This window comes from Microcebus murinus, chromosome 26, assembly GCF_040939455.1.
Source record: "Microcebus murinus isolate Inina chromosome 26, M.murinus_Inina_mat1.0, whole genome shotgun sequence".
NCBI classification, from domain to species: Eukaryota; Metazoa; Chordata; class Mammalia; order Primates; family Cheirogaleidae; genus Microcebus; species Microcebus murinus.
In genome coordinates, this window is record NC_134129.1 from 21,155,257 (window position 1) to 21,731,972 (window position 576,716).

The following is a 576,716-nucleotide window of genomic DNA, read 5'->3' on the forward strand; positions in this document are numbered from 1 at the left end:
TTTTCCATATACATTAGTTGGCCAATTAATTTCTTTCTATTTTTAGTAGAGACGGGGTCTCGCTCTTGCTCAGGCTGGTTTTGAATTCCTGACCTCGAGCAATCCTCCAGCCTTGGCCTCCCAGAGTGCTAGGATTACAGGTGTGAGCCACCACGCCCAGCCCTTTATTATGTTTTGGGATGCAAAATATGTAGAAAAATGACTAAAGCAAACACGGGCGTGATAATCACTGAAATAATTTGTGTGGTTACCTCCAAGGAGGAATTGAGTAGTAGAGGGGTTTCAGAGATGGTTTCCACTGTATCTATAATATATATATATTTGGGGGAGGGGCAAGAAAAGAGTGAAGAAAACAAGGCAATAAAACTGGAGTTCACTATATAATTCCCTATTTTTTTCCAGTATGTTTAAAATATATTTTTAAGAACAATGTTTAAAATAAAAGAATCGACTTGCATTTAAAAATCCGAGAGTAGAGACCAGCTCTCTTGAATGCCGTTGCTTCAGCGCCCTAAACTAGGGCAGACGTGAGTGCACTCTGACCCTCACCCCTAACCCAGGCTGAACTCTGGGGGTGGTGTTCCAGGAAGCAGTTCTCCCAGAAACCTGTCTCCCAAATTTCCAATAACAAGTAGCCAAAGAGGGCACGGTCTGTTTAAGAGAGCCGAAGTCACCTTCTCCCTGCAAGCGTCCCACACTCCCGGTCATTTCATCGCTTGCAAAAGTACAAAATCAAAGATGCCTCTTCTGCAGGCCCGTTTGGAAAATTCTACATCGGTAGGAATCCCACCCACTGATGGAGCCTGTACCTTTAACTGTGCCACGTAGTAAAGGGAATGTTTTTACTTGGAATCTTTTTTTTTTTTTTTCCTGGAGCTGTCCTTTACCTAACTCCTGGTATTTCAGAATGGAAAGTTATTTGGAAACAGGGTTGCTGCTGATGTCATTAGTTAAGGTAAGTAAGGTCGTGTTGCCGCAGAGTGGGCCCCTAATCCAACAGGACTGGTGTTCTTATGAGGAGATGGCCTTGTGAAAACAAGATTGGAGGGATCCAGCTACAAGCCAAGGAATGCCAAAGATTGCTGACAAAACTAGCAGACGCTAGGAAGAAGCAAAAAAAAGGATTTCTCTATGGGCTTAAGAGGGAGCCTGGCCCTGCCAACACTTTGACTTCAGATTTCTAGCTTTCAGAACTACGAGGCAATACATGTCTGTTCTTTTAAGCCGCCCAGTTCGTAGTGCTTTGTTCTGGCAGCCCGTGGGCAACTAATACGATTGTCTATCTTCTGGAATCGGAATGCAATAGACTAGTTAGAGGCACTTTACATTCTTATTTTGTTCGTATTTATCTTTTTTACTTCTTTTTCAAATATAGCGAGAAAACAAAAGGTGATCACAGTTTACTATTTGCTTTTAAGATTCAAGGCTGTGGCCAGGCGTAGTGGCTCACACCTGTAGTCCTATTGTAATCCTAGCACTCTGGAAGGCCGAGGCGGGAGGATCTTTCAAGGTCAGGAGTTGGAAACCAGCCTGAGCAAGAGCGAGACCCCGTCTCTACTAAAAATAGAAAGAAATTAATTGGCCAACTAAAAATATATAGAAAAAATTAGCCGGGCATGGTGGCACATGCCTGTAGTCCCAGCTACTCGGGAGGCTGAGGCAGGAGGATCGCTTGAGCCCAGGAGTTTGAGGTTGCTGTGAGCCAGGCTGACGCCACGGCACTCACTCTAGCCTGGGGGACACAGTGAGACTCTGCCTCAAAAAAAAAAAAGATTCAAGGCTGGCAAAAGGAGTTACAGCAAGTAAAAGCCCAACAAGGATGAAGGTAAACATATTGTTTTATTTAATCCAAGAAGATAAAGAAAGCATTTGCTGCAGACCGTGGCTTACTGCCAGGGGAGTTGTTGGGAAAGCAGTGATAAGTACATCAAGAATGACATTTACAGAATCAACTATCAAATTATTTGTGGAATACATTTGGAATTAAATTTTAACTCCCAGCCCCAGTAGCAAAGAACGTCATTAATATCGCTTATATTATTAATTGTGCAAAGTAAGGGGGAGGGTGGCAGGCACTCATAAATCAACACTTTAGGTAGAAACGACTCACTCTGAAAAGTCCCTCTAAGAGGTGTCTATGAAGTGCTGCTTCGTAGAGAGGGAGAGCGCTGGAGATTCGTAGGGATTTTGAAAGACTGACACTTTACTAAAATCATTGTCAAGATTAAAACATTTCTTTACGTCCTGTCACAGCATAAAACAAAACACAGTCTCTGTTGACTTCTGTGGAGAACTCCAAGAATGCCCAAGTCAGGTTCCTCTGTGTATCAGTAGCCTCTCTGTTTAACACTGAAAACAGAAAGTTCTAGAAGGAGAAGTGATGTGCAGAATAAGGGAGACCCAACTGAGGTACGGCTTAGTTAGTTAGCACTCGTTTATCTAGGCATGAAAGGGAGCATAGACGAGACAGTAACATGTTTTGCTACCCAAAAATACCCATTGATAAGAGTATGCTGCAAAGATATGATCAGAAGAATAAATGATATGATCAAAAAATAAATGTGATAATATAACACACTCTTCTTCCCAAATTCTAAGGGAGTTATGATTTCCTCTTCCCACTAGACAATTTTCATCTAGCACCTCTTATGTGCTGGGGATGCAATATTGAAATGTATAATCAATGTCTCTACTACCGTGTTTCCCCGGAAAATAAGGCAGGGTCTTCTATTTATTTTTCCTCGAGAAGACACCCTAGGGCTCATTTTCAGGGCATGTGTTATTTTCCCCTCAAAGCCTCAGCTTGCAGCACGCACAGGATGGCCGGGACCCGACAGGGGGAGCAGACCTTGTTGGTGGGGCTGTCCGCACCTTTCCGGTCACCTCTGGGACAGCAGCTGTCACGATGGGGCAGATGGGAAGGGCTGCTCGTGTTCTTTCCCGCTCCGCGACGACATGCATGGGTTGTGCAGATGCGCTGCGCAGCCACGCCCATCACTAGGGCTGATTTTCATAGCCACGCCCATCACTAGGGCTGATTTTCATAGCCACGCCCATCACTAGGGCTTATTTTTGGGGTAGGGCTTCTATGGCGCACATGCTTAGACATCCTGCTAGGGCTTATTTTATGGGTAGGTCTTATATTTGGGGAAACATGGTACTAGCTACTTGGGAGGCTGAGGCAGGAGGATTCCTTGAGCCCAGGAAATCAAGGCCGCAATAATTTATGATAGCACCACAGCACTCCAGCCCGCGTGACAGAGTGAGACTCTTTCTCTCTCTTTTTTTTTTTTTTTTAAAAAGTGATTGTACAAATTTTTGGATTTCTTTAAGTGTCCACCACAGGCCACTGCAGTAGAATCATCTGGCATAAAATTTGTTCAAAGGCCGGCTCCTGGGCACCTCTAGATATAAGGAATCACAATCTCCAAATGCTGAGAATCTGCATCTTTAGCAAATAAACACTTATTCAAGCATCCCTTATGCCACGAAAATTCAAAAAGCACAAATTTAAATCCTTCCAGGGTCTCCAGCAAGATACATTTGGTGACTTCGAGATCCATTTAATTGCTAGTGGTGGGAGGGATGGTTGTCCCAATCCTTATCTTCCAATAAAATATTCTGTGATTTCTACTCTGGTTTCCTTTTTTTCTTTTTTCTTTTTTTTTTAATTTTTTCTTCTCTTATTTAAAAAAATTTTCTTTGCTTTTTTTTTTTTTTTTTTTTTTTGCTTTTTTCTATTTTCTATTTTCTTTCCCCTTTCAAACTTTAGCATAATACTCTGGTTTCCTTACGTAAATCTCGCGGCAATCTTTGGGCTCGTGGGAATCTCCTTAGCACCCACTTGCAATCTGGTGCTGTTCTTGGTACCTTGTATTTGTACTCAGTAAACACCATTTGATATAGTGTACTCGTACTCGGTGAACACCATTTGCACACGCATGATATAACCAGATCCGTGTTATTTCCACAGTTCTGGCTACACACAAGGGACGATCGAGTCCTTTCCTCCTCAATATGGCAAGTACAGACTCAGCTAGAGGAAGTAAATTTCCAGCCAAAACCTACAGTTATGTACTTGGAAATATCACCCTCCTCCTTCTCCTCCTCCCCACCCACCACCAAAACAATTCCTGAATTAAGGTTACTTCCATGGAAACATAACAGCATCTCACGGAAGAAGGAAAATGAATGCGTGGCATCGCTGCAGCGAATACCACCTTTGACTAAGTGAGAGCTCACTGAGAACAACAGCCCCATTTGGGGGTCTTTTTCCAGCCTGGACGAGGTTGCACTCACCCCAGCACGGGCACCACTGCGCTGCGATTGTGCTACGTCTAATTGTGTGGCGCCCCGAAGGCATTTTTCTGTGCAGTTTTTTATCAGAGGACAGCAGAAGTTTGCCAGAACCAAAAATTACTTCTCTCCACATTGTCGAGAGGAGTCTCATGCCTTCCATCCGTTCTTTAGAAAATGCAAAGCTAATGCCATGTAATCACAATTTCCTGGGATTCTGAGAAAAACCGTTGAAGAGGCACATTGATGCCCTCTGAATGGGGACACTGCAGCACGTTTCGGATTGGCTCTGTTCTGGGGGGTTCTTGACACTCGCATGCTCAAATCAGAGCTTTCAAAGGTTTCTTTTGTGTCCAAAACACTCAAGACGGTCTGGTTTCAACCCATGCGTGTGTTTGTGGGTGAATGCAGATGGCATAAGTTTTTATTTTATTTTATTTTATTTTTTTAATTTCTGTAGTGGGGGAGAGGCAAATTTAATGAAAGCCTTTGTTAATTACATCGGTAGTTCAGGCTTGACAATTATTAGAATTTCGCTTTTGTATTGTGTAAAACGGGATGCTTTAAAGCTGTCGTGTCAAATGAAGTGTTCTCCCTTTTTTATTCTAGAGTTACGTTTACCAAAACCCAACCAAACACAGCTTAAAGTGAACTCTACTAGAAGAAGGAGTAAGCAGGAAGATTTCCGGCAGCGTTGATATTTAATTTCAAGACAGTAGCATACCTGCGTTACTAGATATATTAGGCCGTATTTATTTTATTTTATTTTATTTATTTTATTTTTGAGATAGAGTCTCACTCTGTTGCCCAGGCTAGAGTGAGTGCCGTGGCGTCAGCCTCGCTCACAGCAACCTCAATCTCCTGGGCTCAAGCGATCCTCCTGCCTCAGCCTCCCGGGTAGCTGGGACTACAGGCATGCGCCACCACGCCCGGCTAGTTTTTTTTCTATATATTTTTAGTTGGCCAATTAATTTCTTTCTATTTTTAGTAGAGACAGGGGTCTCACTCTTGCTCAGGCTGGTCTCGAACTCCTGACCTTGAGCGATCCTCCCGCCTCGGCCTCCCAGAGTGCTAGGATTACAGGCGTGAGCCACCGCGCCCCGCCTCAATGTGAGGTTGGTTTGGCAGGGACAAACCACATGCAAAACAGCAGTGACCTTCCTCCAGTCCCTTAAGGTGTTATATACAGAAATATGAACTTGGTTCATATGACACGAAAAGAAAATTTGCCTCAAAAGGCTGGAACCAGATATGTAGCCTCCCTTACTGAATTTGGTGAGAAGGCCAGTTTTGGTCTGCACGTGCTACATGTGATTCTAGCATGTACAAAGAATCTCATATGTCATCCTGAATGAAACAGTTTTTTTTTTTTGTTTTTTTTTTTTTTTTTTTTTTTTGAGACAGAGTCTCGCTTTCTTGCCTAGGCTAGAGTGAGTGCCGTGGCGTCAGCCTCGCTCACAGCAACCTCAAACTCCTGGGCTCAAGCAATCTTGCTGCCTCAGCCTCCCGAGTAGCTGGGACTACAGGCACGAGCCACCATGCCCGGCTCATTTTTATATTATATATATTAGTTGGCCAATTAAATTCTTTCTATTTTTATGGTAGAGACGGGGTCTCGCTCAGGCTGGTTTTGAACTCCTGACCTTGAGCAATCCGCCCGCCTCGGCCTCCCAGAGTGCTAGGATTACAGGCGTGAGCCACCGCGCCCGGCCAGAAACAGTTTTATCTAACCAAATTTTGGTTGTATGGGACATACCATGGTTTCGTGAATAAAAAAAATAAAAAATAAAAAAAGAATGAGGCCGGGCGTGGTGGCTCACACTTATAATCTTAGCACTCTAGGAGGCCAAGGTGGGAGGATCGATCAAGGTCAGGAGTTCAAAACCAGCCTGAGCAAGAGCAAGACCCTGTCTCTACCAAAAATAGACAGAAGTTAATCGACCAACTGAAAAAAATATATAGAAAAAATTAGCCGGGCGTGGTGGCGAATGCCTGTAGTCCCAGCTACTCGGGAGGCTGAGGCAGGAGGATCGCTTGAGCCCAGGAGTTGGAGGTTACTGTGAGCGAGGCTGACGCCACGGCACTCACTCTAGCCTGGGCAACAAAGTGAGACTCTGTCTCAAAAAAATAAAAATAAAAAATAAATTTAAAAAAAGATACCAGAAGTACTTAGTATAAGCTGTATATAAGTACTAGCCATTAATATGGTCGTCCAGTAGTACTACTGAAATCGACATTAAGCAGTCCATGTATGCCATTACCTATGGTGTACCAATTCTTTGCAAATGGTTAACCCGCACAAGTTATATCTGTGACTGAGGGATAACCTACCAATGAGAATTCACAACTCCCCAACCACTCTAGAAAAATAGAAATCGACTGTATACAAACACGATCAAGGCCCTGTGCTTATTCTTGAGGGTATTCCAAGAAAATTGGAGGAATCTTAAATTTTCTGTTTTTATCGAATTTGACATATTATGGATTCAATTCCTGTTGTGCATGAGAGTATAATTCATATTGACTGCAGAAAAATAATTCAGATTATCGCCCTTAGTGGCAACAGGTTAGGCTAGGTTTAGTGTGAGAAGTGTTGTCCACTAGGGGGCAGTCCACTCATTGAAACCAAGGACCAAAACAAGAATAAATAAAATCTGTAATTTGTTAAAAATTGTATTTGATTTTATTATTACTTTTTTGAGACAGAGTCTCACTCTGTTGCCCGGGCTAGAGTGCCATGACGTCTGTCAGCCTCGCTCACAGCAACCTCAAACTCCTGGGCTCTAGCGATCCTCCTGCCTCAGCCTCCCGAGTAGCTGGGACTACAGGCATGCGCCACCGTGCCCGGCTGATTTTTTCCATATATTTCTAGTTGGACAATTAATTTCTTTCTATTTATAGTAGAGACGGGGGTCTCGCTCTTGCTCAGGCTGGTCTCGAACTCCTGACCTCGAGCGATCCTCCCGCCTCGGCCTCCCAGAGTGCTGGGATGACAGGTGTGAGCCGTCGTGCCCTGCCACAAAGCACTTTTCAGTGCGCCAACGTCTCCTTGTAAGACGTTCCTTAGACGGAATTTTCCAAGGCTTAACTGAGATGATTCACACAAGCACTTGGAGCATGACTGAGCATCACAGCGAGCATGCAATGGAATGGCGGCTATTGTTGTCATTATTATTTGATCCCCACATCCATCCCGTGTGCTAGGCACTGTCATCCCCACATGGCCAGATTTTTAAGCCCAGAAGCCCAGGAGATGTTATCCATCCTATAGCTGGAATGTCAGTGCCTGCCCTTGAGCTCATGCGTGCTCCAAACCACTATGGGCAATGGACACGAATAGTCTCATAAGCAGGAGTTTTGGGTTTTTCTTTTTCTTTTTATTCCTTAGAGAATATAGCAAAGTAAGACCCCAAATCAGATACCCCACCCTTGCTTTTCTCACCCTCTCTGGTCCTCTCTGTTTTTGTTCTTTGATTTTTTTTTTCCACAGAAAGCTGAAAAATAATGTATTCCAAAAGATGGCAGAAATAAGAAATTTATCCTGAACATAGTTTGGTGTCCTTCCACTGGGACAGATCTTTGCTCCGATCATGCCTGTCCCCCCGGACCGCCCCACTGCAGTCTTGTCTTGCAGCCGTTTTTTTTTTTGTTTTTTTTTTTTTTTTGAGACAGAGTCTCACTTTGTTGCCCAGGCTAGAGTGAGTGCCGTGGCGTCAGCCTCCCTCACAGCAACCTCACACTCCTGGGCTCAAGCGATCCTCCTGCCTCAGCCTCCCGAGTAGCTGGGACTACAGGCATGCGCCGCCACCATGCCCGGCTAGTTTTTTCTATATATATTAGTTGGCCAATTAATTTCTTTCTATTTATAGTAGAGACGGGGTCTCGCTCTTGCTCAGGCTGGTTTTGAACTCCTGACCTCAAGCAATCCGCCCGCCTCGGCCTCCCAAAGTGCTGGGATTATAGGCGTGAGCCACCGCGCCCGGCTTTGCAGCCGTTTTTAAACCTTTTGCTGACTCCAGTGTTTTGAGAAGACAGGAGCCGTCTCCAAATCCGCCCATAATTCATTAAAGTGGGGAAAAAAAGTGAAGGCAAGAAAAAAATTAAAAAATAAATAAAAAATACCACGTTGCAGAGTAAGATATTCAGATGCGGTGTGCGTGTTGAAGGCAGTTGATGCCCCAAAACAGGCAAGTCCAGGAAGATGGTCTGGGTTTGGAGGTGATCTTGCTTCTAGAAGGAATTCTCTTTTCGTGACCTGGAACGCTGAGCGCTGTGGGGCATGCCTTCTTCCTCCAGGCCAGTGTGGTCCAAAGAGAGGGTTGAGTTGGGCCAGAATTGCAGTCAGCCAAAAGAGACAGCAGCAAACTGAACAGGTCACCAAAACATGGCAATGCCCCCCCCCTCCTGGCCTTGTGGTTTCCCCAACCCCGGAGTTCTCCAAGGCAGCGGTGGGCAACAGAGGGTCTGAGCCTTCCCCCAACATGAGAACGCCCTGGGAGATTTCACAGGTGCTGATGCTCGGACCTGAAGGCAGTCCCATTAAATCGGAATTTCCCACAAGACATTTCTTCCTCTTCCGCTCCATCCACAGCGAGTATTGCTCGAACCTGGAAACCCAGAGCCAGACCCCCACCGACCCCAAACGTTGTGCTTTTTTTCGGCTTCCACACGTGAACACTGTCAGCCCCAAGAAGGGCGTGCCACAGTACTTACTGGGCGTCAATTCCAGAAAAGCAAGAGTTTCAAATAAAGCCCAGGGCCGGGCGGGGTGGCTTCCGCCTGTCATCCCAGTACTCTGGGAGGCCGAGGCGGGAGGATCGCTTGAGGTCAGGAGTTCGAGACCAGCCTGAGCAAGAGCGAGACCCCGCCCCCTCCCCGGTCTCTACTAAAAAATAGAGAGAAATTAATTGGCCAACTGAAAACATGTATAGAAAAAATTAGTCGGGCGTGGTGGCATGTGCCTGTAGTCCCAGCTACTCGGGAGGAGGCTGAGTCAGGAGGATCGCTTGAGCCCAGGAGTCTGAGGTTGCTGTGAGCTATGCTGATGCCACGGCACTCTAGCCCGGGCAACACAGCAAGACTCTGTCTCAAAAATTAAAATAAAATAAAATAAACCCCAGGGCCTGGCGAGGTGGCTCCCGCCTGTCATCCCAGCACTCTGGGAGGCCAAGGTGGGAGGATCGCTCGAGGTCAGGAGTTCCAGACCAGCCTGAGCAAGAGTGAAAACCCCCTGTCTCTACTAAAAAATAGAGAGAAATTAATTGGCCAACTAAAAATATGTATAGAAAAAGTTAGCCGGGCGTGGTGGCACATGCCTGTAGTCCCAGCTACTCGGGAGGAGGCTGAGGCAGGAGGATCGCTTGAGCCCAGGAGTCTGAGGTTGCTGTGAGTGAGGCTGACGCCACGGCACTCTAGCCTGGGCAACACAGCGAGACTGTGTCTCAAAAAATAAAATAAAATGAAATAAAATAAAATAAAATATAAAAGAAACCACGGAAGCTCCTCCAAGAACTGGACGGGGAGACTGGGTGCTGGAGGAGGAATCAGACTAGAGAGAATGAGTGAAAATGCAGGTTCTGGCCCACTTTTCCAGACAGGGGGACAACATGCCAGCACGAGCCACACCCCTAGGCTGAACACAAAGGAAGAACTGGCACGCTGGCTGCCGGTCCCAGGTCTCCATGGAAATGGAGGAACAGAATTAATTGGCATGGCAGGCGGCTCCCAAACAAACAACCATCTTCCTTGATGCCGATCTCTGTCAAACAGGCGTGTGTGCCTCTGAGGCTGAGGATGGCTCGGCAAATTCTTTTTTTTTTTTTGAGACAGAGTCTCACTTTGTTGGCCAGAGTGAGTGCCGTGGCGTCAGCCTCGCTCACAGCAACCTCAGACTCCTGGGCTCAAGCGATCCTCCTGCCTCAGCCTCCCGAGTAGCTTGGGACTACAGGCATGCGCCACCATGCCCGGCTAATTTTCTCTCTCTCTCTATATATATATATTTGGTTGGCCAATTAATTTCTTTCTATTTATAGTAGAGAGACGGGGTCTCGCTCTTGCTCAGGCTGGTCTCGAACTCCTGACCTCGAGCAAAGTGCCCGCCTCGGTCTCCCAGAGTGCCAGGATGACAGGCGTGAGCCTCCGCGCCCGGCCTTGGCAAATTCTTTGTGCTTCATGAAGGTGTGACAGAGACCCCAGAACAGATCTAGATTTGGATGTCTGGCAGAATCCATGCACCAAAACATTTTACTAATCAAGCTAATGGATCTGTCTGTTCCCTGAGCTCCAAATTCACCTATGAGAAACTGCATGCCACTAAAATGCCAAGTAATCCTGAGAAACGGAGGGCAGATTCTCTAGACCAGGGGTCCTCAAACTTCTTAAACGGGGGGGAGGGGGGGCAGTTCACTGTCCCTCAGACCATTGGAGGGCTGGACTATAGTTTTAAAAAAATGCTATGAACAAATTCCGATGCACACAGCACATATCTTATTTTGAAGTAAAAAAACAACAACAAAAAAAAAAAGGGTGAAAACACCTGCGTGTGGCCCGAGGGCCATAGTCTGAGGACGCCTGCTCTAGGTAACCATAATACCTATAGAGCTCCCATTTCATCATCTTCCAGTGACAGTTCTGCAAGCCCTCTTCTTATCTCCCATCCCCAAATGCAACAGGCCCCGTCTCTCCTGGCTGTGGGGTCAGAGCCGGGTCTAGAGGGGTTCAGGGCTGAGTGGGAAGCCCTGGTCGGAACCTTCAAGGCAGCTCTGGATTAAAAAAAAAAAAAAAAAAAGTCAAATCTTCCAGATCTCCTGGCTGCCAACGCTGGCAGGATTATTGATTGCTTCCTCTCAGGGTTGACCGTGGAGGTGGAGTCCTCCTCCTTAATGTAATTTCTCCCCCAGGTTTGGCAGTAAGTTCTCCAAATTTGACTCAAGTGGGCAAAGAAGTACAAGCTATGTCACTGTTTAAGAATATTTTGGGGGGGGCCGGGCGTGGTGGCTCAGGCCTGTAATCCTAGCACTCTGGGAGGCCGAGGCGGGATGATCGCTCAAGGTCAGGAGTTGGAGACCAGCCTGAGCAAGAGTGAGACCCCCGTCTCCACTAAAAGTAGAAAGAAATGAATTGGCCAACTAAAAAAATATATATGCAAACAATGAGCTGGGCATGGTGGCGCATGCCTGTAGTCCCAGCTACTCGGGAGGCTGAGGCAGGAGGATCGCTTGAGCCCAGGAGTTTGAGGTTGCTGTGAGCTAGGCTGACGCCACGGCACTCACTCTAGCCTGGGCAACAGAGTGAGACTCTGTTTCAAAAAAAAAAAAAAAAAAAAGAATATATTTTTTTCTTCCCTTTGCGAAAACCCACCAAGAAACTCCACTCTGTATCCTCATAGATACGGTTTCTGTCCCGATGCCAGACCTCGGGTGTGGGGCCCTTTTTCTGGCTGTAGCATAGCTCTGGGTTGGCTTCTGTGATCGGAGCTGCTCTGTCCTGGGTAAACCATTGCCTTTTTATGTGGAGTGCTGTGTTGTGTGAGATCAGCTCAAGAAATCTTTTTTTAAAGGAAATGGGGGCTGGGCGCGGTGGCTGACGCCTGTCATCCTAGCACTCTGGGAGGCCCAGGCGGGAGGATTGCTCGAGGTCAGGAGTTGGAGACAAGCCTGAGCAAGAGCGAGACCCCATCTCTACTAAAAATAGAAAGAAATTAATTGACCAACTAAAATATATATATAGAAAAAATTAGCTGAGCATGGTGGCTCACGCCTGTAATCCTACCACTCTGGGAGGCAGAGGCGGGAGGATCGCTCAAGGTCAGGAGTTTGAAGCCAGCCTGAGCAAGAGCAAGACCCGGTCTCTACTAAAATAAGAAAGAAATTAATTGACCAACTAAAACTATATATAGAAAAAATTATCCGGGCATAGTGGCGCACGCCTGTAGTCCCAGCTACTCGGGAGGAGGCTGAGGCAGGAGGATCGCTTGAGCCCAGGAGTTGGAGGTTGCTGTGAGCTAGGCTGACCCCATGGCACTCACTCTAGCCCAGGCAACAGAGTGAGACTCTGCCTCAAAAAAAAAAAAAAAAAAAGATAAAGAAAAGAAAATGGGCACGGCATTCTCACTTTGGGGGGATAAAGAGCAGAAGAACAAAAGTTTTGGGCAGATGACAATGGAGCCTGTCACTTAGACTAGGTGAAGCTAGAGGGAATGAATGCTTTACTGAGGAAGACAGGACCTAGCAGGGGGAGAAAACTAGGCTGGAGGAATACAATGGGAGTGACACTGATTATTCGGAGGGACCTTTAAGGGCACGTGTGTGCTGGTCTGAGCAATGCCCTGATAAAGAGCAGGCAACACAAAAGCTTGCTCCTTGCTGCTCACCCTAGGCTCACAAATAAACAAAATTCCCAGGGAAAAAAAAAATACAAAACACAAAATTCATGTTTCGGTCCAGCCGGAGCCCACTAAATAGCACTCAGTACCAAGTCGGGTACTTTTCCGGGGAGGAGGAGATCAAAGGGGCATCATGAATGGCAAGGCAATCCAGGGCCTCTTCCTAATGTCTTCATAGAAGAAAGGAAAAAAAAAAATAGGCATATGGAAAACACCCTCTCCTGTTTTAAAATCTTTATCCCAAAGGGCAGGACGGGATAGATGGATTCAGAGAACATCCCTTTTCTACCGGGGTTTCTCCAGAGGGGGCTGTTTGTGCGTTCCGGGGAGGGATCTGAGCGGTGAGGCTGTGCAGACCACATCATTTGTAGTGATTTATGAGTTAAGAAATAAAGCATGACTGGTGGGTGTGGCTACCACGGCTTAATCACACCCCCCGGGTGAGGCTACACGACTCACATCCAAATTCCCCCCAGGGGTGTGATTAGGGTCAGCAAAGCCCTGCCTCGGGGCCCTGCCAGGCTCTTTAATGTCATTTATTTATTAAAAAAGAGTGGGCCAGTCAAATCTGAGCTGCAGAGAGTGAGGCTGTCACTGAAGCTGGTCTCTCCCCGACAAGCAAGGCAGACAAAACAAACAAACAAAATCCAACCCCCAAACCATCTTGCTGCCTGCTACTGAACACTGTTTTCCTGCCGAATTTTGAAATCGAGCCCGTGCACACCAAAATAGCGCCAAAAGCAGCCTTACCAGTCCTTGTGGACGTTTTTTGTTTGTTTGTTTTTGTTTTTGTTTTTTTTTTTTTTTGCTCAGAGCCAGTAATCATTCGGACAGGCCAGCAGAAAACAAGAATTTTTTTTTTTTTTTTATTGATTTCATGGTCTCTCGCTTGCATATCATGATGTAGCCTTGGGGAGTGGCAAACTAATGAAACATTTCAGGCGCTGGTAATTTTTTATTTTTTGGTGCTTATTTCCAAGCCCGGCTTGAAGGATTTAAAGAGTGATGAACTGTGATAACGAAACCGGGTACACTGAATAAAAGGCCCTTAGTCTGAGCTTGTTACTCATTCAAAAAAGGGATTGTTATGATTGATAACAGTAGCAGTGTTCTATGCAAAGATGGGACGGGTGTTCAAGCTCTTTTATTTCTTATTTTTTTAATATCTTTTTTTACTATTTATTTTTTCTTAGTTTCTTTTTCTAAAAATTTTTTTCATACTGCTATTCTCATTGTATCGTGCTGTCTTTTAAAATAATTTTTATTACAGGCAACTTTGCTCACTTCTTTCTATTTATTTGATTTTTTTCCTTTCTTTTTTTTTTTTTACCTTTTAGCACCTCACATATTCTGTTATTCAAATGTTCTGTCTTACCCCTTTAAGAAGTTAAATGTATAACATATTCTTCTTCCTAACTGCTCTGCATCCTCCTCCCCACCGCGGTTCCTGCTGCCAGGTGAAGAAACCTTCGCTCTCCACCTGCAAACGTTTTGAGTAAGACGGGGGCCCTTAGCCCTAAAGCGAGACTCCTGTGCACACCTGGCCTCCAGGACGGACAGGTGCCCCTCCCGGCCCAGAGCAGGATGGAAATGTCACAGTTTGCTACGAGCAACGCCAGCTGGACACCGCGGCCCGGCTCTTCCGCGCGCCCGTTCGCGTTCCCTTTCCATTAACCGCGGGACTGTCCCTACAGGCATTAATGACCCAGCCTCGCGGATATGCGGGTTGGAACCCGCAGCGGGGCCCTGAGTGCCGCGCACACAGGACCTCCAGGCCGACTCTGGGCCCTCCCGGGGCAGCAACGCCGCGGTTGACACCTCACTTTCCAGATAACACTGCACAGAGAGGATGCGTTTTAATCCGCAGGCACCTTCTTTTTATCCTAGATGCTTCAGGCGGCCACGAGTCTCTGGGTCCTGCAGTGAGTGGGGAACGAACGCGAGGGACCGCAACCGCGGGGACGCAGGGCGGAGGAAAGAACGGGCGAGAACCGCGGCGCGCGGTTAATCCGCAGGGCAGTCCCCGCGCGCCCCGCCAGGGGGAGCTGCCCGGCAACAGACGGAGGCGCTGGGGCCGGATAATTAGGTTTTACGTATATGATATTTGATCATGAAAATATTCCTGCCTTATTGCGGAATGGGGGGGGGGTCTCGTAATATATGTTAAAACGGTTAATTTTTTTATTATCTGCTTGCAACGGCCCGGCCCGCCCGAAACTGCCGGAGCAGCATCCACTGCAAACGCGGGCGATGCTTGCAACGTTAAATCTAATTTTTCTGTGCAAAACCTAATTAGCCGTTTTAAAAAAGGTTAACGCCAGCGCCTGAGACGGTTTTTGTTTAATAATCCTATTACTGACGGCTCATCATGTATAAAACGGTGCGCTAGGATTGCAAAACTTCCCACTCGTGTATGCGCGCCTCGCCGGGAAATGCACACGGCGGAGGCAGGTGCGAGGCGTCAGGGAACGTGAGTAGCCCCCCGCGCGCGCGGCCGGCCGGTCCCCGGGTTCGAGACCCCCCGCCGGGCACCGCCCGGACTCCCCGGTCCCCGTGGTCTGGGTTCGGGAGTTCCTGCCATGCACTGCGCTAAAAAGGGTCGCAGCCTGGATGGTGCCAGGGGGCCGCCCAGGGGTTCAAGCAGGGTCCGCAGTGGTCACCCCCCGCCCCCCGACTCTTACCGCCTCTGCGGTGGGGGAGGGGGATCTGCCGCGGAACAGGGGGTCTCGGGGGATCCCGGACCTCCCCGGAGAAACGAGCGAGGAGGGCGGTGCGCAGCGGCTCCCCGAAGCTGGAGGCGGGCTCGGCGTGCCCAAGGCGACGCCCGCGAGCCCTGGGTGGGGTGCGGTGGAGCGGGGTGGGGTGGGGGAGAGGTCTGGACAGTTCCAGCCACACCCTGGGGGTCTGTGCGGGTTCGGAAGGGAAAAACTGGGGCAGCGCCCCCCCCTCCCCCGGGAGATGGTGGGGTCTCCGGGGAGCGGCTCTCAGTCCCCTGCGCCCCCGCGCGCGTAACCACAGCCTGGGGTGGGGGCACCGGGCAGAAGAGACCCCCGCGGAGAGAGCGCCGGGGACGCAGCGAGGACAAAAGTGTCCAAACCTTCTCTGTTCCCCCCACCACCACCCCCGGCGCCCAGAGCCCCAGACCCGGGCGGGCGCGGCGACCCCCGCCGCGACCCCTCGCCAGCCCGGCCCGCGCGATTGCTAAGGAGACACGTTCTCCCGCGGCGCTGCGATCCCCGCGCCGTTTGGAAACGGATCCATCAGCGCGCACCGGGCGTGCAAAGGGGCCTTTTTGAAGGGACTTGTGGGAAAGGACAAAGGCGGGCGGCCCCATTCAGCCGGCCAGTCAAAGGCGCTAAATGGGGACATCAAAAGGCGCCCCAACTAGGAATACGGATCCGATCGCCAGAGAAAAGAACCTGGTTTCTTTTCTTGGCCTCCACAAGGCTGAAAAGCCCTAAAGCAAATAGGCAAAAGAATGCGGAGGGGGGGTGGGGGGGTGACAGAAAGGAAAAATAAAGAAACAATCTCATGAATGCATTTTTCTGGAGCTATAGAAGAGAGGAGTGACAACTTCCTAAGCGCTGTTGGGGGCCGGGCGCGGTGCGCACCCCGCGCCTCCCGGGCCATGCGCCCTCGCTGCGCTCCCGGCAGACGCTCCGTTCTGTGTGCTTGTGATCCCACTTTTTTGTTTAAAATGCAGAAGAAGGGAAGAAAGGGAAGGGAGGGAAGAGGGGAAGGGAACGGGGAAAGTAGCGCAGGGCGCGAAGCCGAGTTCCTCTGGCCACTTTCCCGTGGCCAGGCCGCGCAGATCAACATCCGAGTCCCGAGTTGTGTCACCCGGCGTTCCCCGTCACATTTACGCCCCAGGTTATCTTTTTATTCCCAACCAGGTCATTGGGAAATTGTTCTGCCCGCCAAGAGCGAACGGGAATGCCCAGCCAGACCGCTTATCTGCACCTGCCACGGTCCCCCGCGCGCCCCGGCTCCTGCGCGCCGGGCTCCCTGCCGTGCGCGGCCCGGACTGTGTTCTTTGCGCAGGGCGGGAAGGGAAGCGCAGTCCCAGGCCTCTCCCTCCGGCTGCCCGGGTTGGGATCAAAGACTAGCTGTCTGTCTGTCGGGTGACCCACAGATTTGCCGGGTGGCGGTACCGACCCGGGCAGTTCTCGAAGACAGAGGGACCCCACGCGTCCCGGACGCGAGCTCCTGCAGGGGATAAAAGGGTGCGGGTCCCTGGGAGCGCGGGTGGATGTCGAGGAGGAGGAGGAGGCCGGGGCAGCCCGGGGCAGGGGACCAGCGGGACCCGGCGCGACTTTGGTCTCAGCACGTGTTCTGTAAAGTCGCGACAGGTTACCAGCAAAAGGCGCGGCACCGAGGGTCAGAAGATGCCCCGCGCTCCGGGCCAAGCATACTGAGGCTGGCCAGTTGCTACGCTAGACCAAGCGCAACCCGAAGACGCCCCGCATCTGCGTGGGCGCAGAGTCTGGCCTTGGCCCCTGCCCGCCCCACAGTCGCCGGGGGACGAGTTCGAGGCCCGGGGAGGCAATGGGAAGAGACGCAGCGCCCGGGCGCGCGGTGGGTGGGAAAGAAGAAAAAAGGAATTCTCTCCGGGCACGGGGGCCCGCGCGCGGAGAGCCGGGCGGTCTCCCGGTTTCCCCACATCCCGGGTCCAGCTCAGCCCCTAAGTCGCTGTCCCAGGGAAAGGAAACAAACTGCAGGGTGTGGATTCAGACGGGACACCGAGTGTGAGCTGACGCCGCTATCCCCCAAAATATGGGGGACTCACAGTGCACCATCCTCAAATTGAGGCTCAATCGGACCGTCGGTTCTAAAGATCTTCTCGAGACAGAAATAGGTTTTGCCAAGCACGGTGGGTGGCTCGTTAAAATGGCCCACGCTGGGATAACCGGGGTGCCAGAGAGCACACCTTCCCTCCGGACTTTGGGGATCCCTTCGTTGCCCCAAGTCGGCGGCGGCGAGTGGGGGAGGATGCACCCCCTGCCTGCCTTTTGTCCGTGGGTGAGGGCTGCGCATCGTGGCAGCAGCCGAGCAGAGGGTGGGGGGGGGAAATTAATTGCAGCCAATTAATAATTAATCCCCTTTAAACAGCTTTATTATCCCGCCCGAACGACAGGGATTTGTCTGATAACCCCCCGAAGACTAAATGTCAAGTTTAACCAAATAGTTATTGCTTTATCAACCCGAGTCTGCAAATAAATTAATCAAAAGCGAATCTGTCCTTTTGTGCGGCTCATTTGCCGGTAATGGATGGGTATGAAGATGTGCCGATATTATTGTCTGTCATTCAATCTAACAAAGTGAACATTTATTGCATATATATTAAAAATTATCCCGGAGTCGAGTGGCGCCGGGTTGCATTTATTGGCGTCTTCCCAGGGGCGAGGTCCCCCTCGGATAGGATGGGGGCGCGCGGAGAAGAGGAGAGGCGCAGGGGCGCGCGTCCCAAGTCGCTTTCAGTCCCTGCGCCGCCGCCGGCCGCCGCCCCCTCCCCGCGCGTCCCGACCCTCCTCCACCCCCAGCCTTCGCCCTGGAGCCCGGTGGGGGAGGACACCATGCGGGCCAGGCCACCGCGTGTCGTGAGCCCGGGGCCTAGGGGGGCGCGCCAGGAGCCACTGTCAAAACCGAGAGCCCGGAGCCCGAGCGCTCAGAAGGGGACCCGCCCCAGACAAATTTGGGGAGGAGTGTGATTGAGGAGAGAGAGAGAGAGAGAAACGGGAGGGGGGCCACAGCTCCTCTTTGTCTCCCCTCGGGTTACATCATTTTCTAATTAGGCATAAAATCGTCTGCAACACAGAGGCGTTGCGGCCTTCCTAGGAGCCTGGCCATTATGGGCCATAAGGACGCCATTGTGGCGCGCGCAGTCCCGAAATAGAAAGGGCTGGGGAGGGAGAGGCCTGGAGTCCCGGAGGCCCGGGCTTTGTCCTCCCCTGGGAGAAGATGGATGGCCAGTGTCACGCAGATGATGACTTTGGACTATTAAATTGTCACAAGGGCAAGAATCTTTACCAGCCTTCCCCCCCCAGTCCCCGCCGCCACCCAGCGCCGGTAGAACGTTCTAGAGGCAGGAGCCACAGGGTCTTGGGCGGGAGAGGAAGGCCGGGCAGCTGGAGGAGCGAGGACGGAGGCTGGAGGCTGGCACAGGCAGAGTGCAGGGGGGACTGGGGGGTCTGGCGATGCGCTGCCCTCCCTCCTCCTCCTCCTGCTCCTCCTCCCCAGAGCCCCGACTTGGGGTGCCATCTGAGCTCGGGCCGCACCTGGCCGCAAGCTGACCTCGCGCCCCAAGCCGGTCCCCGAGGCTGGGGGACCTGGCTGGCTGCAGAAACTACACGGGCAGCGCGCACGCGAGCGCGCAGCAGTTGCGCGCTGCTGCGCGGCGCGGGGAGACAATTGTTCCCATTATTATTCGGAGAGCCGAGGTCCAAGCCGGGCCACCAGCTCGGTTGGGGGGTGGGGGCGCGACGCTAACTGGATAGAGATGGATGGAGGCGCCCTGAGCTCCCGGCGTCGTGTCAGACCCGGGGCAATTACTGTCCCGCCAGGCTGGACACACTGGCCGCCACCCTGACCCCGGCGGGCGCGCGGGCCCACTGGCGGCCCAAGCCGCGGGGCCGATTCTCTCTCTCCTCTCGCCTTCACAATCACCCGCCATACATAAATGACTCCCCTGCGCTTGTCTGCATCTGCTTGACCCCCGAACCCGCGCGGAAAACCGTGGTTGCATTTAGCTAACTTACATTATATATATATATATAGAGAGAGAGAGAGAGAGAGAGAGAGGGAAAAAAAGCTTTTAAAACTGCGCACTGGAGTTCCCTGTCTCGCCCACCTCTAGTTTGGGTTCTGGTGGAGCTTTGAATTCGCGTCGTTGCGAGACAAACCAGTTCCCGTCCACCGAGGCGGGTGGCCCCCAGCGGGTGCCGGGTTGGGGCGCGCGAGGCTGCCCTGAGTTTGCCAATGGGCTCCAGGCAGGGGTCGGGGTCTCCAAAATCCTCTTTCAGGGCCCGGTCCTCAGCTAGGGGTGGGGGTGGAGAATGGGGGGGCCCGGAGAGGAAAGAGCGCAGCTCTCGCGCGCGCTGACCCTCTGCTCGGTCCCCAGTGTTTCGGGGTGCGGCTGGGTGGGCCAGGCCCGCGCAGGGGCAGGGGCAGCCTGGCGCCTCTCACGGGCGCGCCCTCTCTCTGGCTCGACTTGGCCAGCGGGGGAAGCGCGGAAGAACGAACCACTCTGGCGCCAAGAGCTGCCCTTGCCAGACGCCAAGGCCGGCGGGAGCTGGCGGTTGTAAGAGGGTGGGGGAACGGTTCCGAAAATTCCGGGGGGAAACCGCCTGGCCAGGTCACTCCAGCTAGCGGGGAACGCCAGGGCCAGCTTTGCGCTTGGAGGCTTGCTCTGGGTAGGTGATGGGGGTGGGATGGGGGGTGAGGCTGGTGCCACTCTGCCTTCCTGCCAGTCACCTCCTGCTTGCTCAGGTCCAGCTGGCCACAAGTCAGAGGATCTGGGCAGGGGTCTCAGAACTTCAGAGATGGAGGGTGGCTCTCCCAGAGCCCCAAGTGTGAGGCATAGAAAGTTTCATCCACCCCCCCAACTGGGTCTGGCCTCCTGACTGCTTCTGACTTCTGCTCCTGCAAAAGAATATAGGAGGAGCTAATAGGGCCAGGCCCTGGCCAGAGTCAGTCGCATTGAATAGGGCCTGTGGCCTTGGCTGTCCTTCTTTAAAACCAGTGGGAGGTGGCAGTCGCAGGAACAAGGCCTTAACTTAGCAGCTGCATGAAAACAAAACAGTAATCTCAGGGTTCCAAAACTCTGGGGCCAGTTTTTCCGATAACATGTCTTCTTTCCATCAAAAAATAAAGTAAAATATAAATCATCTTTTAAATATCCAAATATCTTGCATGTGGCACTGTTCCTGTCATTGGAGGTGGTAGGTCCACACTGGTATCTCTGATGAGTCTTCCTCATCTCATTCGTTCCTTTACCAGACGTTAGTCATTCTGTAATGAACTCCACAAATATTTGTGAGGAGGTCATCCCGTGTGAGATTTTTTTAAAAAAAAGAAAAGAAAAGAAACTGCACCCAAGGAACTTGCAATTGCCTTGGGAGAAAAACGAAGCGTAGTGGATTCTGAAGGGTTTCTGACGGTCACTTGTTGGAGGGACCACAGGGTTCAGGTTCAGCCTAGACGGACCAGGTCCTGACTCGGGGACCTGGGTCAGGCACTGAAGGAATCTGAGCCTCAGTTTTCTCATCTGTGAAACGGGGGGGCGTTGGACACGTGCAGTCAAACCCACCTCCCTAAGTTCTCTAAGTTCTCTAAAACACGCAGTATTCCCAGCCCAGATTGGAATGAATCTCAGAGTGCTGGCACAGACCTGAGGAAGATTAGATACCAGTTTCCGGCCATGCCCCACGAACTTCAAATTCCAAAGAGCCGGGAGGACAAACTACGGGGACTATACGGTGAAGCACAGGCCAGATTAGGAATCTGATTGCCGTAGACTATGGAAAGGTCGGCGGCTTACTTGATTTTTCTGAGTCTGCTTCCTCCCGCATCCAGTGGGAACCGTAGCGTCTGGCCCTAGTTGCTCTACGAAGTAGCTGTAAGAATCAACCCTGACACAATGTAGGTAAATGTTTTGGAAACTAACAGGCACCATGGAAATTTAAAATACAGACCTCTCTGGAAGACACCCCCAGTGAGGGTTGCCTGGAGGATGGGTCTCCTCTTTTGTTTGGGACTGCAGCAGTTACAGCATGGGCAGCAGCTGCACACAACTGGACATATCACTTGCTGTGCTCCTCCTTCTTCTCCTTGATTTTTATCATCTCCCTGTGGATACTAAGCAGTCTTTTTCACCTGTAGGTGAAGTCCCAGAGAGACCTAGCACACAGAGTAGGAATATGTGCTCCAGGAAGCTTCTCTGATTGGAATTTAAGGATTCTGCTGCTTGGAAGTTGCCTTGACAATAAGATTTATTATTGACTGGGGGAAAAAAAAAAGTGAGGAAAGTGGCAAAAACACACATTTTTATTCTTAGCAGGAAAAACAAAACAAAAAAGCAAACTGTTCTTTTCATAAATATGTTGTTGGCTAAGAACTTGTTGTTGGCTTACTTGGGTTAGGAAGGTGGGTTAGGGAGAGGAAGTGAATTTTTTTTCTTTTTCTTTTTTTCTTTTTGAGACAGAGTCTCACTCTGTTGCCCGGGCTAGAGTGAGTGCCGTGGCGTCAGCCTAGCTCACAGCAACCTCAATCTCCTGGGCTCAGGTGATCCTCCTGCCTCAGCCTCCCGAGTAGCTGGGACTGCAGGCACCCGCCACCATGCCCAGGTAATTTTTTCTATATATATTTTTAGTTGGCCAATTAATTTCTCTCTATTTTTAGTAGAGATGGGGTCTCGCTCTTGCTCAGGCTGGTCTCGAACTCCTGACCTTGAGCCATCCTCCTGCCTCGGCCTCGCTGGGATGATAGGAGTGAGGAAGTGAATTTCAAAAGAAACTTTACTTCCTTGCTGAATTGGGTGGAGGGAAACCACAATGGGGGTTGGGAGAAAAGACTTTGATTCTTTCGAGAAAGTGGGTGCCTCTGAGGAGGAAATCTTGGAAGGAGGGAAACGGGGAGGGGAAGGGACCCCCCCCCAAGAAGGACTAGGTCCACCTTTCTTCTTACCGATGGTCTGAATGCCGGGCAAACCAGCTAGCAACGGATTCATCCCTGTGGGCCTGTGGAAACAAAATGTTCCAGAAGGTTCTCAATTAGGGAGGCTGCCTTTCCTTTCATTCTCTTAACTTTTGTGTTAAACGTCAGCAACCTCATGCTATCTATTATGGTGCCATCATCACAGAATGTTGACGGGACTGGTTCTTTTATCTCCATTATGGGCTGCCTCCCTGGCAGATTTACGCATTTTGGATGTCGAATTCTTTCTGTCCTTAAGCCTACCGCTCTTGTTGACTTTCGTTGACCCCCCTGGCCCTGGCCCCCAATACTTTTCCATATTTAATACTGACACTTTTTTTTTTTTCTCCACGGCCCCTCTTGGCTTTGTGGCCACCCGCTGGACAGCCGTCCCTAATGGCCTGTGCTGTTTGCTCTGTTCTTGAACTTGGCGAGGGTCACACATTCTTAAACAGTGATGTCCTCTGCCTGTCCACCCTTGCTGTCCAGCTAAGTTGCCCTGTGTCCTAAGCTCTGCCCTTTCTACTGCCCCTAACTACCAACCACCGCCCCTAATCGCTTAAACAAACACCTTCCCCAGGGCTGGCCCCCGGGGGGGCCCCCTGAGCCTTTTGGGTTTTTGTTTGGCTGCTAATGTTCCCGCCGGTCCAGTCCGGCTTGGCCTCTCTGACCTGATGCATCCTTCCAGCGGCTCTTCTCCTTGGAGCGCCAGCCCTGTCCAGCGCCCGCCAGAGGCCAAAGGCCAGGGCCTGGCCCGGACTGGCCAGCTGCTTGAGGTGGCCACAAAAGACAACTTCAGCTTGGAGCCGGGGCAAACGAAATGTATTCATTTATCTTTCTTTTCCCACCCCTCCAAAAAAAAAACCCTATCCACCGACTCCATGCACTGCCTGGTTTGACACCAGACAAAGGGAAAAATACCCCCCTCCCTCGGGAAACCCGGGCAGGGGAGGAGGCCCTGGTCTGACACCAGGAATCTCAGCTCCCTTCTTGGGGAGCCAGTCTGTTCAGCTTCACGGACACTCTGCAAGGCCAATTTCCAGAATTGAAGTCGCCTGGTGTTTTGATTCTTCCTCTGCCGTGCGCATTTGTGCCCGGAAGGTCCCTTCCAAATGGATACTAATTGTCGGGGGGCCGCACACGGCTGGCTTCTCCAATGCCCCAGGGCCCCCGAGGACCTGCTTCTCAAAGCCTTAATTGACAAGGACCTGTCTGTGTTTAGGAGCAGCTGCTCCGGGGCGCTGGCACACCATCCGCGCGCGCGCAACCTTCCCCGCAGCCGCCCTAGCCCCGAGGAGGAAGAGGGTAAATGCGGTTAAAAATGAAGGAAGATTTATAGCCCGCCCCCCCCCTTCTCCCTTTGGGTAATGCGACAGAAGACAGCTCCCAAGACTTTTTTCCCCCTACGAGGCGGGCTCATTCATCAGCGGCTCCCAGGCCTGGCGCCCGGGGAGGAAGCGCGCACAGCCTCCGATGACTAACTCAGAGGGGGATGGGAGCAGGGTGGCTCAGAACAGAACTAGGCAGGTGACACTATCCCATTCGAATGCATGGTCACCCCCCGCCCCCCAGAAACGGACTGGGGGTTCGCAGGCTGTTGTCAGGGCTGTCCCTCGCCCCCGCGGGCGCTCGGCGGGCGCCGGTGCCTGCGCCCGCCCGGGTCTGGCTCTGGGTCACTCCGTGGCGCCAAGGCGGGCCGGGCAGGGACAGGGGACCGCGCTCTGGCTCCGTGTCCCCGGGAACAGGGGGGCGCTCAGCCGCCCTTAGACTCCTCATTGTAGGGGTGTGTGTGTGTGGGTGTGTGTGTTTGAGAAGCTTAAAAATGAAAGTGGTTCATTCAAAATCTTTTAGGAAAAAGACAGATTAACTCTATCTTCGGTTAATTCCACCCAATTTACAAACTCTAAATGAAAATGCTAATTGCCCAGTCATTCTAAAACTTTCTGAGATGAAAATCTATGGCTTATTTATTTATTTATTTCCCCCCAAATTCTGTGGGTACAGATATTGTTAGGGTTACATATCTTGCCCCTGCCACCCCTCCCCAACCCCCACTCTGCCAGAGTGTCCAGTCTCCAAGCGGTGCGCCCTGCACCCACCATGAAAGTGGGTACCCTTCCCCTTCTCCCCACTTCCACCTGTTCACCTCCCATTAACAAAAAAATTTTTTTTTTTGACATTTTGGTTACAGTGTGTTTCTTTGCCCCTCCCTAAAAGGGGGTAGAGGTAATACTTCCCCCCTCCACTACAATGCTCTTGGGAGGGGGGTGTTTAAAAAGCCCCAAACAGCGGGTGGCAGGGGCCAGCCAGTGGGGTGGACCTGTAAGTCCCCTTCCTGCGCCCGGCGGTGCGCGCCCCGGGGCTCCCCAAAGCGCCTTTTGGAGAAACCTGCTGGCCCCGTAGACACGGCCATTCAGCCGGCGACAAAGAAGGTTTACTGGTTCAAGAGGAACCCGGTTTTGTTGGTGGTATGTGTGGGAAATACTTTGATGTCCGCCCGGTTCGCACGCGTGAACAGGGATAATGGCTTTCGCGGGTCTTCATTGAAATTTGAAGTTTTTTTTAGAGCAGAAATTCCCTAACTTTTTTGCCTGTTTTTTTCTCAACTTCTTCTTCTTCTTCTTTTTTTTTTTATTCCTGCAGGAACAATGCCAACATTGAAGGCCTCGGTTGGAGTCTTCACAGTTGGAGATCTTTGGTGCCATTTTAGACATCTTTGGATTTCATCAATCAAACTGACTGCAATTTTCCATAAAAAACCCCTGAATTTGGGTCAGAAAGTGGGCAAAGTAGATAAAGATCTCGTTCGAGCTGTCTTATAAGATGATAAATAGATACCCTTTCAGGCCAACAATCCCAAAGTGCAGTTTTGTGATTCCCTTCCATGCGTTCTGAATGCAGTGCGTCTAACCGATTTATCCATGTTTTCCCATGGTTTGGGGGGGGGGTGTCTTTACATACTTGTCAATAGTTGCCTGACCTTTTTTTTTTTTCCCCACTGAGTTGCTAAAAGTGTTTGTTGTTTGGGGGTATTTTTATTTTTTTTTTCTTGTGTTATGTGTGTGTGTGTTTCCCACAAAACACACAAGAAAAGAAAGTTCTTTTCTTTCTCTTTCATTGCTCAAATCAATAGCCATATGGGTCTGATCTAGATAATTCTCTGCAAACAAGACCGGTGGCAGTGGCTTGTGAATCCGGGGCTGAGACTCCTCTGGCTGGAGTGAGAGGCACTGTTGACACCATTCTGGACACCACGCTGGGACGTAAACTCGTTTTTCTCTCCACACCAACACCACCACCACCACCCACTGGCACAGTGTCTTTCTTATTCTTGAACTTGATGAATGGACTTTTGTGTAAGGTGAATGAAAGGGAAGCCCTAAAAGAAACAGCAGAAAGAAACCCCCAAAAGATATTATTAACCCACTACCTCCAGAGACCTCTCAAATCAGAGCTGAAATAATTTCTGAGTGAATAAGAAGTGGTTTTTTTTTTTTTATATCTTTCCTCTTCGTGATTAAAAAAAAAATCTGTTTTATTCAGCCAATAATACATGACACCTTCTCCTCACTCTCTCAGTTGACTTCCCCACATCTTTGGGGTTTTTTTATTTTTTATTTATTTATTTATTTATTTATTTATTTATTTATTTATTTATTTATTTATTTATTTATTTATTGTGAGACAGAGTCTCACTTTGTTGTCCAGGCTAGAGTGAGTGCCATTGCGTCAGCCTAGCTCACAGCAACCTCAGTCTCCTGGGCTCAAGCGATCCTCCTGCCTCAGCCTCCTTCCGAGTAGCTGGGACTACAGGCATGCGCCACCAGGCCCGGCTAATTTTTTCTATATATATTTTTAGTTGGCCAATTAATTTCTTTCTATTTTTTTTAGTAGAGACGGGGTCTCACTCTTGCTCAGAGCTGGTTTTGAACTCCTGACCTTGAAGTGATCTGCCCGCCTCGGCCTCCCAGAGTGCGAGGATGACAGGCATGAGCCACCATGAGAATCCGCTTGACCCCTCCCCTCAAAACGTTTTCATCTTGATAATCCCTTCACTCAGTGTTTCTAGTTTACCAGGCATTTTTTAAAGGTTCTTGAAGAGTTACTGGTTCTTCGTGGAGAAACCATGCTTGCCACTCTTGGCTATTGATGAATTAATGATATGATGTGTCTTCTCAAGTCCATACATCTTGTGGAGGTCAGACACAATTATGCAGCCAGTACAAAAATGTAGAAATTTTTTCCTCCTGTATCCATCACACAGACATCATCTCTCTTCTGTGCTTTGCTTTTCCTAACTCATTAAATATCAAATGTATGTTACAAAGCATCTATAGAAGAGAGCAAGGCACAGTGGGAGTTAATTACTATTATTAACTTACCGGCTTTATTAGTTTTGAATGAGGCACATAGCTGTGGCTACAATTATTTAAATACTCTTTATTAGCCAACATAATTTACAATTTTTGGACATACTCTCCCCATGTAAAATTTAAAATGGCAATTGGAGATTCAGGGGGGAAAAAAGTATTTTCTGCATTTCAAGAAGACTATTACAAGATAGCAAATTCATGAAAGGAAAAAAAACCACAATTATTTATCATAATTATCTAAAACAGACCTATTTAAGTATGTTTAATATTCTTCCTATTGCCCTCTCTCTCTCTTCTAATATTTATTTTAGACATATCTATAGGTATATATGACTCTATTTAGTAAGTAAGAAGGGGAAGGGCGGGAGTGGAGTAGAAAAGCTAAAAGTTGTAATTTTGTAAGTTACCTCCAATCAGGATAAAGCATATCTGAAATCATTATATAAATGGAATGGTAGAGGCCGGGTGTGGTAGCTCATGCCTGTCATCCTTGCACTCTGGGAGGCTGAGGTCGGAGGATCGCTCGAGGTCAGAAGTTCGAAACCAGCCTGAGCAAGAGCGAGACCCCGTCTCTACTATAAATAGAAAGAAATTAATTGGCCAACTAAAAATATATAGAAAAAATGAGCCGGGCATGGTGGCACATGCCTGTAGTCCCAGCTACTTGGGAGGCTGAGGCAGGAGGATTGCTTGAGCCCAGGAGTCTGAGGTTGCTCTGAGCTGGGCTGATGCCACGGCACTCACTGTAGCCTGGACAACAAAGTGAGACTCTGTCTCAAAAAAAATAAATAAATAAAAATAAATAAATGGAATGGTAGAATTTTCTTCATCATTGAAATTTGTTTTATACAACTTCCTACAGGAATCCATCCACCCACATTGAATAGTCACTTATAAAATTTCTATTTTGGAATTTTAACCTGTCTGGGACCTAGAATAAAAGCCATTTGATTACTGTCATTGGTGAGAGCAGAGTCTCTATTGATTAACAGAAAAATGTCAAGCAGTCAGATGTCAGACACTATGTTCTATAAATATAGTACAAAGGACAAATGGGTGAGGCATAAACTTAATGCCTCGATTTTGTTTTGTTTTGTTTTGTTTTGAGACAGAGTCTCACTCTGTTGCCCAGGCGTCAGCCTAGCTCACAGCAACCTACAACTCCTGGGCTCAAGCGATCCTCCTGCCTCAGCCTCCCGAGTAGCTGGGACAACAGACATGCGCCACCATGCCCGGCTCATTATTTTTTTTTATTTATAGTAGAGACGGGATCTCGCTCTTGCTCAGGCTGGTTTCGAACTCCTGACCTCGAGCGATCCTCCCGCCTCGGCCTCCCGGAGTGCTAGGATGACAGACGTGAGCCACTGCGCCCTGGCCTCAATTTTGAAGTTAGACATTCTGGAAACATATTTGAGTCTGTGACCACGGATGAAGTGATTTGGGCTCTGACTGGTGCTGGTTCTTCTGAGCATCACTGCAGACCTGAGAAGGAACATCTATCTGGATTGGTTTGACTTCCCAGTTTTTAGAGGAGAAAACCAGGCTTGCACAGATAAATGGTGATCATGATCTGCTCATGGCAGTGCAACTGTGGCTTTTACTCCTCCTCTTCTCACATCCCTTACTAAATCAGGGGCATGTTTATCCAATTTTGTTTCCCACAAATTTGTTCACCAAAAAATTTAAAAAAAAAAAAAAAGAAGGAAAGAAAGAAAGAAGAAACTCAAAAGGGACGCACAAGGTCAGTTAAACCCATGCCAACAGCCCCACTTGGGGAGCTAGGCTACAGGAGTTCCCCATTCATGGAAGATTCTTATTCTTGAGAATTATATCTGGATAGTTTTGCTCGACACTCCCATTTCTGTGTCTCTACTTACAATAAAATGAAGGGAATGAAGATGCTCCAAATAGGCAAAAAATTTAAAGATAAAAAAAAAAAAACCCAGGTGAGTGGAAAAAAAAGATATCTGGAGCCCCAAGTGTCCAGTCTGCCTGTAGATGAATCCTGGGTTTATTGTATAAGCCATTCCACCGTCCACTTCTCTAAGTGACTAACTAGCATGCACATCCTAAGCAAAGACAGAATTCACTTCATACCCTAATACTCTAATATTTTAAATCCATCCATCGGCATAAACCCATAATTCCACAGTTGTCAAGTACACTTTTCAAATATCTTTCAAAAGCTTATGTTAACATGCACAATAAGCAGCGATAACATTCTTCTTATTTTCCATAATGACATTCATTAACTTGCTTCCGTTACCTCCCCTCTCGGAGGGTGGTTATTTTGGTAGTTGCTGTCAAATCTTACAATCTCTGAAAGTGATGGGGTTTCCTAAGAGTTTTGAGGGCTCTAAAAGGTAATACAAAGTAAATCATTTAAACTAAGTCTACGCCCCATTCTTATATGGCTGGGTGATTTAAACAAAAGCCATTCGGGCGGTTTCATGAATTCTCTGGAGGATTTGACCTTCTAGTCCCAGTCTACCCCGCATATGACTTTTAAAATTGCCGCTCAAAATGGCACTTTGTCACTTCTTTGCAAGTGTGCAATGCAAATCTTACTTTAGAACACCTTCAAGTTTTAATGAGGATTTAATAACCTTTGATTTAGAGGCTGCCAGGGCAAAGCTGTTGAATTTAATAGGGGCCAACATATGGGAAGGGTTTTAAAGAGCCATTCCCACCCAAACTCCAAAATGACTTCAGCAGGTATCCCGACGTTTATTTAATGAAGAAATGTATGAGCAGCTGCTGTTTCCCAATTTCAGATGTAGTTATCTTTCATGGCCCTGCAGCAAATGAGGAAGAAGAGCAGATTTTTGGCTGTCACTTGGGATCATCCCATTAGATGTGCAGGGCTACACCAGTAAAATCATAAACAAAAACAATGAGGCTGGTTGAAGGAAGAAAATCAAATATAACAACTCTGGGGATGGAATCTGTGGGTTGTGTTTTCTAAACCACTACTTAGTTTATAGGTCATAAAAATTTTAGATTAAGCCCTAAAGACCTTGTATAGCTAAATATAAAAACCCAGTCTGACACTGATTTTTTCTTTCTTTCTTTTTTTTTTTTTTTTTTTGAGACAGAGTCTCACTCTGTTGCCTGGGCCAGAGTGAGTGCCGTGGCGTCAGTCTAGCTCACAGCAACCTCAATCTCCTGGGCTTAAGCGATCCTCTGCCTCAGCCTCCCGAGTAGCTGGGACTACAGGCAGGCATGCACCACCATGCCCGGCTAATTTTTTCTATATATATTAGTTGGCCAATTCATTTCTTTCTATTTATAGTAGAGACGGGATCTCGCTCTTGCTCAGGCTGGTCTTGAACTCCTGACCTCGAGCGATCCTCCCGCCTCGGCCTCCCAGAGTGCTGGGATGACAGGCGTGAGCCACCGGGCCCGGCCGGCACTGATTCTTGATTGACCTTGTGGTGTTGTTGTGGATGGACGCATGAGGTTAATTTCTGTTACCCAGTGCATGCATGGCAGGCATTGCCAATGCCGTGATATCCCTGTAACCATGCCAAGCAAAAAAGTAATAGACAACTGGGGCTATGATATGGCCCAGAGGGTTTCCAGGGCAACTGCTCCCAGGACATCCTTACGGTAGGTGAATTTAGCTGCAAATGCATTGTCCATTTTATTCCTACTTAAATCCAGTTCTCCTAGGAACTTGGGGCTGATATATATCCTCAAACTATGGCCCGAGGGCCACATGCAGGTGTTTTTGCCCATTTTTTTTTTTTTACTTCAAAATAAGATATGTGCAGTGTGCATCAGAATTTGTTCATAGTTTTTTTTTAAACTATAGTCCGGCCCTCCAACGGTCTGAGGGACAGTGAACTGGCCCCCTGTTTAAAAAGTTTGAGGACTTTTGATATATATATATTCTTTACTACATGCCTGCCTTTTGAACAAATATGAATTAGGGGGATATACACTGATTGTTCTCTCTGCTTATCAATATATATGCTGGATTTCTTTAAAAATAAAAAGTTGGGGCCGGGCAGGGTGGCTCACGCCTATCATCCCAGCACTCTGGGAGGCCGAGGCAGGAGGATCACTCAAGGTCAGGAGTTCGAAACCAGCTTGAGCAAGAGCGAGACCCAGTCTCTACTATAAATAGAAAGAAATGAATTGGCCAACTAAAAATATATAGAAAAAAATGAGCCGGGCATGGTGGTGCATGCCTGTAGTCCCAGCTACTCGGGAGGCTGAGGCAGGAGAATGGCTTGAGCCCAGGAGTTGGAGGTTGCTGTGAGCTAGGCTGACGCCACGGCACTCACTCTAGCCTGGGCAACAGAGTGAGACTCTGTCTCAAAAAAAAAAAAAAAAAAAAAGTTGGTATTTGGCAACCTTAATAGTAGACGCCCTACTCTTAAGAGAACAGTTATGAGAAACTTTTTATAACTTTGGCCTTGAGGATAAAATTCACTGCAGTCTTACAACTTTTATCTGATATTTTCTATGAGCAGTTCCGAAGTTTGGTGGAAGAACTCATTTAAGAATGTAGTAAGGCCTACTGTAATATACGTGTTAAGGTTAAGTTAGAGTTATATTTTTAAATTCTCCATATAAAAAGGATGAGTTTACTTGGGAAATTCTTTTAAAATGGAAGTTTTTTCCCTTCTTTTTTTCCCTCTTTTTATTTATTTATTTATTATTATTATTTTTTAAGACAGAGTCTCACTCTGTCGCCCGGGCTAGAGTGCCGTGGCATCAGCCTAGCTCACAGCAACCTCCAACTCCTGGGCTCAAGCGATCCTCCTGCCTCAGCCTCCCGAGTAGCTGGGACCACAGGCATGCGCCACCATGCCCGGCTAATATTTTTTTCTATATATTTTTAGTTGGCCAATTCATTTATTTCTATTTTTAGTAGAGACGGTGCCTCCCTCTTGCTCAGGCTGGTCTTGAACTCCTGACCTTGAGCGATCCTCCTGCCTCAGCCTCCCAGAGTACTAGCATGACAGGCATGAGCCACCAATGCCCGGCCTCTTTTTATTAATTTTTAAGTGTTGACTGGTGACTAAGGTAAAGTACTTGCCTGACTTCAACTCTCACAGGTGCTAAGTATTTCATGCAAATTCCTACTGTGAGGCTGGAAAGAAGAAGGAGAAAATAAAAAGTAATTTGCACTATTCCCCAAAGCAGTCAGCTCCCCTGACTTAAGGTAGGTGAGGACTTTCAGTTCCCATCTGGGGGATGGTCATGCTGGAAACTCAGACTTGTGGGGCGAGGGGGGGAAAGGGCATTTATTGAAACCTTAAAATCTGTACCCCCATAATATGCCGAAATACAAAATAAAATAAAAAAAATAAAATGACAACAAAATAAAATGTAAAAAATAAAAAAAGTTTTGATTAATCTATAATTGATCTGCATTGCTCCTTGCAGATCTAGCAAATGGGCGTGCAGGTGAACTGACTACCGTGGTTGAACATAGCAAACACCTGGGAGGTAGCTGATTAGCTCAGTTAAAAAAAAAAAAAAAAGGCAAGGACTCTTGAGCCCAGTTGTTTTCAATCTGGGGCCTCCCACCTCCCAGCTGTGCAACCTTGGGCCGATTGCTTAACCTCTCTCTGCTGTTGGGTTCCCTCCTCTGGTCGTTAACCAGGTAGGGAACCTCACTCTATCCCTGCCTTCGCCATGAACCCCCCACCCCCAACACACACCCACCAAGCTTCGCTCCCGGACCCTGGGGAAAGCAGCCTCCAGCCCTGCCCGCCCCCGGGGATCCGGCTCACCTCCCCACCCCTGGACCTCCCCTAAGGCCGCAGGTCGGCGGGGCTGGAGCTGGTGGCAGGCGGGCAGTCTGGGCGGGGGTGGGGGAGAGGCCCGGGGGACTCCGCACCCCAGGGGGTGTGGGGGGGCGCAGGCGCCCGGTGCATGCTAATGAGGGGTGCGCGCCTGCGCCCGGCGGGGGCACGCGGGGCCACTGAGGCCGGCGGGGGGGCGCAGCCGCGCGCTCGGGGCTCTCAAAGCGCCTTTCAGCTGCGCTGCGGGCTCCCCCCGGAGGGGTCCCGCGCGACATAAAAGCGCATTATGAGAATGATCATATCAGCCGCAGAGCACGTCCACGCGGGCCGCCCTGCACCTCGGAGGCATTGAGCCGCCTTCAGCTGGGCCGAGGGGGGCTGGAAAATATCCATTTGAATCCGGCCCCTGCATGGGGGCGGCGGCCCCCATTGAGCCTCCTTTATCCGCGCGGCCACCTCTCCCGCCTGCTGGTCCCCCTGCGGCGGCGGCACCTTGGCGCAGGGCGAGGGGCGCGGCGCGCACAAGGGAGCAGGAGTTAGGGGGGCCCCCCACCCCGAGTCACAGCCAGGCGGGGACAAGGAGCCTTGTCACTCGGGGCCCCCAGGGAATGGTAATGAGGCTTTGCAGGGTGCAAGGAAATTTCTGTTGTGCTGGGGAGTTGGGGGCGCCCAGGGCTGGGTGCATCTGTGGGAGGCGAGAAGGGGCAGGTTCGGGGGTCGCGCCCCGATTTCTGGTCCATGTGCTGAGCGCCAGATGCAGCATTAGGGCGTTTTCTGGGTAGAGATTGGATTCCCGCAGCAGCCGGAGTTTTGGGGTGCAAGGGGGGTGAGCGTCTCTGGCCTGGGGGGGGGCGCGGATCGGGCCGAGGTCAGAGTGTGCCCCGCGCGTGGGTCTCCCCAGAACTGCAGGGCCGAGGTCAGAGTGCGCCCCGCGCGTGGATCTCCCCAGAACTGCGGGGCCGAGGTCAGAGCGCGCCCCGCGCGTGGGTCTCCCCAGAACTGCAGGGCCGAGGTCACAGTGTACCCCCCACGTGGGTCTCCCCAGAACTGCGGGGCCGAGGTCCCAGTGCGCCCCGCGCGTGGGTCTCCCCAGAACTGCGGGGTCGAGGTCAGAGCGCGCCCCACGCGTGGGTCTCCCCAGAACTGCAGGGCTCAGGTCAAAGCGCGCCCCGCGCGTGGGTCTCCCCAGAACTGCGGGGCCGAGGTCAGAGCGCGCCCCGCGCGTGGGTCTCCCCAGAACTGCAGGGCTCAGGTCAAAGCGCGCCCCGCGCGTGGGTCTCCCCAGAACTGCGGGGCCGAGGTCAGAGCGCGCCCCGCGCGTGGGTCTCCCCAGAACTGCAGGGCCGAGGTCAGAGCGCGCCCCGCGCGTGGGTCTCCCCAGAACTGCAGGGCTCAGGTCAAAGCGCGCCCCGCGCGTGGGTCTCCCCAGAACTGCAGGGCCGAGGTCAGAGTGCGCCCCGCGCCTGAGTCTCCCCAGAACTGCGGGGCCGGGGTCACAGTGCGCCCCGCGCGTGGGTCTCCCCAGAACTGCAGGGCCGAGGTCAGAGCGCGCCCCGCGCCTGAGTCTCCCCAGAACTGCGGGGCCGGGGTCACAGTGCGCCCCGCGCGTGGGTCTCCCCAGAACTGCAGCGCGCCCCTTTCCGCAGGCTGCCGCGCAGTGAGGCGGGTCCCGCCTGTCTCCACTGCAAGTGGCAAGGTTCGCTGGGATCCGGAGGCGGAATCCGCACGCTGGGCCCGGAGGCGAGTCGGGTCTGTCACGCAGCTGAGCTGCCGCTGCATTCAGAGTCCCGTCCATTGTCTTGTTAATCACCCTTCATTACGGGCCGCTCAGAACCCTCATAAAGCTTTTAATATTAATAAGGCCCGGCGCAGCAGCCCCACGCCGAGGTCGTCGGCGACCCTGCAGACCGCGCAGGTGTCTCGCTGCAACCTGTTCTCCAGGCCGCGCCGCCCGGGTTAGCGCTCCGCGCTGGGGGTGGGCAGGGCAGGTGGCTGGGGGGGTCCAGAACAAGGAGGAAAAACAAAAACAAAACAAGCGTGTTCCTGTCTCTCCACATCCTCGCCAGCATTTGCTGTTTGGGGATTTCTTTCTTTCTTTTTTTTTTTTATTTCAGCATATTATGGGGGTACAGATTTTAAGGTTTCAATAAATGCCCATTTCCCCCCCTCCCCCCGGGATTTCTTTCTTTTTTTTTTTTTTTTTGAGACAGAGTCTCGCTTTGTTGCCTAGGCTAGAGTGAGTGCCATGGCGTCAGCCTAGCTCACAGCAACCTCAAACTCCTGGGCTCAAGCGATCCTCCTGCCTCAGCCTCCCAAGTAGCCGGGACTACAGGCATGAGCCACCATGCCCGGCTAATTTTTTCTATATATATTAGTTGGCCAATTAATTTCTTTCTATTTATAGTAGAGACGGGGTCTTGCTCTTGCTCAGGCTGGTTTCGAACTCCCGACCTCGAGCAATCCGCCCGCCTCGGCCTCCCAGAGAGCTAGGATTACAGGCGTGAGCCACCGCGCCCGGCCCTCCCCCGGGATTTCTTGATGCAGGCTACTCTCACTGGGGTCAGGTGGTATCTCATTGTGGTTTTGATCTGCATTTCTCTAACGATTGGAGATGTTGAGCATTTTTTTTTATATGTTTGCATTATAGGTTTTAGTAACTGACACGGAGGAGGAATGACTGGTTGGTGGAACAGTCAGAACGCGCCGCGCAACATTTGTTGATCAACTTTGCCACCTTGTATGGGCTTATATGTTTGTGGCACGCCCCCCCCTCCGCCAAAAAAAAAAACAAACTACAACAGTAACGTTAAAGATCCATGGTCACAGATCACCATGGCAAATATGATAATACTAATGAAAACGTTTGAAATATTGTCGAGAATTACCAAAATGCGGCATGGAGACACAAAGTGAGCACATAGTGTTGGGAAAATATGGCACCAACAGTCTTGCTTGACTGGGGGGGCGGGGTTGTAATTTGTTTTTTTTAAAAAAAACAAAAACACAATGTGTGCAAAGCACAATAAAGCAAGGTACAATAAAAACAAAACAAAAACAGTGGTGCAGACAAAGGGGGTTTGTGTGGCTCCAATGGGCGCGCCCTTGGAGAGTTGTTTAACTCCCGGGGAGGTGAGGGCTGGGGTTGGGGAACGGGAGGGTCCGCGGGGCTGGGACGTGGCGTTTCCTGAGGCAAAGCCCGTATTGGCTGCTAATAGAGATCTAATTGATGGGCGAAGGCCCATTTCCGCGCGCGCGCTCCTTTATTGCTCCATCCAATCTGTTGCAAAATATAACCTTAATCTGATTTAGCAATTCCTCCAGGATTCGGTGCGAGCTTCAGCCCAGAAAAAAAAAAATCGTTATTAAAAAAGTTAAAGTACAGACTTAGATTCGGTGTGTTGCCTTTTTTTTAAAAAAACAAACAAAAAAAACCTTGCCGCAGCTCCTGGCATTTGGCACTTTCTCTTGTAATCGCCTGGTCTTTGATGATGATGAATATCTGCGGTGCTCCGGGACCCGCGCACGCGCGCGCGGTGAACGTTGGGTGGGGGGCGGTGCAAATTCCCCGCGGCGGTGCAAAGGGCCTGGGGCGCGCGCGGGCTGCAGGGGCTGGAGCAGCGGGGATCTGCACGCAGACGCAGATGAGCAGACGACGGCCAGGGTTTAGGGTTTCACAATCCCACTCCTATCCTGGGATTCCCGCGGGTGCGCGCAGCGCCTGGGGACAGCCGGTCTGGGAGCTGGGGGGGGGGGGCAGGCGCCGGTGGGAGGGGCCGGTCAGAGCTGAGGAGGTACGTTCAGTTCTCTCCCCTCAGCCTCCCAGGAACCTTTAAAAGCAGCAGCAGCAGCAGCACAGGGTTTTGGGGTGATGTTCACCACCACGCAGGTTGCCTGGTCCATGGAACGGCTGTTGGGGCGCGCGCGGTCGTCCTGGGGCGGCTACACTGGCCCGGGCGGCGCTACGCGGACCCGAACCCTGGCTCTTGCCTGTGATAACGAAGTTGCACCTTGAGAGGACAACCTAAGGCTGTGGCTTCTTCCCCCTCCTCCCTCCTGGCCTCTCCTCCCTGCGCCCGCCCCCGCCTGTGCCGCGCTCGCCCCTGAGTCGCGCGCGCGTCCTCCTCGCACCTGGTGCGCTCCAAGAGGCGGGTGTCACCCGACCCCCAAGACAAAGTCTGTGTTTTCTCCTGTTGACCTCTTCCTTCTCCTCTCTCGCTTCTCATGGGCTGGGGAAGACAATGAGGGAAGCGCGTTTGTATCTACATAGCGGGTGTCGCGTCCTAGGCGTTGTTACCAAAAAGGAAAAAAAAAAAAAAAGAAATCACAGGGCCAATAGTGGCTTCATGAACTTCTCTTTACTATGTCAGCAAAATTGCACAGGGGAAGAGATGGGGCTTAAGCCCTCCAATCGCTAGCCATATGATCTTGGTTAAATTCAATCTCTCCTCTTCTTGGTCTTTTCACTTGTTTTTTTTGGAGACAAGAGTCTCACTCTGTCACCCGGGCTAGAGTGAGTGCCGTGGCATCAGCCTAGCTCACAGCAACCTCAAACTCCTGGGCTCAAGCGATCCTCCTGCCTCAGCCTCCTCCCGAGTAGCTGGGACTACAGGCATGCACCACCACGCCTGGCTTATTATATATATGTGTGTGTGTGTATACATATATTTATAGTTACATATATAATATACATATATATTATACATATATAATATACATATATATTTATAGTTGTCCAGATAATTTCTTTCTATTTTTAGTAGACCAGCTCAGGCTGGTCTCGACCTCCTGACCCTGAGCGATCCTCCTGCCTTGGCCTCCCAGGGTGCCAGAATGACAGGCCTGAGCCACCAAGCCCCCGGCCTTGGCTTTTTCACTTTTAAGATGACATTGCAAATGTAACACCTGCTCTAGCCAACTCCAAAGGCTGTTTGTTGTGAGGTCACAGGTGAATAATAATAATAATAAAAAAAAATGTGTTTACATATAAAAATAACAATTGAAAATTGAAAAAATAAATAGAAATCTGAGTAACTTGGTAGGACAGTGGTTAGGACGACTGTACAAGCCTCTTTTCTCCCCCAAACACAGAAATGGATTTTGTTCAAATTACCTGGATGGCATGGCAATGATTCCGTTTGGCCCTAGAGGCCCCCTGAATTCAGTGGCAGGTGACAAGCCAGCGCCTGCGGGTCAGTGCTAACACCTTTTTCCCTTTCTGTGGGGCTGTGCTCTCCGCGTCCGCCTGCAAACCCTGGGCAGCGGGGCGAGGGGCGCGCGCCTGTCCGCCGGGGAGGACACTTCCCTGGGCGATGTGGGGCGGACTTCAGCCTCTAAGAAGAGTGAGGCCTGGGCGTCAGCTGGCGGCCACGCAAGTCCCCCTCCATGCACCCTGCCCCCAGGTTGGTGTGGCCCGTTTTCCAGGCCTGGCGCGCGCGCGCGTCCTCCCCGGGCCCCTGTCCCCTCCGCGCGGCCGCGCCCCTGACGCGTTTAATGAGGCGGAACGCAGCCGTGGCGAAGGGGATGTGAGCTAGTCCACATGATTGATGAATCCCGGGGCAAAGCCGGGGCTTTTCCAGATAAAGCCCCATACAGCCCGGGATAAAGGCGCGAGAGTGGCAGGGCTGGGCTGGCTTCAAAAGCTGCTGCCCAAATGCGCGGAGGGCAAACAGGGAGGGAAGGTGCTCTGTTGTCGCCTAATGGGTTCATGCGCTCAGCCACCAGCCGCGGGGAGCAGGGGAGGGCTGCGGAGGGAGAGGGGAGGGCCAAAGGCAAGCCTGCCTCTCTCTCTCTCTCTCTCTCTCTCTCTCTCTCTCTCTCTCTCTCTCTCTCTCTCTCTCTCTCTCTCTCTCTCTCTCTCTCTCGCACGTGCAGCTGCCTTCCTTTCCTCCCTTCTGGCTCAGCAAGCTCCAGAGCAGGCACAGACGCCTGGGCACTCAGCATGGGACCAGGGCTGTCCCTTCCAAAGGGCACAGAGAGACACTGAGGAAAAGCCCAAGGACAGCAAAAGCAACTGGTCCATGCCTGGCAGCCCTTACTCTTTGCTACAGAACACCTGCCAGGGGCTCCCTTCCTGTGTGTTGGATAGAAGGCAATTATCAGACTAACAGGTTCTGGCTAGGAATAATCCCAAACCCACTCAGTGATTTTAAATGAAAAACAACAACAACAACAAAACTTTCCTTTTGTTTCTCCCTCATAACACAGCTAAAATGAAACAAGATGCATGTGTTGGCTTAGGGTAAAAACAAAACCAAGTAATTTTTTTTCCCTCTTATGTATTGTTTTCTAAAGGATGGTGTACTATATTATATATAGGTTTCATAGTAAATTAAAGAAAAGAGGAAAACGAGTCATTTGGGCAGAAAGCATTGTAGAATTAGTGTGCAGGATGGCTAGGAAAACAATTGTTGCAAATTGAACTAAATGTAGCAGGTGACACTGTCAGTTTAGGCCACTTAGGCCCACTAAATAGAGTGAGTTGGAAACAATGTTGCATTTTTTTCCCCTCCTAGGCCTCAGGGGCTGATAGGCAAACACAGTGTCTCTTTTCTACAACCCAGTGTCCCTTCATAGGCATTTGTAGGGGGAGAAAAGTTAAGGGACATTTCCATCCATGCAATAGAAGTTTTGGTTTTTTGTCTAGTGGCATGATTTTGATGTAGCTGTTCATATATACCTTCTATCTGGTAAGTTTCAGTCCCTGACCTAGAACTTGTCTTCCACTTCTGTCTCATGGAGTTGGCCGTATTTTATTATATCCGAAGACTGTTGGTGATGGTGCAATGCCCGTGAAGATGTCAGGTGCCTCAGAGATGAGGCATTCATGAAAGACCCTCCACTTCTACTTAAAAAAAAAAAAAAAAACTTACCTGGATAGGAGCCCTCTCCCAAATCAAATAACATTTGCATGATACAATTAATTTATTCTATTTTCTATTGATACCTATCAATAGAAAATTGATATTGATACCTATACTATTGATACCTATCCACTGCAGATCACTTCTAATTCTTTTTGTCCCTGTGCTTTCGGTTTAGAAAGCAAGCTCTTGGAGGATAGGGGCCTGCCTGTTGAAGGACTGTGTTATTGCATTGCAAGAAAGTAGAACTTAATAAATAAACCATGTGTTCATCATTTTTAAGAGAAAGATGGAAAACAATGGTTGAGCACCTTTACAAAAGAGGGAAGGTATTTAAAAATGAACCTTTTTTTTTCCTGATTGTAAATCAATACATGTTTTTAAATGGTTTTTGAATACGTTATTTTATGATTCTTTGGAGAAGGATATTTTTATGATCCCATCCCTTCGTACGTTTATATCTGTCCCCAGTCCTTCGAAAATCTTCCTCAATATATTGTATTAAAGTTAATCCTTTTCTTTCCTTTCTTGAACTCCTAAATATTATATATGTTCACAGAAGACTCTTTGGGGGAAGAAGATGAGACCAGGCCTGAAAATTGTAACCTTGAACTCAATTAGGGGCTTGCTTCGGAGGAAAATCATAATCTTTTAAAAAAAACGTTTCATGGCAGTGTCATTTCCATAAAATCCCTGTGGCCACATGACTTGTCAAATTGGGTTCCTGAAATTGAGATCATTATCCATACAATTTGGCTGAATGTAACACATTTTTTTCCTAAAAGTATTTTTACGTCGTAAAGTACGTTATCTCTCACTGTGCATGTTTTTAAGAGAAAAAAAAAAAAAGAGTTCTTTTTTCCCACCCCCAACTCTCTAATTTATTCGACAAAATTGATTTTGTTGATTAAATAAATTGCTTAGCTCTCTCCCCTTCTTGTTGTCTGTGAGCAAGATATAAATGCAAGCTTTCTGGAATAAAAAGCCTGTTGTGTATCTCTAGGTCTTTGGTATCAGAGAGAAATATCTAGTATTGTTACTCCGAGGATAAGAGCAAATTGAGTTTCCCCAAATTGTCCCCCTCCTGACTGAGGGTCCCAGGAACTTTTGTGGAGAAGCACTTCCACAGCTATCGTGGGATCCCTGCGGTCAATATGCTTACAGAAATTACTGCAGACAAAACACAGTTAAATATTTATGCGATTATTTTCTAGTACACGTTGGAAATAGTTGCACCCACAAGGTAGACTTTAATGAGAAGTGACACAGGAAAAGCTCTTATTGTCATTTTTATAGTTCCGAGTTTATCTGTTTATCTGGATTTTAAGAAAAATTATAAAGTAGGTGTGTGCATGTGGGCAAATCAGCACTTTCGCATTTTAAATATTAAAAAAAGTAAAATGATCCTCCCGTAGGGAGAAGATATAGGAAAATATCCCGGAAATAAGTATAAATGATTATTTGTACTAAGAGAATGTTTTTTTTTGTAATCCTAATGCATATGTTAAATATGAGAAAAATTTTCCCAAAATGAGGTTTTGGGTTTTTTTTTTTAAAACCCTTACTAGACATTATAAAATATGTCTCTATTCTCTTTCCTCTCCCTCCTTAATGCAAAATTTGCCTACTCATTAACAAAGAAAATAGTTGATTGTTACCTCCTCATTTACTTTATTTTAAGGAAGGTCAAAGGAGTGAGTCTCAAATTGCATTTAAAGTTTTTCAGGGGCTAGATTTTTATTTAATTTTCTTTTCCTGGTAAATAATATTATTTTTATTAGCTTGCCCAAGCATCATTACTAGGGTTATGTAAATATTTGCATAGCTATTTCTTTCTACTTATAATTTTCCAGAAATATTTTATTTGCTTAAAAGTGCACGGTGAAAAATCGTGCTGTTCGTCTGAAAACTGGCTGGCTGTGGAATAAAAATGATGAAACTTTTTATGTGCTTAGTTTCTCACTAGATCTCTAGGGAAATCTGGAAAGCAATAACAAAATAACTAGCTACAGTGACTGAAAAATTGCATTTGTTCAAGTATAGGATGGAATTTCATAAACATTGGGATTTACATGACTATTTATATGACTATAGAGTTTCATAAGCAGAGAGTATTGATGTTTGATATGTACATGGCTATAGTTTTAGTACATTGGTTTGACGGTAATGCAGGTAGATTTTGTTTATATATTTAAACGAGACTGTAGGTAGCTGCATTCATATTATTTTTATTTTTTCTTATATCGTCTATGGTAAAAATAAAACAAAGAAACCTCAACCCATGGTCTTAAGTCCAAATTTCCTGGACCTTTAATAAGCTTTGAGGTCCCTAAGTCTAAACACACCAGCAAGATATAAAAGTTTGGCTCCTAGAGTGAAATACGTTTAGCTACAATGTGAGTAACAAGATTTCTTCCCAGCTTTTAAAATGTACTCTCAATTTATGAGAGAGGCTGGTCATTAGTAATGTTTTGCAAAGACCTGAGCTATGCAATTGTTCAAACATATGGCTCGTTCAAACTTGGAAGCTTAATGTTCACATGATTCATTTTCCTCTGCACATATAAAACACGCCCTATATTTTCAAAGACCATCTCTCTATTCATTGCTTTAGAAAATAAATGTCATTCCCGGTCTAGCTTTCAAGTATTCTAGATACACTTGTGGAAGACTCTTTTTATTCTATAATTTTCCCCCACAGGTCTTTGTAAGAAACAGTAGTTACCTCATTTTCTCCATAAACTGTGTTCTCAATAGGTCCGACCCTATCGGGACAAATATTTTATTTATACGTTCCCAGTCTTCCCTCTGTTTTGCATGATATATTCTGGTGCAGGAATGTGTCTTTTAAAAAGTTTAAACAATTATGTCAAGGAAAAAAAAAAAAGAGAGAGAGAGAGAGCCCACTGGAAGTGAATAAAATGAGCAACAAAGATTAGCTGGGAAGTGTTCGGCATGCCTTGTTTGCCTGGCTTTCTTCGGAAGCCACTCCTGTCAGTGAATCAGTTATAATAAAAGAAAAGTTCCTTGATGGAGACTGAAGAAAAAAAAAAAAAAAAAAGAAAGCTGCCTGTAGTTCTTTTCAAGGGCTCCGTTGCCCAGGCTCCGGCTAGAAGCCAGCAGGCAAAATTTAACAGCCACGCTTCAAAATGTTAGTAGCGGCTATCAATGCATCCATAACTCTTAGCCCCGTAGATATGGGGTCATCTCTCAATTCTACCCCACTGTCATACACAACATTTGTCTTGTCCCACATTCAACCGGCTGTGTCAAACTATGGGGTGACTATATAATACACATATACAATAGCACAATGAAAGCAATAACCTCCAACTCAGTTTCTTTCTTTATTTGAGTGCTATTACAAAGTTTCCTACAGGAATGAGAAGCTGGGGAGGCGTTGGCTTGTTCCAGCCCTGCAGCCCGTCTCAGAGGAGGCAAAGCCCTGGACCGGGGAGGGCTTAAGCAATTGGATGCAATTGCTTCCCTTTTATCCAGCTTTCCCATGACTTCGATAACCGATTTTGTTTCCCGGAATTCTAATAGCCACTGCTTATGTTATGCAGAATCTACTTTCTTTTTTTTTTTTTTTTTACTTGAAAATGTATAAGGTGCCCACGCTTATGTTTGATGGCTGCAGAAATAATGGGTTATATAAACAGCCATTGAACTCACCTTGATTTTGAAGCCCTGCTGATTCTTTGACCAAAATGAATCCTGTTCGCAAAAGTGTATCTTATTTTGTCGTAACCGACACTGATTTTATCAGATCATAGTGAGAGATTAAAGGCATGCTTGCTTTCAGAATATTTTCATGTTGTTTTTACCCGAGTACAAAAGCTTTCGGGGGGGAGGGAGGGAAGGGAGGGGGACCAAGTTGACTTCGGAGAATGATTGCATTTTTCTTTTGAATCTACACCTGCCGTAAGTAGTGAAATGTCAACAAGTCAATAGAGAGCATTTAATTATTTAGTCACTGGGAAGGCTGATGAGGCATTTAGATACAAGCCCGAATGACTGGATAAAATAATATTGAGAGGGACCGCACTCAATTTAGCAATATTACATAAAGCGGAGATTTATTATGCTAAACAATGGCAGACATTTAAAAGCCATAATGCGAACACTTTTGTAATTAGGATTTGCATGAAGCTAGTAGGTAAATATCATGGCTAATTTTTTTTTTTTTTTTGGACCATTATCTCATTTTGTGATTCTGTCGCCATGTTTCTGAGCAACAAAGAGCCCGCTTTTGCCATGGCAACCTTACGAGAAAAATGAGAAAGAAAAGAGTGAGTTTCGGGAGAGAGGTGCTCTTTCCAGCAATCAGTTCGAGAATGTATGCCAGCAGACAAGGCACACGGAAACGACCACCGCGAAACAAACAAACGCTTGGGGAGGGGTTGGGGGGTGGGTGGTGGGTGGAAAGAGAATCTTAACTCAGGTGTAACAAATAATTTGTGATTCTTCTACAGCACCCAGGGGAGGAAGTCACTAAAGGCAGAGTTAAGTCTTCCTGCAGAGTAGGTTCGAAAAGGAAAATGAACCTTGCAGATAATCCTCGCAAAAGTCGATCCTCTCTGTCAACAGCCAGACAACCGCTCTCTGTGGCTCGGCTGCAAACTGCGTGGGGTTCTCAGCCGCACCGTAATGTTTTTATAGCCCCGGAGTCACCATCTATCCCGTGCACACAAACATCCGCGCAACCCAGAAAATAATTGTGGATAATTCAATGTTCGGATTCGATAATGGATGCTCAAATAAATATGAGAATTTCCAAGCAGATTTGTGCAAATGAAAAAAGATTTCCTCTGACATAATGGCATGGTGCGAGGCTGTGTGTAATGAGCTGTAATTTGTCTGGGAGAGCATTTCAAAGGGGCTGATCCATCCTCTTGGAAGGCCGGCAGCCAGCTCCGAGTCTCGGGGCGGCGAGCCGGCCTGCCTCCTCTCTGAGGAAATTACACCGCAAGCAGGCCAGATTTCTGACAACTTCCATAAATTATTTCAGATTTTCATATTTCAAATTTCATCTGCATTCATCATGTGAGTTTGACTGGGGGAAAAATGTCTAGGAGGAGCCCTGCGAGCATTCAATGCGGCAGTCCCAAGAGGTTGCCCTGGAAGGAGATAATTCAATTTCGTTTTGATTAGATTATTCTTGCTGCAGTCTACTGCCAATCTGAAGTATTGTGCCTTCTCTTCTACTTAACCTTCCTGCCCCATGCCTGCTCCAGCCTGCATGCAGCTCTCTGTATTGCAGAATATATTTGAACAATCAAAGTTAGGAGATATTATTTTGCTTTCCATTGTCCGTCCTTATAAAAGCACACATCTTTCACTGGGCTCCTTCTTCCCAGAAATCAGATTACTTCTTTTCTTTTCTTTTCTTTTTTTTTTTTTTAGTTTGTAATATTGTTTACCATTTTCAGTGGAAAGTGCCCTGTAATTTAGGCGGAAAATCTAAAATCATTACTAAATCTCAGGATGATGCCACAGACCATAAATAAGGATTATCTTTAAAACAACTATAATCATCACTAGCCTATACATAAGAGGCCGAAAACAGGTAAATAATGAATACACCCATCCATTAAACTAAAAATCTATTGTAAACCCAAGTTATTTTTCAACCCTTTTACCTAACGGTCAATGAAGAAAGCCCTCCGTAATCGGTCTTCAGAAGCAGGACATTAGAAATTCAGAATACAAACTCTTTGTAAACATGCAAAAGCATAAACATGATTAACTTATGAAAAATACTGGCAAACAGCAAAAAAAAAAAAAAAAAGTCTGGGAAACAGACTCAGAAAGGTTTTTAAAAATTCTCTTAAATTAAATTTGATTTATATAAAATGGCAATTAACAGTAAATATGCCATGCATGATCCCAATTTTTATTTTTTGTTTTTAGAAAATGACTGCATTTATGTGAGGATCAATAACCAAGGAACACCAAAAATGTTTGTCACTTACCGACTTAGAGGCAGGATTATTAGAAACATAGATAAATAAACAAAGGTAATGTTGTTCTTTAAGTAATATCTATCACTTCCCCCTTATTGAGTTATTTCTTTAAACAATATAAGTTTTTTTGATGCTATGTGTCTGAACTGAGGAGTTTAGCTTCTTTATTGTTCTCCATTTTGATGAAAAAAATTGAATTGGGGTCTGTTATATTGAATTTTGTTCAGTAAATATACCGAAATCATATTTTTGTTAGGAACTATCAATAAATCCAGTATAAGAAAAGTAATAAGATACAAATATGAACAGGACCTCTGCAAAGGAAATATCACAAAGAGACTGTGCCCAGAAAATATATTAGGGAATGTGTTTTTTCCCTCGTGCTGGGAGAAAATACAGAAAGAAGGACATGAAACTGTGCTATTTTTAATACAGATTCTGTGCTTGATATAAAAACAATTCTAGCCACGGCGTCACATGGTTCAATAAAAGCATTTTCCCAGCATTGCGGTTAAAAAAAAAATACAAAAAGGAGGGCAACTGAATCTTTTCTTCTACGTGAAGATAAGTCACTAAAAAGGGCATCACGCTTGGTAGTTAAGACTTCCAGATTATGGAAATTTTGGACTTTTTTGCAGTCCATATTGTGACAGAGGGTATGTGGCAGTCCCAGTTCTCTCTCAAAATCAGTTTATATAACATGTGGCTGAATTATCTGCCTTTAGAACTCCATTATATTCTGTCGGTAATGTCTTAGGGAAAAAAGTTGCAAGGACTTCACGAAATCTGATTTATTATGGATAAATCTTTTGATGCAATAGATAGTCTCCGTTCTTTATAGCTTTTGGAGATAGTGGAGGTGCAGAGAAGAGAAGGGAATGTGTTGAATGTTGGGGTCCCCCCCATCCCGCCCTGCACTAGTTTAACTGAATTAATCATGCGGGGAAGGGAAGGATTGTAAACTGATTTGAGGCAGCTTTGTCCTGCAACGTCTCAATTTCCCTAGCAAACCTCCCGCCGTCTCATGTGAGCTCAGACCCTGGGTGCTGTCGGCCACTGGAGGTGCTAGAAGCTTCCGTGATATCTCCGTTTCTATATGCCCTCCTGGAAACAAGCCCCCCTCTCATGCCCAGAAAACTCTGATGTCGTCCCACCTTCGAAGAGTTACATATCCACCCGGGTATCGGCGGCGGCGGCAGTTGTTAACTTTCCAATAAATAAAACGCGGGAAGAAACCGCCGTAATTCGCCATTGGCAGCCTGTCTTGAGCTTCTGTAACTGCTGGTTCTCATAAAACTAAATGCGTGCACTTTTAAAGTTCTATCAGATCCCTCTCTTGAAAAACCTCTGTGACCCGAGCCTGGGAGCCGCCGTGCAGGTTGGCAAGGAGGACTGGCAATTAAGCTTTTTGTACCCAGCATTCAAATGTGAGAATGTCACTTTATTACTTTGATTTTTAATTATGGACCTTGTCAGCAGAAAACACTTCCAATGAGTGCAGTAAAAGGGAAAAAAAAAAAAAAAAAAAAACCAACAACCCTACCTTCCTGGAAATGGCGGTCAATGAAGAGAAAAGCAGCGTTCCTAGAAATGCATAATTTATGATTGAAGCAAGAGGCTTCCGTGGTTTGCCATGAAGGTAGTTTTTAAGCGAGGATGGGGACTTGTGGGAGAATTTCTATACCCGGGTGCCTCTGGCTGTAGAATTTTGGCTTCTGACATTCGGGGGTAGCCCAACCACTTCAAGCTTTATTATTATTATTATTATTTGAGACAGAGTCTCACTCTTGCCCAGGGCAGAGTGCCTCCCAGAGTGCTAGGCAGAGTGCCTCTTGCCTCCCAGAGTGCCGGGATTACAGGGGTGAGCCACCGCGCCCGGCCTACTTCAAGCCTTATTAAGCTGAGCTCTGGAAGAGATGCAGCTCGTTGTGGGTGTCCATCGTAGAAGGGCTAACCCATCCTTTTGATGGACCAAGAATGTTGTGGCTGTTAGGAAGGAAATGAAAGCCTTGCTGTGATGGGCCACTTCCCCAAGGTAGAAAGAAGCATTCTAGTTTTTATCTGAGAACTCTCATGGCCCCCCCACCCCCATGATTTAGGGGCTGCCACATTGCATAGCTCCAGGGACCCTATCCATATTATATGCCGTGGAATTGTGTTCTTGGGCACCATGTTTATAAAGCACCATGGGAATAGTGCCCTTCTAGTGTGGAACTTCACGGCAATTGGAAAAGCCATTTTTTTTTTAGACAGAGTCTCACTTTGTGGCCCAGGCTAGAGTGAGTGCCGTGGCGTCAGCCTCGCTCACAGCAACCTCAGACTCCTGGGCTCAAGCGATCCTCCTGTCTCAGCCTCCCAAGTAGCTGGGACTACAGGCATGCACCACCATGCCCGGGTCATTTTTTCTATATATATATATTTAGTTGGTCAATTAATTTCTATTTTTAGTAGAGATGGGGCTCTCGTTCAGGCTGGTTTCATGCTCCTGACCTTGAGCGATCCTCTAGCCTCAGCCTCCCAGAGTGCTAGGATTGCAGGCGTGAGCCACCGTGACCAGCCTTTTTTTTTTTTTGAGACAGAGTCTCACTCTTGCCAGGGCTAGAATGCCATGGCATCAGCCTCGTTCATAGCAACCTCAAACTCCTGGGCTCAAGCAATCTTCCTGCCTCAGCCTCCCGAGTAGCTGGGACTACAGGCATGCGCCACCATGCTCGGCTAATTTTATCTATATATTTTTAGTTGGCCAATTAATTTCTTTGTATTTATAGTAGAGATGGGGTCTCACTCTTGCTCAGGCTGGTCTCGAACTCCTGACCTTGAGCGATCCCCCTGCCTCGGCCTCCCAGAGTGCTAGAATGACAGGTGTGAGCCACCTCGCCCTTTTTTTTTTTTTTAAGAATGTGCATTTTCTAAAAATAAGTCTATTTAAATAAAATATTGAATAAATAAGAGTATAGTGATTTCATAGTATAGAAGGACTCATGAAGGTGGTACAGAAAAGAATGAAATTGGGAGACATTTGCATAGATTAATTTTTGTTAAAGAAATAGAAAATCATTTAGTGAGCTTTACTGTGAATAACAAAAAAAAAAAAAATCACAAAATAACAGTGACCTTAAGTGATAGAAATAGAAACTACTTGCTGTGGAGACTCCAGTGTTACTATGCATAGTCTATTTATCTTTGTGTGATAATTCCAGTGTTGCTGTCTATTGTTGCAGCCAGCTCTTGCTTGGGGTGTCTTGGTTTCTGGAAATTTCTTTGAGGTGTGTCTGAAGAATGATTCTTTTTGTCTAGGGTCCTTGGGTGAACTACCCGTTCAGAACAACTTAGTAGCTATAAATTAACCTAATAATGCCGCGCCAGACACTATAACCCACACCCTATAGCTTAGCGATGTACACACGTACAGCCAATCACCAATGAATGTTATTTCTATAACCAATGAGAATTCCTGACAGACAGCTTTCTATCAGCCCACTCCCAGTCCCCGCCTGCTTTTTTTTTTAGTTTAAAAACCCTCGGCCGGGCAAGGTGGCTCACACCTGTAATCCTAGCACTCTGGGAGGTCGAGGCGGGCGGATCGCTCAAGGTCAGGAGTTCAAGACCAGCCTGAGCAAGAGCGAGACCCTGTCTCTACTATAAATAGAAAGAAAATATTTGGCCAACTAATATATATAGAAAAAGTTAGCCGGGCATGGTGGCGCATGCCTGTAGTCCCAGCTACTCGGGAGGCTGAGGCAGGAGGATGGCTTGAGCCCAGGAGTTTGAGGTTGCTGTGAGCTAGGCTGACTCCACGGCACTTACTCTAGCCTGAGCAACAAAGCGAGACTCTGTCTCAAAAAAAAAAAAAAAAAAAGAGAGAGAGAACAGAATGTTCTGGGACGGGGCGTTGGGTATACAGAATCCTTAAGTAAGTTCTTTTTATTTTGAATGTTTTGCCCTTTGAGAAGTCAATTCCTTGAACAAAAAGTAAAAGCAATTTCCCTAATGGGAAGGGATGAGAAAGATAGGGAGTCTCGAAAAGTTCAAATTCTATTTAGATGTGAGGACGTCCAACTCACGGAAGTCAACGCTCCTAGCTGAAAAAATGTCATAGCTTAGTAGGGAAGCCTCAGTCAGCCGCGTGTGACCTTGTGGCCAAGCCTGTTATCATCCTCTCTGAGTCCGGTTTCTTCATTTGCAAAATGAAAAGCAAGCACCAGGTTTCCATGATTGTGTGACTTCATATAACCGTTGGAAAAAACTGGCTTGAAATTACTTTAAAAACAAGAATTGTGAATCATTTAAAAAAGGGCCGGGCGCGGTGGCTCACGCCTGTAATCCTACCACTCTGGGAGGCCGAGGCGGGAGGATCGCTCGAGGTCAGGAGTTCGAAACCAACCTGAGCAAGAGCGAGACCCCGTCTCTACTATAAATAGAAAGAAAGTAATTGGCCAACTAATAGATATAGAAAAAATGAGCCGGGCTTGGTGGCGCATGCCTGTAGTCCCAGCTACTCGGGAGGAGGCTGAGGCAGGAGGATCGCCTGAGCCCAGGAGATTGAGGTTGCTGTGAGCGAGGCTGACGCCACGGCACTCACTCTAGCCTGGGCAACAAAGCGAGACTCTGTCTCAAAAAAAAAAAAAAAAAAGGAAAGGCGGTTTTGGCTAACTTTAACAAAGTCATTTACGATAAATTTTGTTTTGCTTATAGAGGTCTTTTGAAGGGGCCTTGACTTAGGATAGAAGAGAATATTGATTCTTATAACATTAGTATCGTTACAAATACAATTATTATAAAATTAACATCATTGCAATTAATTAATATTAATTAATCATTAATATTAATTAATCATATTTAATGAATTCATAGTCTCATTAATATAAATTAATCATAATATTAATGAGACTATGAATTCATTAAACGTTCCTCTGCCTTTTGGCAAATATCACAGACAATAATATCACAGACACAAATTTCACAGCTGGCTGTGCTCTGGGCCTGTTTTTCCACTTCCTGGGCTCTTTTGCAGCCTCCTTTGTAGTGAGGTGTGGTCACAGGTGCTCTGGCCAATGGAGCATCCTTGGAAGTGACACGGACCACTGCCATGCCCGGTCCATGAACAGCCCCCCCCCACCGCCCGGAATCTTCCAGGCTCCTCCCTTTTGCTGTATGGAGCATAACCTCAGAGGCCTCGTGTTCAAGATGGTAGAGCCAGGAGCCAGAGGGTTTCCTGGCTCTGAATTATCGCATGGAGGAGAGCTGCTGGCCAATCAGGACCACCTATTTTGGTCTTTCCTTGAGCAGGAAATAAATACCTGTATATTTGACCCACGGAAGGGTTTGAATTTGAATTATATACCGTTCATGCTCATTAAGCCAACCCTCACAAAATTGAAACGTGTCTCACGAAGAGAAACGGCAGATTAAAACAGAACGCTCATAGAGGATGCAAGTAAAGCAAATAAGAGCATGGCAGAGCGAGTGTTTCTCCTATTCTTCACGATGTCGCCGTGGAGGACGGGTTTGCTAATAAGATAGAGTGTTGCCCTGCCCACACCCTCCAGGAACTGGGACAGTCACTACAATATCGGCATTAGGGAGGCATTAGAGCATGGGGGGATGGGAAGCGTAGGTACTTGGGAGTTCAAGTCCTAATTTTGCCACCCAGTGCCTGGTTTTCTCATCTATAAAATGGAGTTACTATGATGGGAGCTACCCATCAAATAAGCCCTAGCAGGGTTTCTAAGCATGTGCGCCATAGAAGCCCTACCCCGAAAATCAGCCCTAGTGACGGGCGTGGCTGCGCAGCGCATCTGCACAACCCATGCGTGTCGTCGCGGAGCGGGAAAGAACACGAGCAGCCCTTCTCATCCGCCCCGTGAGAGCTCTAGTACTCCACAGGAGAGATGGGGCCAGTGGTTCTAAAGGAAACAGAGTCGCAAGACATTCAGGATGGGATTTGGGGTTTGGAGAGTGAGGATGATGTTCCAGAAGAAGATGACTTCACTCTATTTGAATAAATGTCGATTGTTGTACCGTACTTAAAAAATAAAATAACACATCCCCTGAAAATAAGCCCTAGGGTCTCCTCTTGAGGAAAAACAAACATAAGATCCCATCTTATTTTAGGGGAAACACGGTACTAGCATCTGCATTGCTAGATTGTTAGCAGTAAAGCACAGCGGGTAAAAGCATGAGGTTGTGGTGAGACTACCTAGAACCCAATCCTGACTTTGCCGTGATCTGGCTTGGGTGAAATGCAACATTCTTTGTGCCTCAGGGTCTCCACCTGTCTGATGAGGAGAATAATATGTACCTCAGAGAGTTGATGTGAGAATACATGCAAAGTGCTTAGAACAGTGCCTGCCACGGAGATGTACATAGTGTTAATTATTATTGTTGTTACTGTTGCAAGCATGAACTAGAATTATTATTGTTACCATTGCAAGCATGAACTGAAATTATTATTGTTACTGTTGCAAGCATTAACTGGAATTATTATTGTTACTGTTACAAGCATTAACTGGAATTATTATTGTTACTGTTGCATGCATGAACTGGAATTATTATTGTTAACTGTTGCAAGCATTAACTGAAATTATTATTGTTACCATTGCAAGCATGAACTGGAATTATTATTGTTACCATTGCAAGCATGAACTGGAATTATTATTGTTACTGTTGCAAGCATTAACTGGAATTATTACTGTTACTGTTGCATGCATGAACTGGAATTATTATTGTTACTGTTGCATGCATGAACTGGAATTATTATTGTTACTGTTGCATGCATGAACTGGAATTATTATTGTTACTGTTGCATGCATGAACTGGAATTATTATTGTTACTGTTGCATGCATGAACTGGAATTATTATTGTTACTGTTGCATGCATGAACTGGAATTATTATTGTTAACTGTTACAAGCATTAACTGGAATTATTATTGTTACTATTGCAAGCATGAACTGGAATTATTATTGTTACTGTTGCAAGCATGAACTGGAATAGAGACAAAAATCCCCCTACTTCCTGGACACTCATTAAATGGCAGTAAGGCATGATTCAAAGATGTTTGGCAATACTTGTTTGCACATACAAACGACGGAATCTTAGTTTGACACTTTCCACATGCATCATACTCTATCACTCGGAGATTTCATTTTAACCCATTTCAGTTTATCCAATATGTGCTGGTGTGATGTGGAATAGTTTTATTCCGTCATTTAACAGGTTATTGCATTGAGGGGGGGAAAGATGCAGCATATCGAAACAAATCTGTCTTCTCCAAGACCAAAAGTTGAGGGCTCACGTGTCATTAGCTCTCATCATATCTAGCCGTATGCCAAGGCCTGTCTACCAAGCCCTTCTGAGTAAGGCCAGACGAGCTCACTCCCTTAGCTAGGAAAATTGATAGAATCATCTCTCAAATAGGATAGAATATCATTTTGGATTATGTGCTTCTATCAATCAAATGCTTTTTGAGCAGGCACTCTCAAAATAAGTATATATTTACTTATAAACTATATATACACTTAATATTCATGTATGTATATATATATTTATATACTATATACTGGTATCTTACACAGTATTAAATTATAAGACACAAAAGAAGACATTTTTAGCAGGATGAAATAAAGGAAGTTACCCATAGTATAAAACGTATTCCTAATTGTGATGGTTTCATAGTGTCATTAGCCAAAAGTACCTCAAGAATAAACATATACTTAGGGTGAGGTTCATTGCTAATGAGAGTGTATGTTAATTCATCTTTCAATTAGCATCATTTCTTGATAATTTCAAAATTGTTTAACTGGCTTATGTCAGATCTGATTAGATCATTTTTTTTTTTTTTTAAAAACAACTTCATATTGTAGTTAGTTGAAGAGCCTTCCTAGGAGTAGAAGTCTCTGGCACGGAAGAAAAATATTCAACTACTTCCAGGGCCAGGATCTTGCAAGAGAATGAAGGAAATAGGGCAGCACTATATGGACAGAAGTCAGGTGAGGGGGTAGAAGAGGGTGAACTTTACCATTTTCAAATTGTTGGTGCTTGCTTTATTTAGCATGGTATTCACTTTGTGGTTTCTCCTCTTGAGTGACATATCTACTTTTTCAGTTTGGTTAAAACTGCAAAACATAACTCTTAATCCATTAACCCCAGGCACACTCCAAATTGCAATGTGTTTCAAGATGCCCCTAGCAAGCAATGGTGTGAACAATTGCTATAGATTTTGCTCCCGCCCTTTTCCCTGGCAGATGCGTTTTGGATACAGGAATCTCCGCAGGAGGGACTGAATGCAGCAATGCCAGTGCATATTTTACAGGTGGCTTAGGTTAAATTTCTGATTTTTTTTTTTTTTTGAGACAGAGTCTTGCTTTCTTGCCTAGGCTAGAGTGAGTGCCGTGGCGTCAGCCTAGCTCACAGCAACCTCCAACTCCTGGGCTCAAGGGATCCTCCTGCCTCAGCCTCCCGAGTAGCTGGGACTACAGGCACGAGCCACCATGCCCGGCTGATTTTATATATATATATATATTAGTTGGCCAATTAATTTCTTTCTATTTTTATGGTAGAGACGGGGTCTCGCTCAGGCTGGTTTTGAACTCCTGACCTTGAGTAATCCGCCCGCCTCAGCCTCTCAGAGTGCTAGGATTACAGGCGTGAGCCACCGCGCCCGGCCCAAATTTCTGATTTTTTTAAACCTAAAAATGTAAATGCAAGCAGACGTCCTCATATTTTCTTCCTGAACATCCAAAAGGTCACTTGGGGTCCTCACATTGCTTCTGGTATTGGCTGCCCCGTTTCATTCATTCTCTTGTGCCCTCCTGGCTTGTGGATGTACTTGGTAGTTCTTATTCCATGCCAGAGAGGATCATCCTTCTATCTCCGGCAGATCTGAAGAAGGCTTCCTTTTCCTAATGGGAAAGAGAGCTTTACCTTCTGTAATAATGATATTTGTAATTGAAAGCTTAGCACTGGAGGCAGGAGAAAAGTCGGGCTTAAAGGCTGACCCCGGGAGGCTGCTGAGCACAACAAGGAAGAAAGAACCTGCCCTTGGGCATCAGCCAGACCCTGATCCGAGTCCTGGCTCTGCGGCTTACTCACTGTGCGAACTCAAGGTAAATGAACCGATCTGAACTTGAATTTCTTCATCTGAAAAAAATTGGTCATACCTACTGCATTAGTTAGGATAATATTAGGTTATTGTAAAGACGAGAGAGAGAGAGAGAGAGAGAGAGAACATGTGTGCTCAAAACACACTGTCATAAAAAGATGCAATTTTATTTTTCTTTCATGCAGAAATCCAGGCAGGTGGTCCAGGACTAGCAGGGCAGCACCGTGGTGTCAGGAACCTGCCTTCTGTCTGGTGGCTCCTTCGGCCTCCACTCTCGGCTCCCACCTAGGAGTAGAATGGCTATGTCAGCTACTGCCGGTATGTCCGATTCCAGCCAGAGGGAAGGAGGAAAAGGAAAAGAGAAGAAACAGTACTTTTCCTTCTAGGGCATAACCTGGAAGGTTTCACAAATCCTTCTTAGCCACGTGGCCACACCTCCCTGCAAAGGAGCATGGAAATGTAGCATGTTTTCCCAAAAATAAGACGGGTCTTCTATTGATTTCCCCTCAAGAAGACACCCTAGGACTTATTTTCAAGGGACGTGTTATTTTTTTTTAAGCACGATACAACCATCTCCATTGATTCAAATAGAGTGAAGTCATCTTCTTCTGGAACATCATCCTCACTCTCCAAACCCCGAATCCCATCCTGAATGTCTTGCGACTCTGTTTCCTTTAGAACCACTGGCCCCGATCTCTCCTGTGGAGCACTAGAGCTCTCACGGGGCAGATGAGAAGGGCTGCTCGTGTTCTTTCCCGCTCTGCGACGACACGCATGGGTTGTGCAGATGCGCTGTGCAGCCACGCCCGTCACTAGGGCTGATTTTCATAGCCATGCCCATCACTAGGACTGATTTTCATAGCCACGCCCACCACTAGGGCTGATTTTCATAGCCACGCCCACCACTAGGGCTGATTTCCATAGCCACGCCCATCACTAGGGCTGATTTTCATGGCCACGCCTGTCACTAGGGCTGATTTTCGGGGTAGGGCTTCTATTGCGAACATGCTTAGAAATCCTGCTAGGGCTTGTTTTATGGGAAGGTCTTATGTTCGAGGAAACACGGTAAGTATCAAAACATTATTAACGTAGCGGATGGGTTTTTGAGAAGTATATGCATGACTAGTCACTTGCAGGGGATAATTCTTATTGCTTTCCTGTTGGGGATCTTCTTGAGGGCCTTGCATCCCAGCAGGAAACAAGACAAAAAGAAAATTTCCACTCCTTTTACTGCAAATATGAAAAATTAAAAGTGCCATGAAAAATAGGCTGATGGGGAGAACTTGAGAAGCTGAGGAGGAGAAACAACGCAGAGCAAAACGGACAGTGTCTGGACCACAGGCACAGACGGATCTAGTGGATTAGTCAGCCTTTGCTGGAGTGACTCTCCAAGTCCCCGGTTTAGGGCAATATTTCCTTTTTTTTGTTTGTTTTTTTGTTTTTTTTTTTTGAGACAGAGTCTCACTAGAGTGAGTGCCGTGGCGTCAGCCTAGCTCACAGCAACCTCAGACTCCTGGGCTCAAGCAATCCTCCTGCCTCAGCCTCCCGAGTAGCTGGGACTACAGGCATGCGCCACCACGCCCGGCTCATTTTTTGTGTATATATATTTTTTAGTTGGTCAATTAATTTCTTTCTATTTTTAGTAGAGACGGGGGTCTCGCTCTTGCTCAGGCTGGTTTCAAACTCCTGACCTCGAGTGATCCTCCCGCCTCGGCCTCCCAGAGTGCCAGGATGACAGGCGTGAGCCACCGTGAGCACGCACGCCCGGCCCTAAATTTGCATTTCTTAGATGAGGTCGCCTCTACAAAGCAGCGTCCGGATGGCACGCCGCAGATAGATCACACGCGTGTGACGACGGCGTGTTTTTCAGCCCACAGAGCAACTGCGTGAGGCTCGAGGGCCAGCTGCACAAGCAGGATCATTTCCTGTCGTCGAGCGCCTGGCTGGCGGCGCGTGGCGCTTAGTAGGTCGGAAACCAGAAGCGGCTGTCGTTACTGGCAGGCGAGTTTTTGACGGCCAGGGAGCCACGGACAGAAGAGAATGTCCCCTCGCCCCAGCTGCAGGGAAACTCCGGCCTGAGGCTCTGCTGTTTTCCTCTCTATGACTCTGCAGGGGCCGTGACCTCCCCCTTCCTCCTCTGCAATTTGAGAAATCCCAGGAAAGAGGAGGCGGAGGACAATGTCCAGAGCCCAGGCTCTGAGTGACCCGGAGCTGAAAGCCGCATCTAAAAATACGTCCCGCTATAGAACGCCCATTGTCGCTGTCAGGGATCCGGCCAGCACGCAATTCCCAGAGCCGTGCTTGTCTGTCTGCCCGAGGCCGGGAAGACGCTGGGCCCCTCTGGGTCTGGCGTGCACGAGGTCCGGGCGGATTTGCAGGGCTCTGAGGCTGGAGCCTCACTGCCCCTCAGGCTGTCTGAGAGCCAAGAAGCCGGCGCTTTCGGTCTCTGCCACTCGGAATCCGTCCTGGCTGCTGGATAGTCTCCTCTTACAGAGGTGAACATTGCCAGTGTAGACGGAAAATCCAGGACGACAGCCCAGGCCACTAGAAAACGTTGCTGGTCCGTTTCTCTGTTCTGCTAGACAAAGCAGGTCTCCACTGCACACGGAGATGTTTTCCTGCTACTTTACTCCTGTGTTGACTTGCTAACGCAGCGTCTAGGGGTCTAGGGCAGGGGTCCTCAAACTTTTTAAACAGGGGCCCAGTTCACTGTCCCTCAGACTGTCGGAGGGCCAGACTATATTTTTAAAAAACACAAAACTATGAGCAAATTCCTATGCACACTGCACATATCTTATTTTGAAGTTAAAAAAAAAATGGGCAAAAACACCCGCGTGTGGCCCGAGGGCCGTAGTTTGAGGACGCCTGGCCTAGTGTCCTAAAACAAACACGACAGTTGAAAAGATGAACGCTGAGAGCTGAAGACGTTTTTAAACCGGAGAAGTCGGATCCGGATTTTCACGTCATCTGGAAACCTCCTTGAAACCTCTGTGATTTCCGTAGCGTGGCGGTCCGTTTGCGTGGCATGGGTTTATATCCTCGTACTCACTGCTTTGACAGACGTTTACTGAAAGCCTTTTTAGTTATTTTTTTGAGACAGAGTCTCGCTTTGTTGCCCAGGCTGGAGTGAGTGCCGTGGCGTCAGCCTCGCTCACAGCAACCTCAGACTCCTGGGCTCAAGCGATCCTCCTGCCTCAGCCTCCCGAGTAGCTGGGACTACAGGCATGCACCACCATGCCTGCCTAATTTTTTCTATATATATTAGTTGTCCAATTAATTTCTTTCTATTTATAGTAGAGACAGGGTGTCTCGCTCTTGCTCAGGCTGGTTTCGAACTCCTGACCTCCAGCGATCCTCCCGCCTCGGCCTCCCAGAGTGCTAGGATGACAGGCGTGAGCCACCGTGCCCGGCCTTGAAAACCTCCTTTTACGTGCGAGATTTTGGAGATGCCATGATAAATAAGACCTAACCTCTGGCATCCAGGCGTAGGGTGTTTCTCTGAAGAAACATTATTCTGAAATTTCACGATGACCACTACTACTCTAATGCTACTTTGCACCAAATGGGAAAAAAAAAACACAAAAAACCACAATTGCATAAAAATTCTCTAGGAATGAAATAGCACTTTGGACCCACATTTTGTAAGTGCTGTTCGCTCGGTAAATCCCTCTCTCCAAACTCAGGTCTCATCACCAGGGTCTCCTGTTATCTTTCTGTGCAGGAAGAAGACGCACCTGCCGAGCAGCCTTGTTAAGGGGACAGGGAAATGGACATTCTCACCTACCGATAGGGGCCCAAATCGGTCCAGGTTGTCGGGAAGGGCAATCTGGCCATACGTAAATGTCCTGCAGTGGGAGGATTGCTCGAGTAAATCACGGGCCATTCTTACAAGGGAATACCATGCGTACCATAAAACGATGCTCCAGACAAATGACGAAATAGAATGGTATCGAGTGGAAAAATACAAAGCAGTGGGCACCGAATGATTCCGACTGTGTGTGTTTATACGTGTGCACGAGTGCAGAAAGTTACCTGTAGGCATAGGAGGAACCTCGGAGAAAGACCACGCTTTTGTGTTGAAGATGGTTATCTCTGAGTCTAGGGGTTAGGAGCGATTTTCTAATGTGGGGAGTGTTTTCCGGTATTTCTTGAATTCCCTGCAAGGGAAACATGTATTACGGCCCTAATCAGGGATGGAGGAGGAAGGTTTAGGATTTTTGTTTCTTTGTTTTGCTTCGGAAGAAATGAAAAAAAATTCTGGATTAGGTCAGGACAGCTCCAGGGAGGAAAAAAAAAATTAAATGATTCCAAGTAAAAACATTCCCTTTACTACGTGGCACAGTTAAAAGTACAGTCTTCTATCGGTGGGTGGGATTCCTACCGGTGTAGAATTTTCCAAACGGGCCTGCAGAAGGGGCATCTTTGATTTTGTACTTTTGCAAGCGATGAAATGACCGGGAGTGTGGGACGCTTGCAGGGAGAAGGTGACTTCGGCTCTCTTAAACACACCGTGCCACCTTTGGCTACTTGTTATTGGAAATTTGGGAGACAGGTTGCTGGGAGAACTGCTTCCTGGAACACCACCCCCATAGTTCAGCCTGGGTTAAGGGTTAGGGTCAGAGTGCACTCACGTCTGCCCTAGTTTAGGGCGCTGAAGCAACGGCATTCAAAAGAGCTGGTCTCTACTCTCGGATTTTTTTTTTTTTTTTGAGACAGAGTCTTGCTTGTTGTTGCCCAGGCTAGAGTGAGTGCCGTGGCGTCAGCCTAGCTCACAGCAACCTCAAACTTCTGGGCTCAAGCGATCCTCCTGCCTCAGCCTCCTCCCGAGTAGCTGGGACTACAGGCATGCGCCACCATGCCCGGCTAATTTTATATATATATATTAGTTGGCCAATTAATTTCTTTCTGTTTATAGTAGAGACGGGGTCTTGCTCTTGCTCAGGCTGGTTTCCAACTCCTGACCTCAAGCAATCCTCCCGCCTCGGCCTCCCAGAGTGCTGGGATTACAGGCGTGAGCCACCGCGCCCGGCTTACTCTTGGATTTTTAAATGCAAGTTGATTCTTTTATTTTAAACATCCTCCATAAAAATATATTTTAAACATACTGAAAAAATAGGAAATTATATAGTGAACACCAGTTTTATTGCCTTATTTTCTTCACGCTTTTCTTGCCCCTTCCCCAAAATACAAATATCATAGATACAGTCGAAGCCGTCTCTGAAACCCCTCTCCTATCCAATTCCTCCTTGGAGGTAACCACACAAATTATTTCAGTGATTATCGCGCCCATGTTTGTTTTAGTCATTTTTCTACATATTTTGCATCCCTAAACATAATAAAGGACTGCTTGCTAGGCTCTCGGGGGAATATTTTTTTCCTAGATTTATGTCATTTGCTTTTTTTGTTGTTTTATCCTTATGGAGAGCCACTGTTGTAGCTTATTCATTTTGACTGCTGTGTAATATTCCATTGTATAAAGATGCTACAATGTATTTACCCATTCTTCCACAGCTGGACACTTAGATTATTTGCAATTTTGTTTCTGTTTTGCTATTCCCAACAATGCTGTAAGGAACATTTCTGAACTTGTATCCTTGTCTAGCTTGTCCAGGGTATAAATCTAGAAGTGGGCTTCCTGGGTCATAGGATAAATGCATTTTTGGCCTAACTAGGTACCTCTATAGCCAAGGAGTTGTACCAGTTTATGGACTCCTAGCATAAGCGTATGAGGCTTTGAAATTGTCATTGTTTAATTTTTTGCAATCTGAAGGTTTGAAGTGGTGTGAGATGATTTTTCTTCGGCGTTTGATTTGATTTCATAATTAATACTAGGGCTGAATACCTTCCTATATGTCTATTGGCCATTCAGCTCTCCTTTCCTGCTCATAGTTTTTTTATACCCTTTGATCACTTCCTTAATGGGTTGCTAAGCTTTTTCTCCTTAGTTTATTCTCATCTTAGCTTTAAAAAGGAAAAAGGAAAAGAAATCCATTCCTCCCTTTAACATATTTTTCTTGCGTGAAAATTGATATTAAAATGTTATGACAAATATAAAAAATGGGTAGGCTTCCTTCGAATACCCAATGTATGCTACATTTGGTGGTAAGAGAAATTTCTTCTCTAACATTATATAAGTGTTGCAGTAGGCTGAAACTTTATTTAATTTTTTTTTTTTTGAGACAGAGTCTTGCTTTGTTGCCCGGGCTAGAGTGAGTGCCGTGGCGTCAGCCTCGCTCACAGCAACCTCAGACTCCTGGACTCAAGCAATCCTCCTGCCTCAGCCTCCCGAGTAGCTGGGACTACATGCATGCGCCACCACGCCCGGCTAATTTTTTCTATATATTTTTAGTTGGCCAATGACTTTCTTTCTATTTATAGTAGAGACAGGCGTCTCGCTCTTGCTCAGACTGGTTTCGAACTCCTGCCCTTGACCGATCTGCCCTCCTTGGCCTCCCAGAGTGCTAGGATTATAGGCATGAGCCACTGTGCCCAGCCTACTTTATATATATATATATATATTTTTTTTTTTTTTTTTTTGAGACAGAGTCTCACTCTGTCGCCCGCGCTAGAGTGAGTGCCGTGGCATCAGCCTCGCTCACAGCAACCTCCAACTCCTGGGCTCAAGCGATCCTCCTGCCTCAGCCTCCCGAGTAGCTGGGACTACAGGTACGCACCACTACGCCTGGCTAATTTTTTCTATTTTTAGTAGAGACGGGGTCTTGTTCTTGCTCAGCCTGGTCTCGAACTCCTGACCTCAAGCGATCCTCCTGCCTCGGCCTCCCAGAGGGCTAGCTAGGGTGACAGGCACGAGCCACCGCGCCCGGCCTAACTCCATTCATATTTTGCTCTTAATGTTTCTATTAGACCCTTCCTTAACAAAACACAGACTTATCTGGTTATAATTATTGCTGTATGGCCCCTCAGTTATCCAAGTGTAAGGCACACGTTCTAGCCTCTAGGATGGGAAAATAAAGGAAGACGGCTGGGCTCCCCCAAGCCTACCTTGTACCCGTGATGCAGCCTCACAGGCGGGACGGTCAGAGTCTGCAGAGAATGACTAATGCATTAACGAGCCTCACATGTAATAGCTGCATTTTCGTTCATCAGCTTTTACCCAGCTGGCCTGAGTTTCCCAAACAGCGTTGTATGAGCTCAGCCACGGCTGGTAAATTCGGAACAATTTTTGTAAAGCCCTCGCCAAGTTACGTGCTGACCCCAGGGTCTTCAAACCAGCCAAGAAAATGCTAAGCGAAAACTGAATTAAATCTATTATCACAAATTTGTGCCCCATAATCTGATGAGACTTCCAGATGTCCAGCCCCAGACCATCTGCCGAAGGTCTGTGGGCACACACACTCCCCGGCTGAGGACCGGCAGCTCGGAGCTCGAAAACTCTGAGCACTTCCTGCTTAGACAGAAAAGCAAATAAAGGAAAAACAAGCAAGAGGCTTTTTTGAGAGTTCTTTTTTTTTTAATGCAGTTTATTTTTATTAAAAATGTTTATATATTTTTAAGTCCTCTTTTAAAATATCCCTTTAAAAAATCCCTTTCCTTCCTCCCTTCCTCCCTCCCTCCCTTCCTTCCTTCCTTCCTTCCTTCCTCCCTTCCTCCCTTCCTCCCTTCCTTCCGTCCTTCCTTCTTTCCTTCCTTCCTTCCTCACTCTGTTGTCCAGGCTAGAGTGAGTGCCGTGGCGTCAGCCTAGCTCACAGCAACCTCAATCTCCTGGGCTCAAGCGATCCTCCTGCCTCAGCCTCCCGAGTAGCTGGGACTACAGGCATGCACCATGAAGCCTGGCTAATTTTTGTCTATATATATTTTTAGTTGGCCAATTAATTTCTTTCTATTTTTTAGTAGAGACAGGGGTCTCGCTCTTGCTCAGGCTGGTTTTGAACTCCTGACCTTGAGCGATCCTCCGACCTCGGCCTCCCAGAGTGCTAGGATGACAGGCGTGAGCCACTGCGCCCCACCTAAAAAAATCCTTTTCTTATGGATATAATAGTTACACATATTCCGCGGGGGAACATACCAACTGCTTAATCCACCAGTTGCTTTGTTCTTAAAATCGAGCGGCTTTTTCCGACATATCGTCCTAACACAGGCTCATTTCTCCCAAAGCCAACGGACTCTGTGATTTCAAAATATATTAAAAAGGAACGCGGGAGTCAGTTCCTTTGGGAGTCAGTTTCAGACTTAGTCTTGGTAATAATTCTGACTTGCATGTTTTGCCTGTCACTTTAACGTTGTCTCGTGTCAGGATTCCAGGAAAGCTGACCCTCAGAAGGAAATACATGTGCAGGGGGCTTATCAGGATTCTTGGAGTGAGACAGGCAGGACTGGGCAGAGGGGAGGCTGGACGGAGAGGTAGTGACGATTGGCAGGCTCAGCCGTTCCAACGGGGAGTTCTAGAGCGTGGATGGAGCGACCGTTGATTTTACATGTCAACTTGGCCAGGCTACCATGCCCAGCTGTATGATCACACGCCATGCTGTGTGTGGCTGGCTGTGATGGCATTTCACAAATGCGATCAACTCTCTTTTTTTTTTTGAGACAGAGTCTCGCTTTGTTGCCCAGGCTAGAGTGAGTGCCGTGGCGTCAGCCTCGCTCCTCATAGCAACCTCCAACTCCTGGGCTCAAGCCATCCTCCTGCCTCAGCCTCCCGAGTAGCTGGGACTACAGGCATGCGCCACCATGCCCGGCTAATTTTTTCTCTATATATTTTTAGTTGGCCAATTAATTTGTTTCTATTTTTAGTAGAGACTGGGGTCTCGCTCTTGCTCAGGCTGGTTTCGAACTCCTGAGCTTGAGTGATCCTCCCGCCTCGGCCTCCCGGAGTGCCAGGATGACCGCGCCCGGCCACGCGATCAACTCTTGACTCAGTGTGCTTTCCCTTCAGCACTTGAGTGCCCTCCGTAACGGGAGTGGCCCTGATGCCATCATGCATACCGACCCCACAGAGTGGAAGCCTCTGAGAGCGTACCCCGGCGTTCCCCAAGAAGTAGGAGTTCTCCCCAAGACTGCAACGTCAGTCTTAGAAAACCCTGTCTGCTGCCCTGTGGGATCCAGACTCGAGTCTGTACCGCCAAACTCTCCCCTGAGTTTTCAGTCCGTCGGCCTGCCCTGTAGATTCCACACTGGCCAGCCCTCAGAATCCTATGAGTGCGTTTCCTCGAATCAGTCTCTCCGCACCAAGGGTCTGCATTGTGGTTCTCCTAGGGAGGTTTGCTCTAAACTCCACACGGCCTCTGTGCTGGTCACAGTGTAGAGAACTACGAATGGTGTCTGATATTTCACCCTATTTGCAAGGCAGCAAGCTAGCCCACCGCTGGTTCGTGGGTGCATTAGAAGACACGAAACTACCAGGTCAGAGATGAAAACGGGCTTACCCCTCACAGCAACTGCAGGAGCCAGAGTATCGGAACTTTCCCTCTGGTTCCCGGAGCCCCAGTTCCCCTAGGTGAGGCAAAGAGATCTCACCTGCGTACTCTGGGAGTTGTGTTATATGAGCAGTAAAGGAACTCTGAGCTTAGAGAACTCAAATCTTATAAGCATGCCTGCCTTTTGCTCCAGAGATGGCAAAAGGTACTACCGTGTTTCCCCGAAAATAAGACCCACCCATAAAACAAGCCCTAGCAGGATTTCTAAGCATGTGCGCCATAGAAGCCCTACCCCGAAAATCAGCCCTAGTGACGGGCGTGGCTATGAAAATCAGCCCTAGTGATGGGCGTGGCTATGAAAATCAGCCCTAGTGGTGGGCGTGACTATGAAAATCAGCCCTAGTGGTGGGCGTGACTATGAAAATCAGCCCTAGTGGTGGGCGTGGCTATGAAAATCAGCCCTGGTGATGGGCGTGGCTATGAAAATCAGCCCTAGTGGTGGGCGTGGCTATGAAAATCAGCCCTAGTGGTGAGCGTGGCTATGAAAATCAGCCCTAGTGATGGGCGTGGCTATGAAAATCAGCCCTGGTGATGGGTGTGACTATGAAAATCAGCCCTAGTGATGGGCGTGGCTATGAAAATCAGCCCCAGTGATGGGCGTGGCTGCGCAGCGCATCTGCACAACCCGTGCATGTCGTCTCGGAGCGGGAAAGAACACGAGCAGCCCTTCTCATCCGCCCCGTTGTGACAGCTGCTACCCCAGAGGTGACCGGAAAGGTGCGGGCAGCCCCACCAACAAGGTCGGCTCCCCCTGTCAGGTCCCGGCCATCCTGTGCATGCTGCAAGATGAGGCTTTGAGGGGAAAACAACACACCCCCTGAAAATAAGCCCTGGGGTGTCTTCTTGAGAAAAAATAAGTATAAGACCCTGTCTTTTTTTTTGGAGAAACACGGTATCATGCCATTGACCTCCACAGTTCTTTCATGTGAGAGTGCAGTGGACTTTTTCTTGGTTAAGCCACTGTTATTTTGATTTCTGTTATCCGCAATAATTAATTCATTCTTTATTCATTTACGTATCTATTGAGTTTCTGCTCCGTGGTAGGCTCTCAAGGGTTAAAGCGATCCTTAAATATGTCTCCCTATCCGAGTCACTGAGTTTCATGGAGATGAGTTGTGGCTCTGATAAGCTCAAATCGAAAATTATACAAAATGTTTGTTTTGCGGTACCTTCCGGGGAGCTAAAGCTCTCCCAAATACACACAAGTTCACAGAAAATGATGAAGCCTCACTGGAAGGACATTTGGTCCTGGTAGTTAGTTGTAGGATGCGGAGAGTCCAGGAGCTCAGGTTTTTTTTGGTTTTTTTTGAGACAGAGTCTCACTGTGTTGCCCAGGCTAGAGTGAGTGCCGTGGCGTCAGCCTCGCTCACAGCAACCTCAAACTCCTGGGTTCAAGCCATCCTCCTGCCTCAGCCTCCCGAGTAGCTGGGACTACAGGCATGCACCACCACGCCCGGCTAATATTTTTTTCTATATATTTTTAGTTGACCGATTAATTTCTTCCTATATATAGTAGAGACGGGGGTCTCACTCTTGCTCAGGCCGGTCTCGAACTCTTGACCTCGAGCGATCCTCCCGCCTTGGCCTCCCAGAGTGCTGGGATGACAGGCGTGAGCTTGTAATCACGGAAGCTTGGAATCAAAATCAAGGAAGCTTGATTTTTGCTTCCTTCTCTTTGGCTCCGAATTCCTCCTTGCCTTCCACCTTCTGTTGGAAATGGCATCACGTCTCAGTTCCACCACCCTAGAGTGAGTTGCCCTTGATCCCTAGGACTAGAGAGGTGGCTCCTATACAGCCTTCTTTTGTCTTTAAGATGCAAGGGAGGCAGGAGCAAAGGTAAAAATTGCCAGGCAACCCCGTAGGTCCATGAGTCCTTGGGTTATCACTTGGCAGGTCCAGCTGCTATTGCTACCGTGTTTCCCCGAAAAGAAGACAGGATCTTATATTTATTGTTCCTCAAGAAGACACGCTAGGGCTTATTTTCAGGGGATGTGTTACTTTTTCTAAGGACGGTACAACCATCTACCTGAATCTATGATTCAAATAGAGTGAAGTCTTCTTCTTCTGGAACATCATCCTCACTCTCCAAACCCCGAATCCCATCCTGAATGTCTTGCGACTCAGTTTCCTTTAGAACCACTGGCCCCGATCTCTCCTGTGGAGCACTAGAGTTCTCACGGGGCAGATGAGAAGGGCTGCTCGTGTTCTTTCCCGCTCCGCGACGACACGCATGGGTTGTGCAGATGCGCTGCACAGCCACGCCCGTCACTAGGGCTGATTTTCATAGCCACGCCCACCACTAGGGCTGATTTTCATAGCCACACCCACCACCAGGGCTGATTTTCACAGCCATGCCCATCACTAGGGCTGATTTTCACAGCCATGCCCATCACTAGGGCTGATTTTCATAGCCACGCCCACCACTAGGGCTGATTTTCATAGCCACACCCACCACCAGGGCTGATTTTCATAGCCACGCCCACCACCAGGGCTGACTTTCATAGCCACGCCCATCACTAGGGCTGATTTTCATAGCCACGCCCCTCACTAGAGCTGATTTCCATAGCCACGCCCATCACCAGGGCTGATTTCCATAGCCACGCCCCTCACTAGAGCTGATTTCCATAGCCACGCCCATCACTAGGGCTGATTTTCGGGGTGGGGCTTCTATGGCGCACATGCTTAGACATCCTGCTGGGGCTCATTGTATGGGTAGGGTTTTATTTTTGGGGAAACAGGGTCATGGACATACTTAGGTGAGGACCAGCTATGCAAAGGGAGGAGCTGAGCACTGAAGTTATAAAGCTTCGGCCACCCGTTCACTCGAGGGGACCTCAGCTACAGATCCGTCACCAAGGATACGGGGAGGGGAGACGGCAAAATCAGTTCGGGCCTTGCCCCCATGATGCTTAGAGTTTGGCGATCGCTCCCTCCTTTTCCCCTGACGAAAATCACTCAGATTCCCTCTCCAGCTTCATTTGACTTGTGTGTAGGTGTGGCGTGATGTTAGATCCTTGCAGCTGGAGTTACGGGTGGAACTGCCCCAATTCACCCTTTTTTTTTTTTTTTTTTTTTTTTTTTTTTTTTTTGAGACAGAGTCTCGCTTTGTTGCCCAGGCTAGAGTGAGTGCCGTGGCGTCAGCCTCGCTCACAGCAACCTCAGACTCCTGGGCTCAAGCGATCCTCCTGCCTCAGCCTCCCGAGTAGCTGGGACTACAGGCATGCACCACCATGCCCGGCTAATTTTTTATATATATATCAGTTGGCCAATTAATTTCTTTCTATTTATAGTAGAGACGGGGTCTCGCTCTTACTCAGGCTGGTTTTGAACTCCTGACCTTGAGCAATCCGCCCGCCTCGGCCTCCCAAGAGCTAGGATTACAGGCGTGAGCCACCGCGCCCGGCCACACTTGACTCACTCTTAAAGATGACAGATTTCTACAAAGCATTCCTCCCTTTCCTTTTACATGTGCTATGTTTTGTGGATTCTCACAGCAATAGGACATCTCTAACATGTGGAGCCACCCTTGGAAAGCTCCACGCAATTAGCATGTATTGGCCGGGCGCGGTGGCTCACGCCTGTCATCCCAGCACTCTGGGAGGCCGAGGCGGGAGGATTGCTCGAGGTCAGGAGTTGGAAACCAGCCTGAGCAAGAGCGAGACCCCGTCTCTACTATAAATATAAAAAGAAATTAATTGGCCAAGTAATATATAGAGAAAAAATTAGCCGGGCATGGTGGCGCATGCCTGTAGTCCCAGCTACTCAGGAGGAGGCTGAGGCAGGAGGATCGCCTGAGCCCAGGAGTTTGAGGTTGCTGTGAGCGAGGCTGACGCCACGGCACTCACTCTAGCCTGGACAACAAAGCGAGACTCTGTCTCAAAAAAACAAACAAAAAAAAAACAATTAGCATTTATTTACCTCCTCTGGGAAACAGCAACCCCTCGCCCCATCACGGGGGCACCAATACTCTCCATAATTATTTTTCCGGCCGGTCCGAAGGTGGCGAGTGATCTCACCTGACGGCTCACTGTCAGTTACAGATTGAACTCCTTGTTCTACCTCTCTCTCCCCTCCTCCTCGCTATTGCACTTGGATAGTCTAAAAAAAAAAAAAAAAATTATTTTTCCCCCTACCTTCACAGCATCCTCACATATTTATTCAATGCAAATCCTATTTGTAACGTAGATTTTATTGTTGTTGATTATTATTATTATTATTTTTTCATATCTGGAGCATGATTGAGATAAAATGCGGGTCGCCGAAGAATAAGGCCTGAGACTGGTATTTTCCCTTCAACAAAGCAGCCCTTCGGTCTAGTTAACTGTATCCACAATAGATTAAGCCCCGTTACTATCTTATCTGTTTCCTGTAACCTCGAATCAGTTGGAAATTTAGAGAAAAAAAAAACCACACACACACACACAAAAAAAACTATATCTGTGTATTTGTATTTCTTCGGTGTGAATCGGGAAGGTTAGCATTTCTTTCGAGCTCTGACACGGAGGAAATTTTACTTAATCGATCTGATTAAAAAAAGAAAAACAACAACAAAGGGAAGCAGAATTGAACAGCTGGATAAAAAGAGTTTGTGCTTCTCTCTTTTTTTAAGGCAAGAAGACTGGAAGTCATTATCAACAGTTGTGGGTTTTTTTTTTTTTTTTTCTTTCCAGTTCGTTTGGTTTCTCTCTCCCCCTCCCTGACCCCGGTCTAATTTGTTTTCCCATTAAATAATTCAGCTCCTCTCTCTCCCTTTTGTCGTGGGGGCTGCTGCATTTGGGGAGATGAAGACAAACGGCCCAGACCTTGAAAAAAAGCACCGGGGCCTCTCCTCGGCGAGATGGCATCTGCCCCTGCTCGGAGCTCCCTGCGCGCTCTACAGGGGAAAAACAGAGCCAGGTGCATTCTCTCCCCAAATCGAATTAGCCGCGAGATGCCACATCCAATTGCGGCAAATTGACGTGAGCGTCTGTGGTGTCTGCAAGCAGCCCCGGGACGGCAAAGGTCACCGCGCAGAGGCCCGGGCACCGGGCGGGGGCGCGGCCACTCGGGGCAGGGCCGCTCTGACAATGGCCGGGAAGATGTAAAACCGCAATCAGCCTCTTGAAAATGGCAAGAGGACCCAGTCGCATGTACGTGCCCTAATCGGATTTACAGTGCCGTCATCTGCCTCTTTAAGGATGTTAACATAACATTACGCTCTAATGGGAAGACATGGGCAGCTTGCCGTTCAGAAGACACGTTCCAGCCCCCTCCTCCTTCTACGCCCCAGATTAATCGGACCCCCGCCCCCAAGATATAGGAAGCCCTCATTTCAGGGCCAGACGGTTCTTGAATTTCTTAAATAAAATGTGCTGGCTGGCCCGGGTCGCGGTGGCTCACGCCTGCCACCCTGGCACTCTGGGAGGCCGAGGCGGGAGGATCGCTGGAGGTCAGGAGTTCGAGGCCAGCCTGAGCAAGAGGGAGACCCCCGTCTCTACTAAAAAAATAGAAAGAAATTAATTGGCCGACTAATACATATAGAAAAAATTAACCAGGCATTGGTGGCGCATGCCTGCAGTCCCAGCTACTCAGGAGGCTGAGGCAGGAGGATCGCTTGAGCCCAGGAGTTGGAGGTTGCTGTGAGCGAGGCTGACGCCACGGCACTCACTCTAGCCCGGGCAACACAGTGAGAGTCTGTCTCAAAAAAAAAATTTTTGCTTACTTACCCACCGAAAAATGAACTAAAAATGTTGACATGTGACAAATTTGCCCGTCCTGATAGTTGTTCTAAAAACAATCTCTCCTGACATTAACGAGTTTACATCATGCATGATGACATTTAATTAGTCATGTTTTATTTCATTAGCATGGTAAGGTAGCTCCAGCAATCCAAATGTTTTGCTGCAATGCCCGAACAGGACGCAGCGGCTCCACACGTTGCAAGAGAGAGCAGTCTGTGCGGGTCTCCTACCGGTTTACCTTTCTGATTACGTGGAGCAGGCTGCCCTAGCTGAGAAATCGGGATATATTAAGGTTTCAACCCACTGTTTCAGGACCCTTGTCAAAGTCTGTCTACAGAAAGCACATGTGGGCCGGGCGCGGTGGCTCACGCCTGTCATCCTAGCACTCCGGGGGGCCAAGGCGGGAGGATCGCTCAAGGTCAGGAGTTTGAGACCAGCCTGAGCAAGAGCGAGACCCTGTTTCTACTGTAAGTAGAAATTAATTAGCTAACTAAAAAGTATATATATATTATTATATATTATATAAAAAATATATTATTATATATAAATATATATTATATTATTTATAAATATATATTATTATATATAAATATATAATATATTTATATATAATATTTAAATATATATTATATATAAATATAAATATATATATATATATATAGAAAAAATTAGCCAGGCGTGGTGGCACATGCCTGTAGTCCCAGCTACTAGGGAGGCTGAGGCAGGAGGATCGCTTGAGCCCAGGAGATTGAGGTTGCTGTGAGCGAGGCTGACGCCACGGCACTCACTCTAGCCTGGGCAACAAAGCAAGACTCTGTCTCAAAAAAAAGAAAATAAAAGCTCCAGCCATACTGGAACTCTGATTCTTGCCGTTTTGCACAACCCAGCCTGGGACCCCGACTAGCCAAGGCTGGAAGGATGGAGGCTGCAGAGAGTCACTTCCCAGTGACTCAGTGCCGGGAGTGTCAGGCCACCAGTTTTCACAGCCACCGATTTGCGCCCTGACTTCCTCGAAGTTCTCCTTTCCCCAATGACTCTCGCCCTGCGCCTGCTCCCCCCGCCCCACCCCTGCTCTGGGGCTCCGTCCTGCCCCTCCACGCCTGGCCTCGTCTTTCCTTCGCTGGTGGCCTCGCTCGCCTCAGCACAAGTCACACGTGTCCATGTGACCCGGGTAGGGCCGGCTCTCAGAGGCCCCACGCCCAGGGCTGACCTAAAGCCAGCGCCTGCAGCTGGGCAGTCACAGCTGCGCTTGCCCAGCCCTTGGGGCGCCTCCCCCAGCTCCCCCCGTTTCGGCAGCTGAAGGGTTAACCACTCCGCGGCTGAGACACCTCGCTGAGACACCTCGCCCACAGCCGGCACTCGCAGTCCGCACGGTGGTCTGTGGGCTATATGTGTCCATCTGTGGCTGTCGACTACAGTCCACGCCGGGCTGTGCACGTCCATCTGTGGCTGTCGACTACAGTCCACTCTCTGTGGACTGTCGACTACAGTCCACGCCGGGCTGTGCGCGTCCATCTGTGGCTGTCGGCTACAGTCCACGCCGGGCTGTGCGCGTCCATCTGTGGCTGTCGGCTACAGTCCAGGCCGGGCTGTGCGCGTCCATCTGTGGCTGTCAGCTACAGTCCAGGCCGGGCTGTGCGCGTCCATCTGTGGCTGTCGACTACAGTCCACGCTGGGCTGTGCGCATCCATCTGTGGCTGTCGGCTACAGTCCAGGCCGGGCTGTGCACGTCCATCTGTGGCTGTCGGCTACAGTCCAGGCCGGGCTGTGCGCGTCCATCTGTGGCTGTCGGCTACAGTCCACGCCGGGCTGTGCGCGTCCATCTGTGGCTGTCGGCTACAGTCCAGGCCTGGCTGTGCGCGTCCATCTGTGGCTGTCGGCTACAGTCCACGCCGGGCTGTGCACGTTCATCTGTGGCTGTCGACTGTAGTCAACACTCGTACCAAAGTGGTTAAAGCTGGCCTCCGCGTGGCTCTCCAGGGCCCTGCTCCAGCAGGCATCTGGCTGACATCGACTCTATTTGGGGGTGCCGTGCCAGGAAGACACCCTCCGGCACCGTCTCACAGCCAGGACGCACGCAGAGGCACCCCAGGAACTCACAAGGCTGAGTGTGCACGGGCAGCGCTAAGGGAATGGGTATAAAACGTCCAGTAGCCGGTCATCTGCAGGTCGGAATTTGCTTTAGGCCCCCCGTGAGCTGGGCTCTGCCTGGTCTGTGGCCGGTTACAGTTTGGGGGAGAGACGCCTACTGCTTTTTTTTGTTTTTATTTTTAAATAATTTTTCCTTTTATTTCCTCATATTATGGGGGTACAGATATTGTTAGGGCTACACATATCGCCCCTGCCTCCCTTCCACCTCCCCGCCCCGCGGTGCCAGAGCTTCAAGCATGCCCATCCCCCAGGTGGTGCCCACCGCACCCATTGTGTAGGTACACCCCCTTCCCCTCCTCCCCACCCCACCTGCCCACCTCCCGATAACAGTTTTTGGGGTTTTTTTTTAGACATTTTGGTGACATTGTATATCTTTGCCTCTCCCTAAAACGGGTTAGAAGTATGCCCTTCCCCCCTCCCCACAATGCTCGCCACGTCCCTAAGATGTGGGCCTCCCCCCACTCCCCAAACCTCCGGTGAGCACCACCACGTTTTGAGCACCATAGTGTTGATCACTCAGTACCGATGTGATGGCTGTTTTAGAACTGCCGTCCTGCAAGCGCCTGTCCCCACCGGCATGCACGTCCCAACTGCGCAGACTAATAACCCCGGCAGACTGACTGCCCCTGGTCTTCTAGGGCGCTTCCCCCGTGTGGCCTCTGTCCTCCGGGATTCGCTGGTGACCCTCATCTGCTGATACGGTCACACGCTCTGCTGGCCTCCCCCCGGGGAGGAGGGGTGTGCCGGACCTGTCTGTGAGCCCACCCGTCTCTTCCCCCTAAACCGGCGGCGGAAGACCGGCACATTTTGAAACACACTGACCATGCAGTCTCACCCTCGGGAGTGCTGAGCGTTGCTAGATTTAGGACCTCCCCCCGCCCTTGACTCAGCTGTGATTGAGGTCTGGGCTCCACTGAGTAGATCGTGAGCTGCTTGGGGAGGTCGTTACCACGCCTCATATTATCTCTGTCATCTCCCCGCCTGGCACGGTGCACGGCATGCATACAGTAGGCGCTCACGGAGTGATTGTATATCTGCATCAGTTGGCCTGGTTCTAGAAGGGAGTTGACCAGTAAGGGTGTTGTCACAGAGACTGCCACCTGCCCCCCAGTGTACCTTCTCCCTCCTGCAGGGAAAGCAGTAAGTAGGGTTCTCAGCTGCAGGTGCCGGACTGCTCGGGGCAAAGACCATGTCTGCCAGCTTCCCCCGTAGCTAGGATGGGGCCAGGAGGGCACTTCTGGTTCGTGGGATGTGAGCAGAAACAGCGTGTGCAATTTCTAGGGGATGCTCTTAAAAGGAACGGTCATATCCTTCTGGGGGGTCATGCCCCCTTTTCGCAAGCTACGCATCGGATAAAGGGTTGATGACGAGAATCTACTTAGAACTCAGGAAAATCAGCAAGGAAAAATCAAACGACCCCATCAGAAAGTGAGCAAAGGACATGAACAGAAACTTTCCAAAAGAACACAGAACGACGGCCAACAAACATATGAAAAACATGCTCAACATCTCTAATTATCAGGGAAATGCAAATCAAAACCACAATGAGATATCACTTATCTCCAGGGAGAATGGCCCATTATTAACAAGTCCCCAAGCAATAAATGCTGGCGTGGATGCGGAGAGAGAGGAACACTCCTACACTGCTGGTGGGACTGCAAACTAGTGCAACCTCTGTGGGAAGCAATGTGGAGATACCTCAAAGTGATACAAGTAGATCTACCATTTGATCCAGCAATCCCACTACTGGGCATCTACACAAAAGAACAAAAGTCACTCTATGAAAAAGACACCTGCACTCGGATGTTTGTAGCAGCACAATTCACAATCGCAAAGATGTGGAGACAACCCGAGTGCCCATCAATACACGAGTGGATTAATAAAATGTGGTATATGTATACCATGGGGTACTATTCAGCTATAAGAAACAACGGTGATCTGGCACCTCTTGTATTTTCCTGGATAGAGCTGGAACCCATTCTACTGAGTGAAGTATCCCAAGAATGGAAAAACAAGCACCACATGTACTCACCAGCAAATTGGTATTAATGGATCAACACCTAAGTGGACACATAGGAGTAACATCTATCGGGTGTCGGGCAGGTGGGGAAGGAAGGGACGGGTGTATACAAACACAATGAGTGAGATGTGCACCATCCGGGGGATGGACACGCTTGAAGCTCTTACTCGAGGGGGGCGGGGGGCAAGGGCAATATACGCAGCCTTAACATTTGTGCCCCCACAATATGCTGGAAGAAAAAACCCGTCCTATCCTGCTGTGCCCCCCTCTCTCCTCCTCCGCTGGCTGAAACGCCAACCTGCGCTTTACCGTCCCAAGGGCAGACTCTGGGGCTGCTCTCCCAGGCGAAGCTTGTGCTGCCTCCTCCCCAGCCCGGGAGCTGCCCCGCTGCCCCACACGGGCAGAACTCACCCGGGGCGCCCGCGGGTTCCCCGGCTCACGGCCACGATCCGGGACATGGACCACCAGGCCTGGCCGGGTCCAGCCACACCCGCCTCCCCAGCCTCCTCCTGCCCTCTGCTCCCATTTTAGCCTCGGCCCCCTGTCTCGGTGGCTTCTCTCTGGTCCTCAGATGAGTCTCAGCCGTTTCTACTCCAGGGTCCCTGGACAAGCCGCTTCCTCTGTCGGGAACGATCCTGCCCTCGGTTTCCACCTGACTCGCTCATCCTTCCGCCCTGGAGGTCTCAGCTCACCCGTAACTTCCTCAGGTCTCCCCTGACTGCTAGGCAAACCCCACAGTACCGTGTTTCCCCGAAAATAACACAGGATCTTACATGTATTTTCCCTCAAGAGGACACCCTAGGGCTTATTTTCAGGGGACGTGTTATTTTTTTTTTAAGTGCGGTACACCATCTCCATTGATTCAAATAGAGTGAAGTCGTCTTCTTCTGGAACATCATCCTCACTCTCCAAACCCCGAATCCCATCCTGAATGTCTTGCGACTCTGTTTCCTTTAGAACCACTGGCCCCGATCTCTCCTGTGGAGCACTAGAGCTCTCACGGGGCAGATGAGAAGGGCTGCTCGTGTTCTTTCCCGCTCCGCGACGACAGGCATGGGTTGTGCAGATGCGCTGCGCAGCCACGCCCGTCACTAGGGCTGATTTTCATAGCCACGCCCATCACCAGGGCTGATTTTCATAGCCACGCCCACCACCAGGGCTGATTTTCATAGCCACGCCCATCACTGGGGCTGATTTTCATAGCCACGCCCATCACCAGGGCGGATTTTCATAGCCACGCCCATCACCAGGGCTGATTTTCATAGCCACGCCCACCACTCGGGCTGATTTTCATAGCCACGCCCATCACCAGGGCTGATTTTCATAGCCACGCCCACCACTCGGGCTGATTTTCATAGCCACGCCCATCACCAGGGATGATTTTCATAGCCACGCCCACCACTAGGGCTGATTTTCGGGGTAGGGCTTCTATTGCACAAATGCTTAGAAATCCTGCTAGGGCTTATTTTATGGGTAGCTCTCATTTTTGGGGGAATGCAGTATTAATATGCCTCTTTTTTTTTTTTTCTTTAATTGAGACAGAATCTCGCTTTGTTGCCCCAAGCTAGAGTGAGTGCCGTGGCATCAGCCTTGCTCCCAGCATAACATGCACCTTAAAACTCTGCATTCATCCAAGTTGCTCAGCATTTGCACTGACTCCCCGGGGCCCAGCAGAGAGTCTAGCACTGAGTAGGTGCTCCGTGAATATCTAGCGAATGAACAGGTGAGTAAACGAGTAAAGCCGGGAGCATGATCTCCCCCTGCCAGTGCAGACCAGGCAGAGGGAGGCAGGGAAATGGGAAGTATATGGTTAAAACATCAGCAGAAGAGGGACTCTATTTCTCAGCACTCTTGCAGAGAACATCCTGCAACTGTGGCCTGGCCTGGGGGAAGCTAGCCAAGGGTGACCTCACTAGCCTCGGCCCCCGATTAAGTTGTTCTTGGCACTCCGGCCATCGGACCGCAAAGAGGAGGACTGGCTCTGCTCTGGGTAGCAGCCTGTCTCCCTGGAGCCGAGATGAATGGGAGAACATTCCTATTTTTTTTCCTCTCTTTTCTGCAGGCTCATCTGTTTAAGAGACCCTTGCCTGAGCTCCCATGAAAGAAGAGGCCTGAGCTCTTGCCCAACACGGCTCCTCTCGCCTGCAATCGCCTCTCCCTGTCCCCTTGCAAAGGACTCACATCCTCGACTCCCTTAGTTTATGGGAAACACGGTAGTGCAGCTATGCAAAAATAAATAGTGCTGCCAAGCAACTTAGCGGCAGGGCCTGTTGCATGCTCCTGACCAAACTCCTGAAATCCGAGGCTGGAGGAAGAGCATGCAAGTGAGGGCAGCTTATCAAATCTCCCTGACGCCAGCTTAACGAAATACACATCACTCTCCAGACCCCGAATCCCATACTGAATGTCTTGCGACTCTGTTTCCTTTAGAACCACCGGCCCCGATCTCTCCTGTGGAGCACTAGAGCTGTCACGGGGCGGATGAGAAGGGCTGCTCGTGTTCTTTCCCGCTCCGCGACGACACGCATGGGTTGTGCAGATGCGCTGCGCAGCCACGCCCATCACTAGGGCTGATTTTCATAGCCACGCCCATCACTAGGGCTGATTTTCATAACCACGCCCATCACTAGGGCTGATTTTCATAGCCATGCCCATCACTAGGGCTGATTTTCATAGCCACGCCCACCACTAGGGCTGATTTTCATAGCCATGCCCATCACTAGGGCTGATTTTCATAACCACGCCCATCACTAGGGCTGATTTTCATAGCCACGCCCATCACTAGGGCTGATTTTCATAGCCACGCCCATCACCAGGACTGATTTTCATAGCCACGCCCATCGCACCAGGGCTGATTTTCATAGCCACACCCGTCACTAGGGCTGATTTTCGGGGTAGGGCTTCTATTGTGCACATGCTTAGACATCCTGCTGGGGCTTATTTTATGGGTGGGTCTTATTTTCAGGAAGATTTGATGAGCTGCCCTCACTTGCCTGCTCTTCCTCCACCCTCGGACTTCAGGAGTTTGGTCAGGAGCATGCGACAGGCCCTGCTGCTGAGTGGCTTGGCGGCACTATTTATTTTTGCGTAGCTGCACTACCCTGTTTCCCTGAAAATAAGACAGGGTCCTCTATTTATTTTTCCTCAAGAAGACACCCTAGGGCTGATTTTTCAGGGGATGTGTTATATATATATATTTTAAGCACCATATAACCATCTCCATTGATTCAAATAGAGTGAAGTCGTCTTCTTCTGGAACATCATCCTCACTCTCCAGACCCCGAATCCCACCCTGAATGTCTTGCGACTCTGTTTCCTTTAGAACCACTGGCCCCGATCTCTCCTGTGGAGCACTAGAGCTCTCACGGGGCGGATGAGAAGGGCTGCTCGTGTTCTTTCCCGCTCCGCGACGACATGCATGGGTTGTGCAGATGCGCTGCGCAGCCACGCCCGTGGCTAGGTCCTATTAATACAATAGGGTTTATATTGAGCAAATGCTTAGAAATCCTGCTAGGGCTTATTTTATAGGTAGGTCTTATTTTCGGAGTAAAGCTTCTATTGCACAAATGCTTAAAAATCCTGCTGGGGTTTATTTTATGGGTAGATCTTATTTTTGGCATAGGGCTTTTATTGCACAAATGCTTAGAAATTCTGCTGGGGCTTATTTTATCGGTAGGGCTTATTTTCAGGGTAGGACTTCTATTGTGTGAATGCTTAGAAATCCTGCTGGGGCTCATTTTGTGGGTAGATCTTACTTTTCGGGGAAACGGGGTAGTAACAGCATCAACCGAAACAATGCCTGATTTTTTTTTTTTTTAATGTTCACCATGTACTAGATACCTTGCCGCATTTAATCCTAACAACGACCCCTGGTTGTACTCTCAAAATGCTGTATGCCTCACCTCATGTTTTCTTGATGCCATCTTCGTGGCCTAGCCATTGCCATGACAACCAGGTATCACCTGGCAGTGGCTTGTTTCGGAGACACCTCTTACCTCTCGCCTGCTGCCCGGGGCTTTGCCGCTCCTGCCGGGGAACCCCACTTGTGGGGAAACTGCTCAGCCTTTCTAATGCCTGTGAGGGGGTCCCCCCCACAGGATTGGCGGAACACAGGTGAGGGTGGGCAGGTGTCTCCTCCTCTACCCTTGAAAAGGACAACTCCAAGGTCATTCCACACCCCTCCTCAGAGGGTCCCAGCAGGATCGAGCTCCAGCTTTCCAGAGTGACTGACTCCATGATGTGTGTTTCTATTGACTTTTTCTCCCCGTCTCTGGTTCGGTCTTCCCAGTTCCTTCCTCTTGTTCTCTGGGACCACTTCCCCCCGAAAAACTACTTGTGTGCATGTTTGGGGGGGACTCAAGCAAAAAACAATCCACATTAAAAAAATTTTTTTTTTTTTAGACAGAGTCTCTCTCTGTCGCCCGGGCTAGAGTGAGTGCCGTGGCGTCAGCCTCGCTCACAGCAACCTCCAACTCCTGGGCTCAAGCAATCCTCCTGCCTCAGCCTCCTCCTGAGTAGCTGGGACTCCAGGCATGCGCCACCATGCCCGGCTGATTTTTTCTATATATATTTTTAGTTGGCCGATTAATTTCTTTCTATTTATAGTAGAGACGGCTCTCGCTCTTGCTCAGGCTGGTCTTGAACTCCTGACCTCGAGCGATCCTCCCGCCTCGGCCTCCCAGACTGCTAGGATGACAGGCGTGAGCCACCGTGCCCGGCCGGAAACTGAGTCTTGAACACCCTCCGAGAAGTGCAGCTTTGCCTTAAAACTTTAAGTTGGCCTCAAGTCCAGACAGAGAAAAGATTCTGCCTCCCCCAAGAGAACCGTTATAAACGACTGTGGCGTTGACTTAAGGAAAACACAGGAACTGAACTCAAAAGTGGAACTGTAGTGGACTCTAAAAACCTAATTTAAGGATTAACCAGTGCCAGGTCGAAATGACTAATAATAATGGGACTGTAATCACCCCCCTCTGGGCTTTATTATTTTTTTTCCTGCAACTTTCTCCTTTTCTATATTTTACAAATGTTTAATAATGAGCGTGCACTCCTTTTATAATAATAATGAAAAAATCCAATTAACTTAATTAGAAAAAAATTACCCACCAGGTGACGAGAAGTTTCTCTTTAATTCATCAACAGGCATCATGGTTTTAGGTTCCAGCCCACAATCTCTACCCACGTGGGGGGCTCTGTGCCTTTTTTTTTTTTTTTAGACAGAGAGTCTCACTCTGTCACCCAGGCTAGAGTGAGTGCCGTGGCATCAGCCTCGCTCACAGCAACCTCCAACTCCTGGGCTCAAGCGATCCTCCTGCCTCAGCCTCCCGAGTAGCTGGGACTACAGGCATGCGCCACCATGCCCGGCTAATTTTTTCTATATATGTTTTTAGTTGGCCAATTAGTTTCTTTCTATTTATAGTAGAGACGAGGTCTCGCTCCTGCTCAGGCTGGTCTCGAACCCCTGACCTTGAGCGATCCTCCCGCGTCGGCCTCCCAGAGTGCTAGGATGGCAGGCGTGAGCCACCGCGCCCGGCTGTAATGGTTAATTTTTACTTTCATCTGAGGGAATTAATGTCCTGCAAAGAGCCAGCTCAGTCTCTGGACCCATGCAGTAGGCACAATTAGTGTGTGACATCCTCCTACCGTGTTCCCCCAAAAATAAGACAGGGTCTTGTATTTATTTTTCCTGAAGAAGACACCCTAGGGCTGATTTTCAGGGGATGTGATATATTTTTTTTAAGTATGGTGCAACCATCTACATGGATTCAAATATAGTAAAGTCGTCTTCTTCTGAAACGTCATCATCACTCTCCAAACCCCGAATCCCATCCTGAATGTCTTGCGACTCTATTTCCTTTAGAACCACTGGCCCCGATCTCTCCTGTGGGGCACTAGAGCTCTCACGGGGCGGATGAGAAGGGCTGCTCGTGTTCTTTCCCGCTCCGCGACGACACGCATGGGTTGTGCAGATGCGCTGCGTGGCCACGCCCGTCACTAGGGCTGATTTTCGGGGTAGGGCTTCTACGGCGCACATGCTCAGAAATCCCGCCAGGGCTGATTTTATGGGGAGGTCTTATTTTTGGAGAAACACGACAATGATCATTTCATTATTCATTAACTTCACCATTTTGCTGCAGTTAGTTAATTGTAGCCTCTTCCTGTTTCTGGCTCTGGTGTTTAAAGACAAAAATAGACCCTTTGTTTCACTCTCAGAAGAACTATTTACACATTTTGATTTGGCAGAGAACAGTACATTTTTTTTTCGGGCCCTTCTGGCTTTTTTTTTTTTATCCCAGGAGGAATTTTTGCAAGCAAAACGGACCCAACTGTCAAACAGTGGCTGGACGCTAAGAGTCATAAGAGCACATGCCTTGCCTTGCTGCTGTTCTCAAGCTCCCAAATTACAAACTAAACCGATGCTCTAGCACAGAGGGGTCACTGTGTAATGGGTACGTCTGCCGGCTGTCCCGACGGTTCCAAGGCCGTGAGCCCCCCCACCCCCCACTGGCATCCATCACTCAACTTTGCAGACATCCCAGTCTGGAATGTGGTTCCTCCTCCCCCCCTCCCGCCAAAAAAAGTGTCCCCACTGTAGTGGGGGAGGGGAGCCTGTGAGCAAAGCCATCAGCCCCTTCCTTGGAAGACATCCCGACCTTCCCCGGGACTGAACTTTCAACCTCTTGAGCCGACAGTTAGTGGTGGATGCGCAAATTTTGTTGGCGACTAATTGCAGCTGCTGAAGGGAGCATTGTGCCCCCTCCCTTCCCCGGGAGAGAGACAGCAGTGTGTCTGCCCAGGGTCACCCACGTGGAATCTGCACACAAGAGAGCCTGTCCCCTAACGGGCCCCCTCCCAGACTCCTTCCCACCCAGCCCTCCGGGCCCTGCGGGACGCTCCTCTGCGAACCCTCTCGGCGCCAGGCTACCCACGCCGTGTTTCCCCGAAAATACGACAGGGTCTCACGTTTATTTTTCCTCAAGAAGACACCCGAGGGCTTATTTTCAGGGGATGTGTTATTTTTTTTTTAAGTACAATACAATCTTCGTCTGGAGCTATTACCGTGTTTTCCCGAAAATAAGATGGGGTCTCATATTTATTTTTCCTCAAGAAGACACCCCAGGGCTTATTTTCAGGGGATGTGTTATTTTTTTTCAAGGATGGTACAACCATCTACATCTATTCAGATAGAGTGAAGTCATCTTCTTCTGGAACATCATCCTCACTCTCCAAACCCCGAATCCCACCCTGAATGTCTTGCGACTCTGTTTCCTTCAGAACCACCGGCCCCGATCTCTCCTGTGGAGCACTAGAGCTCTCACGGGGCGGATGAGAAAGGCTGCTCGTGTTCTTTCCCGCTCCGCGAGGACACGCATGGGTTGTGCAGATGCGCTGCGCAGCCACGCCCGTCACTAGGGCTGATTTTCGGGGTAGAGCTTCTATTGCGCACATGCTTAGACATCCTGCTAGGGCTTGTTTTATGGGTGGGTCTTATATTCGGGGAAACACGGTAGCAGCTCGCGGCTCCCTCGGGAATCCCCACAGACCGACTTCCCAGAGCCCACTGTGCCCCCCCCCAGGGCCACACACGCCACCTCAAAGCACAAAATGCCTCGTAAGCCACTCGTGGGTGGGGTTTTCACCAAGGAAACCACTGGAAGTTGAGGGGAGGAAAATCAGAGGCAAGCTGGAAGGGAAGGATAAGATTTTCCAGCAGATGCACCGTCTGGTTTTTAGTTTCACAAAGCAGATACATTCTGCAATTGACAAACAAGCCATAGAGTGTTGTGGAACAGGAAACCACATTTCCATTTCTTTCTTTCTTTTTTTTTTTTTTTTTCCGAGACAGAGTCTCACTCTGTCGCCTGGGCTAGAGTGAGTGCCTTGGCGTCAGCCTCGCTCACAGCAACCTCCAACTCCTGGGCTCAAGCTATCCTCCTGCCTCAGCCTCCCCGAGTAGCTGGGACTACAGGCATGTGCCACCGTGCCCGGCTAATTTTTTCTATATATTTTTAGTTGGCCAATTAATTTCTTTCTATTTTTTTTTTTTTTTTTTTTTTTAGTAGAGACGGGGTCTTGCTCTTGCTCAGGCTGTTCTCGAACTCCTGATCTCAAACAATCCGCCCACGTCGGTCTCCCAGAGTGCTGGGATGACAGGCGTGAGCCACCAAACATTTCCATTTCCTGAAGGCGGGACTAGATAGGCTCCTTGCATCTCCCTGACCATGCAGCTGGTTGCACGTGTGAAGCACAAACATTCGGTGCCAAGACAAAAGGGGTAGCCAGGGGTGACTCTCTTTGTTCCCTCCGGACAGTTTCGCTGCACTGAGGTGGTGGCTCCTCTTGTATCTTCAGACCGTGAAGAGAACATAAGGAACTCTCTGCGAGTGCAGGGTGAGCTTCCCAGGCAAGCATCATATTGTTCCCAGTTAATCGAATTTGTCAGATTGTTCCCAGTGCCTCAGAGCTACAGGCTGATACTTAGGACCGCAGTAAACAAATCCCCGGCCATCTGCTCTGACAGCTGTAGGACCTTGAGCAAGAACTTGTACTCCTGGAGTCTTTTGGGAGCCCTTGGGTGCGGGGATGGGCCAGAACACTTCAACCACCCATGGTCACAGGTTAAAACTACTACCCTGTTTCCCCGAAAATAACACCCACCCATAAAATAAGCCCCAGCAGGATTTCCAAGCATGTGAGCAATAGAAACCCTACCCTGAAAATAAGACTTAGTAGTGACGGGCGTGGCTGCGCAGCGCATCTGCACAACCCATGCGTGTCGTCGTGGAGCGGGAAAGAACACGAGCAGCCCTTCTCATCTGCCCCGTCGTGACAGCTGCTACCCCAGAGGTGAGCGGAAAGGTGCGGGCAGCCCCACCAACACGCTCGGCTCCCCCTGTCGGGTCCCGGACATCCTGTGCGTGCTGCAAGCTGAGGCTTTGAGGGGAAAATAACACATCCCCTGAAAATGAGCCCTGGGGTGTCTTCTGGAGGAAAGATAAATAGAAGACCCCGTCTTATTTTCGGGGAAACACGGTAACAGCCCTGGGATATGTACACCCAGCTAGGCGTGCCCTAGGGATAAGCCACATGAGCAAAACTCCCCCCTTTGCTCATCAGCCTCCAAATGCCCCAGTCTCGGTGTCCTCTGGGCATTTCCTCAATACCTCCAGCCCAGCCTTGAAAATCAATGCAGTTAGCGAACGGCCTAGTTGAAACCGAGCACATTTATTGATGCTGAAACAAGAGCTGTGCAGTTCCAGCCAGTGTTAAGAGGTCTGCTTGGAGGATCTGTTGGATTCTGTGCCTCAACAACACAAGGGCTCAGAAGATTGGCTTGCAGTTGCAGTAAAGAATTTCTGCAAATGTAATTTGCCTCTCACAGGTTAGTTTTTTTTGTTTTGTTTTGTTTTGTTTTTTGAGACAGAGTCTCGCTTTGTTGCCTGGGCTAGAGTGAGTGCCGTGGCATCAGCCTAGCTCACAGCAACCTCCAACTCCTGGGCTCAAGCGATCCTCCTGCCTCAGCCTCCCTAATAGCTGGGACTACAGGCATGCACCACCATGCCCGGCTAATTTTTTCTATATATATTAGTTGGCCCATTACTACTTTTTATTTATAGTAGAGACGGGGTCTTGCTCTTGCTCAGGCTGGTTTCGAACTCCTGACCTGGAGCGATCCTCCTGCCTCGGCCTCCCAGAGTGCTAGGATGACAGGCGTGAGCCACCGCACCTAGCCCCATTTCATTCCGTGCTTTAATGCAAAAACACGAATGCAATTAGAATTGGTGCAAAACATCAGAGAGAGCACCTACTGTGTTTCTCCGAAAATCAGACAGGGTCTTATATTTATTTTTCCTCAAGAAGACACCCTAGGGCTTATTTTCAAGGGATGTGTTATTTTTTGTTAGGGACAGGACAACAATCTCCATTTATTCAAATAGAGCTAAGGTGTCTTCTTCTGGAACATCATCCTCACTCTCCAAACCCCGAATCCCATCCTGAATGTCTTGCGACTCTATTTCCTTTAGAACCACTGGCCCCGATCTCTCCTGTGGAGCACTAGAGCTCTCACGGGGCGGATGAGAAGGGCTGCTCGTGTTCTTTCCCGCTCCGCGACGACACACATGGGTTGTGCAGATGGGCTGCGCAGCCACGCCCGTCACTAGGGCTGATTTCCATAGCCACGCCCACCACCAGGGCTGATTTTCATAGCCACGCCCATCACTAGAGCTGATTTTCATAACCTCGCCCATCACTAGGGCTGATTTTCATAACCACGCCCACCACCAGGACTGATTTTCATAGCCACGCCCACCACCAGGGCTGATTTTCATAGCCATGCCCATCACCGGGGCTGATTTTCATAGCCACGCCCACCACCAGGGCTGATTTTCATAGCCACGCCCACCACCAGGGCTGATTTTCATAGCCACGCCCATCACTAGGGCTGATTTTCATAGCCACGCCCATCACTAGGGCTGATTTTCGGGGTAGGGCTTCTATGGCGCACATGCTCAGAAATCCTGCCGGGGCTTATTGTATGGGTAGGTCTTATTTTCGGGAACACTCAGTAGGAAAGGAAGGCAGAAGGAAGGGAGGGAGGAGAAGGGAGCAGGAGGGATGTTGCATTGTTGCAATGCATCAATGTCGCAGTGTACAGGGCTTGTTGGGGGGCGGCGCTCTTCTTCCAGCTTTGGCACTCACCTTTTCTTCCGCCACTCTCTTTCCTGGATCTCACTGGCCAGGGTTGCCCTTCCGAAGGCTGCTGGAATCGCAAGCAGCACTTCTGGCATGAGGCAAGGAAATCGTTTCACTCTCTTTCAGCTGGTTGTGAGAACGCCACAAAAAGACGCATTAAAGATGAAAAATGAAACAGGCTCTGAAAAGCGCACCCATCTTTTTCATGTTGGTTAGGGTTTATTGTGTTTCTGAAGACGCGAAAACAGATAATGAAATGCGTAAGTAAGTAGAAGAGGAAATAGCATTAAGTCAAATGCCTGACAGAAAACGGATTGCGCTGAATCGCGCACGGTTCTGACAGCGTTTTACGGCAAAAACGGTTAATGCCATCCAAAGGATTTACGTGGCCCACACAGCACTGGTTAAGGAGACAACAGGTTTAGGGGCAGAAAAGGAATACTGGGATTAAACGTTTTAATTATTTAAGAGCAAAAGGTACATGCCTCTGAAACGGATGAGATGTTGCTGTTCCCCAAATTACATCAGTCAGAATTTGTGTCTTTTCCCTTGAATAGGAACATCATGCGGACAGTTGCATGATCACTAAGTACCAAAAAACTCCAAAAAAACCCCTCCAATGTGTATTTATGTTCCGTGGAAAATGCGTAGCCAAGCCTCTGACCAATATGACTGTACTGCTCTTATAGGAGTTTCAGGATGAAATAGAACCCCCAGCCCCCGTTTTTTTTGTTTTTTTTTTTGGTTTTTTTTTTGGGGGGGGGTGGTTTGAGGCAGAGTCTCACTCTGCTGCCCAGGCTAGAGTGAGTGCCGTGGCCTCAGCCTCGCTCACAGCAACCTCCAACTCCTGGGCTCAAGCGATCCTCCTGCCTCAGCCTCCTGAGTAGCTGGGACTACAGGCATGCACCACCACACCCGGCTAATTTTTTCTATATATTTTTAGTTGTCCAGTTAATTTCTTTCTATTTTCAGTACGGGGGGGGGGCGGGGGGATCTGTCGTCTCGCTCTTGCTCAGGCTGGTCTCGAACTCCTGACCTTGAGCCATCCTCCCGCCTCGGCCTCCCAGAGTGCTGGGATGACAGGCGTGAGCCACCGAAAATCCCTCTTTTAAAACCAATCCTCAAAGCAGAAGGGGCCCCAAATTATGCCCCGCGTTCCCTTGTGTTTCTACAAGGGAGGAAGTATGTAATTGGAATAAATGGATTTCAATATTTTCCCCTTAACCTACGGAGAAGCTTGCCTCACTGTTTAGTGGTCTCCCTGATTTTTGTTTGGAATCGTGGCTGTTCATGAACGTCCCTCTGTGTTTTGACACGATGTCCTCAGAGGACCTCGTGTATTTTGGAATCACGGTGGGAATCCCGGAGGGTGGGCTCATCACCAAGGGGGAGCGTCTCTCAGGCCACCAGACAGTTCTTTGGGAAACTCTGTGCTACTCCTCTGTTTCCAGACGGACGGCAACCTCTCCGTTACGTCTTAGGCTGCTTTCTCTCTCCTTTTCCTTGATGTGGGTGGACGTGGGCCGGGGGAAGGAAGTTCAGAGAAGGACCACCAAGGGGAACCAGTTTCATTCTTCTTCTCTTGCCACCTTGCACCCAGCTCTAGAGCGTTGTCACATTTCCTCGGGCCTCCGTAGATTGGATTCTGTCACCAGTGTGGAACCCAGCCTCCCGGCTGTTTTTTGTTTGTTTGTTTGTTTTTGAGACAGAGTCTCACTTTGTTGCCCAGGCTAGAGTGAGTGCCGTGGCGTCAGTCTTGCTCACAGCAACCTCAGACTCCTGGGCTCAAGCGATCCTCCTGCCTCAGCCTCCCGAGTAGCTGGGACTACAGGCATGTACCACCATGCCCGGCTAATTTTTTCTATATATATTAGTTGGCCAATTAATTTCTTTCTATGTTTAGTAGACATGGGGGTCTCGCTCTTGCTCAGGCTGGTCTCGAACTCCTGACCTCGAGCAATCCGCCCACCTCGGCCTCCCAAGAGTGCTGGGATGACAGGCGTGAGCCACCGCGCCCGGCCAGAATCTGTGACCTTTTAACAAGTCCTTAGTAGGAGTTATTATAGTTAATTTTCCTAAAGCTGCCTGTGAAGTCAAACAAGCTTTCAGTGCTTTAATGCAGGGGTCCTCAAACTTTTTAAGCAGGGAGGGGCCAGGTCACTGTGCCTCAGACCGTTGGAGAGTGCGCACTGTGGGCCGGGGACGAGTCGGCTGCTAAGCAGGACAGGCAGCGGCTGCAAAAACCCCTGGAGGGTCGGATCCATGTGCTAGGTGGGCTGCATGTGGTCCTCAGGCTGTAGTTTGAGGACGCCTGCTTCCAAGCTTTCCTCGTCACACAAGAGCAAGACGGACGCGCCGTCCATGCACAGCACAGACCCCCGTGCGGACCGTGAGTGCCGGCTGTGGGCCAGGTGTCGCGGCCCGTGAACGCCGTACCCAAGTGGTTAAAATCCAGCGAGGGTCGGGCTGAGCATCCCGTCACGAAACCCGGGAGTCAGGTGCAGGCAGGATCCCAGGCGGGGGGCTTGGAGCTCCCAGGACCCGTCGTGTGGCTCTCAGAAAATCACAGGGACCCTGGACCAAAGGGACAGCAGCCCAGGGGCAGGGAAGGATCTGTATGTCTACATTTTCCTGCGTCTGGTGTTTGCCTGCTTGAATGCTTCCTAGGGTCGAATTGCAGGGCACAGTGCAGGGTTGGACCATCAGAGGCCTTTCGGGTGTAGCAGGGAAACAGCGTCCAATCCTGCTCCGTTGCTGCGGTCTCTCTCTCTCTCTCTCTCCTTCTCTGGTATCTGAGGAGTCTGGAGGGTGATGCACAAGGGGTAAAAGAGGCTCCTCTTCCTCCCTCTCCTCCCGCCCCAAGGGCTGGTCTCTGCCCCCTTGGAAGCCCTGGGTCAGCGTCTGTCATTGTCAGAGGCTGCTCAGAGGAGTCAGATGCCGCCCAAGGGCAGGCTGCTGGACTCCCAGCTCGAGCCCTGCCTGGAGAACAAAGGGGACCCTTCAGTCTTGGGGCCACCCGGGCAGGCCGGGAGGGCGTGTGGGCCACCAAATGGACCCCGGCTCAGAAGGGCACAAGTAGCACGTCGCAGCCAGACTCAGAGTTTTTCAAATTCTGGATTAAAATTTCCAGTCCTGCTATGTATTTGTGTGATCTTTTTTTTTTTTTTTTTTGAGACAGTCTCACTTTCTTGCCCAGGCTAGAGTGAGTGCCGTGGCGTCAGCCCAGCTCACAGCAACCTCAAACTCCTGGGCTCAAGCGATCCTCCTGCCTCAGCCTCCCGAGTAGCTGGGACTACAGGCATGCGCCACCATGCCTGGCTCATTTTTTCTATATATTTTAGTTGGGCAATAAATTTCTTTTTTTTATTTTATAGTAGAGACAGGGTCTCGCTCTTGCTCAGGCTGGTCTCGAACTCCTGACCTCGAGCAATGCGCCCGCCTCGGCCTCTCAGAGTGCTGGGATGACAGGCGTGAGCCACTGAGCCCGACCTGTTTGTGTGATCTTGATTGGTGTTACTTAACCGGAAAGAACCTCAGTTTTGTGGCTGGGCCCGGTGGCTCACGCCTGTCATCCTGGCACTCTGGGAGGCCGAGGCGGGAGGATTGCTTGAGATCAGGAGTTTGAGACCAGCCTGAGCAAGAGCGAGACCCCGTCTCTACTAAAAATAGAAAGAAATTAATTGGCCAACTAAAATTATATGTAGAAAAAATTAGCCGGGCGTGGTGGTGCATGCCTGTAGTCCCAGCTACTCGGGAGGCTGAGGCAGGAGGATCGCTTGAGCCCAGGAGTTGGAGGTTGCTGTGAGCTAGACTGATGCCACAGCACTCACTCTAGCCTGGGCAACAGACCAAGACTCTGTCTCAAAAAAAACACAAAAAACAAAAAACAAAAAACACATCTCTGTCTCTTCTTAAAGAAGCGTTTGCCAATGGCCGCCTGTCCTACTGCCAGTCACAACTCTCCCTTGTCCTGACTATAGCCGATATCGTGATATCCGGAAGACGGCAGAGGGTGTCTTGTCAAGGGGGCGTTTACAGACAGCTTTCTCGGTTTCCTCTTAAGAAAACACGCGCCAGGCTCCATCTAAATGCGTACGAGCGTTGGACGGCCGACCCCGTCCATAAACACATCAGAAGGATGGACTGCGGCTGCAGACAAAAGTCACTGTGTCAAGTTGACACTGATTGGTTAATCCCAGCGAACCTCCAGATAAACAGAAGTTTGTTGTCTGTCCCCGGCCGCCGGCGTGTCAGGGGGCCCCTGGCAGGTTCCCTGGGCGTGCCCGTCTATGCGGATGGGTCCGGCAGACACTTGCCCCCAGGGTGCAGATTCCGGGGCCCAGACAAGATCTGTAGTTGACGGTGTTGACCCCGACTCCCCCCAGCAGAGACTGAGTTCAAGCCCCCGTGATATCTCCACAGCTGATATGTATACTGTGTTAATAACTTTTTTTTTTGAGACAGAGTCTCACTTTGTTGCCCAGGCTAGAGTGAGTGCCGTGGCGTCAGCCTAGCTCACAGCAACCTCCAACTCCTGGGCTCAAGCAATCCTCCTGCCTCAGCCTCCACGAGTAGCTGGGACTACAGGCATGCGCCACCATGCCCGGCTCATTTTTTCTATATATGTTAGTTGGGCAATTAATTTCTCTCTATTTATAGTAGAGATGGGGGTCTCGCTCTTGCTTAGGCTGGTTTCGAACTCCTGAACTCAAATGATCCTCCCGCCTTGGCCTCCCAGAGAGCTAGGATGACAGGCGTGAGCCACCGCGCCCGGCCCTGTGTTAATAATATTAACAATGACTATGCCACTGGGCCTCCCCAGGCCCTGGCTAAGAAAAAAAAAAAAAAAAAAAAAAGCTATTTTAAAGCTGCTTTTCCTTTGCACTGTGAAAGGTCTACATATAAAGAAAAAAAGAAGAAAGAAAAAAGAAAAGCTGCTTTTCTTATAGGCACTGGCTTGCTTGCTTATATACCTGCCGCCGTTACCGCTGTCACCCCATCCAGACAAAGATGTGCTCGTAGGCCGGGCACGGTGGCTCACGCCGGTCATCCTGGCACTCTGGGAGGCCGAGGCGGGAGGATCACTCGAGGTCAGGAGTTCAAAACCAGCCTGAGGAAGAGCAAGACCCCCATCTCTACTAAAAAAAATTAGAAAGAAAATTAATTGGCCAACCAAAAATATATAGATAGAAAAAAATAAAATAAAACGAGCCAGAGCATGGTGGCGCATGCCTGTAGTCCCAGCTACTCGGGAGGAGGCTGAGGCAGGAGGATCGCTTGAGCCTAGGAGTTTGAGGTTGCTGTGAGTGAGGCTGACGCCACGGCACTCACTCTAGCCCAGGCAACAAAGCGAGACTCTGTCTTACAAAAATAAAATAAAATAAAATAAAATAAATACATAGAAAGAATTATCCGGGCGTGGTGGCGCATGCCTGTAGTCCCAGCTACTCGGGAGGCTGAGGCAGGAGGATTGCTTGAGCCTAAGAGTTGGAGGTTGCCGTGAGCGAGGCTGCCGCCACAGAACTCACTCTAGCCTGGGCAACAGAGCGAGACTCTCTCTCAAAAAAAAGAAAGATGTGGGTGTGAGCAGGGCAAGGCGGTTCTTGGCGGAGGTGCTCTGGGCTCGTGAGGGATGCCGGGCGAGGTTAGCAACCTCTGCAAAGCAGGAGACCAGCGCTGGGCTGACGCGACCTTCCCAGGCATCATCATCTCCCTGGCAGCCTGGGCTGGGGGGAGGTGGAGGAGAGGCCTGGGCTCGATGAGGCTGTCGCTGGTGTCTCTCAGAAGCAGGAGGTCACAGTGTCAACAGGGCGTGCCTGGGGCGGGTCCCCTCGGGGCACACGGGGCCGGCCTGCCACCCCCTGCTTGGCCTGGCTGGGTGGCTGAGCCACCAGAACACGCCTTGGGGCGTCCCAAGCAAGGAGCCTCCCAGCCGTGGAGGACAGTGGCAGGAGGACCCTGGCCTCTCCTCTTCCTGGCGGCGGCTTCTCCTCCCTTTGCAAGCCGATGGGAAAAGCCACCCGGCCCCGCCAGCACGGAGGAGCCTGGGATGAAATGTTGACAGGGGCCACTGTTAAAAATTAAATTCCGCCCTATTCTGCCTCCCATTCTTGTGAGTCGCGTTCTTGCGAATAGTAGCGAGAGATTTAATGATCGCATATATATATTTTTTATCTTATTTCCCTCCGGTCGATGGCAATTTTTTTCCGTTAATGTCAGCCCAGGAGCTCAGAGTAATTTAGTAATTGATTCCGAGCGCGGGGGGGCTCCCCGGCGGCCGATGGGGGCCCCCCTCCCCGTTTGTGGGGAGTAGCTCTGCTAATTTTATCCGTCAGAATGAGATTACCATGCTAATCTCGCCCGTCCCTCTCTCCTGGTCATCTGGGACAAACTGATGCAAACGACTCATTATTAGACGCGGCCCCCACCCACCCCACCGTCCGCCCCCTCCCAGCGTCAGAGAAAGATGAAAGGAAGCCAAGATCGGGATGTTTCGATGCCGCTAAGACACACACACACACACACACACACACACACACACACACATGCACACATACACACGGGGGTTGTGCATGCCTGACGCTAGCATGCACGATAAGACTCTAAACGGGAAACCCAAATAAAAACCCAGTTATGACAAATGAAAACGACAATGGATCCAAATGCATTAAATACGTTGACTGGGGGGGGGTGAAAGAGCAAAAGGGACTCGGGCAGGAGGAACACATCTGGACACGTGTAATGGGAAAAACCTAAATGTTCTCGGAGCCGGGGGAAACCTAGAAAGTCATAGGTCCGGGGAGGGGAGGGACCGCCCCTAACGAGATGGAGGGGAGACAACCAGAGTGGCCGTGCTAGCAAAAAGACGGAAGGCAAGTCCCCAGACACAAGTCTGTCCGGCTGCTTCCAGCCAAAGACTGCTCACCGACTAAGTTAAGCTATTTATTGGTGGTTCCATCTGATTCCATTAAAAAATGCTCACACCAGCCTGAGCGTGTGCAGTAAAAATAGCCTGAAACTGGTTTGGGTTGCACGCATGCACACACGCACACACACACACACACGCACACACACGCACACACACGCACACACACACATGCGCACACAATAGGGTATTGTATGACACAACAGGCTGAAAGACACTGTGAGCAAACGGTGACGTTCTAGAAATGCTTTGCTCTGTGAAGCAGCAAAATACGTAGCAGGAAAAGTTCAGAAAAAAAAAATCAGTGTAAATGATTCAGGTAAGAGGGAGTTTCGAGAAAGAAAAATTAGCTTATGTGGTGGTGGTTGGGTGAGTGTTTATGGAGAGAGAAAACACCCCGGAAAGAAAACATATTTAGCATTTAGAATGCCTGATGTGAGATTTAGAAAAGAAAACCTTGATATTATATTAAGGTTTTTATGTATTAAAATATATAATATACATTTTATTTTATTATTGAAATATATAATATACATTTTATTTTATTTTTGAAATATATAATATATATTTTATCATATATATCATATTATATATATATAAATGTATATTTATATATATTTTTTATTTATTAAGCATATAAATAAATCCTGGCATTCCTCTCTCCTCAGCGGGAAAAAGGAAAAATTGACATGACGTTCATTTTACCTTCAAAAAGCCGAAAACTTATTACCAAAGCGATCAAAATATATCATGAAGAAGAAAGAAAAAAACGAAGACAAAACTATTTCCAAGTTCAAATCGTTAAATCGATTATCTCAGATGTTTTATACTACAAAGCTGTTACATAACAATATCAACAGCCTAAAAATAAGACCCCAAACCCCGCAGTGCACACTGGAGGTCTCACACCCCTAAACTCAGACTTGACATCAACCCTTCCAAACCAGGGTTTTCTCCTGGCTTCCCCAATTCTTGCTAAAGTGGTACAGTTCTAGAGTTTTCTTTAACTCCTCTAAGTCGCACTGTGGTCTTGGGGTCCTCATCCTTGTACTTCTACGCTTGACAATTCATATATACCGTGTTTCCCCGAAAATAAGACAGGGTCTTGTATTTATTTTTCCTCCAGAAGACACCCTAGGGCTGATTCTCAGGGGATGTGTTTTTTTTTTTTTTAAGTACGGTACAACCATCTGCATTGATTCAAATAGAGTTAAGTCGTCTTCTTCTGGAACATCATCCTCACTCTCCAAACCCCGAATCCCATCCTGAATGTCTTGCGATTCTGTTTCCTTTAGAACCACCGGCCCCGATCTATCCGGTGGAGCACTAGAGCTCTCACGGGGCGGATGAGAAGGGCTGCTCGTGTTCTTTCCTGCTCCGCGACAACACGCATGGGTTGTGCAGATGCGCTGCGCAGCCACGCCCCTCACTAGGGCTTATTTTTCATAGCCACACCCACCACCAGGGCTGATTTTCATAGCCACGCCCACCACTGGGGCTGATTTTCATAGCCACACCCATCACCAGGGCTGATTTTCATAGCCACGCCCATCACTAGGGCTGATTTTTCACAGCCACGCCGATCACTAGGGCTGATTTTCATAGCCATGCCCACCACCAGGGCTGATTTTCATAGCCACGCCCGTCACTAGGGCTTATTTTCCGGGTAGGGATTCTATTGCGCACATGCTCAGAAATCCCGCTAGGGCTTGTTTTATGGGGAGGTCTTATTTTCGGGGAAACACGGTACTAGCTCTGAGACGTCTCTTCCTGTGTTTTCCCTCACTTGGGTCTCGACCCATGCTTGTCTACATTCCTGCCTGAGTCTGCTCTTCTCGGCTCCTGGCACTGAATCACGCTACCCACTACCTGTTGCATTGCACTCCCAGACAGGGCAAGCAGAGGGCTCGCCTTAAGGGGAAGCAAAAACCTCAGTCATCAAGATCGACGTTATTTTTGTGTAATATTTTTTAAAAATCCAAATGAGGCCGGGCACGATGGCTCACACCTGTAATCCTAGCACTCTGGGAGGCCGAGGCAGGAGGATCACTCAAGGTCAGGAGTTCGAAACCAGCCTGAGCAAGAGCGAGACCCCGTCTCTACTATAAATAGAAAGAAATTAATTGGCCAACTAACAATATATAGAAAAAAATTAGCTGGGCGTGGTGGTGCATGCCTGTAGTCCCAGCTACTTGGGAGGAGGCTGAGGCAGGAGGATCGCTGGAGCCCAGGAGTCTGAGGTTGCTGTGAGCGAGGCTGACACCACGGCACTCTAGCCTGGGCAACAGAGTGAGACTCTATCTCAAAATAAATAAATAAATAAATAAAAATAAATAAAAATAAAATAAAAATGAGTGGAAAAGAAATCCAAGACAAAATATCAAAATTTTAAATAAAGAACACGTTCCGACCCTGCACTTGTATAACCTCACCACATTGCCTTTCCCTAACCCTGTCCCTGGTTTTAATTAACCTTTATTTACAAAAATAGCAAAAAGGGACTGGGTGGGCTCTCGTTTTCTGGTTTTATTTATTTTTTCAATATCGTGTATCTTGATTACCGAGTTTTTCGGAGTGTTCTGCTTGGCTCATCCTAGTCCCAGATTCATCAGGTTAAATGCAAACTCCTCATCCTGGTGTTTCAGAATTTTTTGATGTGACATCGTGCAGTTTAGCAGTTCTCTTTGTGGGCTTTGAGCTAGCCCGGCCTGAGTTCAAATCCTCTCTCTGCTGCTCACTAGCTATGGCAAGCTCGGGCACAGGCTTTTGGCCTCTCAGTTTCCTCATCTGGAAATGAAGATTAAATGCAGGTGCTAGGCCAGGCGCGGTGGCTCACGCCTGTAATCCCAGCACTTTGGGAGGCCGAGGCGGGCGGATCGCTCGAGGTCAGGAGTTCGAAACCACCCTGAGCAAGAGCGAGACCCCCATCTCTACTATAAATAGAAAGAAATTAATTGGCCATCTGATACATATAGAAAAAATGAGCCGGGCATGGTGGCGCATGCCTGTAGTCCCAGCTACTGGGGAGGCTGAGGCAGGAGGATCGCTTGAGCCCAGGAGTGTGAGGTTGCTGTGAACAAGGCTGACGCCACGGCACTCACTCTAGCCTGGGCAATTAAGCGAGACTCTGTCTCAAAAACAAAAAAATAAATAAATAAATGCAGGTGCTAGATCACCGTTGTCTCTTACAGCTGAATAGTGCTCCGTGGTGTACATAGCCCACATTTTATTAATCCGCTCATGAATGGACGGGCACTTGGGTTGTTTCCACAACTCTGCGATTGTGAACTGTGGGAATGCAGTCCTTCTCTAACACACACCCCCCCACGCCGTATGGTGAAAACACAACACGCGCTTTATGCCCGTATGAAGCGCGGCCATTTCCGGCGTGAAGGGGTGTCCGAGAGCAGCGTGGTGCCCAGCCAGGGTGATCCGGCGCTCCTGCCACCGGAGGCCTTTGCGTGTCGGCCTGGCCAGCCACCGTTCGCCGCCGCTGGCCTGAGTTCTCCCATTAGGTCTTAAAGAGCTAAGAACTCAGTGAAACGACCGGCAAATACCTAAGAGGGCAGGAGGACATTTGTATTGTTGTTTTTAAGGCGCCTTATTGAGTTCACGCAGAGGAATATACTTTATTTATGAATTTAATATAAATGCCACGAAATATATGCGAAAAAAACACATGAAACATATGAGCGGGACATTAACACTACTCGAGTTCCACGTGGCTTAATTTTACCAATATCCCTTGGGTTCCATGGGGGGACATTTCAGCAAACATGATTATTAATATTTTCGGCTCGATGCAAAAAAAAAAAAAAAAAGGATTGACTGAGCTTCTACTGTGTGCTAAGCACTGAATCTACAAGTGTGAACATTTGCCTCCCTTTCCTTTCTCAAAACTGCACAAAATATGGTTTTTATCAACCTTTTTAATATGGATTGGACATCTATCTATGTGTGTGATTCTGTATTTCGGCCATTCCCAGCCCAAAGTTAAGCAAACGGACTCTCTGAGTGCCGTACGTACTCGGCGCCCCTTTACAATACAGATGGCAAATATGAAAACCTGCGGGACTATAGGCGTTCCTAAGCGAGCATGGTGCTAAATCCCCGACGGGCTAAGAGTGAGCCTCAGAATCCTTCTCAACACCGCACCCCAGACAGTCCTTGGTAGACTGTGTAGCAAGTGAGTTGCCACCCGCCTTCTAAACTTTTGCACTAGGTATGTGACATGCCTTCCACTCAGCAGGGTCACCGCTGAGGCTCTGCAGACACCCAGCACCCATGGCACGGAGATGTCCTGAGTCATGCTCTCCGGGCATTATTATTTAATTCTCATGAAAACCGAATGAGGTGGCTGGGCGAGGTAGCTCCACGCCTGTCATCCTAGCACTCTGGGAGGCCGAGGCGGGAGGATCGCTCGAGGTCAGGAGTTAGAAACCAGCCTGAGCAAGAACGAGACCCCCGTCTCTACTATAAATAGAAAGAAATTAATTGGACAACTAAAAATATATATACAGAAAAAATGAGCCGGGCAGGGTGGTGCATGCCTGTGGTCCCAGCTACTCGGGAGGAGGCTGAGGCAGGAGGATCGCTTAAGCCCAGGAGATTGAGGTTGCTGTGAGCTAGGCTGATGCCACGGCACTCTAGCCTGGGCAACAACAAAGTGAGACTCTGTCTCAAAAAAAAGAAAGAAAGAAAGAAAGGAAACCGAATGAGGTAAAAGTAGATGTTGTGATCAACCGTGGTAGACAGGTGTCGATTAGTTTGGTTTTGTGTTTGGCCTTGCCCAGCACCTGCCCTCCCTGTGTCTAAAAGTGGCCGCTCCACTTTCCTTCAAAGAACTTTCCGAGGATTGCCTGTCTATGCCGTTAGACGGGCTCAATCCCATTTCTAACTCCAGCAGTAGGTACCAAGTTTCCTCAAAAATCAGACAGGGTCTTATATTTATTTTTCCTCAAGAAGACACCCTAGGGCTTATTTTCAGGGGATGTGTTATTTTTTGTTAGGGACAGGACAACAATCTCCATTTATTCAAATAGAGCTAAGGTGTCTTCTTCTGGAACATCATCCTCACTCTCCAAACCCCGAATCCCATCCTGAATGTCTTGCGACTCTGTTTCCTTTAGAGCCACTGGCCCCGATCTCTCCTGTGGAGCACTAGAGCTCTCACGGGGCGGATGAGAAGGGCTGCTCGTGTTCTTTCCCGCTCCTCGACGACACGCATGGGTTGTGCAGATGCGCTGCGCAGCCACGCCCGTCACTAGGGCTGATTTTCATGGCCACGCCCACCACCAGGGCTGATTTTCATAGCCACGCCCATCACCAGGGCTGATTTTCATAGCCACGCCCATCACTAGGGCTGATTTTCATGGCCACGCCCATCACTAGGGTTTATTTTCATAGCCACGCCCGTCACTAGGGCTGATTTTCGGGGTAGGGCTTCCATTGTGCACATGCTTAGACATCCTGCTGGGGCTTGTTTTACGGGTGGGTCTTATTTTCATGGAAAACGCGGTATGGGCATTCCGTAAGCTGGTTGGATTTGCGTTCTGTGTCTTACAAACAAAAGACCGACAGGACCCTCTTTTGCACATGAAGACTCTTAAACTTATAGAGGGAAATAACCGGCTCAAGGACGCACACGCCAGGTCACGGTGGAGCGGACTTAGAACCACACTTTGCTTCCCACGCTGTCCTGTCCAGGCTGGGACAGAGACCTCTCTCCGTCCTCAGGGCGGAAGAGCAGGTGTCTGAAGTCCAGACTGGACGCTTCCCGGGCACAGAGGACACCCCGACCAGGAAGCTGGCTCCCCCAGGACAGGGCTCTTCCCCACTGCACTCCGGACGTGCCGCCCCCCGGCATTTTCCCCGCGTGCAAAACTCCACCGGGGAGTTGGTGTCCGTGAGACACTGGGCTGGCGCTCTCCCCACATGGGGCACCCTTGTCTCGTGGATTCAGGACCCACATGGGGCATCCTCGTCCCGTGTCTCTCTCTCTCTCATTAAAAGTCCCCCCAGTACTTGAAGAGAAAAGAAAACTGTAGAGAAGGTGACAGGGCTAGCACAGAGTTTGAGGACTAATTTCCAGACAGTCGAGGTGGGAGATTTTTTTTTTTTTTTGAGACAGAGTCTCACCCAGGCTAGAGTGCCGTGGCGTCAGCCTCGCTCACAGCAACCTCAAACTCCTGGGCTCAAGCGATCCTCCTGCCTCAGCCTTCCAAGTAGCTGGGACTACAGGCATGCGCCACCATGCCCGGCTCATTTTTTCTATATATATCAGTTGGCCAATTAATTTCTTTTTTTTATTTATAGTAGAGACGGGGTCTCGCTCTTGCTCAGGCTAGTTTTGAACTCCTGATCTCGAGCGATCCTCCTGCCTTGGCCTCCCAGAGTGCTGGGATTACAGGCGTGAGCCACCGTGTCCGGCCTTCTTTTATTTTTGAGACAGAGTCTCGCTCTATTACCTGGGCTAGAGTGCCGTGGCGTCAGCCTAGCTCACAGCAACCTCAAACTCCTGGGCTCAAGCAATCCTCCTGCCTCAGCTTCCCGAATAGCTGGGACTACAGGCATGCACCACCATGCCTGGCTAATTTTTTTCTATACATACTTTTAGTTGTCCAGATAATTTCTTTCTATTTTTTTTAGTAGAGACGGGGTCTCGCTCTTGCTCAGGCTGGTCTCAAACTCCTGACCTTGAGCGATCCTCCCGCCTCGGCCTCCCAGAGTGCTAGGATGATAGGGCTGAGCCACCGCGCCTGGCTGAGATGGAAGATTTGAGCAGTGACATTCCAGATGGACCATAGTGGAAGGAGAAAGACAGCCAGGAAGAAGACAGTCCCTGAGCAGACAGACAGACAGACAGACAGACAGACAGGCAGGGTCTGGATTAAGGGCTTCTCATGCAAAAGGAAGTTATGTATTTACATCTCAGATGTTAATTCCTTTTCTGCATCTAACACTGCAAAGGAGGGAGATAAAACTCTCTCAACTCTGCACAACTCTGTACCCTGTCTGCTACAGAGACAGTCAGCAAAACATAACTGTAGTGGTTCCCTTTCCACCAAATCTGTGTGGGATCAAGGGTGCATTAATTTAGAGTTCTCTAATTGTAAAACAAATATATGTTTACTGAGGATACTTTGGAAATTTCAGAAAAATGTAACAAAGAAGAAAGTTTGCCCACAATCTTAACGGAGACGACCTTGTTGTTTATTTCCTTCCGGACTTTTATCATCATTGTAATGAAATATTTCAGCTTCAAGAAAGTACCAAGGATAATATAATAAACTCCCATGAATCTACTAGCCTTACTTAATGAATTTTTCTTTTTTTCTGAGACAGAGTCTGGCTCTGTTGCCTGGGCTAGAGTGAGTGCCGTGGCGTCAGCCTCGCTCACAGCAACCTCAAACTCCTGGGCTCAAGTGATCCTCCTGCCTCAGCCTCCCGAGTAGCTGGGACTACAGGCATGCGCCACCATGCCCGGCTAATTTTTTCTATATATTTTTAGTTGTCCAGCTAATTTCTTTCTATTTTTAGCAGAGGCGGGGTCTTGCTCTTGCTCAGGCTGGTCTCGAACTCCTGAGCTCAAATGATCCTCCTGTCTCGGCCTCCCAGAGTGCTGGGATTACAGGCGTGAGTCACCGCGCCTGGCCAACTAATTCATTAACAAATGTTAATGAATCTTAACATTTTGCCATATTTGTTTGGAGTGTCCCACCTTTTTAAAAACACATACAGTCGAAGCTACTTCTTCTACTTTCTTTATGTGCACCGTCTAGAATTGATATGTGTTCTTCCTGTCCTTGCTTTGTATACATGCGTGTGTTTCCATAACAATGTATAGGCCGGGCATGGTGGCTCATGCCTGTCACCCTAGCACTCTGGGTGGCCGAGGTGGGCGGATCGCTCAAGGTCAGGAGTTCGAAACCAGCCTGAGCGAGACCCCGTCTCTACTATAAGTAGAAAGAAATTAATTGGCCAACTAATATATATAGAAAAAAAAAAATTAGCCGGGCATGGTGGCGCATGCCTGTAGTCCCAGCTACTTGGGAGGCTGAGGCAGGAGGATTGCTCGAGCCCAGGAGTTTGAGGTTGCTGTGAGCGAGGCTGACGCCACGGCACTCACTCTAGCCTGGGCAACAAAGTGAGACTCTGTCTCAAAAAAAATAAAATAAAATAAAATAAAAATAGAAAGAAATTAATTGGACAACTAATATATATAGAAAAAATGAGCCGGGCATGGTGGCACATGCCTGTAGTCCCAGCTACTCGGGAGGCTGAGGCAGGAGGATTGCTTGAGCCCAGGAGTTTGAGGTTGCTGTGAGCTAGGCTGACGCCACGGCACTCACTCTAGCCTGGGCAACAAATTGACACTCTGTCTCAAAAAAAATAAATAAAAATAAAATAAAAATAAAAAAATAAACATAACAACATATAGGTTCATGTATTTTAACTTTACATACATCAACATATTGACTGCCATGCTAGGAAAATAAATTTTTTTCCCTTGGGGCCACGGTGTTTCATTGTGAAAATAGAATAAAAGCTTCAAAAAACGAAATGTTCCTTTCTAATCTAATGAAAAACGAAATGTATTGACTTCTATTCATTTAACCCACATTTTAAGAGATTATTTGTCAGTATTCATTGTAACAGTAAGAACGTCAACAAATGAGATTTTCAGGAGCCAACTGGAGGGTTTTGCTCCACGAGGCTCCGGGCTCAAAACTAGCGTGAGTTAAATACAACTCGCGTGGCAGTTGACGTGTTAAATCACGCTCTTTCAGTTTGCAGCTTGCTCTGTTCACTCAACAGTGTTTTCAAGATTTGTTCATGTTTACACATGTCCGTCGAGTTCATTCATTTAAACTGCCGGCAATATTTAATTTTATCACCATTTACCCATTCTCTTACTGTTGGATTTTTAGGTTGTTTCCAATGTCTTGCCATACAGACAAAGCCAGGTAAACATCCCAGTCTGCATTCTGTGCGCACATGTGTCAGGGTTTCTGTGACGTGTGCTCTACAGGTGAAACTGCTACGTCATAGGGCATGAGTATCTTCAAGTCACCAGCTATTGCCAATTTGCTTTCCGAAGTCCCCAGCAGTCCATGAGACCCTTCCTGGAAACACTTGGCATTTTCAGACTTTTAAGCTCTATTGCAAAACACCCTATTTTATTTTATTTTAATTTGCCTGATTCCTAGAGAAGATGAGCGTCTTTTCATTGTGTTCATTTACCACTTGGATTCCCTTTTCTGACACTGCCTATTCACAGCCTTTGTCTGTTTTTATTTTGCACGTTTATCTTAATTTTAGTGATCTGTATCAGTTCTTAACATAGCCTGAATATTAAACTCTTTACGTTATACGTGTTTCAAGTATCGTTTCCCAGTCTTTGGTTTGTGATCCATTTGTTGGTGATGTTACTTTTATTTAATAGGACATGTAGTATTTTCATGCATATGTTTATGTAATTACTCTGTGCAAAATTTTGTACAGAGTGATTTTTCATTTAACATGAAAATATAAACACTGTCCCACGTAATGTTAATGACTACGTAACATTATGTATTCAACAGAACCAAATTTTGTTTATTAATCCCCTTTTTTGTTGAACATCTAAGCTGTGGCATGTTTGTGGTTTTATTATTGCTGTTTTTCACTAATTCTTTCTTATTATGAATAATTCCTTGTTGAGCATCTCTGTGCATGAAGTTTTGGATGATGTTTTATGACCTTCCTATTTTTTTTTTTTTTTTTTTTGAGACAGAGTCTCACTCTGTTGCCCAGGCTAGAGTGAGTGCCGTGGCATCAGCCTCGCTCACAGCAACCTCCAACTCCTGGGCTCAAGCAATCCTCCTGCCTCAGCCTCCTGAGTAGCTCGGACTACAAGCATGCGCCACCATGCCCAGCTAATTTTTTCTATATATTTTTAGTTGGCCAATTAATTTCTTCCTATTCTTAATAGAGACAGGGGGGTCTCGCTCTTGCTCAGGCTGGTTTTGAACTCCTGACCTTGAGCGTGATCCTCCCACCTCGGCCTCCCAGAGTGCTGGGATGACAGGCGTGAGCCACCGTGCCCGGCCAATCTTTTCATCTTTTGAACATGTTTTTGTTGTTTTTTTTGCAATGCAAAAGTTTTTAGTTTTGATCACATCCAATTTATCATTTTTTTAATGGACTGTGTCTTTGGTGTCATGTCTAAGAACTCCTCGCCTATCCCTAGGTTTCAAACTCCCTTTCAGAATTTAATCCACAACCTCCACCAGTCACCCATTAAAAACCCATCTGCCAAGGGCTTTTTGTCTAGGTATCAGGCTCAGCTAAACAAAGGGCTTAAGGAGTTAACTATTAATGTCTTCTCTAGTCTCAAAGGAATCTTCTTCAAAACGAAAGTTCCAAGCCGGGCATGGTGGCTCACGCCTATAATCCTAACACTCTGGGAGGCCGAGGAGGGCGGATTGCTCGAGGTCAGGAGTTTGAAACCAGCCTGAGCAAGAGCGAGACCCCATCTCTACTAAAAATAGGAAGAAATTAATTGGCCAACTAAAAATATATATACAAAAAATAAAAAGTTAGCCGGGCATGGTGGTGCATGCCTGTCGTCCCAGCTACTCGGGAGGAGGCTGAGGCAGCAGGATCGCTTGAGCCCAGGAGTTTGAGGATGCTGCTGTGAGCTAGGCTGACGCCACGGCACTCACTCTAGCCTGGGCAACAGAGCGAGACTCTGTCTCAAAAAAAAAAAAAAAAAAAAAAAAAAAGACCTGCTTTTCCCCAGCGGGCAGCCCTGGGAGAGGGGAAGCCAAGTCTATCTCTCCGTGGGCCCTACGACCTAGAGGATAATTTTTCCTTTGCTACTCTATACATTTAAGCTCTGACCCAAAAGCTATTTTTTTTTTCTTCACAAGCAAAATGCTTCCGTCTCCTGCAATCAGAGCTCAGCAGAAGGCTACTTTATTATTTTGAAAGTCCTCGATCACTTGGGAGCTAGGTTTTCAGAAAATTCCACAGGGCCGGAATGAAAGGCATGCATCATCTGTCATTTGCCTTTCTCTCGTAAATCACTTAGTCCTAAGAGTAATAAAATAGATACTTCGGCCTTATGCAAATCTGTGATTATTCTAATAATGTCCCCCCCCCAAAAAAAAGTATTGCCTAGATCAGGGGGTCCTCAAACTTTTCAAACAGGGGGCCAGTTCACTGTCCCTCCTCAGACCGTTGGAGAGTCGGCTGCTAAGCAGGACAGGAACGGCGGCAAAAACACCCGGCGGGCCGGATAAATGTCCTTGGCGGGCCGAGTGTGGCCCTTGGGCCGTAGTTTGAGGACCCCTGAAGCTTATACGGTCTACATATCTTTTCGAATCCTAAAATTTTTAAACGCATCAAAACGTAGCTCCTGGTTGAACTAGGCGAAAAACGCCCTAAAATTAATCGTTTATTAAAATTGGCCGTTACCAAAGTGCAAAAACAAGATCCTCCAAACCAGCCATCAGAGAACTTAAATCATGTTCAGTAAGTGTAGACTTAGCAGGTTTTCATGTATTTGGTAAAAATATATGCACGCACTATCTCATTACTAGAAAAAAAAAAAAAAGCGGTTCATCTGATCATTTAAATCTTCCTTCGAATGAATTGTGCAATATCTCGATCTTCTTACATTTCTTTCTAAGGTTAACTTTACCATTTAGTTTTCTGGACTAAGATATCTGGAAAAAAAAACAACAAAAAAACTGTAAAGGAGATGGGAAGAAGTGGCCCAGTACAGAACATGTTTTCTGACATTGTTTCTGTCGAGAATTGCTTGGAAGCGAAGCCGTACCTAGAGGCAGAGGGGTGGGTTCAACGACTTCTTAAACTCCTTGGCGGCTGGCTATGTCTAGGATTCTGATTCCGATTATGTTCATTAACATTTATACTGGGCCATTTTAGTTGATTAGCACAATGCAATTACTAAAAATATGCAGCTAGAAGTTCTGGGAAATCTCTGCATTGCTAGGAAGAGGCTAGATATGATATCATTTCTGATTTTCAATAATGTGATTAAAACAAACAAGCATATTACCTCCATGCTAGCAATAGTTTCTTAGCATAGTTTGCAATAATGATGAAGAGCCCAGTCTAATTGCCTAAAGTAAGGGCAATGGCGAGCGGTCCCAAGTTCTTCCATCGTTACTCGCGTGGACCTTCCTCTGTTCATGAAGGAAGGAAGAGGCCAGGGGCCCCGTGGCCCACGCCCGTCATCCCAGCACTCTGGGAGGCCGAGGCGGGAGGATCGTTGAGGTCAGGAGTTCAAAAACAGCCTGAGCAAGAGCGAGACCCCGTCTCTGCCATAAAATAAAAAAAGAAATTAATCGGCCAACTAATATATATATATAGAAAAAAATCTGCCAGGCATGGTGGCGCACGCCTGTAGTCCCAGCTACTCGGGAGGAGGCTGAGGCAGGAGGATCGCTTGAGCCCAGGAGTTGGAGGTTGCTGTGAGCGAGGCTGACGCCACGGCACTCACTCTAGCCTGGGCGACAGAGTGAGACTCTGTCTCAAAATAAATAAATAAATTAATTAATTAAAAAAAATAAAGCAAGGAAGACATATTCTCTGAAAGCTAAGCGGCCACAGGTGGCCCGGATAGGACCACAAGGTTGCTTTGCTTTCTTCCTGTCCCCGCTGGGCTCAGCCTTTGGCCACAGACAGCATCCAGTCGCTGCAGCCTGGGCCAGGCTTGGCGGGCGCTGGGAGGGCTGTGGCTGGGAGGGTCCAGACAGAGGACCCTCCCCACTTTCCCTGCCGCCATCAGGGATCGGTTCTCTGGAGGAAGATTTAACCCTTGTTAAAACGCAAAGGACTCTAAGACTTTGAACCTCTTAATGGTTATCAGTTACAATTCGAATGAGTCTAATTTTCCACATCATTTCTTCCTTCCTTCCATCTTTTCTTTCTTTCTTTCTTTCTTTCTTTCTTTCTTTCTTTCTTTCTTTCTTTCTTTCTTTCTTTCTTTCTTCCTTCCTTCCTTCCTTCCTTCCTTCCTTCCTTCCTTCCTTCCTTCCTTCCTTCCTTCCTTCCTTTCTTTCTTTCTTTCTTTCTTTCTTTCTTTCTTTCTTTCTTTCTTTCTTTCTTCCTTCCTTCCTTCCTTCCTTCCTTCCTTCCTTTCCTTCCTTCCTTCCTTTCTTTCTTTCTTTCTTTCTTTCTTTTCTTTCTTTCTTTCTTTCTTTCTTTCTTTCTTTCTTTCTTTCTTTCTTTCTTTTCCTTCCTTCCTTTCTTTTCTTTCTTTTCCTTCCTTCTTTCCTTCTTCCTTCTTTCTTGTTTTTCTTCCTTTCCTTTCCTTTCCTTTCTCCTTCCTTCCTTTATTTCTTCTTTCTTTTCTTCTTTCCTTTCCTTTCCTTTCTCCTTCCTTCCTTCCTTCCTTCCTTCCTTCCTTCCTTCCTTCCTTCCTTCCTTCCTTCCTTTTCTTCCTTTTCTTCCTTTCTTCTTTCTCTCCACAGAGTCTCAGTCTGTTGCCCAGGCTAGAGTGAGTGCCGTGGCGTCAGCCTAGCTCACAGCAACCTCCAATTCCTGGGCTCAAGCGATCCTCCTGCCTCAGCCTCCCGAGTAGCTGGGACTACAGACATGTGCCACCACGCTGGCTAATTTCTTCTATATATGTTTTTAGTTGGCCAATTAATTTCTTTCTATTTTTTAGTAGAGACGGGGTCTCGCTCCTGCTCAGGCTGGTCTCGAACTCCTGACCTGGAGCGATCCTCCTGCCTCGGCCTCCCGGAGTGCTGGGATGACAGACGGGAGTCACCGCGCCCGGCCCACGTCCCTTCTTTAGAGCGGTGGTTCTGCAAAAGCACGTCTGGGGGTTTCTGAAGGTCTCCCCCGCCAGGCACACGGAGGTCTCCCAGGTAAAGCCATTCTCGTACTAATACGAACACTACCGCTTTTTTATCTTGTTCACACTCGTGCCCTCTTGAGCGTGCAGCGGAACTTCCCCAAGGCTGTAGGACGTGATGTTCTAGCAGCTGCAACGTGGCAGCGGATAGGAGAATCCAGCTGTCTCCTATGAAGCCGGATATCGTCTTCAAGTGTTAAAAACGTCTTTTCACCCATATACAGGTAGAAAACTGATCCCTGAAGAGGTGGGGCTACGCACCTGAGGTTCTGGTTATCTACTCATCAGTAGAAAATTCGACAATCGTCCATTTTGCTCTCAAATCTGAAATTTGGACTGAGTGTGCGGGGAACGACATTTCTGCTCCACAGGATGTCTGGGCTTCCGGCGTCTGAGAGCCGGAACAGCGGGGCTGCCAGGCACCTCTCTCTGTCTCTGTCTCTCTCTGTCTCTCTCTGTCTCTGTCTCTCTCTTTCTGTCTCTCTATCTCTCTGTCTGTCTCTATCTTGCTCTTTCTGTCTCTGTCTCTCTCTGTCTCTCTCTTTCTGTCTCTGTCTCTCTATCTCACTCTTTCTGTCTCTGTCTCTCTTTCTGTCTCTCTCTGTCTCTCTTTCTGTCTCTGTCTCTCTGTCTCTCTCTCTTTCTGTCTCTGTCTCTGTCTGTCTCTCTATCTCGCTCTTTCTGTCTCTGTCTCCCTCTCTCTCTGTCTCTCTCTCTTCTGTCTCTCTCTCTGTCTCTCTGTCCCTCTCTCTCTCTGTCTCTCTTTTTGTCTCTGTCTCTGTCTGTCTCTATCTCTCTGTCTCTCTCTTCCTCTCTCTCCCTCTCTCTGTCTCTGTCTCTGTCTCTTTCTGTCTCTATCTCTCTGTCTCTCTCTTCCTCTCTCTCTCTCATTCTCTCTCTCTCTCTCTCTCTCCCTCTCTCTCTCTGTCTCTCTGTCTCTTTCTGTCTCTATTTCTCTGTCTCTCTCTTCCTCTCTCTCCCTCTGTCTCCCTCTCTCTCTCTCTCCCTCTCTCTGTCTCTCTCCATCTTTCTGTCTCTCTCTCTCTGTCTCTCTCTCTCTCGCTCGCTGGTCTCCTCCCGGCTGGGGCTTCCTCACAGAGTGACACCCAAAAAGCCGAGTGAGACAGCAAGGCCTCCTAAGACCTCCCTTTGCAAGGCCCACAAGCTCCCACCACCGTCCAGCGACCCAGCGCGTACTGAGAACAGCCCAGCCTGAAAAGAGAGGGAAACCAGCCTCCACCTCTGGGGTGGGGGGTGGAACACCAAAGCGCCGGCCGCCGTCTTGGATCCGCTAGAAGAACTGAGGCTAGAACCCAGCCGACCTGATTCTCGGGGTACGTGACAAACGTCCACATTGGTGCGTAGGAGGGTGCAAAGAAAGACCAAAGCGTGGGGCAGTGCGTGAAGGAAGAATGTTCCGGAGTGGGCCCTAAGACCCATCTGAGCACCTGGAGGAGAAGCCGCTGAGAAAAGGCAGGGGCCGTGGACTCTCAGGCACAGAAGGGAAGCTGTTGCTCAGCTCTTCTCAACAAACTCCCCCTGCCCCCACATTGGTTGTCTTTGTCTTTATAATGGCATGTTTGAGCTGGGGAGTTGCCCGCCCCACCTCCAGGAAGCTCTGACTACTAGAAACTTCTACAGAGCAGAAACGGGATTCCCTTTGACATCCATGAAACGGTTTCCTAGTTCTACCTTCATATTGCCTTAAGGTGCGATTGCAAAAGGCATGGGCCTGCTCCTTTGCAGCTATTACAGCTTTGTAGTCCCGTGTGTTCCTCGATTCCAGGTTTTGGACTCTCCGTGAAAGCTTTTCAAATCCTCCTACCTAGGGCCATGAGTGGTGGCTCACGCCTGTGATCCCAGCACTCCGGGAGGCCGAGGCGGGAGGATCGCTCAAGGTCAGGAGTTCGAGACCAGCCTGAGCAAGAGCGAAACCCCGTCTCTACTAAAAAAATAGAAAGAAATTAATTGGCCAACTAAAAATATATAGAAAAAAAATGAGCCGGGCGTGGTGGTGCATGCCTGTAGTCCCAGCTACTCGGGAGGCTGAGGCAGGAGGATCGCTTGAGCCCAGGAGTCTGAGGTTGCTGTGAGCTGGGCTGACGCCAAGGCACTCACTCTAGCCCGGGCAACAGAGTGAGAGTCTGTCTCAAAAATAAACAAATAAGAGTAATTACTGTAATGAAAGAAATACATAAAATATCTCTAGACCCATAAATTTATAATGCTGCAAAAAAAGTACAAACTCCCCCTCCATTAATGATCTCTGAAGGATACCAGGGAACAAACTCATTACTCTAAAAAAATAATAAACAGAAAGCATCAACGTTTACTCCTGCCTTTTCTTACCTTACCATACAAACCATACAAAGAATTTTCTTACTTTACCATACAAAGAATTTCTTTTTCTTTTTTTTTCTTTTTGAGACAGAGTCTCACTTTGTTGTCCAGGCTAGAATGAGTGCCGTGGCGTCAGCCCAGCTCACAGCAACCTCAGACTCCTGGGCTCAAGCGATCCTCCTGCCTCAGCCTCCTGAGTAGCTGGGACTACAGGCATGCACCACCATGTCCGGCTATATATCTATATATTTTTAGCTGTCCAATTAATTTCTTTCTATTTTTAGTAGAGACGGGGTCTCGCTCTTGCTGAGGCTGAACTCCTGACCTCGAGCGATCCTCCCTCCTCGGCCTCCCAGAGTGCTAGGATGACAGGCGTGAGCCACCTCGCCCGGCCTGGGGCAGTGTTTTAAACAGATTTTAAACATTAGAAGGAACCTAAATGACCAACCAAACAGGGTCGACTAAATCAACTATGGTGTGTCATGAAGTGGAATACCATGTAGCCAGAAAACACCGTGTGTTAGAAGAATATTTCATGATATGGGGAGATGTTTTTGATACATAGTTGAGGTGGGAAAAAAGCAAATTACAAAGCATTCAACAGAGAATGTTTCTCATTTAAAAAAATTTAATATTTACACATGAAAAAAAGACCAAAAAGTTATATTAAAAAGTTAAAGTATTTATCTCCTTTTCTTTTTTTCATTTTTCCTTGTACCATGTTTCCCCCAAAATAAGACCTATCCATAAAACAAGCCCCAGCAGGATTTCTGAGCATGTGCGCCATAGAAGCCCTACCCCGAAAATCAGCCCTAGTGATGGGCGTGGCTATGAAAATCAGCCCTAGTGATGGGCGTGGCTATGAAAATCAGCCCTAGTGGTGGGCGTGGCTATGAAAATCAGCCCTAGTGATGGGCGTGGCTATGAAAATCAGTCCTAGTGATGGGCGTAGCTATGAAAATCAGCCCTAGTGATGGGCGTGGCTATGAAAATCAGCCCTAGTGGTGGGCGTGGCTATGAAAATCAGTCCTGCTGATGGGCGTGGCTATGAAAATCAGCCCTAGTGATGGGCGTGGCTACGCAGCGCATCTGCACGACCCATGCGTGTCGTCGCGGAGCGGGAAAGAACACGAGCAGCCCTTCTCATCCGCCCCGTGAGAGCTCTAGTGCTCCACAGGAGAGATCGGGGCCGGTGGTTCTAAAGGAAACAGAGTCGCAAGACATTCAGGATGGGATTTGGGGTCTGGAGAGTGAGGATGATGTTCCAGGAGAAGACGACTTCACTCTATTTGAATCAATGGAGATGGTTGTACCGCACTTAAAAAAAAAAAATAACACATCCCCTGAGAATAAGCCCGGGGGTGTCTTCTTGAGGAAAAAATAAATATAAGACCCCGTCTTATTTTTGGGGAAACACGGTGCATGCTGTAGCATTTTCTATAGCGAATGTTTATTACTGTGCAATATGGAAAATAAGTAATCGGCAAAAGTAGGAAGAGGGCGCTTGGGCCATCCTGGCCGCCTCCCTGTTCTCCTTTCGTTGGGTTTGGCCTGCTCTGGCCCGACCACCTCTGCAGACCGACCGGGGACACCTGCATCCCCTTGAGGGACTTTTTGGCTCAGAAAGGAGGCAGTAGCATCACTTCTTCCCTTGGGCATCGGTGGTTCCAGCAGGCGGCAGGGAGGTGGCTGCCCAGGGAGGAGTTTGCCCGGGAGGGGAGGCCTGGCCAGGGCAAGCCCAGGAATCCAGTCTGGCCCCAGCGCTGTCTCTGGGGGGCCTGGTCTGGCCCCTGTTCATCCAAGAGGATTTCCTGGGGTTTGGGTGAAAGCCACTGCCCCATGCTGAGCAGTCTCTTCTGTGACTCGCTGCACAGTTTTGTCCGTTATATATATATATATATATTTTTTTTTTTTTTTGAGACAGAGTCTCGCTCTGTTGCCCAGGCTAGAGTGAGTGCCGTGGCGTCAGCCTAGCTCACAGCAACCTCAAACTCTTGGGCTCAAGCAATCCTCCTGCCTCAGCCTCCCGAGTAGCTGGGACTACAGGCATGCGCCACCATGCCCTGCTAGATTTTTCTATATATTGTTAGTTGGCCAATTAATTTCTTTCTATTTTTAGTAGAGACGGGGTCTTGCTCTTCTTGCTCAGGCTGGTCTTGAACTCCTGACCTCGAGCGATCCACCCGCCTCGGCCTCCCAGAGTGCTAGGGTGACAGGCGTGAGCCACCGCGCCCGGCCTGTACGTTTACGTTATTAATTACGTTCCCCTCCCTTCCTGCCGGCCGGCCTTCCCTGGCTCTTCCTAAACATCCCTCTTCCTCAAGCCCAGTCTCAAATGGTGACTAAGCCAGGGAGTTAGCAGTGAGTTTGTGACTGCAACCCTCAGCCTGACAATTCTCTAGGCTGCTGCTTACCCTGACCATGGCAAGCAAAGGAGCGAGGGGGGGAGAGAGAGAGACAGAAAGATGAAAGAGACAGGGAGAGAGAGAGAGAGATAGAGAGACAGAGGGAAAGAGAGAGGGAGGGAGAGAAAGAGAGAGGGAGGGAGAGAGAGACGGAGAGAGAGAGAGAAAGAGACAGGGAGAGAGAGAGGGAGGGAGAGAGAGAGACAGGGAGAGAGAGAGACAGGGAGAGAGAGAGGGAGGGAGAGAGAGAGAGAGAGAGAGAAAGAGACAGGGAGAGAGAGGGAGGGAGAGAGAGAGACAGGGAGAGAGAGAAAGAGACAGGGAGAGAGAGAGAGGGAGAGAGAAAGAGACAGGGAGAGAGAGAGACAGGGAGAGAGAGAGAGGGAGAGAGAAAGAGACAGGGAGAGAGAGAGAGGGAGAGAGAAAGAGACAGGGAGAGAGAGGGAGGGAGAGAGAGAGAGACAGGGAGAGAGAGAGAGAGGGAGAGAGAAAGAGACAGGGAGAGAGAGAGAGGGAGAGAGAAAGACAGGGAGAGAGAGAGACAGGGAGAGAGAGAGACAGGGAGAGAGAGACAGGGAGAGAAAGAGACAGGGAGAGAGAGGGAGGGAGAGAGAGAGAGAAAGAGACAGGGAGAGAGAGGGAGGGAGAGGGAGGGAGAGAGAGAGACGAGAGAGAGAGAGAGAGAGAGAGAGAGAGAGAGAGAGAGAGAGGGAGGGAGGGAGAGAGAGACAGGGAGAGAGAGAGAGAGGGAGGGAGAGAGAGAGAGAAAGAGACAGGGAGAGAGAGGGAGGGAGAGAGAGAGAGACAGGGAGAGAGAGAGAGAGGGAGGGAGAGAGAGAGAGAAAGAGACAGGGAGAGAGAGAGAGAGACAGGGAGAGAGAGAGAGACAGGGAGAGAGAGAAAGAGACAGGGAGAGAGAGACAGGGAGAGAGAGAGACAGGGAGAGAGAGAGAGAGGGAGGGAGAGAGAGAGAGAAAGAGACAGGGAGAGAGAGAGAGAGACAGGGAGAGAGAGAGAGACAGGGAGAGAGAGAAAGAGACAGGGAGAGAGAGAGACAGGGAGAGAGAGAAAGAGACAGGGAGAGAGAGAGACAGGGAGAGAGAGAGAGACACAGGGAGAGAGAGAGAGACACAGGGAGAGAGAGAAAGAGACAGGGAGAGAGAGAGGGAGAGAGAGACAGGGAGAGAGAGAGGGAGAGAGAGACAGGGAGAGAGAGAGGGAGAGAGAGAGAGACAGGGAGAGAGACAGGGAGAGAGAGAGACAGGGAGAGAGAGAGACAGGGAGAGAGAGAGGGAGAGAGAGACAGGGAGAGAGAGAGACAGGGAGAGAGAGAGACAGGGAGAGAGAGAGAAAGGGAGAGAGAGGGGGAGAGAAGAGGAGAAAAGCAAATGTGCGTTCTAAAAGAAAATTAATATTCTCCATTATCTGTAACAAGGGAACTACTACAAAACATGTATCACTGTAACCATTTTACTGTCTTCTGGCTCCTGAGGTCTGGGACACGTGGTGCCCGTCCCGGAGAACTCGATTGCATTTGCTTCTAAATTCTGAATCAGCTGAAATCCGCATTAAAATGCATGATGCTGCAGAAACTTACCGGCAAACCCCACGCCAACCTCCTAAAAAAAAACCAAAACGACACAGACAAGCAACAACACAACAGAATCTTCCGAAAATGCAGACAGGAAAATATTTGGGGGAGTTTTCAAATGCTCATGCATTTTCTTTTTTTCTTTTTTCTTTTCTTTTTTTTTTTGAGACAGAGTCTCACTCTGTCGCCCGGGCTAGAGTGAGTGCCGTGGCATCAGCCTAGCTCACAGCAACCTCCAACTCCTGGGCTCAAGCGATCCTCCTGCCTCAGCCTCCTCCCGAGTAGCTGGGACTACAGGCATGCGCCACCACGCCCGGCTCATTTTTTTCTATATATATTTTTAGTTGGCCAATTAATTTCTTTCTATTTATAGTAGAGACGGGGTCTGGCTCTTGCTCAGGCTGGTTTCGAACTCCTGACCTTGAGCAATCCGCCTGCCTCGGCCTCCCAGAGTGCGCATTTTCATATATATATATGTGTGTGTGTGTGTCAAGGCTGGGTGGTTTGAGGCAGTGACTGACTCCAGCATTCCCCGTCCACCTCTGGGTCGGCTCCTGGGCTGACAGAGGCCCTGTCATTGGAACTGATTCTGTTTATGATGGAGGCAGCTTAGACCCTTGAAGCCCAGGACCAAGGCAAGCTTCCTCGTGGGTGAAGAAATGGGTAATTTGCAGCGTGACAGGGAGAGGCACCACCTGAAATAGCGGTCCCCGCTCCTAGAATACCCGTTCTTTCACCATAAGCGCTTCCTTCCCCTGTGATTCCGGGCTCCTGGCATCTCCATTTGAAAATAAGCCCAGAAAACCCTGCAGGCGTAGAGAAAGGATGGGAGGGCCGGCGCGGTGGCTCACGCCTGGCATCCTAGCACTCTGGGAGGCCGAGGCGGGAGGATCGCTCAACGTCAGGAGTTTGGGACCAGCCGGAGCAAGAGTGAGACCCCTGTCTCTACTATAAATAGAAAGAAATTAGCTGGACAATGAAAAATATACAGAAAAAATTAGCCGGGCATGGTGGCGCATGCCTGTAGTCCCAGCTACTCGGGAGGCTGAGGCAGGAGGATTGCCTCAGCCCAGGAGTTTGAGGTCGCTGTGAGCGAGGCTGACGCCATGTCACTCACTCTAGCCCAGGCGACAGAGTGAGACTCTGTCTCATAAAAAAAAAAAAAAAAAGAAAAAAAAGGATGGAGGGACAGTGGGTGCCACTCTCTGCTTTCTTGCTCTCCAAGTTCACTATTTTCTAATCTCTAAATTCTAATTCCCCACTCACTGTACACTCTGCCCTTATGTTCCTTTTTATATAAGGATATATTATATATAAGGATATATGTCTAGATAAGGATATATATGGATATATAGAGATAAGGATATATATAAGGATATATGTATGTTTTATACAAGGATATATGTTTATATAAAGATATATGCATAGATAAGGACATATATGAGGATATATAGATAGCTAAGAATATATATAAGGATATATATAGATAAGGATATATTTGAGGATATATATAGATAAGGATATAGATAAGGATATATATAGATAAGGATATATAGATAAGGATATATATGAGGATATATCAATAGATAAGGATATAGATAAGGATATATATATGGATATATATAGATAAGGATATATATGAGGATATATAGCTAGATAAGGATATAGATAAGGATATATATATATAGATATGGGTATATTTATAGATAAGGATATATAGAGAGATAAGGATATATATAAGGATATATATAGATAAGGACATATATGAGGATATATATAGATAAGGACATATATGAGGATATATAGATAAGGATATATATAAGGATATATAGATAAGGACATATATGAGGATATATAGATAAGGACATATATGAGGATATATATAGATAAGGACATATATGAGGATATATATAGATAAGGACATATATGAGGATATATATAGATAAGGATATATATGAGGATATATATAGATAAGGACATATATGAGGATATATATAGATAAGGACATATATGAGGATATATAGATAAGGACATATATGAGGATATATATAGATAAGGACATATATGAGGATATATATAGATAAGGACATATATGAGGATATATATAGATAAGGACATATATGAGGATATATATAGATAAGGATATATATGAGGATATATATAGATAAGGACATATATGAGGATATATATAGATAAGGACATATATGAGGATATATAGATAAGGATATATATAAGGATATATAGATAAGGACATATATGAGGATATATAGATAAGGACATATATGAGGATATATATAGATAAGGACATATATGAGGATATATAGATAAGGACATATATGAGGATATATAGATAAGGACATATATGAGGATATATATAGATAAGGGTATATATGAGGATATATATAGATAAGGACATATATGAGGATATATATAGATAAGGACATATATGAGGATATATAGATAAGGACATATATGAGGATATATATAGATAAGGACATATATGAGGATATATATAGATAAGGACATATATGAGGATATATATAGATAAGGATATATATGAGGATATATATAGATAAGGACATATATGAGGATATATATAGATAAGGACATATATGAGGATATATAGATAAGGATATATATGAGGATATATATAGATAAGGACATATATGAGGATATATATAGATAAGGATATATATGAGGATATATATAGATAAGGACATATATGAGGATATATATAGATAAGGATATATATGAGGATATATATAGATAAGGACATATATGAGGATATATATAGATAAGGACATATATGAGGATATATATAGATAAGGGTATATATGAGGATATATATAGATAAGGATATATATGAGGATATATATAGATAAGGACATATATGAGGATATATATAGATAAGGATATATATGAGGATATATATAGATAAGGACATATATGAGGATATATATAGATAAGGACATATATGAGGATATATATAGATAAGGGTATATATGAGGATATATAGATAAGGACATATATGAGGATATATATAGATAAGGACATATATGAGGATATATATAGATAAGGACATATATGAGGATATATATAGATAAGGACATATATGAGGATATATAGATAAGGACATATATGAGGATATATATAGATAAGGACATATATGAGGATATATATAGATAAGGACATATATGAGGATATATATAGATAAGGACATATATGAGGATATATAGATAAGGACATATATGAGGATATATATAGATAAGGACATATATGAGGATATATAGATAAGGACATATATGAGGATATATAGATAAGGACATATATGAGGATATATATAGATAAGGACATATATGAGGATATATATAGATAAGGACATATATGAGGATATATATAGATAAGGACATATATGAGGATATATATAGATAAGGACATATATGAGGATATATATAGATAAGGACATATATGAGGATATATAGATAAGGATATATATGAGGATATATAGATAAGGACATATATGAGGATATATATAGATAAGGACATATATGAGGATATATATAGATAAGGACATATATGAGGATATATATAGATAAGGACATATATGAGGATATATATAGATAAGGATATATATGAGGATATATAGATAAGGATATATATGAGGATATATATAGATAAGGACATATATGAGGATATATATAGATAAGGATATATATAAGGATATATAGATAAGGACATATATGAGGATATATAGATAAGGACATATATGAGGATATATATAGATAAGGACATATATGAGGATATATAGATAAGGACATATATGAGGATATATATAGATAAGGACATATATGAGGATATATATAGATAAGGGTATATATGAGGATATATATAGATAAGGACATATATGAGGATATATATAGATAAGGACATATATGAGGATATATATAGATAAGGACATATATGAGGATATATATAGATAAGGACATATATGAGGATATATATAGATAAGGATATATATGAGGATATATATAGATAAGGACATATATGAGGATATATATAGATAAGGACATATATGAGGATATATATAGATAAGGACATATATGAGGATATATATAGATAAGGATATATATGAGGATATATAGATAAGGATATATATGAGGATATATATAGATAAGGACATATATGAGGATATATATAGATAAGGACATATATGAGGATATATAGATAAGGACATATATGAGGATATATATAGATAAGGACATATATGAGGATATATATAGATAAGGACATATATGAGGATATATATAGATAAGGACATATATGAGGATATATATAGATAAGGATATATATGAGGATATATAGATAAGGACATATATGAGGATATATATAGATAAGGACATATATGAGGATATATATAGATAAGGGTATATATGAGGATATATATAGATAAGGATATATATGAGGATATATAGATAAGGATATATATGAGGATATATATAGATAAGGACATATATGAGGATATATATAGATAAGGATATATATGAGGATATATATAGATAAGGACATATATGAGGATATATATAGATAAGGACATATATGAGGATATATATAGATAAGGATATATATGAGGATATATATAGATAAGGATATATATGAGGATATATATAGATAAGGACATATATGAGGATATATATAGATAAGGATATATATGAGGATATATAGATAAGGATATATATGAGGATATATATAGATAAGGACATATATGAGGATATATAGATAAGGACATATATGAGGATATATATAGATAAGGACATATATGAGGATATATATAGATAAGGACATATATGAGGATATATATAGATAAGGATATATATGAGGATATATAGATAAGGACATATATGAGGATATATAGATAAGGACATATATGAGGATATATATAGATAAGGACATATATGAGGATATATATAGATAAGGACATATATGAGGATATATATAGATAAGGATATATATGAGGATATATAGATAAGGACATATATGAGGATATATAGATAAGGACATATATGAGGATATATATAGATAAGGACATATATGAGGATATATATAGATAAGGATATATATGAGGATATATAGATAAGGACATATATGAGGATATATATAGATAAGGACATATATGAGGATATATAGATAAGGATATATATAAGGATATATAGATAAGGACATATATGAGGATATATATAGATAAGGGTATATATGAGGATATATATAGATAAGGACATATATGAGGATATATAGATAAGGACATATATGAGGATATATATAGATAAGGACATATATGAGGATATATATAGATAAGGACATATATGAGGATATATATAGATAAGGACATATATGAGGATATATAGATAAGGACATATATGAGGATATATAGATAAGGACATATATGAGGATATATAGATAAGGATATATATGAGGATATATATAGATAAGGACATATATGAGGATATATAGATAAGGACATATATGAGGATATATATAGATAAGGACATATATGAGGATATATATAGATAAGGACATATATGAGGATATATATAGATAAGGATATATATGAGGATATATATAGATAAGGACATATATGAGGATATATATAGATAAGGATATATATGAGGATATATATAGATAAGGACATATATGAGGATATATAGATAAGGACATATATGAGGATATATAGATAAGGACATATATGAGGATATATATAGATAAGGACATATATGAGGATATATAGATAAGGACATATATGAGGATATATATAGATAAGGACATATATGAGGATATATATAGATAAGGACATATATGAGGATATATATAGATAAGGACATATATGAGGATATATAGAGATAAGGACATATATGAGGATATATAGATAAGGACATATATGAGGATATATATAGATAAGGACATATATGAGGATATATAGATAAGGACATATATGAGGATATATAGATAAGGACATATATGAGGATATATATAGATAAGGATATATATGAGGATATATAGAGATAAGGATATATATGAGGATATATAGAGATAAGGACATATATGAGGATATATAGATAAGGACATATATGAGGATATATATAGATAAGGATATATATGAGGATATATATAGATAAGGACATATATGAGGATATATATAGATAAGGACATATATGAGGATATATATAGATAAGGACATATATGAGGATATATAGAGATAAGGATATGAGGATATATAGAGATAAGGATATATATGAGGATATATATATATAGATAAGGACATATATAAGGATACACACAGAAAAGGATATGTGTATAGAAGTTTCCCGGACAGCCCCCGAAGTCAATGAACTGGATGTCAGGATTCAAAAGGACACCCCAAGATTCTCATCCTGATCCCTGCGGCAGCCAAGGTGTGTCTTGGGGGGGGCGGCGACAGGTGCAGCGGCTGGGCGGGGGGTGGGGGTTTCCAGCCCCTGGGAGCTGGGCCCGGTGGGTCCCTCCCGCTCAGACACCTGCGTCCTCGGGTCAGCTCCACCTCCAAACTCGGCTTTCCAGACAGTGTCTGCACCGTGTCTACTGTAAGACGCAGCTGCCTAGCACACAGTAGGCGTCTAGTAACCACTGCAGTGCGAGGGCGACTGTAGTCGACAGCCACAGATGGAGGCGCACGGCCCAGCGTGGACTGTAGCCGACAGCCACAGATGGACGCGCACGGCCCAGCGTGGACTGTAGTCGACAGCCACAGATGGACATGCACGGCCCAGCGTGGACTGTAGTCGACAGCCACAGATGGACATGCACGGCCCAGCGTGGACTGTAGTCGACAGCCACAGATGGACGCGCACAGCCCTGTGTGGACTGTAGTCGACAGCCACAGATGGACATGCACGGCCCAGCGTGGACTGTAGTCGACAGCCACAGATGGACATGCACGGCCCAGCGTGGACTGTAGTCGACAGCCACAGATGGACGCGCACAGCCCGGCGTGGACTGTAGCCGACAGCCACAGATGGACGCGCACAGCCCGGCGTGGACTGTAGCCGACAGCCACAGATGGACGCGCACAGCCCGGCGTGGACTGTAGTCGACAGCCACAGATGGACGCGCACAGCCCGGCGTGGACTGTAGCCGACAGCCACAGATGGACGCGCACAGCCCGGCGTGGACTGTAGTCGACAGCCACAGATGGACGCGCACAGCCTGGCGTGGACTGTAGTCGACAGCCACAGATGGACGCGCACAGCCTGGCGTGGACTGTAGCTGACAGCCACAGATGGACGCGCACAGCCCGGCATGGACTGTAGCCGACAGCCACAGATGGACGCGCACAGCCCGGCATGGACTGTAGTCGACAGCCACAGATGGACGCGCACAGCCCGGCGTGGACTGTAGCCGACAGCCACAGATGGACGCGCACAGCCCGGCATGGACTGTAGTCGACAGCCACAGATGGACGCGCACAGCCCGGCATGGACTGTAGCCGACAGCCACAGATGGACGCGCACAGCCCGGCATGGACTGTAGTCGACAGCCACAGATGGACGCGCACAGCCCGGCGTGGACTGTAGCCGACAGCCACAGATGGACGCGCACAGCCCGGCATGGACTGTAGTCGACAGCCACAGATGGACGCGCACAGCCTGGCGTGGACTGTAGCTGACAGCCACAGATGGACGCGCACAGCCCGGCATGGACTGTAACATTAACAACAAAACCTGCCTTTTCTAATTTTTCATGTGTCAAAATAAAACTGTGAACATTTAAACATAACGTCATGAAAACACATATGTCCATGTTACCTATTCTGATATTGACATGACAAGGAAAGCCGCCTGCAAAGTCAAACAAGCTTTCGGTGCTTCCAAGCTTTCCTCGTCACACGAGAGCGAGACGGACGCGCCGTCCACGCACAGCACAGACCACCGTGCGGACCGTGAGTGCCGGCTGTGGAGGAGGGGTCGCGGCAGGTGAGTGCCGGACCCAGGTGGTTAATAGCCATACAGTGGATGGGCGAATGAGTGAATGAATGGTTGGTACCATAGAGACGGTTGTGAGTTAATGAGGATCACTACAGCCAAGTTACAGGAGTGAAGATCTTGCCAGAACACGGGGGGAGCGGGTTTTTGCTGTGTGCTATCTTCTTGGGCCCCCTGAAATCCCAGCGCCGTGCCGGCCGCAAAGATTCTGCCTGCCCCGAGACTTCCCTAACGTCTCTGGAATCCCTTCCCTTCCCTTGATCCCAGGGCATTGCTTGGCTGAGAAGGGAAATTTTTTTTTTTTTTTTTTGAGACAGAGTCTCACTCTGTCGCCCGGGCTAGAGTGAGTGCCGTGGCATCAGCCTCGCTCACAGCAACCTCCAACTCCTGGGCTCAAGTGATCCTCCTGCCTCAGCCTCCCCAGTAGCTGGGACTACAGGCATGCGCCACCATGCCCGGTTAATTTTTTTTCTATGTATATGTTAGTTGGCCAATTAATTTCTTTCTATTTATAGTAGAGACGGGGTCTCACTCTTGCTCAGGCTGGTTTCGAACTGCTGACCTCGAGGGATCCTCCCACCTCGGCCTCCCAGAGTGCTAGGATGACAGGCGTGAGCTACTGCGCCCTGCCGAGAAGGGAAATCTTGCCTGACCATTTTCTTTGCACCAAAAAAAGACACCTTCAAGGTCTCAGAACGTTGCTACCTTAGGGTGTTGCTACTCCAGTTACTCTGGCAGCGGCTGGCCCAGAAAAACTAAGGTCCTTCCCACAAGTGATCTTCTGCACCTTGCAGGCTTGCTCAGGGCTCATGATTACTATTTTTTTCCTCCTTCTTCAAATGGTTTTTTTTTTTTTTTTTTTTTTTTTTTTGGTTTAGACAGAGAGGGCTCCCTGCCTAATTTAATTTTCTTTCTCCTTTCTTTGTTACAAGCAGATGTCACTTCTACATCAAATGCACCCTGTCTCCCCCACCCCACCCCACCCACCAGCCGGGCAGATGTTACTGCTATTAGCCAAACTCCAGAAAAAAGGTAACAGGCAGCCCCTTCTGCTAATTATAGCATTGGGGGGGGTGGTGGAAAGGAGGGGGAGGGGAAGGGTGCAGCCAGAGGGGCTTTTCCACGGAGGAAGTCCTTAAGAGGATGGACCCTGGGGTCTGTACACCTCACCTATAGAGAGCACAGCACAGACACCTGGGCACCTCTGGCTTTAATCCAGGTGCAGAAAACACCATGTACGGGTGAGCCGTGAAGGACCAAACCCAACCCAGGACAAATGCCTTTGAAAGGGACAGCAACCTGGGCAAATACTATTTGCACACAGGAGTAAACCATTACATTAATCACGAATAAATACTTCCTATAATGGAAGACAAAAAAAAAACAAACCATATACTTAACCCATCTAATGCATATATGCCTTCCAGTAAACTCCTAAAGAGTTGAAGTTTTCTGCCTAGTTGGCGGCTTGCTTTTCTCCCATCTGATTGATATCCTAGCGCCTGCTCTTGGATGTGTCCGCCCTCTTCCGTAGGCGCTATATATATATATATATATATATATATATATATATATATATATATATATAAATTCTAACTTCCAGAGTCAGGTGTTTAAGGTGGAATTCAGGGAGACCCTGCCAACAGCACCCATCACCACCATCCCAATCCTGGTGGCGGGACCCTCCCTGGGTCCTTTCTCGGTGGCTGCCAAGCACTGTGTTAAAATGCTTCTGCATACGCCATTGTCAATCGGTTAATGATTGCTAGTCTCACAGTGCCAGGGGGTTGGTTACCAGAACCTCCCCGAGTTCCCATTATGAAACATGTGTATCATGGTTGCTAGGCAAACGGAAAACGAGGTAGAAATGAAATGCCAGTGGCATGCAGCAATCATTAGGCCCCGGGGCTGCAGTGGCTGGTTCGCTTAATGTTCTGGGGAAAGGGTGCCCCGATAAATACTTCCTAGGTTATTTTCTCGGTTGCAGGTGAGTGGGAGAGGTCAGCTGCCTCCAGAAACCCTTTTGGAGAAACCCCAAGGACAAATCTTGCCTTTTCATTCTCTGGTTGGGAGAACCCACGCACACACACACACACACACACACACGGGTGTTTCTGGGCTGAGGCTTCCCCAGGCACTGGGCCGGCTGCGGCTGGGATCATTTTGGATGCAGCGTCCAATAAAGCAATCAAAAAGAAAATTCCTCTGAAACTCTCACTGGTATTTAATATTTTATTCATTCCCATGTTATTGTGCTTTGCCCGAGGTAAAAACAGCCTCCGAGGAGTGAGGCGTTCGTTCGTTTGGGAGGCTGACAAGCGTTTTCCCATGAATTGCTACTACAATACAATGGCATTTTGTTTGCTGTTTTGTTTCCCTGTCTTCTAACATTCTTTCTGACTTTCAAGGAAAAAAAAAAAAGAAGAAGAAGGAGAAAAAGAAACCCTCCTATGAATGGCAAAGAAAAGGAAAGAAAAGTTTCTTTTAAACTTTCAACCTTTTTCACTTGCTACCGGGTAGCGTGTAAACATTTTTTTTTTCTTCTCATGGTATATATGCTGGTAATCAGTTCCCTTTTTTTTGTGTTTTAAATGGCCTTTTTTTCACCCCCTTTTATCACATAGCATTGCCTTTCCATTCTTGAATCAGAAAATCGGCAGAGGGGAAAAAAAAAATCAACCGTGTACACATATTAAGAAAGGGAAGTCAGAGGAAGATGGATCAAACCCATCCATCTATCCATGTGGCCATTTATCTATCAATCCATCTCGGTACCCACCCGCCTCTATTAAAATAAATAGCAGGCCCTGAGCACATGGCCGGTTGGCTGAAGTTACGATCTGGACAAAAGGTCCGTTTGGGAAAAGGATGCTGAAGCCCTAATTCTATTTGTGCCGGTCGAAAATCAGGAGGGGTTTTTCTACACTTCACTTTTATTAGATTATTCCTTATAGATGGTTTCTTTTTTCCTCCCAGACGCGTGGTGGTACAGGCTGCTGAAGCAGTTGGTCTATAGTCGGAATAATCAAATTAACCATTTGGTACAACTTTTAGGGGAGAGCTCGCGTGTGGAAAGCACAACTGGAACAAAACAGGGCGCTGGGGCTCCGTCCCGCCCTGGCCTGGCCCGGCCCCCGCGCGCCTTTCATCTCGGAGCTGAAGCAGGACCCCGGGGTCCCCAGAGGCGGGCCGGGGGGACGGCGGCGGGGGCAGGGGTGGTGGGGGGAGGGACGCTGACACCGAACAAAAAATAAACCTACAAGGCCCACAAAGGGGAAAATGAAGTCAAGCGCATTAGCTCATCCGACCATGCGGGTCTTGCGCCGCGCTGAAAGGTCTCCTGCTATAAAGGCGCGAAGGCGCACAGCACCCGGGCCAGGCTGGGCGGACCCCGGGCCCGGGACCCCGGGCAGGCGACTCGCACCGGCCTGGGCTGGGGCTGGGCGGGTCCCTCGTCCACCCTCCCGGGCACCCTCCGTGTCCTGGCATTTATTTCCCTCGCTCCCGGCCCCTTGGCGGGGTTCTTGCCCTCAGCCGTCTCCCCAACACCCAGCTCCCCTGAGCTGCACCTTGAACCCCGGAACCCAAAGCTCCCTTTGCCCCAAGGACTGCCTCCAGGCACCATCTAGATCCCCGAGGTCCGACCGCCTCTCCACCCAAGAGCCGTCCCCAAACACTGCCAACACGAACCCCTCTACTCCGAACTCCCCTGCACATTCCCAGGCCATCGTCTCCCCTTTTCGCCCCTAAGGCCATGGGGGGGGGCTGGAGAGACTGTCTGCAAAGTAGGAGGACGGGAAGTGAAACCCCCTGCGCTCGGCTGGGGCGTAGGGCTCAGGCGGGCCGGCGGAGCGCGCGGTGCGCAGCGCGCGCGGAGACCAAGCCGGCCGCGCCCGGGCGGACAGGCGCAGGTGCCAGGCCCCGGTGTGAACCTGCTTATTGCCAAGCGCAGGCCTTGGAGCTGAAAAGCAGCTCCTCCCAGCCACCCCAGGGCCACTCTCTTCTGCGGAGAAACGCGCAGCTTAACCCTCACCCCAGCAGTGGCCGGCGCCCCGGGCATCCATAGCCCCCCAGAATGCGGGCCTGGGCGCGGAGTCCCTTGCTCGGGGCCGAAGAACCAGGAATCGTCCCCTCCTCCCCGCCCTCCCTCCGAGGGAACGAGGGAACTTGGACAATCTCAGCGTTGTGCTTGGCGACCTATCCCCCCACCTCCCTCAAGTGGAAGAGGGAGAAGGAGTGTGTGTGTGTGTGTGGGGGGGCGCATTCCATGTGTGGAGTCCAAAAGGGTCTGGCCACCTCCCGGTCCAAACGCGGATTCATATTCATGAGAGCGGGATAAATAAAGACAGAGATCCTGGCTGTAACAGCACTTAGATTCGCATCCGTCTTTGCTGGCCTTTAGGTTTAGGGGACGGAAGACAGATGTTCGCGTCCCCTTTCTCTTCTTGTCTGACGACCATAAAGAAAACCCATTTAGAGCACTGCAATTTGTTCCCCCCCGCGCGCCGCCGCAGTAAAACCTTGTATCCATTTATTTCCATTTCACCTCCGCGCGCACAAAACAGCGCGCCGCCGGTGACCAAGGGCTCTTCTTTATCAAATACGCATTGCACAACATACAACGGCAGTAAAACTATCACCCCTCCCCATAAAACCATCACCGAGGTCCTAGGGAGGTCCAGCGCTTCCCCCACGTGGAGGACCCGCAAGTCCCCCTGAAAACAGCCTGGAACTCACCCTGCAGAGGGGCGCCAGGCTGGGGGTGGCCGCGGTCCCTGTTTAATCCATTACCACGTCCGTGGCAGTTTCGTGCGCAATAAAACACGGCAGAGAGCGCTGCGCCCATCCACTTCCCCGGCACTAGCATCGAATTAAACCACTTAGTTTGGCAAACACTGAACGCCTAAATGCCCCTATAAAGACTTTATGAGTTTGTTACTTTAATTACTGACTTGTTACGGAGCACATAAAAGGGGGTAATGAATGCAATAAAACTAATTATCTGCACATTTAATTCATATAAAATATCCAGGGTTTGTTTACAGCGCCCGGCGATCCGACTGAGCATTCCCCCTCTTGTCCACCGAGAGAGGAAGGATTTAATGAAGTAGTTTCCCTTATGCTGCTGCTAGAGCCCTAACGGAACCAAATGAAAATTACCCTCGGCTTAAATCACGGGGCCACTTAGGTCCACACATCACCCACCCACCGGGCCTCTTTGTCTGCTGCGCCCAGAGCCCGAGGAACCGGACGGGCAAGGTGCCTGACCCGGAGAGCCCCAGCCTGGGCATCTCTTTACATGGCAAAGCGCTCGCTTGGCCGGCTCCCTGCTGCAGTCCCGAAAACCCAAAGGGCAAACAAACAACGATCCCCCTTTTCCAAGCCCCCGGGTCTGGTGCGGGGCATTGCAGGCACCTGGAAAAAAAAAAAAAAAGAAAAGTGGAGGCGACCAAGAGACCGAGCGCACAGGAGGGAGGAGAAGGAAGAGGAGACACGTTTGGGCACATTTCATGCCCGCTTGCCACTGATTTCGGGATTAAAACCAGCAACCCCAGGCAGGCAACCTCCAAACCAAACCAACGGGGACCCAGAGCTGACACGGGCAGACACAGAACTGAGGGCAAAAAAAGAAAAAGAAAAATCCGGTCGGTGGAGAATCCAGGTGTTTCACATTCAAGAGCTTTACTTGGCTTTTATTTTATTTTTATTCTTTCAAGCGGCTGTATTTTACACCCTGCATACCCTAGAAAGCACATTAAGCCGCCAGGAGAGAAATGCAATTTATAAGATGCACGCGCGCTCTCTCTCTCTCTCTCTCTGTATTTTTTTTTGCCCCCTCTACCAGGTGTATTTTAAAGAAATCCGCTTATATACCGTTCCACATCAACCCCCTCGGCCCACTTACTCCCTGTTACAGGGTGCCTGGCTCTTGCCAATGTCCCCAGCCCTTTATAACATTTCACGCACTTCGGGGGGTAGGCTTGTTGTTAAATTGAGCGTGTAACGCTCTTACAAAACAGGTTTTCTATGACATCAAGGTTTCTTCTCCCTAACTGAGGTGGTGGGGGGGTTGGGTTGGGGGGAGAGAGAGAGAGAGAGGACCATAGGAGAAGGGGGGGGAAAAACTCACGCCCGAGCACACACACACACTATCTCCATTTATGCCTAAGGTATATGATCGGTTAAAAAGGCTTAAAAGCTCGGGGAAATTGGATCAGGGAGAATCGTCACCCAACTTTCATTATTTCCAAGGAGCGTGATTGAATTAAAGGGCAGGGAGCCGGTTAGAAGGGAGAGGAGCAGGGGCGCAGTGCGTAATGGCGCGGTATTAAATTCTAATTAGAGATGCAGGAATCAATGATAGGGAGGCTGGACAGCTTAGTTCCCCAGCGCCAGCCCAATAGACGGATGAGTTATTGTCATGTAAAAAGCGCCAGCAATAAGACCAACCGCTTTGCTATTGTCCAAGTGGAAAGAGCCAAGTTTATTATGAGGACTATATGCTCTAGAGACCTCAGACAAGGCATCTCATAGGAGGCTTTTTCATAAAACTAGGCTCGGCGGGTACCAAGGAGGCCAGTTTGGAGGCAGCCGTTGAGCTGTGCACACCATCTCTCCCCCCCTCTTCCAGCCACCGTCTCCATACCCGTCTTTTATTTCGTTGTTGGTTTTTGTTGTTGTTGTTGTTTGTTTGTTTGTTTGGTTTTTTTTTTTTTTGCCACTGGGCCTAGCCATCCAGAACCTTTTCAATGTATAAAATGGAATATTCTTACCTCAATTCCTCTGCGTACGAGTCTTGCATGGCCGGGATGGACACCTCGAGCCTGGCTTCAGCCTACGCTGACTTCAGTTCCTGCAGCCAGGCCAGTGGTTTCCAGTATAACCCCATCAGGACCACTTTCGGGGCCACGTCCGGGTGCCCGTCCCTCACGCCGGGATCCTGCAGCCTCGGGACCCTCAGGGACCACCAGAGCAGCCCGTATGCCGCAGGTAAGGACCCGGGGCGCTCTCTCTCTCTCTCTCTCTCTCTCTCTCTCTCTCTCTTGCTCGCTCTCTCCACCGCCGATGCCCGGCCAGCCCCGGGGAAGCCGCCTTTCCGAGCTCCGTGTATATAGGAAGCCTTGATTGCATTTGAAAATGGAAATGTGTTTAGTATTTACCAAACGAAATTTGCTTACACAAATGAAAGAATTTATCACGTTAGAAGCGATTGCGGGGAGGGGGTTAATTCACTTACAGGGTTACACTATCCTAGTCACACCCGAAACCGCCAACAAAATTATCTTAAGCTGCCAAAATGATAGGCATAATTTATTTACTTTGCGATGAGACGTAAAGCTTAGAAAATAATTAAATAACAAAGAGTAAAGCTCATTACTGACACTGTCTCTCTCTCTCTCTCTCTCTCTTTTTTAAGGACCGACAACAGGCTCACACCTCTTCCTCGGCTGGTCATTTTTAGGCTGATCGTTTCTTTAATTTATTATTCTTTCTTTTCTTTTCTTTTCTTTTCTTTTCTTTTCTTTCTTTTTTTTTTTTTTTTTTGCAGCACTTTTTACCCCTCCCCAACTTTGGGGCCAGGTCAACCTCTGAGGATTGAAAAGTTGCAACGGTGGGAGTGTTTGCTAACGTCTCCCCTGGTTCCGTGATATTCCCACTGATGTTTTCGGGCTTTTATCCTCTCTCGATTTTTTTTTAATTTTCCTACTGTAAGGACTGTCCCACGTCCAGGGCTGCAGTGGGTCTCCAGCGAGCTGTTTCAACGCGCCCAGAGGCGCTTGTGCCGCCCGGGCAGGCTCTCTCTCCCCCTCAAAGCGCGAAGTCCGAGCCTCAGTTTCCCCTGTGTGATGTGACTGATCTGCTGTCTTTTCCCCGGCCGCCCCTGGCGGAGACCCGGCCTCCTCCGCGGAGTCGCCGCGTCCCCGCTTCCCGCCGGCGCCCGGCCTCGCTCACTCCCCGTGTCCTCTGTCGTCCTCTCTGTCTAGTCCCTTACAAGCTCTTCACCGACCACGGCGGCCTCAACGAGAAGCGCAAGCAGCGGCGCATCCGCACCACGTTCACGAGCGCGCAGCTCAAGGAGCTGGAGAGGGTCTTCGCGGAGACGCACTACCCGGACATCTACACCCGGGAGGAGCTGGCGCTGAAGATCGACCTCACCGAGGCGCGAGTGCAGGTGCGCGCGGGCCTGCGAACCCGCCGGGATCCGCCGCGGGAGCCGCACCGGGCCGGCCGGGGAAGGGGCGGGGGGTGAGGGGCAGAGGGGGGAGGCGGAAGCTCAGAGTCCCGGGTTCTCGCCAGAGAAGGGCCCCGGGGGCCGCAGGGACCCAGGGCTGGTCAGAGAGGTCGGTTTGTTTAGTGCGCGCGCGCGCGCGAGGCGGAGTTGGAGCGAATGCACTTGGCAATTCGTTCCCAAATGTTTCTCGCACCGGAGCAGAGGCGTGTGGGGGGTGGTCTTCAGATGAGAACGAGCGGGGGGCATTTCGGGGACAGGAAGTGCCCTGTGGGAGGAAGAGCACACACTCTGGCCCCGTATTGTAAGTTTTTGTTTGTGTCGTTTTTTTTTTTTTTGCCAAACGCCTCCTAAATCACGCGCTTTTTAACCTGGCACCGTGGCGCACAGGTGCATTTTGCTGGAACTACGATTTGTGTTAAGATTTGCAAGAAGGCTGTCACTCCTTGAAGGTCGAGAACCTCGGCTTACTCTGACCTGTCTCTAACGGAACACAGGTGTGGGCTTTTCCCACCTGGTCCGCGAGCCTCTCCGGGTGAGCCCCGTCGGAGGGGCCGTGCGCACCACCGCGCGCGCTCCACCAGGCCTTTCAAAGGCTGGGGACGGGCGACCGGCAGCGAACCCAGAGGGCCCCCTGCTTCTACCATCCAGAGTTTAACTTTAGACGGAGGCCTGGAGGTGGATGGAGAGCTTGGGGGTGGCTCAAGGCGCAGACTGAGCGAGAAGCCACCCACATAAGGGCTTCCAAATTTCGGGTCTTTCTGGGGCCTGTGGCCTTTTGACCTCTTCTGCAAGCCGCCGTCTCCCTGGCTTGCTCAGCTCGCCCTAAGGAAGCTTCTCCGGGGATGCGCCAGCGACCCGCGGGCGAGGGTGCGCGCGGGGTCACCGCAAGGGAGGGGAAGGGGCGCGTTAAAACAAGTTGAAACGGAGCGCAGGCCACCCTGACCAGCTCTTCTTTCCCATCCCCTTCTCTGCCCCGCGGTTCACCGCCTCTCCTCCCCCCTCGGGCCAGGTGTGGTTCCAGAACCGCCGCGCCAAGTTCCGCAAGCAGGAGCGCGCAGCGGCGGCCGCGGCGGCCGCGGCCAAGAACGGCTCCTCGGGCAAGAAGTCGGACTCCTCCCGGGACGACGAGAGCAAGGAGGCCAAGAGCACCGACCCGGACAGCACGGGGGGCCCGGGCCCCAACCCCAACCCCGCGCCCAGCTGCGGGGCGAGCGGCGGCGGCGGCGGCGGGCCCAGCCCGGCGGGAGCGCCGGGGGCGGCGGGGCCTGGGGGCCCGGGCGGCGAGCCCGGCAAGGGCGGCGCGGCGGCGGCGGCGGCGGCAGCGGCGGCTGCGGCGGCTGCGGCGGCGGCGGCGGCGGCGGGGGGCCTGGCTGCGGCCGGGGGCCCCGGACAGGGCTGGGCTCCCGGGCCCGGCCCCATCACCTCCATCCCGGATTCGCTCGGGGGCCCCTTCGCCAGCGTCCTGTCTTCGCTCCAGAGACCCAACGGTGCCAAAGCCGCTTTGGTGAAGAGCAGCATGTTCTGATCGGGGTCCGGCGGCGGCGGGGGCGGGGGCGAGCAGGGGGGGCCCCGAGGCTGCTGTCACCGCCGCTGCTGCAGCGGCTGCGTCGTCGAGGCCTCAGGTCACCGCGGTCGGTCGGAATAAAGAGAAAGCGGCGTCGCCCCCACTCCCACCCCACTCCCACCCCTTCCTCCACCGACCCCCCCAAACTAAACAAAACAAAAGCAACTTCCCCAGGGGCTTCGCACCTTCCCTGGGTTGCGCGCGAGGGGCCGGGCCCAGACGCAGGTGCGAGCAGGTGGCCTGGACTCGGGGCGCTCTCAGGGCGCTGTCTGCGCGGGGTGCGCGTCCCTCCGTCTCCGGGAACGCGGGTGTCTGCGCCCGGGCAGGTGACAGGGAGACATTGCGGGGGGGGGCGACAAGGGGCGCACAACCAACTCAGTGACTTGCTTAGAAAAAGAGAAAAACAGACAAAACAAAACAAAACAAATTCGGAAGGTGACAACCATTTAAAAAAATACTCCAACGACCCAGAAAGATTTAAAAAAAAAAAATACAAGACAAGACGAAGTAAAGGGGCGGTGGCAGCCGTCCGCGGGCTCGATCTTGCCAACCCCTAAACTCGTGCGCCCCCCACGCACCCCTGACAGCACGAAGTCTCCGGGCTCATCTTTGTGGGGAGGGTCGGGGCGCTTCTCCGGCCCTGCCCTCCCCGGCCCGCTTCCTCTCCTGTCCTGGGGTTCAGGTCACCGCAGCAGCAGCCACGACCACTCGCTCAGACTGTTCCCCCGGCAGCGGCCGAGGTGGCTTCTTCCTCCGCGCGCCCGCGTGCCGGTGCCACCTCGCCGCCGCCCGCGCGCCCTGACCCCGCACCGCCGCCCGCCGCAGCTCCGCACCCCAATCTCCTTGCAGCCCATGGGCCCCGACGCTGCCCTACCCAAGAGATGCCTTCTCATCCGCAGACTTTGCAAACCGTGCCCTGTTTGGCAATGTTCCCCCCCTCCTTATTTTTTTCTCTCTTTCTCCTCTCCCCGCTCCCGCCCGCGCCCCCACTGGAGTTTTCTCCTTCCACCAGCTCCCCTTGGACCGCGTGGCCCCGTTGGGGTCCGAGGCAGGTGCAGCAGGGAGACCCGCGAGTCCGCCCGCGCGCGCAACGACTGTCTCTCCAGGTCGCCTATCTGGTCGGAGGAGCCCACCTGGGTGGGCCAGCACCTGCCTGGCGCGTGGACCGCTGCATACCCATGATGACCCCATTCCCCCCCCACCCCCTGCGCAATTTAGACATCTCTGTTGGGATTTGGGTTGTTTTTTTTGTTTGTTTGTTTTTGTTTGGTTGTTTTTGTTTTTGTTTTAAAAGGCACAAGCTATAGATATTAGTTGAATGTTGAGGCTTTACCGTTTTCGGTGTCTTTATACAAACTGTGTTCTGTGGCTCAATCGTATCGTGTTCCTATCAGTACAGACCGTCTCCTCCGCGTGACCGTATGATGTTTTTCCTCCTCTCGTAGTCCCCTTAACGCGTGTCTTTCCGGCGTGACAAGGTTCTCACGCGACCCACCCTTTGTGTTTAGAGAGACCACGGTTCAGACAATGGTTATCTATTTTTGTTTATCCGGCTGCATGTCTGTCCCGATTTCTTTTGTTGTTGTTGTTGTTGTTGCTTTTTATTTTTATTTTCTCTCCTCGTTGGACTACGTTGGTGAACATAATCGTCCTAAGTTATGTTTCAGATTTTCGGGTTTATTTATATGTGTCATGACGAATGCTTCTATTTAAAAGGGAAATATTTCTACATGTGCGTATAGTTTTCCAGGAGTGTACCATTAATTCGATTGTTGATAATAAAAACAAAAAGCAAGTCTAGCAATTGAACGCGTCTGACCTTTCCTTCATTGGTTTCTGTTCGGTCGGCTATTGGGTTTTTTTTGTTTGTTTGTTTGTTTTGTCTTTGTTTTTTTGAGTCTGAGTCTCACTTTGTTGCCCAGGCTAGAGTGAGTGCTGTGGCGTCAGCCTCGCTCACAGCAACCTCAAACTCCTGGGCTCAAGCGATCCTCCTGCCTCAGCCTCCCGAATAGCTGGGACTACAGGCATGCGCCACCATGCCCGGCTAATTTTTTTCCATATATTATTAGTTGACCAATTAATTTCTTTCTATTTTAGTAGAGACAGGGTCTCGCTCTTTTTGCTCAGGCTCATTTTGAACTCCTGACCTCGCACGATCCTCCTGACTTGGCCTCCCAGAGTGCTAGGATGACAGGCATGAGCCATCATGCCCGGCCGGTTTTTTTTTTTTTTTAATTATTATTTAATTTAAAAATGATGAAGGGGAACAAAGGAAATTGTACTATACAGCAAGAAGCCCACTCGGCTCTGGAAATCTAGGTGGGTCGGGGGTGCTCCGGATTCAGCCGAATATAAACGTTAGTGCTTAGGCCACCAGGCAGGATGCTCCTGTCTGTGCGCAGGTGTTGCCCACGCTCCAAAGAGCACCGGGGGGTTGATGGAAAGTGTTCCCATCTGTTGTGAGGCTGCAGCTGTGGATGGTTAGGTGGCAGCCGAGGCAGGACTTGAATTCAGGCCATCAGGGCGGACTTGAAGTGAAAGCGAGGCTTCCGTGTGCACAGGTGCCGTCAGGGCGGGGAGACCCGCCTTCCCTAAGCCTGGCAGCCCGCCGGCACCCTGGGACCCTCCAGGGTCTCCGGGTGAGCAAGTAGATCAGGACCACGTGGATGGGTCCGGAAGGTGCCCAAGAGCAGCACCGCAACGTGGGCGTGTGGGAGAAATAACGTCTACACCGGCCTTTAGCCAGCGCCCCGCCGGGTACGGGTCGTGCTTTCCCTGCATGATCTCATCTACCCTGCAAAACAAGACCACAAGGCCGGGCGCGGTGGCTCACGCCTGTCATCCTAGCACTCTGGGAGGCCGAGGCGGGAGGATTGCTCAAGGTCAGGAGTTCGAAACCAGCCTGAGCAAGAGCGAGACCCCCGTCTCTACTATAAATAGAAAGAAATTAACTGGCCAACTAAAAACATATAGAAAAAATGAGCTGGGCGTGTTGGCGCATGCCTGTAGTCCCAGCTACTCAGGGGGGAGGCTGAGGCAGGAGGATCACTTGAGCCCCAGGAGTTTGAGGTTGCTGTGAGCTAGGCTGACGCCACGGCACTCACTCTAGCCCGGACAACAGAGTGAGACTCTGTCTTAAAAGAAAAAAAAAAAAGAAACGAAAATGGGAAAGTTCCAGAATTGGGGTGATGTTAGGAACAGTGGGGTCAGGGGTTCTGACAGCTGCAACCATCCTCTTTTGGAGGGGAGGGGTCCTCCCCTCAGCCCCAAGACGGAATCCCGCCCCTTCGGTGGACTGTTTGGGCCACCTTCTTCCAGCAGAAGCCTGGTGTGGATTTCTGGCATTTACCCTGGCACCTGTCTGGCTGGGCACTACCAATAAATAATTCAGTTCCCTTCATTTGCAGGGAGGCCACTGTCTGCTTCCTCTGACCTGAAGGTGAACATCTGAGTTGGTTTGGATTTATCGGGGCTTCTCACCTTAAGCATCCAAACATGACTTGCACTTTTGACCGGGCATTCAGAAATCCTCAAAGCTTTGGGGTCGCATCAAGTTTCTAAGTATCTTCCTAAAAGACTTTTTTAAATAGTCTTTGAAAATTCCGTCTGCAAAGGCCTTCTCTCTCTCTCTCAGTAAATTCTCCAAGACCACATCGTCTACAAAAATGCCACTGATTGTGCTGGCCTGAAATGCCAGCGATCTCCAGATCCTGTAGGCTCCGGCCCTGGACTGCAAATATAACTTAAGAAGGTCTGAGAGAGACAAAAAAAAAACAAGGGCAGGGATTCATGAACAAAAGGGCATTCGGGGGCCAGGTGCCTGGCCCCGAACTTGGCTAGAGGGAAACTCACCTGCTCTTAGGCACTGAGGCAGGGCCCAACCAGGCCAGTCTCTGTAAGCTGACGACAGGCAGGCCGGCGGTGGACAGGCATTGCAGACAAGGCAGGATCAGCCCAGGGGAAGAAAGCAGCGGAGAGAGGAAGAAGCGAGAAAGAGAGAGAGAGAAAAAAAAAAGGAGGACAAAACACCTACCCAAAGAAGAGATTTTGGGCACCCCGGTAAAGGCCCTAGGCGTTCTTGCAGATTTGCATAAACTGGGTGAAGGTCCCCCAGTTTCCTTCTCCTGGCTTTGGTCTACTTTGAATGCCTTGTCTCCAGGACAAGGAAAACTCCGGGGTGTGGTGAGGAAACCACGCTGCCCTCTGTCCACCCCCATCCTCGCCCACCCAGCTCCCGTGGGGTTTTGTTTTGTTTTGTTTTGTTTTGAGACAGAGTCTCACTCTGTCGCCCAGGCTAGAGTGCCATGATATCAGCCTGGCTCACAGCAACCTCCAACTCCTGGGCTCAAGCGATCCTCCTGCCTCAGCCTCCCGAGTAGCTGGGACTACAGGCACGAGCCACCATGCCCGGCTGATTTTTTCTATATATTTTTAGTTGGCCAATTAATTTCTTTCTATTTTTAGTAGAGATGGGGGGGTTCACTCTTGCTCAGGCTGGCTTCAAACTCCTGACCTTGAGCGATCCACCCGCCTCGGCCTCCCAGAGTGCTAGGATTGCAGGCGTGAGCCACCGTGCCCAGCCAGCTTTAGTGTTTTTATGGTTTTTTTGGATTTATTTGAGACAAAATCTCACTTTGTTGCCTGGGCTAGAATAAGTGCAGTGGCGTCAGCCTCGCTCACAGCAACCTCAAACTCCTGGGCTCAAGTGATCCTCTTGCCTCAGCCTCCCGAGTAGCTGGGACTACAGGCATGCACCACCATGCCTGGCTAATTTTTTGCATACATTTTTAGTTGGTCAATTCATTTCTTTCTATTTCTTTAGTAGAGACGGGGGGTGTGTCACTCTTGCTCAGGCTGGTTTCGAACTCCTGACCTTGAGCGATCCTCCTGCCTCGGCCTCCCAGAGTGCCGGGATTGCAGGCGTGAGCCACCGCGCCCGGCCTAGGCTTCAGTGCTCTTGAACATCACCTTCGTCTTAATGTGGGTCACCTCTGCTCTTCTCTCACGACCAAAGCAGCAAACGGCGGGGAGAGGAGACCGTGATCCAGCGGGAACTGTGTCCCTGTGCTGCGACAGAGCCCAGCGGCGGGACAGCGCGACTCGCGCATGGTGTCATCCCCTTGGAGCCCCGCACAGTGTGAACAAGCTCACTCTCGCTTTTCCTCTCCCGAGGAATTTGCATTTTGGCTCATCAAGGCATCCCTTTTTCCTGGCAACTCTGGGACCCCACGTGACTTCACGAAAGCCCCGGAGCTGGTGCCAGACTGCCCGCCCCCGGGGCCGAGTCTCCTTCACCAGGGCCCAGCGCGGAGAGCCAGGGAGAAGCAGCCAGCACAACCCAGCAGGTAGCAGCTGTCCGTCACCCGGAGCGTTCTCCGTGACCGCCACCTGTTTGTAGGAAGGCGGCCTTGGGACCGGGAAGGGATGGGCCTCGATGCAGGGAGGAGATCTATGTCACCTTGGGCGGGAAGTAACTCGGTCCCAACGAGCCTGACTTAGTAACCATGAATGCGAGCAGCCACGCAGAGTGTGGGCTCGTTGAGAGGGTTAGCCGCTTCGGTAGGACCCCTCGCCCACGGCCGGCCCCCGCGGTCCGCACGGCGGTCTGCGCTGTGCATGGACGGCGCGTCCGTCTGGCTCTTGTGCGTCGAGGAAAGCTTGGAAGCACCGAGAGCTTGCTTGACTTCCCAGGCAGCTTTTTCCTTGTCATGCAAATATCAGAACAGGTAACACAGGCATGTGTGTCTTCATGCCGTTATTGTTAAATGTTCACGGTTTTATTTTGATACATGAACATTTACAAAACTCACATCACGGCTGTTGGGTAAAGTGGACGCCGGGCTGTGCGCGTTCATCTGTGGCTGTCGGCTACAGTCGACGCGCGTGCCGAAGTGGTTAAATGAAATGATACACACGTATGGAGCGTAGCAGTTTGTTTTCAGCAAACGCCTGATACGATGATGACGATGATGGTGGTGTAACTCCCAGGACTTTTCGTGGTCTCTCTTACTCAGGCTTCAGAGGATTAGAAAGAGCCCTCAGCTGCCACTTAAGCCAGTGCTTCCGGAACACAGAGTGTGAGAGACCGTGCAAAAGTTGGACTTGGAGAACATTGCCCAGGGTGGGCAGGAACAGACCAGAATCGGCCAAGGGCTACTAACATCTACTGAGAGCTCATGACATGCCCAGGCACAATTATAAGCTTCTAAGCTTTTTTTTTTTTGGAGACAGAGTCTCGCTCTGTTGCCCGGGCTAGAGTGAGTGCCGTGGCGTCAGCCTAGCTCACAGCAACCTCCAACTCCTGGGCTCAAGCAATCCTCCTGCCTCAGCCTCCTCCCGAGTAGCTGGGACTACAGGCATGCGCCATCATGCCCAGCTAGTTTTTTCTATGTATTTTTTAAGTGGCCAATTAATTCCTTTCTATTTATAGTAGAGACGGGGTCTCGCTCTTGCTCAGGCTGGTTTTGAACTCCTGACCTTGAGCGATCCTCCTGCCTCGGCCTCCCAGAGTGCTAGGATTACAGGCGTGAGCCGCCGCACCTGGCTAATCTTATATATATATATATATATATATATATATATATATATATATATATATTTTAACTGACCAATTAATTTCTTTCTATTTATAGTAGAGACGGGGTCTCGCTCTTGCTCAGGCTGGTTTCGAACTCCTGACCTCGAGCGATCCTCCCGCCTCGGCCTCCCAGAGTGTGCTAGGATGACAGGCATTGAGCCACCGTGCCCGGCCTAAGCTTCTAAGCTTTAACACATTCAATCCTCACGACTACTACCCTGTGAGAAAAGTACTCCTCCCATTTTTCTCTTATGGGGAAACTGAGGCACGAAGAGGCGGCGAGATGGGCCGGGGAGTCAGGCAGCCAGTGGTATGGCAGCAGGGATCCAACCCCAGCTGGTGTGACTCCATAGCCCATGTTCTCTAACCACTGGGCTCTCCGGCCCCCTCCTGGGGGAAGAATTCACTTCAGCCCACAAGGGTTACGCTTTATGGGACTCGGAAGGAGATTTTCGATGGAGGCTCTGGCAGGTAGGTAGGAGCGTGGAAGGGGCAGGACGGCTACACTTACGAAGTGCAGGGCACCGGCTGGTGGACGGGTGTGGACGTCAGGAGTAGAGGCCAGCCTCCTGCCCCCCACTGACCACCATCACGACCCACGGTGTGGCACCGAGTGACAAACGCTCACCGGAATCCTTCCTTTCCCAGCCTCGATCCCACCAACCCTCTGTGGATGCACAGTGAGGGAAGGTCTTGCCCCCAGTAGCATCTCCGTGTTGTTGGAGAGCAAAGCACGGTGCCGTGACCCCCGACCGCATTTGGGGAAACAGGCAGGGTCACCCGGAAACCGTATCTGGCCACGTCCCCACGGAGGGCATTTTAGATTGTGGTAGTCTTGGCTCGACGCAGGGGTTCGACCTTGGGGTTCACGGGTAGGGCTCACGGGAGATAGAGAAAAAAAAATTGCATGTATATTTTTCACTAGCCTCTACCTGAAATGTAGCATTTTCTTCCATGACAAACGTTAGGCAACGTAGCTATCGCAGTACTTATCAGTGACTTTGTCACTGGCGGAAATCACAGATATTTTTGCATTGCATTAGAGTTTTTTAAGCTATCTCGATAATACCCTTCACATTCATCGTAGCTTGAAATTATAATTATTAGGTCTAATAATAATATTATATTATTATAATATATCTTGTTATAATATATTATATAATTATATATAAATATATATAATATAATATATTACTATAATATATCTTGTTATAATATATAATATAATATATTATTATAATATATCTTGTTATAATATATAATATAATATATATGATATAATATATATTATATCTTGCCATTATATCTTGTTATTTAATGCATTCGTAACAAAGCACGTGTGTTGTTATTGTACAACAGATTTATTCAATAACTTTGTTTTAGTTGGCTTCTTTTGTAATCCTATGCATTTTTTTAAATAATTTTTTAGGTTATTTTTATTTTTTAGATTTTTATATATTTATGAAAACAATTTCTAACATTTATTTTTAACCGACAAATAAAAATTGTATGTTTATTATTTACAGCATGTTTTGAAATATATATATACACACACTGTGGAATGGCTAAATCAAGCTAATTGACATATGCATTCCCTCACCTACTTGCCATTTTTTTGTGGTGCAAACAATTAAAATCTACTCTTTAAGTAATTTTCAAGGATGTCGTGCATTGTTATTAGCTACAGTAACCATGCTGCACAGTAAATAGATCTCTCAGATTTATTGCTTCTACCTGAAACTTTGTATTCTTTGACCAACACCCGCCCAGGTTTTACTGTTTGCATTTAAAAATGTTATCTTGAGAAGAGGTTCTTAGAGTCACCAGCCTGCCGGGGGTCTGTGGCGAGCACACAGAAAGCCAAGAGTTCCCGCCGAGCTGGCGAGAGCCGGGCGTTCCGTCCCGCTGTGAAGTTCTGACTTCATTTTATTTTATTTTATTTTACAGGTGGAAGCGATCTTAGAGAAAGAATCATTTTATTGTACAGGTGAATTTTATTTTACAGAGAAGAATCATTTTATTTTACAGGTGGAAGCGATCTTAGAGAAATTTTTTTTTTTTTTTAATTTTGAAGCAGAGTCTCACTCTGTTGCCCGGGCTAGAGTGCCGTGAAGTCAGCCTCGCTCACAGCAACCTCCAACTCCCGGCCTCAAGCGATCCTCCTGCCTCAGCCTCCCTCCCGAGTAGCTGGGACTACACTCATGCACCACCACGCCCGGCTAATGTTCTCATTATATATTTTTAGTTGTCCAATTAATTTCTATTTTCAGTAGAGATGGAGGTCTCGCTCTTGCTCAGGCTGGTCTCCAACTCCCGACCTTGAGCGATCCTCCTGCCTCGGCCTCCCAGAGTGCTACGATGACAGGCGCGAGCCACCGCTCCCGGCCTCAGAGAAGTTTTGCGCCTGTCACATGCTCCTTCCGAAGGAAGGACGACACGGAATAAAACAAGCCCTCCACGCTGAACCAAGAAAGTTCCGGAATTTCATAGACCGCTGGCTGGGTGGAGGGGAGAATGGGACAGGTGGGAGGACGCCAGGGCTCAGCAGGGCTGGCGGGGCGTCCTCCTCCTTCTGTTCACGGAGGGTTTGCCTGAGCTGTGCTGAGCCTTCCTGCTGTTCCGCGATTGACGGACAGACGGCCACAGCTCTCCCGCTACCAAGGCCTCCTATTCGGAAAGGCCAGCAGGACTCAGCCCAAGCTCTTTTTCTCTCCCTTTCTTTCTTTCTTTCTTTCTTTCTTTCTTTCTTTCTTTCTTTCTTTCTTTCTTTCTTTCTTTCTTTCTTTCTTTCTTTCTTTCTTTCCTTCCTTCCTTCCTTCCTTCCTTCCTTCCTTCCTTCCTTCCTTCCTTCCTTCCTTTCTTTCTTTCTTTCTTTCTTTCTTTCCTGCCCTTCCTTCCTTCCTTCCTTCCTTCCTTCCTTCCTTCCTTCCTTCCTTCCTTCCTTCCTTCCTTCCTTCCTTCTCTCTCTCTCTCTCTCTCTCTCTCTCTCTTTCACAGAGTCTCACTCTGTTGCCCAGGCTAGAGTGAGTGCCGTGGCGTCAGCCTAGCTCACAGCAACCTCCAATTCCTGGGTTCAAGCGATCCTCCTGCCTCAGCCTCCCGAGTAGCTGGGACTACAGGCATGCGCCACCATGCCCGGCTAATTTTTTCTATATATATATATATATATATATATTTAACTGGCCAATTAATTTCTTTCTACTTTTAGTAGAGACGGGGGTCTCGCTCTTGCCCAGGCTGGTTTCGAACTCCTGACCTTGAGCAATCTGCCCGCCTCGGCCTCCCAGAGTGCTGGGATGACAGGCGTGAGCCACCGCGCCCGGCCCAGCTCTGGGATCTCAAGTGGGCTACTTAAACCTCTTTTAAGTTCTGGTTTTCTCATCTCCAAAACGGGGATCGTCATGGTGTCTGTTTCAGGAGGGCTCCTGCCAGGATTCAGTGAGACGGCGCCTGCAAAGAGCTTAGCACGGTTTCCAGCACACGATGAACCTGGACTGGAAGTTAGGCATCTCTATCCTTGGCCATTAGTACTGGGTTTCCTTTTTCACGAATGTTCCTAGACTTGCTGCAAGGAGGTTGTTCTCTGGGCACAGAATCCTCCTACTCAACACTCAGCATTCCTGGAGACTCTTCAAGGAGACGCCTTACCGCTGTTAAGGTGGTGGCTGAGCTGTTTAGCACAGACGATAGCCAATGGAATCAGTATTTCTCTGCACACATCGGTGGAGGGCCACAGGGTGGTGACTCTGCTCCAGGGAGCGGGTGGTTCATGGGCCCAGGCACCTTCTATCCCTGGGTGGTGCCGGTGAAGTCAGCTCACGCCCCTCGGGGCTGTATTCTAGCCCACGGCAAACGGGGAAGGAAGGCGTTCCGTGCAAGCTGCTCGCTTCAGAGGCATGACCCGGACGTGGCAGAGATGCCTGGCCATGTCCCGGTTCAAGGAAGCTGAGACATGGAGTCCTTGTCCGCACGGGGTGGTGAGCAGAGTGGGCTAAGGGCCACGTAGGTGAAACTTCTGGAGTCTGGGGGCCTTACAGCGTGGGCTTTGGGGGTCAGAGAGACATGAGTTTGGAGCTCAGCTCTGGCACTTGCCAGTTTTGGGGGTCTTGAGCAAGTTATTCAGCTTTCCTGCCACTTGGATTTTTTTTTTCGTAACAATAAAAAAAGGTCTAACAATAGTAAAGGTCTTGCCTGTGCACAGAGGCGGCATTGGCAGACGGTCCCACGTGTGCTTTAATCTCTAAGAGCATTTTGTTGGCTTGTGCACGAGTCCACAGACCCTACACCACATCCCCGTCCCGGCTAATGCTTCCTGAGTGCTGACCGGTGCCAGGTGCCTACTGGGCCCGGGGAGTTTGGGCGGTGAGGACTCCAGGCACGGTGCTCTGGGAATGGGCAGAATCCCCACGGCGTCCACTTGGGATGCGGGACCACAGCCTGGATCCTCTCCTCCTCCTGCTCGTCACTTCTCTTTCGGCAGCCTCCTCCTCCAGAGCCGAATTGACAGCAGGGCAGCGAGAAGCAGCCATGTGGGCTTCAGGTAGGGAGGCTGGCCCCAAATGAATGGCCCTTACAGCATTAGGTTTCCCTTCTCCGTGGACCAAGACTTTCTCCTAAAAGCCAGCGCTTCCTCCCCAGCTCGGTAAGCACCGTGTTTCCCCAAAAACAAGACAGGGTCTTATGTTTATTTTTCCTCAAGAAGACACCCTATTTTATTTTCAGGGGATGTGTTATTTTTTTTTAAGGGCGGTAAAACCATCTACATTGATTCAAATAGAGTGAAGTCGTCTTCTTCTGGAACATCATCCTCACTCTCCAGACCCCGAATCCCATCCTGAATGTCTTGCGACTCTGTTTCCTTTAGAACCACCGGCTCCGATCTCTCCTGTGGAGCACTAGAGCTCTCACGGGGCGGATGAGAAGGGCTGCTCGTGTTCTTTCCCGCTCCGCGACGACACGCATGGGTTGTGCAGATGTGCTGCGCAGCCACGCCCGTCACTAGGGCTGATTTTCGGGGTAGGGCTTCTATGGCGCACATGCTCAGAAATCCTGCTGGGGCTTATTTTATGAGTGGGTCTTATTTTCGGGGAAACACGGTACTGCAGGAGGCAGATTCAGGTCAGGCGTGCCGACAGGGTCCAGCCTGAGAGCCTGGGATGTCTGTGGCTGGTGACAAACCGATGGCGTGTGACCAAGGCCCAGCCATGTTCTGAGAAAGTCAGGCCCTGCAGAGATGCTGAGCTCGAGTGCTCAGCCTGTGAGTTGTCGTTCAGTCTTCACGGCAACCTTAGGTGCCGGTTTCATTAATGTTCCCATTTCCTAGATATGTTAGCTCGGGCTTGCAGGGGCTGAGTCCCTTGCTTGAGGTTGGTCGGGAAGTGGTGGAAATACCGTATTTTCCTGAAAATAAGACCCACCCATACAATAAGCCCTAGCAGGATTTCTAAGCATGTGCATAGTAGAAGCCCTACCCCGAAAATCAGCCCTAGTGATGGGCGTGGCTATGAAAATCAGCCCTAGTGGTGGGCGTGGCTATGAAAATAAGCCCTGGTGATGGGTGTGGCTATGAAAATCAGCCCTAGTGATGGGCGTGGCTATGAAAATCAGTCCTAGTGGTGGGCGTGGCTATGAAAATCAGCCCTAGTGACGGGCGTGGCTGCGCAGCGCATCTGCACAACCCATGCGTGTCGTCGCGGAGCGGGAAAGAACACGAGCAGCCCTTCTCATCCGCCCCGTGAGAGCTCTAGTGCTCCACAGGAGAGATCGGGGCCAGTGGTTCTAAAGGAAACAGAGTCGCAAGACATTCAGGATGGGATTCAGGGTCTGGAGAGTGGTGATGATGTTCCAGAAGGAGACGACTTCACTCTATTTGAATCAATGGAGATGATTGTACCATACTAAAAAAAATTTAACACATCCCCTGAAAATAAGCCCTCGGTATCTTCTTGAGGAAAAATAAATATAAGACCCTGTCTTATTTTTGGGGAAACACGGTAGACTCAAAACGTCATGCGTGCGTGCGGGTTACTCAGTGGCTCTGTAGCCTCCATGGGACCTACGTTTGCAATGGAAATGTTGTAGAAATGGCTTCGTTCTTTGCTCCTCCCCCTTTGGATATTTTCAACAAGGAAAACACACGGGAAAGTACCCATCCCCTCCCGCCCCCGGACTGCTGCTCAGAGCTGGACCACATTCGGAGATTCCTGGTGCTGTTTTCCGAATGACAAGAGCCCCTTGGGAGTTAAGCACCAGCTCAGATTCTGCTCAGACCGGGAGGAGCCGGGCAGGACCGGGAATGTCAGAAGGATGATCTGCCCCTTCCCTGCAGCAGGGCCATTTCCAGCCCCAGCCAGCAAGGCAGTCCGGGGCATCTGCAAGCCCGTAGCGCAGAGAAACAGCCGGATCGATTCGCAGAAGCACTTCCAAGGGAAACAGATCGATACGTGCCTTCCCCCTAAAGATGGATAACATCTATCAGGAAGCAACAGATGCATCTGCGGGCACCGGGCACTGAGCAGGGAGGCCAGCTCCTTGCGGTACCTTCCGTTCCCTTCCGTCTCTGCAAAAGCAATTGCAGGCGGGCGCCGGAACCTTCCGGCACCTGTCGCTACAATGAAAGCTGCCGGGTCCTGATGCACTTGGCAGATCTCAACATGCCGTTGTCATCGTCTCGTGCTGTGTCTCTTCTGATGAGGACCCTGGGAGGTGAGTGTCACCCTCCCAGTTCGCAGATGAGATCTAGCAGAACGAGCCTGCCCATCGAGCCGCCTCCGATCCTGGCTCCTGACAGCCACGTTGGGACTTGAATCTTCTGATCTCGGGACCCAGGTTCTGAGCACTCACGTACGCGCTCACCCAGATTGTACTCCTGAGTCACCCGCACAGTTTTTTGACATGTCAGAGAACCTCCTACGTTTTTTCATTACTTTTCTTTTCATTGACCTAGTTTTCTTTATCTACATGAATTTATTTTATTTTAATATATACATATATATATATATTTTTTTCTGAGACAGAGTCTCACTCTGTTGCCCAGGTTAGAGCGAGTGCCGTGGTGTCAGCCTCGCTCACAGCAACCTCAAACTCCTGGGCTCAAGCGATCCTCCTGCCTCAGCCTCCTCCCGAGTAGCTGGGACTACAGGCATGCGCCACCACACCTGGCTCATTTTTTCTGTGTATGCTTTTAGTTGGCCAATTAATTTTCTTTCTATTTTTAGTAGAGACGGGGGGGGGGGGGTTCTCACTCTTGCTCAGGCTGGTTTCGAACTCCTGACCTCGAGCGATCCTCCCGCCTCGGCCTCCCAGAGTGCTAAGATGATGGGCGTGAGTGAGCCACCAGCGCCCGGCCAATTTAAATATGTTTAAGACTCATTGAATTTTCCTAGTTGGAGACCTAGCAGATGCTAAAATAATAATAATAAAAAAAAGACTCATTGAAGACTTACCATATCAGGTCTGACCCATAAGTGCCCTCTGGTGCCTGTCCTGAGATACTCATTGATTTTCTCCCCTGAACATTGCCCGAACCTCTTCTTTCATCAGCGATGCCACTGCATCGTCTGAGGTGGACCCCCTGCATTTATGTTATTACCTGAGCTTTCGTGATGGGCTCCCCTGTCCTCCCCCTGCTCCGGACACGGCCCCTCCAGTCCACCCTCTGCAGTTTGCCAACGTTTTCTTTCCAAAGCACAGGTCTGGCCAACCTCCCCACCCCTCCCTGCGCCCCTGAACGCAACGGCCCCCTGAGGCTCTAGGATAGAGTCTAAATTCCCAACGTGGCCCACGAGGGCCTTCGTAAAGCAATAGCCACACACACACACACACACACACACACACCCCTTTTTCCCCCTAACTAACCTTCCAAATTTTATCACCTGTCCCCCCCCAAAAACAAGACCCGACTTGAAGGGACACGTGTTTTATGAGTGCGTCGGAACTTCTCTGGACCACAACCCTCCCTTCCTGCGACGGTTCCTTGCCGCCTCCCTGAGCTTTCTCTATCACAGAGTCCAGAAAACACTCAACACACACACTCAACACTGAGGGGCCTGCAGGGAGGAGGAGTGAGCAGTTTGCACCTCCGGGCCAGGTGTTCTGCGTGAGCCACGGAAAAAGAGACGCGGACAGATCACTTGCCAACTCGTGAATTATGCATATAGACTCCTCTTCCCAAAGGTAATTCTTTAGAGACAGAGTTTATCTGTTGATGACTTCCTCTTAGTAAGTGGAAATGTGCATGGAAATAACGGTTCTTGGTGTGAAATGCAAGACTCTGGAAATTCAAATGGGCGTTCGGGAAACGCATTACATGTTCATCTGTTCGCTGACAGTGACTAAGGCTCCCCTTAAAGCAATTACCTGTTGGAGGGGAAGTGTAAACTTCAGCACAATTCATCAGCTGGTTCCTTTTTCTTCCCTTAAACGTTAGTCCTGGGTTTGCTATGACGTGAGCGCACGTGGACCTTAAGTACCTTTTATGTTGTCTTTGCCTCTCAAAAGCTGTGGGTTCACCGCTCAGCCATTCTTCTTTCCAACAGGTACTCATCTGAGTGGCTTACTCTGGGCCAGGCACATTTTGGAAGATGGGGTCGTTTCTTGCAACGACTGGCATATCCCATATGACACATCCTTGCTTCAATCCAGAGGAAAATGGAAATGTTTTTGGTTTCGTAGATGGCTTTTTGCACGTTAGGCTGTAGGAATGATGGAGATGAGCGTGGAAATACGAAGACTATGAAAATCTTCCACCTCCCTTTGCTCTTCTTCTTCTTTTTTTTTTTTTTTTGAGACAAGAGTCTCACTGTGTCGCCCGGGTTAGAGTGAGTGCTGTGGTGTCAGCCTAGCTCACAGCAACCTCAAACTCCTGGGCTCAAGCCATCCTCCTGCCTCAGCCTCCCCAGTAGCTGGGATGACAGGCATGCGCCACCATGCCCGGCTAATTTTGTCTGTATATATTTTTAGTTGTCCAGTTAATTTCTTTCTATTTTTAGTAGAGACGGGGGTCTCGCTCTTGCTCAGGCTGGTCTTGAACTCCTGAGCTTGAGGGATCCTCCTGCCTTGGCCTCCCAGAGAGTGCTAGGATTACAGGCGTGAGCCACCGCGCCTGGTCTAATGTTTTTAAAATAATTGATACTTTCCCGTCATTAGGGTAAACAATGCCCACCACCCTAAAACACTTTCTTGGGCTGATTTGCCCCCAGGCCTCTCTCGTTTTCATTTACTGAACATGGAAATTCCTCCTCCCTGGTGGGCGGAGGCACCTGGCCTCCATTGCTCCTCTTAACCACACTGGAAATCATTCACAGCTGCATCCTGCGTTCCTCATCTCTCCCCGCCCAAGAAATAACTCTGCACCGCCCTTGTTTTTCATGTTTAAAAAACTACCGTGTTTCCCCGAAAAACAGACCTATCCATAAAATAAGCCCTAGCAGGATTTCTGAGCATGTGCGCCATGGAAGCCCCAACCCAAAAATCAGCCCTAGTGATGGGCGTGGCTATGAAAATCAGTCTTAGTGATGGGCGTGGCTATGAAAATCAGCCCTAGTGATGGGCGTGGCTATAAAAATCAGCCCTGGTGATGGGCGTGGCTATGAAAATCAGCCCTAGTGATGGGCGTGGCTATAAAAATCAGCCCTGGTGATGGGCGTGGCTATGAAAATCAGCCCTGGTGATGGGCGTGGCCATGAAAGTCAGCCCTGGTGATGGGCGTGGCTATGAAAATCAGCCCTGGTGATGGGCGTGGCTATGAAAACCAGCCCTGGTGATGGGCGTGGCCATGAAAGTCAGCCCTGGTGATGGGCGTGGCTATGAAAACCAGCCCTAGTGATGGGCGTGGCCATGAAAATCAGCCCTGGTGATGGGCGTGGCTATGAAAATCAGCCCTAGTGATGGGTGTGGCTATGAAAATCAGCCCTAGTGGTGGGCGTGGCTATGAAAATCAGCCCTGGTGATGGGCGTGGCTATGAAAATCAGCCCTGGTGATGGGCGTGGCTATGAAAACCAGCCCTGGTGATGGGCGTGGCCATGAAAATCAGCCCTGGTGATGGGCGTGGCTATGAAAATCAGCCCTGGTGATGGGCGTGGCTATGAAAACCAGCCCTGGTGATGGGCGTGGCCATGAAAATCAGCCCTGGTGATGGGCGTGGCTATGAAAATCAGCCCTGGTGATGGGCGTGGCTATGAAAATCAGCCCTGGTGATGGGCGTGGCTATGAAAACCAGCCCTGGTGATGGGCGTGGCCATGAAAATCAGCCCTGGTGATGGGCGTGGCTATGAAAATCAGCCCTAGTGATGGGTGTGGCTATGAAAATCAGCCCTAGTGACGGGCGTGGCTATGAAAATCAGCCCTGGTGATGGGCGTGGCTATGAAAATCAGCCCTAGTGACGGGCGTGGCTGCGCAGCGCATCTGCACAACCCATGCGTGTCGTCGTGGAGCGGGAAAGAACACGAGCAGCCCTTCTCATCCGCCCCGTGAGAGCTCTAGTGCTCCACAGGAGAGATCGGGGCCAGTGGTTCTAAAGGAAACAGAGTCGCAAGACATTCAGGATGGGATTCGGGGTTTGGAGAGTGAGGGTGATGTTCCAGAAGAAGACGACTTCACTCTATTTGAATCAATGGATATGGTTGTACCGTCCTTAAAAAAAATAACACATCCCCTGAAAATAAGCCCTAGGGTGTCTTCTGGAGGAAAAAATTAATTTAATCCTTTGCACTCGGATGTCGAGTGTGACTCGACACGGTTAGCAAAAATTATAGAGATTAAAATTACTCTTTGAATGTATCAATCATTTGAAATACAAAAAAAATCCAAATAAATAAGTTTGTATGAAAACAAACTCCCGTGTTTTATTCTACTGCTGTGCCTTGTAAAATCTGGGGCATTTAAAAAATTAAATCCCGAGTAGAATAAAGGAATCGAGGAAAAAAGCAAGAGAGTGCAAAGGATTAAGACCCTGTCTTATTTTCGGGGAAACACGGTAGACCTACCGATGTCAAGTGACCTGATCGTGGTTCCACTACCAATTCCTGTACATGTGTGTGTATGTGAGTGTGCGCACGCATGTGCGCGTGCGCGTGTGCATGTACATGTGTGCACATGTGTGCATGTGTGTGCACATGTGTGCATTATGTGTGCGTGTGCGCATGTGTGTGTACGCATGTGCTTGTGCGTGTGCATGCGTGAATGTGCACGTGTGCATGTGCGTGTGTGCGAGCATGTGTGCATGTGTATGTGTGTGCGTGTGTACGTGTGCGCCCACGTGCATGTGTATGCGTGTGCGTGTGTGCGCGTGCACTCGCGTGTGCATGTGCGCATGTGTGTGCATGTGTATGCGTGTATGCGTGCGCGTGGGGGTGCGTGTGTGAGCGTGTGTGTGTGCGTGTACGCGTGTGTGCACGTGTGTGTGCATGTGTATGCGCGCACGTGTGTGCGTGCGTGTGCGTAGGGGGCAGGTGAAGGTAGGAGGGGACAAGAGAGGAGGATAAAAGCAGAAGAAATGTGGACCCGCTCCCACCGAGTGCCCGCTGCCCGCCCCTCCCCTGGCGCGCCCGGCCCACCCTGCCCTCGTGGCGCTCTGCGGCAAGCACAGCAGCAGCACCCTGTGCTTTGCGGAGGTGGAGACTAGCTGTGGATTGCAACCCGGGCACCAGGCTCCAAGCCCGTCACTCCACTGCCCCGCACTGGCGCCCAGGTCTCCTGCCCCTGAGCCCCGTGCTCCTTCTGCACCACCCACCTGTGTAGCCCCGCAGATGGGACGCAGTGGGGCGAAGGCGCCCTGGGGTGCCCCAGACTGATTCTGGTTTCTGCACTCTGGTTTCACTCCCTGACAGCCTGTTTGCATCGTGTTAGACACATCGCCCGGGGTTCTCTTGCTCAGGAGCTGAGCTTTTTTTTTCTTCTCTTCTGTCAAAGCAGACATCCCCCACGGGGGTCACGCCGTCCTGGGCCATAGGAATCTGACCCGCCGTCGGAGAGTCGGCCTCTGCAGCGAGATTTCAAAGGGAAGGTAAGGAAGGGGTTCCGTGACCTCCGTCCATTGCACCCCTCTCCTTCTTTTGGAGCGGGTTTGGTGGCGGGGGCCGACAGGTGTCAGACTCCCAGCCAGCAGTGATATTCAACCTGCTGCCAATCAATCGGCACTGGCCAATCAGAGTGGAGTATCCGTCAGAGACATTCTGGTCCAGTGCTGCTCTGGGTGCCAGAGGTCGGTTCTGGGTCACGGGGAAAGCCTGGGGGTCTCCGGACAGGACTCAGGAGGATAATCGGCATCCAAAAGAACTTAGGCGAGCGACTCTTCATCTAAAGGCACAGCTATAGTTTAATGTTTTAACGGCCAGTGCAGCCTCTTGGCACTACTGACCGAGTGCCGGCCCTCCTTCCGGCCCTTTTCCCTACCGGAGAGTTCCTGCCCCCACTTCCCCCAGCAGATGACTTCGCTGCACGGGCTGGCATTGCTTCCGAGGAGAGGAGGAAAACGGGGTTACATGTAACATTGAAAAGTTGTTCGGGGCTGGGCGCGGTGGCTCACCACGCGCCTGTCATCCTAGCACTCTGGGAGGCCGAGGCGGGAGGATTGCTCAAGGTCAGGAGTTCAAGACCAGCCTGAGCAAGAGCGAGACCCCCGTCTCTACTATAAATACAAACAAATGAACTGGACAGCTAAAAATATATAGGAAAAAAAAAATCAGCCGGGCATGGTGGCGCATGCCTGTCGTCCCAGCTACTCGGGAGGAGGCTGAGGCAGGAGGATCGCTTGAGCCCAGGAGGTTGAGGTTGCTGTGAGCGAGGCTGACGCCAGGGCACTCTAGCCCGGGCAACAGAGTGAGACTCTCTCTCAAAAAAAAAAAAAAAAAGCTAGATAAAAGAATATCACATCCCAATGCCCAGAGAGAGACAGAACTGGGAGATGGGCAGAGAGAGTCTGATGGGGTTGAGATGCCGGCCAGGACCCTGTGACTGCATTCCCGAAGCTCTCCTCTTACTCCCACGCTTCTTCTCAGCCGTGTAAGCCAACGAGCTCCTTATTTGCTGGAGCTGGTTTAAATTGGGCTTTTTGTCACTTGGAGGGCTTTAATAACACACGGTCGGTTCCCAAAGCTTATCCAAAACATAATTGCTAACTAACACCCAAGTGCTCTCAGACTCGCATGAATTAACATGCTCCCCGTCTGGCTTAGTTGCATTTGCATTTTATTTTATTTTTATTTCGGCATATGATGGGGGTACAGATTTTAAGGTTTCAATAAATGCCCTTTTCCCCCTCTCCCCCCTCAAGTCTGAGTCTCCAGCATGACCATCCCCCGGACGGTGCACATCTCACTCATATGCTCACCGGCAAACTGGTATTAACTGAGCAGCACCTAACTGGACGCATAGGTACTACAGTAATAGGGTGCTGGGCAGGGGGGGCGGGGGGTGGGTGTATACATACATAATGAGTGAGACGTGCATCTGCATTTTAGACGAGGGTCTTCTAGAGCATGCGTCTCCATGCAAAAGAGACTTTCCAGGGGAGGGAACAAGTCTCAGGCGGTTTAGCAAGTCAAAGGGAGACGCCTTTGCTGGGCCCCTGGACTTCCCGCATCCTGTCCTGTCATTCCGGGCCGTGCAGAACCCTCCACCTGCAACCCTCTCTCTGCCTCTAGGTCTCCACCCGGGGTTGGTGGTGACGGATGTCCGGAGCTTGTTTTAAGGAGCTCCCTTTCCTGGCCCTCCCACATGGGTGCTCCCACTACGGTCCTCTCCCATCCGCCCCACCGCAGCAAGGCGTGACTAAGATCGTTCAGTGGAGAATTCGCCGCTAACGGCCATCGCCGCCCACAACGCCACACTTCGGGGAGGGACGGTTTTGCGGCTAATTTACTTCCCCGTGGGGAAAAAAAAAAACACCCAGACATAATTTTGTTCATTATTAAAACTTCCCAATAATAAATTTATCTTCCCCATTAAGTAATACATTATTCTCTCTACAAAACACACAGCGGAACTAGAACTACCAGGCACTGCTTATATTAAATTGCCGCTTAATAAATTAAAACTCCCATGGTTATGAATAAACTAGGTCATCCGCGCATTTTGTAAATTAGTACTTTCTTGTAGTTGTTCTCTCCTGGCCAAAGCCTAAAAGAGGGAGGGGTGGGGAGAGAAGAAAAATGGTTATCGTGATTATGGTATTGCTTTTAAGCAAAGGACTGCTCTGTGCGCTGTAGTTTAAAACAAACCGCTCAATCTAATACAGTAGAATCAATGTTGTTGAGTATCCATCAAATAAGGATGATTTTTTTTTTTTTAAAGGCTATATGATCTGCAAACTTTTTAAGTCGCGTTAGAAGCTACATCTGCTTGGGTATGTAAGACCTGGTGGGGAAGCTAGCTTCAGGCAGTATTGGAAGATTCTCGATTTGCCAAAAGTATTGTGCAGAGTGGCTTTCGTTATCTTCCAAAGCTTTTTTTTTTTTTTTTCCTTTGGTTACAACTTTTGGGTTGGTCGAGAAGCCTTTCTTTGCAATGGTAGGATGAGTCTATTTCTCCTCTGTCGTCTTTTCTATTCGAGAAGAACGGAGACGCTGCCGCCGCGTCCAAAGTGGCTCAGGCGATCACAGAACCAGTTACAAGGACGCCTCGAGCTACAAAGTCCTCACTTACGGCAACCTGTGGCGCACGCGGATTGCTGCTCTCTGGGTTTGTTGTTGTTGTTGTTTTTTAATCTCCCTACCCACTCAAAGGCCACTTGGAGGGACGGCAACCACGCCACACGGAGACAATTCCCCATCTTCCGGCAAAATCTGGAACTGTGCGGACCCATGTACCACGGTCTCTAGCAGAACACCTGGGTCTATCTGCTCCCCCCCCCCGCCCCCCCCCCGCTCTTGTCTTCCTCCTTCCTCCTCCTCCTCCTCCTCCTCTTCTTCTTCCTTCCTCCTCCTCCTCCTCCTCTTCTTCTTCTTTCCTCCTCCTCCTCTTCTTCTTCTTCTTCTTTCCTCCTCCTCCTCTTCTTCTTCTTCTTTCCTCCTCCTCCTCTTCTTTTTCTTTCCTCCTCCTCCTCTTCTTCTTCTTTCCTCCTCCTCCTCTTCTTCTTCTTTCCTCCTCCTCCTCTTCTTCTTCTTCTTTCCTCCTCCTCCTCTTCTTCTTCTTTCCTCCTCCTCCTCTTCTTCTTCTTTCCTCCTCCTCCTCTTCTTCTTCTTCTTTCCTCCTCCTCCTCTTCTTCTTCTTCTTTCCTCCTCCTCCTCTTCTTTTTCTTTCCTCCTCCTCCTCTTCTTCTTCTTTCCTCCTCCTCCTCTTCTTCTTCTTCTTTCCTCTTCCTCCTCTTCTTCTTCTTCTTTCCTCTTCCTCCTCTTCTTCTTCTTCTTTCCTCCTCCTCCTCTTCTTCTTCTTCCCTCCTCCTCCTCCTCTTCTTTTTTTTTTTTTTTTTTTTTTTTTTTTTTTTTTTTTGAGACAGAGTCTCACTTTCTTGCCAGGCTAGAGTGAGTGCCGTGGCGTCAGCCTGGCTCACAGCAACCTCAATCTCCTGGGCTCAGCGATCCTACTGCCTCAGCCTCCCTAGTAGCTGGGACTACAGGCATGCGCCACCATGCCCGGCTAATTTTTTTTTGTATATATATTTTTAGTTAGTCAATTAATTTCTTTCTATATTTTGGTAGAGACGGGGTCTTGCTCAGGCTGGTTTTGAACTCCTGACCTCGAGCAATCCGCCCGCCTCGGCCTCCCAGAGTGCTAGGATTACAGGCGTGAGCCACCACGCCCGGCCCTCCTCCTCTTCTTCTTCTTTCCTCCTCCTCCTCTTCTTCTTCTTCCCTTCTCCTCCTCCTCTTCTTCTTCTTTCCTCCTCCTCCTCTTCTTCTTCTTCCCTCCTCCTCCTCTTCTTCTTCTTCTTTCCTCCTCCTCCTCTTCTTCTTCTTCTTTCCTCCTCCTCCTCCTCTTCTTCTTCTTCCCTCCTCCTCCTCCTCTTCTTCTTCTTTCCTCCTCCTCCTCTTCTTCTTCTTCTTCCCTCCTCCTCCTCCTCATTTTCTTCTTCCCTCCTCCTCCTCCTCTTCTTCTTCTTTCCTCCTCCTCCTCCTCTTCTTCTTCTTCCTTCCTCCTCCTCCTCTTCTTCTTCCCTCCTCCTCTTCTTCTTCTTTCCTCCTCCTCCTCATCTTCTTCTTCCTTCCTCCTCCTCCTCCTCTTCTTCTTTCCTCCTCCTTCTCTTCTTTTTTCCTCCTCCTCCTCTTCTTCTTCTTCCTTCTTTTTCTTCTTCCTTCCCCCTCCTCTTCCTCTTTCTTCTTCCTCCTCCTTCTCTTTTGAACACCCTTGTTTTTCAACAGCTGCAGCTCCATTATTTATCAATACACTCAGCTGATCGCCCCTTGTATCGATACGCACATCTTTTAGCACATTTCTCTGCATTTTCTCTCTCTTTTAATGTGTTTCCCCGAAAACAAGACTTACCCACAAAACAAGCCCCAGCAGGATCTCTGAGCACGTGCACCATAGAAGCCCCACCCCCAAAATCAGCCATAGTGACGGGCGTGGCTATGAAAACCAGCCCTAGTGATGGGCGTGGCTATGAAAATCAGCCCTAGTGGTGGGCGTGGCTATGAAAATCAGTCCTAGTGATGGGCGTGGCTATGAAAATCAGCCCTGGTGGTGGGCGTGGCTATGAAAATCAGCCCTAGTGATGGGCGTGGCTATGAAAATCAGCCCTGGTGGTGGGCGTGGCTATGAAAATCAGCCCTAGTGACGGGCGTGGCTATGAAAATCAGCCCTAGTGGTGGGCGTGGCTACGAAAATCAGCCCTGGTGATGGGCGTGGCTATGAAAATCAGCCCTAGTGACGGGCGTGGCTGCGCAGCGCATCTGCACAACCCATGCGTGTCGTCGCGGAGCGGGAAAGAACACGAGCAGCCCTTCTCATCCGCCCCGTGAGAGCTCTAGTGCTCCACAGGAGAGATCGGGGCCAGTGGTTCTAAAGGAAACAGAGTCGCAAGACATTCAGGATGGGATTCGGGGTTTGGAGAGTGAGGATGATGTTCCAGAAGAAGACGACTTCACTCTATTGGAATCAACTAGATTGTTGTACCGTACTTAAAAAAAAAAAAAAAAAAAAAGAACACATGCCCTGAAAATAAAATAGGGTGTCTTCTTGAGGAAAAAGAAACAGAAGCCCTGTCTTATTTTCGGGGAAACACGGTACTACTGTCCAATACCTCGGGGATCTTTGTCCTTCCTGAGCAATTTCCCAACCTTATACATACATTCCTCCACCTTCTCTCTTTTTCTGCCATCCTTTGCCCCTCCCCCCTTAAAAAAAAGCCAACGAAAGACAAACGACAAGAAGAACAAAAAGATCCTTTATCCCGTTTAGATGCGGAAGAGCAGAGCTGGTAGTAATAAGGAAAACAAAAGTCGAACGCTAGAACGGCAGATGATAATGTAATAAAGAATCAGCACCCGAACCTTTGCTGTGCTCACAAGTTTCCTTCAGAATCTCTACAGAAAAATGACCTGCTTCTCATTAAGCCCTTTAAGGTAAAACTTGTCCCACATGTAATATTTCTTCTGGGTGAATCGCCAGTTTTAAAAGGAATATATTCTTCCTGTTTCCTCCCTTCTCTATTAGAATGCAGCTACCTGGCAGTTCAGCTCAACATGGTCTCTATGGACGCTGTGAGTCACAAAGAACTAGCTTTTCAGCCACGGCGTTCTGGAAGTTAAAGATACTTTACGTTAAAAAAAAAAAATAGCTTGTCTTTCAGAAATACCCTCACTACCATGGCTAAGTATCTTGATTCATTTAGTTCTTTATTTTTTTTTTTTTTTTTTTTTTTTTTTTTTTTTTTTTTTTTTTTGAGACAGAGTCTCGCTTTGTTGCCCAGGCTAGAGTGAGTGCCGTGGCGTCAGCCTAGCTCACAGCAACCTCAAACTCCTGGGCTCGAGTGATCCTTCTGCCTCAGCCTCCCGGGTAGCTGGGACTACAGGCATGCGCCACCATGCCCGGCTAATTTTATATATATATATCAGTTGGCCAATTAATTTGTTTCTATTTATAGTAGAGACGGGGTCTCGCTCAGGCTGGTTTTGAACTCCTGACCTTGAGCAATCCGCCCGCCTCGGCCTCCCAAGAGCTAGGATTACAGGCGTGAGCCACAGCGCCCGGCCTAGTTCTTTATTTTTTAAAAAAAAAATTAAATGATTCATTAATGATCAAAATAACAATTATACACTGGGGAAAAAAAGCCAACACCATAGATAAGTGGATACAAAAAAAAAAAAAAAAATCAAAGTTCCGTCTCTTACTTGCTTATCCATCCCTCATCAGAAATTGTCTCGAGTTTGAAGTATTTCCTTTACGATTTTTTCTGCGTAGTCACAAGCATATTTTTTCCTATTTTGGAGAGGGGTTAAATTTTCTTTCTCCCCCCCACATTATTTGTCTATCATCTATGTGTCATCTGTCTCTCTCTATCATCTATCTATCTATCTATCTATCTATCTATCTATCTATCTATCTATCATCTATCTAGTAACTTTTTCTCCTACCCATTATGGGCTTTCTTTGGGATATCAGCACAATTTAAATTTTTGAAAAATGTCTTGCCCATTAAATATTTATTCCTGGTTAAAAAAAAGGGGGGGGTGAGGGTATAGTACATAGAAAGCCCATCCCTCTGAGATTAGAAAGTGGAGGGAGGATAGAAGGAAAGTTTGTTCACCTCTGTAGCCAATAACTCACTTATCTAGAGCACAAAAAAAAAGAAACAGAAGAAATTGCTTTTCATCCTGGTTCAAAGAGGTCTGCGAAGTCGGAAGACAGGTTTTGCTAAACTTCCAAGGAATAATATCTTGTTTTCTATTTTTATTTTTTTAAAATTTGTACAACTTAAGCTTCTAGTTCCATCCATACAAAAGGTATGGTTCCACTCCCTTTTCATGGCTGAATAGTATTCCATCATGCATATACACCACATTGCCTTTTACTCAATCCTCTATCTATGGACACTTGGGTTGACGCCATGTCTTTGCTATGGTGAACAGCGCTGCAATAAACTTGGGAGTGTAGCCCTCCCTTCGATATATTGATTTCTTTTTCCTTGGATAAATATCCACTAGTGGGATTGCTGGGTTATAGGGCAGTTCTCCTTTTTAGTTTTTTTGAGAAATCTCCACGCCGCCGTTTTCCGTAGAGGTTGTATTAATTTACGTTCTCACCAACAGAGGGTAAGAGTTCCCTTTTCTCTTTATCCTCCCCAATATCTGTTATTGTCAATCTTTAATGACGGCCATTCCGTCATTAAAGATTGACAATAACAATCCCCAATATCTGTTATTGTCAATCTTTAATGACGGCCATTCCGACTGGGGTGAGGCGGTTTTAATTTGCATCCCTGTGATGCTTAGTGATGTGGATCATTTTTACACGTACCCGTGGGCCATTTATTTGCATGTCTTCTTTTGAAAAAGTGTCTGTCCGTGTCCTTTGCCCACTTTTTCATGGGATTACTTGTTCAATAGCTTCTCTACAAAAAGTACTCTCTTTTGTAACCCTTTGCACTCGCTTGCTTTTTTTCTCGATTCCTTTATGCTACTCGGGATTTAATTTTTTTTCTTATTTTTTTTTATTCTTTTTTTTTAAACTTTCTTTCTTTTTTTTTTTTTTTCACAGAAGGGATATTCATGAACGAGCCTATGGGATTTAAATTTCTAAATACCCCAGATTTTACAAAGCGTGGCAGTAGGATAAAAAAACGGGAGTTTCTTTTCGTACAAACTTATTTATTTGGATTTTTATTTATTTTTTTCCTTTATTCTACTCGGAATTTAATTTGTTTTCTTTTTTTTTCTTATTTTTTTATTCTTTTTTTTAAACTTTTTTTTTTCACAGAAGGGATATTCATGAACGAGCCTATGGGATTTAAATTTTTAAATACCCCAGATCTTACAAAGCGTGGCAGTAGAATAAAAAACTGGAGTTTCTTTTCGTACAAACTTATTTATTTGGATTTTTTTTAATATTTCAAATGATTGATGCATTCAAAGAGTAATTTTAATCTCTATAATTTTTGCTGACCGTGTGTTGAGTCACACTCGACATCCGAGTACAAAGGGTTAAAGAACGCAATCCACTATGATTATAAAATAAGTAACCAACGCACATTTTCCTGTGTCTCATCCTTCTGAATCTTCCAAATATATTTTTTTTTGCATTTTGCAAACCCACACTTTTATGTCCTGATGGTAAATCTTATCTCATTCACGGCAGACAAAAGGTAGCCATCTGTCTATTTTGTTGTTGTTGTTGTTCTTTTAGGGGAGAAATGACAAAAGATAAATGTGTTTCTCTTCTCCTCTTCTCTTCTCTTCTCTTCTCTTCTCTTCTCTTCTCTTCTCTTCTCTTCTCTTCTCTTCTCTTCCTTTCCTTTCCTTTCCTTTCTCCTTTCCTTTCTCTTTCCCTTTCTCCTTTCCTTTCCTTTCTCCTTTGCTTCCTCCTTTCCTTCCTCCTTTCCTTTCCTTTCTCCTTTCCTTTCTCTTTCCCTTTCTCCTTTCCTTTCCTTTCCTTTCCTTTCCTTTCCTTTCCTTTCCTTTCCTTTCCTTTCCTTTCCTTTCCTTTCTCCTTTGCTTCCTGCTTTCCTTCTTCCTTTCCTTTCCTTTCTCCTTTCTTTTCTCCTTTCCTTTCTTCTTTCCTTTCTCCTTTCTTTTCTCCTTTCTTTTCTCCTTTCCTTTCTCTTTTCCTTCCTCCTTTCCTTTCCTTTCTCCTTTCCTTTCCTTTCTCCTTTCCTTTCCTTTCCTTTCCTTTCCTTTCCTTTCCTTTCCTTTCCTTTCCTTTCCTTTCCTTTCCTTTCCTTTCCTTTCTCCTTTCCTTTCCTTTCCTTTCCTTTCCTTTCCTTTCCTTTCCTTTCCTTTCCTTTCCTTTCCTTTCCTTTCCTTTCCTTTCCTTTCTCCTTTCCTTTCCTTTCCTTTTTCCTTTCCTTTCCTTTCCTTTCCTTTCCTTTCCTTTCCTTTCCTTTCCTTTCCTTTCTCCTTTCCTTTCTCCTTTCCTTTCTCCTTTCCTTTCTCCTTTCCTTTCTCCTTTCCTTTCTCCTTTCCTTTCTCCTTTCCTTTCCCCTCCCCTCCCCTCCCCTCCCCTCCCCTCCCCTCCCCTCCCCTCCCCTCCCCTCCCCTTCCCTTCCCTTCCCTTCCCTTCCCTTCCCTTCCCTTCCTCCTGTCCATTTCTTTCACCTCGTTAGAAGCCAACCAGATACGATGTTAAAGACAGTGCGCGCCCGCGGCAACTGAGCCTATTCTCCGGGGACAGACAGACCAAGCGGAGTGGCGCCCTGTTTTGTGGAGTTCCTGGTCATCCTCCTGGTCACGGACAATGCGATCACGATTTTGGTGATCAGGAGTGACTCAAAACCTCACATTTTACTATTATGTTTCTTTCCCCCACTTTTTTGTTAATTCGCAGAGTTAATATTTATGTCCATGAAAGGGCATCTTCATTTAAAAAAATAAAAAAGAACCTCTATGTAGCAGTAGGTCCCCAAGAAATATAGTCATTATTAGTGTGAGCGGAATGGTGAACTTAGATTGAGCAAATATGCATTAATTATTATAGGCAAAAAACCCCACCAAACTTCACATTTTACTATTATGTTTTTTTCCACTTTTTTGTTAATTCAGAAAGTTAATATTTATGTCGATGAAAGAGCATCTGCATTTAAAAAAATAAAAAAGAACCTATAGGCAGCAGTATAGTCATTAAATATAGTTATTATTAATGTGAGCTGAATGGTGGATTCATATTGAGCAAATATGCATTAATTATTACAGGCAAAAATAACCCCTCAGATTTTAATATGCTGCTTCTTCATTCTGTCCTTTGTACGTCTCTGCCAAACTGCCAACGTCTCTCATCAGATACTGGTTAATTTTCTTTCTTTCTTTCTTTCTTTCTTTCTTTCTTTCTTTCTTTCTTTCTTTCTTTCTTTCTTTCTTTCTTTCTTTCTTCCTTCCTTCCTTCCTTCCTTCCTTCCTTCCTTCCTTCCTTCCTTCCTTCTTTCTTTCTTTTTTTTTTTTTAGACAGAGTCTCACTGTGTCACCAGGGCTAGAGTGAGTGCCGTGGCATCAGCCTCGCTCACAGCAACCTCCAACTCCTGGGCTCAAGCGATCCCCCTGCCTCAGCCTCCTGAGCAGCTGGGACTACAGGCATGCGCCACCATGCCCGGCTAATTTTTTCTATACATTTTTAGTTGGCCAATTAATTTCTTTCTATTTTTAGCAGAGACGGGGGTCTCGCTCTTGCTCAGGCTGGTTTCGAACTCTTGACCTTGAGCGATCCTCCCACCTCGGCCTCCCTCAGTGCTAGGATTACAGGCGTGAGCCACCGCGCCCGGCTTAATGTTTTTAAAATAATCGATACTTTCCCTTCTTTAGGGGAAACGGTGCCCCACTGCCCTAAAACCCTTTCTTGGGCTGATCTCCCCCCAGGCCCCTCTCGTTTTCATTTACTGAAGATGGAAATTCCTCTTCCCTGGTGGGCGGAGTGGTCTCACCTTCTAATCCAGGCGTCCTCAAACTACAGCCCACGGGCCACATGCGGGTGTTTTTTTTTTTTTTTGCCCTTTTTTTTTTTTTTTTTTTTTTTACTTCAAAATAAGATATGTGCAGTATGCATAGGAATTTGTTCATAGTTTTTTTTAAAACTATAGTCCGGCCTTCCAACGGTCTGAGGGACAGTGAACTGGCCGCCTGTTTTAAAAGTCTGAGGACCCCTGGTCTAACCGGTCTTGACTGATGGTTTCTTCTAGTTGGAAGTGCAGTAGCCTTGCTTGCCACTCCCTTGCCTTTTGCGATTTTTTTTTTTTTTATGTTCCTGGGTTAATTGACTCGTGAGGAAGGGAGCTGGTTTAAAAAGGAGCCTTTTTTGGGCAGTGACATTCCAATATTCCCAGGAACCCCCCTCCGGAAAACCCACAACGGGGTTCTCATGGAACCTCCTCTCCTTCCACCTAGCCCATCCCTGCGACTACCATTGATCCCAGAAGCTGGAAGACTGTTTCTCTGCAGCCACTTTCTCCAATCGTCAGAATATTTTTTTTTTTTTTTTTTTTTTTTACCAAAGCCACAGTCTCGAAAGACCAGGGAGCCAGCGAACGTAAAAGGGAGATAATGGCCCTGCATTTTGGACTGGTAGGAAACAGTCGTTTGTAATTACTTGTCATAAGGAAAGACAATGCAATTAAAGACGCTGGCTTAGACTGGAGCCCCCAACAAGCCACGGCCTCCGTTGATTCAGGTTTTTTGACTGTCTGGAGAGGCAGAGTCAGCTGGATTGGACCGAGGCTCGCCCAAATGGGCTTTTACAGGGACAAAAGGCGCCTCGCGGATGTTTCCTATTTCCGGGGGGTGTTACAGGCTCAGAGAGCTGCTTATGAAGAGCCAAGGTTCTAGGCCCGGCAAGGTGGCTCACGCCCGTCATCCTGGCACTCTGGGAGGCCGAGGCGGGAGGATCACTCGAGGTCAGGAGTTCGAGACCAGCCTGAGCAAGACCGAGACCCCCGTCTCCACCAAAAAATAGAAAGAAATTAGCTGGACAACTAAAAATACAGAAATAAAATTATAGAAAAAATATAAATTATTAAATATAATTTATAACTATAAATCTATAAATATAATTTATAAATTTAAATTATTAAAATATAGAAAAAAAATTAGCCGGGCATGGTGGCGCATGCCTGTAGTCCCAGCTACTCGGGAGGAGGCTGAGGCAGGAGGATCGCGTGAGCCCAGGAGTCTGAGGTTGCTGTGAGCTAGGCTGACGCCACGGCACTCACTCTAGCCTGGGCAACAGAGTGAGACTCTGTCTCAAAAAAAATAAAAAATAATATATATTAAGAAAAAAAAAGAGCTAAGGTTCTTAGGACTAGAAGAGTTATTAGGGGTTATTTTAGAGTGCGATTTAGGCTCACTATTAATATTAAACAAACACGTAGGCACTTAAGCAACTCAGCACCCATCTTTCTTGAGGGCTCGTTAGGGTGAGCCGCTTAGGGCACAAAGGTAACTGTGTGGCTCCCCCCAGAAGACAGTTTTCAGCCCTCCCCTTACCGGATCGCGTGGCACAGACAGTGTTATGTGTTTACTGAGTTCCGATTGTTTTCCTCTTCCCGGGTGTGCAGGAGGACTGCCTTCTCTGGTCTCCCCCGTGGTTACTGTGCAATCCACTCTGGCCGGATCGTTTAAGGCAGGTGTCCTCAAACTACGGCCCGAGGGCCACGTGCTGCCCGCTGAGGACATTTATCCGGCCCAGAGGGTGTTTTTGCCGCCGCTGCCTGTCCTGCTTAGCGGCCGACGCGTCCCGGGCCCACAGTGCGCACTCTCCAACAGTCTGAGGGACGGCGAACTGGCCCCCTGTTTACAAAGTTTGAGGACCCCTGGTCTAAGGGAAGGCAACACGGTCCCTTCTGTGCCAAAGCGTAGAAGAGCATGTGTGAGTTTTCCCGAGCCCCTTGCCTCTGTCCTGGTGGCTGCTGAGTTCTCATCCGAAGGTGGAAGAGACGCAGCCACGCCCATCACTAGGGCTGATTTTCGGGGTAGGGCTTCTATGGCGCACATGCTTGGAAATCCTGCTGGGGCTGATTTTATGGGTGGGTCTTGTTTTCAGGTAAACATGGTAGTCTATGTCCAAATTTTCCCTTTTTATGAAGATTAGGGGTCCCCTTACTCTAGGATGACCTCATCTTAACGAACTTATCTGCAACGACCCTATTTCCAAATAAGGCCACCTTCTTAGGGACTGAGGATGGGGACTTCACCCTATGAGTGGGCATGGGGCAGGGGCAATTCAACTTTTAACGGTCAACATCACAGAGAAGCCAGTGTCGTGGGGTCAACAGGCTGCAAAGACTCTCGGTGGTTGATCTATTTCACGGGATGAAGTCTGGATCGAGATAGGCAAGAGGAGTCAGCCTGAAGGTGGGGCCTGGTTCTCAGGGTGCCTGCGGGGCAGCGTCCCCCAGAGTGAACCCAAGCACTGGGCCTGGGTCTGCCCACGGCCACCTGGGATTTGTGCGGGAGCCATGCTTCAAGTCCAGACTCCATCGTTTTGGTGTCTTTTTTTTTTTTTTTTTTTTTTTTGAGACAGAGTCTCACTCTGTTGCCCAGGCTAGAGTGAGTGCCGTGGCATCAGTCTAGCTCACAGCAACCTCAATCTCCTGGGCTCAAGCGATCCTCCTGCCTCAGCCTCCCCAGTAGCTGGGACTACAGGCATGCGCCACCATGCCCGGCTAATTTTTTTTATATGCATTTTTAGTTGGTCAATTAAGTTCTTTCTATTTTTGGTAGAGACAGGGTCTTGCTCTTGCTCTGGGTGGTTTCGAACTCCTGACCTCGAGCGATCCGCCCGCCTCGGCCTCCCAGAGTGGTTTTGGTGTCTCTAATGGATAACTATGCATTGCACCTCTCCACCTATAGGAAGTAAGTAGATCACTGCCCCTTGTTTAAGCTATTTTTTTTTGGTGCCAGGATCATGAACCCACTTATATTTTACTTTTGACTAATTGCGTGGGCCTATTGCATCTAGAAATTTAAAAAGCAAAGCGACCGTTATGCCAGAATGTAAAGACGCCGAATAGCAAAGCAGCAATGACCTGTCCCTTTTCTGAGCCTTCTGTATTTTGGGGAGGAGGCCGACATTCAAGACGGTGGCTTTGAAACTACTCAGAAAAAAAAAAGAGAGAGAGAGAGAGAAAGCTCACAACGTAGAGTTCCATTACCAAGTTTTTTTTTTAAAAGCAGAAAGCCTGGGAAGTGAATGAATAATCGCGTGCCAAAATTTGCCGAAATCACCTGTTTTTCTCGATGGCTCCGTTCATCACTCTCATTTTGCAGGCGAATGTGAACTGCTTGCACCCGACATCGGAGACATGTTCTTCCTATAAAAACCTGCACAGGTGAGGCTCTAACACACATTGTTAGAAAGTTTTAAACACCTCCAGTGGATGCCGTTGGAAAGTTAAGATGTGTTCTCCCTGGCTGGCTGAACCTCGTCCAGCGGGGAGGTCTTCCCTCGGGGCAGACAGTCTGTGCTGGAGCAGGGCACCGGCTTGGAGAAAATGACGGTTCCCGGCACTGAAGAAGAATCTGGGACATCCACATCATGCTTTCTGTAAGAGAATTAGCAGACGCTCATCTCACTGTGCCTTTTGGAGGAGGAAGCTAGGCAGACAGCCTCGTTAATTTAGCATATAGACTTGGACCACAGCACAACATCCATCGCCTCATCAAAATTCAATTAAAAATGAGGATAGCTGGCCAAAGGAAAGCAGCCAATATTTTTCCTCCTTCTCTCTCTCTCTCTCTCTCTCTCTCTCTTTTTTTTTTTTTTTTGGAAGAAGAGTTCTTGGAACACCGCTAAGCCCTTAATGGTTTTCATTAGGGAAGCCAATTTTGAAAGGATAGTTAGAGCATTTGAAGGGCCCCCTTGTATCAGAAGTTAGAAATTATGCAGCCATTTAGTTGCTATTAATTGAAAGCATACTGGTGGCCAGGTAAGAAGGTGATTTTAAGGTCTTCCTCTCTATAGGGAATTTTTTTTTTTTTTGGAGACAGAGTCTCACTCTGTCACCCGGGCTAGAGTGCTGTGGCGTCAGCCTTGCTCACAGCAACCTCCAACTCCTGGGCTCAGGCGATCCTCCTGCCTCAGCCTCCTCCCGAGTAGCTGGGACTACAGGCATGTGCCACCATGCCCAGCTAATTTTTTCTATATATTTTTAGTTGGCCAATTAATTTCTTTCTATTTATAGTAGAGACGGGGTCTCACACTTGCTCAGGCCGGTTTCAAACTCCTGAGCTCGAGCGATCCTCCCGCCTCGGCCTCCCAGAGTGCTAGGATGACAGGCGCGAGTGAGCCACCACACCGGGCCTCTATGGGAACTTTTGATCCTCATTTAAGAACTCTCTGGATTCGAGGGGATCTTCTCTTACGTGGAAGAAAAGAACAGGGAACAGCGATTATCCGCTCAGCCCAGACCCAATCTCCGATTTAAAAAAAAAAACCCGTTGTTGGCTAACACCTACCAGAGGAGTCCGCACAGGGGAAAAGGTAAGAAAGCCCACGGGTCCGGTTTAACAAGATTTGTGGTGTTAAATGCAACCGGGTCTCCAATTTTAAGCAGTTACATGTCTTAATTTGTTCTCTTCTTCCTACCCTAAGATAATGAGGGTGAGCTGTGACACACACAGCCAGCTGCTCTGCACGGGGAAGATTCCTCCTTGTTCGTGGTTTCTCAGACCAATCTCCTCTCCTGAAATTCGATTTCCAAAGCGCCTCACCGTCCTCAAGCCAGGTGGCTGCAAGGAGCCCACTTGGAGCGTTCATAATGACCTGGGGTAAAGGCGCACTTCGGGAGCCAGATGCACTTAAGAGGACCAAACGGGGCCAGTCACCACGAAGAACTAACCCGTCTAACCTCTTGCTAGCTGCGCCCTTCGGCCTACGGACTCGGGCTCAGGCTGCTGATAGGAAATAGCCTTGGCTTTGAAATAAACACTATGAATCTCTCTGGGTTAAGTACTTAGGTGTGTCCTCTTGTGCATAGCGATTCATTTTCTTTTTTTCTTTTCTTTTTTTTTTTTTGGTATTGTGCCCTAACTAGTGTCCACTGGGGGCCGGCCTTGTGCTGGCCCAGAGAAGGAAAACGCTTGCCGTGCTTTTCGAAAGGACCCAAGAGAAGACAGTCTGCAGAAGCCCCTCTGCCCCAGGCTTTTCATCCTTGAACATTATCTATTATAACATTTTACATATCAGTGGGTCCCCCATCCCCAGAAAAGATCAACTGAGGAAGTGATGTGGTTCTTTAAAAAAAAAAAAATCTAAGAAATGCACATTAGATTGGTGGTGGGTTTGGGAAACCATGGGTGTGGACTGGACCACAACTGGTCTTTTTTTTTTTTGAGACAGAGTCTCACTCTGTTGTCCAGGCTAGAGTGAGTGCCGTGGCGTCAGCCTCGCTCACAGCAACCTCAGACTCCTGGGCTCAAGCCATCCTCCTGCCTCAGCCTCCCGAGTAGCTGGGACTACTGGTGCTTGCCACCACACCAGGCTAATTCTTTTCTATATTTAGTAGAGATGGGGTCTCCCTCTTGCCCAGGCTGGTGTGGTCATTTTTGTTGTTTCTGTTTTGTTTTTTTTTAACAAAATTGTGCTGAGGCACAACTACTTCCCATTATGTGTTTACCCTGAGGAGTAACAGGATTTAATTGTTTACGTAAGCCACCTGCCAACAGGAGACCTGCCTCTCAGGTGAACCAAATTAATTTTCTAGAATTTTTACAAGGTGGAAGTAACAGTGTTGACTTAAAACAAGAGATCAAGGCCAGGCGTGGTGGCTCACAACTGTCATCCTGGCACTCTGGGAGGCCGAGGTGGGCGGATTGCTCAAGGTCATGAGTTTGAGACCAGCCTGAGCAAGAGCGAGACCCCGTCTCTACTGAAAATAGAAAGAAATTCATTGGCCAACTAAAAATATATAGAAAAAATGAGCCAGGCATGGTGGTGGTGCATGCCTGTAGTCCCAGCTACTCGGGAGGCTGAGGCAGGAGGATCGCTTGAGCCCAGGAGTTTGAGGTTGCTGTGAGCTAGGCTGACGCCACGGCACTCACTCTAGCCTGGGCGACAGAGCGAGACTCTGTCTCAATAATAATAAAAAAAAAGAACCCAGGCTCTTATAGACGACGCCGTTACTCTTGCTGGAAAACGGAGACACCCTGATGCGTCCATCAGTGGACCCGTTTGCGGTGAAATCGCGTCATGATGCGTGATGCGTGCATCGGCGTGGGGGTGCCCGCAGGGTCTCCTCGCCATCAGGGCAGTTGGAAAGGGGCTCTCCTCTCCTTTTGCTCAGGCCTTGGCCGTGAGGTCTGAGAAAGCCGAGACTCAGCTGGGAAACGAGAGTTGGGCCGGAACGCGGGTTCCCTGCCAGGCCGGGCTCGTTTTTTCCTCCCGACCCTCGGCCACCAGACACGGGGACGGGGCGGGGAGATGTGGAGGTGGCGTGTTGGCTCGCGGTTGGCACGGGGGGAGAGATGACTCAGCCGCCACTCCGGCAAACGCCACTGCAGTGCCCGGGGCCACACGCAGGCCACGGGGGAGAACTCCGCTTTTTGTCCCCAGAGTACCAAGATCAGACCCCAAGGGGGAGGACGTGGAATACGGAACCGACCTGGATTTTTGTTCTCTCCAAAACTCATGTTGAAATTTGATTCCCAGAGTTGGGTGGAGATGGGGCTGGGGGCGGGGTGGGGGGGGCGGATTCCCTTGAGAATAAATCAATCCCTCCTTGGGGTGAGGTCTCCGGAGAGCTGGTCATTAAGGAGGGCACCTGCCCGCTCCCTGTCTCCTTGCCGCCTGTCTCGCCGTGGGACCCCTGCTCCCCCCAGCCCCCTCCACGAGGGGAAGCAGCGGGGGCCTCTGCAGGTGCACACGCCCCATCTTGGACCAAATCAACCCTTTTCCTTATACATTACCCAGCCTCAGGCATTCCTTGATAGCCGGGGTCCTCGAACTTTCTAAACAGGGGAGCAGTTCACTGTCCCTCAGACGGTTGGAGGGCCAGACTATAGCTTAAAAAAAAAAAACTATGAACAAATTCCTATGCACCCTGCACATGTCTTATTTGGAAGTAGAAAAAACAAACGGGCAAAAATACCCCTGCATGTGGCCCGCGGGCCGTAGTTTGGGGACGCTGGCTTGACAGCAACACGCAATGGACTAAGACAAACGCTAAGTCCATTTGAGTACTTTATTTATTGACATTTTGGTTACATTGTATATCTTTGCCTCTCCCTAGCAAGGGTTAGAGGTGTGCCCTTCCTCTCCACAATGCTCACCACATCCCTCAGATGTGGGTCTACACCCCCCCCAACCCCTGAATCCCTGGTGAACACCACCACCCTTTGAGCACCATGGTGTTGATCAGTCAGTACCAATTTGGTGGCGAGCACACGTGGAGCCCATTTTTCTGATCTTGTGACGCTTCACGTTGGATAATGGGCTCAGGCTCAATCCAGGATAATATAAACGGTGCTAGCTCACTGTCGTTTCTTAGAATTGAGTAATATTCCATTGTGAACATATATCAAATTTTAAGAATCCGTTCATGGATTGACAGGCACTTGGGTTGTTTCCATGTCCTTGCAATAGTGAATTGTGCTGCTATAAACATTCGGGTGCAGATGTCTTTATAATAGAATGTCTTATGCTCTTTTGGGTAGATGCCCAACAGTGCTATTGCTGGGTCGAATGGCATTTCTATTTCTAGCTGTTTGAGGTATCTCCAAATTCTTTTCCACAAAGGTTGTACTAATTTGCAGTCCCACCAGCAGTGTAGGAGTGTTCCTGTCTCTGAGTATTTATAAGTGTAAATTTACTATAAAAGACCGTTCTCATCTCTGAGTGCAGATTAAACCCTACCAGGGCTCAGTGATTGCTCAAGAGTCCTTCTGGTTGGTCTCAAATGAGGTCCCAGGCACAGGAGCCAAGAACCGTTGCATAAGAAATTATCCCGATCAGCCCCGACTGGGGACAGGTGGTGAAATATATAACTGTGTGCAACCTTAGACTCGTCCAGGGTAGGTTGTTTATCCCTCTTATATACCCCAGTTTCTCACCTGTAAAATGGAGAGGCATACACCTATCTTCTTCTATGCCAGGGATGCTGTTCGATAAATAAAACGGCGCTTGCCAAAGTACATCTGATAAAATGATGCTTAAAAAAAGAAATTTAGGAGAAATTCTAGTTTGTCTATTTGTCCCCTTTTATGTCCTTCTGAGTCACTCAGAAGCGAGACGAAGCTAAACAGGGGAAGGGCACAGTCGGGCAAAACACTGAAAGCGAATGCTTGTACAACAGCAATCTTTTATCACAATGCACGGGTCACGTCGCCCAGCAGTGTTATGAATTATAGCAATACCAGCCGCTGATCAATGACGTTAGTGACTCCATTACCTTCTTTCTCTGCGTGAGCCCAGTCACTCTGAAAAGCGAACGTTTTGCACGGCCCTGCCGTCCTGGTGTATCCGTCAAACGAAATGACTCACGGAAGAGCGAGTTAGTAGCAGCTGGTAAGTAAGCAAAGCAAAGAGGAGGTCCAGCTCCGGCTTGCAAACTGGTGGCCTGAGAGCAAGACAGGGCGCGGAGACACGTTTCGTTAGGCCCCCACGGTTTAGGACGGCACGGGTGTGGAAACGTCTTTTGAATCGTCGTCGATGCTTTTAAGACTGGAGATTGCACACGGAGACAGTTAGGCGGAGCCAGCAGCTGCCTCCTTCTGTGGACGGGACTGTCCTTTTCTCAGTTTGCCCCAGTCCGCACCGAACGTCTCTTGTCCTCTTCTGGTTCTCACCCACGGTGCCTGACCGGTCACTTGGCTTGTAGCCCCTGCCCTAGACAGTGCCAAAGGATGGGGCAGGGGGCATTTGTGGTCCAGATTTGGATTCTAAAAAGGCGTCCTAAACAGACAACCTACAGAATGGGAGAAAATTTTTGCATCCTACACATCCGATAAGGGACTGATAACTAGAATATACTTAGAACTTACGAAAATCAGGAAGAAAAAAATCAAATAACCCTATTAAAAAGTGGGCAAAGGACTTGAACAGAAACTTTTCTAAAGAAGACAGAAGAATGGCCAACAAACATATGAAAAAATGCTCATCATCTCTAATCATCAGGGAAATGCAAATCAAAACTACAATGAGATATCACTTAACCCCAGTGAGAATGGCCTTTATCAAAAAGTCTCCAAATAACAAATGCTGGCGTGGATGCGGAGAGAGAGGAACACTCCTACACTGCTGGTGGGACTGCAAACTAATTCAACCTCTGTGGAAAGCAATATGGAGATACCTTAAAGCGATACAAGTGAATCTCCCATTTGATCCAGCAATCCCATTGCTGGGCATCTACCCAAATGATCCAGTGACACTCTACAAAAAAGACACCTGCACTCGAATGTTTATAGCAGCACAATTCATAATAGCAAGGCTGTGGAAACAGCCCAAGTGCCCATCAATCCAAGAATGGATTAATAAAATGTGGTATATGTATACCATGGAGTACTATTCATCTTTAAGAAATAATGGTGACATAGCACATCTTATATTTTCCTGGTTAGAGCTGGAACCCATACTACTAAGTGAAGTATCCCAAGAATGGAAAAACAAGCACCACATGTACTCATCAGCAAACTGGTATTAACTGAGCAGCACCTAAGTGGACACATAGGTACTACAGTAATAGGGTATTGGGCAGGTGGGAGGGGGGAGGGGGGCAGGTATATACATACATAATGAGTGAGATGTGCACCATCTGGGGGATGGTCATGATGGAGACTCAGACTTGTGGGGGAGGGGGGGAAATGGGCATTTATTGAAACCTTAAAATCTGTACCCCCATAATATGCCGAAATAAAAAATAAATAAATAAATAAAAAGGCGTCCTTAGGCATCAAAAAAAAAATCGATGAAGAAAGGAAGCTAGTCTGATATATCTGAAATAAAATGTTTTTCTTTTAAGAAAGGTATTCTTTACAGACCTCATTTTAGAGTAAGAGTCTTTGTTGAATGGGCTTTCTTTTAAGTAACAGCGAATATATTAAGTTGCTCTGGCAGCCACTAAAACTCTTTCACGAAAAGAATCCACGTTTTTAATGCAAACACCGGCACCTACTCCCATCCAAGTACTAACCAGACCCGACCCTGCTTAGCTTCCGAGATCAGACGAGATCGGCGCGTTCAGGGTGGTGTGGCCGTAGACAAACATCGGCACCTACTAACGGCCCTACCAAATTTTGCAAAAAAGAAGCGGAATACAACCTGTGGTGGCAGTTGAATATGGCAATGTAAGAATATTACATCCTTTTTTTTTTTTTTTTTGAGTCAGAGTCTCACTCTGTTGCCCAGGCTAGAGTGAGTGCCGTGGCGTCAGCCTAGCTCACAGCAACCTCAAACTCCTGGGCTCAAGCGATCCTCCTGCCTCAGCCTCCCAAGTAGCTGGGACTATAGGCATGCACCACCATGCCCGGCTAATTTATATACATATATATATATTTTTTTAGTAGGCCAATTAATTTATTTCTATTTTTAGTAGCAACGGGGGTCTCGCTCTTGCTCAGGCTGGTCTCGAACTCCTGACCTTGAGCGATCCTCCGGCCTCGGCCTCCCAGAGTGCCGGGATGACAGGCGTGAGCCACCGCGCCCAGCCAAGGATATCACGTCTTAAAGCAATTGAGAGTTTCGAGGGATTTGCTTGCCGTCCCACCACCCAGAAATCCGGGACAGAGGACAAGGCAAAATACTCGCGTGCTCACGAAAAGTCAACGGCGTCGGCGGGATGCCGCTGCTCCCTAGAACATTCCCTGGTTCCACAGACACGGCCAGAGAGGAGGCCTAGCGGACAGACCGCACACACGGAAGGAGCGTGGGGCGTGGGTGGCAGGGCGCGGGGATTCTAGAGGCCTTGCCGCGTTCCTCTCCGTCCTGCGCCCCAGGCTGGCCGTGGCGTGGCCGTCCACACGGCGTCTACCGGCATCTGCGTGGTCTCTTCTGGTTTTACCGGGGTTGCATCTCTAGGAGCTTAACCCTTTGTGCTCGCTCGCTAGCTTTTTACTCAGTTCCTTTATCCTGCTCGGGATTTAGTCTTTTAAATGCCCCAGACTTTGCAAAGTGTGCCAGCAGAAATAAACACCTGGAGTTTCTTTTCGTACAAACTTATTTATTTGGATTTTTTTTTAATATTTCAAATGATCGATACATTCAAAGAGTAATTTTAATCTCTATGATTTTTGCTGACCGTGTGGAGTCGCACTCGACATCCGAGTGCAAAGGGTTAAGGCAGCTCCTCAGTGACCCCCAAGGAGAATTTTATTTGCCTTAAGTAGCTGGCTGCAAATACGCACCATGCACCTATGCACCAGTCAGGTATCTCCGTCTTTTGACTACGTAACCCTGGACTCGGTTCTGTCGTCCCTGAGTAAGAAAACCAACTCCTCGCAATTCACCATCGCAAGGACGTGGAAACAACCCAAGAGCCCGTCAATCCATGAGTGGATAATCAAAATCTGGTATGTGTTCACAATGGAATATATTACTCAATTCTAAGAAACGGCGGCGAGCCGGCACCGCTTACACTATCCTGGACTGAGCTTGAGGAGCCCGTTATCCAAAGTGAGGCGACACAGGATCAGGAAAATGGGCTCCACGTGTGCTCGCCATCAAATTGGTACTGACTGATCATCACCATGGTGCTCAAAGGGTGGTGGGGTTCACCAGGGATTCGGGGGGTTGGGGGGGTGTAGACCCACATCTGAGGGGCGTGGTGAGCATTGTGGAGGGCAAGGGCACACCTCTAACCCTTGCTAGGGAGAGGCAAAGATATAAAGTGTAACCGAAATGTCAAAAAACAAACAAAACAAAACCATTTATCGGGTGTCGGGCAGGTGGGGAGGAGGGGCTGGGTGTGTACTTACAGAATGAGGGGGATGGGCACCGCCTGGGGGATGGACACGCTAGAAACTCTGACTCGGCTGGGGGTGGGGGAGGGGGAGGGGTGGCAAAGGCAATACACGTAACCTTAACAAGATTTGTACCCCCATAATATGATAAAATAAAAGCAAAGAAGGAAATCGACTTCAAGAGACAAATTAAAAAAAAAAAAAAAGAAAACCAACTCCCACCCTTCCAAAAATAATTAACAAAATACAGAGTAGATTCGAGTATTTTATTTATAAATTTGTACATTTACTATAAAAGCTGTTGCATTTTAAACAACTTTTTGTTTTTATTTTTATTTTTATTTTTTTTTGCTATTTCTCAGAGGCATTTTAGAATAAATATCTCAACGAAAGTTAGTGTAACTGATATGGAACGTCGGCCCACCCAGAATAGGGACGTCTTTTGGACGGACTCACACAGGAGGTGGATCATTCATTTCAGTTCGTTAAGTTGGTGGATCATTTCGGTCGGTTAATTCTTACACTGTGGATAGATAACTACAATATGTATTGCATTAATAACACTACATAGAAAGAGTGAGGAAATGTCATGAAAGTTTGCTAGTGAAAAACAGAGAGTTACCCATTTATTTTCTTAAGAAAGAGAAGGGATTAGCCTTTGGAGTATGAGGGGGGAAAAAAAAAATCACATACACTTCCCCAGGAACGATAAATCACTCACTCGCCTCATCAGTTTTTTTTTTTTTTTTTTTTAACAAACACATTTACATGATAGCTCCACAGAGCAGAGCATTTTTTTTTTTTTTTTCTTCCTGGGATTTCAAAGATTATTTGAAAAGAAATAGATCTTACTCATTATGCTGCACTGGAGAAAAACAAGATCCAGCCTGCCCAAGCTGTCGTGTAACAGAGTCCAAATGAGATATAAATCAAATGTAAATAGAAACAGCTGGCAATTAGGATTTGGGAAACGGCGGAGATCGTTCTGTACCGGTGACTGCTGTTCGCTATGGGAAGGGCACGTTTTGCGGTTGGAGAATGGGGCTTTATTTTTCTTGACTCGACTCTAGCTTCGATGCACGTAACGATGAGTCTTGCTAAGGAAGATGTACAAACGGGTTTGTGGAACCAGGGGAGGACACGCCATGTTCGCGTGATCCTCGCACAGTGGATGGAGCTCCACACGGTAAAAAGTGTTCCATAAAAGTCGGTTATGAACGAATGGCCATATTGTGCACGGTCTGTGTGCCGTTTGTGGTACTCTGCTAATGCCATGCAAAGTGTAAACATCCACATCATCAAAATATTTAATAAAACATGCAGGCGGTTAATCAAAATATTGGACTTAATCTATACATTTCCAAAATTTTTTTCTTTTTCAATTTTTTTCCTTTTTTTTTTTTTTCAATTTTTTTTTTTTTTTCCTTCCCCTGTGAAACAGCAAACACCTCCGTGAGAAGTCTTGGTAACTCGGAAGTGACTCTGTCTCCCGTCAATGCGCTGCGTCCACAACCCATCGCTCACTATGTGCAACAGCTCTGCGTTTTCTAAGGCACGATTGTTAATGAAGTGACTGGTGACGGCTCATCCGAACGAGGGAAATGGGCAAAGCGCCTCCACGGGCGGCGGAAGCTTCCTCACCTGCACGGAACCCACGTGCACAGAGCCCACCGAACGTGAATGGACAGCCGCTGGCCGCACTCCGCGGGACACAGGGGGAAATTATTGCTCACGCAAACGGGAAAAGACCGGCTTGATCTCCTCGCAGGACCGCGCCGGTCTGTCTGGAGGGCGCCTGTGGTCTACATTCACACAGTGTCACCTCGCCTTGTCTGCAATCGTTTTAAGGCAGAATAAATAGTTACCCTTTCCCCAGTCTTTAAAAAAAAAACAAAACAAAAAAAAACCAACAACAACCAGCCCACAGCCGGGAGCTCTGAACCGTGAAGCCTTCCAGCAACTCGTTCCTTTCTTGGCCACCTGGCGCCCCCCACGCACAGGCGGGACCGAGCCAGCTCCTCCCTGCAGTGCTCCTCCCTGCAGTGCTCCTCCGGCAGGGCCCCAGTCGGGGCGTGCAGACTGACGAGGAGGAGGAAGAGGGGCGGGTGTCCGTGGGGGCGGGCAGGGCCCCGAGTCGGGGCGTGCAGACGGTGGTGCAGGAGGAGGAAGAGGGGCGCGTGTCCGTGGGGGCGGGCGGGGTCCCGAGTCGGGTCGTGCAGAAGGTGGTGCAGGAGGGGGAAGAGGGGCGCGTGTCCGTGGGGGCGGGCGGGGCCCCAGTCAGGGCGTGCAGACAGTGGTGCAGGAGGAGGAAGAGGGGCGCGTGTCCGTGGGCGGGGCCCCGAGTCGGGGCGTGCAGACGGTGGTGCAGGAGGGGGAAGAGGGGCGGGTGTCCGTGGGGGCGGGCAGGGCCCCGAGTCGGGGCGTGCAGACGGTGGTGCAGGAGGGGGAAGAGGGGCGCGTGTCCGTGGGGGCGGGCGGGGCCCCGAGTCAGGGCGTGCAGATGGTGATGCAGGAGGAGGAAGAGGGGCGCGTGTCCGTGGGGGTGGGCAGGGCCCCGAGTCGGGGCGTGCAGACGGTGGTGCAGGAGGAGGAAGAGGGGCGCTTGTCCGTGGGGGTGGGCAGGGCCCCGAGTCAGGGCGTGCAGATGGTGATGCAGGAGGAGGAAGAGGGGCGCGTGTCCGTGGGGGCGGGCGGGGCCCCGAGTCGGGGCGTGCAGACGGTGGTGCAGGAGGAGGAAGAGGGGCGCTTGTCCGTGGGGGTGGGCAGGGCCCCGAGTCAGGGCGTGCAGATGGTGATGCAGGAGGAGGAAGAGGGGCGCGTGTCCGTGGGGGTGGGCAGGGCCCCGAGTCGGGGCGTGCAGACGGTGGTGCAGGAGGAGGAAGAGGGGCGCGTGTCCGTGGGGGCAGGCGGGGCCCCGAGTCGGGGTGTGCAGACGGTGGTGCAGGAGGAGGAAGAGGGGCGCGTGTCCGTGGGGGCGGGCGGGGCCCCGAGTCGGGGTGTGCAGACGGTGGTGCAGGAGGAGGAAGAGGGGCGCGTGTCCGTGGGGGCGGGCGGGGCCCCGAGTCGGGGTGTGCAGACGGTGGTGCAGGAGGAGGAAGAGGGGCGCTTGTCCGTGGGGGTGGGCAGGGCCCCGAGTCAGGGCGTGCAGATGGTGATGCAGGAGGAGGAAGAGGGGCGCGTGTCCGTGGGGGTGGGCAGGGCCCCGAGTCGGGGTGTGCAGACGGTGGTGCAGGAGGAGGAAGAGGGGCGCTTGTCCGTGGGGGTGGGCAGGGCCCCGAGTCAGGGCGTGCAGATGGTGATGCAGGAGGAGGAAGAGGGGCGCGTGTCCGTGGGGGTGGGCAGGGCCCCGAGTCGGGGCGTGCAGACGGTGGTGCAGGAGGAGGAAGAGGGGCGCGTGTCCGTGGGCGGGGCCCCGAGTCGGGGTGTGCAGACGGTGGTGCAGGAGGAGGAAGAGGGGCGCGAGTCCGTGGGGGCGGAGGGGAGCCGCAGGGACTGTCCGGCCCTCGCCTGTGGCCCGTGGCATCATCCGGCCGGCCCCATCCGGGCGGCCCCATCCGGGCGCTGCGAGGTCGGGGCCGCCGCTCTTCTGGGGCGACACCTGTGTTCTGGGCGGCCGAGGAGAACCTGCCGGCGAGGCGAGCCGTGGCGGTGGCACCCGCTGGCGTGCTCATCCCCACGTCCCGGGCTCCACGTTCCAACCCTGTTCGGTCCCCTAAACTGACGGCCGGGGAGGAGCGAGGCACACGGGCCCGCGGCTGTCACCCACCTGCCGCTCTCTGGAAGATGGGACTTCCTCACAGATCGAGGCGATGGCTTTGGAAGCGAGGACTGAGACATCTCCCTCTGGTTTCTCCCTGCCCGTGGGCAACGCCCCGGTGTGCAGGCCCCGCTGGCACCGCGAGGGCTCTCTTTCATCTGGTGAACCAGCCTACATCCACGACGTCGCTGCCGGGGCACACAGAGCCCAACACTGACGGTGCAATAATTTATGGGTATGGTTCCTGCCTCGAAAGGCGAGGGACACAGATGTTTCAGGGTTACAGTACATTATTGCCAGACTAGCGCCCCTGCATCAGAAACAAGCCGTAAGCTCAGAGACTTGAGCTCACGCGCCGGGACGCTCAGTTTCCGGGCTCGTCTAAACCTACGCTCCTGTCTCGGAGGACCGCGTGTCTCGGATTGGCATGTCTCGCACTTTCTGCAGCTCAATTCTGTAAACAAAGCGTTTGATCCCCAGAAGCTCTAAGACGGAAAACAGGCTGCCCGCATCACTCAGCTAATTCTCAAAGAAAAGAGCAACACGCTTGGAGCCGTAAGCCCGTCTCGCTGTGCGGCAGCCTTGCTGAACTGTTCTCGGGGGTCGATCCGATCCAGCATTCCTCCGTATGTGCTGTGCAAATGCAAAAACGGACGGACGATGGCAAGAAGGAAAAAAAAAAAAGGAAGAAAAAACAACCCAGGAAAAAAACACAGAACGCTGTGCCACAAAAGAACAGGCACCGCCTTTGAGATTAGGCTTTCTGCAATTAGCTGAATGCTGAGAAGCCCCCCTGAGCTTGGGGTTCTGTTAAGCGATGGCCGGCGGGGGGTTGGGGGGCACCATCAGGAAAGAAGACGTGGTGAGTGAACCCGGAGGCTCGAAGCCCGGTCACAAGGTTGTGGGCTGACCAGCACCTGCGAGCGAAGGCACAGAGCAACATCTGGTTAGTCGGCACATCTTGCTCTAGACGTTTGAAAAACCTCCCCAATTACCAGTCACCTTTACCAAAGCCTTTTCCTCCTGGAGGGAGGAGAAAAGGTGTCCCCCCCAGCTGCTCAAGTGTGGTCCAACGGCAAGCAGGACTGTTGACGTCACCCGGAGGTTGCCAGCAACGCAGACCACCGGACACCCCCGCCCCAGCCCCGCCTAACAGGTGCCGGGTGAGTCTGGTCTGCAGCAGAGCTCGGGCAGAGGCTCTGGGACTCCCCAAACCAAACCATTTCCATCCATTTTCTCCTTTGCCCCCTCGGGTAATAAATAAGCAAGAAAATCGCCTCTTTTCTCTCTGTTTGTTTAAGCTTTGATTTCTCTGAGAATATAAATACATCGTAACTGGGGGGATTTGGCATAAGATCTAGAGATAGGATGACTACATTTACCGTGTTTCCCCGAAAATAAGGCAGGGTCTTCTATTCATTTTTCCTCAAGAAGAGACCCTAGGGCTTATTTTCGGGGAATGTGTTATTTCCTTTAAGTACGGTACGACCATCTCCATTGATTCAGATAGAGTGAAGTCGTCTTCTTCTGGAACATCATCCTCACTCTCCAAACCCTGAATCCCATCCTGAATGTCTTGCGACTCTGTTTCCTTTAGAGCCACTGGCCCCGATCTCTCCTGTGGAGCACTAGAGCTCTCACGGGGCGGATGAGAAGGGCTGCTCGTGTTCTTTCCCGCTCCGCGACGACACGCATGGGTTGTGCAGATGCGCTGCGCAGCCACGCCCACCACTAGGGCTGATTTTCGGGGTAGGGCTTCTATTGCGCACGTGCTCAGAAATCCTGCTGGGGCTTAATTCATGGGGAGGTCTTATTTTCGGGGAAACACGGTAGCAAGTTACAGACACAGAACACCCACTACAATTTAATTCCAGACACACAACACGTAACCTTTCAGTGTAAGTCTGTTCCAGGTGATATCTGGGACACAAACACACACTAAAAAAAAAAAATGTGTTGTTTATCTGAAATTCAAGTTTAACTAGGCAAAAAAAAAAAAAATTTTTTTTTTTCGCTGAGTGTCTCGCATTTTATCTGGCAACCCCGTCTGGAAAGGACTGTTTGGGTTCCGGATTTCCTTCGCCAGTCTCTCCTTCACTTTAGGTGCTGGACCTGAGACGAGGCAGTCGGAACATTTGAAAAGGCCCGGGGAGTTCGCGTTCAGCGCGTTTCGGGAGGAGGGTGACGGGGCAGACGCCAGTGACGCCAGTCACCCAGCGCCCAGGCACACACGGCACACGCCAAACCCGAGGCGGCGTGGCGAGTGGCAGGCGATTTGTCTGCACTTCCATTCCATTTACATACGGTCTCTAAACCCGTGCGCGTTGCTTTTAGGAACTGCATTTTAATACGCTGTTATGCTGGGGTTTTTTTTTTTTTCCCCCTCTGAGAGAAAAACTTCATTCAAATGCGACTAGTTGCTTGGAGAAAATAAGATTATATGTTCGGCTTTTACTATTCCACAAAACGAAATCATTTTGTCTCGCTCAGAAGGCCCATGATGTAAACCGCCCTTCACGTCTGTCTGTCTGTCTGTCTCCCCTCTTTTCAACTCACATCAAAGTCAGATTTTTAAAAAAAAAGGAAAGAAAGAAAAATGGATTTTAACCATTTCTTCCCATTCTGGCTCTTTTTATTGCACCTGGCATATATTCGAACAATCCAAGTATATTTATACTTCTCAAGACGAACTGTAATCTCCTCTACCAACTTATTCCTAAGGTATACTTATCTCTTAGGACAGCAGGAAAGAAATGAACAGACTCCCAGACGTGCTGGTCATTCGTTCTGTCACCTGTTAATTAACACTAGCCTAAAATGATATTTAGGTTATCTGAAGAAATAAACATGAGAGAAGGGCTAGGAAAATTTCGGGAAAAATAATTGGAGAGAAGGTGGCTATTATTACCTAATATTAAAACATACGATGAAGCTATAATAATTAAAACCATTCAGTAATGGAAAATAAATAGCCTAATAAAACATAATAAAATATCTAGATATAGACCTAAATATATATGGGGGAATTTAGATTATGAGAAAGCTGGCATTTTAAATTAGTGAGAAAAAAGGGATTATTCACTAAGTGATAGTCACACAATTGGCTAATTGGAAAAAAAAAAAAGGCTGGAAATCAACCTCATTTTTTTACCTCAAAATATATTCTTGATTATCACATATTTACATGTGAAAGAGAAGACAATAAATAATTCTAGGAGAAATCCCAGCTCAATTTATTTATACCCTTGAAATAGTGAGGTTTTTTTTTTTAAAAGAAATCTAGAATCCAAAAAGGAAATATATATATATATATATATATATTTAATTACCTAAGATGAAAACCTTTTGTATGAAAATAAATCACAAAGTGGGAGGACCAATGACTGCAACATGCAGCAAATACGACAGAGGGTAGATTTCTTTAACTTGCAAAGAATTCGCACAAATCAGGTGCCAATAAAAGAATGGGCAACGGCTACACACGCTCTTTATAGAAAAAGAAACAGAGATGGTGAGTAAACGTTTGGAAAGATATTCAAACTGGTAACTAAAGAAACACAGATCAAAGCAAGGAGGCTTTCCCCCCCACCTAGCAGGAGCGGAAATTTCTAGCGCTGGATGACAGCCATAGCTGAGGCTGGCTTGGAGGAGGAAGGGGCGTTTCGTACGTTTTGCGGGGGGAGTGCACGTTTCTGAACGACGGTTAGGCAGGGCGTCCTAAGATTTTAAAAGTGCACGCTTTTTAACTCGGCTGTGCTGCTGCTCGGAATCTACCCTATGGAGAGGCTTTCGAATGCTCCTTGGAGCACTTAAGAAATAATATTAAAAAAAAAAAACTGGAAACAACCAAAGTGTCCATTCACAGAGCACTAGTTTTAAACTATGGTTAAGTCCACACAACGGGACTGTCTGCAGCTACTGAAAAGCGGTTAAAACGAACGAGGAAAAAGAACACATTACGTGGAAAAGTTGCCGAGGTATGTCATTAGGTTAAAAATGATAGCAACAAAAACTAAGTACACAACACTGTGACTCTATGATCAGCACCTTCGTGAAATAAACACCGACACACACCCATCTAGATACACCATACACGCGTGTCTCTGTGTGTGCAAGCGGGTGTACACATACACACACATATCTTCTGCTCCGCCCCCCAAGAGATTATTAGTAAGTGATTAGGGTGGTTGACGCTGAGATTTTCACTTTCAATTTGGCATCTTTCTGAACAACTCAATTTTTCTAACCTCGTGCTGTGTATGACTTTTATTTTATTACTTAGTCTTTGATTGTCTAATAGAGGTCTCTAAGCAGAAACATAATGGGCCTTTTTTGCTTTCTTCTTGGTATTTCTTAGTATTCTAAAAAAAACTTAGTAAAATATCGCATTTAAAATATAAAATAAACGAAGAAAAAAAATCCTATCTGTAGCCTACGTCCAAACCACTTTCTTATTTTTCATCGTCATAGGCACCCCATGGTTCTTGTCTTTACATCTGAGATGAAAAAGCAGGCAGTGCCCTTTATATTTGTGTACATAGGAGAACAATTCCTGGCCTACAGCCTAAAAGCTAATTTCCAAAAGAAATGACAATGAATCACCCATTTCTCAATTAAAAAAAAAAATCTGGATGAAAACAGGTCACCGTCACCCTGAGGTGGGTTCGAGTTTGCTCACTGTTGGCATTCCCCAGGTTATTAAAATCGGGGGAGAATTTCAGATGCCCAGCACCGTCCAAATCTGTCTCCACGGTCCTGCAACCCAGCACTGCCCCCTGCTGGTTCCGTGGGCCACGTTCAGCGGGTCTTTGAGGCAGAGGAAAAAGTGTGATTTATGGAAGATGATAGGAAAAATCACTCTGAAATCTAGCAGAAAAGGGTTTAGCTTTCCTTTCTAGTGCATGAAAAACAAAACAAAAAACAAAGAACCGGTTTAAAGAAGACACATATAATTATATATGTGTATATATATTTGTATGTGTGTATGTGTTTGATATATGACATACTTATTTATGCCACATTTTAATATATATTAAAAACATGGCACGAAAACTACCACCTATGACACGTGCTCTAAACAGCTTGATGGCAGAGCCCTAAGTTCGAACTGTTTTGACCTCAAGTCAAGCATCTATCACGGCTCTAAGCCACCTGGGTCTGATTTGATTTTTATGTCCCATCGTTTTATGAATACGCATGTATTTATCTGAGTTGACTAAGTCTACAGCTACCAAACAGATCCATTTAAATCCGTAACGTCCTCAGTCTTGCAGGTCTGGGACCCACGTGAGAAGGCTGGAAAAATGATACCTCCCTTACTCTGAGAAACCAAAAAAAAACATGCTTGAATTTCAAACTCTGTATCTTCAGTCCAGTATATATATATATATATATATATATATTTTTTTTTTTTTTTTTTTTTTGGTAAGAGTTTCTGACTGATGATTTGCACCAAAGGGCCTTCTGTCCGGGTCACCCAGCAGCAGGACGGTGCTCGGCTGGGATGGAGACCCAGGGAACAGCTGCCGTTCGCAGACTTGCCGAGCTCGGTGAGGCAACAGCGCCCCTTAGTGCCACTCAGCACCCGCAACCAGCACGAACTTCTGCGTCAGGAGCCCGGGTGTGAGAGCAGAGGGCAGGGGCTCAGGTGACCTCCAGGGCAGCGAATAACTGCTAAGGCCTCATTATTGCTCAGGTGTGGTGGGGGTGGGAGTGGGCGAAAGATTCACAGAGAGGTAGAGCCCATCGTTTTTATCTCTCAAGAGACTCTCAGCCAGGTTAGGAACACGACCATGTACTGTTTCTCCCCAAAGATCAGACCTCCCCATAAAATAAGCCCCAGCAGGATTTCTAAGCATGTGTGCCATAGAAGCCCTACCCCAAAAATCAGCCCTAGTGATGGGCGTGGCCATGAAAATCAGCCCTAGTGATGGGCGTGGCCATGAAAATCAGCCCTAGTGATGGGCGTGGCTATGAAAATCAGCCCTAGTGATGGGCGTGGCTATGAAAATCAGTCCTAGTGATGGGCGTGGCCATGAAAATCAGCCCTAGTGGTGGGCGTGGCTATGAAAATCAGCCCTAGTGATGGGCGTGGCCATGAAAATCAGCCCTAGTGGTGGGCGTGGCTATGAAAATCAGCCCTAGTGACGGGCGTGGCCATGAAAATCAGCCCTAGTGGTGGGCGTGGCTATGAAAATCAGCCCTAGTGATGGGCGTGGCTATGAAAATCAGTCCTAGTGATGGGCGTGGCCATGAAAATCAGCCCTAGTGATGGGCGTGGCTATGAAAATCAGCCCTAGTGACGGGCGTGGCTGCACAGCGCATCTGCACAACCCATGCGTGTCGTCGCGGAGCGGGAAAGAACACGAGCAGCCCTTCTCATCCGCCCCGTGAGAGCTCTAGTGCTCCACAGGAGAGATCGGGGCCAGTGGTTCTAAAGGAAACAGAGTCACAAGACATTCAGGATGGGATTCGGGGTCTGGAGAGTGAGGATGATGTTCCAGAAGAAGACGACTTCACTCTATTTGAATCAGTGGAGATGGTTGTACCGTACTCAAAAAAAATAACACGTCCCCTGAAAATAAGCCCTGGGGTGTCTTCTTGAGGAAACATAAACAGAAGACCTGTTTTGCTTTCGGGGAAACAGGGTGCTGACTTGGAGGAGCTGGTGAGCAGGGAGAGCCACTCTCCACGTTAACCTCCCCCGTGACGCAGGTCTTCTGCACACGGATTCGCCTCCACGAATGGGCGGCGTCTCTCGGCCTTCCGCCCTCTCCTGCTTCACCAACACCTCTGCAGTGGGCTCAGGTAACGTCTTGAGCCTGGTCTGGGGTTTTACCTGCTGTTGTGCCAGTGCACGTCTGCATAGAAAGACTTTGTCCACACCGTAGTGGTTACTTCCAATAAATAATAAGTGATACCGTGTTTCCCCGAAAACAAGACAGGGTCTTATATTGATTTTTCCTCAAGAAGACACCCTAAGGCTTATTTTCAGGGCATGTGTTATTTTTTTTTAAGTACGGTACAACCATCTCCATTTATTCAGAGTGAAGTCGTCTTCTTCTGGAACATCATCCTCACTCTCCAGACCCCGAATCCCATCCTGAATGTCTTGCGACTCTATTTCCTTTAGAACCACCGGCCCAGATCTCTCCTGTGGAGCACTAGAGCTGTCACGGGGCGGATGAGAAGGGCTGCTTGTGTTCTTTCCCGCTCCGTGACGACACGCATGGGTCGTGCAGATGCGCTGCGCAGCCACGCCCGTCACTAGGGCTGATTTTCATAGCCACGCCCATCACTAGGGCTGATTTTCGGGGTAGGACTTCTATTGCGCACATGCTCAGAAATCCTGCTGGGGCTTATTGTATGGGCAGGTCTTATTTTCGGGGAAACACGGTAAATCAAGGGGTGTTTCATTGTCATTTCTTCCACCCAGATGTTAAGAGAACTTTCTCTCCGCGTAGGAGGGTCCAGCGACAGGGGAAGGCGCTTGAGTCACGAGGCCGGGCCCTCCCATAGGCCTGTGACCCCACGGCTCCGCGTCCTCTCGAGACGCCCCGGTACTCACTGCGGGACCGCAGGTAGCAGTCGTTGCAGTTCAGGAGGCCGCTGCGGATCCTGACGTCCGTCCCGCTGGCCGCGTCCCCCAGCTGCCCTCTGCAGACCCCACACTGCAGGGGAAGAGCAGACGTTCCAAGGTGAGTCGGGAAGCACTTCTCGATACCGGGCAGTCCCTGTTCACGTGACCGACACAGCCATCGTCTCTGCAATCTCGCACTTGCTGAGCGTCTACCGTGTTTCCCCGAAAATAAGACCCGCCCATAACACGAGCCCCAGCAGGATGTCTAAGCATGTGCGGCAATAGAAGCCCCACCCCGAAAATCAGCCCTAGTGACAGGCGTGGCTGCGCAGCGCATCTGCACAACCCATGTGTGTCGTCGCAGAGCAGGAAAGAACACGAGCAGCCCTTCTCATCTGCCCCGTCGTGACAGCTGCTGTCCCAGAGGTGACCGGAAAGGTGCGGGCAGCCCCATCAACAAGCTCGGCTCCCCCTGTCAGGTCCCGGCCATCCTGTGCGTGCTGCAAGCTGAGGCTTTGAGGGGCAAATAACACATCCCCTGAAAATGAGCCCTAGGGTGTCTTCTGGAGGAAAAATAAATAGAAGACCCCGTCTTGTTTCCGGGGAAACGCGGCAGTATGTGTTAGATGCTGCACCAGCGCCGACATGTGGTGAAAGGGGACCTGTTCTCAGCGCTCTGCCTTGGTCCCTGCCCTTCAGAGAAAAGGACACTGGTGCAGAGCGGTCAGCTGACTTGTTCAAAGGTCGTGACGCGGGTCAGCGGAATCAGGTTGACTCCAAAAAGCCTATTGTCCTGACCGCTATAAAACACCGTTTCTTAAATCAAGATAGAAGAGCCATTTTAAACAAATTAAGCTCTACTGGCTTGTTTCTTTTTTTAGGGGGGGAGGGACAGAGTCTCACTCGGTTGCCCGGGCTAGAGTGAGTGCCGTGGCGTCAGCCTAGCTCACAGCAACCTCAAACTCCTGGGCTCAAGCGATCCTCCTGCCTCAGCCTCCCAAGTAGCTGGGACTACAGCTACTACCGTGCCTGGCTAATTTTTTTAATATATATTTTTAGTTTTCCAGCTAATTTCTTTCTATTTTTTTAGTAGAGATGGTGTCTCGCTCTTGCCCAGGCTGGTCTCGAACTCCTGAGCTCAAACGATCCTCCCGCCTCGGCCTCCCAGAGTGCTGGGATTGCAGGCGTGAGCCACCGTGCCCGGCCCACATTTATATATTGTCTGTTAAGTCTTGGTTTCCAGCGACTTCTGGAATTATGAAATCAATCATTCGGGGACAACTTCACTGCCTTTATCTCAGCTTATGGGCAAAATGGGAATTATTTTAAGCTCCTGCAACTTAGTTTTGTAGCCAAAGAGGCTGCCAACAAGAAACAGGGCTAAATTCCAGATTCAGGAAAGCGCCATCGGGGCTACACAGCGAAAGAAATTACTCTTTTTCAGAGAACGGGCTTGGCTTCAAAGATTATATACTGATTTGAAGTGAGTCCATGAGTGGGAAAAAGAATGGCAGAACATACTGATGCAGTCCAGCTTACACATTTTATGATCAAGAAGGTATAACTCGCTGATTTATTAGCTCACTCACTTGTTGTCGGGATACTTGGAACTAGAGTCCAGGCTTTCTCATTTTCAGATTGTTCAGTGACTCATTCACCTGAAAACATTTATTGGCATTTGCAGTGCTGGGTGCAGAGGAAACGGTGGTGAGCAGGGCAGACTGGTCCCGGCCCACGGAGTTTACAGTTCATGAGAGGAGATGATAATTAAACAATTCAGTCGTGAGTGATGAGGGCCACGAAAGGCTCCATAAGGGGCCGGGCGCGGTGGTTCACGCCTGTCATCCTAGCACCCTGGGAGGCCGAGGCGGGAGGCTCGCTCAAGGTCAGGAGTTCAAGACCAGCCTGAGCAAGAGCGAGACCCCGTCTCTACTAAAAATAGAAAGAAATTAATTGGCCAACTAATATATATATATATATATAGAAAAAATCATCTGGGCATGGTGGCACATGCCTGTCGTCCCAGCTACTCGGGAGGCTGAGGCAGGAGGATCGCTTGAGCCCAGGAGTTTGAGGTTGCTGTGAGCGAGGCTGACGCCATGGCACTCACTCTAGCCTGGGCAACAAAGCGAGACTCTGTCTCAAAAAAAAAAAAAAAAAAGAAAGGCTCTACAAGGTCTATAAGGGCCTCTCCCAGAAGCACCTGGCTTAGTCCGGGGTGCAGAGCAGCTTCTCAGGGGGAGTGAGACAGCTAACCTGGCGACATCACAGACACACTCGTTCTGAGACTCACAACTTCGCATCTGGCCACAGCCGTTCATCTCACTGACGGAACACTTCCCACGAGGTGAAAGACTCAAGCCCTTCGCCATGAAGTCACGGGAGTCTAAGCAGCAGCAAAGACTGCCGAGCCCCAGATAGACCCAGGCGGCCGGACCTGGTCTGGCAGCGCCCTTGCCCCCAGTGTGCTCGCCCTCAGCTTCCCGCCAGGGCGCATGCTGCTCTTAGGGACAAAGCCGTTCTGCAGAAAGACAACCTGCGCAGGTCCGTTTTGCTTCTTCGGCCCGACATCCCGGGGGGCTGGTGGCTGGTGGGAGAGTTCCACGCTGAAGGGTGGAGCCCACCCGCGCAGCAGCGCAGACTGGAGCGGGGCAGCCTCTCGAGGAAGGGCGTGGGACCCCCAGGAGGCGTTCCTCAGCACGGGACCAGCCGGGACAGGCGCTGCAAACCGTGCTTAGCTTGGCGAGAAGAGCATGAGCACGTACCCTAAAACACTGGATGTGGAAGTAGAGATTGAGGGTCTCGATGATCATCGCAGCTCCTTTGCCCAGAGGAAGCCCGCACGAGGAGCACAGCTTCTTCCCGCTTATAGACCTGGGTTCAAAAATACACCCGATCACGAAAATTTCAGTTTAGAATACTTGGTCAGACACACAAACTCGCGACCTCATGCAAAAACGAAAACATGGATTTCTAAGATGTTTATGTCATGAACGAAATGAGAATTACTACGCTGACAATGAACAGGAAATTAAGCGTTAGATACAAATTCCAAACAACTGCTAGACCAAATACAACAGGCCTCCATTTTGGTGTTGAGTCTGGGGTGTGTGTGTGTCTGTGTGTGTTTAAGTTATTTATTCCAACAAGTCTGTGTTGTCGTCTATTCAAATTCCTTGGAATGGTTTAATACATTCATCATATAATTTCCTAAGTTCTAAAAGATCATCAAGCTCAGCTTTTTTTTTTTTTTGAAACAGAGTCTCAATGTATTGCCCGGGCTAAAGTGCCGTGGTGTCAGCCTAGCTCGCAGCAACCTCCAACTCCTGGGCTCAAGCGATCCTCCTGCCTCAGCCTCCCGAGTAGCTGAGACTACAGGTGTGCCCCACCATGCCCGGCTAATTTTTTCTATATATTTTTAGTTGGGCAATTAATTTCTTTCTATTCTTAGTAGAGACGGGTCTCGCTCTTGTTCAGGCTGGTCTGGAACTCCTGACCTTGAGCAGTCCTCCTGCCTTGGCCTCCCAGAGTGCTAGGATGACAGGCATGAGCCACCGCGCCCGGCCAAAAAAAGCATTCTTACCAAATCAGAATATAACCTAGTGTTGCTACCTTAATTGGAGAGCCTAAGAGAGAATGACAATTTTTTTTCCCCTTGAAAGGACATCTGTCTATACTCTGAGGCAATTTAAACTCACTTAAATGAATTGGGAATCCAACAGGCCTGCAAATTCTGACACGTTCAGAGTGGCCGCCCACTTGCCAGGGAGACCCTGCCAGACCTCCGCAGACGCCGGCCGCCCTGCCCTGAGATCAGACAGAGAAGACGCGCCACGCCGGCGACGTCTTGCTGTCACACACCTCTGCGTGTTCCTCCAAGTGAGTAACTTAAAAGAAGAAGAAGAATCGCACAGAACCCATCCGACCGACCGGGTTACTCACCTCCGCCTTTCGCTGGGGGACTCGATCTGATGGTTAGCGCCTCTGCCCGGCGGGAGGGGTTTCGGCTTGGTCTCCTCCGTGACGGGAGCAGCCGGGCTCGCCACCTGCCGGCCCTGGGTCGGATCTGGGCCGAGGGAAACACACAGACTCAGTGCCCGGCAAGTCACCTTAGTCCCCGGCAAGTCACCTCTCTTGGAAGCGCCAAGGCCGGCCGAGGTCTCTAGGCCGCCTCGCCGTGAATTAGTTCCGGAAATGCCGGAGATGGGGCCCCAGACCCTTTTCTGCCTCACCGATTTCGGACGTAGCGACATGGTGACCACACGTTAAAATGCCGACTTCTATGCGTACAGAGAGCCGACGTGGGTGGATGCGATTACATCCTGGAACCTGATCTCTAAAACACGGCACACGGCCGCGGCGTTCCCACACCCGGGGGGGTCACACCGACCGCCACGTTTAGATCCTCGGGGCCCCGAGTGGCACTGAGCTTGCGGGAGAGCCCCGCGAGGGAACACCCACGGATCAGCGCCTGCGTATTACAATCAGCCCGTGCAAATACGCTCATGAGACAGCACACCAAAAACACAAGGCCAAATCCAATAACTCCGCCATGAAAACACGTCTATTTGCTCAGCCCTGTCTGCTTTGGCTGCGGACACATCCGCCGGGGCCGCCCTTCCGTCCTCTCAGCTCGGCCTCCGCTCTGTGTGATTCAATGTCTGACGCGTCAGTGATCTCCAGACGGTCCTGGAGGCCCTGGCAGGTCGAGTTCGGCCCTCTTGGCGAGGAACACGTTTGAGCTCAGTCGTGGGGAGCCTGGGGTGGGGAGGGGGTGCTGTGGATTCCGCCCTTCCACGAGCATTTTTATGGGGAGATGATGTCCAGCGGTGACACTGGAACATTTGAGGAAGTCTCAAAAGGCACTGCTTGCGAAGGTCAAAGGGTTTCTGGCCTTCAAAGGTAGAGTCGTCTTTTTTTTGCTTCAGTGCCGATACCTGCTCGGGTCTCATGGGTCTGCGTGGTCTGGGCATGCAGTTGAGGGAGTCTATTCACTACGCACCGTGTTTCCCCGAAATTAAGACAGGGTCTTATATTTACTTTTCCTCAAGAAGACACCCTAGGGCTTACTCTCAGGGGATGTGTTATTTTTTTTTTTAAGTACAGTATAACCATCTCCACTGATTCAAAAAAAGAGTGAAGTCGTCTTCTTCTGGAACATCATCATCACTCTCCAAACCCCGAATCCCATCCTGAATGTCTTGCGACTCTGTTTCCTTTAGAACCACTGGCCCCGATCTCTCCTGTGGAGCACTAGAGCTCTCACGGGGCAGATGAGAAGGGCTGCTCGTGTTCTTTCCCGCTCCTCGACGACACGCATGGGTTGTACAGATGCGCTGCGCAGCCATGCCCGTCACTAGGGCTGATTTTCGGGGTAGGGCTTCCATTGCGCAAATGCTTAGACATCCTGCTGGGGCTTATTGTATGGGTGGGTCTTGTTTTCAGGGAAACACGGTACCTGGCACAAGCGAGGAGTCCGGTCCCCTAAGAGAACAGCCTGCAGTGAGCAGGGGTCAGGTCTGTCTGGATAACGTGGGGGGTCGTGACAACAGTGTAACCACGGAGTCCGGCCCTCTCCCGTCCTTACCCTGAGGGAGCTGTGGGTTGGGCCCGCGGCGGGGGGCCCCAGCCTCTGCGTCCAGCGGAGGCTCTGGCTGTATTCCTTCCGACACGGGGCTCTCAGAATGAGCCTCGGCCCCTCGAGTTAGGCTGTTAAAATAAAGAAATATATTTCAGAACAGAGACAAAAGCAACTGAAGCGAACTTACTGGTCCTATCCCTTAGGGCATAGAAGTACCAATCACGACATAAACAAAGGGACGGGACTAACGAGATGCTTATTTATTCTTCGCAATTTTTTTTTTTTTTTGAGACAAAGTCTCACTTTGTCGCCCGGGCTAGAGTGAGTGCCGTGGCGTCAGCCTAGCTCACAGTAACCTCAGACTCCTGGGCTCAAGCTATCCTCCTGCCTCAGCCTCCCGAGTAGCTGGGACTACAGGCATGTGCCACCATGCCCGGCTAATTTTTTCTATGTATATTTTTAGTTGGCCAATTAATTTCTTTCTATTTTTTGGTAGAGACGGGGTCTCGTTCTTGCTCGGGCTGGTCTTGAACTCCTGACCTTGAGCAATCCGCCCACCTCGGCCTCCCAGAGTGCTAGGATGACAGGCGTGAGCAACCTCGCCCGGCCCATTCTTCTCATTTTAAGCTACACTTGCCAGCCGCTGAGCGCAGGAGAAGTCTCAGGGCAGAACCGCACCGGGAGCACCTGGCTCCCGGCTGGCCAACCTCTTGATCGCGTCCGTGTTTGAGGACGACACTCAGGTCCCTCTGGGCGTGCCGAGTGCACGTGCACACGCGTGCACGCCTGCCAGCACCTCTCTGGTGCCTCGGAGCCCCCTGGCACAAACATCTGTCCCGGGAAGAGCACGCTGGCGGCAGGGCCCTGCCGGCCTCCCGGGCTTCCTGCGGGTGGGTCCCTCCGGGCCAGGCGAGGGGCGGCGCCGAGGAGCCCCTGCGGCCACAGGCAGGTCAGCTCCTCCGAGTCCGCTGTGCGTGCGGGGGGCTCTCGCTGTCCCTGTCCCGTCTCCCACGGAACACACCGGGGCCCACCGGTGGGGTGACCACCCACAACGAGTTAACGAAGGGTTGTCCTTTATATCTGCAGGCCCCACCCCCGCCACAGCCTGGGCCGAGCAGAAGCCGGGCTAGATTCCGCGTTAGGGTGAGCCGCGCGATTATTTCGTTACATGTCACCACGTGGCAGCAACAGAAATAAAGTGCACAACAAATGCGTGCGCTCGGCCGTCCCAAACCATCACCCTCCTCCCCACCCCGGCCCGTGGGAAAACTGCCATCCTCCAAACTGGTCCCCGGGGTGGAAAAGGTTGGGGACGGCCACTGCTGCTTCTCGTCGTCACTGGAGCAAAGGTGGCGCCCCCTAGCTCAGGGGACACCAGCGGCCGAGGGCAGCGGCGCGCCCCGGCCTCCTTCCCGCCCCCCGTCCCTCCGGTCACCCTCGGCATTTGGAGCGAGTGACGTTTTGGTCTGGGACTTCGAGCCGACAACACGCCCTTCCGACGATCCATCAATACCGCATCCCCAATTGGAAACAAGGTCCCCCCGCTTTGAAAATAAGGCCATTTGTACTCAGGAGCACGGGGACGCTGACTTCAGAGCTGCTGCGGCACGTCCGAGCGACGCGCGATGTGTCGCCGCCACGGCCCTCTCAGAGCCGCGTGCCGCCTGCATTAGCCACACGTCCCTTCCCGGGACTTCTCGCCGGCGGCGGCACGGCGCCTACCTGCCCCGATCCTCCCGCGGGCCGCCGTCCCCGGGCTGGGCCAGCGAGTCGCCACCGTCCTCCGGGAACGGCTTCTTCCGTCTTTCCTCCTGCGTCTCGTCCCGGCAGTTTTCCAGGTCCTTCTTATTCTAAGGGGGTGGGGAATAAAGAAGGATAATCTCGAATACAGATTTAAAACACACCGTATCATAACGCTTTTCTCTGGCCGTGGGGTACGTCGAGGTGTGTTGCGATCACCTCGCCTGCCATTTAAGAATGGTTGCCCAGATCAACAACGGCGATGGGCTTCCGGCCGTTTGGAACAGATGCACGACCTGGACTCATCTCGAAAGCTATCATAAAAAGGAATTGGCTAGAAACGTGCCTTTTCAAAATACAACAGAGTCACGGGACTGCTCATCTCAGGACCAAAGCCATCCTGGTCTGCCCGGTTGGTTACGTTGCTGCACGCAGATTAGGGGCCGCCTGGGTCTTGGGCAGTCCGGCGACTACTTCAGTGACTACCGGGAAGTCCTGAATGACTTCCGCCAGGACCCTGGCCACCGTATTTGGGGGATGTCAGGGTAGACCGGCCTGTTTAGACCCTCCCCAGTCCTCAAAGACACGTGACACATTTCTTGGGGGACTTAGGGGGCTAGAAGCAACTTCTACGGAGGCTGGCAGAGGACACATCGCCAGGATCTCTGCTGCTGCCAAGCAAGGCGCACAAACGCGGGGTGCGGCAGGGAGGAGCAGGCCCTGCGGACGGAAGAGCGGTCTGGGAGCCGAGCAGGAGGGGGACAGCCCCGCACACGCCGCGATACCCGGGACCTTGGCGGCGGGGTGTGGTGGGACTGGGGCTGACGGCCTGCTGGGGCGGGTCTGGGCTCGGGAAATGACTCCAGGGAGGGCCCTGGCAGCGACGGGTGTGATGAGCTGCCAGGGCCAAACGGGAACTGACATACAACGGGGTGTGCCTCCTAGGGCAACAGCCAGTCTCGGATCTAACCACTCCAGTGCCGGTGTCCACTGCGGCCGACAGCCACAGACGCGCGCGCAGCGACTGTAGCCGACAGCTGTGGTGTGCCTTTTCTAGTTTTTCATGTATCAAAATAAAAGTGGGAACATTTAAAAATAACGTCATGAAAACACATATGTATGTATGTTACCTATTCTGATATTTTCATGACAAGGAAAAAGCTGCATATAAAGTGAAACAAGCTCTCAGTGCTTCCAAGCTTTCCTCGTCACACAGGAGCGAGACGACCGCCCTGCGGACCGTGAGTGCCGGCCGTGGGCGAGGGGTCGCGGCCGGTGAGCGCCGGACCCAAGTGGTTAGACTATTGAGCAAGACGGGAAAACTGGGCCTTGTGGGTCGGCCCTTCTACTCAGGTTTATCTTATTTCAGAAATCGCTTCTCGTTTACGGCCTCACCGTCGCCCCGCTGCTCTGGGTCGCAGAGGAGGGAGAGGAGAGCTGGTCTGCAGAGCTCGAAGAAACGGTAAAGGGAACCACGGTGTCTTCGATTATCCTGCGCTCCTAAGGGGGAGGGCGAGAATCATCCAGGGGAGGGGGGGGAATGAAAAATCGTATTTGTCAGGAGAAAAAATGTCATTAAGGAAATTTAGGGAAAAAAACAGAATATGTGCAAATGAGCAGGACATTAAAAAAAAAAAGGCTTATTTTCCAAAAGCATGCAAATCATGCAACACCCTCCACAGGCAATAATTTAGAAATTAGCATTTAATTTAGAAACACGAAGTCTTTGCAAATTAATCAGCTAGTAGGATGCAAGAAGCCTAATTAGAAATGCTGTTAGGGATCTGATTATGCACAAAAATTACTGTTGAAGATAAAATTCACAACAATATTAATCATGAACAAATTTTAGATAATATACGCAAAATGTAGCCCCCTTTAAATTCTCTAACGTGCTCCGGCTTGTTTATTTTAAAACACAAAAGGAACCAAAACAAATTTCTCTGCCACTCCAAGTCTCTTTAGTCCTATATAGTAAATACAGGGGGTAAGGATACCTCCATTCAGCCTCAGTATCAAAATTATTCTCATAAGATTGATTCACTATTACCAAACAACACACACACACAAATAAGTGAATTGATTTCTTCATGTCATCCCTCTAAGATAAATCAAGAATCCGATTCACTGACTAGAGAACAGATGCAATCGTATCACTTCCCTGAAAGTGGCTCACCTCACCCTTACCACAAACTGTCTTTTGGGGGGAATTGTGGTCTTTTAGGACCTGTATGATGACTGTTTTTTTCCGAGACAGAGTCTAACTCTGTTGCCCTGGCTAGAGTGCTGTAGCGTCAGCCCAGCTCACAGCAGCCTCCAACTCCTAGCCTCAAGCGATCCTCCTGCCTCAGCCTCCCGAGTAGCTGGGACTACAGGCACGCGCCACCATGCCCGGCTCATTTTTCCCATACATATATTTTTAGTTGTCCGGCTAATTTCTTTCTATTTTTAAATAGAGACAAGGGTCTCGCTCTTGCTCGGGCTGGTCTCGAACTCCTGACCTCGAGCGATCCTCCCGCCTCGGCCTCCCAGAGTGCTAGGATGACGGGCGTGAGCCACCACGCCCGGCCTGCAGTGACTGCTTTGAAGGGGTTGATGGGACTCCACTGTGGGTAAAGAGGCAGACACAGCCACACGCACACGCATGCCACGGACACGGGGACACAGGGAATGCGGACGGACTTGGAGGAACCAGGGCGACAGGGCCGGACTCCCTGCGGGGATCTCCTACCTCCTCGTAGTATCTGCGTTCTTCCTCCTCCACCTCCTTCTGGGCCTTTTCCCACTCTTCTTTCAGCTTGTCCTGCTCCTTCTGGTACCTCTCCTGCACGGAACGCCCACAGACGGCTCTGAACTGACCGTGGCGCACGCCGCGGGGACCCTCCCCGCCTCTCACCCGCCGCGCACAGTGTGGCTGCGAGACGGCCTTCCTGGTGTGACGCCCTGACTCTGATGGGCCCGCACGGTGAGGGGTGCTAGTCTGCGGTGCTCGGGCATCTCAGGAGCGTAAAGCTCCGGCAGAGAGCAGTGCTTCCTGAGGCCCGGGTTTCGCAGAGCCGCTCTTTAGCTACGTGAGCGGGACCCTCCCCGCCTCTCACCCGCCGCGCACAGTGTGGCTGCGAGACGGCCTTCCTGGTGTAACGTCCTGACTGATGGGCCCGCACAGTGAAGGGGTGCTAGTCTGTGGTGCTCCAGCATCTCGGGAGCGTGAGCCCCAGCAGACAGCAGTGCTTCCTGCGGCCCGGGTTTCGTAGAGCCGCTCTTTAGCTACATGAGCGGAAATCTGCTCGTGGAGAGAGAGAATATAGAAAGGCGGAACGCCTCTAAGACGGCGTCCTCAGACTACGGCCCGCAGGCCACATGCGGGTGCTTTTGCCCATTTGGTTTTTTTTTTTTTTTTTTTTAGACAGAGTCTCGCTTTGTTGCCCAGGCTAGAGTGAGTGCCGTGGCGTCAGCCTAGCTCACAGCAACCTCAAACTCCTGGGCTCGAGCGATCCTTCTGCCTCAGCCTCCCGAGTAGCTGGGACTATAGGCATGAGCCACCATGCCCGGCTAATTTTTATATATATATCAGTTGGCCAATTAATTTCTTTCTATTTATAGTAGAGACGGGGTCTCGCTCTTGCTCAGGCTGGTTTCGAACTCCTGACCTTGAGCAATCCGCCCGCCTCGGCCTCCCAAGAGCTAGGATTACAAGCGTGAGCCACCGCGCCCGGCCTGGTTTCTTTTTTACTTCAAAATAAGATATGTGCAGCGTGCACAGGAATTTGTTCATAGTTTTTCTTAAAGCTGTAGTCCGGCCCTCCAGCGGTCTGAGGGACAGTGAACTGGCCCCCGTTTAAAAAGCCTGAGGACCCCTGCTCTAGGATCTCCCTTCACTGGGGTTCTGCCCTCGGTGGGCTAAACCGACAGTTTGCTTCTATAATGCCACGCCCTTCAGGATGGGGCTCTGCCATTCCACTGATACCAGCACGGCGTCGCCGGGGGAGTCTAACAAAAGACGGAAAACCTTGCAGGTTTACAGGGACAGACACAGAAAGGCCCAAAGCACCAAGGTGAAAGTTCGCTGAGCAGCTGAATCATCCTTTGCTGGTGGCGACGCTACCAGAATGGAGTCGCCCTGGCTTTGCGCAGCTTCTGAATTAAGAGCGGCCTTTCAACGGCCTGTCGGAAGGCTTCCATGCCAGAACTGTATCGCTCCTGTTTTCAGAAACAATGCAGCACTAGCCAATACTTCGGGGGGTGGGGGGGATAAAATACAGTGAATAAAAACTCTGTCCAAAATATGACCAGAGGCCCTGACAGCTGCCCAGAAGAAACAAACAAATGGAGGTTAAAATTAATGTTTCAAGTGGGAATGGGCCCCCTGGTGCCTGGGGAATGGCATCCCGGCGTGACAAAGGGGCCGTGGCCTGCGCCACGCACATGCGGGTGTTCCAGGCCCGTTGCTGTCGACCCTCTGCTCTCGGCCGAGACGTGACAAAGGGGCCGTGGCCTGCGCCACGCACATGCGGGTGTTCCAGGCCCCTTACTGTCGACCCCCTCCCCGAGGCCGAGAGGAGCCTGCGGTTCTGTCTTCACGGGGGAAGGCACCGAGCTTTCCCTGGCCGCTGCGCCATTATCTCAGGAGCCAGAGGGCCTTACTGGAACTGCCTGGGGCCTGTGCTCTTCCCGACTCTCCGGCCAGCTCCCCGTGGGCCGGCCCGTGGCGGGCCCTTCCACGCCGGCCGCGAGTCTGTTACCAGAACTGAGTGTCACGGGGTTTCAGGGAAGGACTGCGGGGGGCTCTGCCGCATAGAGGGAGCAGACCCCGGAACTACGAAAAGCCCAAGACCAAGCAAGCCTCTGAGGCTCCGTGGTTCGGGGAGCCCCACCGAGAGGAGGCGCTGGGGGTGCAAGACGCAGCAGGTCTGCCACACGCACCACACGCGTGCCCTGCTCCACCCGCCGACACCGCGGCCCACACCACACCGCCACGCTGGGAGACAGGAGTGAGACACACGCCTGGTGCCCGCGTCCTAGCCGCGGCCACTCCCCGGCGTGGGAGGGACGGAGCGCTGGGGTGGGGAGCGTGTCTGCCGTCTTCTCCAGCCCGTGGGACTTCCGGCTCTCGGCTGCTCCCCGTTTAGCTGGGGTGTGTGTGTGTGGGGGGTGCAGCTGATCTCCAGGAGAACAGCAGAGGGCCAGGCTGCCCTGAGGCTTCCCAACAGACCCAAGTCCCACAGCCTGGGACTTCCACGAGTCCAGTTCCTCCTAACGTCTTGGCATTCGCGGTCTAAGCCTCTGCAGTTTTCAAGACGGCCAAATTTAGCCGGCAGAGATAAGGCCACACCATCACCTCCTTCTACTAAATAATCTACTATATAATCACCCGACCCCTGGGAATTAAGCCAAAAGGATTAAAAAAAAAAAAAGGAAAAACAGAAAAACTAAAACAAGCTTGCAGTAAGCATTGTTTTCTACACGGCAGCAGAGAGATCATCAAAATTAATGGGATTTAGCATTGCGTTCCTTTACGGCTGTCTTGGGAATCGGCACTACTGAGAAGGCAAGAGCCTGCGTGCTGGAGCCCCGCAGACTTGGATTTGAGCCTGGGCTCAGCACCTGTCAGCCGTGCCGCCCCGGGCAAAGGATTTGACCTCCGCGAGCCTCAGACCTTCCACTGCGACTGGGGCGAATGAGACGTCCCCTGAAGGCAGTCTGGGGACTGAACGAGGTAAAGTGTGCCCAGCACCGACCTCGGCTCCCGGTTCATGCCAGGCACTCAGCCGGGTTAGCTTCTTGGGTCGCTGGGGTTGCCTTCAGAAGCTCTGTTAATCCGTTAAGACTGGCATGAGGCAAGTAGGAGTCCGGTAAATTCACTACCAGAACTTTTCTAGAATTGATAATTAGCCGCTTTTGCTAAAAAAACAAAACAAAAACAAATGGAGCAAACATTTCTACTCAAGGAGTTAGACGGAGGCTAAGTTCTATTTCCCACGTAGCTATCGGATTTCTCTCCGACAATCCACCCCTGCTGCTTGGGCTGGAGAGTGACCAGGCCACGAAGGAGGTGACAAAGGGAGGAACTGGCCCTTCACTGAAGCTTCGAATCTTTTCAAACTGTCAATACGAACGTCTTTTCCGCACAGCCGTCCTTGTGGCCTTGGGCAGGAAGAACGGGGGACAAGGCGCTATGCTGTGTGGGCTGGCTCTGACTCCCCAACTTCTGAGAAGAGCTTGATTCCGCCCGGCTTCTGTGTTCTATGCAGTCAAGAGCATTAAATAACTGACCTAGTATTTTACTTGAAAATGTCTTTGCCTTTAGAAAATGACTCTCTCTTGTCTCTCTCTTTCTCTCTCTCTCTCTCATTTTTTACAATCTGTAAATAAGTGGGTTATTACTGGATGATCCTTAACCACTTCGGTACGAGCGTCGACTGTAGCCGACAGCCACAGGTGAACGCGCACAGCCGATCGTCGACTTTGGCCAACAGCCGTGATGTGACTTTTCTAATTTTTCATTTATCAAAATAAAATCGTGAACATTTAACAATAACGTCATGAAAACATACATGTTTACGTCACCTGTTCTGATACTGACATGACAAGGAAAGCTGCCTGTGAAGTCAAACAAGCTCTCGGTGCTTCCAAGCTTTCCTCGTCACACAAGAGTCAGACGGACGCGCCGTCCATGCACAGCACAGACCGCCGTGCGGACCGCGAGTGCCGGCCGTGGGCGAGGGGTCGCGGCCCGTGAGCGCTGTACTGAAGTGGTTCAGATTGTTTCCCAACACTCACATTATATCGTTTTAAGTATTTGTTAATAATTTACTATGAGTTAATCATTATAAACAGTCCTTAAGATAAAAGGCAAAGATTGAGATGGAATGCCTGATTATAAAGCTATTAAAATTGAGATGATCACATAAAAAAATCTATTGACTCTGTTGAATGCAACGGAAATTCAGAGAGCATCACCTAAAAGAAAGGGGTGGGGGCGAACCTCACCTGGAGCAAGCGCTCCTGCTCCTGCTGCCACTTCTCCTGCCTCCTGCGCTCCTCTTCCGGGTCCCAGGCCCAGAACTTAAACTGCTTAGAGAAAACAACAACAACAACAAAAAAAACCACAGTCAGAACTGAGCCTCGCCCTCGAGGACAGCCCAGGCAAGAGAAGACCGTTAGCCCCCGGCCGGGCACCCGCATTAACACACGGACACAGAGCCTTCACCGTCTAAATGTCCTCTCTGGTGGCGTTTTTTAACCACTTGGGACCGCGCTCACCGGCCGCGACCCCTCGCCCACAGCCGGCGCTCACGGTCCGCACAGCGGTCTGCGCTGTGCATGGACGGCGCGTCCGTTCTGCTCTTGTGTGACAAGGAAAGCCTGGAAGCTTGTTTGACTTTGCAGGCAGCTTTCCTTGTCATGCAAATCAGAACAGGTAACACAGACACGTATGTTTTCATGACGTTATTTTTAAACGTTCACAATTTTATTTTGATACATGAAAAATTAGAAAAGTCACATCACGGCTGTCGGCTACAGTCAACGCTGGTACCCAAGTGGTTAACAATTGCTTCCTGATTTCATTGAAATATAAATCAGAAAATGACATGGACGGTTAATATCCTGCAAGACGCCGATTGTGGGAAGGAGAGCAACGAACGCAGCTCGGGTCTCCCCGAGAGAGTCTGGGCCGGGTCCCGGCTGCCGACAGGAACACTACGCTGTGGCATTGTCCTCCTTTGAAGGAATTATTTTTAATATCTATAGCAATTGTCTATTTTAACACTAACTCCCACCAGCACATTCACTTTAACTGCTTCTGGATTTTATTTTCCCGACGTATCATTTCTGTTCCGGGCACCACAACGACACAGTAACAACCCCACGTGATGCTCATCACCTGTGCCTTCATGCTTTGCCCGACGGCGTTACACACGACTTTTGATTATTCTTTCAGATACCAGTTTTTCAGAGCTCGGTTTTGGTTTAACACTCTTTAAGCAAATGAAGAGCAAATGAACTCTTTATAAATTATAAAGAGTTATAATTTATCAATAATCAATTTATTACATTTAATTATAATCTATTAACTAATAAGCTTTGATTTATTAATAAATTTTAATTAATCAATCATAATTTCTTAGTGATTAATTATAAAGTTATGAATTATAGATTAAACCCACACATTATAAATTAAAATCACACTGACACGTACTCTTATCCCCTACGATAAGCTACTTACAGGTGTAGTCACAGGTGACTTTTCACTGCTTGGAGAATCCACTGCACCAATGAAAGGAAAGACAAAAGATGTTAATGTGAGTAGCTTCTAATTGCTGTGACTTCTGATCCAAACCATGGGGTGTTTCTATGTCAGCTTCCAACCAATTTTTTTTTTTTTTTTGTGAGATAGGAGCGTGAGAACATCCTAACCAAGCAGACCCCGGCTGCAGGCTGTACCCACCACCGAAAGAAGTCGGACTAGTGTAACGTGATTGGCCGCGCCGATTAGCACCCGGGGCTAGACTACAGGCAGCGAGAACTACCCCTATGCGTGCTGGTCCCGATGCGCCTTGCGTTCCGGCGTGGCGGGCGGTCCCCTCCCTGCCCGGCACGGGCAAGTGTCAGACAGAGAGGGGACAGCTGTCACCCGGGCAGCAAAGAGAAGGACACAGTTAACAAAAAGAACCGCTATCAGTTTCTGGTAAATGCTTCTAATCTTTGTTAACAACAACGACAACAAAAAAGAATAAAGAAAAAGAAAGGGATGATAAAGAAAGAGGTGAATGATATCATCTCTTTGGATTCTCCAAATCAACATAAAGTCCTGTGAATTTCCCCCTGGTTTTACTGTAACTGGCACTGACACCCAAGAACTAGCTCTTTGCTAACTGTGTGTCAGAAACAAGCATTTCCCCCTCCGAAATCAGAAGTGAAGACAAATGCCAGACGCCACTGGTCGCACCAACATGGATTTTTGCCCAGAAGAAGTACAGCTGCCCAGGGCGCAGTTTACCTGACTGGGAGAAAAACTGCAAACGTCGCCAAGAGTTCTGAACCCTAAGCGGAGCAGGCGGCTCTGGATCAGACGGCAGAACAGAACAGACAGAAACTGTGAACATTACAAGTGGCGAGAACCACGTTCTCAAGTACTTCTGCTTATAGCTGACACGAGAACTGAGAGTCAGCGAAACTCAAGTGCAAAATATCTTAATGACGCACACACACAAAACCCAAAGGCATGGACGTCAATAGAACTGGGGGAATTTATGATATATTTTTTTTTGTCTTCTGTGGCGTTAGGTACAATTTTATAGGCTCATCACCTAATGGGGATGTTGTCAGAACGTTCAATCTCAAAATGACAGGACGATATGCTGTGCTAGAGTTTGGAGAGACACAGTGTATATGCCTTTTGGAGAACACTAGAAAAGGCAGCAGAGGTGGGTGGTTTAATGTTTACTTTATACACGTCACACTTTATAGAGGCTATATGTGGAAGTCTGTGGCAGAAGACTTCCTTTTTCTATGTATAAAAAGGGATGTACTAGCACTCTGGGAGGCCGAGGCGGGAGGATTGCTCAAGGTCAGGAGTTCGAGACCAGCCTGAGCAAGAGCGAGACCCCCGTCTCTACTATAAATGGAAAGAAATTAATTGGCCAACTAAATATGTATAGAAGAAATTAGCCGGGCGTGGTGGCGCATGCCTGTAGTCCCAGCTACTTGGGAGGCCGAGGCAGGAGGATCGCTTGAGCCCAGGAGTTTGAGGTTGCTGTGAGCGAGGCTGACGCCATGGCACTCACTCTAGCCCGGGCAACAGAGTGAGACTCTGTCTCAAAAAAAAAAAATGGGGGTGTGTCTGTAGGGGGTGGCGTCAGACACAGAGCCCACAGCGAGATTCTCATCCGTCAGCTCCGTGCTGTGCTAGCTTTGCCACTCCCAGTGCAAAAAGAAGACATCAGTTTTTAGCAGGTGCACACATTTTACTGAAAACGCCAATTAGAGTTACCCTTCTGTTGGGAGGCAGTGGAGAACAGGAAATGTGTTGCCATTAAATGTGTTTTTGTGAATGTTTTCAGAGTATTTAAGGACTGTATTTTTGTGCGTGTGGGTGTGTGTGTGTGCACGCGCGCGTGTGTGTGCACGCGCGCGTGTGCGTGTGCGTTTCTGAGGGGAACCGCGGGAACTTCATCAGCGCTGGCCGGCACACGTTCGGTGGCCTGCGTGACCAGTCTATAAACAGGCGACTCTGCAGAAATGGTGGAGATGCCACTTTCTGGGGGAGGAAAGTGTCAAGCCTACTAGCTCTCGGATTCCTCGTCCTGACCCTGTGTCGTTCCTTTGGACTTGATGCTTGACTTCAGACCAGTCACTTAGAGAAAGGACTGGCTTTTCATTTGCGGGCAGAGTGCTGTCCTTCCCATTCCAGCCCCAATCAAAGACCAATCATTGCTTTCCAGGTTAAATTTATTAGAGGCCTTTTGCTTCTTGAGAGGTAGGGACTTTATAAGCTCCGAACAGTCGTTACTGTTATTTTCATACCTGCTGACGATGCGTTTGGCACACGATTTAACCACTTCGGGACCTTGCTCACCGGCCGCGACACCTCGCCCACGGCCGGCACTCGCGATCCGCATGGCGGTCTGCGCTGTGCGTGGACGGCGCGTCCGTCTCGCTCTTGTGTGACGAGGAAAGCTTGGAAGCACCGAGAGCTTGTTTGACTTTGCAGGCGGCTTTCCTTGTCATGTCAATATCAGAACAGGTAACACAGACACGTATGTTTTCATGACGTTATTTTTAAACGTTCACAATTTTATTTTGATAAATGAAAAATTAGAAAAGTCGTATCATGGCTGTCGGCTAAAGTCACTGTGGGCGTTCATCTGTGGCTGTCGACTACAGTCGACGGCTGGTCCCGAAGTGGTTAAATACATCCTGCAAGTCAGTGATTTTCCGAGTGTGGTCCCTGGATATGTGGTGTCAGCATCCCCTGGGAGCTTGTCAGAAATGCAAACGCCCCAGCCCAGACCTGCCGGGACACCCTGGCACACAGGCAAGTTCAAGGACTACCGTGTAAAGCTACATCTCCACGACACAAACACTCTTATTTTAAAGAAAGCATTCAAGAAGAGTTTATTTCTGCCTGGCATCTGGGTCTGTGCTTCTATACCTACCGCTACTACTCTACAACTGCTAGGTTACATTATTATTCATGCTTAATCTGGGCCAGGTACTGAGCTAAACAATGAATGATCCCATTTAACGCTTCCAGTACCCCTAATGAAATCGGTGCTGTTATTATTTCCAGTTTATAGGTGACACAATTAGAAATCAGGAAAAACCTGATGGGTAAAAAGAGCACCCGGCTAAGAACTAGATGAGCAAGAATTCGGACCTGTTCTGTATCTGGCCTGCAGCTATGATTACAGCTTCCCTAAGCTAGGTTAGAGCGCAGAACAGGCGTGCTCCAAACAGAATTCTGCCTTCAAAGAATGGATCTCAAAATGTTCTCGTGCTACTAAATTTTACTATTTAGTCATTCATTTGGGTAAAGCATGAAGTCCTTAAATTCAACAGCACATTTTACAAAATCAAAAAATGCCTTACAGCAGGTAATGGAATGTGTAAACGTATAAGAAAAAAAAGCCAATTAATATGGCTTAAAATATCTATTCCCTCTCTATAACACTGATCTACAGTTACAAAGTGCTAGAAGTAGGGCAGAATGAAAATCGGTCTAAACAGGGCCCATTGCTGGCCCGGTTGTCAGTTCCCTTCAGGCCAGCAGGACCAACGAATTTGAGATAAATGCTTTGAAAACAGCGTGGAACTTGCTTCCACGTTAAGAAACGAGTAAGCATCAGCACGTGGACCAGTTAACGCTTTCCAAGTGCTCCCTGGGACGCAGGCAGAGCCCAGTTTATCTGCCAACCGTCAACGCGAGCTCACGGAAGCCAACTAGACCCTGCCAGTGTTGGCCCCAGACAGCTGCCCGCCCTGGAAAGGAGAAGTAAAAATACCATGTTTCCCCGAAAATAAGACGGGGTCTTACATTTATTTTTCCTCAAGGGGACACCCTAGGGCTTATTTTCAGGGGATGTGTTATTTTTTTTTTTTAAGTACGGTACAACCATCTCCATGTATTCAAATAGAGTGAAGGTGTCTTCTTCTGGAACATCATCCTCACTCTCCAAACCCCGAATCCCATCCTGAATGTCTTGCGACTCTGTTTCCTTTAGAACCACCGGCCCCAATCTCTCCTGTGGAGCACTAGAGCTCTCACGGGGCAGATGAGAAGGGCTGCTCGTTTTCTTTCCCGCTCTGCGACGACACGCATGGGTTGTGCAGATGCGCTGCGCAGCCACGCCCATCACTAGGGCTGATTTTCATAGCCACGCCCACCACTAGGGCTGATTTTCAGGGTAGGGCTTCTATGGCGCACATGCTTAGACATCGTGCTGGGGCTTGTTTTATGGGTGGGTCTTATTTTTGGGGAAACACGGTACATGAAAGCTACAGAATCCAGTGGGGGCAAAGTACATTAAAAACGAATGAACCAAAGAGCCCCCACAGTTCTTGCCTCCTGAATTCTTGCTGCTGTTTTCTCTCTTGGAGAGAGAAAACTCCCGCCCAGGGACCTGTCTGGTTTGAAGAATAGTGCCCCCCTCCCCCCACTGCCTGCAAAGGGTTGTAGAATTCCCATCCCCCACTGTTTGCAGACCTTGTGGGCACCTGGGGTTCCCACGACAGTGGAGGGGTTCAGGTGGGCTCTTGAAGAGCGAAGAGGTGAATCGCACGGCACTGGGGACTTGTGGTGGGCCGTGCTGCTTTCCCGTCTTCACTGGCCCCCAAATCTCAGAGGTCCAGAGGCTGCCCCTTCCCACACCACATCAAGCACATTAAAATGCATCAGACATATGGAACATATTAAAATATATCCTCGGTATGTATGTGCTAGACATTTCAAAATACTTCCTCAGTATCACGTATGTGTATGTGTGTATACACATATGTTTCATAGACACAGGGTGTCCTGAAAGTCTCCATACAAAGGAAAATCTTTGTAGAATTTTTTTCATGAGTAGTTTGTAAACAAAGGTACGTTTAACCACAATTTCTGATTTTCCCTATGTATGGCGATTTTTTGGACACCCCGTATATCCTTGCTACAAGGAATTTTTGGGAAGACTGAAATTTTTGGCTATGCGTAACATTGCTTAATTCACGACAGTGAACAATTTCTCTCGGTCATCATCCCGCACACCCAGGAATTACTATGGAGTCAAAAAATACGACATTCTCAAAACTATTGTCAAACTAAATAGACGTTCATGAAGACGAGAATTAACAAAGGAAACTGACCATAATATTAAGATTATATTAAAGTTATAAGCTTATATTATATATAAATAAATATAGTGTATATAATATAAACATATTATATATAAATATATAAACATATTATATGTTTATATTAAAGTTATTGATTTATGATTTTGTAACAACTTTCTTTTTATATTTTGGGGACAACACGAAAAGTTTTTTAAGCTCCCAAACCCTGTCAGAGGCCAGGCTGGACCCACACTGTCCGGCTGACATGATGGCCTTGGCAGCTGGAGTCCCGGCTCGGACAAAGACAGGGCGCAGCCCGGCCTTCCGTTCCAGAGTCATTAATTCAGCCACCAGGGACCCTGGCAAACACCTTGACCAAAGGAACATCAGCATAAAAGATGTCACCTTCCCGTAAATGCAATCGTATTTCACGACAGACGGGCTCAGCAGAACGTGCAGACCTCAAACAAAACATTTCCTTCTCTTTACCTTGAGGACTGAGATTTGGCAAATGCAGTTGGTTGGTTTCAGGCATCGCGTCCAGAAACGGAAACGTCAGGGCTGCTTCTGGCTCTGGGGATTTTGGCTTCACCACCTGGACAACGGACGACAGACACAGACGTCACAGGTGTTAAAAATGAACACGTGGGCCAGGTGCGGTGGCTCACGCCTGTCATCCTAGCACTCTGGGAGGCCGAGGCATGCGGATCGCTCGAGGTCAGGAGTTTGAAACCAGCCTGAGTAAGAGCGAGACCCCGTCTCTACTAAAAATAGGAAGAAATTAATTGGCCAACTAAAAGTATATGTAGAAAAAATTAGCCGGGCATGGTGACGCATGCCTGTAGTCCCAGCTACTCGGGAGGCTGAGGCAGGAGGATCGCTTAAGCCCAGGAGTCTGAGGTTGCTGTGAGCTAGGCTGACGCCATGGCACTCACTCTAGCCTGGGCGACAGAGTGAGACTCTGTCTCAAAATAAATAAATAAATACATAAAATAAATGCAAGTGAAAAGAAAAGTGGATTTGGAAGAGTGTGAAGCAACAGCCACAAGTGTGACGTAGATAAGACAAGACCTGCAAAGGCGGGAAAGTTCTGCCTGCCGCCGACACTTATCCGACCGCTTGGTTCCCCTCTCAGGACCTGCAGACTGCTCTCTAATCTGTGTGCAGGTGGGGACCAGCTAGGGTCTGAGCACGCAGACGGCACCAGGACTGGGACCCGCCCACACTTGTCTGACCGCTTGGTTCCCCTCTCTGGACCTCAGACGGCTCTCTAATCTGTGTGTGCAGATGGGGACCAGCTAGGGTCTGAGCACGCAGACGGCACCAGGACTGGGACCCGCCCACACTTGTCTGACCGCTTGGTTCCCCTCTCTGGACCTCAGACGGCTCTCTAATCTGTGTGTGCAGATGGGGACTAGCTAGGGTCTGAGCACGCAAAGGGCACCAGGACAGGGACCCGCCCACACTTGTCCGACCGCTTGGTTCCCCTCTCTGGACCTCAGACTGCTCTCTAATCTGTGTGCAGGTGGGGACCAGCTAGGGTCTGAGCACGCAAACTGCATCAGGACAGGGACCCGCCCACACTTGTCCGACCGCTTGGTTCCCCTCTCCGGACCTCAGACGGCTCTCTAATCTGTGTGTGCAGGTGGGGACCAGCTAGGGTCTGAGCACGCAGACGGCACCAGGACAGGGACCCGCCCACACTTGTCTGACCGCTTGGTTCCCCTCTCCGGACCTCAGACGGCTCTCTAATCTGTGTGTGCAGACGGGACCAGCTAGGGTCTGAGCACGCAAAGGGCACCAGGACAGGGACCCGCCCACACTTGTCCGACCGCTTGGTTCCCCTCTCCGGACCTCAGACTGCTCTCTAATCTGTGTGCAGGTGGGGACCAGCTAGGGTCTGAGCACGCAAACTGCATCAGGACAGGGACCCGCCCACACTTGTCTGACCGCTTGGTTCCCCTCTCCGGACCTCAGACGGCTCTCTAATGTGTGTGTGCAGACGGGACCAGCTAGGGTCTGAGCACGCAGACGGCACCAGGACAGGGACCCGCCCACACTTGTCCGACCGCTTGGTTCCCCTCTCCGGACCTCAGACGGCTCTCTAATCTGTGTGCGCAGACGGGACCAGCTAGGGTCTGAGCACGCAGACGGCACCAGGACAGGGACCTGCCCACACTTGTCTAACCGCTTGGTTCCCCTCTCCGGACCTCAGACGGCTCTCTAATCTGTGTGCGCAGACGGGACCAGCTAGGGTCTGAGCACGCAGACGGCACCAGGACTGGGACCCGCCCACACTTGTCCGACCGCTTGGTTCCCCTCTCTGGACCTCAGACGGCTCTCTAATCTGTGTGCGCAGACGGGACCAGCTAGGGTCTGAGCACGCAGACGGCACCAGGACAAGGACCCGCCGACACCCCGCGGCCGTGCCGTGCCGTGTGCGCTGCTGAACACGAAGTATCTGCCAAACATGAGAAGAGAGAAGGCGAATCTCCGTGATCAGGAACGGCCGCAGCCCAGCACCGCGAGGCCACCACGGCCTCGGACCCACCGCGCCGCCCCGCCACGCACCCCCCACGCACGCCACCTTTTGCGACAGCACCAGCTCCACCTTCCCGCTCATCCCGTTCTCCGGCTTCTTCTGGGATGTTCCCTCCTGCCCATCGTCCTTCGGCTGGGGGCCGGGGCCGGAGGAGAAACCCACGAAGGCCACGGTCGGGCTGCACCGGGTCACCGTTGTCGTGAAGTGCTGCGGCTCTGGGGTGGCACGGCGTGCGGGAACGTGAGAGGAGGAAAGGGAAACTGTCAAGGGCCGTTCTTTGGCACCGCCGCGGAGTGCAGTCCGCACCCTGTTCCGGCGACCGCGGTCGGGTCTCAGCCTGACGACGGCGGATCAGAGCCTGAGACGCTGGACTGCTCTAAGCTCTTTCATGATGTTGTAGAATAACAAGCAACACGGGGCACCCCAAGAAACCCCACTACGAAAAGCGTTACGCTCTTAATAAAGGTCAGAGCTTGCAGCCGAGAAACATCAGGTGAAACAAAATGCCGACATGTGAAAACTTGATTACGAGAGTCGGGCTGGGTAAGAGAACAGCGACAGATGATTTCCATCCCAGTGACTCTCTTGGGCAGCCTGACTCTCTTCCTTTTGCATTTCAATCCTTCTTTTGAACATCACAATTTCTTAAGTGAAATGTGTTAAGGATTGAGGGATATATGCACATGTGTGTGCACATACCCTTTCCCCGAAAATAAGACCTACCCGTAAAATCAGCCCCGGCAGAATGTCTAAGCATGTTCGCAGTAGAAGCCCTACCCCGAAAATAAGCCCTAGTGATGGGCGTGGCTATGAAAATCAGCCCTAGTGATGGGCGGGGCTATGAAAATCAGCCCTAGTGATGGGCGTGGCTATGAAAATCAGCCCTAGTGATGGGCGTGGTTATGAAAATCAGCCCTAGTGATGGGCGTGGCTATGAAAATCGGCCCTAGTGATGGGCGTGGCTATGAAAATCAGCCCTAGTGGTGGGCGTGGCTATGAAAATCAGCCCTAGTGACGGGCGTGGCTGCGCAGCGCATCTGCACAACCCATGCGTGTCGTCTCGAAGCAGGAAAGAACACGAGCAGCCCTTCTCATCTGCCCCATGGTGACAGCTACTATCCCAGAGGTGAGCGAAAAGGTGCGGGCAGCCCCACCAACAAGGTCGGCTCCCCCTGTCGGGTCCCAGCCATCCTGTGCGTGCTGCAAGCTGACGCTTTGAGGGGAAAATAACACGTCCCCTGAAAATAAGCCCTGGGTGTCTTCTTGAGGAAAAATAAATATAAGACCCTGTCTTATTTTTGGGGAAACATGGTATGTATGTATATGTATATATACATATATACACACACACACATATATACACACACATATATATATACACACACATATATATACACACATACACACATATAATGCAATGAAAACAAAGTGTTCTCTGATATACAAAGGAGAATTAGGTACACTTGAGAGGGAGTAGAAAAGTCACCACCTGAGCGGGCATATCAAAATGTGGAGGCACAATCTAGTTTGAAAAAAACATATGCTATTGTTTTTAAATGATATTTAATTCATTTTAAAATGACATCTAAAAATAATTTGGTATTGGAAGAGGACGAGAGGTTTTTAATGTTTGTCAAAAGAAGAAATATGCTAAAAATATTGATGAGACAGCAAAAAAAAAAATTGAGGAGCGATAGTTTAGGCAACAGTGGGCCCCACTCTCCAAACAATGGATGTGGTATATTCACACTCACTGTCCAGATTCAGGGTAGGACTTTATTCTTTCAAACTATTCATGGGCTTTGTCATTTCAGCATTTGCTTTTATGATATAGTTTTGACCTACGTTTCATCTGTTGCTGTTACCGAGTGGAAAATCGACCCTCCGTTTTTGGCATTATTTACGTGGGAAGAGACAATATCCTTTATGATCATATCGATTCACTTTCAAGAAACAAAACGGAACTGGGGCCACTCTGAAAAAAGCACCTGCTCTTATTTGCAAATCAACATTATCCAGGAGGCCGGAATTTCCCCGGCAGCCTGTAGGTGGCAGCACAACCACACCTCTTGCAGAGTCTCATCGCCCACCTTTTCCTGGCTCAGTCGGAAAAAATCCCCGACTGTTTCCATCCATCATATCTTGAGATTTATCATGATTTACCTTAAAACTAGTCTGGTATGAAACAAACCTGATGAGGCAAGTTCTGTGTTCCCTCTTCTGGGATTTCCACCATCCTTCTCGTCCTCTCCACTGTTGGCTCCACTTTCCTCAGTGGTTGCCTGAAAAAGAGAATATTTTTCCCCCTTTGAATAAATTATTTATTTGAAGGTTCTAAAAAGGTTTTTTGTTTGTTTGTTTGTTTTTAATAGTAATTTTTAGGCCAACAAGGAGGGCTGCCCACAGGAATTCACTTTTCTATTTCCCAGGCAGCCTTATGGAGGGAGTCTGGATCCGGAACATTCCGAGAAGAGGAGGGAGGAAACAAGTACGTTCATGGTTCCCCCACCCCCCAGGACTGCCTCCCAGGTACCGTGTTTCCCCAAAAGTAAGACCTACCCATAACATAAGCCCCAGCAGGGTTTCTAAGCATGTGCGCCACAGAAGCCCTACCCCGAAAATCAGCCCTAGTGGTGGGCGTGGCTATGGAAATCAGCCCTAGTGATGGGCGTGGCTATGAAAATCAGCCCTAGTGATGGGCGTGGCTATGAAAATCAGCCCTAGTGATGGGCGTGGCTATGAAAATCAGCCCTAGTGACGGGCGTGGCTGCGCAGCACATCTGCACAACCCGTGCGTGTGGTCGCGGAGCGGGAAAGAACACGAGCAGCCCTTCTCATCTGCCCCGTGAGAGCTCTAGTGCTCCACAGGAGAGATCGGGGCCAGTGGTTCTAAAGGAAACAGAGTCCCAAGAAATTCAGGATGGAATCCGGGGTTTGGAGAGTGAGGATGATGTTCCAGAAGAAGACGACTTCACTCTATTTGAATCAATGGAGATGGTTGTACCGTCCTTAAAAAAAATAACACATCCCCTGAAAATAAGCCCTGGGGTGTCTTCTTGAGGAAAAATAAATATAAGACCCTGTCTTATTTTCGGGGAAACACGGTACATCATCTCACTTCTTCCTTTCTTTCACCACCAAAATCACAACATTGTAGGTATCATCCACTGGTTCCTGGATGCTTTTCAAACTATGCTTAGTATCATATCACCAGTGAGTTGGGCTTTGGTTTTGGTTTTTTAGCTTTTCTTAAGGTTACAATTGAGCTCTCAGTGGCCTGTCTCGGGCAGAGCTGCCTGAGGCTCTCAGCACTGTGGGTTTTCTTCCTCAAGTTCTCTTCCTCCCTGGGTTCCCAAGGGCCAGCACTGGAGTTCTAATTCATCCTCTGCCTTTCCCTCTTCCCCCCACCCTCTCTCAACCTGCTCTCCTCTCACTGGTTCTTAATCCTCTCCGTTTCATCAAAGCGTGGGTCATTCCTAAAGACTGAGAGCTGGGCCAGCTTTCCTGTGTGTGTGCCGAGTCACTCTCAGAGGCACCGCGTGTCCCCACTGTACTCTCTCTGTGCCCGGTGCTTTTCCATCTCCAGCTGCAAGAGACTCACTCTCCGTTGTGAGTCATTCGGCTCAGCTGACCGCCCGGGCCACGGCGCATGGCCGGCACTCAACCCCCTAGTCCAGGGGTCCTCAAACTTTGTAAACAGGGGGCCAGGTCACCGTCCCTCAGACCCCTGGAGAGTGCACACTGCAGGCCCGGGACAAGTCGGCTGCTAAGCAGGACAGGCAGCAGCGGCAGAAATACCCAGCGGGCCGGACACATGTGCCAGGCGGCCCTCGTGTGGCCCTTAGTGTGAGGACGCCTGCGCTAGTCCCGACTTTCAACACGGCCTTTTCTGGTGTGGGCACGGGTTTTCCGCATCACACAGCTGAAGCTTTGAAGCCGTGTTTGACTCAGCCCTCGGGACTGTACACCGTTTGCCAAGTCCTGCCAGACTGCTAACACAGTAGTTTTCGTGCCCATCCCTGCCTTTCTGTTTCCACAGCGAGGACTCAGGGTCAGCCTCTATTCGTTTGTTCTTCCTCCGGCGGGTCTCTGCCCGGGAACTCCCTGCGTCCCCTCTTGGCACATTCCCGTCAGGTCCGCCTCTCCCGTGAGCTCCTCGTGTACTGCTCTGACGCCTGTGACCCTCTGTCTCGGCAGCGCCTCGGTCCTGCCAGTTTTATGCCTGGTGGAATCTATAACAGCAATAAAGGCTGGAACGTTCTAAACATCCAACAATCGGGAAACAGTTGAATGAATCGCTGTACAGTCATAAAGGGAATGTAATCGTCAAAAAATAAGATGGTGAATGACAATGATGAGTGAAAATACTTATTATCTAATGTTAAGAAATATGAACTGTATATAAAGTGATGTGTACATATGCAAGACTATAGACATGCCTATACGTACACATAAATGTGCCTACTAATATATATATATTAAAATGTATATTAAAAACAGTAAGGAAATGCAAAATATTAATTGTGATTATTTTTAATTGTGCTTAAATTTTGGATGATTCTCCTTTCTCTTTGCATATACTTTATATATTCCAAAATATTCTACACTGATGATGTACTGCTTCCGTAATCAGAAAAAAAATTCAGTATCATTTTCCATTGTCTTTCAGAGAGCCACTGGACTTTAGAATGAAGTCCAAAAGTCTCCTGCTATCATAGTAGCTGCTTGATAAGAATAAACGAAAGGTTTAATTAAATACCAGCTAGGATGTGCCTTGAAAACTAAAGAGAACAAGTTAATAACTACTGTGGTTTTTAGAAGTTTCTTATGAAGGGCTAAAAGTTGAATTTTTAAAGTGGGTATGAAGTATTTCACACATTTTAAAAGGTTTTAAGATAAAGGGTAAAGTTGGTTTCAGAAAAGGCATTATGAAATGCTTCATAAAATATCCCCACGGGGTGTCAAGAAGCTATGGATTTACTGGTCTCTCCTAAGTGCATATATTTTACCCATAAATCATAATTTGCCTCTCAAAATGAAATGCCTTTAAAGTTTGTGCATCGGTGAAAATCATCGCTGAATTCTTTAAAAACAAACAAAAATTGTAAGCAACAAACCTTTCAAGCTTCTAAGATTTTACAACAGCATCTAGTTGCACAAATGTGATTTTTCTTTTGGAGGAAAGGAGTTCTGAGCTCCTCATAATTAGATGGGCATTTTCTAATGATAGACAACCATGCGTCAATTCTGGAAGAACTGTTAATAAGTTAAAATGCACTTTTGAAACCTTAGGCAGGAAATATGCATCACTAATATTATTTAATGGATTTTGTCGTTTTTAATATAACGACAAGCCTGAATTTGAATCCCTTTAAGAGTCTTAATGAGTGAAAACAGGCAAATACACCGAAGTAACCCAGAACCTGGCAGTCTCACGTCTACTGCTGAAATGATTCAAACGGCCTCTCTCACACTCCCTTTGCTCCATTCGCCTCCCATTCATTCATTCTTCCTGCAAAAGGCTAGAACTCCTTGGAATCTCTCAGGACGGGAGGCAACGTGGCCGGCTGCTCGAGACCACATGCCTCCAGCCAACAACCCACCCCAGGGCCGCCTCCCGGGTCTAGGTTCTGGGGGTGTCCGGGCCCAGACATCTAATCCTTGTTAGGTAAACAGACACCAAGCGCATCATCTATGGAATTTATATCCTGGAGCTTAGTTTAAAGGTACACCTAGTCATCAAAATCAGGCTGTTAGCAAAATATCCAGAATTAAGAGGAAAAAAGCAAGCAAATAACAGGAACCCATTTAAAAATATACAGGCTGAGAAAAAGAGAAGGACACACGTTTTTAAAACCCTTAACAGTGTTCATTTCTGAACGGCAGGGTAATAGGTAGTTAATATTTTCTTTACAATTTTCTGTGTTCTGCAATGAACATAGATTATCTTTAACCAAGGGAAGTCCTCAAAGCCAAGTTAGTTAACTTAAGTCTGGATGCCTAGTTACCCTGGGGCTGGTTACTTCTGCCCACACCTCACTCCTTCAGGGGAAACGAATTCAAAGTTGGCGGTTTAAACCGGTCCTGCTAGACTCAGAGAGGTTTGTTTCAAGCAAACCCGCCTTGCTGGAAAACGCATTTTCTTACTCACACTTCTCTTCCGGTTACAACTTAACAGACAAGAGTCCCTCCCTCCTCCAACTGGAAACACTTTCTCAAGAATGAAAACAAGTAAATAAAAACAGATCCCTGGACGCGAATGAACGAGAGCACAGAAAGGTTGCAGGGACCGGGGCCAGAAGTCCTCGTCCCAGGACTGAGAATGTTGTCCCGCCCGGCTGCCTGCCAGACTCAGACTCAGCCCTGAGGCCACGGGGGGAGGCAGGGTTCCCCTGGCTTGAGAGAGATGTGGTCTAGCCACAAAGCCTACCTGGCATTTGGCCGCTTGTGTTAACTACCGTGTTTCCCCGAAAATAAGACAGGGTCTTATATTTATTTTTCCTCAAGAAGACACCCCAGGGCTTATTTTCAGAGGATGTGCTATTTTTTTAAAGTGCAGTACAACAATCTCCATTTATTCAAACAGAGTGAAGTCGTCTTCTTCTGGAACATCATCCTCACTCTCCAGACCCCGAATCCCATCCTGAATGTCTTGCGACTCTATTTCCTTTAGAACCACCGGCCCCGATCTCTCCTGTGGAGCACTAGAGCTCTCACGGGCAGATGAGAAGGGCTGCTCGTGTTCTTTCCCGCTCCGCGACGACACGCATGGGTTGTGCAGATGCGCTGCGCAGCCACGCCCGTCACTGGGGCTTATTTTCGGCGTATGGCCTCTATTGCACAAATGCTTAGCCCTGCTAGGGCTTATTTTATGGGTAGGGCTTATTTTCGGGAGAACACGGTAGAATCTTGCTGTTGGACTGGCCCAGAGAGTGGGGCTGTATTGGAGGATGAATTAGAGATGTGAGGGCAACACGGTCCTGAGTCCCAGGGCTCGGGTGCTGCCCCTGTTTCCAGCATAGAGGGGTGGAGGAGCTGGGACTGATCGTGTAACCGCTGTGGGTGGGAAGAGGCGATGCCCAGGGTCCTTTCCTGAGCAGCTATGCTGGCCCTGGGCGTGATTTCCCGGCTCCGGTGCTGATGAACTTATCTGGACACGGGCCTGGAAAGTCACTGTATTTACGTCCTGGCACAGTGACCCAAGTGCCAATACGCTGTGCCCGTGCTTCTCCCTTCACTTTTCCACCTCCAAACACCCAAAGCCCCCGGAAGGAGGGGATCCTCATGGAGGACAAGGCTCGCTCTGTGCCTTAAGCTGTTTTGTTTTTTTTTTGCTCTAAACTTTTCAAACCAGCAAGATGAGGCTCTGATCCAGGTAACTGGATAATTAAGCCAAGTTTAATTTTTTTATTTTTCCGCGTGTATGCTTTCTTGAAATCTATAAAACACATCTCTGTTTAAATATCTTCAATGATTTTTTTTTTTTTTTGAGACAGAGTCTCACCCTGTTGCCCAGGCTAGAGTGAGTGCCGTGGCGTCAGCCTAGCTCACAGCAACCTCCAACTCCTGGGCTCAAGCGATCCTCCTGCCTCAGCCTCCCGAGTAGCTGGGACTACAGGCATGCGCCACCATGCCCGGCTAATTTTTTGTATATATATATTTTTTTAGTTGGTCAATTAATTTCTATTTTTAGTAGAGACGGGGTCTCGGTCTTGCTCAGGCTGGTTTCAAACTCCTGACCTTGAGCAATCCTCCCGCCTCGGCCTCCCAGAGGGCTAGGATTACAGGCGTGAGCCACCGCGCCCGGCATCTTAAATGATTTTTAAGGGGCATGGCATCTAACTATCTTACAATTACTCCTAGATGGATAAAACTCGCTTCTAAAGAAATGTCTGCTGACATTTGACATCTAAAAGGAATCTGCAGTTGTTCTCCGCTGTAAGGCAAACAGCGCCTACTCAAATGCCTTCCAGCCTGTTCTCACTGCAAAATAAAATGTCTCAAGAAAGATCTGATTGTTTTCCTGGATCAGAAAACAGAAGTGAAAACAACTGAATTTTCAGGAGGAAGGCCTATGGCTTTTTCAAACTGGGGAAAACAGACACACCTCTGTTAGCTGGGGCTGAGAAAGGGAGGTGAAGCAGTCTGGATGGCCCCTGGGCCATGAGGCGGAACGGCCTCAAGTCTGGTGGCCACGGCGTTGGAGATGAGCTGCTGAGAGCGCGCTGGCCAACAGTCGGGAGTCCAGGTGGCAGGGGCCAGAACTGGGGAGGAACGAACAACAGGAGAAGCAAAAAGAGCTTCTGGAAGGATCTGGAATGGCAACGGTCTTCTGGAAGAAGCTGTTCGTGTCTGTGTGTTATTGAGCGAACGACAACTGGAGCAGCTCAAACGCGGAGCTGGGAGACTACAAGGAATTCATCCCATTGGTATGAAATTCTCATCTGTTAAGACAGTAATTTTGACGGTCTTACTTTAATCAAAAAACTTTACACCTATCACCTTTTGGGGCTTCTGAAAAACGTATTATAACTTCCTTTCTCCCATTTGTCGAATGACAATATTAAAAACAACTTCAGGGCACCTGTGGGCTATGAGTCACCTGGACACCATGCTACCTGCTCTACAGACACGGATTCTTACAACAACCATCTGATGCACATACTACATTACCACTTTACTTAAATAGAAACCGAGGCTCAGGCAGTTTACCTTGTTCAGGTGGAGTTTGACCTTTGGCCTAGTGCATGGAGTACTTTAGGTATTTTAGGAAAGGGTCATTTGGTGTCATCGAGGAAAGAAGACATTCAAATACAAATTTAGCTCACAGTGGATCAGGAAAACACAACAGCTTTGAGGGAGACATAAAAAAATCTTTCTGTAGGCCACTGAACACAGGATACATTAGTCCTCAGAGTAGAAGACCTTCCAAATTCTTTTCCAATTCTGTATTCCAGGAGTCTGCGTTTGTGCTGTGATATGATTTTCTTATAGAAGCCAATACCTTTAAATGCCAAAAATAAAGTGGCAGGTTTCCCCTGGGCCCTCAGCAGAGTTGCTGAAATGAACAAAAACCCTGAAATAGTTCAGGGATATCTGGGGGCGGGAGGGAAATCTGGTCCCTCTGCCAGGAATGTATGGCACCTGGCCACCCCATCACCTCTCGTCCCTCTGGGGGTCCTCTCTGGGCCCTCATGGCTTTGATCTTGCTATTCCCAGGATGTGGGGTACCGTGTTTCTCCGAAAATAAGACAAGGTCTTATATTTATTTTTCCTCAACAAGACACCCTAGGGCTTATTTTCAGGGTATGTGTTATTTTTTTTAAGTACAGTACAACAATCTCCATTTACTCAACTGCATCATCAATTTATTCATCTACATTCATCAACCATCTACATTTATATTGTTAAGTCGTCTTCTTCTGGAACATCATCCTCACTCTCCAAACCCCGAATCCCATCCTGAATGTCTTGCGACTCTATTTCCTTTAGAACCAGTGGCCCCGATCTCTCCTGTGGAGCACTAGAGCTCTCACGGGGCGGATGAGAAGGGCTGCTCGTGTTCTTTCCCACTCCGCGACGACACGCATGGGTTGTGCAGATGCACTGCGCAGCCACGCCCACCACTAGGGCTGATTTTCGGGGTAGGGCTTCTATGGCGCACATGCTTAGAAATCCTGCTAGGGCTTATTTTGCGGGTAGGTCTTATTTTCGGGGAAACACGGTAGCCTGCTTCCCTCCATTCCAATGCCTGCCCCACGCTTAGGGTCTAGTTTCAAAATCCACACCCCAGACGAAAGCCGGCCTACTGTGATCTTACTTGTTCTTTGCAATCTTATATTTCTCTCTCATCTTCCTCCCCTGCAATTCTCGACTTACAACGGGGTAAGGTCCCGATTAACCCATTGTAAGCTGAAAATACCATTAAGTCAAAGATGCGCTTAATACACCTGACCTACCAAAACCACACAGTCCGGCGCAGCCTCCCTCACACGTGCTCAGGGCACTCACATTGTAGCCCGAGGTGGGGCAGGTCATCCGGCAACCCAGCGCACTGCAGGGCGCCGGCCGGCCACCTGCCCTCGCGATTGCAGGCTGACTGCGCGCTGTGGCTCGTGCTGCCCCAGGATCGGGAAGAGTATCGAACCGAACTCGGCCAGCCCGGGAAAATGCTGAAATTCAAAACTGACCTTGGGTTTTTACCGGAGCGTGTGGCTTTTGTGCAATCGTGAAGCTGAAAGATTTAAGTTGCAAAGCGCCTTCATTTAATTATTTATTGTTTTGTGTACTTTTCTAGCAGCTTTGTGAAAATGTTTCCCCAGCGAGTGTATACGTTTCTTCTTCTATTTCAAAAAACCGGTGACCGTTAGCCGGGTGTCACGGCTCATGCCTGTAGTCCCAGCTACTCGAGAGGCTGAGGCAGGAGGATCGCTTGAGCCTGGGTTTGAGGCTGTCGTGAGGTATGATGACACCACGGCACTCTACCTGGGGCAACAGAGTGAGACCCTGTCTCACAAAACAAAGTGTGGAGGGGAAGGGCATATCTCTAACCCTTGCTAAGTAAAGGCAAAGTTATAAAATCTAACCAAAATGTTACAAAAAAACAAAAATTCATCCTGTGTCGGGCAGGTGGGGGGGAAGGATGGGCACATACATACATTATAAGTGCAACGTGCATCGTCAGGGGGACGGACACGCTTGAAGCTCTGACTCGAGGGGAGCAAGAGCAATGCATACAACCTTAACATTTGTACCCCCATATTATGCTGAAATAAAAAAAAAGAAAAACCCCCTCCACCTCAAAAGGGGAACAGAGTAGGTTTTTAATTCACACCCACCGGTGAACAGGTGCCACCTCTGCAAGGCGTTTGCGATCACAGTCTCATTACCATAGCGGCGATTCAACTGAGGCTGATTTGAAATTTGCTGGCATCAGTAGGTATAGCCAATGTATTAAAAAACAAAAAACAAAATCCCCCAAAAAACAAACTCCTAACTTAATTTAGGATCTATTTCTAAAGTAAGAAAGTGATAGAGCCCATCAATACATGAGTGGATTAATAAAATGTATATGTATACCATGGAGTACTATTCAGCTATAGGGAACAACGGTGATCTAGCACCTCTTGTGTTTTCCTGGATAGAGCTGGAACCCATTCTACTAAGTGAAGTATCTCAAGAATGGAAAAACAAGCACCACATGTGCTCACCAGCAAACTGGTATTAACTGATCAACACCTAAGTGGACATATGGGAGTAACATTTATCGGGTGTCGGGAGGGTGGGAGGGGGGAGGAGGGGATGGGTGTATACAACCACAACGAGTGAGATGTGCAACGATTGGGGGATGGACACGCTTGAGGCTCTGACTCGAGGGGGGGGCAAGGGCATTATTCGAAACCTTAAAATTTGTACCCCCATATTATGCTGAAATAAAAAGGAAAGTGATGGTCCCAAGCATTTCGAATGAGAAAGGTGAGGTAGAAGGAAGCGAGAGAGATGACAGGATGCCGTACACAGGTCCCGTGCAGGCCCGGAGCCTGGCTCTCTGGCCAATCCCCCTCCGCACCGGGCCTGGCGGCCACCCCTCTCGGCTGTCCGGCCCCATGCCCTCGATCGAGGCTCCTGCCCCCTGCCCTGCTCGGCCCTTTGCAGGCTCCCAGCTCGCCCGGAGGCAGCTGGGACACTTCGGAGGTGGGCGAGGCTACTCCTCTGTAGAGAGCGTATCTGCCGGGAATGCAGCTTTTGGAAGAAAGACGCCATTTGACAAGAGGAACACTAGTCCTTTGACAGCCCCGCAGAAGCGGGCAGACGCGTTAGAAACAGAAAGTCAGGTCCAAGCTGGTATCAAAATCCCCGGGAGGTTCTGAAATGCCTCACTGTGTTAAAAGCTGGCCATGGTATTTTTGCCACGACCAATTCATTCCGGTTTTTTGTTTGTTTGTTTTTGTTGAGACAGAGTCTCACTCTGTTGCCCGGGCTAGAGTGCTGCAGCATCAGCCTCACTCACAGCAACCTCCAACTCCTGGGCTCAGGCAATCCTCCTGCCTCAGCCTCCCGAGTAGCTGGAACTAGAGGCATGCGCCGCCATGCCTGGCTCATTTTTTCTATATATTTTTAGTTGTCCAATTAATTTTTTTCTATCTTTAGTAGAGACGGGGTCTCTCTCTTGCTCAGGCTGGTTTCGAACTCCTGACCTTGAGCAATCCTCCTGCCTCACCCTCATTCTGCTGTCTAAATAGGAGTATGCCAGCGATAACAGTCAAGAGAAATGCTTTTCTTGGGAAACATGGAGAAGGAGGTAAAAGAAGGGACAGGTTCACTGGAGAAGCGATCCTTTCAAGAGGACCCCGGACGACACACGCTGAATGTAAGACACTGGCGTCGTAAGTTGCAGGTGAGTGTGGAAAGTGTTTCGGGGATGGGCCGAAGTTCTGCGTGGTTTTTAGGTGCAGCTGACAGCTTTGCTGTCATCCTGATGGACACATACAGGCGGTTACCTGCCCCCAAATAACACAGCAGCCCCTGCCGTGGTCCACGTAAGAGCCTTAAGCATCACGCCACAGACAGGGCACAGGACGGCCACTGCCTGCGCAGGACCACTGGCGTCGATTAAACTCGATGTGACGCTGAACCAGGCAGTTTCACCCAGGAAAGACCACACGGAAGGAAAGAATGCCAGACTCTCCCTTCAGTTTGGGCCGCACCGGGAGCTGCCCAGGATCAGGCTGGCTTCCAGGAAGAAAGTCCATGAGGCCACCTATGGTTTGGCGTTCTCCTTCTGATACTGTTTCCCCGAAAATAAGACAGGGTCTTATATTTATTTTTCCTCAAGAAGACACCCTAGGGCTTATTTTCAGGGGATGTGTTATTTTTTTAAGGATGGTACAACCATCTCCATGGATTCAAACAGAGTTAAGTCGTCTTCTTCTGGAACATCATCCTCACTCTCCAAACCCCGAATCCCATCCTGAATGTCTTGCGACTCTGTTTCCTTTAGAACCACCAGCCCCGATCTCTCCTGTGGAGCACTAGAGCTCTCATGGGGCAGATGAAAAGGGCTGCTCGTGTTCTTTCCCGCTCCGCGACGACACGCATGGGTTGTGCAGACGTGCTGCGCAGCCACGCCCGTCACTAGGGCTGATTTTCATAGCCACGCCCACCACTAGGGCTGATTTTCATAGCCAAGACCATCACCAGGGCTGATTTTCATAGCCACGCCCACCACCAGGGCTGATTTTCATACCCACGCCCATCAGTAGGGCTGATTTTCGGGGTAGGGCTTCTATGGTGCACATGCTCAGAAATCCTGCTAGGGCTTGTTTTATGGGTAGGTCTTATTTTTGGGGAAACACAGTAGAAAGAAATGATCATTATCATAATCTACTTATTTCTTTTTTTTTTTTTTTAGACAGAGTCTCGCTTTGTTGTCCAGGCTAGAGTGAGTGCCATGGCGTCAGCCTAGCTCACAGCAACCTCAAACTCCTGGGCTCCAGTGATCCTCCTGCCTCAGCCTCCCGAGTAGCTGGGACTACAGGCATGCGCCACCATGCCCGGCTAATTTTTTATATATATATCAGTTGGCCAATTAATTTCTTTCTATTTATAGTAGAGACGGGGTCTCGCTCTTGCTCAGAGCTGGTTTTGAACTCCTGACCTTGAGCAATCCGCCCGCCTCGGCCTCCCAAGAGCTAGGATTACAGGCGTGAGCCACCGCGCCCAGCCGATTTCTTAAAGAACAGATCCTTCCACCCTGGAATTATCCCAATGGCGGAAACAAAAAGTTTGGTTCTTACCGTCAGTTCCTGGGGAACAGCATTTGGCTTCTTTATGCTGATCTCGATGCTGTTGTTGCCCTGTTTCAGCTCCACGGGGGACCCGAGCACGGTGGCCACACCTTCAAACATCTGGGATCTGGTTAAGGAGGGGGCAGGTGCCACGGCGGGGGGGCTCCCTCTCTCCCTCCCCTCCTCCTCTCTGTGAGCGGTCTCTCCATTCATGCTGACCTTCCCATCTACCTACAAAACACAGAAGGGACAACAAACACGCTATACCCCAACCAAAGATGGTAACGAAACAACACATTCAGCACAATTACCTTAAACGAGTATCATTTATTAATGGTAATCGTAGTCCAACAATAAAGTAAGGGCTCTCTAATGTTTTGGTTGGTTCTCCACGTTAGGGCCTCTACAAATGCCTTCTTCTTTTTTGTTTTTGAGACAGAGTCTCACTCTGTTGTTTGGGCTAGAGTGCCGTGGTGTCAGCCTCGCTCATAGCAACCTCAGACTCCTGGGCTCAAGTGATCCTCCTGCCTCAGCCCCCCGAGTAGCTGGGACTACAGGCACACGCCACCATGCCCGGCTAATTTTTTCTACATATATTTTTAGTTGGCCAATTAATTTCTTTCTATTCTTAGTAGAGACGGGGTCTCGCTCTTGCTCAGGCTGGTTTCGAACTCCTGACCTTGAGCGATCCTCCTGCCTCGGCCTCCTAGAGTGCTAGGATGACAGGCGTGAGCCACCGCGTCTGGCCACAGCACAGATTTTTAAGATACATTCAAATTGATTTAAACAAAAGCCATATAACCTGAAATTCAATGAGGAAGACACATCGCATCACTTTGCTCAGTTTCGTGACAGACGCTTTTTTACAGTCAAACTTCTCGTGACAGTGATGGACTCTGCCTGTCTTCTACGACTAACTCACGTGGTGTGCAGCGACAAGGAGAACTGATTTTTCTTTACCGTTAAGAGAACTTCAGACAAGGGTGAGTGTGCTTTCTCACGAGATGTGGGAAGCACTGAAACGTGAGCAAGCGAAAAGATGTCTGGCTGCCGTGAGTGTGTTGGCTCGGGAACATTACTTTACACATTCATCGGTAAAACAACCCAGTTTATTTCCACTTAAACAAAACACAAACAAGCCTGTCCCATCTGAGGGCCAGCTACATTCCACGTTCTTACGTGTTGCTCGTGTTTTTTCTGTCGCAGCATCTTTTCGGCTACGATGTCAATTTCTTCCTGAAAGACTGGTAGCTCCACATACTCCTCTTTGAACCCAGGGCAAATAAAATTCTGTTTTGAGGAGTTTTTCGTGTCTCCAGATAGCTGGGAATACCAGGGCATTACTAAATTAGGGTCTGTCAGCACGACTCCAGAGAGACCAGGCCATCAGATCGGACTGGGAAACGGACCTCGCTCCTGGAGGTGACGCGACCGGCAGCCTCACTCACTGCAGCCCGCCAGCACCAACGGCAGCAATCGAGGGGACATCCATCCCTTGAGCATCCACAAACCAAATCTCCCGGAGGCTCGTAAACGTCACAAGCATAAACGTGAACACGTTTTGCTTCTGTTTGGTAAAAAGAACTGAGTTTCCTCGTGTCGGGATGCTTCTTTCCCGTCGACTGCCCGGAGTGCACTTTTGGCTCTGATTCCGCTCACGAGTTTTCTAGTGTTTCGCGAGCCACCTGTTAAGGACCGCTCACGAGTTTCCTCAAATCTGCCCAGCCCTTCCCCTGGGGGTGCAAGGACAGCACCTCGTAAAGACCCACCCAGAAGGCTGTCAGGTGACATGAGGCAGTGTGAACCTGCGTGCATTCCGGCGAGTGGAAAGAAAAAACTTCCCCCGAGAGCCTGCAGAGTTTGTGCCGCCCGTGGGAAAAGGAGCGAATCTAGGCACTTACGTAAATTTTGTTGCGTCCCTCCTCATAGAGGAAAACGTTTTACGCGGCACCGTACGTTAAAAAGGTACTAGGAACTTTAAATGTTTAATTAGCTGTTTAATTGTTTTTGTAAATAGAAATGCTATAGTTATTGAAAAGGTAGTGAGGATGATTTAAGTAACGTGCAGTTTGCCCAGAAACGTGCGGTCCCTGGCTCTCGTCTCAGAGACTCCTGTGCGGCCCGAGAGGTGTGGGGACCTGTCCTACCTTAAAGGTCTTCAGAACCTCTTGGGAGTTCCTGGGCTGGGCGTAAGGCTTGGGCGTCAGCACAGGCACGGCCCTGGGGGCGGCGGTTTTGCCTGGAGACCCGCCGCCCGCGGGCACGCCGGCTTCCGGAAGGCTGGCGCGGGCGATGGTGGTCTCCACGCTGGCAGTGAACTTGGGCGGAGGCAGCGACTGCTGCCGCAGGTACTTCATGGGGTTGGGGTCGCTCGGGAAGGAAGGCGAGTTTGGCTCTGTGGAATGGCTTCTTTCCAGAATTTTTGGCATCTCCAGGCGCTCGAGAACAGCCTCGCTGATGGTGAACCTCTCGATGTACTGCTGCAGGACGCCCTCCGCCTCCTCCCGGGACCGCGCATTCTTGTACGCCTCGTGCAGCTCTCTCTCTCTCCGCTCCCTGCAGGGCGGGGCGGGGCGGGGCGGGGCGGGGGGAGGGAGACGGCCATAGAGTCAGCAGCCACGAAAACGTGGTAGGACAAACTGCTCTTCCACCACGAAAACGTGGTGGGACAAACTGCTCTTCCACCACGAAAACGTGGTGGGACAAACTGCTCTTCTACCACGAAAACCCGGTGGGACAAACTGCTCTTCTACCATGAAAACGTGGTGGGACAAACTGCTCTTCTACCACGAAAACTTGGTGGGACAAACTGCTCTTCTACCACGAAAACGTGGTGGGACAAACTGCTCTTCTACCACGAAAACTTAGTGGGACAAACTACTCTTCCACCACAAAAACGTGGTGGGACAAACTGCTCTTCCACCACAAAAACGTGGTGGGACAAACTGCTCTTCCACCACGAAAACGTGGTGGGACAAACTGCTCTTCCACAACGAAAACTTGGTGGGACAAACTGCTCTTCCACCACGAAAACTTGGTGGGACAAGCTGCTCTTCCACCACGAAAACTTGGTGGGACAAGCTCATCTTCCACCACGAAAACTTGGTGGGACAAGCTGCTCTTCCACCACGAAAACCTGGTGGGACAAACTGCTCTTCTACCACGAAAACTTGGTGGGACAAACTGCTCTTCCACCACGAAAACATAGTGGGACAAACTGCTCTTCCACCACGAAAACTTGGTGGGACAAACTGCTCTTCTACCACGAAAACCTGGTGGGACAAACTGCTCTTCTACCACGAAAACATAGTGGGACAAACTGCTCTTCCACCACGAAAACCTGGTGGGACAAACTGCTCTTCTACCACGAAAACCTGGTGGGACAAACTGCTCTTCTACCACGAAAACCTGGTGGGACAAACTGCTCTTCTACCACGAAAACCTGGTGGGACAAACTGCTCTTCTACCACGAAAACCTGGTGGGACAAACTGCTCTTCCACCACGAAAACGTGGTGGGACAAACTGCTCTTCCACCAGGAAAACGTGGTGGGACAAACTGCTCTTCCACCACGAAAACCTGGTGGGACAAACTGCTCTTCCACCACGAAAACCTGGTGGGACAAACTGCTCTTCCACCACGAAAACCTGGTGGGACAATCTGCTCTTCCACCATGAAAACTTGGTGGGACAAACTGCTCTTCCACCACGAAAACTTGGTAGAACCAAGGCAGAAGGGCTGGAGAGCTAGCACAGGCAGGCGTAAATACTGGTGTTAGAGCCTTTGCGACAACCAACGTGGTTTAGAAACAGCGCATCCGGCTAATGATATTATGCATCAAAAAACAATGACATCTCACACTAGATGGACCTTTCTGTGCAGAAAACAGAAAAGAGTAAAATTAAAAAATTTTATAGAAAAATAAAATATAGAATAATAATGATAATAATAATAAAAGGCCAGGCACGGTGGCTCACGCCTGTCAGCCTAGCACTCTTGGGAGGCCGAGGCGGGCGGATTGTTTGAACTCAGGAGTTCGAGACCAGCCTGAGCAAGAGTGAGAGCCCCGTCTCTACTAAAAATAGACATTAGCTGGACGAGAAGAAGAATAGAAAATAATACGAAAAGAAACAATGACGGAAAGGACTCACTTTTCCTGGACAATCTCTCTGTAGGTTTTGATGCTTTTCCTCCGTTCCCGTGCCCCGTCCTCTCCGGCCAGCAGCTGCTCCATCTTTTTCCTTTCCTCCTCTTTCTTGATGAGGTCCTGAGAGGCGCTTCTTCGGCGGCTCTTCCAGCGAGCCAGGTCCTGGGGAGAGAGAGAGGGGCGTCCCTCAGGCCCCACGCAGCTCCGCGCCTGCCCTTCCGAGTTGGGGAGCCTGGATACGGCCCGGGCGAGCCTACAGAAGGCAACGCGAGTCCGCTCGGGACAGAACCGCCTCCACGGCAGGGCGCGTCCGGCCTCCCTCCGGCCTCACGTCCCCCAGCCTCCCTCTGGGCTCATGCCCCCCAGCCTCCCTCCAAGGCAGGGCACGTCCGGCCTCCCTCTGGCCTCACAACCTGGCCTCCCTCTGGCCTCACGTCCCCCCGGCCTCCCTCCGGCCTCACGCTCCCCTGGCCTCAGGCCCCGGCCTCCCTCCAGCCTCACACCCCCCGGCCTCCCTCCGGGCTCATGCCCCCCAGCCTCCCTCAGGACCCATGCCCCCCGGCCTCACACCCCAGGCCTCCCTCAGGACTCACGCCCCTGGCCTCCCTCCAGCCTCACACCCCCCAGCCTCCCTCCGGGCTCATGCCCCCCAGCCTCCCTCGGGACCCCATGCTCCCCGGCCTCACGCCCCCCGGCCTCCCTCAGGACTCACGCCCCTGGCCTCCCTCCGGCCTCACGCCCTCCGGCCTCACGCCCCCGCAGCCTCCCTCCAGACTCACGCCCCTGGCCTCCCTCCGGCCTCACACCCCCCGGCCTCCCTCAGGACTCACGCCCCGGCCTCCCTCAGGACTCACGCCCCTGGCCTCCCTCCGGCCTCATGCCCCCCGGCCTCCCTCTGGCCTCACACCCCCGGCCTCCCTCAGGACTCACGCCCCTGGCCTCCCTCTGGCCTCACACCCCCGGCCTCCCTCAGGACTCACGCCCCTGGCCTCCCTCTGGCCTCACACCCCCGGCCTCCCTCAGTACTCACGCCCCCGGCCTCCCTCAGGACTCACGCCCTCGGCCTCCCTCCGGCCTCACACCCCTGGCCTCCCTCCGGCCTCACGCCCCCGGCCTCCCTCTGGCCTCACACCCCCGGCCTCCCTCAGTACTCACGCCCCCGGCCTCCCTCAGGACTCACGCCCTCGGCCTCCCTCCGGCCTCACACCCCCGGCCTCCCTCCGGCCTCACGCCCCCGGCCTCCCTCAGGACTCACGCCCCCCGGCCTCCCTCTGGCCTCACGCCCCCCGGCCTCCCTCTGGCCTCACGCCCCCCGGCCTCCCTCAGGACTCACGCCCCCCGGCCTCCCTCAGGACTCACGCCCCCCGGCCTCCCTCAGGACTCACGCCCCGGCCTCCCTCAGGACTCACGCCCCTGGCCTCCCTCAGGACTCACGCCCCTGGCCTCCCTCAGGACTCACGCCCCCCGGCCTCCCTCAGGACTCACGCCCCCCGGCCTCCCTCAGGACTCACGCCCCGGCCTCCCTCAGGACTCACGCCCCCGGCCTCCCTCTGGCCTCACACCCCCCGGCCTCCCTCCGGCCTCACACCCCCTGGCCTCCCTCCGGCCTCACACCCCCCAGCCTCACGCCCCTGGCCTCCCTCCGGCCTCACGCCCCTGGCCTCCCTCCGGCCTCACACCCCCTGGCCTCCCTCAGGACTCACGCCCCTGGCCTCCCTCAGGACTCACTCCCCGGCCTCCCTCAGGACTCACGCCCCCCGGCCTCCCTCAGGACTCACGCCCCGGCCTCCCTCAGGACTCACGCCCCTGGCCTCCCTCTGGACTCACGCCCCTGGCCTCCCTCAGGACTCACGCCCCCCAGCCTCCCTCAGGACTCACGCCCCGGCCTCCCTCCGGCCTCACACCCCCCGCCTCCCTCAGGACTCACGCCCCCGGCCTCCCTCTGGCCTCACACCCCCCGGCCTCCCTCCGGCCTCGCTGCCCGGGACTCACGTCCTGCCAGCGGTCGTCCTCCTCGCGCAGCTGGCTGTTGATGAGCTGCAGCTGCTCCTGGCGCGCCCGGCTGTGCGGCTGCACCGCGGCCTCGTCCTCGGCGCGCATGTCGGCCAGGCTCGGGCTCCTGCGGGCGGGGAGCGGGCGGGAGCCTCGGTCAGCGTCTGTGGGCTCCGCACCCGGGGGCGACAGCGGCCGCGCGTGCGCAGTGGGTCCCATCGGCCACCAGGGGCGCTGCGGGCCGGAAATGCTTCCCCCTTCCGGGCGCTAGAGCAGCCACGCGTGCGCAGTGGGTCCCAATCCGGCCACGAGGGGGCGCTGCTGGGCCAGAAATGCTGCACCCTGCAGGGTGCTAAAGCAGCGGCGCGTGCGCAGTCGGTTCTGAGCCTGCCGTGAGGGACGCAGCTGGGCTGACAACCCTCCCCACTTCCTGGCGCTAGAGCAGCCGCGCATGCCCAGTTGGTCGGTCATGACCCTGCCACAAGGGGACGCTGCTGGGCTGGGAACCCTTCCCACTTCCGGGCACTAGAGCAGCCACGCACGCGCAGTCGGGCCCGACCCTGCAGCGAGGGGGCGCTGCGGGGCCGGGAACACCGCCCCCTTGCGGGCGCCAGAGCAGCTACGCATGCGCAGTGGGTCCTGCCCCTGCAGAATGGTGGCACTGCAGGGCCGGAAATGTTTCCCACTTCCGGGCGCTAGAGCAGCTGCGCGTGCGCAGTTGGGCCCGACCCCCCAGTGGGGACACACCAACCCCCACCTATTCCTGCCGCCCCAGAGGCCAACGGTGGCATCTTTGTCTTCAGCGATGCCCCCAAATAAGGCTTCCATCACTTGCATGCAGGCGCCAGAACATGCATGCAGAGGAGCCAGGAGAGGGCGTGGGAAGGCCCGGCTTCCCTCACTTGCAAATGTGTGATAGATACGCGAACAAACAGATAAAGCGGGACGCGTGCACAGTGCCACAGGGGGACCATCTGGGGACGGAGGGCAGCGCTTCCCGAGCGAGGGAAACCTGACTGCCGCAGAGGCTGCTCCGTGCAGAGAGCTGCTGACCCGCCTCCTGCCTGGGCGCAGGTCGTTTTTCCAACCTCGAGGAAATTATCCCTTGGCTTTGAGCTGGGCGCCCACTTTCTGTATTTTATTTTCCAGGGTTTGCATGCATCCAGCAACTACCGTGTCTCCCCGGAAATAAGACCTACCTGCAAAACAAGCTCTTGCAGGATTTGTAAGCATGTGCGCTTACATGGAAGCCCTACCCCGAAAATCAGCCCTAGTGACGGGCGTGGCTGTGCAGCACATCTGCACGACCCATGCGTGTCGTCGCGGAGCGGGAAAGAACACGAGCAGCCCTTCTCATCCGCCCCGTGAGAGCTCTAGTGCTCCACAGGAGAGATCGGGGCCAGTGGTTCTAAAGGCAACAGAGTCGCAAGACATTCAGGGTGGTACTCGGGGTTTGGAGAGTGATGATGATGTTCCAGAAGAAGACGACTTCACTCTATTTGAATCAATGTAGATGGTTGTACCGTACTAAAAAAAAAATAAATAACACATCCCCGGAGAATAAGCCCTAGGGTGTCTTCTTGAGGAAAAATAAATGTTAAGACCCTGTCTTATTTTCAGGGAAACACGGTACTAATTGGAGATGTGTATGTGCTACGTGGCAATTTATTTTCATTGCTTTTGAAGATGCCTGTCATTGGCAGCTCAGTCAATGGCATCGTGGCAGTTTATAATCTTTGCTAAGATCTTAGAAGGCATAAACGTCTCTGGAGCTGGGACCCTCTTATAATTGCATTAAGTAGTTGGTAGATTGTGGGAGAGAAAGGAGGCCCCTTCTCATTGACTCTGCCATCTTTAATTTCCAAAGGGCAGAATTTTGGTGTAAGCCACAAATTTTGGGTGGCCCTAGATCCGGATCTTCTCCTGGGAGCCCAGGAAGAAAATGGCGGCCTTCTACGGGATTTGGGATTTGCTTATCTCACTCAGTGGGCATAAAGAAAACAGGACAGGCCTTCAGAATTATTAATGCTTCCTCTGTCTTCCTGTGATGCTCTTCCTGCCTCAGCCCACCTGTGCCCAAAAGCTGGTTTAGTTAAATAAAAAGCGAAACTCTTGTTTGCCCTTTCATGTACCAGGAAGTACAGGTTGAGCATCTAATTTAAAAATCTAAAATCCAAAAGGCTCCAAAATCACTCTTGAGCACCAACGTGACCCCACAGTGGAGAATTCCACAGGTGATCTCATGTTATGGGGATTGCAGCCGAAATGTTGTTTTATGCACAAAATTATTAAAAACATCTTATAAAATTACCTGCAGGCTATGTATGTGTATGAGGTATATGTGAAACATAAATGAATTTCATGTTTAGACTTGGGTCTCATTCCCAAAATATCTCATGTATATGCAAACATTCCCCAATCCAAAAACAGTTCAAAATCTGAATCACTTCTCCTCCCAAGCATTTCACTTATATGATACTCAACTGGTGCTATATTTTCCCAGAGTTCCAAGGTTTTATTTTATTATATTTTTTTAAATTAAGAAATATCAGCAGACTGGCCAAAAAAAAAATAACAAAAATGTAAGTAATATCTTTATGCCATGTAGGTCGGGAAAAAAAAAAAAAACTGAGAAAGTTTAGAATCAACAACACTAGATAGGAAATGGGCTGGGTCACCGTTAGAAGATGTTCCCCGGTCAGAGGTTGGACTCGAACTCCCAGATGAAGAAGTGTCTGTCTGGGGGTGGGGGAGGGGGATCCTGGGGAAACCAGGCTTCCAGTCAATTACCGTGTCTCCTCAAAAATAAGAATGAAACAAGCCCCAGCAGGATGTCTAAGCATGTGTGCCATAGAAGCCCCACCCCGAAAATCAGCCCTAGTGATGGGCGTGGCTGCGCAGCGCATCTGCACAACCCATGCGTGTCGTCGAGGAGCGGGAAAGAACACGAGCAGCCCTCCTCATCCGCCCCGTGAGAGCTCTAGTGCTCCACAGGAGAGATCAGGGCCAGTGGTTCTAAAGGAAACAGAGTCGCAAGACATTCAGGATGGGATTCGGGGTTTGAAGAGTGAGGATGATATTCCAGAAGAAGACGACTTCACTCTATTTGAATCAATGGAGATGGTTGTACCGTACTCAAAAAAAATAACACATCCCCTGAGAATAAGCCCTGGGGTGTCTTCTTGGGGAAAAATAAATATAAGACCCTGTCTTATTTTCGGGGAGACATGGTAATGTGACCTGGACTAACCCTGTACTTCTCAGTGCTTGACTCCAGTGTCTCTGGGCTGCTGGGAGAAGGGCCCCTGGCTGCAGAATCCAGGGGTGGCTCTTGGGCGTGGTTTGGCATCTTTGAGGGCCAGGCTCAAGTTACCTTTGGGGAGCCTAAAAATAGTTTCTGGGCCAAGTCTGAGGTAAGGGAACTCAGAATTAAATGGCCTGTGGCTCTCCCAAGGTACAGACTTCCTTGGTGGGGAAAGTGTCCGGAGAGAAAGAACATGCAAGCGAGGAAAAGGGCAAGAAGAAGGTGGAATTAAATCTACGGAAACATTCTCGGCTGGCCAGGAGGTAGAATTTCTCCGTCTGCCCCTGACCTATATTCCCCTTAAAGAGTACAGCTTTTTTTTTTTGATTGGGTTCTATTTTAAGAGTGTGTCAGATTATTAATAAATATAATCTGTAGCAATCATTGCCCTTAAAGATTTTGGAAAAGGGAGATTATTAAGGGAGGAAACTAAAAATAGTATAAATGTCTACTTAGAAAATAAATTCCCGATAGCAACTTTTCATTTTGTCCCTCGCACAGTTTCACGTAAACTGTGCTTGTCTACTCCAAGCAGGAAATTCGGCACTTCGGATATTCTCAGATAAGAGCTCTGGAAAAGAAGCTCCTATTACTCTTCTTGGTCAATTGGGCTGCTCTGTGTAAATTTAGAGAGGAAAGTTCCCATTCTGGCCCCTTTAAAAAAAAAAATCATTACATTTTCCTGTGGGTGAGGTTTTGTGTCCAGGGACAGGCAAAACTCAAAAGCCCTTTCATGTAGCTTCCTTTCTATCACCTGTTAGGGTTTCCCGGAGAACTATTTTAGGCAAATTGCACAGCAGCTTTGCATTGATGAAGAATAAATCCCTTCTTTCGAAATGTTTTCGCTCACCAGATCAAAGTGGTGCTCTGCCTACCCATCTTATAAAATCTTTCCTTCAGTGCACGTGAGATATGGCCACCGCAGGTTTTAAAAGGAATAACCACGGCTCAATTTCGCAGACTGCTCAACCCTGCAGTCAGTCAAGCTCAGGCTGAAGTTGCCTTTGAGACATCCACGTTCTGCATGAAAGGCCACTAACCCATCGCAGCTCGCCCCTGCGGAACTGAGCACTGGAGTCAGAGTCCATGCTCAGCTGCTGACATCTAATAAACACGGAAAACATGCAATTTGAAAACACTTAGATTTTTTTTTTTGTCTAATCTCTTTGTCATCAGTGGAAATGATATTTGTGTGCGCTGTGTTTCCCCGAAAATAAGACCTCCCCATAAAATGAGCCCTAGCAGGATTTCTGAGCACGTGCGCAATAGAAGCCCTACCCCAAAAATCAGCCCTAGTGATGGGCGTGGCTGCGCAGCGCATCTGCACAACCCAAGCATGTCGTCGCAGAGCTGGAAAGAACACGAGCAGCCCTTCTCATCCGCCCCGTGAGAGCTCCAGTGCTCCACAGGAGAGATCGGGGCCAGTGGTTCTAAAGGAAACAGAGTCGCAAGACACTCAGGATGGGATTCGGGGTTTGGAGAGTGAGGATGATGTTCCAGAAGAAGACGACTTCACTCTATTTGAATCGATGTAGATGGTTGTACCGTACTTAAAAAAAAATAACACATCCCCTGAGAATAAGCCCTGGGGTGTCTTCTTGGGGAAAAATAAATATAAGACCCTGTCGTATTTTCTGGGAAACACGGTACTACACCCTTATTTAAATTCCTCACTCTGTGGCTTGAAACCGTGGCTTGGGCAAGGACAGGCGGAGAGCGAGCCAATGACTCGTCCTTGGAGAGCCCCAGCTCCCACGACCCCACGACAGGCTCCTCGCAAGACGGGAGAGACGGCAGCCTCAGCAAACTGCCAGTACTGGGATCCCGTAGGAATCCCAGAGTTTCTCCAAACACAGATTTCCCCACATCTGAGAGAAGGCTGTTATGCTGCAAAGAAAACTTTTGCCTTGTGTATCAGTGCAGCACATGGGAAACTCATTTTTGAAAGTGTTCATATGGTCACCAGTGGGAGGCTGTGGATTCTTCTCAAATTTGGGACGAGCAGTGAATCTCCGAGAGGAGTGAAACCGAGAAGCCGGGGGAGGGGGAAGCCCAAGAACGTGTCTTGCATTCCTGACCCCTTGCTATGCCACGGAACTCGAGTGAAAGAAACCCCCAGTGTTTTGGTCTTAAGCATCCCACAGTTTATATGACTCCGGCCTGGGAGGAACTTGGGTTTCCGAATCTACAATTAGTGGTTTAGGATTTATTTTCTTAGTTTTAAAAAAAAAGAAAAAACATGACCATGGGAATGACTACTTCACTGCTAACTCCAAGCCCCAACGTATCAAGAAATTAAGCCCCAAACGCAGAATATCCCTTTCAATAATTCCGTGGTTCAGAAGGGGTACTGATGTCCAAACCGTAACGAGAACAACCACTTTAACATGCCCAGGCTGCGAAGAGCAAATTTAAGCTTTAAGCAGCAGCTGCACATTAGAACCATGCTTAAGTTGCTTTTGCATTCATCTTTTCCGCACAGAACATATGTTCTGCATTCCAACTTCGAGTGCTCCGGCTGCACAAAGTCAGTTAACTATTCAGTTCACTGTTGTGCCAGTTGCATTTCTTTTTCTTTCTTTTTTTTTTTTTTTTGAGACAGAGTCTCGCTTTGTCGCCCAGGCTAGAGTGAGTGCCGTGGCGTCAGCCTCGCTCACAGCAACCTCCAACTCCCTGGGCTCAAGCGATCCTCCTGCCTCAGCCTCCCGAGTAGCTGGGACTACAGGCATGCACCACCATGCCCCGCTCAATTTTTTTCTCTATATATTAGTTGGCCAATTAATTTGTTTCTATTTATAATAGAGACGGGAGTCTCGCTCCTGCTCAGGCTGGTCTCGAACTCCTGACCTCGAGCAATCCGCCCGCCTCGGCCTCCCAGAGTGCTAGGACTTACAGGCGTGAGCCACCGCGCCTGGCCTCAGTTGCATTTCAACTATGCGGTAAGTACTAGAAGCACGCGGTTTCGGCTAGTCATTAATGCAACCCTGCGAACACAAGACCACTTACTCTGCGTCATCAGACACAGGCGTTCTCGGGCCGAACCTGCAAGACCAAACACAAAGTCAGGGGACAGAAAGTTAAAGCTTGCAACCAAGCTGGAGATAAAAACCGCTGATGGGGTACACATGTGCCAGACCTTTTCTGCTGATCCTGCTGAAAGAGAAGGGTCATTATGCAATTAGCAATTCCCATTCGCTGCTGAAAATCAAAAGCCTTGATGTCCCTAAAGAATGCAAAACGCAGATGAGAACTTAAAATAAAATCCCCATGCTAACCACACAGAAAGAATCTGTTCAACAGAAACACAAGAAGGCTTAGGTATAACGCGAAATGTTTAGAGAAGGCGGCTTAAAAAGCAAGCAAACATGTATGATGGTCATTCGCAGACGGTTCAACTGTTCATGCCTCTACTATGTGCGGCAGTAACGGGCTGTGAGGGCACCCAGCACACTTACACCCTTCACTGACCCTGACCCTGGTGACGTTAATGCATCTGCACACATGGCATCAGAGAGCGCTTCTGCAGCTTTCTGGAAGCAAACCAGAACTCCAACCAGAACCCCAATCAGTGCCTTCCGCGCGCATCTGACAAAAACCACAATTCCTAGAAAACTGGTAGCCTTAATCAAAACCACACTTGGATGACATTCCATAACTTGAAAAACCAAAGTTGTTTCCGAACTTTCACGGTCCTGTGATGATCTGGATCTATAAAGCTGTACCCTCTGCGATAGTCACTTCAAGTCTAAGTGTGTCTCACAAGGCGAGGAAAAAGGTCAAAGTAGAAAAAAATTAGAACACCACAAGGGCATATTTTAAGCACATTTTTTTTTTTTAAAGAAGCGGCTCCCTCAAATGACTGTCCCTTTAGCAAAGGTGAATTTTTAAGGGATGGCTCTTACCTAGACTCTGAAAGCTTGCTCATTTCTGCATTCTGAGGCTGAACAAAGAATTATTTCGTTAAAGAAAATATATCCCTATCAAGCAGAGTCCTATGGGTGGTACAAAGAGTATTTAAAAAAAAAAAAAAGTAAAAAAGAAAATATATCCTGCTTTCAGTTTCCAATAAATCACATTTTGGGGTTGTCAGCAAAAGTATCCCGGTCCCATGCTCAGTTTCACAACAATTTACAGGAAAAAAAAGTAATTTCTCAAGATCTCTTCCTGTCATCTTAGAGAAAACACCCCAGAATGTATGGATATACAGACACAGGCATCCTTATCTCTTATGATTTCGGCATTCGAGAATAGTCTGTGTTCATGGATAATTATTTAATTCATAGTGAAGGCAATCATACCAGTGCAAAACCCAAAAAAATCTCTGCTAAAATGACCAAAAAGGAAGAGGAAGATAAAGAAAGGGTTTGTGAATGTTTTTCTTCTGGCATTAAGACTCATCTTCTGTTTCTCCAGGGGGAATCGTTTTTTGGAAGGTGCAGCTCACCGTTTAACAGTTTTCCAAAGGCACCACGACATTGAAACAGATGAATTGAGGATCCCTCCACATCAAGAGAGAGGACAAGATCAATATTAATTCTGGGCCGGGTGCGGTGGCTCACGCCTGTCATCCTAGCACTCTGGGAGGCCGAAGCGGGAGCATCGCTCGAGGTCAGGAGTTCGAAACCAGCCTGAGCAAGAGCGAGACCCCGTCTCTACTAAAAATAGAAAGAAATTAATTGGCCAACTAATATATATAGAAAAAATTAGCCGGGCATGGTGGCGCATGCCTGTAGTCCCAGCTACTCGGGAGGCTGAGGCAGGAGGATCACTTGAGCCCAGGAGTTTGAGGTTGCTGTGAGCTAGGCTGACGCCACGGCACTCACTCTAGCCTGGGCAACAAAGCGAGACTCTGTCTCAAAAAAAAAAAAAATTAATTCTGAAGACTGGATAAATGTTTCCCCATTAATTAATAGGCCTATGGCAGGGGTCCTCAAACTTTTTAAACAGGGGGCCAGTTCACTGACCCTCAGACCGTTGGAGGGCCAGACTATAGTTTAAAAAAAAACTATGAACAAATTCCTACGCACACGGCACACATCTTATTTTGAAGTAAAAAAAAAAAAAAACACCAAACGGGCTAAAACACCCGCAGGTGGCCCGAGGACCGAAGTTTGAGGACACCTGGCCTGTCTGTGAGAGTAGATTTATTCAAATACAGCGTTTTCTAAATTACCTATGGGAGAGAACAGAGTAGACATCCCTACAGGATGGCTGATCGAGAATCTATAAACAGTTGTTATGTGGCTTCGTATCCCTATTTGAATATTTTAATTAACATTTTATTGACACATGGGTAGAGCGCGCATACCACACATACACCTTAACAGATTTTCACAAACTGAACACAGCCGTAGGTTAACATCGAGCGTTTTGTGCCATATAAACGGAGCTCTGTAGTGCACATACACTTCAAGGAGCTTGGCTTCTTCAGCACAACATGGTCTGTGAGGTTTCCCTGCCCTGTTGCACGTAGGATGTATCTGCTAATTTAAACGGTTTCTGGTACAAAAGAATGCACAGCCCTCTGTTACCGGCATTTCTGCCAACAAATGTAGATTTACACCAAACATGAGCCCTGTGGGGGGCAGGCAGGAGTTTTCTGAGGGCGTCAGAAAGCAGTTCCAACCCCTGGCCCCGAAGGCTCCTGAGTGAACTGGTGACACATAAAAAGGGTCTCCCATTCATTCTGCCCTCAAGGCGAGAGGCAGAAAGCACGTCTAACAGGTGGATTCGCCACAGAGATACTCTTTCCACAGCCCGCCGACACGCAAGCAAGAAAAAAAAACGATTCCTGGCACACACAGGGCCGCCGACTTTAGTCCTCCTGTCTCTGGTAGCAACAGCGACGGTGGCATCTGTACACCACCACGCGTCTGTTAATCACGCAACCCGAAGCGCGGCCAAGCAAGCCTCGGCCGAGACACCGCCCCCGTAGACGGCATCCTCGGCCCGCACGGTGGTCTGCGCTGTGCATGGACGGTGCGTCCGTCTTGCTCTTGCGTGACGAGGAAAGCTTGAAAGCAGGGGTCCTCAACCTTTTTTTTTTTTTTTTTTTTTGAGACAGAGTCTCACTGTGTTGTCCAGGCTAGAGTGAGTGCTGTGATGTCAGCCTAGCTCACAGCAACCTCAGACTCCTGGGCTCAAGCGATCCTCCTGCCTCAGCCTCCTCCCGAGTAGCTGGGACGACAGGCATGCACCACCATGCCCGGCTCATTTTTTTCTATATATATTTTTAGCTGGCCAATTAATTTCTTTCTATTTATAGTAGAGACGGGGTCTTGCTCTTGCTCAGTCTGGTTTCAAACTCCTGACCTCGAGCGATCCGCCCGCCTCGGCCTCCCAGAGAGCTAGGGTGACAGGCGAGAGCCACCGCGTGCACCCGGCCCTCAAACTTTCTAAACAGGGGCCCCAGTTCGCCGTCCCTCAGACCATTGCAAGAGTGCACACTGCGGGCCCGGGACGAGTCGGCTGCTAAGCAGGACAGGCAGCGGCGGTGGCAAAAACACCCGGAGGGCCGGATCAATGTGCCAGGCGGCCGGCGGCATGTGGCCCATGGGCCGTAGTTTGAGGACGCCCACTTTAAAGCGCTGAAAGCTTGTTTCACTTCACAACAGCTCTCCTTGCCATGTAACTATCAGAATAGGTAACATATGCATGTATGTTTTCATGACATTATTTTTTTTTCTTTTAGGATGATTATTTTATTTTTCTCTTCTTTTTTTTTTTATTATTTCGGCATACTATGGGGGTACAGATTTTAAGGTTTCAATAAATGCCCTTTCCCCCTCTCACCTACAGAATGGGAGAAAATTTTTGCATCCTACGCATCCGATAAAGGGCTGGTAACTAGAATATACTTAGAACTCACGAAAATCAGTAAGAAAAAAAAAAATCAAATAACCCTATTAAAAAGTGGGCAAAGGACTTGAACAGAAACTTTTCTAAAGAAGACAGAAGAATGGCCAACAAACATATGAAAAAAATGCTCATCGTGGCATTATTTCTATTTACTTTTTTATTTTTTATTTTTTGTAGCTTGAGGTGCCGTGTGATCATGACGTTGCTTTTAAATGCTCACAGTTTTATTTTGATGAATGAAAAATCGCAAAAGTCCTATCACGGCTGTCGGCTAAAGTGGACGCTCACACAGAAGCGGTCGAGAGGGAATTTAGTCGCCCTCATTCCGACGGCCGGATCTGCCCGGAGTCTTGGGACGAGAACCCCGGCGAGGGCCGGAGGAATCCTTGGACCGCCGGCGTGACTCTCCGACCACAGGGCCGCCGGAGGGACCCTCGGGACTCAGCCCGCGACCCGGGAAACCATTCTACAGGCCGCCACGCTTGGGGAGCCGCGCTTGGCCCCCGCCATGCAGGAGGGAACGGAGGTTTCCGGAACAATCTGGAACCTTCTAAACGCCCCGCGTCTGTTTAACGCCAGAGAGACACCAGCCCACAGAAATGAATGCCCAAAACGGGGCTTGGGAATTCCGAGCCGGGTGGCATTCCAGGGGCAATGAGGACACACAGTGTCCCTACACACCTGTGGATGGCTTTTCCTCCAAAGGAGACTAGACTTAACGGAAATCCCCAAAAGAGAAATCTCTCTTTTTACTCCAGATTTATTACATCATTTTTTAAAAAGTAGGGAAAGGAGGAGACCTTTTTTTTTTTTTTTTTTTTTAATGTGTCTGCTTGGAGATCCAAAATGTGAACTCATCATACTAACAACTGCTCTTTTCCTCCCTCTTAGCGCTAAGGAAAGAGGGAGGTCATAGATAAGCCTGGTTTTTATCAATATGTCTTTAGAAGAAACACGGGTGGTATCATTAAAGCATTCCATTTAGCTCATGCACTATTTTCAACTACCCCGTTTACCCGAAAACAAGACCCGCCCATAAAACAAGCCCCAGCAGGATGTCTAAGCACCTGCGCCGTAGAAGCCCTACCCCGAAAATCAGCCCTAGTGACGGGCGTGGCTATGAAAATCAGCCCTAGTGATGGGCGTGGCTATGAAAATCAGCCCTAGTGATGGGCGTGGCTATGAAAATCAGCCCTAGTGATGGGCGTGGCTATGAAAATCAGCCCTAGTGATGGGCGTGGCTATGAAAATCAGCCCTAGTGATGGGCGTGGCTATGAAAATCAGCCCTAGTGATGGGCGTGGCTATGAAAATCAGCCCTAGTGATGGGCGTGGCTATGAAAATCAGCCCTAGTGATGGGCGTGGCTATGAAAATCAGCCCTAGTGATGGGCGTGGCTATGAAAATCAGCCCTAGTGATGGGTGTGGCTGCGCAGCGCATCTGCACAACCCATGCGTGTCGTTGCGGAGCGGGAAATAACACAAGCAGCCCTTCTCATCCGCCCCGTGAGAGCTCTAGTGCTCCACAGGAGAGATCGGGGCCAGTGGTTCTAAAGGAAACAGAGTCGCAAGACATTCAGGATGGGATTCGGGGTTTGGAGAGTGAGGATGATGTTCCAGAAGAAGACGACTTCCCTCTAATTGAATCAATGTCCATCAGGGGTCCTCAAGCTTTTTAAACAGGGGGTCCAGTTCACCGTCCCTCAGACCGTTGGAGGGCCGGACTCTAGTTTTGTTTTGTTTTTTTTTAAACTATGAACAAATTCCTATGCACACACTGCACACGTCTTATTTTGAAGTGCAAAAAACAAACAGGCAAAAACACCCGCAAGTGGCCCACGGGTTGTGGTTTGAGGACGCATGATAGATGGTTGTACCATACTTAAAAAAAAAAAATAACACACCCCCCTAAGAATAAGCCCTAGGGTGTCTTCTGGGGGGAAAAATAAATACAAGACCCCGTCTTATTTCCGAGGAAACACGGTGATAAAATAGAGCCTAACGCAGCCCGAGGGGAGGAAGGGCCGTCTGCCGAGACTAGCGGTGTTCCCAGGCCGGGATTCCGGCAACGAGGGAATCACAGCTCAGACACACACGCCTGCCCACCTGGGCCACGAACCAGGGTCGCTTCTCTGCTACCCGGAAGAAGAGCCTGCCACCCTCTGTCCTCTCCGAGGGGCTTGCTCAGCGAGCTCTGGCCAAGTCTTTAAAAGCAGCAGCAGCAGCAAGCCCCATGCAGAGCTGCTCACACGCACAAGATATACCTGCCGCCATCCTTTGAGCTGGGGGCGACCGCCTCCGGGACCCGGGCCCCCGAGTGGGTCTGGATGTCCCCGCGGGGACCGGCGGGGACTCCGTCTCGGGGCCCCCGAGGCCCCGGCTTGCCGATGCTGAGCCGCTGCCACCTCTGCTGGTCTATCTCTGTCACCGGCCCGAAGTGCACGAACTTCTGCCCGGGGCCCGGCGCTCTCCTGGGAGCCCTGGCTCTGCGGCCGGCAAAGTCGTCTCGGGCGGCGGTCTCTGCCTTGATGTCCCCCGCCGTGGCAGGCTCGGGGGCAGGGGCGGGAGGGCCGTCTCCGTCCCTAGTCAGAGCCAGAAACAAGTCCCAAGATTGCTGAGGCAATCACCAATCCGTAAGAGGCTTTCTTTTTTTCTCCAAAAAAAAAAAAAAACTAGAGAGAGTTGGCCTTCCCTATGTGTGGTTTCAACATCTGTGGCTTCACCTAACTTCAGATTAAAAATATATATATATATATATACATATAATACACACACACACATATATGTATATATATATTTGGGGTAAAAAAATTCCTGCAAAGTTTCAAAGAGCAAAAGTTGCATTTGCCCCATGCTGAGTGCTGTGCTGAATCCAGGGCAATGAAGTGATGTACGGGCATCGTATTAGGTATTGTAAGTAACCCTAGAGATGATTTAAAGTATATGGGAGGGCCGGGCGCGGTGGCTCACGCCTATCATCCCAGCGCTCTGGGAGGCCGAGGCGGGAGGATCGCTCTCTAGGTCAGGAGTTCGAGACCAGCCCGAGCAAGAGCGAGACCCCTGTCTCTACTAAAAAATAGAAAGAAATTAATTAGCCAACTAATACATATACAGAAATAAATGAGCCGGGCATGCTGGTCCGAGCCTGTAGTCCCAGCTACTCGGGAGGAGGCTGAGGCAGGAGGATATCGCTTGAGCCCAGGAGTTTGAGGTTGCTGTGAGCTAGGTTGACCCCATGGCACTCTAGCCCGGGCAACAGAGTGAAACTCTTGTCTTAAAAAATAATAATAATAATAAAGTATTATTTATTATTAATGGGAGAAAGTGCAAATGTTATATGCAAAAACTGCACCGTTTTATATTAAAGGGCTTAAGCATCTGAGAATTTCGGTATCCAAGGGGGTTCCTGGAACCAATAACTCACGGACACCAAGGGACGACCATGTGTGAAAAATACTTCTGTGGACAGAGCAGAAGAGCCTCTGCATATTCACTTAGTCAAGTGAAGCAGTGAGCATCGTCCCACCGAGAAATGATCATCACCTTGTCTGTAATTTTCTCTAGCTTTCAAAGCTCGACTTTAAAAAAAAAAAAATGTTAATCGTTCCGCTCTACCTAAGATCTTCTTATGCCGTCTGTTACGAGGCAATCATTAAAAAAAAAAAAAATTCTTTTTTTTTTTTTAAAATCTGGTTTAAATTCCTGACAGTGAGCATGCCTATCAAAATAAACAACCCTCCCTAGCGCGTTGGGGCTGGGTTAAAGGAGGATGACCTCTGTCCGCGTGGCTTGCGACTTTCTGCATAGCTACATTCATCTCACGCTGGACATGCTGTTTTTTTTTTTTTTTTTTTAGAAAGCTCTGCGATTTGAGAAATCACTCCTGCAGCCGGGACGATAAAAAAACGATACGATGGGATGAGCCCTCGGGTCTTTGGAAATCAGATAATGCCACGGCCAGAGGGGGACGGCCGGGCCGAAAGGTGACGCACCTGCTCCCTTCCGACACCTTCAGTCTCTCCCAGGTCTCCATGTCCGCCTGGGTTATCCTGGCAGGGACCACAAAGCTCAGAGGGTCTCTGAGAGGGGCCGGTCGGCGGCCCTGGACCCTCCGCTGGGCCAGGTCATCCTTGCACAGATCCGGCACCTTCCTGAGTCCCTCTTCCACGGGGCCGCGCTCCTGGGCCCTCGTGACTCGGGGCTCCGTGGCCTTCGCCTCCTCCGTCGGGCCCTGGCTCCTGTCGGTGTGATCCACGGCCCCACCCCGGCATGATCGGGGGGAAAAAATCAGGTTCCAGGAAGGGGGAGCAGACAGACAGAACGTCAAGCGTGGACACTCAGAGGCTGCGGACAGACCGAGATTGGGGAACCACCTTTCCCTCCCCTGAAAACGCGGGGGCGACAGGAGCTGAGATTGCTCTGGGCTACGCTGCCCTTTTAACGCCGCCGTGACGCCCTGACGGGACCAGAGTTCTTCCCCCGGGTGACGGTCTCCGGTTCCGCTTAGGGAGAGGGGCCAGAGCTCCTCCCTGAACAATGACCACCAGGAATGGCAATGAGACTCCAGCTCGGCGGGGACGATCCCGACCCCACACTACTCGAGGGACTGTGATGACTTCAGGCCTGTCTCTCTCCCTGTCTCTCTCTCTCCCTCCCTGTCTCTCTCTCCCCCTGTCTCTCTCTCTCCCTGTCTCTCTCTCCCTCTCTCTCTCCCTGTCTCTCTCTCCCTCTCTCTCTCCCTGTCTCTCTCTCCCTGTGTCTCTCTCCCTCTCTCTCTCCCTCTCTCTCCCTGTCTCTCTCTCCCTCTCTCTCTCCCTGTGTCTCTCTCCCTTTCTCTCTCCCTCTCTCTCCCTGTCTCTCTCTCCCTCTCTCTCTCCCTGTGTCTCTCTCCCTCTCTCTCTCTCCCTCTCTCCTCTCTCCCTGTCTCTCTCTCTCCCTGTCTCTCTCTCTCCCTGTCTCTCTCTCCCTCTCTCTCTCCCTGTCTCTCTCTCCCTCTCTCTCCCTGTCTCTCTCTCTCCCTGTCTCTCTCTCCCTCTCTCTCCCTGTCTTTCTCTCTTCCTGTCTCTCTGTCTCTCCCTCTCTCTCCCTGTCTCTCTCTCTCCTCTCTTTCCCCCTGTCTCTCTCTCTCCCTCCCTCTCTCTCACACACACACTCCGGGCACACCTCTTATGTTCTCACACCTCTTATGTTCCCGGCTCCTCTTTTCGGGGACTCCCTTTGACCGCTGCTCGCTGCCCCCCGGCTGCAGCGCCTGCTTCCCGGGGAACGGCCCGTACAGGAGCTGGCGCAGGGGCACCGCGGGCCTGGCCCGGCTCTCCCGGGCCCTCCTGACCGCGAAGTCGTCCCTCTCCGGGTCGGGCAGGCGGCGCGGGGCTTCCTCCTCTGGCTCCGGACCGGGGCCGGGCTGGGACGCCGGGACAGGGCTTCCCTCCCGGGCGAGGCTGACGGCGCCCACAGCCTCTTTCTCTTCGCTGGATTGTTTTTTCGACGGACAGAGCAAAAATTAAACGGGACCGTGCACGCGACCGGACCACAGACAGTCACCACACACCCCAGTCTCCACACGGGGGGCAGGACGTCGTTAGTGAAAGAAGAGTCCTCTCAATCCCCGTTAGTGCCGACAACACCGGTTTATTATTTCAGTCCAGGGCTGCAGCGTGAGCAGTTAGCGTGGGTTTCTAAATTGCTCGGTTTAGCCAGACACCAGCCATACGAAAAAAAAAAAAAGAAAACCACATTCGTTTAATTTGCAGGGCTCCATCAGCAGCTGGAAGGCAGGATCCTAAATGGCTCGGGAAAGTGACAACTCTGATTCTTTTTGCACGAAACTGGGGGTGGGGAAAACAAAATAGAAAGTTTTTTGTTGCTGTTCTTTGTTTTTTATTTGAAGGACATCAGTTATAATTTATTTAGTTGGACAAATAATTTTACATTTTTATAATAAATATAACTTTCTTTTATATATATATAATTTTATTTATTTTCTCAAATTCTGTGGGTGCAAATATTGTTAGGGTGGGGAGAGGGTGGGGCAGGGGCAAGATATGCAACTTTTTTTTTTTTCTTGAGTCCATTCATATTAGCAGGTGACTCGGTTTGATTTTGACCGACAAGGCGAAAACGTGGGCCACCAAGAAAGCGATCGATCGATCGGGGGTAAAACGGACGCACGCAGAGAAATGGCAGCTCACCTAGAATGTGCAATGGGTCAGAAAGCATGCGAGGGGGGGGGTCTCCCTGCAGAGCGGGGCTGACCCGAGACATGTCACGGCGTCTGATTTTCCACTAACTGCTCGAATCTCATGAATTCAGAGATTCAAGGCAGACTCAGAGAGAGGAAAAACATAATGATACAAGTTTTGAGCTGGCGCTATTGGACATGAAATAACGAAGGACACGTATAAGACAGATGATACCTAGGGTTGCATTCACAGGCGTCTGGCGACCAAAATATTTAAATGACTTTCACAATGTGCTTTTATATTCCTCCCCTCCTCCTTGAAGGGCCTTCAAGGCAGTCTATTGTGAAGCTTTTGCTTTATTTTGCTTTATTCTTCCCCAACTGCAACCTCGTTGAGTAGCTAAGCTCATTCCAGGTGCACTAACTTTCGGGCTAACCCTGCAAAGACAGGTGGGAATCATCACGCCCACTTTGTAGGGGGAGAGAACATAAGGGTCTCTAGTTCACGCCGCCTGAATTTAGGTTAAATTAATTCCAGTAGATGTGAGGGGCAGGTCCAGGCTATCTGGCTTCATGGTCACGGGGGAGGTTTGGCACTTTTATTTCTGGTTAAGTCACTCGTGGATGAGCTGCTCTGGGAAGAAGGGGTCCCCAGAGGGGTGGGGCGGTTAACGGCTTGACTCGGAAGGAATGGGGTCCCCCTGTCCAAGTGGAAACGAGAGATGCTGAGTCCTGCCTCCGGCCTGGCAGTCCCGTCCTGTTCAGCCGTGCCTAAACACAGCAAGTGGGGCTACCTCGGTAGGACCGAACATGAGCCTGAAGTGCGAACCAGGCGCCGTGGCTCACGCCTGTCACCCTAGCACTCTGGGAGGCGGAGGCGGGAGGATCGCTCCAGGTCAGGAGTTCGAGACCAGCCTGAGCGAGAGTGAGACCCCCGTCTCTACTAAAAAAAATAGAAAGAAATTAATTGGCCAACTAAACACATACATAGAAAAAAATTAGCCGGGAGTGGTGGTGCACGCCTGTAGTCCCAGCTACTCGGGAGGAGGCTGAGGCAGGAGGATCGCTTGAGCCCAGGAGCCTGAGGTTGCTGTGAGCGAGGCTGACGCCACTGCACTCACTCTAGCCTGGGCAACAGAGCGAGACTCTGTCCCCCGCCCCTCCAAATTTAAATAAATAAATAAAATAAAGTGCAAGTGAGGGGGATGGAAAATCTCCCGTCTCCAAGTTTCTAAGGCTCACATATTTCAAAGCGAATGAGGTAACGGGGTAAACCGAGGAAGAGCCCGGCATAGCCTTCCACCCCCTTTTACTCGGCAACGCAAGAAGCAACCAGCCCTGACCGACAGTTTGCTTCTATCGAAAGGAACCGGGCTCTCCGGAAAAGGCTGTCGGTCCTCCCGAGAACACCCCGGGAACCTCCCTGTCACCCCTGTCTCCACACGGGGCGGCCACAGCCAGAGAGGCACAGAAGTCGCGTGCCTGGCTGGGCGAGTCGGGTGCCTGGCTGGGCCTCGGTTACCCAAGGATCTGCTCAGCCACGACCAGAGAACCTGCATCTGGGAAGAGGAGACGCGCAAGAATCCGTGTCCGGTGCTTCTCGGCATCTGCTCTTCCTCTAAAGAGCTCTAAGATGTCTATTGCTCCTTGGAGATTCTTTTCCCCCTGCTCTGTAATTAATTATCATGTGGTTGAGAAGAGCCACAGACTAGCAGAGACGACCGACCGAGTCCCGAAACATACGAAAGCAATTAGAGAAGGAGCACGATCACGTGAAACCCGTAATTCAGTTAAAAAAAAAAAGTTTACTTCTCCAATGGGAAACACCAAGTAAGAGAACGCAAGTCTCCACGGCATTTTAATTCAGGGGGAGCGGGTCTTGGTTCTCATTTTTGTCCTCTGAAAAACAGAAATCTTGGCTTCTTTGGCAGAGTCTTATATTTGGGGGATAATTAAGTGAATGCGATCATAAAATAGAAGAAAAAGTAGTTTATGTGCTTTTTTTTTTACTTCAATGGGAATGGTAATAAATATTAAACTCCACACGTTTATTAAGAAGTCCTACTTTCTGTCCCTTGATGCTAAGATATCTGCTAATACGTGGTTGGACAGGCAGCATGGGACTTCTAGGCGCCTAACCTCGTGTGAAAATGGAAGAACATGCACCTTTGTTCTTTCTATATAGTTTTTATAACGCAAGGAGGTGTTTAAGAATGCTTGGGAAACATACAACAAAAACAACAACAACAAAAAAACGGTCTACAAAGTAAAGCTTTGTTCTCCATCTATAAGCTCTTCCCCTCCGACATGCCTTCATTCTCTCACCCATCTCTGCAGACACGGCTGAGAAATGGGCCATAAGAAGTATATTGGGGCCGGGCGAGGTGGCTCACGCCTATAATCCTAGCTCTCTGGGAGGCCGAGGTGGGTGGATTGCTCGAGGTCGGGAGTTCGAAACCAGCCTGAGCAAGAGCGAGACCCCCGTCTCTACTATAAATAGAAAGAAACTAATTGGCCAACTAATATATATAGAAAAAAAAAATTAGCCGGGCATGGTGGCTCATGCCTGTAGTCCCAGCTACTTGGGAGGGTGAGACAGAAGGATTGCTTGAGCCCAGGAGTTTGAGGTTGCTGTGAGCTAGGCTGACCGCCACGGCACTCACTCTAGCCTGGACAACAAAGCGAGACTCTGTCTCAAAAAAAAAAAAAAAAAAAAAGAAGTATATTGGGCCTCTTTTTTTGGGGGGGGGGTGCAAAGATGGGTCCAGCACTCATCAGAATGTCAAAGACAGAAGACTGACGTTAAAATGCTTTGAGAGACATCAGCCTGTTTCAAGGATTGACGTTCCGGACACCAAGAGTCCTTTTCTCGTCTTCATGACACACACACTTCATTCCTGCTGAGCTACTTTCCGCCACGTTAAAAGCACGGTGCCGAACGGGGATAAACTTGGAAGGCCTCTCAACTCTGTGCCCACGGCCTGCAAAAGGCAAGCGACAAAGACACAGACAGGCCATGCTGGTGGCGAGGTATGTTTAGAACCTTTACAAGAGGGCTGGCAGCTGACGAATCTAAGAAATGAATTCCGAGTGTTTGCAGCTGTGGAGGACATTCTCTGGAGACAGGCACAGATTATTCCTGAGCCCAGTTTTAAATGCTAAGTCAGAAGCTCTGAAGTGTGATGACAGTTAACTAACTTGCAAACTTCTGCTCACTAGTGCTAACGAACAGGTTAAAATTAAGCCAGCCAACAGAAAGAAACATGGACGGAAGCAAAAACACATACCCACATAAATATAGTGCACATGAATCAGGATGATATTTTTAAGTCAGCCATGACTGCATGTTTGTATACTGAATGGGAATTGTCATTAAAGAGCTCGGGGTTTTCTTCTTACAACACAAATCTCCCAGTTGAAGAGGTGCACACTGCATGCAAGGAATTTCCAACCTCTGCCCAACTTCTCCTCTGCACATGACACTACTCCTGGGCGTGCTGAATGAATTAGCTTAGTGGACCTCCCTGCTCATCTCCTCTTGTTGTTTTGGATACTCTAAAGATGGTGGTATCTTTGATAAGCGCTAGCCTAAATCTTCACAGAGGTGATAAAAACGAAGGCATGTGTGTGAAAGATATGAAGATTAAAATTTTTTTTTTTTTTTTAAGACAGAGTCTCGCTTTGTTGTCCAGGCTAGAGTGAGTGCCGTGGCGTCAGCCTAGCTCACAGCAACCTCAAACTCCAGGGCTCGAGCGATCCTTCTGCCTCCGCCTCCCGAGTAGCTGGGACTACAGGCATGCGCCACCACGCCCGGCTAATTTTTTATATATATATATATCAGTTGGCCAATTAATTTCTTTCTATTTATAGTAGAGACGGGGTCTCGCTCTTGCTCAGGCTGGTTTTGAACTCCTGACCTTGAGCAATCGACCCGCCTCGGCCTCCCAGAGAGCTAGGATTACAGGCGTGAGCCACCGCGCCCGGCCCGAAGATTAAAATTTTTTATGTGCATCCATGCTCTTATCTGTATCACTTACTACCTACTTCTACTGTGCCCTTAAAGATAGAAGCAGAAGTCTGAAAGATGGTACATAGTGAAAGAATATCATACATTTTTGTATTCTCAGCAACTATCCCAGTCTCTGGTATGAGTAGATGCTCAAGGGATATAGAAAAAAATATATATGTGTCTGACAAGGTCTCTGAATAAAAAGTTAAAGAATATCTGTTTTTTCCTATATGCCAACAGCACACAATCTGGAAAAGAAAATAGTCTCATTTACAATAGCTACAAATACAATAAAAGACCTAGGAATAAACCTAACCAAAGAAGTGAAAGTTCTCTACAATGAAAACTACACTACACTGATGAGAAATTGAAGAGGACACAAAAATGGAAAGATATTCCATGCTCATGGATTGGAAGAATCAATATTGTTAAAATGTCCCTACTATCCAAAGAAATACATAGATACAATGCAATCCATATCAAAATACCAATGATATTCTTTACAGAGATAGGAAAAAAAAAACCTCTAAAATTTACATGAAACCACAAAAGACCCAGAATAGCCAAAGCCATCCTGAGCAAAAAGAACAAAGCTGTAGGAATCACATTACCTGACTTCAAATTATACTACAGAGCTATAGTAACCAAAACAGCATGGGACTGGCATAGAAACAGACACATAGACCAATGGAACAGAACAGAGAATCCAGAAATAAATCCACACATCTACAGCAAACTTATCCTCAACAAAGGTGCCAAGAACATACAGTGGGGGAAGGACAGTCTCTTCAATAAATGATGCTGGGAAAACTGGATATTCAAATGCAGAGGAATGAAACTAGACCCTTATCTCTCACCGCATACAAAAATCAAATAAAAATGGATTAAAGACTTAAATCTAAGACCTAAAACTATAAAAAAATACTAAAAGAATGGGCTGGGCGAGGTGGCTCACGCCTGTAATCCTAGCTCTCTGGGAGGCCAAGGCAGGTGGATTGCTCAAGGTCAGGAGTTCGAAACCAGCCTGAGCAAGAGCGAGACCCTGTCTCTATTATAAATAGAAAGAAATTAATTGGCCAACCAATATATAGAGAAAAAATGAGCCGGGCATGGTGGCGCATGCCTATAGTCCCAGCTACTTGGGAGGCTGAGGCAGGAGGATGGCTTGAGCCCAGGAGTTGGAGGTTGCTGTGAGCTAGGCTGATGCCACGGCACTCACTCTAGCCTGGGCAACAAAGTAAGACTCTGTCTCAAAAAAAAAATACTAAAAGAAAACATTGGGGAGATACTTCAGGACATCGGTCTGGGCAAGGTCTTCTTGAGTAATATCCCCAAAGCACAGAAAACCAACGCCAAATTGAAAAAATGGGATTCACATCAAGCTAAAAAGCTTCTGCACAGCAGAGGAAATAACCAGCAAAGTGAAGCGAAGAGACAACCCACAGAATGGGAGAAAATATTTGCCAACCATCCATCTGACAAGGGATTAATGACTAGAAAATATAAGAAGCTCCAACAACTCAATAGGAAAAAATCAAATAACCCAACTAAAGCAAAGGATCTGAATAGACATTTCTCAAAAGAAAACATACAAATGGCCAAAAGGTATGTGAAAAAAATGTTCGGCATCATTAGTCATCAGAAAAAATGCAAATCAAAACTTCCGTGATATATTATCTCACCCCAGTTAAAATGGCTTTTGTCAAAAAGATAGGCAATGACGGATGCCAGTGAGGATGTGGAGAAAGGGGAACCCTTGTGGGTTGTTGGTGGAAATGTAAATTAGTGCAACCACTATGGGGAACAGCATGGAAGTTCCTCAAAATAACTAAAAATAGAACTACCATAGGACCCAGCCATCCCTCTGCTAGGTATACAGCCAAAAGAAGGGAAATCGGTATAATGAAAAGGTATCTGCACTCCCATGTTTATTGCAGCACTATTCACAACAGCCAAGACCGGAATCAACCTTAGTGTCCATAGATGGATGAATGGATAACGAAATTGTAATTTATATACTAGAGACGGAAAATTATTCACCCACGAAAAAGAACGGATTCTTACTATTTGCCACAACGTGAATGGAACTGGAGAAGATTACGTTTCGTGAAACTAGCCAGGCCCAGAAAGGCAAATCTGGCATGCTCTTTCACTCATAAGTGGGAGGCTAAATATTAAAATTGAAATAATTTCATTTAATATTAAATATTTAATGTTAAAACAATTGACCTCATGGAGACAGAGAGTAAGATGATGATTATCAGGAGCAGGGAGGGGGGTATAAAATTGGGATGGTTAATGGGTACAAAAATAGTGAACAATATTTGATAGCAGAACGAAGTGACAATAGCTTATGATAACCATAACTTATGATATATTTTAAAATAACTAAAAGAGTGGAATTAGAATGTTTCCAACACAAAGAAATGATAAATGCTTGACTGGATAACCCCAGTCACCCTAATTTGATTAATGCACACTATATGCCTGTATCAAAACATCACATATGCCCTAATAAAATATACAACTATTATGTACCCATAATTAAAAATTTTTAAAAAAATTTTTTAAAGAATATCTGTTCTTTGAAGATGCTATGACATTACTCTTCATTATTTCAGAAACCCAGAGAGCTTCTTACAACCCAAGCCTGGTTTTATGTTAGGATTTCCCAGGAGCACATACATGTTTAGGAAAAGGCATGATTATCTGTGGGATTTTTTTTTTTAATCAATACAAAGCTACCCTAGGATTAAACCCATAGAAGTCAATGCTGGATATTTTAATGAAGACCTGGACCCCCGAGATGACCACATATGGAGTTGAGAAACAGAGAAACGGAGAACGCTCCATGACATGAGCAGGAGGCAGACGTGGGCCGTGGTGGGATCGGCAGAATCCGGCCACCAGGCCAGCGGTGGGTGACCAGCTCTGCCACGCATACTGCCCCTGCTTCTCTTTCCTTTTCCGGAAAAAGAGTTATGTCACCTACCTCTTAGAATTAAACGGAACAGCAAGCGGCAAAGGAATTTCGATTGTCAAACGGTTGGGAGAGTCGGTTCGCCGAGTAAATTTTGGCTGCCTCATTATCTGTCAGAATCGTTGTTCTTATTACGCAAGAAAAATTAAATTAACCAGCTTCTAAAAATTCCGCAGAAAACCGTGGCCTTGTTGTTGAAGGTCCCCAACCCACATGCGATACCAAGCCACCAGGGCTGCACACCGGCGGCGTCTTTGTTACAATTAAGAGAAGTGATCACTCCATCCTTTGTTTCTGAATCCACACGCTTTAGAAAACAAGGAGTCATATAAACGGGGTACTCTCTTGGGACGAAGAGAGTAATTAAGCGGATTTCTTTGTAAGCCGGGCCACTCTCTAAGGAAGTGAGTTCCCCGTTTCAAAGAAACTATGTTCTAGTGATGTGTCCAACAAGATAAAGATAGGAGCCATTTAGGAGCGGCGTGAAAAGGTACAACAAGCCGCAAACGCCGGAAAAACAAAATGCCATTGCTGGCAACACATCCCTGAGGACAAGGGCCACGTCCATTTAAAATAACCGGGTGCTTAAGCGGAGACATGCCCCAAGGCAAAGACTAATTTCTATCTCTATGCGCTCAGAGCAGCGGACTAGGAAAAGCAGGAAGTGGGGAAAGGAGAGGCAAACTCCAGCTCTCTAGACGGATGCCAAAGCCCCAGGCATGCAGAGAGCCGGCCAGGCCCGCCCGGGGCGGGCAGAGCTGACCTGGCAAAGCGCCGGGCTGCCGGCCGGATCTTGATCCCAGCTTGCTCCAGCCTGCTGCGCTTTTGGATGTCAGCAGCGTCTTTCTCTGCAGACTTGGGAGCCGGGGCCAGCCCAGCCCAATCCGAAGAAGGGGGCTCCTCACCTCCGCCGCCGGGGAGCTCTACCCCACCACCGTGGGCAGCAGGCTTCCCACCGCCAGGATGCACTCGGCCTGCCGAGTCCTCTTCACCGGGAGACCCCACTTCACTCCCCTCCTCCTCTATCGTTTCGGGATAGCTAGTGAGTCGGACAACACGGGTTACCAGACTAACGGGCTGGGCTCCATCTGCCACCTCCCCACTGTTCTGATAGTCCCTTTCGCTTAAAAAAGTAAATAAAAAGTCACAGGCCGGGCGCGGTGGCTCACGCCTGTCATCCTAGCACTCTGGGAGGCCGAGGCGGGAGGATCGTTGGAGCTCGGGAGTTCGAGACCAGCCTGAGCAAGAGCGAGACCCCCCCTCTCTACTAAAAATAGAAAGAAATCAGCTGGACAACTAAAAACATACAGAAAAAGTGAGCTGAGCACAGTGGCGCATGCCTGTAGTCCCAGCTACTCTGGGAGGCCGAGGCTGGAGGATCACTTGAGCTCAGGAGTTCAAGACCAGCCTGAACAAGAGCGAGACTCCCTGTCTCTAATAAAAAAAAAAAATAGAAAAGAAATTAGCTAGCTAACTAAAAATACACACATAGAAAAAATTAGCCAGGCATGGTGGTGCATGCCTGTAGTCCCAGCTCCTGGGGAGGCTGAGGTGGGAGGACTGCTTGAGCCCAGGAGGTTGAGGTTGCTGTGAGCGAGGCTGACACCACGGCACTCTAGCCCGGGCAACAGAGGGAGGCTCTGTCTCAAACTATAAATAAATAAATAAAAACCTGCTTGTTCAACAAGCACTTGTTGGGTGCCTACCATGTGCCAGGCTCCGTTCTAGATTCACTCTCGCCTGACAGCCTCTCTTTATCTCTGGATCAGCCCTGCCCGGCTCCACCTGTGACCTCAACAGCAGAGGTTGTGCATGGGGCCCCTCGCACCTGGCGCCTACCCCCAGGGAAGCCGCAGAGCCTCTTGCACCGCGCGCAACGCTTGGCGTTACCTGCCCGGCTTCACTTGCCTGGCCTCACCTGCCTGGCCTCACCTGCCCGGCTCCACCTGCGACCTCCCAGCAGAGGTTGTGCATGGGGCCCCTCACTTCTCAAGCTCACCCCTGGGAGCCGCAGAGCCTCCTGCACCCCGTGCAACGCCTGGCCTCACCTGCCTGACCTCACCTGCCCAGCCTCACCTGCGACCTCCCAGCAGAGGGTGTGCATGGGGCCCCTCACACTTGGCACGCGCCCCCGGGGAAGCCGCAGCGCCTCCTGCACCGCGGGCAACGCCTGGCCTCACCTGCCGGGCCTCACCTGCCCGGCCTCACCTGCCCGCCTCCACTTGCGACCTTCCAGCAGAGGTTGTGCACGGGGCCCCTCGCACCTGGCGCGCCCCCCCACGGGAGCCGCAGAGCCTCCTGCACCGCGTGCAATGCCCGGCCTCACCTGCCCGCCTCACCTGCAGAGCCTCACCTGCCCAGCCTCACCTGCGACCTCCCAGCAGAGGTTGTGCACGGGCCTCTCGCACCTGGCGCACGCCCCCCACGGGAGCCGCAGAGCCTCCTGCACCGCGCGCGCACAACGCCCCGCCTCACCTGCCCACCTCACCTGCGACCTCCCAGCAGAGGTAGTGCACGGGGGCCCTCGCACCTGGCACGCGCCCCCACGGGAGCCGCAGAGCCTCCTGCACCGCGCGCAACGCCCCGCCTCACCTGCCCGGCCTCACCTGCAGGGCCTGTCCGCCCCCAGCGGGGAGGTGGCGGTGCTCCAGCTCCGGCGGTGGTCCTCCCGCTCGGCCCGCTTCCTGCGCAGCGGCGCAGGCACGTAGGCCGTCTGGTTGCTCTTGTTGGGCAGGTACTGGTTGAAAGGCACGGCCGCCCGGGGCTCACCGTGGGCCGCGCGCCGCGCCGACATGTCGTCCTTCTTCACGTCCGGCAGCTTGCGCAGGTGCGGCAGGTCCGGCTCCGAGTCGCTGCCGCGCCCTGGGGACAGAGGACAGGCGCGCTGGGCCTGCGGGACAGGGGCCCGGGGCGCCCGGGGCGCGCAGGCTTCGGGGTGTGGTCCATCTCTGGGTTTGGGGGGGTCCCTTCCTAAATTGTTCACTCGACAAACCTAAAGGGTCAGTTTGCATGACTCTATTCGGGGGTGGGGGGAAAGCTCTCAATTCTAATCAGGGAAAAAAAAAAAAAAGAAGGGCCAAATTAAAAAAATAGAGAGAGAGATAGGCCGGGCGCTGTGGCTCAGGCTTGTCATCCTAGCACTCTGGGAGGCCGAGGTGGGAGGATCGCTCAAGGTCAGGAGTTCAAAACCAGTCTGAGCAAGAGCGAGCTCCCCCATCTCGCCTAAAAATAGAAAGAAATGAATTGGCCAACTAAAAATACATAGAGAAAAAATGAGCCGGGCGTGGTGGCGCATGCCTGTGGTCCCAGCTACTTGGGAGGCTGAGGCGGGAGGATCGCTTGAGCCCAGGAGTTGGAGGTTGCTGTGAGCTAGGCTGAGGCCACGGCACTCACTCTAGCCTGGGCAACAGAGTGAGACTCTGTTTCAAAGAAACAAACAAAAAGAAACAGGGTAGCAACTCTAAGTCTATCTGGAAAATAGAATTAGCAACACATTTGCAACAGAGCTATATGCCTGCTGGGATTGTGCAACTCTGCAAAGATAAAACACATATGTGAACCAATCATTTTTTATCAATACCGTGTTTCCCCCAAAATAAGCCCTACCCATGAAACAAGTCCTAGCAGGGTTTCTAAGCATTTGCACCATAGAAGCCCTACCCTGAAAATCAGCCCTAGTGACGGGCGTGGCTGTGCAGCGCATCTGCACGACCCATGCGTGTCGTCGCGGAGCGGGAAAGAACACGGGCAGCCCTTCTCATCTGCCCCATCGTGACAGCGACTGTCCCAGAGGTGACCGGAAAGGTGCGGGCAGCCCCACCAACAAGGTCTGCTCCCCCTGTCAGGTCCCGGCCATCCTGTGCATGCTGCAAGCTGAGGCTTTGAGGGGAAAATAACACGTCCCCTGAAAATAAGCCCCAGGGTGTCTTCTTGAGGAAGAATAAATAGAAGACCCTGTCTCATTTCGGGGAAGACACAGTATATTTCCCGAGCACTTGATCTTATACCGTACTTTAGATACTCCAGTAAATAAGAACAGAAAAGATTGTGTCTTTGAGATATCTTTAACCTGTCTATAAACTACCTAGAAAATGTAACTTATAATCGGACAGCTCAGACGGATAAGACAACAGGGATTCAGGAAAGCGACTGATTGGGATTCTACCAAGGGTCTGCCCTGCAGAAAGCATTTTGAGTTATAGCGAACGCACGTTTGCTCTGCCTGGTTCCCAGAGCTGAAGGCCTCTTCCCTTCCTGGGAACCCTATGGCCCTATAATCCTTGCCTTTTCTTCTAGAGCGTTATTCTTTGTGCCTTGTAGCTTGAGAACGAGGGCTTTACAGCTTTCCCAGTTCTCTCTCTGCATTGCCTTTGCACGCAGCGGGCATCCCCAGACTACCTGGCGAATAAATGAGTCGGTTTGGCCTAAAGAGTGTTGTAGACAATGCACAGGAATCTGGTGTTACCGACCGACGGCAGCCTTTTATTGAGCAGTAGCCCCGATCATTTTATGGTACGCTTATTTCCTGAGTCTCCTCTCATTAGATTTCCTTTTTTGTTTTGTTTTTTTGAGACAGAGTCTCGCTTTGTTGCCCAGGCTAGAGTGAGCGCCGTGGCATCAGCCTGGCTCACAGCAACCTCAGACTCCTGGGCTCGAGCGATCCTCCTGCCTCAGCCTCCCAAGTAGCAGGGACTACAGGCATGCGCCACCATGCCCGGCTAATTTTTATTGAGCAGTAGCCCCGATCATTTTATGGTACGCTTATTTCCTGAGTCTCCTCTCATTAGATTTCCTTTTTTGTTTTGTTTTTTTGAGACAGAGTCTCGCTTTGTTGCCCAGGCTAGAGTGAGCGCCGTGGCATCAGCCTGGCTCACAGCAACCTCAGACTCCTGGGCTCGAGCGATCCTCCTGCCTCAGCCTCCCAAGTAGCAGGGACTACAGGCATGCGCCACCATGCCCGGCTAATTTTTTGTATATATATTAGTTAGCCAATTAATTTCTTTCTATTTATAGTAGAGACAGGGTCTCGCTCTTGCTCAGGCTGGTTTCGAACTCCTGACCTCGAGCAATCCGCCCGCCTCGGCCTCCCAGAGAGCTAGGATTACAGGCGTGAGCCACCGCGCCCGGCCTCTTTTTTTGAGACAGAGTCTCACTTTGTTGCCCAGGCTAGAGTGAGTGCCGTGGTGTCAGCCTCACTCACAGCAACCTCAGACTCCTGGGCTCCTGGGCTCCTAGGCTCAAGCAATCCTCCTGCCTCAGCCTCCCGCGTAGCTGGGACTACAGGCAGGAGGCAGGAGGATCGCTTAAGCCCAGGAGTTGGAGGTTGCTGTGAGCGAGGCTGACGCCATGGCACTCACTCTAGCCTGGGCAACAAAGCGAGACTCTGTCTCCAAAAAAAAAAAGATATGAGAATATTAATTGGATACAATGCACTATATGTATAAAATATGTTCTTATTTAAAAAGCACCTGAGCTTTGGAAGGTTTTGCATTTCTTTTTCGGTGAAGCCCATGAAGTGGCCGCAGAGGGGGGCTAGTAAAGGTGAGGGAGGACAGGGATCAGTCTGGCAGGAGGGGCTGAGACAGCCTTGGGCATGGCCACCATCCCGGCCGGGTAGCTGTGTCCCAACCCACAGTCACGACACCCATCCCCAGTGTGGCTGGTGCATGTCTTTATTGAACGGATCAATGGGCATTGATAACAATAAAATGAAAGATATCTATAGTGATCCAATATAGGGAGTTCAAGAATCTCATGGTAAGATCTTCCCCCAATGGATTGCGAGGCCTGGGAAGTACATTCTCAAGACTTAAAGAAAAATGTTTCCAAATTTGGACGTTCTTATTAGGACTAGCAGCAGTAGCATCATTTTTTAAAAATAACTTCCCATTAAACTCTTAGGAAATCCAGAATCTGTTTGGCTAAAATGATACTACATTTTTAAAGGCAGATTTAAAAAAAAAAGAGTTGTTTTTCTTTTAAACAACAAAAATCTCATTAGGTCTTGATTAGTTTACAAGAACATAAGCCTTAAGGTATCGGGCTGACTGGTGAATTCTCTGGTAGGATGCTCTTTCATGGGTGGTGTTTTGCGAAGCTCGCTTTTACGTTTTTTTCTTTATTAGATGTAGAAAACAGTTATAAAAAGATGCTAGCTTATTATTGATCTTAATTGCTGCAAACTGAATTGTGCCTCAGTACATATTAGCACAGTGTCAGTCATCAGCATCTCAAATCCCTTTAAGATGTGGTTCGCTACAAACTCTGAACTCCTTGGAGCTAGGGACAGAATAGACCCACATCGCCAAGTCATAAAAGAGTCACGAGGAATAAAATGCAATAATTTAAAAAAAAAATCGAAATAATGTGGACCAAATAGTTGGGTTAAGACAATGCTTTGGAAAAAATAAACCTACTTTTTAAAAACTATGTTAAAAGCCCAATCGTATCACAGACTTGGCATTTAACTTCTAAATTGCTGTGGGTGACACTGAAGACAAGTCCTGTGAAATTCCAGAGATGTCTTTCGGGAGGCTCACAATGCACCATGGAATTCTTTGGGGACTCACACAACTGAGCCAGCCCCGAAGGCGAATCTATCTTGCCAAGGCGAATCTATCTTGCCGGAAAATGTAAGCCCTACACAAAAGTGTTAGTTCAGCCATTCTCGAATAAAACGTCTACTGGGCGAAGAGAGACAGAGAAGTGTAGGTGTAGGAAGGTGAAGAATGTGAGTTTCGAGCTCACGCTTCCCGAAGCTAACATTGTTAGGCTACTTCCCGACAGTGACTTTTTTTTTTTTTTTTTATAACTTGTAGATGTTGGGACTTCTCAAAGGCTCACTCATAAAATAATGATAAGGGCCTGGTGGCTCACGCCTGTCATCCCGGCACTCTGGGAGGCCGAGGCGGGAGGATCGCTCGATCAGGAGTTCTAGACCAGCCTGAGCAAGAGTGAGGACCCCCCCCATCTCTACTATAAATAGAAAGAAATTAATTGGCCAACTAATATATATATAGAAAAAATAAGCCGGGCGTGGTGGCGCACGCCTGTAGTCCCAGCTACTCGGGAGGCTGAGGCAGGAGGATGGCTTGAGCCCAGGAGTTGGAGGTTGCTGTGAGCGAGGCTGACGCCACGGCACTCACTCTAGCCTGGGCGACAGAGCGAGACTCTGTCTCAAAAAATAAATAAATAAAGAGCGTGCCCCAGCTCTGCAGGAGGACTAAGAGGCTGTGTGAGTATTTCTGCCGTGTGTGCTAAGGATTAAATGAGACACTTCATGCTAAGTAACCAAGTCAGGACCTGGGCATGTTAAATATGCAAGTATTTTAGTAATATAGACTTTTTAAAAATATCAATATTTTAATATATATTTTTCTCTCTTTATTTTCATTTCAGCATATTGTGGGGGTACAAATATTAAGGTTACGTATATTGCCCTTCCTCCCCCACTCCTCCCTCAAATTATTTTAGTAATATAGACTTTCATAGTGCAAAGGGATCTCTTAGCTATAAAAGATGATTTTGATCTCAGAGATCGTAGGCTCTGGATATATGATCATTGCTCTCAAACAACATATAATACAATATATGGTGCTCAAAGGGTGGGGTTCACCAGGGATTCGGGGGGTTGGTGGGGAGTAGACCCACATCTTAGGGATGTGGTGAGCATTGTGGAGGGGAAGGGCATACCTCTAACCCTTGCTAGGGAGAAGCAAAGTTATAAAATCTAACCAAAATGTTAAAAAAAAAAATTTATCGGGTGTCGGGCAGGTGGGAGGGGGGAGGAGGGGATAGGTATGTATATATATGTATATATATATATATATATATATACACACATTATAAGTGCAATGTGCATTGTTAGGGGGATGGACACGCTTGAAGCTCTGACTCTAGAGGGGAAAGGAAGGCAAGAGCAATGTTATGTAACTGTGAACTAAAGCAAAATTTTAAGGCTCAACCCCCACCAGCTGACTGCATGGACCCCCCCCGCGTGGCCAAAGGAATATCCTAAAATTAAATCATCTGTGAGGAGGAAGGAGGTCAGACAGGCCTTATCATGCTCCCCTCCCTTCTTGGGGACATCCTTTGTGACCCATTAACAGGCCTAAGGGTATGCAAGACACACCTGCAGGTCCTCAGTTTACACAACAAATCTATGTCCCTTAGCTTATCTCTGATAACAGCTCCTTATGTTGAAACATTACAAGCCTTTAGACAAAGCTTCATGTCTTTAACCAATCACAAGCCAAAGAATCTTTAAACCCACCTGTAACCTGTAAGCCCCGCCCCCTTCGAGATGTCCCACCTTTTTGGGCCAAGCCAATGTCTGCCAACCACGTATCGATTGATGACTTTACCTATAAATCCCTGTCTCCCTGAACTGTATATATATATATTTTTTGTTTGTTTGTTTGTTGTTGTTTTGAGACAGAGTCTCACCTTGTTGCCCAGGCTAGAGTGAGTGCCGTGGCATCAGCCTCGCTCACAGCAACCTCAAACTCCTGGGCTCAAGCGATCCTCCTGCCTCAGCCTCCCGAGTAGCTGGGACTACAGGCATGCGCCACCATGCCCGGCTAATTTTTTCTATATATATTAGTTGTCCAATTAATTTCTTTCTATGTTTAGTAGACATGGGGTCTCGCTCTTGCTCAGGCTGGTCTCGAACTCCTGACCTCGAGTGATCCTCCCGCCTCAGCCTCCCGAGTAGCTGGGACTACAGGCATGTGCCTCCATGCCCGGCTCATTTTTTTCTCTATATATTTTTAGTTGTCCCATTAATTTCTTTCTGTTTATAGTAGAGACGGGGGGGTCTCGCTCTTGCTTGGGCTGGTCTCGAACTCCTGAGCTCGAGCGATCCTCCCACCTCGGCCTCCCCCCAGAGTGCCGGGATGACAGGCGTGAGCCGCCGCGCCCGGCCTCGGTCCGTCTTCCCAAGGGAAAACGAACACCAGGCCCCGTCTCATTTTCGGGGAGGCACGGTGCTGCCACCTACCGTCGCTGCTGCCCCTGAGGACCACGTCGGGGGACGGCGTCTGCCGGGAGCGGGAGCCGAAGGAGTCCAGGCTGTCGAAGGAATCATCCCTGCCGTGCCGGGGAGGGGACAGCGAGTCGCTGCGCTCCGAGTCCCAGCAGTCCACGTAGCCGCTGTCCCGCACGCTGCGTTTCGGGCTGTCCGCGTCGTCGGCCTCCTGTCAGGGGAGAGGACGGAAGGGTCACAGGCGCGGCTGCAGGCCGGCCTGCGAGGGCCGGAAAACCGGGCTCCGGCCGGCCGGCTGGGAGAAAACCCCGCACGGCCCGTCCGTGGGGAGAGGCTGCAGGGCCGGGTGGGGCAGCTCGTGCCTGTCATCCCGGCAATGGGGGAGGCTGAGGAGGGAGGATCGCTCTCGAGGTCAGGAGTTCGAGACCAGCCTGAGCAAGAAGAGCGAGAACCCCCCCCATCTCTACTATAAATAGAAAGAAATTAACTGGACAACTAATATAGATAGAAAAAGTTAGCCAGGTGCGGTGGCTCACGCCTGTCATCCTGGCACTCGGGGAAGCTGAGGCCGGAGGATCGCTTGAGGTCAGGAGTTTGGAAACCAGCCTGAGCAAGAAGAACGAGACCCTCCCCCCGTCTCTACTAAAAATAGAAAGAAATTAATTGGACAACTAAAAATATATAGAAAAAATTAGCCGGGCGTGGTGGCGCATGCCTGTAGTCCCAGATACTTGGGAGGCTGAGGCAGGAGGATCGCTTGAGCCCAGGAGTTGGAGGTTGCTGTGAGCAAGGCTGACACCACAGCACTCACTCTAGCCTGGGCAACAGAGCAAGACTCTGTCTTAAAAAAGAGAGAGAGAGAGAGAGAGGTTGCGGGCGACCAGTCACAAGATCAACGATCAGCAACACGGAGTTACCACTCTGCTCTTCAATCCTCCTCTGCTGCCACAACTTTCCCTATCAAAAAATCATGCACAACATTAAAAAAAAAGAAAAAGAAATCCCCAAGTAACTCCTCTACCGCATAAGGGAAAAGAAAAGAAAAGAGACAAGAAAAGAAGAAAAGAGACAAGAAAAGAAGAAAAGAGACAAGAAAAGAAAAGAAGAAAAGAGAAGAAAAGAAGAAAAGAGATAAGAAAAGAAAAGAAGAAAAGAGAAAAAAAGAAAAGAAAAGAAGAAAAGAGATAAGAAAAGAAAGGAAGAAAAGAGAAGAAAAGAAAAGAAGAAAAGAGACAAGAAAAGAAAAGAAGAAAAGAGAAGAAGAAAAGAGATAAGAAAAGAAAAGAGAAAAAAAGAAAAGAAAAGAAGAAAAGAGATAAGAAAAGAAAGGAAGAAAAGAGAAGAAAAGAAAAGAAGAAAAGAGACAAGAAAAGAAAAGAAGAAAAGAGACAATAAAAGAAAAGAAGAAAAGAGACAAGAAAAGAAAAGAAGAAAAGAAAAGAAAAGAAGAAAAGAGACAAGAAAAGAAAAGGAAAGAAAAGGAAAGAGCAAAGGGGTCCGAGCAAAGGATCCCAAGTCTGGATGCAGGAGAAGGCGAGCAGAGATGAAAACAAGACAAGCAGAAACCTTGAATGGTCTGTCGGGCTCCATGGCCGCATGTCTGTCCCGGGAACGAGCCCCCTAGCCGAGCCGGGCCAGGGCTCCCGTGGGCGCTATCCGGCAAACGCGGGCGGCATTTGCTGCTTTTTGCAGCCGAGAGTCCGGGCTGTGAAATCCCGGAGCAGCGGCCGCAGCAGCTGCGTGTGATCCCCTCCTGCTGCCGTGCGGGGCAGTGCCTGCTCTGAAAGAGAGCTGTCTTGCTGTGCAAAACGTTAAAAAAAAAAAAAAAAAAAAGGGCAATGAAAAAAATATGCAAAACGCTTTTCCTGGTGCCTCAGAAGAATCCGGGCATGCTCCTCCCGGCCAGGCGCTGGGGGAGCCCGGAACGCTCGCTCCCGGCCGCCCCACGTGTCCGGAGCCGGGAGAACAATGACCGCCTTTGACAAGCCGTGATTATAAATTCTTCCCAGCACAGGCGGCGTGCACGGCCACGCCGGGGCTCCAGCAGGAGAGAGGTCAGGCCCAGCCACCCTGGCCCCCCTATTATAATAAAAGCCTTGTTCCCGCCAGTGTCTCCACATTCACTACCACGGGCCGGGCTGGCGGAAAACAGAAAAATAACTCCGGCCACTGGAAGGTAAACCTCAGTCTCGGGGCCTCGAGACGGCCGCTTACGGTCGGGGCCGAGCGCAGGGCCGGCAGAAGGGCGTGCTGCCGTCTGCCCAGCCGGGCATGCCGGCCCCGCGGAGAAAAGTCCCAGGACCTGCTGCACGGACGCCCCCCCCCCTGCACTCCCAATAAAAAGGGAAGACTGGATAAAGAGTCTGCGGCTTGGCAGTTTTGGAAACGGGTCTAAGGACTGTCTGCGGCGCCCACAGCAGCTGGTGGCTTCGCAGGCGGCCCTCACTGCCTTTCCCCGAAAGTAAGACCTACCAGCAAGACAAGCCCCAGCAGGATGTCCGAGCACGTGCGCAGTGGAAACCCCACCCCGAAAATCAGCCCTAGCGACGGGCGTGGCTGCGCAGCACATCTGCACAACCCATGTGTGTCGTCGCGGAGCGGGAAAGAACACGAGCAGCCCTTCTCATCCGCCCCGTGAGAGCTCTAGTGCTCCACAGCAGAGATCGGGGCCAGTGGTTCTAAAGGAAACAGAGTCGCAAGACATTCAGGATGGGATTCGGGGTCTGGAGAGTGAGGATGATGTTCCAGAAGAAGACGACTTCACTCTATTTGAATCTATGGAGATGGTTGTACTGTAGTTAAAAAAAAAAACAACACATCCCCTGAAAATCAGCCCTGGGGTGTCTTCTGGAGGAAAAATAAAGACAAGACCCCGCCTTGTTTTCGGGGAAACACGGCACACCCAGGACCTCTGACACAGTCCGCAGAGGGAGGCTCTTTCGGGGACGTGGGGCCGCCATTCACAAAACGCACACGGGGTTCGCAGGAGCGGGCCAAAGGACAGGGCAGGGCCGACGGGCCTCCCTCCCTGCGGCCTCTGGCCTCCACCCAGAGGCCCTGGTGAAAGACCCCGAAGAATGAATAGGCCTCCGGGGTTGGGGAGGGGGCAGAAATTCCCGTGATGGAAACGAAGGCGGCTTCCTCCCAGGTCAAACGTTAAAGAGGACTTTGAAGGAAAAAAAGCAGCCGGGCCTGGCTAGCCGGAAAAGGGAAGAACTCATGACTCGCCGAAAAAATCACAGACCCACGCTGGACACGGTTTCATATTTAAATTTTTTTTTGGAGACGCGAGCAGGCATCGTGGGCTGTTTGTCTCGCCCGCCAAGAATGGGCCGGATGGCTACGACACAAAGGGCGCTTTTTAATTAATTAATTAATTTTTTATTATTTTTTTTTTAATTTTAGCGTGTTATTGGGGTACAAGTGTTAAGGTGTACCCCTTAACACTTGTTAAAGCGTGGCGTTTCACTTTTCCAGAAGTGTGTTTAAAGGGGAAGGCATTGGCCCTTCTTCCCCCACCCCCATTCCTCTTTCCCTTGGCTGGAATGTGGACGCGAGGGCCAGCGCCTCAGCAGCCACCTTGGGCCAGCAGGTGGGAGGCCGTGGAGTTGAGGATGCTGGCCCCAAAAGAGGAAAGGAGCTTGGGCCGCCTTTCGTGGAACCCGCCTGCAACCCCCTACCCCTGACCAGCCCTTGGACTCTGCTGGTGTCCAGATCTCATTTATGTGAGTTAGGAATAAAAATTCTACCTTGTTTTAGCTATGATGTTGAGTTGCTTTTTTTGTTTGTTTGTGTTTTGTTTTTTTTTTTTTTTTTGCATTTCCCAGATGAACCCAGTTTTAACTGACAAAACGAGATATGTTACAGTAATATTTCCAGGGGCTGGCTTAGGTCAACCGGTGGAGTTGGGGTCATTCGCGCTCTGGATAGAGACATGGGGAGGATCATAGCTGGCCGTTGTGGTCCAGCCGTGCTTTGCCAGGGACGCCGACTACCCCGCTTTATGCCCTGCGATGGTCTCCACGCCCCTTAAAAGTAGGGCAACAGCTGTTGGTGGCAGATCATAGCAAGGCGGCTGGACAGAAATGGGACCTGGGAGAGGTCCCAGCCCAGATCGTGGAGGAGCAGGGATGAGAGGTGAAGAAACGCCAGTCGAGAGAATAAGTCAGATCCCCGAAGAATCCCGGGGGGAAACCGGGAGGCAGAGCTTTTTTTTTTTTTTTTTTTTTTTGAGACTCAGTCTCACCTTGTTGCCCAGGCTAGAGTCAGTGCTATGGCGTCAGCCTCGCTCACAGCAACCTCAAACTCCTGGGCTCAAGCGATCCTCCTGCCTCAGCCTCCCGGGTAGCTGGGACTACAGGCATGTGCCACCACGCCCGGCTAATTTTTTTTCCTATATATATTGGTCAATTAATTTCTTTCTATTTATAGTAGAGACGGGGTCTCGCTCTCGCTCAGGTTGGTTTCGAACTCCTGACCTTGAGCGATCCACCCGCCTCGGCCTCCCAGAGAGCTAGGATTACAGGCGTGAGCCACCACGCCCGGCCTGAGGCAGAGCTTTTAAAAGAGTTTCAGATAGATGCACCCCATCTGTTACCATTCGAGTTCGAATCTAACGACACTAAAACAACACACAGTCAGACTTCTCAAATCCAGACTGGAACTCACCGTGACAGTCTCTCTAAGAATAAAGTTAGGTGGGGAAAAAAAAAAAAAGTCAAAGGACAAATAAGAGCGAAGACTAGGAAACGACACCCTGTGTTTAATTGTGCGGCTGTGTTTATTTTATTTTTCAGAGGAATCTAGCTTGAAGGACTATGTTTATATGCGCTACAACGTGAGCCGGGCGGGCCCTGGCCGAATGGGAAGAACTGTTAGGACTACGAGCTTTCATCTAAGGGCAGGCAGGAGAGGAAGTGGTTAGAAAGTCGGAACAAATTCTCGCTTTCCGCATTAAGAGAAAAACCCGTAAAGCAAGGCATGCCTCTCAGTAAGTTCTCATCAGTCTGCTTGCTCTGCGTGTTTACAGAGATACATACGAAAGAGAAAGGCCTCAGTTATTTGCGCTCACATGTGGGCCTTATCCAAAAAATACACAGATGCTGACCACAAACGAGCCTTACCTGTTCACCAGGTGTCCTCGAACTCCGGCCCTCGGGCCACACGCGGGTGTTTTTGCCCGTTTGGTTTTTTTTTTTAACTTCAAAATAAGATATGTGCAGTGTGCATAGGAATTTGTTCATAGGTTTTTTGTTTTTTTTTTTAAGCTATAGTCCAGCCCTCCAATGGTCTGAGGGACGGTGAACTGGCCCCCTGTTTTAAAAGTTTGAGGGCGCCTGCTGTTCACCAAGGCTGGCTGGGTGGATTTCTCCTGATACTACAAACTTTATATGAAATATGTATTTTTTTTTTTTTGAGACAGAGTCTCACTCTGTTGCCCAGGCTAGAGTGAGTGCCGTGGCGTCAGCCTAGCTCACAGCAACCTCAGACTCCTGGGCTCAAGCGATCCTCCTGCCTCAGCCTCCCGAGCAGCTGGGACTACAGGCATGCGCCACCATGCCCGGCTCATTTTTTCTATATATATTAGTTGGCCAATTAATTTCTTTCTATTTATAGTAGAGATGGGGGGGAGGTCTGGCTCTTGCGCAGGCTGGTCTCGAACTCCTGACCTCGAGCAATCCGCCCGCCTCGGCCTCCCAGAGTGCCAGGATGATGGGCGTGAGCCACCGCGCCCGGCCGAGACACGCATTTTGACGAACCCTTGAAGCGGGTAAGTCTCCAGTTTTAGGAGTTTACGTTTAAAATAAGACTCCAGTTTTAGGAACGTGTGGGCATGAAACACTACCCGTGAAACACTCCACTGTTTGTCTGACAAATCTCTACCTTGGGTCAATTGTTCCCCACAATCGAATCAACACACAAAGTTTTTCATGACGCAGAAAATGGGCTCCAAATGTTCAAGCCACTCTAACACAGTGGGGGGCAGGGAGTGCTTCCATTTGACCAGAGCCCCTGCAGGGCAGATGCTGCCAAGGCAAGAGCTTGGCCCCCGCCCCCTCACCCCCACACCAGGGCCCCCGACGGCTCAGGAGCACGACCCTCAGGACGAACCCACAGAGAGCAAGCTGTCATTCTCTGTCTAATAACCGCGTTGCTTCATTCACTCATCATTCTCCCACCACCACCCCAAGAAAACCAGCACCGAGCTCCCTGGCACCCGGAGCAATCTACTGACAAGGTTGGACCTGCTCCTTTGGAATTAGAGTTGCATCGAGCTCAGATCTCCCGTTCTCGCAGGGCCTAAAAGTTCGGGCGGGTGTGAGGTGCACCAGGCAGAGACACCACTGGTAAGGCAAGTGATCGCGTGTATATATATAGATAGATCATCCTCGCGTTGCACGACACCTTCGGCCCGTGCAGTTGCCCCCCACGCCGGCGGCCTTAGTAATTAATCCCAGCAACAAGCAGACGTGCTGCTTTCCCGCCCAGTCTCCCCCGCGCCGGGGGGTTAGGGAAGAGAAGCGAGTCACCTTTCTCATCTGGGCCAGCAACCCTTCGAACTCCTTCAGGTCCAGCGTGTTCCCGCTGTAGGACGCGCAGCTGTTCGCGGCTTTGCCCAGCCAGTAGATGGTCACTAACACCTGGGGGAAGAAAGGAGCCACAGGGCGGGAGGACGGTGTGAAATACTGGGCTATAAAGACAATAAATATATTTTTTTTTAGCTTTTGTTTACTGCTTGTCTGCTAGCCACAAGGCATTATGAGTATATTATAAGATGCAGAAAAACAACAACAACAACAACAACAAAAACCCGCAGAAACCAGAGCCTCTCTCAGGTAGGACCCAGAACAGGTTAGAGCCTATCAAGGGCAGGATAAAGTAAAAATCACTGTGGTGAAACAGCCCAAGTGCCCATCAATCCAAGAATGGATTAATAAAATGTGGTATATGTATACCATGGAGTACTATTCAGCTCTAAGAAACAACGGTGATATAGCACATCTTATATTTTCCTGGTTAGAGCTGGAGCCCATACTACTAAGTGAAGTATCCCAAGAATGGAAAAACAAGCACCACATATATTCCCCAGCAAGCTGGTATTAACTGAGCAGCACCTAAGTGGACACATAGGTGCTACAGTAATAGGGTGTTGGGCAGGTGGGAGGGGGGAGGGGGGCGGGTATATACATACATAATGAGTGAGATGTGCACCATCTGGGGGATGGTCACGCTGGAAACTCAGACTGGTGGGGGGGGAAGGGCATTTATTGAAACCTTAAAATCTGTACCCCCATAATATGCCGAAATAAAAAAAAATAAAAATAAATAAAAAGATTAAAAAAAAAATCACTGTGGGGGTGGATGCATGACCAGTATATAAACAGCTGAGTTATAAAAAGGGTCACTAGCACACAAAGGGAGAAGGTCCCTGCCCAGAGAAGAGGCCACTGCGCTGGCACTCTGGGGGCTCGGACCCTAGCTCGAGCTAGACGATAAAACTCCTTTTAATAATTACAGCCTCAGTGACTCTGTCTCTCTGTCCTGCGGCCTTATAAATATCAAATATAACAAATGGACCCTCAAGAAGGATGCCGAGATCCAGGAATCAATAACGCTGCACTAACAGGACGCCCCGATTACTAACCGGAGAGACCCGATTCACCGAAACCACCACCCAGGAGGTATCTGTTAAAAGCAAACCCGTCTGGTTTTGTTGTTGTTGTTGTTGTTGTTGTTGTTTTGAGACAGAGTCTCGCTTTGTCGCCCAGGCTAGAGTGAGTGCCGTGGCGTCAGCCTCGCTCACGGCAACCTCAAACTCCTGGGCTCAGGCGATCCTCCTGCCTCAGCCTCCCAGGCTGGGATGACAGGCATGCGCCACCATGCCCGGCTAACTTTTTCTACATGTATTTTTAGTTGGCCGATTAATTTTCCTTCTTTTTTTTTTTTTTAGTAGAGACGGGGGGTGGGGGTCTCGCTCTTGCTCAGGCTGGTCTCGAACTCCTGACCTCGAGAGCGATCCGCCCGTCTCAGCCTCCCAGAGTGCTGGGATGACGGGCGTGAGCCACCGCGCCCGGCCAAGACCGTCTTAATAAGAACCCAACGCCCTATCTATCAGTCAACGTGACTCGGTAGTTAAAATAAGACTCCACTTTTAGGAAAAGTTAGGTTGGGAGGAAGTGGTCTGTAAGATGGCAAGCTGATCTCTGAGACAGCAAGACAGAAAAACAACTCCTTCCAAATCGTCTTCGTGTAGGGAGGGTTTTTACAGTCAGGCAGCAGAATTTTTCAGAAACTGTTTTGGAGCCTTCACCCAGATGGAAGAGACTGCCGGTCCCTTTTGAGAGAGGTGCGTTTGAAGGCCCCTAATTCCTACTCGTGGGCACAGAGGGTCTGCTAAGCCCCATGGCAAAACCTCCTGCAGAGCAGTGATCAAGGTGAATTAGTAGTTCCCAGCACAGGGTCGACACAATGTATCTAATTAAAGTCAGAAGAAAGCAACTGTAACGAAGAATGAGATCTGCAGGTAAACTCGCTCTGGGGCTCTCGATTGATTCCCAGGAATCTGAGATGGGGAATTTTTTTAGCCTGGACAAGGTCGCTCCCAATTAAACGACCTTGAGTGTTTAAGGATGTCTATGAATATTCAGCAACTTGAAGCCGCAGCCCTGTGCTAATTTCGTTCTGTCTTTCCAGAGGGACCGGCCAAAAAAGCAAGTGCTTTTTACACTCACTTCCCATAAAACCCAGCAGGGGCCGGCTAAAGACGAGGGCCTTAAACCTGAACCGTAAGGACCTGAAGCCTGCGTCAAAACTACCGTGTTTCCCCGAAAATGAGACAGGGTCTTATATTGATTTTTTTTTCTCAAGAAGACACCCTAGGGCTTATTTGCAGGGGATGTGTTACTTTTTCTTTTTAAGTACGGTACAGCCATCTACATTGATTCAAATAGAGTGAAGTCGTCTTCTTCTGGAACATCATCCTCACTCTCCAGACCCCGAATCCCATCCTGAATGTCTTGTGACTCTGTTTCCTTTAGAACCACTGGCCCCGATCTCTCCTGTGGAGCACTAGAGCTCTCACGGGGCGGATGAGAAGGGCTGCTCGTGTTCTTTCCCGCTCCGCGACGACACGCATGGGTTGTGCAGATGCACTGCGCAGCCACGCCCATCACTAGGGCTGATTTACATAGCCACGCCCATCACTAGGGCTGATTTTCATAGCCACGCCCGTCACCAGGGCTGATTTTCATAGCCACGCCCACCACTAGGGCTGATTTTCATAGCCACGCCCATCACTAGGGCTGATTTTCATAGCCACGCCCATCACTAGGGCTGATTTTCATAGCCACACCTGTCACTAGGGCTGATTTTCATAGCCACGCCCACCACTAGGGCTGATTTTCAGGGTGGGGCTTCTATTGCACACATGCTTAGAAATCCTGCTAGGACTCATTTTATGGGTAGAGCTTATTTTCAGGGAAACACGGTAAGACTGTTATTTTGTTCTCATGGTCAGCCAGCTTGGGACTCGCTCACTCTACCTCCTTCCACTTAGTGGCCAAAAAATAATGCCTTGGACGACGGGCTATAATTGGGTCATTCCAGCTGGCCACGGGCTCAAAACATGGCTCTGTGCATCAGTACTAGGACTCGCCTCAGGTTTTTCCCACTGAGGGAAAACTCTTCTTCATGAACCTTTCAAAACTTCCAGAACGTCTTATTTTTAGCTGACTGCTTACAAATAAATTTCCAGAGAGCATCTGATTCCGAAGGTCGGGGCGCTTATGAGGACCATCAAACACCTGCTGTGTGCTAAGAAGAGTATGAGGCTATCTTGAAAGGCAAAGGAAAGGCAGACTGTGTTGTGTTTTGGATGGGGCGTTTTCTGATCTGTTTAAAATCGTCTGATGAGAAATGGCACATACGTCTGCTTTCATAGAGGAAGGAAAAGAAGAATAGGAATGCCAGTCAAACATAACAAGCACCTGGGAAATTAGAAAGAAATAGGTCACGGCCGATTTTTAAATTTTAGATACCAAAGGTCGCTCCTCACGTCCCTCAGTTCGAATTTTTAAAATAAAAGAGCACTCTTCATGCTTGCCTTTTGAAAATAAGGTCTAACTATAAATGCAAAAAGTTGATTTGGGGAAATGCCGGTAAAAAGCACACAAAAGATCAATTAATGGGGGAATAAAATAACAGAAAGTCCAGGCCCACGGCAGTCAACGCCATTCTTATTAGGCTCATCTCCCCTGAAACAATTTGCCCAGCTGCTTAATTTAATAACCCCAATCCATGCCAACCAATGGAAAGGGGCAAATGTTCGTGTTGAGGCTGATGATTGTGTGTGTGGGAAACCAAATCACAAACAGAGCACAAGCTTTCGTTTGTTTATTCCTGGGTTGAACGCTTATCTAATTAAAGAGAATCCCCCCCCCCCCCCGCCTCCTTAAATCTACTATTTTTATTTTTATCGCAGTCGTCAATTATTCTATCAGCAACACACAGATTCCTTCCATCGAAGTGTGTGAAAGGCATTGAACATAGTTAAACTTTACCACTGGACCATCCAAGGTCAGAAAGGGCACAAAAGTCTGAGAAGCGAAGTTGAGACACTTACATTTTTCAGCTTCCTACTACAATCGAGGCTCCTAGTTAAGGGAAGGGAAAAGAAAAAACATGGTCAGAATAGCGGTTTCTTCACTGTGATCTTTCCTTAATTAAACACCTCGAAGACGTACTTGAAGTGAACTACTATAATGAAATCACAAGAATACAGTGGGTTTTTTTTTTTATTTTTATTATTTTTTTGTGGCTTAACATAACTGAATTTTATTTCTTGCTCACGTGGTGGGACAGAGAGGAGAACTCTGTCCAAACACTGTCAGAGACCCAGAAAAATCAAGACTCACTCTGTAACCAACACGTAACTTCCAAAGTTGATTCAGGCTGTCAATCAACATCCAGGCAGCAGTTGATAGATCTGCTGCTCATAGAAGGGTTTTGTGTTCCTGACCTGCAAGTGGCATGCATTTGCCCCTTAGTATCTCTGGGGGACTACCTGCAGATAACAAAATCCATGGATGTTCAAGTTTCTTACATAAAATGGTTTATTATTTGTATATGACGTAAGGATGTTGTCTCATCTACTTCCAGTCATCTCTAGATTACTTATGGTTCCTAATACAATGTAAACACTATCTGAATACTAATAGTTGTTATAGTGTATCGTTTAGGGAATAATGACCAGAAATAAAAGGTCTGTGCACGTTAAGTACAGACACAACCATCCATTCTTTCTCCCCAAATATTTTCGATCCATACTTGGTTTAGGGCATGGATAGCTTGTGTAAGCTGTGTGGTGTAAGCCAAGTTGCTCATGCAGGATTCATACATATTCTGCCATATTAACCATTGTTTAGTTTCTGTTATGCTTCTATTATAGTTACAGTCGTTTTTTTTTGTTTTTTTTTTTTTTAAAGGCTTGTGATTTGGCGATCCCAGGCACTGAACAAAACCGCTCAGAAAGCAAAATGTAGAAGGGCAAGGCGGGAAATAAAATGCCACAGAGCACCGTAGAAAGGAGGATGCTTCGTGAGGTCTGGAAAAAAGAATTCCGTTTAAAACTAGGGCTGTTTATAGGCATGTTTGTATTCTCAAAGTCTAACCACTGAAGACTCTGCCTTGATTAGGGACCGCTGTCAAATCGAAACTGGACTGCCCTTCCAAAATCTTCTTCATACAAGTACTTTTTAACAAAGGTCTGAAAGCTTTCTTAACTGAATAGACCTGAACACACGTGTACCAAAGGCAATACTATCCAAATATTTACTCTTTTCTGCTCTGGACTTAAATTAGCATTGGGAATTAACCGTAGCGGGAAAATAAGCATGTTACGTTCAGCTAGACACAGGTGCATTCTCGAATATTCGCGAATGTTTACTCCCAAACTATAAACAAGAAAAAGCCATTGGATGGTAATCTTCTAAATATTCTTACAGCGAAATATACAAATTTCTCCCAAGTTGTTTCCATGTTTCTTTGACATGTCAACAAATAAACATATTTGTTTATCTGCTTATTATTTTTTTTTTCCGCAGTAAGTTTTTCAGTGAGCGGGGAGGGAATATAATTCTATCACATAAACCAGTCAAGAATTCCTTAAAGTATTTAGACACTTATCACTTCACTGTGGCATATTATGACCTAAACTACACTTTCATGAGTAGGTGGGCGATTTTAAGTCAACTGAGATTTGAAGGAATAGAAAACAACGCAGTACACCCTGGAGATAAACCCACCAACAGGAACTTAGATCTAAAGAAACACTGGTCCAATTTGGATTTGATTAAGAAAACTGTTTTCATGTTTCTGTTTTTAATAGGAAAAAAAAAATGGCCTGACATTATTGGCTCAGATGTCTGCTAGGGTTATTTTTTTTTTTTTAATTTAACAAAGAAGCCAGATACAGAAACCTATCAAAGATTTGAAACTTTTCTGAACAACACGTTAAAAAGAGGGGGAACGTAAAACTTTCTCTGCATTGACAATGAAAGTTCACCGAGTGAAATTGCGAGTAAAAACGATGCTCGGTGCTCGCAAAATACTTGTGGAATGACCTTCCGCATCACCGCCAGTGATGCAAAAATACTTCCAAAGTTTTGCAGAGACACTCAGGAGCAGAGCAAAACCTTGCCAAGCTTTCTTCCCCTCCCCGAGGCTCCGATTCCCGGGAATCGTGCCGTGGGCCCCTCCGGAGGGTGCTTGCATCTCCCATCCAGGGATCTTGATTCCAGTCCAGGTGGGGTTCACTAAATTGCACGTGCTGTAATCACTTACAGGTGTTTCCTCTTTTTTCTTTTCTTTTTTTTTTTTTTTGGTCTACTCAAGTTAACTTCTCAAAAAAAGTAAGGAGCATGGCCTCTAATGAAAGCTAAACTAAAAAGTGTTTTTTTAAAAGACAATTTTAGAAAAGCAACTAAACTCCCTCTGCAGAACCTCCCCCCTACACCTCACCTCTCACGCTACCACCGTGTTTCCCCGAAAATAGGACCTAACCATCAAATAAGCCCTAGCAGGATTTCTTTTTTTTTTTCATTCTTTTATTAATTTTTTAATTTTTTGTTTTTGAGACAGAGTCTTGCTTCATTGCCCAGGCTAGAGTAAGTGCCGTGGCGTCAGCCTCGCTCACAGCAACCTCAGACTCCTGGGCTCAAGCGATCCTCCTGCCTCAGCCTCCCGAGTAGCTGGGACTACAGGCATGCGCCACCATGCCCGGCTCATTTTTTCTATATATATTAGTTGGCCAATTAATTTCTTTCTATTTATAGTAGAGACGGGGGTCTTGCTCTTGCTCAGGCTGGTCTCGAACTCCTGACCTTGAGCAATCTGCCCGCCTCGGCCTCCCAGAGTGCTAGGATTACAGGCATGAGCCACTGCGCCTGGACCCTAGCAGGATTTCTAAGCATTTGCATCCCATAATATAAGTCCTATCCCCAGAATAAGCCCTAGTGACGGGCATGGCTGGGCAGCGCATCTGTACAACCCATGCGTGTCGTCGCGGAGCGGGAAAGAACAGGAGCAGCCCTTCCCATCCGCCCCGTGAGAGCTCTAGTGCTCCACAGGAGAGATCGGGGCCAGTGGTTCTAAAGGAAACAGAGTCGCAAGACATTCAGGATGGGATTCGGGGTCTGGAGAGTGAGGATGATGTTCCAGAAGAAGACAATTTTACTCTATTGGAATCAATGTAGACGGTTGTACCGTACCTAAAAAAAAAAAATAACACATGCCCTGAAAACAAGCCCTAGGGTGTCTTCTGGAGGAAAAATAAATATAAGACCCCGTCTTACTTTCAGGGAAACACGGTAATCGGTGGCTATGGCTGCTCTCCATGTCTCAGCGAGAAAACCAGAGACGCACGGCGGTCCTGCCTGTGCCCGCCTGAGCTGACAAGATGCACAAATGCTACAAATGCTCCCTGCTCAGCGCCAGACCAAACCGGCATCACCTCACCAAAAAGCAGGGAGGCAGAGTTCATTCCAGGCCCCTCACTACAGCTAGGAACTACGTACTGCGAATGAATGCATGGCATAGTTTTAAGACAAAGTTCTTCATGTTCTTCGAATTGTTCATACAGGGATATAACTTTTCTCCATTACAGGCATAGTTTTAAGACAAAATTCTTGATGTTCTTCTACCTGTTCACACAGGGAAATAACTTTTTCTCCATTATGGGCATAGTTTTAAGACAAAGTTCTTGATGTTCTTCTACCTGTTCACACAGGGAAATAACTTTTTCTCCATTACGGGCATAGTTTTAAGACAAAATTCTTGATGTTCTTCTACCTGTTCACACAGGGAAATAACTTTTTCTCCATTATGGGCATAGTTTTAAGACAAAGTTCTTGATGTTCTTCTACCTGTTCACACAGGGAAATAACTTTTTCTCCATTACGGGCATAGTTTTAAGACAAGATTCTTGATGTTCTTCTACCTGTTCACACAGGGAAATAACTTTTTCTCCATAATGGGCATAGTTTTAAGACAAGATTCTTGATGTTCTTCTACCTGTTCACACAGGGAAATAACTTTTTCTCCATTACGGGCATAGTTTTAAGACAAGATTCTTGATGTTCTTCTACCTGTTCACACAGGGAAATAACTTTTTCTCCATTACGGGCATAGTTTTAAGACAAGATTCTTGATGTTCTTCTACCTGTTCCTATAGGGAAATAACTTTTTCTCCATAATGGGCATAGTTTTAAGACAAAATTCTTTGTGTTCTTCTACCTGTTCACACAGGGAAATAACTTTTTCTCCATTACGGGCATAGTTTTAAGACAAAATTCTTCATGTTCTTCTACCTGTTCATACAGGAAAATACCTTTTTCTCCATAATGGGCATAGTTTTAAGACAAGATTCTTTATGTTCTTCTACCTGTTCATACAGGAAAATAACTTTTTCTCCATTATGGACATGGTTTTAAGACAAGATTCTTTATGTTCTTCTACCTGTTCATACAGGAAAATAACTTTTTCTCCATTACGGGCATAGTTTTAAGACAAAATTCTTGATGTTCTTCTACCTGTTCCTACAGGGAAATAACTTTTTCTCCATAATGGGCATAGTTTTAAGACAAAATTCTTTATGTTCTTCTACCTGTTCACACAGGGAAATAACTTTTTCTCCATAATGGGCATAGTTTTAAGACAAAATTCTTTATGTTCTTCTACCTGTTCACACAGGGAAATAACTTTTTCTCCATTACGGGCATAGTTTTAAGACAAGATTCTTGATGTTCTTCTACCTGTTCCTACAGGGAAAAAATTGTTCTCCGTTATGATTCCAACTGCAACATCCTGCCCTGCTGGTGGCCTGCACCCTCCATCCCTGTCCTGAAGTATCACCCTGCAGTCACACCCTCCGAGGTGACTTTTTTCCTTTTCCACACGGAGCCGGTTCCTCCTTCCTTGCAGCCTTTGTGCCTGCACTTTCTCTGCCCCGAACGCCCCACCGGGGGCTGGCCCCAGTCCGGGCTCACGTCTGGGACCCCAGTCATTGCCTGAAATACCGACGCGTGACACAGAGGCCACCCTCGACCGACCGCCTCTGGACTGGCCGCTGTTTTTCACGTCCCTCTACGTCGCTTTCTCCTGGGCACCTATCATCACTTCCAGCAATCGTCTCCTTCGTCCTTCTGTCCTTCTCAGAGAGTGTGTGGCTTGCCCAGGAGCAGGGGACCCTGGCTGTCTCGTCCGTTCCCTTTCTCTGGTGACAAAGATGATCCGACCCATAGGAGCTGCTCAGCAAATATTCAGTCGATGAATGAATGAATGAATGAATGAATGAATAACAAATGCCAGGGTGAAAGAGGAAGGCAGTGGGACAGTATTGCCTAAAGATAATAAGAGTGTTTCAGCGAAGGGAAAATTTAAAAAGGGGAGGAAAGTGGGGAAAAGAAATGCAAAACAGGAGGAGGTAGACGGGAAGACTGGAGAAAGAAGAAAAGCAGGCAGAGGGAGGAGAGGGAGTCAGAGAAAAAAAGGAAGAAAGGTCAAAAGGACAGGGAAGGAAGAAGATGGCAAGTGATTAAGAAGGGACTATGTCCATGGGTCACTTGTCTATATGACTTTTCCCCCATTAGGTTGCTTTCTGTACCTTTTAATTAAGTCCCTTTCTTTTTTTTTTTTTTTTTTTTTTTTTTTTTTTTTTTGAGAGAGAGTCTTGCTTTGTTGTCCAGGCTAGAGTGAGTGCCGTGGCATCAGCCTAGCTCACAGCAACCTCCAACTCCTGGGCTCAAGCAATCCTCCTACCTCAGCCTCCCGAGTAAGCTGGGACTACAGGCATGCGCCACCATGCCCGGCTAATTTTTTCTATATATATTAGTTGGCCCATTAATTTCTTTCCATTTATAGTAGAGAGGGGGTCTCGCTCTTGCTCAGGCTGGTCTCCAACTCCTGACCTCGATCAATCCTCCCGCCTCGGCCTCCCAGAGTGCTGGGATGACAGGCGTGAGCCACCGCGCCCGGCCTAAAGTCCCTTTCTTTAGAAGTTCTTTGTCCCGTCTTCCCAGGTGTGCACTGAGCAAGCCCGACCCGAGAGAACAGTCTGTCCAGGTCCAGGTTAAGGGTCTACTGGCAATTTAACCAGGACTATAGATCCAGGGATTAGCAGACCTAAAACTGGACCTCCATTTCCTGATGCCCAATTTTTTTTTTTTTTTAGATAAGCAATCAAGGTGAACTTCTAAAACCAGGCTCAGAATTCTCCTGGTGTAGTGACATATTGATTTAAAGTGTCTCAAAAAAAGAAAAGAAAAAAAAAAAGAATGAATGTGGCTGCAGACACTGTCAAAGTGAACTTTTTTCACCCTCTAAGCCCTGTGTGTGTGTGAGTGATTATTACCTATGACTGTGCACAGGTGCCATTGCTCCTGGTCCCCTGCCACCCCCAGGTGAAACTATGCGTACGACATGAGGCAGAACCTAAAACAGTTTCCTAAAATAAACAATGATTTATAGAGGCTGGACTTAGGTACAGTGATACATGGGGCGTGTCATGACTAAGATGAGGTTCATGGTGGTTCCCATATTCAAATATCCTAATTTTTATCCTGTTTTTTTTTTTTTTTTACTTAACTAAGATTTTTTTTTCCCATGAGAAATATTAAAGAATGGCACATGAACAACAGAGAAGTAATTTTAGGTAATCGATCACGTCTGACTCTTATTCCCAGTCATGAATCATAAAATCCACTTATTAACAAACAGCAAACTTTATTTCATTCAATAGTTTCCACTTTGATCCTGCTTTTCCCCATCTTTTTTTTTTTTTAATTTTTCACGTCAAGATCAGCAAATAGTATAAAATTAACAGCTCTGAATTTTGGCTTTTCTCTCCCCTTTTCTATTCTTCCGTGATAAGATGCCCCACAAGGAACCAAAAGGAGAAAAGTGGCCAAGCACAGACCCTATCTGTGTCATTCAGCTTATTCTGTTATTTAACTGAAGTGGAAAATGTCTTATATGAAATCAGTAGGATCTAAAGAATTTCTAAACTACGATGAACTGATCATCAACTCTGCCATCCCTTAAGGACAAGCTTCTCACTGCCCTGGCCACAAGCTATTTCTTTACACACACACAGCATACATCGCCTTTTCTTTTACTGTGACATTCTGTTCCAAGAATTTTTTTTTTTTTTTTTTGAGACAGAGTCTCACTCTTTTGCCCAAGCTAGAGTGCCGTGGCATCAGCTTAGCTCACAGCAACCTCCAACTCCTGGGCTCAAGCGATCCTCTTGCCTCAGCCTCCTGAGTAGCTGGGACTACAGGCATGCACCACCGTGCCTGGCTAATTTTTTCTATATATTTTCAGTTGGCCAATTAATTCCTTTCTATTTTTTTTTTTTTTTAGTAGAGACGGGGTCTCACTCTTGCTCAGGCTGGTTTCAAACTCCTGACCTCGAGCGATCCGCCCGCCTCAGCCTCCCAGAATGCTAGGATTGCAGGCATGAGCCACCGCGCCCGGCCACAAGCTATTTCTTTACATGCAATATACATCGCCTTTTTCTTTTACTGTGACATTCTGCTCCAAGAATTCTTTGGTCCCAAGCATGGCTCACTGAGTGGACTATTGAGCAACAGATGGCCAAAGCACCAGTGATAACGGGAGAAAAAAGTTTACTAATGTAAATGAAGAAGAGATTTCTCCATAATCCAATGCCTTCCTTGCATAAAGGAGCTCAGACCTGTGTACCTAGTTAGCTGTTTACCTAGTTAGCTGTCTTCCAACCATCTATTCAGCTGCCCAATTGGAGCCAGTAAAATGTTTGCGTCTAACACCACACAGATTCTGTGCTGTTTCTCTCTGCGGCCTCTCTGTTAAGCTTCGGTTGACATTTCCCTCTGTCTCCTCAAAATTCTCTTTTAAAAAATTATTAAGAATTTTTAGGCCAGGTGTGGTGGCTCACGCCTGTAATCCTAGCACTCTGGGAGGCCGAGGCGGGCGGATCGCCTGAGCCCAGGAGTTCGAAACCAGCCTGAGCAAGAGTGAGGCCCCATCTCTACTATGAATAGAAAGAAATTAATTGGCCAACTAATACATATAGAAAAAAATGAGCCGGGCGTGGTGGCGCATGCCTGTAGTCCCAGCTACTGGGGAGGCTGAGGCAGGAGGATCGCTTGAGCCCAAGAGTTTGAGGTTGCTGTGAGCTAGGCTGCCGCCACGGCACTCACTCTAGCCTGGGCAACAGGGTGAGAGTCTGTCTCAAAAAAAAAAAAAAAAACTTAAAAAAAATTTAAAAAATATTATAAGCACAAGAAGCCATGTGCAGAAGGAAAGCCAAAGCATGCTGTCTCAAAAGCTTGATTTTGTCTTTTTTTTTTTTACCTTCACATTTTTATTTTATTAGGCAGACCCAGTTCTCGGCCTCTTAGAACTCACGACACCCTCGCGGAATTGCAAATCCAACCGTAAAGGAGTTCCCCTTGCCCGTAAATCACGCAGTGCTCACCTGAGGGTCGCCCTGTTGGACGTATCCTGGAGGTCGTTCGGGTCAAAAAGTTGAGATTCTTTAAGGCCGAGCTCTTTACAGCCTCTCAGGAATAAGATGATATTGTCCTGCAAGGGAGAGAAGAAATCCAAGTCTGCGTTATTTTCAGACTATCATTATGAACAGCTCCTCCTTCTTTTTTTTTGCACTCGCTTGCTTTTTTTTTTTTTTTTATCTCGACTCCTTTATTCTACTCGGGATTTAACTTTCTAAATTCCCCAGATTTTACAAAGCGCGGCAGTAGAATAAAAAACACTGGGAGTTTCTTTTCACGCGAACTTATTTATTTGGATTTTTTTTTAATATTTCAAATTATTGATACATTCAAAGAGTCATTTTAATCCCTATAATTTTTCGTGGTGTGATATTTTTTTGAAACATTCACCCGCATGGAGACCTGGTTTGCATTCACATGCTTCGCAAATATAAGCCGTCTCTCTTCCTCCTCCTTTGATTTTTTTCTGTTAGAACAAACAGCACGATCTTTGTGTTTTTCTGTTAGGGTGAGGTGTGATTACACGGAGCTTTCCGTCTAAACGTTGCTCTAAGTTAGTGGATAGTAATAACCCACCCCTGGGAGTTAGCGTACCGTCTCTGCATTTACGTTGTACTTGTCCTTTCGTGCTAATGAAAACAGGAAAAGATACTGGGAAAATAGACAAAAATCCCCCTTCCCCCCCCCCCAGGTGAAACCACGTGTCGTGTGTGGCTCGACACGTGAGCCGCTACCAATGCCAACCGTGTCGGGTCACACTCGACATCCGAGTGCAAAGGGCTAGACCCTGTTGCTGTAGGGTTGGATGCCAGTCAGGTCTCAGTCACGGCTTGTTGTATAACAAACCCCACTTTGCTCGGAAACGCCAGAGTAGACAGAACACTTCCGACTTCCGAAACCACAGTCATGCCACATTCGTTTTTCCCTTTAGCTTGACACACGTGCATAACACCGCGGGTAAAATGCTACTGAAAAGGAAAACCTAGCATTGTGTAGGGAAATATTAAAAAAAAAAAAAAAAGACTAAACAAATGGTTTTGAAAGGGATTGCAGATTGTGGGCCTTCCTTCTGAAACTCCAGGGTAGCAACTGAGGGGTTTGTAAGTTACAAGTCTCCAATAGGTCTCTTCCCAAAAGACTTCTTTTTTTTTTTTTTTTTTTTGAGGCAGAGTCTCACTCTGTTGCCCAGGCTAGAGTGAGTGCCGTGGTGTCAGCCTCGCTCACAGCAACCTCCAACTCCTGGGCTCAAGTGATCCTCCTGCCTCAGCCTCCCCAGTAGCTGGGACTACAGGCAGGCGCCACCATGCCTGGCTCATTTTTTCTATATATATTTTTAGTTGGTCAATTAATTTCTTTCTATTTTTTTTTTTTTAGTAGAGACAGGGGTCTCGCTCTTGCCCAGGCTGGTCTCGAACTCCTGACCTCGAGCGATCCGCCCGCCTCGGCCTCCCAGAGTGCTAGGATGACAGGCGTGAGCCACCGCGCCCGGTCCCAAAAGACTTCTTTTTATTTTTCCTTTTATTTCATCATATCATGGAGGTACAAATATTGTTAGGGTTACAAATATTGCCCCTGCCCCTTCCCTCCCCCTGATGTGTCCAATCCCCCGTGGTGTGCACCACACACGTTTTGACAGCATACACCCCTCTCCTCCTCCCCCCACCTGCCTGTCTACCACCCGATACAAAGTTTTTTGTGATTTTTTTTTACATTTTGGTTACATTGTATATCTTTGGCTCTCCCTAAGAAGGGTTAGGGATGCATAACTCTAACCCAAAAGACTTCTAGAGGTGCTTGCTGACCCCGCCCGTGAGTGAGAACTGCAGGACGGGGAATGGCGGCTCCAGGAGCGCTTTTAATGCAGCCATAAAAAAAAAATCAATACATCCAGGCTAAAGCAACAGCAGGACCAAGAAATAGCTGGTGTGAGTCCGTCCGAACGGCATGAGAAGGAGGACACTGCAAAAGTCTGCAATGACAGCAGTTCGGCAAAGCACACAGAGGAGACAGTGTTCCCCAATTGCTCAGTGTGATTAGGGCAGGTTTCTACGATGCCCCTAAGAATCCAGCCCCCTGATCAAACAATTTCCTGCCCTAAGTGCAAGTGACATCTGTGAGTAGGATGAGATGTGACTCTGTGGTTATGTCACCGACTACTGTGTTTCCCCGAAAATCAGACCTACCCGTAAAACGAGCCTCAGCAGGATGTCTGAGCATGTGCGCCATAGAAGCCCTACCCCGAAAATCAGCCCTAGTGATGGGCGTGGCTATGAAAATCAGCCCTAGTGATGGGCGTGGCTATGAAAATCAGTCCTAGTGATGGGCGTGGCTATGAAAATCAACCCTAGTGATGGGCATGGGTATGAAAATCAGCCCTAGTGACGGTCGTGGCTATGAAAATAAGTCCTAGTGGTGGGCGTGGCTATGAAAATCAGCCCTAGTGGTGGGCGTGGTTATGAAAATCAGTCCTAGTGATGGGCGTGGCTATAAAAATCAGCCCTAGTGATGGTCGTGGCTATGAAAATCAGCCCTAGTGATGGGCATGGCTATGAAAATCAGCCCTGGTGATGGGCGTGGCTATGAAAATCAGCCCTAGTGGTGGGTGTGGCTATGAAAATAAGCCCTAGTGATGGGGGTGGCTATGAAAATCAGCCCTAGTGATGGGCATGGCTATGAAAATCAGCCCTAGTGATGGGCGTGGCTATGAAAATCAGCCCTAGTGATGGGCATGGCTATGAAAATAAGCCCTAGTGATGGGCGTGGCTATGAAAATCAGCCCTAGTGGTGGGCGTGGCTATGAAAATAAGCCCTAGTGATGGGCGTGGCTATGAAAATCAGCCCTAGTGATGGGCATGGCTATGAAAATCAGCCCTAGTGGTGGGCATGGCTATGAAAATAAGCCCTAGTGATGGGCGTGGCTATGAAAATCAGCCCTAGTGGTGGGCGTGGCTGCACAGCGCATCTGCACAACCCATACGTGTCGTCGCGGAGCGGGAAAGAACACGAGCAGCCCTTCTCATCCGCCCCGTGAGAGCTCTAGTGCTCCACAGGAGAGATCGGGGCCAGTGGTTCTAAAGGAAACAGAGTCGCAAGACATTCAGGATGGGATTCGGGGTCTGGAGAGTGAGGATGATGTTCCAGAAGAAGACGACTTCACTCTATTGGAATCAATGTAGATGGTTGTACTGCACTTAAAAAAAACAACACATCCCCTGAAAATAAGCCCGAGGGTTTCTTCTTGAGGAGAAATAAATATAAGATCCTGTCTTATTTTCGGGGAAACACAGTGTCTTGTGGATTAGCTGCAAGCTCTGAGCGTTTCTTTCGAGGAGGAAAGCAAAGCGTGGGTGTCCGTGGTCTCTGGGGATCACTGAAGACCACGGTCGAGGACGAGACCTGTGACCAGCCACACGCAGACCCGTCAGGGGTGCCTGGCTGCGGCACCCCAGATTCTCACAAAGGTGCCCTTCCCGTGCGCACGCCCCACACACGCACACGCACACGCCACGCCACGCTCGGCACACGCCTGCAGACACAAAGGCTCCGTGCTGCTAGCCAGCCCGGGACAGCTTGGTCTGGAAGATTTAAATCACTTGCAGGTCGGTTTCCAGCTCCTTCCTGCAACCCAGAGCCGCTGGCGGGGAGCCAGGGCCAGCCAGGAGAAAAGCCAGAAGGGAGAGCCACCCAGCCAAGAGCTAGCTAGTAGCAAGGCCGGCCACCGGAGCGAGCGAGGAGGACTGTGATTTCAATTGTGCAAAACGCAGCCTGCAAATTCTCCTCTGCCTGGCTCTGTGCCCTGAGATTGTTCCACGCTTACAGTTTTAACCCAGCCCCACATCTTAGCATGCTAACTTTGGGAGCCAGACAGCATCATGGTGCCTCAGTTCCAAGGGACAAGAAGGAGGAGACATTGCTTTACTACGACGACTGTTATATTTATTTAGCTCTCGCCCGCGTAATAGGGCCAGCAAACCCATATGGCTCAGGGATCTTCACAAGAAGTTTTTAAAGGACTCTCCAAAAAAAGTCAACGTCGTGAAAAAAAAAAAAAAAAACAACAACCAAAACCGGCAGTGAAAGAGACGGTAGTGACCAAATGCAACGTACACGATTGGACCCTAGATCCGAAAAGAAAAAAAAAAAAAAGAAAGAAAGAAGGCTGTCGTCAGAGTCAAATTTAAACATGGGCCGCACACCGGATGGTATCGTCAAATAAACATTCATTTCCTTAGGCGTGACGATGATATCGCATTTATACCAGAGAATGAGCTTATTTTGAAGCATACCATTTGAATTATGCAGGGGTGAATTATAAAGCAGGTAATATAACTTTCAAACCGTTCGAGAAAAGCAAGTGTGCGTGTGCACATACGTGTTTACACGTGTGAGGGGCGGGAGAGATTGTGAGCCTGCCGTCTGCAGTCTGCGGAGACAGAGATGAAGCAAACACGGCAAAACATGAACAAGCGGTGAACCTAGCAGATCAGGGGTTGGCAAACTTTCTCTGTGAAGGGTCAGACAATAAATACTGTGGGCTTTGCGGGCTACAGAGCGGTGGCTCTTAAAATAACTCAGCGCTGGCCGGGCGCGGTGGCTCACGCCTGTCATCCTAGCACTCTGAGAGGCCGAGGCGGGCGGATCGCCTAAGCCCAGGAGTTCGAGACCAGCCTGAACAAGAGCGAGACCTCCGTCTCTGCTATAAATAGAAAGAAATTTAGCCGGGCGTGGTGGTGCATGCCTGTAGTCCCAGCTACTCGGGAGGAGGCTGAGGCAGGAGGATCGCTTGAGCCCAGGAGTTTGAGGTTGCTGTGAGCTAGGCTGACACCACGGCACTCACTCTAGCCCAGGTGTGAGGGAGAGAGAAACTCTATCTCAAAAAAAAAAAAAAAAATTAAATGGTGACATATTATTATGACATTTTTGTCCACTCGGGTCAACAAAGAACCATGGAAAGTGGCATGAAGAAGGACAGTTTAACCATCTACAAAAAAAAAACAGGCACAGTGTGTACATATAACCTTTGCAAGTTGCATGGGAGATGGCTAAAAAAAAAAAAAAAAAAAAAAAAAAAAAAAATTGCAGCTACTGCTGTTGCTCTTTAGTTGTTGTGAGCCACCAACTGGGCACTTTGGTCCAGGCAGCCTCACACTCAGGAGCAGACTACTCTGCACCGAAAAAATTCACGTGCAAGGTAGCTGCTTAAACTCTCCGTTTGTCATTATGCTACAGGAATAAATCCATGCACGGCGGCTCCCGGCTCGGGCCAGAGAAGACAACAACGTGTGGGAAAAGGCCGGGCGTGCCTCTCCTCCCCGCTGCCGTCCGATCACGGATCTCAGCAGCTTCCGGCCACGGGCGAGGTCTCCTTAGGCCACCGCGGGGCTGTCGGGAGGTGGCCCAGGGTAGCCCTGAGATGCACCAGGGCCCCACCCCTGCCCGGGCCTCTCCCTCCCTCTGTTCTTGAGAAAGCAGGCAAGGGTCTCCCCGCCGCCACCGCCGGCCCTCTCTCCATCTGTCATGCCCACCGGCAAGAGGGGTTCCTCCCTTCCCTCGACCCACCCACCGCAGACGGCAAGCAGCCTTCCCGCTCCGGGACAGGCGGCAGCGGCGCTTGGTGGCGGCTCTCTGCGGACGCCAGGCAGGGAGCGAGGAGCTGCCCTCTCTCCGAGCCCAGTCTCCCTGGCATCGTTTCTTCCACAGCGGCAGGGAGAGACCACCCTGGCAGTGGGGTTGGGGTTCACAGAAAAACGAAGGTGGTGCTCGTTTGGGTTCCAAAATGAATCCAGGCACCTCGACCGCCAGGGATTTTAACCCTTTGCAACTCGGAGGTCCAGTGTGGATACTGTCCAGTGGATGATGAGAAAAAAGCAAGCCAGCGCAAAGGGTTAAAATGCAATCCCGTGCATTTTATGCACGGGGTCTTATATTTATTTCTTATATAAGACCACGGGGTCTTATATTTATTTCTCCTTGAGAAGACACCCTAGGGCTTATTTTCAGGGGATGTGCTATTTTTTTTTGAGTACGGCACAACCATCTCCATTTATTCAAATAGAGTGAAGTCGTCTTCTTCTGGAACTTCATCCTCACTCTCCAAACCCCGAATCCCATCCTGAATGTCTTGCGACTCTGTTTCCTTTAGAACCACTGGCCCCATCTCTCCTGTGGAGCACTAGAGCTCTCACGGGGCGGATGAGAAGGGCTGCTCGTGTTCTTTCCCGCTCCGCCACGACACGCATGGGTCGTGCAGATGCGCTGCGCAGCCACGCCCGTCACTAGGGCTGATTTTCGGGGTAGGGCTTCTACTGCGCACATGCTTAGACATCCTGCTAGGGCTTGTTTTATGGGTAGTGCTTATTTTTGGGGAAACACGGTAAATACATTTATGTATGCAATATTTAAATATAGTTATATATATAAATGTATATAATTTTCAGTTTCTATAAATGAAAAGACTAGATGGAAAATATAAAAGTGTAAATTGGGATCACCTCTGGGTGAATCTATCACTTTAATACATTTTCTATAAAAAAAATATTTGCTTTAAAAATCTTCATCAGGATTAGACTATCTCAGAAAGATTTGGGAGTTTCTCATCGGAGACTCGGATCTTGTCAGAAAATCAATAACTAACACGAATGTTACTTTTCTGTTCTACCTATGAGTCTTTTTTTTTTTTTTTAAGCAGGGTCTTTGTTAGGTTTTTGTGCACTTGAAGCTAACTCCCTCTAACCGAAGTGCAAGTAAGAAATTCAGAACGTAAGGAACACATTACCCAAATATCTCCAGGAACTTACCCCGTAATTAATAGAATTTGGGGATTTCCTGTACCTGCGGTGTGTGTTGGCAGTGGCTGCCATGGACCATATGGGTAACAGCCAACTCCGGGGCTTGGCCGGTGGCCAACAGCATGGAGCACTCGGCAGACTTTCAATGCTTTTTTTTTTTTTTTTTTTTTGAGACAGAGTCTCACTCTGTTGCCCAGGCTAGAGTGAGTGCCGTGGCGTCAGCCTCGCTCACAGCAACCTCCAACTCTTGGGCTCAAGCGATCCTCCTGCCTCAGCCTCCTCCCGAGTAGCTGGGACTACAGGCTTGCACCACCACGCCCGGCTAATTGTTTTCTATATATTTTTTAGTTGGCCAATTAATTTCTTTCTATTTTTAGTAGAGACGGGGTCTCGCTCTTGCTCAGGCTGGTTTCGAACTCCTGACCTTGACCCTAACCCTAACCAACCCCTAACCCACCTCGGCCTCCCAGAGTGCTAGGATTACAAGGCGTGAGCCACCGCGCCCGGCCTCAGTGCTTTTTTATTCGCCAGGAGCACTTAATGAGGACGCCAGCCCTTCCACCGAACAAAAGGGGCAGCTCACGCGGCCCGGGAAAATTCCGGAGAGGCTCGGCCCAGAAGGTGGCAGCTGCGTGGCTGCCTGGAGCAGAAGAAAAGATCTCACGGATGGGAAATGAGGATGGAAGGCCGGGAGGGGAAGAACGCCATGGAAGGTAGAGTGAGCCAGGCGAGCAGGCTGCTACAGACCTGCACTGTCCCCTAGAGGGTGGGAGAGCAAGGCCGGGCCAGCGGGACACAGGAGCCGAGGAGCCCTGCCTTTCTCCAGCAGGTGTGCCGAGCGAGCCAGAGAGCCCGAGGGGCGGGGGCAGGGCCCTTTAACCACTTCGGTGCGGCTCTCACGGCCGAGAACTCTCGCCCACAGCCGGCACTCACGGTCCCCACGGTGGTCTCTGCTGTGCATGGACGGCGCGTCCGTCTCGCTCTTGTGTGACGAGGAAAGCTTGGAAGCACCGAGAGCTTGTTTGACTTTGCAGGCGGCTTTCCTTGTCACGTCAATATCAGAATAGGTAGCACAGACATGTATGTTTTCATGACGTTATTGTTAAATGTTCACAATTTTATTTCGATACATGAAAAATTAGAAAAGTCTATCACGGCTGTCGGCTAAAGTTGCTGTGCAGGTCCATCTGTGGCTGTCGACTACAGTCCACGCCGGGCTGTGCGCGTCCATCTGTGGCTGTCGGCTACAGTCCACGCAGGGCCGTGCGTGTCCATCTGTGGCTGTCGGCTACAGTCCACGCTGGGCTGTGCACGTTCATCTGTGGCTGTCGGCTACAGTCCACACCGGGCCGTGTGCGTCCATCTGTGGCTGTCGGCTACAGTCCACGCCGGGCTGTGCACGTCAATCTGTGGCTGTCGGCTACAGTCCACGCCAGGCTGTGCACGTTCATCTGTGGCTGTCGACTACAGGCGAGGATTCCAGCCCTGCCACTTCCCGGCTGACCAACCTCACCCTTCTTTGCTTTAGTTTTCCCTTCTAAAAGCCGGTGTCCTCACCGCGGGCTCACAAGTCCTGCGGGATCCGATGTGCACCCCCTCTGGCCGCAAACCCACAGTGCCCGGCCCAGCGAGGCTGTACCCCAGGGAACCGAGCTCCTGCCGTGGTGGGCTGCCCTCTCCCTCAACCTGGATGTCACCTAGAACAGCCACTGCGTCTCCCCGAAAATAAGACCTACCCATAAAACAAGCCCTAGCAGGATTTCTAAGCATGTGCGCAATAGAAGCCCTATCCCAAAAATCAGCCCTAGTGATGGGCGTGGCTATGAAAATCAGCCCTAGTGATGGGCGTGGCTATGAAAATCAGCCGTAGTGATGGGCGTGGCTATGAAAATAAGCCCTAGTGACTGGCGTGGCTGCGCAGCGCATCTGCACAACCCATGCGTGTCGGAGCGGGAAAGAACACGAGCAGCCCTTCTCATCCGCCCCGTGAGAGCTCTAGTGCTCCACAGGAGAGAACGGGGCCAGTGGTTCTAAAGGAAACTGAGTCGCAAGACATTCAGGATGGGATTCGGGGTTTGGAGAGTGAGGATGATGTTCCAGAAGAAGACGACTTCACTCTATTTGAATCAATGTAGATGGTTGTCCCGTACTTAAAAAAAACAACAACACGTCCCCTGAAAATAAGCCCTAGGGTGTCTTCTTGAGGACATTTCACAGTCGTCTCTCTAGCGCAGGCATCCTCAAACTATGGCCCGCGGCCACATGCCACCTGCCTGGCACATTTATCCGGCCCCGCCGGGTGTTTTTGCCGCCGCTGCCTGTCCTGCTTAGCAGCCGACGCGTCCCGGGCCCGCAGTGCGCACTCTCCAGCGGTCTGAGGGACGATGAACTGGCCCCCTTGTTCAAAAAGTTTGAGGACCCCTGCTCTAGAGCATTGCAAGTCAAGATAACGATTTACCAGCTAGGGGTCGACCCCGGGAAGAAAGCACTTTGTGGTCTGGGTCAGGCATGTGGATGTCATTAGAAAAAAAACAACAGACTTTTAGAGGGCAAGCCAGTGTGCAGAGCAGTACCGTACTGACAGATCCAAACACCGAGACCCCTATCAAATTTAGGGGGTCACGACCTCTCTACTGGGAGGGCTAAAAAGTCAGCAAGAAAGGAAATACCACAAAGTAAAAAAAAAAAAACCAAAAAAAAAACCCAAAACAAGCTTTGCACCCATCGACTGTTGACCACAGCCTGAAGTAATTTTAGGGTTTAAATTTTTCAGAGGGAGAAAAAAAAAATCCCACTCAAGATGTTCCGCTGATATTAAAATGTATATGAGAAAGAAGGGGAGAGATATATAGGGCGGTAATTCAAAGCAAAAACGAGAAATCTGGCGGAAATATCACCACCACTCCTTTTATGTTTTCAAGTTCATCAGGGTTCTTAGCCCAAGTTAGGGCAGCTTTTTACTCTTCAAAAAAAAAAAAAAATTTTTTTTTCTGTGTAATTCAAAAAAGGTGTGGAGAAAAGCTCGTCTTCCTAGAACTCCAGGTTCTTAAACTTTGTAACCATGCACACAAGTGGAAACCACATTTCATCTTCAAGGAATGTTAAGAAGGGGGGGAAAAAAAAGAAGGATATTCAAAATAATAAATTTTCCATGGACACTGGCTTCCTCTTTCCAACTTAGTGCTTGCCCTAATTTATGGCATAAATGGAGTGGGAGAGCTATCTGTCTCAAATAGCACCTGAGCACATTCTTGGCAACTGAAAAGTGTTAACACGGTGCATATGCTTTTCGAATTCTCAGAACAAGGTGTCTGAGAAGAAGGTCACTGGGGACAGGGAGGAGGGGGGCCCTCTCTTCCCAGCACCGGGGGTTTTTGAAGGTATAGACAGGAGCTATAGACAGGTATAGACAGCAGCACCTGAGGACAAGGTGGGCTGAGGCCCCTTTAAGGCGTCTGACGTTTTACAAATTCTACCACGTTTGATCGTAGCAGCCTAGCCCGGGGTATGCCCACTTACCAGGCACACAGAAAGGGATTTATAAACTATTGACGTTCTTGGCTTGTGAATCAGCTTGAAGCTGCAGAGGTTTGGGTCTTTTTTTTTTTTTTTTTTTTTTTTTTTTTTTTTTTTTTTTTTTTTTTTTTTTTTAAGACAGAGTCTCACTTTGTTGCCCAGGCTAGAGTGAGTGCCGTGGCGTCAGCCTCGCTCACAGCAACCTCCAACTCCTGGGCTCAAGCGATCCTCCTGCCTCAGCCTCCTCCTGAGTAGCTGGGACTACAGGCATGCGCCACCATGCCCGGCTAATTTTTTCCTATATATATTAGTTGGCCAATTAATTTATCTCTATTTATAGTAGAGACGGGGTCTCGCTCTTGCTCAGGCTGGTTTCAAACTCCTGACCCTGAGTGGTCCACCTGCCCTCAGCTTCCCAGAGTGTTAGGATGACAGGTGTGAGCCACCATGATAACATGAGTATTTTGACTAGCAAAAACAAGAAAATCCAGGTGGGAGGGGGGATATGGGCAAAAATATATGTAACCTTAACATTTGTATCCCCATAATATGCTGAAATAAAAAACCAATAAATAAATAATTTAAATTTAATTGAGTAAAATGTAAAATTCAATAAAAAAAAAAAAAAAGAAAATCAAAATACATGCCATTCCATTCTCCCACAACATTCTTTTGGTCCCACTAAAAAGTTGCTCATTTTTCTTTCCTTCTCTTTTATTTATTTTTTTCATTTTTCTAACCCTCCAGTGTAACCAGATCATTTTTCTTTTGTTAGCTTTTATTCATAAGAAATACAAATGTTCAATACATACGTGGGGGAAAATTCGACCTGCTCCAAAAAAATTCAAATGCAAATTAAAACAGCATAAAAACAATGTAACCCATCAGATTGGCCAAGATGAAGAAAGAATTTTAAGATCCACTGTTGGAGAAGGCATGAAGTTGGCAGTCTCAGATTCAGCTAGCAAGAGCATAAATGGGTTCTACGCTATCTTTTAGAAGAGTGGGCTAGAAATAAGTGCCAAAAGCCCTGGATTTTGCATTTCTTCAATTCAGCAATTCACCCTTTAGGAATCTATCCTACAGACATACACATGGAACATGCACAAAGATTTTTGTAAGAAAATGTCCATTGCAACATTGTTTAAAATGAAAAACTGGGAGCAACATAAATGTTCAACAAGGGCACCGTGTTTCCCCGAAAATAAGCCCTACTCATACAATAAGCCCCAGCAGGATTTCTGAGCATGTGCGCCATAGAAGCCATACCTCGAAAAGCAGCCCTAGTGATGGGCGTGGCTATGAAAATCAGCCCTAGTGATGGGCGTGGCTATGAAAATCAGCCCTAGTGATGGGCGTGGCTATGAAAATAAGCCCTAGTGACGGGCGTGGCTGCGCAGCGCATCTGCACAACCCATGCGTGTCGTGGCGGAGCGGGAAAGAACACGACCAGCCCTTCTCATCCGCCCCGTGAGAGCTCTAGTGCTCCACAGGAGAGATCGGGGCCAGTGGTTCTAAAGGAAACAGAGTCGCAAGACATTCAGGATGGGATTCGGGGTTTGGAGAGTGAGGATGATGTTCCAGAAGAAGACGACTTCACTCTATTTGAATCACTGTAGATGGTTGTACCCTACATAAAAAAAAAATAACACATCCCCTGAAAATAAGCCCTAGGGTGTCTTCTTGAGGAAAAATAAATATAAGACCCTGTCTTATTTTCGGGGAAACACGGTATATATTTATGTTGGTACGGTAAATGCTTATGTTACGCGTTAAAATGATTTGAAGAATTTTAATCCTGGAGTCCAAATCAAGCTGATATGCAAAAAGATGTCTATAAAATCATTTGTAATTGAACCATTCAGAATAAGCACTGCTAACATTAGGATGTATCATTTTGAAGTTATTTTTCTAGGTAGAGATATAATTTTTTCCTCCCTTTCTAAAATTCTGACATTTTCAAATAGGTTATTTATTCACATTTCTCTCCTACTTCTGTGCTCCGGCCGCTAAGAGTCCCACCCTCAAAAACAACTAATGTTTTCAGTTTCTTTTACGTAATTTCTAGAAGTATTCTGTGTACAGTCATCCCCTGACCTACACGGGGTTGAGTCCAGGATGCCAGACTGCACCAAAATCTACACATACTTGAGTCCCACAGTCGGCCCTGCAGAACCTGAGTCTACAAAAAGTCAGCCCTTCCTATAAACGGGTTTCACTTCCTGGGAATACTGTATTTTCCATCCACCTCTGGTTCTGGACTCAGAACTCTTGGATATGGAGGGCCTGCTGTATACAGTCTTTAAAAATCTGCATATAAGTGGACCCTCCCCCCACACCCCAGTTCAAACCTGTGTCATTCCAGGGTCAACTGTATATACCAGTCTACTTACACATACACGCCACCCTTTCCCCACCTTTTGTTTTAAACACTAAGTAGGTATATGTAGCTTTAAAAAAAAATAATAATTGATCAGGCCTGGTGCAGTGGCTCATGCCTGTAATCCTAACACTCTGGGAGGCCGAGGCGGGAGGATCGCTCGAGGTCAGGAGTTCGAAACCAGCCTGAGCAAGAGCGAGACCCCCGTCTCTACTAAAAATAGAAAGAAATTAGCTGGACAACTAAAAATATATAGAGAAAATATGAGCCGGGCGTGGTGGCGCATGCCTGTACTCCCAGCTACTCGGGAGGAGGCTGAGGCAGCAGGATCGCTTGAGCCCAGGAGTCGGAGGTTGCTGTGAGCTAGGCTGACGCCACGGCACTCTAGCCCAGGCAACAGAGTGAGACTCTGTCTCAAATAATAATAATGATAATAATTAGTCAAGGATAAAGAGTGTCATTGTTCATTTTTTAAGACGATGATATGGTATTCCATGGTAAGATGGAGCCAAAATTAGGGTAAATGCGTAATGTATTGGCCAAATCAAGATGTTTTTGAAAGGGAGGGGTGCACTGCTACCAGCTGTGGCAGAATGACAGGCATGCACTAAGATTCTTCCAGACAACCCTGGATATATGGTCATCCTAACCATACATGGCCATAACTTATTTAACTAGTCCTCTGGCGATGACTACTTTGCTTGCTCCTAACCATTTGCTACCTCAAAAAAAAAAAAAAGTCGCAATGAAACACCGTACGTATGTGCCATTTCTCACCAGCAGGAGTGTGTCTATAGACCGTAACACTGAGAAGTGAAATCTCTTAGTCAAAGGACATTTATACGTTGCTTTTACTTGATAGCTGCTTTCAGATCGTCCTCCAAAAAGGCCGTCGTCATTTTCACGTTTTTCCCTGAAATAAGCAGGCATCGCCTTTGTCACAAAACAAGACAGTAGGTCACTCTCAAAATCGAAAATCGTCTAAAGAAAAAATGTAGGTCGAGCCAGTTTAAAGCATCTCTTAATCACAAACACACGGGGACGCAGGGCTGGAAACAATTAAAGTTGAGTGCGTTTCAGACTAGACAGAGGGTTCAAAAGCGAACACACAGCCCCCGCCAGAAACGTGTGCTCACGGACAGATCACGCAGTCCCAGGGAGAGCTGACAAGCTCTTGGTGACAGTTTTGCTTATTCACGTCCCTGTCTGTCTCCCCCTCTGCCCTTTTGTGTTTCACGCAAAATTCTTCTTTGCGTCCGAGTGGGGCAAGTTAGTTTTCATCTGAAGTCAATAAGTGACAGACAGCAAGTGGCTGACGAAAGCCTGTCCTTTTTTTTGTTTTTTTCCCTTCTCAAAGAACAAATAATTCCAAGAAGCCTGTTCTACTACTTAGGGGCAGCTATTGTACTTTTTTTATTATTTTTTTAAATTTTTTGTTTTTTTAAAGGCTGGTCAAGTGGAGCAGTGGGAGTGGAGAAGGAACCAAGGAATCTGTAACCGGTTGTGATCAATTAGTTGTAAACACCACTGCTATTCGGACCAACCAGCTACGGTAGTTTTAACAGGTGTCTGCTATAGCTGTCGGACCTGAAGCCCCGAGTGGTAGGGAAATCTATCATGAGGCCAACGGGCTGGGAGTATTTGTGAAAATTGGACCATCTCAGCATTTCAAGAAGCAAATACCTACGTACTACCACCACAACAGACTCTTCTCTGCTTTGGGTATCCAAGCTTTGGGAGAACAGAAACATACTCTTTCACGCCTACAATAAAGTCCACACGTGTCAAAACACGTTTCAATAATCTCATATATTCAGGCCCTAGCCTCAAACATCTTCCTACTACTCATAAGACATCCTTGGTGCGAGCTTTGTAGTTATCACATAAATTTGCATGCCAGGAAGTGACAGGACCAAGTACAGAGTGTTCTCAAAAGTACAAGACAGGATTTCCACGAGCACTTTTGTAAGAATGTCATATCCACACGATGAAACGAACAGCATTTGAAAACGATTTCCAAAGCAATACAACCCCAGATGAATGCAGCTTTAAAATTTTGCCCTTGCGATGAGTGTGTAAAACCATGGCACCAGGCTGGCACATAACAAATATTTACTGAAAGATTGCATTTGGGGTGAGACAGACATACACCGATTAAAACCACACCTGACAAAATAATACAGAGCTCACGGGCAAAAATGCACTGCCTCAATTTAAATGCCTTTAAAACATGAGAGATGTTAAAGAAACGATAGCTTGTCAGCCTTCACAACAAAAGCAGTAACGACAGCTACTAGTCACAGAATAATTACATTAGTCTCCTATCAATGGATGCTTAAATCTTGTTTCCAATCTTTTGCTAGCTACCTCAAATTATGTTGTAAGCCCGGGCGCGGTGGCTCAGGCCTGTCATCCTAGCACTCTGGGAGGCCGAGGCGGGAGGATCGCTCGACTTCAGGAGTTCGAGAGCAAGCCTGAGCAAGAGCGAGACCCCGTCTCTACTAAAAACTGGAAAGAAATGAGCTGGACAACTAAAAATACACACAAAAAAAATTAGACGGGCATGGTGGCACATGCCTGTAGTCCCGGCTACTCGGGAGGAGGCTGAGGCAGGAGGAGGCTGAGGAGGGAGGATCGCTTGAGCCCAGGAGTCTGAGGTTGCTGTGAGCTAGGCTGACGCCATGGCACTCTGGTCCGGGCAACAGAGTGAGACTCTGTCTCAAAAAAAAAAAAGAGAGAAAAGAGTACTGCTCTGTGTTACTGAGACAAATGGCAACGCCCATGTCTAATACCCCCCACTGTGGCCTGACGCTGCCCCACCACCCTGCAAACGTGAGCCGTGAGGACCCCCCACCCCACATACCAGCTGCGTCCTCAGCAATGATGCTATACACAGACGGCTGTCATCTGCTGTTTTTATTTTCCACACTGCAGAGAAATCCAGTCGCAACAGCAAGAGAAATGCACACTAGATTAAATCGTGCGGGAGCTTTAAAGCCCAGATCCTTTCCTGACAGTGATGAGGAACATGATTTTGCTCTTGTGGACAGACCACTTTTCAGCGAATTAAAGTGCGAGTGGGGTGCTGGGCCAACCTCGAGAACCTGCGTCTTGTGTCGAGAGACGTGGGACGGGACTGGCCCGGGTGCTAGAAAAAGCACCTGGGAGAAAGGCCACTCCGGCTCCTTCCGGACGCTGACCAGAGGCTCACAACGGAAGCAAAGGCGAAATAAAACCCCAGACCCACAAGCAATAAGGGTGCTCCCTGCGCAGGACGGTGAGACCCTCAGACAACGTTTGCAATTAGAATCCTCTCCAAGACAGAAGGCTCTTTCAGGAGCCTTTGGGCAGATTCCTGAGGATTGTGAAATACCGTTTTTCAAGCAACTGTTTATCGAGGCCCATGCTCTTGTGACATCCTTCTATTTTTCCACTATGTAATTAGGAGGCACAAAGAGAAGAATTGCTGGGTGCTTTTGCCATTCTGCTATTCCCCCGGGTCTCCTGTGGATCAAATTCCTGCCGGGAATTTAGTTATTCAATATCAGTGGAATTTTAGCATAATACCCATGTCTGTCTTTTTTTTTTTTTTCCCCATGATAATTTTTCTGTCTTTTTTTTCTTCCATGATACTTCTTCTATATTGTAATGCCCAAGACTATAAACTTAACAGCAAGAGAAATGCAAGGAAATTCTATAAACTAGTTTTTCATGCAAGACAAAGCACCCAAACTTCCCCTCGAAAAAAAAACCCTAAACGAGACTTGGAAATAGTTATCGACAGCCTTCTTCTCAAAAACCACTCACGCAAGTGCAGTGACTTCACATTCTAATGAGCCCATCTGTATTCTACACGGGCACCACACGCTCAAAGGACTTTAAAATTTTCATCATCTCTTATGAACAAGCCCCGACTCACCAAGATTTATTTACCAGGCAATCAGCGGTTAAGTTAATTGGAATCTAGATTTTTCTAACACCTACAGAAAAATTCATGCCGTTCTAGTTGGTGGGGGGGAGGACCAAAAAACACAACAAAACAGCCAAGGAAGCAAGACTAAATTTAAGTATGGCCTTTCTAAACCAGAGGGAAAAACAGGAAGGGAGAATCATTTTTAAAGAGTTTAAAGATGTGTTAGGACCGCATTGTTTATTTTGCTTTCACATTTAGGTTGGATGAAGCAATGCAGGGTCAGGAAGAGCCTGGCAATTTGGGCAGCTCCAAGTCTCCACTTGGGTCTTCTCATGGGTCTCAAACCCCCTGGGTGGGGGCGGGGGAAAGAGTTTGCTTAGTTTTTAACCACTTGGGTCCGGCGCTCACCGGCCGCGACCCCTCGCCCACAGCCGGCACTCGCGGTCCGCACGGCGGTCTGTGCTGTGCATGGACGGCGCGTCCGTCTCGCTCTCGTGTGACGAGGAAAGCTTGGAAGCACCGAGAGCTTGTTTGACTTTGCAGGCGGCTTTCCTTGTCATGTAAATCAGAATAGGTAACATGGACATACGTGCTTCCACGCCGGGCCGTGCGCGTCCATCTGTGGCTGTCGGCTACAGTCCACGCCGGGCCGTGCGCGTCCATCTGTGGCTGTCGGCTACAGTCCACGCCGGGCCGTGCGCGTCCATCTGTGGCTGTCAACTACAGTCCACACCGGGCCGTGTGCGTCCATCTGTGGCTGTCGACTACAGTCCACGCCGGGCCGTGCGCGTCCATCTGTGGCTGTCAGCTACAGTCCACACCGGGCCGTGCACGTTCATCTGTGGCTGTCGACAGTCCACACCGGGCCGTGCGCATCCATCTGTGGCTGTCGGCTACAGTCCACGCCGGGCTGTGTGCGTCCATCTGTGGCTGTCAACTACAGTCCACACCGGGCCGTGTGCGTCCATCTGTGGCTGTCGACTACAGTCCACACTGGGCTGTGCGCGTCCATCTGTGGCTGTCGGCTACAGTCCACGCCGGGCTGTGCGCATCCGTCTGTGGCTGTCGGCTACAGTCCACGCCGGGCTGTGCACGTCCATCTGTGGCTGTCGACTACGGTCCACGCCAGGCCGTGCGCGTCCATCTGTGGCTGTCGACTACGGTCCACGCCGGGCCGTGTGCGTCCATCTGTGGCTGTTGGCTACGGTCCATGCCGGGCCGTGTGCGTCCATCTGTGGTGTCGACTACGGTCCACGCCGGGCCGTGTGCGTCCATCTGTGGCTGTTGGCTACGGTCCATGCCGGGCCGTGTGCGTCCATCTGTGGTGTCGACTACGGTCCACACCGGGCCGTGTGCGTCCATCTGTGGCTGTCGGCTACAGTCCACGCCGGGCCGTGCGCGTCCATCTGTGGCTGTCGACTACGGTCCACGCCGGGCTGTGCGTTGTTTCTTATAGCTGAGTAGAACTCCATGGTATACATATACCACATTTTATTAATCCACTCATGTACTGTTGGGCACTTGGGTTGTTTCCACATCTTTGTGATTGTGAACTGTGCCGACCATCATTTTATTTACGTACACATACACATGCACCCAGAGCAGCTATAAATTTCTTATTTAAAAAACCCCCACATTTTAATGTCTTTGCTTGTTTTAGGCCTATTTATTATAAGACAAAAGCATCAGTTTAAGCTTCCTTGGCTATCTTTTCAGAAACAGAGCTAGGTGTTTTTTTTTCCAAATCATCATCTCTCCCAAACTTGTAAAGTTAAATGTAGGAGAGAGCGGAGTTATATATTTTTAATGTGTTTAAAGTACGCGAACTAGGGCACGGGGATCCCTCGTATAACCCTTTTTACAGGGCTTGGCACGTATTTGTTCGTAGTCTTTGTTTTTACGGCGTTGCTGGCCACGGTGTCTGCCTGATGCCTCATCCTTTTAACCACTTCGGTACAAGCGTCGACTGCAGTCGACAGCCACAGATGAACGCGCACAGCCCAGCGTCCGCTTTGGTCTATAATTTTGAATGAGCTTTTCTAATTTTTCATGTATCAAGATAAAACTGTGAACGTTTAAAAACCACGTCATGAAACCATACATGTCTATGTCACCTGTCCTGATATTTGCATGACAAGCAAAGCTGCCTCTGAAGTCAAACAAGCTTTCGGTGCTTCCAAGCTTTCCTTGTCACACGAGAGCAAGACGGACGCGCCGTCCACGCACAGCGCAGACCGCTGTGCGGACCGCGAGTGCCGGCCGTGGGCGAGGTGTCGCGGCCGGTGAGCGCCGGACCCAAGTGGCTAAACGTAGGCAATTCCTCCACCCTGGTATCGCTGCGCTGGGAAAATGAGAACCGATTTACAACAGCCTATGTTTCCATGCAATTCACAGCACTAGAACACCAGGGAGATCTGTGTTTATTATGTTTCAAGACTGTCAAGCGATCGTTAATCAGTGGGGCTCAGAACCCAGAACTATTCATAGTTTTTTTTTTTTTCCCCAAGGAAATAGAGATCTATTTTCCTGGAATTGTCATTAATGATAGCTAAAGTAGAATTCCGTGCAGGATGTCTCAATAGCAGACAGCTCTATTATGCAAAGATCTCTATTAACCTACCGTGTTTCCCCGAAAACAAGACAGGGTCTTATATTTATTTTTCCTCAAGAAGACACCCTAGGGCTTATTTTCAGGGGATGTGTTATTTTTTTTTAAGTACGGTGCAACCATCTCCATTGATTCAAATAGAGTTAAGTTGTCTTCTTCTGGAACATCATCCTCACTCTCCAAACCCCAAATCCCATCCTGAATGTCTTGCGACTCTGTTTCCTTTAGAACCACTGGCCCCGATCTCTCCTGTGGAGCACTAGAGCTCTCACGGGGCAGATGAGAAGGGCTGCTCGTGTTCTTTCCCGCTCCCCGACGACATGCACGGGTTGTGCAGATGCGCTGCGCAGCCACGCCCATCACTAGGGCTGATTTTCATAGCCACGCCCACCACTAGGGCTGATTTTCATAGCCACGCCCACCACTAGGGCTGATTTTCATAGCCACGCCCACCACTAGGGCTGATTTTCATAGCCACGCCCATCACTAGGGCCTATTTTGGGGTAGGGCTTCTATGGCACAAATGCTCAGAAATCCTGCTAGGATTTTATTTCATGGTTAGGTCTTATTTTGGGGGAAACACGGTATACAATAAACATTCGGCAAACCAAAAGTGGACAGAGCATGCCAAGACTGGCGTCCGGTTCCCTGAACCCAAGAAGAAAAATTGCTGAAATCAGTTCAAGAGTCTTTACTTAGAGGTCACCACCAAGGCGCCAGGAAGCCTGGCCCACCGACCCCAACCTGCCCTTGGGAGTCCCTGAGGCCAGCCCATTGCTCCCTCCTCCCGTCCCTGTCACTCACAGTCACCACTTCCTTTCTTTCAGTTGCCATCAGAAGGGATCCCTCGCCCTTTACCGGGTACAAAGGAACTCTCAAGACTTCCTCCATGCCTACCTACCCTCCTCCTCTCTCCCCACCTGCCCAGCTCACCGGTGAGGTCTCCTGTGCCTTGCACCTGTTTGCTCCAAATCTCCCGGCCTTCCCTCGTGCCCTTCCGCCCGCCGGGAACACACAAGCCGCCCTTTCCTCTCGGCCTGGTGAACTCGACTGTCCTTCGTGTGTTATCTCCTTTAGCAAGCTGTGCCCAGATTCCCGAGTGGGCTCAATTAAAGGTCCTCCTCTTTCTTCCCACGGCACTCGGAGAATCCACCCACCTCGACACCTCCCCGAGCCAGAGCGAAAGAGCCTTCCGACCCCGTGAGGTGGCCAGTTCTCCGAAGGCAGAGACCGTGTCTTCCGTGGCTGGAACCCCAAATGTCCAGGGGCGCATACGGGAGACACCCGCCTGATCCCGGACCCAAACTGGGACTCAGGCGGCTGCCTGTCCCTGGCCGAGATACCACAGAGAGACCAGCCAGGCCTCAGGCCGGGAGGAAGAGAAGAGATTCCCGTCTTGCCTGCAACACTGGTCACACAGGAGGCACCTATGGTCACTCGGACACCATAAGTACCGTGTTTCCCCGAAAATGAGACAGGGCCTTATGTTTAATTTTCCTCAAGAAGATACCCTAGGGTTCATTTTCAGGGCATGTGTTATTTTTTTTTTAAGTACGGTACAACAATCTATGTTTATTCAAACAGAGTGAAGTCGTCTTCTTCTGGAACATCATCCTCACTCTCCAGACCCCGAATCCCATCCTGAATGTCATGCAACTCTATTTCCTTTAGAACCACCGGCCCCGATCTCTCCTGTGGAGCACTAGAGCTCTCACGGGGCGGATGAGAAGGGCTGCTCGTGTTCTTCCCCGCTCCGCGACGACACGCATGGGTTGTGCAGATGCGCTGCGCAGCCACGCCCATCACTAGGGCTGATTTTCGGGGTAGGGCTTATACTGCACACATGCTCAGAAATCCTGCTGGGGCTTATTTTATTGGGTAGGTCTCATTTTTGGGGAAACACGGTATATGGCTTTGCAAATCTCCATTCAGATTCTTTGGAACAGGAATTAAACATATATCCACTTTGCACTGTCATTTTTTTGAACAGCTCACCTCAAAGAATAAAAGTTCTTAAGGAGATGACTTTATATATGCGTTCCATGCGCCATGAACCTGAACTTTCAGCTCATAATCCTTAAAATCTGTCTCTCCTCTGATTACATAAAGCTTTAAAAACGATCATAATTAAATAGCGAGGGCATAAAAGGCAGAGTCTAGCAGAAAGGCGAACAGACTGAAGCCAAATATTTTAAGAATATGTCCAACTGAAGCCCCTGAAAACAGGACAGCAGTAATAAAGAGCAGGCTGAGTGTCCAGCAGAGGTAGAACTACAGCCGTTTGGAAATGTTGTGGCACAAACAACATTTAAAATATTCACGTTTATAATTTCTACGGACTTCTGAGAAACTGCCCGGGAGAACAAGCGGCGAGGGAAAAGGAGAAGGCACTGACTGCAAGAGAACAAGAGCTGGTTAGGAAAGGCTTCAAGAGAGAAGAGATGGCATTCGTGTTAGGCCTCGGGCTCCTGATTCCAGCCTTCCGGAACATTCTTCCTCTCAGGTGGATCCCGATGCAAGCTTGGCAGATACCATGTTTTAAAGGCCAGTCTATATACAGAGAGAAAGGATGAATTATATGCCTGTGGATTCTTCTTCTTCTTCTTCTTCTTCTTCTTGTTCTTCTTCTTCTTCTTCTTCTCCTTCTCCTTCTCCTCCTTCTCCTTCTCCTTCTCCTTCTCCTTCTCCTCCTTCTCCTTCTCCTTCCTCTTCCTCTTCCTCTTCCTCTTCCTCTTCTCCTTCTCCTTCTCCTTCTCCTTCTCCTTCTCCTTCTCCTTCTCCTTCTTCCTCTTCTTCTTCTTCTTCTTCTTCTTCTTCTTCTTCTTCTTCTTCTTCTTCTTCTTCTTCTTCTCCTTCTCCTTCTCCTTCTTCCTCTTCCTCTTCCTCTTCCTCTTCCTCTTCCTCTTCCTCTTCTTCTTCTTCTTCTTCTTCTTCTTCTTCTTCTTCTTCCTCTTCCTCCTCCTCCTCCTCCTCCTCCTCCTCCTCCTCCTCCTTCTTCTTCTTCTTCTTTTTTTTTCCTTTTTTTTGAGACAGAGTCCCACCCTGTTGCCCGGGCTGCAGTGCTGGGGCATCAGCCTCGCTCACAGCAACCTCCAACTCCTGGGCTCAGGCGATCCTCCTGCCTCAGCCTCCCGAGTAGCTGGGACTACAGGCATGCGCCACCATGCCCGGCTAATTTTATATATATATTTTATATATAATATATATTATTTACATAATATATATATATTTTAATATATATATTTTTTTAATTGTCCAGCTAATTTCTTTCTAATTTTTTAGTAGAGACGGGGGTCTCGCTCTTGCTCAGAGCTGGTCTCGAACTCCTGACCTCGAGCGATCCTCCCGCCTCGGCCTCCCAGAGTGCTGGGGTGACAGGTGTGAGCCACCGCGCCCCGGCCCACGTTTCTTCTTTTAACAAGCTCTTCCCACAGCTCAGGAGCACACAGAAAGCCGTCTTCTCCACGACCACGGGAGTTGGCCAACTTCTTGTTAAAGGGCCAAGCAGCACCGACTGTTGGCTCTGCGGACCACATGTTTTCTGTTGTAGCCACTCAGCCGCCACAGACATTGTGTAAGCGGACGAGCATGGCTATATTCCAGTCCCGCTCTGTCTACAGACGCCGAAATTAGGATTTCACTCATTTTCCACGTGCTGCCGAATATCCTCTTAACATTTTTTTTTCCCCAACCGTTTAAAGATATAAAAGCCATTCTTAGACCACGACCAAAAGGGGGAGGGGGCTGCTGGCCGCTGGCCTCTGCTCTACCCCAACACTGATTTTCAATCTCACGTTGGCGCCTTCCTGCTGCCCAGCACTGGCAAGACAAGCTCGGAAGATTCTCAGCACTGACCATTTTGATTTGACAAAAGCAACTTTTTTTTTTTTTTTAAATTTCAGCATATTATGGGGGTAAAAATGTTAAGGTTACACATGTTGCCCACGCCCCCCTCCCACCCTCCCGACACCCGATAGATGTCATTCCTATGTGTCCACTTAGGTGTTGATCCGTTAATACCAATTTGCTGGTGAGTACATGCGGTGCTTGTTTTTCCATTCTTGGGATACTGCACTTAGGAGAATGGGCTCCAGCTCTATCCAGGAAAATACAAGAGGTGCTAGATCACCGTTGTTTCTTAGAGCTGAATAGTGCTCCGTGGCGTACATATACCACATTTTATTGGTCCACTCATGTATTGATGGGCGCCTGGGTTGTTTCCACAACTTTGCGATTGTGAATTGTGCTGCTATAAACATTCCAGTGCAGATGTCTTTTTTATAGAATGTCTTTTGATCTTTTGGGTAGATGCCCAGTAGTGGGATTGCTGGATCAAATGGTAGATCCACTTGTATCACTTTAAGGTACCTCCACATTGCTTTCCACAGAGGTTGAACTAGTTTGCAGTCCCACCAGCAGTGTAGGAGTGTTCCTATCTCTCCGCATCCACGCCAGCATTTATTGTTTTGGGACTTTTTGATAAAGGCCATTCTCACTGGAGATAAGGGATATCTCATTGTGGTTTTGATTTGCATTTCCCTGATGATTAGAGATGTTGAGCATCTTTTCATGTTTGTTGGCCATTCTTCTGTCTTCTTTTGAAAGGTTTCTGTTCATGTCCTTTGCCCACTTTTTGATAGGGTTGTTTGATTTTTTTTTCTTGCTGATTTTCCTGAGTTCTAAACAGCTCTATATCACCGTTGTTTCTTGTAGCTGAACATTACTCCATGGTATACCACATTTTATTGATCCACTCATGTATTGATGGGCACCTGGGTTGTTTCCACACCTCTGCGATTGTGAACCGTGCTGCTATAAACATTCGAGTGCGGGTGTCCCGATTGTAGAGTGTCATTTGATCTTTTGGGTAGATGCCCGGTATTGATGTCATCATACAGCAGCATAAAGAAAAGCAAGCTTCACTGGGTCTTACGTCGTCTTAAGCGACTATCATAGGAAGTTTCAGGGATCAAGCACAGCTCTGAAGGGTCGATAATGATTTTGGCAATAGAAGGCAAGACTGTTATAAAACATCCGTGATTACGAAAATTCAACTAAACTCACGAGCTCTGTAGAGAGTGGCAGGAAGGATGGAAGACAGACATTTCTCTCCACAGATCATCTGTTTTCACAGCTACTTATACAGCTGGCCTGAAAATGACTTTACTATTTTTTTTTGAGACAGAGTCTCACTCTGTTGCCCTGGCTAGAGTGAGTGCCGTGGCGTCAGCCTAGCTCACAGCAACCTCCAACTCCTGGGCTCAGGCAATCCTCCTGCCTCAGCCTCCCGAGTAGCGGGGACTACAGGCAAGCGCCACCATGCCTGGCTAATTTTTTCTTTATATATTTTAGTTGGATCATTGCTCCATCATCAATCATGCTCATAACGCAGACAGAATGACCAGGAGGCTACATGTCCATCCTTGTGCACAGGACAAAAGAGAAATCTTCTTTCTATTTTGAGTAGAGACGGGGTCTTGCCCTTGCTCAGGCTGGTCTCTAACTCCTAAGCTCAAACGATCCTCCTGCCTCGGCCTCCCAGAGTGCTGGGATGACAGGCGTGAGCCACCGCGCCCGGCCCTGAAAATGACTTTAATAACTCACTTATCTTGAAGGGCAGCAATTTCCTATCATGGAATTAGAAAGACGGAAGAACTCTCCTGAATTTCTGGAATCAAAGAGTTAGTTTCCTATACCAATACCTATAAAAGGAATTTTTTTTTTTAAACCTAGAAGTTAAGAATAGCTTTCTTCCCTATGAGAAATTAATATGAGTATGCCTCAGGGAAGCCAAAACCTTTATAATTAATCATATTTTCCTTTTTGCTGTGGCTGCCAGGAAACTCAAGAGTCAAGTGTGCACACCAATTATAAAAATTACATGACATTCATTCTTTTTTTGGTTATATTAATATTTTCCATGGTCAAAGCTTGTATTTTTCCCCAACTATATCTTTCTATTTTTATGAGATGTTTCGAGTCCTTTGTAGACTACATAGTGGCACCGATAAACTAACTTTTCTTAGTAGCTCTTAGTAGCTCTCGAATCCTGTATATTTTACTCAATGCTCAATATTGGCATTTTTACTCGGAAACAACAGCAAACCATGTTAGCAATACACTCAGATTAAGATGAGCCAAGGCGTCTCTTTCAAATATCCTGGTTTTCAAGTTTGTCTTCATTTCTCCATGTGTTTCTGCTCTTCATCTGGCTGTCAGTTTTCTGTTGCCATGGCATTTAATATTTACGCAAACAACAGAAAGGGGAGGGAGCGATTCCCGCCCGCAATCCCTGTCAACAATTACTTAGGGTTTCGGGCCAAGCCGTCGTGTGATCGACTCCAACTTGAGGCACCCAGAGGTGGCACAGCGTGGGCACTCGATCAACGCTAGCCGTTGTTAGCAGGACGCCTGGCACAGGGCAGGCACTAAATAAAAGGCAGCGAACGGTAAGTGGGCAGAGTGGGAAGGTTCCGGGACCACAGGTCTTCACAGGTACAAAGGCCGTAGGAGTCCTTCAGCCTCATCTTTTCATTTCACAGACGGGAAAGCAAAGGGCCAAATACAGCCGCAGAAAGTCTCCTCTGGACGCCCCTCAGCTCTGGAGGCAGAGCTCGGACTGCAGCCCGGGTCTTGGGGAGGGGCGGCTTCCAGCCCAGCGTTCTTGGCCCGAAACCCCGCCGCCGTGGACTCCATCTTCCTGTCTCTAGGGGTGACCGTGCTATAACGGGAACCGGTTTTTCATGACCGTTCTCCAAAAGGAAAGAAACGAGAGGTGGGGGACTTGGGGGTCGGGGCCGGGTGAGAGCAGCCACTGGCAAAGAAATGGGATCGCACGCGGCCCCTCGGTGCACGGGACGTGTATCTGGAAGGTATTGGGGTTTAATTTTTGGTGGAACGGGCCAAGGGTTTATAAATTAAAAATATTACCATAGGGAATAAGAGACACTTCGGGGAATAACAGACTGATCGGTTATACCTTGGGATAGGGCCAGTTGATGGTGTCACTCATCAAACAAAACAGTCCAGTTTTTTAATTAACAGAAAATTTACCTAGAGACTAAAGGGACCCATTTAGTAAGGTTTTTGACTGGGGGCAGGGAAAGACAGTTCTCTTGGATGGGTTTCTCATTAACAGGTATTTTTAAGAAAGAGTTGAGTGGCCGGGCGCAGTGGCTCACGCCTGTCATCCCAGCACTCTGGGAGGCCGAGACGGGCAGATCGCTTAAGGTCAGGAGTTCGAGACCAGCCTGAGCAAGAGCGAGACCCCGTCTCTACTATAAATAGAAAGAAAATGAATTGGCCAACTAACATATATATAGAAAAAATTATCCGGGCGTGGTGGCGCATGCCTGTAGTCCCAGCTACTTGGGAGGAGGCTGAGGCAGGAGGATCACTTGAGCCCAGGAGATTGAGGTTGCTGTGAGCTAGGCTGACGCCACGGCACTCACTCTAGCCTGGGTGACAAAGCGAGACTCTGCCTCAAAAAATAAATAAATAAATAAGTAAATAAATAAATAAATAAAAATTAAAAAAATAAAGTGCCTGAATGACTCAGGAACAAAGAGACTGGATGGCTGGACAACGGGTCAAAGAGGAGTAAGAAAGAAGGTTGAGGTGGGTAAAAAAAAAACACATTGACTTAATTCCATAGACAGAAAAGTATAACAGAACAACATAAACAGCTGTCTAGGGAAAATTTTTTTTTTTTTAATTTAGATGGATGAGGACTTCATTCTACTCTACGTGAAAGGCAATTCCCTAAAATGTCTGCTTAGAAATCTGCAGACAAAGTCTTGGAAATCTTGCTGAATGAATGAATGGGTAGGCCAAGCAGGAATCAGTTCTTATTTTTCTATACAGCATTCAATCCGTTGTTAATATTTCATGCTGGCAAATTTAACCAACCTAACAGTTGGGCCGTCTAAAACTACGCCCCCCCCCCCAAATTAAACTGCCAACACGTACGAAATGAAATGGATATTCTTGACTGAATACATCATTTCGTCTTCCAACTGTTTACATACAGAAGCTCTGTGTTTACCTGACTTTTTGGAAAGTCAAACCCATGACTTTTTATAATGAATATTTTGTGATCAGCCATCAAAGGTCATCAGACACTCGTTTGTTGATTAAGTAACTATTTAATAAAACACTGGGTAGCTCCAACAGCCTGCAAATCAAGCTGCATCAGTTTCGATTCGGAAAGATACATGAGTAAAGTTAGAGCCTGTTGACTACCGTGTTTCCCCGAAAATATGACAGGGTCTTATATTTATTTTTCCTCAAGAAGACGCCCTAGGGCTTATTTTCAGGGGATGTGTTATTTTTTTTTAAGTACGGTACAACCATCTCCATGTATTCAAATAGAGTGAAGTCGTCTTCTTCTGGAACATCATCCTCACTCTCCAAACCCCGAATCCCACCCTGAGTTTCTTGCGACTCTGTTTCCTTTAGAACCACTGGCCCCAATCTCTCTCACTAGAGCTCTCACGGGGCGGATGAGAAGGGATGCTCGTGTTCTTTCCCGCTCTGCGACGACACGCATGGGTTGTGCAGACGCGCTGCGCAGCCACGCCCGTCACTAGGGCTGATTTTCATAGCCACGCCCATCACTAGGGCTTATTTTCATAGCCACGCCCATCACTAGGGCTTATTTTCATAACCACGCCCATGACCAGGGCTTATTTTCATAGCCACGCCCATCACCAGGGCTGATTTTCATAGCCACGCCCATCACCAGGGCTGATTTTCATAGCCACGCCCATCACCAGGACTGATTTTCATAGCCACGCCCATCACCAGGACTTATTTTCATGGCCACGCCCATCACCAGGACTTATTTTCATAGCCACGCCCATCACTAGCTTATTTTCGGGGTAGGGCTTCTATTGGGCACATGCTTAGACATCCTGCTGGGGCTTGTTTTATGGGGAGGTCTGATTTTCGGGGAGACATGGTATTGTGCAGGGAGAGAAGGTAAACGCCATCAGTCAAGGTCAACATGAAGGAAGAGCCACGTGACATGGTAGCTGCCAGTCACTCTTGCTGTGGTTTTCTAGCAAAGCTCTTTGTTTCCCATGCCTGCCCACGGCTGCCCTTCACTCTGCACAGTGACTCTGCCTCACACTGACAAACAGGAAAAAACCACTCAAGTTCTTTCTTACATAATATGTGGGGTGTTTTTTGTTTGTTTTTTGTTTTTTTGCAGGAGATCCAGAACTCAAAGAGCCTTGATGCTTTCTTATCAATTCCACTAAACGTCAAGGGCAGGAAGTAAAAATATTTTTCTCTTCCGACTCGAACACAATACCCCTTTGTGAAGCCGCTAAAAGTGAGAGAAACTGCAAATCCGGGAAAATTTTTCAGGTGAGAGATAGGCATCAAAATGTTTCACTTTGCTAAAAATACCTCTTAAGTTTTTCTTAGCATTCCAAGCCACAGCACGCTGAAATTCGGTACGGAGGACGACATGGGTTCGACCCCGGGTCGGCAGGGACTCTGAGGTCGTGCCGAGGAGTCCAAGTAGCCTGTCCCCCGTAAGGCATCTGCCGATCGGAGCCCTTGTTCTCAGAATGGAGACGGGAAAGACAGAAGAGGGGAGAGGGACCAAAGCAGATGACTGCACCCTCAGTCCCTGGCAACTGGAGGCTAGCTCGAGGACCCAAGAGGGAACTTAAGCAAGCTGGGGAGTGCCCAGAGGCCAAACCCAGGACAGCAAAGCTCCTGTAGGCCTCAGAAGCTGCCCCGGCACAGAAAGATGAGGCCCGCGAGGACGCACAGCCGTGCTAATAGCAGGGGGCCGTCCCCGTGCTCGGATAAACGTCATGGCAAGGGGAGAGGCCTGTGGTCCAGGGCGGGCTCCGGTGTGGCAGCTGCGCAGGGTGGGGACTCGGGGACTCGTGAGGGACGGTGACAGGGAAAGACAGACGCGGCCTTGCCGGGGAGGAGGCCGACTGCGGTGGGATAGCCAGGTAGCTAGGTAACAGAACAGCTAGGTAGCTAGGTAACAGAACAGCTAGGTAGCTAGGTAACAGAACAGCTAGGTAGCAGAACATCTAGGTAGCAGAACAGCCAGGTAGCTAGGTAACAGAACAGCCAGGTAGCTAGGTAACAGAACAGCCAGGTAGCTAGGTAACAGAATAGCCAGGTAGCTAGGTAACAGAACAGCTAGGTAGCTAGGTAACAGAACAGCTAGGTAGCTAGGTAACAGAATAACTAGGTAAGTGGGTAATAGAATAACTAGGTAAATAAGTAACAGAATAACTAGGTAGCCAGGTAACAGAATAGCTAGGTAACTAGGTAGCAGAATAACTAGATAACTAAGTAACAGAACAGCTAGGTAGCTAGGTAACAGAATAACTAGTTAAGTAGGTAATAGAATAAATAGGTAACTAAGTAATAGAATATCTAGGTAACTAGGTATCAGAATAACTAGGTAACTAAATAACAGAACAACTAGGTAACTAGGTAATAAAATAGCTAGGTAACTAGATAACAGAACAACTAGGTAACAAAACAGCTAGGTAACTAGGTAACAAAACTAGACAACTAGGTAACAGAACAGCTAGATAACAGCTAGATAACTAGATAACAGAATAACTAGGTAATAGCATAACTAGGTAACTAGGTAACAGAATATCTAGGTAACTAGGTAATGGAACAACTAGGTAACTAGGTGATGGAATAGCTAGGTAACTAGGTAACAGAATAGCTAGGTAACTAGGTAACAGAACAGCTAGGTAGTTAGATAACAGAATAACTAGGTAACTAGGTGATGGAACAGCTAGGTGACTAGGTATCAGAATAGCAAGGTAACTAGGTAACAGAACAGCAAGGTGACTAGGTAACAGGATAGCTAGGTAACTAGGTAACAGAACAGTGAGGCAACTAGGTAACAGAACAACTAGGTAATGGAACAGCTAGGTAACTAGGTAACAAAACAGCTGGGTAACTAGATAACAGAATAACTAGGTAACAGAACAGCTGGGTAACTAGGTAATGGAACAGCTGGGTAACCGGGTAATGGAACAGCTGGGTAATCAGGTAATGGAACAGCTGGGTGACCGGGTAACAGAACAGCGAGGTAACCAGGTAACAGAACAGCTGGGTAACTGGGTAACGGAACAGCTGGGTAACCAGGTAACGGAACAGCGAGGTAACTAGGTAACGGAACAGCTGGGTAACTAGGTAACGGAACAGCTGGGTAACCAGGTAATAGAACAGCTGGGTAACCAGGTAACAGAATAGCGAGGTAACTAGGTAATGGAACAGCTGGGTAACCAGGTAACAGAACAGCTGAGTAACTAGGTAACAGAACAGCGAGGTAGCTAGGTAACGGAACAGCTGGGTAATTGGGTAACGGAACAGCTGCGTAACCGGGTAACAGAACAGCTGGGTAACCGGGTAACGGAACAGCTGGGTAACCGGGTAACGGAACAGCGAGGTAACCGGGTAACAGGACAGCCAGGGAGCCGCTGGGCACCCGCAGGCTGGGGCTGCGCTCCCCTCCGCAGGCGCCTCCCGGCCACGCCCCAGCGCCCACAATCGGCCGCCCCTTGCACAGGAGCGGAAAACGGACGGTGGCTACGTTCTCTTCAAGTCCTGCCAAGAAAAACCTCGCAGGGTTAAGAACACAAAAGGCTTCAACTATCTTGCTACTGAGGCTCTTTGCAGAAAGTTTCCGTGTACACCCACCCCCCACACACACACGCACACGCACACGCGTGCACTTGTATTCACAGGGTTCGAGCATGTTCACAGTCTTTCCAGCAGTGGCTATGTCCTTACACTCTTCCCACAGCCCTGTCTGTTCTCAAAAGGGCCGTGGCTTTCCTCAGTCGCAGTTTATCTTTCAGGTGGCCGGTCGCTAGCCGAAGGATAACCCTAAAAGGATAACCCGAAATCCAGCGTCATCGTAGGGTTGGAGCTTAGGGGGCTCGGGGGCAAGGAAGCCGTGCCGCTCTGCAGCAAAAGCACAGCCCCTGGTGGAAAGGCCGGATCTCAGATAAAAAACACAGAAGCCAACATATAAAGCAGGAAGATTTTCTTGGCACGCTTGTCAGCTCTCCCCCAAATCTGTCCCTCGTGCAAAACAAAAAAACAAAGCAAAAAAAGGCAGAAACAATTAGGATCTGCGGCGTGATGGGGTGGAGGGACCATTCACCTCTAGGGTGCAGCAACATCTTTCTACCAAGCGATGAAAACCCTGTCGGGAAGTAAACACGCACCCCGTGCTCCCTATAAAAGTATAACACGGAGACGCCGTTGTTTTCCTGCCGGAAACCCGGCCGAGACGTCAGGCCCCGGAGTATCGAGCTGCCCTGGGGCTCGGCGGCCAGACCAGGGACCTGAGACCTGGACAGAAGAGCAGAGATAGTGACAACATGACGCTCGGTCATCGGTCATGCTCATGACACAGATGGGACGACCAGGAGGCTACACGTCCCGTCCATCTACGGATGGCACATCAGCCTCCACCCTTGTGCATGGGGACAAGAGAGGAAGCTTCAATTCGGGGCAAAATGGGCCTGAAGTTTAGTTGTCGTAGATGATAAACTCGGACTGTAGTCTCACCGGAACAAATTTCATGAAAAATCCAACTTTTTTTTTTTAATTTGAGACAGAGTCTCGCTCTGTCCCCCGGGCTAGAGTGAGTGCCGTGGGGTCAGCCTCACTCACAGCAACCTCAATCTCCTGGGCTCAAGCGATCCTCCTGCCTCAGCCTCCTCCCGAGTAGCTGGGACGACAGGCATGCGCCACCACCATGCCCGGCTGATTTTTTCTATATGTTTTTAGTTGGCCAATTAATTTTCTTTCTATTTATAGTAGAGACAGGAGTCTCGCTCTTGCTCAGGCTGGTTTTGAACTCCTGACCTCGAGCAATCCGCCCGCCTCGGCCTCCCAGAGTGCTAGGATGACAGACGTGAGCCACCGTGCCCGGCCCCAACTTTTTAAAATACAAGTTCTCTATTAAGCTCCAAACATTATCATTCTAGGTGCTCAAAGATACCCCTAACAACACACTCAAACATGTTTCATATATTTTATGCTTTTATATTTAAATCTATAAATAGGGGTTAATACATTTCTATTAAAAATACATAAAATATATATGTATATTTATAATATAAACTAAATACCTTTAGTTAAAGTTAGATATTCTGTGCCTTGAAAGATACTACTATGTTTTCCCGAAAATAAGACAGGGTCTTATATTGATTTTTCCTCAAGAAGACACCCCAGGGCTTATTTTCAGGGGATGTGTTATTTTTTTTAAGTACGGTACAACCATCTACATTTATTCAAATAGAGTGAAGTCGTCTTCTTCTGGAACATCATCATCACTCTCCAAACCCCGAATCCCATCCTGAATGTCTTGCGACTCTGTTTCCTTTAGAACCACTGGCCCCGATCTCTCCTGTGGAGCACTAGAGCTCTCACGGGGCGGATGAGAAGGGCTGCTCGTGTTCTTTCCCGCTCCGAGACGACACGCATGGGTTGTGCAGATGCGCTGCGCAGCCACGCCCGTCACTAGGGCTGATTTTCATAGCCACGCCCATCACCAGGGCTGATTTTCATAGCCACGCCCACCACTAGGGCTGATTTTCATAGCCACGCCCATCACCAGGGCTGATTTTCATAGCCACGCCCACCACTAGGGCTGATTTTCATAGCCACGCCCACCACTAGGGCTGATTTTTATAGCCACGCCTACCACTAGGGCTGATTTTCATAGCCATACCCACCACCAGGGCTGATTTTCATAGCCATGCCCATCACCAGGGCTGATTTTCATAGCCATGCCCATCACTAGGGCTAATTTTCGGGGTAGGGCTTCTATGGCACACATGCTTAGAAATCCTGCTAGGGCTTATTTTATGGGTAGGGCTTATTTTTGGGGAAACACAGTTCCTAGATCAGGTTCCTTCATCCTTCATAATAGAATATAGACTACTGTCAGGTGCTGGCTTTCTGGAAGCAACTGAGATATCAATGTAGAATACACCTCACAAATATTTGTTTTAAGGAAATGGAGGAAGATAGAGACAAGGAAATAAGGTCAACCTCGGGAAGCAGACAGCACAGGCTATGTAAAGGCAAAAAAAAAATCAGAAAACAAAAGATGCTCAGTTGCTAATCTTTTTTCTCTTTCTTTCTTTCTAACAAGTCTACTTGTATCAGTCTTTCTCTTAGGTGATTTTTTTTTCTTCCTACAAGTTTTTAGTGCTAAATTCATCTATTTAAATTATTTTTAGTACTTGATTACCTCGACTAAATAATTTGAAAGCAGAAACCTCCTGCCAACAGTAATTTCTCAGAAAAAAAAAATTATATATGTATACACGCACACACATCCAAACATGTTCTAAGCTTTTCCATACTGCTCCTCAAAGCAAACTGCAGCTCCAACGCTGTAACTAACACCCCTTACATTGGAAACTTCGAAGGCTGGCTGGTTTTTCTGGAAGGGAAACACTGAAACAGAAATGAGGAAGATGACATGGGACTCTATCAGAAATAGGCCAGGCGCGGTGGCTCACGCCTGTAATCCTAGCACTCTGGGAGGCCGAGGCGTGAGGATTGCTCGAGGTCAGGAGTTCGAGACCAGCCTGAGCAAGAGCGAGACCCTGTCTCTACTAAAAGTAGAAGGAAATTCATTGGCCAACAAAAAACATATACAGAAAAAATGAGCCGGGCATGGTGGCGCGTGCCTGTAGTCCCAGCTGCTCGGGAGGAGGCTGAGGCAGGAGGATCGCTTGAGCCCGGGAGTTGGAGGTTGCTGTGAGCGAGGCTGACGCCACGGCACTCACTCTAGCCTGGGCAACAGAGTGAGACTCTGTCTCAAAAAAAAAAAAAAAAAAAGAAAGAAACAGAGATGTGTAGGAAGCAGCAGGGTGGTAAGATCAAGAGGGGAACACGAGAGGGGCTCAGATGACCAGCACCTGCTGTGTGGGTAGTCACGGGTTTCCATGGCACCACAGGTCGCCGAGGGACGGTGGGCTGTTGGAACAAACCGTTGAGACACCACACAGCCTCTTCTCACCCACAGAATTCTCGAAAATCCTCCTTACTTTCACTAGAGGAATGCAGCTATGTGTCTTCCACCGTACTCTCCAAAATAAAAAAAAACAATGCTTTCCACAAATACCATTCGACCCAGCAATAGCACTGTTGGGCATCTCTACCCAAAAGAGCACAAGACATTCTATAACAAAGACATCTGCACCCGAATGTTCACGGCAGCACAATTCACTGTCACAAAGACGTGGAAACAACCCAAGTGCCCGTCAATCCATGAGTAGATAATCAAAATGTGGTATGTGTTCATGATGGAATATTACTCAATTCTAAGAAACGACAGTGAGCTAGCACTGCTTATATTATCCTGGATTGACCTTGAGCCCGTTATCCAAAGTGAGGCGACACAAGATCAGGAAAATGGGCTCCACGTGTGCTCGCCATCGAATTGGTACTGACCGATCAACACTATGGTGCTCAAAGGGTGGTGGGGTTCACCAGGGATTCGGGGGGTTGGGGGTGTAGACCCACATCTTAGGGACGTGGTGAGCATTGTGGAGGGGAAGGGCACACCTCTAACCCTTGTTAGGGAGAGGCAAAGATATAAAATGCAACCAAAATGTCAAAAAAAGAAAAACCATCTTTCGTGTGCCGAGCAGGTGGGAGGAGGGGACGGGTGTATACATACATGATGAGTGAGATGTGCACCGTCTGGGGGATGGATACGCTTGAAGCTCTGACTCGAGGCGGGAGGGGTGGCAAGGGCAATATACGTAATCTTAACAACATTTGTACCCCCACAATACGCTGAAATAAAAGAAAAAAAAGAAGGAAAAAAACACCCACAACACTTTCCTTAGAGAATTCTTAAAACGCTGTTTAATGAAAAGCAACAGGTGGTAACAAGTATCAGAGAACAACAAGGTGAATACAAAGGGAAGCGATTTCGGTGTCAGTTCAGCCGTGCTGTTAAAGTGCATTTTAAAAAAAAAAAAGTAACTTCTTTTTACCAACCGTTCGTCTTAAAAATCTAAGTAGCTTCCTTCCTCCTCTCGGGAACATCCTTAGTAAGCAAGTCCTTTCTCCATGATACGTTTTAACTTAGTAAAATCAAAATTGTACTCACTCAGAGTGCAGCACGCCCGCCCTGGCCCGACCGGGAGGGGCATCTCTCCTGCCCGCCTGCAAGGCAGCCCCATGCAGCAGCCGAGTGCCCTCACATCCCGTTGCTCCCCAAACCGTCCTGGCCACCCCTTGCTCTGACCAGCTGCTATGGCTGGCTGCAGAAGCTGGAATGCTAGTGCAGCCGGAGGGAGCAGCGGGGAGAGAGCTGATGGCCCACCGCCAGGGCAGGGAGGCGGGGAGTGCTGCTTCCCGGGGAGGAAGGGGAAGGGCATCCCAGGGGGTGCTGATGCCCAGAGCCAGTTCTGCAGCTCAGCTTTGCCCCAGCTGCCAGTGCACGCTGTGTTTCCCTGAAAACAAGACAGCGTCTTATATTGATTTTTCCTCTAGAAGACACCCTGGGGCTTATTCTCGGGGGATGTGTCATTTTTTTTTTTTTTTATAAGGATGGCACAACCATCTCCATTGATTCCAATAGAGTGAGGTCGTCTTCTTCTGGAACATCATCCTCACTCTCCAGACCCCGAATCCCATCCTGAGTGTCTTGCGACTCTGTTTCCTTTAGAACCACTGGCCCCAATCTCTCATGTGGAGCACTAGAGCTGTCACGGGGCGGATGAGAAGGGCTGCTCGTGTTCTTTCCCGCTCCGCGACGACACCCATGGGTTGTGCAGATGCGCTGCGCAGCCACACCCGTCACTAGGGCTGATTTTCATAGCCACGCCCACCACTAGGGCTGATTTTCATAGCCACGCCCACCACCAGGGCTTATTTTCATAGCCACGCCCACCACTAGGGCTGATTTTCATAGCCACGCCCACCACTAGGGCTTATTTTCATAGCCACGCCCATCACCAGAGCTTATTTTCATAGCCACGCCCATCACCAGAGCTTATTTTCATAGCCACGCCCATCATTAGGGCTGATTTTCAGGGTAGGGCTTCTATTGCACACATGCTTAGACATCCTACTGGGGCTTGTTTTATGGGTAGGTCTGATTTTCGGGGAAACAGGGTGGTAGGCTTGCAGTGCTGTCAGTGAATTCGGATCTGGAGGAGGCACCCAAGTGGCACCAGAGGGACAAGAACTCCAGTCCCAACTCCTGAGCAACGAGCCCAGGGCCAGTTACTGCTTTCCGAGTGTAGCTTTCCAGGCTTGTGAAGTAAGGAAGTTTCGGAAATAAATCTCGAAGTGGCTTTCACAGTCGTGAAATTCTAAGGCCATGGTGATACTCGTGAGCATAATAAATATCAGTAATAAGCACAGCTACAATTTACCGCAAACCTACTACTTACCATCCACCGTGTTAGGTGCTCTACGTCAGTCATTGCATTTCAGCCCACGATGCCAAGACGAGAGGTATCAGCCCCGTTTTGCAGATGAGGAAACTGGCTAACTCAGCCCGCGGGGTCCCCGTGAAAACAAAGGATCATCGCGCCCGTTCAGTGTTTTTGACTTTAAATAGAAGCATTTAATCTTTGTGCCTGAAATGGAGATGACATCTGAGAACGGAATTTCTTCTGCCCCGTTGGGTGATTAATGTGTTTATAGTCCTCCGCCGGTATAATTCTGAGAAACCGGTATTTATGGTTATGGCTGCTCGTGCTACTGCGAAAATCCATTTTCCACCTGTCGTTTTTTTTTTTTTTTTTTTTTTTTATTTTACGTTCCCTAAAGGACATGAAATATTCCTTTGTGCAGATTTTAAAAACGAGATCCTGAAATTATGTGAGCGGAAACATCGTGTGTGGAGTTAGCATTTGGAATTTTCAAACGCTATGAAACACAGTGTTTACCACCAATTCATCATTTATAAAAGTTTATCAGATTGTTGCCTCAAGTGACTCACTGGTGTCTTGGCATTTATTGGCACGAATGCATCAAATGGTAGGTTGACATTTAATATTTATTAATAACGTCTGCATTTCCTTTCCTGCTTCATAATTTCTTTGCCTTATGCTCTTCTATCTTTACTGTCATTCGTTCAACTTTTAAGTAAACTTTTTATTTTGGATAGTTTTCAGATTTACGGAAAAATCGCAAAAACAATACACAGAGCTTCAGTATAACTCACATCTTGTATCTTACATGTCTATGGTACATTTGTCACAATTAATGAACAAACACTGGCATACTACTATTAACTGAACGTAGCGTTTTATTTGGATTTCATTCATTTTTCCCTGACGTACTTTTTGTGTCCCAAGACCCCCAACCTGGATATTTTATGTTTAGTTATTATGTCTTCTCAGCTTCCTCTCGACTTTCCTTGTTTCTCAGATTCGCCTTGTTTTTCTATGATCTTGACAGTTTCGAAGAGTATCGGTCCCTAGGTATTTTGTAGAATGTCCCTCAATCTGGGTTTGTCTGATATTTTTTTGACGGCTCGACTGGGATTATGAGTTTTTGTGAGGAAGACTGTGCTGAGTGCTCCTAACGTTATCTCGATCATCCTATTTTTTTTATACAAAATGTATGTTTACGTCCAACCAAAACTTTAAACTGAATAAAGCTAAGTTTTAGAAAAGGTAACCATCAATTTATGTACTCAGGAATCCAGTATTTTATATGGTGGACAGAATGACAGAGGGAGAAACCAATTCTTGCACCCATTCGAGATGAGGGTAGACCAAGGATTCCAGCAGGAAGCCAGCTAATTACAGGAGAGGTGTCTAGCAAGTTCTTTTGAAATGCTTGCCAAGACAAACTTCCTAGAAAAACAATCTCAGAGGAAGGCAGGTTTTAGGAGAAGTGCTGGTTCAGCTTAGCTGGGTCGCCTATTTCCTACGACGCTTTCAAACATTTGGTGGAATTTTTTTCCTGTTGTCAAAAGACAGAATCACTGCACACGTGTGTTGGGAGTTCACGCTAAGAATTAGTCACACAGAAATTTCTCCTTTAGGGAAGCTATAACTATGAAAAAAGAAAAAAAAAAAGAAGAAGTAAGACTTAGGCTGAAATACGTGTTTCCTGCTATGATTTATTTTTTCCTCACAGTTCCTAATTGAAGGCCTATTCCCAAGGGCAAACAGCGAGGAACTGATGTAATATCAGAAATGAAGGACAGGAGAACAAGTGGTTTCTTTCTGCAAAGAATGGCTTTTTTTTTTTCCAGGAACAGGAAAGGAAAAAAAAAAAAAAAACCTAAAGGGGGAAGAAAAAAAAAAAAAAAAAAGAAGCTTCACAGCACGGCTATATTGCTATATATAACCTTCCACCTCTGCAGAGACGCAAAATAGTTAGGGAAACAAGCTTGGAAAAATAATTTGTGGTGTATGAAGAGGATATTAGGCTTCAGCTAGCGAGTCAAGGCATTCAAAACACATGTGAATAAGAATTTAAGTGCTTGGCTAGCTTACCCGCTGCGAGGGGCGACATTGTATCCTCTCCCCACTGCAGTTTGTATTCTCAAGTCCTAACCTCAGTAGAGCTGAGAATGTGACTCTCTTGACCTTCAAGAGGTCACTAAGCTATATGAGGTCACCTGGGTCGGCCCCAATCCAAGATGAGGATGTCCTTACAGAAAGGAAAAAGTGTGGGCACAGACGTATACGGAGGGAAGACCCTCTGCAAGCCAAGGAGAGAGGACTCAGAAGAAGCCAGCTCGGCTCACACCCTGATCCTGGACTTCCAGCCCCCAGAATCCACAAAATAAATTTCTATTCTTTAGGACGCCCAGTCTGTGGTCCTTCGTTATGGAGCTTGAGCAGACTAATAAACTCAACCCCAGTACTACCGTGTTTCCACGAAAAAAAGCCCTACCCATAAAATAAGCCCCAGCAGGATGTCTAAGCATGTGTGCCATAGAAGCACCACCCCAAAAATAAGCCCTAGTGGTGGGCATGGCTATGAAAATGAGCCCTAGTGATGGGCGTGGCTATGAAAATCAGCCCTGGTGATGGGCATGGCTATGAAAATGAGCCCTAGTGATGGGCGTGGCTGTGAAAATCAGCCCTAGTGATGGGCGTGGCTATGAAAATCACCCTAGTGATGGGCGTGGCTATGAAAATCAGCCCTAGTGATGGGCGTGGCTGCGCAGCGCATCTGCACAACCCATGCCTGTCGTCGCGGAGCGGGAAAGAACACGAGCAGCCCTTCTCATCCGCCCCGTGAGAGCTCTAGTGCTCCACAGGAGAGATCGGGGCCAGTGGTTCTAAAGGAAACAGAGTCGCAAGACATTCAGGATGGGATTCGGGGTTTGGAGAGTGAGGATGATGTTCCAGAAGAAGACGACTTCACTCTATTGGAATCAATGTGGATGGTTGTACCTTACTTCAAAAAAAAATAACACATCCCCTGAAAATAAGCCCTGGGGTGTCTTCTTGAGGAAAAATAAATATAAGACCCCGTCTTATTCTCGGGGAAACGTGGTATGAATGAAATATCCAGGGATATAAGAGAGGCCACGGGGTACAAGATCAGGTGGATATTATATCTCAATGAATTGTCAACCGTATGAAAATCTAATCTGTTATCTGTCATGATCTCCAAACCTCAGTGCGATTGCTGATGACTTCTCCAGTGGATTCAAACTCCTCTATTCACCCTCCCTCTGTCCCTAAGTTCTTGCCACTGTAGACCAGACACTCCAAAGATAAGACTGCAGTTTGGGGCAGGAGGGAACTTCACAGTTTGTGCTTATAGAAAACGAAAGAATTGATCTTCATATATATACTCAGGCACAAAGATTTAACTTCAAAATAATCCATTCAATAACCTAATCCTTTCCAAGTCAATGTCCAAGTTAAAAAAAAAAAAAATAACCTAATCCAATTTTTTTATATATATAACTTTTCCCCCGAGTTCCAAACCAGCATTTCCAATAGGCTGCCAGACATCTGCACGAGAATATCTCCATGACAATATCTCATAGAGACAGCCAGCTCAGCACGTCCAGGAGAAAATTCATCTTCCCCTTTGGGGCCCATTTCCCATTCCTCTGCTCCCATGATTCCTATTAACGGCATCGGTCTCCTCCAAGCTGCCCAAGTCCAAAATGCAAATGTCATCTTTCTAACACTATTGATTGTATTTCGTCAATGCTAAGATGTGCACTTTTTTTTTTTTTTTTTTTTTTTTTTTTTACCTCCGAAGCAAAAGATGCATCTTTTCGCAGCTGGTCTCGTAGCATCGCCACATAATGGAACTGTCAACTTTTTAAAATTAGTTATACTATAAAAAAAAATGGTGTGTTTTGTCACTGAAGGCAGGTTATTACATTTGGGGAAAAGGAGGTCCCATCTTCTCATCGCTAACTGTAACTGCTTCCACCAAGGTTCAGGTGCAAATCATCGGTTGCTTGGACCCCTTGTCTCTACTGCCTGACTTTTACCGCTGGTCTCTGGCCCACAGGGCCACTCCGGTTTTCTGGAACACAAGGCTCCCTTGTTTCCAAGTGGCTCTTACTGTATATACAAAGCGAGCCCAATCCCCTCCGGGTGGCATTTCTGGTCTCAAGTTACTATATTCCTGCTCCACTTTCTGGAGCATGAATTCCCTGCAGGGACCCTGAGATCCAGCTGCAGTCCCATGCAAAAAGTAGCCACTCCCAGATAAGACACTTAGGTTCTCCCGGCTCTGAGCCTTTCTCATTCCATGCCTTGAAGCCGGAATGTTCTTCTGCCTACTGCAGTGATCTTCCGCTGGTTGTAGATGCCTTGTTCCAATCACGCCTCTTCCGAAGCTCTTCATCTCAAACCAAAATTTCTCCCTTGTTCTTCCTCGCCTATTGTACTTCGCCCACTAGCACTTCGCAGTCTACCTGACATTAGACCTCACTTGTATGTTCGTCTTGTAGAAGATCATCTCAAAGGCAGGAATTACCGTGTTTCCTCGAAAATAAGACAGCATCCTGGCCGGGCACGGTGGCTCACGCCAGTAATCCCAGCACTCTGGGAGGCCGAGGCGGGAGGATTGCTCGAGGTCAGGAGTTCGAAACCAGCCTGAGCAAGAGCGAGACCCCATCTCTACTAAAGATAGAAAGAAATTAATTGGTCAACTAAATATATATATAGAAAAAAATTAGCCGGGCATGGTGGCGCATGCCTGTAGTCCCAGCTACTCGGGAGGCTGAGGCTGGAGGATCACTGGAGCCCAGGAGTTTGAGGTTGCTGTGAGCTAGGCTGACACCACGGCACTCACTCTAGCCTGGGCAACAGAGTGAGACTCTGTCTCAAAAAAAAAAAAAAAAAAAAAGACAGTGTTTTATATTTATTTTTCCTCAAGAAGACACCCTAGGGCTTATTTTCAGGGCATGTGTTATTTTTTTTAAGGACAGTACGACCATCTCCATTGATTCAAATAGAGTGAAGTCGTCTTCTGGAACATCATCCTCACTCTCCAACCCCGAATCCCATCCTGAATGTCTTGCGACTCTGTTTCCTTTAGAACCACTGGCCCCGATCTCTCCTGTGGAGCACTAGAGCTCTCACGGGGCGGATGAGAAGGGCTGCTCGTGTTCTTTCCTGCTCCGCGACGACACGCATGGGTTGTGCAGATGCGCTGCGCAGCCACGCCCATCACTAGGGCTGATTTTCATAGCCACGCCCACCACTAGGGCTGATTTTCATAGCCACGCCCACCACTAGGGCTGATTTTCATAGCCACGCCCATCACTAGGGCTGATTTTCATAGCCACGCCCATCACTAGGGCTGATTTTCAGGGTAGGGCTTGGCTTCTATGGCGCACATGCTTAGAAATCCTGCTGGGGCTCATTTTATGGGGAGGTCTTATTTTCAGGGAAATATAGTATGTCTTGACTCATAGTAGGATGTTCACTTGGAAGCCAAGACAGAACACACTACCTCTTTTTGGTGCACACGTGCAGAAGAAAACTGGGAAGCAGACCCTGGATGTCATACAAGAGAGGTTGTCTCAGGAAAACTGTGTTATCTTTAAAGTTCTCTAACCATAAGGAACATGTTTTTAGGAGAATATCCACCGCCTGATTTCTCAATAGACTGATAACAACCATTTGACTCACTGCAGTGGCAGCTTCTGAATTGCTCCCAGAGGTCCATTCTTCCTGGCATTCAAGCCCTCAGGTAATCTCGGTCCCTGGAGTGTGGGCTGAACCTCATGACTTGTTTCTTATTTTTGTTATTCTTTTTGTTTGTTTTTTTGTTTTTTGAGAGAGAGTCTCGCTTTGTTGCCCAGGCTAGAGTGAGTGCCGTGGCGTCAGCCTCGCTCACAGCAACCTCCAACTCCTGGGCTCAAGCAATCCTCCTGCCTCAGCCTCCCCAGTAGCTGGGACTACAGGCATGCGCCACCATGCCCGGCTAATTTTTCTATATATATTAGTTGGCCAATTAATTTCTTTCTATTTATAGCAGAGACGGGGTCTCACTCTTGCTCAGGCTGGTTTTGAACTCCTGACTCCCAGAGTGCTAGGATTACAGGCGTGAGCCACCACGCCTAGCCTTGTTTTTGTTTTTCTTCTTTTTTTCTTAACATTTTGGTTATACTTTATATCTTTGCCTCTCCCTAGCTAGGGTTAGAGGTATGCCCTTCCCCTCCACAATGCTCACCACATCCCTCAGATATGGGTCTACACCCCCAACCCCTGAATCCCTGGTGAACCCCACCACCCTTTGAGCACCATAGTGATGATCAGTCAGTACCAATTTGATGGCGAGTACATGTGGAGCCCATTTTCCTGATCTTGTGTCGCCTCACTTTGGATAACGGGCTCAAGGTCAATCCAGGATAATATAAGCGGTGCTAGCTCACTGTCGTTTCTTAGAATTGAGTAATATCCCATTGTGAACATATACCAAATTTTAATAACCCACTCATGGATTGACAGGCACTTGGGTTGTTTCCATGTCCTTGCAATGGTGAATTGTGCTGCCATAAACATTCGGGTGCAGATGTCTTTATAATAGAATGTCTTATGCTCTTTTGGGTGGATGCCTAATAATGCTATTGCTGGGTCGAATGGTATTTCTATTTTTAGCTCTTTGAGATATCTCCAAGACTTACTTTTATTTATTTATTATTTTATTTTAGCGTATTATGGGGGTACAAGTGTTAAGGTTACGTATATTGCCCATGCCCCCCTACCCCCTTGAGTCAGAGCTTCAAGCGTGTCCATCCCCCAGACATTGCACGTCTCACTCATTGTGTTTGTCTACACCCATTCCCTCCTCCCCCCTCCCACCTGCCCGACACCTGAAAAATGTTATTCCTATGTGTCCACTGAGGTGTTGATCAGTTAATACCAATTTGCTGGTGAGTACATGTGGTGCTTGTTTTTCCATTCTTGGGATACTTCCCTTAGTAGAATGGGTTCCAGCATCCTTGCCAGGAAACAATTCCCAACCGTTGCGGCAACGTGTACAGCTAGTGTTACAGCTCTTGACCCGGGAGAGAACCGAGCGGCACACGGAGAGTCAGAGAACGGCCTTTATTCCTCTGGCAGGCTCCACACACCTAGTGTTACAGCTCTTTCCCCGTCTTCCAATCTTCTGACTCTTTCTGCTCCCCTTCCTTGTGCTCCTCCTGCTTTTATACCCTTGGTAGGGCTCAGAAAGCGTCCAATCAACTACAGGCTTTAACATCCAATCAACATCAAGCTTTAACGTCCAATCAACAACAAGCTTTAACATCCAATCAACTACAAGCTTTAACATCCAATCAACGACAAGCTTTAACGTCCAATCAAAAACAAGCTTTAACATCCGATCAACAACAAGTTTTAACATCCAATCAACTACAAGCTTTAACGTCCAATCAACAACAAGCTTTAACGTCTGATCAATAACAAGCTTTAACGTCCAATCAACTACAAGCTTTAACGTCCAATCAACAACAAGCTTTAACATCCAATCAACAACAAGCTTTAACATCCAATCAACAACAAGCTTCAACATCCAATCAACAACAAGCTTTAACTTCCAATCAACAACAACCTTTAACTTCCAATCAACAACAACCTTTAACATCCAATCAACAACAAGCTTCAACGTCCAATCAACAACAAGCTTCAACGTCCGGTCAACAACAAGCTTTAACGTCCAATCAACAACAAGCTTTAACGTCCAATCAAAAACAGTGGGATTCAAAAATTACCCAATCAGGATCAGGCAAGCAGCGCGGCGGGAAACAGGCAGCTCCCCCGCGGAGCCGCAGAGCGACAGGGAGGCGGCAAGCAGCCGCGTGCGTCCGGGCGCCGCCATTTTCCCCATCACGACTGCTCTGTTTTAACGCCTTCGTCCCCGAATCCCCTGTAACGTTGGCTTAACGCGGGGGCTGAAACACGCCTACGCATGCGTGCCTCTCCGAGTCTCCCCATGTTCGCCATTGGGGATCCCCACGCGAAAACACGCTCTCCCGTTTATCTTCTAAGCCGAGCAGCGGGGCCATCGTCCGGGGTTGGCGTCCCGGCGCCCGGCCAGGAAGACGCACAGACGTGGGGTTCCGGGCATGGGACACGTCTCCTCCTGTGGCCGCACGTTGCGGATCTCCTCGGGCCCTGGGACCCTGGGCTCCCTGACCGACACGTGACCGGCCGCCTGACAAACTCCCCGGCAGAGCGCAGGCGCCAACACGGAAGTCTCTAGAAGCATCTGGAAGCTTCTCCATCTGCCCTTCCCTGACCGCCACACGGGGCAGGGGGGAGGAAAGCCTCACGCCAAACCCACACGCTCACACAGAGTGGGCCCCCGTCATCTTCGAGCCTCCACTTGGTTCGAGGTTCTCTCACTCCCCCTCCAAAAAAATAAATAAATAATAAAGAATTAATTTATTCTTAGTCCCCAACTTTTCACGTCGGAAAATGTCGGGCCTGCCAAGACGTGGCGAGACTTTTACTGAGGGCGGCTGCGTGCGCTTTATCTAGACCCGGCGTTTCTGGCCAGGTTTTCTTCCGAGTCTCCCCTCTGTCTCCACGAGCGGTATGAAATTTTGTGCATCACGCGGGCGGGCCTTTAGGCTGGACGTTCCGGGGACCGGCCGCACCACCCATCAGGGCGCTGCATCTCTAAACACGCCAGCGAAATGCACCCCCCAGGAGCGAGGGTCCTCTGCCATAGCCGCGTGCAGGACGCCTGCACCAAGGGAAACCACTGTCTGATGTGGGACTCACATTTGAATTTCCCCGACTGTCTCAGCATGGTCTATGACGGTCGGTTTTTCTCCATCAAGGATCCTAGGCTGCATCTGGCTGTCATATGGCCTTCGCCTCCTTTAAATCTATCAGAGTTTTCTAGGCTTTTGGGGGATGGAATGGGATCTTTTATTTATTTATTTATTTTTGAGACAGAGTCTCACTCTGTTGTCCAGGCTAGAATGAGTGCCGTGGCGTCAGCCTCGCTCACAGCAACCTCAGACTCCCAAGTAGCTGGGACCACAGGCATGCGCCACCACCAAGCCCAGCTCATTGTTTTCTGTATAGATTTTTAGTTGTCCGGCTAATTTCTTTCTATTTTTTTTTTTAGTATAGACGAGGTCTCGCTCTTGCTCAGGCTGGTCTCGAACTACTGACCTCGGGCGATCCTCCCGCCTCGGCCTCCCAGAGTGCTAGGATGACAGGCGTGAGCCACCGCGCCCGGCTGGAATGGTATCTCAATGACACTGGTGATGCTAAACAGTCAGGCCAGCTGTTTTGCAGTACGTCTATGTCCCTGAATCTGGACTTGCCAGACTGTTTCCTTAGAATTGTTGTGGTTACATACGGCAATACCAGGGCATCTAATGTCATTTGAACCCTTTATTGGTATTGACTATACTGAAGCACGTATTTTTTTTTTTTTTTTTTGAGACAGAGTCTCACTCTGTTGCCCGGGCTAGAGTGAGTGCCGTGGCGTCAGCCTAGCTCACAGCAACCTCCAACTCCTGGGCTCAAGCGATCCTCCTGCCTCAGCCTCCCTAGTGGCTGGGACTACAGGCATGCGCCACCACGCCCGGCTAATTTTTTGTATATATATATATATATTTTTAGTTGGCCAATTCATTTATTTCTATTTTATAGTAGAGACGGGGGTCTCGCTCTTGCTCAGGCAGGTCTCGAACTCCTGACCTCGAGCGATCCTCCCGCCTCGGCCTCCCAGAGTGCTAGGATTACAGGAGTGAGCCACCAGTGCCCGGCCTTCCCTGGAAAAAAGTTTTCTTAACTTTTATACTGCAAGTCTTTCTTTCTATAACATTAAACCCCAGCACTTCGTGGTCAGGGGGATGCCACAGCCTTGGGGCCAAACAGTTATTTTTCGGGATCATTAAAACTATGTCTTTAACATGGTGAATTTAATAAAAAGTTTTAAAGATAATTAAAACATGCACATGTTAACATGTATAACATATAAAACACCCGTACGTTGATTACTTATTTGGTAAGGTGATTTGAATCTATTCCTTCCAAATTTATTTACGTCTGTACTAACGCAGCTACGTAATTCGGACAAACAACATCGGAAGGCTTTTTAAGGACCCAATCACCAACGCACTACCTACCACTACGAGAAATAAAATGCGTCCATGGGAAGAGCAATGCTTAAAGAAAACATCTATTTTCATCAAACTTGCTGAAACCGTGAGCCTTCCTACCAGGACCTGCACAGTCCCCAAACACAATTGTTTTTTTGTCACATCGAATTTCAATTAGTCATCGTGATACGGCTGAGAGACTCTGTAACAACAATCAGCAAAGACTCCGTAGGATCCTGCCCGAATTCTTGGCATTTTTCTCATTGCTTTCTGCAAAAGCACATTGCACGGGAAGCCGATCACAATGGAAACAATCGGGGAATTGTCACCGGGCCACATACGTCCTCAGCTTTGTGTGCATGTGCGTGTGCGTGCGTGTGCATGTGTGCATGCGTGTGCATGTGTGTGTGCATGTGCGTGTGCGTGTGTGCGTGTGCGCACATGTGTGCATTTGCCAAGTCCCTTCCAGAACTAAGATTTGGTCCTCTTCCTCATCTTCCACCTCTTCCTTTTTCTACACATCAATCCAACCATTAAAATTACTTGCGGAGACAGTTACGGAACGTATCGGGTGCATGGAAAACATCCTGCTTCTGACCACACGTGAACATGCGAGTTTTTATGGATCGTATGCAGGCAGGCTCGGAAGGGCGTGCACGGGCTCTGTTTAAACAGCTCTCCAGACCACAGGCCATCACCCGAGTGCCCCATTACATCTTCAGAATAGCCGGGTCTACAGATGCGGTATTTCAACCCACGTGGATTTTTTTTAAATATTGCAGAGAGCAAATTTATTACGGAAGTGCTGCTTTCTCTTGGAATTCCCTTTCTCTCTGCCCACCCTCCCCTCCACTCCAGGGGAATGCAGTGAAGAACTAAAATGAGAGAAACTGTAATTAAAATCAGATTCTTCCCCTGAGGGACGGAGGGGTCAACCTAATTATCAGCCTGTCTACCCCAAAACGAATTTACCTCTTTAAGAAAGGAAGGTCTTTATCACTCATGGGAAAAAAAAAAAAAACATAAACAAAAATTAAGATGCCACTCGGGTATCACTGTAATCTTTCATTTTTAAGTGACCTCTTAGTCTAATGGATTCAGTGCATTCTCATTCAAGTGAAATGTGTTTTGCGCAGGGGAGGACTGTTGATAAATGGTACTGTCATGACCCTTAGGTTAGAGCAAAGGAACATTGGAAAATAAATCTCAATCCCGTATACTCACCAATCCTGCAATGGGGGTGGGCAATCTATTGATCTTCCTAACAAGTCCTGGTTTTATAGTGTTCAGCAACCTGTCACGAAAAAAAAAGGCAGAATGTCAAGTGAGGAGCCGAGCAAGATGGATCACACAAATCACCTTCATCCGGGGCCACAGCTAAATCGCTGGTAGGAAAAGCGGTGCTTTGAGAGCAGGTGGTAAATCCCAGTCATCTATCTAACAGCCTTCGTGCACCTGAGTAAGGAGCTTTGCCGATGTCGGGTCTGTCCGAGGCAGGTGAAGTTTCGGAATCTGGAAGAGTTGGAGGGAAGAAAGGGCAGAGACTGGGAGGTGCTTCAAGGGAAAAGGCAAGGCTGTGAACCGGACTGAGGTCGGCAGGGAATTGTCTAGAACCGCAGCCAGGTATATTACAAGCCAGGTGCGGCCGGCTGCCAATCCTCCTGGCTAAGGCTGGGCTCCCTGCAGGGACGTGCTAAGTTTAGACACCAACATCTATCTCTGCAAGTGACTTTGCCAAGACAAATTCTACCTCCAGACCCTCTTCGTTCTTGGAGGAGAGTGGCTTGTTAAATGTGGCTGAACTTCACTTTAAAAAAAAAAAACAAAAGTGGGTGGGGGAGGGAGAATATGTTTAATAAGACGTTAACCAATCGTATTCCGAAAATTTTTAACAAGGCTGACCACGATTGCCTAGTTACAAAAGATATTTGAGCAAAAGATGTTCAGGGTAAAGGTTGAAATTATGTAAAAAAAAAAAAAAAAAATGATACAAGCAAGGGAAGGCAAGAGAAAGAACCATAACTTCTTGGTCTTCAGGGAATACTGATTCAGGGTGAAGAGAAATGAGAAAGGCAACTTATAAAAATAAAATCCAGTTAGCATCACGATGATAGGGTAGAGTACAGTCTTTGAAGAACAGGTTATTCTGAAAGTACCATGATTCCCCCAAATATAAGACCTCCCCATAAAACAAGCCCCAGCAGGATGTCTAAGCATGTGCGCCATAGAAGCCCTACCCCGAAAATCAGCCCTAGTGACAGGCGTGGCTATGAAAATCGGCCCTAGTGATGGGCGTGGATATGAAAATCAGCCCTGGTGGTGGGCGTGGCTATGAAAATCAGCCCTGGTGCTGGGCGTGGCTATCAAAATCGGCCCTAGTGATGGGCGTGGATATGAAAATCAGCCCTGGTGCTGGGCGTGGCTATCAAAATCGGCCCTGGTGATGGGCGTGGCCATGAAAATCAGCCCTAGTGGTGGGCGTGGCCATGAAAATCAGCCCTAGTGATGGGCGTGGCTATGAAAATCAGCCCTGGTGATGGGCGTGGCTATGAAAGTCTGCCCTAGTGGTGAGCGTGGCTATGAAAATCAGCCCTAGTGGTGGGCGTGGCTATGAAAATCAGCCCTAGTGGTGAGCGTGGCTATGAAAATCAGCCCTAGTGGTGGGCGTGGCTATGAAAATCAGCCCTAGTGGTGGGCGTGGCTATGAAAATCAGCCCTAGTGATGGGCGTGGCTATGAAAATCAGCCCTGGCGGTGGGCGTGGCTATGAAAATCAGCCCTAGCGGTGGGCGTGGCTATGAAAATCAGCCCTAGTGGTGGGCGTGGCTATGAAAATCAGCCCTAGTGGTGGGCGTGGCTATGAAAATCAGCCCTAGTGACTGGCGTGGCTGCGCAGCGCATCTGCACAACCCATGCGTGTCATCGCGGAGCGGGAGAGAACACGAGCAGCCCTTCTCATCTGCCCCATCATGACAGCTGGTATCCCAGAGGTGACCGGAAAGGTGCGGGCAGCCCCACCTACAAGGTCTGCTCCCCTGTCAGGTCCCGGCCATTCTGTGCGTGCTGCAAGCTGAGGCTTTGAGGGGCAAATAACACATCCCCTGAAAATGAGCCCTAGGGTGTCTTCTTGAGGACAAATAAATATAAGACCCTGTCTTATTTTCGGGGAAACAAGGTAGATTCCTTAAAGGAACAATTGTGGAGACATTCAGGAAGGATGCTGACATTCTGTTTCAAGTGCACACTGCATTTGATAACTCTTTATGTCCCTAACGTCCTGCATGTGGCACCCTCTCGACTGTTGTTCAATGGTTATAAAATGCAAGGTGAAGGCATTTTTTTTTCTTCTATCTGCAACTTTTTTTTAAAAAAAATCTTAAACCCCTAGTCTGGGAGACAGAGGTTCTGTTTCATATAGACTCTACCAACAGCCCATACTACAGGTCTCCAAGGAGTACGGTGCTAACAATAACTGCTAGGAAAGACACATTACTGGCCGGGCACAGTGGCTCACGCCTGTCATCCTAGCACTCTGGGAGGCCGAGGCGGGAGGATCACTCAAGGTCAGGAGTTCAAGACCAGCCTGAGCAAGAGTGAGACCCTGTCTCAAAATAGAAAAAAAATTAATTGGCAAACTAAAAATATATAGCCAAAAAAATCAGCCGGGCGTGGTGGTGCATGCCTATAGTCCCAGCTACTCGGGAGGCTAAAGCAGGAGGATCGCTTGAGCCCAGGAGTTGGAGGTTGCTGTGAGCGAGGCTGACGCCACGGCACTCTAGCCCGGGCAACAGAGTAAGACTCTGTCTCAAAAAAAAAAAAAAAAAAAAGACACATTACGAGACCTTCCAGACATTGGGAATCATACCAACAGACAGCTTATAAGTTATTGGACCATAATACCAACATTAAAGGCAACATTTTTTAAAAAATTGAGAATCTTAAAAGGATTGCACTGACTCTACGACGTCATTCTATTCAGAAACTCGATTCTAATAATTATCCTGGACTCTGGGGCGGAACAGTGGAACCATCTACACCTTAAACACAGGGTTGGGAAGTTCAAGCTTAACCTCGTGGGAAATCACTTTACTCCTTTGCAACGGGAGATTACGTCACCGTCTCATTAGCTGGGTTTGCACAGCTGCAGCAGGCACTATGATCAAAATAAAATCACCCACTCCGCGTCCCTTTTAATTTGGCTCAAGAGTGTTTTTCTGAGAGGTTTCCTTGATCACTTTCTGGGTTAGGCTGCCTGCCCTGCATGAAGGTATGGGCACTTTCATTTCATCTGACTCAGGCATCTGCTTTTCAACCTGAGCCCGAGATCACAGTGTAGCCTCGATCCTAAACCTGTTAACAGGTGTCATTTCTGAAGATTTCCTTTTTGGAGTCGCCTCGGCAAAACCGGGAAAATTAATAAACCCTCTGAGGTCAAGAAAATATTCACCGAAATATAGGAAAGAGGGAAACCTGAAGCAAGGAGGAGTTTCGTACGGGTAAAAACAGTGCCGGCACGCAAATGGCCGTGATTGTCGTCTCCCAAACGTTTGTGGGGTGTCAGGCGTTGTCCAGAATGTGTGAAATGTGGGTTGTACTTAAGCCACTTGGCTTGAGCACACCTAAGACGAGACCACAGGACATTTATAGAAGGGCTCTGGAGACTCGGAATTCCAAGAATTTGGGCCTGACCTTGTGAGGCCAGGGCTCAGCCATGCTCCTATTATCCTAACACAGCACCCATGCTAGGGACTGCTCCCCAAACTTGTCTCCTATTCTCCTGGGAACAGGTAAACTCTGTTTCCCTGCGTCCTCTGCCATTGGCTGTAGCTATCTACCATGTTTCCCCAAAAATAAGGCCTCCCCATAAAACGAGCCCCAGCAGGATTTCTGAGCATGTGCGCCATAGAAGCCCTACCCCGAAAATCAGCCCTAGTGACGGGCGTGGCTGCGCAGCGCATCTGCACAACCCATGCGAGTCGTCGCGGAGCGGGAAAGAACACGAGCAGCCCTTCTCATCCGCCCCATGAGAGCTCTAGTGCTCCACAGGAGAGATCGGGGCTGGTGGTTCTAAAGGAAACAGAGTCGCAAGACATTCAGGATGGGATCCGGGGTCTGGAGAGTGAGGATGATGTTCCAGAAGAAGACGACTTCACTCTATTTGAATAAATGTAGATGGTTGCACCGTACTTGAAAAAAAAAAATAAATAACACATCCCCTGAAAACAATCCCTGGGGTGTCTTCTTGGGGACAAATAAATAGAAGACCCTGTCTTATTTTCGGGGAAACATGGTTCATGCCATCGTCTTGGTGCCATGTAGTAATTATCTATCAATGACTGTAATTAGCATTTCTCTCGCACAGCGAACACCCAGTCATTGCCAGTTTACTGTCAGGAGGGCGGAAAGATGACTCGAAAAGTGACACCGATGTGTCACAGCTCTGCGGGCTCTCGGTGTCCCGTCGTGGGAGGGGGTGAACGGCCAGCTCCTTGCTCCCAACACTTCTTGTTAGCAGGAAGTTCTCAGAACCAAGAGTTCCCGGAGGCTTGGGATCCACGAAACTTCAAGAGCGGTAGGTGGGAGCCTCCGGAGACAGAAAGGCCCTGGGTTCGAATCCCAGCTCTGTGACTCCCTGGGCAAGTCATTTAAGTATGTTAACCTCTGTGTGAGCCTCGGTCTGCTCCTCTGCAAAATGGGCGCAAAAACACCTGCTCGCCACAGCGTGAGAGTGTGGAGTGAGCAAAACCACGCATACGACGCACTTGGCGCTGGGCTGGCGTGCGCTTTGTAAGGGCCGGCATCAGGATCTGCTCCTCCAAGCAGGCTTCGAGCCCAGCGCTCCCCCGGGTGGCAGGTGGAAGGCTGGGGTGTCGGTGCCGGGCTCACTTCCCCTCTGAGCAACCTCCACTTGGAGAGAAGAGAGACCAGGAGTGAAAGGAGGAGACGCCGAATATTTTGGAGGGCAGACGCCACGGGAGCAAAGCCCGTGCCCAGGCAGAGAGCGGCAGAACGACAGGGGCTGAGGAGGAAGGAAGGAATTAAGGGAGGAGGCTCCAGGCCGGGTGTGGCGGCTCGCGCCAGTCATCCCAGCTCTCTGGGAGGCCGAGGCGGGAGGATCAATCGAGGTCAGGAGTTCGAAACCAGCCTGAGCAAGAGCGAGACCCCATCTATGCTATAAAATAGAAAGAAATTAGCTGGACAACTAAAAAATATATATAGAAAAAATTAGAAATATACATAGAAAAAATTAGCCGGGCGTGGTGGCACATGCCTGCCGTGTGGGCCACACGAGGCTCCGAGAAGAGCAGTCCTGCGGGGAAATGAACGCCGAGGTCTAAACAAGAGACCAGGAAGAAAACATCAGAGACACAGGCTGTGAACTATAGCGTCTCCCCAAAAATACGGCGGGGTCTCATGTTTATTTTTCCTCAAGAAGACACCCCAGGGCTTATTTTCAGGGGATGTGCTATATTTTTTTTAAGCACGGTACAACCATCTACATTGATTCAAATAGAGTGAAGTCGTCTTCTTCCGGAACATCATCCTCACTCTCCAGACCCCGAATCCCATCCTGAATGTCTTGCGACTCTGTTTCCTTTAGAACCACCGGCCCCGATCTCTCCTGTGGAGCACTAGAGCTCTCACGGGGCGGATGAGAAGGGCTGCTCGTGTTCTTTCCCGCTCCGCGACGACACGCATGGGTTGAGCAGATGCGCTGCGCAGCCACGCCCGTCACTAGGGCTGATTTTCGGGGTGGGGCTTCTATGGGGCACGTGCTCAGAGATCCTGCTGGGGCTCCTTTTACGGGTGGGTCTGATTTTCGGGGAAACACGGCAGTAGGATGTAAACTGAGCACGGCCCCTCGGTAGGGTGAGCGTTTCTACGGTGAGGACTGGACCTCCTGGAACGGGCAGAATGTTTGCAAAGAGGGGTGAGCTTGAGAACATTCCGGATGCCAGACGCTCGAGTGCCCACGGAGCTCCCCAGGCAGGCTCTGCAGCTGACGCCCACGGCACAGCTCGAACGAGGACAGCGGCCCCCGCGTGTGCTAAGAGCCCCTCTTTCGAGTGGGAGCCGACGCCATGTTCTGGGCGAGGATCCCCAGATGGGCAGCCCGGGGGGTGGGCGTTCATCCTGCTCACGACAAGTCCTGCACACTCGCCCTGGAGTTCTCCGTCCGTTCTCGTCTTTCCCAACGGAAGACAGTCGGCGAAACTCAGCCCTTCCGGAGTCCCCACCTCAGCCGGGCCGATCTTCAAACAAAAAAGCAGCTTCTGCACTAGAGTTCTTTTTTTTTTAGCCACTTGGGTCCGGCGCTCGCCGGCCACGACCCCTCGCCCACGGCCAGCACTCTCGGTCCACACAGCGGTCTGTGCTGTGCATGGACAGTGAGTCTCTCGCTCTTGCATGACAAGGAAAGCTTGGAAGCACTGAGAGCTTGTTTGACTTTGCAGGCGGCTTTCCTTGTCATGTAGATATCAGAATAGGTAACACGTACATACATGTTTTCATGCCGTTATTGTTAAACATTCACAGTTTTATTTTGATAAACGAAAAATTAGAAAAGTCACATCACAGTTGTTGGCTGAAGTTGCTGTGCGCGTCCATCTGTGGCTGTCGACTACAGTCCATGCCGGGCTGTGCGCGTCCATCTGTGGCTGTCGACTACAGTCCACGCCGGGCTGTGCGTGTCCATCTGTGGCTGTCGGCTACAGTCCACGCCGGGCTGTGCGCGTCCATCTGTGGCTGTCGACTACAGTCCACACCGGGCCGTGCGAGTCCATCTGTGGCTGTCGACTACAGTCCACGCCAGGCTGTGCGCGTCCATCTGTGGCTGTTGACTACGGTCCACGCCGGGCTGTGCGCGTCCATCTGTGGCTGTCGGCTACAGTCCACGCCGGGCTGTGCGCGTCCATCTGTGGCTGTCGGCTACAGTCCACGCCGGGCCGTGCGCGTCCATCTGTGGCTATCGACTACAGTCCACACTCGGCTGGGCACGTCCATCTGTGGCTGTCGACTACAGTCCACGCTGGGCTGTGCGCGTCCATCTGTGGCTGTCGACTACAGTCCACGCCGGGCTGTGAGCGTCCATCTGTGGCTGTCGACTACAGTCCACACTGGCACCCAAGTGGTTAATAATGAGTGGGTTGAAGTGTCCTTACTTGAACTCAAAGGCCCAACGAATCTTAGAGCCAAAAAGCAGTAGACCGGCCGAGTCCGCCCGACCAATCGAGACTTGGCGGAAAGACAAGGGAGAACCCGACAGAGGAGGCGGCCTATCAAATTCTCGCCCGCCCTGCTAAGGCCAGAATCAGTAACGGCAAAAGGGGCCCCCAGTTTGCTGAGATTGGAGCGAGTGCCTGGGTTGGAGAAAGAGCTCTAGACCAGGCGTCTCAAACTGCGGCCCGCCGGGGAGGACATTCATCCGGCTGTGTCGGTGTTTCTGCCCGTTTGGTTTTTTTACTTCGAAGTAAGATATGTGCAGTGTGAGCATAGGAATTTGTTCATGGTTTTTTTTATTAAACTATAGTCCGGCCCTCCCACGGTCTGAGGGACATTGAACTGGCCCCCCTGTTTAGAAAGTTTGAGGACCGCTGTCTTAGAGACTAAACGGTGGTCGCCTTTGCAGTCACTCCTACGCTGGTTCTCACTGCAACCTGACTGCTCTGTGTGTTCAGTCCCCAAAGGCATCCTCAAAGTCGTGAAGATCACGTCTAACGCTCCGTTTCCATGCCCCTCGGTGCCTACATGCTCAATACCCAACAAGCCTCCCATGCGAGCAGAGGTCTCCACACAAACCAACGCCACCAGCTCCCCCCGCCCCGTTCCTGGAAGCCGGTCCACACCCGGGGCACAGCAGCTCATGCCGGAGCCACGACAAGCATCCAAGACAAGCCCTCCTCCCGAGAACGAGCAGCTCGTTTATCGGGGAAGACGTCACGCGTGTTTGCCAACAGGTCTCTTATCTACAGAAAAGTTATCCCAGCCACGCAAGGACCGAGACAAAAATCCACTGGGACATTCTTTATTTGGTCACTTATGGGCAGGCTGGCACGCTCGGACTCTGCACTCCAGGACCGCGTGTCTGCAAAACAAAACTCACGGCTCGGCTGCTCTTGGGGCTCCTGGGAAGACGGAAGTTGGGGTGGAGAATGGCACACTTGAAGAAAGCAAATGCAAAGGCCGTCTGGTCTCCTAGTCGGCAGGGACGGGTCTGTTCTTTAGACAAAGTGTGAGTGTGTGTGTGTGTGTGTGTGTGTGTGTAAGAGAGAGAGAGAGACCAGACAGAGATGAAGACAGAGAGAGAGAGAGAGAGACCAGACAGAGAGAGATGAAGACACAGAGAGACCAGACAGAGAGAGATGGAGACACACAGAGAGAGAGAGACAGACCAGACAGAGAGAGATGTAAACACAGAGAGACCAGACAGAGAGAGATGGAGACAGAGAGAGAGAGAGAGAGACCAGACAGAGAGAGATGAAGACACAGAGAGACCAGAGAGAGATAGAGACAGAGAGAGATGGAGACAGAGAGAGAGAGACCAGACAGAGAGAGATGTAAACACAGAGAGACCAGACAGAGAGAGATGGAGACAGAGAGAGAGAGAGAGAGACCAGACAGAGAGAGATGAAGACACAGAGAGACCAGAGAGAGATAGAGACAGAGAGAGATGGAGACAGAGAGAGAGAGACCAGACAGAGAGAGATGAAGACACAGAGAGACCAGACAGAGAGAGATGGAGACAGAGAGAGAGAGAGACCAGAGAGAGAGATGTAGACACAGAGAGACCAGACAGAGAGAGATGGAGACAGAGAGAGAGAGAGAGAGACCAGACAGAGAGAGATGAAGACACAGAGAGACCAGAGAGAGATAGAGACAGAGAGAGATGGAGACAGAGAGAGAGAGACCAGACAGAGAGAGATGTAAACACAGAGAGACCAGACAGAGAGAGATGGAGACAGAGAGAGAGAGAGAGAGACCAGACAGAGAGAGATGAAGACACAGAGAGACCAGAGAGAGATAGAGACAGAGAGAGATGGAGACAGAGAGAGAGAGACCAGACAGAGAGAGATGAAGACACAGAGAGACCAGACAGAGAGAGATGGAGACAGAGAGAGAGAGAGACCAGAGAGAGAGATGTAGACACAGAGAGACCAGACAGAGAGAGATGGAGACAGAGAGAGAGAGACCAGACAGAGAGAGATGGAGACAGAGAGACCAGAGAGAGACCAGACAGAGAGAGATGGAGACAGAGAGACCAGAGAGAGACCAGACAGAGAGAGATGGAGACAGAGAGAGATGGAGAGAGAGAGAGACCAGACAGAGAAAGATGAAGACACAGAGAGACCAGACAGAGAGAGATGGAGACAGAGAGAGATGGAGACAGAGAGAGATGGAGACAGAGAGAGAGAGAGACCAGACAGAGAGAGATGGAGACAGAGAGAGAGAGAGAGAGAGACCAGACAGAGAGAGATGGAGACAGAGAGAGAGAGAGAGAGACCAGACAGAGAGAGATGAAGACACAGAGAGACCAGACAGAGAGAGATGGAGACAGAGAGAGATGGAGACAGAGAGAGATGGAGACAAGGGAGATGGAGACAAGAGAGAGATGGAGACAGAGAGAGAGAGAGAGAGAGACCAGACAGAGAGAGATGGAGACAGAGATATGGGGGGAGGATAATGTTGACCAAGACAGGGAGAAAGTTAGGTTGATCAGATGAAGTAGGCAGCAGTCTCACTACTGGGTCTCAATTTATTCACCGAATGTTTATACTGTGTTTCCCCAAACATAAGACAGGGTCTTATATTTATTTCTCCTCAAGAAGACACCCTAGGGCTTATTTTCAGGGCATGTGTGTGTGTGTGTGTGTTTTTAAGTACTGTACAAGAATCTACTTTGATTCAAATAGAGTGAAGTCGTCTTCTTCTGGAACATCATCCTCACTCTCCAAACCCCGAATCCCATCCTGAATGTCTTGCGACTCTGTTTCCTTTAGAACCACCGGCCCCGATCTCTCCTGTGGAGCACTAGAGCTCTCACGGGGCGGATGAGAAGGGCTGCTCGTGTTCTTTCCCGCTCCGCGACGACACGCATGGGTTGTGCAGATGCGTTGTGCAGCCACGCCCATCACTAGGGCTTATTTTCATAGCCACACCCACCACCAGGGCTGATTTTCATAGCCACGCCCACCACTAGGGCTGATTTTCATAGCCATGCCCATCACTAGGGCTGATTTTCATAGCCACGCCCATCACCAGGGCTGATTTTCATAGCCACGCCTGTCACTAGGGCTGATTTTCGGGGTGGGGCTTCTATTTCGCACATGCTCAGAAATCCTGCTGGGGCTTGTTTTATGGGTAGGTCTTATTTTTGGGGAAACAGGGTAGTAGGTGTGTCTGTGCCCACCAGAGTCCACCGAGTGAAATGCAAGGCAGACTCGGGACAAGCGGGGGGAGCTCTGTGCGGGTCTGCAGCGGAGCAGGGTGCAGGTGCCCAGAAGCCAGAGAGGGGCTTGCCACCCCTGCCTGGAGGGTTCTGGAACCAGAGGAAGAAACCACAGCAGACCGGATAGAGCGGGAGGAAGGGACTACCGCAGAGGTCAAGGTCATTGTTTCCAAAACAATCACTCCCGGCCCCAGGCTGGGCCAGCCGCAGCTCATTACTCACAGATGACCGCGTCTGCGAGGGACCCAGACTTTCCTGCCCAGTTTTTGGTGCCACGGAAGGCAGGAGAAGCTGGAAAGCAAAAACGAAAACGCCTTTGCCCTGAGCTTGCCAGCGGCCCCTGAGAGCTGGCCGGGAGGAGGTGGGGGCGCCCAGTGACACGGAGTGGTCACACGGAATGTGTCACGTTCATAACTGGCTTATGGCCCGTTACCAATAGCAACACGAGGAAAGCCAGAAGGGGTAGGGGTGGGGCAGACAAGCACCAGCCCCCACACAGCAGGCATTGCTGCATCCCCTCACCTGCATCTCCCAGAACACCTCACCTGCGTCTCCCAGAACCCTCACCTGCATCTCCCAGAACCCTCACCTGCATCTCCCAGAACCCCTCACCTGCATCTCCCAGAACCCCTCACCTGCATCTCCCAGAACCCTCACCTGCGTCTCACAGAACCCTCACCTGCATCTCCCAGAACCCCTCACCTGCATCTCCCAGAACCGTCACCTGCGTCTCCCAGAACCCTCACCTGCATCTCCCAGAACCCTCACCTGCATCTCCCAGAACCCTCACCTGCATCTCCCAGAACCCCTCACCTGCATCTCCCAGAACCCCTCACCTGCATCTCCCAGAACCCTCACCTGCGTCTCCCAGAACCCTCACCTGCATCTCCCAGAACCCCTCACCTGCATCTCCCAGAACCCTCACCTGCATCTCCCAGAACCCCTCACCTGCGTCTCCCAGAACCCTCACCTGCATCTCCCAGAACCCTCACCTGCATCTCCCAGAACACCTCACCTACGTCTCCCAGAACCCTCATCTGCGTCTCTCAGAACCCTCACCTGCATCTCTCAGAACCCTCACCTGCATCTCCCAGAACCCTCATCTGCATCTCCCAGAACCCTCATCTGCATCTCCCAGAACCCTCACATGCGTCTCCCAGAACCCCTCACCTGCGTCTCCCAGAACCCTCACCTGCGTCTCCCAGAACCCCTCACCTGCGTCTCCCAGAACCCTCACCTGCGTCTCCCAGAACCCTCATTTGCATCTCCCAGAACCCTCATCTGCATCTCCCAGAACTCTCACCTGCATCTCCCAGAACCCTCACCTGCATCTCCCAGAACCCCTCACCTGCATCTCCCAGAACCCTCACCTGCATCTCCCAGAACCCTCACCTGCATCTCCCAGAACCCTCACCTGCATCTCCAGGAACCCTCACCTGCATCTCCCAGAACCCTCATCTGCATCTCCCAGAACCCTGACCTGCATCTCCCAGAAACCTCACCTGCATCTCCCAGAACCCTCACCTGCATCTCCCAGAACCCTCACCTGCATCTTCCAGAACCCTCACCTGCGTATCCCAGAACCTTCACCTGCATCTCCCAGAACCCCTCACCTGCATCTCCCAGAACACCTCACCTGCATCTCCCAGAACCCTCACCTGCATCTCCCAGAACCCCTCACCTGCATCTCCCAGAACCCTAATCTGCATCTCTCAGAACCCTCACCTGCGTCTCCCAGAACCCTCACCTGCGTCTCTCAGAACCCTCACTGCGTCTCCCAGAACCCTCACCTGCATCTCCCAGAACCCTAATCTGCATCTCTCAGAACCCTCACCTGCGTCTCCCAGAACCCTCACCTGCGTCTCTCAGAACCCTCACTGCGTCTCCCAGAACCCTCACCTGCATCTCCCAGAACCCTAATCTGCATCTCTCAGAACCCTCACCTGCGACTCCCAGAACCCTCACCTGCGTCTCTCAGAACACCTCACCTGCGTCTCCCAGAACCCTCACCTGCGTCTCCCAGAACCCTCACCTGCGTCTCCCAGAACCCGCACCTGCGTCTCTCAGAACCCTCACCGGCATCTCCCAGAACCCTCACCTGCATCTCCCAGAACCCTCACCTGCATCTCCCAGAACACCTCACCTGCATCTCCCAGAACCCTAATCTGCATCTCTCAGAACCCTCACCTGCATCTCCCAGAACCCTCACCTGCATCTCTCAGAACCCTCACTGCGTCTCCCAGAACCCTCACCTGCATCTCCCAGAACCCCTCACCTGCGTCTCTCAGAACCCTCACTGCGTCTCCCAGAACCCTCACCTGCGTCTCCCAGAACCCTCACCTGCATCTCTCAGAACCCTCACCTGCGACTCCCAGAACCCTCACCTGCGTCTCTCAGAACACCTCACCTGCGTCTCCCAGAACCCTCACCTGCGTCTCCCAGAACCCGCACCTGCGTCTCTCAGAACCCTCACCTGCATCTCCCAGAACCCCTCACCTGCGTCTCCCAGAACCCTCACCTGCGTCTCCCAGAACCCTCACCTGCGTCTCCCAGAACCCTCACCTGCGTCTCCCAGAACCCTCACTGCGTCTCCCAGAACCCGCACCTGCGTCTCTCAGAACCCTCACCTGCATCTCCCAGAACCCTCACCTGCGTCTCCCAGAACCCTAATCTGCGTCTCTCAGAACCCTCACCTGCGTCTCCCAGAACCCTAATCTGCATCTCCCAGAACCCTCACCTGCGTCTCCCAGAACCCTAACCTGCGTCTCCCAGAACCCCTCACCTGCGTCTCCCAGACCCTCACCTGCATCTCCCAGAACCCTCACCTGCATCTCCCAGAACCCTCACCTGCGTCTCCCAGAACCCTCACCTGCGTCTCTCAGAACCCTCACCTGCGTCTCCCAGAACCCTCACCTGCGTCTCCCAGAACCCCTCACCTGCGTCTCCCAGAACCCTCACCTGCGTCTCCCAGAACCCCTCACCTGCGTCTCCCAGAACCCTAATCTGCGTCTCTCAGAACCCTCACCTGCATCTCCCAGAACCCTAATCTGCATCTCTCAGAACCCTCACCTGCGTCTCCCAGAACCCTCACCTGCATCTCCCAGAACCCTCACCTGCGTCTCCCAGAACCCTCACCTGCGTCTCTCAGAACCCCTCACCTGCGTCTCCCAGAACCCCTCACCTGCGTCTCCCAGAACCCCTCACCTGCGTCTCCCAGAACCCTCACCTGCGTCTCTCAGAACCCTCACCTGCGTCTCCCAGAACCCTCACCTGCGTCTCCCAGAACCCTCACCTGCGTCTCCCAGAACGCTCACGAAGCTCCATCTGCCCATTTCACAGATGAAGGGAGAAAAGTTGACATTTAAGGGCCTGTGATATTCCAAGCACCGAGCAAAGAGCTGTATACACACTGTAAATTCATTTAACCCTACGCATTCGGTACAATTAAATTATCTGTTTTCACAGATGAGCAAACCGGGACTCAGACAGGTTAGGTAACTTGCCTAGGGACACACAGGAGGCAAAGCTAGGATCTGGCCCATCTACTAGGTTGAAAGCCAGGAAATCACATCATTTGATCGTTTTTTTGGTTTTTTTTTTTTTTTTTGGTCTCCTCACACAATAATTTCATGTTATTCACAAGAATTCGATGCACCGTGTTTCCCTGGAATTAAGACCCGCCCATAAAATGAGCCCCAGCAGGATGTCTAAGCACATGCGCCACAGAAGCCCCACCCCGAAAATCAGCCCTAGTGGAGGGCGTGGCTATGAAAATCAGCCCTAGTGGTGGGCGTGGCTATGAAAATCAGCCCTAGTGATGGGCGTGGCTATGAAATCAGCCCTAGTGATGGGCGTGGCTATGAAAATTAGCCCTAGTGGTGGGCGTGGCTATGAAAATCAGCCCTAGTGATGGGTGTGGCTATGAAAATCAGCCCTAGTGACGGGTGTGGCTGCACAGCGCATCTGCACAACCCATGCGTGTCGTCGCAGAGCGGGAAAGAACACGAGCAGCCCTTCTCATCCACCCCGTGAGAGCTCTAGTGCTCCACAGGAGAGATCGGTTAGCTCTGCACCATACGATAGACACCACCGTGTCGTTGCTAAATGTCTGGACTGCCTAAGGGGGAGAGAACTCCCTGCACAAGCGGCGTCCCTTAGGGGTTCAGTTCCACGTTGTCTGCATCTGACTTTCCAATGGCTCAGGGAAAAAAAGAGGCATATTTATGTCGAGAGACAGAGCAGATATGGGCAAAATGATCATCATCCATGCATTTAGGTTCAGGGCACATTCACATTTAGCATATTATTCCTGTAACTTTTCCGTAAGGTTTGAAAATGCCTGAATGTAAAGTCGAGGGGGAAAAAAAAAAACTTGTAAAGAAAGTCCTGAGAAAAACCTTTGCAAAAAAAAAAAGCTGGCTGGGCGTGGTGGCTCACGCCTGTCATCCTAGCACTCTGGGAGGCCGAGGCGGGAGGATCGCTCAAGCTCAGGAGTTCAAAACTAGCCTGACCAAGAGCGAGACCCCGTCTCTACTATAAATAGAAAGAAATTAATTGGCCAACTAATATATAGAGAAAACATTAGCCGGGCATGGTGGCGCATGCCTGTAGTCCCAGCTACTCGGGAGGCTGAGGCAGAAGGATTCCTTGAGCCCAGGGGTTTGAAGTTGCTGTGAGGTAGGCTGACACCATGGCACTCACTTTGTAGCCTGGGCAACAAAGCGAGACTCTGTCTCAAAAAAAAAAAAAAAAAAAAAAAGTTATTTAATTTACTCAGCTGGCCTTTTACACTGCCCAGAGTCAATGACTCAAACTTTCACAAGAGTAAACAGTTTACATCCCAAATTAATTCCACAGTCCTCTCAAGCTGGCAAAGTTTCTCTGCAAAGGACCAAATAGTAAACACGTTAGGTTTTTGTGAGCCTCATATGGACTCTTGTTTAGTTTAGGGTTGCGTTTACGGTCCTTTCAAGATATATTAAAAAAAAAAAAAAAACAATCACAGCCAGGAAAAACAAATCAGAGCCTTTCCTTTCTGGAATCATTCTGGAAAACAGGGAAGCAGAGAGCATCCATGCATGAGCGACTCCATCCTTAAGAGCACCTTCTTTAGGGAATCGCTTTTGCAGGGTTCCCTTTGTACCCCTAAATTCTCCCAGCACACGGCGAGGCATGTGATGAATATTCCCAACACCACGACACTCGTCACTTGTTTGCACCCCTGTCAGAGTTTGGCCCCTGGCCCGAACGCTCAGCAGAGAGCGCTCATCACGTGAGCATTTGGACTCCAACTGCATATACTCACTCGGCAGAAACGACAGAGGAAGACAGACACGATCACGGCAAAAACACATCCACTGCCGTGTTTCCCCCAAAATAAGACGGGGTCTTATATTTATTTCTCCTCAAGAAGACACCCTAGGGCGTATTTTCAGGGCATGTGTTATTTTTTTTAAGGTCGGTACAACCATCTCCATTGATTCCAATTGAGTGAAGTCGTCTTCTTCTGGAACATCATCCTCACTCTCCAAACCCCGAATCCCATCCTGAATGTCTTCCGACTCTATTTCCTTTAGCACCACTGGCCCCGATCTCTCCTGTGGAGCACTAGAGCTCTCACGGGGCGGATAGGAAGGGCTGCTCGTGTTCTTTCCCGCTCCACGACGACACGCATGGGTTGTGCAGATGCGCTGCGCAGCCACGCCCGTCACTAGGGCTGATTTTCATGGCCACGCCCATCGCTAGGGCTGATTTTCATAGCCACACCCATCGCTAGCGCTGATTTTCATAGCCACGCCCATCACTAGGGCTGATGTTCATGGCCACGCCCATCACTAGGGCTGATTTTCATAGCCACGCCCACCACTAGGGCTGATTTTCATAGCCACGCCCCTCACTAGGGCTGATGTTCATGGCCACGCCCATCACTAGGGCTTATTTTCGGGGTAGGGCTTCTACTGTACAAGCTCAGAAACCCTGCTGGGGCTTATCTTATGGGGAGGTCTGGTTTTCGGGGAAACGCGGTAGATGAGATTCCGGCGAGCATATTAACGTCAGGAAAGGGCTAAGCCCAAGGCCACTGGAAAAGCAATCTCTAGAACAGAAGGGCATTTGGAGCCTGTCTGGGCTTGTCTCCTGGGAGGTGCTGAACTACAGTAGTGGCTTCCTTAGGACGGGAGCTCTGACACAGGGAAGAGAGGTGGTCAGGGACAGAGTGTGAGCAGAGGGGAGAGACTTTCTAAGAAGAAAAGTACGGAAACAGCAAACAAAAGATACCGATTTTTCTTTGAAGAAAGAAAGCAGTGGGAAGGCAGGGAAAAAAAAAAAAACCTGACATGAGCTATTTTGAAAGGTTCTGCAAAACATGTCAACCCATGCACAGCAGCGAACATTACCCTCAGTTACAGTAACCTTCCCAGGTTCCCAAAAAGCCTTTGAAACAGACAGAGTTGTGAGTTGTTTATTAGCATTTTGGAAACAAAAAAAAATGAGACGCGAGAGGTCAAATGGTTGAAGGGGTGAAGAACTGAGTCTCTAGTCCTCAGGCTCCCAAACCCATCAGTGTGCCCCAGATAATATTCTGAAAGTTGCTATAAAAAAAAAAAAAGAATCATAATGTACGGGATTGCATTTGCACACAGTTCAAGACAAGGATGATAAATAGAGGCCACGGCTACAGAGATAAGAACGGCATTTGTCTGCAGGGGGTGGAGACTGAGTGGGGCGTCGGCATGGTGGAATTGTTTGTTTTACATCTTCTTTTCTTTTGTTATTATTTATTTTTATTTTTATTTTTTTGAGACAGAGTCTCGCTTTGTTGCCCGGGCTAGAGTGAGTGCCGTGGCGTCAGCCTAGCTCACAGCAACCTCAATCTCCGAGGCTCAAGCGATCCTCCTGCCTCAGCCTCCCAAGTAGCTGGGACTACAGGCACGCGCCACCATGCCCGGCTAATTTTTTGTATATGTATTTTTAGTTGGTCAATTAATTTCTTTCTATTTTTTTAGTATATATGGGGTCTCGCTCTTGCTCAGGCTGGTTTCAAATTCCTGATTTTGAGCGATCCTCCCGCCTCGGCCTCCCAGAGTGCTGGGATGACAGGCGTGAGCCACAGCGCCCGGCTGTTTTACATCTTCATTAGGCCACAGGTGACCTGCACGCACACGCTTTCGAAGCGCATCAGACTGTGCGCGTAGGGGCCGTGCATTTCATCGTTCCGCACATTGCAGCTCGGGAACAAGAATAGGTCCACAGATGACAGGACACGTTCAATACATTCAGCGTTTGAAACCTTGGAGACTATGGCCTACCATTTGCAAGTACCAAGGCTCCAGCTTATTTTGTGCCTGGAACCACAAGAGCTCTTCAGTCTCCCAAACATAAAAAGTAAATATCTCAGTTATTGTTCACGTTAGAATTTGGCCAACGGGGCAAAGGAAGCGTGCTCAAAACCCCTCGGCGAGGTTGGCCCCGTGAGAAACACCACCCGGCATGCCCCTGAGACGCCGCAAGTGTGGAGAACCGGCTGTCTTCACTTGGCACAAGCTGCTTTTGTGTGATATTTAAAAAGAGAGGCCGGGCGCAGTGGCTCACGCCTGTCATCCCAACACTCTGGGAGGCCCAGGAGGGAGGATCGCTCAAGGTCAGGAGTTCGAAACCAGCATGAGCAAGAGCGAGACCCCGTCTCCACTACAAATAGAAAGAAATGAATTGGCCAACTAATATATATATATAGATTTATATTTATATTTACATATTATATTATATTTTATATATTATATATCATATATAAATATAATAATATAATATATTATATATAATATACATTATATATAATATATTTATATATTATAATATTTTATATATAATATTATATATTATATATAAATGTATTATGTATTATATTATATATTATATAATATATTATATATATTTATATATAATATATTATATAATATATAAATATTATAATTATTAATATTATAAATAATTATAAATATTATTTATAATATTATTATAATTATATAAACATATAATTATATAATAATTAAAATAATCATAAATATTATAATTATATAAAATATAATTATAGATAAATATATTATGTATATTTATATTATATATATATATATATATATATATATATATAAAATTAGCCAAGCGTGGTGGTGCATGCCTGTAGTCCCAGCTACTCGGGAGGCTGAGGCAGGAGGATCGCTTGAGCCCAGGAGTCTGAGGTTGCTGTGAGCGAGGCTGACGCCACGGCACTCACTCTAGCCCGGGCAACAGAGTGAGACTCTGTCTCAAAGAAAAAACAAAGAGAGAAAAAAGCTGCTACCTTTGCTACAACTAGGTCCACATCCCTACAATTGCATAGGCCCAAATTCCTGCGCAGTGAAAGTGGATTTGAGCCGAGCAGCCGCTGCGGGATCACCCTTCTGGACCCGGGGTGCCGTGGCTGCAGTCTCCACCACCCCCTGCTGCTCACCAGACTCCCTCACCCCCCGGTATTCCCGCCTGACCCAGAGATTCTTTTTCAGTATCAGATCCAAGCTGCAAATAAATTCAAAGCAAGACAGTAGAGGCTTCCCAGACAAACCCAACAGTATTAACCATGTTTCTGGAATAAAACCAAACTGGATATAGGTTATACTTACTCACACAGAAGAATTCCATTTTCTAACCCCGTCCGAAAATCTTTGTCACCGAAACTCCTGCCAGTGACTTGCTGGAAAAGAAAAAAAAAAAAAAAAAAGAGCATAAATTTTTCTTTCTTAATCAGGAAGCTCAACTTTTTCATTATTATTATTATTATTAATATTTAAGAGCCTTAAAAAAAAAAAAACAAAACTGGTGGCATTCCGAGAATGGCAAAGTTCCGTTAGGCCTGCCCGAATTTCCTTCCTGAATGGGGAGATCTGCTTACATCAGCTAATGCTGAATTCAGACCATTTCTGTGAAGCTTTTTTTCTATCTACTACCTTAAAAAGTATCTGTCCTGGAGGGGCGAGGTGGCTCACGCCTGTCATCCTGGCACTCTGGGAGGCCGAGGCGGGAGGATCGCTCGAGGTCAGGAGTTCGAAACCAGCCTGAGCAAGAGCGAGACCCCGTCTCTATTAAAAATAGAAAGAAATTCATTGACCAACTAAAAATATATATAGAAAAAATTAGCCGGGCACGGTGGTGCATGCCTGTAGTCCCAGCTACTTGGGAGGCTGAGGCAGGAGGATCGCTTGAGCCTGGGAATTTGAGGTTGCTGTGAGCTAGGCTGACGCCATGGCACTCTAGCCCGGGCTACAGAGTGAGATTCTGTCTCAAAAAAAAAAAAAAAAAAAATATATATATATATATATCTCCTCCCTAATAAGAATTTCTTACTCCTTTGGGGCTTTGGCCTTGAGAAGTCAAGGCCATAGCTCTTTCATTCAGAGAGTCCAACCCACACACACCATCAAAAACTCCCGTGGAAAGTGCCACCCGCAGATAAAGTCCCTATTTACTATAACAGTAAGGGACCAGGGCGAGGAGAGCATGTATCAGACCCCTAACCTCAAGAGACTAAACTCCAGACCAGAAGACTAAAGCCGATATCCGCAAATAGCATGGCAGAGAGGAGAAATAACTGAACGCTGGAGAAGATTAACCATCATGCTGACCAAGACTGACGCCCACTGTCGGTGCCACTGGCTCTCGGCAGCCCTGTGGCCGAGCCACCAGGGGGACATTTATTTATTTGTGCATCCAGTACATCTTTATTGGGCACCAACGGTATGCCAGGTAACTATGTACAGGGTCCTCCCTCTGTATCCCCCATGGGGGCCTGGGTCCGGGCGCCTCTCAGATGCCCACATCTGCAGACGCTCACGTCCCTGATACAGAACCGCACAGTTATTTGCACAAGACCTGTGCACATGCTCCCGCACACGATACATCATCTCTTGGTTACTTATACTACCGTGGTTCCCTGAAAACAAGACCTACCCACAAAACAAGCCCCAGCAGGGCTTCTAAGCATGTGCGCCATAGAAGCCCCACCTGGAAATACAGCCCTAGTGGTGGGCGTGGCTATGAAAATCAGCCCTAGTGATGGGCGTGGCTATGAAAATCAGCCCTAGTGATGGGCGTGGCTATGAAAAATCAGCCCTGGTGACGGGCGTGGCTATGAAAATCAGCCCTAGTGATGGGCGTGGCTATGAAAATCAGCCCTAGTGATGGGCGTGGCTGCACAGCGCACCTGCACAACCCATGCATGTCATCACGGAGCGGGAAAGAACACGAGCAGCCCTTCTCATCCGCCCCGTGAGAGCTCTAGTGCTCCACAGGAGAGATCGGGGCCAGTGGTTCTAAAGGAAATAGAGTTGCAAGACATTCAGGATGGGATTCGGGGTTTGGAGAGTGATGAGGATGTTCCAGAAGAAGACGCCTTCACTCTATTTGAATCAATGTAGACTGTTGTACCGTACTTAAAAAAAAAATAACACAAACCCTGAAAATAAGCCCTAGGGTGTCTTCTGGAGGAAAAATAAATAGAAGACCCTGTCTTATTTTTGGGGAAACACAGTAAACTCTCCCGTCCCCATTGCCTAAGTTCAGGTTGTATATGCATAACCCGTTTATTTTATGGATGAGGAAAATAACGCCCTGAAAATTAAGTGTCTCGCCCAAGGTCATACAACACAGCTAGCAATAAAGGTGAGACTAGAATCAGCCCTCCTGTGGCCCGGGCCGAGCTTCACTGCCTGCCTCTGTTCTTCATGGCAGCTATCTGGCTGCACTTTCTTTAATAGCAATAGCTCCTTATGCCTCTTCCCCTTTCGGCTGGCAAAGAAACAGCCCAGAAGTCCAGGCCTGAGGTTATTTAATCAACGTGATCGGACCATAATTCCCTCCAGCACCGGCTCTGAGAGCTTAATATCGAGGATAATAAAATGCCATCTGCAGAACCCATTTATATTTTCATCCTGTCATCAGAAAACCAGAAGGAGCGCTGTTTATAGCCACAGATTGACAGACTCTTACCGAAAACAAAATCTAATTAAAAGTAACAGCCGATGCTCAGAACTCCAAAGAGCCCCGGGAGCCTTAAACCCTCTGATCCAGCCGTTGTGTGCCCCAGACGCAGAAAATGGGTCAGTCCAGAGACACGTGAGCGGGTTTAAGAGACACCGCATTCGCACTTCCTCAAGCCGCCCTTGCCTCAAAAACAAGCAGCACAGAAGGTGCAGAGAAAGACAGACAACACTTGAAATGAGGCCTGCCACTACGTAAAGCCCTCTTAGCAACTAACCCTGAGAGCAGAGGAAAAGAAGAATCCAGAAAGAAACAGGCCAGTGCATGGAGCATTTGTGGGCTACATGTGTTGTTTTCTTTTTTTTTTTTTTCTTTTTCTTTTTTGAGACAGAGTCTCACTCTGTTGCCCGGGCTAGAGTGAGTGCCGTGGCGTCAGCCTAGCTCACAGCAACCTCAAACTCCTGGGCTCAAGCGATCCTCCTGCCTCAGCCTCCCGAGTAGCTGGGACTACAGGCATGCACCACCATGCCCGGCTAATTTTTTTCTATATATATTAGTTGGCCAATTAATTTCTTTCTATTTATAGTAGAGACGGGGTCCCGCTCTTGCTCAGGCTGGTTTCGAACTCCTGACCTGGAGCCATCCTCCCGCCTCAGCCTCCCAGAGAGCTAGGATCACAGGCGTGAGCCACCGAGCCCCGCCTACAGGATTTGCTTTATTCTGCATCTAAGGATGAGAGAGACTTGGACATATTAGAAAGCTTTGAGAAAGGAGCAGAGTGGGAGACACTGATCATATACAGGACAACATGTCCAGTGCCTCCTCATCACTTTCTAGGAGTATTTTTCCATATTTATTTTCATTCATTCATTCATTTATGAGACAGAGTCATAAATGAATGACTCCACTCGGCAGCAGCCGAGTGGAGGAACGATCTTCCATGCTCGCACCATCCGTCAGCTCAGGTTGAGTACTGCTGAAAGGTTCACTCTCAAAGCAGAGTGTTTTCTTTGCTAAACTCATTATTTCTTCCGATGGAGCCAGGAAAGGATGCCGTTTTTAGTGGGCTTTTCTCGGTGGCTGTGTTTGCTGCCCAAGTTGCAGTCCCTGACCCCCAGGCCAGCGGTACAGGGCTGGTCCCCCCAGCCCTGTAAGGCCGGGCGGGCGCAGTGGCTCCCGCCTGTCATCCCAACTCTCTGGGAGGCCGAGGCGGGAGGATCGCTCAAGATCAGGAGTTCAAAACCAGCCTGAGCAAGAGCGAGACCCCATCTCTACTAAAAATAGAAAGAAATTAATTGGCCAACTAAAAATATATAGAGAAAAAATTAGCCGGGTGTGGTGGTGCATGCCTGTAGTCCCAGCTACTCGGGAGGCTGAGGTAGGAGGATCTCTTGAGCCCAGGAGTTGGAGGTTGCTGTGAGCGAGGCTGACGCCACGGCACTCACTCTAGCCTGGGCAACAGAGTGAGACTCTGTCTCAAAAAAAAAAAAAAAAAAAAAAAAAGACCCACACCATAGAAGGCATGCAATTTACAGCAAAGTTAAGGAAAAGAAAACACACAAGTGCACTTGTGTGTAGATGTTCGAAGGAGAGAGAGGAGGCAAGTGACAACGGGGTATCCGAGAGGGAAGTCTTCCAAAAAGCGGTGCCGAGCTCAGATGGGCAGGGAGAGGAGGGATGTGTGCAGAGCAGAGAGAAGCCCCAGGAACAGAAGCACACGGCTGGAATCAACACGCCACAGAATAGATTGCGGGGCACCCCGCAATACAGACGCAAAACCCACGTTTGACTTCTCCCTTTGAAATTCCGTTGCGGAACACAGCGGCCCGGAATCTTAACCATGAAGCAGCTCTGAGGCACGGAGAGGGTCACATCCAGCCATCCGGCCATTCGATCCAGTCTCCAGGGCGGTAACCACGAGGCATTTCTTAGACGTATGACTAAGTCATTCCCAAAAAGGCTCCCAGCCAATGCCAGGTGCAGAAGCAATCACGGCAAAATCTTCACCCATGCCGCCGGCCTGGGGTAGCAGAGCCGGCGAGAGCCAGCAAAGCCGGTTCAAAAATAACTCTGGAAGTTCAGAGATCCTGTGACCGAGAAGCAGAAATAGACTTTCGAGTGCTTCTACTTTGGAATATCAGGCATCATTCCACCCCAGCTCTTTCCACCATCCCAGAACATTTATCGAAAATCAGCTCAAGGTGAGCCGGCGTCTAAGACAAAGTGTCACCGGCCGGGCGCGGTGGCTCACACCCGTCATCCCAGCACTCTGGGAGGCCGTGGCGGGAGGATCGCTTGAGCTCAGGAGTTCGAGACCAGGCTGAGCAAGAGCGAGACCCCGTCTCTACAATAAATAAGAAGAAATTAGCCAAACAACTAAAGATGGAAAAAATGAGCCGGGCATGGTGGCGCATGCCTGTAGTCCCTGCTACTCGGGAGGCTGAGGCAGGAGGATCGCTGGAACCCAGGAATTTGAGGTTGCTGTGAGCGAGGCTGATGCCACGGCACTCTAGCCTGGCCAACAGAGTGAGACTCTGTCTCAAAAAAAATAAATAAATAAAAATATAAAATAAAACAAAGCATCATAATGCCTGGAGTCACAATACATTGCAGTTTAACTTCATCATAATGTGATTATCACAATAATAAATACATATAAAAATATTTTTTGTGCTCAGAAGTTAGAGCTAACACACAATAGCTTAAAATGTATCTGTTAACCTGATGTATCTGATAGTGTAAAATGTATCTTTTGCTTTCTACAATTTCTGTTCCTTTTTCACATAGACAACTGTTTCAAGATTTCTACCAACAATTCAAAACGTCAACCTTCAGACCTGATCAGTCTTTCATCTACATTTTCAAAAAAAAAAAAAACCAACAAATTATATGCCTAATTTTGGAAAGACTGGTTATTCTCAGACACACAAAAAAAGGTCACTCTCCAAAATCCTGGGAAAGCTAGCAATACCTCCTTTTGCACCTAAACACAAGAACCGGCTCTTTCTTTCCCCTAAGAGAGTCCTTTGGACCCAGACCCTTGTAACTTCTGATCTCCACCTTCTTCTCTTCTTCCCACTGCTGGCCAAGCTGAAGGGTCTTCACCTCTCTCCATATGGCAGTCTTGCTATATATATGTTTAAACGTTTCCCACTGTCTGAAGCTTGAGCCCTAGCTCCTTGGACTGCTGATGAAGGAATCTGCTACAAGTGTGTCTTCTGCTACATCCTCACCCATGTTCATTTGCTCATGCCGTTGGCCATAGCTAGAATGCCTTCGCCCTATTTATGTCTATTTATGTCTAACCCCATCATCAAATCTCGAGATACAGACAACACTAAGATTTCCCTAAACTACCCGCTAGTCCCTCTACTCCTTAGTAAACCAAATTTTCTTCTGCTCCTGAAGCACATCCTGTCTTTTGTAGGTGACATAATCTACGATTTATTATAGTCAGAAGATCTGGGTTCAAACCCCACTTATGCCGCTGACTAAGCTATGCGATTTGGGGCAGAAACCTCTGCCCAGGTGGCTCTTTCTCTGCCTATAAAATTGCGGGAAAATGATGGCATTGGTCTCGTAGGGAAGGATGACGTGAGATTATGTATTACGAGAGCCCACCGAAAACTGCAAGTGATCAAACAAACGTAATTTACAAAACGTCACTGGCCTTGAATTGTCGTTAATATGTGTGCGTTTTGTCGCTGTGACCCTGAGCAGATTCGTCCGTTCGACGGTTTTTTTTACAGAGCACATAATTTTGTGCCTGACACTGGGGGCGACAGTCCCCGAATTCATGGCACCCCCTAGTAGACAAGACAGGCGACGAGCCATGGAATGTAGAATACCGCGTTTCCCGGAAAACGAGACCTACCCATCAAATAAGCCCCAGCAGGATTTCTAAGCATTCGGGGTTTGGAGAGTGAGGATGATGTTCCAGAAGAAGATGACTTGACTATAGTGGAATAAATGGAGATGGTTGTCCCGTACTTAAAAAATAAATAAATAAATAACACATCCCCTGAAAATAAGCCCTAGGGTGTCTTCTTGAGGAAAAATAAATAGAAGATCCTGTCTTATTTTGGGGGAGATACAGTAGAAATCTACCACTCTTCATCAGCTGTGATGTTGTTTCCGGTCAGGAGTCTACCATGAAAACACTCCAGTGGTTTCTCCGCATCCGCTTCCCATCCCCCCTCCCTTCTCCCAATCCTTTTCCTTTAGCGTGGGATCTTCTTGGAACCCAAATTCAATCTTGTCACCCCCTTCCCTAACTCTTTTTATTTTTGTGTGTGTGTTTGTTTTTGAGACAGAGTCTCGCTGTGTCGCCCAGGCTAGAGTGAGTGCCGTGGCGTCAGCCTCGCTCACAGCAACCTCAGACTCCTGGGCTCATGCGATCCTCCTGCCTCAGCCTCCTCCCGAGTAGCTGGGACTATAGGCATGCGCCACCACGCCCGGCTGATTTTTTCTTTATATATTTTTAGTTGGCCAATTCATTTCTTTCTATTTTTAGTAGAGACAGGGGTCTCGCTCTTGCTCAGGCTGGTTTCGAACTTGAGCGATCCTCCCGCCTCGGCCTCCCAGAGTGCCAGGATGACAGGCATGAGCCACCGGAGCCCGGCCAACCCCTAACTCTTTTTAAAGAACAGTTCCGTGGCGAGCTTCGCACCAGTCCTGCGTCCGGCCGACTTGTCTGCAAGGCCCTGCAAGGCCGTGCCCTTCTCCTGCCCACACCTGCAGGCAGGCGTCGGTCGGGCTCTGCTCACCTGTTCTCTGAGCCCCTGCTCTAGCGCCCCTCCTGCCGTCCCCCACACTTACCACGTCCCCTCCCAGCACTGGGCCGTGCACACGCTCTCTCCTCCTCCCGGAAGGCTCTTTCCCTCTTTTTCCTTCTTACCTTCTACTCCTTTTTCAGATTCCTAACCGGGAGCCCATTTCTTGAGCAGCTCAAGTCCCCGTCATTCTAAGCTCTCCTGGCGTTGTTATGTTTTTCCTTTCTGGAGCTCACGACAGTTGCCGTTTTACTTTTGTGGGTGATTATTTTGTTAAATAATCTGTCTTCTACCCCCAACCTCCTTCCCCATTGTATTTCTTTATTTTTTCAATAATTCAATTTAAAAAAATTTTTTTTTTAATTTTTGAGGCAGGAACTCACTCTTGGTGCCCAGGCTGGAGTGCAGTGGCATCATCTGATCATCATAGCTCACTGCAACCTCAAAATCCTGGGCTCAAGCCATCCTCCTGCCCCGGCCTCCCAACGTGCTAGAATTCCAGGTGTGAGCCACCCTGCCCGGCCCTCATTACATTTCTGTGTTGAGCATGGTGTCTTTCTGACCATGTTTGGGTACCTCCAAACACTTGTTGAATCAGTTAATAACCTGCAAAGTACCGTCTTTCCACCAAAATAAGACAGGGTCTTCTATTTATTTTTCCCCAAGAAGACACCCTAGGGCTTATTTTCAGGGAATGTGTTATTTTCCCCTCAAAGCCTCAGCTTGCAGCACGCACAGGATGGCCGGGACCCGACAGGGGGAGCCGACCTTGTTGGTGGGGCTGCCCGCATCTTTCCGGTCACCTCTGGGATAGTAGCCGTCACGACCGGGCGGATGAGAAGGGTTGCTCGTGTTCTTTCCCGCTCCACGACGACACGCATGGGTTGTGCAGACGCGCTGCGCAGCCACGCCCGTCACTAGGGCTGATTTTCATAGCCACGCCCGTCACTAGGGCTGATTTTCGGGGTGGGGCTTCTATGGCGCACATGCTTAGACATCCTGCTGGGGCTTGTTTTATGGGTAGATCTTAATTTTCGGGGAAACACGGTACCAATTTAATTTTTTAAAGACTCAGGTTCTGTATTCCAGACACCTATCTTAGATTTACTGGCAAAGTCAGAAAAAAAATAAATAAATAAAACCAACACGAAACCTTTCTCATTTTCTCCTGTTCTGAGCCCTAAACATAGACCATACAGACTCTGCTCTTGGCTACGATGGGCACCCAAATGTGGCTGTACCCTAAAGGTGTATACCCTTTTGTCCCTAAAGGCAAAAAAGGGACTTGTAGGAATTCAGTTGTGCCACCTTCCCCAAGCTCTTCAGGAGGTCTTCGGGGTTTGGAGAAAGCACTTCAGAGGAAAATGAAAATAAAAATAAAAAGCATGACTCTTCCTCAAGTCGTTCTCTCTGTGCATAACTCGCTTTGGAGCCTTCCAGGGGGGTGTAGACGGTCACAGCAGTACAGAAGACAACGGGTTCGATCTTCGGGTGGTTCGCAATCGGGGGCCCACCCAAGCTGCCTCACCCCAAGGCAATTTAGGAGCCGTGCCCTGCCCGTGATCAAAGTCCCCCTGGCCTTTCACGTGACACAAACTACATCGTGAGAGACCAACGTGTGCGGTTAAACCTACGTTCACTGACCTCATGTAGAGACGGAATTCCAATACAAACCCTGCAAAAAATAAATAAATAAATAAAGGTCTATTTTAAATTTCCGGACCAATTACAAGCGAGGCGAAATTCTGCCTTTTGCCAGCTGTATTACTTTTGCAGGGGGAGGGGGGGGGGGAAGAAAAGAAGCCAAACAGTCTTTTTTTTCCTCTTTTATGTCTCATACCCAAGCCACAAGCCAGCAAACTCTGGTATTTACTCCAATGTTAATAAAAAGTAAATTGCTTTGTGGTTTTTGGGTCACTGGGTATAAAAACTTTGTGCCTCCTTCGGTTTACGCCGCGTACGAAAAGCTCAAAATCTTAAGAGGAGGCATCCTAGACCGATTGATGACTTACGTATGCTTTGCTGCGCCACTCAGAGCATTTCTGCAGTTTTATGTTTGAATTGCTTCTGCTTTCCTGAGCCAAACGCTCTCACGGTTCCTGTGGGATTCTTTTCCCCTTCTCCTTCTATCTTTCGACCTTCACGATGCCAGAACTCTTTCTTTTTTTTTTTTTTTCCTTCTTGAGAGATCTCCTGGAATCACAATCTACTCCAGCAGGAAACCAAACCCACGAGAAGTTCTGTGACCAACAAGAACTCTCGACTCAACCCGTAAGTTACCAATTTTTTTTTTCTTTTTTCTCCAGGGAGATGGAACCTAATTAACCCTCTTTGCAGTCGCTTTTTTTTTTTTTTTTAATTTCCTGAAGGATGCACGTTGACGAGCACAGACAACTTGAAAAGAACATGCTAGGACCTAATACACGTATGTCAAACACACGGCCCCCTCTCCATCCATCAAACCCTCCTGCCAGACGTCGTCGGGGCTGCACACGCTCAGAGTTCTGCGTTTTCGCAAGTCCCTCCTTCCATCAGCCAGATGCTCGAGCAGACAGTTCCCTTCGTGATGATTCATCGTTCGGAGAGAACTTCGCAGCCTTGAGCAGCAACCCTCTTGCCGACACCGGCCAAAATGCTAAGTGGGTTGGTCGGTCTTCTGGGAGCCGTCCAAAAACATGCTGCTGATTTAGACGGCCCCGCAGGGAAATCCATCCCGGGCTCGGCCCCGATGAAGGGCTGTGGGACGCACAGGTTCATTCCATTAGGGTCTCACTCAGGTCTGAGCACTTCTTTCCTTTATGCTTTTTTGTTTTGAGACATAGTCTCGCTCTGTTGCCTGGGCTAGAGTGAGTGCCGTGGCGTCAGCCTAGCTCACAGCAACCTCAGACTCCTGGGCTCAGGCGATCCTCCTGCCTCAGCCTCCCGAGTAGCTGGGACTACAGGCATGTGCCACCATGCCCGGCTAATTTTTCTATGTATTTTTTAGTTGTCCGGATAACTCCTTTCTATTTTTAGTAGAGACGGGGGTCTCGCTCTGGCTCAGGCTGGTTTCGAACTCCTGACCTTGAGTGATCCTCCCACCTCGGCCTCCCAGAGTCCTAGGATGACAGGCGTGAGTCATTGTTTTTTTCTTTTTCTTTTTTTGAAACAGAGTCTCACTCTGTTGCCCAGGCTAGAGTGAGTGCCGTGGCGTCAGCCTCGCTCACAGCAACCTCCAACTCCCGCGCTCAAGTGATCCTCCTGCCTCAGCCTCCCAAGTAGCTGGGACTACAGGCATGCGCCATCATACCCGGGTAATTTTTTCTAAATATTTTTAGTTGGCCAATTGATTTCCTTCTATTTTTTTTAGTAGAGACGGGATCTCACTCTCGCTCAGGCTGGTTTTGAACTCCTGACCTTGAGCGATCCTCCCTCCTCGGCCTCCCAGACCTTTAGCCATTTTAAGCAATCAAAGAAATATTATTATAAGTTCAAACAAAGCGCGTGATAGCATTGCCGGGACTCGGGAGAGAGAAACGTGGGTTCCAGAGCGGGAACACCGGGCTGCGTAACCCGCCCCCATCCAGCCACCTCTTCCTAACCATGAGTGAGTCACGATGAGAGACTCTCTGCCTCAGTTTCCCCCTGAGAAATTGAAGGTAACAATAGCACCCACCTCGTGGTGCCTTCGTGAACATTCAACAAATGAATAAATGTCCAGGAGTATCCGTGTTTAGACACCTGGCGTACGGGGACCGCTGTGCAAAAGTCCGCTATCTCTAGTTCCACAAAACCCCAAGCAAACCAGACGATTGCATCTTGAGTGTTTAAACAAGTGGAAGGTAACGAGGAGCAAGAGAAGCATTCAGAGATGAGTCGTTTAAGAAAGTAATTTTAAAGACGGCAATTTCCAGCGGTCCGGTGTGGCAGCCCTTCCCACGGGCAAGTTTCAGGGGAAGTGAGGATAGCAGGAAGCAGGCATCTCCTCGCCACTGGGAAGTCGCCCTGGCCCTGAGTGTCCGTCAGCTACACAAACTGGAACCAAGGGCTCATGTCCGAGAGGAAAGCGACACACCTGCCCAGCCACTCACGACAGCACACACGAAACGAGAGGGCAGCGGAGGGTCCTGTGACTCAAGCAAGTCACTCTTCTTTCTTTCTTTCTTTTTCTTTCTTTCTTTCTTTCTTTCTTTCTTTCTTTCTTTCTTTCTTTCTTTCTTTCTTTCTTTCTTCCTTCCTTCCTTCCTTCCTTCCTTCCTTCCCTCCCTCTCTCCCTCCCTTCCTCTTTCTTCCTTCCTTCTTTCCTTCCTTCCTTCCTTCCTTCCCTCCCTCCTTCCCTCCCTCCCTCTTCCTTCCTTCCTTCCTTCCTTCCTTCCTTCCTTCCTTCCTTCCCTCCCTCCCTCCCTCTTCCTTCCTTCCTTCCTTCCTTCCTTCCTTCCTTCCCTCCCTCCCTCCCTTCCTCTTTCTTCCTTCCTTCCTTCCTTCCTTCCTTCCTTCCTTCCTTCCTTCCTTCCCTCCCTCCCTCCCTCCCTCCCTCTTTCTTTCTTTCTTTCTTTCTTTCTTTCTTTCTTTCTTTCTTCCTTCCTTCCTTCCTTCCTTCCTTCCCTCCCTCCCTCTTTCTTTTCTTTCTTTCTTTCTTTCTTTCTTTCTTTCTTTCTTTCTTTCTTTCTTTCTCTCTCTCTCTCTCTCTCTCTCTCTCTCTCTTTCTTTATTTCTTTCTTTCTTTCTTTTTTGTATGCTTTTAAAAATCACTTATGGGCCAGGCGTGACGGCTCATGCCTGTCATCCCAGCACTCTGGGAGGCCAAGGCGGGAGGATTGCTCGAGGTCACGAGTTTGAGACCAGCCTGAACAAGAGCGAGACCCTGTCTCTACTATAAATAGAAAGAAATTAGCTGTACAACTAAAAATATATAGAAAAAATTAGCCCCACGTGGTGGTGCATGCCTGTAGTCCCAGCTACTCGGGAGGCTGAGGCAGGAGGATCGCTTGAGCCCAGGAGTTTGAGGTTGCTGTGAGTTAGGCTGATACCACGGCACTCTAGCCTGGGTGACAGAGTGAGACTCTGTCTCAAAAAAAAATAAAATAAAAAAGTTGGTTCTTATTAACCTGACATCACCTTCCAAACCAACGGTAGGTAACATGGCCCTGGTTAAAATCCACACAATTCCCAGAGCTCCCCAAAGTCTCTGTCGATCCCCCTCCTCCTCTGAGCCTCTTTCTGGCCTTCCAGAAAACAAAGGCTATACCTACACCATAGACCAAACCTATTATGAGCAGAATCATGTCAGGAAGACTGAGACAGCAAGATAAAATCGACACTTGAGAAGACAGAGTGTGTCTTTCAGAAAACTTGTCCAAATGGAGAGTTATATATCCAATAAACCAAACAAACTGGCTACACCATGCCTATCATAGAGAATGCAAATGCATTTTCTCTGCATCTAACCCATGTGTGAGTTCTGCATTTTTTTTTTTAAGTTCGACATGGCCAGTTTCCCAGTGGAGTTTTTCCCTTTGTGGCCTGAAGCTCTGGTGGTCTTAGCTTCAGCGACAGAGACTGCCGGCTGTCCTCCCCTTTATCTATACAGCAGCAGGATATTGCCACTGCCCCCTGCCACTACCCAGCCCCCACACTGCTAGGAAGCCCGGGTCACACGGGGAGAGCAGCGTGTGCAAGGCGCTTTGATTGACAGTCCCGAGAGGGTCTCAGCCCATCCCTGGCATGGACCTCCACACATGTGAGCAAAACAGCGTCGGCTGATTGCAGCCCCCGACCTCTGAGCTGACCCGGAGCGGAACAGACACGAGCCAGCCCTGCAGAACTCTGCCCAAATTGCAGGTCTGCGGGTGACCTAAATTCTTCCATTGTTTGCAGCCAGTACATTTTGGGGATAATTTGCTGATGGAGCATAGTAACTAGAGCAGATGGTTTATTATATATAGCAATGGGCAATTGATACAGGCAGCATCTACTCCCTGCCTTAGGGAAGCTCTCTCAAAACTGCAACGTTGGTCAAAGAAGGTGGCCAGGCATGCTCGATATTGTTTTACGTCTAGATCACAAAGCAATGCCGTCCGATTAGTTAGTTGCTCGAGACAAATTCTACTACTTGCTCCACCCAGGGAATTTGCAGCTGCTCGTTCGGGCAAGAAAACATCACTCCTACCCCTCAAAAAAAAATAATAATAATAATCAAACATAATAAGAAAAATGAAAAAACCTGCATCAAAGAGTGACGCAGATTTCTGCAAACAATTGGACCATTTATTTTCTCTGTTAATAAGACCATCCAGGATGAGGGCTACCACAAAAGTTGACACAAACCTAAAATATAAGCTGTGTGAGAAATAGTTAAGCCTAATCGTGTTCCAAAAGAAAAAAAAGGCTGTGAAAGTTCGTGCTGCTACTGAGTGATAGGTTTTATAAACTTCAATAGGCCAAATATTCTCATTAACAAAATCACTATTGTAATACAAGATATTGATCTGGCTGTTCTACAGATATTGTAAGAACCCATTCAGGCAAAAAAAAAAAAAAAAAAAAACCACACATACACACACGCAAAAACAAAAACACAAAACAATATAGTGTGTCTCACATCCAGGAGCTAAATAAAATTAGAAACAAGGAATGTCACAATGCAAACGCACTAACTCAATATAAGTCACTACACTAGTTATTCTAAAGGCATGAGGGGTTTCTTAAGTGGTAGCCTCAAGTCGGAAGGTGTGGTCACTGGATGTCTTGTCAGAGGCTGAAAACTCAGTCCTTCCTTGATAGCAGGTTTATGTTACTACCGTGTTTCCCTGAAAATAAGACCCACCCACAAAACAAGCCCCAGCAGGATGTCTAAGCATGTGCACAATAGAAGCCCTACCCCGAAAATCAGCCCTAGTGACGGGCGTGGCTATGAAAATCAGCCCTAGTGGTGGGCGTGGCTATGGAAATCAGCCCTAGTGACGGGCGTGGCTGCGCAGCGCATCTGCACAACCCATGCGTGTCGTCGCAAGACATTCAGGATGGGATTCGGGGTTTGGAGAGTGAGGATGATGTTCCAGAAGAAGACGACTTCACTCTATTTGAATCAATGGAGATGGTTGTACTGTACTTAAAAAAAATAACACATCCCCTGAAAATAAGCCCTGGGTGTCTTCTTGAGGAAAGATAAATTATAAGACCCTGTCTTATTTTTGGGGAGACATGGTAGTTTCCTGATCAACAAGACTTCTGACATTGCAGGCTAACCACAACAGTCACAATGTAAGACCTTATTAAGTCTCTGAACTCGGAGCGTTGTATTAATCCACGTGCTGAGTGAAGCAACCAAATGAGGAAGTTGCAATACGGCTTTGGTGTTTTTTTTTTTTTTTTTTGGTTTTTTTAAAATCATTTTAGGCAGTGAATGCAATAAATCTAGAAGATGACTAGCCTCTAGAGGCTGAGGTAGGAGGATCGCTTGAGCCCAGGAGTCTGAGGTTGCTGTGAGCTAGGCTGACACCACAGCACTCTCTCTAGCCCGGGCAACAGAGCAAGACTCTGTCTCAAATACATACATACATACATACATAAATGTTTTTAAATTATTAGCCTTTTTAGGGTGTTTCTTATTCTTATGCCAACCACCTGGGAACAGCTGAGAGTTCAAGCTACATTCTCAGAAGCCGATCGGAAGAAAGGGTGAATCTCCGCGGCTGACCACGGGCACGGCACGGCCAAAGGAGTGTCCCCCCACTGCGAACATCCATCCTCGGTGGCAAAAACCAATCCGAGCCGGGTCCCACCCTCTCTGCCCCCTGGGGACGGGTCCCCATCACGTCACTCCTGGCTCACCCCTCTCGTTCTAGAGCTAAACAGAACACACCCAGGCGTGGTCCGCCAGCATCCCCTCCCGATATCCTCTGATTCATGGACTGACAAGTGATCCTTTTATCTAAGGCCACACTTTTAAACACCATAATCGATAGCAGCCTCGTTTTTTTTTTTCTTCATCTTTCAAATAAGTCAGCTATTGTTTTTCCCCTTCTCATCTGGAAAAAAAAAACAAAACAAAAACTGCTTTCTAGAGAAAGTGCTGCGGCACATAAACATTGTCAGCAGTCAAAGCCACGGAGAAACAGGAGTGCTTTTTATGGCCGGGTCTATGGTGTTCACGACAATCACCCCAACTGAACGGTCAGAGAAGCGTGTTTTCCTATGGTGCCCCAGTGGTGGCAGTGCCCACCGGGGTTCGGGGGAGGGGGAGATACACATCTTAGGGTTGTGGCGAGCGTTTTTTGGGGGGGAAGGGGAGGGAATACCTCTGACCCCTCCTAGGGAAAGGCAAAGATATATAATGTCAACCCAAAGGTCAAAAAAAGAAAAAACAAACAAAGTTTTATCGGGTGGTGGGCACTACCCGATAGATGGATCTACTACCTGTAGATCCTGGTGGGCCCAGGATCTACAATTAATCCACTCGACAAGAATTTCCCCCCAGTTTAATAAAAGATGCAGTGACACACATGTGCTCCGTATTAGGAAAAACAGACTTTTTTTTTTTCCCCCCGCAAGAGGAGATGTGCAAATCCCTGGCTCGCTTGCTTTATTTTAAAAAGACTCTTTGGTTTTCCTCGAAGATGGGAGGGGAAGAATTTGTACCTACAAAATAGGTACAATGTGCACCACGTGGGGGTAGGACACGCTTGATGTTTTGGTAAGGTGGAGGGGGCGGGAAGGAGGGATAGCAGGGGCAATATATGTGACCCTAAAAATATTTGTACCCCCATAATATGATAAAATTAAATTAAATTAATAATAAAAAAAAGAAGCATGTTTTCATTGAATTTGACCACACACATACACACACACACACACACACACACACACACACACACAACGAGACCCTCAGGTATACATTTTACGTTCTGCCAAAGCACTCAAGGAAGAAACAGAGAAGATCAGGATTTCAATCTCCCATTTTCTCAAGCCTGAGCATGGGACTGCCCTTAAAACATACCTACTGTGTTTCCCCGGAAATAAGACCTCCCCATAAAATAAGCCCCGGAAGGATCTCTAAGCATGTGCACAATAGAAGCCCTTCCCCGAAAATCAGCCCTAGTGATGGGCGTTGCTATGAAAATCAGCCCTAGTGATGGGTGTGGCTATGAAAATCAGCCCTGGTGATGGGCGTGGCAATGAAAAATCAGCCCTAGTGGTGGGCGTGGCTATGAAAATCAGCCCCAGTGAGGGGCGTGGCTATGAAAATCAGTCCCAGTGAGGGGCGTGGCTATGAAAATCAGCCCCAGTGATGGGCGTGGCTATGAAAATCAGCCCTAGTGGTGGGCGTGGCTATGAAAATCAGCCCCAGTGAGGGGCGTGGCTATGAAAATCCGCCCTAGTGACGGGCGTGGCTGCGCAGCGCATCTGCACAACCCATGCGTGTCGTCGCGGAGCGGGAAAGAACACAAGAGCCCTTCTCATCTGCCCTGTGAGAGCTCTAGTGCTCCACAGGAGAGATCGGGGCCAGTGGTTCTAAAGGAAACAGAGATGCAAGACATTCAGGATGGGATTCAGGGTTTGGAGAGTGAGGATGATGTTCCAGAAGAAGACGACTTCACTCTATTTGAATCAATGGAGATGGTTGTACTGTACTTAAAAAAAAAAAAATAACATATCTCCTGAAAATCAGCCCTAGGGCAGGGGTCCTCAACATAAAGAAGGCAAAGGAGAACTTTGTAGGCAATGAGTTTCTTTTACGCAAAGTCTTTTTTCTCACAATAGTATTTCAGCTTCTACACGTCCTGCACGATAAGTCTTGACACACAATGCGAACGAACCAAGTTAGAACTCAGTCTGTCCCGAGAAACGGTGTGAGCACCCCAAATTATACAGCCACACCCCCTGCGACTGTCACCTCCCAAAGCCAAACGCCCTGCTTTGACACTTTGTTCCCTGCACTCGTTCCAGAAAATGTTTTCCACAGGCATTTATGGAGCGCCAACTGCATGCCGGGCAGCCCACTCCATTCTCCACCTTCCTAATTTCTCTGCCACAGTTTATCCGTATTCTCCCTGTTCTGATGTGATTTTCCAAATACCACGATGTCACTGATCAGACAGGTATCAGTAGATTTCAAATAAAAAAGAGAACCATATCTTGTTCCTGATTACTGTGTTTCCCCAAAAATAAGACAGGGTCTTCTATTTATTTTTCCTCAGGAAGACACCCTAGCGCTTATTTTCAGGGGATGTGCTATTTTTTTTTTTTTAAGTATGGTACGACAATCTCCACTGATTCCAATAGAGTGAAGGCGTCTTCTTCTGGAACATCATCCTCACTCTCCAAACCCCGAATCCCATCCTGAATGTCTTGCGACTCTGTTTCCTTTAGAACCACCGGCCCCGATCTCTCCTATGGAGCACTAGAGCTCTCACAGGGCGGATGAGAAGGGCTGCTCCGCAAGTTCGTCCCGCATTGCTGGGACGAACGCCCCCCCTAGGGCTGAGGGAGCCTCGTGCTATGCTTGGCAGAGGTTTTCGGCTGTGTTGGCGCCTTTGTTCCCCGGGGTCATTTGAGGACAGGAAGGCTGCTGTCGTGGGCTGACCGCCCTGATGAGAGGCAGGGATTCCCAGACAAAGATGCCGTCCTGCCGGGCCACGGAGAGGCACCACCAGCACAGCTAGGGACCAGCCTGACTCCAAGCATTGAGGGGAAATCTCATGCGTAAATATGGATTCTCCCAAAGACCCTGTAATGGTCTGTCCTTCTTACCACCTCTCTCAATAGTGAAACCACAGGCCGGGCGCTGGTGGCTCACGCCTGTCATCCTGGCACTCTGGGAGGCCGGGGCGGGCGGATCGCTCGAGGCCGGGAGTTGGAGACCAGCATTAGCAAGAGCGAGACCCCCGTCTCTACTATAAATAGAAAGAAATGAATTGGCCAACTAATATATATATGTAGAAAAAATATTAGCCGGGCATGGTGGCGCATGCCTGTAGTCCTAGCTACTTGGGAGGCTGAGGCAGGAGGATCGCCTGAGCCCAGGAGTTGGAGGTTGCTGTGAGCGAGGCTGATGCCACGGCACTCACTGTAGCCTGGGCAACAAAGCGAAAGAAAGAAAAGAAAGAAAGAAAGAAAGAAAGAAAGAAAGAAAGAAAGAAAGAAAGAAAGAAAGAAAGAGAGAGAGAGAGAGAGAGAGAGAGAGAGAGAGAGAGAGAGAGAGAGAGAGAGAGAGAAAGAGAGGGAGGGAGGGAGGGAGGGAGAGAAAGAAAGAAAGGAGAAAGAGAGAGAGAGAGAGAGAGAAAGAAAGAAAGAAAGAAAGAAAGAAAGAAAGAAAGAAAGAGAGAAAGAGAGAAAGAAAGAAAGAAAGAGAGAGAGAAAGAGAGAAAGAAAGAAAGAGAGTGAGAGAGAAAAGAAACTACAGTAAGAAACTCATACTATGCCCTGCACAATAGGAAAAAAAAATATATATATATATGTATATATATATATATATGTATGAAAAGTCACCAAATAGCTGTTTAGGAGTAGCAAAAATAGAATCTTGCACAAAGAAAATCTGCCAGAATATAAACTCAAACCAAATGTCTGAGCGTGTGGAGCTATTCAGACTCACGGAACTGGAAGAGCTCTCGGTCCCTGCACCACCCCGAGTGCACATTTCGACTCTCCCCAGCCCCGAAGCCTGCAGCCATCCAGAGGGAAATATCTGCACTATCTCTGACTACAGAGTTTTCTCTTGCACATGCAGCCTCTTCTACCAACCACGGCTTCAGTCCAGTCTACCGTGTTTCCACCAAAAATAAGACGGGGTCTTACGTTTATTTTTCCTCCAGAAGACACCCTAGGGCTTATTTTCAGGGATGTGTTATTTTTTTTTAAGTACGGCACAACCATCTCCATTGATTCAAATAGAGTGAAGTCATCTTCTTCTGGAACATCATCATCACTCTCCAAACCCCAAATCCCATCCTGAATGTCTTGCGACTCTGTTTCCTTTAGAACCACCGGCCCCGATCTCTCCTGTGGAGCACTAGAGCTCTCACGGGGCGGATGAGAAGGGCTGCTCGTGTTCTTTCCCGCTCCGTGACGACACGCATGGGTTGTGCAGATGCGCTGCGCAGCCACGCCCATCACCAGGGCTCATTTTCATAGCCACGCCCATCACCAGGGCTCATTTTCATAGCCACGCCCACCACTAGGGCTTATTTTCATAGCCACGCCCCTCACTAGGGCTGATTTTCATAGCCACGCCCATCACTAGGGCTGATTTTCATAGTCACACCCATCACTAGGGCTGATTTTCATAGTCACGCCCACCACTAGGGCTGATTTTCATAGTCACGCCCACCACTAGGGCTGATTTTCATAGCCACGCCCATCACTAGGGCTGATTTTCATAGCCACGCCCATCACTGGGGCTTATTTTCGGGGTAGGGCTTCTATGGCGCACATGCTCAGAAATCCTGCTGGGGCTTATTTTACGGGAAGGTCTTATTTTCGGGGAAACACGGTAGTCAGTCTCATTTCCTTGAGGCTGTTCGTTTTAGCTGGGACGGTGCTTCAAGACAAAGCAAGCGACGTAGACAGAAATTCCTGAGGAGCTCACGTCAAGAGTTCTCTAGCCCTGAGGCCGGCCGAACCCCCTTCCATCCTTCGGATGGGGGGATCCGAGGCTCTCCGACACCTGCCCCATGAGGCTCTCCCATCCAAGCTGCTCCCTCGGTTCATAGAGAACATCCTGTTTTATCTGGCAGGAGAGCTTCACTTCACCAGGTGTATTTCTCAATGTTTTCGGGAAAGAGTTTAGCCATTGCTTACAAATATCATTAAATGAATACAGGTTCTTCTCTCCTAGGAAATGGTACTTTCGGATCTCATGCGAAGGTTTAAACACACACACACACACACACACACACACACACAGCTGCCCTGGCTTCCTGAAATCTGGAACGCTTTACAACATGAAAGAAGAATGGTTTCATTGGATAATCATCCATCTGCAATGAGAGTAAAAGTCCAGACTACCATTAGATGTGTTTATCCACGGATTCATCTGAATATTCCCTGATTTGCCTTAAATACTATAATCAAATGCTGTGCATTTAATTCAACATAGATTCAGGAAAAGCAATCTGGAGTCTCACAGGTGGTCTGAATTCGCTATTGGTCACGTCGGATGCACTGCCCGAGCGCAGAAAGAAAGAAAGAAGATATCCAATATGATTTTTTGTTGTTGTTGTTCTCTTTACATTGGAGCACAAGACGCAAAGCTTTTAGGAGGGAACTCACTCCCCAAAAGTGAGGCCGTTGCTCGCTTATGGCTCGTATTTCCACTTAAACAAATCTCTAACTAAACACACATGAAAAACGATAGCATCCTTCCTTCGATAAAAATCTAGCGTCCCACATTGGCAGGCGAAAGCTTAAGTCGCTTCCTGAATTGCTAAACAAGCAGCCACACAAAAGAACCACCCAGTACATGTGTGCGTCTCCCTTTCGTGGACTTAGCAGTTCCTTTCTTCCAATTAAAAATCTTAGTCTTCCAGCAATTAGTGTTTACCCCAGTTAAATGACTGATGTATAACAATGTAATTATCTGAGACAAAAAGCGGAGGGAGGAAGGGCAGGAGACATGGGCTGCTTGCATGAATGAATTAAATCTGCTACTGTTTCCATGCTGCATCGTTGCAACAACATTGTGCTCCTGTGAGGAGCTACATTTGGATTTCTGAGTGTCAGAAAGTCTCTACTTTTGTCAGTGCAGTTACCCGAAATAAGCACAGAGCGCCTGTTTGGAAAACACAGGTAATTCCAACCCACGGTGGTGCCCTGCACAAAGGAATTCTCAGCCGTCACTGAAGTCAGTTAGTTCACTGGTCAGTTGTGCTCCCAGTTCCTTCCTTCACTCGTCTGCTCCACACGCATGACTGCTAGAGCCCCGCACACGCTAAGGGAACACGCTGAGCAAGTGCACGACAGCCAACGCCAACAGACACGGATGCGAAGCGGCCAAACTCATGTCTCTTGCAAAACGTGTCGGTGGTTGGTTCTGGCCCAGCTCTCCTCTTTTATTTTAAAAGTAACGTCTAAGAGAATCACAGCTCTTGTGTCATGTACGGTCTCCATGCTAACCCAGGAGTTTAGGGACAGAGAGAGACCAAGCAGCAAGACTAATTCTGATTTTAATTAGTCTCTATTTCCTTAGCAGATCTCTCTCTCACATACACACACATGCCCCGTATAAAATTAATGTGTTAATGCTATCAGCTTGTATCATTATTAGTTTATACTAGCAAACTAGTTTGTATTAGCAAAAATGGATATTTAGGCCGGGCGCGGTGGCTCACGCCTGTAATCCTAGCACTTTGGGAGGCCGAGACGGGCGGATTGCTCGAGGTCAGGAGTTCGAAACCAGCCTGAGCAAGAGCGAGACCCCCGTCTCTACTATAAATAGAAAGAAATTAATTGGCTAACTAATATATATAGAAAAAATTAGCCGGGCATGGTGGCGCATGCCTGTAGTCCCAGCTACTTGGGAGGCTGAGGCAGGAGGATGGGTTGAGTCCAGGAGTTGGAGGTTGCTGTGAGCGAGGCTGACGCCACGGCACTCACTCTAGCCTGGGCAACAAAGCGAGACTCTGTCTCCAAAAAAAAAAAAAAAAAAAATGGATATTTAATAGTAATTTCTTAAAAGGACTTTCATTCTTTAGGAAGTCAAAATAGAAGCCATGGAAAATATAAAAAAGAGATTATTAACATGACTTTGCAACCTAAGCTCCTAAATGAAACAGCGCTAATCAGAAATAAGAACTCCCCACTATTTAGAAATGCATTTTTTAGATATCTGTGAAAGATCCTGTTTCTGACTTGTTTTCCAAATCCCATGCATATTTTAGATGCTGAGGGTGGGGAGGAAGAAAAATTCCAAATATTTAATACAAATTCCACTCCCACCTTCACTTTCCCTCATATAAAAACGAAGGCACAATGAGGTCTTTACCAAAGTGGGAAAAAATGACAGATTTGAAAGTGAAAGAATGCCCTAAGTGTATAGAGCTCAAAAACAAGAGAATAACAGAGAAAACTGAATCAAGGAGGCTGAAATACCAGTATTTTTACAAATACATTAACTAGATCTTTACTTAAAATATTGCTAATAGATTTTAGTTATAAAGAAGTTGTTCAGGCCGGGCGCGGTGGCTCATGCCTGTCATCCCAGCACTCTGGGAGGCCGAGGTGGGAGGATCGCTCAAGGTCAGGAGTTCGAGACCAGCCTGAGCAAGAGCGAGACCCCGTCTCTACTAAAAAATAGAAAGAAATGAATTGGCCAACTAAAAATATATATAGAAAAAATTAGCCGGGCATGGTGGCGCTGTAGTCCGGGCATGGTGGTCTGTAGTCCCAGCTACTCGGGAGGAGGCTGAGGCGGGAGGATCGCTTGAGCCCAGGAGTCTGAGGTTGCTGTGAGCTAGGCTGACGCCACGGCACTCACTGTAGCCCGGGCAACAGAGTGAGACTCTGTCTCAAAAAAAAAAAAAAGTCTGTAGCAGGATCAGCGACAGTCCTCAAAGGGTCCCTAGAAACAGGAAAGCCCCCATCACGCCAAGCCTGATTTATAACAGCGGCGCCAAGCTCGGGCTCGGGCTCCTTGCTCACTTCTGGCTCCTGTTTCACTCATGGAGCCGGGGGGGTTCCCTTGGGTCATGTGGGACCTTACAAGGTTTCTGGGGAGAATAATAGCTTTTCTGTGTCCCTTCCTTACAAAATGCATCTCATCAGCATTACTGTCTAGACATGCAGAGATATTTTTCATGGACACAAATAGGTTGGGTTTTGTGTGTGTGTGTGTGTGTGTGTGTGTGTGTGTGTGTGTGTGTGTGTTTAAGTGAGAAAGGGACTTACTTTTAATTTAAGGCATGCACACAGCTACAGCGGCCCTTCTTGAAACCCTTCTTCAGAGAAGATCTTTGTGTGGAGCTCACACTCAGAAGTAAACAGCATCAAACGAAAGGGATCTCAGTGCCCTGACGGTATTCGTCCTATTATCTCGGAGACCTTGGAGGCCACTTTCATTTTTAGATAAGAAGGATTCAACTTTCAGGTAGGAAGTGCAGAAGACTAGCCAGAAACCATATGTTTTCACCCTAATTTTCTCCTTTATAAAATATGCCCTTATCAGATTTTTTTTTCCCTACCAGCTCCACGATTGCAAGACATGCCCAGGACACTGAACAAATCCTAGTTCCCCATCCTCGACAAGGGCTGAAACTCATATTAAATTTCCCTGGGTATGACCAAAGCTCATTATGCATAGAGATTTGGAACTCTCTGAGTTCCACGTCCAGTCCTGATGGCATCTCTGGCACAGATCACCCTGGTGCCATTATCCTAACTGCTTTACAGGCTCGCCTCTACGATCCCGAGGATAAAATGGAAAACTGGTTTTGTTGGAACTTGTGCTGCAAATAGCACAATGACAAAGTCAGGAAAAAGAAATCTCACGGTAGTAAGTGGCTCACGAAGATTGTTCTTAATACAAGTTGTCCTCAACATGTGGACGTTATTTCTGAACGACGCAGACTCTTGACCAGGCCTTACGTACCGTGTCTCCCCAAAAATAAGACCCACCCATACAATAAGCCCCGGCAGGATTTCTGAGCATGTGCGCCATAGAAGCCCTACCCTGAAAATCAGCCCTAGTGGTGGGCGTGGCTATGAAAAATCAGCCCTAGTGATGGGCGTGGCTATGAAAATCAGCCCTAGTGACAGGCGTGGCTGCCAGCACATCTGCACGACCCATGCGTGTCGTCGCGGAGCGGGAAAGAACAGGAGCAGCCCTTCTCATCCGCCCCGTGAGAGCTCTAGTGCTCCACAGGAGAGATCGGGGCCAGTGGTTCTAAAGGAAACAGAGTCGCAAGACATTCAGGATGGGATTCGGGGTCTGGAGAGTGAGGATGATGTTCCAGAAGAAGACGACTTCACTCTATTTGAATCAATGAAGATGGTTGTACCGTACTTAAAAAAAATAACACATCCCCTGAAAATAAGCCCTTAGGGTGTCTTTTGGAGGGAAAATAAATAGAAGACCCCGTTGTCTTATTTTCCAGGAAACATGGCATATATATATATATATATATATATATATATATATATATATATATATATACACACACACATACACACATTAAAGTGTTTCCCAAACAATGTGGCACAGTGACAGAGCAGTAGGGCCTCTACGAAGTGACCAGAGTGTGTTGCAGCCAGCAGCCGCCTCAACACAATGCCTGCCCGTTGGCAAGGGAGCTGCCGTGCTTTGTTTTTTAACTAAATACCTCCCTCATTCAGTCGTCTGTAGCCAGACAGCCACCGACACTGCTTTCTCTCTTCCCCAGTTAGCACGCAGGGACTCCCCTGGAGTGCCGTGCACGGGACCTGCAAAATCTCAGGACCGCTGTCTCGCATAACAAACCAAAGTCTCTTGACATCGGTGAGAAAATTCCCCAAGAATGCGGAGGACATAATGCCAATTGTCAAGTGCGACCATCCAGGGCATCAACCCCTTGGGAGCTGCTGTCTTTTTTTTTTTTTTTTTTTTTGAGACAGAGTCTCCCTTTGTTGCCCAGGCTAGAGTGAGTGCCGTGGCGTCAGCCTCGCTCACAGCAACCTCAAACTCCTGGGCTCAAGTGATCCTCCTGCCTCAGCCTCCTCCCGAGTAGCTGGGACCACAGGCATGCGCCACCATGCCCGGCTAATTTTTTCTATATATATTTTTAGTTGGCCAATTAATGTCTTTCTATTTATAGTAGAGACGGGGTCTCGCTCTTGCTCAGGCTGGTTTTGAACTCCTGACCTCGAGCGATCCGCCCGCCTCGGCCTCCCAGAGAGCTGGGATGACAGGCGTGAGCCACCGCGCCCGGCCGGGAGCCGCTGTCTTGTTCGGTTTCATTTTGGGGGTTGATCAAAAGGGCCTTGAAACCAGATAGACTGGAACGTCAGGAACCAGACCCCACTGCCTACTGGAAAACAAAGCTTTTTTAATAGAAACTTTTTTTTTTTTAAGATCTCCCACATGTCCTGTCTCTTAGCAGCCAGGTTTTCAGACAGGAAGTAGTATCGCCGCCATTTAAAAATGGTGGTCCAGCCACGTAAGCCTCATACTGGCAAAGTGAGATCTCACCCAGGCCTTGACGTTTAGGGAATGTTATTAAATGTTATTAAATGGAAAATGTTATCAAATTGAAACGTTATTAAACGGAATGTTATTAAATGGAAAATGCTATCAAACGGAAACGTTATTAAATGGAATTATGTTATTAAACGGAAAACCAGTGGCAAAGCCATGCCCAAATAATGCTATTCCTAACAAGGACAGAGGACCCATGGATGTATTTACTAGGCTAATTTGTTGAGAAAATTGTCAAAGGGGAGGAAAATAAGAGAGTAATTCAGACAGGAAGGTGTTATTAGCCTGTTTGTTTTTCTTTCTTTCTTTTTTTCTTTTCTTTTTTTTTTTTTAAGAGACAATGCCTTCCTATGTTGCTCAAGCTAGTCTTGAACTCTTGGCCTCAAGGAATCCTCCTGCCTCGGCCTCCCAAAGTGCTGGGATTACAGTCATGAGCCACTGCGACTGGCCTATTTCTCTAGTTTCCATCTTTGCCCTCATAGTTTTCCCATTACTAACACTCGTACTAGGGACACAGATGAGGGGCCAGGCATACACAAGAGTCTGAAGCTACAGAAGTTTGAGATCAGCCTGGCCAACATAGCGAGATCCTGTCTCTACAAAAAAAAATTTTTTTTTTTAATTAGCCAGGCCTGGTGGTGCACATCTGTAGTCTTAGCTACGGGGAAGCTGAGGCAGGAGGATCGTTTGAGCCCAGGAGTCTGAGGCTGCAGTGAGCTATGATGCAGCCTGGGCAATAGAGACCCTGTCTACAAAAAAAAAAAAAAAAAAAAATCTAAAGTTACAAATGGAAAGTTACTTACAAAGGACAGGTCTATAATATACTCCCTGTTGTCAGGGGTCAAAAGCAGCAACACACTTACATTTTAAAGTCACCCAGACAAGAAGTTTTTAGACTGCACAAAAAGCCAACAACACACGCTGTTATTTTTAGCTGTCACAATTAACCCACTCTGGCACTGTGCTCACACAGCATGCATGAGCCAGGAACACAACCCCCCTGTTTGCAGCTCGAACTTGTCTGTACAATAGAGCTCAGTGGGGGGAAAAAACAGCTATTCTGAAGTCAAATGATCCTGGTTTTAAATTCCAGCACTAGTATTTGCTAAGTATATTTCCTTGGGCAAATGACTGAACTTCCTAGCCTGAATTATTTGTACCATATAACTTCATCTGTAATACATAACTGGTATTCATCACTTCCTGATGGGATTGAGGCAGGATTAACTAGGATTCCATACGAAAAAAGAAAATGTTCATTTTAAGAACCAGGCACGGATTCGTTATTCAATTAGTTATTCAATCATTAGTGGTCATTATTAAAATTATTAAAGTTTTTGTTTTCTTCTCCCACCATATGTATGCCCATCCCCTCAGCCCCTAATCACTGCTAGTTAAAGTAATCTCACCCAATACTCGACAGAGAATGAGAAAAGATTTGTAACTTAGGAAAGGTAGTTAGAGGACTCCGTCTATATGGAATTATATGGAATCTAACAAGATGATGAGTGAGAGGAACAGATAGAAAAAAGACACATATCATAATTAAATAAGATTTTTACTAAGTCACTCCAAGAATATGCTATATATGTATACACACACACATATATACACATACACACACACATATACACACACACCTATATACACACACATATACATACACACATATACACACACATATATACACACATATACACACATACACACACATATACACACACATATATGCACACATACATACACATATACACACACACACATATATACACACATACACACATGCAAGTTAATGAAAAACTCATTCAGCTAGATGCCTTTTACCTTCTTGATTTATTCCTGTGAGATTAAATGTGATGAAGTTTTTTAAAAACTAGTGAGCACTATGCCAACAGGGAATGTGTATTGGGTGCTTATTACATGTCAGACATTGTTGACATTTTATATGAGCCATTTACTTAACTGTCTCAACAAGCTATTGAAATAGTTTTTATGGGTTGGGCACGGTGGCTCATGCCTGTCATCCTAGCACTCTGGGAGGCCGAGGCGGGAGGATCGCTCAAGGTCAGAAGTTCAAGACCAGCCTGAGCCAGAACAAGAGACCCTGTCTCTACTAAAAATAGAAAGAAATTATCTGGACAACTACAAATATATAGAAAAAATTTAGCTGGGCATGGTGGCCCATGCCCGTAGTCCCAGCTACTCGGGAGGCTGAGGCAGGAGGATCGCTTGAGCCCAGGAGTTTGAGGTTGCTGTGAGCTAGGCTGACACCACAGCACTCTAGCCCGGGTAACAGAGTGAGACTCTGTCTCAAAAAAAAAAAGAAAGAAAGAAATAGTTTTTATGTTCTTTACATTACAGAGAAGGAAACTGAAAGTTAGAGAGATTAAGCAACCTGCCCAAGGTTCTACAGGTCCTAAGAGGCTGGCCAGGATCCCAACCAGTGTCTACAGGTCCCTGAACCTGTAGGCTCTTTCTACCAAGCAAAAGGAGGTGGTATGTCTCAAAGCTTGGAGCCTTCCTCTGAAGTCTGTAGAGAAGAACGGGAAATATATTGCACGTTTTGCATTCCATGTCTAGACTCTAGGAAGCAACCCATAACCCACTAGGAAGCAGACAAGAAGCATGGGGCTGAGATCCCCACACTGGGATTGCAAGGAGAAATAACAATCTGAGCATTCAGTTGCAGTTCAGAAGGTCAGCACCAAGTTCAGACGGATGTCTGATATTTTTAAATGACAAACGTGCTTGTGCATTGAGTGGAATGGCCACACTTTCCGTCGTGAGGTCATCATGCTGCTGTATTTCCAATTTCCGCACAGAAAGACACATAGGAAAAAAAAAAAGAAAAAAGAAAGAAACCCAGAAAACAAATTGGCTTTAAATGGAATTCTGTCTGAGATTGAAGCCAGCATGTAATAAAAAAAAAAGTTATTCTCTTTAGGCACATTCAATATTTGGATTACTAAAGCATGGCAAAAAAAACCACAAAAACGCTGTGTTTCACATAGAAAAAGATTCAAAGGAATCTTTGAATCTTACATCCAACGTCATGTAAACTTAAGAAAAGCCATTTTTCCTTAAACTGCCTTAAGTTCCGAAGATTATTTAGTCGCTATTTCTAACGTTAGGAAAACAACTTACAAAAAGTGGAGAAATGGGATGATAAAGGAGACATACCCAGATCTTTCTTTCTTCATACGGCGATGGCTTTAAAAACACATCTTTGCTTCATCGTTGTATTTCTGAAATCACTATAAGAAAACTGTTTCCCCCAAAATCTAATTGCTCTGGGATGAGAACGCACTCCATTCACTTTGGCGCCCCGAGCAACCATTATTGGCCTATTGCATTAGGCGTTCAGCGCTATTCACCAAATAGTTCCAATTGTCCTTCCTCCAGGGACGTGATGGGATTGGGTTTCCTTGCCGAGGAAACAAAATCCTGGCACAGCAGGGCCATTTATTCGACTTGCCTTTTACCAACGGGCCAACGAATGTGAGTGGAAGTGATAATTGCTTCCGAGCCAAATCCCACAAGGCGTGCTGCGGCACTCACCCACGTTGCCACGGTAACCGGCAACATCCCACCTGGGGCAGAATCCACCCACCTTCACCCACAAGTGAGGTCCACAGGGGAGCTAGCTCTCAGTGGACACGTTGCACGGGCAATAAAAGAAAACTCTATTGCTTTTGGCAACAGAAGATCCGGGTGCTGTTTGTTACTGCAGCACAGCCTAGCACACCCTGACTGATAAAAAAAAAAAAAAAAACTACTCTGAATGAAACTTTAATGGAGAAAAATCAAGAAAAGAAAAACATGAAAAATACAGGTGTGATGGCCACTTCCCTGGAACTCACCATATTCTTTTTATAATTCTTTATAGGTTTGTTTGTTGTTGTTGTTGTTGTTTTTCTTTTTTGAGACAGAGTCTCGCTCTGTTGCCCGGGCTAGAGTGAGTGCCGTGGCGTCAGCCTAGCTCACAGCAACCTCAGACTCCTGGGCTCAAGCGATCCTCCTGCCTCAGCCTCCCGAGTAGCTGGGACTACAGGCATGCGCCACCACGCCCGGCTAATTTTTCCTATATGTTTTTAAGTTGGCCGATTAATTTCCTTCTGTTTTTAGTAGAGACTGGAGGTCCCGCTCTTGCTCAGGCTAGTCTCGAACTCCTGCCCTTGAGCGATCCTCCTGCCTCGGCCTCCCATCTTTACAGGTTTGAAGCTTGAGAAACACTCATGCTTCCCCATAAGCCCGATCACGAGCGTTAACATAAACCGAAGTCGAATTTTTTACTTGAATGGAGCATTGTGCTGCAAAACGCCACAGCTGTCACCATCACCTCTCGAAGACACTGAAATCTGTACGGAACAGTCTGTCCGAGGACTTGGTGCCAGAATAATAAGTGCGTTCCTCAGATATGAGTACCCTTCACTCGGCCGCTGAACACAAGTAAACTTATATTCAAATAACCCACGGGTCAGAGCACTGGGAACAAAAAAAAAAGAAAAAGAAAAAAAACCCACAAATGCTGCTTTGTAGAATAAGAATATTTAAGGAGCCCAAAGGGAAAAAGAGAACAATAAAGCAAACCAAAAAAAAAAAAAAACAAAAAAAAATACCCAAAAGCATACGCATAAGAAAGTGGTGCACAGCTGGACTATAACATCAAAAACACACCATCAAGTTAAGAAGGAAGAATTCGGCACAGCCAGCCGCTCACGGGCTCCCTCCCTCTCCCGGGATCCGAACAGTGTCTTCGGCATCTGCTATTCATTCATGTGGCCACAATGCCGTTTTCTCCCTTCCCAGCTAGAGGGATCTCAGAAAAGGGAGGCCCTTTCACCGGCAACTTGGAAACATCAGGAAGAAATTAGGGACTCGAACCACATGCTTGAGGGAGGGGGGGAGGGGAGGAAGAAGAACACGCGTGTTAAGAAACGCGTGAAAGTCTTCAGGAAGCAATGAGCAACTGTCTTCATCCTGAAGCAACTCGGCCCCTGATGGCCCCAGCCTTGCCCTCAGGAACGAGACCTTTTCTCCCTCCCTCCCGGGAAATGGCCGAGATGGCAGGCGTGAACGCTAGCCTCTTTCCCAAGCCCTGCCCGAACCTACAGTCTGCCTTCCGCCCCACTAAAGGCGGAAGGGAGCCCCCTGGATCTCTGCAGCCGGGACACACAGAAGAACGCCGAGCCAGCCCACCGTCACGTTTTCCTGGCGGCGGGCGTGAGATGGGTTGCCTAAAGCCACACATCCGCAGGGTTAGAAGCCCCTGGAGAAGTCCAGATGGCCAAACTCACAACCTACCTGTTGATCTCCCTTACTTGCTTTCCCTGCCGCTTTTATCATCGCCAATTCTTTTTTTTTTTTTCTTTTATTTTTTTGAGACAGAGTCTCATCACTCTGTTGCCTGGGGTAGAGTGAGTGCCGTGGCGGCAGCCTAGCTCACAGCAACCTCAGACTCCTGGGCTCAAGCGATCCTCCTGCCTCAGCCTCCCGAGTAGCTGGGACTACAGGCATGCGCCACCACGCCCGGCTAGTTTTGTCTATATATATTTTTAGTTGGTCAATTCATTTCTTTCTATTTTTAGTAGAGACGGGGTCTCGCTCTTGCTCAGGCTGGTTTAGAACTCCTGACCTCGAGCAATCCACCCGCCACGGCCTCCCAGAGTGCTGGGATGACAGGTGTGAGCCACCGCGCCCGGCCCACAACCTACCTTTTTTTTTTTTACTTCGGCATATTATGGGGGTACAAATTTTAAGGTTTCAAAGAGTGCCCCTCCCCCCTCCCCCTACAAGTCTGAGCTTCCAGCGTGACCATCCCCCAGATGGTGCACATCTCACTCATTATGTATGTATATACCCGCCCCCCTACCACCTGCCCAATACCCTATTACTGTAGTACCTATGTGTCCACTTAGGTGCTGCTCAGTTAATACCAGTTTGCTGGTGAGTACATGTGGTGCTTGTTTTTCCATTCTTGAGATACTTCACTTAGTAGTATGGGTTCCAGCTCTATCCAGGAAAATATAAGATGTGCTATATCACCGTTGTTTCTTAGACCTTTTGATCTCCAACTTACTTGCTTTCTCTGCTGTTTTTATCACACCAATTCATTTTTTTTTTTTTGAGACAGAGTCTCACTCTGTTGCCCAGGCTAGAGTGCCATGGTGTCAGCCTAGCTCACAGCAACCTCACACTCCTGGGCTCAAGCGATCCTCCTGCCTCAGCCTCCCGAGTAGCTGGGACTGCAGGCATGCACCACCATGTCCAGCTAAATTTTTCTATATATTTTTGGTTGTCCAGCTAATTTCTTTATATTCTTGTAGTAGAGATGGGGGTCTCACTCTTGCTCAGGCTGGTCTCGAACTACTGAGCTCAAGTGATCCTCCCGCCTCAGCCTCCCAGAGTGATAGGATTACAGGTGTGAGCCACCGTGGCTCGCCATATCACCACGAATTCTCTCTTCTCATTTGAAACTGAACTCCCTTGGAGTTCTTGACACTAATCTCTTCTGACATTGTCCCATCTCCATTCTTTTTAATTTATTTTAAAAACACTCACAAAGCACTTTTATGATGAGCCAGGCACTGTTCTAAGTGCTTTAGAAATATTAACTTATTTAATCACAATAGCATGGGGCAGGTACCGTGTCTCCCCAAAAATAAGACCTACCCATAAAATAAGCCCTGGCAGGATGTCTAAGCATGTGCGCCATAAAAGCCACACCCCGAAAATCAGCCCTAGTGATGGGCGTGGCTATGAAAATCAGCCCTGGTGATGGGCGTGGCTATGAAAAATCAGCCCTAGTGATGGGCGTGGCTATGAAAATCAGCCCTAGTGGTGGGCGTGGCTATGAAAATCAGCCCTAGTGGTGGGCGTGGCTGCGCAGCATCTGCACAACCCATGCGTGTTGTCGCGGAGCGGGAAAGAACACGAGCAGCCCTTCTCATCCGCCCCGTGAGAGCTCTAGTGCTCCACAGGAGAGATCGGGGCCAGTGGTTATAAGGGAAACAGAGTCGCAAGACATTCAGGATGGGATTCGGGCTTTGGAGAGTGAGGATGATGTTCCAGAAGAAGACGAGGACTTCACTCTATTTGAATCAATGGAGATGGTCGTACCGAACTTAAAAAAATAAAAAAATAAATAGCACATCCCCTGAAGATAAGCCCTAGGGTGTCTTATGGAAGAAAAACAAATAGAAGACCCTGTCTTATTTTCGGGGAAACAGGGTGAGTGCTTTATAAATATTAACGTATTTATTCACGATAGCATGGGGCAGGTATTAATACTATTAATATTATTCCCACTACACAAGTGAGGCACAGCGAGGTTAAGTGACTGTCCCAGAGCTGGTGAGAGGTGGAGGATTTGAACCCAAGCCAACCCGCCCCAGAGTCCCTATTCCCCACCACAACCCCACACTGCCTCTCCCTGTTTTGCGCCCCCAAAGATCAGAAAGCCATCACTACTACTCCCTTTCAAGAGGTCATCCTCGAGGGACTCACTCAACCTCTCTGCCGAGCTGCTAAGACCACCCAAGGAAAACAGCTTATTATTTTCCAGCACGCATTTCAGAGATTTTTTTTCTTTCTTTCTTTCTAATTGCTGAATCCAGCAGGGGTGGGGGGGAAGGAACCAGCCCTCTATCCTTTTCTTCCGCATGGACTCGTGGTTGGGTGGGTAAACAAGGGGAGGACACGGACTAAGCCCCCAAGGACGGGACAACATGTTACGAAGTAGCAACACAGCAAAACATCCTCAGGGATGATGGATGGACACAGGTAACCAAGGGAACCCATTTGTTTGTGCCATCCAAAGCGGGAAGAAGAAGTCCTGCTTTTGGTAAGATAACCTTAAGTCCGGCCTCTGTTTTATTTATTTATTTTTTTGCTGTGTGTTTTTTGTCACGAGGGGGTCGCATGGGGCAAGAGTGCTAACTAAGGTCATCTGGCCGAAGCTCCTTTGTTAAAAATCCAGAAAAACAAACAAGCGACTCGGATGTTTTGGAACAGGCCACAGCTGCCCTGCTTTCAAACATTTTACCTGCCACTTCTTTAAGGAAATGAGCACACAGAGGGCTCCCAGAAAACCGTCTGACCCGGTGGAGGTCACTGCATGGATCCAACTGATTTCTCGCCTGAGACAGGGAGAGAGCGCAGTGGGACAGGAGGAAGGAAACGGCCATGCACTCTCTTGACCCCCGGGCTGAAGGAAAACAAGATCCATCATTTTCGTGAGCCTGGCACAGGAAGCTTCACTTTGAATTCAAACTTTATGTGGTATTTAAAACACACACACACACACACACACAAGACACGGCCTTCCTTTGAAATATGAAGAAGTGGCCAGTGGGCAGAGGCCCTAAATGATTGCTCACAGTGGGAAGAGGAAGGGACCAGGAAAAGTAATGGGGATTCTCAAAAACATTAAAATCTCTTAAGCCGTCAAAACATTTCCCTCTCTAGACTTTCCAAGAAACGCTCATATGTAAAATAACATACCGTGTTTCCCCCCAAAATAAGACCTACCCATAAAATAAGCCCTAGCAGGATTTCTAAGCATTTGCACAACAGAAGCCCTACCCCGAAAACAAGCCCTAGTGACGGGCGTGGCTGCGCAGCGCATCTGCACAACCCGTGCGTGTCGTCGCGGAGCGGGAAAGAACACGAGCAGCCCTTCTCATCCGCCCCGTGAGAGCTCTAGTGCTCCACAGGAGAGATCGGGGCCGGTGGTTCTAAAGGAAATAGAGTCGCAAGACATTCAGGATGGGATTCGGGGTTTGGAGAGTGAGGATGATGTTCCAGAAGAAGACGACTTCACTCTATTTGAATCAATGGAGATGGTTGTACTGTACTTAAAAAAAAAAACAACAACACATGCCCTGAAAATAAGCCCTAGGGTGTCTTCTTGAGGACAAATAAATATAAGACCCTGTCTTATTTTCGGGGAAACACAGTAAGCCTGGCCACTTTCTCTGATTGCTGGGTAGAATTGGGTGCTACCAAAGATCATTCATCGACCCACCCAACATGAACTGTATCTCTCTCTCTCTCTCTCTCTCTCTCTCTCTGTCTCTCTCTGCCCAGAAATTGTGCAAGGCACTAGGACAGAGACTGATGAAGCCACATCTACACCCATGGCCTCAGACAGTTGTGAGTTAACTGGAACTTCACAGAAGACATCAAGCAGGTATTATTTTATGTGCCCAAAGTAGAAATGAATGTATTTTTTTACTTAGTCATGATCTTCCCGGTAATGATGATTATCTCAGGTGAAAGGAAAACCAGCCGTCAACTGTAAACATGAGAGCCTAGATTTTTCCACTAATTTCAACAAGGCTGGAGAAGTTTGTGTACAAAGACCTGTCAAACCATTACTCGGTAACGGGCGGCCCTCTAGAGCAATGATGTTTCCGTGCCAACCCACATCTAAAAGGGAGAGTCCCTGTAGGAAATGGCATTGCTATGCACATGCTGGACCCTTTACGCCCAGAGAACAATCCTTTCCGAATCTACCCTCAAACATGGGAGGCACTAACTCACAGAGTCCCTTCAAAGCACTGCGTTTAGCTGGATTACTCGTAAGCATATCATGTTTCCAAAGTAAAACTGCCAGGATGAAGTTATGATGCATGAATTTAACGTACGTCTCCTAAGAAACATACACGCCGCCGTTATAAACATCTATCACCACTATAAAGAAGGTTGTAGAGGCCGGGCGGGGTGGCCCACGCACCTGTCATCCTAGCACTCTGGGAGCCCGAGGCGGGCGGATTGCTCAAGTTCAGGAGTTCGAAACCAGCCTGAGCAAGAGCGAGACCCCGTCTCTACTAGAAAATAGAAAGAAATTAATTGGGCAACTAATACACACAGAAAAAAATTAGCCGGGCGTGGTGGCACACGCCTGTAGTCCCAGCTACTCGGGAGGCTGAGGCAGGAGGATCGCTTGAGCCCAGGAGTTTGAGGTTGCTGTGAGCTAAGCTGACGCCACGGCACTCACTCTAGGCTGGGCGACAGAGTGAGACTCTGTCTCAAAAAAAAAAAAAAAAAGATTGTAGAAAAACACTTCTTATAGACGTCCCATGAAAAGAGCAAAGAATTACCGGGAACCTTGCAAGAACCTTTTCACCCTCTCCGATTTCCTGGTTAGCAGTCTCCGTTTTTCAGGTGGAAACCATTTGCATGCCTGCAAACGTCCCTCACAACAGCGGCAAGTCAGGCACCCAGCTCTCAGCTGCCCCACAACCCAAGTCCCCCCGAGAGACAGCCATGAAACTAGAAATTTAACCGTCTGCACAAGCGAGCAGAACCCCAACTAGAAAAGCCTCCCACCAACATGAGGCGTGATGAGGAAGAAATTTGTCTGCTGGGAAACTGTTTTGCAGAGATTGGCAACTGATTATAATAAATAACTGAAAGTGGATACAAACTGATTAAAAAGTAGCAGGCAGCAGAGGCAGAAATAGACATGGGATGGCAAAAAAAAAAAAAAAGAGAGAGAGAGAGAGAGAGACCTCCTGAGAGTTTTGAAAAGAAGGGTAGAGACCAAGACCATGGGGAGAGGAATCAGGAAGAAACAGGCAAGATTGGAACCGTTCATGGCAACACGGGGGGCTTCACAGACATGAAGCCAACCAGAAGTCACCACCTCTCTGCACTAACACAAGCAAGTTACTTTCTGCAATCTGTTCCGCATTTAAAATCATTTTTAAACCTTCAGAAGAGAAACAGAGATGCTCTTCTCAATTTAAGCATCCGTTCGTACGGGGCCAAACCTGGGCGGTTAAAAGCAACGGACAATGTCGTATTCTTCGAGCACGGATAAAAAGGGGGGGGGGGAGGGAGTGACTGAGGAGTTCCGTGGCCAAGAGGAACGTTCTTACAATCTGAGAGGCAGAGCTAATCGGGATTCAACACGGACACCCAGAGGGAAGACCAAAGATGAATTTTCCTCTGATTTCGTCTTTGCGTGGAGCATAAAAGCAGCGCAGATTTCCTGCAGGAAAAGCAGAAGATGAATGATATCGACAGCCACGAGCTGACCCAGAAGAATCCGGTTTTTTTTTTGTAAAAGCAGACTGGACCCGACAACAGCTAACAGCTCTGTAAGCAGGAAGTAATTTCAAAGAGCTACTGGGGTCTACAACCCTAGATCCGCGCAATTCCGAAACCCCAAGGCTCTGAAAACCAAATGACATATAAGCGTGGTGAAAACTCGATTTGCAACAACTGACCTGAACCAACTTGAAACTATGGATTATCTTTATTCGATGTGAGCTTTCCAAAGTTTCATTGCCCTCCAAAATTACTACGTTTGAAATGGGGAGTTACTACTGGGGATATTATATAATACATATGTTACATGCACTGGATAAACTTTTTATTTTATTTTTATTTTATTTATTTATTTATTTTTTGAGACCGAGTCTCACTGTGTTGCCCAGGCTAGAGTGCCGTGGCATCAGCCTCGCTCACAGAAACCTCAAACTCCTGGGCTCAAGCGATCCTCCTGCCTCAGCCTCCCGAGTACCTGGGACTGACCACAGACATGCGCCACCATGCCCGGCTAATTTTTTTTCTATGTATTTTTAGTTGGCCAATTCATTTCTTTCTATTTTCAGTAGAGACAGGGGTCTCGCTCTTGCTCAGGCTGGTTTGGAGCTCCTGACCTTGAGCAATCCTCCCGCCTCGGCCTCCCAGAGTGCTGGGACGACAGGCGTGAGCCACCGCGCCCGGCCTAGTATGGATCTTTGAATCAGGACTACTCAGGGTTATTCTCTGCTGTTTTTGACACGTTGTTAAATTAAGTGCAAAATAAAAGCAACGTCTGAATGAGTAAGCAAGTTTTTCTGAGACATTGCATTTCACTTTAACTTGAGTTCTTTGTTTGTTTGTTTGTTTGTTTGTTTTTGAGACAGAGATCCTCTCACTTTGCAATTCTGGTGGCTGATGGCAGAAAAAGAGGGGACATAGAAAGGGAGACATAAACCACCAAAGCAGAAATCATATGGAACACTGAAAGCTGACAATAAAAAGAGAGTCCATGAACCACCCAGTGAAGCAGGGGTGACTTTAGTACCACTGATAGCATTGGCAATAACCGGCATTTCTTGAGCATGTGTAATGCACCAGGCATCGTGGTACTTCGTATGTCCCGACTCATTAAAGGCTAATACCATTCCAAATGTAGAGACAAGTCTCAATTCCATTTCACAGGTAAGAAAACCGAGGCACAGAGAGACAAAGCTCAAGCAAGGCACAGTGGACCCAGAGCACGATACCCAATAACAGCTAATGGAACTAATGACTTAACTACCATTCAGTCAGCTGTGCAGCACAGATTGATGACACGAAAAAATGCCGTGGGAAGAATGAGAACAGCAGTCAGCAGGAACTGGGTGTGAATCCCATCATTACCACGTTTCCCCGAAAATAAGACAGGGTCTTCTATTTATGTTTCCTCAAGAAGACACCCTAGGGCTTATCCTCAGGGGATGTGTTATTTTTTTTTAAAGGACGGTACAACCATCTCCATGGATTCAAACAGAGCTTTTGAAGTCTTACAACAATCACCGACGGGTAAGGAGAAGGCCACATTGGCCCACGTACGGCAAAATGTGCTTTCTCTTCAGTCCAAAAACTTTGCTGAGACAAGGAAAATAAAAAATAAATAAAATAAAATGTGCTTTCTCCCGCATTCTTGTCATGAGGAATCTCTCTCACCCAGCACTTGGCAGCCACGAGGCAACACCTGCCGTCAAACCTTCCATGCTTCCAGGCCAAGGCCATCTCTTCCAACTCTGCTCCTCGGCGTGGAACTCAGGGATGTCAGGGGAGGGCCTGCCAAGCCTGTGAGCACATCGCAAGAGCCTCCTGAGAGCTCCCGGGCACGTTGCCCTGCCCTCAGAGCCTCCTGCCTCTCACCTCCTTGGGGAGGCGGGACTGGGTTAAGTAGACCCTAAGGCGAGGTTCATACAGGTAACCCCCATGTCCAGCCCATCCATCAAACCCCTGAGTTCTAGCCAACTCCTGAAATAAAGCTGGCAAGTGAGAGAACGTGATTAACCCGGCTGGAGACCTCCAGAGGCAGGGGCTAGATTCCGGCATCTTCTTTGATCCTGCGCCCTGAACCCAGAGCATGGCGCCAGGAGACCTTCTACTCTGGCCTCTACAGCCTGCAGATCTTTATCCAGATGATATAATAACCACCGTGTTTCCCCGAAAATCAGACCCACCCGTAAAATCAGCCCCAGCAGGATTTCTGAGCACGTGCGCAGTAGAAGCCCTGCCCCGAAAATCAGCCCTAGTGGTGGGCGTGGCTATGAAAATAAGCCCTAGTGGTGGGCGTGGCTATGAAAATCAGCCCCAGTGGTGGGCGTGGGTATGAAAATCAGCCCTAGTTGTGGGCGTGGCTATGAAAATCAGCCCCTGGTGGTGGGCGTGGCTATGAAAATCAGCCCTAGTGATGGGCGTGGCTGCGCAGCGCATCTGCACAACCCATGCGTGTCGTCGCGGAGCGGGAAAGAACACGAGCAGCCCTTCTCATCCGCCCCGTGAGAGCTCTAGTGCTCCACAGGAGAGATCGGGGCCAGTGGTTCTAAAGGAAATAGAGTCGCAAGACATTCAGGATGGAATTCGGGGTCTGGAGAGTGGTGATGATGTTCCAGAAGACGACTTCACTCTATTTGAATAAATGGAGATGGTTGTACCGTACTTAAAAAAAAAAAAAAAAAAAAACACGTCCCGTGAAAATAAGCCCTAGGGTGTCTTCTTGAGGAAAAATAAATATAAGACCCCGTCTTATTTTTGGAGAAACATGGTATTTCAACTAACAGACATGCAAAATTGTGAGGGATGCAGACATTTCTAAAGCCCTACTGCTATGTTGCAATTTAAGGCACTCTGGGCACCCGGGCATGTGACCTCGGTTAATCCCGGGTGTCATGATCCACAGGGGAAGCAGAGGCCCCGGTCTGGCCGACAGGATCTCCTGGAACTTCTCACCCTCCGGGTCTCAGCTGAAAGGTGAGCACCAGAGAGAGACTTTCCCAGATCCCCCGACGGTTAGTGGAAGGTCCCCCATCCACAATTCCCAGCCCCTTTCTCTCTGTCACACCACGTCGTTTAGTTTCATTCACGGCAATTAATAGTATCCGAAGTTCTTTTTTTAAATTCACGTGTTATCTGTCTATCTGCACGAGCCTGTCAGCATCTGGAGAGCAGGGGAACTTGCCTGGCTGGTGCAGAGTTGCATCTCAATGCCAATAACAGTCAATAACAGTCCCTGCCAAAGAATGGCATTTGAGTGTGAGGAAGGAAGGGAGGAAGGAAAGAAGGAAGGGAGGGAGGAAGGAAAGGAAGAAGGGAGGGAGGGAGGAAAGGAAGAAGGGAGGGAGGAAGGAAAGGAAGAAGGGAGGGAGGGAGGAAAGGAAGAAGGGAGGGAGGAAGGAAAGGAAGAAGGGAGGGAGGGAGGAAGGAAGGGAGGAAGGAAGGAAGGGAGGAAGGAAGGAAGGGAGGAAGGAAGGAAGGGAGGAAGGAAGGGAGGAAGGAAGGAAGAGAGGAAGGAAGGGAGGGAGGGAGGGAGGAAGAAAGGGAGGAAGGAAGGGAGGGAGGGAGGAAGGAAGGGAGGAAGGAAGGAAGGGAGGAAGGAAGGGAGGAAGGAAGGAAGGGAGGAAGGAAGGAAGGAAGGGAGGAAGGAAGGGAGGGAGGAAGGAAGGGAGGGAGGAAGGAAGGGAGGAAGGAAGGGAGGGAGGGAGGGAGGAAGAAAGGAAGGGAAGGAGAAAGGGAGGGAGGGAGGAAGAAGGGAAGGAAAGGAAAGAGGAAGGAAAGAAACACGACTCCCCCATGAGCTTCAGGAGGAGAAAGGCTTATTGCAGACCTTAGGAAGGACTTTGAGACTTAAACATGTCAACTCCTGAGACCCTTCACTGAGGAAGGCTGTGAAGTAACTGGAAACCCAGAGGAGAAAGGAGCCCTCTATCCCTTTCTGAAAGAATCTGAGGGCAGTCCCCTGTCAAATTTGGACGACTTAAAACTCCTGGGCCAATCCACCTTTCAGACACCTCTGCTGGGTCACCCCTAACACCCGGCCCCAGAAATCACTGTGTGTTTGTTCCCTGGCTGGAAATCTCCTGTTTACTGGTCTTCATGCCGTCCTTTCCCATACAGACAGCTCTCTCCCTCTGTCTCTGTCTCTCTCTCTCTGTCTCTGTCTCTCTCTCTCTCCCACTCCCTCTCTTTCTGTCTCTCTCTTTCTCTCTCTCTGTCTCTCTCTCTCTGTGTGTCTCTCTTTCTCTCTTTCTGTCTCTCTCTTTCTGTCTCTCTTTCTGTCTCTCTGTCTCTCTCTGTCTCTCTCTGTGTGTGTCTCTTTCTCTCTTTCTGTCTCTGTCTCTCTGTCTCTCTCTTTCTCTCTCTCTCTGTCTCTCTCTTTCTCTCTCTCTTTCTGTGTCTCTCTCTCCCAGTCCCTCTCTTTCTGTCTCTCTCTCTGTGTCTCTCTCTGTCTCTGTCTCTCTCTCTGTCTCTTTCTCTTTCTCTCTGTCTCTCTCTGTCTCTCTCTCTTTCTTTCTGTCTCTGTCTCTCTCTCTCTGTCTCTCTCTCTGTCTCTCTGTCTCTCTCTCTGTCTGTCTCTCTCTCTGTCTCTTTCTTTCTGTCTCTCTCTCTGTCTCTCTCTGTCTCTCTCTCTGTCTCTCTCTCTCTGTCTCTCTCTCTTTCTCTCTCTCTTTCTGTCTCTCTCTGTCTCTCTCTCTTTCTCTCTGTCTCTCTCTCTTTCTCTCTTGCTGTCTCTCTCTGTCTCTCTCTCTTTCTCTCTCTTTCTGTCTCTCTCTGTGTGTCTCTCTCTTTCTATCTCTCTCTCTCTCTCTGTCTCTGTCTCTCTCTCCCTGTCAGCCCTTTAAAAGCCCGAGTGAACAGAGTTTCCTGGTCACACGCAGCATTCTAAAATTGGAATTTGGCTGCCTGACCACACACACACTGGCCCTGGAATTCTGCAAACCTCTGGGCCAGTAAGTGTGAGAAAGTTCTGTGCTAACAAAAGTTTCTGAGGCAACAGCGGGAGCTGGAATCCGCTCAGGCCCGGGGAGGGGGTGGGCTCGGCACAGCTCCCGGCCGAGAGCACAGGCGGCTAGGGACCAGACCGGCACCTACCGAGTTTCCCCGAAAATCAGACAGGGTCTTATATTTATTTTCCCCCAAGAAGACACCCTAGGGCTTATTTTCTGGGGATGTGTTATTCTTTAAGTACGGTACAACCATCTACATTGATTCAAATAGAGTGAAGTCGTCTTCTTCTGGAACATCATCCTCACTCTCCAAACCCCGAATCCCATCCTGAATGTCTTGCGACTCTGTTTCCTTTAGAACTATCAGCCCCGATCTCTCCTGTGGAGCACTAGAGCTCTCACGGGGTGGATGAGAAGGGCTGCTCATGTTCTTTCCCGCTCCGCGACGACACGCATGGGTCGTGCAGATGCGCTGCGCAGCCACGCCCGTCTCTAGGGCTGACTTTCGGGGTGGGGCTTATACTGCGCACATGCTCAGAAATCCTGCTGGGGCTTATTGTATGGGTAGGTCTGATTTTGGGGGAAACACAGTAATAAATCTGCGATCTAATCTTTTTTTTCACCGAAACATAAGGAACTGAAGTTCAAACTAAATGTATTTATTACCCTCTAACGATATTCCCATTCTACCAGAGGTGAGGAAGGCATGAGGGCCTGGCCCCAGCCCCATGACCTTTAGGAACCTTTAGGAACGTTTAGGAACCTTCCGAAACCCGGAACCTCCTTTCCCTGGTCTATGAATCCCCTGTCATCCATCTCCTCCCTTGGCTGCTTCCTTTTCATAAACCACAGGCACCTCTGCTGATCTTTTTATCGTTAAACCCATCCATCCTCCTCCTACTTGAGGTCAGCCTTCCACGATGAGGAACCGATGTGGACATCAACCACCCTACACCACGCTAAAGATTCAGGGCCACCAGGATAGATGGTGTAGGACGTCACCATCTCCCCATTTCTCTTGGCCTTTGTGCTACATCTTTGCTGTTTTCTTAAAAGTTCCATCCTATCTACGTCACTTCCATGTTTGCTCCACAAGACTTCAAACCTCCTGGCCAGACAATAACTTCCTGGAAGATATCTTACCACTTACAAAACTTCTACTTTTATTTTTATTTATTTATTTATTTATTTATTTTTGAGACAGAGTCTCACTTTGTTGCCCAGGCTAGAGTGAGTGCCGTGGCGTCAGCCTCGCTCACAGCAACCTCAAACTCCTGGGCTCAAGCGATCCTCCTGCCTCAGCCTCCCGAGTAGCTGGGACTACAGGCATGCGCCACCAAGCCTGGCTAATTTCTTCTATATATTTTTAGTTGTCCAGCTCATTTCTTTCTCTCTCTCTTTTTTTTTTTTTTAGTAGACACGGGGTCTCACTCTTGCTCAGGCTGGTTTCGAACTCCTGACCTTGAGCGATCCTCCCGCCTCGGCCTCCCAGAGTGCTAGGATGACAGGCGTGAGCCACCGCGCCCGGCCCAAAACCTTTACTTTGAAAAACAATTACTACATCTACACGCTGCATATAATTAAATGGTTTTCTATAAAAGTCTTATAAGACGGAGGACTTGGGAGAACACAGATAGTGTCGTCAGGAAAAATGTAAACAATTCATAGATCAATATTTAAAGGAAGGGGAAAGGAATTCGACATTTATCAAGTACCAGATACTATCATGCACGTGATCTCAGTACTCAGAAGTCATCAGTAAATGTGTCCTCTAGAATGTTTACAGCAGCACAATTCACAACCGCAAAGACGTGGAAACAACCCAAGTGCCCACCAATCCATGAGTGGATTAATAAAATGTGGTACATGTACACCACGGAGTACTACTCAGCTATAAGAAACAACGGTGATCTAGCACCTCTTGTGTTTTCCTGGATAGAGCTGGAACCCATTCTACTAAGTGAAGTATCCCAAGAATGGAAAAACAAGCACCACATGTACTCACCAGCAAATTGGTATTAACTGATCAGCACCTAAGTGGACACATAGGAGTAACATTTATCGGGTGTCGGGCAGGTGGGAGGGGGAGGAGGGGAAGGGTATATACATACACAACGAGTGAGATGTGCACCGTCTGGGGGATGGACACGCTAGAAGCTCTGACTCAAGGGGGGAGGGGGGGTCAAGGGCAATATACGTGACCTTAACATTTGTACCCCCACAATATGCTGGGAAAATAAATAAATAATTATCAGATACACACACACATAAAAACCTTTCAGGTTTGGTGTACAGGGTCTCTGAGCTTGAGGTCTCAGACCCAGCAGCTTACCCAGGTTATAAAACTAGGAAGGGCCAGAGTTGGGGTGGACTTTCTTTTTTTTTTTTTTTAAGTCCATAGTCAACTTTACCACACTGGTCCTCTAGATGAACACTTTCCCTTTTCATTTTTTCTCTTTTTGTTTTTTTTTTTTTTTTTTTTTTTGAGACAGGGTCTCACTTTGTTGCCCAGGCTAGAGTGAGTGCCGTGGCCACGTCAGCCTAGCTCACAGCAACCTCCAAGTCCTGGGCTCAAGGGATCCCCCTGCCTCAGCCTCCCGAGTAGCTGGGACTACAGGCATGCGCCACCACGCCCGGCTAATTTTTTCTATATATATTTTTAGTTGGCCAATTAATTTCTTTCTATTTATAGTAGAGACCCGGGGTCTCCCTCTTGCTCAGGCTGGTTTCCAACTCCTGAGTTTGAGCGATCTTCCCGCCTCGGCCTCCCAGAGTGCTGGGATGACAGGCCATTTTTTTCTCTTGACACAGCGGGTCCTTCTTGTCACCCGTTCAGCCAGAAGGAAAAGGTCAGAATCCAGGTGGACGAACTTCCATCCCCACTCCGTCCGCCTCCCCCACCCCACGGCCACCTGCTCAGATCACTCGACCTCTCTGAGGCTCATTTTGCCATCTGCAAAACCCTACTCTAACACGGGATGGTATTGGAATATAACACCAAAACCCTTTTCCCCTTTTCGAATGACTTTCCCATACACATGCACACATATAAATAAACTAACCCAATTACCGCATTCTTTTTTTTTTAAATACTGCCCTAAATGTTAATGTTTCAGAGTTTCCCATTTTACCTCTATTTCCCCCATGACCATAAAACCTCATGTCACCTTGTATCCTTAGGTAACCTCTGCAGACGCTTGGATTATCTAAAAGTCTTCCAAAAGGGAGGGGAAAATATGGATCTGCAATTCAGCACCTAGAACAACAGCTGTTGGATATCTTTAGTACCTAATTAGATTCCATTCATCGCCATCCTTTTAACTTTCAACTGGATGCTTTTTTTTAAAGACGCTATTAAAAATATCTGGCTGCAGGAGGGCTGAGGAAGACCAAGCTCCACACGAAATCTTCAATCCGTACCTAACCAACCGCTGCCCACCTGCACCAAGTCCCACAGGTAGCTGTGAGGAGGAGAGCTGTGGGTTGCCACCTCCATATAGGTGAAAACACTTAAAAAAAAAAAAAGTACAGCTGGGCACGGTGGCTCACACCTGTCATCCCAGCACTCTGGGAGGCCGAGGCAGGCAGATGGCTCGAGGTCAGCAGCTCGAAACCAGCCTGAGCAAGAGCGAGACCCCGTCTCTACTATAAATAGAAAGAAATTCATTGACCAACTAAAAATATATAGAGAAAAAATTAGCTGGGCATAGTGGCCCATGCCTGTAGTCCCAGCTACTCGGGAGGCTGAGGCAGAAGGATCGCTTGAGCCCAGAAGTCTGAGGTTGCTGTGAGCTAGGCTGACGCCACGGCACTCACTCTAGCCTGGGCAACAGAGTGACACTCTGTCTCAAAAAAAAAAAAAGAACATAAGAACGTACGTTGGATATAGCTAATAACCTCTGCTGATGGAACGGGCGTCTCAAAAACCCAGATTCTCTGCAACTTATTTTAAACGGGTTTTCAGCCTGTGTCCGGGCTCTGCTTGCTTTCTCCACCGGCTGGGCTCACTGGCAGGTTGTGGACCGCAGGAGTCGGAGTGGGGACTATTGGGCAGGCGACGGACCCAGCTGCCAGGGAGAGAGAAAAAAATGAGGTTTGAGGTTTCTTAGACCCTCAGTGGAAGTTGCTGATACAACGCAAAACAAAACAGCAAGCCAGGCAGGGCTCCGTGCCTGTGATCCCAGCTACCTGGGAGGCTGAGGGGGAAGGATTGCTTCAGCCAAGGAGTTCGAGACCAGCCTGAGCAACATAGCAAGCCCTGCCCAAAAAAACAACAACAAAAAAAAAACCACACACCAGCAACATATTAATTTTTGGCTGATCATTTTGGCCATGATGAGATAGAATGCCATGCAAGCAAAGGAACAGGTGGTATATTCGTGTAAAGGGTGCTATTCAAGTTCTCACCTCTCTATTATCCCAAATATAAAACGGAAGTACTGTAAGAACATGGGCTCTAGCACTCTGGGAGGCCGAGGCAGGAGGATCACTCAAGGTCAGGAGTTCGAAACCAGCCTGAGCAAGAGCGAGACCCCGTCTCTACTAAAAATAGAAAAAATAACGGGCCAACTAAAAATATAGAGAAAAAATTAGCTGGGCATGGTGGCGCATGCCTGTAGTCCCAGCTACTCGGGAGGAGGCTGAGGCAGGAGGATTGCTTGAGCCCAGGAGTGTGAGGTTGCTGTGAGCGAGGCTGACGCCACGGCACTCACTCTAGCCTGGACAACAGAGTGAGACTCTGTCTCAAAAAAAAAAAAAAAAAAAAAAAAAAGCACATAAGTTGCTATATATCAAAAAGTTAATATTTGCATAATGTATCCCAATATAATTGATTTCCTTCATGACACTATATGTCTTGCTTTATACATTTAAAACATTATCCTGAGACAGTGGCTTTAGACATGGCCAAGGAACCAAAGGGACCCTCCCTGTAAGAATGTTCCGGCACGGCAGAGAGAACCAATCTTGGTTTTGTGTGTGCGCCTGTGTGTGTTTGTTTGTTTGTTTTTTGGTTGGTTGCTAAGTGCCTGTGGATCCAACAAAAAGATGACAGCAATTCTTCTGAGTTTTGCAACAAGTGCGGAGCCAAGTCAGGGGACTGTTTGCTAGTCTAGGCGTGAGCCGACCAAAGCCAGAAGACAGACAGGCTCTCGAACCGGAGTCTAGCAGACACAGAAGGTCAGACATTAACCCCAAAACGTCTGGGATGCCCAAATATTTCTCGCCGGATGCCAAGGATGGGAGTGGAGACCGCGGGCAGTGACTGACACACGGGGAAGGGTACTGTTTTGCAAGAGCCCAATGAGTTCTAGCACTCCGTGAGGCCGAGGCAGGTGGATCGCTCAAGGTCAGGAGTTGGAGACCAACCTGAGCAAGAGCGAGACCCCCGTCTCTACTAAAAATAGAAAGAAATTAATTGGCCAACTAAAAACATGTATAGAAAAAATTAGCCAGGCACAGTGGCGCATGCCTGTAGCCCCAGCTACTCGGAGGAGGCTGAGGCAGGAGGATCGCTTGAGCCCAGGAGTTGGAGGTTGCTGTGAGCTAGGCTGACGCCACGGCACTCGCTCTAGCCCGGGCGACAGAGCGAAACTCTGTCTCAAAAAAATAAAATAAAATAAAAAGAATTCTGTTTTCTCCCACGTTTTATTTAAGTGCATCCAAGCAAAGCTATCACAGCCAGGTAGAGAAGTTAAGTGGTCTGGGGGGGCACATCCTTCAGGGGAAGGCAAAGAAGGACCATTGATAAAAAAACAAAACAAAACAAAAAGCCAACAGTCATGGGAACAGGAAGGAATCATTCTCTCCTGCAGGCCTTAATGGAAGAGTAGAAGTAAACTGAGAGGGGTACAGACCTCAATTGAGCCAAAAGAAGCCATGCTGAAGAATGGGAGCGTTGCATTAACCGACAGAAGCCAGCAGAAGAACGGAAGGCTGTGCAAGATGCAATCGACTACAGGTCTTAGGAATCATACACACGCCCTTGTGGGAAAGTGCACAGGCATTCTCGGGGTCTCTAATCGATGCTCCCCTTCCTTCCGGAAGCCAGCACAATGGAAATGCCTTCGCCCTCTAGGGCCACTCTGCTAAAACCAGCCCTGACCTTTTATCCCCCCCTTATCCTTTCATCCAGAATCTCATGGAGATTTTTTTGTTCCGGGGTTTACATAAAAGGATTTTGGTAGCCTAAGCTATAAAGCCCTTCTCTGACCCCGTTTTCAGGAATTCCTAACACAATCCCCATTCTTAGCCATTCTGAGGCAGATAAAGGATAAAGGAATAGCTGTTAGGATATTTTTTTTTTCTCCCTTTTGTTTTTTTTTTTTTTTTTTAAAAAAAAAAAACAACTTAAATCAAAATGATTGCAGTAGGAAGGCAGGCTTCCACAGAAAAAGGACCAGAGGGGAGCGAATGCATTTGGCTATTCCTCGATTCGATCTGTTTGTGACTGGACACTTAGCATTCCGCCCTTCTGCTCGGAATGAGCAAACAGGGCGATTTTCACATTGTCTCAGATTTCACTGCAGCTGTAACATCTGGCAACACTGTTTGGGCGAAAGAGCCAGAAGTGGACTTCCAAAAGATGAACACAGTGTTACTGTCTCATGGCATCATCTGGAGGAAACCACCCCTAAGTTCATTTCAACACAAATCTCTGAATGAAGACCCAGCCAGCCGACAGCTATCAAGTCATCCCCTTCTCCCAGTATAGATGAATTTTTATTTTTTTTATTTTTTGGTATAAACGACAGCTTTCTAATTATAGCAAAGAAGTTCGAATTTTTAAAAGGTTAACCCAATCAGTCAATATCTTCCACCAGTATCAAGCCGTGATTGGTCATCACTGGACACACTTCTGACTCACCTACGTGGTGTTATCATTTTCGAGTTTGAAATGTCGAAATGGAAATAGTCATCTTCACTACCGGCTGCACCAAACCCCTTCCTAGTCAGAGCCCAGAAGGAGCCCCAAGACATGTTTTCTGGCCGAACGTTTCCTAATGAAGTGACTCAAAATTCAAGCCACAGACTCCAGCTGCTCGTGAGTAACAATGACTCAAACAATCAGACTGTACATGGCCAAAGGTCATTGCTTACAAATAATTATATTTCTTAATTTGGCATGAAAAATATGCCAAGTGTGTCCTGGCATCAATCACTTCAGGAACAAAAGGCTTTAATCACAGAATCCCAAGTCACATTTCTAAGCTTACGTAACGAAAAGTTCGCAAAATGAAGCAAGCACACTCTTCCACGCCAATCCATACACAAACCCATGTACTGACCAAGTCAGAACTAGCAAATGCTATAAAAACAATTCTATTCAGGATATAGATGCAAATTATTCTGGGTCAGCCACGCCTGTCATCCTAGCACTCTGGGAGGCCGAGGCGGGCGGATCGCTGGAGGTCAGGAGTTCGAAACCAGCCTGAGCAAGAGCGAGACCCCGTCTCTACTAAAAACAGAAAGAAATTAATGGACCAACTAAAATATATATATACAAAAAATTAGCCGGGCGTGGTGGCGCATGCCTGTAGTCCCAGCTACTCGGGAGGCTGAGGCAGGAGGATCGCTTGAGCCCTAGAGTTTGAGGTTGCTGTTGAGCGAGGCTGATGCCACGGCACTCTAGCCTGGACAGCAGAGTGAGACTCTGTCTCAAGAGTAAATAAATAAATAAATAAAAATAAATCTCAAATATGCTATCCCCCGAATATCTAAAAATGAATTTGTTTCTGTAATACTCCTTTAATGCAAAAATATTTCAAAAGTAACAACAGAGAAAGAGAGAGAGAGAGAGAGAAAGAGAGCGAATGATTCATCTGACAGAATCCACTGTCATTCCGATTTTTCCTCTCGGCAGCTCACCAGCACACAGCAAGCACTCATGAGATGAATGAGGCTTGCTATTGGGAATTTCGTGTATGAGTAGATCAGCTAAAATTACTGGATCGAAAATGTACAGGATCAATGCAGGAGCTCGGTGGAAACTAGAGTTACTACTGGAGAATTAAACAAAAACCACTGATGGGTCCATTAAAATAGAAAGGGCAACATAGTTCTTTACGTCTTAAATCCCATGTTATAAGTCAACTAGGAAATTCCATCTCCCGGGAGAAAATTCAGTAATAAAATGCCTAATGGATAGACAGTCGAGGCATATTTACAGCATTAGTCTGTTTTCCTAGATATGATTCTCTCTCTAGGCCTCTATAACTTTGGGAACTGGGAAAATATTTCAGTCATGATAACTATGTGAAATCCTCAACATGAACTACTTCATCCTTGTACCATTCCTGCTCATTTGATTTTCAGCATTTGGATAGGTCTTTTTCAATAAAACAAAAAGAGAGATCAAAGAATACTTAAACATACGCGGCTTTGAAATTTCCGTTGTCCATTGTATGGTGCAAGGTGTGATTTTTTTTTTTTTCCTCACAGTCTCATCAAAGTATGTCCTGGCATTGATATCCCGAAATTAATTTTCCGTACCTCCCATTTTGTTTTGTACTGATCTCTCTTAAGATCCACCGAGGAAACACCGAGCAATGTTTAAACCATATTCTACAGCCCTTGGCATTACAGCACAAAAATAATTTTAATTTGCTATTGGTATATAACACGTTCTAAATACACCGAGTTAGGGCTCCCTTCTTCTCACCCTACACATAATCAGAGAGAGAGACTTACAACAGAGAAAAAGATCGCACATCCCGACCTTACATGCAGTACCAACTGCCAAGTACACGGAATTCTTCAAGCATGACTCATGACAGAGTCCAGTTTAGAACGGTTACCTGCCCTGACATCCATAATGAACGGCAAACTGGAAAAAAATTTGACAGAGTAGATTATGCATTTTATCCTTCTTGGAAAGTTAAAATGCAAGGACAGAAATTTTCCCAAAGTACCACCATATGATGCAGTTTAAAAACTTTAAAACATTCTCCCTGGACTACCACTTTTACCTCTATACACTGACCTCTAAAGACCTTTTAAACGTTAAAATTATAGGTTTCTGTTGCTACTGTTTATTTTTTTTCTTTCTTTTTTTATTTATTTTTTATTTTTTTTATTTTAGCGTATTATGGGGGTACAGGTGTTAAGGTTACATATATTGCCCATGCCCCCCTCCCCCCTTGAGTCAGAGCTTCAAGCATGTCCATCCCCCAAACGTTGCACATCTTACTCGTTGTGGTTGTATACACCCATCCCCTCCTCCCCCCTCCCACCCTCCCGACACCCGATAAATGTTACTCCTGTGTGTCCACTTAGGTGTTGATCCGTTAATACCAATTTGCTGGTGAGCACATGTGGTGCTTGTTTTTCCATTCTTGGGATACTTCACTTAGTAGAATGGGCTCCAGCTCTATCCAGGAAAATACAAGAGGTGCTAGATCACCGTTGTTTCTTAAAGCTGAGTAGAACTCCATGGTATACATATACCACATTTTATTAGTCCACTCATGAATTGATGGGCACTTGGGTTGTTTCCACAGCTTTGCAATTGTGAATTGTGCTGCTATAAACATTCGAGTGCAGGTGTCTTTTTCATAAAGTGACTTTTGCTCTTTTGTGTAGATGCCCAGTAATGGGATTGCTGGATCCAATGGTAGATCCACTTGTATCGCTTTGAGGTATCTCCATATTGCTTTCCACAGAGGTTGAACTAGTTTGCAGTCCCACCAGCAGTGTAGGAGTGTTCCTCTCTCTCCACATCCACGGGAGCATCTATTGTTTGGGGACTTTTTGATAAAGGCCATCCTCACTGGAGTTAAGTGGTATCTCATTGTGGTTTTGATTTGCATTTCCCTGATGATTAGAGATGTTGAACATTTTTTTCATATTTTTTTTTTGTGTTGCCACTGTTCAAAATGAATGCAAAGTGATTTCGGTCGTATATTTTGTTCCATTTCCTCAAGTGTAACAAGGCCAATATAGGATAGCCATTATTGGGCACAGCGTTGGTCCGAACCTTGGTTTTATGACTTACCCGCTGAGACATTATGAAATTTAATCTCTCTAAGCTTCAGTTCCCTCCTCAAAACAACAAAGACAAGTGGAAATTAAAAAGACACCCACCTCGCAGAATCGGTAAGAGTCAAATGAGCTGAATGACGTACATGGAGTTCGGGCTTCCTACGGGTTTCCGCACATACGTGGTAAACATTCATTCACCCTTAGCCAGTATTCTCATTCTATTACTTCTTCTCCAGTCTAGAACAGGAGTCTGTTCTAGAACAGACTGTCTAGAATGTCTGTCTAGAACAGGCGTCCTCAAACTACGGCCCGTGGGCCACATGCGGCCCGCCACGTGTTTTTGTCACCGCTGCCTGTCCTGCTTAGCAGCCGACTGGTCCCGGGCCCACAGTGCGCATGTGTGCACCGCTCTCTCCAACGGTCCGAGGGACAGTGAACTGGCCCCCTGTTTAAAGAGTCTGAGGACCCCTGGTCTAGAATCTACAATGTTTGCCCGGTTACATGCAAGACCTTTAAAATCAGGGAGTCTTAACGTCCCTCAACCCACAATTATTTTTAATTGAATGGGTCTCTCAACTTCTTCCATCTCCTCACTTCCCATACCCCTTCGGGCAAACCTCGGTATTTCTTGCCCTTCTCAGTGAATAGAAGGACAAGAATGAACAGTCTGTGTTGCATGAAACAGTGTCTTTTTCAGAACAAACAACAGGCTGATTTGCACTAAGCCTCACATGAAAATCAGCCTCCTTGCTGTAAAATACCATCCCATGCCTCTGCTTAAAAGCAAATTTTAACGTTTTCCCACAAAGCTTTAAATCACACCTCACCTGTGCTCACAAATATTCTTAATACATGAACACGGGATAAACTGGTAAAAAAAAAAAAAAAAGTCCCAGTTCTTGAACAATATTGTTTTTTTTTAATTTAAACTATCTGGCCTCAGGCATGAATAGCTGCAGGGAATCTGCCATGTGAATGTGGGTTTGTAGCTTACAGTTTACCTTCTCTTATTTATTACTGTCAGTTCAGCAACGGGTACCCTGTAAACCAGGCATCCTCAAACTACGGCCCGGCCAGTGGGCCACATGCCGCCCGCCTGGGATGTTTATCCGGCCCCCCAGGTGTTTTTGCCGCAGCTGCCTGTCCTGCTTAGCAGCCGACTTGTCCCGGACCCAGCAGTCCCAGTGACAGTGAACTGGGCCCTGTTTAAAAACTTTGAGGACCCCTGCTGTAAATGATAATTAGCTGAAATTTTTCATAGAATTCCCTTTTATGTTTCTGTACACCACAACACAAAGAGTTCCTGGACTTTCCCAAAATTAAAGAGGAACTACCTCCCAGCTAGGCATCTGGGGTTCTCTGCCTGTCGTATTGAGGGGTGAAGGGAGCAAGAGAGACACGGGTGTTTTTAAGTAATTTGTCAGCATCTCACCGAAAAGTTAAAGCTTAGGACGGGGCATTTGGGAAGAGAGTGCCCGTTTCACACTCTTTGTCCATGGTTCCCTACAAGATTTGAAAGAGAATAGTGCCTGCTCTCTGGAATTGATTTTCAGAGGCGGTTCTCTGTCAGGTAGCTCCCTCTGGGCTCAGCGATCAGAGGAGCCAGCACAAAGCTACCTTGTGCAGAGCCCTGGAGCTGCTCAGATTTCAGTTCAGATGCAAAAAAAAGACACTCGCTGTTAGCATTTTCCCAGGGTTGCAGCCAAACTTTTTATGTTACTGCTCACTCCCCGTTCGAGAAGCAAAATTCTACTCCAAGCTTTTATAAGCACTAAAAGATATAGGTGAATTAGAAAGAAAAAAAAAATCTACCGAAACTATTTCTTTAAAATAAATATTGATAGAGTGGTGATGTTCTTAACCTACTAACCTCAGTCAGATAATGAAAGAGTACAGAAACTTTGAGGAGTCTTCAGTCCGGCCATCCTAAAACCGCTGAGCAAATATTGGTGTCTCAATTTGCTATGATCACACGTGCTTAAAAATACTCTTTTTTTTTTTTTTTCTTTTGAGACAGAGTCTCACTTTGTTGCCCAGGCTAGAGTGAGTGCCATGGCGTCAGCCTAGCTCACAGCAACCTCCAACTCCTGGGCTCAAGCGATCCTCCTGCCTCAGCCTCCCGAGTAGCTGGGACTACAGGCATGCGCCACCATGCCCGGCTAATTTTATATATATATATATCTTAGTTGGCCAATTAATTTCTTTCTATTTATAGTAGAGGCGGGGGTCTTGCTCTTGCTCAGGCTGGTTTTGAACTCCTGACCTCCAGCGATCCTCCCGCCTCGGCCTCCCAGAGTGCTGGGATGACAGGCGTGAGCCACCGCGCTCGGCCTACAAATACTCTTAATAAATGAATAGGATAAAGGGATGAATTCCGAGTTCCTCAATAATATATATATTTTTTAATTCAAAGACTATCTGGGCTTATGCAAAAACAGCTGCGATGAATCTAGCACACAGGTGTGGGTTTGTATCTTACAATTTACCTTTTCTTTCCTACAACCGTCAGTTCAGGTGTTGCTAACTTAAATAGCACATAGCATGATCGTTGGAATAAATTAACTCGGTCTAAAGAGTCCTTTCAGCTCTTTAAACACACAAAGTGATCCCGGTCTTTTCATGTAACAAAACTCCAGATAGTATATAAGGGCAACGTAAGGTCCCTTTAACCTTCTAATGGGGCAAAATATTACTGAAAACACTGCATGTAAATCCACATGACGTATTCCGAGAAGGTAATTTGGGAAGGTAATTAACAAATCTCTGTCTTTTAGGGTGCTTTCGGCTGTACACAAAACAAATAAACCTGGCTCAGACAGTAAGGACACATCTTATCTCACACCGTAAGACGCCCAAAGTGAGCAGGCTGCAGACATGGAGGCTTCTCCGGCTCAGAGCATACTAACTTCACTCTCACGCTGGTCACAGGATGGCTGCAGCGGCGCCGGGCATCACAGCAATGACCACAAGAAGCAGACCACAATCTTCTCTTTGTGTCTTTCTCAGAAGCAAGGACACCCGGCAAAGAAACACCCTCCATGCTGGCCAAGGTAGAGTCAAACGGCCCATTCCTTAATCAATCACTGGCAACACCACAGGAATGCCACGATGGGTTTAGTAGGAGGCACTGGACGTACAGGAATCAACCAAAGTGACCACAGTGGGGTGGACTGGGTGCTGGGGGTGCCACCACGATGACCATCACACCCCAGACATACCTGTCTTCTCGGAGCTCAGTTCCTAAAAGTGCCCTGACGCAGGCAGACAACCGAGCCAGAAGCTAGAGGATACAATAATGAAACAATCTATCGACATTCCATCCCGCAGAGGGTCAAGTGCATTCTGCTGGACTGGGAAGGGCAGGACACTCAGCCTATGTAATAGGTCAGGACCTTGTTTCCCCCAAAAGGAGACCTACCCATGAAACAAGCCCCAGAAGGATTTCTGAGCACGTGTGCAATAGAAGCCCTACCCCGAAAATCAGCCCTAGTGATGGCCGTGGCTACGAAAATCAGCCCCAGTGATGGGCGTGGCTATGAAAATCAGCCCTGGTGATGGGCGTGGCTATGAAAATCAGCCCTGGTGATGGGCGTGGCTATGAAAATCAGCCCTAGTGACGGGCGTGGCTATGAAAATCAGCCCTGGCGATGGGCGTGGCTATGAAAATCAGCCCTAGTGATGGGCGTGGCTATGAAAATAAGCCCTAGTGAGGGGCGTGGCTGCGCAGCGCATCTGCACAACGCATGCGTGTTGTCGCGGAGCGGGAAAGAACACGAGCAGCCCTTCTCATCCGCCCCGTGAGAGCTCTAGTGCTCCACAGGAGAGATCAGGGCCAGTGGTTCTAAAGGAAACAGAGTCGCAAGAGATTCAGGATGGGATTCAGGGTTTGGAGAGTGAGGATGATGTTCCAGAAGAAGACAACTTCACTCTATTTGAATCAATGTAGATGTTTGTACCATACTTAAAAAAAAATAACACATCCCCTGAAAATAAGCCCTTGGGTGTCTTCTTGGGGAAAAATAGATATAAGACCCCGTCTTATTTGGGGGGAAAACACGGTTGCAAGTGATGCTTTCCCCAGGGAACGGTACTTATAAAGAAGAGTGTTTTAACAGAAATAGACACCTAGATTTCAACACCTTCATTTAACACATTGTTATTCGGGTTGTGCTTATTTCTTTGTTTTTGAGACCTTCACGAGTCTGGATGTCGAAACAACTGGGCGTGTTGTGAGAAGATGAAAGAGGGCGGACAGAAGAACTATCAGCAATCACATGAGGATGCAGAAAGGAAAGAAACTCCAGAGATGTTTCTCTATGACATCCTACAGATCTGGCTCCACAGTCTCTGATTTCTATTACCGTGTTTCCCTGAAAATAAGACAGGGTCTTATATTTATTTTTGCTCAAGAAGACACCCTAGGGCTTATTTTCAGAGCATGTGTTATTTTTTTTTTTTTTAAGTACGGTACAAACATCTACATTGATTCAGAGTGAAGTTGTCTTCTTCTGGAACACCATCCTCACTCTCCAAACCCCGAATCCCATCCTGAATGTCTTGCGACTCTGTTTCCTTTAGAACCACTGGCCCCGATCTCTCCTGTGGAGCACTAGAGCTCTCACGGGGCGGATGAGAAGGGCTGCTCGTGTTCTTTCCCGCTCCGCGACGACACGCATAGGTTGTGCAGATGCGCTGCGCAGCCACGCCCATCACTAGGGCTGATTTTCGGGGTAGGGCTTCTATGGTGCACATGCTTAGACATCCTGCTGGGGCTTATGTTATGGGTAGGGCTTATTTTCGGGGAAACACGGTACTTCCCTGCCTCTGACTCTGCTGGGCACCATGGCCTCTCTGTTGTTTCCCTCCACTAGAAAGCTCTTCTCCTTTCTCTCGGTGCTCTTACGGCTTTCTCATTCCTCATTTCTTCCAGGTCCCTGCTCAGATGTCTCACTGGGACCATCCCTGACCACCTTGTATACCCAGCATATTCCCTTCCCCAGATATTCCCAATGTCCACTGCCCTACTTCATTTTTCTTCATAACATTTATCACTGTCTGACATACATTTTTATCTCTTTTTTTCTTTACCCTCTAGAATATACATTCCCAGAGGGAAGGGATCTCTAGGGCCTAGAGAATTTCCTGACACATAATAGGTGCTCAATAAATATTTGCCCCATGGATGAATAGGGATAAGATGGAATCAAAATAGGAAGAAGAAGAAGAAGAAAAAAATACACTCAAGGCTTTTATACAAGTATATACCCAGACCTGAGAGCAGGGAAATTGAGCCTAACCCACCAAGAAGTATTTTAATAGGGTCGTATATTTTCCTTTCTCTCCTGAAGTCAAAAGTAAAAACAATTATACCATCACTGACTATACCCACTTCTCCTAGTCTGGCTAATAAAGAAAATCCACTGTAAAAGCACAAAGTAGCATATCAAATTGTAATTTTCCAAGGTAAGCTTCAAGCACTCACATTATTTTACCAAAATTAACATTTTTAATGTCCAAGAATCATATCAACCTTTTTTTCTCTTTCCCCGTTTCTCTCTCTCTCTCTCTCTTTTTTTTTTTTTTTTTTTTTTTAGGAAACATGAGGCACCCCGATGCTATCTGTAAAGGCATCTGCAATTTAGGTTCTCAGATATCAAGCATCGTGTTTTGTCCTTTTTGTCCAAAGAGAAAAAAGCTGAGGCTGTAGACTTAGGATTGATGACTGTAGTCTACACAGAATTCAGTGAGCACTCAGGCTAGGTCCTTAGTTTCTTTTCTGGTGCGGCCACAGCCAGTACTCTTGCTCTGAGCACCACAGGTAAACGCCACTGCCCACCGAAAGGTCTCTGAGAACTCAGATTCCTCCAGCCACAAAAGATGCACCTGCCCTGCCCTGCCCTAGATACTCTCCCCTTACGGAGCCAACACAACCATCCGGGTGCTCCCCGAAACACACGATTTCCAGGGTAACATCAAAGTGAGCCACAATAAAAATCTTGAATTAAAGGTCAGACAAGTTCGGCCGGGCGCGGTGGCTCATGCCTCTAATCCTAGCACCCTGGGAGGCTGAGGCGGGAGGGTCGCTTGAGCTCAGGAGTTGGAGACCAGCCAGAGCAAGAGCGGGAACCCCATCTCTACTAACAATAGAAAGAAATTAGCCAAACAACTAAAAATAGAAAAAATATATGTATTAGCCGGACACGGTAGCGTGTGTCTGTAGTCCCAGCTACCTGGGAGGCTGAGGCAGGAGGATCGCTTGAGCCCAGGAGTTTGAGGTTGCTGTGAGCTAGGCTGACGCCACGGCACTCACTCTAGCCCGGGCAACAGAGCGAGACTCTGTCTCAAAAAAAAAAAAAAGAAAAGAAAAAAAAAAGAAAGGTCAGAGAAGTACCTACAACCCCAGATCAAGAATAGCAGTAATTTCCTTGGCATTTTCACTTCTACACCTCCCTTCCACCACCAGGCTCAGGAAATCCAAAGGTTTTAAATACCGAGGCCCAGAGTACAGCTGCCCGGCTTTTACAGGCCTGCGGAGAACTATGATAGAGATTTTCGGATTAGGCGCAGCCAACAATAGGTCTTTATTCTGTGACTCCTATATGAAACTTAAGAATTTAACAGGTTCCAAGCAAATGAATATTTCATTCCTGTTTCATAATATAATAAAAAGTCCTTTTCACGGGGAGGGCTTAAATGTAACCCAAGACTCCAATTTCTGATCCTATCAGCACGCTACAAGCAGAGTCCTGTTGAAAGTGCTCACTCCTTAATGTACAAGATCACCGGACCCACGAGTCTCCTCCTGGCCGGGGTGGCAGGGTTCGGCCACAAACTGCTGATAATACATGAAACAGAACCGACTTTGGCCTGGCCCGCTATGGAAATGGAGGGAAAACTCTTTAACGAAGTTACTTTAAAACGTTAAAGCTTACACAGGCAAGAGAATTCGAACCCAAAAGCAGAAACGAAAAGCTGCCCTCAGATGATATAAAGTTTCTACTTAAACCCAAATAACTTCAGACTCCAGGATATTTTATGTTATTCCAAAACCCGCTGTTATCTTTCCTAATGACCCGGTTAAAAAAAAGAAAAGAGCTCCTGAGACAATTTCATTGAAAGGGTTCCATTTTATAAATCTCCTAAAAATAGGAAGTCCGAGCCTGACGACAAAAATACATTTTGAACGAAAGAAACCTTTATTTCTTTTTGTATCTGCAGCTCTTTCCAATTTCATAGCTTATTGTAAACACGTGATTCTAGATGGTTAAGAAGGGCATCCCCGGGCCGGGCGCGGTGGCTCACGCCTGTCATCCCAGCACCCTGGGAGGCCGAGGCGGGAGGATCGCTCAAGGTCAGGAGTTCGAAACCAGCCTGAGCAAGAGTGAGACCCCCGTCTCTACTAAAAATAGAAAGAAATTAATTGTCTAAATAAAAATATATATATAAAAAAATTAGCCGGGCATGGGGGTGCATGCCTGTAGTCCCAGCTACTTGGGAGGCTGAGGCAGGAGGATCGCTTGAGCCCAGGAGTTGGAGGTTGCTGTGAGCTAAAGCTGATGCCACGGCACTCTAGCCCGGGCAACAGAAGTGAGACACTGCCTCAGAAGAAAAAAAAAAGGGGGGGATTAAAGACACCTATTTTTCCTACAGCATGGCCTCAGCTGATAACCAGCTTGTCTATCTGAGGCTCCAATTAGCAAACAGCGTCCCTGCCTGTTCTTCAAATATACCAGGCACCTGCTGCCTCAGGACCTTTGCAAATGCTCTTTCTTCTCTCTGCAAGGCTCCTCTCCAAAACATCTGTACCTTCCACGTGGCTCAGTTCCTCGCTTTCTTCCTGAATTCGAATTAAAGGCACCTTCTCAGCGAGGACTTTTTGGGGCCTCCAAACTCAATTTTAATCAACCCTCCAATACTTTCTTTCTTTCCTGCCTTATTTTTTTTTCCCCCATATAGCACTTTAACACTATTTAACATCCTACACATTATGCTCATTTCTCTGGTGAGTCCTCTCCCCTTCTGCAACTCAATCTCCACGAGGGCAGAGATTTTTCTTTTCACTGTTTTTTTTTTTTTCCACTGCTATTCTCACCAGCACCAGAAAAACCATTTTTAAATATCTATTTAAAAAAAAAACAAAAACAGTAATGTGCTCTAATGCTGGAATAAACATGAACAGTACTTTTTTAAAAACTTTTCTTTTTTTTTTTTTTGAGACAGAGTCTCACTCTGTTGCCCAGGCTAGAGTGAGTGCCGTGGCATCAGCCTAGCTCACAGCAACCTCAGACTCCTGGGCTCAAGCAATCCTCCTGCCTCAGCCTCCCGAGTACCTGGGACTACAGGCATGCGCCACCATGCCCGGCTCGTTTTTTCTATATATATTAGTTGGCCAATTAAATTCTTTCTATTGATAGTAGAGATGGGGTCTTGCTCTTGCTCAGGCTGTTTGCAAACTCCTGACCTCGAGCGATCCACCCGCCTCGGCCTCCCAGAGTGCTAGGATGACAGGCGTGAGCCACAGCGCCTGGCCAAAACCTTTTCTTTTTTTAAAAAAGTAACTTTAGATTTAGGAAAAGTTGCAAAAGAGAGTTCTCATACCTTCTTCATCCCGCTTCCTGTAATGCTAACATCTTATCTAACCATGGTGCATCTCCCAGAACTAAGAAATTAACCTTGGTACAAAACTACTAACTAAACTACAGAGCTTTTTGGTGTTATGTTTTTTGTTGTTGTTGTTGTTTTGTTTTGTTTTTTGGATTTCACCAGTTTTTCCACTAATGTCCACATTGTCTTTACCGTGTTTCCATGAAAATAAGACAGGGTCTTATATTTATTTTTCCTCAAAAAGACACTTGAGGGCTTATTTTCAGGGGATCTGTTATTTTTTTTAAGTACGGTACAACCATCTACATTGATTCAAATAGAGTGGAGTCGTCTTCTTCTGGAACATCATCATCACTCTCCAGACCCCGAATCCCATCCTGAATGTCTTGCGACTCTATTTCCTTTAGGACCACTGGCCCCGATCTCTCCTGTGGAGCACTAGAGCTCTCACGGGGCGGATGAGAAGGGCTGCTCGTGTTCTTTCCCGCTCTGCGATGACACGCATGGGTTGTGCAGATGCGCTGCGCAGCCATGCCCCTCACTAGGGCTGATTTTCATAGCCACGCCCAGCACTAGGGCTGATTTTCATAGCCACGCCCATCACCAGGGCTGATTTTCATAGCCACGCCCACCACTAGGACTGATTTTCGGGGTAGGGCTTCTACTGTGCACATGCTCAGAAATCCTGCTAGGGCTTATTTATGGGTGGGTCTTAATTTTCGGGGACACACGGTAATAATTGTGACTTCTTAGTCTCCTCCCATGTGTGACAGCTTCTCTCAGCCTTTTCTTTTTTTTTTTTATGGTCTTGACACTTTCAAAGGGTATTGGGTCAGAATGTTTGGGTTTGTCTGATGCTTTCTCACAACTAACCCAGGGTAGGGACTCAGAGTGAGAATAGCACAAATGTAAAAGGCCCCGCGTGGACATATGGAGCCAGCAGGACACGCGGTCAGAGATTAACCTTAAACACTCGATAAAGGTGCTATCTGCCAGGTTTCTCCACCGTAAAGCTACTCTTTCCCCTTCGAATAGTCTGTTAGAAGTGAGTCACACGATGCCAGCCCACACACAGTTCTTCTAAGCACACACGATGTTTTCTTCATGTGCTGACTTTAGAATCTGATTTCCAAAAAAAAAAAACACACCTCCACTTTAACTTAGTCACCAAGGAAAAACGAGGTCTATAAAATGTAGCAACGTGTTTTGAAATCACCAAAAACGGCATCAATAGCCAACTATATAATTATTTCTGTAGCCCCGATCAACATAGACTTTTTTTTTTTTGTTTTTTCAGAGTACGACCGCACACATGACAAAAGTAGAACGCTCAAGGATTAAAACGTTTTTCCGCTATGGCAGGACACCTCGGCAAGTGAGTTGAACAGAGGGGTCATCCCCTGCTCAATGTCCTTGGCAATAATCCAAATAATTTCTCTCTCTTTTTTTTTTAATCATCACATGCACTTTATTCCATCAAACATCATTTCTCAGGATAATCTACTTAAACAGTCATGAAACCTGTTTAGTTTTCCCAGTCTTAAAATTTGTCATCTTGACTATACATCCCAAGACACTACTTTTCTCACTTTTTCTGGTTAGTACCATAATGTTCCATAAGGAAACAATAAAAGTTGTGGGTTTCTCTAAAATGGAAGATCATCAGTATATTCAATGGCTGTTGCATCAGCCACTTAGTGAAAGTACAACTACTCATCCTTATGTTGGTTAACTGAGATTATAACATAATAAATTAGTCAAACTATCACTTTTGTCATTTACGTAACGCTTACAAAATTCACGAAATCAACACGGCTTCCCATAACTTGACAGCTGCTTTCCAAATACTTCACGTTCAACCCCGTACACTTACAAAGAAAAAACCCAAACGTACTTTCTTACCTAAAAACATTATAGGAGGCTAAAAGTTTTTTACAATTTTTTAAGCCTTGAAAAAGAGTGTTATACTTCCAACATGTATTTAAGTTATAAATCAGTTTCTATCCAGTGACATTGCTTCAATTTAAGTGCATCATAGTTAAATTAATTGGGTGTTGCTTCATCTTGTCAAGTCAGATGGAGATTCTGTTACATTAAGGCTCTTATTCAAGATGTCTCTTTCTTTTTGTGCAACCGGGGAATGACCTTTGTTCTGTGAATTGTGTTTCATCAACAGCATTTATTTAACAGTATTGCAGACAGCAAAAAAAAAAAAAAAGTGTGGCCAAGATGGTTAGTTGTCCCGAGTTTTCTCCCATACAGTAGAATCCCTGACTTATAGCTTAGGCACCTGGCCGCCCAGAATAAGGACCACATCTGTGCCACCCTCGGAGATACCGTGTTTCCCCGAAAATAAGACAGAGTCTTTTTTTTCTTTAATTTATCAATGTTCATTAAACTTGTATTATTTTTGAAAAATCTTGGCTTCACATGTTAATGATCAGTAACCCGAACGACTGGCCCTAAGTTCAGTTTATTTTGACATTTAGTTTTTTGGTTTTTTTTTATTTCGGCATATTATGGGGGTACAGATTTTAAGGTTTGAATAAATGCCCATCAGTCCAAGCTTAATTTTAAAGAAAAAGTCCCCAAAAGACATATAAGATACAAATGGAAGAAATAAACCACTGCTTCCTCAGGTTGAAGCACAATATTAATATAGTAAATCTCCCCCACCAACCATGCACAGTTTTTTTGATGCAATTTGTCTAGAAAACTTACATCTAAGACAGAGTCTTATATTTATTTTTCCTCCAGAAGGCACCCTAGGGCGTATTTTCAGGGCATGTGTTATTTTTTTTAAGGTCGGTACAACCATCTCCATTGATTCCAATAGAGTGAAGTCGTCTTCTTCTGGAACACCATCCTCACTCTCCAGACCCCGAATCCCATCCTGAATGTCTTGTGACTCTGTTTCCTTTAGAACCACTGACCCCGATCTCTCCTGTGGAGCACTAGAGCTCTCACGGGGCGGATGAGAAGGGCTGCTCGTGTTCTTTCACGCTCCGCTATGACACGCATGGGTTGTGCAGATGCGCTGCGCAGCCACGCCCGTCACTAGGGCTTATTTTCGGGGTAGGGCTTCTATTGCGCACATGCTTAGAAATCCTGCTGGGGCTTATTTTATGGGTAGGGCTTGTTTTCTGGAAAACACGGTATCTCAGGGACCTTCCCCCACCGGCTCTCCACCCTTCCTTGGCTCTGATACTTGCAAGCAGCTCCAAAAAAAGGTAGCATTACAAAGTAAAACCCAGGAAGCTATTTGGCAGCTCTGTTTTGGAAGTGCCAATACATAAGCCACCTTTTTATAGTTCTTCCCTGTGAGAAAAGGGAAACACGGTCCTAAATAACACTAAGTACAGGGCACCAAACCCATGCTTTCTGAGCTCATTTCCTGGAAGCCAGATACACAATCTGCATTGCTCTTTTATCCCTCACTCCCCAGTTTTAGAATTTTTCCTTTCAGAACAACAAAATAAGGGCATTCTAACTGCGTTTCCATGGTGATTTTTTTTTTTTTTTTTGCTTTCCTTCCTGGAACATTTCGATATGCAGAATAAAATGTGTTACGGCACTCTGAGAAAATCTGCACGCCCATCAGATAAACTTGGTACTCCTCCAGTAGTTACTGTCTGCACATTTACATTTTTTTTTTTTTAAAAAAATGTGTTGTCACAGACATTTAGGAAACCCATGACAGCGGTTTCTGCCTCACTCAGAATATATCAGGAAAAAAAATCAGAATTACCAGTTTAATGCATATAAGCTGCTCAGACAGCAAATGCTCTCAATCCGGAATGGCGTCTACATAAGAAAGGGCTCGCTTGTTCACATCCATTCCTTAGCAGAGACATCCACCCTGAAACATGGTGTAACAGAAACAGATGTTCGGTCCCTGTACGCAGATAAGAAATCCTCACTCGCCTACTTATCACTAACAGACGAAGGAAGTGCCTTCATCGAGGAAGTAAAAACTGGCCCGAGTGGAGCACGGCCAGCTCACAGTCATCCACTGGTTCAGAGCGCAACCGAGTTTTTCCCGATTTCAAAAGGACAAAGAGAAGTTAAGCACATTGAAGAATTAGATATGCAATTTTGTTTATTTATTTATTTTTTTTTTTTTGAGACAGAGTCTCGCTTTGTTGCCCAGGCTAGAGTGAGTGCCGTGGCGTCAGCCTAGCTCACAGCAACCTCAAACTCCTGGGCTCAAGAGATCCTCCTGCCTCAGCCTCCCGAGTAGCTGGGACTACAGGCATGTGCCACCATGCCCGGCTATATTTTTTCTATATGTATTTTTTGGCCAATTAATTTCTTTCTATTTACAGTAGAGACAGGGTCTCGCTCTTGCTCAGGCTGGTTTTGAACTCCTGACCTTGAGCAATCCGCCCGCCTCGGCCTCCCAAGAGCTAGGATTACAGGCATGAGCCACAGCGCCCGGCCTAAATATGCAATTTTGAAAGCACGGTGACAGAGGTAGAGCTAGTCCAACTTTCTCATCCAAAGAAGATATATTTCCATCAGTTCTAGTTCGCTTATATCCCCTCCCCCCCCCAAATTTTTTTGTTCCTTTCTCTTAAATTCCTCGATTTCTTTTCTTTAAGCTCTGCGCACATTCTCCAGCTTGCAAATTAGACAGGAAACCCTAGTTTTGATCGACTTCAAGTAACCCCTGGTAGCACTTGGAATGGGCTGCGAAGGCAACACTGTCCTTCTGGAATAATCAGAAGATGAGCATCAAGCTCAGCACAGCTACAACTGCACTGAGCAGCCTCCTCGCACACAAAACCAAACTCTTCCCGCTCTGCTTCAAATCTCAGCAAATGCCAGGGCCACGGCCCCCAACCAGACAGCTGAAAATTCTGCATCACCTTAACCCTGTCCTCTCCAAAACCCACAGCTTCAGTTACTGAAAATATGTTGAGTGTCAAGGATTCCACGGCGACCAAGAAAGCAAGACCCGCCGTGCAGGACTCCCTGCTGTCCTGCCTGTCCACGTCCACTCACCGCCCAGCTCCGCCAGCCAGCCTACCGTGTTTCCTCGAAAATAGGACCTACCCATAAAATGAGCCCCATCGGGATTTCTAAGCATTTGGGCAGCAGAAGCCCTACCTTGAAAATAAGACCTACCCATAAAATGAGCCCCAGCAGGATTTCTAAGCATATCATATCATATCAGCTTATCATATCCACATTTTTGATGGATTTTCTCAAACCTTTCTAATATGTCCAAGTCTTTCTCATCCTTAAATACAGAATAAAGCAAATCCTGTAGGCAGGGCGCAGTGGCTCACGCCTGTCATCCTAGCACTCTGGGAGGCCGAGGCGGGAGGATCGCTCAAGGTCTGGAGTTCGAGACCAGTGTGAGCAAGAGCGAGACCTTGTCTCTACTGAAAATAGAAAGAAATTAATCGGCCAACCAAAAATATATAGAAAAAGATTAGCCGGGCATGGTGGCGCACGCTTGTTGTCCCAGCTACTCGGGAGGCTGAGGCAGGAGGATCGCTTGAGCCCAGGAGTTGGATATTGCTGTGAGCTAGGCTGATGCCATGGCACTTTAGCCCGGGCAACAGAGTAACACAAGAAAGAAAGAAAGAAAGAAAGAAAGAAAGAAAGAAAGAAAGAAAGAAAGAAAGAAAGAAAGAAAGAAAGAAAGAAAGAAAGAAAGAAAGAAAGAAAGAAAGAAAGAAAGAAGGAAGGAAGGAAGGAAGGAAGGAAGGAAGGAAGGAAGGAAGGAAGGAAGGAAGGAAGGAAGGAAGGAGAGAGAGAGAGAAAGAAAGAAAGAAAGAAAGAAAGAAAGAAAGAAAGAAAGAGAGAGAGAGAAACTCATCAAGGACAAAATGCTTGAAAGTCAAAAAAAAAAGAAAAAGAAAAAGAAAATGCATTTATGACATATAGGAAAAAAAGCACCCCTGACTTTATTTTGCTGTGCTGTATGAAATCATTTTGCCAAATCTAGGGAACCTAGAAAAGAGTCATTCTAATCATCACTATCACCCTCAAAAAAAAAGGAAAGATCTGGCCAGGAATTAGCAAAGCAGCCGGTGAACTTCTGAGTATCCTGAGTCCACCTAAGCCGTCGGACCTGTTTTATTTTTACCCTCCTCTTTCCTGGACTGGCTCTGGGCGGGACCCAGCTGCACTGCGCAAATCTGGGCCCCTCAGCACGGAGGGTCAGCTGACGACAGCCGCTGTGGCCACTTTTAGAATGCCCCCCCCCCCCCGAGCCTGGGGCGAGGCCGGGCGTGGGGCTGCCCAGTCCCAGCCCCGAGGTGCCTGGCCAAGAGCAACCGCGTGGTTTTGCTATTTCTCGGCTTGAGGCTCCAAAAGATACAACCTTACCTGAGAAATACAACATTAAACGGGAAAAACAAATCAGATACTGGCATTGCATACTTCCATTTCTAACACTGTCTAAAAAGCTGGGGGCCAGGCGCGTGGTGGCTCACGCCTGTCACCCCAGCACTCTGGGAGGCCGAGGCGGGAGGATCGCTCGAGGTCAGGGGTTTGAGACCGGCCTGAGCAAGAGCGAGACCCCCGTCTCTACTAACGATAGAAAGAAACTAATTGGCCAACTAAAAATATATAGAAAAAAAATTAGCTGGGCGTAGTGGTGCATGCCTGTACTCCCAGCTACTCGGGAGGCTGAGGCAGGAGGATCGCTTGAGCCCAGGAGTCTGAGGTTGCTGTGAGCTAGGCTGACGCCACGCCACAGCACTCTAGCCCGGGCAACAGAAAGAGACTCTGTCTCAAAATAAATAAATAAATAAAAAGTAAAGAAATAAATAAAAAGCTGCTATTTTATAATTCAGTGTAAAGGTCCATGCACAGTGGGAAGAAAGGAGAGCTGAGGTATCTGGGATGGATCTTTTTCTTTTTGTGTTCTTAATCAACACTTCGAAAATCCAATCTGGTTCATTCAATCACGTTTTTTACACCTAGCAGAAGCAACGGGGCACTTGATATTCAGTGATACCTCTAAAAACGACCCTTTTCTATTCTTATAAAAATAGGAATAAAACAATCTATGAACGCCTCTTTTTTTTTTAACCCCTCCCAGATTATAAGGTTATGCTCATCACCTCCACCTATAAAGTTATGCTCATCTGGCCGCTGTTCTGGGTTTTTTGTTTTAATCCCTTCCTTCCTTTTCTTACCGCCCACGCATGTGTTCTTGTATATTATCGCATTTTTATTAAAATGTTAGTAACGATTTCTCCTGGCCTCTGCGACACCCACTTTCCCCATTTTTCTACCAAAAGTACCCAGATTTTCTTTTAGGGAATTCACCGCTTCTCTGTTGGGTGGCAGCCAACATCTTTTTTTTCCTTTTTTTTTTTTTTTTTTTTTTGAGACAGAGTCTCACTCTGTTGCCCAGGCTAGAGTGAGTGCCGTGGCATGAGCCTAGCTCACAGCAACCTCCAACTCCTGGGCTCAAGCGATCCTCCTGCCTCAGCCTCACGAGTAGCTGGGACTACAGGCATGCACCACCATGCCCGGCTCATTTTTTCTATATATTTTTAGCTGGCCAATAAATTTCTATTTTTAGTAGAGACGGGGGTCTCGCTCTTGCTCAGGCTGGTCTCAAACTCCTGACCTTGAGCGATCCTCCCGCCTCGGCCTCCCAGAGTGCTAGGATGACGGGCGTGAGCCACCGCGCCCGGCCCAGCCAACATCTTTGATAGGGACGGCCCAGGGATGAGCTACAGTGAATCGACTCATCTGTCCCCCCAGCAGCAGGAATTGGGGTGTCCTCTTTCTCTGTCCAGAGGCACAAAGAGAACATGAGGACTAGAGTCGCTCTCTCACCATCAATCAGCCCTCAGTGGAAAACCAGGACCTTCCCAGGTGAGGCGGGGCAGGTGTGCAGGCTCCTCCGCAAGCCAGAGCACAAAGCCACGAGGTGCACAGCACAGCGGACAGGTCCAGACTGAGGTCTCCGGGCTGCTGAGTCAGCCTTGTCTCAAGCAGGGATCCAGTTGAAGACCGGCAATGAGCCAATAAACTACCGCGTTTCCCCAATAAGACCTACCCATACAATAAGCCCCAGCAGGATTTCTGAGCATGTGCGCCATAGAAGCCCTACCCCAAAAATCAGCCCTAGTGATGGGCGTGGCTATGAAAATCAGCCCTGGTGATGGGCGTGGCTATGAAAATCAGCCCTAGTGACGGGCGTGGCTATGAAAATCAGTCCTAGTGGTGGGCGTGGCTGTGAAAATCAGCCCTAGTGACGGGCGTGGCTATGAAAATCAGTCCTAGTGGTGGGCGTGGCTATGAAAATCAGCCCTAGTGACGGGCGTGGCTATGAAAATCAGCCCTAGTGGTGGGTGTGGCTGCGCAGCGCATCTGCACAACCCATGCGTGTAGTCGCGGAGCGGGAAAGAACATGACCAGCCCTTCTCATCCGCCCCGTGAGGGCTCTAGTGCTCCACAGGAGAGATCGGGGCCAGTGGCTCTAAAGGAAACAGAGTCGCAAGACATTCAGGATGGGATTCGGGGTGTGGAGAGTGAGGATGATGTTCCAGAAGAAGACGACTTCACTCTATTGGAATCAATGGAGATGGTTGTAATGTACTTAAAAAAAAATAAATAACACATGCCCTCAAAATAAGCCCTAGGGTGTCTTCTTGAGGAAAAATAAATATAAGACCCCGTCTTATTTTCAGGGAAACATAGTATCTAGTTTGCTAGGGATGGCTTGGGTTGGATTTCTGTTGCCTGCAATCATAAGAATGCTAACCAACACAGACACACACACCCCAACTAAAAATCAATGAATAGGCCGGGCGCGGTGGCTCTCACCCTGTCATCCTAGCACTCTGGGAGGCCGAGGCAGGAGGATCGCTCAAGGTCAGGAGTTCGAGACCAGCCTGAGCAAGAGTGAGACCCCCGTCTCTACTATAAATAGAAATGTATTGGCCAACTAAAAACATATAGAAAAAATTAGCCGGGCATGGTGGCTCATGCCTGTAGTCCCAGCTACTGGGGAGGCTGAGGCAGGAGGATCACTTGAGCCCAGGAGTTTGAGGTTGCTGTGAGCTAGGCTGACCCCACGGCACTCACTCTAGCCTGGGCAACAAAGCCAGACTCTGTCTAAAAAAAAAAAAAAAAAAAAAAGCCCAGGACTTATGGAATATACAGAGTTGGTGCAAAAGGCTGAAACTCCACTCTCCTTAGTACCTGGAGCAGGAACAATAACAGAACAGTAAGAACACTAAAAAGTACCAATACTACTGCAGCTAAAGATAGGTTTCCTATTTCCTACTGCAGGGTAACTGTGGGATTCCACAAAACAGGAGGCATGCCAAGGGTGCAGGATGAAAGGGTGGAAGGAAGACTGAGGCTACTGCTTTGCGGAGATAAGAGGGAAACGTAGACAGATCCGGGGGGAAATCCGACCTTCCAAGCAGAGGCACAAAGCCAGAGGGAGCCTGGAGCAAGAACAGGGCGATCGCCTCCCGGGCTTGCTGTGTGCACCCGTGCTGCCCTGTCTTGCTTTCAGCCACTGCCGCCTGCTTGCACACAACATTGAAGAGCCAACAAAAATCTCACGTGGACCACCTGCACCTTCTCAGGCAGCCTTCCCCCGTCTCCCAGGTGCAGATGCCAAACTCCACCCTACAGAAACAAATCGGAGCAGAGCCCTTTGCGTGTTCAGGACTCCAGGGCCCCGGCCAGGTGAGTGGTCTGAGAGCAGGGCTGCAGCCGGCAGGTGCCGGGTGAGCAGGCGCAGAGCGGGACCGCCGTGAGGGCCGCGTCTTGGGGTCCAGGAGCCACAGCGGGCCAGAGTCCCGGCCACCCTGCCCGCCAAGCTCAACACGAGAGAAATTTCCAGAAACGGGCACAGTGGGGAACCCGGAACTGGGACGGTAGCAGCAGATACCCTGTTTCCCCGAAAATAAGACGGGGTCTTGTATTTATTTTTCCTCAAGAAGACACCCTAGGGCGTATTTTCAGGGGATGCGTTATTTTTTTTAAGTACAGTACAACCATCTCCATTGATTCCAATAGAGTGAAGTCGTCTTCTTCTGGAACACCATCCTCACTCTCCAGACCCCGAATCCCATCCTGAATGTCTTGCGACTCTGTTTCCTTTAGAACCACCGGCCCCGATCTCTCCTGTGGAGCACTAGAGCTCTCACGGGGCGGATGAGAAGGGCTGCTCGTGTTCTTTCCCGCTCCGCGACGACACGCATGGGGTGTGCAGATGCGCTGCGCAGCCACGCCCCTCACTAGGGCTGATTTTCGGGGTAGGGCTTCTATTACACACATGCTTAGGAATCCTGCTGGGGCTTGCTTTATGGGTAGGGCTTATTTTCGGGGAAACGCGGTGGCAGCAGATATCTGTGCCACACGAGGACTACACAGGGTGCTGCAGGTGAGGAGCCTAACAGTACACTAGACACACACCCTCCCCGACTTGTTCGTCACACGTTCAGCCTGAATGTCAGCACCCGGGACCGCTGAATCCCGAGCAGGACTCGGTCCCCACCAAGGGAAAGAGGCCGGGGAAGGGGTGTGAAGAGAAAGGGGTGAAAACAGGTCCGCCCACTGCGGTGCCTGGTACGGCCGGCCGCCCCTCCCGGCCCTGACCACCCTCGTTCCCTGAGGGAGCAGGAGGGAGAGGAAAGGACACGCCACCTGCGTGTCACTTGGGACCAGGATCTCTCTAGAAGCTTCGCTTTTACTCCCACAGGTTCCCAAATACGAACTCTGGGAAGTCACCTTTTCCAAGGATCAGACACACACCGAGAAGTTCTTGGGAGTGAGGCAGCGCGCACCGTGGCCGTCACCAGCCCGGGCTCTGCAGGCAGACTGCCCGGGCCCAGATCCCAGCTCCGCCGCTTCGCAGCTGCGTGACTTCGGGAACGCCAGCGAACCCGTCTGTGCTTCCGGTTGCTCGTCTGTATGATGGCCGTAAAAGGGTGCCTACTTGGGAAGCAGGGTACCTGCCAGGCACCGTGCCCGGTGTCCTACACATACACATACATATACACACACATACACACACATATATATACACACATGCACACACATGCACACATATACAACCATATATACACATACACACATATGCACAAATACATGTACACACATACATACATACACACATGCATATACATATACATACATACACATATATACATACGCACATGCACACATACACACATATCTATGTATGCACACACATATACACACACATACACACACATATATACACACATGCACACATGTACAACCATATATACACATACACACATATGCACAAATACATGTACACACATACATACACACATGCACACACATATATACATACACACATGCACACATATACAACCATATATACACATACACACATATGCAAAAATACATGTACACACATACATACATACACACATGCATATACATATATACATACACACACATATATACATACACATATATACATACACACATACATATACATATACATACATACACATATATGCATACATACACATATATACATGCACACATGCACACATATACACATATCTATACATGCACACACATACATATATACACACATGCACACACATATACACCCATATATACACATACACACATACGCACAAATACATATACACACATATATACATACATACACACATGCACACATGCATATACACATATATACATACACACATACATACATACATGCACACACATACATATATACACACGCACACATATACACCCATATATACACATACACACATACACACAAATACATATACACATATATACACACACATGCACACATGCATATACACATATATACATACACACACATACATACATACATGCACACACATATATACACACACATATATACATACACACATACATATACACACATATATACATACACACATATATACACAAATACACATATGTACATATACACTCATATACATACACACATATACATGCATGCACCCACATATACACATATACGCATATGCACATATACATACGCGCATATACATACACACGTGTATGTACACCTATATACATACATGCACACGCATATACATGTACACACACACATCATCGCATTAGCTCCAACAAGCACCTAGACTAGCACTGACGCAGGATAGAATGCTCCAGAGCTGTGTCAGCTGCTGCCATTTTTTTAGCCTGGCGCGGAACTCGCCACTGCGCCACTTTGCATCACCGCCTTCTGCCAGCTCTTGGGGCTGGACGGGTCAGCCTTCCTGCTCCACAAGCCCCTCCTGTGCGTGACACCTCAGGGCCCCTCAGCCAACAGGCGGAGCCACAGCTGTGGGCTGATGACAACGTCCAGCTCCACCCAGGCGACTGCCCTTTATTTTCCGTACGAAAGGCAGAAAGGGTGCTCTTTCTCGGTGCCACCCCTGGGTCATGACGACGAATGGTCTCGGTGTGGTTGTTTATCAAAGCAAGGTACTCATCAGTAGTTTCTGATGGGTCTTTTTTCCCTTTAAAAATACCTGTCGGCGGGGCACGGTGGCTCACGCCTGTCATCCCAGCACTCTGGGAGGCCGAGGCGGGCGGGTTGCTCGAGGTCAGGAGTTCGAAGCCAGCCTGAGCAAGAGCAAGACCCTGTATCTACTGTAAATAGAAAGAAATTAATTGGCCAACTAAACACATATATAGAAAAAATTAGCCGGGCATGGTGGCGCACGCCTGCAGTCCCAGCTACTCGGGAGGAGGCTGAGGCAGGAGGATCGCTTGAGCCCAGGAGTTGGAGGTTGCTGTGAGCTAGGCTGACGCCACGGCACTCACTCTAGCCTGGGCAACAGAGTGAGACTCTGTCTCAAAAAAAAAAAAAAGAAAAGAAAAGAAAAATACCTGTCACTGTCACTCAGGAGACCACTATAATAAAACTCTTCAGTGCTTTTTCTTTTTAGATACCCTATAATTGGAAGTGCTCTGGTCTTTCTCTTATACCACAGAATAGGAATCAGCTGGACTTCTGCAACAGGTCAAAGAGAGGTTTGCTTTGAGGTAGGAAAGAAAGAGAAGGTGAGAGTCCCCGGGCCAAATGCTGAGTTCACTTAAAGAAAAGAAATGTTTGCCTTCCAGCCCTGCAGCCAGGAACTCCAAGTTCAGCGAGCCCTGCCCCAGCCCTGAGGGGAAAGTTGGCTCCCGAAATAATTCCTTCAGCTGATAGCACCTACCCAAGGGCCAACAGCAGGCTCAGCTTTCCAAATGTCCAATCACTGCCTGTCTCCAGGCAACTATTGAGTAAACTGCTTTTTTTAATCACTCTTTAAAAAAAAAACAAAAACACTTTGCTTCCCTTCAGGGCAGCAACAGAATCTATTTTCAGGGGTTCAGGGGTGTGGAACCTGAGCCTTAAGGCTCCATGTGGCCTTCCTTAAGTGTGGCCTTTTGACTGAATCCAAATTTTACAGGACAAATCCTTTTATTTTCACGAATACATTTTTGTTTGTCTTTCATATTTTCATTTTTAAGTGAGCGTGTTTGAAATACCAAAGAATAAGTTTCAATGAAATAATCCTCCCAGATTGACCAGCACCATTACAACTTTAGTAAGCTATAAGGGCGACATTTATTTTATTTTATTTTTGAGACAAGAATCCCACACTCTGTAGCCCCGGTAGAGTGCAGTGGCATCATCATAGCTCACTGCAACCTCGAACTCCCGGGCTCAGACTCCAGAGTGAGCGAGCCTCCTGCCTCAGCCTCCTGAGTAGCTGGGACTACAGGCACGCGCCACCACCACACCTGGCTAATTTTTTCTATTTTTGGGTAGAGATGGGGGGTCTTGCTCAGGCTGGTCTCGAACTCCTGGACTTCAAGCAATCCTCCCACCTCGGCCTCCCAGAGTGCGAGGAATACAGGTGTGAGTTACCACGCCGGCCATCAGGGCTAAACTGAGGGCTGCTACGCTCATGATTTTTAGTTCTACCTAACTTCCCCTGCCTGATCAGCACCACTGCTACAAGAGGCTGGTAGGTGGAAGTTTACGGGGGTCGAGTACGCCAGTCTGTTATCAGCTTTTGACAACGATATACCACTGTGTTTCTGTTTGAAGATGCATTTCTGAATGGTTGCACCGCTAGACAGTATTTTTTAATTCTGTCTGCTGAATAGCCCATCATGTCAAAGAAGACCAAAAGAACACTGCAGGAAGACAATAGATTTTTTTTTTTTTTTTTTTTTGAGATAGAGTGAGTGCCGTGGCATCAGCCTTGCTCACAGCAACCTCAAACTCCTGGGCTCAAGCAATCCTCCTGCCTCAGCCTCCCGAGTAGCTGGGACTACAGGCATGGGCCACCACGCCCAGCTCATTTTTTCTATATATATTAGTTGGCCAATTAATTTATTTCTATTTATAGTAGAGACGGGGTCTCGCTCTTGCTCAGGCTGGTCTCGAACTCCTGGCCTGGAGCGGTCCTCCCGCCTCGGCCTCCCCAGAGTGCTAGGATGACAGGCGTGAGCCACCGCGCCCAGCCGGCCGACAATAGATTTTTAAATAAGGATTGGTAATCGCAATCTTTTCTTGTTTCTGCTAACGATAAGATGATTTGCTTGCTCTGTGATACTGCAAGGGCAACATTGAAGAAATTCAATGCTCATCAGCATTACAGCACTCATAAGGACCACAAATATTTAGAGGGAGAGGTGTGAAGGTTTGTATTGCAGAAATTAAAAGATGAAAGGCAAAACAAAGACAATTCTTTTAAGCGCCAATAAGACCTGGAAACAATGCCACTGAAGCAACCTACAAAGTAGCTTACATACTCTGGGGCGTGGAGGGAAGGGAAGCCACTCAGTGGCGCAGAAATTGTGAAAGAATGCATTGCGGAAGCCGTGGGGTGCTTACACACCCCCAATAATGTTTCAAAGCACAAACAACTGCCTCTTTCAAGGAGAACCATAAATGAGCAGCAACATGAATTAGCCTTCAATGTGACAGAACAATTCCGTGCAATACTTCAAAAGGAGAAAAAAATATATATCATCCAATCGCTTTGGATGAACCAACTGATAACCACTGACTCGGTGCAGGTTTTACACTTCATTGGGGTCACTACGGAAGACTTTCTTTGCTTTACAAAGACTTACTCGCTTTGGGCACTCTTACGAACAGAACACAGGGGGGATAAGGTATCTCCAACAGCTTCCAAGGTAAATGTAGTGAAGTGGGACTGAATTTGGTGAATTTAGTGACTGTGTGTACAGACGGTGCACCTTCCGAGACAGGAAAACATGAAGGGTTTATTGCACAAAGGAAATGTTAACAGATCCAGATGGTCTCATTTCTTTTCATTGTATCTTGCAATCAATCAGCAAACCCTCCGTGCTAAAGATATTTTAAGTGACACTTTGCAACAAGTTATAAGTGTTGTTAACTATATTTGTGCAAATGCAACACAGCATCCTTAGTTTCATAGCATGCTCAAGTTGAAGGACGAGGTATTTGGTGTGGATTTGCCGTGTCATTCTATAATGCACTGGCTACCACAGGGACAGGTATTAGCCAAAACTTTATCACTTGGAGAAGAGACAGTTAAATTGTATGAAGAACAGAATAGGCAACGTGAATTGTTGAAAGAAGATTCCTATAGGAATGCAGCATTTCTGTGTGATACCATGTCAAATCAAAACGACTTGAATATTTTTTTGCAAGGTAAAACTAAGTCTATATACGGTATGTGGCAAAAAAATAAAAATAAAAAAATCCAAGCATTTAAAAAAAAAAGCTATCTTTTTTCAAAACACTTCTTCAGGCCAGGCTCGGTGGCTCACGCCTGTCATCCTAGCACTCTGGGAGGCCGAGGCGGGCGGATTGCTCCAGGTCAGGAGTTCAAAACCAGCCTGAGCAAGAGCGAGACCCTGTCTCTACTGTAAATAGAAAGAAATTAATTGGCCAAAAAATACATATAGAAAAAATATAGCCGGGCATGGTGGCACATGCCTGTAGTCCCAGCTACTCGGGAGGCTGAGGCAGGAGGATCATTTGAGCCCAGGAGTTTGAGGTTGCTGTGAGCTAGGCTGACGCCATGGCAACGGAGTGAGACTCCATCTGGGGGGGGGGGAAGCTCCAGCTCTTGGCTTTGGGACTTTGGGGTTTACCAAGGAAAGCAAATTCCCCATACACACCCCCACAAATTCATTACAGTGAAATACGGCAACTTTCCTTAAAAAGGTGTGCACAAAGAAGAGAAGGATTAATGGGCTTATAGGAATCAGGGCGTGTGCCACAGATGTGAGCTCTGTCTCCAAAGGATTTTCCCTGGCGAGGTGGAGAAGGGGCGTTCCAGGGGGTCCCTACCCCAACAGCCATTCTCCCCTTTCTCCTGGGAGGAACAGAACTTAGACTATTATCTGGGTGTCACTGCTGCCTAGACAAAAAGACCCTTCTCCAAGTGTCTCCCCTAAAACCAGGAGTGCCCATGCGACTGAATTTCTGGGCAATAAAACAGAGGCAGGGGCCGGGCGCGGTGGCTCACGCCTGTCATCCCAGCACTCTGGGAGGCCGAGGCAGGCAGATCGTTTGAGCTCAGGAGTTCGAGACCAGCCTGAGCAAGAGCGAGACCCCGTGTCTCTACTAAAGATAGGAAGAAATTCATTGGCCAACTAAAATATATACAGAAAAAATTAGCCGGGCATGGTGGCACATGCCTGTAGTCCCAGCTACTCGGGAGGCTGAGGCAGGAGGATTGCTTGAGCCCAGGAGTCTGAGGTTGCTGTGAGCTAGGCTGACACCACAGCACTCACTCTAGCCTGGGCGACAGAGTGAGACTCTGTCTCAAAACAACAACAACAAAAACAGAAGCAGGTACTTCAGGAAGAATTTCCCAGGAGGCATCTCCCGAGGAAAGAACGCACTCCTCAATTCCCATCCTGCCTCCTGGAAACGGGCCGGGCCGTGACTCTCTGGCAGCCAAGGCGGCCCAGGAGGAAGTTTCGGGATGGGGTGTCTGGGAAGAGGGGGTCCAACTTCCGTCACAGACCTCCGGGGTTTACAACGTATGGGACTCCCAAGTGGCGCCTGACTTTATTAGTTTACATTATTATTTATCATATTAGTCTATATTAGTTAATAAAGCCCCCTCTTGTAGGGGCATCTGGGGCACGCTCTCAAATCAGGGCACATGCGTGTGTCACCACCCAAAGTCTCACACGCAACTGCTCTCTACTCACCCAGTGAAAAGCAACCGGGTTTCCTGCAGCCTCCTCTTCCTCCTCAGTGTGGAGTGCAGGCCCCCACTTTGTCCAATAATTTTTTTTTTTTTTGAGATAGAGTCTCATCCTATTGCCCGGGCTAGAGTGAGTGCCGTGGCGTCAGCCTAGCTCACAGCAACCTCCAACTCCTGGGCTCAAGCGATCCTCCTGCCTCGGCCTCCTCCCAAGTAGCTGGGATGACAGGCATGCGCCACCACACCCAGCTAATTTATTCTATATATGTTTAGTTGGCCAATTCATTTCTTTCTATTTTTAGTTAGAGACACGGGGTCTCGCTCTCGCTCAGGCCGGTCTCGAACTCCCGACCTTGAGCTTGATCTGCCCGCCTCGGCCTCCCCAGTGTCCAAGAATTTTAACCCAGACTCCAGGCTCCGATATAAACCCTGAAGTCCTCTCTGCGGTTTCTCCCTAGAATAAATAGTTCTTCATTTCCCTGCGCCTCAGTTATAAAATGCACAGAAGATCACCATGAGAACTCGACGCTGAGTGGCCTGCAAGAATATTCCAGAACTTCTGACTCAGCTGCCTTCCCTGCCCACCTCCATGTATGTTCAACACACCTAGAGAGCTGTGAGAGTCTTCCAACCCTGCCTTCCTTCAAAGCATAATCATAACAGAAGCCTGTGTTTCGTTGCAAACTCATGCCCTTTTCTCCATAAATCAGCCCCAATCTAATCCTCCTGCTTAGACCCTGCAATGGTGATTTCTTAAGTATTGCTTTCCCTAGGGATACTTGTCTGTCTAAAGAGTATCTTTATCTTAAGCCCCCACTCTTCATCTTCATACTATGTATCCCAAATTGCAACTATGTATCTATTACTTAATGCCTTTCTCCCCTCAGGCAACATTGTACCTTTCATGAGGGCAGGAACTATGTTTGTTTTGTGCATTGCCTGACCCCGGTTCCTAACACTCTGCCTTGCTCATTCTCCAAGCTCAGTAAACACTTCTCAGGAAAGGAATTTTGCAAGCACATGTTTCACACATTAACACTTATTTTTTTTTTTTTTTTAGCCTCTGTTCATACTGAAGCAAACTTACCAATAAGGGATAGCCAAGCTTCCCGAATAACAATTTTCATATTTTGAACTATTTGACTGAACTTATCCCAGCCTCTATTCCATTCCCATTAGAATAAACCGTTCAATTAAAATAAAATAATGGGCCAGGCGCGGTGGCTCCCGCCTGTCATCCTAGCACTCTGGGAGGCCGAGGCGGGCGGATTGCTCCAGGTCAGGAGTTTGAGACCAGCCTGAGCGAGAGCGAGACCCCCGTATCTACTAAAAAAAAAAAATAGAAAGAAATTAGCTGGCCAACTAAAAAATATATAGAAAAAATTAGCCGGGCATGGTGGCGCATGCCTGTAGTCCCAGCTACTCGAGAGGAGGCTAAGGCAGGAGGATCGCCTGAGCCCAGGAGTTAGAGGTTGCTGTGAGCGAGGCTGACGCCACGGCACTCACTCTAGCCTGGGCAACAGAGTGAGACTCTGTCTCACAAAATAAAAAATAAAATAATTGCTTGAAATATCATTTTTTAAAAATGTTTCTTAGGGGAGGAGAAGATATGTATGTACTCAAGGCAACAGCTATAACTTCAGTTCCTCACCTGGTGAATCCACCAGGTAAAAAATAAGGCAGAGAGCCGGGCTTGGTGACTCACGCCTATCATCCTAGCACTCTGGGAGGCCAAGGCGGGAGGATCACTCAAGGTCAGGAGTTCGAAACCAGCCTGAGCAAGAGCGAGACCCCGTCTCTACTATAAATAGAAAGAAATTAATTGGCCAACTAATATATATACAAAAAATTAGCCGGGCATGGTGGCTCATGCCTGTAGTCCCAGCTACTCTGGAGGCTGAGGCAGGAGGATCGCTTGAGCCCAGGAGTTGGAGGTTGCTGTGAGCGAGGCTGACACCACAGCACTCACTCTAGTATGAGCAACAGAGCGAGACTCTGTCTCAAAAAAAACAAATAAATAAGGCAGAGGATTTTTTTTTCCTAATGGTGCTGGGTCATGGAGATGAGAAAGCCACAAGCTTTTCTGCTCCTGACCTTTATTTTAAAAAGCAAGGGCAGGTGTATTCTTACATGGCCTCCTAATGGGCTATTTAGGGATGAACGGGGAGGGCCGTCCCTAACTTCTGAAGTTGACCCGGGTCCAGGAGGCCGAGCTGCACCCTGCAATATCCGCACTGGCGTGACTCACGCGGGCAGAATGCAGGTCGCTGGAAACACGGAGCCCTCCCAGGCCAACCGATATCTCATTCTTAAGGTCTCGGCATAGGCCGGGCTCGGTGGCTCACGCCTGTCATCCCAGCACTCTGGGAGGCCGAGGTGGGAGGATCGTGCTCGAGGTCAGGAGTTCAAGACCAGCCTAAGCAAGAGTGAGACCCCCATCTCTATTATAAATAGAAAGAAATTAATTGCCCAACTAAAAATACATATAGAAAAAATTAGCCGGGCGTGGTGGCACATGCCTGTAGTCCCAGCTACTCGGGAGGCTGAGGCAGGAGGATCGCTTGAGCCCAGGAGTTGGAGGTTGCTGTGAGCTAGGCTGACGCCACGGCACTCACTCTAGCCTGGGCGACAAAGCGAGACTCTGTCTCAAAAAAAAAAAAAAAATATTGCAAACATGGATTTTTACCACAGCAGAACTGAATGCCATGACATCATTCCTCCTTGAAATATAACATCTCATGTCCAGACAGAGGTCTTTCCAATGTTCTGTTCCTTTATTTTTTTAAAGAACTATTTTTTCCCCTGTATTATCTATTAACCCTCTAGCTTAGGCTATTTTTATATTTCTCAGTCACTTAAAAACAAAGTTCTATTATGCTTTCTTTCCTCATTCTAACTGCACTGAAATCTTCCTTCTCCCCACCCTACACTTCCCCCAAAATAAGATCATATCTGGTACCTTTCATTTGCCTCAAATGTAAACACACACACACACACACATCCTTAGGAACAAATGAGGGAAAATATTATAAAATTATATTGTACATTTTTTTAAAAAAATGTACAGAACATTTAAAATCACAGAATATTTTAAATGTACAGAAAATGTACACAAAGATGTACAGAACATTTTAAAAAAATTTTTTTAAATGTACAGAACATTTAAAAATCACAGAACAGTGAACTGGGCTTAAAAGGAACATCTAGGCAGGGCGCGGTGCCTCACGCCTGTCATCCTAGCACTCTGGGAGGCCAAGGCGGGAGGATCGCTCAAGGTCAGGAGTTCGAGACCAGCCTGAGCAAGAGAGAGACCCCCTCATCTCTACTAAAAATAGAAAGAAATTAATTGTCCAACTAAAAAATATATAGAAAAAACTAGCCTGGCACGGTGGTGCATGCCTGTAGTCCCAGCTACTCTGGAGGCTGAGGCAGGAGGATTGCTTGAGCCCAGGAGTTGGAGGTTGCTGTGAGCTAGGCTGACGCCACGGCACTCACTCTAGCCCAGGCAACAGAGTGAGACTCTGTCTCAAAAAAAAAAAGGGCAGAAATCTAATGCCAATGATCCTAGTTTAGTGAAACATCAACCAGTGTTAATTGCTTCAGTCCTCAACCGTGAACCTCAAGGCCAAAACGCAAAATGACAAGGGTTAGACTAGGGTGTGACAGGATGCCCACTGCAGCCAAGGTTACCTGCAGCCGCAGAGGGGCCTTGGTGAGGGCATCGAGCTCTTCAGGATGGGACCTGATGAGCCTACCGGAGAGGTCGCCCTTCTCTCTAGAAGCACCTGCCTCTTGCCTGAACCCAGCAACAAGACTGTCCCTCTGCGTCAACTCGCCCAGGTGGGAGAACTCTCAGGTGAAGAAGGTGAAGGGGCTGAATACGGCAAAGGCCTCAGACAAATGTGCCAACGGCACCCGAGCCCATCAGCACCGAGGAAAGGGGTCCCTCCACGCCCACATTTGGAAAACAGACCACACAGGTATTAGGTCTTTCCCAGACTCCGTAAGGGAACGCAAGGGAAGGCAAAGACTCACGCACCTTCTCCACCAGCAGGCGCTAGGAGCACACACAAAGGTGCGCGTTCACTCGCGCCCACCGCGGGCCCAGCCGTGCGGACAAAGCCGTACAGAGAGAGCCATGGCCGTCCCTGATATTATAAACACAAAATATTCTAGAGTATCTGTATCTAAGAAATCACAAGACGATGGATCAGCAAGCTTACACATTTTTTTAAATTAACCACCTCGGTCCGGGGCTCACCGGCCGCGACCCCTCGCCCACGGCCAGCACTCGCGGTCCACATGGCGGTCTATGCTGTGCATGGACGGCGCGTTGTCTTGCTCTCGTGTGACGAGGAAAGCTTGGAAGCACCGAGAGCTTGTTTGACTTTGCAGGCAGCTTTCCTTGTCATGTCAGTATCAGAACAGGTAACACAGACATGTATGTTTTTATGACGTTATTGTTAAATGTTCACAGTTTTTATTTTGATACATGAAAAATTAGAAAAGCCGTATCACGGCCGGGCGCGGTGGCTCACGCCTGTCATCCTAGCACTCTGGGAGGCCGAGGCAGGCGGATCGCTCAAGGTCAGGAGTTTGAAACCAGCCTGAGCAAGAGCGAGACCCCATGTCTCTACTAAAAATAGAAAGAAATTAATTGGCCAACTAAAAATATTTATACCAAAAAAAAAAAAAAAATTAGCCGGGCGTGGCGGCGCATGCCTGTAGTCCCAGCTACTCGGGAGGCTGAGGCAGGAGGATCGCCTGAGCCCAGGAGATTGAGGCTGCTGTGAGCGAGGCTGACGTCACGGCAGTCACTCTAGCTAGGGCAACAGAGTGAGACTCTGTCTCAAAAAAAAAAAAAGAAAAGTCATATCACGCCTGTCGGCTAAAGTCACCGTGTGCGTTCGCCTCTGGCTGTCGACTACGGTCTACTCTCGTGAGGAAGTGGTTACATTAATGACTTACCCACCAGCCTCCTGCCCAAAGAAGAGTTCAGTGGGGTGGTTCGGGGCCGTAGCAGTAAGAAACAGGACCTGGAAACTGGATTCCAGCAACTCTGGACCTGGTGCAGTCCTACCACCCTGCCCCACCTTAGCAAGGTTAGGTCTGCAGGCTGCAAGCAAAGGTGAGCAGCCTGGCCCTTCCTGCCCGAGGGCCCCTGTAGCGCCACCTTCCAGGTAACCGCTCTGTCCCAGGAAAGAGACCCCCGGTCTTGCAGCTGAAAGAGACAAACTAGGATCCAGGGAGCCACAGCCTCTGAAACCCACACAGGGGAGGTAGGTGGTGGGGCAGAGGAGACCGCCCCTGCAACAGTTGCACGAAGGAACGTGAAGCTCCGTCCTTACGGGAATTTTTACGCATGGTCTTGACTGTGGAAAGCAATCTCAGAGATTAAATAATGGCACGGGCTGTGAAGTCAGACAGCCTGGGTTTGAATCCTGATGATAACAAGCACTCACCAACTACCGGGAGGTGACCCTGGGCACATCTCCTAACTCCTACAAGCCCCGATTTCCTCAACTATAAACTTTGGGTATCTGGAGATTAAATATATTCATAGAAGTTAAGCAAGGATGCACTGTGTTCAAGTTCTCACTCTGACACTTACCAAAACCTTGGACAAGACAAGCCTCAATTTCCTCATCTGTAAATGGAGATAATATTAACTCTAGTACTTTCTTCCTTCTTCTTCTTTTTTTTTTTTTTTTTTTTGAGAAAGTCTCTCACTCTGTTGCCCAGGCTAGAGTGAGTGCTGTGGCGTCAGCCTAGCTCAACAGCAACCTCAGACTCCTGGGCTCAAGCGATCCTCCTGCCTCAGCCTTCCGAGTAGCTGGGACTATAGGCATGCGCCACGATGCCCGGCTCATTTTTTCTATATATATATATTTTTTAGTTGGCCGATTAATTTCTTTCTTTCAACCAGCTCAGGCTGGTTTCGAACTGTTGACCTTAAGCAATCCTCCCACCTCGGCCTCCCAGAGTGCTAGGATGACAGGCGTGAGCCACCGCGCCCGGCCAATATTAATACTAGTACTCTCTTATAAGGGACTGAACATATACATTTTTTAGATCACACAAACACGTCCTTTTTTTTTTTTTTTTTTTAAGACAGAGTCTCACTCTGTTGCCCAGGCTAGAGTGAGTGCCGTGGCGTCAGCCTCGCTCATAGCAACCTCAGACTCCTGGGCTCAAGTGATCCTCCTGCCTCAGCCTCCCGAGTAGCTGGGACTACAGGCATGTGCCACCATGCCCGGCTCATTTTTTCTATACATATTAGCTGGCCAATTAATTTCTTTCTATTTATAGTAGAGACGGAGGTCTCGCTCTTGCTCAGGCTGGTTTCGAACTCCTGACCTCAAGCTATCCGCCCACCTCGGCCTCCCAGAGAGCTAGGATGACAGGCGTGAGCCAGTTCGCCCGGCCCCGTCTGTTTTTTTATTTCAAAATAAGACGTGTGCAGTGTGCAAAGGAATTTGCTCACAGTTTTGTGTTTTTGTTTTTTTTTTAACTATAGTCCGGCCCTCCAACGGTCTGAGGGACAGAGAATCGGCCCCCTGCTTAAAAAGTTTGAGGACCCCCAGTCTAGAGCAAGAAAGAGAAGCCATGGGGGCCAATTCCCCGGAGGCCCCGGGAGCCGCCTAGCCCCACCTGGCACCGACTGCTGCCCACAGAATCAAGGCCAGCTGCTGAACCACGGCTCTATTGTCACCCAGCACGGAGAGCAGGAGGCAGCCTTCAATGCAACTGGTTTCCACGGAGATGCCGGGGCGAGAGGTGCCAAGCTCCGCCTCCCATTCCTCTTCCCTTTGCCCCAAATCTGTGGGGCCTCACTGTCTTCCTGCCCCGTGACAGCATTGTGTCATAGCAGCTCCTGTGTACAAACAAGCCAGACAGTTGACGAGTCTTGGTGAGAAACCTGCTGCCGGCTCTGACCCATTCGGACCACGGCTCCTTTCTAGATCAGCCCAGAAAGTTTTTTCTTCCCCTTCCCCGGCTCTTCTCGAAGGTAGAGGCTGAGGCTAACGCCCGGAGCACTGTCTATTTGTACAGTTAAATCTTTGTGGTGGTGGGCCGGGCGTGGTGCCTCACACCTGTCATCCCGGCACTCTGGGAGGCCGAGGCGGGGAGGATCACTCGAGGTCAGGGGTTCGAGACCAGCCTGAGCAAGAGCGACACCCCCATCTCTACTAAAAATAGAAAGAAATTAATTGGCCAACTAAAAATATGTATAGAAAAAATGAGCCGGGCATGGTGGCGCATGCCTGTAGTGCCAGCTACTCGGGAGGAGGCTGAGGCAGGAGGATCGCTTGAGCCCAGGAGTTGGAGGTTGCTGTGAGCGAGGCTGACACCATGGCACTCACTCTAGCCCGGGCAACAGAGTGAGACTCTGCCTCAAAAAAAAAAAAATCTTTGTAGTGATGAAAAGGTATAAGAGTCAAGTCCCTACACAGAGAGAGAGAATTAGAATGACTGGCTGGATATATTATATAACTTATGGCACCACTTACATCACAAATGCCATATGTCACTGGCCAGCAAATGCTAAATCATCTCAAAGGCTACTCATACATTTTCCCTAATACTGCCGAACCACACATCTCTCAGTTTTGGAGAGCAGAGGTGTCCTCAGTGTTTTTAATCTTCAGGATTAGGTCCCAGTTTGAATAAGAAAACAGTTCTAGGCCTGGAGTGGTGGCTCACGCCTATCATCCTAGCACTCTGGGAGGCCAAGGCGGGAGGATCATTTGAGCTCAGGGGTTCAAGACCAGCCTGAGCAAGAGCGAGACCCTCCGTCTCTACTAAAAATAGAAAGAAATTAATTAGACAACTAAAAATATGTATAGAAAAAATGAGCCGGGCATGGTGGCGCATGCCTGTAGTCCCAGCTACTCGGGAGGCTGAGGCAGGAGGATCGCTTGAGCCCAGGAGTCTGAGGTTGCTGTGAGCTAGGTTGACGCCACGGCACTCACTCTAGCCCGGGCGACAGAGTGAGACTCTCTCTCTCTCTCAAAAAAAAAGAAAAGAAAGAAAGAAAACACTTGGACCCATAGGAGAGGAAAAGCAGTTTGCCCAAGGTCACCCACCCAGCTGGATGGCAAGAGACCCAGGACTCAGCCCCACAGGATGCTCAGCTCCCAGGTCTGACCTCTTGGCCACTGAGCTATGCTTATGGCCTCTTGCTCAGGAAGGCCTTCTAGAAAAGGAATATGGAAGAAAATTGGTCACGTCTCTGCCTGCTGGTAGCCAGAGTTTACTGCCGTGTTTCCCTGAAAATGAGACCTACCCATAAAATAAGCCCCAGCAGGATGTCTAAGCATGTGCGCCATAGAAGCCCTACCCCGAAAAATCAGCCCTAGTGGTGGGCATGGCTATGAAAATCAGCCCCGTGATGGGCGTGGCTATGAAAATCAGCCCTAGTGATGGGTGTGGCTATGAAAATCAGCCCTAGTGACTGGCGTGGCTGCGCAGCGCATCTGCACAACCCATGGTGTCGTCGCGGAGTGGGAAAGAACACGAGCAGCACTTCTCATCCGCCCCGTGAGAGCTCTAGTGCTCCACAGGAGAGATCGGGGCCGGTGGTTCTAAAGGAAACTGAGTCGCAAGACATTCAGGATGGGATTCGGGGTTTGGAGAGTGAGGATGATGTTCCAGAAGAAGATGACTTCACTCTATTTAAGTCAATGTAGATGGTTGTCCCATACTTAAAAATAAAAATAACACATCCCCTGAAGATAAGCCCTAGGGTGTCTTCTTGAGGACAAATAAAGTATAAGGCCCTGGCTTATTTTCGGGGAAACACGGTACTTGAAGTTTGTCGTTTCCTTCAACAGTTTTCCCAAACCCACAGCAAGACAGGCAGCTGCTCCTACAGCTATAAAAAGTCGCTGGAAGCATTGCCAGGCTGTCCCCACAAGGTCTGTTACCATGCAAGCTCCATCAGAGCTTTCGCCTCTGCCAGCTAAGGAAGAAGAAGTGTGGGGGGTTGCGGCCCCCACTTCCCAGGCCGTGTTTCCTGCCCACTAAACACACACACAGCGCTCAAACAGTCAGGGCCGCAGGCCGAGAAATTCCTCACCAGCAAGCTATGCCCTGGCGCCTGACCGCCAAGCCTTTCGTAAGAAGGGACTTTTTCTCACGAGCCCACAATTCAAGGAAGACCAGGGACCGAGGAAGAAAGGCCAGCGGCACGGTTTGTTTATTAACCTGCTACACACCCCCGACGGAACATTTTTCTGAAAGGCTGAAATTCCTGACTACTCAAAAAGAAAAAAAAAAAAAAAAACCTTATGGAGAAATTTAATCACCCAGCGAACAAAAGTGGAAACACAAAAGCCCTATTCCAATGAGGACCTTGCCAGAGACAATAGCATCCCCCCCCCCACAAAAAAAGAGGCAACTGTCTCCAGATAACAATCCTCCCAGGAATTCAGCCTCACTAAGTACTACTGGAGTGAGATATGAGCCAAGGAATCTTTGTTCTCGGGGGCAACTGCCTGGGAAACCATCTGTTTCCCTCCTGGGTTCCCCCAGGGTTGCATACATGGCATTTACATTTCAAGAGGAACCTCCAGGAAGAAAGAGGGGGAAAGTTCTCTATCTTTCCCCTGAGCACATATTTTATATATATATATATAAATATATATATATAATCTGGGAGTGGGGGAGGCGGGGGGAGTTCTCGTTTCCCTGAAACCGGACTCTGCAAATGAAAGGAGATAGTCCACTTCAATAATGCACACGCAGCTGCCCGGCCTGGTCCTAAAGCCATGCACACACCCTGTTGCTATTTTCACGTTCTTAAATTGGGCATAGATGGCAAAGCATCAAGAACACTGTCAAGAGATTTGATGAGAATCATTTTACCTAACCAGCTATGTGCATGTGTCTTCCAAATACAACTGATTACGCGGTAACCAAACTGAAGCACACACCCACATTTCTCTTGAACTATCCCTGCATATAGATTCTAAACGAGTATGTGGATTGGTTTCACATCCCTATTTTATAAGTAATAAATAAGAGGTCAGCTGGCAAAGAAAAAAGAAAAAAAAGAAAGAAAAGAAAAAGAATAGTGTCAAACACTCCAGGACCTCACAGGTCTCTCTACTTTCTTAAAGAATTCCTTCTTCCTTTTCTGAAACCTGATGGTAAAGCTGATATTCTGTACCATATAATATCTAGCCTGAAACATACCACCTCTTAAAAGCAGGCTGTCACCTGGGCCAAAGGAGATGTTTTAGATCCCCATCTAGGTGTGTAGGGGAGGGGCGATAGTGACATATACACCTGTCAAAATTCATGGAGGCCAACACTTGAGTTGTGTGCACTTTGCTTTCTCGTAAGAAACTCACCCCACCGTGTATTTTTTCAAAGCAGACTATGTCCGCGTTACCTGCGGTGAAGGAAACCGGGAATAAATCGCGTGGCTCCAAGAACAGTAAGACTGTTCCGTTCTTATACCCTCCTCTCACCACCGCCCCTACTCCCAGCATCTCCCCTGGGAATTTTAACAGTGTTTTTGGAGAACCCGAAAAACACAAGTCCTCTGAGACTCTGCAGGCTCAGCCGAGGAATAACCAACGAGGTCTCCTGCCTGTAGCTTGGGGGCCTGAGCAGGCAGCACGGGAGAGATGACACCTGTCACACAGCGACAAACCGTCCCAGCCACACAGCAAAAAATAAAAAGCCAAGTGCTCCTTCTCAGCTCGCTGGCGAGCCATCCAGTGATGGGAGAACATGCCTGAGGCTTTTAGCAATGAGCCCCGAGTTGATGATGGCTCCGCTCCTGGAACCCTATTTTTAAGCAGATGCTTCTGGACTCTGAGCAGCAGTCAGGCTTGGCATGAAGCAGGTTCACCAGAAAGGTGCAGGTCTCCCTGCCCGGAGCGCGCATGCCACCAGCACCAGGTGAGGGTGAGGGTTTCTGCAGGCAGCTCAGCAGATTTAAATCTGTCGCACCTGGGCTCTGTCCGCCAACCCCTGCAGCACCTGGAGACCCAGGGCGCCCGCAGGAAGGGCACACCGAGTGACAGGCCGAGCACTGGAGCAAGCTCCATCACTGCTGGGTCATGACCGAGCCGCACGCTTCCTCCTTGAGCTGCCAGTCATGGAGGGAAGCAAGGCCAAATCCATGCGTCCCACTAAACCTCAAGAAAGGCTACCGATAGAGGCAGAGAGCCTCCTTGCACGAGTCGCAGGGGGTCCCCTTTCCTCCCCCTCGCACCCCTCCAGCGTCCTGACCGCCCGCCCCACGGGTCACTCGGGGAAGCTCAGGGCCACCGAGCTGCACCTGCAGATATACACATCGCGAATCCGGGACGGCCCAGCCGGCGCTTCCTGGACCGAGCCGGGAGCTCCAGCGACGATGTCCCTGGCCTTGCCACCGCGAAATAGGAAGCGAAATAATACAACCGACCGAGCCGGGCACCAGCGGTACCTCGGAGCCCACCCCGCCGTCTCCCGGGCGGCGCGGGGACTGCCGGCGGCGGGGCAGCGTCTATGCGGATGGCGAGCTCGCGGATGGCTCTCGCGGGCTCCCGGGGGCCCTGCGCGCTGCGCCAGCCTCACACCTGAGCGGGTGCCAGGAATACGGCAGGAGGCTCCGGTGGGAACGCGCCTCGGTGGAAACGCCGCCAACTGCGCTCCGGGAGCGAGGGCGCGCGCGGAGGGGGGCCGTAGAGGCGGAATGTGGGGCGGGGAGCGAGACACCCCGAAATGTGGCAGCCGTGAGGACTCGGGGGGTGGGGGGTGGGGTGGCGCGAGCGTCCTGCGCCTTGGCAGCGCCTGTGCCGGCTCTGCGCTCCGGCCGGCGGCGGCGCGAGCTGAGATTTGCGAGGCGGCCGGCGGGCAGGCAGGAGGGACCCGGGCGCAGGGGACCGCAGCCGGCCTCCCGCGCGCGCGGGACTGCAGTGCAGCCCGATCGCGCCCACCCTCGCCCGGGACGCCCGCGCCCACGCTCCAAGTGGGGGTCACAGCGCGCCCGGGTCCCCTCGGCCCGGCGACCTGGAGCGGCTGGCCGCAGAGAGTGGGGGGAGGCGAGGCTGGACCCGCGCGGGCCGAGCGTGCGGCGGGGCAGCGGCTCGGGGCGCCCCTGCAAGGCCGGTCCCCCCTGGCACCTACCTCGATCCACTTCTGCGCCTCGGAGAAGGCCGGCTCTGGGGGCGGCTCGGGCTGCAGGGGCTGAAGGGCGTCCAGACCGAGAGCCGGGCAAGCCATTTGCGAAGCCCCGCTTCCAGCCGCGCGCAGGGACGAGGACGGCGGCCGCCGCCGCGAGCGCGCGCTCCCCGCCCGCCCCTCCGCGCCCCGCCCGGCGCAGGTCCCCGGAGAGCCGCGCGCGCGGCTGGACGGCACCGCGGCAGCTGCTCCCAGCGCCGCCCGGCCCCGCCGCGCACCGAGCCCCGCGGAGGCGCCCGGAGCTCCCTCCCCTCCCACCTCCTCCGCCCGCTCCGCCCCCGGGGCGGGAGGGGGGCTCCGCTACCGGCTAAAAATAACCCGCAGCCAGCGCCGGGTGTCTCCCTCCCCGCTCACGCCCGCCCCGGCCCTGCCCGGGAGGGGCCCTCGGCGGGACGCCCCGCACGTCCCCGCACCGGGCGGGCAGCCAAGCGGGGCGCACGCGTCCCCGGGGAGCGCGCGGCGGAGCGCGCTGGCACCTGCTGTCCCCGCCCGGCCGGCCGCAGAGCTGGGGGCTGGGGGGGTGGGGGGGCAGCCCCAGACCCGGCGCCACCTGCTCTTTCCGTAAGAAAAAAAGGAAAAACGACCCTGATGAGCTCGCCTCCGGGAGAGCGGCCTACTGTGTGCTGGTCCGTTGATTCGCTCAATCCACGGTGCTGGCCGCCTACTACGCGCCAGGCACAGGCGCTGGGCGCCCAGAGGTGAAAAGAGAAAGAGAGAGAGAGAGAGAGAGGGAGGAAGAGAGAGAGAGAGGGAGAGAGAGAAAGGAAAGAAAGAAAGAAAGAAAGAAAGAAAGAAAGAGAGAGAGAGAGAGAGAGAGAGAGAGAGAGAGAGAGAGAGAGAGAGAAAGAAAGAAAGAAAGAAAGAAAGAAAGAAAGAAAGAAAGAAAGAAAGAAAGAAAGAAAGAAAGAAAGAAAGAAAGAAAGAAAGAAAGAAAGAGCAACTGGAAGGCCGTGGCCTCAATACATTTGCATTCTAGAGGGAGTTGCAGAGAGTGCTGTTAAAAAGATAAAAGGGGAGGACGGGGTGGCTCAGGCCTGTCATCCCAGCACTCTGGGAGGCCGAGGCGGGAGGATCGCTCCAGGTCAGGAGTTCGAGACCAGCCTGAGCAAGAGCGAGACCCCCGTCTCTACTAAAAATAGAAAGAAATTAATTGGCCAACTAAAAATATATAGAAAAAAATTAGCCGGGCATGGTGGCGCATGCCTGTCAGTTCCAGCTACTGAGGAGGCTGAGGCAGGAGGATCGCTTGAGCCCAGGAGTTTGAGGTTGCTGTGAGCGAGGCTGATGCCATGGCACTCACTCTAGCCTGGGCGACAGAGTGAGACTCAGTCAAAAAAAAAAAAGAAAAGAAAAGATAAAAGGGGAGAAGATAAACAAAGACTTGGGAAGAGAAAGTGGAGGCTAGTTTCCGACAGGCCTCTCCACCCTGGGCCTGGGCGTCCTGGTTCCCCCGGTGGGAGGGGGCGGAAGGCGGGGGAGGGGGCCGAGGAGGGGGTGGGAACTGCTGAGACTCAGCTCCTCCCTGCGGGCTCGCGGCCCCAGCGCCCCACCCCCGGCTGCAGCTCAGTGGGGGCGAACCCCCATAGCTACTGCCCTGGGGGGCCGCGAAGGTCCCCGTCTCCCCTCAACCTGCCCCCCCTCCAGGCCTGGGGACCGCAAAGGCTCCCCTACCCACCCCCACTCTGGCTGCCGGCCGCTCTCACTTCATTCCAACACGGATGGGAAGAGGTGGCCTGGCAGGTGACAAGGATGGGGGGGCGGTGCTGGCCATGGGACAACCTGTGGGAAACGTTTCCAGCCGGTCGCCGAGGCTTTGAGGCGGGAGCGAGCTGGGTGGGGGTGGAGGGACCCACAGCTGGCCAGGGCGGCTGGGCCGTGGAGAGGAAGGAACAGGTGCGAGTGACGACGACATGGGAGCCGCAGGCCTGCCCCGGGAGGGGGCGGGGCACGGGCCCACTGGGCTTTGCCGGGAACCCACTGGAACCCGTTGGAACCCACTGGAACCCACTGGGAACCCACTGGGGACTCACTGGAACCCACTGGGAACCCACTGGGGACTCACTGGAACCCACTGAGAACCCACTGGAATCCACTGGGGACTCACTGGAACCCACTGGGGACTCACTGGAACCCACTGAGAACCCACTGGAATCCACTGAGAACCCACTGGAACCCATTGGGGACTCACTGGAACCCACTGAGAACCCACTGGAATCCACTGGGAACCCACTGGAATCCACTGGGAACTTGCTGGGAACCCACTGAAAATCCACTGAGAACCCACTGGAATCCACTGGGAACCCACTGAGAATCCACTGGGAATCCACTGGGAATCTACTGGAACCCACTGGGAAACCACTGGAATCCACTGGGAACACACTGGAACCCACTGAGAATCCACTGGGAACCCACTGGAATCCACTGGAACCCACAGGAACCCACTGGGATCCACTGGGAACTTACTGGGAACCCACTGAGAATCCACTGGGAACCCACTGGGACCCACTGGGAAACCACTGGAATCCATTGGGAACTCACTGGGAACCCACTGAGAATCCACTGGGAACCCACTGGAATCCATTGGGAACTCACTGGGAACCCACTGAGAATCCACTGGGAACCCACTGGAATCCACTGGAACCCACAGGAACCCACTGGGATCCACTGGAACCCACAGGAACCCACTGGGATCCACTGGGGATTCACTGGGAACCCACTGGGAATCCACTGGGAACCCACAGGGAATCCACCGGGAATACACTGAGAACCCACTGGAATCCACTGGAACCCACTGGGAACCCACAGGTTGGCCGACCTGATGGCAAGAGGGGTCTGGAGGTAGCAGGGGACTGTGGGTGCCTCGACACACGAACTCTCTGTTCCCTGTTCAGAGCCAGAGTTTGGTCTTTGTGTGATTCTGCTGCTAGGGCAGGGGGTGGAACAAAAAGCAGGCCTGAAATTCCGCCACTACCAGCAGCTCCGGGCTCAGACAGCCTTCTGTCTACTTACTCTGAAGACACTTACGTGGCCCTTGTAGGGATGCCACACTCATTTGCTTGTGAAAGGACATTGTCATTTGCGATACGATGTGGCTCTTTCAAGTGTATAAAAGTCATTTGTGCTCCTTGAGGAAAATTCGGAAAATGCAATGAAGAACACGAATCTTGAAGAAACGCCTCAATTCAGAGATCATTACTTCCAGGGGGTAGAAAGTAACAGTTTGATTGAGAAAAAAAATAATAATAAGACAAAATACTATATGACAAATGCCAAATGAGGAACATAATGTATTCGAAGAACATGAGTTGGTTGTTTCCTTGTTGGGTTTTCTTTGCAGCAGCTTTATTGAGATATAATTCACGTGCCATACGACCTACCTACTTAAAATAGGTTTTAAAATGCAATGGTTTTTAGAATATTCACAGAGTCACGCACGCATCTTCACACTTACTTCTGGAACATCTTCCCCTCTCCAAAAGAAAACCCCATGCCAATTAGAAGTCACTCCTCCACCTCCCTAAGCCCTGGGAGCCACTAGTCTACTTTCTGTCTCTGTAAATTCGCCTATTCTGAACGTTTCAGATAAATGGAACCCTATACGATATGTGCTCCTTTGCGTGTGACCTCTTTCAATAACAAGATGTTTTTAAGGTTCACTTGTGTCGCGGTGTGCGTCAGGACTTTGCTCCTTGTTGTTGCCAAATCACACGCAGTCGCGTGGCTCTGCGTTCTATGTACCCACTCATCCGTTGTGATGGACATGCGGGTTGCTTCTGCTTTTTAGTTATGAATAATGCTACTTAAACATTCGTGTTCCAGTTTTGTGCGGACTTATGTTTTCATTTCTCTTGGGTATAGACCAAGTAGTAGAATTGCTGGGTTGTATAACTCTGTTTAACCTTTTGATAAACGATCAGACTATTCCTCAGCACTGCACTATTTTATTTTTTTATTTTATTTTATTATTATTATTTTTTTTTTATGGAGATAGAGTTTCACTCTGTTGCCCAGGGTAGAGTGCCGTGGCGTCAGCCTAGCTCACAGCAACCTCAAACTCCTGGGCTCAAGTGATCCTCCTGCCTCAGCCTCCTCCCGAGTAGCTGGGACTACAGGCATTCGCCACCATGCCTGGCTAATATTTTCTGTTTATTTTTAGCTGGCGAATTAATGTATTTCTATTTTAAGTAGAGACGGGGGTCTCCCTCTTGCTCAGGCTGGTTTCGAACTCCTGAGCTTGAGCAATCCACCCACCTTGCCCTCTCAGAGTGCTAGGATTACAGGCGTGAGCCATGGAACCTGGCCAGCTCTGCGCTATTTTACAATCCCACCAGCAGTGTATGAATTTTCCAATTTCTCCACATCCTTGCCAATACTTGTTATTGTCCAACTTTTTTTTTTTTTGTTTGTTTTTGAGGCAGAGTCTCCTTTGTTGCCCAGGCTAGAGTGAGTGCCGTGGCGTCAGCCTAGCTCACAGCAACCTCAGACTCCTGGGCTCAAGCGATCCTCCTGCCTCAGCCTCCCGAGTAGCTGGGACTACAGGCATGTGCCACCATGCCCGGCTAATTATATATATATATATTAGTTGGCCAATTAATTTCTATTTAGAGTAGAGACGGGGTCTCGCTCTTACTCAGGCTGGTTTTGAACTCCTGACCTCAAGCAATCCGCCCGCCTCGGCCTCCCAGAGTGCTACAGGCGTGAGCCACCGCGCCCGGCCTTGTCCAACTTTTTGATGATAGCCACTCTAATGTGTGTGAAGTGGTATCTGATTGTGGGTTTAATTTGCATGTTCCTGATAGCTAATGACGCTGAGCATCTTTTCATGTACATATCGGCCATTTTTACGTATTCTTGGGAGAAATGTCTGCTCAGATACTTTGCCCATTTTTTAATTCTTATTTCTTTTTAATCATCGACTTATAAGAATTATTTATATATTCTATATGCAAGTCCCTTACCAGATACACAATTTGTTTTTTTGTTGTTGTTTTTTTTTTTGAGACAGGGTCTCACTCTGTTGCCCAGGCAGGAGTACAGCAGCCTCATACAGTGGCCTCATCATACCTCACTGCAGTCTCAAACTCCCGGGCTCAAGTGATCCTCCTGCTTCAGCCTCCAAAGTATCTGGGACTACAGGTATGCATATACGGGGACTACAGGTATGCATATACTGCACCTGGCTAATTTTTAAAAAATTTTTTTGTAGAGGTGAGGTCTTACTGTGCTGCCCAGGCTGGCCTCAAACTCCTGGCCTCAATTGATCCTCCTGCCTCAGTCTCCCACAGTGCTGAGATTACAGGTGTGAGCCACTGCGCCCAGCCTATATAATCATTTTCCATAGAGAGAAGAAAGAGGGATTATTCAGTCTTGTCTCTAGCAAGGTAAATTTAAATTTGGGGTTTTGTTTTTACTGATAATTTTCTTTATTAAACTTCATCTATATGCGTAGGCCAGGGAAAAATTTAATTCAAATAAAATAATAATAAATCATAATATCCATCATAGTAGAAAAAGGACAAAAGTAAGAGATGGATTTTTTTTTTTTTAACTACGACAATACATTTCTTAAAGGGGGAAAAGCTCATGAAAAATTGCTTCCAAAAAGTAAACTCTGCAAAGTTCAGAGGTTGGTTTGCACGGAGAATAACAGCACTGAAGTGATTTAAGCTCTATTTCTTCATTTTTACAATTACGATGCTACCATTGCTTCCTCAGAAGCTACTGTTTAAATGCAGGAGTGTGTATTATCGCCAAGATTAGAAACACAACCTGTGTTTGAAGCAAACTGGAATGATTCTAGACCATTATGAACCTACTCTCAAAAATCACACGTGTAGCTAGGTCAATGCACGCCTGTAGCTCATCATATAAGTGGGAGTTTATCAAACATAACTCCCATGTAGAAAACAACGCTTGTTGAAGGATAAATAAATTTTTAAAATTGGCTAACTTAAACCGTAGACATATAGTGTGTTATAAAAGCTCAACGGTAACAGTAGTTACCAGCAGAAGGTTTTGTAAGAGAGGAACATTTCATCACTAACAATGTTAAGAAGAATTGCTTAGCACAATTCACAATTGCAAAGATGTGGAAACAACCCAAGTGCCCATCAATACATGAGTGGATTAATACAATGTGGTAGTGGTATATGTATACCATGAAGTTCTACTCAGCTACAAAAAAACAATGGTTATATAGCATCTCTCTCTTTTTTTTTTTTTTTTTTTTTTGGGACAAAGTCTCACTCTGTTGCCTGGGCTAGAGTGCTGTGGGGTCAGCCTAACTCACAGCAACCTCCAACTCCTGGGCTCAAGCAATCCTCCTGCCTCAGCATCCCGAGTAGCTGGGACTACAGGCATGCGCCACCATGCCTGGCTAATTTTTTTGATAGATATTTTTAGTTGCCCAGCTAATTTCTTTCTGTTTTTAGTAGAGACAGGGTCTCGATCTTGCTCAGGCTGGTCTCGAAATCCTGAGCTCAAATGATCCACCTGCCTCAGCCTCCCAGAGTGCGAGGATTGCAGGCGTCAGCCACCGTGCCCGACCTATATAGCATCTCTTGTATTAGCCTGGATAGAGCTGGAACACATTCTACTAAGTGAAGTATCCCAAGAATGAAAAAACAAGCACCACCTGTATTCCTCATCAAATTGGTATTAACTGGCCGGGCGCGGTGGCTCTCGCCTGTAATCCTAGCACTCTGGGAGGCTGAGGCGGGTAGATTGCTCAAGGTCAGGTTTTGTTTTGTTTTCTTTTCTTTTTTCCAAGAAACCAAAATCTAGAAGAGGTCAGGTGTTTGAAACCAACCTTAGCGAGACCCCCATCTCTACTAAAAATAGAAAGAAATCAATTGGCCAACTAAAAATATATATACAAAAAATTAGCCGGGCACGGTGGTGGCGCATGCCTGTAGTCCCAGCCACTCGGGAGGCTGAGGCAGGAGGATCGCTTGAGCCCAGGAGTTTGAGGTTGCTGTGAGCGAGGCTGACGCCACGGAACTCACTCTAGCCCGGGCAACAGAGTGAGAATCTGTCTCAAAAAAAAAAAAAAAATTGGTATTAACTGATCAACATTTACGTGCACATATAGCAGTAACATTCATCGGGTGTCGGGCAGATGGGAAGGGGACGGAGGGGACGGGTATATTTATTTACACCTAATGGGTGTGGTGTGCACCATCTGGGGGATGGACATGCGTGAACCTTAACTCAGGTTGAGCAAAGGCTCCCGTCGAGAAGCGGGAAAGGACATGAGCAGCCCTCCTCATCCGCCCCGTCGTGACAGCTGCTGTCCCAGAGGTGACCGGAAAGGTGCGGGCAGCCCCACCAACAAGGTCGGCTCCCCCTGTCGGGTCCCGGCCATCCTGTGCGTGCTGCAAGCTGAGGCTTTGAGGGGAAAAGAACACATCCCCTGAAAATAAGCCCTGGGGTGTCTTCTTGGGGAAAGATAAATAGAAGACTCTTTGTCTTATTTTCGGGAAAACACGGTATTATCTATTAGAGCTTCCTGCAACCTGGCCAATCGATGCCAGCGGATGTCTACTGCAACCCACTGGATGAAATGATGAGGATGTTTGCAATTAAGCAGCTGAGACTGGTCAACAGAGACAGGACACTCCTCCTGCAAGACAACGCTCGACCCGACGGCGCACAAACAAGGCAGCTCACGCTACGGAGGCTGGACTTGGAAACTCCCCGTCACCCAGACCTCGCACCAACTGACTCCCCCTTCTTCCAGGCTCTGGACCGCTTCATGCCAGGAGAAATATTCAATTCTCAGCCAGCTGTGGAGAACGCCTCTTGGGATTCCATCGCCACTGGCTCTGCAGGCTTCTTTGCCCGCCGCTGGCCGTGAACGAGCTGCCGTCAGTACGCCGAAAACCCGTGCCGACGGTTTAGGCACACGCTTTTGATTCACGGTACTCCTTGTTTGAGATCTGATAAACTGCACTTTTGACGGGACGTCGGACATTCCGTATGCAATGACCCAACACACGCCTATGTGAATGAACATTCTGAAGGGTCGCCCCCCACCGTCCCCAGGCCCTGGAAGAGGCCAATTCAAGGGAGGGGACGCAAAGCTCAAGCTTCCTGAGCTTCCTCCTCAATTCACCTCTGGATAAGAGACAGACACGAGGCCGGGCGCGGTGGCTCACGCCGGTAATCCCAGCACTCTGGGAGGCCGAGGCGGGCGGATGGCTCAAGGTCAGGAGTTCGAATCCAGCCTGAGCAAGAGGGAGACCCCGTCTCTACTATAAATAGAAAGAAATTAATTGGCCAACTAATAGATATAGAAAAAATTAGCCGGGCGTGGTGGCGCATGCCTGTAGTCCCAGCTACTCGGGAGGCTGAGGCAGGAGGATCGCTTGAGCCCAGGAGTTTGAGGTTGCTGTGAGCTAGGCTGACGCCACGGCACTCTAGCCCGGGCGACAGAGTGAGACTCCCTCTAAAAAAATAAAAAATAAACAAAATGATATAATTTACTCCTAAAAGAAAACCACATGGACGGAAAAATCAAGTTTATCCCTTTTTTACAGTAAGCAAAAATTAAAACAATGATCTCCTGCATGTCATGGATTACTTAGTAAAGAATATACATCTTTCTGCTGGAGACTGCTAAAGCTTATTAATGATTTTTTTTTCAGATTTCAGCAATTAGAAATGCCTACACTTTCTCATTGTTGATACTCACGCTTTAACCTATTTAAAGTATCGCCAAAGTATCGCGTATGATCCTGTTATCATCTAAAGTTGAAGCACTTTTAGGAGGGAAAAACCAAGCACACATGGGGAGGGCTGTAGAAGAATGCAGCCCTGCAATTTCCCTGCCAAGCCTGTTTCCTATTCAGGCAGGACGGCTGCTTCCTCCGTTCCCATGGAAACCGCAGCCTTGCTGAAGTTCAAGTTAATTCCTTACTGCCATCTGCCTGTGGAGCTGCTGGGCTGTCTCTAGCTGAAGGCATGCAGAGGACAAAGAAGTTTGCTTAGTAGGAACTCTCAGGGGCTGCTTCCTTAGGGGGTCCAGATTGAAAACAGACCGAGCTGAACCCTAAGAAGGATGAACGAGTTACAATGTGCTGTGGGAACTCTTTTAAAAAATGCACCGATGTCTAGTGCAAGTTGCCTAGATGAGACATGACAAAACAGTTGGCGTTGCGGCGGGCAGAATTTGTGCCACGTTTCATTGTCCTCTAAACTCTAAAACTGGCCGAATTTCTATTGCTTTCTTGAAAATGTTAATGAGACCTCCAACCAAAGGTCAGGAGCTGGTGACCCAGGAATCAGTTCTAGCCTGCAGACATGGGCTTTTTGGCCTGCACAGTGTTCTTCTTTGTTTTGTTTTTTGTTTTTTGAGACAGTCTCACTCTGTTCCCCGGGCTAGAGTGCCGTGGCATCAGCCTAGTTCACAGCAACCTCAGACTCCTGGGCTCCAGCAATCCTCCTGCCTCAGCCTCCCCGGTAGCTGGGACTACAGGCATGCGTCACCGTGCCCGGCTCATTTTATATATATATATATATATATTTAGTTGGCCAATTAATTTCTTTCTATTTTTAGTAGAGACAGTATTCTCGCTCTTGCTCAGGCTGGTTTCGAACTCCTGACCTTCAGCAAACCTCCAGCCTCAGCCTCCCAGAGTGTTAGGATGACAGGCGTGAGCCACTGCGCCTGGCCTAAATTCTTGTAGCTATACACTTATACTTGCATGGAAAAAGCCTGTGACGATATGCACCAATGCACGAACAATAACAGTCTTTGGTTGACATGATTATTGAAATCACCGAAATTCCGTGTCCGTTTGAATTCTTCCTATTTTCTAAGGATCTCACAATGGGCATGGATTGCTTGTGTTACTGTTTTCTTCGTTTCATTTAAAAAGTAGAAAGTAGTTGAGAACGGCTGAAACGTACCACGACCGTGGATGATTGACAAGGCTCGCAAACAGACGGACACCTCGGACACAAACCACAAGCTCAAAGACTGACGCTTGGCCTGCTCACACCTCCCGGGCATTCTTTCCAACATTCCAGGAAATAACATAGCCATAAAAATAACTGAACCATTTCTCTCAGCAGGCATCAGGAGACCTTGAGAATCAATGCGAGAGCCAGTATCTTAACATTTTCATTTCTCGTGCAAATGGCTTGAGTACAGGTAATTCATGTCCCTTTGCCTGTGTTGCCTAGGCAACAAAATACAGAGTGGCATTTCTTTAAATGAGGATTACCTGATCTCCATCCACACGCTGCGGTTATTGTCTGTACCGCTGGTCCTCCTGTTTCTCTACCCCACGTGGTTGAGATTTCCAAAACACAACGTGTTCCCTTTCTGGTCCTCCTTCCCCGGAAAGGAGAGACTTGAGGCTTGAAAGCTCCTCCCGGTGATTCTAGAGGGTCTCCACCATGGCCGGGCGCAGTGGCTCACGCCTGTCATCCTGGCACTCTGGGAGGCCGAGGCGGGAGGATTGCTCGAGGTCAAGAGTTCGAGACCAGCCTGAGCAAGAGCGAGAGCCCGTCTCTACTATAAATAGAAAGAAATTCATTGGCCAACTAAAAATATATAGAGACAAAATGAGCCGGGCATGGTGACACATGCCTGTAGTCCCAGCTACTCGGGAGGCTGAGGCAGGAGGATCGCTTGAGCCCAGGAGTCTGAGGTTGCTGTGAGCTAGGCTGACGCCACGGCACTCACTGTAGCCCGGGCAACAGAGTGAGACTCTGTCTCAATCAATCAATAAAGTGTCTCCATCAGATACTCCCAGCCTGATCCACACTCTTCTGCTGTAAAGAAGCACACAGCACCTCATCACATCCTTTTTCTCGGTTTAACATTTGTATTCGTTTCCCAAAATTGCTGCAACAGATCACCACAAACTTGGGGGCTTAAAACAACAAAAATGTATTCATTCTCTCACAAGGACACCTCAGTCATTGAATTTAGGGCGAGCTCTAAATCGAGGAGGTTCTCATCTCATGATCTGTAACTCAATTATATTATCCGCCAAGAACCTACCGTGTTTCCCCGAAAATAAGACAGGGTCTCATTTTTGTTCTTCCTCAAGAAGACACCCTAGGGCTCATTTTCAGGGGATGTGTGATTTTCACGTCAAAGCCTCAGCTTGCAGCACGCACAGGATGGCCGGGACCGGACAGGGGGAGCCGACCTTGTTGGTGGGGCTGCCTGCACCTTTCCGGTCACCTCTGGGACAGCAGCTGTCACAACGGGGCGGATGAGAAGGGCTGCTCGTGTTCTTTCCCGCTCCTCGACGACACGCATGAGTTGTGCAGATGCTCTGCGCAGCCACGCCCGTCACTAGGGCTTATTTTCGGGGTAGGGCTTCTATGGCGCACATGCTTAGAAATCCTGCTGGGCCTTATTTTATGGGTAGGTCTTATTTTCGGGGAAACACAGAATTTCCCGATAAGGTCACGCTCGCAGATTCTAGGAGCTAGCACTGGACACAGCTTTTTGGAGAACACAATTCAACCCACCGTAACGTCATACCTATATACGATTGTCTTCTTAGGTAAGAAGCTAATTACAATCGACGCTAACACGTATCAGAGCCTTATTGGGGCAACACGCTAAGCACTTTGCAAGCATTATTTCAAGGCACGCTCCACCCACCCCGTGCACCTCTCCTCAGCTACCCAAATACCCAGTTTCCATCACTGTCCCTTCTGGCGAAGAGAATAGCATTTCAGAGTTTCTGCCCCTGATGAATAAAGCAGCAGGTTGCACAGTCAGGAAGAATCCCCAATCCCAGACAATCTCTGGCGGGACCTGTTTGGTCACTTTCCGGAGCTGTACTGCCAGAGTCACCCCTGGTAATTCCAACTTTGGGATCTGAGAAACGCAAACCCTGACACCAGGCTCTTTTTGAAAAAAGACGATCTCTCTAGCAAATTCCCTTGAGCAAAAAAAAAAAAAAAAAAAAAAAAAGAAAGAAAAGAAAAATTAGAAAAGTCCTATCACGGCTTTTGGCTAAAGTCGAGGCTCAGCTGTGCGCGTTCATCTGTGGCTGTTGGCTACAGTCGAGGCTCCTACCGAAGTGGTTCAAACAGGCGCTCCGTCTGCCAAGAGACAAGCAAGAAGAAGCAAGAGAGGCCAGAAGCAGAACAGCAGGGACCTGTCTCCCCAGGGGTTCAGGAAGAGGGGGGCGTGTATTCTCCTACAAAGGAAGCACTCGAGGATACAATGGGTGAGTATTGTCAATAGAATCCCAGTAATAAATGCAACAGTTACTCACCAGACTCTCCACTATGGCCAAGCAATGCACTGGACTTTACTATGTTTCTTTTTTTTTTTTTTTTTTTTTTTTTGAGACAGAGTCTAACTTTGTTTCCCAGGCTAGAGTGAGTGCCGTGGCGTCAGCCTAGCTCACAGCAACCTCAAACTCCTGGGCTCAAGCCATCTTCCTGCCTCAGCCTCCCGAGTAGCTGGGACTACAGGCATGCACCACCATGCCCGGCTCATTTTTTCTATATCTATTAGTTGGCCAATTAATTTCTTTCTATTTATAGTAGAGACGGGGGTCTCGCTCTTGCCCAGGCTAGTTTCAAACTCCTGACCTGGAGCAATCTACCCGCCTCGACCTCCCAGAGTGCTAGGATTATAGGCGTGAGCCACCACGCCTGGCCTGTTTCATTTTTTTTTTACAAGTCTCCTGTGACTATAACCATCTCTGTTTCTCTTTGCTTATTTGCCTTTGCCCTCATTCTCTCCTACTCCGAAATGACATTCTTCAATGCTAAAAAGCAATACGGTAGCCTGTGGTGATGGACTCACATCCTAATAGCTTCCTGATCAAAAAAGAAAAAGAGGCTGGGCGTGCGGTGGCTCACACCTGTCATCCTAGCACTCTGGGAGGCCGAGGCGGGCGGATCCTTTGAGTTTAGGAGTTCAAGACCAGCCTGAGCAAGAGTGAGACCCCCGTCTCTACTAAAAAAAAAAAAAAAAAAAAAAATAGAAAGAAATTAGCTGGACAACTAAAAAAATATATATATTTATATAAAATATTTAAAAAATATATAAAATATATATATAAAATTAGCCAGGCATGGTGGGGCATGCCTGTAGTCCCAGCTACTCAGGAGGCTGAGGCAGGAGGATTGCTTGAGCCCAGGAGTTGGAGGTTGCTGTGAGCGAGGCTGACGCCACGGCACTCACTCTAGCCTGGGCAACAGAGTGAGACTCTGTCTCAAAAAAAAAAAAAAAAAAGAATTATTTATTTCCAGCCCCTGATTGAAAAATTCCAAGAAAGATCTAAAATTGGGTCATAGGAAGCCGGTGGGGCAGGGCATAGTAGTGATTGGCCCAATTTGGGTCAAGTGTTCAAAGAAATGAGGTCTGTTATAGAGAGAATTTAAGGGTGCTGGGCCTTACTAAGAACACAAAGGAAATCCAATTTTCTAACTCATTTATTTATAACCTCTTTCCCCCAGGGCCCAGTCTATCCATAAACTTTGTTAAAAGTTGAAACTCCTATCCATGTTATATAGAGAAAATGTGAGTAGCAAACAGTTCTTATATTACGCGACACATTAGGAGCAGTGACTTTTTAAAACATGATTTCTTTTTATTAAATGAACGATTAGTAAAAGATTAACGTGCTTTTTTATATAAAGGAATCCTGGTAGGCTTTCCTGAGATTGATCGCAAAGGTTTTTTTGTTCCTAAAATTTTTGTTGAGTAAAATAGAAATTTTTATTGCCTAAGGATCTTGGTATGAAAGAGAACAATAAACCGTTTAACCTCTGTTTAACCTTTCCTAGCGTGTTTATTTAGACAGCCTGTCGATGTTGACACGATTCACCCAAGAATGTAACCCAGGTTACGTATACTTAGATATAATTTATTTACAGATCCGTAGAACTTTGGTTGCCTCTATGACAGACTTTAAGAAAAATAAACTGAACGGGCAACAGCTTTCATCAGATAGTGTCAACATACAAAAGTAATAACAAAACTGAGACAATTCCAACCCTTAACAACTTTGTTTCCCCAACTCAAGGATTTGACCAACAGTCAAACAAGGAGATATTTATTAGAACCCAGATATGGATAACGTAAGCCCACTAAACCTTTACATCAAAATCTCACCCATTTCTCCAACTTTAATATCAATAATCCCATCAAAATCAAAATAAAACCAACCGAAACCTTATTTTGTTTTGCAAAAACTACAATCTTGCAGCAGCGTTGGCGGAATGAAAATTCTAGAACGATTTACCTTTCCCAGCACATGGGCTACAAAAAGCTCAAATACCGGGCCGGGCACTGTGGCTCACGCCTGTCATCCCAGCACTCTGGGAGGCCGAGGCGGGAGGATCGCTCAAGGTCAGGAGTTAGAAACCAGCCTGAGCAAGAGCGACACCCCCATCTCTACTAAAAATAGAAAGAAGTTAATTGGCCAACTAAAAATATATAGAAAAAATGAGCAGGGCGTGGTGGTGCAATGCCTGTAGTCCCAGGTACTCGGGAGGCTGAGGAAGGAGGATCGCTTGAGCCCAGGAGTGTGAGCGAGGCTGACGCCACAGTACTCACTCTAGCCTGGGCAACAGGGTGAGGCTCTGTCTCAAAAAAAAAAAAAAAAAAAGCTCAAATACCCTGACTTTTTCAAAGTACCAGGGCTAAATCCCACAGCCCTTGGAACTTGGGGGGAAACACTTAAAATCGTAAGCCCAGGGGGACATGAGCTATGTCTAGCATTTCCCCATCACGGATCTCAGACATTCAGCTAAGGGTTATTTCAGAGACGGCCAGGTCTGTTTCCGGCTTAATCCTAAACCAAACGCCTTTGGGGCCGCCCACCTAAATAAATGCCAGGGTCCTCCACAGCACCATGACGTCCCTCTTTCTTGTCCCCTTCTCCCCACGGATGCTCTCCTCTGGTTTGCAGGCAGCCTTTCTGCCCAGGGGGAACCCCTGTGTGTACCGGTCCCAAAAGCCGGGGTGAAGTTTCCCCACGACCAAGCTAGCCCGCTCCCCTGCAGCCCCTGGGAGGGAGGACAGTCGAGTCCGACAGTTGAAACATAACAGGAAAGCAGCTCCTCTCGGTTCCTGCAGCAGGAAACAGCTCCCAGCGCCAAGACCAACTCCGCCGCCAAGACCCCAGTCATCCGGAGTTTGACATTCTCTGTTTAATGCCACTGCTACTGAAGAAATAACGCTTTGCAAAAAAAAAAAACACACAAAAAACACGCCGCGTCTAACATCCATCCTGTTCGGCACAGAACCTCTATAGCAAACACAGAGACCTTTGTCCCTGCACATGCTGGACAAAGACCTCCAGTTATAATAAACCTCCTCTCATTTGGGACCTGCCAATCAATCCAAAAAAAAAAAAAAAAAACACACAGAAAAATAAACGCAAGACTTTTTAGAACGTCGAAAACACAGATCCAGACCAAAGAGCAATCTATTCGGCCCAATGTTTTGTCTCTGAGAGTGGAAACTTAGTAGCGAATGGTTCAAGGAATTTATGTGGTTGCCCGTCACGGTGAGGTAGTGATTGGGCCTCAACTATCTCTAACTGACCTTAACCGCTTAGGGACCGCACTCACCGGCCGAGACCCCTCGCCCACGGCCGGCACTCGAGGTCCCCACGGTGGTCTGTGCTGTGCATGGATGGCGCGTCCGTCTCGCTCTTGTGTGACGAGGAAAGCTTGGAGGCACCGAGAGCTTGTTTGACTTCACAAGAGGCTTTACTTGCATGTAAATATCAGAACAGGTAACACAGACATGTATGTTCTCATGACGTTATTTTTAAATGTTCCCAGTTTTATTTTGATGCGTGAAAAACTCGAAAAGTCATACCACGGCTGTCGGCTAAAGTTTGACGCCCCGGCCGTGCGCGTTCATCTAACAATTTCCTAGTATACGATTAATACGATTAATTCCACCATTGAAAGGCAGGGTTTTTACCAGACATAGAACGGATTATGTACAATCAATTATATGTAGGATAATGCCCGATTCAAAATGGCAGCAGAGGAAGCATTCCTTCACAGTGAACTTGTGATTTGAAATCCTGACTGTTCATTCCTATTTATCATCGTGAAAAAAATAAGTAGAACTTGACCAAAACGATGAATGGGCCAACAAGCAACCCTCAGTGTGCAGTGTCAGCTGTGGCCAGCCTAGATTCTGGACTGCTGCTTTCCGTGGGCGGATCATTTGAGCTCAGGAGTTCAAAACCAACCTGAGCAAGATCGAGGCCCCGTTTCTACTATAAATAGAAATTAATTGACCAACTAATATATATAGAAAAAATGAGCCGGGCATTGGTGGCGTATGCCTGTAGTTCCAGCTACTCGGGTGGAGGCTGAGGCAGGAGGATCGCTTGAGCCCAGGTGTTTGAGGTTGCTGTGAGCTAGGCTGACGCCAAGGCACTCACTCTAGCCTGGGCAACAAAGTGAGAATCTGTCTCAAAAAAAAAAAAAAAATTTTTTTTGACATTAGGCTGGGTGCAGTGGCTCATGCCTGTAATCCTAGCACTCTGGGAGGCCGAGGTGGGCAGATGGCTCAAGGTCAGGAGTTCGAAACCAGCCTGAACAAGAGCGAGACACCGTCTCTATTAAAAATAGAAAGAAATTCATTGGCCAACTAAAAATATATAGAAAAAATTAGCCGGGCATGGTGACACATGCCTGTAGTCCCAGCTACTCGGGAGGCTGAGGCAGGAGGATCGCTTGAGCCCAGGAGTTTGAGGTTGCTGTGAGCTAGGCTGACACCACGGCACTCTAGCCAGGGTAACAGAGTGAGTCTCTGTCTTAAAAAAAAAAAAAAATTTAAACATTAATTTCTTTTCCATCAGAAACTCAGTCAAAAATAAAATTAAAAAAAAAAAACATTAATTTCTACAGGTACACATTGGGAATATAAATGCACAGGGAAAAAAAAATCCAGAGACACATTAAACCCCTATGTTTATGCTAATTTTCTTAGCTGTGATCCGTGAGGTGCCTATATGGAAAACATTTTTAGATCCCTATAAAAATAATTTGAGATCACCCGGGAGAAAGGCGAAAGAAAATGAGCACAGGGTTTCAGGCTCGTCTCTTGTCAGCAGAAAAGATTTATTATTCCTTGTAAGGACAAACGATTAAACCACATCCAAGGGGGGCTTCACTTACAGACACAAACCAAAGTGGCCACGGAAAGCCTCAGATATCCAGGTACGAGACAGACGTTGGGGGGGGGGGGAGGCTTTGACGCCATGTGAGGCTGAGGCCAGGCCGGGCTTGATGGACAGCACGTGCTGGGGTGTGGCGAGGGGAAGAGCTTGTCTGCAGGACGGCTGTGTTTCACAAACACCGGAGCATTCTAGACTGCTGGGGAGGTATATATATCCTCGCGGTGAAGGAAGGGGGCCGGGAAGAGAGCCGAGTCCCTCCCGCGGGGCACTAGGCTGCCTTGCAGAGGGCCACGGCAGAGAAACGGACCTCCCCCTGCTCACGCTCCGTGAATTCTCTGCAGACCTTGGCCGCATCCTGGAAAAGGAGGAAGGTCGTTAACATCCAGACGACATGGCGAGGCAGGGCGCGGCGGCTCACGCCTGTCATCCCACCCTGCACTCTGGGAGGCCCAGGCGGGAGGATGGCTCTCAAGTTCAGGAGTTCCAGACCAGCCTGAGCCAAGAGCGAGACCCCGTCACTACTAAATATAGAAAGGAAATTAATTGGCCAACCAAAAATATATAGAGAAAAAATTATCCGGGCATGGTAGCGCATGCCTGTAGTCCCGGCTACTCGGGAGGCTGAGGCAGGAGGATCGCTTGAGCCCAGGAGTCGGAGGTTGCTGTGAGCTAGGCTGATGCTATGGCACTCACTCTAGCCCGGGCAACAGAGTGAGACTCTGTCTCAAAAAAAAAAAAAAAAAGCAAACTAAAGGGAATCAAGATTGGCATCTGAATTTTATCTATAAGAGCTTTCAATATATGATTAACGGCCGGGCGCGCTCTAGCCCGGGCAACAGAGTGAGACTCTGTCTCAAAAAAAAAAAAAAAAGCAAACTAAAGGGAATCAAGATTGGCATCTGAATTTTATCTATAAGAGCTTTCAATATATGATTAACGGCCGGGCGCGGTGGCTCACGCCTGTAATCCTAGCACTCTGGGAGGCCGAGGCAGGCGGATTGCTCAAGGTCAGGAGTTCAAAACCAGCCTGAGCGAGACCCCGTCTCTACTATAAAAATAGAAAGAAATCAATTGGCCAACTAATATATATATATAAAAAAATTATCCGGGCATGGTGGCTCATGCCTGTAGTCCCAGCAACTCGGGAGGCTGAGGCAGGAGGATCGCTTGAGCCCAGGAGATTGAGGTTGCTGTGAGCTAGGCTGACGCCACGGCACTCACTCTAGCCTAGGCAAGAAAGCGAGACTCTGTCTCAAAAAAAAAATAAAATAAAATAAAAAAAAAAAAAAGAAATATGATTAACGTCCCAGACCTTCCCCCTTCCCCAAATCAACTTCCCTATAGGACTCAGCATTGATTTCTACAGTAAGGGAAGAGAAAACTGATCTTTCTCAACAGACGACGTGCAAAGAGTGACATCTTGCATTCAAGTTTAGGGTACGTACTTGGGTTAAGTTTATATATTTTCTCACCAGTTTAACAATCATTTAAGGTGACATTCAGAAAACCTATATAACATCTTTAACCATACAGAACCAGCCTCACCAAGGATAAGAACCTAACTACGGAAGATGCTGGTTGAATGTAATTAGAATCTCACTTAATTCTATAGGAGATTTTAATCATAATTAAAAAAAAAAAAAAAAGGTTTTCCTTCCCTGCACCTAAAATCCTACTCACGTGACAGTGTTAGGCTCCTAAGGTGGGGCACGTTTCTCGGTATTAGCATGTTAGTTAGGTATGAGTTAGCATGTGCCTTCAAAGCTCTAGTAGAAAGAGCAAGGTCTTCCCCACAAAGGGATCGAAGACCAGAAATTCTGCTTCTGCTTACTCTCTTCCACAAGTGAATTCTGACTCTCTCATGAAACACCCCCTGCATCCCGCCGCTCCAGATCTATTCTTCATTCCTGATCATTTTTTTTTTTTTTCTTTGAGACAGAGTCTCACTCTGTCGCCCCGGCTAGAGTGAGTGCCGTGGCGTCAGCCTCGCTCACAGCAACCTCCAACTCCTGGGCTCAAGTGATCCTCCTGCCTCAGCCTCCTCCCGAGTAGCTGGGACTACAGGCATGTGCCACCACGCCTGGCTAATGTTGTGTGTATATATATATATATATATATATATATATGTTGGCCAATTAATTTCTTTCTATTTTTAGTAGAGAAGGGGTCTTGCTCTTGCTCAGGCTGGTCTCGAACTCCTGGCCTTGAGCGATCCTCCCACCTTGGCCTCCCAGAGTGCTAGGATGACAAGTGTGAGACACCACGCCCGGCCTCACTGTTTAGGTTTGAATCACGTCTCTGCCTTCAAGTCCACGCTCTTGGGGCATCATTCAACCTCTTTACACCTGAATTTCCTCACCTGTAAAATGGAGATGACCACACAGACCTAACTGTGTCATCAGAAAAATTCTACAAATGACATAAAATCAGTTAGAACAGCATTGAGCACAGGGCTCAGCAAACAGCTGTCTGTGAGGCCAAATCCAGCCTACTGCCTGTTTTTGTGGAAAAAAAAAAGTCTTGGCTCAACACACGGATTCATTTAGATCCCGTCCACAGGCTGCTCTGGAGTTGGAACAGCAGAATTGAAGCTGGGCGACAAACACAGCCACATGCCACCCAAGGCCTAAAACACTTCCTAACTGGCTCTTCACGGAAAACCCTTGCCTGGTCTGCACTCAGCGAGCTCCCCAAAGCGAATTAGCTATCATCACAAATGGGGCAGCTGACCCTCAACAGCGTTTTGTGTTTTATCACAAAGGAGCAATCTGCCTTTATAGCCGTGTTTCCCCGAAAACAAGACAGGGCCTTATATTTATTTTGCCTCAAGAAGACACCCTAGGGCTTATCTTCAGGGGATGTGTTTTTTTGTTTTTGTTTTGTTTTTTTGTTTTTTTAAGGACGGTACAACCATCTACACTGATTCAAATAGAGTGAAGTCGTCTTCTTCTGGAACATCATCCTCACTCTCCAAACCCTGAATCCCATCCTGAATGTCTTGCGACTCTGTTTCCTTTAGAACCACTGGCCCCGATCTCTCCTGTGGAGCACTAGAGCTCTCACGGGGCGGATGAGAAGGGCTGCTCGTGTTCTTTCCCGCTCCGCGACGACACGCATGGGTTGTGCAGATGCGCTGCGCAGCCACGCCCGTCACTAGGGCTTATTTTCGGGGTAGGGCTTCCATTGCACAAATGCTTAGAAATCCTGCTAGGGCTTATTTTATGGCTTGGTCTTACTTTCGGGGAAACACCGTAACAGCAAATTGATTAAGCTCCGGAGACTCATTTTTAGGGTAAAGGGGCCTGGAGTCGTCTACCAAATTCCTGTCCAGAGTCAAGAGGGGACCCCGGGCCTTACAGTTCTGGTCAGGCATGCTTTGAATCTGCTTCTCTCCTTCTGTTTAATAGCAAACCACGAGGGAAGAAAACACCCCCGAGTTTCACCGCCTAAACAAAATCCCTGTCTACGATCCCTGCCTGCCCAAATCCAGCAATGTTAGAGGGATTAGGAGAGGCTCTGGCTGCTGTTTTGTGAGCGTTCAGCTGTGATGTCACCTGGCAGGAGGACAATGGTCACCCTTAACCCCACAAGGAAAACAAAGCCATGGCTTCCGGGCTCGCTCTCACGGTGGACTCAAGACAGCACACGAAGCGGATTAGTCAAGGCTTCTCTGGAGGACCCTGTTCAAAAACCACTTGCGATAAAAGAAGGTGGATGGAATTACTAAGACGGTCTTTTAAGCCCCAAAGATAACCCTAACCCTAAAGAGCGCCGAGAGCCTGGACAATAGGCGCCGGCTGTGCCGGAAGAGTGTTGGCCACGTGGAACACGAAATGTAGCCAGAGCAACGTGGGCCTTAGTATAAAGAGACGCATTCGAAAACTTACCTGCAGCAGGTGGTCCTCTGAACTGGCCCCGTGGTTCACGGGAAAGGGCATCCGTCCATCTGTAACAAGGAAGCCGGGCAGGTCAGTTTCCTCTGCACCTTTGCCTGGTTCCTGTCCCAGCCCCACAGGGGAGGTTTTATCTTATCTTATTTTTTATTTATTTATTTTGAGACAGTCTCCTCGCTTTGTTGCCCAGGCTAGAGTGAGTGCCGTGGCGTCAGCCTCGCTCACAGCAACCTCCAACTCCTGGGCTCAAGAGATCCTCCTGCCTCAGCCTCCTCCCTGGTAGCTGGGACTACAGGCATGCGCCACCATGCCCAGCTAATTTTTTTCTATATGTATTAGTTGGCCAATTAATTTCTTTCTATTTATAGTAGAGACGGGCGTCTCACTCTTGCTCAGGCTGGTTTCGAACTACTGACCTCGAGCGATCCGCCCGCCTCGGCCTCCCAGAGTGCTGGGATTACAGGGGAGGTTTTAGATTCTTCCAAATGCCACCACCAGACCCACGAAAGGAAGCCTGGGTATGAAGCAACAGGCTGCAGAGGAGGGTCAAGCATTCCTTGATATTCACCCCGAGCAATTCTAATCTACAATTATTAGGATGATTGCCGCAAGCTCGGTTCAGCTCCACCAAAAGAGAGGGGCTGGTTGGTGCCCCATCTCCCCGGGAGGGACCACAGAGCAGCAATCAGGGGCAAGCTCTGACAGGGAGCTTGGGTACAGGAAAAGTAGAGGCAAGAAGGATTTCACTGCCCTCCACCGACTGCAGATTGCCCCCAAGTCTCCTCTGCCCTGTAAGCCCACAGGGAGCCTGTTCTCAAACGTGAGGCAACAATGTTGCAAGTCTTCACCATTAATATGAAAGGGATGAAACTTATAAGCTGGATCGTCTTTCTTGATGTCATAAACCAGTTAAACAGAGGCTGGGCGAGGTGGCTCACGCCTGTCATCCTAGCACTCTGGGAGGCCGAGGCGGGAGGACCGCTCCAGGCCAGGAGTTCGAGACCAGCCTGAACAAGATCGAACCCTGTCGCTACTAAAAATAGAAAGAAAATTAATTGGCCAATTAAAAATATATATATATATTTTAAAAAAAAATTAGCCGGGCATGGTGGTGCATGCCTGTAGTCCCAGCTACTCGGGAGGAGGCTGAGGCAGGAGGATCACTTGAGCCCAGGAGTTTGAGGTTGCTATGAGCTAGGCTGACACCAGGGCACTCTAGCCCGGGCAACAGAGTGAGACTCTGTCTAAATAAACAAACAAACCAGGCCAGGCCTGGTGGCTCACGCCTGCCATCCTAGCCCTCTGGGAGGCCCAGACGGGAGGACCGCTCAAGGCCAGGAGTTCGAGACCAGCCTGAGCAAGATCGAGACTCCGTCTCTACTAAAAATAGAAAGAAAATTAATTGGCCAACTAAAAAAAAAATATATATATATGTATATAAATAAAATTAGCCGGGCATGGTGGTGCATGCCTGTAGTCCCAGCTACTCAGGAGGCTGAGGCAGGAGGATCGCTTGAGCCCAGGAGTTTGAGGTTGCTGTGAGCGAGGCTGATGCCATGGCACTCACTCTAGCCTGGGCAACAGAGTGAGATTCTGTCTCAAAAATAAATAAACAAAGCAGGTAATAGAAATTACTCCCACATGCCCAAATTCTTTTTACGCAAATGAGGTCATCTTCAGGCACTGACCCTTTTCCCAAAGAACTCTTTACCTGAAAAGGCTGATACTAGAGGATCAGTTGTAGGAGCGGTTGAAAAGAAGAAGTCTGAACAGGCACACCTTCACTGGTTATCAGATTCGTTCTCTTTACTGGGTTGTGACTAAAGCTATTCATTCAGTAGGGTCAGCTGCCTGGGAGGTTGCTCTGGGTTTGATAAGGGGTTAAGCACCCCCTTATGAGAATACCTTCGTTACTGTGGCTTCACAAACAACGATATGGGTAGGGTGGGAAGCAGGTAAGGGATGAGAAATTACCTACTGGGTACAATGCACACTGTTTGGATGATGGTTACACAAAAAGCCCAGACTTCACCGCTATGCAATATATCCATCCATGCGACAAAACTGCACTTGTATCCCCTAAATCTTTCTTTTAAAAAAAAATTTTTTTTAAATTAAAAAAAAAAAAATTGACATGCCAAGTGCCATAAAGTCACATAACAATACGAGAAATGAAGCCCAAGAGAATGCAAGAAGCTACAGTGGGTCCCAAAAATGGAGTGAAACATACCAAGCTCATACAGATGGCCGTCCACGTTGTTAAAGAGAATAAAATGAAAGTTCACTTTGTCGTCTACCTGAAGGGAGCCAAGAAAAAAAAATTTTTTTTTTTTAAAACGAGTACAAGATGAACACGTTAAAGACAGATTATCTTGCAATTCAAGTGAAATATGCTTGAACCAACTTGCTTGCACTTTAAAAAAATCATTATAGCTAGTATTTATATATTTCCAACATGCTCACCCCATTAACGTAGAGACACTAAAACCATCAGAACAACTCCAGGAGGGTGCTATTACAGACTTTTTACGGAGGAGGAAATTGAGGCTTAGGGAAGGTAAGTGTCTCTCGCCCCAGGTCAAGATTAGAAGGCGGCAAGAGCCAACTGCAGTTACAAAGGCACTGCCATCTGGGTTTAGCAGTTGATTCGGAGGTTCTCTTCAGATTTATGGGGCATTTAAGCCTTCTAGAAATTGTCCTTGTGGATATATATCTTATTCTCTGTAACAGTCTGTGAGAAGAACATTTGAAATACTCAGTTACTAGGGGAGGTATATGACACCATCAGACTCCTTTGGGTCTATTTTCCTTTGGGTAAAATACCCAGTAACGGACCAAATGGCAGTTCTACTTTTAGTTCTTCGAGGTTTCCCCACACAACTTCCCGCAGAGGTTGGGAACTAGTTTTCAGTCCCGCCAGCAGTGTGGGAGTGTTCCTATCTGTCCGCATCCACGCCAGTTGTTTGGGGACTTTTTGATAAAGGCCATTCTCACTGGAGTTAAGTGATATCTCATTGTGGTTTCAATTTGCATTTCCCTGATGATTACCGTGTTTCCCGAAAATAAGACCCACCCATAAAATAGGCCCTAGCAGGATTTCTAAGCATTTGTGCAATGGAAGCCCTACCCCGAAAATCAGCCCTAGTGATGGGCGTGGCTATGAAAATCAGCCCTAGTGACGGGCGTGGCTGCGCAGCGCATCTGCACAACCCATGCATGTCGTCGTGGAGCGGGAAAGAACACGAGCAGCCCTTCTCATCCGCCCCGTGAGAGCTCTAGTGCTCCACAGGAGAGATCGGGGGCCAGTGGTTCTAAAGGAAACAGAGTCACAAGACATTCAGGATGGGATTCGGGGTTTGGAGAGTGAGGATGATGTTCCAGAAGAAGATGACAACTTAACTCTATTTGAATCAATGTAGATGGTTGTACCATCCTTAAAAAACAAATAACACATCCTCTGAGAATAAGCCCTTGGGTGTCTTTTTGAGGAAAAATAAATATAAGACCCTGTCTTATTTTCGGGGAAACACGGTAGAGATGTTGAGCATTTTTTCATACGTTTGTTGGCCATCAGTGTATCTTCTTTTGAAAATTTCCTGCTCATATCTTCTGCCCGCTTTTTAATGGGGTTGTTTGATTTTTTTTTCTTACTGATTTCCCTGAGTTCTTCATAGCTTCTAGGTATCAGCCCTTTACTGGATGTATATAGCATGGGAATATTTTCTCCCATGGGTCTGTCTGAATTTACTGAAGACTATTTCAGCTACCGGTGAGATTTCTGAAAAGCCGTTTTCACCAACAGGTCTAGCCAAACCATTATCTGGGTACAGTTCTCTGGTGTTAGTCGGCCTTGGGTGGACAACATTCGCCTGCGCACACTTCAGTGGAAACACAGCCCCAGGGTGCAGCCTGGCTCCGATTTGCATTTGCATTTACCAGACATTGGCCCTCCTGTGCCACAGCGTCATGGGCTGCCTGTATGGCCTGCAAAAAAAAAAAAAAAAAAAAAAAAGAAAAGAAAATAATTAGCACGAAGATCTCCAGAGTTATTTAAAAGCGACACACTCTGGAAGTTGTATCTTCCTACCTCGTTCTTTTCAAAGCATTTTGCTCTATCTTCCGGAGACATCTTCTCTGTTTCAGAAAGAAACTGTTTCAGGACTGATCCATCCTCTTTAAAAAAAACATATATATATATGCATGTATTAATATACGTAAAATGATACAAATATGCGCACATCTATTGCTGGCTTAAGCCTTTGCACAGCTAGTCACATAAATAACCTGAATCTCCACCATGACCTCCAAGATGAGGACCAGCTGTCCCTTCCTCCCTAGCCTATTCTTCCAGCAACTCCCTGCTCAGCTACTACATTTGAGCCCTCAGAAAGCCCTCTCCCCCTTCTCCGGCGTGGCCAGCTCTTCCTTGCCTCTGCTCTCTGCCACAGCCCACCCCTTTCCCCTCCCGCCCCAAACCCATCTCTCAAATCTCTTATCACTTTTTTTTGTTTTTTGAGACAGAGTCTCACTCCGTTGCCTAGCCTAGCTCACAGCAACCTCAAACTCCTAGGCTCGAACAATCCTCCTGCCTCAGCCTCCCAGCTAATTTTTTCTATATATTTTCAGTTGTCCAGCTAATTTCTATTTTTTTTTTTAAAGTAGAGACGGGGTCTCGCTCTTGCTCACTCAGGCTGGTTTTGAACTCCTGAGTTTGAGCGATCCTCCCGCCTCGGCCTCCCAGAGTGCTGGGATGACAGGCGTGAGCCACCGCGCCCGGCCTCTTATCACTTTCTTACAGCACTAACCCATTTGTAACAAACACTTGTGAGACTATTAGTGCCATAAAGGCAGGGGCTGCCTTGTCTATCGCTGGATCTATAGCGCCTAACAATGTGCAATTAACATCCATCATATGCATGAGGCTACAGTCTGTCTCATTCTTATTTGACAATAGTTCCCAAACCAAGATTTTTATTTATTTTTATTTTTATTTTTTTTTTGAGACAGTCTCACTCTGCTGCCTGGGCTAGAGTGCCGTGGCATCAGCCTGGCTCACAGCAACCTCCAACTCCCGGGCTCAAGCGATCCTCCTGCCTCAGCCTCCCCAGTAGCTGGGACTACAGGCATGCGCCACCATGCCCGGCTAATTTTTTCTATACATTTTTAGTTGGCCAATTAATTTCTATTTTTAGTAGAGACGGGGGTCTCGCTCTTGCTCAGGCTGGTCTCAAACTCCTGACCTTGAGAGATCCTCCCGCCTCCCAGAGTGCTGGGATCACAGGCGTGAGAGCCACCGCGCCCGGCCACTGCCGTCTATGTTTATAAATAAAGTCTGACGGGAACACAGCCACCTCTGCTGGGTAACATCCAACCACATCTACGGCTGCTTTTGTGCTACAGGGCAGAGTCCATTTGGCCCTCAAAGCCTAAAAGATTTACTTTCTGGACTTTTAAGAAAGTTTGCTGGCCGTTGGTCTAAATCACACACAATGGCCGATGGTTCAATGTTATCTGAACATGTTTATTTCATTGCTGTGAAGTATACAGCTCACAACCATGAGAGCTCACACTCGTGTCTCTTATATCCCCCCCCCCATGGCATCCACCAGAAGTGAGCTAACACCCTTGACTTTGCTCACAGATGTCAGTTCAAGGCTTCCACCTGCTGCTACCTCTCCCAGCAGGAATTTGCACTGTGAGCAGCTGCTATAAAGCTGCTTCGGTCCTCCTGTTGCATATGAACCATTAAAGACAACTACCGTGTTTCCCCGAAAATGAGACCTGCCCATAAAACAAGCCCTAGCAGGATTTCTAAGCATTTGCACAATAGAAGCCCTACCCCGAAAATAAGACCCAATGATGGGCGTGGCTGTCGTCTCGGAGCGGGAAAGAACACGAGCAGCCCTTCTCATCCGCCCCATGAGAGCTCTAGTGCTCCACAGGAGAGATCGGGGCCAGTGGTTCTAAAGGAAACAGAGTCGCAAGACATTCAGGATGGGATTCGGGGTCTGGAGAGTGAGGATGATGTTCCAGAAGAAGACGACTTCACTCTATTTGAATAAACGTAGATGGTTGTACTGTACTTAAAAAAAAAAAAACACACATCCCCTGAAAATAAGCCCTAGGGTGTCTTCTTGAGGAAAAATAAATATAAGGCCCCGTCTTAATTTTTGGGGAAACACGGCAGATGTCTCATTGTTGAGGTTTTCTGGCTTGAGACCATCTCCAATTCTCCTGCATTGTTGGGAGCTACTGAGTAGGAGCGAGTGAGAATTGCCGCGCTGACCAGCCCTCAAGTGTCCTTCCTTTATTTCAGAGCCCCTGAAGCTGTGAGCGAAGGAATCGTGTGTGCAAAGGGGCCTTAGAACCCGCTCATCGCTGAGACTTCCACTCCACCTGGAACAGCCAAGCCATGCATCCTGGAAAACGGGTCTCCTCCCTTCAAAAGAGAGAGTAGGAATGCACTCAAGGGTCATACCGGCATAGCCGTATGAGGGATCATGCACCCAAGGATCATATCGTAGTAGCCATGACTCAACAAGGTTTACAAAAAAAATTTTTAAGGCAAAGAATTTGTTGGATAGACAGGCCCGGGGGGTGGGGGGGTCTCTGAACCGAGGAGTGACAGCGACCTCTGCCTTCTGAACCCCGAGTCTCGAGTTCACGCCGGGGATGACCCGCCTCAAAACCCACGCGTACCGAAGTCCAGCTTGTCCCGATTATTGGCCACGGCGTGGATGAGTCCGATCGTACCGCAGGAGTTCCCCAGGGTCTGCTTCATGAAGTACACTTTAGGACTGACTTGCTGTCCCTTCAGTTCTTCTATCTGCTTTTTCCTGAAGTTCTCATGCTGGGAAGGTAGAAGACATTTCTATCTACAGTACATCTCAAAGTGAAAACACAGAGAGCTAAATAGACGGTATAGTACAGGGAGTTCTAGCACCTAGACGGAAACACAAGTGGGATGAGTGAGACTGGGAGCCTGGGTTCTGGGGGCCGGCCAGTGCCCAGAGAAGGGTCTGTCTGTCCCCCCACACCCACGCCAGCCGGCGGGCCTCGGACAGGCTCAGAGACTCCACCCCGGTGCTGCAGTGCAGTGGATTCCTTGGATATCGCCCAAGGCTCTGTCTAGACACCACTGCAACCTTTCAGCGTGGAAAACAGGGTGTCACGAAGCTAGGGAAAAAAAAAACAAAACCAGACCCGTTCATTATTTCCTCCCTTTTAACACTAATGACAACTGTTTCTCACAAAAGCATCCTAATCAAGCTTTGGTCAACTTAGTGCCCAGCACCACCACCGGTCACAGTTTATATTTCACCGTTTTTTTAGAGTTCTGATTTCTATTCTGTCCAGGTATGCTTCTCCTGAAAAACAAAACGGAGCCTCGACTGTTAAAAGGAGCAGGCAAAAGAAATGAACGGTTTTCCCTCTCTCCCCGCTTTTACATCAGGAAGGAAAAAGACAACCAACGGGTCCCCGGTGTTGGGCCGTGATTTGACAAGAGCAAGAGGTGACCACTGGTTTGTCCAGGCCAGCTGGACAGTTTAATTTGAGGACAGAGTAGCAACTGGGGGAGAAGAACCGAGACTGGTAAACAAACGAGTGAGACTAAGAGATAGGACTTCTCCAAAACACCTGCTGGCTTCTTGTACGGTGATTCGGTAAGCCTGTCTGGGTCTTTTACTGACACGGTTTGAAAAGACCTTAAAAGTTGACTTCTCTGTTAAAAGCAGGATGCTAATATGCTGGAGATACACCAGTCTCTCAAAACCAGCAAAATCTGGACAGATCAGAAACATATTTCCATATTCTAGTAGTCCCATGCCATGCTATACGTGGAGCTGGAGTTTAAGCCTGCTCTGGGGCACTGGCAGAGGAATGAGCTCTCTCGTTCCATAAAGTAAACTTAAACTCCAACTAGTAGAACACTCTCACCTCACAGCCCCACCAGACCCACCACCAGATCCAAAGTCACCACCAAAACCTTGTCACTCACTATTAAGAGTTTTCACTTTCTAGCCCAATGTAGATAAAAAAAAAAAATTCTTAAATGGGATAGCACTATCCTTTAGGGGTTGCCTGAGCTCTTTCAGGGAGACACTTCCGTAAATATTTCACTATCACTTAAAAATCGGGGTTTTTAAAAGATGCGGAAACATTCTGCTATGTTTAATGGGAAAAAGGCAAGAAAAACAAAAACTAAAGCGTATAAGTAAATTTTAAAAATAAATAAATAAAAGATGTGGAAACAACCCGAGTGCCCGCCGTCAATACATGAGTGGATTAATAAAATGTGGTGTATGTATACCATGTAGTACTATTCAGCTTTAAGAAACAACGGTGATCTAGCACCTCTTGTATTTTCCTGGTTAGAGCTGGAACCCATTCTACTAAGTGAAGTATCCCAAGAATGGAAAAACAAGCACCACATGTGCTCACCAGCAAATTGGTATTAACTGATCAACACCTAAGTGGACACATAGGAATAACATTTATCGGGTGTCGGGCAGGTGGGGGGAGGAGGGGACGGGTGTATACAAACATAATGAGTGCGATTAGCACCAACTAGGGGATGGACACGCTTGAAGCTCTGACTCGAGGGGGGAGGGAGGGCAAGGGCAATATACGTAACCTTAACACTTGTGCCCCCATAATATGCTGGGGGAAAAAAAAAAAAACAAGCAGTCCATTTAGGATGTCATCACATTTCCTTAGTCAAAATTATACATATCTTCTAAATTAACAGTAGCTCGTTCGGGGTTTGGACACGCTTGAAGCTCTGACTCGAGGGGGTGGGGGAACATGGGCAATATACGTAACCTTAACACTTGTACCCCCATAATACGCTAAAATAAAACGAAAAAAAAAATGAAATTCTGTTCTCATAGGTGCCCCATGTAAAATGAAAGAAAATTAAAAAAGAAATGAAATTCTGAAACAGTGTAATATGGATAAACCTTGAAAATACTATGCCGAATAAGCCAGAGACAAAAGAAAAAACAAAAAAAAACAGTAGCTCGTTCGTAAGTCAACCTAGAAAGACCTCAACTTTTCTTTAAATTGGCTTCGGTGTTTTGCCCAGCAAGCCCTCTGTGTAGCAGACAAGCTCTCTGTACATCTCACAGGTTGAATTGCAGCTAAGGGGGAAGAACTGAGCTCTCTCAAACACAGCCCTTCAAACTAGAACGTTCTCTAGCCAGCCAGCGTTTAAAGGCAAACCGTGCTGCACCACTGCCTCCCAGAGGCCTTGCTTCCCCACGCTGCTCAAAACCTCCGAGTCATCATGGTTGCTCTGATGAAAAAAAAAAAAAACAATCTCGGAGAGATGGCTCAGGCGGAAGACCGGAGACTGATCGGGTCAACAAGGAAGCTGACTTGGCAGCTCCCTTTTGGCCCAAATAAAGGCTTTGACCGTAAAAAAAACCACATCAGCAAGATTATCCTAATAGCTGTGATAAGTGTTTTTTTAATCTCACAATACTCAGCTCATTTAGTAGAAGGCAGGCCTAGAACTTCCTGGACATCTTGGTTTTTAGGCTGTGGATGCTTCTAGAACACCTAGCCTTTCTTAACGCAACGCTCCAGGTGGCCTCACTCTGTTTGGAGTGAGGCTCCAAACAGCTGCCACCCCCTGGGGGGGGGGGCTTTTGCTAAAGCCAATTTCAACCACACACACACCCCCCAGCCAGGGATCAAGGGACAGTTAACAGAAGATAGACAACGCCGCCACGCTAATTACTGGGATGCCATACAATGTGACAAAGAAAACAAATACCCCACCCGTACGTTTTTATATCTGAGGCCCAGTCTTTGAGGTGCATATACCCATGCACACTGGTAGGGGGGAGACTATGAGAAGGGAAATGAGAAGGGTGTTGATGATTGTGCCAATCACCACCTATTTCATTCAGCCACAAGATCAGAAAAGGAAGGTTAAGTGGAGGGAGGTGGTTCCGGCACAGAAACATACAAATGGTTAAGCCTCATAAAAGGAACATTCAAGAGGCTAAAAAACATCAAGGGTGCATGTTGCGGGAAGTGGAGGGGGGGGGGAGAAAAACCCTTAAATCCATCAGAACCCCAGGCGGTGGAGATAGAGAATTGGAGAACCAAATGGTTCGTTTCCCTGTGGTTTAGGCAAGTCCTGCCCCTCCGTTTTACAGCCGGGTGGGGAGTCTGAGAACCAAACAATGAGCTGTCAGGTTCCACCAACCATTTCCGGGAAGGGAGAGCTCAAAACGGCCCAAATTCAAGGGATGTCATGGGTAAAGATGAATTATCTTCCCCAGCTAATTGGGATGATGTAACTGAGGCGCTGCCTCTCTTCCAAATGTATTAAGGCACTCCTGGATGGATGAGCGCGCGGAGGCAGCGAGCACTATCAGAACAGGAGCCCAGGTACCGTTATCAGTAGGTACCCAGCAAGGGCAGGCCCCACCTTTCCCGGGAGGGGCCGGCCCTGTGGCCAGGTGGGGAGGGGAGAGGAAGGGAGCCCTAGATGCCTCGGGTTTGGGGGCAGCGTGCGCCCCCGGGGACCCGCTCACCTGGGGCCCAGGCCGTGCGGACCCGCTGGCCCCGGCTCAGGCCCTACCGACCCGCTCACCTGGGGCCCACGCCCTGCGGAGTCGCTCACCTGGAGCCCCACGCCCTGCGGACCCGCTTGCCCCGGGCCCACGCCCTGCGGACCCCCTCACCCGGGCCCATGCCCTACCGACCCGCTCACCTGGGGCCCAGGCCCTGCGGACCCGCTCGCCCCGGCCGACGCCCTGTGGACCCGTTCACCCGGGGCCCACGCCCTGCGGACCCCCTCACCCGGGCCCACGCCCTGCGGACCTCCTCACCCGGGCCCACGCCCTCCCGACCCGCTCACCTGGGGCCCGGGCCCTACCGACCCGCTCGCCCCGGCCCACGCCCTACCTGCGCGGTGAGGGGGAACAGCAGCAGCAGCGCGCAGGCGGGCGCGGGCACCGAGCCCAGCGTCTCCTCCTCCAGCCCCAGCACGTCCGCGAAGCGCCACTGCCCGGCGACCCCCAGCCGGGCCAGCACCTGCGGGGAGGAGACGAGGCGGCCAGGCCAGGCGCGCGGGGACAGGCGCGTCACGGGGACCTGCCGGGGGCGGCCCGCGCCCCTCCGCACCCCCGCCTCGCCACTCCCACCCCCACCCCAGCGGGCGCAGTGACACAGCACAAAGCGCGGCCCACACGTGGCTCCAGCGAAGCCCGTGTAGACGCGGCCACGCCCTCGGGAGCCCCGCCCGGCTCCGCTCGCAGCGGGGCGCGGCCTCCTCTGTCGCCCCCCGGCCGGTTTCGCAGAGTCACCCCCAAATGCAGGGAGTTGGGGGGGCGCCCGTCCCCCGCCCCGCCGCCTCCGGAGCGCGCAGCTCGGTCACCGCGGACACCTGGGGCCCGGGGCGCTCCCGGGCTGGGGCGGGGGCGGGGGGGGCGGCGGCTGCGCGGCGCCCGCCACTCACTTTGTTCAGCATCTGCAAGGCAAAGCGCACAGACAAAGGACGCGGTCAGTGGAGCCGCCCGGCAGCCTGGCGAGCGCCGCGGCGCCCCGCACCTGCGCTCACCTCCGGGTTGATCTCCATCGGCTTGAGCTGCATCTCGGCGAGCTTGGAGAGCCGCAGGAAAACAGCGCGCGGAGCCGCCCCGGCGCCCGCTATAAAGCGCCGGCCGGGCGCACCGCGCAGCGCGCGCGGGGGGGACCGGGCGCGGGGCCGGGCGCGGGCGGGCGCGGGGCCGGGCGAACCCCCCTGCGCGGCGCATGGTACGGCCGGGCCGCGGGCCCCGCGCGCGCTGAGCTCATCCCGCCGCGGTGCACGGCGCGGGCGCCGCGCCGCCGGGTGCGCCCTGGGCGCAGGGAGCGAGCGGCGGGCATCCTTGGCTGGCACCGTTAATGCCTGGCGACGTTTCTGGAAACCCACCTTTCCGCCCTTCCAGCCACACCCGAAAGCTCGGGCCTGCCTGCGAAGCGGTGGGCAAAAAAACGCACAGGTGCCAAACAGGTGTGGACTGAACGCGGACGGAAACGTAGGGACCCGCGCGTCTCGGGGCAGCGGTTCGCGTATAGCCTGAATCGACGCGTCCTCCCCGTGTTGAGCCGAACCGGTTCCGAGGTTCGTTTTGCGCGGACTACCCGGGACGGAACGCAGCCTGGGGTCTCCACAGACCTTGCTTGGTGACGCTGAAGCGATGTCACCCCAGGGAAGCAGTGGCTGGTCGTGGAGAAGCGCAGAAACCCTGGAAAGTCTTGCAGGACTCCACAGAGAACGTCGGACGCATTAGAAAACAGATCTAGGGGAAAGATAGGTAAGATTTTGTAGGCGAGAGGCCGTGAAGGAAAAGCATTTTTATTTTATTTTTATTTGTTTATTTATTTTTTGAGTCAGAGTCTCACTGTGTTGCCCAGGCTAGAGTGAGTGCCGTGGCGTCAGCCTAGCTCACAGCAACCTCAAACTCCTGGGCTCAAGCCATCCTCCTGCCTCAGCCTCCCGAGTAGCTGGGACTACAGGCATGTGCCACCACGCTCGGCTAACTGTTTCTATATATTTTTAGTTGGCCAATTAATTTCTTTCTATTTTTAGTAGAGACGGGGTCTTGCTCTTGCTCAGGCTGGTTTCGAACTCCTGACCTTGAACAATCCTCCTGCCTCAGCCTCCCAGAGTGCTAGGATGACAGGCGTGAGCCACCTCGCCCCGCCTGGAAAAGCATTTTTAAAGGGAATGGGAGGCCTTGAAAATTAAAATTCCTAGTGCACAGTAGAATACTTTCAATGAAGGAGACAGGGAATGACAACTAAAAACCATTGCTCCTCTCATACTCAAAAGATGGAGAGAAAAGGCATATGCTGAGGAATGAATTAAAAAAGGGGAACCCAAATCTGTAAGAATTATGCCAGGAAAGCTAAACTGTAGAATAAAGTAGGGCTTGCAGAAATACTAAGGAAGCTAAGGAATCAAGAAGCCTGGGTATATTTTAAAATATGCCCCGATGGCCGGGCTCGGTGGCTCAGGCCTGTCATCCTAGCACTCTGGGAGGCCTAGGCGGGCGGATCGCTAGAGGTCAGGAGTTTGAAACCAGCCTGAGCAAGAGTAAGACCCCGTCTCTACTATAAATAGAAAGAAATTAATTGGACAACTAAAAATATATAGAAAAAATTAGCCAGGCATGGTGGCGCATGCCTGTAGTCCCAGCTGCTCGGGAGGCTGAGGCAGGAGGATCGCTTGAGCCCAGGAGTTGGAGGTTGCTGTGAGTGAGGCTGACGCCACGGCACTCACTCTAGCCTGGGCAACAGAGTGAGACTCTGTCTCAAAAAAAAAAAAAAAAAAAAAAAATTATGCCCAGAACAAGATAACGGAGACGCAGAAAGAACAGACCTACTGTTTAGGAGGTCCGAGGTTGACAGATGGCACAGGGAGGGGAGGAAATCCTCATTTTTTGAGTTATTGTTTCTACTTGGGATCCTTTGCATGTGCTATCTCACTTCATCGTTAGAGGATCCAGTGAAGAAACCCTTGCGAGAGCTATTGTAGAGGTCAGAGTCTGAGGCTTAGAGAAGTTAATTCGATTACGGTCATGATTGAAAAGTGAAACTGGGAAGTCAACCCCGGTAAACTGGGCTCTAAGAGGCCATTCTCTATCCAAGGCTCCCCAACATTCCACTTTTGTTTCCTTTCTGCTTTTACCGTCAAAGCCCAGTGCCAGCCGGGCGCGGTGGCTCACGCCTGTCATCCCAGCACTCTGGGAGGCCGAGGCGGGGCGGATTGCTCAAGGTCAGGAGTTCGAGACCAGCCTGAGCAAGATCGAGACCCCCTCTCTACTATAAATAGAAAGAAATTAATTGGCCAACTAATATATGTATATAGAAAAAATCAGCCGGGCATGGTGGCGCATGCCTGTAGTCCCAGCTACTCGGGAGGCTGAGGCAGGAGGATGGCTTGAGCCCAGGAGTTTGAGGTTGCTGTGAGCTAGGCTGGGCAACAAAGCGAGACTCTGTCTCAAAAATAAATAAATAAATAATAAATAAAAATAAATAAATTAAAAAGCCGGGTGCGGTGGCTCACGCCTGTAACCCCGGCTACTCGGGAGGCTGAAGCTGGAGGCAGCATTGGAGGCCAGACGTCTGAGGCCACGTTGACCATCCGAAAATGACCTTCGCACACAAAATGAAGGAGAAGGCACCATTGGCAAGAAGACCTTAATGGATACATTGATGGTATGTAAATTATAGACATCCATATAAAGCTGTTCAATAAAAAAAAAAAAAGATGTGAAGGTCAAGACGAGTGAATACGCCACCATTGAGTGAGTTTCTTGCCTCTAGACAAAGACCAAACCGACACGCCCAATTTACTTGCTCATGCGTTCAGCAAATACTGGTTAAGAACCTACAGGGTTCCTGCAGAGTTCTGAGCTTGGAAAGCTCGGAATTGGAGACCGCAAAGGCGAACTCGGCGAATAAACATGAAAATGTCCCTCGTTTAGCTCTCGTCTGTTATAAAAGACTCTTGGGAAAGGAGGCAGAGGTCGGGAGCATGGAACCCAGGGGAGGGGATCAGGAAGGCTTCCCGGAGGAAATGGCATTTAACCTAAGGGCCAACTGACAAACAGAAGTCAGTAGTTGCCAGTTACTGGCTAAGTAGCTAGTCAACACAGTCGCGAAATCACTATCGGAAATCTCTGTTGAAGGCATCCATTCATTCACTCAGTAAGTACATACCGTGTTTCCCCGAAAATAAGACAGGGTCTTATGTTTATTTGTCCTCAAGAAGACAACCTAGGGCTTATTTTCAGGGGATGTGTTATTTTTTTTTTTTTAAAGTATGCTACAACCATCTCCGTTTATTCAAATAGAGTGAAGTCGTCTTCTTCTGGAACATCATCCTCACTCTCCAAACCCCGAATCCCATCCTGAATGTCTTGCAACTCTGTTTCCTTTAGAACCACTGGCCCCGATCTCTCCTGTGGAGCACTAGAGCTCTCACGGGGCGGATGAGAAGGGCTGCTCGTGTTCTTCCCCGCTCCGCGACGACACGCATGGGTTGTGCAGATGCGCTGCGCAGCCACGCCCGCCACTAGGGCTGATTTTCATAGCCACGCCCATCACTAGGGCTGATTTCCATAGCCACGCCCGTCACTAGGGCTGATTTTCATAGCCACGCGCGTCACTAGGGCTGATTTCCATAGCCACGCCCGTCACTAGGGCTGATTTTCATAGCCACGCCCACCACTAGGGCTGATTTTCATAGCCACGCCCACCACTAGGGCTGATTTTCATAGCCACGCCCACCACTAGGGCTTATTTTCGGGGTAGGACTTCTATGGCGCACATGCTTAGAATTCCTGCTTGGGCTTATTGTATGGGGAGGTCTTATTTCCGGGGAACACGGCAGGCAACTGAAAAGGCTTTCCCTGGCAGACTCGGGGCACAGTTAAGGCATTGCAGCCTCCTTAGGGGAGTTGCTGCCCAGGACTCAGGCCCCTCCCTCCCCGGCTGGTCTTGCTGTTTGCACGTTTGCATTTTTTATTTTATTTTATTTTATTTATTTATTTTTTATTATTTTTGTTGTTGTTTTTTTTTTTTTGCACGTTTGCATTTTGAGCTCTCCCACCTTCTTTCCTAGGTCTCTTTGCCTGAGGGCTTGGGCAGAGGTCTTCAGTACGGCCCCTTATGGGGAGAGAAGGGCTGCAGGTTGCAGACCCTTGCACCCACTCCCACTCGGCACTTTTCCACTTGCGCCCTTCCCCCTTGCCCTCACCCCAACCCCAGGGTCCAGGAATCTGGGGGAGCCTTTTGTGGGTGTGTCCCTCCACAGTGACATGACCCCCACGGCTGTACTGAGCCACCAGCCTTCCACCGGTGTGCACTTCGGCGGGGAAACTGGAACAGGGGTTTGGTCTGTCTTCAGGTTACCCTCTTGCTCGTACCCTCCCAGTAAGCCGTCCACTTAACGCTCAGGTTTGGCTCCCTGCCTTCATCGGCTACTCCGATATCTGGCAGCTCAGCTCTCTTACTCTCCCTCCCCTGGCTCTAGCTGAGCTTCTGACATATAAAAGATTAAAAAAAAAAAAAATTAAAAAGTCGAGCACCGCAGTTAATCTTCATCTGATGGGCGTATGTAAAACTCTGCAGACAGCAGGTTTAAAACTGTGACTTCTTCTCAGGCATAGCTAGAGAATTGACAGACATCACGTGCCCAGTCACGGGGCATGACTCAAACAAATTTCAGAGAACCAGTGTTATGCAGACCTTGTTCTCCAATTCAAATGACAATAGAAAAATGACAAATGAGACTTACCTTTGGAAATTAAAACGCGTACTCTCGGCCGGGCGAGGTGGCTCACGCCTGTGACCCTAGCTCTCTGGGAGTCCGAGGCGGGAGGATCGCTCGAGATCAGGAGTTCGAAACCAGCCTGAGCAAGAGAGAGAGAGAGAGACCCCCCCGTCTCTACTATAAATAGAAAGAAATTAATTGGCCAACTAAAAATACATATAGAGAAAAATAATTAGCCGGGCATGGTGGTGCGTGCCTGTAGTCCCAGCTACTGGGGAGGCTGAGGCAGGAGGATTGCTTGACTCCAGGAGTTGGAGGTTGCTGTGAGCGAGGCTGACGCCATGGCACTCTAGCCCGGGCAACAGAGTGAGACTCTGTCTCAAAAACAAACAAACAAAAAAAAAGTGTCTTCTTCTCAGGCATACATAGAGAATTTACGGACATTACGTGCCTACTCACAGAGCATGACTCAACAAATTTCAGAGAATCAATATTGTGCAAACCTTGTTCTCCAATTTAAATGCCAATAGTAAAATGACAAATGAGACTTTGGGAATTTAAATGCATACTCTTTAGTGGACCATGGGTCAAACCAGAAGTCATAATTGCAACTCAAAAATCTTTAGAACTGAACAGTAATAACATTTTAAATATGAGCATTTATGATAGGTTTCAGTAAAAGCCATCTATGAGTATAAAAAAAGAATAAAAAATAAAAGAAAAAATTTAAAAATAAAAAGAGATTTATTAAAATTTTTTAAAAAAGCAAAAAAACAAAATAAAAAAATGAAAAAAACATTTATGAGATGCAATGAAGTAGTGTTTATGGGACATTCATAACATTAAAAAGAAGAAATGTAGAAAATTAGTGAGCTAACCATCCAACTTAAGTTAGAAAAAGAACAAAATAAACTCAAGGGAAGTAGGAAAAAGTAGATAATGAGCAGAAATAGATGATATAGTAAAGTATAATTGAGATGACTGACAAATGTTCGCTTTTAAAAATGACTGTAAAAGAGAACCATCTGGCAGAATTTATAGGGATAAAAGGAAATTATACACACATCGACAATATTAAGGATGTAAAGTGGGAACATATTCACATATGCATTATAGATTTAAAAGACAAAAAATACTATAAACAAATGTATGACAATAAATTTGGCCAGGCACGGTGGCTCACGCCTGTAATCCTTGCACTCTGGGGGGCTGAGGCCGGAGGATTGCTTGAGCTCAGGAGTTTGAGACCAGCCTGAGCAAGAGTGAGACCCCCATCTCTATCAAACTAGAAAAAATCAGCCGGGCGTGGTGGCACACACCTGTAGTCCCAGCCACTCGGGAGGCTGAAGCAGGAGGATCGCTTGAGTCCAGGAGGTTGAGGTTGCTGTGAGCCAGGCTGACCTCAGGGCATTCACTCTAGCCTGGGCAACAGAGTGAGACTCTGTCTCCAAAAAAAAAAAAAAAAAAAAAAAAATCAGAGCTAAGCACACTCGCATCCTTCATTTGCATAAGTGGACCCAAGTGGGGACTTGGATGGGAACTTTGCTCATAAAAGACGAACCCTGTCTCTGTTCTCTTGGGAGAGGGTTCCATTTACACAGAACACCTCATCGCCCCGGTTTGCTTGCAGACTGCTTGCTGGGGTAAAAGTCTCTTTCCTTTTTCTCAAAACAAAGCTTTGAATGATGTGTTGACAGTTTGTTTTCATTTATGTAATTTCTCTCTCTTCATTGATATTCTCTATGTAGTGAGACTTGGCTCTCATACTTTTTTTTAGTTCTTTATAAATGATTTCCTTTAGCTCTTTCACCGTGTCTAAAACAGCTGATTTAAAGTCTTTGTCTACTAAGTCCAACATCTGGAATTCCTTTGGGACAGTCTCCACTGACTACTCCTCCCTCTCTGTTTATGGGATATATTTTCTTTCCTTCTTGTTGAGACAGAGTCTCACTTTGTTGCCCAGGCTAGATTGAGTGCCGTGGCATCAGCCTCGCTCACAGCAACCTCCAACTCCTGGGCTCAAGCGATCCTCCTGCCTCAGCCTCCCAAGTAGCTGGGACTACAGGCATGCGCCACCATGCCCGGCTAATTTTTTCTATATATATTAGTTGGCCAGTTAATTTCTCTCTATTTATAGTAGAGACGGGGTCTCGCTCTTGCTCAGGCTGGTTTTGAACTCCTGACCTTGAGCGATCCTCCTACCTCGGCCTCCCAGAGTGCTAGAATTACACACGTGAGCCACTGTGTCCAGCCTACTATCTGGTTTATTTCCACAGCTCATGATTTTTTACTGAAAACTGGACATTTGTGTTTTTCCCCAGTTTTTGGCTATTATGAATAATGTTTCTGTGAACATTCATGTACAAGTTTTTGTGTGGACATATGTTTTCATTTCTTTTGGGCATATATATATATATATATATATATATATTTCCTAGGAGCTAAATTGCTGGATCGTATGGTAACTCTATGTTTAACTTTTTGAGGAGCTGCCAAACTGTTTTCCAAAGTGCTACACCATTTTGCATTTCTCTAGCAGTGTATAATAAGGGTTCCAATTTCTCCACATTCTCACCAGCACGGTATTTTTCATTTGATTCTAGCCGTCTTCGTGGGTGTGAATTGGCCCATCATGTGGTTTTGATTTACATTTCTCTCATGGCCAGTGATGCTGGACATCTTTTCCTGTGCTTATCGGCCGTTTGTATATCTTCTTAGGAGAAGTTTCTATTTACTACCATGTTTCCCCGAAAATAAGACAGGAGGGTCTTATATTTACTTTTCCTCAAGAAGACACCCTAGGGCTTCTTTTCAGGGGATGTGTTATATTTTTTAAGTACGGTGCAACCATCTACATTGATTCAAATACAGTGAAGTCGTCTTCTTCTGGGAACATCATCCTCACTCTCCAAACCCCGAATCCCATCCTGAATGTCTTGCGATTCTATTTCCTTTAGAACCACTGGCCCCGATCTCTCCTGTGGAGCACTAGAGCTCTCACGGGGCAGATGAGAAGGGCTGCTCATGTTCTTTCCCGCTCCGCGACCACACGCATGGGTTGTGCAGATGCGCTGGGCAGCCACGCCCGTCACTAGGGCTGATTTTCATAGCCACGCCCATCACTAGGGCTGATTTTCATAGCCACGCCCATCACTAGGGCTGATTTTCATAGCCACGCCCATCACTGGGGCTTATTTTCGGGGTAGGGCTTCTATTGCGCACATGCTTGGAAATCCTGCTGGGGCTTATTTTATGGGCAGGTCTTATTTTCGGGGAAACGCCGTATAACTTTTTAAATCCACTCTGCCCTTGATACAGCCAGTCCTTATTTCAGGGGTACGTTTTTCATTCCCCTCTTACTTGAATGCTAGCAGATTTCTCTCCTGTAAACACTTTCTTCTCGTGGCTTCCAGAACAGCTCCCACTTCTGGGTTTCCCTTCCTCCTTGCTGACCCTCCTTTCTGTCCCCTTCTCTGGTTCCTCCTCAACTCTAGGATCTCTAGACGTTCGAGGGCCTGCAGGGCTCAGTGGCCGAACCTCTTCTGTTCTCTGATTACACTCATATCCTTGGAGAGCTCATCCAACTCATGGCTTTCCATACCATCTTTATGCTGGAGCCCCCCAAGTTTTTATCTTCAGCTAGACTTCCCCTCTGATCTTGCGTCTGCCGCCATATCTCCCCATCTCCACGTTGATATCTTACCCTCGACTCACCCTCAAAACTGAATTTTTCCTGTCCCCCCCCCCCACCAAATCTGCCCTTCACACTTCCTTCTCAGAAAATGTCAGCTTCGTCAAACTTCCGATTTCTCAGGCCAAAAACCGCAGCATCATCCCTGAGTCCTCTTTCTCTCACAGCTCTGATTCAATCTGCCGGTAAATCCTGGCAGCTTGACCTTCAAAATCCATCCACAATTCTTCCCCTGAGAAAATGACGAGGCAGTTATTAAAAATAGCATGTAAGGCCGGGCGTGGTGGCTCACGCCTGTCATCCTAGCTCACTGGGAGGCCGAGGTGGATCGCTCGAGGTCAGGAGTTCAAGACCAGCCTGAGCAAGAGTGAGACCCCCTGTCTCTACTAAAAATAGAAAGAAATTAATTGGCCAACTAAAAATACATAGAAAAAAATTAGCCGGGCATGGTGGCGCATGCCTGTAGTCCCAGCTTACTCTGGAGGCTGAGGCAGGAGGATCACTTGAGCCCAGGAGTTTGAGGTTGCTGTGAGCGAGGCTGACGCCACGGCACTCACTCTAGCCTGGGCGACAGAGTGAGACTCTGTCTCAAAAAATAAATAAATAAATAAATAAAATAAAAATAAAAATAGCATGTAGACATTTTACGATAAACCGTGGAGTGGAAAAGGACCATGCAGGTCCTATGTGAAAATGTGATTCCCACAAATGTAAAATATGCCTCTAATAAGGACCTGAGAGAAAGCCACAGAAATCATATACTAACTAAGCTGCAGAGGTACTTTGATACTGCCCCATATTTTTGTTTCAATATATTTATCGAGCTACAAAATTGCTGAGGGGATTTCAGTGTTGACGATATTCATGGGTTTTACTGAGCACAGCACCATTTTAAATAGCCGGAAACATAAATGGAGTGGGGGGGGAGTCGTACCTCATATTTCTGGAGTATTCCTTGTGCTATGCACTGCGCCGATTGGTTTACACATCCCATCTTATTTAATCCTCAGACCCTTTTTTTAAAAAAAAAAGTATAACTGACTTGCAATAAATAAATGTGTACAATATTTTTTATTTATTTATTTATTTTTTTTTTTTGAGACAGAGTCTCACTTTGTTGTCCAGGCTAGAGTGAGTGCTGTGGCGTCAGCCTAGCTCACAGCAACCTCAAACTCCTGGGCTTGAGTGATCCTTCTGCCTCAGCCTCCCGAGTAGCTGGGACTACAGGCATGCGCCACCATGCCCGGCTAATTTTTTTTATATATATCAGTTGGCCAATTAATTTCTTTCTATTTATAGTAGAGACGGGGTCTCACTCTTGCTCAGGCTGGTTTTGAACTCCTGACCTTGAGCAATCCGCCCGCCTCGGCCTCCCAAGAGCTAGGATTACAGGCGTGAGCCACAGCGCCCGGCCCTGAGCACCATTTTAAATAGCCGGAAACATAAATGGAGTGTGTGTGGGGGGAGTCGTACCTCATATTTCTGGAGTATTCCTTGTGCTATGTACTGCGCCGATTGGTTTACACATCCCATCTTATTTAATCCTCAGACCCTTTTTTTTTTAAAAAAAAGTATAACTGACTTGCAATAAATGTGTACAGTATTTTTTATTTATTTATTTTTGAGACAGAGTCTCACTCTGTTGCCCGGGCTAGAGTGAGTGCTGTGGCGTCAGCCTTGCTCACAGCAACCTCAAACTCCTGGGCTCAAGCGATCCTCCTGCCTTGGCCTCCAGAGTAAGCTGGGACTACAGGCATGCACCACCACGCCCGGCTAATTTTTCTCTATATATTTTTAGTTGGTCAATGAATTTCTTTCTATTTTTTTTTTTGAGACAGAGTCTCGCTTGTTGCCCAGGCTAGAGTGAGTGCCGTGGCGTCAGCCTAGCTCACAGCAACCTCAAACTCCTGGGCTCAAGCAATCCTTCTGCCTCAGCCTCCCAAGTAGCTGGGACTACAGGCATGCACCACCATGCCCAGCTAATTTTATATATATATATATATATATATATATATTAGTTGGCCAATTAATTTCTTTCTATTTATAGTAGAGACGGGGTCTTGCTCTTGCTCAGGCTGTTTTCGAACTCCTGACCTCGAGCAATCCGCCCGCCTCGGCCTCCCAGAGTGCTAGGATTACAGGCTTGAGCCACCGCGCCCGGCCTCTTTCTATTTTTTAGTAGAGATGGGGTCTCGCTCTTGCTCAGGCTGGTTTCGAACTCCTGACCTCGAGCCATCCTTCCGCCTCGGCCTCCCGGAGTGCTAGGATGACAGGCGTGAACCGCTTCGCCTGGCCACGTGTAAAATGTTTAATGTGTAATCTGATAAGTTTTGACATATGTCTGTACATGTGAAACCATCACCAAAGCAGGACCATGGACACATCCACCACCTCCGAAGTTCCCTTTTGCCCTTTGAAGTTCTCTCCTTGCACCCCTCTCTGCCTTCCAGGTCCCCCAGGCAGCCATTCATCTCCTTTCTGTCCCGAGCAGACCAGCTTGCATTTTCTAGAGTTTTGCATAGATGGAAACATATACACCGTGCACTTTCTTTTTGTCCTGGCTTCTTCCAAACAAGTTTTTGATGCCTTATTCCTATCTCACGGTTGAAGAAATAGGTTCGCAGAAGCTATGTAGCTTTTCTAAAATCATACACTGATGAGAGATGGGCCTGCAGTTCCAAACCCCCGTGCTGCCTGTCACCTCCGCGTCTTGAAAGAGAAGCCCTAGGTGGTCAAGTGAATCGTCGAGAGTCATGGTGCCGGCCAGTGGCCAAAGTAGGACAGAACCCACGGTGCCCCATGCCTCTTGGTTATATCCGTGTGGCTATTTTGAAGATCATATGACTCCTTTTAGTTTGCAGTTAAGGCTGCGTTTTCAAAAGTCCCAGCCATTATTAACTCAGCCTCCACAAGGGCCTTGGGTGGAAGATCTACTGTGTCATGTTTTGGGAAAAGCTTCCTTCAGCACAGCCTCTTTCAACTTGTCAGAATACTTTAGAAGCTGCCTTTGATTTCTCTGGAATTATCTCTTCATTTTTTTATTTTATCTTATTTTGAGACAGAGTCTCACACTGTTGCCCGGGCTACAGTGCCGTGGCGTCAGCCTAGCTCACAGCAACCTCCAACTCCTGGGCTCAAGCGATCCTCCTGCCTCAGCCTCCCGAGTAGCTGGGACTACAGGCATGCGCCACCATGCCCGGCTCAATTTTCTATATATTTTTAGTTGGCCAATTAATTTGTTTCTATTTTTAGTAGACACAGGAGTCTCCCTCTTGCTCAGGCTGGTTTTGAACCCCTGACCTTGAGCGATCCTCCTGCCTCAGCCTCCCAGAGGGCTAGAATTACAGGCGTGAGGCCACTGCACCCGGCCCAGGTGATTTTTAATGAGTGTGATTTATTAGACTTATATAGCATGGCTTTATATTAAAGGCAGTGGTCCCCAACCTTTTTGGCACCAGGGACCCATTTCGTAGAAGACAATTTTTCCACAGACCTGGGGGCTTGGGGAGGGACGGTTTCCGGATGATTCAAGGTCATTATGTTTATCGTGCACTTTATTTCTGTTGTTATTGCATTGTCACTTGCCCCTCACTGATAAGGGTTTTGATGTGGGTCTGCAGGAAATGGATTTATCACGGTCTCTGTGCAGCCACAGCTCTCTGCTAATGACAGTCTGCGTTTGCAGCCGCTCCCCAGCTCTAGCCTCACCACCTGAGCTCATCAGGCATTAGATTCTCAGAGGGAGCCACAAGCTAGACCCCCGGCAGGTGCAGTTTGCAGTAGGGTTCAGGCTCCTATGAGAATTTAAAGCTGCTGCTGCAGGTCTGACAGGGCATCAGGAGCTCAGGCGGTGGCGTGAGTGATGGGTGGGGAGCGGCTGGAAATACAGAAAAAACTTCACTGCCTTCCCTCTCACCTCCTGCGGTGCAGCCCTGTTCCTAACAGACCACAGGCTGGCACCAGGGCGGGGACCGCAGATTTAAGGGAATCACAGGCGTTTTTTACCTTAAACATCTGTTTAGTATCTACAGCGTTTAATCCCTGGGTTAGGAGTTGTTTACGTATTGAAAAACAAGTTTAACAAGATGGGTAGAAAACAATTAGTATCAGAAGCAATACAATGATACCCTGGAAAAAAAAAAGAGTATTGAATCCTTGTCAGAAAGGCAAGGAAAAGACCTCCAGAGTGTTTTTAATCATCTGCTTAAAGAAACGATTTCAATTGTGTGCACCTGCCGTGCTCTTGTGCATGAATAGTTAAGTGTCAGAAACAACATGCGTCAATAAAGTTTCCGGCCGGGAGTGGCGGCTCACGCCTGTCATCCCAGCACTCTGGGAGGCCTAGGCGAGCGGATTGCTCAAGGTCAGGAATTGGAGACCAGCCTGAGCAAGAGTGAGACCCCCGTCTCTACTAAAAATAGGAAGAAAGTAATTGGCCAACTAAAAATATGTAGAAAAAATGAGCCAGGCATGGTGGTGCATGCCTGTAGTCCCAGCTACTCGGGAGGCTGAGGCAGGAGGATCGCTGGAGCCCAGGAGTTTGAGGTTGCTGTGGGCTAGGCTGACGCCACGGCACTCTAGCCTGGGTGACACAATGAGACTCTTTCTCAAAAAAAAAAAAAAAAAATCATCTGCTTAAAGAAATGATTTCAGTTTTGTGCACCTGCTGTGCTCTGTGCATGTATAGTTAAGTGTCAGAAACCACGCATTTCAAGAAAGTTTCTGAGTATTTTGGATAACTTGTGAAAAATAATGCTCTCTATCTATTGGGGCAGAATATTTAAAAAGGTACAAGGAGCTATGACATGAACATTAATTGACACATGAACCAGACTTATAAAAACGTAAGCTGGAAAGGAATAGAAATCATCTTTAATGTCTGGCTATAGAAGTCTTGTTTATTCCCAGATTTATGCCTGGCAATTTAGCAGAATAAGAAGAAAGCGCTAAACATTTTTTTTTAAACGATGGTGTTGATGAGGGGAGGATTAAGTCAGCCTCAATTCTTTCTCCTGAAAATTTCCAGGTTATAGATTTGAGTTTGTATTTATGACACCCTGAAACAGCATTTAAATATTTTTTTTTAGAGAAAGACGAACTGTACACATGAAACCTAAAAGGCTTTGTAATACAGAAATGTAAAATGTAACCTTTACAAAGAGGTTCTCTGTGATTGCGGTACTTGTGAAACTCACTTGTTCTGATATCTTGACATTTCCAGGTTTATCTTTTATTTATTTGTTCATTTGTTTATTTTTATGCGGCACACCAGGGCAAAGAGATGCACAGGGCAAAATCTATATAGGTGATGACAGAAGTATATATGTATAGCAGGGTAGAAGAAAGAAGTCAAAGTTTTCGGTTTAAAATATCCGGTTGAAAAACACAAAACCAAGAGAACAAAAGTATAGCATGAACGTTAGGATAAGAGGGAGACCATGAAATGTTCTAATTCAGGCAAGATTTCAGCCCTTTTGGACTTCAGTGAGATTTTATTCTAGAGACACCAAGTTCTTGGAACTCTTTATTCTGGTATGCCCTACATTCTGTGAGCACAAAGTGGAGAAGACACACAGTGTGGAAATAGATGAGGATCCACACGTGTTTTTTCAGTTGCTTTGGAAAGGTTGTTTTACCTCTCTGAATTTCGCTTTTACTTATGTGAAATGAAGCTTGTCATACATACCCTGTTTCCCGGAAAAGAAGACCTACCCATAAAATAAGCCCTAGCAGGATTTCTAAGCATGTGCGTGATAGAAGCCCTACCCCGAAAATCAGCCCTAGTGATGGGCGTGGCTATGAAAATCAGCCCTAGTGATGGGTGTGGCTATGAAAATCAGCCCTAGTGATGGGCGTGGCTATGAAAATCAGCCCTAGTGATGGGCATGGCTATGAAAATCAGCCCTAGTGATGGGTGTGGCTATGAAAATCAGCCCTAGTGATGGGTGTGGCTATGAAAATCAGCCCCAGTGGTGGGCGTGGCTATGAAAATCAGCCCTAGTGAGGGGCGTGGCTGCGCAGCGCATCTGCACAACCCATGCGTGTCGTCGCGGAGCGGGAAAGAACACGAGCAGCCCTTCTCATCCGCCCCATCGTGACAGCTACTACCCCAGAGGTGACTGGAAAGGTGTGGGCAGCCCCACCAACAAGCTCGGCTCCCTCTGTCAGGTCCCGGCCATCCTGTGCGTGCTGCAAGCTGAGGCTTCGAGGAGAAAAATAACACATCCCCCGAAAATAAGCTCGTAGGGTGTCTTCTTGAGGAAAAATACATATAAGACCCTGTCTTATTTTCGGGGAAACACAGTAGGAGTGGAAGGAAGGAAATCATCCTACGAGAGGCCTACCAGAAGTTTTACATGCTATTTTATTTAATCCCAAACGAACCCATAATGCAGACAGATGCCCATTTTATAGATAAGAAAAGTGAGAGTCACTGAAGTTACGTAACTTGCCCAAGGTCACGTAGTTGGTAAGAACTTGCCTGTGAAATCAGGTCATGCCACAAACGCCATATTCTTTCCGTGATGGTTTTCTACAATCTGATAATAATTTTGGTTTGGAAAAATAAGTCCACAGATCAGGGGGAAGGAAGACCATGGAAACATGGTTCTCCCAGGAATAGGGCAGTGCGAAGACAGATGAAACCCTTGAACAGTTGGGATAAGGACCAGAGAGCAATCTTCCGCCGTGGTGGACATGCTTTTTACTTGTATCGTCCGATCTATGTGGCTACTGAACACTTGAAATGTGGCTAGTGTCACGGAGGAACTGAAATGTTGATGCTAATTGATTTTAATTAATTTCAAATTAAATAAGCATGCATGGCTAGTGACTACTATATCGGGCGAGTTAGAAGTAGAGAAACCAGCCAGGCACAGAGGGTTTATTAGGAGAAAGGCCTCACTGGTACCCCTGAAAAATCTCTAGATAATTTGATCATCTGTGGGTAATATTGATCCTATGTTTGGGGACCATAATTCATTGGTTAGCAATGGGTTCTTTCCTACTGCAGACCAAAAACTTACTTTATCAAGTTTTATCTTTAGAAGGAGAGTGAATACAATACTTCTCTTCCTTTCTTCTTTTCTTTTCTTTTCTTTTCTTTTCTTTTTTTTTTTTTGAGACAGAGTCTCGCTTTGTTGCCCAGGCTAGAGTGAGTGCCGTGGCGTCAGCCTAGCTCCCAGCAACCTCAGACTCCTGGGCTCAAGCCATCCTCCTGCCTCAGCCTCCCGAGTAGCTGGGACTACAGGTATGCATCACTGTGACCATCTACTTTTTTCTGTATATTTGTAGTTGTCTGGCTAATTTCTTTCTATCTTTAGTAGAGATGGGGTCTCGCTCTTGCTCAGGCTGGTTTCGAACTCCTGACCTTGATTGATCCACCTGCCTCGGCCTCCCAGAGTGCCAGGATTACAGGTGTGAGCCACCCCGGCTGGCCTCTTCCTTTCTTATATGAGATAAAAAGCATAATAATTTTCTCCATATTTACGTTTTTCTGTATAGAGTGTTAAGAGCTCCAGCTCGGGCAAACTGCCTGGGTTCAAATCCGATTTCTGCCACTGAATGTGTTGGGCCTGGAGTTAGAGACTTCACATTCTCAATCCTCACTTTCCCTATCCTTAAAATAGGGATAACAATAATACCACCTGGATAGGGTAGTTGTGAGGTTTCCATTAAGTAACCTATGTAAAATGCTGAGCCAGCACCCAGCACCCAGCACATGCTAAACACTCAGCAGAAATATAGCTATTCTCTAACTGGTACCTTGTGATAGTTTGTCCCTTGTGCCTCTGTATTTCGACATTTACTTGACTCCATTTTTGCTTGAGTAGAAGGTATTTTCCCAGATCTCTAAATATCAGAACATTCCCAGAAGAAATATACATTCATCAAGATACAAAGGTAGGGCCGGGCACGGTGGCTCACACCTGTAATCCTAGCTGTCTGGGAGGCCAAGGCAGGTGGATTGCTCAAGGTCAGGAGTTCGAAATCAGCTGGAGTGAGACCCCGTCTCTACTAAAAATAGACAGAAATTAATTGGCCAACATCATATATATATATATATATATATATATATATATATATATAATTAGCCGAGCATGGTAGCGCATGCCTGTAGTCCCAGCTACTCTGGAGGCTGAGGCAGGAGGATCGCTTGAGCCCAGGAGTTTGAGGTTGCTGTGACGTAGGCTGATGCCACAGCACTCACTCTAACCTGGGCAACAGAGTGAGACTCTGTCTCAAAAAAAAAAAAAAAAAAGATACAAAGGTAGATCGAGTTCTGAAGATTTATTATGTATAAATTGTAAGTTTTCTTTTAGCAGCAAAAAGAAAAGATGAGAGAGAGAGAGAGAGAGAGTGTGGGGCCAAACCACATGGCTTTATTTAGTGCTCCCAGATGAGGTTCTGGGGCCCCAAGAGAGGGGGCCTCAGAAGTCGCCTCCATTTGAAGGGGGTGCAGCCTTTTATACCGTTTGGGTGGGCTAGAGACTTTTGGCGGGAAGAGCTGGGGCAAACTTTGGTGGTCATTGAGAAATAGGAGGGGCTAGCGGTATTTGCGAAATCCAGGAGCCAAAACATCCTTATCTGGTGGACATCTGGGTGTGGTTTTTCTCCTCGGGGTCTGGTAGTTTGTCCTTGGCAGGTCTGGTCTGGCCACCAAGCTTGCAGATATTATCTTGTTGCAGGCATGAGTTCTGCAGTTGTTTTGTATTTCACTTCGATTTGTATATTGTTAAAATATTTTAAATCATTACAGAAGCAAATGATGATATTTTGTGGTGATTATAAAAATTTTCCTGGTTTAATAAGCTCAGTGACACATACACATCACACGAGCAAATAAAAATAGTAGAGGCTGTAAATGTTGGCACAAAAGATTTCTTGATGTTTTGTAGTTCTGAAGATTTAAAATTTTTTTTTGATACAGGGTTTGTCACATTGCCCAGGCAAGACTGCAGTGCCTATTCACAGGCACCATCATCACCCTCTGCAGTCTGAAACTCCTGGCCTCTAGGAGTCCTTCAGACTCAGCTTCCCCAGTAGCTGGGACTACAGGCACGGGCCACCATTCTGGGCACCTACCACTTTAACTGAAATATTTGATGCCGAGTCTTTGGCTACTTAATGCCACTTAGAAGTAGTTGGATAGTCGTTGGTCAAGAACTATTTATAGACTAATGACTTCAGAAATAGGAATGTAAAGTTTTCCAGCGGCGAGGGAGAGAGAGAGAGAGAGAGAGGAGAGAGAGAGAGAGAGATGCTAAACAAGGTGGTTTTATTGAGTGTTCCCGGGTGAGGTTCACGAGCCCCAAGAGAGGGAAGGCGGGAGAAGTCATGTCTGGAGAGGGTGCGAGCCTTTATACTGTTTGGGCCGGGCTAAGGACTTTTGTCAGGAAGAGCCAGGGTGACCTTTGCTGGTCATTGAGAAATAGGAGGGGCTGTCGGTATTTTCAGAATCCAGGAGCCAAAACTTTCTTATCCGGGTGGACAGCTGGATGTGCTTCTTCTCATCGGGGGCCTAGCAATTTGTCCTTGTCATGTCTGGTCTCCTGAGCCTTTTCTTTTTGATCTAAGGAGGGGAGGTGGCCCACCACCAGCCTTACAAGGAACAAGAAATAGGATCTCTTTTGTTGCCACCAATTTTGTGATTTGCAATTATGAGATTGAAAACTAGCATCGTAATATAGAATTGCACTCCCTATGGTGTGTGAACTAAAATAAAATTTTAAGGCTCACCCCCCCTCCCCCATCGGCTGACTGAATGGACCTCCTCGAGGCCAAAGCAATATCCTAAAACTAAATTGTCTGCCTCAAGGAGGGAGGTCAGACAGGCCTCATCATGCTCCCCTCCCTTCTTAGGGACATCCTTTGTGACCCATTAACAGGCCTAAGGGTATGCAAGACACACCTGCAGGTCCTCAATTTACACAATAAATCTATGTCCCCTGGCTTGTCTCTGAGAACAGCTCCTTATGTTGAAACATTCCAAGCCTTTAGACAAAGCTTCATGTCTTTAACCAATTACAAGCCAAAGAATCTTTTTTTTTTTTTTTTTTTTTTTGGAGACAGAGTCTCACTCTTGTTGTCCCGGCTAGAGTACCATGCGTGGTGTCAGCATAGCTCACAGCAACCTCAAACTCCCCGGCTCAAGCAATCCTCCTGCCTCAGCCTCCCTAGTAGCTGGAACTATAGGCATGTGCCACCACCTCTGGCTAATTTTTTCTATATATTTTTAGTTGGCCAATTAATTTCTTTCTATTTTTAGTAGAGACGGGGTCTTGCTCTTGCTTAGGCTGGCTTTGAACTCCTGAGCTCAAACTATCCGCCAGCCTCGGCCTTCCAGAGAGCTAGGATTACAGGCGTAAGCCACCACCACCGGCCTATTTTTTCATTCCTTAAACATGAGTCTAAATTTTGGCTTTGGCAGCAGGACTCAGGCACACAGGGCTTCACCATTTCTTAACAATATTGCCTATAACTTTTTGAGTTCCATATTGTGGGCCAACACTGTCCTCATTATTTCTAATCTAAACAATTATACTTTCTATTTGAGCTCTTGCCTAGTCTGCGGAAGAGCAAGGACTATAACCCTGGTCTTTTCTTATCTGTACTCTTAACCCTTATTCGATGCTGCCTTGCTCTCTGGTTAAGAAAGACTTTTGAGGCTTGTGGAAGGACAGAGGGAGAGATTCAAGAAGAGGCTCTTTGATTCTAGAAGACGCCTGGTCCTGTAAAGTTCACCTCTACATATAAAGTTTTTTTTTTTTTTTCCAAGCCGTTGAACGGGCGACGTATTCTACCGGCCATCTTGGTTGTGGCAACTCCAATGCCTTTGATTTTTTTTTTCTGTGACGACAGCCAAGGGAATTAGGCAAAACCGCCCGGCCCGTTTTTTGGAGGAGCTGAGCAACTCCCCAGGTGAGGAGTGCTGCTCTCCTGCCTGCCAGGTCCAGGCCGTGGACACCTCCGAGCGCGGCCTCCTTCCTCATCCCACTCAAGCCAAAGAATCTTTAAACCCACCTATAACCTATAAGCCCACCTTACAGATGCCCCACCTTTTTGGGCCAAGCCAATGTATGCCTCCCACGTATTGATTTATGACTTTACCTGTAACCCCCTATCGCCCTGAAATGTATAAAACCAAACTGTGATCCTGCCACAGCGAGTCCACTTGCTCAAGGCTTCTTGGGAGCGGCTCCAGGTCATGGTCCTCAAATTTGGCTCAGAATAAACTTCTTCCAAATATTTCAGAGTTTGGATTTTTCCGTCCACAGGTGTTTGCATACATTAATTTTGTTTTTTCCTTAGATTGAAGTTTTAAGAAATCTGAGTTCAAGCACTGGTTCTGCCCCTGATTTGTCTGTTTAAGGAAGGAAAAAAATCATTTATATTTCTGAGCCACACAGAGGAAAATGTCATCTGTGAAATCCAAGAGTTGATCTAGATTTGATGGTCTCTTAAGTATCTTTCCAAATAAAAATCATTGGATCTGTCTCCTTCCCCACACTTTGGTTTTAAAAGACATAAAGAGATAATTTTTATATATTGTTCACGGCGTTTCCTTCCATGTTTTTTTTTTAAAACCATGCTCTTGGAATATTCTTGGAATATCTTATTTCCTTGGAAAACAATTCATGGGTGGTGAGTCAGCAGGAAGGAAGAAACCGACTCACAATAGATATCAAAATTGCATGACTTAGAGAAATGAGAAATTCCCTCTCGGTGGGAAGGAGAGAAAACGCACGTTGCAAGGCTGAGGAGGGAAGGAAGCAAAGGAAGGTGAAAAGACTCCCCCCAGACCCTGTCTGTCCCCTCGGGCCAGAGATAATTGAGGGAATTTCCTCCTGCATTTTCCCTGCTCTGGAGGGCAACCGCCCCACTTCCGGGCGGAACGCAAAGCGCGGCCCCCCGCCCGGGGCGCGGCCGGGCGGGGAGGAGAGACGGACCCAGCTTGCGGGCCCGCGGCCGGAAGAGGGCGCGGAAGCGCTTCCTGGGTGAGCGCTCCGTCCGGGCCGCTTCCGGGGGGCGGATTGCATCAGGTGTGGAGCCCGGCGGCACCGCCCCGGCCCAACCTGGCGGCCACTGCGCCTGCGCGTGCCGCGCCGCGCCGCCCCGCCGCCGCCGCGGACTCCACCGCGGGTTTTCCTCGTCTCCTCCGGAGGGGCGGGCGCGGCTCGCTGCCCCGGGACCCCGGAGAGGCTGGGGCGGCCGGGCGGGGCCCCAGGGACCCGCGGGAATGGAGGCTGCGGGAGGAGGACAGGCCCGCGAGGCTGGGGGCCGGTGGGGCGCTGCTGCGGTCGGCGGCGCGGCGTCCCGGGCCGAGGTCCTCGCCTCTCTGGGCCTGAAGGACGGAGACGAGCCCGCAAGGACCTCCAGCTCCTGGAGGCTGGGTCCCCTCCACGGTCCGCAGCCCCCCTAGGCGGACTCGGGCTGCATAGATGCCGCCCCAAGGGGGAGCACTCCTTGGATTTCCGGGCATTGCTCTGTGGCTGCAGAGGCCTGCTTCCTCCTTCCTGCAGGAACAGGGTCGTTGGCCTGCAGCTGGGCCTGCGGGAAATCCCTGCTCCTTGCAGACGTTATGGGGGTGCAAAGCTGGAAACCCCTCTTCCCCGGGGCAGCGCCCCCCGCTCATGCCTGCCCTGTTTCCCTGAAAATGAGACGGGGTTTTATCTTTATTTTTCCTCCAGAAGACGCCCTAGGGCTTATTTTCGGGGGATGTGTTATTTCTTTTAAGTACGGCACAACCATCTGCATTGATTCAAACAGAGTGAAGTCATCTTCTTCTGGAACATCATCCTCACTCTCCAAACCCCGAATCCCATCCTGAATCTCTTGCGACTCTATTTCCTTTAGCACCACTGGCCCAGATCTCTCCTGTGGATGAGAAGGGCTGCTCGTGTTCTTTCCCGCTCCGCGAGGACACGCATGGGTTGTGCAGATGCGTTGCGCAGCCACGCCCGTCACTAGGGCTGATTTTCGGGGTAGGGCCTCTATTGTGCACATGCTTAGACATCCTGCTGGGGCTTGTTTTATGGGCAGGTCTTATTTTCAGGGAAACACAGTAATAACCCCACTCCGAGTCTGCACACGGGCCTTGCTCTACACCCATCAGCAGCACCTGTGCACCCTCGTTGGGCGCTCCACCTGTCCAAGGAGCGTTCTGAGCGATTCCTTGACGGGTGCCTGTCACCCTGGGGTGCTGGGGACCCCCTGAAGGCAGGGGGTGGGTTTTTTTTTTTTTTTTTTTGAGACAGAGTCTCGCTGTGTTGCCTGGCTAGAGTGAGTGCCGTGGCGTCAGCCTAGCTCACAGCAACCTCAAACTCCTGGGCTCAAGCAATCCTCCTGCCTCAGCCTCCCGAGTAGCTGGGACTACAGGCATGTGCCACCATGCCCGGCTGATTTTTTTTTCCTATATATATTAGTTGTACAATTAATTTCTTTCTATTTTTAGTAGAGACGGGGTCTCGCTCTTGCTCAGGCTGGTTTCAATCTCCTGACCTCAGCAATCCGCCCGCCTCGGCCTCCCAGAGTGCTAGGATGACAGGCGTGAGCCACCGTGCCTGGCCTAGGGGTTGGGCTTCTTAATTCACCTCCATTCCCAGGCCTAACTCGAGACCTGTGGACCCTCAATACATTCAACAGATTAATAAAGATTAAGGGCATTCCCACCCCGCTGGGTAGAGTCCTCGCATGGAGAATAAGGAAGGGTGGGAGTGAGTTCGCTCTTTGGGGTCGCACGTGTGGCCGCCTGTGCCTGTCTGTGCGTGCGCAGGCTCTCAAAGTGTGGTGGGCAGACCCGCAGCGTCAGCGTCACGTGTCCCGGGGGCTTGTCACACACAGGCATGATCCGGGCGCCCCTCGGAGGAGACCCAAGCGCTGAGACGCAGCAGCCCCAGCAGGCCCTCTTGCAGGCGACCCTGGTTCAGGCTGTAGCGTGACAGCCACGGCCCTGGCGAAGAGCAAACCCTAAGGATGCTTTTGGGGGTGTCTGGGGCGCAGAGCACTGCTCACCACTTCCTGAGCCGTTCCCACTCTGATCAGGGCCTCGCTCCTTTGCGCAGTTGACAAACCGCAAATGCGTAGAGTTTAAATTGTAAATTGCAATTTGTGAATCGAATTGCAAACTCGAAATTGTGAATTCGAGTTATGGGTGATGGCATCCTGGTGGGTGAAAAAGGAAACCGTGCTTTTCTTCTCCTGCGGGCCTGTTTCTTCTCCCCTGGTGTCGTTCTGTTGTGCTTTCCGGATCAAAGAACAGTGTGTGCGTGTGTGTGCGTGTGCTTGTGCGTGTGTGCGCGCGCCCCTGCGTATCCCCGGGGGGTGGGGAGAGGAGGCAGAAGGAAGGAGGAGGTCTCGCCCACACCTTGCAGTTAGCCTGTTGGCCTGAGTGGGTGTGGGCACCTCTCTCTCGTTTGGGGACGTTTTCCCGCTGGCAAGAGAATGCGGACATGCAGGAGGAAAGCTGGGAATAAGGTCACCAACTGCGCTTTGGTGCGGACAGATGCCAGGGCACGCGGAGGGCACCCCCAGGCGCCAGGGCGCTCGCACCTCCAGCCGTTGGGGCTCCGTCTGCACCCGTGGCCTCCCCACGGGCTCCGCCGGCGACGCGGGGGACGCGCTGTCCCCAAGCCCGGCAGCCTCCACCTGCAGGGGTAGAGCTGGGAGCGCGGCCCGCCCCCTCCGCCCGGCCCCCGCCCCCGCCCCCGGCACCGCCTTTCTCCGGCTGGGCCTCCGCCCCGCCGGGCCCCGCAGCCTCCCTTTACGCAGCCGCCGCCAAATCCTGGAGAAGTGGAATCTCGCCGGCGCCGCTCCCTGCGCTGGACCGGCGGGGCGGCGCTGGGCATGCTCAGTCGCCGAGCCCGGTCCGGTCTCCAGTAGGAAGATCGCGCGCTGCACCCGCGGCCGATCCGGGCGCTCCCGGGAGGGCGAGACTCGGGCAGAGCCGCCACGCGCCGGAGCCGAGGCGATCGCCGCGCGCCCCGCTGGTGAGCCCCGCTCCCTTCCTCGCCTTTGCCCCGGGGATCGCGGCAGCCGGGGGTGCCGGGGCGAGACCCGGGCAGCGGCAGCGGCGTGCGCGCTGGTGGCCGCGGGTGGCCCCGGCGGCTGCTGCTGCTCTCTCTCTCTCTCTGCCCCCGGCTCCGGGGCTTCCCGTGCCACGGCCGCCCGCTCGGCCGCGGCCACAGATGCAGCAGCTGCGGCTGCATCTGCAGCGACGCCCGCCGCGGGGTCCCGTGCGCCCCGCGCCCGCGCCGCAGGGCCGGTGGCGCGGCGACTGCGGGCGCCCTCCTCGCCTCCCATCCCTCCTCGCCTCCCATCCCTCTCCCCTCGGCAGCCCGGGCTCGGCAGGGCCTGGGGCGGGGAGACCGGGCTGGAGGCGGCGCGCCCGGGTGGGGACTGCGGAGGGACGGCGAGGGTGGGCGCCCGCCGGCGGGGAAGAGCGCACGCCCCCTTGCCTGGCACCGGCCTGACACCGGCCTGCGCGCTCCTGCCGGGGAGTTGCGGCCGGGGCGGCTCCTCGGCGACCAAGCCTCTGAGCGATGGAAAGGGGAGAAAAGTTCATTTCCCTCCCCGGGAGGCAGGGAGAGCGTTTAGCCAGAAAATGGCTGTGCGAAGAGGGGGGACCGAATCGGGGAAACTGATCCCCGGGTCTCCGAAATCCCCTCCGCCGCCCGCCGGGCGGGATGGAGGTGGCCGCTGGAAAGGACATTTGTGCGGTCAGGGAGAGCAGAGCCGGACGGAGCGAGGGACGCCCAGGCCCGCAGGCGCCGCCGGGGAAGGTGTTCCCGACGTCGGGCCGGGAGGTCTGGCACTAAGAAGGGTCGGAGAGCCGAGGGGGCGAGCGAGCGAGCGTGGGACTGGAATTAAAACCAAAAAATAAAAAAAAAAGGAGAAATCAGATTTGGAGTTTGGGAGTCAAGCTGTGCGCAGTGTTAGAGCCAGGGCTGCCGCTGAGGCTTTTGGGTGGGTTGAGGGGTTCGGGGAGGCCCCAACTGAGAGAAGAAGAAGAAGGTCAGTGTTGGAAGCTCCAAGGAGACTGGGCTGCCCAGGGGTCACTTTGTGTATAAGCCCCCCAGCCCCCCTGGCTTTTTACATCGTGCCTGGTGACTTAAGGAGAATACCTTAAAGGATTGGCATAAGTGATGCCCAGCATTGGCCAATTTGGATTCCAAGAAATGGGGAAACTTTGTGAGGTTGGCATGGGTTTGTCATTCGTTTTAAATATTTCGCTGATTTTTTTAAAAAAAGGAAGCAGTGGCAGTCCGGTTTCCTGCTGTCTTTGGCTTTTGCTCTCTTAAATCTTGTATTATTATTGTTTGTTTGTTTTTTCTTGTCATGGATGTATATTTCAAATCTTGTCCTCAAATAGCCGTGATACTTGAAGAGTATCGGAATATATGTAAGCTGGCTTTTCGGGAACAGACGGAATCCTGGAAAAGAGGGATTTCTTTATGGGCTTAGGTAGCGGTCTTGCCATGTTTTCAGTTTGGAGCTCGAAAGCAGTATTTGTTCAGCAGTTGTGTATCATAACTTGGAGAATTCTATAATAGGAATGACGTCGTCATTTTTGTTGGTTTGTTTGTTTTGTTGAGACAGAGTCTCACTCTGTTGCCCCAGGCTAGAGTGCCGTGATGTCAGCCTAGCTCACAGCAACCTCCAACTCCTGGGCTCCAGGGATCCTCCTGCCTCAGCCTCCCGAGTAGCTGGGACTACAGGCATGCACCACCATGCCCGGCTAATTTTTTCTATATATTTTTAGTTGGCCAATTAATTTGTTTCTACTTTAGTAGAGATGGGGGGAGGGGTCTCGCTCTTGCTCAGGCTGGTTTCGAACTCCTGACCTTGAGCTATCCTCCCGCCTCAGCCTCCCAGAGTGCTGGGATGACAGGCATGAGCTACTGCGCCCGGCCCCCACGTCGTTTTGAAAGGATAATGTTTGTCAGGAGGATGAGGGACCCTCCAGACTGGGGGATGCTGAAAGAACACAGGTGGCTATAGAGTACTATGGGCTGGCCTTCCTTGATGGGGGGACATGTGAGATTTCTATTTGCTGTCCTTTTGCTATCCATGTCCTGCTATAGGACCCTGAAAAGTCACCCACCATCTTCATGAACCTGGAATATGATTATGTTCTTAGATATTTGCTCAGAGTCTTTGAGAAGGGTCTCTATAAAGTTGAGATCCTTTCCCAAGGAAGATTTTTATGTCCTATGCTTTTATTCCCTCTTCTCGATTGGATACTATTTATTTATTTATTTATTTTTTGAGACAGAGTCTTGCTTTGTTGCCCAGGCTAGACTGAGTGCCGTGGTGTCAGCCTAGCCCACAGCAACCTCAGACTCCTGGGCTCAAGCGATCCTGCTGCCTCAGCCTCCCAAGTAGCTGGGACTACAGGCATGCGCCACCATGCCCGGCTAATTTTTTCTATATATATTAGTTGGCCAGTTAATTTCTTTCTATTTATAGTAGAGACGGGGTCTCGCTCTTGCTCAGGCTGGTTTCGAACTCCTGACCTCGACCAATCCGCCCTCCTCGGCCTCCCAGAGTGCCAGGATTACAGGCGTGAGCCACCTCGCCCGGCCTCGATTGGATACTTCTAACTGAATCATTCACCTTTAAGGAGATGGCACCATCCGGCTTTCTGAGACTTTTATAATTAGTAGCAGTTGCAAAGCTTGATGAGCTAAAGTGTGAAGGAGTGGTATTTTAATTTAGCTGGACTACCATGAGTACTGGCTACAAAATTACGGGGGGATGGAGGGGCGGAAAAGAGTGTTACATGTTGCAAGAATCCACATGTGCAAACATAAGACTATTTTAAAAACCGCTACTCTTTTTAGGTCCTGTTTCAACTTTTTGGTTAGTGTTTTCTTTTCCTTGCTACCGTTTCTTTCCACCAGAAAAACAAAACGTCAAATTATTTTCCCGTTCCAGCAGGGATACCGAAAGCCTCACAGTAATATTGGATTAGTGTTACGTTGATTACTTTGATGACTGGATATATAAATTTATTTTTTAAGGAAAATGGAATGTTATGTTTCTGGCTTTTTCAGTTACATTTTATTTATTTATTTATTTTGAGACAGAGTCTCACTCTGTTGCCCAGGCTAGAGTGAGTGCCCTGGCCTCAGCCTAGCTCACAGCAACCTCCAACTCCTGGGCTCAAGCGATCCTCCTGCCTCAGCCTCCCAAGTAGCTGGGACTACAGGCATGCGCTACCATGCCCGGCTAATTTTATATATATATATTACTTGGCCAATTAATTCTTTCTATTTATAGTAGAGACGGGGTCTCGCTCTTGCTGAGGCTGGTTTCGAACTCCTGACCTCGAGCGATCCGCCCGCCTCGGCCTCCCAGACTGCTAGGATTACAGGTGTGAGCCACCTCGCCCGGCCCTGTCCAGATTTCAAAACTGTTTTGTGTTCGTTTATTTTCAAGAGTGTCGTGCTACCAACACATAAATAAAACCGAATGCAAGGGAGAGCAATCCAGATTGCCCGTGTCTCATTTTAGCGCGTGTTATTAGTGTGTAGTCTGCAGGTTGGTCTGTGCTGCTGGCATTTCTCTCTGCTGGAATGGTTTCTCAGAGGCAGAGCGACAGATTCTCCGTAATAAAAGGTCTGGTGGGATTTGGAGGCACAACCACTATCCAGGGAGTCAGAAGATTTGCCCCTGGGGTTGGCTCATCCCTTACTTTAATTCACCGTGTAACCTTGGAAAAGTGAGTGCACTTCTCTGGGCCTCAGTTTTTCCATCTGTAAAATGGGAGAGTTGCAGTCACCCTATGGGTGTCTATACGGGCCTTCTTAACCCTGTGCGGAGGGCTGTGATGCAGGCATTTGAGGAGGGAGGTCTTCGTTTAGAGCTGGCATCCTCAAACTATGGCCCGAGGGCCACATGCGGGCTGCCTAGCACATTTATCTGGACCTCTGGATGTTTTTGCCGCCGCTGCCTGTCCTGCTTAGCAGCCGACTCGTCCCGGGCCCACAGTGCGCACTCTCCAGCGGTCTGAGTGGCAGCGAACTGGCCCCCTGTTTAAAAAGTTCAAGGACCCCTGATTTAGAGCATTAGATGAAGCTGACGCTGGGTTTCCCTAAACCTGGCCTGTGACTGCTTTGCCCTTCCCTTGTTGGCCAATTCCCACCTCCCTTTTAGTTTTCGTTAGTTATAAAACGGCTGTCATAAAATTAACTCTTTGTAACCAGTCCAGCCAGGAGATGAAGTAATGGTTGGATTTGGGTAAGGTGTATTAGATACTCGAAAGCATTTCATAGCATTCCCTCCCTCCCTGTGGGCCAGGCTGGAGTGCAGTGGTGCAGTCCTGGGCTCAAGCCATCCTCCTGCCTCAGCCTCCCCAGTAACTAGGACTATAGGCACGTGCCATCATGCCCGGCTAATTTTTAAACATTTTTTTGTACCGTGTTTCCCCAAATATAAGACCTACCCATAAAATAAGCCCTAGCGGGATTTGTAAGCATTTGCGAAATAGAAGCCCTACCCCGAAAATCAGCCCTAGTGAGGGGCGTGGCTGTGCAGCACATCTGCACAACCCATGCGTGTCGTCGCGGAGCGGGAAAGAACACGAGCAGCCCTTCTCATCTGCCCCGTCGTAACAGCTGCTGTCCCAGAGGTGACCGGATAGGTGCGGGCAGCCCCACCAACAAGGTCGCCTCCCCCTGTCGGGTCCCGGCCATCCTGTGCGTGCTGCAAGCTGAGGCTTTGAGGGGAAAATAACACATCCCCTGAAAATGAGCCCTACTAGGGTGTCTTCTGGAGGAAAAATAAATACAAGACCCTGTCTTATTTTTGGGGAAACACAGTACTTGTCATTAGTGGATCATGAGGGTTTTTTGTGGTTTTTTTTTACCTGACACTCTATGACGGCAGAGAGCAAAGCAACCAGTGCTCTTTGATGTTTTTAGTGCACTTGGCTTTCAACATGCTCACAAAACTCAAGTCCTATTTACCTTTAAGTGAGGCAGATGAGGGGTAGCAGCCGGAGCTGTTACCCCGTGTAAACAGGTGACAATAAACAGACAATGCTGCTAGTGCCTCAGATCATAACCAGGCTCCAGGCTTCTTGGACCCCTGTTGGGAGTGGGACACGGGACTCCAAAACGTTAGAGGAGAGTTTCGAGGGAGGAAGGGCATAGAGGGTGGAAGGTCAGGTCGTTACAACCTGGCAAGAAGGAAGAAGCCTGGATTCGTTTAAAGGCATGAGAGGTCTCTGGGTGTAGAATAACAAGAGACATCCGCTTTCTATACAATCTATTCCCATGATGTTGGAATCTCATCAAGTCTTCTGTGATGGACATGCATTTTTTTTTTTTTTTATAATCAGGAAAAAAAAAATCCCAAGGTATAATTTATGGGTATATAAAATGTACTGATTCGCATGGACAAAGATGGGAAGAGAACGTGGAGGAAAATGGGTGGCGTAGGGGGATCGATTCAAGGTTTTCTTTATTTTGGGCTGTTGACTTGACCGGGGTTATAAGTACAGTTAACTGTTCTCTCCTTTTCCTCCTGCGGAAATTTATGCAATATTGTGTCTGCTAGGCAAAATAATAACCAACGTTTCTGAGGTGTAACCCTGCCGGCACGCATGCTTCAGGAATGCTTGGAGCCGGAGGAAGAGCATTGTTGTTGCTTTTCTTTTCTTTTTTTTTTTTTTTCTCAAGTTGACTGTAAAGAATGCAGAGCTTTGAAACTGAGCTGGGGGGAGAGGTGTGCATTTTAGGAGGTCAAGGGTGGAGAGAATTTGCAGAGTTCCAGAGAGGGAAGGGAAATGCCATTGTTGGGGAAGGAAGGCTTGGCATCAGCAGGGCTAGGGGGTGTGGCGTGCCCAGAATGAGAGCTGGGTTTCCACACGATGTGTGCCGTGTTTCCCCGAGAACAATACGTTCACTCAACACCGAACTCAGCTGAGGCAGGGTCTGTGAATTCAGGTGGGCACAGATACCTCGGGAAGAAGCACCGATCCAGCCTCAGGGTCTTCAGGTTAGCTAACGAGAACCTCATGTCCTCCCCGAGAACCAAGGTCTCTCCCTACCTTTTCCGGGTCGCTAATGAAGAGAGACGTGCGTTGGCTGACACCCAGAGACATCACTTGTTCATTCTTTCGTTCAGCCAAATGTTTCTTGAGTATATGCTTTGTGCCAGGCACTGAGGGACTGCTGGTGGGAAATCTCCGCCATGGCAAATCAAGCCTTTGGCTGCCCATTCCCAGCTCTCCTTAACTCAGCAGCCTGTTTCTCCAACCCGGCATCTAGGATTTGCCACTTCCTCTGTAAGGGAACGAGGGGTCTGGACTTTCGTGCATCTCTGTAGCACCAGTTCTCCAACGGGGCAGTTTTGTCCACCAGGGAACATCTGGTGATGCCTGGTGACATTTGGTTGTTGGGACCACGGAGGGAGAGGCTACTGGCACCTAGTAAATAGAGGCCGTGGTGGTGACACCAAACCACCTACGGTGCATGTTGTGCAGCATTGCCCTGTAAGGAAGTTCCCTGTATCCCCGAAAATAAGACCCGCTCATAAAATAAGCCCCAGCAGGGTTTCTGAGCATGTGCGCAATAGAAGCCCTACCCCGAAAATAAGCCCTAGTGATGGGCGTGGCTATGAAAATCAGCCCCAGTGGTGGGCGTGGCTATGAAAATCAGCCCTAGTGATGGGCGTGGCTATGAAAATCAGCCCTAGTGACGGGCGTGGCTGCGCAGCGCATCTGCACAACCCATGCGTGTCGTCGCGGAGCGGGAAAGAACACGAGCAGCCCTTCTCATCCGCCCCGTGAGAGCTCTAGTGCTCCACAGGAGAGATCGGGGCCAGTGGTTCTAAAGGAAACAGAGTCGCAAGACATTCAGGATGGGATTCGGGAGTTTGGAGAGTGAGGATGATGTTCCAGAAGAAGACGACTTCACTCTATTGGAATCAATGGAGATGGTTGTACTGTACCTAAAAAACAAAATAACGCATGCCCTGAAAACAAGCCCTAGGGTGTCTTCTTGAGGAAAAATAAATATAAGACCCCGTCTTATTTGGGGGGAAACACGGTAGCAGGGGTTTGGTGGTTAAGACCCAGACTCTTAGTGTTCCAGTACTGGTCTGCAATTTAATAGTTGTATGAACAAGGGGAGTAGAATTCTCCTTGGACAATAGACTCGCACAGTGCCTCAGTTGCCTCATTGACAAATAGGAATACTAATGGTGCCTGTAAAGTATGGTTGTTATCAAGATATCATGAGTTAATATAGGATAAGGGCTTACAACAGTACTTGGCATGAAATAAGACCTTAACCATTATTATTTTTATTTAGTTTTAAACAAAGTCTTTACCTTTTGACTCCAAAGAGCTTGGGTTGGGAGAATCCAGGGCAGCTGAGCTTGTGAGTACCACCTCTGAGTATGTTTTGGAGTAAGAATTGGCCGTTGTTTTTATGATTCTCTCGTTTCTTTTTGTCCATTGGGGTTTTTTTGTTGTTGTTGTTTTTGTTTTTTTTGAGACAGAGTTTCGCTTTGTTGCCCGGGCTAGAGTGAGTGCCGTGGCGTCAGCCTCGCTCACAGCAACCTCCAACTCCTGGGCTCAAGCGATCCTCCTGCCTCAGCCTCCTGAGTAGCTGGGACTACAGGCATGCGCCACCACGCCCGGCTCATTTTTTCTATATATATTAGTTGGCCAATTAATTTCTTTGTATTTATAGTAGAGACGGGGTCTCGCTCTTGCTCAGTCTGGTTTCGAACTCCTGACCTCGAGCGATCCTCCTGCCTGGGCCTCCCAGAGTGCTGGGATGACAGGCATGAGCCACCGCGCCCGGCCGTCCATTGGTTTTATTTTCCACTGCTTCCACCTCTTGATCCTAGGGCTCTCAGTAGCTTTGCTTTTCATCCTTTTTCCCAGGGACCCAAATTTATGCCCTTAGTGAGCTTCCCCCAGAGGGCTGAGAATTATATTTATGATTTTCCTTAGCTCCGTCTATTTTGGGAATGGTGAGAAAACGGGAAGCGGGTCATCGGGGGAGATGCCGCATTGCTGCCTGATGTTCCTATGGCTCCCTTCTCTGTAAATTTCCTGAAGGATTGAGAGGCAGGTGGTAGTACCTGCTTAGTAACTGTTCCCCCTGCACCTACCGCCTCCACCACCAGGTTAGGTTCCGGCTGCTTCCAAAATACCTCCAACTGGGTCACGGCGTGATCTGCCTGCTTGGAATCATTTCTAAAAAAAAAAAATCAAAGCAAACGCGTTGACACAGCAGGATTTGAAATGTTTGCATCCTTTGCTTTGAGGCTTTGCAGTTATTCTGAAAACAAAAAGAGAGTTAACTGTACTCGCTCACCCAGGAATGAGTCAACTCAACTTGTTACCACCTCAGTTAGGTGGCGTTCTCGCTGTGGCCTCCAATCCTGTCTTATTTTCACCTTGTGAAAGAGCTCGGGACTGTGGTCCTTCCTGATTTTCCACAGGGAGGTGAGCTTTGCTGGATTCCACTCCACAGACCAGGTTTATTGTTGGGTTCCCATCACGAAATTGACTCCGAAAGAGTTTCATTCAGTGTTTTGAATGGTATCCACAGACTAGAGAGAAATTAAGAAGTTCCAGGCTGGGCGAGGCGGCTCACGCCTGTCATCCTAGCTCTCTGGGAGGCCGAGGCGGGACGATCACTTAAGGTCAGGAGTTCGAAACCAGCCTGAGCAAGAGCGAGACCCCGTCTCTACTATAAATAGAAAGAAATTAATTGTCCAACTAAAAATATACATATAGAAAAAATTAGCCGGGCACGGTGGCGCATGCCTGTGGTCCCAGCTACTCGGGAGGAGGCTGAGGCAGGAGGATGGCTTGAGCCCAGGAGTGTGAGGTTGCTGTGAGTGAGGCTGATGCCACGGCACTCACTCTAGCCGGGTGATTGAGTGAGATTCTGTCTCAAAAAAAGAAAAAAATAAGTTGTCACATCTTTCTAAAACCTTTCCTGTGACATAGCCGTCTCTCTCTGAATGAGAGCAGTGGCCCCCTGGCTTGTCCGGCTCTGTCACTCCATGTGGCTTCCCCATGTTGGGCGCTCTTCCAAATGCCACAGGTGGAAACCGACCAGGACGGCCACTCCTGCCCCTGCTCGGAGCTCGGTCCACAGAGAAAGGCTGAGGAACCAACTGAGACACGGTGTGCTGTGTGTTCTTGGGGCGTCTCCGAGCAGCGCCTGACCCAGGTGGGTGGCGGGGGTGTCAGGCAAAACTTCCAGAAGCAGAGATTGCTCAGGCCATGGCACCCCAGGCTGACACCTCCACCTCTGTTGCTGCTCGGGGCATCTTTTCTTTGTTTTGTTTTTTTGAGACACAGTCTCACTCTGTCACCCAGGCTAGAGTGAGTGCCATGGCGTCAGCCTTGCTCACAGCAACCTCAATCTCCTGGGCTCAAGCGATCCTCCTGCCTCAGCCTCCCGAGTAGCTGGGACTACAGGCATGCACCACCACGCCCGGCTAATTTTTTGTATGTATATTTTTAGTTGGTCAATTAGTTTCTTTCTATTTATAGTAGAGACGGGGTCTCGCTCTTGCTCAGGCTGGTTTCCAACTCCTGACCTTGAGCGATCCTCCCGCCTCGGCCTCCCAGAGTGCTGGGATGACAAGCGTGAGCCACAGTGCCTGGCCTCTCGGGGCATCTTGACCCTCCAGCTTCTGCCTGTAGTCCTGTTTCTGGCAGTACTGTGTTTCCCCGAAAATAAGACCTACCCATAAAATCAGCCCTGGCAGGATTTCTAAGCATTTGCGCAATAAAAGCCCTACCCCGAAAATCAGCCCTAGTGACAGGCGTGGCTGCGCAGCGCATCTGCACAACCCATGCGTGTCGTTGCGGAGCGGGAAAGAACACGAGCAGCCCTTCTCATCCGCCCCATGACAGCTCTAGTGCTCCACAGGAGAGATCGGGGCCAGTGGTTCTAAAGGAAATAAAGTCGCAAGAAATTCAGGATGGAATTTGGGGTTTGGAGAGTGAGGATGATGTTCCAGAAGAAGACGACTTCACTCTATTTGAATCAATGGAGATGGTTGTGCCGTACTTAAAAAAAAAAAATAACACATCCCCTGAAAATCAGCCCTGTCTTCTTGAGGAAAAATAAATAGAAGACCCTGTCTTATTGTCGGGGAAACACGGTAGCTTAAAGGTCATCCCCCTCTGAGTGCTTCAGAAAGGCCACCTGAGGGCTCATTACACTGCAGGCTGCCGGCCTCACCATCAGAGTTTCTGAATCTGCAGGTCTGTGGTGTGGCCTGAAGAAAGTTTGTGTTTCTAATGATCTCCCAGGTGCTGCTGCTGCTGAGGGTCCGGTCTGCATAGCTGGGAGACCAGGGTCTGACACGCTCACCCTGGGCTGGGAGACTGGTCCTTCTTGCTCCCACTGTGAGCTGCTACACACCCCAGTTAAATCACCCCTTTGTCTTCACACTGAATTGCAACTGTCTTCTTCCCTGGCTTCTGTCCTGGTCTGGCAGCCCCTTGAGGGATGGCACTGAGCTTCCTTGTGTTCCTAGTGTTTAGAAGTCCTTGGTCCTCAATAAAGCATCTGATGAAAAACGAATGTGTGAATGAAAAAGGACTTTATCACTGGAGACTGTCGTAAAATATGCACCAGAATATTTTCACCTTCTATTTTTTTTTTTCTGAGAGTTTATCCCCACTTATATGATATGGCTTGTAGCAATGGTGTTAATTTAATAAGGTTAGCATGAGTTTGGTCAACATGCAAGCCAGTTAACTTTGTGGTTTGGGGGGGGAGTCTAAATTCTAGAAAGCTCTTGGGGAGGAGGTCACTTTCTAAACATAAGTGTTGTTTCTGCAATGACTCAAAAATATCTAATTTTCTTGTAGTGGCTCAGTATGATCAAGTCAAGTCTGTGTAGAAAGAACAGAATCCAAAGGAAATGCAGATGGCATTTCGTCGAGCAGCTCGTAGCATGAACATGGCCTCTTTATTTGAAATAATAAATCATATTAAACTGAAATTAAGTTATAGTAAAAAAAAATCACATAACCAACTGTTTAAGTGATCATTTCTTTAGGCCACAGGAGGGATGCCTGAATACAATTCATCAATGTATTCACTCTGCAATTATTAATTCATTAATTAGAGAGCAATCAATCAATCAGAAATTAATCAATCAATTAATTAGATTAATTAGAGACAGGAAGTTTCACTATGTTGTCCTGGCTGGTCTTAACTCGTGGCCTCAAGTGATCCTCCTGCCTGGGCCTCCCAAAGTGCTGGGATTACAGGCCCAGCCCAGCCTGCAGATACTTATTGAGTGCCTACCCATTCTGTTCCCAGTAGGCCCTTAGGGGTGTGGCAACAAATAAAACACTCTCTGCTCTCTTGCTGGGAGGTGCTACCATGTGTCCCTGAAAATAAGACCTCCCCATAAAATAAGCCCCAGCAGGATGTCTAAGCATGTGCGCAATAGAAGCCCTACCCCGAAAATCAGCCCTAGTGACGGGCGTGGCTGCGCAGCGCATCTGCACAACCCAGGCTTGTCGTCCCGGAGCAGGAAAGAACAGGAGCAGCCCTTCTCATCCGCCCCGTGAGAGCTCTAGTGCTCCACAGGAGAGATCGGGGCCAGTGGTTCTAAAGGAAACTGAGTCGCAAGACATTCAGGATGGGATTCGGGGTTTGGGGAGTTAGGATGATGTTCTAGAAGAAGACAACTTAATTATACTTGAATCAATGGAGATGGTTGTACCGTCCTTAAAAAAAATAACACATGTCCTGAAAATAAGCCCTAGGGTGTCTTCTTGAGGAAAAATAAATATAAGACCCTGTCTTAAGGCCAGGCGCGGTGGCTCACGCCTGTAATCCTAGCACTCTGGGAAGCCTAGGTGGGCGGATTGCTCGAGGTCAGGAGTTTGAAACCAGCCTGAGCAAGAGCGAGACCCCGTCTCTACTATAAATAGAAAGAAATTAATTGGCCAATTAATATATATAGAAAAAATTAGCCGGGCATGGTGGCGTATGCCTGTAGTCCCAGCTACTCGGGAGGCTGAGGCAGGAGGATCGCTTGAGCCCAGGAGTTGGAGGTTGCTGTGAGCTAGGCTGACGCCACAGCACTCACTCTAGCCTGGACAACAAAGCGAGACTCTGTCTCAAAAAAATAAATAAATAAAAATAGAGACCCTGTCTTATTTTCAGGGAAACACGGCACTGTGGGCAGGGTCTCTGGGTGCCAAAGTTCAGGGGGGAAAAAAAAATCCTGCATTTGAATTAAATGGATTTCCAATGATTTGAGCAGAAAAATACAGGAACCAAGGGGCAGCAAAATTAACAGTCACTGCTCTTATTCATGAGACTTAGCAATTGGGTCAGTGTCATTTTCTAAAAATGCCTTATTTTTTTTCCCCAGGACTTGAGATTATTTCTACCAAAATAAATAAAGGAAGCTGTGCATTCCATCAGCTCACGTAGCCTTGCCTCATGATCAAAGTCACCTCCTTCTGACTCAAGTTTTTATTTCAGTTTAAATCATTTTCCTTTACTGGCTTTAGACCTTCCTGTTTTATACACAAACACACACACACATATTTATTTACAAGCTGCAAGTAGAAACAAGAAAAATAAGATGTGGAATGTTACTGAGTTTTTGTCCCCCACCCCTTTAGTTCTGAGAAGATGTGGATTTCTAGAAAAACTGATTTTTTAAAAAACTGAGGAGAATGTTGATTTGTGTCGTGTCTTTATTTCCTGTAAAGAAAACAGGATGTTCATTAGGTGATCTGGAGTGTGTCTATAAAGTTTTGCTTAACGTTTAGATGATTTTTTTTTGTACGAACATTTGTGAAAGTGTTGCCTTCTTTCTGCAGCACCAACTATTACAAATACAGTGGTGTCTCGGCAAGAACAATGTCGTTATCAGTGAAATTTCAGGCAGTTAAAACTTATTTGTACAAGAGAAGAGCTTGAGGGGTACGGGTTTTCATGAAAGCACATTTAATTGTCCTTAGTGTTGGCCTGATGGTTAATTTTTGAAATGCTTGCAGACACACCATTTCGATAGATGGTTAAGAAGATAAACAGTGCAATGTCCTGTTGTTATAATGTGAATGTTACGATGTGATACAGTTGTAAACAATGTGTTTGCAGGCCGGGCGGGGTGGCTCACGCCTGTCACCCCGGCACTGTGGGAGGCCGAGGTGGGAGGATCGCTTGAGCTCAGGAGTTTGAGACGAGCCTGAGCAAGAGCGAGACCCCATCTTTACTAAAAAAAAAAAAAAAGAAAGAAAGAAAGTAGTTGGGCAACTAAAAATATATAGAAAAATCTAGCTGGGCACGGTGGCGCATGCCTGTAGTCCCAGCTACTCGGGAGGCTGAGGCAGGAGGATCGCTTGAGCCCAGGAGTTGGAGGTTGCTGTGAGCTAGGCTGACGCCACGGCACTCTAGCCTGGGCAACAGAGTGAGACTCTGTCTCCAAAAAAAAAAAAATCTGTTTGCATAAAGATTTTGAGAAATTGAATGGAAATGAAAATAGGATGGTTCCTTGGTGGGATTGTGGATGTTTTTGTTGGCTTTCTCTCTTTTCTCCCCAAACAATCCTTAGTGTTTTTATATCCTGCTAGTCATGAGTAAGAGGGAAAAAAACAATTCCCATGTGTTCGTTTTTGTTTCTTCTAAAAGATGTGCGTTTCAGGGGTGTTTTTCTTTTCTTTTCTTTTCTTTTTTGGGGGGAGGCTATGTCTTTTCCAAAATCAGGGGTGTTTTTTCTTCAAGGAGACTAACTAGGAACAAAAAAACCCTGGCATTTTGCTACGTGAAATTGGCCAGTTACAAAAGGACAAATATTGTATGATTCCACTGACATGCGGTACCTTGAGGAGTCAGGACAGGAAATAGGAATGTCATTTGCGGGAAGCTGGGCGGAGGGGGGAGTGTAGAGTTATTGTTTAATAACAATACAGAGGTTTGGCAGGGGAAGACTGAAAAGATGTGAAAATCAGTGGTGGTGATGGTTGCTCAACACTTTGAATGTACCGTGTTTCCCTGAAAATAAGACCTATGCATAAAATAAGGATTTCTAAACATGTGTACAATAGCAGCCCTACCCCGAAAATCAGCCCTAGTGACGGGCGTGGCTGCGCAGCGCATCTGCACGACCCATGCGTGTCGTCGCGGAGCGGGAAAGAACACGAGCAGCCCTTCTCATCCGCCCCGTGAGAGCTCTAGTGCTCCACAGGAGAGATCGGGGCCGGTGGTTCTAAAGGAAATAGAGTCGCAAGACATTCAGGATGGGATTCGGGGTTTGGAGAGTGAGGATGATGTTCCAGAAGAAGACGACTTCACTCTATTGGAATCAATGGAGATGGTTGTACCGTACTTAAAAGAAAATAGCACATCCCCTGAAAATAAGCCCTAGGATGTCTTCTTGAGGAAAAATAAATACAAGACCCTGTCTTATTTTTGGGGAAACATGGTAGCTAATGCCACGCAACTGTGTACGTTGAAATGCTCAGAATGGCAGGCAGGGATTAATTTGCCCTGGACTAAAGTTTCCTGGGGGTGTGTTCTAACGCCTGTGCCTTACCCTAACCTTCCGCTTTGTCTGTCCCTTTTTCTAAAGAGACCACAGCCTTTGTGTCTGGACACATCTGGGTTGAAATTCAGGCCTTCCTCCGGCATGGGCGGGTGTAGGTGGCTACCTCCCGTGAATGGCTTTTTCTCCTGGAGCCACGGTTTCTCTGTCGATAAAGTTACCTTTAGTGTTACCTGCCTGGCCTTGTTGTGGAGGTTTACTGAGATAACAGGTGAAAACACTTGCTGTAAAGTTAGTGATCAAGATGTTTAGTTACTTTCTTGATTTCCTATTGAGGGTCATTAGGTTGACTAGGGCTAGGCATTCTTTTTTTTTTTTTTGAGACAGAGTCTCGCTTTGTTGCCTGGGCTAGAGTGAGTGCCGTGGCGTCAGCCTAGCTCACAGCAACCTCCAACTCCTGGGCTCAAGCGATCCTTCTGCCTCAGCCTCCCGAGTAGCTGGGACTACAGGCATGTGCCACCACGCCCAGCTCATTTTTTTCTATATATATTAGTTGGCCAATTAATTTCTTTGTATTTATAGTAGAGACGGGGTCTCGCTCTTGCTCAGGCTGGTCTCGAACTCCTGAGCTCGAGCCATCCTTCTGCCTCGGCCTCCCAGGTAGCTGGGACTACAGGCATGCGCCACCATGCCCGGCTATTTTTTTCTATATATTAGTTGGCCAATTAATCTCTTTCTATTTATAGTAGAGACGGGGGTCTCGCTCTTGCTCAGGCTGGTTTCGAACTCCTGACCTCGAGCAATCCGTCCGCCTCGGCCTCCCAGAGTGCTGGGATGACAGGTGTGTGAGCCACCGCACCCGGCCAGGGCTAGGCATTCTAAATTCACTCCACACTTGCCATTGAGCTACGGAAGGTGGTCCTTTATCAAAAAATTAGATATTATGTAGAATTCAAATATGACAAAGATACTTTTAAAAAAGGCTGATGGTGAGAGATTTGTAATAAGTACAGTTTCAGCATTCCGGATCTGAAAATCCAAAATTGCAAAAAGTGCTCCAGTGAACATTTCACATGGTGCTCAGAAAGTTTCTGATTTTGGATCCTTTCCAGTTCTGCATTTTTTTTTTTTCTATTTTTTTTTTTTTGAGACAGAGTCTCACTTTGTTGTCCAGGCTAGAGTGAGTGCCGTGGCGTCAGCCTAGCTCACAGCAACCTCAATCTCCTGGGCTTGAGTGATCCTTCTGCCTCAGCCTCCCGGGTAGCTGGGACTACAGGCATGCGCCACCATGCCCGGCTAATTTTTTCTATATATATCAGTTGGCCAATTAATTTCTTTCTATTTATAGTAGAGACGGGGTCTCGCTCTTGCTCAGGCTGGTTTTGAACTCCTGACCTTGAGCAATCCGCCCGCCTCGGCCTCCCAAGAGCTAGGATTACAGGCGTGAGCCACCGCGCCCGGCCTAGTTCTGCATTTTTGAATTAGGGACAGTCAACCTGCAGTAGGTTTAAAAATGCTATTTGTTTATTTATTCGTGTAAGCGACAAGGTCTTGCTCTGTTGCCCGGCCTGGAGTACAATGGCACAGTCATGGCTTTCTGCGGCCTCAAACTCCTCGGCTCAAGGGATCCTCCTGTCTCAGCCTCCCAAGTAGCTGAGACTACAGGCATGCGCCACCACCCCCGGGTAATTTTGAAATTTTTTGTAGAGACAGGGACTTGCTGTGTTGCTCGGATTGGTCTTGAACTCCTGGGCTCAAATGATCCTCTTGCCTCAGCCTCCCAAAATGCCGGGGTTACAGGTGCGAGCCACCGTGCCCGGCCTTAAAATGCTTTTTATTCAACTAGGTCGTCTTATTATTTTTTTTCCTTACTTATCCCCTGTCCCTTTTTGGAATTATCTTCGGAAAATGTGGGTGCCAGTCCCCAGCGTGCTGTGTCCTTCATAGCATAGTTTGAGATGCTTGGGAGACTTGGACTGGGATTTGACCCTGGGCTAAATCTGATCAGCAGGAACCCCAAACAAGTTACCTCCTTTTCCTCACCTGTAAGAGGATCCAGTAGGAATGATAAGGGTTGAGGTTCACAGAGCACTCCCTGTGAGACCCCGGTCACTGTGGGGAAGGGTTGTCCCCTGCGCCCCATAGCTTTGTGAGAGAGAGAGAGACGGTCACAATCCTCTGACACAGATGGGGAGCTGAGGTGTACCAAGCTTGCCTGCGGGCAAGCACCTAGCGCTGGGCTGGATGAAGATGGTGGGGACAGAATTTGCAAAGCAGAAGGCACTCAGCAAATGTGAATGCACACAGTGCAAACACACACATGTGCAAACACACGCGCGCACACACTCGAAAACACACACGTGCAAACACACACACGCAAACACACACATGCAAAGCACACAGTGCAAACACACACATGTGCAAACACATGCATGTGCAAACACGCATGTGCAAACACACATGCAAAGCACACAGTGCGAACACACACATGTGCAAACATGCATGTGCAAACACACACACATGCAAACATGCATGTGCAAAGCACACAGTGCAAACATACACGTGCAAACACACCCTTAATATTTTCTTAAAACCCAAGAGCTGCTAGATTGTGAAATTGGAAATTCCCCAGGAGAACAGAGAGCTCTAAGGACCAGCCAGTGTGAGGAAGCTCATGTCAGAAGCTCTGTGTCTGGTTGGAATTGTAGCTGCTTTGCATTCTTTTCTAATTGCTTTTTAAACAAAGAAAATTAGTACACCCTCTGTGGAGCGATACATACTTTTAAAGGATGTAACTGGTGTTGTGATGTTTTCTTTAGGGGAAAAAAAAAATCAGTTATTTCTCTCATCCATCCCTGAGCATTCCATCCCGAGAATGTGCTCAGGGTAATCACATAATATCTGATTATCAGGATAATCAGGATTGGCTGTAGCCACCAGGGGAGAGCGACCGGTAGTCTCGAAACCCTCTGTAAATATATTAGTCTGAAAATTGCATTTTAATGTGGTGTCCTAGTAAAAATAGAATTTTACTTGCTAAATTATTCCATGTTCTAATAATAGCAATATAATTCTTCTAAAGAAAGGCTATAACTTCATTTAAAAAAAAAACAGATCATTTCTTCTAAAGTAGTTGAATTGTCCTTTGGAATATTCAACTGTTAGTGACGTCCACTTCTGTTTGAGTCGGGATAATTGATGGAGTACAAGAAAGCAAATAGAATTTTAGGCCAAAAATTTGATTTTAGGAAATATTTTCCCCAGTGTTCCCGTTGGCCAGCTTAGCCCCATGGTGCATTTTGACTAAAATGCTATGTTTTAATATTTAAAATAAGTTATGCCGGGCGCGGTGGCTCACGCCTGTCATCCTAGTACTCTGGGAGGCCGAGGCAGGCGTATTGCTCGAGGTCAGGAGTTCAAAACCGGCCTGAGCAAGAGCGAGACCCCCGTCTCTACTATAAATAGAAAGAAATTAATTGACCAACTAATATATATAGAAAAAAATCAAGCCAGGCGAGGTGGCTCACGCCTGTAATCCTAGCACTCTGGGAGGCTGAGGCAGGCGGATTGCTCGAGGTCAGGAGTTCGAAACCAGCCTGAGCAAGAGCAAGACCCCGTCTCTACTATAAAAAAAAAGAGAAATTAATTGGCCAACTAATATATAAAATTAGCCGGGCATGGTGGCGCATGCCTGTAGTCCCAGCAACTCGGGAGGCTGAGGAAGAAGGATTGCTTGAGCCCAGGAGTTTGAGGTTGCTGTGAGCGAGGCTGACGCCTAACCTGGCACTCACTCTAACCTGGACAACAAAGCGAGACTCTGTCTCAAAAAAAATAAAAATAAAAATAAAAAAAATAAATAAATAAAACAAATCAGCGGAGCATGGTGGCGCATGCCTGTAGTCCCAGCTACTCTGGAGGCTGAGGCAGGAGGATCGCTTGAGCCCAGGAGTTGGAGGTTGCTGTGAGCGAGGCTGACGCCACGGCACTCACTCTAGCCTGGGCAACAAAGCGAGACTCTGTCTCAAAACAAAAAACAAAAAGAATATAAAAAATAAAACGAGTTAAAGAACTTGTGTGGTGCTCTTTACCATCTAAGTGACACTAGTGTGAATGTGTTGATTTACTTAGTTATACCTGATGTCGTCCAACAAGATCATTTCAAAGGATAATTCTTGTGCAGCGGGTTGGGTAACAACTAATTCATGCCAGGCAATTTCCCTGAATCTGTTTGAAGGGCCAAATTCTGAATTGACCAGCTGGGGACATTTCTGCCGGGCCACCCAGCATACAGACAAAATCAGTCGGCCAGCGCCTGGGGAGTGTATTTCTCACTACGAACAGGGGAACGGGGTACAGTTGTAGAGAAAATGCACAAGTTTGACACCGACACTCCTGCTTACTTGAAAAATTTTGTACTTTGTTTACGTGTTTCCTTGAAGGCTAATTTTTGTCAGGTTAATAAAAATTTTAAATCTGCACGTAATCTTCAGCTGTTATCTGAAGATCCCTGCCGGGCGCGGTGGCTCACGCCTGTCGTCCCAGCACTCTGGGAGGCCAAGGCGGGAGGATCACTCAAGGTCAGGAGTTCAAAACCAGCCTGAGCAAGAGCAAGAGTGAGACCCTGTCTCTACTAAAAATAGAAAGAAATTAATTGGCCAACTAAAAATATATATAGAAAAAAAATTAGCCGGGCGTGGTGGCGCATGCCTGTAGTCCCAGCTACTCGGGAGGCTGAGGCAGGAGGATCGCTTGAGCCCAGGAATTTGAGGTTGCTGTGAGCTAGGCTGATGCCATGGAAACAAACAGAGTGAGACTCTGTCTCAACAACAACAACAAAAATCCCTAAGTATCATTAGTTTTCAAAATATTAATAAATGAATACTTCTATTAAGAGTTTTAAATATGAAATATCAATGATTATAAGTTGTTGTCATCAGACATTTAATTATCATTCATTGGTCTGAATTCAAAGGTGTTGCCTTAATAGGAAGAAAAGGTGCACAGTAAGTTAGCAATGTGGGGAGGTAAGCAGATTATAAGTATTTCCCTTTTGAATTTTTTTGGTATGTGAACTGGCTTCCGTTCTAGGGAAATACATGCTATTTTATGATAAAGTGAATCATTTCCTTAAAGAATGTTTACATTTTGAAAGTGTTCTTTTTTAGAGAACCTTGTAGAGGTTCAAGGTAGAGAAACCTTGAATCCCAAAACCTTAAATCTCTTCCTTACTCACAGGGGTGATTTGAGAACGGGCCAATCTTGCATTAATCAAGAGGGTAACTGATTAGAGAAACTGAGTCATTTCTCTGCATTTCTGGAGTCAGTTCTATACAGGTACCGTGTTTCCCTGAAAATAAGACCTACCCATAAAGTAAGCCCCAACAGGATGTCTAAGCATGTGCGCCATAGAAGCCCTACCCCGAAAATCAGCCCTAGTGATGGGCGTGGCTATGAAAATCAGCCCTAATGATGGGCGTGGCTATGAAAATCAGCCCTAGTGATGGGCGTGGCTATGAAAATCAGCCCTAGTGACGGGCGTGGCTGCGCAGCGCATCTGCACAACCCGTGCGTGTCGTCGCGGAGCGGGAAAGAACACGAGCAGCCCTTCTCATCCGCCCCGTGAGAGCTCTAGTGCTCCACAGGAGAGATCGGGGCCGGTGGTTCTAAAGGAAACAGAGTCACAAGACATTCAGGATGGGATTCGGGGTTTGGAGAGTGAGGATGATGTTCCAGAAGAAGACGACTTCACTCTATTTGAGTAAACGTAGATGGTTGTGCCGTACTTAAAAGAAAATAACACATCCCCTGAAAATGAGCCCTAGGGTGTCTTCTTGAGGAAAAATAAATATAAGACCCTGTCTTATTTTCGGGGAAACACGGTAGGTCTGTCCTTTCCCCTGAGCTGGGAATATATGTATTGGGCAGGCAGTGAGCATGAAGCCAAACTACCTGGGTCCAAATTCTGGTTCTTGGAGTTTTTTTTTTTTTTCTGCCTCCACATCTGCAAAATGAGACAATAATAGTACCTCCAGCAAAGGGTAGTTGCGAGGATTAAATGAGTTAAAATGCTTCAAGTGCCTGGAGTAGTAAGCACTTAATGAATATTTCTATCAAATGAAACCAGGAAGGTCTCAAGTTTGTAAATGTGTTTATTAAACGTGGAGAATTGAGGCATAAGTCGGGTGGCCTCTCCTTTCCACATGGAACCCATAGTCAAATCAGGAGAGCTGTATTTATTTGCATGCTAGTGAAATAGCCTGTGAGCAAAGAATTAGGATGGCAGAAAGTAGAGCATGATTAATTCTCCTGGGAGTGTTAGGAAAGGTTTTTTATAAGATGGGTTTTGAAGGTTGAGTAGGAGTTTGCCAGGTGGCAAAGGAGGCCTAGAGCACTAGGGGGAGTGGGATGGGCATCATCTCCAGAGATGTGGAGCCTCGATACGCAGCAGTGGCTCACAGCGGTACTGGGATTCCGATCTTGCGACTCACTGCTGTGTGACCTTTACTTTCTTGACCTCTCTGTGCCTCTGTTTTCATCTTTTGAGCAGGGATAACAGGCTTTGGGAAGACCAGAGGAGCAGATTAACTTGAAGTGCTTGGATCTGTGCTTGGCCAAAGTTAAGTGCTCAAAAATAGTTGGCTTTACTTGTCATGACTCTCGAATTTGCTGTTAGAAGACCAGGGTTAAGAAAGCTCAGTTCACGTTCCTCGTTCAATTCGAAAGCTCAGTAAATGTTCCTCCTTGAGTTTGTCGCCTCCTGTTCGCTTGGGTCCCTGCACTCTCCGGAAAATAGCTCTCACCATTTGAACATTGGGACTAGGAGGTTGGAAAAAAAAAAAAAAACAAACTACAGCGCATATTGTTTAAATAGAGGAAAAAAAAGTATTGAAATAGGCCAGACGTTGGCACAAAAGCTGTGTACAGATTGCTGATTAGGCAAAATAAAAAAATAAAAAATAATAAACCAGCATGTTGCACCAACATGATTTTGTTTTTAAATCTGGTAAACCACCTGTATCTTTAAGTGATCAATTTAAAGATGTTTTGGGTTTGTTGTTAATTGCCTTCAAACTACCAGGGACGTCGTCTATGTTCTGAACTAATACGTTGTTTTTTTTGTTTGTTTGTTTCTGTTTTTTTTTTTTTTTTGAGACAGAGTCTCGCTTTGTTGCCCAGGCTAGACTGAGTGTCGTGGCGTCAGCCTCGCTCACAGCAACCTCAAACTCCTGGGCTCAAGCGATCCTCCTGCCCCAGCCTCCTGAGTAGCTGGGACGACAGGCACGTGCCACCATGCCCGGCTAATTTTTTCTATATATTTTTTAGTTGTCCCATTAATTCCCTTCTATTTTTAGTAGAGACGGGGTCTTGCTCTTGCTCAGGCTGCTTTCTAACTCCTGACCTTGAGCGATCCTCCCGCCTCGGCCTCCCAGAGTGCTAGGATGACAGGCGTGAGCCACCGCGCCCGGCCAAACTAATACGGTTTTTAAAAAGTCTCGGGGTTGTGACACAGCCCTCTGTGGGGCGTGTTCTCAGCTGTCCGGGGCCTGCAGGTGGAAGTCGGGGTGTGGCCTGAGGTCTCCCTTGGCCACTGTCTCAGCCCTGCGACCGTAAATGCATGATTTCAACCCCGTTCCACCCACTTTAATCTTTATTTTTGAATGGGGGAAGGGTCGTCATTTTAGGGAATTGTGGTTTTCTTTGATATGAAAGGAAATGTACTCATTATAATAACAAGACTCAGGCAGAAAAGGAAATAAAAAGTAAACATAACTGGAAATGCCAACCTTTGGAGATAATAATTGTCCACACTTGGGGTAGAACCTTCTGAGCCTCCTGCTACTTGCAAAAAAAAAAAAAAAAAAAAAATTAGACAGTGAAGGCCAGCACTGGGCAGGGTGTGGGCTGGCGAGTGAGGCTTTTGGGGAGATGCTTGCGTGGAAATCGTTCTGGGAAGTTCCGGACAGAAACAGCGTAATGGTGATGACGGGATTGTTTTACATTAAATTGGTTTGAGATGTTGGTGATCGTAAGTGGCAGGGCGGAGGTTATCTATTTATTCATCCAGCGTGATATTGATTGAGTGCCCACCACTACCGTGTTTCCCCGAAAATAAGACGGGGTCTTATATTTATTTTTCCTCCAGAAGACACCCTAGGGCTTATTTTCAGGGGATGTGTTATTTTTTTTTAAGTACGGTACAACCTTCTACATTTATTCAAACAGAGTGAAGTCGTCTTCTTCTGGAACATCATCCTCACTCTCCAGACCCCGGATCCCATCCTGAATGTCTTGCGACTCTGTTTCCTTTAGAACCACCAGCCCCGATCTCTCCTGTGGGGCACTAGAGCTCTCACGGGGCGGATGAGAAGGGCTGCTCGTGTTCTTTCCCGCTCCGCGACGACACGCATGGGTTGTGCAGATGCGCTGCGCAGCCACGCCCGTCTCTAGGGCTGATTTTCATAGCCACGCCCATCACTAGGGCTGATTTTCATAGCCACGCCCATCACTAGGGCTGATTTTCATAGCCACGCCCACCACTAGGGCTGATTTTCATGGCCACGCCCATCACTAAGGCTTATTTTCATAGCCACGCCCATCACTAGGGCTTATTTTCATAGCCACGCCCCTCACCAGGGCTGATTTTCATAGCCACGCCCATCACCAGGGCTGATTTTCATAGCCACGCCCATCACCAGGGCTGATTTTCATAGCCACGCCCGTCACTAGGGCTGATTTTCGGGGTAGGACTTCTACTGCATACATGCTTGGAAATCCTGCTTAGGGCTTATTTGTTGGGGAGGTCTTATTTTCGGGGGAAAATGGTAGTTTATCAACGGGAACGGCCAGTCTTCTGAAACTCCTGGAGTCTGTTTTCTCTTCTCAGTCTCTAGGCGTCTTCATTGTTTTTCACCATGATGACAGTGAAGCCTGCTAACTGGTTTTTCTGTCTCTAGATTTTTTTTTCCTCTATGCCAACCTCAAAATCTTCCCCTAGAATAGAAAGATACTAATCCGTAACTAAAAGCACCCATTACAAGTATAGGCACTTTATCATGAATTGAATGGAAATCTGATTTAAAACTGGAATGTAATTTGTGACTGTATGTACGTGTATATACACGCCTGTGTTTGCCACTCGATTCTTATTATGACCATGTTAAATATGTAGTGTTACTGTATATTCTCTTTGCAAGTGAGGAAATGTTTTCACTTCCTTAGGGGGGAAAAAATTCCTGTATAAGCTCATCTCAGACCTGATTTCATTTCTGTTTGCTGGGGTTACGTAGGTGCCTGGTACGGTACTCGAAATGATCTTGAATGAAAAGACAAAGTACAGAATGGCATGCTCACATTGATTATGCCCATGTGCGTGCAGAGGCTAGGAATTTGAGTGGTGTAATTAGGTTCTTCAGTGGTTTAGGTTCTCTAGTGGTTTAGGTTCTGTAGTGGTTTAGGTTCTCTAGTGGTTTAGGTTCTTTAGTGGTTTAGGTTCTCTAGTGGTTTAGGTTCTCTAGTGGTTTAGGTTCTTCAGTGGTTTAGGTTCTCTAGTGGTTTAGGTTCTCTAGTGGTTTAGGTTCTTCAGTGGTTTAGGTTCTTCAGGTTTAGATTCTCTAGTGGTTTAGGTTCTTCAGGTTTAGATTCTCTAGTTGTTTAGGTTCTTCAGGTTTAGGTTCTTTAGTGGTTTAGGTTCTTTAGTTGTTTAGGTTCATCAGGTTTAGGTTCTTTAGTGGTTTAGGTTCTTTAGTTGTTTAGGTTCATCAGGTTTAGGTTCTTTAGTGGTTTAGGTTCTTTAGTTGTTTAGGTTCATCAGGTTTAGGTTCTTTAGTGGTTTAGGTTCTTTAGTGGTTTAGGTTCTTCAGGTTTAGATTCTCTAGTGGTTTAGGTTCTCTAGTGGTTTAGGTTCTTTAGTGGTTTAGGTTCTTCAGGTTTAGGGTCTTTAGCGGTTTAGGTTCTTCAGGTTTAGGGTCTTTAGCGGTTTAGGTTCATCAGGTTTAGGTTCTTTAGTGGTTTAGGTTCTTTAGTGGTTTAGGTTCTCTAGTGGTTTAGGTTCTTTAGTGGTTTAGGTTCTCTAGCGGTTTAGGTTCTCTAGTGGTTTAGGTTCTTTAGTGGTTTAGGTTCTCTAGTGGTTTAGGTTCTCTAGCGGTTTAGGTTCATCAGGTTTAGGTTCTTTAGTGGTTTAGGTTCTTTAGTGGTTTAGGTTCTTCAGGTTTAGGTTCTCTAGTGGTTTAGGTTCTTCAGGTTTAGGTTCTTCAGGTTTAGATTCTCTAGTGGTTTAGGTTCTTTAGTGGTTTAGGTTCATCAGGTTTAGGTTCTTTAGTGGTTTAGGTTCTTCAGGTTTAGGGTCTTTAGTGGTTTAGGTTCTTCAGGTTTAGATTCTCTAGTGGTTTAGGTTCTTTAGTGGTTTAGGTTCATCAGGTTTAGGTTCTTTAGTGGTTTAGGTTCATCAGGTTTAGGTTCTTTAGTGGTTTAGGTTCTTTAGTTGTTTAGGTTCATCAGGTTTAGGTTCTTTAGTGGTTTAGGTTCTTTAGTGGTTTAGGTTCTTCAGGTTTAGGTTCTCTAGTGGTTTAGGTTCTTCAGGTTTAGGTTCTTCAGGTTTAGATTCTCTAGTGGTTTAGGTTCTTTAGTGGTTTAGGTTCATCAGGTTTAGGTTCTTTAGTGGTTTAGGTTCTTCAGGTTTAGGGTCTTTAGTGGTTTAGGTTCTTCAGGTTTAGATTCTCTAGTGGTTTAGGTTCTTTAGTGGTTTAGGTTCATCAGGTTTAGGTTCTTTAGTGGTTTAGGTTCATCAGGTTTAGGTTCTTTAGTGGTTTAGGTTCTTCAGGTTTAGGGTCTTTAGTGGTTTAGGTTCATCAGGTTTAGGTTCTTTAGTGGTTTAGGTTCTTCAGGTTTAGGTTCTTTAGTGGTTTAGGTTCTTTAGTTGTTTAGGTTCATCAGGTTTAGGTTCTTTAGTGGTTTAGGTTCTTTAGTGGTTTAGGTTCTTCAGGTTTAGATTCTCTAGTGGTTTAGGTTCTCTAGTGGTTTAGGTTCTTTAGTTGTTTAGGTTCTTCAGGTTTAGGGTCTTTAGCGGTTTAGGTTCTTCAGGTTTAGGGTCTTTAGTGGTTTAGGTTCATCAGGTTTAGGTTCTCTAGTGGTTTAGGTTCTCTAGTGGTTTAGGTTCTTTAGTGGTTTAGGTTCTCTAGCGGTTTAGGTTCTCTAGTGGTTTAGGTTCTCTAGTGGTTTAGGTTCTCTAGTGGTTTAGGTTCTTTAGTGGTTTATGTTCTTCAGGTTTAGGTTCTCTAGTGGTTTAGGTTCTTCAGGTTTAGGGTCTTTAGCGGTTTAGGTTCATCAGGTTTAGGTTCTTTAGTGGTTTAGGTTCTTTAGTGGTTTAAGTTCTTTAGTGGTTTAGGTTCTCTAGTGGTTTAGGTTCTCTAGTGGTTTAGGTTCTTTAGTGGTTTAGGTTCTTTAGTGGTTTAGGTTCTCTAGTGGTTTAGGTTCTCTAGTGGTTTAGGTTCTCTAGTGGTTTAGGGTCTTTAGTGGTTTAGGTTCTTTAGTGGTTTAGGTTCTCTAGTGGTTTAGGTTCTTCAGGTTTAGGGTCTTTAGCGGTTTAGGTTCATCAGGTTTAGGTTCTTTAGTGGTTTAGGTTCATCAGGTTTAGGTTCTTTAGTTGTTTAGGTTCTTTAGTGGTTTAGGTTCATCAGGTTTAGGTTCTTTAGTGGTTTAGGTTCATCAGGTTTAGGTTCTTTAGTGGTTTAGGTTCTTCAGGTGTAGGTTCTTTAGTGGTTTAGGTTCTTTAGTGGTTTAGGTTCTTCAGGTTTAGGTTCTCTAGTGGTTTAGGTTCTTCAGGTTTAGGTTCTTTAGTGGTTTAGGTTCTTCAAGTTTAGGGTCTTTAGCGGTTTAGGTTCATCGGGTTTAGGTTCTTTAGTGGTAGGGGTAGGTACATTATACTTTGGAACTCCTGGGATCCCGCTTAACGGCAAACAGGTAGCAGGAACTGAAGCTCTTGGTTGCAAAGTGAACATGCACATGCAACCTCGCACACATACCAGACGAGTGAATAACACGCTAATGATTATCCTACCTCTGATGGTAGTAGGACTGTAGCTTCGGGCACTGTGTAAGAGGTAGCTTTTGAAGCTGGCAAAACAGCGACTACAATTTTTAGTTCAATTTCTGCTCTTTAAAAAAAAAAAAAAAAAACAACGTGGTATACTCCTTGCTACTCCTGGATGGTTTTAATGTATTTTAATTAATGTTATCTTATTGCTTTTGTGTCCTGAGGCACAAATTATATCTTTAGTGAAAGATATAATTTCAGAAGGCCGTTGAAATTAGATCGGTCTGACGAGGAAGACTCTGTTATTCATATTTGTGGTTATAAAATATTTCGGGTACTTCTGCGTAAGACATCCTTGTGCCGTAAACATACAGACGATGTTCTGAATACAGACGTTTGTCTTCGAGAGTTGTGGGGTGGCTACAGACCAGCACAGCCATAGTAGCTACAGTTTGGAGGTGATTTTTGGTGTTAAACATGACTTTACAATTTTCACTTAGAGTGTCATCATGCCATGATATATAAAGCAATGAAAGTGATTCTATAAACCACACACACACACACAATCCCTCAGCTTTGTTATTTTAGAGTTGACTTCACACATTCTTTGATTGAATTGGCACGAGGTACGTGACGGGTAGAAATCAGCTTTATTTGGATCTAAACGAGTAGCCAACTGTAGGGCGTGGAAAATCTGTTTTAAATTGCTTGCCGGAGCGGGGTGCAATTAAAGCGTTGCAATAAAGTCAAAGATAATTCTCTGAGGAAGAAAAATAAATAATATTTGTGAGTGAGGCTGGATAGGAGACACAGTCAATAAAGAAGAAAAGCTTTAACAAACTATTTGTAATGATGAAATGCAGAGCCGAGTTTCGCTAAGGGGAGAAACAGATAAGGTGTCACAAAGTGGTGGAACGGTCATTATAACGTTGTAACGGCGGTGTCTTTCCTACTTTAGAGATTAGCGCTCTGAAACCCTCTTTTTATTTTTATTATTTTTGATTCACTTTTTTTGTGTCATACATGGCATGAAACCCTCCTAATGGTGGGTTAGGAGGGTTTCAACCCTCCTAACTTGATGCTATGAAACTTGAAATCTCGGTGGGGAAGGCCACGGGTACCAAGATAGTGAACCTCAGGAACTTCGTGCACATCTTTTTTTTTTTTTGAGACAGAGTCTCGCTTTGTCACCCAGGCTAGAGTGAGTGCCGTGGCGTCAGCCTCGCTCACAGCAACCTCAATCTCCTGGGCTCAAGCGATCCTCCTGCCTCAGCCTCCCGAGTAGCTGGGACTACAGGCATGCACCACCATGCCCAGCTAATTTTTTCTATATGTATTAGTTGGCCAATTAATTTCTTTCTATTTATAGTAGAGATGGGGTCTCGCTCTTGCTCAGGCTGGTTTCAAACTCCTGACCTCGAGTGATCCTCCCTCCTCAGCCTCCCAGAGAGCTAGGATGACAGGTGTGAGCCACCGCGCCCGACCAAGGAACTTCGTACACATTTTTGCGAGTCTCTAAAATCAACAGCAAAGTGCACTCTAGAAACCTCACACATAGTTTTGTTGTAATATGTGTATACCTGTTGCTTGGTGGCAGATAATGACCATCTGAAGATGCTTCTGCTTTATCCAGGAGCTAGTCATCCATCCAAATCGTCATTGCTCCCCTTTTCCCCCCCTCCCTCCCTACGTTTCCATTCAATCGTTTCCCGTTTTGTGTCAGGCACTGTTTTAGGCTCTGGAAGTACAATGACATGAAGTCCCTGCCCTCAATAAGGTGACGTTCTAGCTGAGGGAGGTAGTCAGGTACTGTGTTTCCCCGACAATAAGACCTACCCATAAAATGAGCCCTAGCAGGATTTCTAAGCATGTGTGCAGTAGAAGCCCTACCCCGAAAATCAGCCCTAGTGACGAACGTGGCTGCGCAGCGCATCTGCAAAACCCATGCGTGTCGTCGCGGAGCGGGAAAGAACATGAGCAGCCCTTCTCATCCGCCCCGTGAGAGCTCTAGTGCTCCACAGGAGAGATCGGGGCCGGTGGTTCTAAAGGAAACAGAGTTGCAAGAGATTCAGGATGGGATTCGGGGTTTGGAGAGTGAGGAGGATGTTCCAGAAGAAGATGACTTCACTCCATTTGAATAAATGTAGATGGTTGTACCATACTTAAAAGAAAATAGCACATCCCCTGAAAATAAGCCCTAGTGTGTCTTCTTGGGGAAAAATAAATATAAGACCTTGTCTTATTTTCAGGGAAACACGGTAGGTAGAAGTTATTTGAGGCCGTGTGATTGATTGAGGTGACCAAGATAGAGAGTGTAGAGTGTAGACAGGCAAGAGGTCTAGGAACCGAGCCCGGGGCAGGCTGAGTCTGGAGGCGTGGGTGAGCAGGGCAGCAGAGAAGACCTGGGAAGGAGGAGTGAGTCAAGTGGGACGGGAGCGCACAGAACGAGGGTTCGCAGGAGGCATGTGATGAAATGTTTCCAGATAGAGGAATCATCCAGCAGGGTGAGGGTTCAGGTGGACATTTGGCTTTGGCAACAGGGAGCTCATGGGTGACCTTGGTGAGCAGTTTTGATAGAATGGTAGGAATGAAAGCTTGATTGGAGTGAACTCAATGGGAGGAGGGAAGCAGAGACTGTAAATACAGATAGCTCTGGATTTTATGACTACCGTGTTTCCCCGAAAATAAGACAGGGTCTTATATTTATTTTTCCCCAAGAAGACACCCTAGGGCTTATTTTCAGGGGATGTGTTATTTTTTTTTTTAAGTACGGTGCAACCATCTCCATTGATTCAAATAGAGTGAAGTCATCTTCTTCTGGAACATCATCCTCATTCTCCAAATATCGAATCCCATCCTGAATGTCTTGCGACTCTGTTTCCTTTAGAACCACTGGCCCCGATCTCTCCTGTGGAGCACTAGAGCTCTCACGGGGCAGATGAGAAGGGCTGTTCGTGTTCTTTCCCGCTCCGCGACGACACGCACGGGTTGTGCAGATGCGCTGGGCAGCCACGCCCATCACTAGGGCTGATTTTCATAGCCACGCCCACCCCTAGGACTGATTTTCATAGCCACGCCCATCACTAGGGCTGATTTTCATAGCCACGCCCATCACCAGGGCTGATTTTTCATAGCCACGCCCATCCCTAGGGCTGATTTTCATAGCCACGCCCCTCACTAGGGCTGATTTTCATAGCCACGGCCATCACTAGGGCTGCTTTTCATAGCTACGCCCATCACTAGGGCTGATTTTCGGGGTAGGGCTTCTATGGCGCACATGCTCAGACATCCTGCTGGGGCTTATCTCATGGGTAGGTCTTGCTGGGTGTGTGGTCCCATGTTCATCCCAGAGATGCTGGGGTGCTAGGATGCTAGAGATATAAAAACCTTCGGGACGCTTTTATATAACCTGCTAGGAGTGGAGGTCCGCTGGCTCTCAGGCTTCCCTTTTCTGTGACTGTAACCTTGCCTGGTCGTGACACCTTCTTGCCAAAATATATTATTCTTGTCCCTTTTGAACACATTTTTAGCTCCTCTCCTCCTTAACGGAGAATGCAGTTGGGCTGAGTTCCTGAGGGGTGGATCAGGGAGTGTGAGGGTTATATAGGATTAGTCACGAAGTCGTAAGAGAAGAAATATTTGACTAAGAGGATATTTATCTGGGATTCACTTGCATGAATAAAGAAGATGAAGAAATTACACATCATTAGCTCTCGGGATAATTTACATCCCGAAAAACAGTTTTTTAACGGCATTTCCATTTCCTCCTTCACGTATCCTAAAATCAAGAGTTGTAAGTGAAGTGTAATTAGGAGACTTGAGTTTCATCGCTTCTTCTCATCCAAGGTGAGGGAGCAGAAGACCCAAAAAGGCGCCTGAAAGGTAGGGGTGAAGCAAAAGGGCTCTGAGTTCAGATCCCCCCGTCCCACCGTAGTGGTCTTGGGCGAAAACCATTGAGAAGAAGAAAGACGCTGTCTAGGAATTGAATGTGGGTGGAGGTGAGAACTTAAGATTTCAGGGAGATCCGTGCAATTTCACAATCAAAGGGAATATCAAATGGTGATCCTTCATGGCCATATTAAGTCTGAAAAAACATTTTTTTTTTAAATAATGTAATTGATAGAATTAGGTTTGATGCCTAATGTCCTTCACCCTGGGAAGAATTGGGCACCTGTTCTGTTAACTGCCGGAACTCACCTGGCCAGATGTGATTATTTTCTGTGCGATGAGAGGGGACCCTTTCTTTTAGGGGTTCGCTCCCCTCCGCTGAGTCCACAGAGGGGGAAATAAAGGAAGGAAGCGGAATGAAACCGCACGCTGAGGAGAGCTTTAGGTTTTAGCACAAGGGGAGTTTTTCCCTAATGAGGGCTCTCGGAGGCTGTTCACGGCTTCCCCTCGGGATTTGCAAATCACTCTCTCGTGGATGATCAAGGAGGGTGATCAGGAGGCCCTGGAGGTGTGTGTCTTGTCTGGTCTCTTGGAAAGATATAAGAAAACACGCGGCCGAGTTTGCCCTTTGACCTCCCGCCGCAAACACACACACCCTCACCGTCAGCCGGGTGTACTCGGGCCCATTCGAGATCCACAGGAACGCGGCGTTTGACAGCAACGAGATCGGAGACAGACGCGTTGCCATGCACAGATCGAAGCTCCCCACCAACCCAAACCTTCACCACCCCAGAGACAGATGATTTCGACGTGTCCGCTCCGTTCCGAGGAGCTGTCTTGTTCTTGCATCTTCCCTTTTCGTCTCGACAACCTGAGTCCGGCCTCTTACGTCCAGCATTTAAATTTAGGTATGAAAGAAAGAGGAGGCTTAGCTGGGTATTGTTTCTATTAAATCTTGTAGTGAGTTAACACATTATCAAACATGGCCTTGCTTTCCCCCAGGCCTTACGATATTCTCATTTGCAAGATAAGGAAAATGCCCAGGCAGCTGTCTTCCTTACTTCCGAATTCATGTATCACCCAGCATCATTAACCCTTTGTGGTTCTCTTTTTCATGCCGGTGTATGTCTGTTATGGGAAATTTTAAATAAAAGCCAGCTGTGTTAAATATTCATAGAATCGATTGTCACTTGCTTAAAAATCTTCGGTGATTTATCTCCGGGGAGTTTTAATAGGGCAGTAATTCTGCATTACGTTCCTTGCACCCACATTTAATTGATACTATATTTCACGAGGATTATTGCAGGTTTATTGCCGTTTTATTTAGGGTTGTGGTTCTGGGCTAGTAATCGAGAGGCATGAGATTCCCAAATCTGTAGTTTCCATTTTAATTGTGCGTGCTTTCGAGCTGACAAGTTTAAGAAGGGCCGTTAACTATTCAGCAGACCTGACGGATAAAAAACATTTTGGCAAAGTAGACTTGGGAATACTTTGCTTGTGCATGCTGTTGTGTGAGTCTATTTCTTTAAACGATGGTAGAATTAAATCTATATACCGTGTTTTCCCGAAAATTAGACAGGGTCTTATTATTTATTTTTCCTCAAGAGGACACCCTAGGGCTTATTTTCAGGGCATGTGCTATTTTCCCCTCAAAGCCTCAGCTTGCAGCACGCACAGGATGGCCGGGACCCGACGGGGGGAGCCGACCTTGTAGGTGGGGCTGCCCGCACCTTTCCGGTCACCTCTGGGACAGCAGCTGTCACGACGGGGCGGATGACAAGGGCTGCTCGTGTCCTTTCCCACTCCGCGACGACACGCATGGGTTGTGCAGATGCGCTGTGCAGCCACGCCCGTCACTAGGGCTTATTTTCGGGGTAGGGCTTCTATGGCGCACATGCTTAGAAATCCTGCTGGGGCTTATTTTATGGGCAGGTCTTATTTTCGGGGAAACACGGTAATTCAAAATGAGTTTGTGTTCAGCTCCTCTCCATTTAAGTATGAGTAAGACCTTTAATGTTTTTTTCTTACAAGTTTTGTCAATACAAATTACTTTAGGAAATGAGCCCCTCACACTATTATCCTTGTCATTTGTCTTGCTCATTTTTCTTTAACGCCAGATTAAAACTTTAACCCTCAACTGTGGCTAAATGGTTGAGCTACAAAAAGGCAGAATGCAGAATTAAACCGAACCCATGGCTTTGTGAGTTTGGCTTCTGGATAGAATCGCTGGCATTTTTTTTTTTTTTTTTTGCAGTGATAGTAAGAGAAATGTTTTGCAGTATCTCAACAGGGACTTTTTATATATTCCTTTTTGATTCTGCTTTTTTTTTTTTGCCCTGTGGGCTCTGCTTTTCTGGGAGAGCTGGGGTGTGAGTGGAGGGAAAGGGTTTGATGCTTTCAGTCTAGTGAAACCCAGTTTGCCCCCTGAGGGCTCTGCTTTAATTTGGTTAATGCTGTTAACAGCTGAAAAAAAATTCATTCTCTGCAGGAATCCAATGTGGATCTGTTACTAAGAAAGAGAGACAGTAAGCTTGCAATGTTACAAATTGTTTCATTTTATTTATTTGGTTAGTATCTCTTCTGGGGGCTCCTTATGCTTTCTGTGATTTGCAGGAGTCTTTCCATACATTTTATTTTATCTGTTTTTGTCACCGAATGGTTATATTTTAGTTGTGTGTGTGTGTGTGTGTGTATGGGGGGCGGGAGGCAGTTCAGAATCTCTTGAATATTCTGCACTAAAATTTGCATTTACCGGATAAGCTCTCTTATCTGGGAATATCATGATGAACAGCTGGTCCAGTTATTTAAGGTGGAGAAATGTGGAAAATGTTATTGCATTTATATCTTAAACACCTTTCAAAGTCAAATATATGTCTGCTAATTTCTGATGTGGGCCTAGTCCTGATAAGTGGTTTCTGTGTTGTTCTTTGCACATGAATCACACTCTTGATGCATGTTCTATGTGGTTTTAGTTTGGGTTACTTTAAAGCACTATCAGATCTTTAAAATACTTGTGAGCTCTTTGAGTGCAAAACCCTTCCAGGTTTTTGTGATACACCTCCTAGTCCTTTCCTACTTTTTCCTCATACCTGATATTATCGCTGGTTATCTTACTGTTTCACTTTTATTGTGTTATTCCAAATCATTCCGATATTCAAGTTCATTTTCACGGAAGCATTAATTTCTCCGAACACATATCGTATGTGTTTGTATAAATTTAAAATTAAAAGAACAACTGGCCTAAGTAGGTTAGGAATGAACACATCTTACCCTAGGGAAGGATACAGCTTGATTGGTAGGACAGATGGTTGCTGTTCAAACTGTATGTGGTAGAGTCTAGTCTTTCTTATTTCCAGTCTGTCTTGGACCTGTACTTTTGTAAATGAAAAAAAAAGAGAGAGAAGAAATCTAAAAAGACGTATAAAATACAAGCCTTAACTTATAAACTTAATTTTGAAAATGACAGAAATAACATTATATTTCAGTAAATATAATTAGAACAATCATAAGAAAAATTTATGAAATCTATACATGTTCTTTTTTGTTTGTTTGTTTGTTTGTTTTTGAGACAGAGTCTCACTCTGCTGCCCAGACTAGAGTGCTGTGGCGTCAGCCTTGCTCACAGCAACCTCCAACTCCTGGGCTCAAGCGATCCTCCTGCCTCAGCCTCCCTAGTAGCTGGGACTACAGGCATGTGCCACCATGCCTGGCTAATTATATATAATTTTTTTTTATTTGACTAATTAATTTCTTTCTAATTTTAGTAGAGACGGGGTCTTGCTCCTGTTCAGGCTGGTCTCGAACTCCTGACCTTGAGCGATCCTCCCGCCTCGGCCTCCCAGAGTGCTGGGATTACAGGCGTGAGCCACCGCGCCCGGCCGGGAATGTGTTCTTTTCAGTGGAGACATTTCTTAGAGCCAGAGTCTCTGCTGCTAAGAACCAATAAACTCTTGAATTCTCATGTTTCTTCTGTGGTCAACAGGCATCTGTCTAGTTATCCCTTAAGAAATCTCAGGCCGGGCTCGGTGGCTCATGCCTGTAATCCTAGCACTCTGGGAGGCCGAGGCGGGAGGATCGCTCGAGGTCAGGAGTTCGAAACCAGCCTGAGCAAGAGCGAGACCCCGTCTCTACTATAAATAGAAAGAAATTCATTGGCCAACTAATATATATAGAAAAAAATTAGCCAGGCATGGTGGCGCATGCCTGGAGTCCCAGCTACTCAGGAGGAGGCTGAGGCAGGAGGATCGCTTGAGCCCAGGAGTTGGAGGTTGATGTGAGCTAGGCTGACGCCACGGCACTCACTCTAGCCTGGGCAACAAAGCGAGACTCTGTCTCAAAAAAAAAAGAAATCTCAATATTTGGTTCCTTCTTCCTTTGCCTGAGTGTATCACCTGGGCCCAGGAGAATTTAGCAGCTGTTCCTGTGAAACACAGCTTCAAAAAAATAATAATAATAAATGATGCATTGGGGTGTTTCAAGCCCCCATTTTTATCTGTTAGCTAACTTATGATTTTAAATGATAACCCTTCTATGAACAGGGCCTATTTGGGACAGCTGTGATGCGTCTTGCTGTTTTTTAGTTCATAGCTGAGAATGGAAGCCAGTTGTTCATATTATTTAAGCAAATGGAAGTTTTAGCCACAGTTGAAATTCATTCTCGTGAAAGTCATTAGCACAGTCTTGTGCGTTTGAGAAAGGGACTGAATGTCCTTGGAGTGGCTACAGCCAGGATTTTGAAAGAGGAGGCCACAGTTGAGGCTGTCAGGGGGGAAAACCGAGAACGTACTGGTGATGAGTATAGATTTATTTCAGAGTGGAAAAAAAAAATGTAGGCTGTTAATTTTAGAAGCATTCCCTTTCTGATATCATACCTTGCCATTTGAAGTTTTTCAGGAGACTAAAACGAGCTGATTTGACAGTCAAAAAGTATCATTGAAAAAAAAAAAAAGACAAGTCAGCATCTTTTGCCAGGAAGACTCCCCTCTTTCCCCCCAGCCAGGTGAGAGGAAAGCAGTGTTTGATTTCAAGCCTATTCAGAGGGAAGCCACTTCCGACAATCATTCTGGTAGCTGTCAGTCAGTCCCCTGATTGCTTGCAGTGTGTCCCTACGATTTCACGCTAAGGATTTCGGATTTTGGATTTCACTTCCAGCCCAGGGTGTGGGCAGGTCATCCACTTGCGTTGCATGGATAGGGAAAAGCCCCCACCTGGGAGACCTGAGGCAAAATCCACGGCTGATTGGATGCCTGTGAAGCTCACTGGCCCGTCCTACTAATCCCACCCTTAATTGGATAACCCTGCGTGCTCATAGTTGATTGGTTGCGTGTGATCCGAGAAATGTATAATACTGGAGAGAGAGAAATAAGGAGGCGGGGCTCAGAATTTGGTGAACCCGTTGGCGAAATAAAAGCTTAATTTCCGACCCTCTGTGCGCAACCGTCCGGTTCTTTCCCCGGTCAGTGGCTGCAATGCTTGCAGGAACAGCGTGGACTGCAAACTCCTGCGCTAGGCGTTAGGATGTGAGAGTTTGCAAACCACACTGAGTCCTTGCTCTGTCTGGGTGCTCCTCATCTAGCGGAGGAGACCGAGAGCCTTACAGATATGTAATCAATCAATCAGAAATTAATCAATTAATTAGATTAATTAGAGACAGAGTTTCGCCATGTTGTACTGGTGGGTCTTAACTCTTGGCCTCAAGTGATCCTCCTGCCTGGGCCTCCCAAAGTGCTGGGATTACAGGCCTGAGCCACTGTGCCCAGCCCAGCCTAGCCTGCAGATATTTATTGAGTGCCTACCCGATCTGTTCCCAGTAGGCCCTTAGGGGTGTGGCAACAAATAAAACACTCTCTGCTGTCTTGCTGGCAGGTGCTACCATGTTGCCCTGAAAATAAGACCTCCCCATAAAATAAGCCCTAGCAGGATGTCTAAGCATGTGCACAACAGAAGCCCTACCCCGAAAATCAGCCCTAGTGATGGGCGTGGCTGCGCAGCGCATCTGCACAACCCATGCGTGTCGTCGCGGAGCGGGAAAGAACACGAGCAGCCCTTCTCATCCGCCCCATGAGAGCTCTAGTGCTCCACAGGAGAGATCGGGGCCAGTGGTTCTAAAGGAAACAGAGTTGCAAGACATTCAGGATGGGATTCGGGGTTTGGAGAGTGAGGATAATGTTCCAGAAGAAGACGACTTCACTCTATTTGAATACATGTAGATGGTTGTACTGTACTTAAAAAAAAAAAAATAACACATCCCTGAAAATGAGCCCTAGGGTGTCTTCTTGAGGAAAAATAAATATAAGACCCCGTCTTATTTTCGGGGAAACACGGTACATGTAACTAAAACACCAGATGGCTGATGTTGCAGACTAGAGCTGGGAAGGGTTATAGTCTTGGGTTCTGGAGGCAAACTCTCTCGGGAAGCTGAGTCGGAATCTGATACGCAAAGCTGGTCAGATCTTCCTAAGGGCCATCCCTGCAGACCTGGGTCCTTTTGTTTCAGTTGTTGGGCATTGCTAGACATTGTGCAGGTTGGCACATTCTAGCTGCGTGGGCTTCCTCTTCGTTAGTCCATACCTTCCCTTGCCTCTTTAAAAAGATTTTTATTGTTTCTGACTTTCCATTTTGAAATGATTTCAGGCTTTCAAAACAGTTGCAAAAAAATAGTACAAGGAAATCCCCTGCATTCTTCACCTTGGTTTTTCTAAATGTTAACATCTTAATCATTGTACAGTCACCAAAATTAGTAAATTGACATTGATGCAGTACAGACATCTGTAGACCTCATTCAAATCCTGCCAGCTAATGTCAGGTTAATGTTCTTTTTCCGGTCTAGGATCCAACAATCCAGGATGACATGTTGCATTTAGTTGTTTCTTCATTCTTCCTTAGTATGGAATAATGCCTCGCTCTTTTTTTGTCTTTCATAACCTTGACACTTCTGAACAGTACTCATTGCGGAGAATGCTCCTCGATTTGAGTTTTTTGGTTGTTTCCTAATGACTGAATACAGACTATCTGTTTTTCTGTTGTTTTTTGAGACAGAGTGCCCTGGCCTCATCCTAGCTCACAGCAACCTCCAACTCCTGGGCTCAAGCAATCCTCCTGCCTCAGCCTCCTCCCAAGTAGCTGGGACTGCAGGCATGCACCACCACGCCTGGCTAATTTTTTCTCTATATATTAGTTGTCCAATTAATTTCTTTCTATTTATAGTAGAGGTGGGATCTTGGTCTTGCTCAGGCTGGTTTTTTTGAACCCCTGACCTCAAGCAATCCACCCGCCTCGGCCTCCCAGAGTGCTAGGATTACAGGCATGAGCCACCGTGCCCAGCCGATATGCTCTTATTTTAAGTGATCTTGGTGCCCGCATACTCAGGAATGCAGATGTAGGAATTGGGATCACCTGGCCATAATGAGGGTGCCTCTGGATGGCCTAAGGATGTGTCTACATTCTTGTGTGCTAACTTTCCAAGTCATCCATTCAAACACAAAAATGAAATAGAAATGTTCTAAGTCTCAGGTTTCCTACTGGGGGAAAATTGTCCCTGGATCCCAGTTAGGAAAACTTAGGATGGCTTTACCTGCCCTAAATACCTCACTCCCCAGAGACTGCACCATTGTGGTAAGATTTGGGAGTTCCCTGGCCTTGAATCGATTATTAAAGTGGGTATTTTCCCCTATGATCTGCTCACTCCACCTATTATACATGGAATTTGAATTTAGAGTAACCTCATTCTGTTTTAGGATCGTCTGAGATTAACAGAAATGAAACTAGTTGACATTTTTCTTAGCAAAGTTCGTTCTTCATTCCTAACTCTTCCCGTGTCTAGTTCTGGTCTTTTTTTTTTTTTTTAAACCTCCAGTAATATTTCCTTTTTTTTTTTTTTTCTGATAGTTTTTGGCTCTTCTCCCTGGTAAAACACTATAAAAATAAATCGGCTAAATTTTAGCATAAATACAGTGGAAGCCAGCGGTTGGAGGGCTCACAGCTTGGAGAATGTCTGCTGGAGGTCCTGTGGGAAGAGATCTTATCGTATCGCAGGCTGCTGCTTTGAAGTCACTCGTGTTTCTTTTCCCGCCTCTAAATTGTCATTTGTCCAATTCTTCTTGGAAGCTTTAGTCTGCACAGCTTTGACAACAATTCAAGAGAATGAAATCGCTACCCACTGTGTGTGACATTTACTTGAACATAATTCAGCTGCCTCAAAATTGGCGGTTGCTGAGACGGTGAAGCGATGAGATGTTTGCACCGGCCCGTTGTTTAGAGGAAGGAAACCCTTCTAGGTGGCCATCTAATTTCAGGGCTGTGAAAAAGCCTTTATCTGATTATGCGGACTTTGGATGGATTTTTTTTTTCCACTTCGGTTTCACGTAGAGCGGTTCTACCGTGTTTCCCCGAAAATAAGACCTACCCATCAAATAAGCCCCAGCAGGGTTTCTGAGCATGTGCGCAATAGAAGCCCTACCCTGAAAATCAGCCCTGGTGATGGGCGTGGCCATGAAAATCAGCCCTAGTGGTGGGCGTGGCTATGAAAATCAGCCCTAGTGATGGGCGTGGCTATGAAAATCAGCCCTAGTGGTGGGTGTGGCTATGAAATCAGCCCTAGTGATGGGCGTGGCTATGAAAAATCAGCCCTAGTGGTGGGCGTGGCTATGAAAATCAGCCCTAGTGGTGGGCGTGGCTGCAAAAATCAGCCCTAGTGACGGGCGTGGCTGCGCAGCGCATCTGCACAACCCGTGCGTGTCGTCGAGGAGCGGGAAAGAACATGAGCAGCCCTTCTCATCCGCCCCGTGAGAGCTCTAGTGCTCCACAGGAGAGATCGGGGCCAGTGGTTCTAAAGGAAACAGAGTCGCAAGACATTCAGGATGGGATTCGGGGTCTGGAGAGTGAGGATGATGTTCCAGAAGAAGACGACTTCACTCTATTTGAATCAATGGAGATGGTGGTACCCTCCTTTAAAAAAAAAAAATAACGCATCCCCTGAGAATAAGCCCTAGGGTGTCTTCTTGAGGAAAAATAAATATAAGACCCTGTCTTATTTTGGGGGAAACATGGTAACTAGCGTGTGTTCTGGAGTGAAAATTTTTCTCCCTGTGTGTGATTGAATATTATAAAAAAAAAAATCACCCCTTGTGTTTAGAAGAATGCCTGGAGATGCCCTGGCGTTTTCGGGGAAGGAAATGGGAACATAGGGGGTGTTAATCAGCGCTGACTCACCACCCCGTAAGGAGTGGGGCTGCAGTCATTTCCTCTCCAGGGCTCGGTGACCCCAAGACCTCAGGTTCCTCCCTGTCCCCGGGCCACACCTGTGAACCCCCCAACGCTTCCTGGCGGCCGGATCTTTGCATTGCTCTTCCCTGAGTCACCTCCTTGGCCTCGTTTGTCATCCTTGATGTTTCCCCTTGGCCATTGTTTCTCTAGAACCCACAAACAGCATCCTGTGATTATTATTTTTTTCTTTCCTCTTAAGCCTATGGCTTCTCTCCTTAACCCTGTCTCTTCATTGCCTTCATTTTTCTTTGGATGCTTTTATTTATTTCCTAGTCATGAAGCCGAAAATAGGTTGACAAGCTTCTCATATTGATTCCAGGGGTGAAACTCCAATGTATAGATCATATCCACTTCCTTTTGCTTTTTCTGCAGCTTCCAGGCACGTTAAGGCTCACGGCCCATTTTGTAATAAAGGGGAAAAGTCTTATCTCTGCAAGACCTGACGGGTTACGTAGTGATTTTGCAGACAAGGTTGCATACTGGGCTTAAGCATTGACAAGCTTAGATGCAATCCTGGGTTTGAATTTCCGTTCACAAACGGTGGGTCTTCGGACAAGTTATTTTTAACTTTTTCTGCTTCAGTTTTCTCATCTGAAAAATGGGAATGATAAAACCCATCTCTAGGGGGTGGCTGTCTTGGCATTGATTAAGTTCATTAAATCTTAATATGGCTGTGGCCCACACCTGTCATCCTAGCACTCTGGGAGGCCAAGGCGGGCGGATTGCTCAAGGTCAGGAGTTTGAAACCAGCCTGACCAAGAGCAAGACCCTGTCTCTACTATAAATAGAAAGAAACTAATTGGCCAACTAATATATATAGAAAAAATTAGCCGGGCATGGTGGTGCATGCCTGTAGTCCCAGCTACTCAGGAGGCTGAGGCAGGAGGGTTGCTTGATGAGCCCAGGAGTTGGAGGTTGCTGTGAGCGAGGCTGACGCCACGGCACTCACTCTAGCCTGGGCGACAAAGCAAGACTCTGTCTCATAAAAAAAAAAAAATTAATATGGCTGTATCTATTGTGATGTTATTTGTGTTTCATAGTAAAGTAGCTCTTTTGAGGTAGATTGTATCACTTTCTCCATTTTTAACTGACTTTCTTTGAGACAGTCTCACTGTGTTGCCCGGGCTAGAGTGCTGTGGCGTCAGCCTAGCTCACAGCAACCTCAAACTCCTGGGCTCAAGCGATCCTCCTGCCTCAGCCTCCCGAGTAGCTGGGACGACAGGCATGCGCCACCACACCCGGCTGATTTTTCCTATATGTTTTTAGTTGGCCAATGAATTTCTTTGTATTTTTTTTTTTTAGTAGTGATGGGGTCTCTCTCTTGCTCAGGCTGGTTTCTAACTCCTGACCTCAAGCAATCCTCCCGCCTCGGCCTCCCATAGTGCTAGGATGACAGGCGTGAGGTGCCTTTCTTAATCACAGGTAGGATTACCTTGCAACTGGGCTCTGGAGCCTGTAGCTGTCATGTGGGGGCCGTGGAGATTTGGTGAGAATCGGCCGCTTCTTTCCCTACCGGCCCTGTGTTGTTTCTTGGCGTGTCCTGGCCGGTTCCGGATTTCGGGAGGATGCATGTGTCAGAGTGGGCGTGTGCACGGGTGGGTGAGTGGGTGGGGCCAGTGGAGCAGAGTTGCAATCCCACCTCCCGTATTTGCTCCTTCCACTCTTCCCATCTGTCGGTGACATGTTGGGGATCCGCCTACTGCAGGGGTGAAAATTCGGGGGTGATTTCTTTGACTTCTGTCATTGTCACTCAGCGATGGACCAAGAGCGCGTTGCTCACAAGGGCCTGCCGGTCTTTGCAGGGGGGTTTGCACGCCGGAGCTCTTGGCAGCCTGAGCAGGGTATACAGTCGTCCGGGGAGGCTTTGCTTTAGGCCGACCAGACCGTCTAGGCAGGCGTCCTCAAACTACGGCCCGCGGGCCACGTGCCGCCCACCTAGCACATTTATCCGGCCGCCTGGGTGTGTTTTTGCCGCCGCTGCCTGTCTCGCTTGGCAGCCGACTCATCCCGGGCCCACGGTGCGCACTCTCCAACGGTCTCAGGGACAGTGAACTGGGCCCCTGTTTAAAAAGTTTGAGGACCCCTGGCTCTAGAGCAAAAACCAGAAAGGGTGGGGCCCCCAGGAAGTGGGGCAGGTTTGCAAAACGGTAAGGATGACCCTTCCCTTTGACTTTGACCTTCTCTCTCTCCCTAATCCCGACACCATCCGGAAGCTGGATGTTACGGCCCCTGTTTTTTATAGAGGAGGAAACCGACTCGGAAAGTTAAACAGAGACCTCCATGATCCTGCAGATAGATGCAAATGGTGTGGCCGGGATTCGAGCCCGTTCTTCTCCGGCTCCTCGGCCCGAGAACTTTCTGCGATGCTTTGTTCCGTCTTCTGTGAAAGAAAACGGGCGTGCATTCAGCAACTTCACCGGGGACGTTAATTTGCACAAATAGAAGGTTTTTTTTCCTAATGGAACATGACCATTTTCTTTTGAATTAAATGAAACACTGCGAATGTTGTCATGAGATGAAAGCAGTATTAATAAAGAGGAGTGAATTACTGAATGAATGAATGAATGAATGAAGCTGGGCTCGTGATCCATATATAGAGCGCTTGGAGAGTCCTCCTCCCCCTCCCCCCTCCAGTGTACCTAGGAGCTCTCAACTTCTTTTGAAGTTGGGGGTTTGTTTTTCTTTTGAGTTAAAAATAATATATTACAGTATCTGGACCATGAAGTAGCAATTGTATTTTTAGCTGCATTTATTTTCTGACCTCTTTATGCTTGATTTTTTTGTGCCTCTTATTCCTCCCCTTTTCTTTCTTCCTACCTGTCTTTTCTTTTCTTTTCTTTTTTTTTTTTTTGAGACAGAGTCTCACTCTGTTGCCCAGGCTAGAGTGAGTGCCGTGGCGTCAGCCTCCCTCACAGCAACCTCAGACTCCTGGACTCAGGCGATCCTCCTGCCTCAGCCTCCCTAGTAGCTAGGACTAACAGGCATGCGCCACCATGCCTGGCTAATTTTTTTCTATATATTTTTAGTTGGCCAATTAATTTCCTTCTATTTTTAGTAGAGATGGGGTCTCGCTCTTGCTCAGGCTGGTCTCGAACTCCTGACCTCAAGCGATCCACCCGCCTCGGCCTCTCATAGTGCTAGGATTACAGGCGTGAGCCACAGCGCCTGGCCTCCTACCTGTCTTTTCCAGGAGAAGTTTTTGCCTATAAATATGACTTCGTGGATGATGTCATTTTAAAGAGTTCAGATTATTTTTGGAAAAGTCTGAGAACAGTTAATAAAGGCTATATCTATCCACTTATGAACCACTCAAATACAGGGTTAGCTTTCCTACGCGTGGTTGTCACAATGCTCACGGTTCCCTTTCCGATTCACCCATCATAGAAGCTCTCAGGGAACCGCACAGGGGAAAATAAGACGGGATCCTGTTCATTGTGATCTCACCTCTGTGGTTAAATAGATTTCCTGGCTAGAGCTGGAGCTGGCTTCTTCCCTAAACAAATATCTCTTGAGGGCCTGAAATCCGGCAAACCCTGTGCTAGTCTGTGACCCGATTTCGCCTTTTTGTCGGGACGGTAGCTCCGTCTCTGCTTTGAGTTGGTTTTTAAAAACTCTTAGCAGGCCGGGCGCGGTGGCTCAGGCCTGTAATCCTAGCTCTCTGGGAGGCCGAGGCGGGCGGATTGCTCGAGGTCAGGAGTTCGAAACCAGCCTGAGCAAGAGCGAGACCCCGTCTCTACTATAAATAGAAAGAAACTAATTGGCCAACTAATATATATAGAAAAAATTAGCCGGGCATGGTGGCTTATGCCTGTAGTTCCAGCTACTTGGGAGGCTGAGACAGAAGGATCACTTGAGCCCAGGAGTTTGAGGTTGCTGTGAGCTAGGCTGACGCCACGGCACTCACTCTAGCCTAGGCAACAAAGCGAGACTCTGTCTCAAAAAAAAAAAAAAAAAAAAAAAAAAAAAAAAAAAACTCTTAGCAGCGGCCGGGCGCAGTGTGGCTCACGCCTGTAATCCTAGCGCTCTGGGAGGCCGAGGTGGGCGGATTGCTCCAGGTCAGGGGTTCAAAACCAGCCTGAGTGAGAGCGAGACCCCGTCTCTACTAAAAATAGAAACAAATTAATTGGCCAACTAAAAAAATATATATATAAAAAATTAGCCGGGCATGGTGGCACATGCCTGTCGTCCCAGCTACTCGGGAGGCTGAGGCAGGAGGATCGGCTGAGCCCAGGAGTTTGAGGTTGCTGTGAGCTAGGCTGACTCCATGGCACTCACTATAGCCTGGGCAACAGAGCGAGACTCTGTCTCAAAAAAAAAAAAGAAAGAAAGAAAGAAAGAAAAAATACTCCTAGCAGCACCTCTCAGTTTAAGTGATCAGGCCTGAGTCTGGGAATATTATTCCGTGAAAGCTACTTTCCCCGAATTTCTGTAGGGTGACTTGTGTCTGGGTACCTTGTCTTTTGGATTCTTGTTCTTCTTTCTTTTTCCTCATTCCTCTCTTGGCGAGGTAGAAATGCTACAGAAACTCGTTGCGTTTTTAGAAGTGTGGACTAGATATCAGTGTTTCCCATCGAGTGGCCTTGGGACTCACAGGGTCATGACCAGCTGTGCTTGTTAGGGTTAGGGTTCTTGTCTCCCATCCCGGAACCTGAAGTGGAGAGCAGCCGGACTGGAGCTCCCTGTGGTCACTGTGTTATTTTTAAACTATCAGTAGAATGCTCTTTCTGTCTTCGAATCAAAGGTCTAATCTCATTTTCCCCTTGAGTTAACGTCCTCTGATTTCTAAAGCCAAAAACGGCAAAAAACACGTCTAAGTGAGAATCCTGAAATTAGGTTCCAAGATTTCAGAAACTTTCATTAGGGTTTTTTTTTTTTTTTGAGACAGAGTCTCCCTCTGTTGCCCGGGATAGAGTGAGTGCCGTGGCGTCAGCCTAGCTCACAGCAACCTCAGACTCCTGGGCTCAAGCGATCCTCCTGCCTCAGCCTCCGGAGTAGCTGGGACTACAGGCATGCACCACCACGCCCGGCTAATTTTGTCTATATATTTTTAGTTGGCCAATTAATGTCTTTCTATTTTTAGTAGAGATGGGGGGGTCTCGCTCTTGCTCAGGCTGCTCTCCAACTCCTGACCTTGAGCGATCCTCCCTCCTCAGCCTACAGAGTGCTAGGATGACAGACATGAGCCACCACGCCGGCCTCGGCAGCAGGACTTTTAAAAATGGAGTCTATGGAAGTCTAAGGAACTATAGTTAATAAAGAATAAAAATATATAAGTTAAAAATAAATGGACCAGCCCGAGCAAGAGTGAGACCCCATCTCTACTAAAAATAGAAACAAATGAGCTGGACAACTAAAATTATATAGAAAAATCTAGCCAGGCATGGAGGCGCATGCCTGTAGTCCCAGCTACTCGGGAGGCTGAGGCAGGAGGATCGCTTGAGCCCAGGAGTTTGAGGTTGTTGTGAGCTATGCTGACACCACGGCACTCTAGCCTGGGCAACAGAGTGAGACTCTGTCTCAAAAAAAAAGAAAAAAAGAAAAAAGAAAGAAAATGATTGGTAGTTCTCTTGTATTTATTCAGAAAAACAATGCTTTGTACTCCCCCAAGTCTCAGTTTTTGAAGCCCAACCAGGAAACGGACTTCCTTAAGACAAGGACTGTCCCTTGTTCGATGCATTTTTCTTTGCTGCACGCTTGCCAGGTGCCTTTGTGTTGTTTCGGAGAGTCAAGTAGACGCGGGTGCTGGTAATGGTCGTAACATTAGAAACCATGTCCGCTGGGGCAAAGAAACAAAGCTTGCTGCCTCCAGCAATGAGTCAGTAATGGCATAAGTGGAACAGCTGGAGAATCGAGGAGAAATTTGAGTTTAGCAAATGATTTCTTGCTTGTGCTATTGTGCTCCCTTTTCCTTTATTCATTTATGGAGAAAATGATGAATGTGTCAGAGGTCGTAACGTATAGAAAGACCATTGCTTCTTAAATCTCAGTAATTTATGGGCCTTTTTATTTAAGGGAAAGATTTCTCGCAAACCCCCAGCAACAAATATTTTTGTTATGAAGTAGCTTCAATAGGCCCGAATGTAAAACTAGGCGTGAACTCCTTATGCTCGTAGCTGTTGTTTAACTATAAAGCAATGACAGATATATAGAGCAGATTCAAACAAAACTACAGAATCAATAAAATTCAAAACTAATGTTAATTTATCAGGACAGATAACTTTGTTTGACCAAAACTAAACCTCTCCTTGAACATGTGATTGTGTCTCTGACAGCTAAAGTGCCAGTTCTTCTGAGATCCTTTTCAAACTCAGTTCTTCTTCTACTTCCCTGTGGTCTAAGCTCCCTTCCTACGAAGCTCCCTCTTTCAGCAGGAATGCAGGATTTAGGTTTTCAATTCTGCCTTGCTTATTTTTATTTGGCTTTAATGATGAAAGTTGTACCACCGTGTTTCCCCTAAAATAAGACCTACCCATCACATAAGCCCCAGCAGGATTTCTAAGCAAGTGCGCCATAGAAGCCCCACCCCGAAAATCAGCCCTAGTGATGCGCGTGGCTATGAAAATCAGCCCTAGTGATGGGCGTGGCTATGAAAATCAGCCCTAGTGGTGGGCGTGGCTATGAAAAATCAGCCCTAGTGATGGGCGTGGCTATGAAAATCAGTCCTAGTGGTGGGCATGGCTATGAAAATCAGCCCTAGTGACGGGCGTGGCTATGAAAATCAGCCCTAGTGGTGGGAGTGGCTATGAAAAATCAGCCCTAGTGATGGGCGTGGCTATGAAAATCAGTCCTAGTGGTGGGCGTGGCTATGAAAATCAGCCCTAGTGACAGGCGTGGCTGCCCAGCGCATCTGCACAACCCATGCGTGTCGTCTCGGAGCGGGAAAGAACACGAGCAGCCCTTCTCATCCGCCCCGTGACAGCTCTAGTGCTCCACAGGAGAGATCGGGGCCAGTGATTCTAAAGGAAACAGAGTCGCAAGACATTCAGGATGGGATTCGGGGTCTGGAGAGTGAGGATGATGTTCCAGAAGAAGAAGACGTCCCTCTATTTGAATCAATGTAGATTGCTGTACCGTACTTAAAAAAAAAATAACACATCCCCTGAGAATAAGCCCTAGGGTGTCTTCTTGCAGAAAAATAAATATAAGACCCTGTCTTATTTTCGGGGAAACACGGTATCTGTGCCAGGGCATCTGGGAAGTCTTCCTGAAGGAGGGAGTACCTGGGCTGGGTCTTGAAGGAGGAATACCTGGCACAAGAGGACAGCCGGGCAGGGCCGTCTAGACGGAAGGAGTAACCCTAACAAAACCATGAAGTTATGGAGAGGTGTCAGCCCCCGGCTGTCCTTCCTAACGGTCTGGACCTCACTGTGTCTAGCTGCTTTCTCAGTGAAGACTTTGATGGAGCGTTTATTCCCTGAGGTGAGAATCGTGCCTTTTACTGATCTTAAGTTGGAAGGTAATTAAAATAACCGCAGACCTGACCAAATAAATACCTCCCCGGTGCTCTCTATAGACTGCGCTTCATTACACGATTTTCACATCTTCCGTCACACAATTGATCACTGAATTTAGGGGTTCAAGTTTGGAAAACTTTAGTGCCTCTAGCATTTTTCTTCAGATGAGTAGTCACGCAGAATCACGAGAATAAAGTAGAAAAGAGACTGTCAGCCTACTGAAGTTCACCAGATGAGAGTACTAAGAAAATAGGATGCAGATAAGGCCTGGATTGAAACCCCCAAGCCCTTGATTTAAAAGCTATGTGACAAGGCCGGGTGCGGTGGCTCACGCCTGTCATCCTAGCACTCTGGGAGGCCGAGGCGGGAGGATTGCTCAAGGTCAGGAGTTCAAAACCAGCCTGAGCAAGAGCAAGACCCCGTCTCTACTAAAAAAAATAGAAAGAAATCAATTGGCCAACTCAAAATATATAGAAAAAAATGAGCCGGGCATGGTGGAGCATGCCTGTAGCCCCAGCTACTCGGGAGGCTGAGGCAGGAGGATTGCTTGAGCCCAGGAGTTGGAGGTTGCTGTGAGCGAGGCTGACACCACAGCACTCTAGCCTGGGCAACAGAGTGAGACTGTGTCTCAAAAAAATATATATATATATATTCCAATACTTATTTCCAGTAGGTAATTACAGCAAGTCAGTGGTTCCCAGCCATGGCTGTATTATATCATTTGGGGACAGTTTAAAAAAATATAGATTTCCACACTCACAACCCAAGACCTGCCTTGTCAGAGCATTTGCACTTTATTTCATGTCAGACCTGCAGGTTTGGGAGGCCTGGCTCTGGAGTTGGGTAACGTCTTGTCACCTTTACCTGGATATTTACTTTGGTCCTTGCTATGCAGTGTTTTTAACATTGGCTCTTAGTGCTTGTTGAGTACCTGGGTCTTCAGGTTATCAGCCCTGGAGATTAGTATGTGGATCTTCACTCCTGTGCCTTCTCTTTTCCCTCTTTTCCTCATCCCTTCCCCTTCCAATCCATATCGATTTTTTGTTCAGTAGGGTTGACTGTATTCTGGACAGGCTAGTTCTTGGGACTATTTTTTATTCTTTTTTTTTTTTTTTTTTTTTTTTTTTGAGACAGAGTCTCGCTTTGGTGCCCAGGCTACAGTGAGTGCCGTGGCGTCAGCCTAGCTCACAGCAACCTCAAACTCCTGGGCTCAAGCAATCCTGCTGCCTCAGCCTCCCAAGTAGCTGGGACTACAGGCATGCGCCACCATGCCCGGCTAATTTTTTGTATATATATTAGTTGGCCAATTAATTTCTTTCTATTTATAGTAGAGACGGGGTCTCGCTCTTGCTCAGGCTGGTTTCGAACTCCTGACCTCGAGCAATCCACCCGCCTCGGCCTCCCAGAGAGCTAGGATTACAAGCGTGAGCCACCGCGCCCGGCCTTTATTCTTTTAATTAAATAAAACAGGAGTGGAGTTTTTTGTTTGTTTGTTTTTGTTTTAAAGAGAGTTAGCTAAGGCTGACTTCTGACGTGTTGAAATTGAACTTGAGTTTAGTTTCTCAAAGAATTCAATTTTTTTTAACCTTTAAAAAAACGAACGCAGGAAATGCCTCTAAAAGAACCAATGTTCCCCTTGTTAAAACCCGGGTTGGTACTGGAGGGTTTCCAGCATGTGTTCCTTGTGTTTGAGGGGGAAAAGGATGGGGAGTGTTCTACTCCACGCCAAAGCACACACAGATTGTAATCCCGGCAACCTTAGTGCACCGTTCACATGGTGGTGGGGGTTATTTGGTATATTGTAAAATACGGTCTGGAGATTAAAATAAGACATAAAATGTTTGCTATAAAACAGATCGATTCGAATATTCCTCTTCACGTTTGTGTGTGGATACTTTGGTTTAAAAAAATAGTGCATTGTAGGCAGGGCGAGGTGGCTCACGCCTGTAATCCTAGCACTCTGGGAGGCCGAGGCGGGAGGATAGCTCGAGGTCAGGAGTTGGAAACCAGCCTGAGCAAGAGCGAGACCCCCATCTCTACTAAAAATAGAAAGAAATTAATTGACCAACTAAAAATATATAGAAAAAATTAGCCGGGCGTGGTAGTGCATGCCTGTAGTCCCAGCTACTCGGGAGGCTGAGGCAGGAGGATTGCTTGAGCCCAGGAGTCTGAGGTTGCTGTGAGTGAGGCTGACGCCACGTCACTCACTATAGCCTGGGCAACAGAGTGAGACTCTGTATCAAAAAAATAAATAAATAAATAAAAATAATACATTGTAGCGGTAGCCACTTTGCTGCTTGTGTCTGTTTGGTGCCTGTGTATCATGTTTCGTATGGAGACAGAAGGACTGAAATGTGAGCCTCCTTAAAGTGGAAACTTTGTTTAGTGCTAAATCTCCAACACCCTAGAATGGTACCAGGCATATAGTTACAGCTCAATAAAAATGTACTGAATGAGTGAGGTAAAAATTAACCCGTTTCAGTTATTCATAATAATTCTTTTTTGGTTACCTTTTTTGGTTGCCTGGGATAGATTATTTCTGGGGAAAACAAAGAAACAAAAAACAGCAGCTAGCCCTCATTCTTTGAAACAATGTATATTTTCCTATTCCAAACATCGTTTTTTTTGTTTTTTTTTTTTTATTTCAGCATATTATGGGGGTACAAATTTTAAGGTTTCAAATAATGCCCTTTCCCCCTTCCCCCCACAAGTCTGAGTTTCCAGCGTGACCATCCCCCAGATGGTGCACATCTCACTCATTATGTATGTATGTACCCACCCCCTCCCCCCTGCCCAATACCCTATTACTGTAGTCCCTATGTGTCCACTTAGGTGCTGCTCAGTTAATACCAGTTTGCTGGTGAGTCTATGTGGTGCTTGTTTTCCATTCTTGGGATACTTCACTTAGTAGAATGGGCTCCAGCTCTATCCAGGAAAATACAAGAGGTGCTAGATCACCGTTGTTTCTTAGAGCTGAGTAGTATTCCATGGTGTACATATACCATACTTTATTAATCCATTCTTGGATTGATGGGCACGTGGGCTGTTTCCACAGCCTTGCGATTATGAATTGTGCTGCTATAAACATTTGAGTGCAGGTGTCTTTTTTGTAGAGTATCATTGGATCTTTTGGGTAGATGCCCAGCAATGGGATTGCTGGATCAAATGGTAGATCCACTTGTAACTTTCTCAATACTATGAATCTAAGTTTTTAAAATCAAATTTTTACCACCATGAGAGACATGTTCTCCAACATACTCTTTCTTGCCTTGTCTCTGCCTGGTCATTTTGAGACAAACTTCTGCAATGTTGAATTGTCTTGGCTAATGTTTTTGGAATCAAGCTAAGGAAGGAGAAACCTTCCCTGTGGCATTAGAATAGAAAAAAAAAATGCAAGCCAAATATTTAAGATTCCCAAATGAGGCCAGCTGGGCGCGGTAGCTCACGCCTGCCATCCTAGCACTCTGGGAGGCTGAGAAGGGCGGATTGCTCAAGGTCAGGAGTTCAAAACCAGCCTGAGCAAGAGGGAGACCCCTGTCTCTACAAAAATAGTAAGAAGTTAATTGGCCAACTAAAAATATATGGAAAAAATGAGCCGGGCGTGGTGGCGCATGCCTGTAGTCCCAGTTGCTTGGGAGGCTGAGGCAGGAGGATCGCTTGAGCCCAAGAGTTTGAGGTTGCTGTGAGCTAGGCTGACGCCACAGCACTCTAGCCCGGGCAACAAAGTGAGACTCTGTCTCAAAAAAAAAAAAAAAAAAAAGACTTGAGTCATTTTAGAAGAGGCCTAGACTGGATTCTGCAAATCAATCACCGGTCCCTAGCCTTTTTGGCACAAGGGACCGGTTTCCTGGAGACAGTTTTTCCGAGGACGGGGTTGGGAGAAGTAGAGGCCGAGCTGGGACGGGTGGGCGGAGCTCTTGCACCTGCTGTGTGGCCCGTGCCTAAGTTTCATGGAGACAATTTTTGCAGGGGGCGGGTTGGGCGGGAGAGGGGGGGGCTGGGGGAGGGAGGCGGAGCTCTGTGGCCTGGGGTTTGGGGACGGCAGCCGTAAAGCACTTACTGCTAACGGGTGTGCAGGTGGTTAGGTGCAGGTATGTCATTTTACCTTGCTGAAAACCTTTTGTCCTGCTTTGGGCAGCGGGACCGTACTGTTATCAGCAGGGCCAGTGCCAGGACCAGAGAGCTTTCCCTGGGACAGGGGGTCTCTGAGCATAACACCTGCTGCCAGAGCACAGCGCAGCCATTGTTTCTTCAAACACGTTCTTGGGAGAGCCAGGTCTTTTTGGCCTATGGTCGAGACTTCACTTTTTTTCATACATGTACCGTGTTTCCCCCAAAATAAGCCCTACCCATAAAACAAGCCCCAGCAGAATTTCTAAGCATGTGTGCCATAGAAGCCTCACCCCAAAAATCAGCCCTAGTGGCGGGCGTGGCTGCACAGCGCATCTGCACAACCCATGCGTGTCGTCGCGGAGCGGGAAAGAACACGAGCAGCCCTTCTCATCCGCCCCGTGAGAGCTCTAGTGCTCCACAGGAGAGATCGGGGCCGTGGTTCTAAAGGAAACAGAGTCGCAAGACATTCAGGATGGGATTCGGGGTTTGGAGAGTGAGGATGATGTTCCAGAAGAAGACGACTTCACTCTATTTGAATAAATGTAGATTGTGGTGTCGTGCTCAAAAAAAATAACACATCCCCTGAAAATAATCCCTAGGGTGTCTTCTTGAGGAAAAATAAATATAAGACCCTGTCTTATTTTCGGGGAAACATGGTAAGAGTGGCTGAGTTCAGATAAACGAATGCTTCTTAACTTACTCGCTGTTGCTGTTCAGATAAGAGGAGATCCACAGAGGAGGGTACTAAAGCATAGACATCCCATTTCTGATTTGTATACTTATATTCTTAAGAAACAAACTTTATTTTAAAATATTCCAATTCTCCACCGGGCGCGGTGGCTCACACCTGTCATCCCAGCACTCTGGGAGGCCGAGGCGGGCAAATTGCTCGAGGTCAGGAGTTCGAAACCAGCCTGAGCAAGAATGAGACCCCCGTCTCTACAAAGGGAGACTCTGTCTCAAAAAATAAATACATAAAATAAAATATTCTAATTCTCCAAGCAATGCATGTCAATTGTAGAAAACTTGGAAAAATACCAAAAAGAAGATACAAATAGCTTCTAATTCCATAACCTAGAAATGCTGTTGTTCACACTTGGGTGTTTTTAGATTATACACAAGCCGTTTGTGGAACGAAACTGGGACCACACATAACTTGATATCTTGCTTTCTCCTGCTGCGTTCCTTCTGAGATGATTTTTGGGAGTGAGGTTTCAACTGAGGGTAGAGATTCCTGCGAATATTGTGCTTGGCTCACGTGTGACAGAAACTGTTTCAACTTAACAGAAATAGAATTGTGGGCCGGGCGCGGTGGCTCACGCCTGTAATCCTAGCTCTCTGGGAGGCCGAGGCGGGCGGATTGTTCAAGGTCTGGAGTTCGAAACCACCCTGAGCAAGAGCGAGACCCCCGTCTCTACTATAAATAGAAAGAAATTAATTGGCCAACTAATATATAGAGAAAAAATTAGCCAGGCATGGTGGCGCATGCCTGTAGTCCCAGCTACTTGGGAGGCTGAGGCAGGAGGATCGCTTGAGTCCCAGGAGGTTGAGGTTGCTGTGAGCTAGGCTGATGCCACGGCACTTACTGTAGCCTGGGCAACAGAGCGAGACTCTGTCTCAAAAAAAAAAAAAAAGAAATAGAATTGTGGGACCCAGTATCTGATAATAACATTTGTCCTGTTCCCTCTTTAATAGGCTTTCGATGTTTGGCAGATAACGATGTTGTCGTTAGTATGATTATGGTGAACAAATGATGATTCTTAATCTGTCTGCTCTTCTGGTTCACTAATTGCTTTTGGAAGTGGGTTTTTCTGTGCCAAAATCGTAGCTGTAACGTCAGTGAGCATACGTTGTTCCAGCGCTGCTTTTCTGAATGTCCTGATTCAGCCGGGGCATGGTAGCTCCTGTGGGCTAGGGCATCCCCTTTGGCAATAGAATAGTTAACCCTTTGCACTCGGATGTCGAGTGTGACCACCACTCAACACATAGTTTCACCGCGAGGGGAAAGGGGGATTTTTGTCTATTTTTCCAGTATCTTTTCTTGTTTTCATTAGCGCTAAAGGACAAGTAAAATGTAAATGCAGAGATGGTCCACTAACTCCCAGGGGTAGATTATTATTATCCACTAACTTAGAGCAACGTTTAGATGGAAACCTCCATGTAATCACAACTCACCCTAACAAAAAACACAAAGAGCGTGCTGTTTGTTCTAACAGAAAAATCAAAGGAGGAAGAAGAGAGACGATTTATATTTTCAAAACATGTGAATGCAAACCAGGTCTTCATGCGGGTGAATGTTTCAAAAAATATCACACCATGAAAAATTATGGAGATTAAAATTACTCTTTGAATGTATCAATAATTTGAAATATTAAAAAATCCAAATAAGTAAGTTTGTATGAAAAGAAACTCCCAGTTTTTTATTCTACTGCCGCGCTTTGTAAAATCTGGGGTATTTAAAAAATTGAATCCCGAGTAGAATAAAGGAATCGAGAAAAAAGCAAGTGAGTGCAAAGGGATTTCTTTTGTCCAGACATATTGTGCATTTGATAATATTTATGATTTACTTGTTGAATATTGCTTTCATCTGTTAATTTCCTCTATTAGGAAATGAAAGGTTAGTTCCGCTTGGGATTGTTTAGCCCCTAAATTTTTTCTCTGCACCCTTCACGTTGCATGGTAAATACATTCTACATCTTGAACCACGGTAGAATTTTTTAGGACCCCCCCCCCAACTTCTTTTTGGCGATGCCCTTTGTGAAGTCCTGAGAAATGTTTTATATTTGAATGAGATTAAATCTGGGTTTCACTTTACTTTTCTTAAAACACATTGAGCAAGTTAATTTTCTGTTTGAGTTCCTACGGAGCACCATTCCTGCCCAGGAATTCAGGCTGAACCCTGCCAGAACATTCCTGTGGTTTTCCACGGGGCAGATCGGCGTGTTCGTGAAATCTTAGCCGTAGCTTGTGCTTTCCGTGGTTAATGAAAACATCTGGCTTTTACATTTTCCACAAACAGAGCGCAATGCTGGGGCCAGACCTTTTCGATGGCGATTAAATACTTCAAGCCTCCCCTCGGAAGAGTCCACACTCGGAATTAGGGTACCCTATAAGCTGTGGCGCCGTTCGTCAAGGATTTTAAAGATTCGGAAGGCGTTTGGGGTTATCCTGCCAAACAGACATACCCTTGAGAGAGGGGGTGGAGGGATAACCTCTGTGCATGTGAGTTCTTACAATGGCATTTGGCCTCTGCCCCTGCAGGTCTGGGTGTCCGTGGGTGAGCCGCTGTGGTCTGCAGCCAAGCATGCTGTGGTCGGATCTGCCCAGCCGGGGAGCAGAAACGTTCGCTGGATGGAAAATCCATAAAAGAAAGCCCCTGTGAAAGAAAGGCTGAGACCGGCGACATAACTTAAGCACAATCAGGTTGGTATAAGATAAGAGAGGCTGAATGGAGTAGATTGGGCCGGGTAGGGAGAGACTGTTTCGTCCCTTTCTTAAACATGCTTGAGACAACCCAAAGGATCGTTCCCAGTTACTCGACAGATTCCCAGCGTCTCGTAAATGGCAGATGTGCCTTGACCGTCTGCGGATGGTGTACTGTCGTCTTCCTTTCCTTCTCCTCTGTCCCACCCTCTTTCATCTTCCTTCCCTCTTTCAGAGAAGAGAGGGAGATCTTCAACCCAAAATATCGAAGGAGCTACAACAGCAGGTCGCTCCTGAGAGCTTCAGTGATCTTGGCTTTGTTTTTTTTTTTTTTTTTTTTTTTGTAGAGAAAGCAGTTTCCAGTGGCCTTGTAGAGTTGTATTGGTCCTTTCAAAGACTTGCACTCGTATTTGTATTTTCTCGCTGCTACAGGGTGGGGTCGTGGAGACCTGACGTTCTTTTGTTGGGGTGATTCTGGCTGTGAGCCCCGGTTTTTGCTTGGCAGGATTTTGCATGCTCTTATCTTCCCCCAGACGAAAGCTAACGATGCATTCATTTTCTGCCTTGTGTGCATTTGGTTGGCAGCAAGACACTCAGGACAGGGGAAGGGAAAAGTCTAAATCAATGCAAAATAGTCTCCCTGCGGACCGGGAGAGTAAAACAGCATAGATAACCCCGTATGGGGCAGGAAGGTGGAAAAGAATTCGGTTTGAGAAGATATATAGAGTGTAGAGACAGACACTGCAAACAATTTCTACTGGATGTCGATTGGGTGCATTCAGCTTTGTACTTAACAAGCAGTTAATAAATAAAGACCGTGTTTCTCAGAAAATAAGACCTACCCATGAAATAAGCCCTAGCAGGATTTCTAAGCATGTGCGCCATAGAAGCCCTACCCCGAAAATAAGCCCCAGTGACGGGCGTGGCTGCGCAGCGCATCTGCACAACCCATGCGTGTCGTCGCGGAGCGGGAAAGAACAGGAGCAGCCCTTCTCATCCGCCCCGTGAGAGCTCTAGTACTCCACAGGAGAGATCGGGGCCGGTGGTTCTAAAGGAAACAGAGTCGCAAGACATTCAGGATGGAATTTGGGGTCTGGAGAGTGAGGATGATGTTCCAGAAGAAGACGACTTCACTCTATTTGAATCAATGTAGATGGTTATGCCGTACTTAAAAAAAAAAAACTAACACATCCCCTGAAAATAAGCCCTGGGGTGTCTTCTTGAGGCCAAATAAATGTAAGACCCTGTCTTATTTTCAGGGAAACACGGTACTCACTAGAAAAGAGTGAGTTGACAGTCTGAAAGCCTATTAGGTTAGTGAATATCTGTTGACTTTGCCCACTCAGCCTGGTCTTCCTCCTCCTTTGAGTTGGGGGTTTGTCCCTTACGCTTAAAGCTCAAAACCGCCCGATTGAGCCAGGCGCGGTGGCTCACGCCTGTGATCCTAGCACTCTGGGAGGCTGAGGCGGGCGGATTGCTCGAGGTCAGGAGTTCGAAACCAGCCTGAGCAAGAGCGGAACCCTGTCTCTACTATAAATAGAAAGAAATTAATTGGCTAACTAATATATATATAAAATAATTAGCTGGGCATGGTGGCGCATGCCTGTAGTCCCAGCTACTCGGGAGGCTAAGGCAGAAGGATTGCTTGAGCCCAGGAGTTTGAGGTTGCTGTGAGCTAGGCTGACGCCAGGGCACTCACTCTAGCCTGGTCAACAAGGGAGACTCTGTCTCAAAAAAAAAACAAAAAAAAAAACCCCGCCCGATTGGCAGTGCCTTCTAGGTGTGAGGTCTTAGGCTGGAATCTGTGGAATCTGTAGGGGGGGGGGCAGGTAGGTATTCCTATAGCTGACCCCTGGTATGAAAACCCTTCACAACCAGAGGTAAGGGCAAACTTCTGTGGGAGCAGAGATGAAATTATGAATTCTGCCGGGTGGTGGAAAGGCCAGCAGAGAGGGCTGCTCTTTGACAAAGGAGAAATAGACTTTAGTCTTCTTCAGGAACATTAAAAAAAAAATACATTTAATGCAATTACTTGCTTTTTAGAGTCTAAGACAAAGGGAGGCTTTCCAGAGCCTATAGTTAAAGTAAGTTGCAGATGGCCGGGCGTGGGTGGCTCAGACCTGTGATCCTTGCACTCTGGGAGGCCGAGGCAGGAGGATTGCTCAAGGTCAGGAGTTCGAAACCAGCCTGAGCAAGAACAAGACCCCCCTCTCTACTAAATATAGAAAGAAATTAATTGGCCAACTAAAAATATATAGAAAAAATTAGCCGGGCGTGGTGGCGCATGCCTGTAGTCCCAGCTACTCGGGAGGCTGAGGCAGGAGGATCACTTGAGCCCAGGAGTTGGGGGTTGCTGTGAGTGAGGCTGACGCCACGGCACTCACTCTAGTCCAGGCAACAGAGTGAGACTCTTGTCTCAAAAAATAAATAAATAACTAAAGTGAGTTGCAGATAGGGAAGATGATTTCAGAGCCTTGCTAGTAGTAGCATCTTGTTATTTATTGTAAAAGCAGTTTGTTTAGTGAGCAGCCAGATGAGAAGTTATCAGAAAGCCATCCAGAGTTTATTTTAATACCCCAGGGGACAAGCTGCTCTTCTCACCAAAACCTCAGTCAGGCTTTCTGTTCTCAGCAGAATAGAATCAATTCCATGGATTGAAATGTTTATTTCCTCCTTTTAAGGATAGACTTTATTATCGTTATTTTATCTTTTATAATTAACATTGTTTACTTGTTTTAAAATGAATAGACTTTATGTTTTGAGGGGGAAGTTTATGTGCTAGAAAAATTGAGCAGAAAGTATAGAGCTTCCATGTAACTCCCAAAGGTGATTTCTCCTACTATTAATATCTCCAAAAAGTCTTTGACTAATCAAGGCTTGTGAAGATTTCCTCCTGCGTTTCTTTCTAGAATTTCTGTTGTTTAGCTCTAACGTGAGGTCTGTAATCCATCTTGGGTTAGTTTTCACTTAGCGTGGGAGATTTGGGTCTACATTCATTTTATTTTGTTTTATTTTATTTTCTGTGTGTGAGTACCCAGCACCATTTGCTGAAAAGACTATTCTCTACCCATCGACTTGTCTTGGTTCCTTTGTAGAAAATCAGTTGACTGTAAATGTAGGGGATTATTTCTGTACCCTCAATTTTGTTCCTCTGATTTGTATGCTTATCTGCATGCCAGTACCACACTGTACTTAGGTTTTTGCAATGCAATTTTTCTATGAAAAAAAACTTTGTTCAAGAATTGGACTTAAGCTGCAGTAAGTCTCGGTTAAAAAAATATTGTTGTATATTTGCTACTTCCCTCCACATTCCTTCATGAGTCACCAGTCTCTGGCGATTTCTCCTTGGAATAATTTATGGGAATCTTAAATGGTAGAAAACAATGTGGAATACATCTAGATGCATTTTCTAAATTACTATATATATATATATTACTTTAAATCTAAGCGATGCTTTGTTTTTCATAAAGGTGTTAAGCAGTTTTGTGCCCTTTCTACATTTGAATAAAACAGATCAAATTTTTCATTACCTCTGTTTTAATCATTGCCAGTAACTACTAAATGAAGGATTTACAACTCTGGTATATTATTTCAAGAATTTTCATTGGTGGTGATATGAATTGAGTCTCACACAGAAAAAGAAGAATTTCATAAAACTATTATTTTATATAAAATATGAATTAAGGTGGTCTTGCTTGGCTTTGCTTAACATGGTGTGGTTCCATGTGTTTGATGAAAATTGGACATTTTCATAGTGCAATTAAAATGTTTTAAAATAAATAAAATGTTAGCTGTATTTTTGTACTTACCTATTCTGTTTTTCTCTTTGTATTGGAATGGTTCTCAGCAGACTAAAGACATTAAGATAATTACGTTAGAAACATGGAGGTTGCAGATTTATATATCTTCTTTAGTTACAACCATGCAAAACATATATATGAATGCATAAAGATTGAAAAGGAAATTTTTAAAAAGACAGTGCTTTATTGTGATGTTTGGATTCTAAGTTGCCCAATTTCTCTTATTTTATTTTCTAATAACATCATAATTTTTAATAAAGTTATAATTTTGTTTGGGACATGACTTATTTTTTAATGTGAAAAATATCTAAAATTCGGTCTTGGTGAAATGCAGAGATATATCGCCCTTCTGTGGCATATCGCTAAAAGCCAACTACTGGGCTTTAATCGGGGATTAAAACCACACTATTAGATTTGGAGCCTGTTTTCTGCGGTTCCGTTAGCCCGGCCCTGCCTCCCAGCTCCTGCAGGCTCCTCTCTCAGGAATCCTTACCTGCTCCCTGCTGTCTTTGTGATCTTCTCATTTCAGCCTGGGTAGACCAGCTTGTTGGGAACTGAGGAGTTTCTTACCTGGCCTCTTTACTTTTCTGAGTAGTCATTCATTCGGCTGATCATGTCACTTCCTAAAAATATATCCAAAGAGCAACGGGGACTTATTCTTTTTATTGTGTGTGTGTATATATATATATATATATATATATATATATATATATATATATACAAAGGAATAGGTTAAGCTTTCATTTGTGTCTCTGGGACCCTGGACATGGGTGTCATGATCTTTTCACCCAGTTACTTCTTTAAATCTTCTTTTCTTTCTCATTGCTGCCCGTTTTAACACCTTTGTGACCGGTTCACAGATTGACGCTATGAGGAGGGTAATGTAATGTGCTAAAAGGATCAGAGGATACATACCATGTTTCCCCGAAAATAAGACCTACCCATGAAATAAGCCCCAGCAGGATGTCTAAGCATGTGCGCCATAGAAGCCCCACCCCGAAAATCAGCCCTAGTGGTGGGCGTGGCTATGAAAATCAGCCCTGGTGGTGGGCGTGGCTATGAACAAAATCAGTCCTAGTGGTGGGCGTGGCTATGAAAATCAGCCCTGGTGATGGGCGTGGCTATGAAAATCAGCCCTAGTGATGGGCGTGGCTATGAAAATCAGCCCTAGTGACGGGCGTGGCTATGAAAATCAGCCCTAGCGACGGGCGTGGCTGCGCAGTGCATCTGCACAACCCAGGCTTGTCACAGAGCGGGAAAGAACACGAGCAGCCCTTCTCATCCACCCCGTGAGGGCTCTAGTGCTCCACAGGAGCGATCGGGGCCGGTGGTTCTAAAGGAAACAGAGTCGCAAGACATTCAGGATGGGATTCGGGGTTTGGAGAGTGAGGATGATGTTCCAGAAGAAGACGACTTCACTCTATTTGAATCAATGGAGATGGATGTACCGTACTTAAAAAAAATAACAAGTCCCCTGATAATAAGCCCTAGGGTGTCTTCTGGAGGAAAAATAAAGATTAAGACCCTATCCCAACTAGAGTTAATGGTAAAAATAAATAAATAAATAAAAAAAAAAAAAAAGACCCTGTCTTATTTTCGGGGAAACACGGTAGACTTGTTGGTCTTGTTTTTCTTTGGGAGCTGAATTGAAATACGGCTGGAGGGCTATAACCTCTGTAACCACTCTTTGCTTTGAACGAGGCCTTTTGCTGCCTGAAGCTGGGATCCACAATGGTCGTACCACTGAAGGTTCAGTTGTGTCACCGTTAGGTTGTGAAGGCGCCAGCTTATTTCTCATCATTTGCTTGCAGATGAAGCAAAACAGATCAACTTAGCACAGTCACTCAGCCCGCACAAGAATAAAGAGAGTGCCTGAAAGTTGCTTTCATTAGTAGAAACCACGTTCTTTGTGTAAATCTGCAGTCAGGATGTTTATGATAAATACATTAATAGAATTTGGAATATTACATCTTTTGATATTTTGCTTGTCTTTTTATTTTTTTGTGTTAAGTAACTCGTGAAGTATAGGTTTCCTTCAGAAGCCTTCACAGATACTGCCTGTGAGTGACATAGAGTCAGTTATTTATTTTAATTGTAATCACTGATACAAGAATAAGTAGTACTTTCTCAGTTTCACACTGATCTGGGATGAATAAAAACATTTACTTTGATTATACCGTCTGAGTAAGATCTATATTCATGACGTAATAACTATTTAAAATTTTGGAGATGTCCAAATTGATTATTATCTGCTCAAATAAGTACTGGTCACCTCCTTAATTCATGAGCAAAAATGGTCTACTGGGTGTTTTTACACAGGCAGTATCCAAACTAGCAATTTGTAGAAAACGAAGATTCTATCAGTCTAGCTTACAGTAGAAAATGGTTCTGTGTGGTTTGCTATCGTACCCTTTTTAAGAATAAAAGAAAAACAGGTTTTTAATGTCATCACCACGAAGCTGAGGCCCTTTGAGGATGGACTTTAGAATCTTAGTAACTATTCTGTGCTTGGATTCATAAGGGTGGCTTTTTTTTTCTTTTCCCCCAAGGGGGCTTAAGGTTGCAGATGGTTTGCTTCTGTTGTAGCTCTCTTCTGGTGTCTGGTTAAAGTGTCAAAGTGCCTAGTGTCAACGGAAAAAAAGCCGAACTCTGTAAAATAATTTTTTTTTTTTTTTTTGAGACAGAGTCTCGCTTTGTTGTCCAGGCTAGAGTGAGTGCCGTGGCGTCAGCCTAGCTCACAGCAACCTCAAACTCCTGGGCTCGAGTGATCCTTCTGCCTCAGCCTCCCGAGTAGCTGGGACTACAGGCATGCGCCACCATGCCCGGCTAATTTTTTTTATATATATATCAGTTGGCCAATTAATTTCTTTCTATTTATAGTAGAGACGGGGTCTCGCTCTTGCTCAGGCTGGTTTTGAACTCCTGACCTTGAGCAATCCGCCCGCCTCAGGCTCCCAAGAGCTAGGATTACAGGCGTGAGCCACCGCGCCCGGCCTGTAAAATAATTTTGAAGAGATTTATTCTGAGCCAAATTGGAGGACCATGACCCGGAGCCACTGCCAAGAGACCTTGAGCTGGTGGACTCCATGTGGTTAGGTTACAGTTTGCTTTTATACATTTCAGGGAGAAAGGGTGTGAGGCATACATTGGTTTGCCCCCAAAAGGTGGGGCATCTCTAAGGGGAGTTTACAGGTTACAGGTGGGTTTAAAGATTCTTTGGCTTGTAATTGGTTAAAGACATGAAGCTTTGTCTAAAAGGCTTGGAATGTTTCAACATAAGGAGCTGTTATCAGAGATAAGCCAGGGGACATAGATCTGTTGTGTAAACTGAGGACCTGCAGGTGTGTCTTGCATACCCTTAGGTCTGTTAATGGGTCACAAAGGAAGTCCCCAAGAAGGGAGGGGGGCATGATGAGGCCTGTCTGACCTCCCTCCTCCTGGCAGACAGTTTAGTTTTAGGGTACTCCCTTGGCCAGGAGGGGGGTCCATTCAGCCAGCCTGTGGGGGAGGGGGTGACCCTTAAAATTTTATTTTAGTTTACACTAGGAAAGTAAGATGGCAATTAGTGACTTTTTCCAAGGATTTATCTCAGGTATAAAAAGTCTGGCGTTCCAACCATGACTTTGGACCCTTGATGATTCTAAAATAGGATTGAAAATGACCTCTGGTCTTGAGCAGGCAGTAACTTGTTAGTTAAGATAAGGGTCATTGTTGAATTAGTTTTACTTCAGTGCAATAGAGTTAAATTCCAAGGTGACCTTGTTAAGTGTATCCTGTAAGGAAGGCCCAGGAAGACAGACCTCTGGGGGTAGCTGCTGGAGAGAATGGAATAAAATGTCACTGGGGCCGGGCGTGGTGGCTCACGCCTGTAATCCTAGCACTCTGGGAGGCCGAGGCGGGCGGATTGCTGGAGGTTGGGAGTTCGAAACCATCCTGAGCGAGACCCCGTCTCTACTAAAAAAATAGAAAGAAATTAATTGACCAACTAAAAATATATATATACAAAAAATTAGCCGGGCGTGGTGGCGCATGCCTGTAGTCCCAGCTACTCGGGAGGCTGAGGCAGGAGGATCACTTGAGCCCAGGAGTTGGAGGTTGCTGTGAGCTAGGCTGACGCCACAGCACTCACTCTAGCCTGGGCAACAAAAGTGAGACTCTGTCTCAAAAAAAAAAAAAAAAAATGTCACTGGGGACAGAGCCAAAGACCAGCCCTTCTGGGGAGAGCTCACGTCTTGGATGAGCACTGAGGACTTCCTCAGCTCCTGGTGGGGCGGGGCGATTTATTTGCTCTTCACAGCAATGCTGGGAGGAAGAGAGAGAATGTTCTAGAAATAGAGAAGATTGGAGGGACCAAATGATTTTTGCCCAAGTCTTACATCTACTAATTTAAATTTGAATCTAGGTCCCCCCCCCTTAAACTCCATGATATACCGTGTTTCCCCGAAAATAAGACAGGGTCTTATACTTATTTTTCCTCAAGAAGACACCCCAGGGCTTCTTTTCAGGGGATGTGTTAGTTTTTTTGTTTTTTAAGCACGCTGCAACAATCTCCATTGATTCAAATAGAGTGAAGTCGTCTTCTTCTGGAACATCATCCTCACTCTCCAAACCCCGAATCCCATCCTGAATGTCTCGCGACTCTGTTTCCTTTAGAACCACTGGCCCCGATCTCTCCTGTCGAGCACTAGAGCTCTCACGGGGCGGATGAGAAGGGCTGCTCGTGTTCTTTCCCGCTCCGCGACAACACGCATGGGTTGTGCAGATGCGCTGCGCAGCCACGCCCGTCACTAGGGCTGATTTTCGGGGTAGGGCTTCTATTTCACAAATGCTTAGAAACCCTGCTAAGGCTTATTTTATGGGGAGGTCTTATTTGGGGGGAAACACGGTACTTATATAAGTCTGTAAAGTGGTTGACCTGTAGTGAACTCTCTCTCTCTGTCTCTCTTTATATGTTTTTCATTATCCTTCTTCTTATTACAACAAATGAGGAGAAAAAGGCCCAAGGTAATACATGAATATAGACTTTCAAAAGGAAAGTTAATTCTAAGAACTCATAAAAAGAGAATGCTTTGGAATCTCCAAGGAGGCAGTGCTCCATATTGGTGAATCTGGAGAAGATTCACCATTTTGTTATTCTTGACAGTTCAGTAGGAGACAGGAGGTAAGTCAGTGGGTGGGGATTTTCGAGCATTTTTAACCTGAGCAAAGCACCTCATCAGACCCCCGGAGATGGAGACGAAAATGCAAGGCATGCTGGGAAGTCTGCCCTGGGCTGCTTAGCCAGGGCCTGTGGCCCGGCCATCCACCACCGACTTGCTGTGAGTTACCCAGGGGTGTGTTGGTGGCTGGGAGAATCAGAAGCTCCCAAACAGCTACCTGTGGAAAGAAGAAGGTAGAAGGAAAGCCTTGGACATTCCTGGTCTCCTCCACCCCCACTCTGCACTCTTCCTTTGAGAGCTCCCTAGAATTTTTCGCTGAAGAGGGACCCAAAAATGTTTAACTCTGTGATGGTTTGAGACTCTGGTCAGCCTGTGGCTTCCCTACTACTTTCGGCTGGTGACATTTCTTAGCTAGGTAGCTAGCAGATGTTCCTCCCTCCCTGCTTTCTTCTCCTGCAGTTGTGCCCACCTCCTAGACAAAAAGTAAAGGCTCAGCGACACAGAAACCTACGCAAAGCTCCAGCTACAACCTCCAGCTTTGCTGCAGACGTTGCTGGTACGGTTCGAGGACTCCCCGTTGTCCAGAAGAGCTGGGCTTGGTCTGCCGTGGGTGGGTTGCCTGGAAGTTCTGTGACGCCGTTTGAGACAAAGCAGGTCGGTTGTGATACTTACAACTCATGCAGGAAAGGGAGGACTTCGAAATTAAATTATCTTTTAAAGCATGCCCAATTCGAGAGCAATCTGTGATGTGTTTCAGGACTTAAAATCACCAGTTATTTCATAAATAGGTTCACTTAAAACTACACCAAGATATATATATATATATATTTTTTTTTTTTTTTTTTTTTTGAGACAGAGTCTCCACTCTGTTGCCCCAGCTAGAGTGCCGTGGCGTCAGCCTAGCTCACAGCAACCTCCAACTTCTGGGCTCAAGCGATCCTCCTGCCTCAGCCTCCTGAATAGCTGGGATGACAGGCATGCACCACCATGCCCGGCTAATTTTTCCTATATGTTTTTAGTTGGCTAATTAATTTCTTTCTATTTTTAGTAGAGACAGGGGTCTCGCTCTTGCTTAGGCTGGTCTTGAACTCCTGACCTCGAGCGATCCACCTGCCTCGGCCTCCCAGAGTGCTAGGATTACAGGCGTGAGCCACAGAGCCCGGCCTCCACCAAAATATTTGTACAAATTGTAGTATTGTAGTATGTTTGTAAAGAATGAAGTAGCTCTGTGTGTGTGCTGTTTTGGAAAGATCTATGAGATATATAGACACACGTGTGTACATACACACACACATACACATATAAAATGAAAAAATGTTTTGTAAAATCATTTGATTACCATTCCCTTTTGTATAAATTTTTAAAAAAGGTCTATATGTTGGTCTATACTTTTTTCCCCTATAAAAGACATATATTAATAATGTAACCATTAATACACTGGAAAACTTCTTTTTCTTTCTCTTCTGTATTATTTGAATTTTCTAACCATGTTCATTTATTTTCTTTCCTTAAAAAAAATATCTGGGGCTCGTTTGGCAGTATAATTACATACCATTTTGCTTCATTATGATGTTTTTTTTTTTTTTTTTTTTTTTTTTTGAGACAGAGTCTCACTTTGTTTTCCCAGGCTAGAGTTGCACAGGCAACCACTAACTTTGAATCTTCAGCACGCTCCTTTTTTTTTTTTTTTTGACACAGAGTCTTACTCTGTTGCCTGGGCTAGAGTACCGTGGCGTCAGCCTAGCTCACAGCAACCTCCAACTCCTGGGCTCAAGCGATCCTCCTGCCTCAGCCTCCCCAGTAGCTGAGACTACAGGCATGCGCCACCATGCCCAGCTAGTTTTTTCTATATATTTTTAGTTGGCCAATTAATTTGTTTCTATTTATAGTAGAGACGGGAGTCTCTCTCTTGCTCAGGCTGGTTTCGAATTCTTGACCTTGAGCAATCCTCCCGCCTCGGCCTCCCCAGAGTGCTAGGATTACAAGTGTGAGCCACTGGCGCCCGGCCCTGTTCTGGTTTTTTCTAAGAGATGGAGTCTCAGTCTGTCGCCCAGGCTAGAGTACAGTGGCAGGATCATAGCTCAGAACAGCCTCAAACTCCTGGAGTCAAGCCATAGCTAGGACTGCAGACCACTAACTACACCTGGATAATTTTTAAAATTTTTCGTAGAGATGGAGTATTTCGATGTTGTCCAGACTGGTCTGGAACTCCTGGCCTCAAGCGACCTTCCTGCCTTGGCCTCTCAAAATGGTGGGATTACAGGTGTGAGCTACCATGCCTGGCTTTTGATATGTTCTAATGTATTCTATAAAAAACCTTCTATATGTTTTTTAAAAACATTGTGATTTTTTGTTTTTTTCACGTTCATTTGCCGGTTTTTCTTGTCGTGTTCAGATGAAGTAGGGTAATTTTTATGGGAGGAATGGCAAAGTACTCGTTAGAGCTGGCAAACATTCCCATGAAACCCTGCTTATTAGTTAAAACACGGAGTTGTTGACAAATAGAAAGGAAAAAAGACACTCACAAAATGCGATTTGAAGGACAGAGAGTCCCGTCTTGCTGAAGGTGTCTGAAGGTGTGCTTTTAATGCTCAGTTTGTTTGCTCTAAGAGGAGCTTTGGACTGGGCTGTGTTTGCTTTCAGACCACAGGGCTGGAGGTGGCAGGGGAAGCCTCTCAAGTCTGGTTGCCAATCAGGAGAGCCGTTTGCTAAGAAAAAAAAAGCCTGCCTGTTTGGATTTCAAATAATGACTGATGCAAAGATAAACCCAGTGTGACTTTTAAATATCTTCCGACTTCTCTGTCCACCTTTTGCATTTCTCTTAATTAAAACCCCTAAGCAAAGGTCACAGGTCAGAGGAGGTGACTTCCATAGCAGTAGCTGCTTAACTCCTTAGTGTCCAGAGCCTTCTCTGATCCCTGTTTCCATTCACCTCCTTTCCTCATACCGTGTTTCCCAGAAAAAAGACAGGGTCCTATATTTATCTTTCCTCAACAAGACAACCCCAGGGCTTATTTTCAGGGCATGTGTTATTTTTTTTTAAGGACGGTACAACCATCTACATTGATTCAAATAGCGTGAAGTCGTCTTCTTCTGGAACATCATCCTCACTCTCCAAACCCTGAATTCCATCCTTAATGTCTTGCGACTCTGTTTCCTTTTTTGTTTTTATTTTGTTTGTTTGTTTGAGACAGAGTCTCGCTTTGATGCCCAGGCTAGAGTGAGTGCCATGGCATCAGCCTAGCTCACAGCAACCTCAGACTCCTGGGTTCAAGCGATCCTCCTGCCTCAGCCTCCTGAGTAGCTGGGACTGCAGGCATGTGCCACCATGCCCGGCTAATTTTTTCTATATATATATTAGTTGGCCGATTCATTTCTTTCTATTTTTAGTAGAGACGGGGTCTCGCTCTTGCTCAGGCTGGTTTCGAACTCCTGACCTCGAGCAATCCGCCCGCCTCGGCCTCCCAGAGTGCTAGGATTACAGGCGTGAGCCACCCCGCCCGGCCAGGTCCTCTTATTTGAATCTGTGCTTGCCTGCTACTCTCTCAGTGAAACCTGCCCAGACTGATGCATTAAAAATCGCAAACCCTCCTGCCCCTCCCCAGTCCCTCTTATCCTTGTTATTGTTTTCCGGTAGACCTTATTCCTTTCTAACACAATGCTACCGTTTCCCCAAAAATAAGACCTCCCCATAAAATAAGCCCAAGCAGGATTTCTAAGCATGTGCACGATAGAAGCCCTACCCCGAAAATCAGCCCTAGTGGTGGGCGTGGCTACAAAAATCAGCCCTAGTGGTGGGCGTGGCTATGAAAATCAGCCCTAGTGGTGGGCGTGGCTATGAAAATCAGCCCTAGTGGTGGGCGTGGCTATGGAAATCAGCCCTAGTGGTGGGCGTGGCTATGGAAATCAGCCCTAGTGGTGGGCGTGGCTATGGAAATCAGCCCTAGTGATGGACGTGGCTATGAAAATCAGCCCTAGTGGTGGGCGTGGCTATGAAAATCAGCCCTAGTGATGGGCGTGGCTATGAAAATCAGCCCTAGTGGTGGGCGTGGCTATGGAAATCAGCCCTAGTGACGGGCGTGGCTGCGCAGCGCATCTGCACAACCCATGCGTGTCGTCTCGGAGCGGGAAAGAACATGAGCAGCCCTTCTCATCTTCCCTGTCGTGACGGCTACTATCCCAGAGGTGACCGGAAAGGTGCGGGCAGCCCCTCCTACAAGGTCGGCTCCCCTTGTCCGGTCCTGGCCATCCTGTGCGTGCTGCAGGCTGAGGCTTTGAGGGGAAAATAACACATCCCCTGAAAATAAGCCCTAGGGTGTCTTCTTGAGGAAAAATCAATATAAGACCCTGTCTTATTTTTGGGGAAAAAAATGGTAGTAAATTTGGGTTTTGTTCCAGGTCTCCGAGGCTTGGAGAAGCTTAGAGGCGGGTATGTTGAGGACTTTTCCTCTTGAATTTTTTTCTCGATTGGGTTGCTGGGACGCCTAACCTCAGGGTATTGAAAACATCTGGAGACCGAAAGCAAAGTGTTCTGATTCTCTGCTCTGTACCTAGGGTCAAGGAGACATGCATGATGTTAATCACACCTCTCTACTGTGGGCGGGTAGTTCACTCTTCTGAGTATTACTGTGAAGAACGACGGCATTACCCCTGTATTTCCACAACTTCTGTGTTTTCGCGTATTGCTTTTTCTGTGAGAGGCCGGGACTTTCGTTTGTAATCCAGTGAAATTTAAGATCTTCCGCTTCAAGTTTTAAAATAACATATTTTGGCTGTGCTGTCACTCAGCCCGGCCCTTTCAGCAAATTTTGTAGCTCGTGGGGGCAGGTGACCCTGAACCCCAGCAGCACCTGCAGTCCAGATAGCTCTCATTCCAGGGCCCGCAGCTCAGGGCCTGCTTGAGAGCGCTTGAAAGCAAAGAGCAAGCAACAGGCCGAGCTCTTAGTCATAAAATGTTCTGCTGGAAGCTGCTTTGCCCCAAGGCCTGGGCAGCCAGCCACCCTCTCCTCCCTGTCCTAAGGTTTTGTTGCTGTTCCCATTTATGATGGAAGATGGAGGAGGAAGATGGAATTTCATCGCTAGGATGGCAGCTGAATGCACTCAGATGAGGGGAAAGGTGCTAGCAGAGCTTATGTGAGAGGATGACCAAAATCCAGGTGGAAAGAGAGTCCTGGAAGATTGAGTTAATCACGTGTATTTACCCAAGTAAGCCCCCCCTCCCCCAGTTATTCTTTAAACAGATAACAGTTATTCCATGTTTAATTAGTTCTAGAATATCCAATAGATTCATGGACCGGAATGAATTTCATCCGTAGAAAACTAAAAAAGCCACCCAAAAAAATAGTTTAAACCAGAGATCAGCAAATGACAGCTTGGAGGACAAATCTAGCTTGCCCCACCCACTTTTTTATACGGCCCGTGAGCCTAGGATGGTTTCCGAACTTTTATTTTTTTATTTTATTTTTTTAAATTTTTTGAGACAGAGTCCCACTCTATTGCCCGGGCTAGAGTGAGTGCCGTGGCGTCAGCCTAGCTCACAGCAACCTTAATCTCCTGGGCTCAAGCGATCCTCCTGCCTCAGCCTCCCGAGTAGCTGGGACTGCAGGCATGCGCCACCATGCCCGGCTAATTTTTTCTATATATTTTTAGTTGGCCGATTACTTTGTTTCTATTTTTAGTAGAGATGGGGTCTCACTCTTGCTCAGGCTGGTTTCGAACTCCCGACCTCGAGTGAGCCTCCCGCCTCGGCCTCCCAGAGTGCTGGGATGACAGGTGTGAGCCACCGCGCCCGGCCCTGACAACACTTTCGAAACGATCTTTTAAGCTATGAGAGGTTTCCTCCACGTGTGCCTCACTGCAGATAACGGCATTTTGTGGATTGAAAGGGACGTGGAGCGTGCCAGTCACTGCACCCACCCACCCATCCCCCCCCCCCCGCCAGCGAGTGTTCAGGCTGCCATAAAAGTGGGGGCGAAACTATAGCGATTACAGGTCCGCATCATGTTACCGTGTTTCTCCGAAAATAAGACACGGTCTTATATTTATTTTTCCTCAAGAGGACACCCGAGGGCTTATTTTCAGGGGGTGTGTTATTTTCTTTTAAGTACGGTACCACCGTCTACATTGATTCAAATAGAGTGAAGTCGTCTTCTTCTGGAACATCATCCTCACTCTCCAGACCCCGAATCCCATCCTGAATGTCTTGCGACTCTATTTCCTTTAGAACCACTGGCCCCGATCTCTCCTGTGGAGCACTAGAGCTCTCACGGGGCGGATGAGAAGGGCTGCTCGTGTCCTTTCCCGCTCCGCGACGACACGCATGGGTTGTGCAGATGCACTGCGCAGCCACGCCCGTCACTAGGGCTGATTTTCATAGCCACGCCCATCAATAGGGCTGATTTTCATAGCCACGCCCACCACTAGGGCTGATTTTCATAGCCACGCCCGTCACTAGGGCTGATTTTCATAGCCACACCCACCACTAGGGCTGATTTTCGGGGTCGGGCTTCTATTGCGCACATGCTTAGACATCCTGCTGGGGCTTATTTGATGGGTAGGTCTTTATTTTCAGGGAAACGCGGTAGTACAACTTTCATCATTAAAGCCAAATAAAGATAAGCGAAGCAGAATTGAAAACCTAAATCCTGCATTCCTGCTAAAAGAGGGAGCTTCGTAGGAAGGAAGTTTAGACCACAGGGAAGTAGAAGAAGAACTGAGCTTGAAAAGGATCTCAGAAGAAGGTGAATGGTCAGAGTCTTTAGGTCTCCTTTGCCGTCTGGGACTCCTAAGGAGGCAGGTGGCACATTCGAATTGGGGACAGGGCGGACAGGGCCACAAAGGGTGGCTCAGGTTCCTGGGGCTGCAGCAGTGTGGGGTGGGGGCTCTATAGAAAGGGTCACCCGGCAGGGAGGGAGCCAGCCCCTCCTTCCTTCCGGCCAGAGCCACCTGGGATCCTATGGGGGAGACAGCCTCTTGCAAAACGGTCAGCCACCCGGGACAGGCGGCAGGTGGAGGTGTGCAGGGGCAGGTGGCAGAGACCCACCTGAGGGGGCGCCTCAAGACTTTTATCTGAGGCAGGTCGAGGTAGCTCACGAGGCATGTCATCCTGGCACTCTGGGAGGCCGAGGCGGGAGGATCGCTCAAGGTCAGGAGTTCGAAACCAGCCTGAGCAAGAGCGAGAACCCTGTCTCTACTAAAAATAGAAAGAAATTCTATCTTGGCCATTCTAAATTGTAATCGGACAAGTAAAAATACATAGAAAAAATTAGCCGGGCATGGTGGCACATGCCTGTAGTCCCAGCTACTCGGGAGGCTGAGGCAGGAGGAACGCTTGAGCCCAGGAGTTGGAGGTGGCTGTGAGCTAGGCTGATGCCACTGCACTCTAGCCCAGGTGACAGAGTGAAAAAAAAAAGAGATTTTTATCTGAGCGCCGACTCCCTGCCCCTCACCGCTCCCCTGGCACCCGGCAGACTCTCACAAGCCCCAGTCTCCTCTGCCGTTCTGTGACTGCTTTTCTGACTAGACCAGAGGAGCCTTTAGCTGTGAAATGTGAGCACAGTTCTTACTCTTTCTGCGGCCTCTGACTCCATTACAGAAGCCATACGGGGAAGGGGGTGTTTGCACCCCACATCCTGTTTGCCATTCCCAATAAAAAAAAAAACAAAAAACAAATTCAGAGCACATGTGTGTTCCTGATGGTAGAGTTAAACTTTTTATTTCTTAAAAAACTATCAATGTATAGTTGGACACAGATGGAAAAGTACTGAGGGGGGGAAATTAAAAACCTTGGGGAGCTGTATTCCGTTTTGGCTATTCTGGTTAAAAACAAAGCGAGCATTGAGCCTTAGTCACTTCGGTCCAACTGGTTTCTATTTTCCACCGTTGGGCATATTAAAACTGTGACCAGACAGAAGTACCATTCAGCAGACTGCTTTATTTATTTATTTAGAGACAGAGTCTCGCTCTGTTGCCCGGCCTAGAGTGCCGTGGCGTCAGCCTTGCTCACAGCAACCTCAAACTCCTGGGCTCCAGTGATCCTCCTGCCTCAGCCTCCCGAGTAGCTGGGACTACAGGCATGCGCCACCACGCCCAGCTAATTTTTTCTCTATATATTTTTAGTTGTCCCGATGATTTCTTTCTATTTTTTTAGTAGAGACGGGTTCTCGCTCTTGCGCAGGCTGGTCTCGAACTCCTGAGCTCAAATGATCCTCTCGCCTCGGCCTCCCAGAGTGCTGGGGTGACAGCCGAGAGCCACCGCGCCCGGCCAGCAAACTGCTTCTTTCAGCAACTTCTGTGATATCGTTAGTACACTGGGAGCCTTTGGTTTGCTTTCAGGGCCGGCAGTCAACACCCTGAATTAGCCACCATCCGTGCAAAGTTGGGAGGTTTGTATTTCATACAAGGGCCAGAGGTGAATTTTTTTTTTTTTTTTTTTTTTTTGAGACAGAGTCTCGCTTTGTTGCCCAGGCTAGAGTGAGTGCCGTGGCGTCAGCCTAGCTCACAGCAACCTCAATCTCCTGGGCTCAAGTGATCCTCCTGCCTCAGCCTCCCGAGTAGCTGGGACTACAGGCATGTGCCACCATGCCCGGCTAATTTTTTCTATAGATATATCAGTTGGCCAATTAATTTCTTTCTATTTATAGTAGCGACTGCGTCTCGCTCTTGCTCAGGCTGCTCTTGAACTCCTGACCTCGAGCAATCCGACCCCCTCAGCCTCCCAGAGAGCTAGGATTACAGGCGTGAGCCACTGCGCCTGGCCCAGAGGTAAATTTTTTAAATGATTTGATCTTTTAAAAATATTTGACTTTTCGGCTGGGTGAGGTGACTGACGCCAGTCATCCTAGCACTCTGGGAGGCCGAGGCGGGTGGGGATAGCTCAACGTCACGAGTTCGAAAGCAGCCTGAGCAAGAACGAGACCCCTGTCTCTACTAAAAATAGAAAGAAATTAGCAAGAGAACTAAAAATATATATAGAAAAAATTAGCCGGGCGTGGTGGCGCATGCCTGTAGTCCCAGCTACCTGGGAGGCTGAGGCAGGAGGATCGCTTGAGCCCAGGAGTTGGAGGTTGCTGTGAGCGAGGCTGATGCCACGGCACTCTAGCCTGGGCAACAAAGTGAGACTCTGTCTCAAAAAATAAAATAAATAAATAAAAGATATTCGACTTTTCATTTCAGTGAAATCCTGAGAATGCAAGGTGCTAACGACGGAATGGTTCACGTGGCCGACAGGTCTATGGAAAGAGAAATAGGCAGAATCTGACTTTAGGGCTTCCTTTGTAGAGGGTGGTGCCTGTAAGATCTACCCAAGTTGCATCAAGGGTAAAACTCATTTTTCTCCCCCATGTTTTCTGGGATCTGGCTGAAAACCAAGAAGTGTAGCACAGGCCTGACTGAAGACCCCCTGGGGAAAAGAAAACCCTTTTCTATTTATGGTTCTCAGCCATGTTGCAAAACGTAAAACATTACTTATTTTATTTGAAGGTCAAAAAAAAAAAAAGTCGCCTTGAGTTTCCCATAAGTTTTTTTTTTTCTTTTCTTTTTTTAAGACAGAGTCTCACTCTGTTTCCCAGGCTAGAGTGCCATGGCCTCTAGCCATGTGGCTAGAGCGATCCTCCTGCCTCAGCCTCCCGGGTAGCTGGGACTACAAGCATGCGGCCACCATGCCCGGCTAATTCTTTCTATATATATTTTTAGTTGGCCAATTAATTTCTTTCTATTTTTAATAGAGATGAAGTCTCGCTCTTGCTCAGGCTGGTTTCGAACTCCTGACCTCGAGGGATCTGCCTCCCAGAGTGCTGGGATTACAGGCGTGAGCCACTGCACCCAGCCAAGTCACAGTGTTTTTATGAGGCTAAGTCACACCATGCACCACCAACAGTAAAACACTCTAATACTTTTGCTTACGATTATTGTTAGTATTTTGACATGGCATCTGTTAAAGATTTACGAGCTCATGATGCTTGATATCATATCTGTGGTTTTCTAGGAGTCTGATCCAAAGAAGAATTCCTGGACCACAACTGGTGGCTCACGCCTGTAATCCCAGCACTCTGGGAGGCCGAGGCGGGCGGATCGATGGAGGTCAGGAGTTCGAAACCAGCCTGAGCAAGAGCGAGACCCCGTCTCTACTATAAATAGAAAGAAATTCATTGGCCAACTAATACATATATATAAAAAATTAGCCGGGCATAGTGGTGCATGCCTGTAGTCCCAGCTACTCGGGAGGCTGAGGTGGGAGGATTGCTCAAGGTCTGGAGTTTGAAACCAGCCTGAGTAAGAGCGGGACCCTGTCTCTACCAAAAATAGAAAGAAAATAGCCAGACAACTAAAAACATATAGAGGCTGGGCTCGGTGGCTCACGCCTGTAATCCTAGCACTCTGGGAGGCCAAGTGGGTGGAGAGCTTGAGGTCAGGAGTTCGAAACTAGCTTGAGCAAGAGCGAGACCCCGTTTCTACTATAAATAGAAAGAAATTAATTGGCCAATTAATATATATAGAAAAAATGAGCCGGGCATGGTGGCTCGTGCCTGTAGTCCCTGCTACTCGGGAGGCTGAGGCAGGAGGATCGCTTGAGCCCAGGAGTTTGAGGTTGCTGTGAGCGAGGCTGACGCCATGGCACTCACTCTAGTCTGGGCAACAAAGCGAGACTCTGTCTCAAAAAAAAAAAAAGAAGAAGAAGAATTCCTGTCGCTCACGGTGATTTATGAGGTTAGCTCGAAGTAGGAAGGTTTCTAAATCCACAAGGGCAGTGTAAGGTCATTTGTTACAGAGGATCAATCTCTGGACAAGGTGTGTGAAAGGCCAGGTTCCCTTCCTTTTTTTTTTTTTTTTTTTTTTTTTTTTTGAGACAGAGTCTCACTTTGTTACTCAGGCTAGAGTGAGTGCCGTGGTGTCAGCCTAGCTCACAGCAACCTCCAACTCCTGGGCTCAAGTGATCCTTCTGCCTCAGCCTCCCGAGTAGCTGGGACTACAGGCATGCACTACCATGCCCGGCTAATTTTTTATATATATATATCAGTTGGCCAATTAATTTCTTTCTATTTATAGTAGAGACGGGGTCTCGCTCTTGCTCAGGCTGGTTTTGAACTCCTGACCTCTAGCAATCCTCCCGCCTCGGCCTCCCAGAGAGCTAGGATTACAGGCGTGAGCCACCGCGCCCGGCCAGGTTCCCTTCTTTAAGGGGAGTCCCGTGCAGGGTGGTGAAGAATGCCAACATATACAGGTAGACGCCTCAAGCTCCGGGTTCGAGATTGTCTATACAACTTGGGCATTGGGAGCTGTGATTTTTCTGCAAGCTCAAATCTGTAACTTTGAATTTTTCCGGAGAAAGAACTGAGCCTGACTTATCTCCCCACTCATCAATATCATCATTTAAAAAAATTGTTCAGTACTTCCCTCACGTTTAGTGCTTTGCCAGTGCTTTTTTTTTTTTTTTCTTTTCTATGGAACTTCTTAGAGCCTTTCTGAGGCTGACTTGGAGGAGCAGGAGGAGGTGTGGTTAGCCCCTTCCTGGGCTTGTTAATTAAAACACAGTGAATTAAGCTGGAGAATTTGCAGCCTGAAACATGTTAGTAGTGTTCTGTGAGGGGAGGAAGAGGAAATGTCTGAGGTTGAGTTTAAAGAAACACCTTGCCACGATTCAGCTCAGCTGAACCGATCCCAGTTCGAATTCATTCCCCATCTGTGCTTGCTAAGGCATTGTTGCCTCCTTTGTTGAAACTGACTGCACCGGTGTTTGCAATCGGGGTAAGAGGTAGCTTATGAGCCAGTCAAGAAAACCAACCTCGTGGTCAAGCCTCTTAAAAAAAAAAAAAAAAAAAAAAGACCTAGCTTTTTAGAACACTTTTAGATTTATAGAAAAATTAAGAATATGGCACAAATTATCCATATACCTTCTCACCGACTTTCCCCTTTTATTGACATCTTAGATCAGTACGGCACATTTTTTAAAATAATTAATGAAGCAACATTAAGGTTGTTAACTAAAGTCTGTAGTTTGCTCAGATTTCCTTAGTTTTGAGCTGGGTCAAAAAGATCCTTTTATTTATTTTTTTTGAAACTGAGACTCGCTTTGTTGCCCAGGCTAGAGTGAGTGCCGTGGCGTCAGCCTAGCTCACAGCAACCTCAGACTCCTGGGCTCAAGCGATCCTCCTGCCTCAGCCTCCCGAGTAGCTGGGACTACAGGCATACACCACCATGCCCGGCTAATTTTTTCTTCATATATTAGTTGGCCAATTAATTTCTTTGTATTTATAGTAGAGACGGGGGTCTCACTCTTGCTCAGGCTGGTTTCGAACTCCTGACCTCGAGCAATCTGCCTGTCTCGGCCTCCCAGAGTGCTAGGGTTACAGGCGTGAGCCACCGCGCCTGGCCTAAAAATGATCCTTTTTCACTCACCTCTCTACCCCGCCCCATAGAGCAGTTGGTGCCTGACACACAGTGACTCTGCAAGAGATTCGCCGAATGAACAAATAAGAGGCTCGGCCCATTCTTGAGTTCTTATGAAGTGCCGTGTTTCCCCCAAAATAAGACCTCCCCATAAAACGAGCCCCAGCAGGATGTCTAAGCATGTGCGTAATAGAAGCCCCACCCCGAAAATCAGCCCTAGTGACGGGCGTGGCTATGAAAATCAGCCCTAGTGATGGGCGTGGCTAGGAAAATCAGCCCTAGTGGTGGGCGTGGTTATGAAAATCAGCCCTAGTGGGGGCGTGGCTATGAAAATCAGCCCTAGAGATGGGCGTGGCTATGAAAATCAGCCCTAGTGGGGGCGTGGCTATGAAAATCAGCCCTAGTGGTGAGCGTGGCTATGAAAATCAGCCCTAGTGATGGGCGTGGCTGCGCAGCGCATCTGCACAACCCATGCGTGTCGTGGCGGAGCGGGAAAGAACATGAGCAGCCCTTCTCATCCGCCCCGTGAGAGCTCTAGTGCTCCACAGGAGAGATCGGGGCCAGTGGTTCTAAAGGAAATAGAGTCGCAAGACATTCGGGATGGGATTCGGGGTCTGGAGAGTGAGGATGATGTTCCAGAAGAAGAGGACTTCACTCTATTCGAATCAATGTAGATGGTTGTACCGTACTTAAAAAAAATAGCACATGCCCTGAAAATAAGCCCTGGGGTGTCTTCTTGAGGAAAAATGAATGTGAGACCCTGTCTTATTTTCGGGGAAACACGGTGACAGGGAAGGACAGGCACACAAGCGCTTAGGGATTCAGGTGGGCTGAGCAGGAGTGAGCCCTGCTGCTGCCAGTCACAGACCCTGTGACCTGGGCCTGTCACCCAGCCTCTCCACCTGCTTCCTCACCTGTGAAAAGAGGACAGTTAATGGTTCTCACCTCCCTGAGGTGGGAGCACAGTGAGGATTAAATGAAAGAGTGCACGGGAGGGCGTCTCTAGACTCAGGCCTCACACGTGGGGAGCTCCCAGCAAGTGTCGGCTACAATTTTTCCACGCAGGACAGAACGGGATCGCCGCGGGGAGAGGTGCGGCTAGTCCTGGGGGTCAGCACTGAGGAGGCGGCCCACGGCTCGGAGAGTGAGTCGGAATAATTTCCTACTGGCCAGGCACGGTGGCTCCCGCCTGCCATCCTAGCACTCTGGGAGGCCAAGGTGGGAGGATCGCTCAAGGTCAGGAGTTCAAAACCAGCCTGAGCAAGAGTGAGACCCCGTCTCTACTAAAAATAGAAAGAAATTAATTGGCCAACTTAAAACATATATAGAAAAAATTAGCCGGGCATGGTGGCGCATGCCTGTAGTCCCAGCTACTCGGGAGGCTGAGGCAGGAGGATCGCTTGAGCCCAGGAGTCTGAGGTTGCTGTGAGCGAGGCTGACGCCACGGCACTCACTCTAGCCTGGGCGACAGAGTGAGCTTCTGTCTCAAATAAATGAATGAATGAATGAATGAATGAATGAATGAATAAATAAATAAATAAATAAATAAAAATAAATAAAAAGACTGTAATCCGGAGTCCACTGGAACTCCACGGAATGAGGGTCGGATGCTTCGGTGATGTTTTCTTGCAGATGTGCACTTCTGATTGCCTTTTCCTAATGATCTCTCCTCGTTATGCTTTGGAAGTGGGGCTCCTCTGAGCCTCGTTTCTTTCCGCCTCACCCTGCATGTGCCCGGGGAGCTCTGCTTTAACTCACTTCGCTTTGCCTCGTTTCGGAGCCCGGCCCACCCCACCTCTCGTGGGAGAAGAGCAGGTCCTTCTTAGTTCCAGGTTTCATGTGTTTCTCTTGACCCCCTTGGAAAAGACTCCGTGTGGTGCCTGTTTTTTCTTAAAGTCCTTAATTCGGCTTGCCTTTGATTGTGTTTTAGCTGAATGGACGCTTTTTCTTTCTTTTAAGGAAAAGCAACCTGAGGGGAAAAAACATTACTCGTGATGGTGACTGCTTGTTAAAGATAATTGCTGTTTTATGTTAATGTGCGTGTTAAAATGAGAAGATAGGGAATTGCTAAATTCACCAACCTGTTATCTCTAAAGTCTAGTCTTTTTTAAGTATATTTGTTGCTTAAATAAAGATATAGCCATGCAGAATGGAAATGTCCAAATATACAGGGTTGGTTTTTTTTTTTTCGTGTGTACATATATATAGCATTTAAAATTATTATTTCCGTCAGCAAGAGTCATTGTAGTATACTTGGAAATTATAGAAAAGCAGAAAAAAGAAAGCCAGAGACAACCGGCATTCGTTGTGTGAAATTTTTATGTCTAGGCAATTTAGTCTACACGTTATGTCTCTTTAAATGGGCATAATTTCACCGTAACTACCGTGTTTCCCCGAAAATAGGACCTTCCCATAAAATGAGCCCTAGCAGGATTTCTAAGCATGTGCGTGCGCAATAGAAGCCCTACTCCGAAAATAAACCCCAGTGACGGGCGTGGCTATGAAAATCAGCCCTAGTGATGGGCGTGGCTATGAAAATCAGCCCCAGTGATGGGCGTGGCTGTGAAAATCAGCCCTAGTGAGGGGCGTGGCTATGAAAATCAGCCCTGGTGATGGGCGTGGCTATGAAAATCAGCCCTAGTGACAGGCGTGGCTATGAAAATCAGCCCTAGTGATGGGCGTGGCTATGAAAATCAGCCCCGGTGGTGGGCGTGGCTATGAAAATCAGCCCTAGTGACGGGCGTGGCTGCGCAGCTCATCTGCACAACCCATGCGTGTCATCGCGGAGCGGGAAAGAACACGAGCAGCCCTTCTCATCCGCCCCGTGAGAGCTCTAGTGCTCCACAGGAGAGATCGGGGCCAGTGGTTCTAAAGGAAACAGAGTTGCAAGACATTCAGGATGGGATTTGGGGTTTGGAGAGTGAGGATGATGTTTCAGAAGAAGACGACTTCACTCTATTTGAATCAATGGAGATGGTTGTACCGTACTTAAAAAAAAATAACACATGCCCTGAAAATAAGCCCTAGGGTGTCTTCTTGAGGAAAAATAAATATAAGGCCCCGCCTTATTTTCGGGGAAACAGGGTAGTATTGGAGCACTCCCTTGCTCTTTGGCCTCGGGAGATGTGCTAGACTTACCTTGTACTTTCTTTGTCTGAAACCTACTATTTGTCCTGAACCCAACTACTTCTCCAGTGAACTAAGGTATTTAGAAACCAAGGTCTGGGTACCAGGGCTTTTCTTTAAAAATGCACCTAGTTCAGAAAAAGTCAAAAGTCATGAATCATTTGTTTAAATCTCCTCCCCCCCCTCCCCCGGCCCCCCAAAGATTATTCTCGTGTTGGCATCGCGAGTTTAGATGTGGGAAGGATAGAACGAATGACAGGAGGCAGCCATCCAAAGCGAAGGTCTTTGGGTTTGACAACAGGGAGGGCAGAGGAATGCAAAAAGACAAGTGACATAGTGCTAAAGACCCATTTAGATCATGCTGGAATTCTGCCCCGGGACTGACTAGAGAGCCTGAGGAAATACTTTCTGCTTTTTTTTTTTCCTAGGTAGAGTCTGTAAATTGGTTGCTCTTTTTAATATCAGGTAATGGGAAGAGAATGTATTCCCCTTGGCTATATATACATAGGCTGATTCTTAAAGCAATTTAAGAAAGACAGTTTCCATACCAAGTTCCTAAGTACTCTGTATTTTCAGAGGCGGGGCGAGGCATGTGTACATGGATGCCTTTTTCAGCCCATGTCCTTTACATATTAAAATCCATCGTTTTCATTTTGAATACTCAAACAATTGCGTACAGCCTCTGAATCTGTTTGCTGATTATGTTTGGATTGTCAATTATGAAAGGTGCATTTTAGGCAGCATCTTGTGAGACAGAAAACAAGAACTTCAAAGTTATTTTCCGACCTAATTGGCGCGCATTTGAGTCTCTGAGGAGGATCTTGACCTTGAACTCGCTGCTTTTTCTAGAGCTCAGTATCTCTTCTGTGCTCTTTTTTCTATATAACAGCATAATTAAAATATTTATTTTGCCTTTTCTAGTCATTAAAACAAAACAAAACATGAAGCCAAGTCATTTGGTAGGGGATCTATGAAAATGCTTAAAAATACAAAACCAAATTTGAAACATAAGGGTTTTGATTTTGTTTTTGCTCTATGTCAGCATTTTTGGAATAAGAAAACCCCAAAACTGAAAAAAAAAAAAAAAAGACTGCTTACTATATCTATGCATTGCACAGCAGGGATATGATTGTTATTCGGATATGAACACTGAATGTTAAAAATGATTTATAATTTTATGAAACAAAAGCACCTACCCACATGCACAGGCAACCACTAACTTTGAATCTTCAGCACGTTCTTTTTTTTTTTTTTTTTGAGACAGAGTCTTACTCTGTTGCCTGGGCTAGAGTGCCATGGCGTCAGCCTAGCTCACAGCGACCTCAAACTCCTGGGCTCAAGCGATCCTCCTGCCTCAGCCTCCCTGGTAGCTGGGACTACAGGCACACACCACCATGCCCGGTTATTTTTTTCTATTTTTAGTTGTTTTGCTAATTTATTTCTATTTATAGTAGAGATGGGGTCTCGTTCTTGCTCAGGCTGGTTTCCAACTCCCGACCTTGAGTGATCCGCCCGCCTCGGCCTCCCAGGGTGCTGGAATAACAGGCGTGAGCCACCGCGCCCAGCCCGGGAAAATTTTAACATGGCTAAGTTCTTTTCGAGGTTATAAAGATCAATGTCTCTTTTCTTACTTTCTATTTTAAACTTCCCAAATTTAGAAGTCCATCCCCGTGCAGGAGTCCACCCCTCCTTGTATTTGTTTCATCTTCATCTTGTTTGAAAGGAGCTTTATTTAGAACACAGTTTCCTTATTCAGAATGAAATCTCTCTCAGACTTTAAGGCAGCTTAGATACAATTATATAATTAAAACATCTCTCGTCTGGATTTTACTAAATTTGTGACTGTTTTCACCGGGTAAAGCAAATTATATTTTAGCTTCTGCAATGAATTTAAATACTTTAAACATCCCTGTTGGGACTGTATTTGCCCTTGCATTATGAGAGAGAAAATCATTTTCAAACATTTGGCCTCACGACTGGACCTATCAATACTTGTGATTGATGCCGAAACTTCTGATATTTCTTCTTATGGGCCTCTGTTCTACTGGTTGGGTCCATATGTGAATTAAAGACGGGGCTAGTAAAAAGAGGATTTTCCCACTAAGTAAAAAATGTTAAGAAAATAAAATTTACTGTTTTAATTCTCTCTGTAATTAGCAGCTTTTCAAATGTTGGGATTTCTTTTCCTTCCTTTTTTCTACATATAGATACCGTGTTTCCCTGAAAATAAGTTTTCCCATAAAATAAGCCCTAGCAGGATTTCTAAGCATTTGCACAATATAAGCCCCACCCCAAAAATCAGCCCTAGTGACGGGCGTGGCTATGAAAATCAGCCCTAGTGAGGGGCGTGACTGCGCAGCGCATCTGCACAACCCATGCCTGTCATCGCGGACCGGGAAAGAACACGAGCAGCCCTTCTCATCCGCCCCGTGAGAGCTCTAGTGCTCCACAGGAGAGATCGGGGCCAGTGGTTCTAAAGGAAATAGAGTTGCAAGACATTCAGGATGGGATTCGGGGTCTGGAGAGTGAGGATGATGTTCCAAAAGAAGAGGACTTCACTCTATTTGAATCAATGGAGATGGTTGTACCGTCCTTAAAAAAAAAAAAAAATAACACATTCCCTGAAAATAAGCCCTAGGGTGTCTTCTGGAGGAAAAATAAATGTAAGACCCTGTCTTATTTTCAGGGAAACACGGTACTAGGATGACATTGAGCTGCTACTTTATAATCTGTTTTACAGTCTGAACACGGCTTAAGAATATCTGTCCAACTTAGTAAATATTCAGCAGACTTTTTAAAAAAAACTATTCATTGTTGTCTTGTAGTCACGTATTAATCTTAAAGAAAATCTTTTGTGTTGTAGTTGTTCTTGCATCTTGGAAGGGTGTTTGGAAAAGGGTTACATTGGAAGCCACCAATCCGTCCCCAGAAAGGGAATGAAAAGGTGGAAAGATTAATTCTCCGGGCTCCAGGATCTAGGTATTTGCAGTGCTGTTTAGATTGCAAACATAGCAACCTCAGAAAACGAGCTACTTAAACTGCCTTGCAAAGAATGTAACATTTCTTTAAAATGTAATATAGTCTCCAGTGAAATATTTTCCTTCCATTATACCAAAGTATTCCCTTTGGGGATACATTGTGGTATTGTTGTAAAAGTTATGTTTCCATTTTGTAGCGGCAAGGAATCTGTAAGGACTTTTGTGTATAATGATAAGCTAAAGACAGCCCCTGTGTTACTATTAGAACGTGACAAAAAGATCTCTGCTTACTAACACTGATGTTGTGAGTGAATATTTATATGCACAGAAAGACGTTCACAATTTATCCTTAAGTTTAAAAAAGAAGAAGAAGAAGAAGGTGGTTATAATGCAGAGGTATGATGCACATAAATCTAGTCCTGAAGAACTAGTTAGTTGGAAGTTAACTTGACGGAATGGGAAGAGGGTTCGTCCTTTCTGAAGTTTATTAGTCATGAGAGACTTTTCCGACAGCACTTTGAAAACGAGAAGGGATTCTTAAATGTATTATTGGTGGTTTCTTTTTGGGAAAGCAAACACACAGTTTTATAGAACATTCAGAAATCTAAACAACCTCCAGACTTCTTTTCTACTTTTTTTTTTTTTGAGACACAATCTTACTCTGTTGCCCGGGCTGGAGTGCCGTGGCGTCAGCCTCGCTCACAGCAACCTCCAACTCCTGGGCTTAAGCGATCCTCCTGCCTCAGCCTCCCGAGTAGCTGGGACTACAGGCATGCGCCACCGTGCCCGGCTAATTTTTTCTATATGTTTTTAGTTGTCTGGCTAATTTATTTCTATTTATAGTAGAGACAGGGTCTCGCTCTTGCTCAGGCTGGTTTCGAACTCCTGACCTTGAGCGATCCTCCCGCCTCGGCCTCCCAGAGTGCTAGGATTACAGATGTGGGCCATCCTGCCAGGCCCCTTACTTCTTTTCAACTTCCATTTGTCCTCTACTTTCATTTTTTTTTCTTAATCACATCTGTGTTTTCAAAGTCTTCCTTGTTTCATGCATTTTATTTAATTATTTGAGACAGCTTTCTGGACACTTGATTCTGTAGTGGTGAAAAAAATGTAAATGCACCGCACAAAAATTATCCACGGATTGTTGTAAAAGAAGTAAAGAAATAACTTCTGTCTTATTACCCCCATTTAATACATATATATATTTATTTTATGTTAATCCTAAAAGAGGAGTATATGTTACAGATTGCTTGGTAACTTATGTTTTCCACTTAACAATAAATAATGAGTATCCATGCTAATGAATATTTATGTGCAGCATTGTTTTTAGTGAAAGAAAAACAACTGGGATCTTAACCCTTTGTTTAATTTTAGGCTGTCCTGGCTTTTAGTTAGAAAGGAGTATAAATATGTAAAATATTTGGTGTAGGTTTTTCATTGGAGGGAATAATAAAGCATTTGCAGAGTGTTTACAATAAGCAGACATATTTTGAATGGGAGGCTATCAGTCTAAACATGTGTGCAGCCGGGCGCGGTGGCTCACGCCTGTCATCCCAGCACTCTGGGAGGCCGAGGCGGGCGGATTGCTCGAGGTCAGGAGTTCGAGACCAGCCTGAGCAAGAGTGAGACACTATCTCTACTATAAATAGAAAGAAATTAATTGACCAACTAAAAATATATATTCAAAAAACTAGCCAGGCACGGTGGCGCATGCCTGCAGTCCCAGCTACTCGGGAGGCTGAGGCAGGAGGATCCCTTGAGCCCAAGAGTTGGAGGTTTCTGTGAGCTAGGCTGACTCCACGGCACTCTAGCCCGGGTGACAGAGTGAGACTCTGGAAAGAAGGAAATAAAAGAAAAGAAAAGAAAAGAGAGAGAGAAAGAAAGAAAGTAGAAAGAAAGAAAGAAAGAGAGAAAGAGAGAGAAAGAAAGTAGAAAGAAAGAAAGAGAGAAAGAGAAAGAAAGAAAGAACGAGAGAGAGAAAGAAAGAAAGAAGGAAAGAAAGAAAGAAGAAAGAAAGAAAGAAAGAAAGAAAGAAAGAAAGAAAGAAAGAAAGAAAGAAAGAAAGAAAGAAAGAAAGAGAAGTGTCCAAAACTGTAGTGTCACTTGCTGACGGGCACTGTGTCTAAAGCTCTGTGTCTTCCTTGGTCCCTTTGCTATATTATTTCAAGAGTGCAGGTGGCATCTTCCTCCTGTCAGGCTGTCTGAGCCAGCATTTCTGAGCCTAAGGGGCAGATCCTACCTACATACTTCTCCCTCCAAAAGAAACCGTAGTCTGTGAAGCCGTACCTGCGGCCTCATTGCCGTAGCAGGTGCAAAACTCAAAAATGTCCTAAATGATACTTGTGATTCCATAAAAGAACGAGTCGCTTATATGGTTAGGGACCTCAGTCTGCAAACACATGTGGGGCCCTTGTGCTGATGGTTTCTTGTTTTTTTTTTATTTTTATTTTTATTTGTTTTTTTTAATTGACAAAACGTATATGTATGTATGACACACAGCATGATGTTTTGAAATATGCACGCATTGTGGCGTGGCTACGTCACGCTGATTAACGTATGCATCACCTCATGTCACGGACAGTCACGCTCCCTTGGTCCCTGCTGGGCTTGGATTTGGACAACAAAGAGACGGCTCAGGACAGGAGATTACCGGGGGCCCTGGGGGCAGACTGCCTGGGTTTGCACCCTCCTCCTCTGCTTGTGAACTCTGTGACCTTTGACAAGAGAGAGCCCGGAACAGGAGGATGGGTCAGGAAGCAGGTTGTGGTGATGCTAGGTTCATGTACCGGGCTTCTCCGAAAATAAGACAGGGTCTCATATTTATTTCTCCTCAAGAAGACACCCTACGGCTTATTTTCAGGAGATGTGTTATTTTTTTTAAGTACGGTACAACCATCTCCATTGATTCAAATAGAGTGAAGTCGTCTTCTTCTGGAACATCATCCTCACTCTCCAGACCCCGAATCCCATCCAGAATGTCTTGCGACTCTGTTTCCTTTAGAACCACCGGCCCTGATCTCTCCTGTGGAGCACTAGAGCTCTCACGGGGTGGATGAGAAGGGCTGCTCGTGTTCTTTCCCGCTCCGCGACCACACGCATGGGTTGTGCAGATGCGCTGCGCAGCCATGCCCGTCACTAGGGCTGATTTTCATAGCCACGCCCCTCACTAGGGCTGATTTTCGGGGCAGGGCTTCGATGGCGCACGTGCTTAGACATCCTGCTGGGGCGTATTTCATGGGTAGGTCTGATTTTCGGGGAAACACGGTGCCTAGTTCACTGGGAATTTAGGAAGAAAAAAAGTCCTCGTTCACCGTGGGATGCACTTTTGCTCACACGCCACTCAGAGGAGGCCCAAGCTGCGAGCTCGTCGGACAGGGTTGAACACTCAGCGTTGTGGCTCACGTTTATCCCACGGTGACCCTTTTGCTGTTTTCAAACCATAGTTCACATCCTCTCGTAGCTGCTGAACGCGCCTGCTCTCGTGGGCCCCAGGGAGGTAGTTGGAGCTTCGCTGCACACTCTGGATGCCCAGGTGGAGGAGGAGGAGGAGGGAGATGAGGGCTTTGGAGAACATGGAAAAGGTTATTTGAGATCAGCATTGCTTCTGGGCTTTGAAAAACTTCTGGGGTTTCTTGCATCTTCCAGAAGAGCAGCACAAGCGAGCCGTGAGGAAGGAAACCAAACCCGAGGGAGAGTGTGATGGCTCCTCTCTGCCCGTCGCTGGAAAAGAGGCAGGTGAGGGCCTCTAAATAGCTCCTGCGGCCCCAGTGGGCCTTAAGTTCAGGTGCTCTGGACATGACAGAACAGGAGGAGCTGCTGCTTCTTGTTCCCGTTGGCCGCTGCCTGGCCTGGCGGTGAGCACGGCATGATTCACTCGGACAACTGCGGAAGGAAACCCTTGTCTTAGCGGCCGTTAGATATTTCAGGGGAATCCGCTTTGCAGAAGGGCATGTGGTGAAGATGCTTTGGCAGCTGATGGAATTTGAAGTAGCATTTACATCACCAACTGAAATAAAATTGATGTTTTGTGTCCCCAAGGTGATTTACAGCCTGAGTTCTCTGACGGAGGGATTGATCTCCTTGGCAAGTCTCTATGAAATAACAGCGCAGGAAGAGAAATTATATGCGTGCACCAAGCTTTGCGATTTATTTTGTAAGCCCTCTTCACAGGGAGCGTGTAATCTTGTGTGCAACTAACTAACAGCAGGGGGCTGTTCTTTGTCCTCACAGACTTGCTCGGTTTCCGGAGACAATGGGGCTACTGCAGAGAGAGGCTTTCCTTCTCTGCATCCACATTTCTATTAAGGTCATTACTGCATTGGGCTCTTTCATGGAGCCCTTTTGGTCATATCAACAGCTCGTTCTAAGCTATCTACCGTGTTTCCCCGAAAATAAGAGCAAGAGCGAGACCCCGTCTCTACTAAAAATAGAAACAAATTAATTGGCCAACTAAAAATATATATAGAAAAAATTAGCCGGGCATGGTGGCGCATGCCTGTAGTCCCAGCTACTCGGGAGGAGGCTGAGGCAGGAGGATCGCTTGAGCCCAGGAGTCTGAGGTTGCTGTGAGCGAGGCTGACGCCACGGCACTCACTCTAGCCTGGGCAACAGAGCGAGACTCTGTCACAAAAAAACCCAAAAAAACAACAACAACAACAAAACAATCCTGATCACACCATGACATCCAGAGGTTATGGTGCAGAGTCCCATATGGGAAAAGAAGGATGGGGAATGCCCAGCACCTAGACCCACCTGCCTGTGTCTTATATTAATTTTTCCTCAAGAAGACACCCAGGGCTTATTTTCAGGGGATGTGTTATTTTTTTTTTTTTAAGTACGGTGCAACCATCTCCATTGATTCAAATAGCGTGAAGTTGTCTTCTTCTGGAACATCATCCTCACTCTCCAGACCCCGAATCCCATCCTGAATGTCTTGCGACTCTGTTTCCTTTAGAACCACCGGCCCCGATCTCTCCTGTGGAGCACTAGAGCCCTCACGGGGCGGATGAGAAGGGCTGCTCGTGTTCTTTCCCGCTCTGCGACGACACGCATGGGTTGTGCAGATGCGCTGCGCAGCCACGCCTGTCACTAGGGCTGATTTTCCGGGTTGCGCAAATGCTTAGAAATCCTACTGGGGCTTGTTTTATGGGTGGGTCTTATTTTCGGGGAAACACGGCAACTTCTAGCTTTGTCTGCAAAGTCTGTGTGACCCACGTAGGTATGTTGCCTGGGACCAGCTTCCTCAGACTTGGAACCAGACATGCTGCAGCTTGAGGTCTATCTAGGTAGGGGGGACCCTGTTGCCAGACCCCGGACTGTGGTGCTCACGCCAACCACCCCACTGGGGTCAGAAGCCTGGGACCAACTCCGCCACCGCGGGCTTCGCTGCGTCTGGGCGTTGGGGCCCCGTCCAGGGCCCTCACCCGAGATAGTGTCCTACCGCTCTGCTTGCGTGTCTCTGCTTCTAGGTTCAGGGCTGGCCAAGCCTAGGTCGTGCGCCCAGGCCCTACCTATTAGGAGGCTCTGGGGGGTGGATGTCCAGCTGTTTTTGCTTCTATGTTGAAAGATTTCATGAAAGCATCAAAAATCACAGGATGAGGAGTTCCCTGAACACAGGCAGGTGTGGTCTAGGTGCTGGGCATTCCCCGTCCTTCTTTTCCCATATGGGACTCTGCACCATAACCTCCGGATGTCATGGTGTGATCAGGATTGAGTTTTTTTGAGGCAGAGTCTGGCTCTGTTGACCGAGCTAGAGTGAGTGCCGTGGTGTCAGCCTGGCTCACAGCAACCTCCAACTCCTGGGCTCAAGCAATCCTCCTGCCTCAGCCTCCCGAGTAGCTGGAACTACAGGCATGCGCCACCACGCCCGGCTAATTTTTTCTCTATATATTTTTAGTTGGCCGATTAATATTTTTCTATTTTTAGTAGAGACGGGGTCTCGCTCTTGCTCAGGCTGGTTTCGAACTCATGACCTTGAGCGATCCGCTTGTCTCAGCCTCCCAGAGTGCTAGGATGACAGGCGTGAGCCACCGCGCCCGGCCGATCAGGATTTTTTTTTTATCCAGGTGAAGCTGCAGCTCATGAGCTCTGTGATCACAAAGACAACAAAGTTGTTTCTGTGCACTGGTTTCAGGGACCCTCTCTCCATGCGTTAACCAAAGCTAGAGGTGTCAAGATTTAGGCATATTTGACCTCTCTGAAGTAAGATAAAATGCATTAAATTGAATTTTAACAGTTCGACTAACTAGGAGACACAGATTAAGA

General features: G+C 48.1%; 4 protein-coding genes across 10 annotated transcripts in view; 2 read left to right on the forward strand and 2 right to left on the reverse strand.

Moving 5' to 3' along the window:
• The first annotated feature begins 126,344 nt into the window (after nt 1–126,344).
• Nucleotides 126,345–129,353, forward strand: PHOX2B (paired like homeobox 2B). Its single transcript, XM_012766093.3, has 3 exons — nt 126,345–126,585; nt 127,581–127,768; nt 128,838–129,353. The coding sequence occupies exons 1-3, from the start codon at nt 126,345–126,347 to the stop codon at nt 129,351–129,353; spliced, it is 945 nt and encodes a 314-aa protein (XP_012621547.3).
• Nucleotides 129,354–174,122: 44,769 nt separating this feature from the next.
• On the reverse strand, nt 174,123–432,427 carry LIMCH1 (LIM and calponin homology domains 1). 5 transcript variants are annotated; one of them, XM_075997823.1, is made up of 26 exons: nt 432,273–432,427; nt 343,108–343,178; nt 324,233–324,302; nt 276,205–276,311; nt 267,811–267,841; nt 263,720–263,830; nt 257,205–257,400; nt 250,813–251,068; nt 231,186–231,221; nt 224,876–225,002; nt 222,888–223,045; nt 220,885–221,293; nt 218,747–218,968; nt 207,142–207,232; nt 204,996–205,165; nt 202,898–203,003; nt 197,319–197,359; nt 196,082–196,165; nt 191,823–191,915; nt 190,487–190,591; nt 189,074–189,201; nt 187,358–187,479; nt 185,713–185,836; nt 184,536–184,644; nt 181,759–181,861; nt 174,123–175,108 (listed from the first exon to the last, which is right to left on the reverse strand). In XM_075997823.1, the coding sequence occupies exons 1-26, from the start codon at nt 432,366–432,368 to the stop codon at nt 175,083–175,085; spliced, it is 3,192 nt and encodes a 1,063-aa protein (XP_075853938.1). In that variant the 5' UTR covers nt 432,369–432,427; the 3' UTR covers nt 174,123–175,082. The 5 variants fall into 5 exon arrangements, with proteins under 5 accessions (XP_075853938.1, XP_075853942.1, XP_075853939.1 ...); XM_075997824.1 differs by having other exon boundaries at nt 174,124–175,108; nt 196,082–196,162; nt 432,273–432,426; XM_075997825.1 differs by lacking the exon at nt 231,186–231,221 and having other exon boundaries at nt 174,124–175,108.
• Nucleotides 432,428–449,386: 16,959 nt separating this feature from the next.
• On the reverse strand, nt 449,387–465,020 carry UCHL1 (ubiquitin C-terminal hydrolase L1). Of its 2 annotated transcripts, XM_075997757.1 has the most exons (9): nt 464,933–465,020; nt 464,831–464,842; nt 464,278–464,406; nt 460,057–460,207; nt 457,445–457,530; nt 457,294–457,341; nt 455,588–455,654; nt 453,352–453,410; nt 449,387–449,819 (listed from the first exon to the last, which is right to left on the reverse strand). In XM_075997757.1, exons 1-9 carry the CDS (start codon nt 464,963–464,965, stop codon nt 449,733–449,735), a joined length of 672 nt encoding a protein of 223 aa, XP_075853872.1. In that variant the 5' UTR covers nt 464,966–465,020; the 3' UTR covers nt 449,387–449,732. The 2 variants fall into 2 exon arrangements, with proteins under 2 accessions (XP_075853872.1, XP_075853873.1); XM_075997758.1 differs by lacking the exon at nt 464,831–464,842 and having other exon boundaries at nt 464,933–464,980.
• Nucleotides 465,021–488,089: 23,069 nt separating this feature from the next.
• The window catches only part of APBB2 (amyloid beta precursor protein binding family B member 2), a 233,284-nt gene continuing 144,657 nt past the window's right edge, over nt 488,090–576,716 (forward strand). For both annotated transcript variants that reach the window (XM_012766080.3, XM_012766083.3), the window contains exons 1-2: nt 488,090–488,314; nt 542,841–543,002. The gene's annotated coding sequence lies outside the window, so the exon portion shown is untranslated. The remainder of the gene's footprint in view (nt 488,315–542,840; nt 543,003–576,716) is intronic.

Excerpts from the sequence above, each read along its gene's own strand:
- PHOX2B (XM_012766093.3), top strand. The coding sequence starts at position 126,345 with ATGTATAAAATGGAATATTCTTACCTCAATTCCTCTGCGTACGAGTCT. Across the intron at positions 126,586-127,580 it reads GAGCAGCCCGTATGCCGCAG|TCCCTTACAAGCTCTTCACC; the intron begins GTAAGGACCCGG and ends CTCTCTGTCTAG. Across the intron at positions 127,769-128,837 it reads TCACCGAGGCGCGAGTGCAG|GTGTGGTTCCAGAACCGCCG; the intron begins GTGCGCGCGGGC and ends CCCTCGGGCCAG.
- LIMCH1 (XM_075997823.1), bottom strand. The coding sequence starts at position 432,368 with ATGGCTTGCCCGGCTCTCGGTCTGGACGCCCTTCAGCCCCTGCAGCCC. Across the intron at positions 196,166-197,318 it reads AGTCACCTGTGACTACACCT|CAGTTTAAGTTCTGGGCCTG; the intron begins GTAAGTAGCTTA and ends GTTTTCTCTAAG. Across the intron at positions 181,862-184,535 it reads TCCACATCCAGTGTTTTAGG|TGTGGGGTCTGCAGAGGGCA; the intron begins GTACGTGCTCAT and ends CTTCCCCTGCAG.
- UCHL1 (XM_075997757.1), bottom strand. The coding sequence starts at position 464,965 with ATGCAGCTCAAGCCGATGGAGATCAACCCGGAG. Across the intron at positions 453,411-455,587 it reads CGGCCATCTGTATGAGCTTG|ATGGACGGATGCCCTTTCCC; the intron begins GTATGTTTCACT and ends TCCTTGTTACAG. Across the intron at positions 449,820-453,351 it reads CAGAGGACCACCTGCTGCAG|GATGCGGCCAAGGTCTGCAG; the intron begins GTAAGTTTTCGA and ends CTCCTTTTCCAG.